This window comes from Uloborus diversus, chromosome 6, assembly GCF_026930045.1.
Source record: "Uloborus diversus isolate 005 chromosome 6, Udiv.v.3.1, whole genome shotgun sequence".
Taxonomy (NCBI): Eukaryota; Metazoa; Arthropoda; class Arachnida; order Araneae; family Uloboridae; genus Uloborus; species Uloborus diversus.
Genome location: NC_072736.1, coordinates 30,383,858 through 30,896,357, shown reverse-complemented (window position 1 = coordinate 30,896,357; position 512,500 = coordinate 30,383,858). Strand labels below are relative to the sequence as shown.

The 512,500-nt window shown below is 33.0% G+C and overlaps 5 protein-coding genes and 2 long non-coding RNA genes across 8 annotated transcripts; 1 reads left to right on the top strand and 6 right to left on the bottom strand.

The window, feature by feature from the left end:
- Window positions 1–94,452: 94,452 nt before the first annotated feature.
- LOC129223866 (protein king tubby 1-like) lies at window positions 94,453–303,001 on the bottom strand. Its single transcript, XM_054858230.1, has 12 exons — window positions 302,908–303,001; window positions 241,142–241,229; window positions 165,424–165,592; window positions 159,378–159,512; window positions 150,469–150,689; window positions 121,817–122,053; window positions 118,724–118,836; window positions 115,735–115,843; window positions 102,258–102,356; window positions 99,342–99,429; window positions 97,259–97,342; window positions 94,453–94,934 (listed from the first exon to the last, which is right to left on the bottom strand). The coding sequence occupies exons 1-12, from the start codon at window positions 302,964–302,966 to the stop codon at window positions 94,801–94,803; spliced, it is 1,536 nt and encodes a 511-aa protein (XP_054714205.1). The 5' UTR covers window positions 302,967–303,001; the 3' UTR covers window positions 94,453–94,800.
- A 17,016-nt stretch (window positions 303,002–320,017) lies between these two features.
- On the bottom strand, window positions 320,018–342,823 carry LOC129224311 (carboxyl-terminal PDZ ligand of neuronal nitric oxide synthase protein-like). The gene is made up of 10 exons (XM_054858748.1): window positions 342,704–342,823; window positions 339,621–339,692; window positions 332,907–332,999; window positions 332,773–332,831; window positions 327,122–327,230; window positions 326,004–326,151; window positions 324,765–324,896; window positions 323,668–323,843; window positions 321,076–321,225; window positions 320,018–320,659 (listed from the first exon to the last, which is right to left on the bottom strand). The coding sequence occupies exons 1-10, from the start codon at window positions 342,809–342,811 to the stop codon at window positions 320,018–320,020; spliced, it is 1,689 nt and encodes a 562-aa protein (XP_054714723.1). The 5' UTR covers window positions 342,812–342,823.
- A 731-nt stretch (window positions 342,824–343,554) lies between these two features.
- On the top strand, window positions 343,555–364,438 carry LOC129224050 (glucose-induced degradation protein 8 homolog). Its single transcript, XM_054858448.1, has 5 exons — window positions 343,555–343,716; window positions 348,111–348,230; window positions 355,694–355,890; window positions 359,091–359,288; window positions 364,162–364,438. The coding sequence occupies exons 1-5, from the start codon at window positions 343,665–343,667 to the stop codon at window positions 364,333–364,335; spliced, it is 741 nt and encodes a 246-aa protein (XP_054714423.1). The 5' UTR covers window positions 343,555–343,664; the 3' UTR covers window positions 364,336–364,438.
- A 362-nt stretch (window positions 364,439–364,800) lies between these two features.
- LOC129224503 (nucleoporin NUP35-like) lies at window positions 364,801–385,664 on the bottom strand. The gene is made up of 8 exons (XM_054858966.1): window positions 385,354–385,664; window positions 383,948–383,981; window positions 382,577–382,679; window positions 380,678–380,731; window positions 376,353–376,422; window positions 374,446–374,574; window positions 373,681–373,839; window positions 364,801–365,070 (listed from the first exon to the last, which is right to left on the bottom strand). The coding sequence occupies exons 1-8, from the start codon at window positions 385,489–385,491 to the stop codon at window positions 365,008–365,010; spliced, it is 750 nt and encodes a 249-aa protein (XP_054714941.1). The 5' UTR covers window positions 385,492–385,664; the 3' UTR covers window positions 364,801–365,007.
- A 9,512-nt stretch (window positions 385,665–395,176) lies between these two features.
- LOC129224504 (uncharacterized) lies at window positions 395,177–402,496 on the bottom strand. The gene is made up of 3 exons (XR_008580696.1): window positions 402,458–402,496; window positions 402,246–402,343; window positions 395,177–395,301 (listed from the first exon to the last, which is right to left on the bottom strand). It is a non-coding gene; the product is annotated as an uncharacterized LOC129224504 (long non-coding RNA).
- A 3,293-nt stretch (window positions 402,497–405,789) lies between these two features.
- Window positions 405,790–452,200, bottom strand: LOC129225209 (CCR4-NOT transcription complex subunit 2-like). Of its 2 annotated transcripts, none has more exons than XM_054859777.1 (11): window positions 452,032–452,200; window positions 451,785–451,880; window positions 446,059–446,118; window positions 441,484–441,605; window positions 435,197–435,280; window positions 429,744–429,778; window positions 429,533–429,635; window positions 428,006–428,162; window positions 422,999–423,060; window positions 409,537–409,687; window positions 405,790–408,309 (listed from the first exon to the last, which is right to left on the bottom strand). In XM_054859777.1, the coding sequence occupies exons 1-11, from the start codon at window positions 452,091–452,093 to the stop codon at window positions 408,072–408,074; spliced, it is 1,170 nt and encodes a 389-aa protein (XP_054715752.1). In that variant the 5' UTR covers window positions 452,094–452,200; the 3' UTR covers window positions 405,790–408,071. The 2 variants fall into 2 exon arrangements, with proteins under 2 accessions (XP_054715752.1, XP_054715751.1); XM_054859776.1 differs by lacking the exon at window positions 451,785–451,880 and adding an exon at window positions 436,860–436,961.
- A 29,375-nt stretch (window positions 452,201–481,575) lies between these two features.
- Window positions 481,576–488,221, bottom strand: LOC129224477 (uncharacterized). The gene is made up of 3 exons (XR_008580694.1): window positions 488,116–488,221; window positions 486,948–487,072; window positions 481,576–481,730 (listed from the first exon to the last, which is right to left on the bottom strand). It is a non-coding gene; the product is annotated as an uncharacterized LOC129224477 (long non-coding RNA).
- Between the last annotated feature and the right edge of the window lie 24,279 nt (window positions 488,222–512,500).

The following is a 512,500-nucleotide window of genomic DNA, read 5'->3' as shown; positions in this document are numbered from 1 at the left end:
AAAATCTAGAAAGAAAGTTAAAAATTTTAACAATAAAAAATAAAACCTTGGAATTTTAGATTTATTGTTATAGTATTTTTGTGTGAAAGAATAATGTATCTTGTCGAGATTTCGTTTATCCGTTAAATCATTTCCATGACGAATGTATTAAATGTATGAAGATTTAAAACAGAACTGCCACAACATATCCGAGAGCATTATGTAGATGATTTACACAGCATAGCATGACAGAATTTTATTATTTAGTTGAAAAATAGAAACATATGAAACAGCGAGAATTAAAATAAATCGATTCGAAGAAATAACTCAATTGCATAAATAAAACAATTTGCGCCAGCTAAATAAAACAGTGAAATATCATCTTCCTCTTTTGATATTCAATCATAGGGTCATAGAAATAACTTATCTGACAGTCTTACGGTCACGTATGTGCCCTATGTGACCAAAATGTCATCAAATGCCGGAAATGTCACGAAACTGGACATAATAAGTACAATGGGGAGAAAAAACAGTATAAAATGAAAATGTTGTTTAAGTGAACCAAAACTTTATGAATATCGAATTCAACATCGTGAAAATAGCTGCTTCAGAACAACTTACTGTGTGTTTTGCTTTAATTTCTCACTTTCGTAATACTTGTTGATTTCTCATGTCTTTTTACATGGGTCAGAATAACCAAAAAACTTTTTTAAAAAATTTCCAAAAGAATGAAGAACCAAAAAATCATTCATAGGAACAAAAATTTCTGTCATTTACTAAGCTTAGAAGCAATTTATACGTTACGGCGTGCGTTTGTTTTACCTTTTTCATCCCCCATTAGACAGTGGCTGCAGCGTCCCCTATAGTTTGTTTTAGAGTTGCGAGTAGATGAAGAGCGTGTTGCCATGTAGGATGTTCACGAGAAAATTCAAGCATAAATGTTATATATATATATATATATATATATATATATATATATATATATATATATATATATATATATATATATATATATATATATATATATATATATATATATATATATATATACTAAAGGACCCGACAGACGTTGTTCTGTTCAACATTTGTAAATTGAAAAGTTATGAAATTTCAATAGACTATCAAGTGTTTGAACCGTTCTATTGAAAAAAATAAGTAAAAAGAAAATGTTTTAACCTGCTTGGTGTCAGAATCTGTATATTTATTACAACTTGATTTATCTAATGTCCACTGAGCAGTTGTTTTATTAACTATCTTTTCTCCTGTACTTGATGGTTTGTTCCTTCAGCCATACTCTGTGTAAAAAATGTACCACCCATCTAGAACAAACGGGAAATCCCGCTGCAACATCCCCCATATGAAAAAGAATAAAACAATCGAAAGTATATCGTTTAAAAAAATGATAAAGGTAAAAACAGTTCTTTGAATAAGCGAAAATCACTCATCACTCCCCCATCCCAATGTAAAATAAACACATTCTTAAACTAAAATGACTAAAAACTCTTTAAAAACGAAAAACAATTCTTTGAATTTTGAAATATTTCGCCAAATAAACAAAAACACAATAAATTACATTAACAGTAGCTTTAAAATGTAAACAAATGATCACGCAACTCTATTGTTTATATCCAAAGTCGCCAAGCCACCACGTTACTGTAATCCAGCCGATCAGTGAGCGAAACTAACTCCGACCGATTAGCGGTCCGATCGATCTTTTGAACGAAAACTTTTAAAACTTCATATATTGCCTAATTTGTTCTTTCCACCAAAGTTAAAGATCTTCCACTGCATTGATCTTTGGTGTCGAGCTACCTTGTTGGTATTCATTTGAACGAAAATAAAATTTGTTTCGTCTTTAAATTCCATCATCTTTTCCTTTAATAATGTACTGATTAGTTAGATAAACCTTAAAGTATTCTTGACATTAGTGCCGAAACTCAGATGGATTTGAGCCGAGAAACAAATGTTGCTAGGTTCGGTACTTTCTGATCATTTAGTTAGGAAAACCTATTGCACCGATCCGGTCACATGGTACAACTACGACGACAGAACACACGTTTTGCGTGAACCTTCCAGTACTTTACTTTAAAATATATCTCGGGACCTAAAATAGTTGCTTTCAAGAAATGAAGGCTTCACTCTCTCTACGTTTTATCTATTCTCAATTGACATATCACAGTAGGAAATTTCGTTACAAAAAGCAGAACTGGCTTTCTTATTGTCCTTTGGCAACGAGTTAAATACTCATTTCAGTTCTCGCTCAACAATAGATTAAAATAAATATTAATCATTTGGGAGATATAACCATTCAATGTTTTAATTAATTAATTAATTAACAAAAACGTTTCCGATTCGATCCATCGCGCTTCGAAACTACGGTTGCCACTACTTAATTACACAAAAAAAATTTGATTGAAATCGTCCAGCCGTTTAAAAGCCTTATGGTGACAAACGTCCGCACAGAAGATTTTTATATATATATATATATATATATATTTATCTCTGTGTGTGTGTGTGTGTGTGTGTGTGTGTATCTAATTTGTATTCTGACACTTTGAATTTGAATTCTGTTTTTCGTAATCACGAGTTGCGACAGGACCCTACTCATTGGAGGCTATTGTTTCGAGAAACAGCTCATGTCCTCAAAAGCCTGCCCCTCCTCCTGGGCGGTTACGTGTGTGTATGTGTGTAAGGATTTGTTTGTGTGTAGACGTGAGTGCATGTAGGAGTGTGTGTATGTAGGACATGGACGCCACCGCCATGGAGGAGGGGATTCCGGTGGACAGTGCTGCTAGTGGAGGCTAGGAGCAGAGGAGCAGCTCCGTCCACCGGTGGACGGCGGTGCTGCAGAGGTCCCTGGTCCATTCTAAAAAAGGAACCAGACATCAAGGACGGTCAAATGAAAGCAATAAGCAATCGTGATTATTCAATAAAAATAGAAAAAGATGCTTTTATTGGAAAGGAGTAAAATACTGATACAATAAACGCAATAAATATGTGCGTGCGTGTTTTCAATTAAAAAAATTGCGAAGATTGTCTCACAAGAAGCTTGACCGAGTCCCAGGATAAATAGTCTGAATTCCGTTTCGTATGTAAAAAAAATTGAAAAGATTTGCAGGATTTAGATTCCGTGAGTTTCTACTAAAAGCCCTGCCTAAGCACGAGGCATCTTGTAACCTTAGAGCAGGAATTAAAATGGAAGGACCAAGTCCAATCATTGGCCTAGCAAAAGCTGACCCCAAGATCCCAAGTCACGTGGCTCAACAACGACGAATGGTTGGCACGTTTTACGTGCAACAGGAGAAAGAAACCTGATTTCTTCCAATGCTTTGCTTTAAAATCTATCACGCGACTTGGGGGTCTTTGTTTCACTAACGAAAGCTCCCTACGTTTTATCTCTTCTCAGTGCTTGTAACTGCATAAGTGATATAATTTTTTGGTATAACGTAATTCCTATAAAAAATTATAGAATGTCCGAGGGCGGACTCTCCTCCAGATTGTAGATAGTGCTTCAAAAAATGCAGTTTTACCTACACAGATAAGTAATACAGTGAAATCCCGTTACAACGAACGCCAAGGGACCGATAAAAAACTTCGGAATATCCGTTGTAACGGAATCGTCTTAAAACTTTCTGTATTTTTATAAAACTGTTAAATTTGCAAATCAGCACTGTTATAACCAGGGGTTCCAGACGAGTGAATATATTCCCCCTAAGGTGAAAGCATGGTGCCCAAGGGTGCCACGCTGACTAGAAAATAGAGCAGGGGTGCCAAAACAGCAGACAACCGCAGACAGGGGTGCAAAAACAGCAAGCAATCGCAGAATGACTTGCTGGTGCATGCGCTTCTGGCATACATTCAACATTCAACCACTTCAATATGGCGGACGAATGATATTATGCGTGGCCATCTATGTCTTTCACATTGAATGAAGTACACTATTGGATTAAAACTCAACTTCTCTAGGATTAATCTAAAAAATCACAAGTACAGCTTTTGATCACTTTGTAGCTTTTAGGGCTTTCAAACATACTTAAAAGTACGTTTACTGCTTTTCAGTTACCGTTATTGTCGTTAAGTTTCAGTTTACCGTTACTGTTGTGAAATTTCCATCATTCAAAACGCTACTAAATATATCTTTCATTATTTTCTTGAGTACTCGATAAGCAACATTTAATCACCAAAATAACAATCGCAATAAGATTATCAATAATCAACAAGTGAGATCCTAATTAAAAATGATTCTTGTTTGTGCTTCGTAGATTACAACAGAACAGCAAGCGAAAAAATAAAAAAGGAATCTCTCTCCGTCAAACTTTTTTTCTTTTTGCTTTTCCATTCAAGTGTTTGAATCATTTCCTGTTAGTGGTTAATATTTCGATAGCGTTAGGAATTTCTTTAGGTTTTTAAACTCGAAAAACTTCATGTGCATTTTATTTTATTGTTACTCTTGATTGAAATTTTGAACGTTTCTGAAACGATTTTGCTTTTCCGTAACTTTAATATACCAGAATATTTTTGGCTCTTCATGTAAATAATCCATAAGTTAATCTACATTTTACTTTCGGTACGGATCATGTCGTAGTAAATATATTATTTCTCACAAATAATTATTAACTTAACTATGATTATTGAAATAATTACTCGTCTTCAAATAGAAATATATTTGTGACAGTTCTTTGATACCAAGTAAAGTGGGTAGATATTTATTGTTTTAATCATTTTAAATATTACTTTGAAAAAAAAAAAAGACGTCAGTACGCAGAATTTTTTCACAAGTTTTTAACGGCCCCAAGAGTTATTATTATTGTTATTATTATTTATCTAATTTATTTTTGAGAAAAGGATACAAATTTCACAGGTCCGCAATATTTTTCATTTGCTTTTATCGGCCCGTGGGTCAAAAGAGGTTGAGAAACACTGAGTTAGAGCACGATCAGATGAATTAAAGGAATGAACACTTCTTAACTATGTTAAAATAAAAACTCTGAAATATGATCAGCTCTAATTACAAGTTTTAATCATTTCCAATACTGAATTCAATGTGAAAAATGCCCAAAACGCAGAATATCATGAATCAAAACTAAAAAAAGAACAACTACACAACTGTATTTAAAAACGCACACAAAACGGGAGAGGGGGAGGAGGATCTATAGTAGAAATCAGTAAGGGTTCCATTTTTCTCTCCGAAGGTTTCTTCTTGTCACCCCCGCTGCCTATCTTTTAGAAGGTGCCTGTTTTTCATCCAAATAAGAGGTGCCATTCCGACTCCGTATTGAGTGCCGCTGGTAAACAAGCTTTTCACCCCAGAAAGGTGCCAAACGCAACCTGTAGTTTTAACAGTGGACTCTTGGATCATTTTGTGCAAAAATGCATACATACTTTAATAATATTTTACTGAAATTAACACTTTTAGTCATAGGCGTCGGAACCGGGGGAGCTGGGGGAGCTTGAGCTCCCCCTGGAATATATCAAACCAGCTTAGCTCCTCCGGAAAATTCTAGCACTGCAGCTTATTGCCGTACATTGATTTCCTCAAACCTGATTTCAAAAATGTGATCTGCCTTTTCTAGGAATTTCGGAATTTCCACCCAATAAGCAACAAAAGCAGGGGGCAGACGGAGTGGTTAGTTTTACTGTCTTTTTAACAATAATGTGTAAAACTGTAATCAATCATCTTTTCCATTTCCAGAAGTCATTAATGTTCTTGAATAAGGCTTTGAAATTTTCTTCTCATTTTCTTACGAAACGTATCTATTATTTCTAAATTGTCTTTCAACGAGTAATCCAGATTTTAAAAAATGAGACCTTATTCTTTTACGCCGAATGGCAACATCATCATTCTTCGTAAAACCGCGTGATTAAGTACGTATTGGACTGATGTATCACCGTACTAAAGTCAATGAGGAGAGGTTTTCCTTTGGATTAGTGTCTCTCTTCTTTTTTTTTTTTTTAAATATAACAGCAAAAATTACAATCTGGGCTGATAAAAATGGTTTTGAATGATTTTGGGAAGCTCAACTGTTAATTTCTTGCAATAAATGATGATTTCCGCTAAAAAAATTAACATAATGTCTAAAATATAAAAAAAAATAAAAGAGTCGGATGGTTATTAAATTTGTTGAACATAAATCTAAGAAATACAAAAGGGAAAATGAATTTAACCAGCTCAATATTTAACAGGAAATAACCAACGTTTTGTGAACAAATATACAAAACGTTGGGTATTTCCTGTTTCTTCTCGGCACAAAAGTTTTTTTTGAAGTGATAATTTCTTATGGGAGGGTAAACCGATTTGTGACATAAACGCGCAAAGGCGCAACTCTCGTCTGTTGGCATTCCTTTCGTTCGCGCATACGACAGAAGCGCGCACGCTCGGGGAAATTCTGTTTCTTTACTCTTTGGGTCAGCTTTAAGCATGACAGTAGAAAAAGTAATGAAACTAACAGAAGATGGATGATCGTCGCAACATAACGCAATCTCCTAACGAAAGGTAAGTTTAACAATACCATATAATATCAATAACATTGTAAACAATATATATTCAAAACAGCATTTAATCTTTAAATTTATTTTCAAAACAAAAACATTTTGGCGATTAGTTATACTAAAAATATGTCGCTTCATTTAGGGTTTTGAACCGTGATAAGGTGTACATATTTTTAACGAACTTCATCCCCGCAGACTCCGCAACGCGGGTGTTGGGGACGGCCGAGAAAGCAAAAAATAATAAATAAACATTTAATTTGTGCATCACAGAATAAAATCTAAACAGACTTTTAAACGATTACTCGTTAAAAAGTTAGTTATTTGGAGGGGAGGGGGATCAAATAAAATGTGCGGCCTGGTGATTTTTGCAGGGGGGGGGGGGGAATATAGATCCTAGCCTGGACGTAATAACACGCCAATTTTATCGTTTCAGATTTAAGCTTAACCTTGTGGTTTGTTTATGGTGATAACATTTATTTACAATTAACATTTTAAAACAGTTTTAAATCTTTAAATTTATTTTCAAAACAAAAACATTTTTGCGATTAGTTATACTAAAAATATCTCGCTTAATTAAGGTTTTGAAATGTGAAAAGGATACATAATTAGAACAAAGAACCGTACCGTATTACCCCGCATTTGCCGGCATGCCGCAAAATATGACAGTCACCAGATTTTCAACAACCCTTTCCTGGTCATTTCCGGCATGCCGGAAAAAACAAGATTTAAAAAATCATAACAATTTAATACTATAACAAATATTTATTCAACTTTTTAAAAAAATAATATAAGTTCAATACTGGTGTGCTAAGCACAGGAGTATATAATTCGTATCTACACTTTTTATCCAAATTATTGTCATTAGGTGATTCTTTGTAACATATACTACCTAAATACATTATTTTATGAATATTTGTGAATGAGAAATATTAAAATAAAATTCCTGAAAAAGTGGCATCTAAATAAAATAGATAAAGGCATAAAAATTCAAAAAGTGTTTTCAGATTTCTCATTTTGAGCTCAGTTGCAGATTCCATTTTTGTGCGTAGCCCGGCAGTACGGATCAGTTTATTAGTATTAATAAACTGTTTTAATTTTGTACAAATATTTATTAAATATAGTAAGATAACGCATCATCAAACTACCACGAATTTTTTTCATCTCGACGACCTGAAATTTATTGGTTCGTTTTTGAAAAGGAGATTACTTTGGGAATTGATTATTATTTTTCCTTGTAGAGTTTGCTTTACGGTTGAAACAGAGGGGAAAATTTACTTTTGTGGGGTTTCAAAATAAACCTTGAATTATCCGCCACGCCGGAAAATTCGAATTTCCTGATACGCTGATCAACCTCGCTTTTTTTCCGGCTAAGGGCCTGTTCACATATCGCCCGTCCGTTCCGTTCATCACATTTGTTTCCTCCTGAAACAGGTTTTCTTTGCTGGTTGCCATGACAGCAAGCCGTCTTGGACGGGACCGGTTTCGATCAGAAGAACCTTGATATCTGACGGCCGTCAAAAGTAGAACAGCATTTCATTGGTTCCCGCCAAGCAGCGCACTCATTTCTCTGGTGGGTGAGTTCAGCCACGTGATTGATATGCGGTGACCGTATATGAATGCTACTCTGTTTTCGTCGGCAGTCCGTCACGTCAAAAAACGGGATGGACGGGACGGATGGCCGATAAGTGAACTGCCCTTAATGCGGAGTAATACGGTACATCCCCGCAGACTCCACAACGTGAGGGTAGTAGACGGCCGAGAAAACAAAAATAATAAATAAACATTTAATTTGTTCATCACAGAGTAAAATCTAAAATGTTTCGTAAGTTTGAGTGTTTTTTCTTATAAACAAAATATTTAGAAACGACGCGTCATTTATCTATTGTTTTTGCGCCGACATCAAAACTTATGTTTAAAAGCAGTCTGAATGGTGATCGAAGAATAAAATTATTTTTCATTTAGAGCAATTTCGCAGTCCGTCCTATTTTTGCTTCTGATCGAGCTAGTATCGTTTCGACAATCCAAATTACAAATGATTAATAAGCCAGAAGAAGTCACTTCAAGTTACGGAACTGTACTTGATGCAGTCTTTGCAAGATTTTTAGATAACATTAATGCAAAAATTTCGTTGCTTATTATAGCTACCACTAGAAGACTCGACAGACGTTGTTCTGTTCAAACTTTGGAAATTGAAAAGTTGAAAAATTTTAATAAACTATCAAGATTTGAACCGTTTTTTTTTTTTTTTTTTTTGAAAAAAATAAGTAAATAGAAAATGTTTTAAGCTGCTTGGTGTCAGAATGCGTATATTAACACGCTTTTATTAGCTTCACCTGTATCTATGTATGTATGTATGTATCTTGTAACGGAATCTTGCAGCTCAAATTTCGCCCACTTCCTGCGATCGGATTCTTTTGAAATTTGGCACGCGACCTCAGACCCGATGACAAATGCAATACTCTATAATCAAATTAATTAATTAATTCTTTTAATCGTTAGTTTTCTCCAACTTTAATCAATATTTTGGCATAAATCCAACAATGTGAAAAAGGAAAATTTTTAAAAAATACATTAAAAAATCCTCGCAAAAATTATTTAAAAATATCTACAAAAACCTTTAATTTTTCTGCATCGGACAAAATTCGTTCCAATATTACAAGGTAATTAAAACATGAAATGTAATTGTTTTTAACTAATTTCATGCCAAAATTTAGGTGAGCCTTCAATTGGAAATTCATTGCTGATCAGACCATTGTTGAACAAAACTTTTATTCAAATGCATCTCAAATTTTCAAAGTAATCTTATACATATAAAATCTGAGTATCTATCTATCTATCTATCTATGTCCAAGCTTCTTCTCCCGAACGACAGTGAACTGACCATCGAACCAGGTATCGATGGATTCGTAATCTTCCCGTCTTCATGTTTGGCTATTTAACATAATCCTCTGATAATAATTAGCGGAGATATCAATTAAAAACTATTAATTATGACTCTTAGATTTCAAAATCAAATCCCTATTTTTCGAAGGCTTTCCTCCATTCAAATTATTATTCAGTGCTTCATCTCAACTTTCCGCAACAACGCTTTTATTAAAATGTATAGCGGTGAAGAAAATCATTGAGATGAAAGATCTGTTGCCATTTTTTTTTCTCGAATAAGAACAGGTAAAACTCTTGTTTTTGTTTTGAGGCTTTTCCTGTAATCACAGGGTGTTTAAGTTGTTTACTTTTCGATTATTTTGCCGTAAAATGCAGCAAAATTTCGCTGGCCTTTTTTTTTTTTTTTTTGGTTCAAGTCTGAGTATTGAACTCGCGTCACTTGACATAACTTATATTTTCGAGGAGGACCGTGCACGTCGTAAAGTAAATGAGTGATTTACAAGTTATTTGAGTTCTTTGAGGGTTTGTACCTGGAAAACGGATTGATGTAATTCTTGTACGACCATGTGGATAGAATCCATCCAAATATTTATCTGAGTGGTATGTTGCATTAATAAACACCCGGGCAACGCCGGGTAGTAGACTATTTTATGTAAAAAGCGGATTGTTATTGTGCATAAATATTTCCGATATAGTCTATCAGATGTAATTCAGTTTAACGTGAGTAAAGATTATAGTTGATAATGCATATATTTTCCCCTTTTGTGCTGACTGAAAATGTACTCATAACTTGTATCATTGATAACGATTATTAACGTTGATGAGGTGTTTTGGCAAAAATATGTTTTACTGGTGTTTTTCAAACCTTGCTTTACGCGCATTTATTTATTCCTTAACGCGTTAGAAACTAGTGTCAGTGTACTACAAAGGCATCAACTGGACTGCTCTTACATTTTTTAGGTAGCCCGTGCAACGCCGGGCACGCAGCTAGTATAAATATGATTTCCGCAAACATACATCGATGACTCACAGTAGCTTCCTATCGGGGTGCCCTTGTCTTAACTTTAAGATATTACCTCGCACTCGTTTTATAAATAATTTCGTCAATTAAATCCCAATCTGATTCAAATTTTCATATACCGCACAAAAAAAAAAAAAAAAAAAAAAAAAAAAAAAAAAAAAAAATACCTTATAATTCTCTAACATTAGACTATAAAAAACAGAAAACTAAAATAATAGTTTAAAAAACTAAAAAAACACGCTTTCGTAGCAAAATAAACTAAAAAGTGAAAAATAATCTTAGGATGAATAGTAGTTGACCAATCACTTAATTTTAATGTAATACAAAAAAGCGTGGGGGGGGGGGCTTCTTATCAGTTGTCTTGAATTTCTTCCATTTGTTGTCCAAGCAAAAATGTAAATAGAGAGCACCCCACGCTTTTTTGTATTACATTAAAATTAAGTGATTGGTCAATTACTATCATTCAAAGATTATTTTTCACTTTTTAGTTCATTTTGCTAGGAAAGCGTGTTTTTTTAGTTTTTTAAACTATTATTTTATTTATTACAACTTGATTTATCTAGTGCCCACTTAGCAGTTGTTTTATCAGCTACATTTTCTCGCGTACTTGAAAGATCTTCACATATTGTATGGTTTGTGCTTTCAAACATACTCAAAGGATAAAAATCATCCTCAGAGATTAAGAATAAAAAACTAACTACCCATCTAGAAAAAATGGGAAATCCCGCTGCAACGTCGCGCATATGCAAAAGAATAAAACAATTGAATGGATATCGTTTAAAAAATGATGAATGTAAAAACAGTTTCCTGAATAAGCGAAAATCACCCCTCCCCCTTCCGATGTAAAAGAAACACGTTCTTCAACTAAAATGACTAAACACTCTTTAAAAACCAAAAAACAATTCTTTGCGATTTAAAATATTTCACCAAATGAACAAAAAATATAATAAATTATATTAACAGTAGTAAACAAATAATCACGCAACTGTATTGTTATGGCCAATGTTGCCAAGCCACCACGTTCCTGTAATCCAGCCGATAAGTGATCCATCTTTTGAACGAAACTTCATATATTTGCCTAATTTTTCTTTCCACCAAAGATAAAAATCTTCCACTGCACTGATCTTTTGTGTACGGAACTACCCTGTTGTAATTTATTTGGACGAAAATAAAATTTGATTCGTCTTTAAATTCTATCACCTTTTCTTTTAATAATGTTCTGGTTAGTTAGATATTCCTTAAAGTATTCTTGACATTGGTGCCAAAACTCAGATGGATTTGAGCCGAGAAACAAATGTTGTTAGGTACGGTACTTTCTGATCATCTGGTTAGGAAAACCTAAAGCACCGATCCGGTCACATGTTTCAACTACGACGACAGAAGACACATTTTGCTTGAACCTAATGAAAGAAACCCGATTTCTTCCAGTACTTTACTTTAAAATGTATCACGGGACCAAAAATCGTTGCTTTCAAGAAATGAAAGCTTCACTCTCCCTCTCTACGTTTTATCTGTTCTCAATTGACATATCACAGTAGGAAATTTCATCACAAAAAGCAGAGCTGGCTTTCTTATTCTCCTTTGGCAACGGATTAAATATTGTAACGGATTCGGTGCGACTTCCACTTTCTTGAAATGAAGACACAGTTCTTGATAAAAACACAGGAAATTTATTTACACTATGTACAGGAAAGATCGTCAACAACTGCTAAATTATTCATCAGCAATTAAGCAATTATCACACAACACCGTAAACTCAACGTTTACACACGTATTTACTTCCAAATACGAAAACAACACAGCGAAATGCCTCGCAATAAACAGAGCAAAAATGCTCTCCAGTTCGAAATATCAATCGAAACTCCCCTGTTTATCCATCGCTAACGGCTTATATAAACATCGAAGAATTTTCCACAACATTCTTTCTGCTTCGAGAAATGCGTAGACCGTTATCAAATTTTATCAATGAAAAGAAAAGGAAATAGGGGTCGTATACTTTAGCCATATGAAAAAGGGGTTATATATTCATTACGGGAAACTATTTACAGGTTACGTTACTACAATAATTACTATTTACAGGATTTGTAACAATATTTATTTCAATTCTCGCTCAACAATAGGGTAAAATAAATATTAATCATTTGGGAGACATAATCATCTAGTGTTTAAATTAATTAATTCATTAACAAAAGCTTTTCCGATTCGATACATCGCACTTCTAAACCATATTCGCGACAACTTAATTACACACAAAAAAATCGATCAAAATCGGTCAACCGTTAAAAAGCCTTATGGTGACAAACGTCCGCACAGAAGATTTTTATATATTAAGACACGACAGATGATGTTCTGTTTAAACTTTGAAAATTGAAAAGTTGAAAAATTTCAATGAACTATCAAGTTTTTGAACCGTTTTGTTGAAAAAAATAAGTAAAAAGAAAATGATTTAAGCTTCTTGGTGTCGGAATGCGTATATTTATTACAACTTGATTTATCTAATGCCTACTGAGCAATTGTTTCAATAACTATTTTTTCTCCTGTATTTGATGGCTCGTTCCTACAGCCATACTCAAAGGATAAAAAGCGTCCTCAGAAATTAAATGTAAAAAACTAACTACTGATCTAGAACAAACGGGAAATCCCGCTGCAACATCCCCCATATGAAAAAGAATAAAACTATCGAAAGGATTTCGTTTAAAAAAATGTTAAAGGTAAAAACAATTCTCTGAATAAGCGAAAATCATTCATCTCCCCCCCCCCTCCTGATCTAAAATGAACATATTCTTTAACTAAAATGACTAAACTCTTTAAAAACGAAAAACAATTCTTTGCAATTTGAAATATTTTGCCAAATAACCAAAAAATACAATAAATTACATTTACAGTAGCTTTAAAATGTAAACAAATGATCACGCAACTCTAATGATTATAGCCAAAGTCGCCTAGTCGCCACGTTACTGTAATTCAGCCGATCAGTGAGAAGGTCGGAGTTCAGAACTCCGACCGATTAGCGGTCCGATCTTTTGAACGAAAAAAAACTTTTAAAACTTCATATATCACCTAATTTGTTATTTCCACAAAAGGTAAAGCTCTTCCACTATACTGATCTTTTGTGCATAGAACTATTCTGTTGTAATTTATCTGAACGAAAATAAAACTTGTTTCGTCTTTAAATTCCATCATCTTTTCCTTTAATAATGTACTGATTAGTTAGATAATCCTTAAAGTATACTTGACATTGGTGCCAAAACTCAGATGGGTTTGAGCCGAGAAACAAATGTTCCTAGGTACGGTACTTTCTTATCATTTGGTTAGGAAATGACGCTTTTTGGCGCATCTTTGTACCTTGTTTCCACGTTATGATAATCAAAAAGCGAATTAAAAGGGCGCTCTACGCTTGCTATCAACCATATCGTTGCCAATATACGTGAGTAAAGGTGCGAATTAAATATTTTGCACTGTGAATGGCAACACAGAATGGCATTTCATCATTTGTGATGTCATCGTCAAGAAATGTAAACAATGAAATATCACCGATTGAAGTATTTTTTTTTTTTTAAATATTTAACTTAAACAAATTATTTAGAAAATGGTTAGATCCTATGTTTTTAAGTATGTTCTTTCAGAACAAAATACTTTTAAAATATTGGAAACGATCCCATTATCGCGCTAATTTTTTGACTTTAAAAACTAGAATAATAATTTTTTTTTTTTTTTGGCAAACGAATCAGCAACTCTTGCTCAAAAATAAATTTCAACATTCTTACCACAAAATAAATTCCAATATTTATTTTATTCCTTTCTGCATTCATTTTGTTTTGGAAATGGCAACAGTAAGAAAGCCCGTGGGAAAGACAAAGAGAAATTAATCAGCTTAACAGCTCCCGAAGGGAATCGATAAAGTGCCTTTGATTGCCGTTAACCTTAATTACACGAGCTTCGGGAAAGATAAAGTTTCGTTCTTTTCAAGCTTTAATGAGTAAATGCGTGTTGAGTACTCATAAAAATACTTACCTAGCCATAAATACAATTTATAACCGCTTTCTCTCGTTAGAGAGGGATATGCCTCCGACACAAATTAGAAATAAAATGATTTTATTGCGCTTGATTTAAATACGTTCTAACTACCAAAAAAAATAATAATTAATTTATAAAAGTTACTGTTACACACACCGATAACGTTTTGGAATTTATACGAAGGGTAGCAACTTTTAATGAGTTTATTAAGCAAAGATGGGCATGAATTTAAATAAATCTAATAACAATAATTAATAATTACTTTTGATTTGAATATATTAATCCGTTTTTAGCCTACTTTCCCAGTAAAAGTCATAAAAAGAAGAAAAAAGCATGAAAGAAGGCTTAATGCATCTTTAAAATATCGCAAAAAAAAAAGTCAAAAATAAATAAAATAATTAAATAAATATCGAAAAATTAAAAATTGGAAAGTAGGGTATTGAGATGGGGAAAACTGTCTGTCGGTCTGTCGGTCTGTCCCCCCCCTAATAACTTTTGAATGAATAGTCCGATTCGAACAAACTTTTTTTTGTTCGAAAGATCTCGGCGAGGACACCTCTTTCCCATATTTCACTTTTTAACCGACGAAAAAACGGAGGAGGTTCTCAATTCGACACGTATATTTTTTTTTTAATGTATGACCACGCATAACTTTTTACAGAACAGTCTGATTTTGATAATTCTTTTTTTATTGGAAAGGGTATACCCCGAAGGTGGTCCCATAAAAATTTTGAAAAAAAAAATTCCTACCCTAAGGGTGGGAAAAGGGGGTTGATTTGTTGTTCACTCACAGATTTTTAATGTATGACCACACATAACTTTTTACAAAATAGTCCGATTTTGATAATTCTTTTTTTATTGGAAAGGTTATACCCTGAAGTTGGTCTCATATAAATTTGGAGAAAAAATTCCTACCCTAAGGGTGGGAAAAGGGGGAGATTTGTTGTTCACTCACAGATTTTTTTAAATATGACCACACATAACTTTTTACAGAATAGTCCGATTTAGAATATTCTTTTTTTTATTGGAAAGGGTATAGCCTGAAGTTGTTCCTATATAAATTTGAGGGAAAAAATCCTTCCCTAAGGATGGGGAAAGGAGGGCGATTAGTAGTTCACTCTAAGATTTTTTGATGCTGAATTGGGTATAACAAAAAAAAAAAAAAAAAAACCTCACGATGAATGAGATGCAGACTTGTATGTCTCTCGTGTGTACTCTCTTGAGCAGGTAAACGACAGTATCTGCAGAAATGAGTTTTCGAGATATTTGAAGAATTGTGCGCTGGATTCAGTACTATCAACTGGGAAATGTTGGAATTATATTTTTTTAGCGGAAACCAAATAAGTTAATTTGTACAACAAAGCTAACGTACAAACAATGATGACAAAATGCAAAAAAAAAAAAAAAAAAAAAGATAAAATTGCAGTTATAGCCCTTTACCTGCACACGGCAGTGTAGACCTCTCAATCTCTGGTACGTGTGATTAGGGTTAGTTTTCAGTGCCAGTCGTCAAACATTTTTTATATTCAGGATTTGTATGAAAAAATAGGGCAAAGTTTAGTGATGGTGACATACTATTTTTAACCGACGAAAAAACGGAGGAGGTTCTCAAGTCGACACGTATTTTTTTTTTTTTTTTAATGTATGACCACACATAACTTTTTACAGAATAGTCCGATTTTGAATATTCTTTTTTTATTAGAAAGGGTATAGCCTGAAGTAATCCCCTATAAATTTGAGGGAAAAATTCCTACCCTAAGGGGGGGGGAGAGGGGGGGGTGATTAGTTGTTTACTCCAAGATTTTTTGATTCTGAGTTGGGTATTACAAAAAAAAAAGAAGCTCACAGTGAATGAGCTTCAGACCTGTATGTCTCTCGTGTGTACTGCCGTGGGCAGGTAAGCGGCAGTATCTGCAGAAATGAGTTTTCGAGATATTTGAAGAAATGTGTGTTGGATTCAGTAGTACTAACAATGAGAAAATGTTGGAGTTATATATTTTTTTCAGCGGAAACCAAATAAGTTAGTTTGTACAACAAAGCTAACGTACAATAGATGACAAAATGAAAAATTCGTCAGCAATTTGTGTTATCGTAGAAATATCGATCACAGTAGGAAAATGCACACGAACATCTTTATTTCTATTTCTATTTCTATTCAAGAGTCACAACTGACTTCAACTGTATTTTATGTCGAGGTCTGCATACTAGTGCCTTGCCTCCATTATTTTATATACCGATAGATGGCAGCACCATCACCGGATCGAACAGTTAATGAGAATTTAGAACTAGTCCAAGAGCTAATAGCTACCTGGTACTAGCACCCCCAGAGGTATCGTTTCACTTGGAGGACATTGAGACCACGAGCATATTTAACGTCGCCCAGTCCCCTTTAATGACGACGGTGGGTCTTCGACCAGCGGGGATCGAACCCGAGCCCCTCCGGCCCCGAGTCCAATGCCCTACCGATCAGGCTACCACGGCCCGAACATCTTTATACAGTGCATTATTCTTTAGGAGCCACTGCAATGCCACTTGAAGTTTACCTATATCAATTTGAAACTCCCTAGAATGTTCTAAATTTTCACGACTTTCTACTACGAGCACTAATCCAGTTTGAAAAGGTTCAAGCGGAAGTTGTTCCGCCAGCTCGACCACATCCTGAGCAAAAAGGATTGCCTGCCCTTTGCACCAGTCTTGGCTCAAACGATTTTGAACTTTTATTATTTTAAGAAATGGCACTACTCTGCAAATAAAACGTTTCTCAATTTCCGATAACTCATCAATTTCTGTAGGTATTGCAGCTACCGACATTTTGTTCCAATAGGCCTGGGGTGGAGTTTTATGTTTTTTAATATTGTTTGAGCATCGTGAACAAGTAATTATATTACCTAAAGCTACCAGTTCGTTAGGCAAAATAGAGCCTAAATTTTTAGTTTGCAATTTCCTACGTTGCTGAGGATACAAATTTTTTTTGCATATTGAACACGACAAGTCAGCATAAACATTAATTGATTTCTTAAAGTTTTCTGCGTTACACTGGTTTCTTCGATCGCGAGCTGCTTGTCGCATGGCGCTCAGACGATTAATTCTCTCCTCGGAAGATTCGTGAAGTACCACCATTGCTGAACGGTTACGAGCAGCATCCAAACGCAGCATACGTTCGTCCTCAATTTCAATTGAAACTCGCTCTCTTATCAGATCTAAACGATGAGCGCGTTGCTCTTCACTCTCATTTGAAAGCCGCTCTCTTATCAGATCTAAACGATGAGCGCGTTGCTCTTCACTCTCATTTGAAAGTCGCTCTCTTATCATATCTAAACGACGAGCGCGCTGCTTATCACTTTCTTGCAATAACCTATCGTTATTGTAGCTTCTCATTCTGGACAGTCTTTCCTCGCGCTGACCTAAACTCTCCTGTGAACGTGTTAATGTAATTCTCTTTCTGTTTGCTTCCAACCTTTTTTCTTTCTCATTAATAGATTCTTCTAAACATCTTTTCCTCATCCGAGCAGCATTTTTTGTAGGCCTACCTATGTTAGTATATAAAGCCTGCTTTTTTAAAATTATTTATGTAACACAACAGATAATTGTTAAAATACGATTATATATATATATATATATATATATATATATATATATATATATATATATATATGTGTGTGTGTGTGTGTTAATAGCTAAAGTAAGGTAGGTAGCTATTTTAAAAGTAATCAAAAATATAAGCATACAGATTATAGCCACAAAAAATTATAAAATAAAAACTTTTTAACAAAAAAATTGAACCGCCGAAAAAACTGAAAAGCAAAAAATAATAAACCATTTTATTAAACCTTAATAACTAAGTTCTTAAACTGATGTAAGTATACCTAAGTATATATTTTTGTAATAATTTAGAGTTTTTAATTAACCTTAATAACTCAGTTCTTAAATTAATGTAAGTATACCTAAGTAGTTTTGAGTCGGTGCCAAACAATAAATAAACAAAGATCCCTAAATTACCTAAATTTAAAGAAATAACCAAATAAAATTAGCAATGTAATGTGAAATGTCCGGCGATAAACATAAATGTTTAAAAAAATGCTCCCTCCACACGCCATCATTAAATCATGAATACTAGAAGATCGTATACAACAAAAAGTACCTCTCGTTGGAGCTTTGAAACCTTTGGGACCTCGCACGAGAGAGGCAAACAACCAGTGAAAAAAATCTTCAGGATCATGTATGCAATTAACGGCTACAGTTGTTATGCCATACTTACGCTGAATAATACTATGACCCACAAAACCATTTATTTGAGCTTTTAACAAGATGAGAAATCCTTCTTCAGTATGATGAACAATGATATAAACATTTTGACTGTTTTATATGAGGCAAAAGCTCAGTAGCAGCCAAATACTCGACACGTGCTTCTTCGAGACCACTCGACGACGTTCGGGTTTAACTTCGTGAACGCTCGGCATTTTCCGGCGAAGGGGCGTGTCGCCATACGCCACCGCTGCGCCTCACGCTTTACAAAAATAATTAATTTGCTTGTTTGGCACCGACTCAAAACTACTTAGGTATACTTACATTAATTTAAGAACTGAGTTATTAAGGTTAATTAAAAACTCTAAATTATTACAAAAATATATACTTAGGTATACTTACATCAGTTTAAGAACTTAGTTATTAAGGTTTAATAAAATGGTTTATTATTTTTTGCTTTTCAGTTTTTTCGGCGGATCAATTTTTTTGTTAAAAAGTTTTTATTGAGTTGAACTATTCGCAACTCCAACGAACTGTAGGGGGCACTGAAGTCACTGTCTAATGGCGGAATTGAAAACTAAAACAAACGCACATGGTAACGAAGAAATGCTAAAAGTGTTGTGATTTTTGTTCGTACGTATGATGTTTTTCGCTTTATTCTTTTTAAATTAATTTTCAAAGTCTTGTGGATATTCTGGCCCACGTAGAAAGAAATGAGAATTCAAGAAGCATTACTAAACGTCAAAGATTAATGCAAACTACGTAGTTCGTAGTTCTAAGCAGCTATTTCCATGATGTTGAATTCGATATTTATCAATTCTTGATAAAACTGAATAATAATTGTGGCCTGACAAGAACAACAATTAATGCTAGAAAATTCAATATGACATTACAAATTGTTATCGAAAGAAGATACTTTTTTGCCTTGCTTGGCTAGCGATTATTTTTTTTCCATTTGTAGCTAAGTTACTCGAATTCCCGAATCGGTTCATTTAAAAATTTTCTGTTTCGATTTTTCTAATTTCTGAGTTACGATTTAATTGTGTCATGTTATGCAAATCATCAACAAAATTCTCACGGATATATGGTGGTAGTTTTCTTTTCAGTTGATTGACCATTATTTCTTTTCAGTTGATTGACCATTATTTTTTTTCACTTATCGAATTCTGTAATCTTACTACCATTTTATTCCACTCATGATAAAAATTAAAAATGGTTCAACTAAAAACGCGAAATCTCGCCAAGGCTACTTTGCTCGCACAATACCAAAATTATAACCCTGAACAAATTTGGCGAAACCTTTCAGCTGAGAATAAAAGGAATAAAGTAAATTCTTTCTAGGTTAAACATTTTTCATTTTGTTCTACGATAATAAATTCAAGAAAATATTTTGCATACTGTCCATTCCAACTAAATGCTGCTGTAAAATATGATTAGTTAAATTAATTTAAGATTAAAAAAAAACTCATATTCTTACAAATTCATACAAAACAATAAAAAATTTTACCTGGTATAACGTTATCCAATTTTGTTAATCCAGAGTTTTCTTGTTTACGCGTCCACCATTTAATACTTTTTTGAAAGAAATAAGGAAAACTAACATTATTTTGAGAATCTCGAGAATACTCTTAGGGGACGAATTAATTTCTGTAGCTGAAAGCAAACTAAGACACATCGATTGCGTTAATAAATACTCAGAACAAACTGCCTGTGTTTACGTCAACAGACACACATGGAACTAAAACGTGGCAATGTTTTAGTTCCATCGGCAGTTTTGTAAATCACCGCAAGGTAGCGTATTCGAGCGCTGGAGTTCCGAATTTTTTGTTCAATTTTGAACAGTTCAAAAAAACTTAACATTAGCGCCTAACGGGGAAATTCAAGTCAATTCCGAACTGTGAGGCGAATTTGCTTCAAACAAACTTGGTAGGAAAAAGCTTTTGATGAAAAACTTGTACATAAAATATCTTTTTGATTTGAACAATTTTCCGTTCAATTTTGAACAGTTCAAATCCCTTAACATTAGCGCCTACGGGGAAACTGAAAGTCAATGTAGATTCCGTACTTGAAGGCGGATTTATTTCAAACAAATTTTGTTGGAAATAGCTCTTGACGACTATCTCCAGACTCCGACTCTGAGAATTTAGGGATACCTGACTCCGAATCCGACTCCTGTGCCCGACAATTAATCGGACTCCGACTCCAAGATTTCGACTCTGACTTGGGAGCTTTGCCAAAAATTTATACACGGAGGACAAATGACTGAGCCCGATTCTTGGATATTCGTCTCCGACTCCTTTATCCCAAAATGAGATTGACTCCGAATCCGCAGCTATGGTTTTAACTGTGAAATAATTATTGTTGATATGATTTATTTTTATTTTCATGCTAAAGTTTTAATTTAGGTACTCAGTTCTCGGCGAAGAAACGCGAAGTCATTCACTGCATAAGGATATGCGCAGACGATTTTTTTTTTTTTTTTTTTGACAATGAAAAGTATTTCTTTAAGTTGACATTTTATTGTTTTTATTTATTTTGGTGAGTGCATTAATTCATTTAAAAAAATTATTTTTGGAAACAGGGGAAAAAGAAACGATTCTTTTTTTTTTGATATGATGTATTTATTTTAATTAACTTATTAATTTTAATTGTTATTTTTTCGTTTTGAAACAATTTGCGATTTTAGCTATTTTTAAGAATATTCATCAGCTACTAGAAAATAGTATGGGTATACGGGAAAGTAGGCTCGTATAGTTCTAGCCGGAATTCTTGTTCATTTAAAAAAAATTAGTTGGCGATTGTTATGATATATTGGTCCAGCGGCACACCAGTGGATTGTCATCATACACCTTCGAATCAAACTTAAACAGTTAAAGTAATAAGTTTTCCGTAATCTGTTCAAAATCAACTCGGCATGTGTGAGACTTAACACCTGGTGATTTTTTTCTCTAGGGATACGTAAACGATACTGTGTTTACCTGCTAATATTAATGAACTGAAAAATTGGATGACTGTACCGTAGCAATTGCTACGGTACAGTCATCCATCTGTGACTGCGTGAATACTACAACGTGCAGGGGCGCCCTGATGCGAAGTCACGGGAGGTCACTGTTAATTCCCAAAAATTTCCTTATTCGGTAAATTTTGTTTGATGATTCTGCAAAAATTAGCATCATTTGACAAAATTATCATTATTCGACGAAATTTGGAGATCCAATCGGCAAAATTATCATAATGGGGTCGTTTCCGAATGGGGTGGTTTCCTTCAGTCAAAAGTACTACTTTTAGTCACTGAAATGGATAGAAAGAGCAAAAAAAATAAATAAATAAATAAATAAATAAATAAATAAATAAAATAAATTTAAAAAAAAACATGGATCCAGAAAATACCTTTATTTTCCCCTAGGTTTTTTTTTTTAATTAATTTTTTAAAATGTCCGATTTTTCAAACAAGGCGTGGTCTTGATGACGTCACAAATGATGCACTTTGCCACATCTTTCTATTACGTTTCCATGTTATGATAATCAAGCAGCGAATTAAAATTGCGCTCTACGCCAGTGTTGCCAGATTGGGGGAAATTTCCCCATTTTGGGGAAATCTGGTGCTCTCTGGGGAAATTTTGGGGAAATGGGTTTTGAGGGAATTCTTTGGGGAAAAATCTTTTTCTTGGGGAAAACCTGGGGAAAAATAAAAAACCTTGGGGGGGAAAAAGGAATTATTTTCTAATTTAGATTTGCGTCAAGTAGTTACATTGTTTGTATCAAACAGCGTTGGTTTAGCTTTTCTCAACTTTATGGAATTCGCATTTCGCATTATGTGGAATATTATGCTACGGAATTCGCATCAAAGTTCTGCGTGAGTAACTAGTTGATACGTAAAACGGGTAAAAATATAAGTGTGATGAAGAAGGTTCTTGGATAAATATATACAAAAATCCTAGTTTAAATGTACATACAGAAGCAGAGTAGGAAATGTAAGTAGAAAAAAAAAAACATTTGGCTACTTCTTATCTTTCGGTCAGGCGCTTGTATTTATGACTAGTGGCACCCGGACGGTTTTGCCCGTAGTAGAAAATTAAAAGGTCTTTTGGTTCCCCTGTATATTTACAAATAATGCAGGATGAATTTCTCGCCAATTGGCTTGCCCACGTTACGGTTCCACGTTGTGATAGCTTGGTAATTTACTCGTCCATCTTATGATAATTTTGCTTGGGAAAATGTTCTTAAAATTGGAATAGAAAAAGAACAAAATCAAATTTTCGAAAAATCGCTTAAAGGTGCACACCCCAATGCTACAAACTAACTTTGTGCTAAATTTCATGAAAATCGGCCGAATGGTCTAGGCGCTATGCGCGTCATAGAGATCCCGACAGACAGAGGGACTTTCAGCTTTATTAGTAAAGATAAAGAAAGATACAGATGAAGAATAAGACAAAAGAAAAAAGCGAAAATGGGAAGAAAAGAAAAGATTGGGGAATTTTATAAGAAAATTTGGCTATTTGGGGGGAAAAAAATTTTCAAGAGACAAAAATATTAGAGGAAGTCGATTCATTTTACGAAAATATTATTGGAAAAATAATTTTTGAATTTGGGGAATTTTGATAGAAAACATCCCTTTTTGGGGAAAAGTTGGAAGGAAATTGGGGAAATCTGGATTTGACCATCTGGCAACACTGCTCTACGCTTGCTATCAACCTTATCGTTGCCAATACACGTGAGTGATGCGAATTAAATATTTTGCTCTGTGGATGGCAACTCTGAATGGCATTTCATCATTTGTGATGTCATCGGCAGAAGCCGTAAACAATGAAAGCGCTCAGATTTAAGTATTTTTTTAAAAATATTAAATGTAAACAAATGCTCAAAAAATGGTCAGATCCTATATTTTTAAGCATGCTCTTTCAGAAAAAAATACTTTTAAAATTTTGGAAACGATCCCATTTCAAAAGTATTTTTTTCTGAAAGAGCATGCTTAAAAACATAGGATCTGACCATTTTTAAAATAATTTTACTAAGTTTAATATTGGAAAAAAAATATTTTAAGCGGTGCGCTTTTATTGTTAACGCTTCTGCCGATGACATCACAAATGATGAAATGCCATTCACTGATGCCTTTCGCAGAGCGCAATATTTAATTTGCTTCTTTGCTTACATGTACTGGCAACGATATGGTTGATAGCAAGCGTAGAGCGCAATATTTAATTCGCTTCTTGATTATCATAACGTGGAAACGCGGTAGACAAATGCGCCAAAGTACATCTTTTTTGACGTCATAAAGACCACGCCTTATTTTTATATCGGACATTTAAAGAAAAATAATTAAAAATTAAGCATTGGGAAAATGAAAGTTTTTTCTCGCTCCATGTTATTTTATTTTTATTTTATTTTATTTATTTATTTATTTTTTGCTTATTCTTTCGGTTTCAGTAACTAAAATTAGTACTTTTGACTGAAGAAAAGAACCCCATTCCCCAAAATTTGGAGTTGCATTCGGCAAATTGAGTTTCCGCCCTCCCAAGAATTTAAGTTTGAGGCGCCCCTGACAACGTGTCATGAGTTTCAGTATAGATATGATATCAGTTAGGAGTCAGGTTGAAGGCACTTAAGTGAGAGTGATGTACAATAATTTGGTTTTTGCACCATTTTTGCTCTTAGAAATATACCAGTTTGAAACCCTACCATTCTTTGTAATCACCCTGTACACCTTCAAAAATTGTAAACAAAATTTTTTCGCATAAAAAGACAAAATGAGAGGTTGATACCAGCCATACCGTGACAAATGAGCAAAATGGCAATAAAAAAATCATCAGTTAATAGCCACTCGATAGTCACCTTAAAAAGTTAATTTTTTCCTTAAAGTGTGCAAAAAAATTAAGTAATTGGTAAAACTTTTTTCACTAAATTCAAGATGCTGCCTTTATGTTTTAATTTATTGAAAATATAATAATTCAATGAATGATTTATTTAGGTAAACTTATTTCATTAAATTTAAAAAAAAACATAGTTTTGCACTTTAAAAAAGAAAAAACAGCAACATTTCAAATAACAAAAAAAAAAAAAAAAAAACCTAAGCACTTTTTATAATACACTCAAAAGGACAAAACAACTTTTCTGGAGCAGAATGGACACGTTAAGTACTCCTGTAGTTTTCAATTATTCCAGGAAAATGACCCCACAAACAAAGAAAAATGCAGCTCAAGTCATTTCAAAGCAAACATTCCCAGAAAAATTTGCATGTTTCAACAATTTATGATTGAAAACTAGATAATGATTAGAAATTTTCTACCTTACTTTTCCGCAGTTCTACCGCACTTTCATTCGTTTGCGGTGTCATGTTCTTGGAATAGTTGAAAACTATAGAAATACTTAAATAGTCCGTTTTTCCACAGAAAATAAATTTTTCCTTTTGAGTGCATTATGAAAAATGCTTAGTATTTAAAAAAATTTTTTTAGTAATTTATTCTTCTTAATGTAAATATATTTCAGAAATAGTGTGATGCGAAACCTACCTTTTGTTTTCATATAAATGCTTCATACCAAAAAAAAAAAAATCTATATACTTGCCTAAAAATATTGGCACTAAAAATGAATCCTGGTTCCTCTCTAGGATTTATTTGCGTGCTAATTTAGTTAGAAATCCTCATGTAAATAATAACCGATGATCGATTATCCCGCTTGTTTCAACAATGAAACTCGCGCCACGGCATGATAATTTGATAATATGTTTTGACAATGTTGACCATGCAGGAAAATGCTTTATTGTGACAAGGCTGAACTCGATCCGATAACTTAACTGTTTTACTGGTAAGGCTGTGTCATTTCAGGGAAATGAAGAAACGAAAAAATCGTCAACAATGAACGCTACCTACTGGAGTTTAGGGTTAATACACTGGAGTTAGGGTTACAATTTCAACTATCAGAATATCATCAAACAGGTAATGGCTTCGTTCAAATGTAGAAGAGTAGAATCAATTTTTCCCCGTCATACCTTGACGAGCGACTTTCTAGTTTTTAAATATTAAAGGTTTTTCAAGCTAATTTATATTTCACAGCATACAGGTTACTCGTGATAAAGATCCCAATATATCTCTTTGCTTAGCTCCGTTATCAGTTATTGGCATAAATGAGGATAAAAATCGTATGATTACTATTAATATTGCTGTTGTAAGGCAACGAATTTTTGTAACAATGAATTTCATATTCAAACATTTAATGGGGAAATTACATGAAATTTACTGTTTTCCATCTTAACCGAAACAATAATTTTATTTTAGAATTTAATTTTTTAGCCTTTTGTTGCCTCAGGCTTAAACAAATCATTTAGTGAAATCTCGAAGTCTCTAAGTACTCTAGTTGCTGAGACATAAGCAAAAGTAGGTATCAGGATTTCCGTGACAAACATGCCAAGTATAATAAGAGTGCTTAAAAAGTGGTTACAAATGAAATTGACTGTTTCGGTCACTGACGGTTGAAAAGTTTCCCCAGTTTGTCATTTACTCCACATCAAACGTCTTGAAGCAGGAATCGAACAAAACTGACTACGGAGCATCGCGGTTGCTTTCAGAAGTTGGGTTACAGCTATACACACACAGTGTCTTCTAACAACGCAAGGGTCTGGAATTTTTCGAGTGGCTGAGGTAAAGACAATCCCACCAAAAACATTCTGTAAAAAACTAGCCAAGTCTCGATAGAGCTGCTTGTTTATCTCTAAAAAGTAGTGAAATCTAGACAAAGTCATGACAAGTCTAAGGTTCCTTACTGCGATTTCTTTATTATTATAGTTAATGTTGTGTGACTTGGCCGTTAAACATTCTTTATACGTTAGTGGGTACAAGTCAATTTTGTTTACACGTTTTCCAAGTGGCAATTTTCCATCGTCAATGGGTAGCGGTTCTGGCGAAAGATTGGTGCAATGGTGTCATGGAGCACCTCATTTTGTACCCTTGTGTACCCTTTAACGCCCAAGTCACACAACATTAACTATAATAATAAAGAAATCGCAGTAAGGAACCTTAGACTTGTCATGACTTTGTCTAGATTTCACTACTTTTTAGAGATAAACAAGCAGCTCCATCGAGACTTGGCTAGTTTTTTACAGAATGTTTTTGGTGGGATTTCACTTCTTTTTGTAGAAACATTTAATTTGTGTAATGTTCGAGTAGACTAAAGTTAGGCTAGATTAAATTAGAAGATGTGTCCCACTACGCTGGACTTTAGCAATGACAGTCGATTTTTTTATGTACCAATAGTAGAAGGGGGCATTACCATATCTCTAATACACCTGAGGGTTCTTCATTAGATACTTCAGCTTTCGATTTTTGACATCAAATGAAGCGGCCCGCCAAGTTGAATATTTTTTATAAAGGCGTTATGTCGATCTCGAATAGTTTGGTTGGGCTCTTGTGTTTTCTAATCAGGGTCACTCGAGATCTTCAATTAGCCTAGTTTTTATAGTTTTTCCTTTATGTGGCCATCAAACCCTAACTCTGTACCAAATTTCACCTCTCTGAGTTTATGGGAAGTACTAGTTCTATTTTGATGATCATGAGTGAGTGAGTGTCATAAATGCGAAACTTTGCTTTCGCTTAACTTCGGAACTAAATGACCTACAGACTTGAAATTTCGGATTTTAAGTATGTGATTATAGCTTACTGGATGACGAAAATTTCTGCGTTCTAGTCTCACCAGAATGTTTTCAAATAGGGGCCCGAAAATGCGGCGAAATGGTTCCAGTAAAGATGGTACGCCAGTGTTTGCTTCGCGCTCGACTTGGCGGGGGCACTGCCGTGCCCCCAAATTTCGCAAATACCAGAACTATCCAAACCTCGGTACTTCAGATCGTTCGAGTTTTCCAATAGTGCCCGAAATTTCCTCAATTGATAACAAACTAACACACTCGTTATCAGTGCAAGACTTTACCTGTCAAAAATATACACTCAAACCTGTTTTTGTGCGTTCTTTTTTCGTGCGAGTTGTTTTTGTGCGGTATATGAAAATTTCAATCAGATTAGGACGAAATTGACGAAATTATTTTTAAAACGAGTGTCCTCACATCTTCATGTGACAACAGGGGCACCTTGATGGGAGCTCACTGTGACCTTCCAAAATTTTCCTTATTCGGGAAATTTGTAAAATTATCATCACTTGGTTTATTTACATTTCGTTCAAAGAAGCAATGGGGTAGTTTCCTTCGGTCAAAAGTACTACTTTAAGTCATTAAAATGGATAGAATGAGCAAAAAAAAAAAAAAAATAACATGAACCCAGAAAATACTTTCATTTTTCCAACAGTTTTTTAAAATTATTTTTTTAAAAACAAGGCGTGGTCTTTATGACGTCACAAATGATGCAATTTGGCGCACCTTTCTACCACGTTTCCACGTTACGATAATCAAGCAGCAAATTAAAATTGCATTCTACGCTTGCTATCAACCATATCGTTGCCAATGCAAGTGAGTAAAGATGTGAATTTAATATTTTGTTCTGTGAATGGCAAAATTGAATGGCATTTCATCATTTGTAATGTCACACGACAGAAGTGTAAACAATGAAAGCGCACCGATTTAAGTATTTTTTAAAAAATATTAAACTTAAATAAATTATTTAAAAAAGGTCAGATTCTATGTTTTTAAGCATGTTGTTTCAGAAAAAAATACTTTTAAAATTTTGGAAAAGAACCCATTCCTAGTTATTTCGTAACTTTTAGGTTATTTTCTACGTGAGACTTTTTTTATGCGGTCCCTACCCACCGCATAAATTTTTTTTTTTTTTAACTGTGTTGCCAAAACTATTTTTTAGCTACTCGTGAAGTTTCGAAAGATTTTTTTATGCACTCCCTATCCACCGCACAAAACACGTTTGAATGTAAAACATTATAAAGTAATTATTAAGATTTTGATATCGAGCTCATATGTGATATGTTTTGTGTTAGATAGCAAATTTGTATTAGATAAAGAGTGTTATGTTTTGTATTCGATTCGTAAATCCAACATCACTAGGAAACGAGCGAAGAATACGTGCAGATTTTTGTTATTACATAACTGAAATCACTGCACTTATGCACGAGGTAGTAAAGTTATTCAGTATTTTGGCATAGTTCTTTCGCTTATTTGGGTAACAGTTGACTTTTAGCCAAAAATATCCATAAATTCCTAAGATTACTGATAAATGCAGAAAACTTTCATTTTTTCCCTTAAAAAAATAAATAAATAAAAAAAAATTTAAAAAAAAAAAAACCTAAAAATGATCTTTAAAGTTAAACTCAAAAAAAAACCATTAGCACGAAATTTAATACGCAAAAGCAAGGTAAAACAAGATAAAGAGTTTTTAACTGAGAAAAAAAATGTTTAAATATTAAGATTAGTAAAAAAAATTTCTTAATTTGTAAAATACTCGAAAATATACCATTTTCCTGTTTTCAAGTAAATGCAGATTAAAAATGCTGTTATTATTTTTCTGTTTTCTTAATTTTTATTCCATATAACATAGGCATATTTAATCTACGAATTGATAGATATATAGCACAACGAAAACTGCCTGTAAAAATATTTCTCCCCTTTTTATAAATTGCTCTGTTAGTTAAATATTTATGAACACTTTGCTACACACATTTTCAAAAGATTTTGATTTTATCAATAGCACTTCGCTCCAGTCAGAACCTTTTTTTCTTTGTATTCAAGAACATCTTCAAAAGACATCTTACTTAGAATTCTTCAAGTAACACTTGTCATGAAAAGGATTTAACAAAGGATATTTTTAAAAATCGTCCAGCCATAAAAAATAGTTTCTGTTTGGAAGTTTTCCAGAAGTATCGTAAGTGCATGTTTTTTTGCTATCTGAAAGAAACAGGATTTTTTCTTGCTACTATTTAGAAAACATAAACCTACGAGTAAATCAGACGATAACGTTATGCGGAAGACAATTTCAACTATTAAAAATGCTTGAAAATTATATTAATAATTTTAGTAATAATGGTCGCATGTTTTGTAAATATCTCACAGTGCACAACAAGAACTAAAAGTGATTTTGAATGGAAGCCCACAAAACAAACTTCGGAAATTAAATATGCATACACGACGTTATTTTTAAATAAGATTTTTTGAAATTTTACTTTATTTTATACTAGCAGTACCCGCACAGCGATGCCTGTGCTAAAAATGTAAAGAAAATCCGTTGAATTAAAGAAAAACAAATTACATCAAAATTATATTTGCAGCAGCTTTTAAATATAAAAAACTCCATAATTCATCGCCAAATTCGCCAAGCGACTTTCTAATTAAAAAGAAAATCAATTAACATACGAACAATGAATTTAAAATAAAGAAATAACAGTAAAATATTCATAAGCAACAAAGGCAACTTCCTCCAAAGTGTTTAAAAAGAAAGTAATTGAAAAATTGTCTGGAATGTGGACCTAGTGTTATAGCAATTTCTCGAAAGAGAAGCCTTGAAAATTGGCTCAATTAGAATCGCTTATATCTCCTGTTCTAATTAATTGAGAAAAATGGAACAAACATCATCTTGTTTCGGAAGGAAAACCCTTTCCAACGATATGTAACGTTTGGGTATGGGGGGATTTTTTTACCCCCTAATTAGCCGAAATTAAGAATTTCGGCTTCGAGGTGCACACCCTCGGGGTACGTTCGAATTTTTGTGCCAAGTTTCAGGGTTCTAGGTGCTATGGAGTCTTCTGGCCATCGAGTACAAACAAAGAAACAAAGAAACACCGTCACCTTTATATATATAGAATAACCCTCTCTATATTTTTTACTTAGAATTAGTGAAAAATGTTCTTGAAACAATTTTTTTCAAAAAACATCCCTAATAGTTGACACGTTAGGTGACAAACTTCTATAATAAGTAAAAATGTTCCAATCATATACGAGAAGTACCCGATTAAGAATTTTATTTTGTAAATATCGTAGAACTACAAAGAGAAAAAATAAATTAAGTAAAAAATATTTTTGATTTTTGTCAGATATTCTTGCATCCATGCACTAACGTCTTCCGAGTTCTAAAAGGAGTTTATTTTCACCTCGAAACATGTGTTGTACAATAAACTCCTTCAAACTTGGTGGCCAGTACACCGGACATGAACTTTATACAGCTGCTAATCAAGTATCAATTGAGTAAATTACTTGATATTTTTGTAGTTGATTCTTTACCTTTTGCTTATTATTATCTATGCAAGAATTTCTTGTCTTGTGATTGGCAGCAGTCCCAAATAGGGATTGAGATATTAAGATTGGCACGTTTTTCCAACCATGGATTCTCGTCGTAAAAGGGAAGTTTTTTCTGATTTTCTTTTAATTTATACTTTTTATCATTTTAAATGCTTATATATTTTGCTTTATTATTTTTTGGCAAACATTTTAAAGAAGCTTGTAAAATGTTTCATCTTTTTTTTTTAGCTGAAATATTCATTTCAAAATGTATATCGACTTTTACGCTATAAAGTTAAATGAAAAACAACTAAATGATTCGGAATGTTTGGAAATAAATTTAAATTATTAGAAAAGTAATAAAAAATTAAATTAAATAATATGTTTTAAAAAAGCAATAGAACTTTGTATGTAGAAATATTTGCATGCGTATATCAGAAATGATAACAATATGTTTAGGAATTTTGCAAATATTAAATCTTTTGCCGTTATGCGTAGTCTAGAAATACGCCAATCAATTTCACTCGATGCTAAATATTAATTTTTAACCAACTTAAAAAAAGAGGCGGTTATCAGTTCATACCGTATGTATGTTTTTTTTTGTTTGTTTGTTTGTTTGCCCACTCACAGAGTCTCACCTAGTGAACCGATTCTAATGATTCCTTTTTTAATGGATAGGGGATGGCTCAACTTAGGTCCCATTACTTTGTATGACCATATTTCTTCTTTAGAAAAAAAGTTATGGGAAAAAACAATAAATTTCATGCATTTTCCCTATTAAATGATTAAATATGAAACCCATAGTAATAAAAGTTTGGTGCCATATAAGAGTAACATTAATAGTAATTGTAACTAGTCGACCCGTGCGGAACTCCGCACTGTGCTTCGAATCGTTTCATAAGGTCTTTCGCTCTTTAAGAATTTCAAAGGAAGAACATTATGAAGAAAAACCGAAAAAAAAGTAAGCGCAGAAGAGAAAGCATGTAATTTAAAGACATCAGTAACAAAACCTCGTAAAATACAACGTTGTGATAATTTGATCATCGCTCACCTTTTGGTCGTACATATTTTCAATTCAAACATAAATATCATTAAAAGTGTGGCTGAGTAGTGACTCGTGAAAAAGCAATAATTGTGCATGTAAAAAAACAGGTTGTGGCAAATACAGTCCTGCCCATGTGAGCATCTGACGGGAAAAAAAGAAACATTAAAGAGATATTTATTGGCACGGATTCGAATTGGCGCCATTCTGATTAACAGCCCGCAGTGGCGCCGACTCCATGGGGCTTGAGGGGGCCCGAGCCCCCTCAAAAATATTTTTGAGGGGGCAGAGCCCCCCCAATAAATCAAGAAAATTATAAGTTACATTATGCTTTCTAAACTCATAAATTTATCTTTTATTTTCCTTGTTTGAAGATAGTTTACCTTGTAAAATATATTCAGTAATGAGTTAAAACAAATAATTATTACGGTTGTGTAAGCAGGTTAACTGAAAACGAGTGGTGCGAATGATGATAGTGTTACAGTGCTGCGAGTACTGTAAAAATTTGTCCCAGTGCGCGAACTTACTCGTCAAGTCTGTAGCCGGTGGGCAGCGCTGCGGCGCGCTCACCTAAGTGTTGCTGATCTGGAAAAATATATATGAGAGTTTAATTTGTATATAAAATGGGAGGCGTGATAGTTTTGAATACTTTTGGGAATCGTGTTTAAAAGAAAACCTTCACAAAATGATGATCCTTCCCTTCCTCGGAATCGACGTGTACCAAAGAAGTATGAAAACAATGAAGGCAGCTCACCGCACACTTTCAAAATCCCAAAGGAAAACATTTGACTCGCGCTACTTATGCGAAATAGCTATAACACGATTTTTTCTCCAGTATTCAGAGCTAACGCGAATTCCTCACCGCAACACGAAAATTCTCGGAAGGGAATCGTGGTGTGTTCGTATCAGCTTTGTTATTGGTACTAAAAAATTTTTTTTCATGAATGTATCTTTATCCTTTTACCATCGCTGAGAGTAGAAGTTCCCTTTTCATTTTAAATGCGAAAGTTAATGAAATATAATGACACCTAAGAGCGCTGTTTCATCTAAAGTTTGTGAAGATAAAAAGAGAAAGTTTCATGACAATTAAAGAAAAGCTAGAGCTTCTTGAAAAGCTGATGGTCAACTAAAAAATGCGTTGAAGGTAGCACGAAAATTAGGTATGAGTGATTCTTCCGTACATACAATTACAAGTCAAGAATAGGAAATCCGTAAAAATTCACCGAGTAGTGTCTTGCAAAAATTTATGAAAATGGAAACTGCTCATGTATTGGGTACGAATATCATTAATTGATCCACTGTACAGTACAACTAAAGATGCATTTGCTTTTGTTACTATATACTGTGTCTACCGTATACCGGTTTATTTTTTCTTTCTTTCCCATTAATCATTGATTTTGTACATCGTAGCAGTATTTTATGTTGACTAAAACGTTTTTTTTTTTTTAAATACAAGTAAACATTCAGTTCTTTATGTAAGAGACAGTAATGTACAGTTAGTTACGAGATGGTTTTTAACAGTTTGAGGGGGTGTTTACAAGTGTCTAAAATAATTAGGTACGTTTATAAAAAAAAATTACACATACCCTTTTCCACAACGGGAAAATTCGACCTACGCGAGAGGTCTTGGAATGCATCCCTCGCGTAAGACGGGAGTTGACTGTACTACAAGGCAATATACATTGAGGTTTGTAAAATGGTGCAATTTTGCATTGTTGGGCGATTTACATCAACTGGACGCACACAGGTCATTGCAGTTGAACAAGAGTGCTTGCTTTTATTAAACAGAGGTGAAAGAGAAGAGAACATTTTGAAAAATCAACTGAGTTTTTCAAAAATGACCTAGACATTGAGAGACTGCGTTTACATTTGAATATGTTAGCCGATGTCACTAATGTTAAAACAACTGGTCTTAAAAAGCATGCGTAAATTAAATTTCCTTTTTACAAAAATACTGTGTGTGCTTGTATTTATTTCTTCCGTTTTTCGAAGCCAAAAAATATGTGTCGGGCTTGTCGAGTTTTCGAGGTTCTAATGTTGATTATATGATTTAAACAAAACTTTAAAACTCACTATTTTTCATCTCAAATTTAGAAAATTTCCTGCGGCATGCCCCCTTTCCCCCGATATTTTTTAAGTCGGCGTCTTTGGCAGTGCCCTTCAATGCAAGTCAAGCGCCCTACCTTTTCCATGCCTAGCTACGGCACTGCATGACTCCCCATAAAATAGAACAAAAAAATGTCTCTTACTAAGACAAGTGACATGATCTAGTTGAACCAGAAAAATTTGTATACCAATTTTTGGATTGTTTTACTTTGAAAACGCCATGCCACTTGTTTTTTAAATTATACACACCAGAAAATATGTAAATTGGCATTTTCAAGGCACAACAATCGACCTTTATTTGGGGGGGGGGGGGGGGGAACCTCCATGGGATTACATAACCCCCTAAACCCCCCGTGATGACTGGGCCAGCCCTCCCAATGATTTTTGCAAGTCGGCGCCCCTGACAGCCCGACACCCCAAAAAACCTAGCAATTGCGCCTTCCTTTTTGAAAGCTATTCATTGAAAAAATGCGTAGTAAAAAACAGAAAAAAAAAGCTTTTTGCCAAAAAAAAAATAAAATAAAATCATGCTTCTATGTTTTGTCATTAACCAGCATGATACGATTTAAAATTATTCGAACGTAGCGATTGAAACGAACATTCTAGAGAAGTAATAAATTAGATTGAAAATACGTGTTTTTATCTTTGAATATTGAACTATTTCACATAGAAGGTTGCTTTAACAGTTACGGCTTAAATGCCCGCACATGTTTCTCTTTTAATCGAACACTTAAAATTTAAAACCAAAACCAGTTGAACTGAGTCCGTTTTTTAAGTGTAATTTTTCGAACGTAGACAAAATGTTTTTTTTTTTTCAGCAGAAAGCAGAGGAGTAGAAAATGATTTCTTGCTAATGAAGTTGATAATAATTTTAATGCTTTATATCGTATTCGCGAGAATAAAAAATTAAAGGTTTACTGGGTGAAACTCGTAGTTTTAATTTGGCGTAGTATTTTTTCATTTGTACAAAAGGTCGAACACTGCTATTAGAAACATCTAATTTTTCAGCATACAATGAAGATGTTTTTCTGCACAAAAAGGATTTCCTTTAGGTAAATCTAATACTTTTCTATGCTTACATTATGCTGAGTGGTCTGGATGTAGTCAAAGCTTAAAAAAAAGGAAGAACACTCTTCGATTAACAGTTAACTTATCCGAATGATAACTGTAGCCTGCATAAAGGAGTCGAAACACCAAGTAGCATTCCCACTGTATTTATTTTATTACGTTTGTATGTTATGAGTACATGTAATGCGTAATACTAATATAAATTTGATATTATGTCGGACAGCCCAAGCTTGCCCGAAGTTCAGATAGTTTATAGCCGCACGCTCTACCGAAAAAAACTTATCAATTTAACCAAACAACTAATTCCAGTGCTTTTAAGCTTTATTAAAATATGAACACACCCACACACACACACACAGGCTTTTTTTTTTGCCGAAAGCGACGTAAAAAATTGGAAAACTGCATTAGAACTTTGCAAAAAAAAAAAAAAAAGCATAAGAACTACAGGCTGCATCAAGGTTTTCAAACAGCAAGGTGCGTTTCCGAAAACTTGATTTTTCGACCGTAAGTCTATTTTTCTTCATTAGCCAGCCTGATAAGTTTTAAAATGAGAAGGGAATAATATATAAGACATGATATTGAAGAGAAATGTTTTTATTTTTGAAATTTTTTACAATTTGTTACCGCAGGCTGCTTGAACCGTTATAACTTAGATGGCAGCACGTGTTCATCATTTAACAGCACGGTTAAAATACAAAATAAATTGAACTATGCTCTATTTTAAGCGTAGCTTTTCGAATGTAGTAAAAATGTGATAAGCTATTTTTTTTTTTTGCAAAAAGAAGAAAAAATATATATTTTACCCTTCAAATTGAGGTAGTAATTTTTTTATTTGTACAAAGAGTCAAAAACTCATTAGAAGAATATATATTTCAATATACGATTTATTATTTTTTTCTGAACAAAAAATAATCCTATATTGTAGTCTGAAATCTTAAACCTGTTACTTATATTTTCGCTTACATTATGCTTTAATTTTCTTACCAGAGCCAAAGCTTTAAAAAAGAAAAAAAAACGTACAATTCCGAAGTAATTTAGCACAAAGTCATATCAAGTTTTCATAACAGCAAAGAGCGTTTCCTTCTCATTTATTCTATTGCCACATATTTGTTATTCACTTAATTAAGTGTTCATGCAATGCGCGATATTTCTCTAATTCTTTGATGTAGATTGTCCGGACGTGGGCCCGAACACTCATTCTCTTGGTTACGAGGAGAACGCTCTGCCGATCAACTTGTTCAGCTCTGTCGGTAGCAGTGCAAGTTAAAGTTATAAGTTTAACCGAAAACCTCATTCTGGTTCTTTAAAACAGGTTTTCGGTTGAAAAAAAAACAAATTTTAGATCGTGGGTCTATTTTTCGTCAGTAGCCAGCACCATAAGCTTTAAAATAAGGTGTAAATCAAAGAAATCGATCAAGAATTGAGGAAAATCTGGCGTAGAAACCAAAAACAGGCTACAGAAATAATATATAAGGATGATAATTTTGAATGAAGGCTTCTCTGAAGCAAGCATCTAGTTTCTTCAGTGTCATTGCTCCATAGTGGGGTTAGACCATTGTACTCACTCAATGGGGTAAACCTAACCTGGAAGCAAGGTGATGCAGCGATCATGATCTGCTTAGCATTCACAATACTATCAGGTTAGGTTTGCCTCAACTATACAGGATTGCATCACAAGCAACTTGCATGCTGTGAAATGCATATTAGCTAGGGAAAATGTATCATCCAAATGGTTATAATTAAATTAACACACAAATGAATTCCAGAGAGGAACAAAGATAAATATTTAGTGTCAATCGCTTAAAGTTTAAGACGTGCTTATAGTTTTTTTTTTACTATGGAGCATTTTTTATGAAAAAAATAAGGTGAAGTTTCGTGATGGTAACTTCTTACTTTTACTGAAATACCTACATTTACACCAAAAAGGATGAAATAAAAAAAATTTGAAAAAAAAAAATTGAACCGATTTCAAAATTGCTCTAAAAAGTGAAAAATAATTTTATTCTTTAAACACCATCGACAATACTTTTAAACATGATTTTTGAAGTTGGCGCAAAAACGATAGATAAGATCCTTCACAACCATAACTCCAACTACAACTATAAATTTAACCAGGCCTAGTTTCTTCACTACCACATACATTATGCATTGATAACAGCATATTTGAGTAACGATATAAATGTTTCGTTCCTAACTTTGGATGATTTTCTGAAAAAATATGAACGAAGCATGGTTACACTGGATTTTACTTTTTGTTTTTGCGCCAACTTCAAAAATTATGTTTAAAAGTATTGTCGATGATGTTTAAAGAATAAAATTATTTTTCACTTTTTAGAGCAATTTTGAAGTCGGTTCAATTTTTTTTTTTTTCAAAATTTTAAAAAGCAATTCTTTCAGTGCTTTGGTTATTTGTTTTTGGACAATTTGTAAGTAATATAATGAATACTATCAAGATTTCTTTATCTAGTCACTTCTCAAAACGCAAAAAGTTCTTCCTGACACATTATTTTAAAAACTAACAGGCAATCAATTTCTCTTTTTCAAAATCAAAGATGGCCTCAGTTTAAAAACTTTCTCCAAGAAATGTTTAAAAAAATTTTTCTGAACCCTTTTCGTTGAAAGAAAGATAAAATATTTTGACGTCTTGAACACTGCATTATACAGGATTCTTGAAATGACATAACGAAAAGTTGGAACCAAGCAAATAATTTAGTTTGTCCCTTTTCAGTGAAGCGTTATTTGGAATATTGCCAAGAAAAATAGATAAATTCTGTTTTATTTAAGTGAAATTCTTTCTCTCAAGAATTTCAAGAGATGGTTCTATCGAAAAGAACTGTGTGATAAAAGGATGAAGTTTTTGTCAAATAATCAAGGTACAGTAACATGGAATTGGAAATTTAAGGATGCTTATTTTGATGCTTCGTATTAAAGATGATGTTTATAATTATTTATCTTTTCATTTTTTTGCGTGAGATATATACAACATTTTTTCTTTCCCCTATCGTTAACATGGGTGAGTATAACGCATAAAGTGACGGTGTGGCTTATGATAGTGTATGCATAACTAAAATGTACATGTTATATATTTACTATTGTACGTATTCAGCAAAAAAAGATCGTTTGTAATGACCGTAAAAATAATAAATTAAGAACTGAACAACCACAAAGTTAACTCTTACGCACAGTACCGCTGAAATCTTTCGAACACAATATAGTTGCCAGCTTCATTAAAGAAACAGATGAAAGAAATTAAAGCGCATGGAATAATAAACGTAAACAAGGCTTAACTAAACATAAGACAAGAAAGAATTAAACTATACGTAACATCATTTTATACAGATTGTTGGATGTGCGAACTGCTAAGGCGATGAGGTCGCTCTCCCGATTGAATATTTTGGCATTATCATTAGTTTTAATGATTTTCATACCCTTACTGGTTACAGTTCCTTCAGAAAATAAATTTCGCTTTAAACCTGGTATATACTATACTTTTGTAATATGACCCTCAATCCATGAGTTGTTTACTAATTTCAAAATTCTAACACTACCTTTCCCTTTAACTGGAAGCTCTGTATTCGGAACTCCAGCGCTAGAATACGCTACCTTGCGGTGATTTACAAAACTGCAAATGAAACTAAAACATTGCCACGTTGCGTTCCACGTGTGTCTGTTGACGTAAACACAGGCAGTTTGTTCTGAATATTTATTAACGCAATCGATGTGTCTTAGTTTGCTTTCAGCTACAGAAATTAATTCGTCCTTTAGTAGTATTCTCGAGCTTCTCAAAATAATGTTAGTTTTCATTATTTCCTTAATAATTGTTGAAAGCGAAAATTCTGGATTAACAAACTTGGATAACGTTATACAAGGTAAAAAATTTTATTGATTTGTATGAATTTGTAAGAATATGGGTTTTTTTTTTTAAATCTTAAATTAATTAAACTTACCATATTTTACAGCAGTATTTAGTTGGAATGGACAGTATGCAAAATATTTTCTTGAATATAGAATGAATCTTTCGTAGAACAAAATGAATAACCAAGAAAGAATTTACTTTATTCCTTTTATTCTCAGCTGAAAGGTTTCGCCAAATTTGTTTAGGGTTATAGTTTTAGTATAGTGCGAGCAAAGCAGCCTTGGCGAGATTTCGCGTTTTTAGTTAAACCATTTTTAATTTTTATCATGAGTGCTATAAAATGGTAGTAAGATTACAGAATTCGATGAGTGAAAAGAAATAATGGTCAATCAACTGAAAAGAAAACTACCACCATATATCCGTGAGAATTTTGTTGATGATTTGCATAACATGACACAATTAAATCGTAACTCAGAAATTAGAAAAATCGAAACAGAAAATTTTTAAATTAACCGATTCGGGAATTCGAGAGAAATAACTCAGCTACAAATGGAAAACAATAATCGCTAGCCAAGCAAGGCAAACAAGTATCTTCTTTCGATAACAATTTGTAATGTCATATTGAATTTTCTAGCATTAATTGTTATTCTTGTCAGGCCACAATTATTATTTAGTTTTATCAAGAATTGATAAATATCGAATTCAACATCGTGGAAATAGCTGCTTAGAACTACGAACTACGTAGTTTGCATTAATCTTTGACGTTTAGTAATGCTTCTTGAATTCTTATTTCTTTCTACGTGGGCCAGAATATCCACAAGACTTTGAAAATTAATTTAAAAAGAATAAAGCGAAAAAATCATACGTACGAACAAAAATCACAACACTTTTAGCATTTTCTTCGTTACCATGTGCGTTTGTTTTAGTTTTTAAGTCCGCCATTAGACAGTGACTTCAGTGCCCCCTATAGTTCGTTGGAGTTGCGAATTGTCACCCAGACGAATTTTATCACTTCTATTTAATTTCTTAAATTCACATAAATATTGCAAGTCATATGTCATATGGGCAGACAATCCACTGTCGAAGATCCATTCACTGTGACAAATCGCATATTCCTTTGTTTCAGCACTGAAGGCATTCTAGCTTAAAGAGTCTCCATGTTCATTAGAAGAATCTCCATAACTTTTTTGATTTCTTAGAACGACATTCTTTGGTAAAATATCCTTTCTTGAGATAGGAATAGAAAATAATTTTCGATTTATCACATTTTACTTTTGCATTATTTCCTTTCGACTTGTTAGCTGAAGCTCCTGAATTTTTATATTTCGCTACTATAAATACTGTTACAAATTCTGTAAATAGTAATTATTGTAGTAACGTAACCTGTAAATAGTTTCCCGTAATAAATATACAGCCTCTATAAATTCGGCTGAAGTATATGGTCCCCTATTTTTTCATTGACAAGATTTGTGAATGAAAAGAAATAAGAAAGTGTGGAACGGTGTAGCATTTTCTGGAATAGTTGAAAGATCTCTTTCGGTGTGTATAAAAAGCCGTTATGCATGATCAAGAGTTAGTTTCGATTGCGAATTTGTACTGAGAGTGTATTAGCTGTGTTTATTGCGAGGCATATCGCTGTGTTGTTTTTCGTATTTGGAAGTAAATACGTGTGTAACTGTTGAGTTTACGGTGTTGTGTGATACTTGCTTAATTGCTGATGATTAATTTAGCAGTTGTTGACGATCTTTCCTGTACATAGTGTAAATAAATTTCTTGTGTTTTTAATCAAGAATTGTGTCGTCCTTTCTAGAAAGTTGGAAGCCGCACCGGATCCGTTATAATACTGATTCCTTTCGCTCGCTTTCAGTCAAGTTTGATTCCTCATCAATCAGTCTGGTTGTTAAATTTGATAACGTTTGTTTAGTTTCGTCCGTCGACAGCCACGCTTGGCTGAAATTTCGATATTTTGCTGGTAAGGTACCACGGACTTAGGTTACCAAAGTAACTTCAGTGATGTTCTTTCCACACGGGCGATATATTCAGTAACAGTTTCACTTGTGTCCATCTTGAGTGTTGATGAAACTTGTCTAACAAATGCACTTTATTTAAGTCGCAGGCCTGCTGATAAATTGCATCCAATTTTCTCAGCATAGCGAGAGATGATGTGCAGCTTTCGATGAACGTGATATGCCTAATTTCCATTGCGCCAGTAATGGTGAACATTGCAATGGCGTCATCGTTCTCCCACTTTTCGAAATCAGGACGGCTTCGGGTTTCACTTTTTCTCCGCTTGCCACATTGTACACACCTTTAGCTTTTAGTGCGCAACTTATTTGAAATCTCTATTGAGGATAGTTATTTCCGTTAAATTTGTTCATTGAAGAAATGTCAAGACCAGCCATGATTGGTGTCTTTCAATACGACTATGCAAATAGGCTTAAAGATCCGGCAAAATTTGAAGTAGCAACTAATGCTAGGGAAACGTTCAGTTCTTACTTAACGTAGGTTATCGACATGGATGCGTTCCTGGGACACATAACCTGTTCATTAATCACACAGATTAATTAAAAAAGTTGTATTTATTTAAATAATAAATTAAGAACTGAACAACTGCAAAATTAACTCGTACACACAGTAACACTGAAATCTTCCGAACACAATCTAGTTACCAGCTCCATTAAGAGCCATTGTCTGTAAGAATCAGGCAGTTTAAAGCATTTGTGATTGTTGACATTTTTAATTTTTTTTATTTTCACATATGTTGTTCCTTATCTTAAATGTAATGTAAATCCGAAATTTGAGCTTTGTCTGACTCACCGTTTTTGAGAAAACAATTTTGTTTTGTTTAGGGGGCGTGGCACATTTTTGCCGGTTTTTCAAATTTGCAGATTTTAATGTTCTTGTTGCTTGAAGCGCCCTTATAATGACATGGATTTTTTAAATTCCATATTACTATATGGTCTTGTTAGATACTGTTACAGCTGTCAAATCGGTGACACTACGAGGGCGACGCTCACAAACTCCGTTTAAAAATGACCGAAAATGAATTTTTTTCCATATTCAAGGCCAATTTTTCTCAAAGCGCCTTCATGATGACACCAACATTTTTAGATCATTTTCTAGCCACACTTACATACATCAAAAGTATGTATCAAAATCGTTGTCACTATAAGGGCGCCAGAAGATATTGGAACTTTTATTCGATAAATTTAACAAAAACACAAATATTTAGAATCTAATTACAACTGTCGCCCTCATAGCAGATATCTGATACTACATTAGGTTGATAACCAACATGTTTGTCTAATATTTGCACAAAAAAAATCGGTGTCACTCCTATTATTTTTGGAAATATAATCGTTCCAAGTTAGTACGTTATGGCGTTTTTTAAATAATTTTTTAATTTATTATTTTCACACCCAGTTTTTTTTTTTTGAATATATTTATTTTCAATTTAATACAAAGAAGTGTACCTTATAACATAAACAGCTTTGGGCAGCAAGAGAGTCTTTTTCTTGAATAGAAAATGCCCGTTTTGATGTAGGTACCAGGTGGATCTATTGTGCATAACATGTCTAGACTATTATACCAATACTCGTCTTGTTTTTTCCGGCCAAACAAATTTATTTATTCCAATTGTTCTTGGCATGCATTTGACCTAAACTTGCAAATGGTCAACTTCTACTATTTTTCTGGAATACCATGTTTTCCCATCTTTAGTGCTACAAAATTAGCAGTTTTCAATAAGAGATGACCGTCTTTCTGAAATTGGTTTGATTTGATTCTTGATGTTTTCTTCGTTTTGGTCTACGTTATCCTCAAATTCAGTTTCAGATTCTGAATGTTCGCTTTCTTCAAATATTCTCATTTGATGTATTGAGAATGCATTCGTTTTTTTGTTTCTTCCATCGAAAAACAAGGGACAGGATTTGTTCCATAGTACAATACTCTGAAGCAACGAACAGTTTTTTCCCCGTTACGAACTGCATTTCTCATCTAGTGTGCAACTTGACAGGGATGTTGTTTTTTCCCAGTATTTTCACCAATCGTAAATTGTTCTTATAAATACTCCTTCTGCTTTGAAGTGAACTTGAACTGAGCTCGTAAAGATAGGGCTCATCCAATTTCATTAAATTGAACTTTTGGCAATGCAGGGGTATTTATTAGTTGAAAATTTGAAGCATTTATATAAGATGTTTGTAAGAGCTTCTCTCTATACATCTTTCGTATAAAATACATTTGCAAGTTGAGGTCAAATGTATTTCAAGAACAATTGGAATAAATAGATTTGTTTGGCTGAAAAAACAAGATGAGTACTGGTATGATAATCTAGACATATTATGCACAATACATCCGCCTGTATCTATATCAAAACGGGCATTTTCTATTCAAGAAAAAGACGCTCTTACTGCCCAAAGCTGTTTATGTTAAAAGATACACATTTTTGTATTAGATTAAAAATAATTATGTTAAAAAAAACTATCTGGGGGTGAAAAGATTAAATAAATAAATATGAAAAAACGCCATAACGTACTAACTTCGAACGATTATATTTCCAAAAATAATAGGAGTGACACCGATTTTTTTTGTGCAAATGTTAGACAAACATGTTGGTTATCAACTAAATTTAGTATCAGATCTCTGCTATGAGGGCGACAGTTGTAGTTAGATTTTAAATATTTGTGTTTTTGTGAAATTTATCGAATAAAAGTTCCAATATCTTATGGCGCCCTTATAGTGACACCGATTTTGATACATATTTTTGATGTATGTAAGTGTGGCTAGAAAAGGATCTAAAAATGTTGGTGTCATCATGAAGGCGCTTTGAGAAAATTGGCCTTGAATATGGAAAAAAATTCCTTTTCGGTCATTTTTAAACGGAGTTTGTGGGCGTCGCCCTCGTAGTGTCACTGATTTGACAGCTGTAACAGTATCTAACAAGACCATATAGTAATATGGAATTAAAAAATCCATGTCATTATAAGGGCGCTTCAAGCAACAAGCATATTAAAATCTGCAAATTTGAAAAACCAACAAAAATGTGCCACGCCCCCTAAACAAAAAAAAAATTGTTTTCTCAAAAACGGTGAGTCAGACAAAGCTCAAATTTCAGATTTACATTACATTCATGATAAGAAACAACCTATGTGAAAATAAAGAAAATTAAAAATCCCAACAATCACAACCTGCCTGATCCTTACAGACAATGGCTCTTAAAGAAACAAATGAAAAAAATTAAAGCACATGGAATAATAAACGTAAACAAGGCTTAACTAAAGATAAGACAAGAAAGAATTCGCAACTCCAATAAACTATAGGGGGTGCTGCAGTCACTGTCTAATGGCGGATGAAAAAGGTAAAATAAACGCATGCCATAACTCATAACTTGCTTTGACGCTGGGAAGCTTTCATTTCTATTCTTCTGAAATTACATTACACAACAAACTGTCTGAAGCCTGTAATTTACCCCAAAGAAAACACGTGGAATGGAATGCTTTACCTTTTTCTTTAGTATTGTTAATCAGTGCAAGGTAGCGTATTCGAGCTCTGGAGTTGCGAATTAAACTATACTTAACAATTATGATAAATGCTTAATATTTAAAAAAAAAAATATGTTATTTAGTGTTTTGCTCAAGAAATTATATAATTATATACTTAATTTATTTCATACTTTTAGCGCGAACTAAGCGTATATATAGAGAAATAGTCTTTAGAATTTAAAAAAAAAAAACATTTTTTATATTAAAAAAAAAATCTTGTCACTTGCATCTAAGCAGATAATTTATTCATGCGCTTGACTATGTAGCACTAATACTTTTATCATACTGAGAACAATGCAACTAAAAATATCAATACTGTTTCTGATTGATAAATCTTTTTTTTAAATTATGTACAAACGATTTAAAAATCGATAAATAAAATCGGAATGACATTTTTTAAAACTAATTGGACATATGTAATTTACTGAAATACGGTTTAGAAAAATGAAATTTCCAATATTTGAATTAAGTCTATTACTATGATTTACCGTAAAAAATATGTTTTCCTTCTCGAAAATAACATCCTCATATAAATCATAACCAATGATCGAGTAACCCGCTTGATTCAACAATGAAACTCGTGCCACGGCATGATAATTTGATAATATATTTTGATAATGTTTGACATGCAGGGAAAGACTTTATTGTGACAAGGCTGAACTCGATCCGGTAACTTAACTGTTTTACTGGAATAACTGTCATTTCAGGGGAATGAAGAAACCAAAACAACGAACGCTACCTACTGGAGTTTAGGTTTCATCCACTGGAGTTAGGGTTAAAATTTCAACTATCAAAATATCACCAAACAGGCAATTGCTTCATATAAACGTAGAAGAGTAGAAGCAATTTTCACCCGTCATACCTTGACGGCCGACTTTCTAGTCTTACATAATAACTCTCATTTGATGATTCCATTAAATGAAATTCAGCAAGTAGTAATTCTTTTGCATCAGAAGTTTATTATTATTCGAAAAATTCAATAATTTACCATTTCCAAACAGTACCATTTTTAAAAAACACAAAGCAAATACTATCCGTAATATGTACAAAAAAATAAATAAATATTTATATATCCGTACTTCTATAAATTAAAGATCTTTTCGAAATTTTTGATTTTTATTTTCAAATTGCCATTCCATAAAAATAATTAATTTTCTAAGCTAATGAAGTTGAAAGAATTATCAGAAACATAAATTTTCTGTCGAGAACATTGGCAGTTCGAATAGGAGCGTAAAATGTAAACTTTTATTTAATTAAGCATTGAAAATCAATATTTAAAAACGTGTTGATGACTTTCATTAATTAAGCAAGCTTCAAGTGTCAAATACGCCGTTATTTTCTGCTGAAGAACCCCTTTTGTTTCGAGCAGACAGCGAAGAACTTGCGCAACTTCAAATAAAACAAAAACACTTTCAACTCAAGGGTTTGTTATTTTGAAAAGAAAAATTCCCGGAGTAGGAATTTATTAATTGTTTAACGGTTGTAAGAAAAGAAAGTAAGAAAGTGTGAATTAAAAAAGGAGGTATTAAAAATGAAGAAAAACTCCTAAGAAACAATGGTCTGGAATGAAGTAAGAAGATCATTCATTAGTTAATGTTCCAAAACATTTTCCTCATTAAAGAGTAAGGGAAAGTTTTTCAGCAATTGATTTTTCGAACAAAATAAGTGCGCAGCTGAGTTTTCTGTTGAAATTTACTGCAATGCACTTATTTTTCTAATTTTGAGCATACGCAGTAAAATGTATTGTATTATTATTGAAACTGCGCAGAGTAAATTTGCCATATTTCGTCCCCTAAGATTTTTGGCCTCTGATTAGCATATGCTACCTTTAATTAATATCTCTCTCTCTCTCTCTCTCTCTCTCTATATATATATATATATATATATATATATATATATACAGTCGGACCTCGATATAAGGTCCTCCCTCGGGACTTCACGAAACTGATCTTATAACCGAACCATGTATATTTATTGATAAATAAACATGTATATACATTAGTTATTTTTAAAATTTAATACATACAAAAATATCAATAATTAGCTTATAATAGTTGAATAGATTTGAACCAATTAAAACGTTTGAAAGCAATAAGACATTTTGAAACGATTTTGTAGAACTTTCATTTGGGGTAAAGCTGCATACAAATATGCCCAAGCAGGAAACTGATGAGCAACTTCCCTGACTTAAAATTATCATAAATACAGGACTGTTAGGATTTTTCTTTCATTTAAGCACAATGGTTTCTAATCGTTTTCTGAAAAATTTCTTCGGCTTCCCATGACTGGTAAAAAAGTGCGATATGTACACGCTGAGTGACCTCATTACTACTGCTTCATATTTTAGCGTCACTGTCGTAATACTCATTTTCTACTGCATTTGGTGCCTCCAACTAAGCCTGCACATGGTATTTAAGCTTAAATACAAATAAAACACAATTTGTTTTCCATTAAGAAAAAAAAAGTTTTTAAAAAATGCTCTTTTACCAGGCTAAAAAATTATTGTCCAGTTTCGTCACCCAGCTAATACACATACTAAAACAATAGGTTAGAAACAAAAAAATCCCAAAAACGAAAAAAAAAATGATTATCTATAGCATGTTGGACATGTTAATAAAAAAGAATTGAACAATAACATTTTGGAGTTTGTTGAAAGTTGCGCCAACAATATCGCTTACATAGAAAGTTTTGGAAAATCAATGAAATAATTTAAGTACAAAAATTATTTTATTTTAAAGTGATTTACATCCATGGTGTCAACATGATGTGAGATGTTAATAGTTAACTAGCTGCAGTCTTGAAAAACATAAAACTTTTCTCTCTCTCTCTTTTTTTGCTGCATTTTTCATGCACACAATAAAAACACTTCTTACATTTTAGCATAATTTCGCTGTTTGTCATGCGAATAAATCCTTCACGGATGCCACACTGTGCGCCATCATCATTATTGCTATTGTCACTATTGTACAATGACACTTAGGATTCTTCATCGTCATCAATCGAATAACAAAAATAATTTTTGACTTACAACAAAATATTATAAGTATCAATTTTTGAAAATTGCTTGTATTACTATATGCTTCGATCTTCAGAAATTATGTATTCCAAAGTAGAATAGATTACATGTGTTGTTTATTACATATTGAAATTAGTATCTGATACGTGGTGCGAAAAACATAGGGAATATTACACCATTACACTTTTCTCCACTATTTCATTTTGCCTCAACTACCCCCACATTTTGGACTAAACCTGTTTGAAGATGACAAAGCAGATTGTTTGCTCGTGATGCAAATTTTTTTAAAATCATAATCTTGCTTTTTTGTAACGAGTTTAGCTCGAACACATTTAATCAGTAGTTAACTAAACTCATGCCTTTTCACAATTGTATTCCTCTTTGCTATTAGGCTGATCACTAATTTAAAAAAAAGGAAAAGAAAAAGGAAAAGAAAACAAAAAGAAAGGGAAAAGGAAGAAAACTTTATTAAAGCAAACTTATAAATAAAATAATAGTTTAAAAAACTAAAAAAACTCGCTTTCGTAGCAAAATGAACTAAAAAGTGAAAAATAATCTTTGAATGATAGTAGTTGACCAATCACTTAATTTTAATGTAATACAAAAAAGCGTGGGGTGCTGTCTATTTACATTTTTGCATGGACAACAAATGGAAGAAATTCAAGACAACTGAAAAGAAGCCCCCCACGCTTTTTTGTATTCCATTAAAATTAAGTTGATTGGTCAACTACTATCATCCAAAGATTATTTTTCACTTTTTAGTTCATTTTGCTACGAAAGCGTGTTTTTTTAGTTTTTTAAACTATTATTTTATTTTTCTGTTTTTTAGTCTTATGTTGGAGAATTATCAGGCTACGAAATTATTTATAAAACAAGGGCACCCGATGGGAAGCTACTGTGAGTCATCGATGTATGTTTGCGGAAATCATATTTATATTACTTTGAAAATTTGAGATGCATTTGAATAAAAGTTTTTTTCAACAATGGTCTCAACAGCAATGAATTTCCAATTGAAGGCGCACCTACATTTTGGCATGAAATTAGTTAAAAACAATAATATTTCATGTTCTAATTAACTTGGAACATTGGAAAAAATTTTGTCTGATGCAGAAAAGTTAAAGGTTTTTGTAGATATTTTTAAATAATTTTTGTCAGCATTTTTTAATTTATTTTTTTAATTTTTTCCTTTTTCACATTGTTGTATTTATGCCAAAATATGGATTAAAATTGGAGGAAACTAACAATTAAGAGAGTTAATTAATTAATTTGATTATAGAATATTGCATTGTCATCGGGTCTGAGGTCGCGTGCCAAATTTCAAAAGAATCCGATTGCAGGAAGTGGGCAAAATTTGAGCTGCAATATTCCATTACAAGATACATACATACATACAGGTGAAGCTAATAAAAGCGTGTTAAAAATACATCGAAATGTATAACTGCCGTCAAGAAATCCTAGCATTTTACATAGACATCATTCTTAACATAATCGGTTTCATTTTATGGCTGCCATTTTACGCCTTATTTGCTTTTATGACTCGGCGATTTTTCTCCTCTTTTGTTTTTACAAATTCATTTTGAACTTTCGGCAACTCTCTTTATGTCTAATCATTCCAACGGCAGACGGTATTTTGAAATTTTAAAGTGCAAATGTGCGTAATAACTCCAGCGTTTCCTATTTAAAAAAAAAAAAAAACGTCTTTAAAGCACTTTCTTTATGAATGCTGTATTTTTATCTTTCTCAATTAACAAAAAAGATGATTCAAAACGAAACAGCATTTTTTTCACAACAAAGACATTATTTACTACTACACGAAGTACATACTGTAAATGGGAAGTTACTTTCTGACTGACATGCGACATTGTGACATTTAAACTTTTTAACCAGATTATTTGTGCTAACTTCAGTTGCTTGTTATTGGGTTAAAAAAAAATGTGTGCATTCTTACCAAAAAAAAAAAAAAAAAGTCGAAAAGTTTAGGTCAGGTGAATGTGGAGGTCATACGCTTGCCTATTATAAACATTACTGTTCAGAAGGTGTCTTTTCGTTTTTTAATTTGACAATGCTGAACAACTTTGTAGTTGACGTTTTTGCCGTATTTCGTACCGTTTCTGAGATAAAAACGCTAATTTTAAGTTTTACCGCGAAGTGACGCTGTAAGCGGCTTCATTGCGCAGCACATGACATTTTCACTACACCTAAACCCCACTTTTATCACTAAAGCTCTTGCCATTCAGAAATTATTGGGGTAACAACGATGCTATAAAAATAATTCTAACGATGCTTTAAATAAAAAAACTCTCAATTTTAAGAAAAACTTAAAATCTACAAGATGGAAAATTAAAAGTAAAATGCAATGCCTAAAAATCCCAACTGTTCTTAAAACGCTAAAAGCAAAATCTAAAATTTTCTGGAGAGATTGAAATGGTATTTTAAGTAATTTACTTGCAGCAAATGAATTGGACATCATTATTCCGTAAGCAACAAAAGAAATCATAAGTCACAATGAAACAAAAAAAAAAAGTTCTAAAATTTTATCGATGAATACTAATTGGGAAGGCGATTAATTTTACCAAGTTATTCCTTAATGAAATTTCGAACTTCCGTACTTACTCTAAGAAAACTTTTTGGGTAACTAGATTTATCTCATTTGTGTCGACAAGATTTTGATATTTTAAGTAATGATTTTTTTTTTAAAGAACAACGAAGTTCTCTCAAATTATTTCCTGCTTAGCAGTGAATGTCTCATTTTGGTTTGAATCGATGAGCTCAAAAACCTGTCAACACACTAGTTTTACAGGAGTGACCAAAAAGTTAAATTATTCAATATTCATCTGACGTATTTCAACTTTTTATCGTAGAATATGGCTGTTTACGTAAGATTCAGTCCCCTCTACGGGATTATAACACTCCTTGTTTCATTTAAAAAATTTATTTAAAATTTGGGATTTTCGTAGAAAAACATCGAAACATACTTTTTATCAATTTGACAAGGGAAAATATTAATAATTCTTCTTTGAAAACTCAAAATATAACTTATAAACAATACAAAAATGAATATGGATATTTCTGAAATTGTGATAGTATGAACAGCTAGCGAAGTAATGTTTATAGCTAAACTAAATACATTAATTCAGAAATCTTTTTCAAGATCATTACAATCTGTGCTGGGCATCAAACAAAATTCTTCATAAAAAGCCAAAAAATATCTTGGCATGTATTTTAACACTTAATAAATGTCCGCAATTATCTTGTGGTTCATGGTACTTTTCCGAAATATGCTTTCTTTACTACCAATCGGGCACTTAAAGGTTTTTTTTTTGACAACGCAACATTAATTTGCTTAAATCACAAAGTAAACGAGGCAGTTCAACTTCGCCAGGTGTCATACTTTAGTAAAACTGCAGCACTTTTATTGTGTTTTTTCCTCTCTTCTTTTTCTATTCAAGCATTTCGATAATAGTTTTCTTTTTATACTCCGACTTCCACCTTTTTAAATCACGAATTATATTTGTTGGCACTTCTTTTACAGCAAATGTGCTCACCTAGGGGGAGGGGTCATGGCGCAGACTGCGTCATTGAATTTTGTGGGGGGGGGGGGGGGGGGGTGAGGTGCATGTTTAACTTTTTTTTGAGATGGGGTTTTTGATTTGGGGGGATCTTTGTGATATTTAGGGGGGATGTGCCCTTGCTCTTGGGGGGCGGGTATCCCTGTTTTACAGTGAGCTTCTGTAATTTGGTTGATGATTCTATCAGTGTGGCATATTATTGAGAAGTGTATACACGTCACGAGTCCAGAGTTTAGTTAGAGAACAAGACATCTCCTGGATGTGACACGTTTTCGAACAAAATAGAGACTTTAATTCTTATTATGTATTTTATATAACTGGTGGGAAGAGATGAATTGCTTTCAGTTTAAAAGGTGGAGCAGAAACGTAATATAATCTCAATTCTGCAAAGGAGTGGAGAAGACTGGTTTTCGAACGAAATTCATTTGTTATAAGATATTTCGTTTACATTTTACGAAAAATGCTCTAAGATTTTAAAATAATGACTTATTTTTGGACATTCGTTCTTTACCACTAACACCACGCAAAAAAAAAAAAAAAAAAAAAACTTACCGAAAAAAGTGTTATTATAAAATATGTCTCCTACTTTGAAGAAAAGTCTTTTAGGTTTTGTAAGCTCGATTAAGCTAAGAATGCAGATTTTCATCTTGCTCAAACCTAGAAGCGTTTTTGATATTTTAATTTTGCTCTTTGTACATTGTATTGCGAACAAAGACTTGGAAAAAGAAAGTTAAGTTAAATATTTGGGATGAATATGCTTTCAAAGAACGAGAAGCTAGGAACTTGCTTTTACCTGAAACTTCTATGCAAAAATCTATTACGCATATATCTATAAATACATATACCAAACAAAGAAGTTGACTGTCTAAGATCACAAAGAGGGCAAAGACACGATGACAAATTCAAATTCAACGGAGATTAAAGGAAATAGCAAAGTTTCATACACATAACACACAGACAGATTTGTATTTAAACCTTCTAGCTACCAGTCTATATGAATGTATGGGTTGTCCTCATATTTCAACTGGCAAGTGTATGAAATAAAAACAAGAAACATATAAGAATAATAACAATAAAAAAAAAACCTGTGACCCTCTTCCTCCAATCAACTCTAATTTGAATTCTGAAACTTTGAATTCAAATTAAGTTTTTCGCAATCACGAGTTGCGGCAAGGACCCTACTCATTAGAGTTATTGTTTCTAGAAATAGATCCCCCCCCCCCAGCATGTCCCTCCTCTTGACTGGTTATGTGTGTATAGTTGTGTGTGTGCAGACTTAAGTGTGTGTACATAGGCCTGTGTATGTGTGTAAAGGTGCGCGCGTGTGGGCGAGGGTGTATGAGCATGCGCTGTGTAGGACATGGACGCCACCACCCAGCAGAAGTGGATTCCGGGGGACAGTGCTCAGGACCAGAGCAGCCGTGCCGCCGCCGCGCCGGTGGGCGGTGGTGCTGCTGGTCCAAGCTGAAAAAGGAACCACAACGTCAAGGACTGTCAAATGCACTGTCAAAAATGAAACGCTCAATTTTGACGATTTGGCAATCGTCGAGCACTATTTCGTTATTTTCGACGATCCTTTTCGTCACCAAATCACGTGATATTTTGACAAAACCAGAAATTCTCAACTTTTTGACGAAATTATTTCGTCCCGATTTCGTCATATTGCAGTGCATTCTGGGAGTTTTCGTTTCAGTCTTGTACTTGCTCGTTTAAATTATCCTAAAGGATTCATAAAAAAAGGTTAGTATTTATTGAAATTTGTACGTGCAATGTGCTTTTTTTAAATTTATTGTTACATTTTTGTTTAGTGTTGTGTTTATAGTTGTGTTTTAAAACACATTAAAACTGAAAACGAACCGTTTGATTAGGTTTAGAACTCTGTGTTTTTGAACTAACTTTGAGTCACTTCCACGTTAGGCTTAACTAGAGTTATTATTTTATTAGCAAAAGAAAATGTTGGTTTATTGACATTAGTTTCCAAAAAACGTACTTCCTTTATTTCGTTAAAAAAATGTCAAACATGATCACAGAATTTGTACAAATTTAAACTTACAAAAAAGATTCCACCGTAGCTAAACTAACGCAGATGATAAATACAGCGGTTTTATAAAAGGCATAGAACTTTGAAGCTTTTAAATTCAACGTTGAATATATTGCACGGTTATGTATTTTCATTCTTCTCCATGAATTTTTACGAAAATAATTCTGTAAAACAAAGTGTATTTTTTAGTTTAATAGTTCAAAATTTTTTTCACTCTGCATTTTTATTTTCTTAAACAAATATGTCCCCATCTCCCAATAAGTATTGATATTTTTTCTTCTTCCACTCTACATGTAATGTTTTATTCAATGTTATAATTTATACAGTTGCTCCCAAAAAAGTTCGTACACTTATCATTTTCAATGAAATATTGCTCTACCCATTAGTTAGAAATAATATTTTGGAATGGGTAAACAATAATACAAAACTACTTGAAATATTTTAATAGTAAAATAAAATATGATTTTGAGGAAATAACTAATCAAAAAAAAATTAAGAGCTTTGTAGCACAAAAGTGTTCATACAAAATATTTTAAAATAATTGTTTAGTAATCTTTTAAACAAACCAATGAAACTCGAGGAAAAAAGCGCTTGATGCAATAAAAAATAAATGCAAACCGCTTATAGTAGCTTTTGGTTCCGAAACGATGACCTCTTTTTTTTTTTGTTATGCTCGTTGGTGGCAGGACTTAAAAAGGCGTACCTCATGTTGTTTGTATAATATCTTTCCCTTCTGCAGATGTTTTTAGTAAGTGTTTATGTTGTATTAATATTTCATTATTTGTAAGCCTGGTTTTTTTTTTTTTTTTTTTGATGTTTTTACTTGTATGAATTATGAGGTAAAGTAAATATCAATTTAATACAAATCATTTTAAGTTAGAGAAAATATTAATTTCCGTAAAGAACTCTATCTTTGTGCTTGATATTTCAGCAGAATATTTTCCTTTTTTTTTTCAATTTTTCCGCAAATTAAATAAATTAATAAAAATAGAGTTTTAATGTTTAACCTCGATTAAAAAAAATTATACATATATAGTAGTATGTTTTGAAAATAATAATGATAAGTATTTTTTGTTGTTTATTTCCACACTTAATACACTAAATTTATAAGTTTTTCTATGTCAATTTGTGTTACATGATTTGGGATAATTATGAGTTTTTCTATTATGCATAGTTTCTACGGCTAAAATTAATGCAGCATTAATTTTATTGCCATATTTGCCGATTCAAGGTATTGTCAACAAAAAATGAGAAATCCGGGTCTACATGAAACCAGACTAAGAAGCATTTTATAGATGAACTACCAATCAATCCAAATGTAAGTTACAGTTGTGATTTTTGCTGGATGCAAAGTAAAATATCTGAAATTTTAACCGAACAGCTATACTTTAATTGCAAAATTGAAAGGATAATGGAAAAAAAAATCCATCGATATCGGTCAATTTGTTCACAAGACACAAACAAGGAAAAGCACTATGTTATTGGGTTTCCCGTGTCTTAGGCAACTCTTCTCCGTTGGCGTGTCTATTTACTGCGTGAAAATTGCATATTTTAGAAATCAAATATGCTTGGGGAAAAGGTAATACTTCCTTGGTAATACTCCCTCCGTCTCAAACTAGTAGAGGGCCGTTTGAATATTTTTGTACCAGTGTTTAATTCTGACGATTTTATGATTTTGTTTGAATATTTTTTTAAAGATTTCAATTTATTATACTATCAATTAATCGAGTGTTGGAGCCCTGGGTTTTTGACTCTAATTTGGTAGTGGTTTAAAGAGGTAAGATTCGGTAAGTAAATGTTCCTTATTGATAACATAACACAATAAAATCTCTGAAAAAAGTAAAAATAAATCATAATCAACAGTTTCAGTACTACTTAATTTGTTAGTATCTTAATAGAACTAATTTGTGGTGGAAAGAGTACTTCATAAAACATTCGTCAAGAAAACTGCAAGTCTGAAAACGAAAGTCGGGAGACAATGGTGTATTTTAGCTGTTGGCTGAAATAAAAAATAAATTAAAAAAAAAATCACAGATCAACAGTTGTCGCACCCTTAATTTTTTTATAGCTAAAAAAAATTGAAAAATTCGCGACTTGATATGCGAAGGAATCAACTAGTTTATTGGCTAAGTAATGCTAATTGTCGATAAATGAAAGAAACTCTAATTCCAGAACGCTATTCAGACATTAATTTCAGATACCAACTGAGAGAAATCATTGTCTGTCTGCCTAAATAAAAATTTTGGCCCATCCGCTGTAAAAATAACTCACTCTTGCAATCTGCTTGGAAAAATAGCTGTCACCCGTCGAAATAATCATATTTTGAAAAATATGAAAATGAAATCAGATGCTCTTTAAAGTCACAAGAGAATCGTAGTTTTTTAACTAGGGGGAAGAAACTCAGATTTTGAAAGAAATTGTGGAAAAATGCTTTATTTCAGAAATAAGCTGCTGCATTTAATCGTAAAACTTCCCTCGAAATAGAAAAAAGATCGATGTGCATGAGGGCATACATCCATGGACTTTCACATTTACTTATTATACATATATTTTCTTTTTAAAAATCTTTTAGGATGGATCCAACATCATGGAGACAATCAGAACCAAGACAGACGAAGATTTTTTTCCATAATTATAACAATATTCTGAGTGTTCGTATGTTATACATTGATTTCATGTTACACATGTTTGGAAATAATAATAAAAACTTAGAGGTAAAAAGCAAAAGTATATTTTATAATTATTCAACAAACATTACACTAAATTAATTTTACCAAAAAATTTATTTCACACCTGCATTTTTTAAGATTTATATTTTCAAATACCTTTTGCAATTTTGGCAGAGAATTGTTTTCAAAGTATGAAGTATGAAATGCATGCAATAATAAAGTTCCTATATTAAACATAACTTTGGCCAAATAAACATTCTACATACAAGCAAAATTAATAAAACAAATTATTGATTGGAAAAAGAAAAAGGTAAGCTTTCTCTTAAGATTATCTAATTTTATTTTCTGCATCTTATTTTAGAACAAAGCTATACTAACTTAAAGTTGTCCATTTTATTGTACTTTTTCTTTGAAATTTGTGGTATAAGTTGGATAAAAATCTATTTTTTTTTTCTGGAATTTTTTCATGCGATGCAATAAAAAAGAAAATCCCCAGCAAATTTCTCCCGAACATATATCGATGTAACTGTGCATAAAAGTGGCACATGATTTATTTTTCCAGAATCCAATGTCTGCTGAGGAAGTAGCATTTTTATATTCCCAGTAGAGCAGGGTGATGTAGAAATTTCTACATCGTGATGCATCGCCATCCTTACATCGCGATGTAGCGATGCTTCGCGATGTAGTTCAAGCAGTTTGAAATATTCTTCCCGCTTTAGGGTCACCCCCCCCCCCTAGAGGGACGAAAAACTACCCTGCGTGAATTCCAAGGCGTCAAAGAACCTCTGTGCCAAATTTTGGAAAGATTCGACAAAAACTGGAATTTTTCAAGGTCCCCCCCCCCCCCCTCTTATAAAGTGATGAAAACTACTCTGAGTGATTCTTAAGCATCTAAGAACCTCTGTGGCAAATTTAAAAAAGATCGGACAAAAACTTTTTTTTTAACACGGAGAACCCCCAACGAGGGGTTGTCTGCCCCCCCCCCCACATAGAGGGACATAAACGACCTTGTGTGAATTCCCGAGCCTCCAGTAACGAACCTCTGTGCCAAATTTGGAAAATATCCGACAAAAATTAGATTTTTTGAAGGAAACCCCCTATTATGGGGGTTTAATTAGATAACATGGGGAGTTTAATCTGCAATGATTTGTTTTACCTTTTTAAAGAAGTTGTTTTGTTTACATTTTTACATAAATAAAAATTTGCTTAACATATTTTATGTGCCTCTTTTTTCAACAATTACTTGTCTTTTTTTGATGGGAGGGGGGCTGCAGTTATTTCAATTTTTTCCCAAATATGGCAAAGAGTCTGTACTCAATAAAAATTTTACAGAAAACCAACTAAAACGACTGCCCGTCATGTGTAAAAACACGAATGTTCAAAAATCAAGACGGGAGGGGGGGGGGGGGGGGGGGTTGGACCCCCCATAAATAACAGGCTTGTGAAAGTGACTACACGAATTAAAGTGGGAAACTACGGTGGTAAGATTCTGAAGTCACGATTTGATCACACGCACACGAATCTTATAAAATACAGTCGAACCTCGTTATAACGAACTTAAAGGGACCATTAAAATCGATTAAAAGCGTGGTTCGCTTTATCCGAAAAACAATAAATAATAAGACAAGGATTGCTAAAAAGCTCATTTCAGCAGTTATTTGTTTTAAGCGTGTTCGAATTAACGAGGTTTGACTGTATTCTCAAAAATAAAAAAAACTAATGTGCTCAAAGAAAAAAAAAGAAATAAATTTTCTTAAAAATTTACGAAATTAACGTCCTTATATATGACGAAATTAATTTGACGAAAGCTAATGCTCTCAAAACTACGAAAATGATTGTTAATTTGACGAAACTAGAATGAAGAAATATTTCGTTATATTTGACGAAATTCGCATCCTCAAACCACTAACAAAAGCAGTTTCTTCAATTTGACGAAATGTTCGCTCGGAGCATATCCCTGGAAGTGGTTTCCTCAAAAACGAAGAAAATTTCGTCGAATTTGAAAGTCCATTTCTGAGAGTGTGAGAACAATAAGCAATCGTGATTGCTCAATAAATTGAAAAACTATGCGAAGTTGACCAATATGAACAGTGGCGTAGCTAGACCCGACTTTCGGGGGGGGGGGGGGTTACTTCTTATATATATATATATATATATATATATATATATATATATATATATATATATATATATATATATATATATATATATATATATACCAATATATATATATATAATCGCTTGGAATTTTTCCCTTTTCTTCTTTTTTTTTCTTTCTCTTCTCTCTTCTTTTTCTCTTTTTTTTTGAGACTAACTTTTCAGGGGGGGGGTTTGTCCCCAAACCCCCCCCCCCCTTAGCTACGCCCCTGAATATGAACTATAGAAGTTGAACAATATGAACTATAGAATGGGCAGTAACTGCTACGTTATCAAAGAGATGGAGCAGTTGGCATAATATATTAATTTGCAGGTTTCTATAGAGGTTGGTAACGTACATGTCATAGTGTATTTGCATTTTTATCATATTAGCAAGTATTAACCTGCCAGATTGAACTGTGACAAGTTTTTATTAATATTGACGAGCTTTTTTAAATGCTGACATGTACTATCCAACCCCCCAGCTCTGATCCTATATACTAGAGGACCGGACAGACGTTGTTCTGTTCAAACTTTGTAAATTGAAAAGTTTAAATATTTCAATAAACTATCAAGTGTTTGAACCATTTTGTTGGAAAAATATGTAAACAGAAAATGTTTTTGAGATGCTTGGTGTCAGAATACATGTATTTATTACAACTTGATTTATCTAATGCTCACTGAGCAGTTGTTTTATTAACTATTTTTTCTCGTGAACTTGAAAGATCTTCATAGATTGTATGGTTTGTTCTTTCAGTCATACACAAAGGATAAAAATCATCCTAAGATATTACGTGTAAAAAACTAACTACCCATCTAAGAACAAACGGCAAATCCCGCTGCAACGTCCCCCATATGAAAAAGAGTAAAACAATTGAAAAGATATCGTTTAAAAAAAAATTTATAAAAGTAACAACAGTTTCCTGAATAAGCGAACCCGCCCCCCCCCCCTTTCCCGTTGTAAAATAAACACATTCTTCAACCAAAAGACTAAACACTCTATGAAAACCAAAAACAATTCTTTGCAATTTAAAATATTTCGCCAAATAAACAAAAAAATACAATAAAATACATTAACAGTAGCTTTAAAATGTAAACTAATACTGTCTGACCACGGATTGTATGGAAAGATAAACATCCGTTTTACAGCCGGAAATGGACGAATCTATTATTTTTTACCGATGTCAGCTTTTGCAAAGCAGAGTCTCATTCAAATGAGTGGAATGCGCGCATCAAATTTTTACTTTTACCCCTTATTCACATAGATTCGTCTTATCTGGAAGTTTTAAATAAATATTAATCATTTCGGAGATATAACCATCCAATGTTTAAATTAATTAATTAATTTACAAAAACGGTTCCGATTCGATCCATCGCGCTTCCAAACCATGCTCGCCACAACTTAATTACACACAAAAAATTTGATCAAAATCGGTACAGAAGATTTTTATATATTAAGATACATATATTTACCCTTGTATTTTCAAAGATACACATTCTAACTTTTCAATTTAAAAATTCTTCGACAAAATCCTGTTATAAATTTGGACCTTCGTTGCGTTAAAAGTACCGTTTAGGTTCAATATGCATAACACATTATCTTCGAGATATTACGGCAGTTTTCAAGAAATTAAATGCATGATTTAGTGCACTCATTTATCATGTACGACACTTTAGAAAATTTATCCCATGAAGAATTTCCAAGCAGCAATCAGTTTTCAATTGCTTTACAGTCGGGTTTAAAACTTCATGGTGCTACAAGTCAAACGTTGATAAACTTAGTTGAACGTTATGGCTACGTAGTTTTCACGAATATAGTTTTCTATTTATAAATAAGCTTTGTCCTAAAACGAGCACGCTTTAAAAGAAAATAAGCTGCGTTAAATATGTATACTTATACAGTGAAACCTATATAAGTTGACCACTTGCGGTGCACTACTTTAGTCGTCAACTTAAACACGTGGTCAACTTATAGAGGATGAATTACATGATATAGATCGAATTCCGTGCATGAAAATAGCGGTCAACTTAGACAGGTGACTTACAAGGGTAGTCAAATTTACAGTTTTTACTGTACTAGCCGCCAGGATGGCTAGATTAACCAACTTCGGCGGCCACCTCGACCGAACTGGCAACAAAAACTTCTTTCTGTAGAATTCTACGCCTAGAAAATGTTGTGTTTGTCCATTGGTTAGATATGTTCTTTAACTGGAGGGTGTAACTGGAACACTTATCATTTAAATTTTCCAAAATCGTGAAGAAACACCATAAGTATCTCACAGTTTAGTTTTAAAGTACGCATTTTAATGAATGTTTTGATTGTCACGTAAGATATACTTGTTTTTGATAATGTAATGAATTTCTGAAAAATAAGTAGTGCTTAGATGTTTATTTCCTAGTCAGATTACACACGCATTGGAAAAATATTTGAAGCTTTTTTAAAAGAATATTTAAAACAAATTCCATTCAGTAGCTTTTTTTTTAGTGTTATAAAAACATAATTTATTCATTTATCTTCAAAACATTTTCATTTGTTAATTATGAAACGCTACTTTCGTGTCAACAGGTAATTAGTATGTCTTTTTGTTTGCATAATATGTTATGTAGAGTCAAATTCTTATTTTCCACGCAAAAGGGTGATAAAAGATTCCTTGTTTTTGAATGTTTACTGTTTATGAAATTTTAAAACAGTTAGACTGGCATGTTTTGTTTAGCATTATTTGCTTGGAGGCTCAAAATAAATAAAAAGTAATGCTGCGATATAATTGCTTTTATTCTCAAAAAATAATTGCATTTTTAAGAAGTTTTATTGCCATTAAGAACTAAAACTTGTTTTCGATAGATAACGGACTTGGGTTTTTAGTGTTTTGAAATCTCACATAAATTTCGACAAGAAACAAAACTCCAAACTGAAAACACTCGCGCTTTGTCTTAACGCAAATGCTAAAACTTTGTAAAAGAGTTCTGTTCATTTTTACTCTAATTAGTTTTTTTAATTGAATTTGTCTTCTTTAAAAAAAAATTATTTTTCTTTTTGTATTTCTCATTTTGCTAAAATTTAAATTACCTTTATGACCCCTCCCCCACAAAAAAGTTAAATTTTTAAAAATATATCACAGAGAAAGTGATGTTTTGAGCGTGTATGATATATTTTGCTGAATTGTAATTGGAAGATCTTTTATTTGAATATCATTTGTTTGTATTAGAGTTTTTTAAAATGCATCTAATTTTAATTAAAAGAAAACTATTAAAAGCATTTCAAGACTAGTGAATTGTGTACAGGAGATGTTAAAATGTTGGTGTAATACTTTTGCCATTGACAACTAGGCACTCACGTTTAAAAAAAGAGAAAAGAGTTTCATTTATACCTTGATTTACAGGATAATTTTGAATTATTAGCAGGGTTTATAAAAGTTGAATGTTACAAATTTTCATGAACATCAATGTCGGAACATTAAGTCGCTTTAATATTCGGCATTTCCCCCTCTTTTAGAAATTACGGAAAATAATAATAACTGTTGCGTTATCGAAACAATGGCGAGCTGAATCCAAATAACTTGGATGAATTTTAGCGCTTTAATAACGTAAGAGTTTTTTCCATAATAACTTAGAACTATTATGTCTGACCACCGATTAGATTGAAAGACTAGCTTCCGTTTTACATGCGGAAATGGGAGCATTTATTAGTTTGCAGGGGTGGCAGCTTTGGAAGAAGTGTGTTATCTTTTAAATTCAGCAGTGTAGAGGTGGGCAATGTCGTTCTTTTTAATGATCTGTTTCATCAGAAGATCGTTCATTGTTTTGATCCGTTCATTCAACTCGTTCATTTGATCGACTTTGGTCTTTGAAAAATGTGCAGGTAACCTCTCTGCACGACATACTCACGTACATTTCCGATATGTTTCATTAGGTCTGTAATATTCTTTAAAGGAAAAATAACTAAAATTACCTAACAGCAAGAAAATGTGCCAATGAAAAGTGAATTTTAAAAAAAATTAAGTTTAGATGTATAAAGCAATTATAGTTCATTTTGTACGATATTTCTCAGCTGCGAAATGGTAAGGTACGTTTTCCATTTCAAAAATCGCAGGCTCTATTTTAGCATGTCACAAAATTAAGTTTTTCCATTTTACTATGTAAAAAAATTAATTGTTTGTGAGGTCAGAAAATTTGCAAAATTAATCTTACTTGGAATATTGCACAAATTGTAAATAGAAATATCATATCTCCAAATGTAGTATGTTCACATAGGTGGAAAAAAAAGGTTGTTGAAACGTAATTTTTTTTTTTGACCTCAAAACAAACATTTATCAAAAATGATCCAAAAGAAATAGGCGCGTTCCTTCAAAGTTTTTTTTTTTTTTTTTTTGCAACTACAGAACTGAGATATAGTATTACCAATAGACCATGCATAACGAAAGAAGATACCGGTAACTCAGCAGGAGTACCGATAACTTATTTAAAAAAAAAAAAAAACCCTCACCAAAATATAGGGTGCTTTAAAATTGTTCCACAGTGACCGAAAGCGTGGGAAGGATTTTTGCAGGCAGTTAAAAGTCCAAACTTTTTGTTAGAAGCCTTAACAAGTTACACAAAGTATTACTAATGGATACATTGCAAAACTGAAAATGAACTGCAACGGTTAAAGAAAAAGAATAATAAAGAACATTTAAAGAATGAATACATTGTACTTAACTGAGAAAAAGGAAATTTGAGATAGATTGAGAGTTATAAATTTGAAGATGAATGTAATTAAAAAAAAAAAAGATTGCATCACAAGTGCATCAATACAATGTTCCAAACTACCCACCATTAAAAAAAAACGATCGTTCATTTTTTAGGTGAACGAACGGATCCGTTCATGCTAAGGATTCGTACTTTTTGACCAGTTCGTTCATGAACAACTTATTCCTAGCAGAGTCACACTGAAACGAGCGAAACACGCGCACATCAAAATTTTACTTTCCTCCCTCATTTGGATAGACTCGTCTTAATTGAACGTTTTCTGAATCCATAGAAACCATGGGCAGACAGTACAGTGAATTACTTACAAGATGCACCCAAAATCACAGTACCGATTAACAATACAACTATCAATACCACCGATTAAAATCCTTCGCAGCGATATCATTACTAACGCTATAATTCATAGTGCAAACAAATCTCCTAAATACAAAGATTAGTACGAATTAAAATATATTATAGAAAAAATACAGGGTGTCCGAAAAGTCTTTGATACATTTTGAAAATTTATGGAAAGGCAACAAGTTGTCGTACCAATATGCATTTAGAGCCATTAATACTTCACAAAATCAAGAACTTTTTATGGCATCGTAAAAACGGAAAAAAATATGAAATAAGTAAATAAATAAATAAATAAATAATAGAAAAAAAGTGAACTGGGTTCGTTTCCGAAATTTTAAAAGTATTTTTTACTGAAAGAGCATGCTTAAAAACATAGGATCTGAACATTTTTTAAATAATATAACTAATTTTAATATTTTTAAAAACTTATTTTAATCGGTACGCTTTTATTCTTTATGGTTCTGCCGATGACGTCACAAATGATGAAATGCCATTCACAGAGCACATTATTTAATTCGCTTCTTTACTCACGTGTACTGGCAACGATATGGTCGATAGCAAGAATAGAGCATAACATTTAATTCGCTTCTTGATTATCCTAACGTGGAAGCGCGGTAGACAGATGCGCCAAAGCACATCATTTGTGACATCATAAAGACCACGTTTTATTTTCAAAGTCGAATATTTAAAAATAATAATTAAAAATGAAGCGCTGGGAAAATGAAAGTTTTTTTGCTTCATGTTATTATTATTATTATTATTATTTTGCTTATTCTATCAATTTCAGTGACTAAAAGTAGTACTTTTGACTGAAGGAAACAACCCCATTATTTTAAACGGTGCCATTTTATTGTTTACGCTTCCACACATGACATCACAAGTGATGAAATGCCATTTACTGATGCCATAGCGCAGAGCGCATCATTTAATTCGCTTTTTTACTCACATGCACCGGCGCGATATGGTTGATAGCAAGCGTAGAGTGCACTATTTAATTAACTTCTTAATTACCATATTGTGGAAACGCGGTGGGCAGCAAGCGTAAGTATTCAGCACGCCAGTGGTGATACGCCAAAGTACATCACTTGTGACGTCATAAAGATCACGCCTTAATTGAAAATTTGGACATTTTAAAAAATTAATTAAAAATTAAGCTTTGCAAAATGAAAGTTTTTTTTCGCTCCATGTTATTATTATTGTTACTTTTTTTGCTTATTCTATCAATTTCAGTGACTAAAAGTAGTACTTTTGATGGAAGGAAACAACCCATTGTGGTATGAGAAATTGAAATTTCACCAGTTATAAATTTAAAATATTAACATTAGTTGGTTTTCACAAAATTTCGTCACTCTAAACAATAACTTTATTCATTTTTCCACGGTTTATTTATTTTTTAGTCGCAAGGTTTAAAACGAATATTTCAAAAAATTTAAAATAAATACGTTGTTTTGTTATTTACATCGCATTTACCTCTTATCACAAGCTTATGCTGGAGTGTAATATTTAGTAACATTTTTAAGTTTTATTAAGAAACTGGACAATTTCAGGGATGCTTCTCACTGTGTGAAAACGGTTGAAATAACCATGAAAGAAAAATATATGTTTTAATCCAGTGTGGTAGTTGAAAAAAAAAAAAAAAAATTGGGAGAACGCACTTTTTTTAGGGTAGATGCCATAGTTGACGTATGCTTGTTAAAAAAGGTCAGTTTGCATTACTTACGGCAGCTTCAACTTAAAACAAACATTTATTTATTTTGTTTGCATTGAAACTAATTTACATTAAATTTGCATTATTTTTTGAAAAATTAAACAAATATTTCGGGAGATGGCGTGCCCTCAATTACACTTTGTTCAAAAAGGTGGAAATCTTATACTTCTGGTGTACAATTTTCCTTCCCACTTGATTCAGGTTAGAACTGGGCTGTTAAAACTATGTTGTGTTGATCTTTATTTCCTTCTTTTCCATTAATTCTTTTCGTATCCAGATAATGGGGCCGTTTACAAAACTTGAAAAGTATTTGTTTCTTGAAGAGCATGCTTAAAACCGATTACTACCGATTCAATTGCATTTTTTACGCTTCTGCACATGACATCACTAGTGATGAAATGCCATTCACTGATGCCATTAGCGCAGACTGCAATATATAATTCGCTTCTTCACTCACATGTACTGGCAACGATATGGTTGATAGCAAACGTAGAGCACAATATTTAATTTGCTTCTAAATTATCACAATCAGGAAAAGTAGTAGACAGCAAGAGTAATCATTCAGCGTGTAAGTGTAAATGGAGTAGCGAGCCAAAGTACATCATTTGTGACGTCATAAAGACCACGCCTTGTTAGAAAAAACGGACAGTCAAAAAAAATAATTAATTAAAAATCAAAAGTTTTGAAAATAAAGTTTTTTTTTTTCGCTCCATATTATTTTATTCTATCAACTTCAGTGACTAAAAGTACTATTTTTGACTGATGAAAACAACCCCATTGGACAGTTCTCTCAATTAGAGTTTGAATAATCGGCAGCTACTGTATATCTACTCTTGATAAGTGTTGCAAGATAGAAGTATTCGAAACCAGTTTGAATGGAATCCAGGTAATCGGCGCTTTATTGTATCCCTTTTACTGCACTCTTGACAAACTTTGCAAAATGTATACACATTAGAAACTACATTTCCTTAAGGAATCAAAGCAAAATTAACCTATAAATATGAAGCTGAGAGGTAATAGATTGCACAAGGAACCTAAACCTATGCAAAAGCAGAAAACTGCTGGAGTGGCAAAAGTGAGAATTCAAGGCAAAGTAAAAATTTTATTGCTTGTAGGGGGAAAAAATGATGCTTAAAAATAAAGCATAATAACTGTCTAAACCTAAAGAGTTGCGTAATTTCGCATAAATATTTTCCGTCTTAATGGATATCAGAGGTTTTTTTTTAAACCTAAGTAGAAAACTTTCCGTTGCTTTTATTAGCTCTTTTTCAATGAACTGCTTTCATTACTTCTTAATGGCAGTTACGTGCTTTGAAGCACTTATACCTTCCTTTTTCTGTTTTTAGTACAGTAGCATTTTAAAAATTCTCACTTTTTTCTCCCAGTTTTAGGTTGGAACAAATATTCGGCGACCAATGTTCTTATAGTCGCGGAATATTCAGGACATCCTAATAAAAAGTAAGAAATTAAGATAAAAATTCCAAAACAATATTTGTACCTATTAAAAAATAATATTGCTTTCGCTTGCTTATTTTGTGAAAAAGTAAGAAGTTTAAAATTTCCAGATTTCACAAGTTCTTATTAGATTGCCGAATCAAACAATGATTAAAATCAATATTAAATCAACGGAACGTTTTTTATATCGTTTGCGTATGTTATTTTTATTATTACTTCCTTTTACAAAAAAGGAAGTATTGTATTCGCGAAAAAAATTTCACTCAAAAATCGACCTTAATTTCTAAGTAATTCTAATAATAAGTATTTTCTGGGTCCATGTTTTTTTTTTTTTTTGCTCATTCTATTCTATCCATTTCAATGTCTAAAAGCAGTACTTTTGACTGAAGGAAACCACCCCATTACGTGCATTTCAACAATGCTATTCGCAACTCCAAAAAACTATAGGAGGCGCTGCAGCCACTGTCTAATGTCGATGAAAAAGGTAAAACAAACACATGCCGTAACTTATAACTTGCTCTGACGCTTAGTGAATGACAGTAATTTTTCATCGTATTTGTGGGAAGCTTTCTTTTCTATTCTTCTGAAATTACATTACACCATAAACAATCTGAAGCCTGTAATTTACCCCAAATAAAACACGTGGAATGAATTGTTTTACCTTTTTTTCGGGAGTATTGTTAATAACCGCAAGGTAGCGTATTCGAGCTCTGGAGTTGCGAATTAGCCAACTTACAGATGTTATTTACTTAATTGCGTTTAGTAAATTAAGTAATTTATTTTGACTCCTCCTGTACGTTTTTAGTTACAATACGATCTCTTAAATCTTCTGCGAAGTTTTGTTCCTTTTTAATCTTTTTTGACAAAAAAAGATACAAATACAGAAAGGCAGCCGAAGCAATCTACTGAAAATTAGCAGTAATGGGAGCAGTTTGCCACTTTCGGTCGTAAAAATCTACAATTTTGCCAATTTGTATCAATACATACACGGTGTTCCAAAAATGACTAATACATTTGAAAAATCAATAAAAACTAAACGGGCAGCGATAGAAATATACCGTTTGTTGCATTATGCTTGGGACAACAGTAAATTTTCAGGCAGACAAACTTTCAAAATTAGTTACAATGTTCCTCAACAGATGGCGTCGTAGGTATTTTAAAAGGTATAAGGGAAAACACAGTCTGTAAGATCGCCAAAATGACCGGTATATTTGAAAAATCAATTAAAAACTAAACGGACAGCGACAGAAATACACTGTTTGTTTGCAATAAGCTTGGAAAAACAGAAAAATTTCACATTGTAGTTGGAAAGTATGTCTGTCAGAGCATTTCTGTGGCGGCACATCTAGTTTTTATTGATTTTTCAAATATACTTGTACTTTGGCGATCTTACAGACTCCGTTTTCTTTCATATCTTTTTAATACCTGCAGCGCCATCTGTTAAGAAACATTGTAACTAATTTTGAAAGTTTGTCTGCCTGAAAATTTACTGTTGTCCCAAGCATAATGCAACAAACGGTATATTTCTATCGCTGTCCGTTTAGTTTTTATTGATTTTTCAAATGTATCACTCATTTTTGGAACACCCTGTATTTACCAAAGAAGTAACTAAAAGAATCATCGAGACTCAAACTATAATCCTTTATTATTTGCCTTTTCTGCATTGCTCAACGCTTAAGAAATTAACCAGATTTTACTTTCCGTTTAGTACCTTTAAGAGCATCAATCAATCTGAAAGCCGCAAGTTATTTCGTTGAAAGAATCAAAGAGAATTTCAAGATTATATTTCGTCCGTTATTAAACTTTTATCTTAATTCCTGCAACCCATCTTGATTAATAGAGTGTTGTCAGATAATCTATGACTTTTCGCATAGCTCGTGTAATTATGATCGATTCTTGAAAGAAAGCTATTCAATAGATTGGTATTTTAAACATTATTTTACCTGTCATATTCTTTAATTTTTCCTTGGAAGATGTAAGAAGGAATAGTTGCTCTTGTTTTTAAAGAAATGTTTTGAGATTAAGAAAGAAGTTTTCTGTTTTCAACTGATTCGTTTACGTTTATTTCGAGAAGGTATTTAAAAGCGATCAACGTTTTAATGACTTGATAATGCGCTGAAAAAATGAAATGTAATTGAATTTGGGGGGGAAAAGTGAAATCTTTGGAAAAATGAAATGGTAAAATATTTTCACAGTTGGCAGTGCCACGTATCTAGCAATATTGTAACTAAGTTCTTTAACATATAGTTGATTCCAATCAAACAATAAAAAACTCTAAAGATCAAGATCTGTAGTAAAACAAGTCTTTTTCAAAATTTTGATACACTTATTGTTTTATGAAAAAAAAAAAATTGTTGTAATAAAACGATACAATTTTTGTAATTAACAATTTAAATATTAATTGTGATCTACTGATGTACAGTGCAATACTTACTTAGTTAATATGTTTTCATTTTAAATATTTAATTCTGTCTGGCTGGTATGCGTGGGGCAGAAAATTGTTAGCATCTATGTCGTATGATTTTTTTAAGGGGTCCCTTGAGCGTCTATTTGAATTGGGAACTCACGGTCAAATTGAATTCCAAATCCAATTTCGCATCGTGATAGCCCAGGAATTCACCATCTGGTAGGAGCAGTAAAAATTCCCCGTGCTATTGACATTCACGTCTTAATTGTGGCGCATGAGTGGTATCAAGAGACCACACTAGGTTTGCAAAAGATCTGCTACGCAGCATTATTGGAACGAATAAAAAAAGATTGGGCTTCTATAAAAACTAAAACGTCGCCCGTCAAGGTATGACGGGTGAAAATTGCTTCTACATTTGAACGAAGCCATTGCCTGTTTGGTGATATTTTGATGGTTGAAATTTTAACCCTATAACTCCAGTGGACTAACCCTAAACTCCAGTAGGTAGCATTCATTGTTGACCACTTTTTCTTACCAGTAAAACAGTTAAATTACCGGATCGAGTTGAGCCTTGTCACAATAAAGCCTTTCCCTGCATGTTAAACATTACCAAAATATATTATCAAATTATCATGCCGTGGTGCGAGTTTCATTGTTGAAACACACGAATTACTTGATCATTGGCCGTTATATATGTGAGGATATATTGTTCACAACTGTATTAGAGAATAAGTAACTGATCAAAAGCATCTTAAGTTCATTAAAGTTGGGTACATTTGTTTCACAAATTTACTAGTGGAATTCAAACAATGTTATTTTGTGTTCACATTATTATAATTTAATGAGGAAAATTAGAAATAGTGTTATTTTTTAGAAACATTATGTAGAAAACTAGAATCCATAAGTAAATTGCTGAGTACTTGCTCGGAAGCCCTTATTTTAAATAATAATCACAAAATATCTCGTGAAAAATATCGAAATATTTTTCTGTACGTCAAACTCAAAGTTCGAGAGTTTTTCTCTGTAAATAGGGGGGGGGGAGACTCAACTTGTATCGCAAGTTGGTGTGAGTCAAGCTTTGAAGTGAATTGAGCAACCAAGTCTTCGTGCATATTAAAACCAAACATTTTAAGTTTTTTTGGGTCGCAAATTTTCAAGTGAGTCGAGCAGCTAAGAGTGTTTTCGTTGTTCTTTTGCAAGTACTACAAAAAAGAAAAGACGCGAAAAAATCCTCAAAGTCCTTGAAGTAAACTACTTCTTAACGTTTTTGTTTAAAACTTTACCTCTTGAGCTAAGCAAAATAAAACAAAGTATTTTATCAGTAAGTCTTTTCAGGAAACCATTTTGTATGAAAAAACGGGTTAACAAAGCAATGCATGGCTCACTGGTAAAGCATTGGCAAGTCCAAAAACGAAAGAGAAAAAAAAAAAAAAGAAAAAAAAAGGGAACAATATTGTGGAAAATCAAGATTTTATGCAATATTGCTTCATACTAAACAATCAAATTTTTCAATTAAAGCAATAAATAAATAAATAAATAAACGGAAACGTTAACTGCCTGGTTTTGGTTGTCTTAATTAATTGTGTATAGTTAAATGTTTGAAAATGTTTCTTCTACATTATAAATTTTTAATGATATGTATTGATTTTTGTGCGAGTTCTTTTGAGGGAAAAAACATTGAATTAAGATTTTAAATAAAAAATTCCTACTTTTTTTGATATTTGAGATGAGCCATTACCGGTGAGCGAGACAATGATGCAGTTTCAGAAATGAAATTCAAACTTATTTTTAAAGTTGTTGTAATTTACAGAAAAAGTATGCATAAGAGGAAGTTTAACTCTGCTAAATTAATGCATGTAATACCAGCAGTACATTAAATATGGCATTCTATAGAACTTCTAAGTCAAGAATTCCATAAAATGCCGATATTCTTAAACGTAGGCATTATATGCGTAGAAAATGTGTGTACTGTAAAAAAAATTGAAATAATATTCACTTTCAGATTACTTTTAGGGAGAATCGGGTGTTGAGAAAAGCCAACTGAACGGCGTTCATTTATTTATTTATCTTTTTTCAACGTCAGATTTAAATTGGTAAGTAAGTAAATTGAAGCATGAGGTAAAAATAGTCTTTGCTGCTCATAGAATTTGCTATAGGCACAAAAAAATTATATACGAAAAATCTCTATCTTGAAGTGTTCTAATTTACTATTTTTAGCTGATTTTTCAATAATAGTTTTTCTCGGCGCTAAAGTATCAAGAAATAAAAGAAAAAAAGGGGGAGAGGACGCAAAGTAAAATACTTTTGTCATTTTTGTCGTAAGGTATGCGTTTTATGTTTACTAATTAAACTAAACGCACGTTTAATTACACGTTTGCAAGATATATTTGTTTAAATTTGTAATTATAGAACAAACATTACTGAACTGGAGAAAGTATAAAAATGTGCCTGTTTTAAACTTTCAGGTGTATAATTCATGTTTTTAAGTTTAAAAGTTCGATTTTCCAAATTTCAATCACGTTCGTTTTAAATTCTTTAATCATTTTAATTCGCCTTTGAAGGAGTAATTAGAGGATACACTCCATCCGAATTTGTTCCCCTTCCTTCGAGAGATTTTTTTTTTCCTTTAATTTGGTGTGCGTCCTTATGTTTTTGTCCCTTTTTTATGTTTAATTATACGTGTTCATATGTTAATCAAAATTATTTCTTAGTTATTTTTTTTTTTTTTTTTTTTTGTCTTGTTATTAAAAATGTAAAACTTCGTTTGTATGTTTATTTCGGCTACACTCTTCAAAATTCTAGGAGTTTTATGTCCTTTACACTCAATAAAGCTCTTGCGCCAATAAAATCAATAGAACCAACCAACTTAAAAGTTCAATAACATGATTCCTCTTACTTAAAACATTTCTGCAATCGAAAGTGACTAACTGTTGGGGGAAAAAGGAATTTCTGCATTTCTCATTTACTTCGCATTGTTTTTTTTCTTTCTCACAATTCACAAAAACCTAAAAGTAAAATATTGATAACAAATATCGAGTAATTACCAAATGGAGGTAACCCTGATCAGCCAAAAAGGCTCATAACTCCCGAGTGCTCTTTTACAGTAAATAGCCTTTATGCATCAACTAATAAATTAGCAACCCAATCTGAAGTACTTGCCCCGGGACACGCAGTATGATCAATATTCCAGATCTACAACCCACCAATATCTCTTAAGTATCCGTATCTATCTTTTGACGTTACCCATCAGTTGATTGATTATTTGCGCGCGGAATATCTGCTTCAGATTTCGCTCAAACGACTTTTTGAGATGCTGTATCTCACGGCTAAATCATTCCCATAAATTTTGCGAGCCTTGTGCCTCTTGATGTAAGTTAAAATTTTGGTTCTTTATCTGAAGTTATGAAAGTTAAAAAATTTCTGAATGAATAAACTCGGAAACTTGCCAATAAATAGAAACTTTTTTGCATGTATGATGCGTTCAGTTTTAACTTTGTATTATCGAATTTATGCTGTATGTGAGAATATACCAGCTTTGATTTAGAATAAATAACACCGTACAACAAATTTGAACTTTATTCAGTAACAAACTGTTTTGTTACTGAATATACCTGACTTGTCTCCAAAATTCGAGTTGAACCGAACCATTTTTTCGGTCACTCGTCTGGTCAGTGCTAATTCTGTATTAGCTACTAGTTTGTTTGGTACTCTAGGCTTCCTTAAGAGGTTTTCCACCTCCAGCTCAGCCACTCCTATGCCGGGCTGATGAGTGCTAATAAGCACGAAACTGCAGTCCTCGGCTGGAATTGACTGAGCTGGCAGTGTATTCCATGAAATTTTCACTTTGTTTTCTTTTCTTTAGATGAAACCACGAACAAACAAAACGTGCTTAATCCTCATAAATGTTTTAAGGGCCCATACATTGTGTTCCGTTTTAACCTGCAAGACCTTTATTTTCGCAACCGTTAGTCCCTAGGTGTATACTTCCAATTGCAAAAATGTTAAAAATGAGATGTGGGGTTAAGATATTGAAAGTTTGAGGCAAAAATAAAAATGAGTCAAAAAATTCAAGCTTTAACTTTTTATACGGGCTCCAAGTCCCCTAACTTATAGTTTGGGAAATAATCTCAATTGAAAGAAGATATTACTAACACAACAAATTTCACATTTGTGAGACGAAAACTCAAGGAGATATTCCAGTTTAAAGTTTTAAGGGGCCATACAAAAGGTAAGATTGAAACTTAACACCCTTTCAGAAGAATGACAGATCGTCAAAGTAAGAAAAACAAGGTATTTATATTTTTCATTGCTGTTCAAAAATAAATGCAAATGATATGCAGTGATGCGCAAAAACACAAGACCTCTAACAATTTGAAAATCCACACTCTATGCACACGTATAATTTTAAACACATGTTAACTGCTATATTTTCCCCCAAAAAGCGTTATTGACAGTGAGTGAAAAGTGGTGTAAGTCACAAAACGCTGCTATTCATATCTCGGTGAATATTGGTCGTAATAATTTCAAACTTTTTGTGTTGGAATTATTTTTCTATGGAGATTATTTCCCTAAATATAAGTTAGGGGACCTGGGCCCGTATAAAAAGTTAAATTTCGATTATTTAACTCATTTTTATTTTTGCTCCAACTTTTCAATACCTTAACACAGCATCTGATTTTGAACATTTTTGCAATTGAAAGTATACATCTAGGACGAACGATTGCGAAAATAAAGGTCTTGCAGTTTAAAACGGAACACCCTGTATATACTGTTTGACAACGGATTGTATGGAATTGGCAAACATCCAGTTAAGGCGACTCCATCTGAATGAGGGGAAAAATAAAAATTTTATGCGCGTATTCCGCTCATTTGAATGAGACTCTGCTTAATTTAGAGGCTAACTTACATCTGCAAAATCTGACATCCCTGAAAACTAATAGATGCTTCCATTTCCGCGTGTAAACCGGATGTTTGCCTTTCCATACACTCCGTGGTTAGACAGTACGAGCCGACGCATCAGCTTAAGATCAGCCATTTTGGATCGGAGCGCGTGTTTGAGTGGTTGTCTTTTCTGGCAAGTTATCGCCGTTGTTGACTTTTCACTGAGAGCAATTATTAGGGGCACGTGAATTGTTTATAAAATAAAGTATTATTTTTTGGATAATTTGGCAAATCCGAAACTTTGCTCTGGTAACCCTAGCTCCGCAACAATGAGAAATTCGATCCAAACTGGCTAAACTTAAGCTGATGTGTCGGCCTATATATATATATAGCGGCTCTAATTTATATAATAGCCAATGATCGAGCAACGCTGACGTCATCTACAATGAAACTCGCACCACGGCATGATTATTGACATGCAGGGAAAGGCTTTATTGTGACAATGCTGAACTCGATCCGGTAACTAAATTGTTTTACTGGTAAAACTGTCGTTTCAGGGGAATGAAGAAACGAAAAAATGGTTAACAATGAACGTTATCTACTGGAGTTTAGGGTTATTCCACTGAAGTTAGGGTTAAAATTTTAACGATCAAAATATCACTAAATAGGCAATTGCTTCGTCCAAATGCAGAAGCAATTTTCTCCCGTCATACCTTGACGGGTGATTTTCTAGTATTAAATAATCAACGATAATTCGCGGTACAGTGAAACCTGTCTATAACGATACTGTCTATAACGATACCCTGTCTTGAACAATATATATTTTTTTTTTGGCCCCAGCAAAATGTCAGCATGAATAATCTAACTGTCTATAACGATAACCTGTCTATTACGATATTTTTTTAGGTCCCAACAGTATCGTTGTAGAGAGGTTTTACTGAATTATTTTAAAGACATTTATATCTATTATGTAACGACACATACGTTATCAAGCATTTATCGCAACGTATTGTAGCAAAGAAAAAGAAAGAATAATGAGTTGATCTGCTTTCTGTCAAAATCATTCTGCTGACAATTTTCGTGTTGTGGGCGAGGAATTCGCGTTAACTCTAAAATTCGTTACTCGATAAAAACTCGCGTTATAGCCATTTCACGTAAGTCGAATCGCGTTATAGCGTGCATTCACTGTATATCCTCATATGTATAAGTCGATGACGGAGTAACATGCGCGATTCATCAATGAAACTCGCGCCACGGCATGATAATTTGATAATATGTTTTGGTTATGCTTAACAAGCAGGGAAAGGCTTTATTGTGGCAAGGCTGAACTCGATCCGGTAACTTAACACTTTTACCGATAAGACTGTGTCATTTCAGGGGAATGAAGAAACGAAAAAGCGGTCAACTATGAACGCTATGTACTGGAGTTTAGGGTTCATCCACTGGAGTTAGGGTTAAAATTTCAACCATCAAAATATCACCAAACAGGCAATTGCTTCGTTAAAACGTGGAAGAAAAGCTATTTCACCCGTTATACCTTGACGGGAGGCTTTTTAGTCAATATTAAAAACCAAAGTTTTAAATTACGAAAGTAAAGTGCAAATATATGCGTAAAAATACACATATGATTTCAGCAAAATAGGAATCCTGCAATACCCGATTGAATTGTACTAAATTAGAAGAGATTAATGAAATATAAACGAGAGAGGTCACTTAAATTAGAAGTAATGCGACTGAAGAATAAAAATCTCCATCTTTTATCTTTCAAAAGGAAAATTCATCACCATTTTGCTAAACGATCCTAAAATGTTCGAACATTAGATAAATCTTCCACTTTTTGACCGCAACCAAGTCATCAATCTTGGGTTTGCGGTGAAAGATCGTCCTGGAACGAAGTCAGCCATACTTGCAGCGTCTCCACGAAAACGTTATAAATAACTTTGAAACCAAAAGGATGTTTTGTTCTCGTGTCCTCATTATTTAAATTTCTTGCGGGTCTTTTTTCTGGAATGCGATGCAAGAAATGGATTAGTTTTAAACAATTCACGCTTCAATACAAAAAAAAAGATTTTTACTTTTGAATAAAAATAATACGACTTGTTGTTTATATTAATGTTGAACGGATGAATTCACATATTTATAGTAGCGAATTCACTGATCGAGTAACGCTCCTGACGTCACCAGCCATGAAACTCGCCACGGCATGATAATTTGATAATATGTTTTGGTAATATGTGACATGCAGGGAAATACTTTATCATACTTTGTCATACCTATGTCATACCTTGACGAGCAATTTTCTAGTTAGCTTATAAACATGAACATATTAACATAATTATAAACATTTCAGCATTATTTTAATTCAAAAACATTTATGTATGGGACAGTATTGGACATTAAGACACTATAAGTAAATGATGGAACGAGAAATATTCGTGTTTCATTTCTGAAATTGGCACATAAAGTAATCATCATAGCATTTATATTGTCTTAAAACTGGTCTTATTCAAAACAAAAGCATGAACAAGCCATTTTCGATAAGAAAATTTGTACAAATATGAATGCTGCAGTCAAACAAACAACAAGAAATTAACTGGTGTTTGCTTACTATCAAACGGCACGAACTTGAGGGTCACGGATTTGGATAAAATTCTAGATATAGGTCAAATCCCATTAGATATGAACCCCGGTAAAGCGGTTTGACTGCATAGGCCCTAGTTTTTCTGCAACGGGGGTCCAAAGTTGTTAATTTTGACCCAGAAATGCAATGGAGTTTCTTTTAGAATTAGCGTTTTGACTTCTTTTTCTGCTATTTTACTGCAGTATGAGCCATTTGCATGCACTTACCTTTGAATTAAATATTTGGAATACAAATTTTTAATAAGTAGTTCTCAAATTAAAATTGGATTGTTCTTTTAAAATCAATATCTTGAATGCCAAAATGTTTCTATTCGTAACTTCATGACAAAAAAATTCAGTTAATCTTATAATTTGGAATAAAGTGTTATTTAAAAACATTCATACCAAAAACACCATAAATTGTGGAGAAAAATGCAGTGTACACAAAGGTGAAAAAAGTTTTCCAAATATACGAAGAGGGTGAGAAAGGTGGTAAACCACCAAATTACGATTGGAAAATTTGGAAAAGCCGTCTAAAGATGAAATATTTAACAGAATAAAATTAATTTTAATGCTTTGGAGTTAAAAAAAATTACAAAATGTATCAAGTTACAGTAAAATTTCACCGTATATAATTTTTACAAGTGGAAAAATGAAAAGTTTCATCATTAAAATAATGGTTAAAGCAAGCCAAACGCTTACACCAGCTACAGCGGCTTAAAAAAAAAAACATTTGGGCAATTTAAGGTGTCACAGTTCAAGAATTCCTTCAGTTCAAAGCAAAACTGTTGCGGGTGTACCCACTCTGACGGAGCATCAATGTTGAACTCACACAGTTGCCAAGCTCTTTTCAACCATGAAACAAATCTAGGTGAGGAAAACTGATTAAATACTATAGAGTGTATCAACATTATGCTTTCACGATGATGCAGCTTGCTTTTAAAATCATCTCGAAGTGAGTAATCCGACAGGTACTTCACCATACCTTTGTATGTTCTAAAGAGCTGGCGATCGAGTGGCTGCCGGTCATAGGTGGTCTTCGTTGGAATATTCGCTATAGTGACAGTCGTCCTAGAACCACTTGGTGCGGCAAAGTTGCTTTCATTTTTAAAAGGTGTCCAGCTATCACAGTTCAATAAATTATCCTCATTATTGGCAGCGTATGGCCAAAAGCAAATGTTGAGAAAGTGACGAAGTTCCTTCGTCCCCATTTTCCGGAGGTTGTGCACGCGACGACAATGTTACCGAGAGCAACGACCAATACGTTTATTTTTGCTACTAGTGTTGGTGGAAAATGGCCTTAACTCTCCTGAAATACTATGTACAACTTTGGTGCCAATTGACCTGATAGGTTGAGGAGCGGGAGGATACTATATGAGTAGGTCATTGCATTGATATTATGTGTTTTACCAATTATTTTCTTCGTGCCAATTACTTCCATTGCGATATTGCGATGGATTTCACGAGAGAAGGTAGACTGATCGCAGTTAAACACGTATTGCGGCTTGTACATGGAAAGCATGGGATTAACTTTTTCGATATAATCTTTCCTACTTTCTTCAATCTCATTTAGGGAAACCAGCTGTCGATGAGTGTAAAAATGTGTCACTCGTCGCTTCTTAATTCGTCTTCGCTTTTTAAACTTTGTGACCCATGGAGAGGACGCACAAAATTTGTTCGGTGGAATATCGAGCTTTCGAGCAATGTCAACTGATATTTGTCGAAGATCATGATCACGAATCAGAGCACCCAAGTTACGTATGTCACAGAAACGTGCAAACAGTTTCTCGTCTAAAATACGATATTTCCCCAAAAGAGATGAACTTTCCGCTAGTTGCTTCTTGTGCCAGGACACCGTAGCTGGAGACACACACAGGCGGTTAGATAACCACTTAATACTGGAATTTGGATATTCTTTGAATGTATTGAAGATTTTCTGGACTTTAGTGAATAATTCCACTTTTTGTTTTTTGTCTACTGGAAGAGCATAAGATGGATCCTGCTCTCCTTCAGCATGATCATCATGAATTTCTTCTATCATAGGGCGATCAAAGTAATAAAAAAATGCCAGTTCTTCGTCTTCGTCTAGCTCATCGTCGTAGTGATCTTGATCTTCAAGATCTACATCCAAACCATCAATTTCCTCACTGTCGAAGACATGGTTCATAAAAATCAGAATTCGATCCAAGGCATCTTTTTCGCTAGACAACAAGTGACCTTGAACATTCATGTCAAAATTGTCTGGCATTATTGCAACCAAATCGCGTATAACTCTGTGGTTATTGATGTGCTGCATGATAATTACTAGTTCATGTCAAAAATGTTTAAAAATATGACAGACGAAATAAGAGAATGGGTAAACTAAAATATTTACAAAATGATTTAAATACGAAAAACATTTTACATTTACATTTTTACAAACTACAGAAGAGTGGTGGAAAAAGTACAAATCAGAGCCATTACTTATGAATTCTATTTAATCCAAAGGAAAATATTTTTGCTGCCAACATTCAAAGAATCTTTTTACGATAAAATATTAAATATTCGATGATAAAACCAAGCGATATTTAAAAATAAAAGTTTTTTCTTGTATTAACCATAGACTAATAATAAGAGTAGACCGAGCTTTCTCATTCTTGCTGATGAAGAAAATTGGTTCATAGATGTATCATGTGACTAGTGGAAGGGCTTGGCGATGACTTTGGCAGCATGGTTGCTAGATGGCAGCATTATCTATAGTTTGGCACTCGACATGTATTTTAAGACAATGTGTTTTCATTAAAAAAAACTTCCAGGTGCAGAGATTGAACTGTTTTTCTTTTAGTTATGCATTATTTTGATATTAGTAATAGTTTTTGATCAGTTTTCGGTAACTTTTATTTCATTTGGAGCTGTCAGCGTTGGCGTGAACGAAATGGCGTAAACGTTTTGCGTTAACGCAAAAATGTACTAATCGGTATCTTAAATTGAAACTGTAGGTAAAAATCTTACCGTTTGCTGATTCTTCTTGGTCGCTTGCATCTTTTATTGCTTAGAGAGTTATTGAAATTGACTAAAGAAAATGCACAATACTATCTAAACGAAAAACTCACTATATTAACAAAATATTTACAACTTAGAATAACAAATTTACAAATCGGACTCCATAAAAGATCATTCTTCCGTGTTCCATCAATTCTATTTATTTTATTTCGCGCTGGCGTTGATCGTCTGCTACGATTAACGCCCGCTGTTGCTAGGATATCCACCAGTCACATGGTTTGGTTTATGAGCAGCAAAAGGGTTGCCATAGCTCGGTCTACTCTTATTATTAGTCTATGGTATTAACATAGTTGCAGAATATTTATCGTTTGCAAAATGAAATTAATTATTTTCATTTTATATTAATCGTCTGCTATAAAAAAATATTTATCGTTTGTAGATAGAACATTTACTTTAACTGGATGTTTATCGTCTGCTATCAGAGATATAAGACAATGATAAGCAAAAAATCAAAGAGGAAAAAAAAAACACTGATTTATTGCACATAGCATATATAAAAAAAAAAAAAATACAAGACCGTTTCGACTTTTCAAATAACTTTAAAAATGCCCATAAATAAATAGGCTTTCTCCCTTTCATTCGTTGTACGAAAAAAAGACGCTCCAAGTGTGTTGGAAAACGAACATTGTGCCTAAATCCCAAATTTCAATAGAAATGTCAATGCATTTCTGTGTCAAAATTAGCAACTTTGGATCCCCGTTGCAGCCAAACTAGGGCCTATGCAGTCAAACCGCTTTACCGGGGTTCATATCTAGTGGGATTTGAACTATATCTAGAATTTTATCCAAATCCGTGACCCTCAAGTTCGCGCCGTTTGGTAGTTAGTAAATTTGTATTTTCCTTCCATTTTTGTTCTTACAAAGAAGTTCCTAGTCCGTAATTAAAAAAGTTATCCTATGGATTCTAAACTTATAAACATTTTCTTCGATATGAAATAAATAAATAGCCTTGTGATTGAAAATAAACATTCAAAATGCACAAATTTGCAAAACAGAAAGAAAGAAAGAACAAAAACTGCAGGCATGAGTTTCTAGGTTGCTTTTTTAGTATAAAAGAGTGATTTTATGGATGTAGAGAACATTTGACAAAAGCTTATTTATATTTATTAATTGAGCACTTTTGTAAAACTTGGCCTGACTGTCATGGAAAAATCTGAGATCTGCCTTTTGCTTATACCTGAGCAACTAGACCACTTAGAGACATCGGCATTTCACTAAATGACTTGCTTAATCTTAAGGTACAACCATAGACTAATAATAAGAGTAGACCGAGCTTTCTCATTCTTGCTGATAAAGAAAATTGGTTCATAGATGTATCATGTGACTAGTGCAGCGGTTCCCAACTTTTTTCTCTTTGCGAACCCCTTGGAACAAGCAAAAAAGTTCGCGAACCCCCTGATGTTGAAATTAGTAACATGTAAGAAACAATAAAAAAACAGCATGTTTGCTCTCCATTTTTTGCAGCATTTGATTGCAATAAACAAAAATATAATTGTAAATAATCATTAAGTGCAAACATTAATAAAATGTTAAAACTACATCTACAAGAAAAATTATAAACAAGAAGTTTTATAAACCAACTATTTTTTTAAGCATACTTTAAATTGGGGAAAAAATCCTTAATGCGATATTTGTGGCTGTTTGACGAAACAAAGAAACTGAAAGTTTGGTTCAATGTCTGACAGTTTGAGTCTTAAATCAGGCTCTGCATTCAATCTGCTTCGGTATTTATCTTTGAGATAAGTATAGGAGGAAAATCCTTTCTCGCACAGATATGTTGTACAAAATGGTAATAAAATTCGAATTGCTTTTTTTAACAAAACGGTATAGTCATTTCTTACACTGAGCCAGAAGTCAATTAACGAGAGCTCTTTAAAGGTAGTTTTCAATGAATTATCACAGGATAACTCGATGAGCATTTCCTTTTCAGGTAATGTCAGGGTGTTCTCTAAGCATGGATTTCCTTCAAAAGGATTGCATATCCAGTCGTTTGAGAGAGGGACGTTACGCCTATTAGGAAAATACTCGTCAAAAGTTAGTTCAAGATGTTGCAGATGTTCACATACATTTCTTTTAACGCTTTCATCAAATTTCATTGAGTTTTCTGATAAAAAACTACCAAGAGAAGTGAAACAAGAAAACTCACCCATTTCCAGGCATTGGATCCAGAAATTCAATTTTTTTACCATAGCTTCAATTTTATCATATACAACGAAAATATTAACAATTGCACCTTGCAAGGATAGATTTAATTCATTTAATTTTGAAAAGATGTCAGCTAAATATGCAAGCCTTTGCATCCAAAGAGGATCGAATATGCAAGTGGACAAGTGAAATGGATGATCAACAAAAAATGCTTGGACTTCTGATTTCAATTCAAATAAGCGTGTCAAAAATTTGCCACGGGAAAGCCATCTAACTTCTGTGTGAAGAAGTAAAGTAACATGAAGGCTTCTTAATTCCTCACAAATCGCGTGAAATAGACGGCAGTTTGTGGCACGTGATTTTATGAAATTTACAATTTTTACCGCATCATTCAAAGTAGCGGATAATTCTGCGGGAATACGCTTACATGCTAATGCTTGTCTATGAATGCAGCAATGAGTCCATTCAATTTTCTCGTTGATCTTCTTTACTCGCACCACAAAACCAACAAATTTTTCTGTCATTGATTTTGCACAATCCGTGCACACACCCACACACAAAGATCAATCTATTCCATTTTCTTCAAAGTAACTGTTGACCAGTTCGAAAATTGCTTCTCCAGTTGTGTTGGTTTTCAAAGGTTTTGCAAATAGTACTACATCTTTAATTGTATCGTTAAAAATATACCTAACATAGACAAGTAATATTGCAGCGTTTGCTACATCAGTCGACTCATCAAGCTGGATCGCAAAATTATTCTCTTTTATTCTATTCACAAGTTCTTTCTCCACATTACTTGCCAAATCAGTAATTCTACGTGATACTGTGTTGTTTGATAGCGGAACCAGGTCAATTTTGTTTGCTGACTTTTCTCCCAGCATACACTTAGCAATATCTTTAGCACACGGTCCAATTAAATTTTCTGCAATTGTATGTGGCTGTCCAGATCTTGCAATTCTATAACTGACTCGATATGAAGCTTCAAGGGCCATTTTACTATCTTCGTTGGATTCTAACAGGAACGTAGAGACGCTACACTTTTTATTATATTCCAATTTTCTTTTAAAATATTCGATAGGTTTGTCCTTGTGTGTCGGATGCTTTGTTTCGAGGTGTCTTCTCAGAAGTGACGGTTTCAAACTGCTGTTCGCTAGAACTTCGTTGCAGAGAAGACAAAGCGGTCTAGGTTCAGACTCTTCTCCAGTAAAATAAAAGCCCATTTGTAAATAGTCACTGTCATATTTTCGCTTTTTTCCTTTTTTCGCCCCTAGTTCACTTTTCTGTTTAGTCGGGGGAGGCGGCAGTTCGTTACAGCTATCTATTTCAATATCCTGTGTTGATTCGAAAGTTACTGCTGATGTTGAGGGTTGATCGATTGACTGCTTGTCCATTTGTCGCTCAACCGAACTACCAGTTTTCAACCATCGATCCATAACAGCAGAAAGTTATTAAATCATAAAAATTACCAACACGATTATAACTTCACAAACAGAGTAGCAAGTTCACGTAACAAAACCAATTGCAAACAAAATCACTTGTTTTCAAGTATCTCTAAATACGTCTGTTAACAACTATTTCCCCAGAACTATGAGCATGCTGATGTTATATATTTTTGAAAACGAACAGATGGGTAAAATCCAGTAATAAATTTTAAGTTTGGAGCCTTTTGCTGCCATGTCTGCTATTCGATGACTGAATTCGACGGAAATTCCCGCGTTATTTTTCAACCAGATTAGAAATAATACCCCTATGATGCATTCTTTGAGAATTCTTTATTTTTTTCGACATATGTATATTATGTATATTGTTTGATTGACTCCACGCGATGGCGCCTTTTTAAGGTCATCGTGATCCCCGCCACAGCTTAATACAACGTTTCTGCATGGAGCCTCGCAATAAAGAAGGAAGGATATCTCTTTTTGTTGTCTATCGAAAAAAAAAATGAGAACATTTCTTTTTAACCAAAATTATAAAACCGCTGAAAGATTTTTTTCTGAGCTTAATACAAGAGTCTGGCGCGTTTTCAAATTTAAAAAAAAATTATTATCTATGTGTGCAAATTGAATATTTTATAATTTTTTACCAAACTAGGAAAAATCCGCCATTGCACCGAAATTTTCGCGAACCCCCTTCCTGCACCTCGCGAACCCCTGGGGGTTCGCGAACCACCGGTTGGGAACCTCTGGACTAGTGGAAGGGCTTGGCGAAGACTTTGGCAGCATGGTTGCTAGATGGCAGCATTATCTATAGTTTGGCACTCGACATGTATTTTAAGACAATGTGTTTTCATTAAAAAAACCTTCCAGGTGCAGAGATTGAACTGTTTTTCTTTTAGTTATGCATTATTTTGACATTAGTAATAGTTTTTGATCAGTTTTCGGTAACTTTTATTTCATTTGGAGCTGTCAGCGTTGGCGTGAACGAAATGGCGTAAACGTTTTGCGTTAACGCAAAAATGTACTAATTGGTATCTTAAATTGAAACTGTAGGTAAAAATCTTACCGTTTGCTGATTCTTCTTGGTCGCTTGCATCTTTTATTGCTTAGAGATTTATTGAAACTGACTAAAAAAAATGCACAATGCTATCTAAACGAAAAACTCACTATATTAACAAAATATTTACAATTTAGAATAACAAATTTACAAATCGGACTCCATAAAAGATCATGCTTCCTTGTTCCATCAATTCTATTTATTTTATTTCGCGCTGGCGTTAATCGTCTGCTACGATTAACGCCCGCTGTTGCTAGGATATCCACCAGTCACATGGTTTGGTTTATGAGCAGCAAAAGGGTTGCCATAGCTCGGTCTACTCTTATTATTAGTCTATGGGTACAACAAAACGCTGAAAAATTAAAATTCTAAAATAAAATTAATGTTTAGGTTGAGATGGAAAACCATTTATATTTAAATGGTCTTAATTAAATTAGCAGACTAGTAAATCCTAGAGAGGAATAAGGATTAATTTTTAGTGCCAACTGCTTAAAGTCTTAGACACGTAGTATGTTGTAGGTTTTTTTCCTTTTAGTACGGAGCATTTATATATAAAAAAAAATAAGGCGAAGTTTGGAGATGATAACATTAAAGTGAAAAAAAAAAAAAAAAAACTGACACAGACTGTTGTGAACTCTTAAAGTGTTATTTCTTAACGTATGCTCAATTATGTCACACAGCATCGTAATATTTTAAAACACAAGAAAATTTGCAGGAAAAAATATCTTTTTCAAAATGGCGCTGTTCTTTCTGCTCGAATAAATATGGCGCAGCATGTAAAAAAAAATGCAAAGAAGAATCAGAAAATATCAAGTCTTAAATTCAAGAAACATCGAGCATAAAAGCAAATTATGTGGAAAAAATGTCTTGACATAAAATAAAATACGAGGGAAAGTAGCAGCCATAAAATCAACTCAAATAAGGATATTTATAGGCGAATGAAACGGTTTTTATGTCGCTAAAAATTTCGAGAACTGGAACATGCATAAAATATTTTGAAAATGTATTCAGTACATAAAATGGTTATTACAGTGCCTACGAAGAAGCAGTTCTCTCAGTTTTATTGGGTGTGAAAATTTTAGAGTTCTCATCTTTATATAGATTACAGAGGCGCTTGTACCATGCATTATTAGTATGACTCCTAATAATAACGTTGAAACTGACATTTTTACAGTTATACATGAAAAAAAAATCACGATGTGTAAGATTTGGTTCTCTTCCCGATTAATTATTTTGTTTACAAACAGTTTTCTTCGTACCGACAACCTTATCACATCCCAGTGTTTCTTTCAGGCATCTCTCGGGGGGGGGGGGGGGCAGTGCCCCTCTCCAGAGGAGGCCAACTACTCCCGCCCCCGAAGAAGAATTTGAATTGCACTTGTTTTACTATGTTAATTTTTTTTTTAAAAGGAAATAACTCTTTGAAAGTTTCTTATGCGTGCTTATTTGACAACTAATAGCTTATGTTCAAATTCAGTATTTGGGGAAGCTGCTGCACCCACGGACAAAATTTACTTTTCAATTTTTGCTGGTGTCTGGGAATGGATAATCGATCGGAAAATTTTTGTGGCAGAATCTACAACTTATCATCTAATTTGGCATTTTTTGTCAGGTAAAAATATCAAAGCTTTCAACCTTAAAATTTTTTTCTTAAAAACCATCTATTTTGTCCGTGAGTACAACACCCCGTTCTCCCCACTGGAAGGTGCCTTTGTACCTATGGACATGCACAAAAATAATATATAAATAGGTCTGAGGAACCCAATTACACTCAATACATTTTTATGAGCCATTTTATATTGAAATACTTCAAACATCCATTGAAAATAACATTAAATACAATATCCAACAGATATTAAACTTTAAAAATTAATGGAAGGTTTTTTCCCTTTTTTTTTTAGTTTTCCTTAATTTTTAACATCAGTGAACTCTAAAAACGTTATTACTCTTAAGAGAGTTAATGATGTTATGAATAATTAATATGTTTTTAACCAAAAAAAAAAAAAAAAAATAAATAACTAGATTCATGAAATTATGGCTCTCTATGTACCTACATAATAACCTCAATTTATATGCAAACTGAAACCTTTAACCAAAATTAACCCATTATAAAAAAAAAATCAGTTTAGATTAAACCAACAAAAATCTAGAAAGGTCGACTTCAAATGAAAACAGGTGGGATTGACGGTCTGTAGATCCTACAACAGGTGGGGGTTACTTCAACACTATATCTTCAAGCCCTACTTCAAATTCATCACCATTGTTGAATGCAAATTTCAAACGTTGATTATAAGGCACCATTTTGAGGTACTTCGCATTGTAAGAAGACTCATGTGTGACCGAAGGAGACTAAAAATTGCCGTCCGTGGGTACATATGGTTATGTGTCCTTGGGTACAAAGATACGCCTTTTTGGTTTTGCAGACTAGTCACATCGACAAGACCACAGTTTTACAATATTAAAAGTCAGAAACAAAGCTTTCAAAATATAGGGATCATGATACCTACAACAAAAATGAATAATACAATCCACGACGGACGAAAAAAAAAAGAAAATGCTCTTTTTTTTTACTTAGATCCTACCAAAACGGAAAAAATGTGATAGAATCTTAAATGTTCGTTTGATGGTGTTGTAACTTCCTGGGATACTGGAGAGGGCTGTGACACACACGTTCAACCCCAATTTTGAAGTAAGATTTTTTGCACAAGATAGGCAAATAATACATGGATTTGGCTGATTATTTTCCAATTTTTCGCAACTTTGAGGCAATTAATTTTTTTTTTAAATTTAGTTTATTTGTGTTGACTGGTTGCTTGCTCGACCAGCAGTACTCTCGCTAAACATTTTTGCGGAATCATTTCAATAGTTAAGGCATGTGGCAATCTTTTCAATTGTCTCTGCTTTTAAAGCTAAAAACTACGCGAATACTGTTTCTCGGTTTCCCCCATGTAACCAAAATATCGCCATTTCTTTAATATTTCTTTCTTTATATCATCTGTTATCATGTAAAATGATCCGAAAACTAAATTAATCAAATCCATAAGCAGCACAAGTTTGCGCACAATTTGAAAAACAATTGCAAAACTTTACTACTTATTTTCGAAACATTTCGGATAGCATCATTTCATGGTCACCAAATGTATCTCAGTATTTGGCGACACTATCTCTTCGATAAAATTAGTAACACACAGTTTTACAAAAAAGGGAGGAGAAGACTTATCCAAGGTATGCCAAAACGATTACCGCAAATTTCGTAACATTTTAAATCGCAGTAAGGGATTACGAGCGGCTACATTTCTTTAAAGTTTGTAATTCAATAGCAATATAGAGACAATTTTAAAATATGTTTAAAAAAAATGAAAAAAAAAAAAAAAAAGAGTAGAAAATTAATTTGAATTCTGAAAGTTTGAATTCAAATTATGTTTTTCGCAATCACGAACTGAGACAGGACCCTACTCATTGGAGTTATTGTTTCTAGAAACGGCTCCTGTCCCCCCCCTCCCAAGTCTGCCTCTCCTCCTGGGCGGTTACTTGTGCATAGTTGTGTGTGTGTGCGTAGACCTGTGTGTATTCACGTAGGTGTGTGTGAGTGTATGTGGGTGAAGTTGTGTGTGTGTGTATGTGTGTGAACGTGCGTGTGTGTAGGACATGGACGCCTCCGACCAGGAGAAGCGGATAGCTCAAAACCGGAGCAGCCGCGCCGCGCCGCCAGCAGAGGACGGTGGGCGGTGGTGCTGCAAAGGCTTCTGGTCCAAGTTGAAAAAGGCACGGACACCAAAAACGGTCAAATGAGAACCATAAGCAATCGTGATTGCTCCAAAAAAAAAAAAGGTAAATCGTTTTAAACAAGTGAAGTTTAAATTCATATTTTGGAAATTCCTCAAATTTGTATATTCTTAAATGTCGTTTTTTTGTTTCTAAAAGAGTGCTATTTTTCTGTCGCATTTACTGCCATTTTACTTTTATGGGTAAGAAAAAGCTCGATTTTTAATCACGTCAAAGCGGTGTTTTTGAGTTCTTTCAGTTACAGAAGAATACGAAAAAAATTAGCGATTGTTTCTCACAAGTATTACACAACCCGGCAACGCCGGGTATTTTTGCTATGTACAACAATCTGGTAACTAAATAAGGAAAGTTATTAAATAGAGTCTGCCCCCCCCCTACCCCCCGGTTACCATCGAAAAAATATTTATTCTTTTACCAGGAAAGGCCAAATACATGCAAAACATTTTCTTTGTAGCATCTTCTGTTCGGAATTAAAATTTATATCTTACGAATGTAGTTTAAGCAAACATTTTACGCAGTTTTATAAACTTGGTAAGACTCTGGCGAATGTATGGCACTGTGGTCCTTTTTTCGATAAATAATTGATTTGGATTATTTTGTATTTTTACGCTGCTTTTAATTGCAAAAATAGATAATGAATTAGATTGCATTTGTTGAAGAAAATCAATTTAATTGCAAAAAAAAAAAAAAAAATGCATTTTAAAAACTTATTTGTTAAGCAGAGTTATGATAACGCGGTCAGGACGAGTGAGAAAATCTTGGCGCTACAGCCGTTACAGAATTTGCATTAAAATGTAAAAACTTCGCCAAACTAATTTTGATAAAAATATCATTAAATACTATGTATAGGGTATTGCAGTTAAAACTAATCCACCAAATTAGTGAAACAACACGCTCAAATAACATTAAAACTGCTATTAAAATGTAAATTAATCCACCAAATCCATTTTATTTCTCCAGACTCACCAGGCGATTACGTTATCGCATTGGCGAATTAAAAAAAAAAAAATAATAATGAAACTTTTAATTTTCTTTTTTTTGTGTTGTTTGTAAGGATTAATGGTGCTAATTAGGATTTTGTGGAATAATTATCTTTACTTTAATAGCTAATATAGAGAGTATTGTTCTTTCTTTCTTTTTTTTTTAATTTGTTTATTATGCTATCGGACCTGTACTGATGAAGATTTTTGGAATTAATTATGAAGCAGATCTTCAGAGGGAGATGTTATTTAAAACGCTGATATCACCATTCTAATAGAAACTGTAGGGAATGTTTCTCTTTCCGAAATAAAAAGTTTTTTGCACTTTTGTCCTCATTTAAATGGGAACTTTAAAAAAAAAAAAAAAAGTGCTTATTCTGAATTTAATGGTTTTTTTACTCTGAACTTTTTTGGTATTTTAATCAGGACTGTTTACATTGTTTAGAAACAATTGGTTTCCTTCACGTGGGGGATTTTAAATGATGTTCTCACTCTTAAGGGACATTATTAGAATCTGGATTTGTAGTGACTGTTGACCCTTTTTTGGGACGATTTCTCCGGTAAGAAGCTATACAATAATGTAGATAGCAGGTGTAGCGCTGGAGACCATTTGACGGGGATGGGGATTATAAGGGAAATGATTGACTTCATTTAAGAATTGTTGACCTCACTCGAATTGGAATTTTTAGAATTACTCAAACTAACATCTGAACGTTTTCCTGATTTATGTTGTGTGATTTTTTGGGTGTCTTTCCAGTTTCGCCGACATTTTATTTACCCCCCTCCCTTGATTTTCAGTTTTCATCATATCTTTTGATATATTAAAGGGGGGACGCCATTTTAAATGTCGGCAAAACAGGGGAGAAACCATTTTTTTAGTAACTATTTGACCTCTGCCAGTGTTGATCATTAACTTGAATCAATTGAAAAAAACTACATTAACGTGAGCGAAGCCGCGGGTAAAAGCTAGTTACAAATAATACAAATGATGTTTCCGCTTCAAGGTCATCCGCGATCTCTCCGTAGTCAAGCTTACTCCCGATACTGAGAAACCAGACACTCTTTGAATAATTTAACTTTTTTATTCAGTTCTTGTGTTTGATATTTTACCTGCGTTTGTATTCTTTTGACCTCTTGTTCGGCGTTATAGGATAATGTCTGTACCGCCTGCTGCATTGGACATTTCGAGAAAAAAAAAGATTTTCCACATTTAATTTCTTTCTCAGTTATAACTCGTAAATAGGTAGATAATAAAGAGCACTGATATTATTTCAGTGTGTGAAGTTTTGTTCGCTTATCCTTACTTCAATTCGATTTTTGTGCATTTTTCTTCACCGGTTTAGAAACGAAATGTTATTTTTCGATCAGGCCGACACTTATTTTTAAGTGAACTTTTATTTGAAGCTACTATTTCAATGGAAACAATTTTATTCAATAACACGTTTCAAGATAGAACATGTTTTGTCACACATTCATTCTTGAGGTAGCTCTCTAGACAGTTTCACAGAACAGAAGTAATAATAACCTGTAAATTTAAACCCTTTATAGCCGGGTCAAAGGCCGAATTACAAACAAACAATGACAGCCCGGCTGCAGAAAGAGCTGACCAGCCCTGGCATTTTGAATTTTTCCAACGGGAAAGGGGTTTCTCGATGCTAATCCAACTGAAAAAATGACAAAATCACGCGCTCTTATGCTAAAACATTAATTTTACAAGGTCAAGGGGGCCTTGTCGAATTCATTAGACCGGCCTAAATGACGGGCCTGAACCAGAGTTGAAAAAATTTTAATTGCATTGACAATTAAAGATTAACAGTTGATTAATTGGTAAACGTAACCACAACTAACAATTCTATCAATTGTATTTGTGAAAAATTACAATTAACAATTAATTAATTGTATTTTGCTACATTTAACAATTAATTGTTAGTTGTAGTTTACCACAGTTAACAATTAGTTAATTGTTAATTGTAGTTTACTACAATTAAAAATTGTCAATTGTTCTGTGAATTTTATTTAAAACTAACTCTTAAAATAAATACTGGTTTTGTATAATATATTCTACAGGCGATAGGTCTACCTGGGACGTGGACGCCGGACGGGTACCATATTACTATCTAACTATTTAAATACACATGTTAGCAACAAAGAAAATATCAATGCACAACAGTAACTTTATTACGAGCAATAAATTATTTACTGCAGCATATGACTTTTCTCAAAAAATCTTATGACTCCAGCAAAATTTCCCCAAAAAGGTATATTTCACGATTACACGATTTTAAAAAAAATAAATAAATAAAACAGAGCGGTCACTGAGATCCCCTGTTATATCCTTCTTTCTCACCTCCTCTGTTACGGGTTAAACTATATAAAACATTGATTTGCAAACTTAAAACACTTAATTAAAACACAAACATTTACGTGTGGAAAAAACTTGCCAAGACGAGAATATTTCACGCGGCGAGCGAGCAATCAGCACTGAACGAAAATACGAAATCGATTAATACTTTGAACTCTGTATCCTGCGCTCGTACCTATTGATACATTAAGTTAATTGTTAGTTTTAATTGTTTCATAAAACGATTAAAAAATTAATTGCAATTATTTTAATCGTGAAAAGCTATTAACGTACATTAATCCAAATTAATTATTTGCAAAGTACAATTAATAGTTTAATTGCAATTACTTTTTCAATCAATTAACAAGGCAAATGGAAAAAATAATTGATTAATGCCCAACACTGGACTGGACCTGATCCCTAATCAGGAAAAACAGCCTCTGACTTCAACAACTTCTTTCTTTTTAGCATGGCGCCTTAGGATTGCTATTATACAGCACGGGAAAGGTGATGGATTTTTTCCCTGGACCCTTGCCCTGGTCATCTTGGCCGTATCTACTAGGTCACATTGGACAGAAAAAACAACCGTGAATATTTTTCGAACTTCACTACTGGAAATAACATAACAAATAAAACCGTTCTCCGTGTCGTCGTTTTTTCCCCTGTAAATTAGTTACAATATAAGAAAACAACACCCAGATCAAATTCATTAGATTTTCTTTATTTTCACCCATTGACATTACATTATGGGTCATCCGTACCGTCACTCATTGAAAATGTATTTTTCAATTTTAGTTAAAAAAATGAAATCAGTTATCCTAAAACTACTTGCGTTGGAAAGATAAATGCTTTATTACACGACATTTGAATTGACTAATGAATTAAAAAATAATTATACCGTGGTATTTTCCATAACACGCTTCGTACCCAAGTAAAGAACAGCCATTTTGCGAAGGCAGACGAAGTTATGCAATAGCCAAATGGACCTAAATCTATATATTTTAACCTGCTTGAAGAAAAATATGAAATGAAAACGAACCAACTTACCTTAGATTACTGAAGTATAAAATAGTACATTACAAGGAAACGATGAAATCTTGCAGTAATACAATAAATCAATTCCGTGGTACTCACAAAATATCTAAACCGTTTTTAATCAACACCCTTCTTGTTGTTTTTATTAGTTCCCAAGTGTCTCACCAGTCGGCTCAATCGCAAAAACAAAGGAATGTTTTCATTCCACCCAACCTACTCCTAACTGATACATAACTTACTGCGTTTTACTTTTGCCCCTAAAGTATGGAGAAAAAACAGACAAGACAAATATTTACTTAAAGATTTTATTTTCACATTTAATGTCATATTCATCATATACATTATTCACAAACTCTTTTTCATTTTTTTCTTTTTTAATTGAAAGTCATTTTGAGTGTTGGATTCAATTTCTGGAAAAAGTTTATTGAAGAAGAAATTAAAACTTCATTCTCTCTTAAAACGCATGTTATTTTTCATTTAAACGTGATATTATTTTGAAAATCTTTTAAATTTCGACTTACACTAAAGCAAAGAAGAATTTAGTGAAAAAGTAACTCTTTATTCAATAACTCATAAAAGCAAATTTTATGAAAATTTAACTAAAATCAAAATTTTATTTTGAGAATGCTATTCAAAAAGGTTAAAAATGGTGCTTGAATATTTTTATGTAGTTGTGAAAGTGCTGCAACTTTTAAAGGTTTAAGTATTTTCCCGCCGCGCAAACTTGAGATAGAAAAGTTCAAATTCACAATTGAAACTGCTATTCCCTGGGTATGAAGTATGACATATTTTCAACACTATCATACTTACAGCCATTACTAAATCACGTGACTTTATGTACACTTCATAGATTGTCAAACTCTCATATAACATGCTCCGTGTAAAAGTAGACACTTAAAACGCAATAAAATTTAATAAATAAAATAAATAAATAATTCCAAGGTATAAACATGTTCTCATCCAGTCAAAAATGGCACTCTATACAATCAGAGGAAACTGTCCGTACGTACAGATATCGCTTGAAACACCGGCCTAAGTACATATTGGTTAAAACATCAGCCTATACAATCGAAGTAAAAATGATGTTGATAAGTTGATGTTTTAAACTATTTAAAGACTCATTGCTTGAAACGTCAGCCAATACAATTGAAGTAAAAAAGGATGTTGATGATATTAAGTTGATGATGTTAAGTTGTGCTTCAAACAACTTAAAGACACATTGTTTGAAACATCAGCCTATATATCATAAAAAATGTATATTATTTCAATAAAAATACGAGTATTGGAATTTAACTTGTCTAGTAAAATCAATCTTTGATTTTAGAATGTACAGTGCTGGCAAAAAAAAAAAAAAATCTTTGCATTTGATTGGCAATTAAAAGCTTTGCATGCAAACTTCTCGTCATGATTTTACTTGGCATGCTCCCTAGTGATTTGGTCGAATACCGAATATTCGGCTACAATCTGGCCTTGTCCAATGTCTCTTGTTTCATTGTTTGTTAGCTCATTTATAAACATTAATAAATCCTTTCATTCTTATTTGATCATACTTTTTTTAAGAAAAAGGCTTCTTTTGTTATTAAATGGTACAAACTTATACCCAACAAATATCTGTCTGACGGTACCTATATTTTCATTAATTACTCAATGTTAAAAAAATATGTCGTCTAAAAACTATTGGAATTATTTTGTATTGTTATATCAAAAAAAAACCAATGAAATTTCTCGGTAAATACCTTTTTGTGCATTTCTTCCTGCTTGTAAAGCTACATCAGTAAAGAAGCGGGGGGGGGGGGGGGAGACTACCCTCTAGAGTCATTTATTTTAACTTTTTTTGCAATTCTTAGTAAGCTCGTCTTTTTCATGTAAGAACTGTTACAACTAATCTAATTCAGAGGGATTCTGGCTGCTCTAGGAAGCGACATCATGCTGCTATTAGTATGCTGTGTAAAAGAATAAGATCAAATAATAGTCAGACTTAAATAAAGCAATTAATAGTAACAACGAAGTAAATGTAACAGTTAATCTTGTGGTAGCATATTATTAAAATCAGCTAGATAAGGATCATCATTTTAATTGTTATCTCTCTTTTACGAAAGGAGTTATGACTTAGAACAGAGTTTCCCAAACTGTGGTCCCCGGACTCCCGGGGTTCCGCCATGCTATTCAGCCAAAACATTAAATATAATTGAGGTTTGCCCGAACCATAGTTAATAATTAAAATCCTAATACGCCATAAAATTACAATTCATATGAAAATTTAACACACTAAAACTAGTGGAATACACCGCCACTGTAATTTACTGAATATAGGCTAACAGTGTTTCGTTCACTCATTTCAAAAGTTCATTTTTACTAGCAAACTTGTTGTAGAAATTTGGTGATAACATTTTTGTTCCTGTTTGAATTTCAAATTAAATTTTACTTGCATAACTCAAAATAGCAATGTAAGAAATGAATATCAGACAAGAGCTCTGAAAAATATACAGAACAATGAATAAATAAATTTAAAGGAAAAAAAAAAGCGGAAAATTATACTAGAAAGAAATAGATTTAACTATGTCAAATTATTTTCTTTACACGCGCGCACCGGGGGGGGGGGGGGGGGGTCCGCGAAGTTCGTAATTTTCAAGAGGGGGTTCGCGGAGGTCTGAAGTTTGGGAAACTCTGACTTGAAACCTAACAGCTTCGTTTCTCGTGAGTTAACAACTTACTTAAATCTCACTACCATTTAGCTTTCCGCTCCATTTATTTCACCCTTAGTTTCTAAAACTCAATACCATCCGAACAGCCTTTTAATAATTAATCTGAGCTGCGAAAACGGCCCATTGAAACGAATCCCACTCCGTTGCATATTTGTTTCCTGTTGGACAGCTTCCTCTGCACGCGGCGTTCTAATTGTTCGAAACGAAGATTAACGATCCCTTGGTCGATTGCCAGGGGACTGAACTGCACGATTTCGGTGGCTAAAAACTTTTTGAGTCCCCTCATTCGCAGGCGAGCTTGCTGTCCAGGCTGGATAAGGCGACTCCGAAGGCCTGAAGAGCGCACATTGGATATCCGTAGTCCATGGTGAACACGTCTTCGGATACTCGACCGAACTGCATGACGATGTAGTCAGCTAGAAATGGAGAATTGGTTTGTTACATTGAGAAGAAATAAAAGACGGTCGAGCCTTTTTGTTCTTGAAGCGAAAATCCCAAGTCACATGACAGCATTTGAAGAAAAGTATCGGATGAAACCAGATTTCTTTCATTAGTTTTACGCAAACGTCCATTCGTCGTATTTGAATTACGTGACTTGGGATCTTTGCCACATAGTTTCACAAGGCAATGGTTCGACTTGTTCATGGGCGCTGATATAGGGGAGCAAGTGGGTGTTCAAGCTCCCCCCCCCCGTAGAAATGAAAACTTCCTTGCTTTGAGTACTTTTTTCTTTGCAAAAATGTAAAAACATTTTGGTCATTTTCTCTAAGCTGATCAATTCTGGACATGAAAATTCAATTTTTTTCTCCCCTTGAAAAACTTTTTTTATTGCATCTAGATAGTCTTTCTATCAATAAAATAGTCAGCAAAAAATATTTTTAATGTTTAGTACTGGAAAATTGGTTTTTAAATTTTATGTCGACAGGGGAAGGACTACCTGTTACAAGGGAATGACAACCTGTTGCAGAGGCATGACAATCTGATGCAGGAGAATAACAATCAAGCATATCAATAACAAACACACAATAACTTCATGGTTTCAACATTTATTAATTAAAACAATAAATAAGATGCAGAGTTTGAAACGTCTTAGGATGAAAAATCTTTATAATAGAACTCATTTTCTCGTAATCGTGTTTCATAGGGTATTGAAAGGGGGGCTGTATTTTGCATTTAATGTCTTCTTTTCTATATAAGCAAAGATCATCATAGGCTCGCTACTTGTGAAATTTAGAACATACAACTCGTTCCATCGCATCAAACCTCATATTCCCCATTGCCTGTTGATTTTATTGTTTTCCCGGATATAACTCTCCATCAATAACTCACGCTGACCCAGTCCCCTGCTTTTAGATATTCTGGAACAATCAAGTTTCCAATCATAAGTATAAGTAAATAAAGTTGCACTTACAGAAATACTTTTCCTTCTAAAATTTAGCTTTGTTGGTTTTCGAATGCAAGACAAGGACAATTGGTGAATTTTCATGATGCCTGGAAAGGGCTTATCAACTTGAGACAAGCGTTCATCCGTTTTTTTTATAAATATTATTAGAGTTCACAATTTCAATTAACTCCTTTTACTTCCGACACAAACACGGCGACAGTGTAAACGTAATTTTTTCGTTTTTCGCCAGGGTCGAAGTAAACAAGTCGCCAAGCCAAGTGACGAACATATAACGGAAAAGTATTATATTTTTAAATTAAGGCATTTTTCCGCCTCTTCATTCCTATGATCTGCACAAAATCAAGACCTTCGTTAACTTATATATCGAGTTTAAACGGGGGGGGGGGGGAAACAGAACTTTCTTGAAGAAGCCCGGGTTAGGATTCCGGCATACTTCTCTTAGATTCGGCACTACGACGGAGCAATACTTGGAAGATGCTGTGAAAATTATTTTATAGAGTCCTCAGGCCTATCATTTCGAATTTTTAGGGGGGGGGGGGGGGGGCAAGGGAGGCACACTCAATACAAATTATATCTGGAAACAGCAAAAACACCCCTCTTGTACGTAAAATCATTCACAGTAGAAATCCAGGGGGAGGGGTGGGATTATCCTCCATCTGATCCCCATAAAAGACGAGCTCTAGTAGTAGTGCTCTAGAACTGTGGTTCTTAACCTTTTCACTTTTTACTCCAGGGTCCTCCCCCCTTACTTTCCAGGGTCCCCTCCCCCTTACTTACCACTATTTTGTGGTTTAACCAGCTGCATGGGACCATGAAGACAGCTCTAATTTTTTGATCCAGACCAGAAGTCGAGCAATCTCTGGTCCAGCACCCGCAAAGGTATTGTTTCACTTGAAGGACTTTGTGACCACTAGCATCTTTAATGTCCCCCAGTCACCATTAATGAAGACGGCGAATCTTCGACAGGCTAGGATCGAACCCAGGACCCTTCGGTCACAAGTCCGCTGCCTTACCGATCAGGCCACCACGGCTCAACCTCTTCATAACTGACGACTACTTGGTACCCTTTTTAATCCGAAGCGGACCATATGCGATAGAAATAATATTTTCACAACAATTAGTATCAGGTGAAATGAGATGAATCCGAAAGGTTTCTGCAGTGAATTTAATTAAAACTATAAAAGTATTATAGATTTATTAATTTTCCGTAGCTGTTCGCGGACCACATTAAAATTGCTCGTGAATCATTAGTGGTCCACAGACTACAAATTGAGAATCACCGGCTCTAAAACACAAAGGATTTTTTTATTTAAGAGGAACAAAAAAGCTACTTACGATCATTTTCGTGAACAATCTGGAAATTCTTCACAGAAGCTTGCGTAACACGACCATGGAAATTCAATACGTAAGACTGCGTCTCTAGAGATAAAGAAAACCATTTATTAAGTTCAGAAAATATGCCTTTCTTCTCTGAATCAAGATTTGGTTTGTTTTCCTAGCTTTTCTTCAAATCTTGTTTCTATAAAAGAGCTCAGCATTCCATTTTTTATATCAATCTTTTTTTTTTATTCACGCGTCTTCAAAAAGAAAAAGAAATTTGTCTCAAGACAGCAGCGTTTACAATGAACAACTAATTACTAGAATTTTATTTTTCTTACAAGAATAGTTACTTAAATGCTTCTTTTTTAAATATAAAAACTAAAAGGAAGTGCTAATATTATGTTATTAACTGTGTTTACGTATTACATACTTAAAACAGTCGCTAAACCGGAATCTTTGTGTACAATCAGCACTTCGTGAGATATTAGTTTAAGAAAAGATTTTTAAAAATATGCCCGAAGTTGGCAAATACAATTTTTTTTTGTCCAATTCCTTGATTACGGTATACTGTTAAAACTGCAGGTTGCATTTGGCATCGTTCAGGGGTGAAATGCTTGTAGCACCAGCGGCACTCAATAGGGAGCCAAAATTTCAGCCTTAGCTTGGGTGAAAAACTGGCACCCTCAACCCAAGGCGCACCGGGGTGAAAGATGGAACCCTAGGAGAGAAAAATGGCGTGAATTTAGTTTTGATTAAAACTTGTAATTTAAGGCATTTGATCACATTTCAGACTTTTCAACGTAGTTTAGAAGTGTTCATGACTTCAATTCCTCTATTCGCTCTCTAACTCTCATATATTGGATTGCTCAGTCATTTAAATGATATTGGCATTTACTACAGCATGATTCTTATCAAAAATCAAGAGTGTAGGTATTAATGGATCATTTACAGGGGCAGCCAAACATATTCAGTTATGTTACAATCACGGGAAAATCAATTCGTTTCATAAAATGCAGGCGTTTTATAAAGGTTCAAAAATGTAGTTAAGAATAGCATATTGATATGTATGCATGGTTCAACATTTAAGTATCCATTTTGAAGATAAGTAATCTAAAAGCATTTTTTTCTTTTAAATATAAACTTTTTTTTATATTAAAAAATTAAAACAATTTTTTTACGATCTATTCACTCAAACACAGGAAAAGCAATGGTAACAGAAATCAGAAAAAAAAAAATTAAATTAAAAACATAGATACTACATTCGTTTTTTGCAATAACACCAACGAAAGATTTTAAAGTAAACACAATATGTAACTCGTGTGTCATGGCATTAAAATACAGAGAGAGATTTCTTTTTTTCTTTGCGGGGTGCGATATGTAGTCACCGGACCGTTCCGCGAACCATCTGATTTGATTTGATAACACATATTAAGGTCTTTAGCTTGTCTCAGCGGAGAAGCTTTATACCTCCAATAACCCACAACGTTTTTCCAAATTTTATTCTCAGGACACTATAAATGAAAGATTTACAATACATGAGAATGGAAGAACACCCAGGGCGAGGTGGGAATCGAACCCACACCTCTGGCTTAGAAGACACAGCTTCTACCACAGCGTCACCGAGACCCCCGCGAACCATCTCCAAGGCTATGCTGGACGCATATAAACAACCTTTACTTTGCTAGAGACCATGTGAAAATTTGGAAACTGTTCATTGGCTAGCTCGTAAAAGCGTCATCCATGTCTTGTTTATCATACTCAAATTATTGTTTCATTTCGTAACAAGATCGTCCAAACACTATTCGTAGAGGGATATGGAATTAAAACATTCAACCGTAAATTCAGAACTTCTGAGGAACGAAATTTGTTTACTTGCGGTGGATGCTGGGGAAAAAAAAGCAAAACAAAAACAAGGCCGACGCATTTGCGTCAGCTGCCAATTAAAAGTCACAAAACTATAAGAAGGTCTTTAGCTGAGTAAAATTTGCTTATATGCCTCCTGGACCACCTTTGGTCCACGAATCACCAGTAGAGAACCACTGCATTAAAAGATAAAATAATGAATAAATATTTTTGAAAAATCTACTTTTGACCTTACCGTCATTCCAGACTGGCGTCTTGTTATGTAACTCAAGTAAATTTTCCATGTTCCGACTTTTCCATTTCTCCAGGAGACCTTCCCCTTTCTGTGAACGAAGATTACGAAATATTGTATTTTAGTTTCCATTTTTATTAAAGCAGTCAAAGCATGATAGGGTATAGTCCGGTCATAAAATGAACACACCCCAATGAAGGAGCAGTTCGTAAACTGTTTAAAAAAAAAACAACGTTTCAAAAGCTTTTTTCTATATAAACTGCCAATAACAGCTTTCTTATATGCTGTTCCAAAAAGCTGAAAAATGTTGTTTGTCTATTGGTTACAGACGAGTTCATTTACTGAGTTGCTTCACTTTTGTTCTTTTACTTGAAATTCTTTCCCCCTCCCTCCGTTCACATTCAAACAAATCCTGAAACAGAACTACTCTATTTCATTTACATATTTCAATATGTTCAATCGTATGCTACTGCATCACTAGATATCTAATATTTTACTTGTGACTTGATTTTTTTTTTTTTTTTTTTTTGTAACGTAAGTGATAAGGTGGGGTGTCTGTCAATCTAAAAATAGATTTCTTCTACACTTTACAAAATTTAGCAAATTAAAGTTGGAAAATTTTAAATGATTTTGTATTAAGTTTTTATTTATATAAATACAATTATAATAGTACCATAAGAGACGTACATATACCTGTACCTGAACCGTAAAGGGAACTCGGTTACAAAGACACAATTAGCCAGGAGATGAACTCAAAGCTTTTCTTTGGTTCTGATTTGTATTACTGGATTACTCCTTCATAATATTACAAAATGATTTTTTTAAAACCAAATTCGAAGTATTTTACTCTTTTGAATAGAGAATAAAAAGTTGAGTAAGATGTGCTTAAATCTAGATTTTGAAAAAAATGAACAGCGTACTCTTTTTTTGAATGCACTAAAATTATTATAAATCAATACATACAAATATTACAAAATGTTTAACGCTTAAATGTATGATTTTTTAAAAACTCTTTAAAATATGATCTTTTACTTTCAATTTCTGTTCAAATCATGAGAAAAATATTTTTAAAAACCATAGTTAAGTTTAGGTATGGTTTATGGTTAGACAACCACTTGACAACATTTTAACTTAACTAAAAAAACAACAACTAATTTACTATCAAATGTCCAAAAACAATGATAAAATTGTAAAAAATGCCTTACTCTTTAAGTAGTAGTAAAACTTTTTCTGTCATAGAATTAAATGTAGGCATTTTCAAGCGCCCTAAACTTAAAAAAAAAAAAAAGAAAAGAAAATTGCCCTACAGTTGCGAATGCCGAAAAAAGATCTACATATTTTTATTTTCCATCGCATTGGTGCAGTTACATGTTTAGAATCGATTTAATAGCATCTTCAGTGAGTATTTTCTTGGTTTAGTAGCTACAGAGGTTTAACTTGTTCTTATGATTTTTTAGCATTTTTAGTTTGTTCTTATAGTATATTTTAGAAGTTAATAGTATTTTAAATCTATTAGGTTGTAAGATACCCCACCTAAACAGTTCTGGGTTAAACCAAAATTGTACGAATTAAATGTTTACTTTTATATGGAAAACGCTCACGATGCAACAACGCACTGGCTATGAAATAAATTGCATAGAAATGTTTGGGAGTCGCAAGCTTCAGAGACATAAATCATCAGAAATGATTTACACATCTAATGTGCGCATCTTTCGCATGGATGAAAAGGTTAATCCCGAAACACGAATGCGCCATTTATTTTGCCATTCCTACGCTTTATAACATTGTTTCTACAACATCCATGAATTTATTATCACGTATTTAACAATTAGCAATCGGGAGCACTCCGAACTTTGGTTTTTGGGAGAGCAGAAATTCTCAATTTGCCGAATAGAGCTCCAAATTTTGCCGAATGGTGATATTTTTTGCCGAATAGACTCCAAATTTTGCAGAATGATGATAATGTTGCCGAATAGAACTCCAATTTTTGCAGAAAGATGATAACTTTACCGAATGAAACTCCAAATTTTGCCGAATGAAACTCCAAATTTTGCCGAACGAAGCCCCAAATTTTGCCTAATGACGATAATTTTGCCGAATGGAACTATTTTGCAGAATGATGATAACTTTGCCGAATGAAACTCCAAATTTTGCCTAATGATGATAATTTTGCCGAATCATCAGACAAAATTCGTCGAATAAGGAAGTTTTTGGAAAGTCTCAGTGACCTCCTCTGACCTTCCATCGGGGCGCCCTTGTCAACAATGCATTCCAACAGGATTTCCCCAGAAAAAACCTTTTCAGAAATCCTATTGAAGTTTTGCTTAAGAAGGCTGAAAATTTATTTTATAGTTCAGAATTTGCTAAACTTTGCTCTTATAGCAAAAGAGTATCCATTAGCTTCCAGGCGGTCAATACACTAGAAAATTACGATTGAAAAAAAAAAAAAAAATTCAAAGTGTTTATCGTTTTGTCTGAAATTAGAACCTTGCATATGATATAACTTTCAGTAAAATAAATACGAAGACGAAAGAATATAACTGTGACATTATAATATGTTTAATAAATCATATTGCTTCCGTATGTTTGACGCAAAGTATTGAATGACTCTGGGAAATGAAACATCAAATTTAACGAAGTTTATGAAGATAAGGAAAATGATTCTGATCAGTTATAAACATGATATTTTATTCTTACGTTAAACATAAAATATCTGATTGTATTCGAATGAAATAAGTATAAATTCAATTTTCAAATCGTTTTATCTTTCGGCATTTTAGTGCTTTACATTTCAGTCGTAATTCAAAGCGAGAATCTTTCAATATTCAATCTTAACTTTCACATTTTTCAGTAACACTGCATTGTCATACATTCAACAGGAATCGATAAAAAAAAAGTGAAATGGCTCTAGTGGCTCACCGAACTGGATTTCATTTCAATTCTTTTGTGTTCGCCATCGAGAGCTGGTAAAACGACAGACATCTTTCTCGGTCCTTTGAAACCCAACACATTAGTTTCCTGAAAATAAAATGCATATGCTGTCATACAAGTTGCATATGGCGATACTTTGTTGAAATAGGACCATTTGCTTCAAAAATTAGGAAATTTTTTTAAATATAGTTCATAACGTCATTTAAGGAACTAATTATTTTGTTAAGCATCAGTCAAATGAAGTTAGAAGTTCTGATTAATTAAAGCAGTGATCTTATGCAAATAGAACTTTTCAGCGAAGGTAATTTCTTAATTACAGTCGAACTCGCTCAAATACGTCGCACAGTGGGGCCAAATCCCGAAAAGCTGGCCGAAACCTCAAATAAACTCAGATTTGTGCCAAAATTGGTATATAGGGGTTTTTCAGGTCGCTGATTATAAATCTGAAGTCAAAACTACTGTAAACGAAATAGCGGATCCAATATGGTCAACGCGTATGTGAAAAATATGTAAGATTTTTATAAAAATTAATTTATGATGGTTTTCGAAGTCGCCGATTATAATAATCAATATTTGATGCAACATGAAAATATGTTATTTATTATATAAAAATATCTGGAAATTAAGGAATTAAAAACATTTCAGGAAAAAAGTAATAAAGGAAGAAAAAAGAATGAAAACCAAGAATCAAATAATACACTATGATACTGGGAAGTAAAATACATTTTATGAATCATTTAGTTAAAATCAATTTCAGATTCGGAATTTATGTTAAAATCAGAATCTGTTTCTGAATCGGTGTCCAATGTAGTTCTGTTCGCGTTGTAAATGTAATGGTTACTATAGGAGAAAGTAATAATTCTACAACTTCCTGGGATAAGCTCTTTTTTTTTTTTTTTTTTTTTTTTGTGTGTGGCAATTTTCTAATACTGGAAGTATACGGATCAGAAGATATCATGAACCGATTGAAAGTATCTTCCATAGTTTTAGCTCTCGAACATTTTCGCGAGAAATCTTCGCAATATCTTTTACTATCTTTGTTTCTGCTTTCTTTCGCATCTTCTGATAATTAACCAGTTGGTAGTAATGCATGTGCTATTATTTGTTGGACCGTGAATTAATAATTTGTGCACCGAAGTTGGCATGTAATATCACGGATACAACTCGACAAATTTCCTTGCAGTTTCCACTGTATGTACAGGGTGATTATAATTAAAGTTCCACTTTCAAAACGCTGTAAAAATAAAACATAAAGGGAGGTGCACAACTAGACTCCACTGGGAGTCTACGTACCAAATTTAAACTTTCTAGGACTTACCGTTCTTGAGTTATGCGACATACATCCGCACATACGCACATACATACATACGTACGGACGTCACGAAAAAAGTCATTGTAATTAAAAGTTGTTGTCGTGGGAATGTCAAAATGGATATTTCGCGTGTCTATCCGTTCTTAGGCAGGCTTTAGGTTTGTGGTCGGGTCGAAAAAAAAAACTCAACATTCATTCGGGAGTAAGCAAAATAGAAATTAAGGCCGAATTTTGAGTGAAAATTATTTTCGCGAATACAATACTTCCTTTTTTGTAAAAGGAAGTAAAAAATATCCACTGATGAGATTTAAAATTAAGCTTCAAGTAGCTACAATGAAGTTTGAATTCCAATTTACGGGAAACGTATCGATTGCGCGGTTGAAATCGAATGTTGTGAGTTTTTTGAGACTAAAACTATCCATTTTTAATACTAATACCAAATCCCTTGAAGAGGAAAAACAGAAAATCCCATGGAGCTTTAACTTTGATGACTTTTACAATTAAGGACAGTTATATGAGCAGAAGAGCAGATACCCCCACCCCATCGCCATAAAGTAAATTTTGGCTGTGCGAGTAATCTTCTAGTTAGTGGGACTCAATGGTGTTTGACAAAAAACTGATGGGGAGCACAACTAAAAAGGTTGGGAAGAGCTCTGATAGGAGCTATTTAGAAAAAAGAAACCCAATGAGTGGGGCCTATCACAATTTGTGCTTGCGGAAACTTCTTTATCAATGCATAGGAATGTGAGCTTCTAAATTTCATCAGAAGCCAGTGGCGTACGAAGCGAACTGAGGAAGGGAAGGAGCATGTGTCCTAGTTGCTACCATGAGAGGGGGCACGTTTAAACAAATCTTTGGCTTTTAGGAAGACAACTTTCGAATTAAAATATCTTTTTCCAAAAAAAATATTAAATGAAAAAAAAAAACAACAATGCAAATAATAGTTGTACTTTTTTTTAAAACTTAAGTGTCAATGAACCGATTAGAAGAAAGTGTGTGAAATGAAAACAAAAGATGGAAATCAGAAGAAGAAAATTTAATAAATCGAAGCGTTTTACTTATATAGTAACAAAACCTTATATTAGTTTCTTTGCGCGAGCCAATTAAACATATCAATAATCACTTCAGTAATATGTTGATACTATACTGTCATATTTATACTTTAATGTTATTTTTGCATATGTCAGAGAATCGCTCGTCCAGATACGACGGGTGAAAATTTCTTCTACATTGGAACGAAGCAATGGGATTGTTTCCTTCAGTCAAAAGAAGTACTTTTTGTCACTAAAATTGATAGAATAAAAAAAAAATAAATAAATTAAAAAAAAAAAAAAAACATGGACCCAGAAAATACTTTTATTTTTCCAACAGTTATTTTTTTAATTATTTTTTTAAAATGTCTGATTTTTCAAACAAGGCGTGCTCGTTATGGCTTCACAAATGATGCTCTTTGGCGCATCTTTCTATCGCGTTTCCACGTTATGATAATCAAGAAGCGAATTAAAATTGCGCTCTACGCTTGCTATCAACCATATCGTTGCCAATACACGTGAGTAAAGATGCGAATTAAATATTTTGCTCTGTGAATGGCAACACTGAATGGCATTTCATCATTTGTGATGTCATCGTCAGAAGTCGTAAACAATGAAAGCGCACCGATTTAAGTAATTTTTGAAAAATATTAAATTTAAAGAAATTATTTAAAAAATGGTGACATCCTATGTTTTTAAACATGCTCTTTCAGAAAAAAATACTTTTAAAATTTTGGAAACGACCCCATTGCCAGTTTGGTGATATTTTGAAAGAAGAAGTGAAGTTTTAACTCGCACTCCAGTATATGAACCACAGCCATCTTAACACAAGGCCTGCGCGCTCATTCAACATCGCCGCCCGTGAAGGCGGTTTGTTTACATCTCATAATAGCTCTACCGTGAATAAAAATTTAAGATTTTTTTTAAATCCATTGAGAAAGTAAATGGTTTTCACATGAAGTACTCTGATACATCTCCCATTTAAAACTTTATATCGTTTAGGACTTAATATCGACACAAATAGTTCTTAAATAGTAAATTAAATTAAACTGTATACATGTGACTCATTAAAATATTACGCAACATTATACAGATAAGAAAGGAAAATGAAAATTTATTTGCATGGATATGAAGAAAATACTCTTGAAATTTAAATCCTAACGTAAAAGAAAGTACGAAATAAATTTTGCTAACGGGGGGGGGGGGGGCTAAAGATAAACGGGAAGTACATATTGTTATTCATAATCTAATAATAATTTTTCCCGCGAATGATTAACAGTAGTATTGATTTTCTTTGATATAAATGTAAACAAATGAAACAATAATATAAATTGGAATTAAAAACCTATATATTTAGACATTTTTCTAACTGTTAAAAATAAAAAAAAAACAGCATACATTTTTGAGAAATGAATCGCTATAATACCCAATAATAATTACGAAACATCTAAACAAATGAAACAAACCAAAGAATTGATATAAAGACAATACTGATGCATATATTTCAAAGCAAAAAATGTATGGATTTATCATAAGTTTTTACTGGGAATCTATTTATTGTGAGTTAACTTCTTTATTTTTCTTTTACCTACTTTTTCATTACTACTTCTCATTCTTTTCTTTTTTCTTTTTTTTTGAAAAGTTATTCAATTGTGGTGTTCCCATAGAGTATACTCGATACGCCGTATACTCTCAAACACTTTTTAGACATATAGCGTATACCCTCAAGCTTCATAAATTTTCATATTATGACATGCATTTGATCACATACACAAATAGTGCGTAATGGATTACCTGGAGTAAACGCTGAGAATAATTGATGGGAACATCATTGTAAAACAGTATTTTATAAATCGTTTGCATTACATTCGCAAAATTAAGAAAATGTTGTGAGACCAAAGCTTGTAATGATCATGTACCAGATTTCTAATGCATGGCTCGCAAATATTTGCGAAAAGCTTTAATTAATTTTCATTTGATACGAATTCCTCCTAAAAATTTTCCACAACATTTTGAAATATATTTGTACAAATAGAAGGTGCTTTAAAAGTTGAAACAGTTGGCCCTTTTAAAGAGCCGCGGTCTAATGTATCTATTAAACTGCACCCTTCAGATAATTTATGTAAAAAGTTCCTTTAAACATTAGTTACAAAAAAAAAATATTGCTTAAACTGAGGGCAAAAAAGCTTCGTCACTAAAATCGAAAGTAATAAAAATATATAGTATGAAAAAAAAACCATACATAAAAATGTGTACCTTACAGTAATAGAATACAGTACCTTACAGTAATGGAAGCCGCTTTGAAATATAAAACAATTGGTCTTTTCAAAATGCCGCTATTTATTGTATTCTACTAAAACGCACTCTTCAGACAATTCATGCTAAAAAGAATATTTACAACCTTGAAACAATATTTACAAAATATAATTATTACCCAAAGTGGGGGCTAAAAACCTTCGTCACTAAAATCGAAAGTAATGAAAATGTATAGCATGAAAAAAACCACACATAAAAATTTGTACCTTACAGGGAAAAAATCATTAAAAAATAATTTAACTAGTATTTATTTTTCATTATCGATTCTATTAAAAAAAAGCATTGATAATCAGACTTACCTTCTTGAAAACATGTTATAGTCCAAAAATGTAGCTTCCAAACATATTCGGAAATGTTAAAACGTTAAATGTTCACTACTAAAGCATCCCAACGGTTTCTGCAGCGTTAAGCACAACAATACAAAGAAAGAGAAAAATAACATCATTCCAAGTCTTCATTAAAAGACTACTGAATAACGTAAACTGAACATTCACACATACTTTTCGAATAATTATTATTTTGCTAACTAATTCCAGAGTTGTTTTGCAACGATCAGCTAGTCCACGAACGTTGTTTGAACTAAAGGGAATTTACCGCTCATCGCCTCTGCGAGGTCACGTGACATCGATTGCGCAATACAGCACGTAGGCCTGATATAAAGAAGGCTGTGCCACCGTTCAGAATGACGTCAAACTTCAACGGAATATTATCGAAGAAGGGGGGAACTTGATGACAGAAGAAAAATAATAGTTGGAATTTTTAGCAATAGATGGCGCTGTAAGCATCATAATTTAATAGTGATCGACTACAAATGACAAATAAATCATAAAATATTACCTAAGGTGTAAACTATACTATGCAAAAGGCTATTGGTGTGATACTGTTAGTTAAGTAAGCCCATCCAACAAAGACAGGTCATATCACATTGGAAGGCAAAAATAGGTTTTTAATTGTCCTGGAGGCCAAAAACCACATAAAAAGCATCAGTTAAAATGAAATCGGTCTTTAATTTTCGTGAGATTGGCGCAAAAGATATTCAATATAATGTACCCCGTTTTCTGTAACAAGTTGAAATCGAGAAACAGCATGTTCTACAACTGATTGAAGTTTTTCCGTGGTCACGTTTAGAATGTGTTGCACAATGCATGCCTTCAGCTCAGCAAAGTTTGCAATCGGAGCACTGAGCACAACAGCTTTCAGATAGCCCCATACCCAGAAGTCACACGGGTTAAGATCAGGTGATCGGGGCGACCAGGTCTTTCACTGAGACTGTCATGGTGAACTTCTCAGATGCGGAATGAAGAAAAAAACGTGTATTTGGCGTTTTTATAACAACTTCAATGAGTCGGGAGCATGACAGGTGTTTTGATTTACATATTTTGCAGCGCCATCTATTGCTAAAAATTCCAACTATTTATTTTTCTTTTGTCATACGTTTTCCCCCTTCTTCGATAATATTCCGTTGAAATTTCAGGTCATTCTGACCAGTGGTTTTATTTTTACAGCGTTTTGAAAGTGGAACTTTAATTATAATCACCCAGTATTTAAAACTTTTTACAATCTATCTCATGGCAACTTGAAACAACCTGCAGAATCACGTAAAGAGCCCTTAATTAACATAGCGCATAATAACATGTTAGGCAGCTAATGGCAGTTAATGATTACGAATTTCGTAAGATAAGGGAGTGAACTAAAGCCCTAAACGTGAATCTTAGCGTTATATGGCGTTATATATAACTTTTCATCTAGTTGAAAACCGAAATCTCTACCATTATTTCGCTTTTGTCAGGGGACAGAATTTTCATTTATCTTATCAGGAAACAAATGAAATTTCTATCAAATCAATGTAAAAACATTTTCCATATACCTGCAGAAATCGCTTCTATGTTGTAGATTAAAAATTGGACATTTCACTTTAAAATTATAGACTTTATAATATAGCCTTATTTTCGTTACATTCTAACGACACGCGTGCACTCTGCACGAAAGCTAACTTTCAACTGAAGGGTACAAGCGTAGGTATGAGGATAGATCCTTCTCCCTTTAGGAATTTAATGCAGCAGTTATCCTTCTATCCATCCCACAAGTCAAAATTTCCCGAATCAAATTTTCATTTTTGAGGTTTTGGCCTGCTTTTCGGGATTTGGTCCCACTGTGCGTCGCTTTGATTTAACGAGAACCCGGATTTAGCGAGGAAATCAGAAATACTCGGTTGGTATAATGTTAAGTCTATGGGAGGACAACTCGCTTTTAACGAGCAATTCCCGCTTAAAACCAGTAATGTTTCGGTGATTCATAAAATTTCAATTGACTTCAGCTCAGCTTGTATGTTGGAAAATTTTCTTCAACATTCCAAAGTCAAACGTAAATTAGTGATAAGTTAAAAATCTTGAAAACAAAGCGATGACAGCACTTTTTTAGTTTGTGGAATAACGAAGCATTTAAATATTTTACATTATATGTGTATTCCTCAAAAACAATGACACAGGAAACACATTCAGATAGTTCAAAGGAAATTAACCAACTTCTTTGGTGCTGTACAGAGATTTAAAACGAGCTGATGTGTGCATCACATGACTTCCTTTTACTCCAATTTAAAGTAATTTCCCCATTATTGGCAATTTTAATGTGATTCAATTGTTTACTCTCTAAATATCACCAGCAGTAGCAAAATTAAAACCAATTTAAAAAAAAATTAATTTGAATTTTGTCATCTTGAATTTAAATTATGTTTTTCGCAATCACGAGTGTGTGTTTGTATGTGTATGTGTGTGGGGGGGTATGTGTATGTGTGTAGGCATGTGTGTTTGCGTCTGTGTGCAGTCATGAGTGTGTGGGTAGTTGTGTGTATGAGTGTTTGTGTGCGTGGGGGCGGGGTATGTGTATGTGAGTGTAAGCATATGTGTTTGTGTCTGTGTGCAGGCATGAATGTGTGGGCAGTTGTGTGTATTTGTGTGTATGTGTAGGTGTCTGTATGCATGCGTGTGTGTATGTGTATGTGTGTGTATGTGTTTGTGTGTGCGTGTCTGTGTGTGCGTGTCTGTGTGTAGGATATGGAGGCAACCTGGAGACGGTTTTCGCTAGAGGAGCAGCATCGTGAGGCCGGCCGCCGCGACGGGTGGTGCTGGCAGAGGGTGGCGCCGCGCCGGTGGGAAAAATGATAGCACGCCATAAACAGTCAAATGAAAGCAATAAGCAATCGTGATTGCTCAAAAAAAAAGGAAAAAAGCGCCAAATTTGTCGCCAAGTTGGCGACAAAGCTTGACGACCAAAAGACTGCAATATATCGCCAAGTGTCCGACAAATTATAACACAACTTGAGTTTACATCGAAATTAAAAATGATTTCCCCCCAAAAAAGGGGCAAAAGACCCCCTTAGGAACATCCGAATGCAACCAAAAGGAAAGGTGCACAATTAGACCCCACTAGGAGTCTACGTACCAAATTTCAACTTTCTAGGGCATACCGTTTTTGAGTTATACGAGATACATACACATTACACACATACGCACGTACGCACATACACACGTACACACGGACGTCACGAGAAAACTCGTTGTAATTAACTCGGGGGTCGTCAAAAAGGATATTTAGGGTGTCTGTATATTCCTAGCCAAATATCCACGTGTGATCGGGTCGAAAAAAAAACTCATCATTCATTCGGGGGTGAGAAAAATGGAAATTAAGTCCGCTTTTTGAGTGAAAATTTTTTCGGGAATACAATACTTCCTTTTTTGAAAAAGGAAGTAAAAAGAAAAAAAGCAACTGTGATGAATTTTCAATTTTTTTTTTCGCATGAACTCGTTTTTTACGAGCCCTTGGTTATTATAACGAGCAAATACCGCGGTCCTTTTGCTCCCGTTACAAGCGAGCTCGACTGTACTTCCTTTTAAAACATTAGAACATTTTAGTATAATAGGGAATTGAAACGTCATGTTTCAAATTCAATACATATTTAGCTCTTAGCACAACGGCGGATCCAGACGATCCTGTTATTAGGGGCGATTGAGTAATTCATTAAGGGGGGGGGGAGAGGGGGGAACTAATGAAAATTAAATTAAAAAAAGTTTAAGAACGGAAGCACGGTTTTTTTTTCCGAATAATGTGCATCGTTCAAAGAGTTTGACTGAAAGTTATAAGTGTTTCGAGTACCACACACACACAAAAATAAACGAGCTGATGTGTGCATCACATGACTTCCTTTTACACCAATTTAATGTTATTTTCCCATTATTGCAATTTTAATGTGATTCAATAGTTAACTCTCTAAATATCACCAACAATGACCAATTTGGAAAAAAAAAAAAAAACGCTAAATTTGTCTCCAAGTTCGCGACTAAAAGACTGGCGATATATTGCCAAGTGTCCACCAAATTATAACACCACTTGAGTTTGCTTAGAAATTAACAATAATTTCCTTCCAAAAAGGTGTAAAAGACCTCTATAGAAACACTCGAATGCAATCAAAAGGGGAGGTGCACAACAGGACCCCACTACGAGTCTACGTACCAAATTTCAACTTTCTAGAGCATACCGTTCTTAAGTTAAGCGACATACATACGCACATAGGTACTTACGCACATACATACGTACATACAGACTCCACGAGCAAACTTGTGGTAATTAACTCGGGAATCGTCAAAGTGGATATTTCGGGCATCTATACGTTCTTATGTATATATGCACGAGTGGTCTGGTCGAAAAAAAAAAAAAACCTTCAACATTCATTCGGGGGTGATCAAAATCGAAATTAAGGTCGATTTTTGAGTGAAATTTTTTTTTTGTGAATACAATGCTTCCTTCTTTGTAAAAGGAAGCAAAAATGGGAGAAAAAAAAAAAAGAGTTTCTACTATTATTCTGGATCTATTATCTGAGTAAACGCTTCAACTTTTGATTCGTTTGAGTACTCAGAAGTTTTTTCAGTAGCTATTCAGGTCCTCAATTTTACTTCTTTATAAAATAAAGGTTCCAGTTAAGATGGCATCTCTTTTTACCAGTTTCCGTACCAAACATAATGAAATACTAAATTTCATTTGTAAATAAAATTTGAAGATAGTTATGGATTTGTTTGTTGATTGAGTTGTTTAATATTCGCACATAAGTAAGAGTGTTTGCAGGCTCTCACCCGAAATTTGTTTTGTTAGGAACGCATTTTTAGACTATTTAGTGGTTGACTATATGGTGGTGGATGGGAGGTTTTGAGGTCTCTTTCCGGATTTTTTTTTTTTTTTTTTTTTAATTTTAGGGTATATTTTCAAAAACACAATTGTTTGCTGTCTTTGTGTTCTTGAAGGGTAAGGGTGAGATCCAGGAACTCGCCCCAGTCGTTTTATGATATTAGAGCTTCAAAAACGCAATTTTAGATATCTTTAATGATACTAAAAACCAGGGGTTCGGTGGCTTTCCCCCGGAAAAAATTTTGGAATTGAAGCCCTAAAAACGCAACTGTAGGCCATATTTATTGACGTAGCAGAAGATATGGTGTTCAGAACTCTTCGCCAGAAGCTTTTCGATGTAGGAGTTTCAAAAACGCTGTATTAGACGATTTTTGAATGATGTTAAAAGATGAGGAAAAAAGGATATTGGGAGAACATCTTCAGAAATTTCTCAAAATTGAAGTCTCAAAAACGCAGTTGTAAGCCATCTTTTATGACGTACGGGGAAGGAACGGGGTTTGGAACTCTCTATCGGAAATTGTTCGAAATTGGAGCCTTGAAATGTGTTGGTTAGCCATATTTGGTAGTGTTAAGGGAAGGGATGTAGTCAGGAGTTATCCCTCAACTTTTCAATATTGAAACTTCAAAAACTTAATGTTAGCGGGTCTTCATTGACGTTAGGGGAAGGAATCGAGATCGAGGGCTACCCCCCCCCCCCGGAATTTTTTTTCGGAATTTAAATTCTAAACACGTAATTGAAAAGGCCCTCATTAAAGACATTTTCGAAAAAATTTTGGATTCTGGCGATTTTTTGGAAATTAAAGCTCCAAAAATTCAAAAGTTTTGACAATCTTTGATGACATTGGAATGATGGGGTTGAGGAACTCTTCCCTGGAAAATTTTTGGAATTAAAGTCGTGAAAATACTAGGAGATTTTTTTGTCTTGTACTGCGGACGGGGGGGGGGGAGAGTTTGGTGACCTTTTTCCGGAATTTTTTTGAATTTACAAACCTTTAGGGGGGGCGATCGCTCAATCGCCCCCCCCTGTGGATCCGCCACTGTCGCTGTGGCACCTGAAAATGAAAAGCAATCAAAAGTACAAAATTCAAAAAAAAAAAAACAATTTTGTGTGTTTAACTTTGTGTTCCATTGTTCTCTGATGAAGGGGTTTGGCTTTATAACCCCGAAACAGCTGTTTGTAGAGTTTTTAAACTATTTTTAATTCTTTTTATTTGTACATGTATACACGTTGTCACATTTTTACTAGCCGTTCAACTGTTACCTTTTCTTTCTGCTCTATTCTGAACGGTATTATATTTTACTTTAAGTTCGACAGATTTGTGCAGAAAGCGAAAAAAAAAATTTTTTTTTTCAATTCATAAACTAGTCTTAAGATCTCCTCACGCCGCAGCATCGCGTTCTTTCTGCTACTGGGGTGTTAGGTATTTCAGGGGGGTACATGGTGAGAAAACTTCTCACAGATCTATAGTCTCAAAGAGATGATTCCGAATAACGTCCCAGTGGCCTGATGAGAATGGATGAACTCTGGTGTGGATGATAGAGCTGTAGAAATATTTGAAAAAGCGCAAAGGTGGACTGTGAGTAGAATAGATTTTTTTTAATTTTTTTTTAGAGGGAAGGGGAGCTTGCTGGATGGATACTAAAAAGTGGGAATTTCAACAGATAATAAATGACAAAAGATATGTTTTTTCAATTAATGGTTTAACATGTGGTAGTAGATTTAAGAAGACCATCTCGTTCAACTGCAAGTGCTTGCATGATTTCTAGATGCAATTTTCAACTCTAAAAGCGAGGTAAGTAGAAGAACGGCTTTTTTCTTCTGTTACACTTAATCTACGTTTTTTCCTTGAGATATCCATTAATAATATTTTTTCTTGGAGATCAAACAGTAAAAGAGAAAAACTAGTATCTTCTTACAGCAAAGCAAAGTTTAAACCATATCGTTTGTGGAATTTTAGAATTCGAGAAACTCGGTTGGGCTATAGAGTTTTCTCTCAGAAGATTTCAAGATTGTGGGAATAGAGTGATTGGTATTACTTTTCGGAACGGGAAATCGAAAATCGGTTGACTTGATCAGTTCCCTACTCTCCAAGACAAATTTCAGATCGAGTATGGTGGCTTTCTGACATTTGATAAGAAAGGAGCTTAAGTAGAATAACGCATGCTCGACACAAGTCCAATTTCCTTCATACGACTAGAACCTGAACTTCAGAAAAATTCTTAACCAAAATATGCCACAACGTGCTCTTAACAAGAGATGGAGGATTTTGAGGGAAAACAGAATGATTCCCAGTTATCCAAAAAAAGACTAGTGGCTCTTTTAAGAGGTCTCACTGAACATGACTGTTTGCGAGATCATCTGTGTAGAATCAGAGTGGTGGATTCCCCAGAGTGTGACACCTTTTACCTTTATGTGAATCTAAACTCTTTATGTGACTAAAAACGGACATAACTGTTTGCGAGATCATCTATATAGAAACAAAGTGGATTCCCCAGAATGTGACATCTTTTACCTTTATGTGACTCTAAACTTTTTATATGACTAAAAGTAGACATGACTGTTTGTGAGATTATCTCTATAGAATCAGAGTGGCGGATTCTCCAGAATGTGACACCTTTTGCAATTTATGAGACTCTAAACTCTTTATGTGACTAAAAACGGACATAACTGTTTGTGAGATCATCTCTATAGAATCAGAGTGGTGGATTCCCCAGAATGTGACACCTTTTATTTTTATGTGACTCTAAACTCTTTATGTGACTAAAGATAGTGACACCTTTTTGTAACTCTATACTATTAATGACTTTTGAACAGTTAAAAAGTTGTACTGTGTTATCTCAATGTGAGGGCATGTTAGAAAGTACTGGAGAGATCGTGAACGAGTGGCGCAGGTGCTAATGTCTGTCATTTGTAAATGAGCTGATGTGTGGACTTCCTTTTGCTCCAATTTAATGTCATTTCCCCATTACTGGCAATTTTAATGCGTTTCAATAGTTTACTCTCTAAATATCACCAACAGTGGCCAAATTAAAACCAAATTTTTAAAAAAAATCGCCAAATTGGTCGCCAAGTTGGCGACAAAACTTGGCGACCAAAATGCCCGCCAAATAATAATATTGCTTGAGTTTACATCGAAATTAACAATGGTTTCCCCCCAAAAAGTGGCAAGGACCCCTTTAGAAACACCCGAATGCAACCAAAAGAGGAGGTGCACAACTAGACCCCACTAGGAGTCTACGTACCAAATTTCAACTTTCTAGGGCTTACCGTTCTTGAGTTATGCGACATACATACGCACATACGCATATCCGCACATACGCATATCCGCACATAAGCACATACATACATACGTACATACAGACGTCACGAGAAAAATTCGTTGTTATTAATTCGGGAATCGTCATTATGGATATTTCGCGTGTCTATACGTTGTTAGGCACTTATCCAGGTGTGGTCGAGTCGAAAAAAAAAAAAAAAACTCAATATTCATTCGGGGGTGAGTAAAATGGAAATTAAGGTCAATTTTTGAGTGAAATTTTTTTCGCGAATACAATACTTCCTTTTTTGTAAAAGGAAGTAATAAAAATCGTGTACGGGGCCCTGAAGACGATTAGATATTCCACTTACGTATGCGATCAATGCCACTTCACACCTGGAATCCTTCGCTTCATTAATTCGCTTCTTGGGATTTGTGCCAGAATCGTAAACTGTGAATGCTGTTCCGAGTAAGTTCGACCTACGTGAAATAAGAAAAAAAATACATAAATAAATAAATAAATAAATAAATAAAAGATTCATTTCAAAAGCAAAGGTTTCGTGAAAGTTTCGAATTAGTGAGAAACATGATTTCTGTTTCTCGAATATGTGTTATTGGCTTTTACTATAAAAATGGATATTTATTTACACTTCATGAATATCAATTTCACATTGAACTCTCATTAAATCAGACTTCGCTTAATCCAGACACCGATTTAGACATGCATACCGTATAAATGAAAGGCAAGTTAGCGCAATTGTGTTTTTTTTTTGTAGCTGCATTTTGTAAGTTTGCAATGCACTTTTGTAATTTTCGCTTATGCAGATTTATACTTCATTCTCTAGAATTCAAAATACAATGTTTACTGTTTTACGTATCTCATCTCTATTTATAGGTTATTTGTTTAATACCTACTTTCATTAATTCCGACGACCTGGATCCCCTGCTAGTCCAGACAAATAAGGTTCTGTTGCATTGCTATGTTTGCACTTAATCGAGAGAATATTTATTATTAGTGATTTGTTACACTTTACTGATTAAAGGGCATGCATATGCATTGCAGACCGTTTAGCAGCAATTTGATGAATAGCACCAAGAATCATTCTGCCCTCGGTCAGAGATCGTTTATAATTGTCTCAAGAAACCTGTTCTTTATATTATAAAATGTTATCATTTTTGGATGTTTTCCAAATTGAATGAAAATTTTAAAGCAATCTTTATAGTATAATTAAGATAAGCTGAACAATCTGACAAGCTTTGATGTATGTATGAAAATAAATTTAACAAACCATTTATGAAACTATAAATTATGGTTGCTGCTATGAACACAGAAACGCAGCTCTTTTCTGGTGAAATTTTTTAGACGTTTTTGTTTTAAATCAATGCTTCTTACTCTATCGTACAAAATTATTAACGAGCATTGCATTACAAAAACAATGGGGTTTTTTTCCTCCAGTCAAAAGTAGTACTTTTTGTCACTGAAATTGATAGAATAAGCAAAAAAATAACATGGACCCAGAAAATACTTTCATTTTCCCAACAGTTATTTTTTAATTAATTTTTTTAAAATGTCCGATTTTTGAAACAAGGTGTGGTCTTGATGACGTCACAAATGATGCACTTTGCCGCATCTTTCTACCGCGTTTCCACGTTATGATAATCAAGAAGCGAATTACAATTGCGCTCTGCGCTTGCTATCAACCATATCGTTGCCAATACACGTGAGTAAAGATGCGAATTAAATATTTTGCTCTGTGAATGGCAACACAGAATGGCATTTCATCATTTGTGATGTCATCGGACAGAAGCATAAACATTAAAAATGCGCCGATTTAAGTAATTTTTTAAAAATATTAAACTTAAACAAATTATTTAAAAAATGGTCAGATCCTACGTTTTTAAACATGCTCTTTTAGAAAAAAAAAATACTTTTAAAGTTTTGGAAACAACCCCATTATGTAAACTAACTTACTTGTCTTTATTTTCATTGTTATTTGCACTGGTAATTTTTCATACCAATGTCACGACATATAGTTGTTCATATAAATAATTTTAATGAAAGCTAAACAACTTGAAGTGAAACAGATATTTTAAAGATATCAATAAAGCCAGTTTATAACACAAAATGTCAAAACATATGATATCAAGATGACTGTCGTACTTAGTTCTTATCTCTTCTAGACATTTTAAACATAAGGCTTTCAATAAGTTGTTTTGTGAAACAATAAGCTTAAATAAAAGGACATAACAAGCCTAATCCTATTGTCTCTTGCTATAAACATAGAAACGCAGTTAGATGCGGATGAAAAATCTTATGTGGTTTACCAGATTTTTTTTTTTCTTAGTTGCGAGTTTTTAGGAGCGTTCTTAGAACATCCAAAATAAAGCGTTTACCATTTTGGAAAACAATAGCGAAATAAAAGATTAGACTCAAATGATCTCTGCCTTCCAAAATCCCAGACTGACAGAAAAGAAATAATCTTCCTTTAACGTACTACTATAATTAACTTAATCCTTTAGAACTCGTACCGTAAGCGGAATACTCTCACCAATATTTTTTTTTCACCGAATATTTTATCTGTTTCAGCAAGCATTGTTTTGAAAAATGTGGTGTTTATAATATTTACTAATAATCAAGCTGAAAGTCTCTGTCCGGATCTCTGTCTGTCAGGATCTCTTTGACGCGCATAGCGCCTAGACCGTTCGGCCGATTTTCATGAAATTAGGCACAAAGTTAGTTTGTAGCATGAGGGTGTGCACCTCGAAGCGATTTTTCGAAAATTCGATGTGGTTCTTTTTCTATTCCAATTTTAAGAACAAAATTATCATAAGATGGACGAGTAAATTACGAAATTATCATAACGTGGAATCGTGACATGGGCACAAGAAAATTGGCGCAAAAATTCACCATACATTATTTGTAAATATACAGGCAAACCAAAAGACCTTTTAATATTCTATTGCGGACAAAGCCGTGCGGGTACCACAAGTAAATAATAAAATGCATGTTTAAACAATGAAACATTTCTGAGGCTGGTGCGAAAAAAAACTGTCACACCCGCATATACTTCTGTCACGCTTTTTGAGGCGAGCTCTAAAGAATTAAATAGTGCATTAGTGCGTTAAAAAAGTACATAAACATGTTTTACATTTAAAAAAATCTTTCTAAAACACAGAAATACAACTACTAAAACTATTGCAGATTACAATGAGAAAATTTTATTACATTTTTATTTTTGTCAGAAACTAATTTAGTTATGTTAGAAGTGAAACTAGAGATTTTAAACCATTAAACAAATTAACATGAATCAATTTTCAGAGATAATGAAAGAAGACAGTGTAACGAATCAATCGAAATACCTTAGTTTTCCTACAAAGGACTCTCCTCCTCTTGATAAATCGGTGGGATCTATAGAGATTAGGTAGTTGGAAGTGGCACTTTTTTTCCTTTTCCGAGCCGCGAGCAAAAAAATCTGTGAAGGGAAAAAAAAAAAAAGAGTGTAATCAACTTCTTAAACTTTGCGAACAAAATCGATCAACTCTATAATTATTATTAGCCTTAATGACATGCATCTTGAACAAAAAGAAAAAAAATTTTTTTTTGAGATTTTGAAACTTACCACACACAGACACAAATGAGGTTTTCTAACTTCTAAAGCTGTGAAAAATGCGTACGAAAAGATACTTGAGGTAAGTTTAAAAGTTGGTATCGTGGAAAAGCGAATTAGTGTAATTATGCATGCCTCAATCTCAATACACAGGGTGTTATAAAATCTTGCACTGATAAAGAAATTTCATTAAAAAAGACAATGCTTTGGATTAAACATAATCTTTTTACTTCCTTTTACCAAAAAGGAAGTATTGTATTCGCGAAAAAATTTTCACTCAAAAATCGGCTTTAATTTCCATTTTGATCACCCCCGAATGAATGTTGAGTTTTTTTTCGACCCGATCACACGTGGGTATATGCCTAGGAAAGTACAGACACCCGAAATATCTATTTTGACGACCCCCGAGTTAATTACAACGAATTTTCACGTAACGTCCGTATGTACGTGTGTATCTCGCATAATTCAAAAACGGTATGTCCTAGAAAGTTGAAATTTGGTACCTAGACTCCTAGTAGGGTCTAATTGTGCATTTTCTCTTTTGGTTGCATTCGGATGTTTCTAAGGGGGTCTTTTGCCCCTTTTGGGGGGAAATCATTGTTAATTCCGATGTAAACTCAAGTTGTGTTATAATTTGTCGGACACTTGGCGACATATCACCAGTCTTTTTGTCGCTAACTTGGCGACAAATTTGGCGATTTTTCTTAATTTTTTTTTAATTTTTTAAATCTGGTTTCAATTTGGCCTCTGTTGTTATTTAAAGAGTAAGCTATTGAATCATATTTGGCAGTTTTATGCCAATGATGAGAAAATGACATTGAATTGGAGTAAAAGGAAGTCATGTGATGCACACATCAGCTCGTTTTGTTTTGATTCTAATATCAAAACAATTCATTCCAAGTTTTCTAAACTTCTTGTACACCTTTCGTAGTTGAAGTTTCAGACGATATTCATTATTGTACTAGGCACAGTTTTTTCGTTTCCGATGCATTGTAGGTTTCCGCCACCTACATGCCTTTAGCTGTTATCGCACCAATGGGGAGAGAGAGAACTTGAGGAGATAAGGATCGAAATTAAAAAAAAAAAAAAAAGTATTACCGTACTATCGCGCATTAGCTGGCATGCCAGAAAAAAAGTGAGGTTGACCAACATGCCGGAAAATTCGGGTTTCATTTTGAGATTCATTTATCATTATTTCCTGCATGAATTTGTTGCGTTTTGTGGAGTGTACTGGAAATATAATGTTGTGGTTACAACACTCCACCTTAACACTTACGTTACAAAAAGAATCATCTCCCGAATTTAGGGATCGGGGGGGGGGGGGAGGTACCCCCACATAGTTTATTGTTACACTAAGCGAGTGTATTTCACAAGTACACTCCACTTTTTTTCGCAGAATACCTTAGCCCTTGCCGTATATTTATATACGATCAACATTTTTTCACTTATATTTATCGCATTTTAATTGCACATATGGCGGATTTATCCTGTCGCAATTGCAAGGGCAACTACAAATCCCAACTACAAAGTTGCCCCAAAGAACCTCTAAAAAGTTACATGAAAGATATTTTACCTAGTTCTGTTTATGTCTAAGGGGTCCCAAAAAACATAGGTTTGGGTCCCCAAATCTACAAATTCACCACTGAACTGCACATAATAATGCAACAAAAATATAAGCATTTAAATGCAGCTTCGAATCCTAGGATCGATATGAAAGAAGCAACTTCTCAAGTTCGTATTTCGTTACATCGCTTTTCTTCCGCTACGCACTATTAAAGGTGGCAATCGGAAGTTCATTTTATTATTTCCATTGGACACCGAATACTCATAAATCAATAAATGTCTTTGATGTTATCTAAATGTAGTTGGGTTGTATCTGAATAATGGTTAACTATGTTGTCAGAATTACTTTCCAAACTATTCGTAGCCTCATTTGTCGGTATTGTATGTCCTCCAAAAGTTAAATATTAAATGTACTTTCAGTTACTGAGAAAGCTTTTCGTGTGCCAATGTTTCAAGCTTGAGTTAAAAATAATTCAGCCGTATACTTTCTCTCTTCTGTTATTTTTGATATCGATTTATTTCAAAGTATTATAAAATTAATTAACTAGTGTAAACTAAGGACTGCCTTCCAGGTGCTTCTTATTATTTTTTTTTTTTGGCTTCAATATAATGGACGGAAACTTTCCACTACAGCGAGTCGAGTCTTTTAGTTTTCATAACGAATGAAAAAGTGTTCAAAATAGCGTTTGAAAATGTTTACAAGAGCTTTCTTTTATTAAGTCAACAATTAAGTCACCATGCGATATTTTGATTGCTTTCATTACTTAGTGTGGTACCTCTCTCTGAAGATTTGACACCTCGTGGGAGTTAACAAAGAAGGGAAACAAGATGCGACATTGTAGATCATTATCTATCTATATATAAATTATGTACTACATCTGGCGGCATGTTTGTGTGAGTAATTAATATTAATCTACAGTTTACATCGCATCTTGAGCAAATTGCCAAATTTATCACAGAAGTCCTTGAAAGCTCAAGTATTCACGCAGATTTTTTTTTTTTTTAATTTAAACGAAAAAAGAATCCTAAGAGGTCCAAATTTAGTATTTGAGTCATAAAATTGTTCTTTTCTACACGTTGACTGGAAATTTTGCACCATTTTTTTTCTTTTATTGAAGCCTGATTGTTCAATATCCGTCATTTGATACAACTTTTATTTTAGAAGTAGAGCGTTCAACGCCAGGCAACGCAACTAGTAAATTATATTTTACATTTTGTAATTTCCTGAAACCATCGAAAATTTAAACAAAGTTTCTAGTAATAAGTGAAGAAAAACTCCAACCTTTCTTCCATCTTGCCTTTCAAGGTGTAAGAAATACGAAGGGAAGATTCCCCTGTCGACCCCTTTCTTGTCGCGGGTGATGCGGCACCTCACAGTCACGCCCTGCTCGCATGGCTCCGTCGCAAAACTCGCCAAGTCCTCCAGGAGGGCCTCCAGAGATCCCAGACTCTCTTCGACCTCCAGGCTGCCGAGTTTGGGCGTGTCCATCCCGGAACTCACCGAAGAATCTCTCCGCTGCTGCACATGAAACAGATAAGTAAAGAGAGGATGACATAAGTGTGACGAAAGTGCGACGCATACTGTTTGATCGCGGATTGTATGGAATTTGGCAATCTGCCAAGTAAAGACTATTCCATCTGAATGAATCTAGCAGGGGAGAAGGGAAAATAACAATGGGATTTTGATGCACGCGTTTTATAATTTCACTAGTGCCTTATTCATTTATTGCATTCTCCAAAATAAAATTAGGGAAAATAAAAATAGTTACCATGGAAACAACAAAAAGAAAATAAACTATTTTCATTTCGTTCAGGAACGTAAAAGCAAAATGGTAAACTCAAAACTTTTTTGTGAATAAATAAATCATTTCATTTTTGCCATGAGAATATAGATAGAATAGACTTCAGATTTAAAAAATGTTGCTGAGAGCAAATTTTCATTTTTACAAAACTAAGCCTGAATAATAGAGATGCAAAAGTGCACATATGTAACAAACCAACTAACACCCCTATAAACTAATAGATACGTCCATTTTCGCCTATAAACCGGATATTAGCCTTTCCATGCAATCGATGGTCAGACTGTAATTGGGGCAAACCTAACCTGGCGGCGTCGCAATGCTGTAGTTAGGACATGCGTTGCCTTCACAATGCTGCCAGGTTAGGTTTGTCCCAACTATAGTTTATAGATTCTAACTGGGACCATAGGCGATCCAGATAGTCCGAGTCATTATTGTAATAAGAGGCTCTCTACAAATGATGTCCCGCTTTGAGTGGGAGGGAAGTTGTGTAACAGTTTGTTACAAGACCAAGAGGTGTTGTAACAAGAAACGTTTTATCACGCATTTTTTATAATACGTTCATGAAAATTAGCGGGACATTTGAGGGATGTGGTAAAATGTGAAAAGTTGTTACAAAGGGGTCAGGAAGGTGAAAAATGTTGAAAAAAGTGTGGTATCACTTTTTCGGCAGTCCCTAAGTGAAACAGACGCTTAAAAGGCTTAGTTTCATAACCTAAATCTGAAAGTCCCCTTACGTATAACCTTTTCAACGTAGAAAACAGGAAACTTTTCTAAAAGCGTTACAACAGCCTGCAGACTACAACTTTATGTTTCTTAATTTATTTTGCTCTTTCTCTTTAACTACGTGTGTGCGTAGATTCTTATTTATTTTACTAATTTATTTATTTTTTGATTTATGGATTATGTTAATTAATTTTGGTTTCCTTTTCATTAGCGTTTATTCTGAAACTGAAATTTTTGTTTTGAATTTAGAAATGCAAATTCTCACGATAGCTTAAGTTTAGATCCTTACTATAAATTCAGCTGAGTGTAATTTTTGCCTATAATTACTTTCACAACGTGTTGCAAGCTATAATTTACCTGAAAATGCATCTTGTTTGCACTCTTTTTTTTTTTTTTTTGAATTTTTGTAATTGGTTTTAATTGGTAATTGGTTTTGATCGGTAATTAATTTTAATGGTGGTCTCTTCTCAAAAAAAAAGGCTGTTACATTTTTAATTTATACACAAAAAAGAGAAGAAAGTAAAAAACAATCTTTATTAAATTGGCGTTTAAAATATGATCGTTAAAAATAATCGATCGTTAATTTTAATTGTTCATTAAAAAAAACTCCTTCAAAGATGGAAAATTACCCGGGTGAAATTCAAGCTGCTGGTTCAAAGTAACTATCTACATTTTATTCCTTAGGTAATGCATGAATAAGTGTATTCAAATCGCAGCGATTTTATGGCCATTATAAAGCGTCATTTACGGAATGTCTTCTTATTTTTATCAAAAAATAATTCTCCACGAAAACTGCTGAATTATTTAGTGCAAGAAGAAAATGAAAAAAGGATTGATTCTGAACTTTTAATATTTTTACGTCGTGGGAAAGAAACGGAAATTTTTTTTTTTGAAGAAGATTGCTTCAGAAAATGGATATTTTAAAAATTCTCCTCGGAAGAACTTTTTAGAAGAAACTGATGTATTTTATCAACCAGAAACATATATTCATTTTGTTTTTCAGATCATTTGGAATTGCTTAGGCGATGACATTAATCTTCAGAAATGAGGGAAAAGAACTCCTTTTTAAGATAAATATGTGAACGACGAGGAAAGGGTCTCAATCGGGGGCGAATCGATTTTCTTATGACACTCTGTAAAAAGAGAACATTGTAGTAAATATCATTTTATAGAAAGGCATCTGAGATGTGGTGAAAGTGGTTTTCCAGGTTCTCCAACTTGTAAGGTTCAACTAATCACTTACATAAAAAAGAAATTTATATTCCTTTAAATTTGTTGAACAAGATGCATGGAACTTTGCTGAGGCTACACCAACGTTTTTGAATGAACAACTACTACTGTGAATTCTGATATTCAAACTAAGCAAAACAATGACAGTGCCTCACTTAGAGCTGAAAGTTCTCAGTTGGACTCTGCCAATGGTAGGTACAAGTTTTGCTGAACAGACCCTTTGCCAACTTCATTTATAAAGTTTATTTTTCCCCTCAAAAAAAAAAAAAAACCATTACAGTCTAGTATAAAAGTTACAGCCAGTACATTCTTGGAACAATTTCGAAAATTTACCTTCAGTAGCATAATATTTATACGTTTTCAATTTGAACAAAATATTTTATTTCATGGAAGCCCTCAGCCCTCAGGACAAAAGGACACGACAGGGTTCCATGTCTTATATGTCAAAACACAGTCCACATGATGTCCATATGACAAGTATGCGAAAAGAAATACTTTATTTTTGTTAGTAAAATCTAACAGTGATGAAGCAGATGACTAAATAGTTCCTGTTTCTAATTAGCAGTCTAATTAGTCCTATGATTTTAGGACTATAAAATGTTCTTTAATTAATTATTTGAGATTTTCTTATTTTTGAAGTGTTTTAAGAGAAATAAAATATTTAAATTTCGTTAAATATCTATTTCACTTACTCTTTGGCATCATTTTTAATGTGTGTAAACTTGCCCCGTGTTCGGGTCAAGTTTACGCAACCGACTTGAACTTAAATAACACTTTCTTTACGGTTAAAAACACAAGCCGAGCAGCAACTGAATGTACAATTTTGGACTTCATTAACTGCTTCATAAAACCACAATGTCTAAAATTTCCTAGGTTCAAACATAAAAATTAGAAAATTCATTGAAAAAAATCCTCGTTAATATGCCCCGGTCAACCCTACTTGGGAAAAATATATGAATGCGTTGCGAAATTACACCAGGCCAACGAATAGAGATTCGCTGAGTCGATGAAATCGGCTGTACAAAACATTATTTTGCCTGAAATGGGGTACTAAGTCACCTAGCCTAGTAATGCGCCCATAAAAAAGAACCCGCAATCGCTACTAAAAAGAGAAAAAAAGTAAAACCTAAAGGAAGCGAAAAGAAATATAACAGAAGATTAGAAGAGAAGAAAACAGACAGAGAAGAAAGCTTAACCCTCAATTGGTGCGGTGGGGAGTCTTGTACCCCGGGGAAATTTAAATGATAAAATATTTTTATTTAATTTCATTAGCTTGCGCTGTGTGAGTTAACCTACATTTTTTTCAAGTTAAATAGCAAGTGAATAACCACAGCAGAGTAATTTAAAATCAGAAAAAAAAAGTTAATTGCGCAAAATTGCAGATGACTGCAAACACGTGTTTCGGGGTTACAAGGAAGCCCTTTTCAATGGACTTTTATCGGATGTTATTTTATCCATAAGCTCACTTATTTGCCATTGAAAAAGGGGTTCCTTTTTTCCTCAAAGCACGTGTCTCTGCAGTAATCTGCAATTTGTGTAATTAGCACTGTTTTTTTTTTTCATTTTATTTTTTATGAAAAAAAGTATCTTTTCAATAGCAGAGTAAGTTAGCGTTGAATGGCAATCGTTGAGTATACTGCGGTCAAGGGTTTATTAAACCCCATCCTCACCAAAAGTTTAAAGTTCTTCTTCTTCTTATATTATTAAAGACAATTTTTCAGCACATTGGCATTTTGCAAGAAGAAAATTAAAATTAAAAAAAAACAGTAAAAAATTTAAACGTTTTAAAACGTATTTGGTGGTTTAGTCAGATGAAAAATTTAAAAGTTTTTAATGAAAAATCTTAAAATGCTTAAAAGCTTTTTGTATTATTGTAATAATACAAAATATCTGTCGGGCACGACTGATTAAATTAAACGGCATATTAAAGTACGATGAAAATACACAGCATAGTTCTGCACTAAGTTTTCAGTCTTCATTAGTTATTTATTTTTCACTTGTCTGTTGTATTAAATTACCCAGAATAAAGCTTCCAACACAATAAATTAGGTATGCATGCGTAAGCAAATATTTGAAAACATCTATTGTAAGCCACACGAATTAAGTTCTCATTGTTTACAGTAAAAATGACACAGCTAATTTTATTAGGCACAACTTTGCTCTGAACAAAGTTTCCTTTAATTCTCTATCACAGTAAGAAAATTCCACTGAAAATCAATATTCTTCATCAGAACGACTTTACGCTTCGTTGCTTATTTAAGTCTTGAAAACTTGATTAAACATAAACGACAAAATAGCCTGTTTCCTTTCTTCGTAATTCTTCCTTTGGCTGAATATTTTTACATCCTGAGATACTTGTTAGAATTAAACGTTCGAATTTCCCTTTCGCTACCCGAAGGTAGCTCCAACGTTGCATTAATTTTATTTCGAAGGAGAAACTTCTTTTATTTTCTTCTATCTTCTTTAAAATTACCAAAGAAAATGGGAAAGAATAACATTCTGTTTTACTTTTTTAAACTTCATTACGGATTTTTTTTTAGAGATTCTTTTATTATTCGTCAAATTATTTTCTCTTTGCGTCTCAGTTTTTTTTTTAAAGGAAATTGTTTTCCCTTTAGGCATTTGAGAAGAATAATTTGAAGCGACATCGCGGCAGTTTGAATATTTAAAGAATGTCTCCATTCGTTGAAAAACAATTTCGGGCATCGTTTTATTCTAACTCAGTTTAATCTTTTCCCGACTTAAGTTGCAAAATACGTTTTAGAGGAATTTTGTAATGAATTTTATGCTCTGAGTTTCTATTGCAGACAGAAAACAAAATACTCTAAAGTGGAGTACTAATGCCACATAAATTATTAATGCAAAAGAAATAAGAAATATCCTTGCTTTAAAGTTATAAATAAGCTTTGGGGAAAATAGTAAACCCGTTGATCAAAAGGAGGTGAAGTTTCTAATAAAACACTTTCGAATAAAGTTGATCTCGAGCTCGAAGTAATCTCTTCTTAACTAACATACACTATGAAAAACTACAAAATAGTAAATATTAAAATAAATATCAGAAATCAGTAAAAGAAAAAGGTAGCAAAAAATTACTCACCAGTGTAAAAAGGGAAAATAGTCATAAATATCCACTGTACATGGGCATCGCAACCAAACTACAGTGGCAACTCGAGAAAGGAAGGCAAAATGTACTCTGAAAACTCTGTCATCAACCGGTAAAAACAAGGAAAATTTACCATAAAAACAACTAGCCCCATTCTCCCCTACGGTTTTGAGCATTAAATAAACGCAGACGATAAATATTAAATTAAAAGGAGTATGAAATAAAATTTACAAAAAAAAAAAAAAGATCTGTGACCCACTTCCCCAAATTAACTCTAATTTGAATTCCAAAACTTTGAATTCAAATTATGTTTTTCGCAATCACGAGTTGCAACAAGACCCTACTGCTTAGAGTTATTGTTTCTAGAAATGGCTCCCCCCCCAAGCATGTCCCTCTTCCTGTGTGGTTGTGTGTGTAGGCGTACGTGTGTGCACGTAGGCGTGTGTATGTGTACACTGTTAAAACTAGGGGTTCCAGACGAGTGAAAATATTCCCTCTAAGGTGAAAGCATAGTGCCTGAAGGTGCAACACAGGCTAGAAAATAGAGCAGAGGAGCCAGAACATCATGCAATCGCAGAAAGACTCATTGCGCATGCGCTTTTTGCCTTAGACATACATTCAACCACCTCAATATGGCGGACAAATGATGATTGCGTTTGTGTGTCTTTCACATTGAATGAAGTACACTATTGGATTAAAACCCAACTTTTCTAGGATTAATTATCCGAAATTACAAGTAAGTACAGCTTTTGATCACTTTGTAGCTTTTAGGGCTTTCAAACATAGTTAAGTGTTTAAAAGTGCATTTATTGCTTTTCACAGTAACCGTTAGTCTTCTAGTTCTCGTTTACCGCTACTATCGTGAAATTTCCATCATTCAAAACGCTACTAAAAATATCTGTCATTATTTTCTTGAATACTCGATAAGCAGCTTTTATTAGTCACCAAAAGAACCTTAATAAAAATGTTTCTTGTGTTTCGTAGATTATAATAAAGCTAGCGAAAAAAAAATATCTCTCAGTCTAGCTCTTTTTTTCTTTTTTTTTTTGCTTTTTCATTCAAGTGTTAGAATCATTTCCTGTTAGCGGTCCTCGAAAGCGTTAGAACTTTCTTTTGGTTTTTTATTTAACTGTTGAAAAACTTTATGTGCATTTTCTTTTGTTACTCTTGATTAACGTTTATGAAACGATTTTGTTTTTCCGTAATTGTAATATCCCTGAATATTTTTGGCTCATCATTTAAATAATCCATAAGTACAGCTATGCTTCATTTTCGGAATACGTCAAGTTTAAGTAAATGTATAATTTCTCACATGTTTTAAATAATTGCTCGTTTTTAAATTATAACGTATTTGTGACAGATCTTTGATACAAGTGAAGGGGTAGATATTTATTGTTTTATTAATTTTTAACATTACTTTTTGTAAAAAAAAAAAAAAAAAAACATCAGAACCCTGAATTTTTTTCACATGTTTTTTAACGACCCCAGAGTTATTATTCATATTATTTATTTTATGATTCTTTAAGAAAACGATAAAGATTTCACCGGTCCGCAAAGTTTTTCATTTGCTTTTACCGCGCCCGTGGGTCAAAAGAGGTTGAGAAACACTGAGTTAGAGCACGATCAGATGAATTAACGCTATGAGCACTTCTTAACTATGTTGAAAACTCTGAAATATGATCAAATGCTGTAATTACATGTTTTAATCATTTCCAATACCGAGTTCAATGTAAAAAATGTCCAAAACTAAAAAAAAAAAAAAAGTACACAACTGTATTCAAAAACGCACACAATACGGGGGAGGGGGGAGGAGGATCTATAGTAAGGGTGCCATTTCTCTCTCCGAAAGATCCTTTTTTTCACTCCGGCTGTCTATTTTTTAAAAGGTGCCTGTTTTTCACCCTATTTAGAGGTGCGATTTCGGCTCCGTATTGGGTGCCGCTGGTGAACAAGCGTTTCTCCCCTGAAAGGTGCCGAATGCATCCTGTAGTTTTAACAGTGTATAAAGACGTGCGCGCGTAGGGGAGTGTGTATGAGCATGCGCACATGGACGTTTGTACATGTGTGTAGAACATGGACGCCACCGACCAGTAAAAGTGGATTCCGGTGGACAGTGCTCAGGACCAGCCGCGCCGCCGTCGGTGAACGGTGGTGCTGCAGCCCTGGTCCAAGCTGAACTAGTATGTTGTGGCCATCACGAAACTTTCTTCTATATATTTCTTTTTTTTTTCTGATCCCTCCCCATGCTTGACGAGGAAGCAATATTCCCAACAAAAACAAAATTACACATGCAAAAACTTGACGACCATCCCAATGTCTGAATTATTGCAAAAGCAAAGCAAAGAGCGAAAATTGAAAGTTATTTTAAAAGCCTTGCTTGAATTAATTACAAATATTTTATTTGTTATCAAACATAAGATGGCAACAGTTAAAATTTTTAAATCATTGAGGTAATATTTCCGATCATTTCCATACAATTAAAATCACGAGAAATACGCAGACGACAATCTATTACAATTTATCTTTCTTATTGTTGCATTAATAAAGCTATTTTTATTCGCTAAAAAAATAATAATAAAAATAAATCAGCACCTCTTGGCGCGATTGGTGCCAAAATTGAACCAAAGCCTGTTTACATATGGATTTACATATATTCCAAATTTCATCCAGAACGTAGCATTACTTCTTGAGATAGGGCACTCACAAGGGAAACGAGGAAGCAATATTCCCAACAAAAACAAAATTACACATGCAAAAACTTGACGACCATTCCAACGTATGAATTATTGCAAAAGCAAAGCAAAGAGCGAAAATTGAAAGTTATTTTAAAAGCCTTGCTTGAATTAATTACAAATATTTTATTTGTTAACAAACATAAGATGGCAACAGTTAAAAATTTTAAATCATTGAGATAATATTTCCGATCATTTTCATACAATTAAAATCACGAGAAATACGCAGACGACAATCTATTACGATTTATCTTTCTTATTGTTGCATTAATAAAAATATTTTTATTCGCAAAAAAAAAAAAAAAAAAAAAAAAAAAAAAAAAAAAAAAAAAAAAAAAAGATCAACACCTCTTGGAGCGATCGGCGTCAAAATAGAACCAAAGCCTGTTTACATATGGATTCACATATATTCCAAATTTCAACCAGAACGTAGCATTACTTCTTGAGATAGGGCACTCAAAATGGAAAAAAAGAACGGGTGATTGCGCTACCCCCCCCTTTTTAGCTGTTGACACAAAAATAAAATCAGTTCTTATACCCACTAAGGGCTACTTGCCGATAAATTTTTCTTTCATTCCGTTCATTATTTCTTGAGATACAGCAGTCACAATTGACGACAAAAAAACGTTCTATAGCTCAACCCCCGTTAAAGTTATTGACACCAAAATTGAATCAGCACCTGTTCCTGTTAATACCAACATATGGACCAAATTTTGTTTGAATTCGCCAGTAACTTCCTGAGGAATAGCAAGCACGCGTAACTCGAAAAACGTCCCATTGCTCCACCCCCCTTGGAGGAATTCGCGCCAAAAACTAATGGGCACAAGTTCACATAGGGGCACATATGTGTACTAAATTTCGTTCGATTTCATGCGGTAGTTTTTGTTGTAGAGCGGCCACAAAAAACTGGTCACACACAGACGTGACACACATACATACACACACACACACACACACACACACACATACATACACACACACACACACACACAGACAGACAGACATTTTCCAAAAATGGTCGAAATGGACTCAGCACACCTAAAAACGTTCGAATCCGTCAAAATTCGAAATTCGAAAATTTGCACGAATGCAATACTTTCTTCTATATATTAGATATAGAAGAAAGTAAAAAGAACGGGCGATTACGCTACCCCCCCTTTTTACTTTCTTCTATATCTAATATATAGAAGAAAGTATTGGATTCGTGCAAATTTTCGAATTTCGAATTTTGACGGATTCGAACGTTTTGAGGTGTGCTGAGTCCATTTCGACCATTTTTGGAAAATGTCTGTCTGTCTGTGTGTGTGTGTGTGTGTGTGTATGTATGTATGTGTGTGTGTGTGTGTATGTATGTGTGTCACGTCTGTGTGTGACCAGTTTTTTGTGGCCGCTCTACAAAAAGACTACCGCATGAAATCGAACGAAATTTAGTGCACATATGTGCCCCTATGTGAACTTGTGCCCATTAGTTTTTGGCGCGAATTCCTCCAAGGGGGGTGGAGCAATGGGACGTTTTTCGAGTTACGCGTGCTTGCTATTCCTCAGGAAGTTACTGGCGGAATCAAACAAAATTTGGTCCATATGTTGGTATTAACAGGAACAGGTGCTGATTCAATTTTGGTGTCAATAACTCAAACGGGGGTTGAGCTATAGAACGTTTTTTGTCGTCAATTGTGACTGCTGTATCTCAAGAAATAATGAACGGAATGAAAGAAAAATTTATCGGCAAGTAGCCCTTAGTGGGTATAAGAACTGATTTTATTTTTGTGTCAACAGCTAAAAAGGGGGTAGCGCAATCACCCGTTCTTTTTTTCCATTTTGAGTGCCCTATCTCAAGAAGTAATGCTACGTTCTGGTTGAAATTTGGAATATATGTGAATCCATATGTAAACAGGCTTTGGTTCTATTTTGACGCCGATCGCTCCAAGAGGTGTTGATTTTTTTTTTTTTTTTTTTTTTTTTTTGCGAATAAAAAATATTTTTATTAATGCAACAATAAGAAAGATAAATCGTAATAGATTGTCGTCTGCGTATTTCTCGTGATTTTAATTGTATGGAAATGATCGGAAATATTATCTCAATGATTTAAAATTTTTAACTGTTGCCATCTTATGTTTGTTAACAAATAAAATATTTGTAATTCATTCAAGCAAGGCTTTTAAAATAACTTTCAATTTTCACTCTTTGCTTCGCTTTTGCAATAATTCAGACATTGGGATAGTCGTCAAGTTTTTGCATGTGTCATTTTGTTTTTGTTGGGAATATTGCTTCCTCGTCAAGTTAGCTGTTGACACCAAAATAAAATCAGCTTTTATACCCACTAAGGGCTACTTGCCGATAAATTTTTCTTTCATTCCGTTCATTATTTCTTGAGATACAGCAGTCACAATTGACGACAAAAAAGGTTCTATAGCTCAACCCCCGTTTGAGTTATTGACACCAAAATTGAATCAGCACCTGTTCCTGTTAATACCAACATATGGACCAAATTTTGTTTGAATTCGCCAGTTACTTCCTGAGGGAATAGCAAGCACGCGTAACTCGAAAAAACGTCCCATTGCTCCACCCCCCCTTGGAGGAATTCGCGCCTAAAACCAATGGGCACAAGTTCACATACGGGCACATATGTGTACCAAATTTCGTTCGATTTCATGCGGTAGTTTTTGCTGTAGAGCGGCCACAAAAAACTGGTCACACCACAGACGTTGACACACACACACACCACACACACACAGACATTTTCCAAAAATAGTCGAAATGGACCTCAGCACACCTCAAAACGTTCGAATCCGTCAAAATTCGAAATTCGAAAATTTGCACGAATCCAATACTTTCTTCTATATATTAGATATAGAAGAAAGTAAAAAGGAACCGTAACGTCAAGGACTGTCAAGTGAGAACAATAAGCAATCGTGATTGCTCAAAAAAATTTACATGTAATTTTTCCTTTAGTTCTTTTCTTTTTTTCCCTTGATTTCTGGCAATTTTTTTTGGGATTAGAATTTTTTTATACTCATTATTTTGATTCTGTATTTATTATATTATTACTTAACTTTAAACGGACAGATACAGTAATAATGAGTGATAATTTCTCTCAGAAATGTCTAACTTAAACATTACTGATATCAAAGTACATATCTGAATTTATTTAGAAATAGATTTTAATTGTCATTTTATATGCTTCAAAATAATAGTTTTTCTCTTTTAATATTGCAATTTATTTCTAACTTATTTGATTATTTTTTTATTAATACAGGAAATAATATAAAATGGATCTGTAAAAGCATTTAGTAATTCTCTTCAGGCACTAACCATTCATTCTTCTGAAACTATACAACCGTGAACTTCTGATTTAAGTACGTCTCCAGCAATAAATCGACAGCTTTGGTTCAACTCTAAGATCGGCGACATGTTTCCTAATACCCGCAGAAATTGTGCAAGACACCGAAAGCTTACACAGATCCATCTCCATCTTTTAACCTCATGGTAAGGTTGATTGATTGGAGTCGAGGGAAATGTTGTATTAAATCTCGCTTCACTTCATTTCCTTTAGCTGTGTGGTACTTGTGAAGATAAAGCTAGTGGATTCTTTTATGGAATAAATTTTTCGATGACTTAATAAATACGAGGCCTTTGCTTCAATTTTGAAAATATTTATTCTTTTGAGCGAAAAAGTGCAGACTTTTTCTCAATGGTAAATAATAATTTCACTCATATTTCTAGTCTAACTCTAATAAAGAGAAGCTTGAACTTGAACGAGATCATTTAGGTTGAGATTGCAGGAATAGAAATTCGTTTGCTGGTACAACGCCAATAACCAGTATCAGCAGTGCAAACCAGCTTTTCTCACCCCCATTTTGGCAAATGTAATCGTTTAAGCCTCATCCCATCGACAGTCAACGTATCAGAACCACATTATATTCTCAGAATTTTAGGTACACTCAATAAGTTATCTTACTCTAAAACTTTTGCAGATATTTTGCGTTTTCCCTTCAACTGTCGGCATATGATTAAAACTTCAAGTGCGTTTTGTTTCGAGCTAAACTGAAGGTTATAAATGTAGACTAGGGTTGTGCACAGAAATTTTGGTGCCCGTCACAAATGATTTTATGCCGCCTGACCCCCATATTGTTTACCCCTACGTCTCTGCACACATTTCACCAGTAATTTAAAATATCTCGGGCCCACTTCAGACTCGTTCCCGGGCCAACAGGTGTCCCCCTTCTCCCCCCTCCTCTTCGAATTTAGAGATTGTATATCAAACATTAATGAAAATGTACAGCATCGCTTCACAGTAGAATTTTTAGTTTAATCAGAAGTAGGACCGTAACCAAACTTTCGTTTCGAGGAGGGTTTCACCAAACACATTTCACATTAAATCTATATGATCAATCAAATTTGATTACATTCATACGTTTTATTGATTTTACTACAATAGGTAATTTAACGTATCTATTTAATTAAGAAAAACGTATGGTGTGTACACTACATAACTTCCTTTGTATCCCCATAAATCACAATTAAATCTCTTTAAAAATCGCTGTTAACTTTCTTCTAAAAAGACATAAATAAACACTGTATGTTGACTTACACCTTTCAAAAAAAAAAAAAAAAACTGATTCAATTGTAAAACAAATAGCAGAAAATCCAATTTAGGACCAATATTAAAGTAAAATTTGTATTTACTAATATCGTTTTAAGTTTTTAAAAATGCATTTCTTCGAAAACGTTGCATATTTTTTCAGAGCATTTTGTGTATCAAAACATTTTGTTCCTGTTCTAAACCTGAGGGTAAAACTGTGATACAACTTCGAAAGCTTCGAGAACTTGTAAAAGCTTATGAAACGCTAAGTTAATATCATTACCGTAAATAAAAAAAATGAAAAACTAAAATACGAAATTAAGAAATTAAAATGAATTTAAAAAAAAAGAATCGAGGGGAAATGTGAAGAACAAAAGCGAAAGAAAAGTTAATGGAAAAAGAGTGAAATTAATTTAAGTACAATTTTGTTTTTATTTTGTCATTTATTCACTTAAAACTTTCAGGCTACAGAATACACACTTGTTAATACTTTAAAATAAAACTAATGAAAATTCTAAAAAGTAATTTTGCAATGCGAAAGGGAAGAAAGTAGCTTTTTAAGAAATATACAATGCTTTAAGTACTGAGAACTAAACAAAGAAAAAATACTCAAAAAGCTTTTTTAAGTTTATAAATTGAATATGAAATTATAAAAAGACTTCAAAAGATGGCTCGCTCTGAAAATGCTTTCTTTATTTCTCTCTGTTTCTATCTCTTTGTCATCTATTTCAGAATTTATTCTTCCTCTTTTTTAAGTTTCTGCCGCTTGGAAATACTTTACCATAAGTATTTTTTAATCAATCATCATAACTTTGTTTTTTATTTAAATAAAGCACTAACTTTGTGATCGTTTAGATACAGTTGGTATGTGCTCTGAACATTTTACAAAAATTGTTGACTTGAACTACATTTTGAAGCCGCTCTGTTGAATTGAAAGACTTTTTACAAATTTTTTAATTGAACATTATTGCCATTTTTGAATTATTTAATATAATAGAATTTTTATTTCAATCCTTTTTCGTTGAACTTGTTTCTAACGCTTTTATCCGATGTTAAATCAGTTACTAGAATCGCTCAAAACGTTGTGAACCCTGCAACATTACATTGGATACCGCTGCCATAGAAACCCTTTGATGAATCATGCAAAACATTGAAAAAATGGAGAAAGTTAGTTATCATCGTTAATAAAACGGCACGATTTGCGTTTTAGAATAATACAGAGAAATCTAAAATGTAAAGGCAAAAAGTTCTTACTCGAGCAAAAGACGTAAGTCCAGTCACATTAATGTGATCACCACGTACTTTCGACGTTGACGTTAAATAACCTAGTTTTAGTAACATTAAATTTGATAATGTTTGACAAGGTGAAAATAGTTTTGTTTCGAGAAATCAGGTGAAAGATTTTGAAAAAGCAGCAAGCGTTCTATGTTAAGATAATTCCCCCATTAAGCTTTGAACTTCTGCTTTATCAATGTAAATTGTTTGAGACAATTTTGCAAATATCAATTTAGTTACCTGTATGACCATCGAAAAATATGAATTCAGGAGCAGAACTATAGGTGATTCACTTTCATTACGAACGGTTAAGAACAATCTGGTTTGGTGACAGTTTATGTTTGTTTGCCCAATTGTTCCATCAACGAAGAAATTGAGTGTTCAATTAATAACTTTCATAGGCAACATAGAGTTAGCTTGACACAAAATTCGAGTTTTTTATTAGCATAACTCTGAACGTTAAATATAACACAAAAGACACTTTACACTAGTATGTTAATTATTAACACAACGTTAAAACCAGGGTTGCGGAGTAGTAGTCTGACTTATTTTGGGGTTAAGGAGGAGGAGTCAGGAGTCGAAAGAATAAAACTCCAAAAGTTGGAGTCGGTCATTTTCCCTTAAAGTGCACAACTGTGCCATAACTCGTGGAGTCGGAGTCGGAATGATTTTGGATTAAAAGAGTCGGAGTCAAAGGCTCTAAAATTCAGAGTGGGAGTCTGTCATTTTCCCTCCGACTCCGCAGCACTGGTTAAAAACGACTTTAAATGTTATCCTTTTTCTTTTAAATGCTAGGGAGCTCCGCCCCCTGCTCTCTGCCGCTCACCAACCCTCGAAGATTGCTTCGCAGTCTTATTTTTTTCGCGAAGATTTAAAGTGCCCGGTAATAAGAATTAGTTAGCACATACGTTACCACTAGAAGAAAATAAAAATCAAGCTCCCTTTCCCGTAGAAAATAGAGTTTTGGTAAAAACTCATTGAACATAGAAAATATTAAAATCCCACTCCAACCTGAAGACAAAAAGAACTTAATAAGAATACGTACAACAAAATTGATTTTAAAGAAACGCTTCAAAAGGCACCCCTCTCAAAGGGTTCTAACTAACTTGTGCTAAATTTCACAGCTTAAGGGCCTCCTGAGTCTTGAATATAGCAAAACTCCGTTATGAATGTTTCAAAAGTCGCTTTCAAATTCGTGGTCTCTAGTAACAGGGTTGGCAAAAACCCGGGTTTTTTTTAAAAAAAGCCCATGAACCCAGGGTTTTTTGGGTTTTTTAAAATAAAACCCAACTAAAGCTGGGTTTTTTTAAAAGAAATGTGGGTTTTTTTTGTCTTTTTTTTAGGGAAAATGGGGTGCTTGTAGCATGTATTGTAGTGTAAGTATATGGACAAAGCACAAAAATTGTCTTGGGGTTAAAAAGGCTGGAAAATTCAGCGTTTTCTGAAGAAAAGTAGAAAAGACGACAAAACCCAAGAATGGTGAAGTTTCAGATTTTTTAGTTTACATGATTTTCAACAGTTAAGTCAAAGTTACTTCTCGAGTGATAAAATCTATTGTTCGTTTTTAATTGCTATATTTTTTTTGCATTTTACTTTATTGTATTTCATTTTGTTACGCAAAACTACTGTAGAACGTCAAGTAGTTTAAATCCCTTTTTACTGAATTCCAGCTTAATCAAGACATTTCTTTGAATTTTATGTTGCCTCTTTTTCTATTTCTGTGTACAGAGTAAGAAATATTAAACTTTTTGTAAGATAATGAAAATACTGTACATCCTATTCTGTTTTCTGTCCGACCGTTTGTAAAACCTTTTAATTTCTAAGAAATATACCTTGTTTATTGAGATTTGTGACATGTTGGTTTGCAGAAAATAATTCACATGAAAGCCTTATAGCTTGAGTAGTTTCCTCCGTACAATCTACAAATATCGAGAAAATCAGACGTGGCAGGACTAAGTCAAGATAATTTGAGTTATGTATTGACCAGTTAAAGAAAAAAGTTAAATATATTTATTTAAAATCTTTGAAGTATTTTTTTAATGCCGTTAAGAGTTGAGAAATACTATTAAAGTTCAAAATTCTATTACGTATTTAAATTAATTAATTTTTTAAAAACTTCCCAGAAAATTAAAAAAAAAAGTGGGCTAAATAATGGGTTTTTTTAAATGGGTGTTTTCAAAAAAAAAAACCATTGAGTCCAACCCAATTGGGCCCAATCCGGTCAACCCTGCTAGTAATATATGGATGCCTCAATTGCCAAATCGATTAACTCCAGTTTAAAAAAAAATCCTAATTTCTTCTTTAATAGTAGTGCTTTATCAATGCTTAGCATGTGAATTTATATTAAAGTTTTGGTTCAGGACATTTCTGATCCTGCAATGGCAGAAAATGTAACACGAGGGCCTATTCACTCCTATCGGTAACACTATCTTCTTCATCACTTTTCTCGAATTTCTGTTTTATGGAGTTAATCAATTTGGCAAGTGGGGCATCCATATTTAGCTCTTTATCTTCGGGCTTGAATTGAGTTCAGCCTAGGATGTTTTGCTAAAATAGAAACCCTTATACCTGCTGTTCTATTGAGAAAATTGGAACAAGCTTTATTTGATGTAGAAACAAAATCTCTTCCGAACGACATAGAATGTTAAGGGGTGTGGAAATTCTTTCATCCCCTCACTAGGCAATTTACGTTAAATTTGAGCTTAAAAAGTTAATTACGAATATCTAATTCGAAATTTTAAAAAACAAAACTTCAGGTGCAAATCCCCGGGGCTCGAAGTAATTTTGTACAAAATTTCTTGTCTGTAGGTGCTATGGGGTCTCCTGGATACAGACTCGCCACAGACTTTTTTTTTTCACAATTTCTTTGACCTTACTTTTTTTTAATATGTAGAGAAAATGTATCATATTTAATTATACGTATTTGCATTTGAAAATTTGCATTTCTACACAGCATTAAATTTTCCATAAATCATGACCCTCCCCCTCTTCAGGCGACTCACTAAAAGTATAATTACTTTAATAAGCGGTATCACCAATTCGTACAATTGCTAAATTTTTAATAATCTCGGAATCCTGAACTAGTATTTAGGGAAATGAATCTTACGATTTAACTCTAAAATTCGCATTCTACAATACACTGCACGCCTTATGGTAATATGAAATGTATTCCCAAACTTATTTTTTCAAGCTTCAGAAAGATCAAATTTACAAATAATTGTCAACAAAGCTATTATTATCATTACCCCAATGGTAAATTGGTTACGGCCGAGCACAGAAAAAAGTTAAAGATATCATTTTTGAAGATTGAAATAGAAGTGTCATTTTAATGAAAATGCGAAGCTATTTAAATTGTTAACAATACCGCTTTTGGCGTAGTTTTCTTCATTTTTTAGAATTAATTATAATCTTATAAAAGTAAAAATATTAATGTCTGATAGCAATTCAACTATTAGGTGTGGTTATTTAAGTTTCTGTTAAATATATTAGCTGCTTAAAATAACTTTTGGTGGCTAAAAATTTTTTTAAAGCTTTAGTTATTTTTTAATATTTTTGAGACTTATGTCTAATATTATGGGCCAGCCGACAAAACCTGGTGACTGTAAAAGTCTTCTAAATAAAGAAAAGAAGAAGGAGAAATTTAAAAAAAGGAAGGGGGGGGGAGAAAAAAAACATTTGAGGTTTATACAGTTAATTTCTTCCTAAATGGCGTATGGAAGAGGTTTCTTTACTTCTTTTTTTAAACTGTCAACAATGGAAAAAAGTTTTTTTTCTTTTTTTTGCCTTCTACTAAAACATTTTAGCTTATTAATCGCGCTCTAAAGTAAGGCAATTTAATTCACTGCTGAAAATACTTGAATATAATAAGAGACAGTTTAAGTTGCAGTTGGTGCATCATTGTTTATTATCCTTTTATACATTGGTAACATTTTCTTTTACTTGCGTGGTCGCAATTGTATTATATTTTACCTCTCTTGCATTCTTTCTACGTTCGAGACGGATAATTACACACACACAAAAAAAAAAAAACTATAAAAAACTGTTTTAAGTTTATAATTAATTTGAATTCTGAAATTTTTAATTCAAATCATGTTTTTCGCAATCACAAGACGTGACAGGACCCTACTTATTGGTTACTACCCTACTCACTTGTTTCTAGAAACGGCTCCTGCCCTCCTCTTGGGCGGTTACGTGTGTACAGTTGTGTATGTGTATGCTTGTGTGTGTGTGTAGACCTGCGTGTATGCACGTTGGCGTGTGTGTATGTGTGTAAAAGTGCGTGTGTGTGTGCGTGTAAAAGTGCGTGTGTGTGTGCGTGTAAAAGTGCGTAAGTGTGTATGTGTGTGAATGTGTATGGATATGAGTGTGCGTGCGCGTAGGACATGGACACCACCGACCAGGAGAAGCGGCTACCGGGAGGAGTCGCGCCTGCAGAGGACGGTGGAGTTGAAAAAGGAACCAAACATCAAGGACGGTCACGTGAAAACAATTAGCAATCGTGATTGCTCAAAAAAAAAAAAAAAAAAAAAAAAAAAAAAAAAAAAAAACTTTTTTATTTTGCAAATGAAGTGCGAACATCAAAGCTTTGGTTTTGCTCTGATACTTCAAAACCTATCTGCATTTTTCTGAACCTATCCCAGAAAATTCTACATCAAAGAAAACATTCACATCGTAATTCTTAAGACTGTATTTAATGCTTTTATTATGCTTTAATTTAAAAAGAAAAAAATGTTTTCATTTTTTATGCAAAAAACAGAACCACGAAATGTTTCACCTCAATATTATAAAATACACGTCCTTAAAAGATAAATATAGGCACCACACACCGAGATAATGATGAAATAGTACTTGTTTTGATTATTTCTCTAATTCCAACTGACGCCTCAAAGGACTATTTCTGGGAAGTGTACAAGTTAGACTTCATAACTGGAACATAAGTATAAATAGTACAACGTTGTGCACGAGGTATTTTACGACTCACATTACTTTTGTTTTCTAAGTAGGTCAAAGCTCTTTACGAATTTTGTGAAGAAAAAAAGTTTGTTTTGCTTCTTTATTCGAAAATACAGAAATTGAATTTATTTATATCACCAAAGAACAACTACATTACATTATTTAGCCTGATGAGGAATTATCAAAAAACGCAGACAGTTTATTTCATGTATGATTGCTATACTTTTTAAAGATGACGTAAGTTAACGTAAATAAAACGCTAATTCACTGAGTATAAAAAGAATAACTATTTACGTCAATCTGTAGCATTAAGAGAATTCCTTTAAAAGAAGGTATGAAAGGTCGTTGAAATAAGAAAACAAAATGCAATATTGGAGAAAGATTTTGGAGAATATCTGTAGAGAGTCAAACACATTGTCAAATAAAATGCATTTCTTTTTTTCTTTTCCAGTTATATTAATTGAAAAACTGATTTATTTTTTAAAAGTTGCAATGTTTTTTCAGGAAGAACTAACAATAAAAACGCAATTCATATTAAATGTGCACGAGTGAAAAATCTCTAGTTAGTTTATTATTTTTTAAATAGCAAACCTTTATTTTTAGTTGATGAATTTTCAAAAATAAAACTAAAACAGTCAAGTGAAAAGAAATACCTTAGTTACTGCTGTATAGCTCAATTAGCATATTTTTATTCAACAAAGTAGTCGGAAATTGCTCTAAATGTACAATTCAAAACTTTTTTTTTTTTTTTTTTTGGTGGTGGGGGGGGGGGGTGACTCACTAGTAAAAGAAAAGTGCAAACCATTAGACAAGGTCGGCCGCCTTATCTAAGCGGTCAAAGAAGTTTGACTGCGGATGAAGAGGTGCTGTGTTTGAATCCCGGCTCGGTCATGGATGTGCTTTCTCTCTCCTGTCCGGTCATTTCTTTGTGTGATTGTGTTGTTAATGGTTGCCTACTCTATAAACGGGTTCTTATGTCATGTGTGCATTGTGGAAGTCGGACTTCATACCAGTTGGAAAAGTGAAGCAGACACCCCAAATTGCTAGCATTGCTGGAAGAGGACAACAGCAATACTTAACAAGCTTTTTAACAATCTCGGAATGCCTATTCATTCTGAAAGTGTACCAGTGCACTATAACACACACACACACACAAAAAAATAATATGAACTTTGACATCTTGAATTCAAATTATGTTTTTCGCAATCACGAGTTAGTGTATGTAGGCGTGTGTGTTTGTGTGTGGGGGATATGTGTATGTGTGTGTAGGCATGTGTGTTTGTGTGGGTAGCTGTGTGTATGTGTGTTTGTATGGGGGGGATATGTGTATGTGTGGGTAGTTGTGTGTATGTGTAGGTGTGTGTGTATGTGTTTGTGTGTGTAGGTGTTTGTGTGTGTATGTGTTTGTGTGTGTAGGTGTTTGTGTGTGTAGGTGTATGTGCAAAGGTAGGCAAGTAAGTGACGCAACTTCGCTAGAAGAGCAGCATCGTGAGACGGCCGGTCGACGGTGGTGCCGCAGAGGGAGGCGGGGGGTGGGGGGGAATAAAACCATAGGACATCAAAACAGTCAAATGAAAGCAATAAGCAATTTGTGATTGATCAAAAATACAAACTCTGATTATTTTTCATCTCCACTAAGTGCTTTAAAATGTGAAGGGTACTTTTTCAGAATACTAAGCACGAAACACATAAGTGTTCCGTGTATCATAGCAAGGCTGAGTGGCAACTCGTTTAAAAAGAAATGCAAATGTGATGATGAATGATTAATCGATATTAGTGGTAGAGAATCTAATCTAATCTAATTTATTTCATAAGATGTAAAAAAAATTGTGCGGCACGGGACGTTCGGCAGAAGTGATAACTTTCATAGGATTAAAGTATTGTCATTATTTAATCCCATGAAAGTAACAATTGTCTTAGGGTAGTTATAATAAGCGACGAAATTTTTGCATTGTATTATCTAAAAATCTTGCAAAGACTGCATCAAGTACAGTTCCGTGACTTCCAGTGACTTCTTCTAGCTTATTAATCATTTGTAATTCTAATTAGGATTGTAGAAACGATAGTCAATTTTTAGCTCGATCAGAAGCAAAATTAACATTAAAATCTCCGGTTAAAATTAAAGGAATTGCATAATAATCTTTATTAACTAAAGCAGAACCTTCTTGTGTATAATTTAAGAGCTGCTTATGAATAAATTGTATATTACTTGAAAAACCTTTGTTTGGAGATATATATATGTTGGCATTGATAATTTGTTTCTTTGCTTCATTGAGACAAATTTCACCAGTATCGTTTTGTGTAGACGTATTAAAGCTTGTAGCATTATTAACATGTAATCCTATTTTTGGAGTGACAACATTTATGCAATCAAGATCATTCTGATAAACTGCTACGACTGTTGCTCTTGTATTTTGACGCTTTAATTGCACAATACCTTTAAAAGATGGAATAATTTTAGTAACATCATTTTTGCCCCCCCCCCCCCTGCAAAAATCACCAGGGACCTTAACCGCACACTTTATTGAATACCCCCCTTCCAAATAACTAACTTTTTAACGAGTGATTGTTTTAAAGTTAAAGTCAGTTTAGATTTTATTCTGTGATGCACAAATTAAATGTTTATTTATTATTTTTTGCTTTCTCGGCCGTCCCCCAACCCCCACGTTACGGAGTCTGCGGGGATGAAGTTCGTTTAAAATATGTACACCTTGTCACAGTTCAAAACCCTAAATAAAGCAAGATATTTTTAGCATGACTAATCGCAAAAATGTTTTTGTTTTGAAAATAAATTTAAAGATTAAATGCTATTTTGAACAGATATTGTTTACAATGTCATTGGTATTATATTGTATTATTACACTCACCTTTCGTTAGGAGATTGCGTTATGTTGCGACGATCTCCTCCCCCTCCCCCCCCCCTCATCTTCTGTTAGTTTCATTACTTTTTCTACTATCACTTACCGCTTAAAGCTGACCCAAAGAGTAAAGAAGCAAAATTTCCCCGACCGTGGACGCTTCTGTCGTATGCGCGAGCGAAAGGAATGCCAGACGAGAGTTGCGCCGTTACGCGCGTTATGTCACAAATCGGTTTACCCTCCCATAAGAAGTTATCACTCAAAAAATAGCCTATAGCCTTCCTCAATAAATGGACTACTCAACACAAAAATAATATTTCAATTCCAGCCAGTAGTTCCTGAGATTAGTACGTTCAAACTAGAGACGTACCGAGTAGCACTTAGGCCGAGTAGCCGAGTACCGAGTACTCAGCCTTTCACTACTCGGCCGAGTACCGAGTTACCGAGTACTCGGCATTTCACTACTCGGCCGAGTTAACAAGTACCAATTATGTTTTAAGAAGAACCACTGACAAACATGTGATCAATTTTGGAGCATATTGGAATAGTTGTATAGACCTCTTTGTCCATATAAAAGTTTTTAAAACTAAATTCCTGCTGAAATTTAATTTCACATTATTTAAAAAATTTTGTTTAGATCAAAAATTTTACAAAAAAATTATTTTTAAAATTAAAAATAAATAAATAAAAGGTATGATTGATTAACGTTGGAATTAAGACAAACTATACCAATCTATTTTAGTTCTAGTCCGCCAAACATAAATAATTTTTAAAAGCAAATAAAGCAAATGTGCAGGAACACTGCAAACACGTGTTTCTGCGCTACAAAGGAACGTCTTTATAAGTGCATAAAATGTGAGCTGAAGAATGTAAAGACATTCGGCAAAAAAATCTGACTTTTGTTGGATGCCTTTAAATCTACAAGCTCGCATTTTGTGCATTGAAAAAGGAATTTCCTGTAACGCCAAAACATGTGTCTGCAGTGTTCCTGCACTATGCTTTTAACGTTGTTTTATTTCCCTTTTTTAAGCAAAAGATTTTTTATATTTCTTATAACTAATTTTTATTTGTAGCAAAAATCTATTGTTTATGTAAAAATTCTATATTTTCTACACTTACCTTTTTTGCACAATTTTTAATAAATAAGTTTTATTAACTTTGGGGGGACATTAAAATAAAGATTTATTCCATTAAAGCATTAAAAACTTCATTATTCTCAAAATTTAAAATTGACTTGTAAATGATTGCAGAATATTAAATATGCTTGCGCTTTTTTATAAATTTTAATATGTCTTGGACAATATTCAATTTTTTGCAACTACTCGGTATTGGCCGAGTATCTGATCAAAATTTGGCCGAGTACCGAGTACTCGGCAAATTGGCCGAGTATGCCGAGTACCGAGTAGTTACCGAGTACTCGGTACGTCTCTAGTTCAAACAAACAAACTCTTCAGCTTCATGTTATTAGTTAATTATTAAGAAAAATAAGACAATGAGACGTATATAATATTTTTTTTACGAACCATTTTTAGCATCGTTTAGGATTGTCTCTGAAAAGTACTCTCAAGATTTGCCTCATATCTGACTCGAACCTACACCCACTGCATCGCAACGACCACACTTTCAGATCGAGCCACCATGGCTAATCATATTCTGCATTCCAAACATTTTATATTAAAATGTAATTTTTTTCGTTTTCATAAAATTTTTTATTGCTGCTCCACTCCTATTAGTCATAGCGTAATGTTATATAGCCTATAGCCTTCCTCAATGAATGGACTATTCAACAGAAAAAGAATATTTCAATTCAAACCAGTAGTTCCCGAGATTAGCGCGCTCAAACAAACTCTATTGCTAAAAAGAAAGAATACCCTTCGATTAAGGTTTTGCAGCAGTAAGGGACATTTCCGAAAAATTGATTTTTAGACCGTAGGTCCATTTTTCGTCATAGCCGGACCGGTAAGCTTTAATATGAGGGGGAGAATTTCTTCAAGAAAGAAGAAAGATCTCGCATACCGACAGAAAAATAATCCACAGAAATAATATTTGAGCTAAGATATTGAAGAGAAGTGTTTTTATTTTTGAAAATGTATACAAGTTTTGTTATCGTAGGCTGCTTGAACTGTTATGGCTCAGATGGCAGCACGTGTTTCTCATTTAAACGCAAAGCTAATACAAAATCAGTTGAACTAAGTTCGTTTTTTAAGCGTAGCTTTTCGAATGTAGTAAAAATGTGACTGGCTATTTGCTTTTTCCGAAAGAGAAAAAATAATAATATTTTATCCATCGAGATGTTTGTAATTTTAATGTTTTGCTTCGTATTCTAATAAATAATCCTAGGTTAATTAAATGAAAAGCGTAATTTCAATTTGGGGTAGTAATTATTTTATTTGTACAAAGGATCAAAAACTGTCATCAGAAGAATCTACATTTCAGTATACGATTTTTTTTCTGAAGAAAAATTATTTTATTGTATTCTAAAATCTTAAACCTGATACTTATATTTTCGCTTATATTATGCTTTAGTTTTCTAATCGGAGCCCTAAGTTTCAAAAACAAAAGAGAAAAAAACAATCCTTACACTTAAGAAATAATTTAGCTACAGGTTGCATCAAGTTTTCGTAACAGCAAGGAGCATTCCAATCTCATTTATTTTATTGCATGACTTATGTTATTTATTGTATTTTAAGTGTTCATATAATGCGTGATTAACCTGGTTTTAAGATACAGATTGTCCGGAATGGGCCTGAACACTCATTCTTCTGCTTACCAGTCGAACGATCTGCCGATCGAGCCATTCAGTCACAGTGCAAGTTAAACTTATAAAATGAACCTACAAACTCAGTATGGTGCTTTAAAACAGGTTTTTTTAACAAAAAAGAAACAGAAAATTTTTAGAACGTGGGTGTATTTTTCGTCATTAGCCTGCACGCTAAGCTTTAAAAAGAGGGGTAAATCAAAGAAATCGATCAAAAAATAAGGAAGATCTCGCGTAGGAACAAAAAACAGGCTTCAGAAATAATATATAAGGATTATTGGTTAATTTAAAAGAAAATTATGACAATGATACGTCTATAGATTGTTTTCTTACGAATCATTTTTAGCAACGTTTAGGATTTCCTCCGAAAAGTACCCTCGAGATTTGCCTAATGGCTGACTCGAACCTCCGCCCACTGGATCCCGATGCCCGCGTCTTCCTGTCGAGCCACCGTGGCTACGCATATCCTGCGTTCCTAGCATTCTATACCATAATTACATTTACCCCGTTACGCGCTTTATGTCACAAATCGGTTTACCCTCCCATAAGAAGTTATCACTTCAAAAACAAGGTTTGAGAAAAACGAGCAGTTAAATTTACTAAGTATTTATTCTCTGACTGAATATTTCTAACAGGGTCGTCTCAAAATGTGCACATTTTATTTCATCAAAAACAATTTTTTAAAGTATACTTTCATGTATGTACTAAACTTACACAAATTACGTTTTGTAAGGTGAATTTTTTTTCCAGAAAATTCAGTTTATTTTACAAGCAGCAAACAACACACAGTCTGCGATGCTCTTTTAAATTGAATTAGGAGATATGTACAGGGGTCATAGCGCATTTTGAAGGTCAAAAAGTAGGAAAAGTAAGATATTTGGGCAAAAAAGTAGGAAAAGTAGGACACTTTTACCGAAAAGTAGGAAAATGTAGGACCAGTATTTTAATGCAAAAATAGGAAATTTTCAAAACAATTAAAAAGTAATTGAACAATATTTTTCATGAAAAACTTCCTTTCATATTTTTAACTTACCAGTACATATCTTACATGCAAAATATATAAATAAATGAACAAACAAACAAAATACAAACATAATTATACTTAACTGGATTACTATATGCACTTTTTTAGGTCAACTCAACTTCTTATTCGAGTTATTGAAAATTACATTTCTTTGAAGTTTTTTTTTTTTCTTCAAAATATCATTCGTAAGCATGAAATCAAAAAATGTGTACAATACTGATGTAGAAGCAATATTAGATTGTTGACTGCAGAAATTTCAAATTATAAGTAAAACTTACAACTTTTTAGAGCTGTTGGTGCATAAAGCTTTGTTATTTTAATTTTACCATTTTTAAAAATTCTAATAAAACATTCATTAGCATGGAATCAAAAGACATGTACAATACGTATGTCGAAACAATATTAGAGTGTTGACCCCGGAAACTTGTAACGTTTTAGAGCTGTTAATACATAAGGCTTTGCTATTTTAATTTATTATTTTTAAAGGCTACATCCTTAGTTGAATGCCTTATCCTAGAGCTCAGTTACATTTCCTCTAAAATTATTCTTTTAAATGAAATTTTTATTAATTTTAAATTGTAAATTTCCTTTTCTAAATACTAATATGTAATTTTAACTAAACACTTCTAAAATGCTAGCTAAAAGCATGCAAGTAATTTATTTAAAAAAAAAAAGAAGAAGAAGAAACATAGTTTGTCCACTGTAATAGGAAATTTGAGTTTATTGTTTCAAAGCAGTTTACGTATTACCGGTAGAATTTGATATGAAAAACATTATTATCCAGCATTACAGGTTATCAGGCAGTATCTTGAACATAATACGAACAAATATGTAAAGTTACATCATTGAGCAAGAACAAATAAGACATGGGTGCCCCCCTGCAAAATTAAGGGCGCACCATCCTAAATATCACAAAAAAAAACCTTACATAGGAAGCCCCCCAAAAACATATACCCCTTAAAACATACATCCCCGCCCCCCCCCCCCAAAAAAAAAAAAAAAAAAATCAACGACACAATCTGCGCCATGACTCCTCTAGGTGGACACCCCTGATTAAGAATAAATACTTGAACCAAAAAATGGATGAATACTTTGAGATGTTTTTAAAGACTTTTTATGTGTTATCGATATCATCCTCTATAATTAATTTAATCAAAAAATGCTATTGTGCAGCTAAACCAAGAGTGCCCCAGTGGGAGGTCACTGTGGTTTTCCAAAAATTTCTTTATCCCGCAAATTTGGGACATAACTGCAATTTTTTCATACCCAAATGTCTCTTTTTATTAACACACTTTTATTAACTTTACATGTATGTATGTATCTTGTAACGGAATCTTGCAACTCAAATTTCGCCCACTTCCTGCGATCAGATTCTTTCGAAATTTGGCATGCGACCTCAGATCCGATTACAATGCAATAGTCTATTATCAAATCAATTAATTAACTATTAATTGTTAGTTTATTCCAATTTTAACCAATATTTCGGCATAAATCCAACAATGTGAAGAAGAAAAATTAAAAAAAATATATATATTTAAATATATCTATAAAAATCTTGGATTTTTCTGCATCAGACAATGTTTGTTCCAAAAAGTTTTATTTCTCTGATTTAACTGAACTTCATTCTTCCATACTGAAAATTATATCTATTTTACAAAACTCTTGAATTTTACGCAAATGTGACAGAAAAAAAAAAAGGTGGGGGAGGATTCAATTTTTTTTGACTATAGTTCAAACTGAAATTCAAATATAATAACTAACATTACATGCCAGCAAAAAAAAAAAAAAAAAAAAAAAATAACATACATAATCAAGTATAATTATAAAAAGTTTGTACTTATATAGATGGATTTTTTTATTATATACTTTTTAAAAACTAAAGTTTTTTCTTAACACAAGCAGTAGAATTCAGAAGAAATTGCAGGCATGTATAACTTTGTGAAATAAATTTAATATTATATATAAACAATTTACAATTAACAAATTTTTACTTTCTGAATGCAAATTTTTTGAAATCACATCAATTTAATAGTCTTTTGAAGGAATTTCAAGTTAAATTCTAAAGGAAAATAATGCTAAAAAATAGAAGTGAGAATTTTTTGCTGAAAACTAGGAAAAGTAGGAGTTTTTTGCTGAAAAGTAGGACAATTCCTAACTAAGTAGGAAAAAGTAGGAAAAGTATGAGGAAAATGAACCCTGTATCTAGCTTTCAAACGACTCTATATACTTCAGAAAATACATTGCAATCTAGTCCTCGAAACCCGGCCGATGACAAAAATGCTGAGGCGCGGACAATGGGGCAAATTCAACTCGATTATTTTCAGTTCAATTTAATTCAGTTTACCAACTGCTTTGCCCCATTCACTGGAAAATTTTCGCTACGCTACTGGCACATAGAATTCAATCGAGCCGAACACAATCGAGTTGAATATGACCCTATATCAGAATATTACATTCTTGTAGCGCCGATCTATAATTAGGTCCACTCATCAGCTTAAGATTAGCCATTTTTGATCGGATTTTTCATTGTTACGCTGCTAGGGTTACCACAGCCAAATTAAGGGCTTTGCCAAAATTGCAGAGAATAATATTTTATTTAATAAACATGTCACTTTCCGCTAATATTCGCTCGCAGTGAACAATCACATAACGCGATAACTCGCCAGAAAAAAACAACCACTCAAACACGCGCTCCGATCCAAAATGGCTGATTTTAAGCTGATGCGCCGGCTCATATATATAGGGGCCTTGCATCCTTATATTGTGCTACACATTTATCGCAATATTTACAACTGATCAAAAAAATTCGTGATGATGTTTTTACATTTCAAATTTTATAGCTTCCGTTACTTTAACAAAAAAAAACTGCTTTCATTTTACAAATATGTACTCACTAAAGGCGGCCTTCCGTTATTCATCCGGGCTTCCCCATTTTCTTGTCGCGGGGTGAGAATTCGAGGTGGGCGCAATTCCACCCTCTCCACGAAAGATCTTTCTGTTTCGAGTGCCGGTTGCCGCGTATCGACAGACGTCAGATCAATTTCCTCTTCATCATCGCTCGCGTCGAAGTCGATTTGGGAGGAAAGATTTAACTTTTCCAATTTCGTCTGCAACACTGCAAGAGAACAAGGACTATAGAACCCTGGGGAAATTCAAAGATCAACAGTTTTTGCACTTCTTTGACTAAAGTAGGGGCTGAAAAACTGAGCATGAATTTGAAAATGTGCTAAATTATAGGTTATAATGCGGACCATGAAGAACTAAATAATCATAATATTGATAACTTAAAACAATAAAGGTAAGAAAAAGAGTATTAAAAGCACAAATTTGTAAAAATTTGCAGGTATGTGTTTTGGGGTTTCAAGTAACTATTTTTTACAACACGGAAAGGAGTGAGCTTTTAGACGATAAGTTATCCGACAAAAAGTTTTTGTCCCTGTAACCCATGCTTTCCTAAAAACTCCAAAACACGTGTCTGCAGTTTTTTTCTCCTTGCGAATTTGCTTTCAACACTGTTTTCTTATCATTACTTTGTATCGCAAATAGGACCGACATTTGGGCGATCGGAGGAGGTTTGGGGGTAATTGACCCCGAACCATTTCAAAAACTTAGTGTAAATGCGCATTTTGCAAGTAATTTTGGGCTTTTTCTGTAAAACACATTGAGTATGTACCCCCCTCTTCGCCCCTTCTCCCACTTCCGAAAACTGTGAAATGACAGACCTAATTGCGAAGTTTTTTTTTTTTTCTGCAGAACCGTGTTTCCCAAACTTTCGATGCCTGTGAACGTTTTCTATAATTTTCGTGATTCTAAGTTGGTCTCCTGGTTGGAAAAAATAAAGTCACTTTCCTTATCAAAGTATACTTATTTTTATTTATTTTTTCTTTCTGGACTATAAACAAAAAAATAGTACATGAAAAATAGAAGCAATTCTGACAAAATATTGAAATAACATAAATAACTTATGTAATTATCAAGCAACATTCATTATAAGCATACGAGAAGGATTAAATTGTTTATACAGATAATCATATTTTCAATTTGAGAACATAGAGTAAAGAAATTACATAGAGAGACCCCGCTATACTAAGAAATTGAAGCCGGAAGTTGCACCGCTGTATCCCAAGATCCTTAGCTTCTTGAGATACATTTTGATTCAAAACACTCCATAACTGAATCTCAATTGGTTGTTAATTTAAACTTAGATATCGTTGCAAGTTTATGATTCACGTTTTCGATATTGCATTAAAACATGAATCAAAATGCAAACCAATCTGCCAACTACTTTATACGGTCCCTTTGCGAGATTGGTAAAAACTATTCTCGTGAAGCGATCATGTTATCACAACCCCGCTCATCATTGCACCTCTGTATCCCATAATTCCGGCTTCAATTTCATCTCCTCTTTACCATAGACGGGGCCTCTCTATGTATATTTCTTTACTCTATGTTTGAGAAGCAGTTTCTACATGCAACAGCATATTATTATTATTATTATTGTTATTATTATTGGACTTCATGTATACAAGAGCTGAAAACGCTACTTTTACAATTCTGGTTTTTCCTTATTTAGTTTATTTAATGTTTTCAACCCGCTCTATTCAAAGTTCATCCTTTCTGTATTGGGAAACACGAAGTGGAAGATAAAATGCAGAAAGCAAAATAACTATAGTTGCCGAACTGCAGTTTTGCGGGAAAAAATAAGGCTAAAACCAATATTTAAAATTTGAAGTAAAGCTGAAGTTAAAGCTGTTCAACATCTTGAGCAGTACTATTACTGTTCAACCACGTATTGTATGGAATTTTCAAACGTCCAGATGAGACGAATCTATCTGAATGAGGGAGAAAAGTAAAAATTTGATGCGTGTATTCCGCTCATTTGAATGAGACTCTGCTTCTGCAAAAGCTGACATCGCTAAAAATAATAGATTTGTTCATTTCCGGCTGTAAAACGGATGTTTGTTTTTCCATACAATCTGTGGTCAGACTATACCTTTATTTTCTGACGTTATTAGTGGTCTTGTGCAACAAACGACGAAATTCTAAAACTTTGCGTTTATGTCTATATGTTAAAAACGGCGACTTGAGTAAAGGTTACATTAAAAAAAAAGTGATAGTTCTCACGCACCTATCTTCCACAGAAAATATTTTGTACCACTAACAGTTCAGTGGAATAACCGAAACAAGACGTTAAATGTTTTCAAAGAAGTTACTTGGAATATTATTAGAGGAAGAAAACGTTTTATGAGGAAGAATCGACAAGAAATAACTTTCCCTAACTTGTAACCATTTGCCAGCGGATACTAAAAGGGCTATTCGCAAGTAGCTTTAGATTTAGAAAATAAGTGAGGCTCTCATGCTCAGAGGTCAAAGGGTAAGGGGTGGTTCGTGAGAGGACTAAAGTAAGAAAAATAAAATTACTGATGAAAATTAAATGTAGGTATTTTGTAATGCGATACACTTGAGGGAAAAATTATATATCAATTGCTTCGTGTCTTTTTTTCTGCGATAATAAATGAAAAAGAAGAAAAAAAAATCACACAGATAGTAAAAAAAAATTTATTTTAAAATTTAACAGAAACTTATAGAGACAATAATGAAATTTGTTCTATGAACAATGATAGAAAGGGTCCTTCATTCGAATATAAACAACGCAGAATTTTTCTACTTGAGATTTTATAGTTTCATTCCTAGTAAAGCTTATACTTGCTCAAAATTTATGTTAAAGATTCCTTCCTTTATTTCTTGCTTCTGCTTACGTTTAGCGGGGGAGCACATAGTAATTTTATAAACACTTTGAGGTGTTCGAGCATCACACCAGCTCTTGTATCATGGGATTTTGGCTTTTCTGACTTGCTCCTTGAACTGGTGCATTCCTGTCATTTATCTTAATGTACGCATATGCGCGAAATTTTTTTTTTCTCGCTTCAGAGATAACTACCCACAGATGACTATTATCCCTGTACCCCAACCATGTAAATGTAGTGTGTTATCAACTTATTACATGAGAAGATCGTCTTAACCTTCCTAAACTCGCGTCAAATTGAATGACCTGAGAACGCTCAATATGAGAATTTTTTTTCACAACATTTATTTCTCTTTTAAAATTTTTTTAATGTTTTTTGTTCAAAATATTTCATTTACTGTCACTCCATGTTAGGCAAAGTAATAAAACTTGCTGAGAGAAATAAAATACTTGATGAAACAAAATAAAACAGATAGTTCTTCTTCTTTGTGTGAGTATTTTGCTCACGGCGCAAGTTCTGGAGGGTTAAGAAGTGATTTTGCATTCTCACGACATTGAAACGGGTTATAAGCTTTAATTTTAATTTTGAAAAAGGATTTTCATTTTAGTCCGGCCATCAATTTTTTTCTCATTTACAAGAAATGCAGTTATTGTTTTAAACTAGGCATAATTCGCATAGCCTTTTATTTGGTGTTATTTGTTTATTTAAGCAAAACTGTTATTGTTATCTTCCATACTTAAGCTAATTGCTGAATTATAGAAAAATGACTGCTACCAAAGTGAAAAATTGCTAAAATGATTACCACAAATTCTACTACTTTACGGAACATCAGCTTCCGTGGAAAACAAGATGGCGGATCAAGTCTCCTCTAATGGTTAATGGGAGCTCTTACTACTATGATGCTGTTGAATAGATCGAACAATTTTTAAGAATTAAAGAAAAACTTTCCATGATTTTTTTTTCGAACCGTCACTTTTAATTGGCATTCAAGTTTATAACATTTGCTGACTGTACGCTTAGTTGCTGTTCGCTTTAAAACTGATTAGGAATTCGGAATTAAGCAAAGCCGAAGCAATTAAAAGCTTAACATTCTAAATGCAATTAACTAGCTAACTGGGATTTCATGCTAGAAGGAATTTCTTCATTAAAACTAATCTCGGGGGAGAAGTAACGGGATTACAGCTCACACACTTTGAAGCAACGGTTGCTTAAACCTAAACTACATAAATTGCACAAAAGTGAATTATTGCTTGAGGAATTTTCCACGTGATAGCTTCCTAATACCGTAATGTCGTTTCGCATTGTTTACAAATAAACATCATTATCTTCAGAACTGAGAGGTTGTTGCGACGCGTCTAATTACAGGCAACGTAATAATTGAAATATCAAGTTACTTATTCCAGGGTCGGCAAGTTTCTGCCAAGGCGGTTAAAACCACTGGTAGAAACCGGTTAAAACTGGCATGGCAAAAACCAGTTTCTGCCACTTTTGCGGCAGAAACTGGCAAAAACTCACAAAATGACAAAAAATTCATTATTGACACACAGTAGAAAATACTTGGAAAAAATAATTAATTTGTTAACTAAAGCACAACTTCTTGCAACAGAAGAGCTAGCGGGCAATGCATCAAAGAACAAGCAATATTCGTGAAACTTTCATCTGTTCTATATTTTTTCAAACTGGTCCACCATCTAGTAACTGGGAAAGTGGTAAAAATTTGACTGGAAAAATTAGTTTCGAGAAATGGGGCCAATTTGTTTTGTAAAGCTGTGACATTAGGTACATACAAAATCTAGGTTAATATTGGCAAGTAAAATTCTGACACTTTCTTCTTGAAGCATGTGATAATTTCAATCACAAGCAATTTAGATGAAGCATATAAAGCGAGCAAATTACAATCAGTAATTTCCTGTTTTTAGTTCTGTATGTCACTCCTTATCTGATTTTTGTCCTTTGTTAGATTCATGCAAATATTACGAGCATCTGCAATTGAAAAGTTCGCTTTTTGAACTAAATCAAGGGCACTAGCATATAGTCCATTTAGCGAGAGCTGGTAGTGGACGTAAACAAAGCAACGTGACAATTGGCGTTACCGCTATCTGCTTGGCGCTGGGATGATTGAAAACAGCGCCAATCAGATAAGCGAAATGTCTGCACTTTCAATGCGAACAGCATTGCAAATCGGGCGAGTAAGTCATGAAAGTAGTAACCCTCTTTGTTTACTTTCTCTATCAGCTCTCCCTGAATTGAGTATAGTATTTTATTTTTTACAATGATGAAATGAAGTTTGATATCTCAGTTTATTTAAACGAATATCATTTAGTAATTACTTTAAAAGTTAAGTAAAGTTAAAGTTATTAAAGACATTTTTAAGTTTTTGCCAGTTTCTGCCGGTTTTTACAGGTTATAACCAGTTTCTGCCACTGGCACGGCAAAAACTAGTTTCTGCCGGCAGAAAGCCAACCCTGACTTATTCTGAACTTACGTATTGTTCTGAAATTACAAGAGCTTAGAGTAATATAGTAAAAGTTATACGAGGCAGTGAGAATCAAAGGGATGTATGTGGCAAAATTGAAAAATAGAAAAAAGAAAACTTAATGAAAGCCTTCCTAGGACGTTATCTTTATACGCGTTTTACTCAAAACTTGAAAATGTCCACTTGCATCCCTTTGCTTTTCACTACCTCATATGTTCGATTACTCATCGATTATTTGATATACTATGTGTCGTAGTTTGAATGGGAATGATGTAAGTTTCCCTAATATAGTGTTGAAAAAAAGGGAAGATTTTGAAAAACACCTGGGAAAAAAAGCAAAACAAAACAAAAAAAAAAAAAAAAAAAAAAAAAAAAAAAAAAAAAAAAAACAGGACTGATCAAATTTAAACTTGAAGAGCAAAATTTGTACTGTCGATTACATGGAAAGGTTAATATCCGGTTTATGGGCGGAACTGGACGCATTTATTAGTTTGCAGGGGTGGTAGTTTGTTCGTCACAGATATGCGCTTTTGCCTATTTAGACGCAGTTTTGTGCAAATGACAGTTCGTTCACCGAATCATTTCTTAAATCTAAACTATATTCGATCTACATTCTTACTACAAAAATAATTGATATATTTTTAACAACTTAATTTTGCGCTTACCGTTTTGATTCTACTTTTCCTGACGAAATGAAAACAATGTATTTTCTTTTTGTTCTTTCCATAGAAACTGTTTCTTTCCACTCTTTTTCAACTTAGAGAATGCAATAAATTAATTAGGCACTAGTGACATTATAAAACGTGTGAATCAAAATCTCATCGCTATTTATCTTCTCCCTGCTAGATTCATTCAGATGGAATCGTCTTAACTTGGCCAATTGCCAAATTACATACAATCAGTGGTCAAACAGCATTTAAAGACAGATGCTTTTTTTTTATAATTAAGAGTCAACTTTTACCAAAAATTACTTTTAACTTGTTTTAAAGTTAATTTGAATGACTGACACCCCTGTCATTCTTCATTTACGATGGGTTCACTTGAAGAACAAATACATGCAAGGGTTTTCATAAATTAGTAATGGATTTTAATGAGTGCCAACATTGTCATTCTTCATTTAGCGATTTTTTGAAAGTTCAATTTTGTTCTTTTTCTATTCCATTTTTAATCCACCATTGGTGGATTTAACTCCTCTGCAGCAATACCAAGCGATTACCATAATATGGACGAGCAAATTAACATAGCATATTGGCGAGAAACACATCATCCATTATATGTAAATATACAGGCGAACCAAATTATATTTTAATTTTCTACAACTGGCAAAGCTGTGCGGATACCGCTAGTAGAGAATAAATAAGTTAAAAGTGTACTGCGCAAAGCCTTGACTTGCTTTTGTGATGGAACTTTGAGATACGTTACTATGGTCTCTGGTGAGCGATATGTTCCTGTCATGTATAAATTAAATGTTTAGTACTAATCCTAAAGTGACCGAGGTTTTAGAGTCATCTTGTATGGCTCTGATAACAAGACGACTGACCTTGGACAAGTTTATTTTCTCTTGGGAAGAAGGAGGAAAAAATCTGATATTAGCACAAGTTCAACAACTACCCTAGTACCTAATTTGCAAAAGATTTCTTCAGCCCTAATTTAGCTAATTTAATCGTTTAATCTTAAATCCATTGGAGTTCAAATTATTAGAACCAAACTACAGTTCTGACATGGGCAGGTAAACGACAGTATCTGCAGAAATGAGTTTTCGAGATAGTTGAAGAAATTCGTGGTGGATCCAATACTAACAATAGGGAAATGTTGAAATTAGACGGTTGTTTCGCCCCTTTTCTTCAACGGGAAACAAATTAGCAAACTTGTGCATTAAAACTAACGTACAACAGATGACAAAAATACAATTTAAAAAAAAGAAAGAAAAAAAGAAAAACTTGCAGTTACTGTCCTTTACCTGCCCACGACAGATTTGTATTTAGAACCAATAATATTAGAGATTTCGTCTTCTATTTATACCGAGAAAGCGTAAACAGCTGTAACAGAAAAAGGGAGAATGTACTGTTTGACCACGGATCGTATTTAATTTGGCAATCTGCCAAGTAAAGACGATTCCATCTGAATGAATCTAGCAGGGGAGAAAAGAAAATAACGATGGTATTTTGATGCACGCGTTTTATAATGTCACTAGTGCCTTATTCATTTATTGCATTCTCTAAAATAAAATAAGGGAAAACAAAAATAGTTACCATGGAAACAACAAAAAGAAAAGAAAATATTTTCATTTCGTCCAGGAACGTAAAAACAAAATGGTAAGCTCAATGCTTTGTTGTGAATAAATAAATCAGTTTATTTTTGCCGTGAAAATATCGATCGAATATACTGTAGATTTAAAAAATGTTGCTGAGAGCAAATTTTCATTTTTACAAAACTAAGGCTAAATAATAGAGAGACAATGGTGCACATCTGTAACAAACCAACTAACACCCCAATAATCTAATAGATATGTCCTTTTCCGCCTATAAATCGGATATTAGCCTTTCTATGTAATCGATGGTCAGACAGTAGTAAAGGAATCTCATCGTCCTCACGATCACGAGGAAGTTAAGTTACCCGAGTTCAACTAAGTTCGAGAGAAACTAAAAGAGCGAGAGAAAAAATATTATTGCTAACAAACCACTGGAATGAAAGTTTCAACATCGCATCATATTTTCACGCGATTGTGATTAGATGTGCTTTTATACTGAGCAGCAATATCCTTCCTTTTTTATAATAGCCTTTTGAAATTTGTACATTGATTGTTCCCATAAAGAAGCTGGAAGAAATTATGACTTAGAACATTGTCACCCTGTCTTTGAAATATTCCTGCAGGGTGATGTCGTTGTTAGGTTTTGACCTCGTACAATCCAAGTTCTTGGGTCCAATCCCGGATCCAGGAAATTATTAATATGCACCATCTTTAAGTGGCATTTTAATGATCCTTTGAGTGTCTGCGTAGCTTAGAAACTCTCAGCTAAATTAAATTCCTGGAGCAATTTCGTGTCGTGAAATCTCAGAACTGATCGTAGCTAGGGAGAGTGGTCGTCAATATTTTCAAGTACTAATGGCTGCAAGGAAGAATCGTTACTAGCGTCTAGCCAGGCCACAGAGAGCAAATGCTGGCCCCTCCCGCCCCCCCCCCAAAAAAAAGAAAGAAAAGGGGGAAAAGAAAAAAGTGGAGGAAAAAGTAAAATATCAAAACTTTTTACTAGAAAACAATTAACTCTATTTCAAGTGCCACAACAGGAAAAATCAAAAGAGTAAATTTTACTTAATCTCTACGTTTTCTCTTATTCGGAGTTTCCCCCCTTTTTTAGTTTCTTTCTTTTTTCCTTTCCTTTTTCCTTTCCTTTTTTCTTTCTTTCTTTTTCTTTTGGCATCAGTTTCGCCGCCCCCCCCCCAAGGCCCGTTCCCCTAGTTTCCGACTAGGCAGGCATGGTCTCTCGTTGGGCCTGCCTCTAGCAAGTGCTCTAGGCCTTAAAATGACAAAATGCCATCGGAGAACAAAAAACTTATTTAAACGACTCTCTTTGCTTACCTGTTGTCCCCGTCCGTGTATCTTCCTTCTGCTCGTCTTGCGGTTGTATAACTTTGTTTTCCGATACCACTTGTATGGACGGCATGGCATCGGGGTTATTAGGAGACATTGCGTACTGCATCGGACCGTCATAACCTAAAACAAAGGAAAATTTAAAATTAATGAAATCGAAACTTAGAAATTCCTTTAAAAAATATTTCTAGTCTGTGGCGTTCTGATTCAGAAACGAAAGGGGTCGTCTTCCCCATGCATCTTTTTACTTAAGCCCAAATATTTTAATATCTTTTATCCAAACCTGTGACACGTCATAGTTTCAGTGAATAATCAGTAGGTACTATCCATTATAAAGAGTGTTAGCAATAAATTGAAGTAAAATATTTACGTAAAAGGAAAAGTTAAGTTTTTAAGTTTCCTTCACAAACTTCATCCGATAAATTCCAACAAAAAGATGTTGCAAATATAAACTTTTTTTGAGCAATCACGATTGCTTATTGTTCTCACTTGACCGTCCTTGGCGTTGTGGTTCTTTTTTCAGCTTGGACCAGGGAGCCTCTACAGCACCACCGTCCACCGGCCTCTGAAGGGGCGTCGGAATCCGCTTTTCCTAGTCAGAAGTGTCCATGTCCTGTACACACACATGCTCACACACATACACACTCACATATACACATGTGCCTACGTACATACACACAGGTCTACGCACACACACACACAAGCCTACACATGCATGCACGCGCGCCTACGCACACACATACACATAACTATACACACGTAACCGCCCAGGAGGAGGGCTGGCCTGGGGGGACAGGAGTCGTTTCTAGAAATTATAACTCCAATGAGCAGGGTCCTATCGCAACTCGTGATTGCGAGAAACATAATTTGAATTCAAAATGTAAGAATTCAAATTAATTTAATTTCTTTTTATTATTTTTTTTTCATTTTTCAGGTCATTTCTTTTTTTACATGAAATACACCGCCAGCTCAGTCAATTCCAGCCGAGAACTGCAGTTTCGTGCTCATTAACACTCATCAGCACGGCATAGGAGAGTGACTGAGCTGGAGGTGCAAAACTTCTTAAGGAAGCCAAAAGTGCCAAACAGAGCAAAAAAAAGAAATGAACATTTCTTTTTTTGCTCCTACATTGCCAATATTAATAAAGAGATAATGGGGTGGTTTCCTTCAGTCAAAAGTACTACTTTAGTCATTGAAATGGATAGAATGAGCAAGAAAAATTACATGGACCCAGAAAATGCTTTCATTTTCCCAACAGTTTTTTTTAATTAATTTTTTTAAATGTCTGATTTTTAAAATAAGGCGTGGTCTTTATGACGTCACAAATGATGCCACACGACAGAAGTGTAAACAATGAAAGCGCAACGATTTAAGTATTTTTTTAAAAATATTAAACTTAAATAAATTATTTAAAAAATGGTCATCCTATGTTTTTAAGCATGCTCTTTCAGAAAAAAATGCTTTAAAAATTTTGGAAACGATCCCATTGAATAGTTCATTTTTAAAAGGTGAAATCTCCATTTTTGGGGGGAGGGAGGAGAAGATAATCTCATTCAATGTACACTGTTGTCCAAATGATTTTCCTCTATGTAGTAGAAAGTGGGGTAAAACCGGGAAGTCGGGAACAAACCGGGTACCCCCTTCTAGCCTCTGTAATTCTCATCTCTTGGAGTTATTCCGTTTTCGAACTACTATAAGACGAAATTCAACGCTTGCGTAGATCAACCTAGACACTCTTGTCAATTGCATGTCACTGCAATCGTCTTGGAGTTGTCCTTTGATATCATGCAAATCTTACATCTTCCACGGCTAACTTGAAAGTAGGAAACAATGTTTCATTCGTATCATGAAGATGAAACACACAAAAGACCCAATAAAACCTAAACTATCTTAATTCCATAAATAGAGAGCACATTGGGAAAAAGACGGAAAGCTACATTTATATTTCCAGATTTTTAAATTTTTTTCCAAATATCTAGGGACAGATGGATTTTAATCTTAGGAGACGTAAGTGTGATTTTAATGCAATAAGTTACCTTCAATTTCTCAACCTCCTAAAGCCTCGATTAACTATCTGGACCTTTTTTGTTATAGTTAAAAATAATTGTTTAATTGGTAGATTTATTGTTTCAATGTATTGGTCAAAAATCAATAGTACGGTGCATAACTCAACGTTACTTATAACTTATTCTCTCAATTTATTATGTATGTTTAAAACTATCACTAGGTCACTTACTTTACACATTTTAAATTTCATGAAAAATATATTTATTTAAACCTGCCAACATTTTTTAATAATAATTTTTATTTTAGTATATTTTTGGTTCACAACAAGTGAGTTCTCACCTCCGCGGCATGTCACACACCTTGTGTGACTGTTTACGTTGCTTAATAACTTGTTTAATTAAAAGTATTTACTTATTTATTGATTATTCCTTTCACAAGTTCGTCAAATACTAATTGTTTAAGTATATTTAATTTTTTAAAATTGTGTTTTAGTTCGTTTTAGTAGGACGAAAGGAGTCATGTCACACAATAAATTCTCACCTCGGTTACCTAAACACAAAATGACAATCTCTGTGAGTTAACAAAGCTGTTTAAAGATCCTCCTCTTTTCTATTCTCATTAACACGTGGCAGTAATGGCATCAAATTTTATTTTCCATGATACAAGGGAGCCCCCTTGTTTATTTTCAGCCATAAAGAAGTTGTGATATTTTTGTCGAAAAACAAGAAAATATAGAATTTGCTTCAAAAACTTAGTGTGGTTATTGTGTGACTTCTCATCCCCGTTTCTTTTTTTTTTTTTTTTGATTTCTATAAACAAGGCATTTTTTAATTTTTTTTAATTATGAGTAAAATAATGGAAACTTAGCTGGGCCATTGTTTATGGTTATTTCTAGTAGGTAACACTTTCATGTAAAAACAAAAAACAAAAAAAAGAAGAAGAAGAAAACAAAAGGTTTCGATATTGAAAAATATTTGCGTTCAAAAGTTACATTTTCTGGAAAATGACCCATATATAACTTTTTTTTTTTCAAGGAAAAAAGTTCTATTTATTTATTTATTTTTTAAATTCACGCATTCAAAATATTCCCGTATTTGTAGAATCACCTCAGATATTTTCAAAATAAGATTTCACCAGCCATGAGTTCACTGGGAGAGGGTGGTTTATAATCAATTATAAACCAAGGTAGGCAAAATAAACTCACCAGAGTGTTAAGAATTATCACACTGCGGAATAAATCTAGAAATAAATCTTGTTTTCAATTCAAAAATATATATATATATTTATATTTCATCAAATATTTTCGTTGCAAAACATTTTCCCACCGAAACTTTAACGTAAGGGCTTTTGCTAAAGAAAACATCAAAACTTAAAAACTTGATCGCCGAGCAGATACGATGCCCCAAAAAATTCTCGTAAGATATGTTCACATTTGATGCCTTAAAATATTTCCATGGAATTTCGCGCAGAAGTATTTTCGTACCCATTTCTTATTTATGGCAAAAACTTAGTTTGTCAGGAATATATCTGCAATTTCTGTCCGAAAATACGCCGCAATTCCAATTCTGCTATAAAATATGTATGTAATAGATTGAATTCCTCGGGTTCGGAGCAGAAAATCTATTCTAAGCCATCGCCGATGAATCGACTTATGTATGGATTAACACGCTGGCGCGAACTAATATAGGCAAATGTATTAGCAAAGGCAGCTCATCGCTGTCAGTAAACTAAGTAAATATTTCTCGTGGTGCCAGCGAAAGTCATCCAGAGAAAACTGAGGAAAAGTCACGTTGCCACACCTAAGCCGTTCAAATATAATTGAACACCTGTTTCAGAAATGAGTATTCTATTTCAAAATTAACAAATAAATAAATTTTAATAACAAATATTGTCTATCTAGATGAAAGTTGAGGAAAATAGAGTAGCTTCAAAAATTACTAAAAATAAACCCTAAATATATGTATATCTAGGGTAGCAAATTGTAAACACTCATTGTCACTCAATTTATTTTGAAAGTATTGAAGCTATGATTTAAAGAATTGCGGTAGAATCAACCAGAACGAAGTTTGATAAAGAATAATTATCTTATGTGCAACTTATTTCGAGCAAAATCAAGAGAGATTAATATAAGCTCTTTGCTAAAAACTATTTACAAAAAAACAGTGGCGGCTCGTGGGACGGGCCAGAGGGAACCCAGCCCCCTCACTTTTTTCAGACAATAATTTATAACTTTTTTATTTATTATCCTTTCTTTTTTTGCGTACGTGCTTGAAATTTAAAACAATGGATTGTACCGTATTTTCTGCGTATAATCCGCGGATTGTCTGTTAAAAAAGTAAAATTAATGAGGTGCGGTTTATACGCTGCCGCGGATTATCTCTCTGTGTGTGTGTGTTTTTTTTCCCTCAACACCAACGCATCGAACTTCAATATTTGCAGCAAAATTCGCCGAGACCGAAGAATCCGTCACCCTGCCTGTATGCTGTTTATTTTACACAGCTTGAATGTTATTAATATCGTTCGTGATTAACTTATTAGATTAAGTATCTTGTAGCTTTTCTTGTGTTTAAAATGAATCTATTTATTTATTTAACACAAATAATTATTTTCAGAAAGTTAAAAAATTTTTTTTCCAAAAACCGGGGGGGGGGGGGGGGCTACGAGTGCACCCATGATCTGGCCCCCTCACTTTTTCAAGGCACGATCCGCCACTGACAAAAAATATAACATGATGAAGAGCTTGGTAAACAGAAAAGAGCTCTAATAAATTCAATCTGAATAGCTCATGGAATCGGAATTACTTCATACAAAAAGCAAATAAGTTGTGTTTTTAACAACATATCAATCATGTGACAATCTTGAAAGATTTAAACTTGAAATTATAGCCTAACCATTCAGAGCTACAAAATACATATTCAGAGCCATGACCAAAACTGTCAGCAAAATAAGCAGACTCAACCGAGCTGCTAAGAAAAACAAAGCATAGTTGAAACTGAGAAGAGTCATTCCACGAAAAAGTTAACCCTTTGTCCTGCAAGTGACGGTTCATACATTTCATTAAAAAGTAATAATTTCAAAGGGTAATGAAGAAATGTTTTGATTAAGAAATCACACATAAGTTTGTAGTTTGTTAAGCAGAAAAAATTTGTTCATTAATATTTTAAAGTGTTACTTTTAATGACATACGTAAAATTTAGGCGTCACGTGCAGCAAAAAATGACCGTTTTTTTTTTTTTTGGAATGGCCCAGAAGAGGAAAGGTCGAGAAGTTTTTATACTATACTAGCAATTTTCATATTCGGTTATTTGACGTAATCTTGTCGCATGACGGAGAATCGAAATAAATAAAAACAAAATGCATTTTTATGCTAAAACTACTTTTAAAAAATAACTTTGCACGATTCGCAACAAATAGGACTAATGGTAAAATAAATTATTAATTAAAAAAATAAAATAATTTACATTTTTTATTTAAAAAAATTTAAAAATTTCCAATAGAATTGATTTTAAGAGATTGAGGAACCAATTCGTTTCTTCTAATTATTTAGTAAAATGTTATACAGGTGAAATATCGTATATAGAGCGATTATCCACATATATCAACCTCAAGGGGACGTAAACAGGGTGTTTCCATTTACCTACTGTCTGTTCTCGAACTCCGCGACTAGCAGCTGCGAACGGTTCCAATTAAAAAAGGGGTGATGGTTTAAGGAGACGCACTTCCCGATGCATTCAGTTTTTGCTTGCTCATTACTTCCTTCTTGCTATCACCCCTGTTTTGATAAAATCAGAAGAGGCCTGACGCATGCGCAAATTCGAGTAAGGTTTCGCGTTAAAATATCGGACAGTAGTAGCATCTGGGGTAAAAGGAATCCGCTGTTGCAAAACGAAACATAATTTCACTCCCCACAAACCGTCATAAAGTCCAATTCCTCATACCAAGTTTCTCTCAGAGAGTCTAGCTTTGGACGTAATGCACAAATTTTATCTCTCAATTCATCCAAAAGACTTGGGAGAAGAGTACTTACAGAGCACTACTCCTTGTCCGTTTCCAGGAGCGTGGCCCGTCACCAGGGGCCTGGCCTCTTCTTTGCCTCGCCAAGCCCCCCTCGAAGCTGTTGGCGGCCTCGAATCGGAGGCATGCACCATGCCGGGAATTTGGCGCTTTTGTCTCTGCTTCTGCTCCAAAAGCTGCCTCTGTAAAATAAATGCATTTCTTTAGCTAAATAAATATTTTAACAATAAAATTATGTAGTCTCGTAACGCAACGTAAACTTTCTATTATCAACTAGTTCATGGGTTAAATTTCAAGCAACACTCTCGACCGAGATACCATACAATTATATGTTACTTGAAAACCAAATACTGCTCAATGTCAGAAAGTTAGCACTGAGATTCAAGCTATGCATCATTAAATCAAGTCATATGCGATTGTGAGAAGCAAATGGATGTAAGTGCAAATTAAAAAATAGATAAGCAGTATAAAATGTAGAAAATCCTCTCCTCTACACTGTACACAAATTCCGAAACGTTACTGAGTATTTTCGTGGAACGTTTCGGGATTTTAATTATTTTTATCCACTTCCTGGAAAAAATAAGTATCATTGTCAAAAACGTTCCTGAATACCCACAAATGGCACAAATACAGACTTCTCACTATTGCGAAAAATATTTTTAGCTTCCAGTTTAAAGATTAACTGAGTGAATTTATAAAGTGTCTCGGCTTCGTTTTGAATGCGGCCCGTCGGGACTGGCGAGGCTCCCTAAGGGTGCAAATAAGTCTATGGATTACTTTGCAAGAATTGAAGACGAGTAAAATTCCTGATTTTTATTTGCAATTCTGTTTTAGCTTTGGCCTTGTTTGCAATACTGCTTTTGGAACTTTCTTGATAAATGAGGAAAATGCCAAGCTATTATATTATACCTACTTAAGTTTCTTCTAAAGTTATCGGGACACGATGGGCATTAAGATTTCTGGGTACCTCAGAAAACTTCTAGGATAATTTCAGGAAGGTTACTGAATTTTAGCGGAAAAGGTTCCCGGTTCTTGTAAGGTATGTTACAGGCAGAAATTGGGCACATCAGCTGCCAATTATATTCCAGGAACGTTTCTGAATCGTTTTTACAGTGTATTTTAGGAAAATGGATGGAAAAATTTGGAGATAACCAGTACAAAAGTTCAAAAAAAAAAAAAAACTTTCCTCTGTTTTGAGATAAGAGACAGTGCAAGTATCCGTGGTTGGTGCTAGTACGTATGATTTGGCAAAAACCTCAATGAAAGTCTACCTAAGATCTGAACTTAGAACGAGTTTCACTCGAACTTTGAAAAGTTTACTTAGACCCCTTTGTTTTTCACTGCCTCATATGGATTCATTATTTTATCAAAAAAATTTCCGAATTAAAAGATGTATGCCCTCTGGAATAATAAGGATTTCGAAGCTAACGTTGTTTGACATTATAAAGTGACGAGTTATCAAATAGTCAAAAACTGAGTAAGAAAAATTTATATTGATCTACATTTTTTCGCTGTCAAGATCATTATTGAACTGAATTCGTACTAAATTCTTCTTGGATATTTAGTTAAACTTCTCTGATATATGCTGCTTTCTCAAGAAAAGTTCGCATTTGAAAATTACCTTCGTTTGGCATCATCATCAATCGAAATGAATCGCCTGATTATCGGAAGCATTAAACTAGAATCGATAAAATGCATTTCGCTATTCATTAGATCCTCATTTGTGTCTTAATTGCAGTCGCGACCTAATTGTTCTTAATGTTCCTCATCAACAACTCCAGTGTAGAGCTCAAACTACTGATTTTAAGTTAAACGAATATGCTTCGGCTGAACAATTAGTGAAGATCATTTAGAACGGTTCTAGTTCCTTACTATGTTTCCGTCACAAATGTTCGTTAATGTTTTGATTTTCTTCTTATCAATGAATAATTCGGAGAATCAAATGAGTTTCATCATTTGTTTTGAGACAAAAACATTGGTATTTAGTATCTCAGTAACAAAAGCTAAAGCGTAGTTTAAAAAGTCGAGGAATTATGTATTAAAAATGAACGCGCTTTCAAAAAAAAAAAAAATTTTTTTCGCGTTTTAATAGCTACGAGGGGTTTTCCATAAATGAGGTTACGCTTTGAGGGAGGGGCTAGGGGGGTCATGAAATCGTGACAACTTGTTACAAGCGGGAGGGGGTAAGTAACAAGAAATGTGGCATCACGCATATTTTATAAGAATATATGAATGAAAAATAGCGTGGCATGTGACAAGGGGAAGGGGGGGGGGGCGAAGATGAAGTGTGATACTTTGTGACAAAGGGGGGAGGGGGTGTTGAAAAAGTGTGACGCCATTTATGGACAGCCCCCTAAGAGATAGGTATTGCGGAATTTAGTATTGAAAAGCTTGAGGCATTCCCAAGTTTTAAAAAAGTAAACTGAATATTCTGCAGATTTCCATCATGATTATAATTTGTTTTCCACAACAAGTTCACCATTTTGTTATGAAGCGAAGTGCTGAGTCAAAAGATAGAGATTAAAAACATCATTTAAAACTTTTGTAAGAACAAGTGTTTCACTTGACTTTTTGGCAACAAATTCATTTTTAAGAGCGACTTGGTTTTCTTATTAAATGTAGTTCGATTCAAAATCTTTATGCTTTTATCTCTCAAGACTTATTTTGAAGCAGTCGCAAGTATTTTCTTCACAACGACGGTGACGATGCAAATTTTCTATTTCTTTTTTAGAAATTTTTTCAAAAAATAATTTTGAAATGCATCCCCCCCCCACTTGCTCATTATTATAATATTTTTAATTGTTTAAGGGTTTCTCACGTTTCAAAATTCCATCAGTAGAAATATGACTTCAGAAATAAATTCTTATAATTTTTGTTTTTAAATTTTAACGAATTTTTCTTTTTAAATTTCAATGAAAAAAAATTTAGATTAATAATTATTTAAACACCTATCTTTTTTTAACTCTTTGCCCATTTTTCTTTGTGAAACTGGAATACCACAACTTGTTTGAGCTATATCCCATTTAAGATAACCAATAAAGGTACATCAAGAAAGCATTAAGTAAATACTTCATTAAAATATTTGAATGTTTATTTAAGTTACTTAAAACACAAAGTGATTAACAAAATTTGTAAAATTACTTGACGTGTGTTATTAAAATTCGTACATCCTATGCATTGCAACCATTGAAAATACAGTCGAGTTCCGACTTAGGCGAGGAATGCGTTCCAAGACTCCTCGCGTAAGTCGAAATTTCGCGTTGTGGAAAAGGGTATGCGTAGAAACTTTTATAAGCATATCCAATTACTTTAGACACTCGTAAACACCACCTAAAACTTTTAAAAACCATTTCTTAACCATACAGTACAGTTTCTTACATTAAAAAAAAAAACTGATTTTTTTATTTGTATTTTAAATTAAAAACACCGTTTTGTTCAACGTAAAATACTGCTACGAAGCACAAAATCAATGACTAATTGCAAAGAAAAACACAATAGAAACCAGTACGGTACGTAGAGCAGTTGGTAAGAAAAGCACAAAATAAACCAGTACGGTACGTAGAGTATGTAGTAAGAAAAACAAATGCACTATAGTTTGTCTGTACAGTGGATCCAGTAATGATATTTGTAACTTAAAAAGTGAAGATGATGATGATTAATGCTGCGTGATCAAACCGTTATTCTTATATATTTTTTAATACACAATACAGTTGCTTCACTAGTTCTTTCAAAACTTTCCATCTATGGCAGCGCAACACCCCACTTCCTGGTTTCTTAAATTCACAATACAAGAGCAGCTTCCATTTTCATATTTTTTGCATTTTGCTTAGATACTACTCAGTGAACTTTTACGGACTTCCTTTTCTTGACTTTGACTGGTACATATGGACGATTTACTCATACCTAATTGTCGTCCTAACTTCGACGCATTTGTTCAAGCACATAATCTTTAACTTTTCTTTAATTGTCAGCGTTCTTAAGTGTCATTATATTTCAATAACTTTCACATTTAGAATGAAAAAAAAAGGTGAACTGAGGACTAGTTATTTGTATAAGCGATGTATCAGACTAGTGCGGTGTGGAAATTTTCGCTCTCAGTGAGGCTAAAGGGATGAAATTCCATTCACGAAAAAAAAAAAAAAAATTAGTAACCAATAATAAAGCCGATACTTAAACACCGCGATTCCCTTCCGAAAATTTCCGCGTTGCGGGAGAGGAATTCACGTTTTGTCTAAAATTCTTTACCGGTGAAAAAAATCGCGTCAAGCCATTTCGCGAAAGTCGGATCGCGTTGTAGCGGGAGTCGATTGTAAAAATCTTCTTTAGTAACTTTCAATTTTTTTCATGCATTTCAGATAAACATTAAATTTCTGAAAAGTACAAAAGAAAATTCAAAAAAAAAAAATTTTTTTTTTAAATTAAAAACGTCTAGGGGGGTGAGAAATAAAAGTGTGCAATTTGAAGGTGAAGTGCACCTTATAATTCAACTATAACACTATTCTAAAAAGCTGTTTCTCATTTTTTGGTCTAATTTTATTAATTCCGAATTTTTATGAAAAACATCGCAGACACATTGAGAACACATAAAATTCACAAAAATGAGTAAATCATGAAATAAGTATTTCTGTTCACTCGATAATTGAACTGTCAAAAGGGAAAAAAATTATTACAACTCCTTATCTTCCTACATTTTGTCTTTCATTTCATTAAAACTAATCAAGTAAAATATTGAAACACAAGCGAAAGAAGATCGAATATCAGCTTCAATTTTTTTGAGGAAGAACGACAAGAGGTATGAAATGTATTACATATTGTGCTATTCTGGTTCAAAATTAGTTTCAACTAATGTTTAAAAAATTGAAACAAAAATAAAATGCCCTTTCAAAAAAGAAGATGACAAAGAAGTTTTTTCTTAAAAAAAAAAAAATACATATATATATATATATATATATATATATATATATATATATATATATATATATATATATATATATATATATATATATATATATATATATATATATATATATATATATATATATATATATATATGAAGCTTGACAAGCAAATTAATTAATAGACGATTGTCTATAATGATACGAAGAAATAATAACGATGATTGGCAGACGGATAATTGAGTTTCCAAAAGCTTTTAACGTCGCATTATGAATTTATTTGAGTAATGACTGAATCTCAAAAGAAAAAAGACACTTTAGTAAAAACGAAAAATATCGTAATATGTAATGGATTAAGGGACATCGGGAAAAATAAAATGTCGAAAGTTCTTTTGTATGCGGAATACAACAGTTACAAATTTTGTGTTTTATTAGCGTCCTTATCATTTGCATTTTCAGCACAAAAGTGTTTTTTTTTTTTTTTTTTCCTCTTTGTACATTTTTACTTTTATACACAAATTTCTTACTTCAAGATTTTATAATAGAAAAAATTAAAAAAAAAAGTTTTAAAAGGGAATAATAAAACAGACTATCACTCATGGAATACGGTACGATCTTACATTTACTCAAACCACGAACTGCTTTTCTGTGAAAAATGGTAAAAGAAAAAAGTCGAGGCGAAAAATGACAATAAATGTTTCATTTTTCATCTTCAAACTTGAGCGGTCAATAACATTTCCCAGAAATGAATAGCAGGATTCTTAATACCGGAAGAAATTGAACTATTACAGTTTTGATAATCAGCTTTTCAATTCAATACGCCGACGAGTATTAAGGAATGTCACGAACTATTCCAGAGAAAAATAAGAAAAGGATATAATCGATATTAATTTCGATTTATTGTACTAGATATTCAGACTTTTGGGAATTCTTATATGTAAACAGATGAAAAATGTAATAGAATGTTAAAATGATGAGTTTTTATTAGAGTTTATGATACTTTTCATTGCTCACACACCGTTGCATTGAAAAAGGGGTCCCCGAAACACGTGTATGCAGTAATCTGCAAATTTTGAGCGATAAAACGTTGTTATGTCTTGTTTTACTTTTCAAATACAAAAGTATTTATTCAAATCTCGAGTTAGAACTACTCTGCAGTGGAAATTTGTAAATTTGTCAGTAACTGATTAGGACAGATTAAATTTAAAAAAAAAAAACAGCAACACAGTTGTTTTTTTTGCCAGATCTTGTAAGAGGAATATTCAACTGACATACTAATGATTTTTTAAGTATTTGTACTTTGAAAATAAAGATAGGAACAGAGTAAAACTTTGAAAAGTGTCCCAAAGTTAACCCATCCTACAGCATTTAATTTATTTTATTTATTTATTTTCCTTTTTTTGAGTAATCACGATTGCTTATTGTTCTCATTTGACTGTTTTGAATTCCTATCATTTTATTTTCCCACCACCTCCCTCTGCCAGCACCACCGTTGCGTCGACCGGCCTCACGATGCTGCTCCTCTTGCGAAAACCGTCTCCAGGTTGCGTCCATATCCTACACACACACGCCTACACACTCATGCCTGCGCACAGACACAAACACACACACACATACACACACTCATGCCTGCACACAGACACAAACACATATGCCTACATACACACACACGAACGCCTACACACACGCGCGCGCGTACACACACAGCACTGCATACACAACACGCACACACATGCATACATACACACATATACACGCACCCACATACATGCGCCTACACAAACACACACGCGCATTCATACACACACGCTCGTGATTGCGAAAAACATAATTTGAACTCAAGATGCCAAAAATTCAAATATATATATATATATATATATATATATATATATATATATATATATATATATATATATATATATATATATATATATATATATATATATGTGTGTGTGTGTGTGTGTGTGTGTGTGTGTGTATTTTTTAACCGTTTTTTGCACTGTTTAGAAATAAGCTTTATTTCATGATTTTTAAAACAACTTTTACAATAGCGTACGCTAAAAAAAACAGCATTCTTTAAACATTATTAGATGATCAGAGTACCAATACGGTTCAGTCATTTAATTCGAGAAAATATAAAAATAGTTTTGTAAGTAATTGCACCATATAATGTATTCAACGAAAAAGCATCAAAGTAAAAGAAAACACCCAAGACACGGGACTTATGAAACTATAATAAAAAGTCGCGACTCTAACGGTTAAGGGGAAAACTTTTTGAAACAATCCCGAAGCCGACCGTTTTTCAATATCCGCTCAAGTATTGTTTTATCGAGTTCCTTAATCAGGTGAATAAATTGTGGGCACACCGGATTTGAAAGGAAAAAAGAAATTAAAAACGAGCCGCCCATAACAGAAAATGTTTAACGTCGAGTAATTTGATTACCATTTGGTACTAGCATATTTAGGAGAAAATCCCGTTTTCTTAAAAGAATGCGCCATTTTTATGTTTCCCGGCCGTTCTGAGACAGTTCTAAATGTAAATTTTATGGTCTCTTTCCAACGAAGTTAACTCAATTTACTGATACGACTGATTTAAAATTCTGGCAGCGCATGAAAGATGGAAAAGAACAAAATAGTATCAAAGCTAAGCGAGTCGTTCTTTTGGATAATGATGGAAGAACAAAATGTTCTGTGATAAAATATTGAGCTTAAAGAGGAAAATGGAATTTCGCAGAAACGCCTTAACTGATTGAATTCTTTCCTAATGAAAATCTTCATGGGTCAATGTTTCAATCAATGTAAAAATAGTTTCACGCTTTTGATAATTATACTATTTACATTTTAGAAAAAAATAAATTTAAAGCTAGACGAATATAGAATAGACTAAATGTTTCAACGTCAAGTTGAAATTTAATTCAATTTGGTTGTGGGTAATTTTTTTTTGCATCGGTTTTACTTGAACTTAAATACAGCAGTACTTTCAGGTGTGTGAAGCATTTTAGAGATTGAGTTATTTATTATTGAAGAGTTTCGCAAGTGAGAAGTTTACAAAGATCGCATTGAATGTCATTTTTAACGAAACCTTCGTAAAAACTTCGACTTAAAAGAAGTGCATTCGAGATCTGAGACAATTTTGTAATGAAAACGTTAAATTATTCTAGGACTCAATGAAAATTTCGAGATTAAAGAATATTCGAGTAATAAGGCTTCGAGTTATAAAGAGTCGAACATATATTAGGGTGGTTTGGAAAAACTTTTTTTCAGCTAAGTCCGGGCAACCCCCTATTTTTGTTTACATTTACTAATAGTATTCTGTTGTAAAAGTTTTAGCTTCTTATTCAAATTTTTAGACGGTGCTCAATGACCCCTTAATTTAACATTATCGGTAGTCTAGAAAATGCCACAAGTTTTGAAACATTTAATTTCCCCAGATGTCTTTTTGTGAATAATTATTTTATCGCAATGTATATGCATATTACTCGTGTATATTATAATATGTAGCATTGTTTTTTCAGTTCAATGTATTTTTTAACCCCTCTCTCCATATGTTTGAAGTTTGGGGGAAGGGGTTGAGCACCTTATTTCAATTGAATTAGGAAGCTAAAATTCTTCCAGCATATTATTATCCACAAGTCTAAAAATATTGAGAGGTGGCCCGTTATCTAGCAGAACTTTTTTCTCACGTGTATTTTTGAACCAAACTACTATATACGTGTGAATACTTTAATTCCTCAAAGCAGAGGGGGAAATTGCCCGCTTCCTAACTCGTTCAACTGACGGGACAGCTTTTCTGCTTAAACTAATTGAGAGAGATTTAGCTGGAATATCGGTGTTAGTATAAGAGGAAAGTAAACTCGTTTAGTTCCAGTGGCGCACACAAAGGAGGGGTCCAGGGGGTCCGAACCCCTGCCATAGGTCTTGCTTCTTTTTCCGATTGATAAAGATTCTATGCACTTTGTGCGTTAGAATAATTTCAAACAAAGGGAACAATAATTTCGGTTCTAATGACTGAAAAGATAAAACCCTTATGTTAAAATATTTTTTTAACATATTGTGGACTTTTCCTATAACGAATTGACTACAAGAAGCAGAATGGTGATTTTAATGAATACATTATAATGACTATGTTTTTAGTTTTGTAATTACAGATTAAAATGAGATTCTATGAACTTGAATCCATTTTTAAATTATGAGAAAAGTAAAAGCGTGAATAATTCTGTTTTCTGGTATTTATTTAAGTATATTTTCATTTAATAATGCGAATTATTTATTCAACAGTTTATTTTTTACTGTTTTCCGTTCTCGGGAATTGATAAAATCAAGTCAATATATTTGACGGCGTATTGGGGCATGATATGAGAATGAGGCTTTCGAACTTGGATCCTCTCCTTGCAAAATTTGTGTGCGCCACTGTTTAGTTCAGAATGTTCTCCTTATTCTTTTTTTTTGGGGGGGGGGGGGAATTTGTCAGTTTTGATTTGTAAATGCTGAAAGAACAGAAAACCCATTTCTTCCGTAATCATTTGATAAAAACAATACCCATAATTACCCTCCACGGTGATTTTTTTGTATCTCCCCCATGCATCACTTCGACTGACGACGCAGACATATTTCACTTTCGGTATTTTTCTCGCTGGATAGAATTGTACTTAAGTACTGTTGAGAATATTAAATGATTATCATGCCATGGATCGAAAATACATTTGTTAATGTTGAAGAAACTATCTACATAAACAATGACAAAATATGTAATACTTAATAACCAAAGAACCAAAGCAGAGTAAGCACATAGACTATTTATAGTTTTAGTCCAGGATTAGTAAGTTAACCAATCAATATGCTTCTAATGTAAAACAACCAATGAGAAATAGATAAATAAAATATAGACAAAAGAAAAGGATTAACTTAAGAAAATTAAGGACCTCAGAGAGAGCTTCAAGTAAGCCTTAACCAATAGCAAAACGTTATTTATCCAAGTTTGCTTTAACCAATTAAAGTGCGATTATAGATATTTCAACAAGTACTGCATCCTAACCCCCATAACGAAATCAATTCCTTTCATTAGTTTTCTTCTTTCGTTATTTACTCTGCTTTTCTGAAATTTATACCGGCTTTTCTTCTTCTTTCACCTCACCCTTTTAGACTGATTAACTTCCTTAGTATAAACTTCTTTAAAATTATCCGTTGCGAGTAAATTATTAAAATCTAGCGGTACCCGCACGGCATTGCACGTAGTAGAAAATTAAAAGGCCAGTCGGTTCGTCTGTATATTTACAAATAATGGATGATGTATTTCTCGCCAATTTGATATGTTCATTTGCTCGCCCTTGTAATGGTAATTTGCTCGTATACGTTATGATAACTTACTCGACCATGTTATGATAATTTACTCGTTCATTTTATGATAATTCGCTCGATAAAATGTTCTTAAAATTGGAGTAGAAAGAGAACAAAATCGAATTTTCGAAAAATCGCTTCGAGATGCTCACCTCTATGTTACGAATTAATTTTGTGCCAAATTTCATGAAAATCGGCCGAACGGTCTAGGCGCTATACGCGTAAACAGACATACACGGACCCAGAGGCACAGGCTTTCAGCTTTATTATCAGTAAAGATTATTTTCTTTACGACAGCAAATCAACATACATGTGTCATACCACAAAACCATGAGACTGCGGACAAAGTTTTTTTTTTTTTAATTATTAATCTATTAATCTTACATTTTCCTTAACAGCAGGGCTGCAAATGCAAAGCAATTGGTTTCAACTAGTTTTATTTATCATGTGGAAGGTTACTAAACCTTTATTTATGAATTTCATCTTCTCTGCAATTTCTCATGAGCAATTTAGTTGTTTTTATTTACCCCATGAATTACTCGTATAAATGCAAACAATTAGGTTTCTCATTCTTCCGATTTTTTAGACGATAAAAATTTGGAGCTGACAACACTTTTGTGTATATTTTACATGAAGTCAGTTAATAATTTACTTTTTTGCGTGATTTTTCTTTTTCGTTGATTTCAGATTACATAGGGGGATTCAGCGGGTCTCATGCGACATACGGATTGAATATTGTTGGTATAGAATTTCCTAAGCTTCTTAACTGATTGCGTATTTTGCGATTATCTACGTGCACCAACCCAAGAGGAAATACAGGGGTTGTTTCCATTTAATCCCCCTAATCTCTGGAGTAAAATGAAACATAGTTTCATTCACTAACAATTTAATGTCGAATTTTTTATCCCCACTTACTCTTAAAGAGTGTCGCCTTAAAAACAATACACAAATTTTTTTGTCTCAATTCTACCCAAATGAAAGGAATTTTAAGTTGAAACATTAAAATAATGTTTCCCCCCGACAGACCATACATCTAAATAAAACTGGTTGAATTAGTACTTTTTCTTTTAAAAAAAATCCTCAAACTTTTGCTTTTAAACATGCGATTTAACAGCACGACAGTATGCGCATGAATTTCAGGAAAGGGAAAATTAAATATTATAAACGCGTGTATGCGCTATACTGCCGTGTGCATGTAAACGGCAGTATCTGCAGAAATGAGTTGTGGAGATTTTTGAAGAAATGCTTTTCGAATTCAATGCTAATAATAAAAGGAATGTTGGAATTAGGCATTTTTTCGTGTTTTTTTTTTTTTTTCAACGGAAACCAAATAAGCAAGATTGTACATTAAAACTAACGCGTAATAGATGACAAAAATGCAAAAAAAAGAAAAAAAAAGAAAACAAAAATTGCTGTTACTGCCCTTTACCTACCCACGGCAGTATATTATTTACTGTTTAAATTAAAATTAATAATCTTAATGAAAATATCTAGCAACATTTTTTAAAATGGTTTGAAAAGTTTTCGATAAGTTTTTCCTTTGACTAGAGTTAATGAAAATGCATTAAACTGTAAGGTACATAATTACTGAAACTATCGATATAATCTGCATTTTTTTCTGTTTAATTTTCTTTCCTATTTATCCAGTTATCCACATACAAACGATATGATCCAAAATGCAGATTATATCGATAGTTTTAGTAATTATTTACCTTACAGTTAAATGCATTTTCATTAACTCTAGTCAAGTCCACTTCCTATTGGACCAATATTTGGTTAAGAACATATAACACCTAATCAATTCAGCAACATTCATAATTATGGGGAGGGGGGATTTCTCTTTAAATGAATTTTACTCAATCCTGGAATTCTATTTCTCAGTTTGTCATTTTACGTAATAAGAAGAATCTTTGTTGAAAAAGTATGGGAAATTCTTTTTGTTACCATTCGGAATCTTATCAGCTGGTTGTGTCAGACAATTCACGAGAAAGTCTCCTAGCTTTCAATACCAGAACCGTTCTGCAGGAAAACATGTGCCTTATCATCAGCAGGCATCTCAGCCCCTTTGTGCCGCAGTGACATTTAAAAGGCATTTAGGGAGACGTTTAGGAGAGAATTGGACGTAGATATAACTTTGGCAATCAAGGAAGAGGAGAAGCTCCATATAAAGAGCATAGAACTTATTTTCGAACTATTTTGAGAGCGCTACACATCACGAGAATAGCGATAAAAATTAACTCAATGGATATTAAAAAGTACAGGAAATTAAAAAGTACATTGATGAAAATTTGCCAACATTTTTTTAAAAGTTTGAATTTTGATATCGTGAATTCAAATTATGTTTTTTGTGTGCAATCACGTATTGAGGTCCCAACTCGTTGGGTTTCTTACTTCTACTAAGCTTTTACCGCAACCATAGTTTGTATTGAAGACGTCAAAATTTAAATTAATATCAGGGGCTGGATGTTGTGTACTGAATACTGTTTTCGAATGAAAAGGGTTGTGGTAAGTCGAGTCTGTCGTTTATAAATAATTTGATTCCGAGGCACATGGACGCCTGCATTATAAACAAAGAAAAATAAAAACAAAGGACGGACGTCATTCAACGGTCAAGTGAAAACAATAAATAATTCGTGATTGTTCAATAAACTTAACTAAAACAAATTATTTTATATTCTCTGATTGCTACCACATTTTTTTTCTGTAGCGGCTTTCCGAAATTTTCGCAAACTCTCCCTTCCTCCTTCTTTTTTTTTTCCAATCTTACAAATAAGATTAAAACAAGCTTGTTGTTATTATTTGCAATACTGGCACTTTTTGGTTCGGACTCTATTTCTGCTGCAACATCCAACTGCCCCCCGTATGGGGACCGTGTTCATAAATATTTAGTACCTTTGTAATGTAGCATTTGTAATGCAATATTTTTTACTCCTAGATCGTTTACGTAAATTATTTGCTTTGCTGTGTGACCCTAAATGCTGATTAAAAGTGTAGTGGTTAGTAATGGGGTCGTTTTCAAAATTTTAAAAGTATTTTTTTCAGAAAGAGCATGCTTAAAAACATAGAATCTGACCATTTTTTAAATAATTTCTTTAAGTTTAATATTTTTAAAAAATTACTTAAATCGGTGCTCTTTCATCGTTTAATGCTTCTGCCGATGACATCACAAATGATGAAATGCCATTCAGTGTTGTCATTCACGGTCCAAAATATTTAATTCGCATCTTTACTCACGTGTATTGGCAACGATATGGTTGGTAGCAAGCGTAGAGCGCAATTTTAATTCGTTGATTACCATAACGTGGAAACGTAGTAGAAAGATGCGGCAAAGTGCATCATTTGTGACGTCATAAAGACCACGCCTTGTTTGAAAAATCGGACACTTAAAAAAATTAATTTAAAAAAAATGTTGGGAAAATGAAAGTATTTTCTGGGTCCATGTTATTTTTTTGCTCATTCTATCTATCTCAATCACTAAAAGTAGTACTTTTGACTAAAGGAAACCACTCCATTATAGTAAGAGTAAAATTTTTATTCAGCCCCATAAACAATACAAAGTATTCGAGATTGTTAGGAACTCATAATTTTATGACAGTCAAAATGTTTCATTTGGATTAAAAAATTAGAGTATGTTTTTTATTTTAATGAACTAAAAAGAAGGCCCATAGGAAGTACTTTGTTTTTCAGTTTGTTTTTCAATGTTCTGTTTTGATATGTTCTGTTTTGATACATTTTTTCTATTGCTTGGAGGTATTCTGTTTGTACATAGAAGGAATATTTGTTTGCTAAGAATATTTACTTTTGATGGATCATTTCTCTATTTTTGTAGCAATAAAACGGTTTTTACATCGAAACATTATGTTAAAACTGATTTTATTGACTACTGTGCTGTAAAGTATATTTATTCTAATAAAAGCTTTTTCGCAGTTGCTCAATGAAGAAATATTACACTACCGGAGCCATAAAAATGCAATTTTTTCATCTGAAAGGACTTACATTATTTATTTTCCAAGAAAACATGTCGCAAAATTTAGAACGCGAGCATCTTTTTGGGCTGCAAGGCTTCTTCTTTTACCACGCGAAAGATCATTTTGTTTTTCATTAAATAAGGTTGTTGCATTCTTTAGTGCATAAAAATTCGACCGCATATTGGAATTTTACCATCCGTTCATCAAATTCCAAAGATTTTTACGGGAGAAAATTTTTGCCACATCTCTGGGAAACTAGGATATTTTGTCCACCGAACTTGGAAGAGCACGTGGGGCTGCACCCTAGCAATTCCATCAATGACAAGGCCCTGAGATCGACTATGGAGTACGAGAGAGAAAACAACATCGCCTTAAATAAAAATGCCGAGAATGCTGAGGGAAAAGAAATCCATAGGGTTAGGTGAAGTAAAATGACTGTTTTCAAATTTTCTGAGCTACACTTCTTAAACTGCTTGAACAGTTTGAATTACATGGTTAGATATCCAACATTTCACTATCTGAGAGTAGTTAAAAATTTTTAATAGCTTTATTTTGAAAAAAAAAAAAAAAGAACGTTTAATCATTTTGTAGTAAGTTACCGCCCTAAGGCAGAAATACTTAAAATACACCGCCAGCTCAGTTATTCCATCCGAGGACTGCAGTTTCGTGCTTTTTAGCACTCATCAGCCCGGAATAGGAATTACCTGAACTGGAGGCAAAAAATCTCTTAAGGGAGCCAAGAGAGCCAAACAAACTGGTAGCTAATGTAAAAAGTAGCACACCAGATGAGTGACGGCAGCAATGGTGCGGTTCAACTCAAAGATTGATGACAAAGCATGGTATTTTGTAGTAAGTTACCGCCCTAAGGAATGACTGAGCTGGCGGTGTATTTTAAGTATTTAATCATTGCTTCCTTTAGGTTTCTTATAATTGAAAACTTCACCTCATATTGTGAGGTGAAATGAATATATGTAGATGGAGAAAAGGAACTAGCTTAAAAAATTTAACAAGATCAATGGGGAAGCAGATAACGCATGCATTATTGAAAGCTGTTATGAATAATTTCATAATTTGAATCGAGTATAAGCAATTCATAATGACCTTGCCATTGAATATTGGCTCATCCAGTGTTCGACGATGTTACTCCCAACTTCATATATATCAACATATTCTCGAGCAGTAGTTCTCTTCAAATTGATATTTAGTGTTTGGATCATCTTCTGATATGCAGCATTTGCTACAGTAATCGAAAAATAAATAACTTTTCTCTTTCGCATACACTTCTTAAAGACTTGCAGCAGCCATGGTTTCCATCAGAACCATATTTACTTGTCCGTAGACATTTTCGTTTTATTTTCAAGTTCCTTAAGGTATTTTATTTTTTACTAGGTGTTGGTGGTTAGAGAAGACGTGGCCTCTTGTGAGTCGAATGATTCTCAAAAGAAGAGATACATCTTAAATGATTAACGTTGATCCGGAATACATAAATAGCTAAGCCTAACATTGTGATCACTTAACCCCACTTTACTTTACTGTCATTAAAAAAAAATCAATGTAACTTATCTAGAAATAGATATATATTCTTCAGGAATAAAAGGAGCTTATGTACATAGGAATTAGTCAGAACTTTGGATGAAATACATGACGTAGAAAAGTAAACTACAATGAACCAAACATAAAATCAGAAATGTTACCACGCTATACTAAACTAATATTTCGAAATAAAAGAATTAGTTTAAAAGTATTGCTGATTTACTAAATAATCTGTAAAAAAAAGTATGCAAACAAAACTATGTTTGGCAAATATTTCCTGATTTTTCTTTTTTTTTTAATAGACTTTATTCTACCCTTACCTGACCCTACTATTGTCATTTCTAAATATATTTTAAGTTACCAGTTTACAACTCTTCTGTTGATTCAACATATCATAAATATTTGCAGCGGGAAATTCTCTTCAAGACAGAATATCGTGCAAAATAGTGGAAACAATAATTTAATCATTTTTGTTACTTTTTGTGCATTTAAAAACACCTAAATGTTGTGATGTTACAAAAACATTTTTGGATTTTCAGTGTAAAAAAGGCATTTTTTTATATAAAGAGTACACTTTAATCGATTTGGTCAACTTTTTCAGAGACGTTACACAGTTTTCTGAAGACTCCAATGATTCTATGCTCATTTTACTTCCGATTCTTCTCAGCAAAATAGATAAAAGTGCGACTTTGAAAAGTGTATAAACAAATATATATTCTTATTTATAGGAATATAGTCGAAAACTCATCATGTCAAAAGCTTCGCAAAACTTACATTGTATAGCTTTGCAAAGCTTTAAAAAGCTTAGGGAAAATAAAAATCTGGAGAGATCTTTTTTTATGCTAATTTAGCGAATTTGTTTTCTAATTTTCCTTGGAGCTAAAGTTTAAAAAAAAAAAATCAAATCATACTTTGTGGAGGCCTAAAAAACACGAATTACAGATAGAATGATTAAATACCAACAAGAAACACGAGAATTTCACAAACTTAAATTGCATGCATTTAAAGTCAGACAGAATTGAAACGATTTTCTCTAATTTTCTTTAAAAAATGCTTCACCAAAACATGTACTTTTTTTTAAATAAATGTTAGATTTGTAACAACTCACAACTACTCTAACCTATATAATAAAGAAAATAATGAAAAAAAAGTAAGATAATAATAGTTATAAAATAAAATATTCAAAACTCATTTCAAAAAAATTAAGTTACTTATGCTCAGGTGAAGCAGAATACGAGAGGAAAGCGAAGTAAAACTGAAATCGAATGCGGATTTTTCAGTAAAATATCGAACTACCGGGAATCTGAAATAACACGATGGGTGATCCCAGGGAAGAAGCTTAGGCTGAACCGAAATCTCAAATTTTGAAGAAGTATTGGATTAAGAGGAATGAGAGATAGCAGAAAGAAGAGATTGTGCCTTAAAAAGATAAGAATAAACTCAAATGTTTAACTTGAAATAACATTGGATGGAAAAGAAAGTAAGGTAATATTTTGCTTTCCATATTTTAGATATCAGAAGATAAACCAGTTTGGAGTTAAAATGGAATAGGTAGATGAACGAGAGCAACTTATTAGGACACTAGTTCAAAACAAAATATTTTAAACTAGAAAGTCGCTCGTCAAGGTATGACGGGTGAAAATTGCTTCATGACTTTTATTCCTCTATTCTATATACTTCTATTCTACTCTATTGAGCGAAGCCATTGCCTGTTTGGTGATATTTTGATAGCTGAAAAATTTTAAACCTAACTCCTGAATATTAACCCTAAACTCCAGTAGGTTGCGTTCATTGTTGACCATTTTTTTCGTTTCTTCACTCTCCTGAAATGACAGTTTTACCAGTAAAAGAGTTAAATTACCGGATCGAGTTCAGCCTTGTCAAATAAAGTCTTTCCCTGCATGTTAAACATTACCAAAACATATTATCGAATTATCATGCCGTGCCGCGAGTTTCATTGTTGAATCTCGCGGATTACTCGATCATTGTCTAATATTTATATGAGGATGTTACGTGAAATGTATAGTCATAATGGAAGTAAATTCCCAAAATATTGTACGAGTGTTTGAAAGGGAAAGGTTTGAAGAGAAAAAAAAATTTTTATTAAGTGTTTTAACTTTAAACCTTGCTTTTCAATTCTCAACTGCGGTGTAAAAATGAATTTGTACATACTTATTCTTTTTCTTGCATATACATGAATATTTAATGTATTTGATGGGGTGCTTCATTGATTAAGCTTGTTAGCTATACTGCCATGATTAGGTAAAAGGCAGTAATTGCAAATTTTTCATTTTCATTTATTCATTTATTTTTTGCATTTTTGCAGACACCAGAATCATTTTTACTTATTTTCGGAAAATCGGAGGAATTCGTTTATACGCAGTTGCCGTAGATCGTGTCAACCTACTCCACGAGGACTATTGTATTTACGTTGGTTTTTAATGGATTGTAATAATGGAAAGAAATCAACTTTCATGTGGATTTTGATTAACATAACTGATATAATGCAACTTTTCTGAGAATAGGGTAGACCGGGCACGTTTACGCAGTGCTTTTTTTACTTCCTTTTACAAAGTAAAGGAAGTATTGTATTTGCTAAAACATTTTGACCCAAAAATAGGCCTTAATTTCCATTTTGCTCGCCCCCGAATAAATGTTTTTTTTTTTTCAACCCGACCATACATGGATACATGTCTAAGAACGTATAGACACCCGAAATATCCATTTTTAACGATCCCCGAAATAATTACAACAAGTATTCTCGTGACGTCTGTATGTACGTATGTATGTGCGTATGTAGATATGTGCGTCTTGTGTATATATCTCGCATAACTTAAAAACGGTATGTCCCAGAAAGTTGAAATTGCTATGTAGACTTCTAGTGGGGTCTAGTTGTGCACCTCCCCTTTTGATTGCATTCGGATATTTCTAAAGGGGTCTTTTACACCTTTTTGGGGGGGAAATCATTGTTAATATCAGCAAGAACTCATGTTGTGTTATAATTTGGAAAACACTTGGCGACATATCGCCAAGCCTTTGGTCGTCAAGCTTTTTCGCCAGCTTGGCGACAAAAAAATTTGGCGTTTTTTTTTAATTTTAATTTGGTTTTATTTTGGCCACTATTGGCGATTTTTATAGAGTTAACCATTGAATCACATTAAAATATCCAATATTGGGAAAATTCATCTGTATAAAACTTTTTTTGCTTCAGTTCGCAAGCTTCGGACCAGCCTGCAGAAAGAATAATCTTTTTTCTACCAGTCGAGTAAATTTTGAGTTGAACGTTTTGAAGTCTATTGTGAATAAATAATACTTAGTTATGAATAAACAAATACATAAAAATTAGCAGAACTTCATCCTTTTTTAGAACTGTATTTGAATGAACTGAAATGTTATTAAATTTTTACCACGTTAAAAATAAATTCAAACTTGGAGATGGGGCAAGTTTACGCGTTGACGTCTGAGCACCTTTACGCACGTTCTTACTATGTCTTACTTCTAAACATGCACTGACGCTTTTTTCGCTCCGAACTGTCTCAAAACATTTTAGTATTTTCAGGCTATTTAGTTGAAAAAAAAACCATTTAATTTTTATTTGAGGTACAAATTCGTATCTTATAGCTTACAAACATTCAGTACTATCTTTATGCCCGTTCAGCTTTTACTTTATACACTATTCAGTCTGTAATAAATTTGCTTTATTTTAACAATGGTGAGACATTATGTTTAAAACACTAACCGAACCACGTTAGGCTTTAAAATAAATATGCGTAAACGTGCCCCATGTCCGGGGCAAGTTTACACAGCGAACTTGGACTTAAAAATAATTTTTTAAACGGTTAAGAACAGAAACTGAGCAACAACTGAATGTACCAATTTTGACACTAATAACTGCTTCATAAAGCCGCAATGTCTAAAAATTCCTGAGTTAAAACATAAAATTTAGAAAATTTATTGAAAAAAATCCTCGTAAACGTGCTCCGGTCTACCCTACCGTATAAAATTTTCATTCGGTTACTTTTTAAAAACTACTTTTAACTCTCCACCCGACTCCATTAAATATGCACTGTAGAAAAAAATCAAACATTAAACTATTTAAACACAAGATTTTCAATCTGCTAAAAGGAAGAGCTTTTATTTCCAAGCCCCAAACCAGATTCCAACGAGCATCCAAAAGGACATCGAACAGAGCAAGGAAGATCCTGGAAAAATAATCCAGGCCATCTTGAGATTGTGGCGCGGTGGCAAAAATCATTTCCCGAGTGGCTAACTCATTAACTCTGGGACCGTTAATGAACTCCGATGTTGTCCCTCCCAATTAGTGGAAGTACCCGGGGGCAAACGAGTGTGTGGCCCTTGCTGCATTAATTTAATGAAACTGTTTGATTGGGACTCGCAATTTTCGCGCACTTACGCAGGCTCGTGGGAATCAAAATATCGAAGAACTGCAGTTTTTTCGCTGCTCATAAGGAAGGAATTGCAGCGAAAAGCACATCCAGAACTGAATAAGCCGATCCGATACTTTTTCGTCATACTTGGCACATTTTTACCCCTTATGATCAATTTTCATTTTATTTATTGAACTCAAGGATACAAGTAAACTACTTATTTGGAGATTGAATGCACTGTTTTTCTTTTCTGATGCAGTTTTAAACAAAATAAACCAATATTCAAGGCTAAAAATTTCACTTTATTGAAATATAAAAACCTACTAAATAGCTGAACAAAGCAATCAATAGGTAAAACAAACAGCAAAAAACGAAGTGAAACAATTCCATTACAATAATTTACCAACAAAATAAAACACCTTTAAAAACTCCGTTAAAATATAAAAGTATTCGACAAATAAATATATATACAATTAGAGTTATGTGTTCTAAAAAAGCATAATTTGCTTGTTTTTTGTTCTGCACACTGCACTACATAACAATATAAATGCTCAGCAAACGATATGGGACGTCACATTCTATTTTTGGTCATGCCGTTAGGTACTAAACTAAAAGAATTTGAGAAAACGAAAGTGGTTGCTTGAAAAACTTCACGACTTACTGTACGGCAAACAGCAACAAATCTGAACAGATAAAGATCGGTCATTTAGAGCTTTCTCAAAAATCTCATCAAATAAGGACCACAAAGACGAACAGTCTCAAAAAAAAAAAAAAAAAAAGAGAAAAAGAAGAGAGAAGAGAAAGAAAAAAAAAGAAAAGGAAAAAATTCCAAGCGATTATATATATATATATATATATATATATATATATATATATATATATATATATATATATATATATATATATATATATATATGTAATATTATATATATATATATATAAAAGAAGTAACCCCCCCCCCCGAAAGTCGGGTCTAGCTACGCCACTGATAATAAGACGAACTTGCTCCAAAAAACAAACATCAAGACATTATTAGATAAAAATTCAAGTCACGATGCAGTTCTCGAACTATTCAACATGTTTTCCAAAAAAAAAAAAAAAAGTTTTGTGATGTGAAACTTATGTCACGAATGACTCTAAAAAAATTCATAAGAGATCAAGGGTTGAGCGCTGCCAAAAATGCTTGGTTTTGGGTAAAAAGTGGGATAATGTACATAATTTTTCCTGATGCGAAAAAAGTTTAATTGGGACGGACTAAATGGTTTTTGCTACATCTGGTATGTGATCTCCTGTAAAGGAAAAAAAAAAATCTCAACGCGTACATTTGGAGGCGGCTGTGGAAGTTTCGCTAAGGACGGAAACTATATCAATGTTTTTTGTGCATATCAGAAAAATTCTGAGAGTGATGTTGATGTACTGAGCAGTATTTTTTTTAAACCAAAAAACACCGTTAATTGCTATTTTAAACAATTTGTTCCAGCAGGATGAAGCCTAATTGCATGTTTCTTAAACCTCAAAATCAATGTCTAATGCTTATTCCATGAAACTGCTGTACTGGCCCGACAAAAGGCTCGATCTAAGTTTAATGACAACTTTGTGAGACATTCTAGCAGTCGAAGTATGAAAAAATGGCATTCAATGTTGAAACGAGCAAGAGCTTATTTTCTCCATCAAAAAAGTCAGGATAAAATTTTTCAAGAACGTTTTTTAACTTCCATGACATCAAGACTGATAAAAATTGATTGGAAAAAAATGGGGGTAGTCTTTGATCACTAGGGTTTTTCAAGAGAAAATGGTCGTTGTCCTTAAATTTTTGTCGAGTTTCAACAGTGACATTTTTTTTTATTAATCACGGCAAAACATTAATATGTCATATTTTCAAATATTCTGCTTTTCACAACGATTTCTAGCATAAAAAGGCACTCTGTGTACAAATTTCACTGAATTATTTCAGAAATAACTTTTTTTCTGTGCAATTTTCTGCTGTCCTTATAACTTCGCCCACCACTGTACGATGCCCAATTTTAATATAAGAAAGCGAAAATGAAAAAAGTTTTCCATCTAAAGATGATAAAACCAAAGTGGGTTGCAGGAATTAAGACATATAGTAAATTGAGACAATAATTTCTATTTTTGTACATACAGCACTATACAAATTCTTCTGATAAAGTTTCTCACACATCATCATTATTATTATTAGTATTTTATTGTTACTGGGTTTCACGTGGTGACAGAAAAACACTTGAAACAAAAACAAATCATGTAACAAATATTTCTGGAACAAAATAACTTGGTTCTTTACTCAAAGGAATGAAATTGTCGGGAAGGTTACAGAAAAAAAAAAAACGAATCACAGGAAGATGTGATATTATTTATGCATGTCTGGGGACTGCATACGTCATTTATTTGTATCATGTCCAGATTCTTGTGAGGTTATTCAGAGCAGATATTTCCTAGAATATTACGAAATGGAGTTCGTATTGAGAAGAAAAAAAAGCAATAGTACATAAACTTCTAAGAAATCCTTCAACTTTGTAAAATTTATTTATTATGGATAGAAAAGTATTATAGGATGAAAAATAGTTCTTTTTGACGACTTGCATAAAAAAATGAAACATTAGCATAGTACTAGCAGGAAAAAATGCGATTATTCGCTTCTTTAGGCTCATTATAAACATGCACTCGACACTATGGAAAGCAAATATTATTGTCCAATTCTCAATTTTAAAACATCAAGTGATTCTAATGCAAATAATCATATGACAATCTGCCATTTTCAAAATCTACTTAAACTTATGCGAATATGCACTCATCATTAATTTTGAAAATCTACACGACATATTTTAAGTTATCCGTGATAGATGAAACGTTCTATTTTTGTCAAGCAAATGTAACAGCCGACGTTCTAAATGATGTTATCAGAACGCTCGATCTCTGCGGTAGTAGAGCTTATCTGTATACAGTTTTCACCTTACTCATTAGTTATGTGGCATTTATAATTAAGATGTGTCATTTACTAGCTCTAAAGAGGCGTTGTTTACATGAAAGGGCAAATAAAGAGATGTTTCTTAAATTTCAAGCAACTTGCGTTTTCAAGCAGAAGATGAGACTTCAATGTAGTCCGACCGCGAACAAATGACACTTGTCAATGATTTCAGAAAACGGGTTTATTTCTTAAAATAGGTAGCGAAGGAAGAATGGACACGTGCCATATTATGGAGTTTAGCAACATTTTGGCAATTTGAAAAAAAAAAAAAAAAAATACTCCTAGTATATTTTCTTTGTGTGATTATTTAGACCTGAAAGATTTAAGTTGCGGCAATTACTGCGTTGAGTTGGCGCAAAAGTAAAAATGACAAGCTTTGCATTCTTAATTGCAACCCTGCTCGAGCCAATTTCCAATTGAAATTAATCATCGGGCGCGTTGTTACCTCTGACCAATGACTGCTGAAAGAAGTAAAACCAAGACCCATCCACTTACGTATGATGTGACCTGTCCAATGAGATATCTGCCTCGACCGCACAAAATTAAAATGTTTCACCTCTTTGGCTAGTTTCTTAAATTCCAAAGTGACGTATTCAATCTATGTCTGTAGAACCAATGACGCACGTGCAAAATCCGTTCCAACTTTTCTCTCCATATCGCCCCTTCACGAAAATGGAAAATTCTGAAATGGGACGGAGCAATAGCTCAACTTTTCGTGGTCGGACTGTCGGGTTCGTGTGTGCCGGATGGCGCAAAGGTGGTACGGCTTTCATGTATACGAGGGGGGACCCAAAAATAACCGGAATTTTTTTCTAAAATATTTATAGATCAGTTTAGTCACAAAATTTCTTTAGTCACCTTCAAAGTATTCACCATTAGATGCAATACACCTGTTAATTCTTTTTTCCACTATTAGAAGCTCTCCTGGAACTCTTTAACTTTGACCATGTCCAGCGCCCGTTGTGAAGCAGTTTTTACAGCCTCTACATCATCAAAAAGCTTCTTTTTTATGAAAAAATCGGATTCGAAATCCGATTTTTTCATCCTCGGGAACAGGAAAAAGTCACAGGGGGCTAGGTTTGGCAAATACAAGGGGTGAAGAACGACTGGCCACCCCTGAGAGGTCAAGCAGCGCTTAATAGTGAAGGCTGAGTGTGCGGGAGCGTTATCATGGTAAAGGAACCATTTTTCCCATTCCTGCGCGAGCTCCAACTTACTCCTGTTTCTTCCGAAATTTCGTCATTCGTAAAACGATGACTCTCATTGATTTTTTGGTTGATTTTTTCAACGTTTTCATCATTTCGAGACGTTGAAGGGCGCTCAGAACGAGAATGACCTTCAGTCATGCTACCACGTTTAAAGCGCCCAAACTACTCGAAAACTTGTGTACGGCTCATAGCATTGTCCTTGAAAGCTTGTTGAAGCATTTGGTAAGCTATTCCATTGCCACTCTTCAAGCAGGAAGCAAAATTTCAAGCTTACAGTTTGTTCTTTAAAATTTGCCATAATGAATTCGGAGGCGGAAAGCAACAACACCTGAAAAAACCAACACTACGATCAGACGTTATCAACTACACTGATGCCACTTGCACAGCTGGTCTGTGAAGGTCTCTACTTGAGCCATCTAGCTGGAGAACACTCTACTACAACTAGAATTGGCAGCGCACCATCAATCCAGTTTTTTTTTTGGGTTCCCCCTCGTACACATCTATGTATACATAAAATGTCAAAATTGTTTATATAAATTTCTTCTTAGACTAATATTTACTTACTTTGCGCTGAACTTTTCTTCGATTTACAACCGAATTTTCATAGTCGTAGGGAATATATAACACGCAGACTATTTAAAAAGAAATGCAGCGAAACCTGTGTATAACAATACTGTCTACAACACTAAACCTGTCTATAACGATATTTTTCTTGGTCCCAGCAAAATCTCAGCATAAATGATCAAACTGCCTACAACGACAATCTGTCTATAATAAAAATATTTTTTAGGTCCCTACAGTTTTGTTGTAGACAGGTTTCACTGTACTTCCATTGCTGTGACATATTAAAAAAAAAAAAAAAAACAAACTCCGTATCAAAAACGTTTTGATCGCAATGTCATAGCAAACTGAAAAAAAAAAGTAATCCACAAGTGTCCTTTAACAGTTCACTTTATTAACAAAATTAAAACTCATTTTACTTTATTGTACTTACGCCTGAAATACTGTTTAAAATTATCAAAAATATAAAATAAGAGGTTAAAAAATAGTTAGAACTAGACTGAGGGGTCCCTAATAACATCGCCAGTGGGGAGCCTCAGGCTTTGACCCAGTTGATCCATGTGCTCATCAGGGACCGTCCACAACTATTGTTTTACCAAGTTCATTAAGGATCCTTAAATGTTAATATAAATGTCTTTCAAAACTTACGAAAAATGCAAAAACAATCTCATTTTTCCGAACAGAGTAAGCTTTTGGATCAGAATTTCAAAGCCCTCCCATAAAAAGTTTCACTTCAATATTTATAGCAAATCAGGTGAAATACCTCAGAAAAAGGTCCTACTTAAGGAAAAAGGCAAAAAGCGAAATCCAAAATTGAAAGACGAAGAGAAGGAATTATGACATCTGGTCAAACAAAATCCTAGAATCTCAAAGCAATTTATTTATATCAACAATCACCATGATAATGAGACGATTTTCATAACCTTGAAACAGTCAAGCACAATTGCTGCATTGTCAACCGTTGCAGCACTGTTGCATGATAAATGTCTTGGTCTAATTAAGCTAAATCTTTTCATAGATCTCCTGAGACCACATCGTAATAGATCTTTCAATTTAGATAATGTGTTTACGGTCTACTATTGTTCTCAATAGAACCTTATTGATTGAAAATGTTGGTGAATCGTGATAAATTTATTTTTCTCGAAGACAATAAAAGAAGCGAACTATTAGAACGGAAGCTTTAACACGAAACAGATTAGGTTCATTTAAATTTAGTCCCAAATTTTAATTCGCATGTTTTATGAAAGATAATCATCAAAATCAAGTTCAACAATTTTTCGAAACCTATCTGAAATCTATGGAAAAGGTAAAGTTAATGTGTGAACAGAGAAATTAATTTATTTTCTTACATGGCAATACCCACAGCTAACTTTTTGTCCTACTTCATTAAAAAAATAAACATTGAAGAGAAATTTTTTAAAAAATTCAAAGTACTGTCTGACTACGGATTGTATGGAAAGGCAGACATCCGGTTCACAGGCGGAAATTGACGCATCTATTAGTTTTCAGAAATGTCATCTTCTGCAGATGTATGTTAGCCTCTAAATTAAGCAGAGTGTCATTCAAATGAGTGAAACACGCGCATCAAATTTTTACTTGACTCTCTCATTCAGATAGACTCTTCTTAACTGGACGTTTGCCAATTCCATACAACCCATGGCTAGACTGTAAACTATGAGATTCTCCATTTTTTCCAGTTTTCAGGTTCGTTGTGAGGTCGGAATATATTTTCAGATTTCAGTAACTTTTTTTCTTTTTATTTTTAAGCCTTCACCAATCGCAAATTTTCCGCGCTATGTGACTCGAATTTGTTTTCATCTTAGAGCAGCAATTAAAATAAAGGGAGCAAGTCCAATCATTGCCGTAGCAAAAGCTGACCCAATGACTCCAAGTCACGTGACTCAACAACGACAAATGGTTGGCACGTTTTGCTTTTTTTTGCGTTAAACTAGCGAAAGAAACCTGATTTCTTCCAATGCTTTGCTTTAAAATCTATCACGTGACTTGGGGTCTTGGTTTCATGAATGAAAGTCTTCCCTCTCTCCATTTTATCTCTTCTCAATGGTTTTCATTGCTCCACTCTAGTATATATACAATACATACATACTTACATACAGTGTGTGTGTGTGGACAGACGAAAGAAACGAAGAAACCGTGGCTTCCTATTCCTTTTTTCATAGAAATTCGACCTTTTCTTTTAGTAAAACACTACTTTTTCTCTAGTTGATTTATCTTACAGAAGGCAATATTTGAAATAAAATAGATTTAACTGAATCCTCATAAAAGTTTCAGATTTTTTTCGTCATATCTGTCAAAATGGTACTTTCCCAACTTTTCAAAATGCTCTAATCTACAGATCTGAAATGATAAAACTCTTGAGATTTTTTTTTCCGAAAATTCCGTTTTGTAAAGTTATCTTTTATTCATGTCGTATAGTTCTGCCCGAGAAGTCATATGTAATTCTCGAAACTCTTTAGATGCTGAAATTTCTTATTCCTCTTCTTTTTTTCATTTTCACAAAATGTTCCTTTCGCATTTCATCTCGGCAAACGCGGATATTTTTGTATCTGACAACTATGACGTGGAACTTGATTCTTTATCTTTTTTTCCTGCTACTTTCAAAATAATTTAGATTTCTATTCGCAACTCCAACGAACTATAGGGGGCACTGCAGCCAACGTCTAATGGCGGATGAAAAAGGTAAAACAAACGCACGCCGTAGCGTAGAAAATTCTCATAAGCCTAGTAAATTTTGTTTGTATGTACGCTTTTTTCGCTTTATTCTTTTTAAATTAATTTTCAAAGTCTTGAAGGTATTCTGTCCCACGTAGAAATGAGAATTCAAAAAGCATTGCTAAACATCAAAAATTAATGCAAATTACGAAGTTCGTAGTTCTAAGCAGCCATTTCCACGATGTTGAATTCGATATTTATCAATTCTTGATAAAACTAAATAATAATTGTGGCCTGACAAGAATAACAATTAATGCTAGATAATTTGATTATATGACATTACGAACTATTATCAAAAGAAGATGATACTTCTTTGAATTGCTTGGCTAGCGCTAGTTGTTTGCATTTGTAGCTGAGTTATTTTTCAAATTACCGAGTCGGTTAATTTAAAAATTTTCTGTTTCGTATGCTCCTTATTTCTGAGTTATGATTTAATTATGTCATGCTATGCAAATTATCAACAAAATTCTCACGGATATATGGTGGTAGTTTTCTTTTTAATTGATCTACCATTATTTCTTTTTACTTATCGAATTCTGTAATCTTTCTACCATTTTATTCCACTCATGATTTAAAAAATTAAAATGGTTTAACTGACATGCGAAATCTCTCCATGGGTTTTTTGCTCGCACAATACTAAAACTATAACCTTAAACAAATTGGGCGAAACCTTTCAGCTGAGAATGGAAGCATTCAAGTAAATTCTCTCTTGGTTAAACATTTTTCATTTCGTTCTACGATAATATATTCAAGAAAATATTTTGCATACTGTCCTTTCCAAATAAATGCTGCTGTAAAATATGGTTAGTTAAATTAATTTAAGATTTAAAAGAAAAAAAACCCATATTCTTACAAATTCACACAAAACAATAAAAAAAAATTTACCTAGTATAACGTTATCCAAGTTTGTCAATCCAGAGTTTTCGCTTCAACCATTTCTCATCAACTCACATTTTAGAAGAAAATAAGGAAAGCTAACATTATTCTGAGAAGCTCGAGAATACTACTAAGGAACGAAACAATTTCTGTAGCTGAAAGCTACAGAAATCGAACTAAGACACATCGATTGCGTTAATAAATACTCAGAATAAACTGACTGCGTTTACGTCAACAGACACACATGGAACGCAACGTGGCAATGTTTTAGTTTTCGCGGCAGTTTTATAAATCACCGCAAGGTAGACCGTAAACACATTATCTAAATTGAAAGATCTATTACGATCTGGTCTCAGGAGATCTATGAAAAGATTTAGCTTAATTAGACCAAGGACATTTATCATGCAACAGTGCTGCAACGCACTGTCAAAAATGAAACGCTCAATTTTGACGATTGGCAATCCTCGAGCACTATTTCGTTATTTTCGACGATTCCTTCGTCACCAAATCACGTGATATTTGACAAAACCAGAAATCTCAACTTTTTGACGAAATTATTTCGTCCCGATTTCGTCATATTGCAGTGCATTCTGGGAGTTTTCGTTTCAGTCTTGTACTTGCTCGTTAAATTATCCTAAAGGATTCATAAAAAAAGGTTAGTATTTATTAAAATTTGTATGTGCAATGTGCTTTTTCTTTTATTTATTGTTACATTTTTGTTTAGTGTTGTGTTTATAGTTGTGTTTAAAACACATTAAATTTGAAAACGAACCTTTCGATTAGGTTTAGAACACTGTGTGTTTTTTGAACTAACTTTGAGTCACCTCCACGTTAGGCTTAACTAGCGTTGTTTTTTTATTTGCAAAAGGAAATGTTGGTTTATTGACATTATTTTCCAAAAACGTACTTCCTTTATTTCGTTAAAAAAAATGTCAAACATGACCACAAAATTTGTACAAATTTAAACTTACAAAAAAAATTCCACCGTAGCTAAACTAACGCAGATGATAAATATAGCGCTTTTATAAAAGGCATAGAACTTTGAAGCTTTTAATTTCAACGTTGAATATATTGCATGGTTATGTGTTTTCATTCTTCTCCATGAATTTTACAAAAATAATTCTGTAAAACAAAGTGTATTTTTTAGTTTAATAGTTCAAATTTTTTTCACTGTGCATTTTTATTTTCTTAAACAAATATGTACCCATTCCCCAATAAGTATTGATATTTTTTCTTCTGCCACTCTACATGTAATGTTTTATTCAATGTTATAATTTATACAGTTGCTCCCAAAAGTGTTCGTACACTTATCATTTTCAATGAAATATTGCTCTACCCATTAGTAAAAATTAATATTTTGGAATGGGTAAACATTATTACAAAACTACATGAAATATTTTAATAGCAAAATAAAATATGATTTTGAAGAAATTAATAATCAAAAAGTATCAAGAACTTTATAACACAAAAGTGTTCGTAGAAAATATTTTTAAATAATTGTTTAGCAATCTTTGAATAAAACCGATGAAACTCGAAGAAAAAAAGCGCTATATCAGCTTTTGGATCCGAAATGATACCCTCTTTTTTTTTTTTTTTTTTTTTTTTTTTTTTTTTTTAATGCTCGTAGACAGGACTTATAAATGCTTACCCCATGTTGTTTATATAATCTCTTTCCATACGGCAGATGTTTCTAGCAATAAGTGCTTATGTTCATTATTTGTAGAGCCTTTTTTTTTTTACTTGCATAAAACATGAAGTAAAGTAAATATCAATTTGATACAAATCATTTTAAGTTAGAGAAGGTATTAATTTCCGTAAAGAACTCTATCTTTGTGCTTGATATTTCAGCAGAATATTTTCAATATTTTCTTCAATTTTTCCGCAAATTAAATAAATTAATGAAAATAGAGTTTTAATGTTTAACCTCGATTTAAAAAAAAAAAATACATATATAGTAGCATGTTTTGAAAATAATAATGATAAGCAATTTTTGTTGTTTATTTCCACACTTAATACACTAAATTTATAAGTTTTTCTATGTCAATTTGTGTTACATGATTTTTGATAATTATGAGTTTTTATATTACACATAGTTTCTGCGGCTAAAATTAATGCAGCATTAATTTTATTGCCATGTTTCACGTTTCAAAGTATTGTCAACAAAAAATGAGAAATCCGGGTCTATATGAAACCAGACTAAGAAGCATTTTATAGATGAACTACCAATCAATCCAAATGTAAATTACAGTTGTGATTTTTGCTGGATGCAGAGTAAAATATCTGAAATTTTAACCGAACAGCTATACTTTAATTGAAAAATTGAAAGGATAATAAAAAAAAAGAAAATCCATCGATATTTGTCAATTAGTTCTCAAGACACAAACAAAGAAAAGCACTATGTTATTGGGTTTCCCCTGTCTTTGGCAACTCTTCTCCCTTGGCGTGTTTTTTTATTTACTGCGTGAAAATTACATATTTTAGAAATCAAATATGCTTGGGGAAAAAGTAATACTTCCTTGGTAATACTCCCTCCGTCTCAAACTAGTAGAGCGACGTTTGAATATTTTTGTACCAGTGATTAATTCTGACGCTTTTATAATTTTGTTTGAATATTTTTTAAAGATTTCAAGGTACTATACTATCAATTAATCGAGTGTTAGAGCCCTTGGTTTTTGACTCTAATTTGGTAGTGGTTTAAGGAGGTAAGGCTCGGTAAATAAATGTTGCTTATTGATAACATAACACAATAAAATTTCTGAAAAAAGTAAAAATAAATCGTAATCATCAGTTTCAGTACTACTTAATTTGTTAGCATCTTAATAGAACTAATTTGTGGTGGAGGGAGTACTTCAGAAAACATTCGTCAAGAAAACTGCAAATCTGAAAACGAAAGTCGAAAGAAAACGGTGTATTTTGACTGTCGGCTGAAATAAAAAATAAATTTAAAAAAAATCACAGATCAACAACTGTCACACCCTTGATTTTTTTTTATAGCTCGAAAAAAATGAAAATTTACGACTTGAAATGCAAAGGAATTAACTAGTTCAATGGCTAAGTAATGCTGATTGTCGATAAATTGAAGAAAATCTAATTCCAGAACGCTATTCAAAAATTAATTTCAGATACCAACTGAGAGAAATTATTGTCTGTCTGCCTAAATAAAAATTTTGCCCATCCGCTGTAAAAATAACTCACTCTTGCAATCTGCTTGGAAAAATAGTTGTCACCGTCGAAGTAATCATATTTTGAAAAATATGAAAATGAAATCAGATGCTCCTTAAAATCACAAGAGAATCGTAGCTTTTTAACTAAAGGGGAACAATTTTGAAAGAAATTGTGGAAAAATGCTTCATTTCAGAAATAAGCTGCTGCATTTAATCGTAAAACTTGCCTCGAAATAGAAAAAAAAAATCAATGTGCATGAGGGCATACACCCATGGACTTACACATTTACTTATTATACATATATTTTCTTTTTTAAAACTCTTTAGGATGGATCCAACACCATGGAGATAATCAGAACCAAGACAGACGAAGATTTTTTCCATAATTATAACAATATTCAGAGTGTTCGTATATTATACATTGATTTCATGTTACACATGTTTGGAAATACAGTGAAACCTGTGTAAGTTGACCACCTGCGGTGCACTACTTTAGTGCTCAACTTAAACAGTTGGTCAACTTACAGAGGTTGATTTATATGATAAAGGCTAATTCCATGTCTGAAAAAAAGCGGTCAACTTAGACAGGTGGTCAACTTACAAGGGTGGTCAACTTCACAGGTTTTACTGTAATAATAAAAACTTAGAGGTAAAAAGCAAAGGTATACTTTATAATTATTTAACAAGCATTACACTAAATTAATTTTACCAAAAGATTTATTTCACATCTGCATTTTGTAAAGATTCATATTTTTAAATACCTTTTGCAATTTTGGCAGAGAATTGTTTTCAAAGTATGAAGCATTAAATGCATGCAATAATAAAGTTCCTGTATTAAACATAAATTTGGCCAAATAAACATTCTACATACAAGCAAAATTAATAAAACAAATAACTGATTGGAAAAAGAAAAATGTAAGCTTTTTCTTAAGATATAATCTAATTTTACTTTCTGTATCTAATTTTAGAACAAAGATATACTAACTTAAAGTTGTCCATTTTATTGTACTTTTTCTTTGAAATTTGTGGTATAAGTTGGATAAAAATCTTTCTTTTTTGGAATTTTTTCATGCAATGCAATGAAGAAGAAAATCCCCAGCAACTTTCTCCCGAGCATATATCGATGTAACTGTGCATAAAAGTGGCACATGATTTATTTTTCAGAACCCAATGTCTGCTGAGGAAGTAGCACTTTTATATTCCCAGTAGGACAGGGCGATGTAGGAATTTCTACATCGTGATGCATCGCTATCCTTACATCGCGATGTAGTCCAAACAGTTTGAAATATTCTTCGCGCTTTAGGGGCACCCCCCCCCCCCTCATTAGGGGAGTTTTCCGTACAAAAATCCAGGCTTTTGTCAGATCTTTTTCTAATTTGGCACATAGGTCCTTTAATCACATGGGGTAGTACCCCATATGAATACTACCCCATGGGAAACTATCCTATGTGGATTTCCAGCATCAAAGACATCTGGACCGAATCTTGAAAAGATTCGACGAAAACTGGATTTTTATAAGGAAAACTCCCGTGAGGTTTGGCACACATAGCGGGACGAAAACTACAATATGGGAATTCCCAAGCATCAAAAGACAAATGTACCAAATTTGGAACAGATCAGCCGAGAACTGGGTTCTTATAAGACCCCCCCCCCCCCCCCGACACACACATGGTTTCCCACTCCATAGCGGGACGAAAACGGGGATTCCCGAGCGTTAAAAGACATGTGTGACAATTTTGGAAAAGTCCTGATAAAACTGGTTTTTCATAAGAAAACCCCCCATTTTGTGATAATCTCCCATAGCGGCGTGAAAACTACTTTATGAGAATTCCTGAGCATAAATGAACGAACCTCTATGCCAAATTTTGGAAAGATCCGACAAAAAATTAATTTTTTCAAGGAAAACCCCCATTGGGTTCCCCCCCCCCCCCCCCCCATAGAGTGACGAAAGCTAACCTCCTTGAATTCCTGAGCATCAAAGAACCTCTATGGCAAATTTAGAAAAGATCGGACAAAAACTTTTTTTTTTATATAAGGAGAACCCATGATGCGGGGTTGCTCCCACCCCCCATCATGGAGGGTTGAAAACTACCATGTGTGAATTTCCGAGCATCAGAGGACCTCTGTTCCAAATTTGGAAAAGATATGATAAAAACTGTTTTTTCATAAGACCCCCCCCCCCGTATGGGGGTTGTCCCCCATAGTGGAATGAAAACCACCCTATGAGAATTCCTGAGCATCAAATAACGAAACTGGGCCAAATTCGGAAAGATCCAATAAAAACTGGATTTTTTGTAGGAAAACTACCATAGGGGTTGCCCCCCCCCCCCAAAGAGGGACGAAAACTACCCTGCCTGAATCCCCAGGCATCAAAGAACCTCTGTGCCAGATTTCGGAAAAATCCGACAAAAATTAGATTTTTTTCAAGGACCCCCCCCCCCCCCCGTCCTTATAAAGTAATGAAAACTACCCTGCGTGATTCTTGAGCATCTAAAAACCTCTGTGGCAAATTAAAAAAAGATCGGACAAAAACTTTTTTTTAATACGAAGAACCCTCAATGCGGGATTGTCTGTCCTCCCCCCCCCCCCACATAGAGAGACATAAACGACCTTGTGTGAATTCTCGAGCCTCCAATAACAAACCTCTGTGCCAAATTTGGAAAATATCCGACAAAAATTAGATTTTTTGAAAGAAAACCCCCATTATGGGGGTTTAATTAGATACCATGGGGAGTTCAATCTGCACTGATTTGTTTTACCTTTTTTAAGAAGTTGTTTGTTTGCATTTTTACATAAATAAAAATTTGCTTGACATATTTTATGTGCCTCTTTTTTCAACAATTACTTGTCTTTTTTTTTTGATGGGGGGGGGGGGGGCTGCAGGCCCGTTATTTCAATTTTTTTCTCAAATATGGCAAAGAGTCTGCACTCAATAAAAATTTTACAGAAAACCAAGTAAAACGACGGCCAGTCATGTGTAAAAATATGAATGTTCAAAAATCAAGACGGGATGGGGGGGGGGCGTCAATTGACCCCCTGACCCCATAAATGACGGGCCTGTGAAAGTGACTATACGCATTAAAATGGGAAACTACGGTGGTAAGCTTCTGAAGTTACAATTTGATCACACGCACACGAATCTTATAAAATACAGTCGAACCTCGTTATAACGAACTTAAAGGAACCATTAAAATCGATTAAAAACGTGATTCGCTTTTTCCGAAAACCAATAAACAATAAGGCAAGGATTGCAAAAAAGTTCATTTCATCAATTATTTACTTTAAGCGTGTTCGAATTAGCGAGGTTCGACTGTATTCTGAAAAATAAAAAAAAAACTAATGTGCTCCAAGATAAAAAAAAAAAGGGAAATAAATTTTCTTAAAAATTTACGAAATTAACGTCCTCATATATGACGAAATTAATTTGACGAAACTAATGCTCTCAAAACTACGAAAATGATTGTTAATTTGACGAAACTAGAATGAAGAAATATTTTGTTACATTTGACGAAATTCGCATCCTCAAACCACTAACAAAAGCAGTTTCTTCAATTTGACGAAATGTTCGCTCGGAGCATATCCCTGGAAGTGGTTTCGTCAAAAACGAAGAAAATTTCGTCAAATTTGAAAGTCCATTTTTGAGAGTGCGGTTGACAATGCAGCAATGTTCTCAATAGAACCTTATTGATTGAAAATGTTGGTGAATCGTGATGAATTTATTTTTCTTGAAAACAATAAAAGAAGCGAACTATTAGAACGGAAGGTTTATGTTCATTTAAATTAGGATCATTTAAATTTAGTCCTAAATTTTAATTCGCAAGTTTTATGAAGGATAATCATCAAAATCAAGTTCGACAAAATGAGTGGTTAGTAAGAAGTAGTTCAATTAAAAAGCTATAAAGTCATCCTGTCTATTTTGAAACTTTCGATTCCTTTATTCTGAGGAAAATAGACCATAGCCTGCCTAAGCAGGATACCTTCTAACTTTTTCAATGTTGTCTGAACCTCTTTAACGCATTCGAGAACAGAAATATACTTTTTCTTCCTACTCTAATCAACTGCGGTTGAAAGGAGAGTTGGTTTTAAATTAACGGGAAATTCACTCGTCTTAATTTTGAAAAGAGAAAAAAAAAAAGACAAATTAATAAATAAAACTTGCTGCCGACTTTAACTAATTATATTTTTAAAAAACATGCACAAAGCGTCGAATTAAAAAAAATAGCTCGGTGTAGGTCTTTTAATTAATGGAATGGTTTAGCTTCTAATGAAAATACCCTAAACGAAAGATCCATACAAAATGCAACAGGAAAATTGCGCGTTCCCTTAGTATACTTCGTTTACAGTCATAAAAATTAAATTTTTCTGCAATATATTTTGCATAAAAGAGGTTTTCGTTTTCTCAATGCTAAAGATTACGCTTTAGAAGCACTGCAAAAAAAAAAAAAACTTTAGCCAAAAGATTTGTTGCGAAGCATGCTGAAAAATACGCACAAAAACTAGATAAAATTATTTGTTGAGGTTTTATCGTTTCATGAAGATAAACAAAAAAAAGTTTTTTTTTTTTAATTCATTTTAGTAATACCATATTCTTTTTGTAATGAAAAAAAATCGGATTTGTGTTCCAGTACGAGAGCTTCAATAAAGAAATCAACCTTTTAAATCTTTTTTTTTTAATTTTATTTTTTGTGTACCCATTGTTCTCGGAAGAAATCAGAGAGGCTCTTATATTTCTAGCAACGTCAACAACTTTATGAAAGAACTAATGCATTGTTTTTATTCTATGCTTACTTTCATAAGCAAAATATTTAATGAAAACAAGCGTAACATTCACCGAGACTAAAACTCTCATTTTCTACTTTTCTTTTGGCGAAAAATAATAAAACTAACATTTAAAAAATAACCTTAATATTTTAATGATTAAAAAAAAACTCTTTTGAAATTGGATATTTCATTTGAGTTTTAATGGTCTGTTTATGAGTTTACTGTTGCATGAAAATATGTCTGATGTATTCTAGGTAAGCGCAACCGGAAATCTTTTCACTGTTTAGTCAGCATCTCAAATTTAACAAAAGAGAAAAAAAACCTCTCATTAAAAATGTATAGGGCACTTTTGTATATTTTTTTTCCTAATAATTCTACTAGTTTTAGAATAACTTTTTTATTGAGAATTTGAACATACGAAATAATAATCAAATTTTAATATCGCGTTCGAAGAGATTATTACTGAAAAGAGAGATTTAAAAAAAAGACGTTTTTCTTAAATGGAAACGTTTTCGATTTTGCCAGGTTCCATGTTTTAACATCTCGGCATCCCGAGCTATATCGTTCAACAGGTTTGGTGGTTTTGTTCCGAATTTCAAACGAGATTTACTTTCTGAGAAACCAGATCTGTACGGTTTCTATAAGCTATTTGCTTACTGTCTTCCCCCATAGAGCTAGAATGCAACTAGAGTGCGTACTTCTTTATCCGAAAAACAAGAGAAACTGGCTGTCAACATGAAGAGAAAGTGGTCAAAAAGAGAGGGGGGTGGGGAATCTTTCTTTGGAATCATTTTCGCCACATCATTGTGAAATTTAAGTACGTATTTAACCAAGTTTGCGCGCTTTAGACCGATGCACCCGCCAAGAAGTAGTGGTCAAAACAGCTTACATATCGTCGACTCAGAGCAACAGTAGGATATCTTAGCGTTTTTCTGGGATTAGATGTCTTAGTGTTGTTCTGAGGCGACGATGTGTACATCCAAAATATAATCCTATAGTGCGCTTTAGTTAAATTATAGCTCTGTGGTCCTAACATATCAAAAAAAAAAAAAAACTTTTGCTTTTTCTCTTTGCTTTAGCTTTGTGGCTTAATCTTTATCTAATTGAATTCTTTCTTTCAATTTTATCGTACCTCTGAGACAGCTCTTGCACTTTGTTTGCATTCCTATTGGTTCTACATTGGTTTATAATTTCATTATTGGTGTTTGGTTAATCCGCAATTTTTATCTTTTAAGCTGTTTTCTTATCTGGCTCTGGGCTTTCGTCGGATGTCTTTTCATTCATAAGGTCCTTTTTAACCAACTTTAAAAAAAGAGGTTATGATTTCGTTTTGCGGCTTTTTATGTATGTTCTCTGATTATTCCAAGACTACTGGACCGATTTGAAAAATTATTTCTTTTGCTTGGAAGGGTATACTTCTCAATTCCCATTGTAATTTGGTCTGGATCTGATAAGGGGTCTCGCTGAAATCCAAGAAACTAAATTTCACATGTTGTAGCTACGTGATCCAGCTCATGCCACGGGCGGAATACGTCACAGGTCACGTGGTTTTGCCGAGACCGGTGTGTTTTTTACAGCTAAGGTTTTGCCTTCGTCTTGAACAATATTTAATGCTCGCAGCATATGGCTGATTAATTTTTGCGACGCCGCCTGGTAATTTTTAATCATACGTGTTACTAATGTATTACTGCATATTAAAGCAGTAAATTAAATATATTTTGCTACTTTAATAATTGAATCAATTACCTTAATATTTTTTTTACTAATAAACAACTTTATTTAGTCACTTAAGTGTAATTTTCTTTTTTTTTTAATATTTCAGTTTTTAAATATATTTAGTGTTCAATTCTAGGGAAATTGAATACAGAATACCCCTCCCCCGATGATTTAATTTATATTCTTTAATAATATATTGTAACTGGTGCCTGATTTCTGAAGTTTGACCAATATTCTAGATTTACTATTTCACGATGTCGCCAATTTAATTAGAAAAAAGGGTTATACTAATTAGCAGGCTTCCAAAAAAGGAGGAAGTTCTGAACTCGTCGGATTTGTTTTTTCTTTTTACAATGTTCCATAAATACTTGAAGACACCTGTACCGATTAGGAAAATTCTTTTTTTGTTTGAAATGGTATAATTCCCCGGTGGTATGATGGTAATCAAGTCCGTGTTTGATGAAATCAAGGGCACTCTTCAAATATCATACACACATTTAAAGCGATTTGTACTTTATTAACTTTATATATCGTCTCACTTAATGAACCGGTTTTTATGATTTTTTTTTTTTTTTTGTTTAGTGGATAACGGGTGGTCTAACTTAGGTTCCAAATCTTTGATTGACCCTATTTGTTCTTTAGAGAAAAGTTATGGGTAAAAAACAATAAACTTCATGCAATTTAACTCATAAACGATTAAATATAAAGCCCATTGTTAAAAAAAATGCCACAAAACAAAGGTACTTTCTTTACCCTTAGTTAAAGAAGGAACTAAAAAACATTATTATTAAGAGTAATCACGATGAAAATTTTGAATCAAGGATTCTCTGAAGCAAACATAAAATTCATTCTAGTGGAATTTTTTATCTTCATCTATCATAGGCAGGCCTGGATTTACGTACAAGCTAAGCAAGCTATAACTTAGGGCCCCCGTTTTGCTAGGGACACCCAAATCCCGGACGACGAATTATTTTAAATACTTAACTAATTATATACCATCTCTTAATTTTTAATAACCTTTTGAAGTCGGAGCCTCCTCTAAACTACTACCTAACGTAACTGAGTAGGTTTAGTTTCAAAGACTAATTTGGCGTTTAGTTAAATTAGTGTTTGATTCAGGATTCGGTGGGTTGTCAGTTACGTTAGGTTGTAGTTTAAAGGAGGCCCCGACTTCAAAAGGTTATTAAAAATTAAGAGATAGTATATAATTAGTTAGGTATTTAAAATAATTCATCGTATAGTAATTAAAATCAGTGTTTGTTTTATAATTGGGTGTTCAGTTTAATTGACTTTTGTACTGGAATTGTAAAATAAATTTCATTTCTAGGTTTGAGAAGGAAATAGTATGTAAGTGTAATTAATTATTTTTTACCTTTTAGTTTCTAGGTACTTTTTGAATGCGGTTTTTTTTTATTATTTAAAAGTTTTTTTTTTTTGAATTGAAAAAGGCGGGCCTTTTAACGCCGAAACACGCGTCTGCAGTAATCTGCAGTTTGTGCTTTTTGACGTTGTTATTTCTTACTTAACTTTTCAGCACAAAGGTAAATATTTATCTTATTGATCTCTGGTTTCTTATTCATTGACCATTGAGTGTATGACACTATAATAAGCGATCTGACATAGATATATAAACAAAAATCTATAACTAAATAAGTGAAAGTGGGAATCTAGACAGGGAGTAATTCGCACGAGATTTCCCAAAAATTCAGCTTCTGCATATCTTTGCTTTACAGTTATGAGCGTTTTCACACGTTGAAAGGAATTTAGGCTGCGTATATGTACAAAAACAATTACGCAGCCGTATTTTTTTTTTTTTTTAATATTTCAGTTTTTAAATACATTTAGTGTTCAATTCTAGGGGAATTGAAAACAGAACACCCCTCCCCCGATGATTTAATTTATATTCTTTAATAATATATTGTAACTGGTGTCTGATTTCTGAAGTTTGAACAGTATTCTAGATTTACTATTTCACGATGTCGCCAATTTAATTAGAAAAAAGGTTTATACTAATTAGCAGGCTTCAAAAAAGGAGGAACTTCTTAACTCGTCGGATTTGTTTTTTCTTTTTACAATGTTCCATAAATACTTGAAGACACCTGTACCGATTAGGAAAATTCTTTTTTTGCTTGAAATGGTATACTTCCCCGGTGGTATAATGGTAATCAAGTCCGTGTTTGATGAAATCAAAGGCACTCTTCAAATATCATACTCACATTTAAAGCGATTTGTACTTTATTAACTTTATGTATCGTCTCACTTAGTAAACCGGTTTTTATGTTTTTTTGTTTTTTTTTTTTTTGTTTAGTGGATAACGGGTGGTCTAACTTAGGTTCCAAATCTTTCATGGACCCTATTTGTTCTTTAGAGAAAAGTTATAGGTAAAAAGCAATAAACTTCATGTAATTTCTCTCACAAACGATTAAATATAAAGCTCATTGTTAAAAAAAAATGCCACAAAACAAAGGTACTTTCTTTACCCTTAGATAAAGAATTAACTAAAAAACATTATTATTAAGAGTAATCACGATGAAAATTTTGAATCAAGGATTCTCTGAAGCAAACATAAAATTCATTCTAGTGGAATTTTTTATCTTCATCTATCATAGGCAGGCCTGGATTTACGTACAAGCTAAGCAAGCTACAGCTTAGGGCCCCCGTTTTGCTAGGGACACCCAAATCCCGGACGACGAATTATTTTAAATACTTAACTAATTATATACCATCTCTTAATTTTTAATAACCTTTTGAAGTCGGGGCCTCCTCTAAACTACTACCTAACGTAACTGAGTAGGTTTAGTTTCAAAGACTAATTTCGCGTCTAGTTAAATTAGTGTTTGATTCAGGATTCGGTGGGTTGTCAGTTACGTTAGGTTGTAGTTTAAAGGAGGCCCCGACTTCAAAAGGTTATTAGAAATTAAGAGATAGTATATAATTAGTTAGGTATTTAAAATAATTCATCGTATAGTAATTAAAATCAGTGTTTGTTTTATAATTGGGTGTTCAGTTTAATTGATTTTTGTACTGGAATTGTAAAATAAATTTCATTTCTAGGTTTGAGAAGGAAATATAATGTAAGTGTAATTAATTATTTTTTACCTTTTAGTTTCTAGGTACTTTTTGAATGCGGTTTTTTTTATTATTTAAAAGTTTTTTTTTTTTGAATTGAAAAAGGCGGGCCTTTTAACGCCGAAACACGTGTCTGCAGTAATCTGCAGTTTGTGCTTTTTGACGTTGTTATTTCTTACTTAACTTTTCAGCACAAAGGTAAATATTTATCTTATTGATCTCTGGTTTCTTATTCATTAGTCACTTAGTGTATGACACAATAATAAGCGATCTGGCATAGATATATAAACAAAAATCTATAACTAAATAAGTGAAAGTGGGAATCTAGACAGGGAGTAATTCGCACGAGATTTCCCAAAAATTCAGCTTCTGCATATCTTTGCTTTACAGTTATGAGCGTTTTCACACGTTGAAAGGAATTTAGGCTGCGTATACGTACGAAGAAAATTACGCAGCCGTTTTTTTTTTTTCTTAACATTTCAATTTTTAAATACATTTAGTGTTCAATTCTAGGGGAATTGAATACAGAACACCACTCCCCATATGATTTAATTTATATTCTTCAATAATATATTGTAACTGGTGTCTGATTTCTGAAGTTTGACCAGTATTCTAGATTTACTATTTCACGATGTCGCCAATTTAATTAGAAAAAAGGGTTATACTAATTAGCAGGCTTCAAAAAAGGAGGAAGTTCTGAACTCGTCGGATTTGTTTTTTCTTTTTACAATGTTCCATAAATACTTGAAGACACCTGTACCGATTAGGAAAATTCTTTTTTTGCTTGAAATGGTATACTTCCCCGGTGGTATAATGGTAATCAAGTCCGTGTTTGATGAAATCAATTAGGCTGCGTATATGTACGAAGACAAGTTCTAAAGGCCATAGGTTTCAAGAGCTTCTTATATTGAAAATTGGACTCCGGTTCTTGATAGAAGGCAAGAAGCAAAAATACAAAAAAGTGTTAGTTTCTTATATCAAAATTACAGAACGAAATAAAAAGAATTTTTAATCACTTCAAAAAAATTTCAGAAACGTTCCTTCACAATAATGGGCAGTAAGTGCGCTTAATTTCTGAAAGTAACATACACATACTTCGCAAAATAAATAAATAAATAAATAAAATTAAAATAATAATAATAATAATAATAATAATAATAAAAACATTTTTGACGAAAAGCGTTCCTGAAATCGGTCCGGATTCTTTTCTGAAAATTTCTGAAATCTTCTCATTAAAAGCCAATCGTGTTCTGGAATAAGTCAGGAACTTCCCAAGAAAACTTTGATATCTTCATAGTAATAACTTGACCCCATTCTGATTCATCCAGAAAACTCCTAGAGCATTTTAGCAAATACGGCTGAAGCTAAGGCGGAATTGCAAGCAAATACCGAACAGATTATTTGCCTGCAATTATTGGAAAGCTACAGTATCCCGAAAAAGCATTCTGCTCTAGTTAGAGGCTCAGTCAATCTGGAAAGTCCCTAACTTAGATAAAGATGAAACTCCCAATAAAGCAGACAAGTATATATCACACTGGTAGCTAAAAATATTTTTCACACCAGCGGGAAGCCTGCGTTCATGTAAATTAAAGCAATTCAGTAAACCTTTAGACAAAATACTTGTTTTTTTACAGGACACTGGTGGACGCCTGTGAAATCCCGCAGCGTTATCTGGAAATGAATTGCGCCGTTAAGAGCTAATGGCAGTTTTGGAGTTATGGGCACTTGGGGGGAACGCGTATGAGCTAAATTAAAACGGTTTTGCATTGATATTTAGATATGTATGTCATTGTCATAAAGTTGTTTATGTCTTAAAAATCCAATGACATTAGATATGTATGTCATTGAATTTTTAAGACATAAACTTTAAAAAAAAAATCAATTATCAAAAATGGGGTTGTTTCCTTCAGTCAAAAGTAGTACTTTTAGTCAGTGAAATTGATAGAATAAGCAAAAAAAAAAAAAAAAAACCATGGACCCAGAAAATTCTTTCATTTTCCCAACAGCTATTTTTTAATTAATTTTTTAAAATGTCCGATTTTGCAAACAAGGCGTGGTCTTGATGACGTCACAAATGATACTCGCATCTTTGTACCGCGTTTCCACGTTACGATAATCAAGAAGCGAATTAAAATTGCGCTCTACGCTTGATATCAACCATATCGTTGCCAATACACGTGAGTAAAGATGTGAAATAAATATTTTGCTTTGTGAATGGCAACACAGAATGGCATTTCATCATTTGTGATGTCATCGGCAAGAAATGTAAACAATGAAAGATCACCGATTTAAGTTTTTTTTTTTAAATATTAAACTCAAACAAATTATTTAAAAAATGGTAAGATCCTATGTTTTTAAGCATGTTCTTTCAGAAAAAAATACTATTAAAATATTGGAAACCACCCCATCATAAAAATTGGTGATAAATGACATTGGTACAAGTTACTTTGGTAAACATATGCAAATAAGGAGGGGTGGACAAAGTTTCATATAAACTCCCAAGAGGGGAGGTGAAGATGCAGGACGTAGCAGAGGACATGATGAATCAGGGAACGAGCTACTTTCTCAATTCTTAAGAATAGTGAAATTAATCTACAATCCTGTTATTTCCCTTAGATATTCTTTGAACTTTTACTCAAGAGGGAAAAATATTTTTTTACTTTCAATTAAAATAAACCTTTTTGCGAGAGCCTTTAGAATTTTCAAGAAAAATATTCTAAGGGTTTTATAAAAATCTGAGGGAATATGTTAGAGAGTGAACGAAGAAATAACAGATGAAAAAAAAAATTACTGTCAGTAAAATTTACAAAACTACTGTTTCAGTTTTTGGATAGAGAACTTAAAAATTAAAATGGCAAAATAAAATATTTTAATGAATAATGCATGCATTTATTACAAATTTAAAGGATTGTTTAAATTTAATGCTAATAACATTCAAATGCTTTAAGAGCTCTAAAAAAAGATGTTTTTCACTTCATTTTTAGTGCTTTCATTTTTACTAATCTGCGTGACGTGTATTTTGATGGAGCTTTTAGAGTGCTTTTGTAACAAATCTTTAAAATAAATATGTAGATTTCGTTTACTTCAGTAAAAACTAATGAAAATTTGAGCAATCAGCTGTGCAGAATAAGTTGTCCTGTTAGTTCAGTCATTTGGAGAAAAATAGGGAGGAAAAAGATATAATGTTTTTCAAAAAACGTCACCTCATCCTTGTGCTTAACATTTTGGTCTTGAAAAAAGAAAGGAAAAAAGTTATATGGAAATAGTTTTATTTAAAACAGAGATGACTCGGTAAATATATCCTTTAAATTTATTGTTTCACTTGCTAAAAATTGAAAATTTATCTGGTAAAAAGATACGTACAAAAATAGTTAAAAATTTCCTGTCGTGTTCGGTAATAACCAAGAGACCTGATAAAGTTCTACATTTAAGAACCCCTTTCAAATTAAAAAAGCTTAATGAATTTTACTTTTTATTCTGAACCTTTAGTTGATGTTTGATATTTAATACTCCCAAATCGCTTCATCCTTCTAACGTTTTACTTACCTTCCATTGATAAGAGATCATTATGCTCAAAAAATCATCATGATTACTCATCTCTCAGTTTAGATTTTAATATTTTTAACAATTGAAATAACTAAATTTATAGCGATTATTTTGAAAATAAGTATAGAAAGAATGTCTCACTAAATTACACGTGAAACACGGAGGAGTTGAGCGCACTTGACAGAAGCAGGGCACTTTTCCTTTATAAGTATCAGAATGTTTTACATTCCAAAGGGGTTGTTTCCTTCAGTCAAAAGTACTACTTTTAGTCACTGAAATTGATAGAATAAGCAAAAAAATAACACGGACCCAGAAAATTCTTTCATTTTCCCAACAGTTATTTTTTAATTAATTTTTTTAAATGTCCGATTTTTCAAACAAGGCGTGGCCTTTATGACGTCACAAATAATGCACTTCGGCGCATCTTTCTACCGCGTTTCCACGCTATAATAATCAAGAAGCGAATTAAATATTGCGCTGTACGCTTGCTATCAACCATATCGTTGCCAATACACGTGAGTAAAGATGTGAATTAAATATTTTGCTCTGTGAATGGCAACACTGAATGTTTTTTCATCATTTATGATGTCATCGGCGGAAGCGTAAACAATAATAGCTCACCGATTAAAGTAATTTTTAAAAATTTTTAACTTAGTCAAATTATTTTAAAAATGGTCAGATCCTATGTTTTTAAGTATGCTCTTTCAGAAAAAAATACTTTCAGAGTTTTGGAAAAGACCCCATTGGCAATTTATTTAATTTCTAATCAGAGAAAAATATCGTTTACATTGCTGTAATGTTTCCACGTCATGTTTAATTTTCTATTTGGTAATTAAACGTTTGTTGCCTTTTAATGAATTCAATTTATTTTTTTGGCAGATCATTTCAGCAATTTACGGCAATTTATATAATTTCTAAGTTAGCGAAAACAGAAAAATATATGCTTTACATTGCTGCAATGTTTCCATGTCATGCTTAAATTTTCTATTTATTAATGAAACTTTTGTTGCCTTTTAATGAATTTATTTGGCAGATCAATTCAGACTTTAGTGGGACTTTGAATACTGTTTTATTTGTTGAAGGATAGTTAAAAAAAATTCAGATACTATGCTTTTTTTTTTGCGCAGTAGTTTATTTTTAATAGCTAAATTTATTTACCTGGCACTTTACATTGTAATGGAAGTTTTATTTTAGCTAAACGGCTTGCTTTATTTGAAAAATCCATTCAAAACAAAAATCGCCAAATAAGTAGTTTCAATGTTACTGTTACCAAACACGGAGACAGTAAATAAAATGAAAAATAATCGTTAAGATTATAAGTGCGCCAAATGTAGTACAGTAAACTCCCGATTATCCGCAGAATTGGGTGGCACAAGCGCCGCGGATAATAAAAATCGCGGATAACCGCAAAAAGACTAAAATGGGGGACAAATCAGGTAAAAATTGTCCTATCTCAAATTCTTAACTGTATTGATGCATAACACTTTCTGCAAACAGTGAAAATATATATAGAGTACAGTACAAATGTTTTGTATTTTTGCACAACCGAACTTAACATCAATAACAAACAAGTGTATGTACGATGAAGAAAGCACAAAAATAATAATAATAATAATAATAATAATAATAATAATAATAATAATAAAATCAAATCAAATCAATCAATCAAGCAAAAACAACTGAGTGTAAAACAACTGAGTAATTTTTCAAAAAAAAAAAAAAAACAGCCACTGGTATTAGCTTTTTACTGCGAAAATACATGTTCGTGATTGTTGATTGATTCGCGGATAATCCGCCCCGCGGATAAACCGCTCGCGGATAATCGAGAGTCTACTGTACTCGTAATGGAGAAGTACCAAAAGTAAACCACACCTACGAATGAAATTCGCTTTTAAAGACAAATACCCATTTCACATAATGGAATTACAGTCAAAAGACTTTAAAAATGAACTATTACAGAGAAGATGAGACGAAAATAATAGCGCTCCTTTCAAAGGAAGTACGAAAAGGATGCTGTTTATCAAAGGATTTATCACAGAAGAAATATGATGTAAGCAATTGACTTCGGTGTGGTCTCTCGCAAATAGTGACAAATGATAGCTTTCCATTGTAGCACCGATTTCTCCAAGTTCTCGGTTGAAAGTTTGAAGGATCATCCTTCTCAGATGAAAGAGAAAATAAAGGTTTTGTCTGAGCTTGTATGATCAATTTGTTTTAAATAGCGACTTATTGCTTTGAATACTCCCATTCCTACTAATTTTTTGTTAAAAATTGAAGGTATCAAAAATAAGGTTGGGGTTATGTAAATAACATAGGCCCCGTTCACATGCAACATAAATCTAATACTTCATTCGGTAATGAGGTTGTTTCCATCCGTCAAAAGTACTACTTTTAGTCACTGAAGTTGATAGAATGAGCAAAAAAAAAAAAAAAAAAACATGGAGTGAAGAAAAACTTTTATTTTCAAAACATTTAGTTTTAAATTAATTATTTTAAAAATCCGATTTTTCAAATAAGTCGTGGTCTTTATGACGTCACAAGTGATGTACTTTGGCAAGCATTCCATTGGCGCGCTGAATGTTGCCGCTTGCTTCTACCGCGTTTCCAGGTTGTGATCATTCAGAAGCGAATTAAATATTGCGCTTTTTATCAACCATATCGTTGCCGATACATCTGAGTAAAGAAAAAATTAAATATTGCGCTCTGCGCTAATGGCATCAGCGAATGGCATTTCATCACTTGTGATGTAATGTTCAGCAGCGTAAAAAATGAAATGGACTCTGCGCACGGATTAAAATAATTAATAAAAAATACTCAACTTTGTCAGAATATTTCAAAAATGGTCAAATCCTATGTTTTTAAGCATGCCCTTTCAGAAAAAAAACTTTTAAAATTTCGGAAACGACCCCATTTTCTTTGCGTGCATATGAGGCTTTAGGCTTAGAATATCATCTGATAATTGATCAGGTCAAATGGTAGTCTAGGATGGTATGTGTCTTTACGATGCTTAAAAACGCACAAATGTGCGAAATCTCTTCTGCTTATCCAAGAACTGCTTCTTTTATTCTCTTATCATCCGGAAATTAGAATATCTCTTTCCTACAAGATTGTTTAATTTTTCTACATTTGCATTCATAGTGCTCAAAATCTTAAATTTGAAGTCTTCTTGCAATTTTTTCAATTGATAAATCAGCATAAAACACAATTATATAAGTTAACCAAATGTACATTAACTAAATATATTACATAAACTCGTAAAAATAAGGGGCCTATTTTTTGGGGCTTGCAACTTGTAAAAATTAGTAACATGTGATACCATTAGTAAGTCAGGAAACATTAGTTTTAACATGACAAATCGTTGCATATTCCTTCTAAAAGAAATTCCAACAAAATGGAGGCATGGATTTTAAATTATTTGGTTGCTTTATTATGCATTGCTTTTGTGTATAGCATTCCGAGATAGATGGCAATTAACTGAATTAATAAAAGCGCTGTGAGAAAAAACACGAAGGTTATGAGTCAATCCTCCCATAGGCCAGAAAATGTAGTTTTTGAATGGACGAATGTTCTACATCTGAATTAACTCATTAGGGGCAAGATTCAAAACCGCATTTGCGTTGCTGATTTAAAATTAGAAAAAAAAATTATTTTAGCATGATAAATAGCAGTATTTATATATTTTTCTCAAAGGTGTTTTAAAGGGGGGAAGGAGAGAGTTACTCTAGAACTTTCTTAATACTTCATCCAACTTTAACTCACTTTTTTGCTATAAAAAAAAACCCCTTAAAAACCGGGTTTTTGAGCTTCTCCTGTCGAGCGCGAATGCTTCGCATGGATCAGCTAGTATGAATTAATTTATTTATTCGCTTATTGTTTCATTAATTAATTATTTATTCTCTCAATCACTTATCGCTTTTTTATTATTCATTTATTCGTTTAGGTATTCATTCATTTCATGAAAAATATTGTTAGGAACCAAATAAAAAATATTTGGTTTGAAAAATATTTTTTTTCTCTCTTTTTTGATACGTACAATATTTTTGCCAAAAATGAAAAATAATACTTCAATAAAAGTTTTGCTTTTAAAAAAAAATACATTTTTTTATGTACTCTAATTTTTTAAACAAATTTCCAATTTGTTAAAAAATATTTGAAGTACTTCACTTTTCCCCGCATTCCCCTACATCTTTTTCCTCATGTGATGGGAAAAAAAATCTGGAAAAATAATAGTCTAAATATTCAATGAAAGTTTTACTTAAAAAAAAATACATTTTTCTATCTTTAGATATTGTTCCTTTCAAAACAAATTTCCAATTTGTTTACTTTGAAAAAATATCTAAACTATTTCACTTTTTCCCACATTCCGTTACTTTTTTCCCTATCTGACGGTGGGAAAAATTCTGGAAAAATAATAGTCTATTTCTTTTATCTTTTCTTCAAACTTATAACTCGACTGAATTTGCATAATATCTTGTCACGCGCCATGTGGCACCGAAGGAAAAGTTTTCCCGCCCAAGAAGAGAAACGAAAAATCCGCTACTTACCATCACGATTAACATTAGGGGCATCATGGTAACTCAAGAGAGATTTCTTGAAACACGTGCACCACCAGCGACTGAAGGATCGAATGGCAGTTGGGGGGAGGGGAAACGGGGGGGTCGTGGAATTGACAGAAAACGCGCAAGCGCATATCACCCAGCGGTGCGCATCCAACGCCGCGCGATCCCTTCCTCTTCGAATTACACCCTCCTCTTGGAGAATTTCGTTCTTTTCTTCGATCACAGAACAGGAAGGGGGTGAGACCGATCCGTTTCTCGCGCCTGCGAGACCCCTCCCGCAATCACCACCTGATGGACTGTGGAAAGGTTTGATGAGGGGGAATATAATTCCATAAGGGCGGACGGAATGTTTATGGAATAGGGAGAGGCCGAAATGGTGATTGTTTTTCCGGACTGTTCCTTCGCTAATGAAGTTAGGAATATTTTTGGTAAATAAGATTTTCGGATAACGTTTTAGGTCTATTCAGAGGAAAATACTTTGCTTACATATAGACAAACACACATTAGGGTGGTTCAAAAAAACTTTTTTTTCAACTAGAGTCTAGGACACCCCCTATTTTTTGTAGATTTACTAATAGTATCAGGCTGCAAAAGTTTTAAAGCCTTTAGGTGTAAAAGTTTTAGTTGCTTACTCAAAATTTGAAAGGGTGCTCAATGACCCCTTAATTTAACATTTGCCGCAGCACTGAAAATGCCACAAATTTAGAAACATTTAATTTCCCCAGTGTTTTTTTTTTTTTTTGTAAATAATATATTATTGCAATGTACATACATATTACTAGTGTATATTATAATATGTAGCATTTTTTTTTCACTTCAATGTATTTTTTCAACCTCCCTCCCCATACTTATGAATTTTGGGGGAGGGGGTTGAGCACCCTCTTTCAGTTGAAATAGGAAGCTAAAATTCTTTCAGCTTATTACTATCCACAAGTCTGAAAATATTGTCCTGTTATCTAGGAGAAACTTTTTTTTTTACATGTATTTTTGAACCACCCTAATACACATATACACAGAGTCTGAAAAAAAATTACAAAATCTTAGGAGCCAGGTAGGAGTTTTAGAAGCCACACATAACAAATTACTTCTGAGAGTTTGAAAAAAATTCTGTGTGACATGGCTTGCCACGAATCATCTAACAATAAACAATTCTATTCATGGAAACTTTTCCACTAAAACATTAGATTAACCAAACATTTCAATAAAATCTTTAATAATCTATGATATAATCGTTTTTAAAAAGTAGAAAAAAAAGTCCTTGCCTTGAAAACATTTGAAAGATATCTACTTTTCTCTTTCAATCTCAAATAATGAAGAAAAAAAAAGTTAATCTATAACTAATATTTTTCTTATTCATAATAGTACAACATCGACAGCAATAGTAGCTACAGCAATAGCAGCAATAGTTCTTCTACAGCAATATTCAGATAGACACCATTCTGTTTTCTTGTAAGTCGGCAATCTTCTGAACGTAATTTGTGAGTAAACGACAAATTTTCTCCATTCACATTCTAGTTCAAAATATTATATTTTTATTTCAACAGTTTTCACATACGTCAGAAGTTAATAATATGAACGAAGGCTCAAAAGGAAAAGAAGAAATGATGATGATTGAAAATTTTAATTTTTACAAGTGTATATGATTTTTTACTTGTAAAATAAAACTTGGAATTTTGAAGACGAAAGAGTGAAAATAATTGTCTGGTTAAAAATTATATTCGTAACAGAATTTTTTTTTCCTCTCGCTCTGAAGTAACAAGCCGCGAAGGTACTTTTTTCGTCGCCCGGGAATATGCATACACGTGTGTTTTAAGCATCACAAATATTCATTTCATTCGCCAAACTTAAGAGTTTCGAAACTTTCTTTAGTATCACTTTCTTGCTGTAATCCTGATTGTAAAGAAAGGAATATTCCAACCCAGACACCTTATATAATTAAAAACTGAGCGTATGTATCTATGTAGTCATCTATGTATCTATGCAGTCATCTATGTCCGAGTTACTTTTCCCGAACGGCAATGAACTGACTATCGAACCAGGTATCGATGGATTCGTAATCTTCCCGTGTTTATGTTTGGCTATTAATCCTACGATAATAATTAGCAGAGATATCAAGGATTTTATTAAAATTTACAGCGTGAAAAAATTATTAAGACGAAAGATCTGTTGCCATTTTTGTTTCTGGTATATGAACAAGTAAAATTCTTGCTTTTGTTTTAAAGGATTTTCCTGCATTCGGGGGATTTAAAAATGTTTACTTTTTGGTTATTTTTCCACAATCAGGCGCAAAATTTTACTGATTTTTTTTTCTGTTCAAGCCTGATTCTTGAACACGCGTTACTTGACACACCTTTTTTTTCGAGGTAGACCGTGCAAAGTCGGGTGACGCAGCTAGTAATTATGTAAATTCTGTTACATGCAATCGAAATATTTTTAAAATATAAAGGCATTTCTTGTTGCCGTTTCTGTAGATGTAGTTTCTTAGACACACTGTTGTTGCTGCGGGCAAAACAACTTGCTTCTTTTGACGATCACTCTCTTGAGCTCCTTTGAGGATAGTGGTGCGCATACGTGACCAAAAATTAAGTTCCATTCATTTAGCAATTATTATTAAAATACTAGGGAAATTCCAAACTCTTCAACTAAAACACGAGTATGTATAAGAAAGGAATTCATCATGCCGTTCATTTTACGCTGCGGAACGATAAATTTATGAAATTTTAGAGTTTAAAAAAAATCATTAGTACCCAGGGTTCAAAAATATCATAATATCTTCGACTATGTCCGGTATTTTTATATATATCGGACACTGATATCTATCCGATATTTTCAATCAGCAAAAATTTAAGTTTTCAAAATAGTTAATGCATCCTCAAATCACCCTTTTTATTTTCTTATATTATAATTACAATATCGTCGCCTCAGAGCAACACTAAGACATCTAATCCCAGGAATAACACTAAGATATCCTACTGTTGATCTGAGGTGACGATATGAAGACTTAAAATTTAGGCTTCTTTCATTATTTATATCTAATACTAGTAAAAATACCTGGCGTTGCCTGGGTCAGTAATAATTATGAGAAACAATCGTTACTTGCCCTTGTTTTCTGTTTTAAGCGAGAGAATTTAAAACAAACCTTTTTGACGTGATTAAAAATAGAGCTTCTTCCTTACTCATTAAACTAAAATAGCAATAAGTATAAGGAACAAAATAGTATTCAATTAGAAACGAAAGCACGACATTTAAGCATATACAAATTTGAAGAATTTCCGAAATATGAAATTAAACTTTACATGTTTAAAAAGATTTATCTGTTAGTACTTTTTTTTTAAATCTAAAACCTTCTCTGTATGGCTATTGATGTACGAACTGTTTTAAAAAATGTAGCCGCCCGTGTTCCCCTTACACTTGCTTGGGAAATTTCAATTTTTGTGGTCACTTGGTGCGGTTTAAATTCTTACCAAATTTGCGAGAATCATTTTGGGACACTTTCGATAATACTCACCCTCCTTACTAATTTTTATTACAGAAATATTGTTGCCAGATGCTGAGATACTTTTGGTAAAAATAAAATATTGCTAAACGGTTTCATCCGAAATGTTTCCAAAATAAGTAGTAAAATTTGGCGATTGTTTGAAATCGTGCAAAAAGAAAAATTAATGGAAGTTTTTGTGCGGTTTATGTATTTGCCTAATTCGCAACTCCAACGAACTATAGGGGGCACTGAAGTCACTGTCTAATGGCGGACTTAAAAACTAAAACAAACGCACATGGTAACGAAGAAAATGCTAAAAGTGTTGTGATTTTTGTTCGTACGTATGATTTTTTCGCTTTATTCTTTTTAAATTAATTTTCAAAGTCTTGTGGATATTCTGGCCCACGTAGAAAGAAATGAGAATTCAAGAAGCATTACTAAACGTCAAAGATTAATGCAAACTACGTAGTTCGTAGTTCTAAGCAGCTATTTCCACGATGTTGAATTCGATATTTATCAATTCTTGATAAAACTAAATAATAATTGTGGCCTAACAACAATAACAATTAATGCTAGAAAATTCAATATGACATTACAAATTGTTATCGAAAGAAGATGATACTTTTTTGCCTTGCTTGGCTAGCGCTTATTGTTTTCCATTTGTAGCTGAGTTATTTCTCTCGAATTCCCGAATCGGTTAATTTAAAAATTTTCTGTTTCGATTTTTCTAATTTCTGAGTTACGATTTAATTGGGTCATGTTACGCAAATCATCAACAAAATTCTCACGGATATATGGTGGTAGTTTTCTTTTCAGTTGATTGACCATTATTTCTTTCCACTTATCGAATTCTGTAATCTTACTACCATTTTATTCCACTCATGATAAAAATTAAAAATGGTTTAACTAAAAACGCGAAATCTCGCCAAGGCTACTTTGCTCGCACTATACTAAAACTATAACCCTAAACAAATTTGGCGAAACCTTTCAGCTGAGAATAAAAGGAATAAAGTAAATTCTTTCTCGGTTAAACATTTTTCATTTTGTTCTACGATAATATATTCAAGAAAATATTTTGCATACTGTCCATTCCAACTAAATGCTGCTGTAAAATATGGTAAGTTTAATTAATTTAAGATTAAAAAAAACACCATATTCTTACAAATTCATGCAAAACAATAAAAAATTTTACCTTGTATAACGTTATCCAAGTTTGTTAATCCAGAATTTTCGCTTTCACCAATTATTAAGGAAATAATGAAAACTAACATTATTTTGAGAAGCTCGAGAATACTACCAAGGGACGAATTAATTTCTGTAGCTGAAAGCAAACTAAGACACATCGATTGCGTTAATAAATACTCAGAACAAACTGCCTGTGTTTACGTCAACAGACACACGTGGAACGCAACGTGGCAGTGTTTTAGTTTCATTTGCAGTTTTGTAAATCACCGCAAGGTAGCGTATTCGAGCGCTGGAGTTCCGAATTTAGTTGTTGAATTATTTTACACAGTATTTTTTTTTTTTTTTTTAAGTATCTTTGATTGGCGATATTTTGTTTACATGGTGAAAGCTGAGAAACATTATTACGTAGTCTTTGGGCTCAAAAACAGCGACAGTGGAAAAAATTGCCAAGTGCATCAGCTACTGAAATCTTTCTGAAAAAATTCTGGCGATATTTCTGCTGGTTGGTTGGATATAGTGAGCAAGTGTCCAATCAGCATAAATAATAATAATAAACCATTAATTACAAAAGTTCCGTTTAAAAGTAAAATGATCAGCCAAATCCATTTATTTTTAGCCAATCTTGTGGAAAAACGTTACTTTAAGATTTGACTTCAGAAAAGCCTCAAAAAGTCAGACGAAACGCAAAAATATTCAACAATACAACAATTCTTGGGAGTTGAGATGACACACTAAATAATGACTTGGGTTGATGAAAGCCTTCGAACAGGGAACAAAAAAGCTCATAACTCGTTTTTTATACAACTTAGAAACTTCGAACAAATGCTATCTTCAGCAGAAAAATTGGCGCTTTCGATGGACATATAATGTTAATATGTGCACGTTTTTTTCCACCCCCATATTGGGGCATTTATGCGAAAATTGGGACTAAAATTGGAATAAAAAGGGAACTATCAATTTTTTTCGAACTGATCTATAAACCTTCCCAGTACCAAACTGAACAAACGGTGAAAGTTTCAGCCAAATCTGCCGGGTAGTTTCTGAGATCTTAGGGAACAAATTTACCAAACTCCATTTTTTTATATATAGATTTCATTTTACATTTCTATCAATTTTAATGGAGTAAATTTAGTATTAGCTGTTTTAAACATACTTCTTTTGTTAGATATTTTTACAGTTATATGATTCAGAAATAAATGATATGCGTTAGTTGATGCACAGTCATAGGACATTTTCTTTTTTTTTTCCTGAGCAATGTTTAACAATTAAACATTTTTAATATGAATTAAAATTGTGACCTTACTAACAATTTAATGAATATAAAATACATGTAAAAAAGGAATGTTATGTTACTTTGTTATATCAATGTTGCATTAATACATCTCAAAAATATAGTACATAATTTTTTGGTTATTTTTAATAATAAATGAACAATATTTAGGTACTGTGATTAATATATATTTTTTTATAAAATACAGTAGTAGAAAAAATAAATATCGAAAATATTAAAATATCAGGATATTTTTTAAATAAATATCGGATATTTATCGTGATATATATCATGATATATATCGACTGATATATGTCGGAGAACCCTGTTAGTAAACCTCTCTTGATTTTCTGATTATGAAAGAGAGGAATATTCAAAACCAGAGGTACAGATGAAACCAACTTTACGCATTGCCAAATGGATTGCTGGTAGATGTTTCTGTAAATGTGGTTTCACTGTCGTAATACCATTGTTGCTGAAAAAACCACTCGCATTTGCTTTTTTTTTTCCCTACAACAGCTACAGAAATCTCATGAGCTTTGTCATCGACTGTCCGTCCCCTGAGGATAGTGGCGATAACATGGCTCCACAGATATCCAATGCATGGAGGCTGCAACCGACGAAAACTTTGCGTTTATTGAACTAAAAGTCAGTTACCTGGAAAACTTTTCGGGCATAAACACTTAACCAATAAAAAATCAAGAAATTTATGCACATGTGAGAAAAACAGAAATTTTCACATATAGAAAAAACGCATCTGAACATGATGGGAAAGAATTAATAATCAAAAAAAGAAGTTTCGTCCAGAACTAAGCGAGCCTACTTTCCCGTATACCAACATCGACGTTCCAGCGTCTAGTTCATATTCTCTAATTAGCTCAATTATTTAGCAAATTATGTCAAGCATACTATTGCAACAAACATAACATGCCTCTCGCATCTGATGAAATTGATACGTAAAAAATAAATAAACGAATAAATAAAGTAGTAGCATCCTTTAAACAATGCAGCTAATATATTTTTCCCCCGTAAAATAATACTTTAAACGTTTAAAAAAAAAAAAAGTAAAAATAGAAAGCACATTAAAATAAATTCATCTTGTTTTTTGAAAAATCGTTTGCTGTTCTTTCTTTTGGATAAAAATAAAGCGCCAAGGATTTTATTTTTCTCCCGTTGCCAAAAATTAAAAACAGTAATAAAAATACTTTAGAAAATGAATAAATAAATAATAAAATATCATTTTAAATAAATAACTTTCGTCAAAGTCAACTGCACCGCTCTTTTTCTGATTAAAAAAAAGCACTCCGATCCTCCTCTTAAGTATCGTTGCCAAAAATTAATTAATTAATTAAAACTTTACAATAAAAATAAAAACAAATCATCGTAACTATCATTATTTCACAGGTAGAATCAGGGCTGTGAAGTCAGAGTTGGACTGATTTTGGAATAAAAGAGTCGGAGCCGGGAGTAGAGGGTGAAATTCCACTAGTCGGAGTCAGTCATTTTCCATTTGAGTCTGTATTTATGCCCAGGCTGCGGAGTTGGAATTAAAAGTCCTGAAATTCTTACGGTAGGGAGTCAAAGTAGACCGGGGCAGGTTTACGCATAGGGTATGCTTACGCAGTGCCCTTTTTCCAAAACGAGCTATAACTGGAGAGCCAACAATCATACCAGATTGATGCTGCTCCCTAGCAAATATTCTCATAAGTTTTTGAGCATCAGTCTATCTTCGGTTTAGCATGCGGATAGGAAAATCTATTTTCTACCTAGACGAGTAAATTTTGTGTTGAACGTTTTGAAGTTTATTGTGAATAAATAATACACAGTTAAAAACAAATAAATATACATAAAAAATAGCAGAATTTATCTTTTTTGAGAATAGTATTTGTATGAACAGAAAAGTAATTAAATTTTGTTGCAAGTTAAAAATAAATCCAAACTTGCCGACGGGGCACGTTTACGCACGTTCTTACTGTGTCTTACTACTCCATCTTACTTCTAAACGGGTCCCGGACACTTTTTTCGCTCTGTACTGGCTCAAACATTTAGTATTTTCAGGTTATTTAGTTTTGAAAATCACCTTTCATTTTTAATTAAATAACAGATTCGTATCTTATAGCTTACAATCATACAGTGTTGTCCTCGTGCCTGTTCAGCTTTATTTTTATACACTATTCAGATTGTAATGCATTTTCTTTATTTTAAAAAATGGTAAGACATGACGTTCAAAATACTAACAGAACCACGTTAGATGTCAAAATAATGAAAAGGCTTATCGATGATCTAGGTATTTCTCCCAGTAGGCCTTCCACATCGTCACATGTGGACTAACATAACTGAGACCATTTACAGGTTTTTATTGAAGCAGAAATAGAAGACATCAAAGAAAAAAAGTATGAAATCAAAACCTGCGACAGGGAAAAAGTCAGTGCACTCTGTAAAAAGGAAATTAATGAACGATTCTGTTTACGAAGTAGAAAATGGTGCTTGCACATATTGTTTGAAAGCACAAAACCAATCAAAAAAGGACAAGACAGGGTTCAATGTCTTATATGTCAAAACGCAACCCCATGACATGTATGCGAAAAAGAAATACTTTATTGTTGTTAGTAAAATCTAACAGTTATGAAGAAAATGACTAAATAGTTTCTGTTTTTAACTAGCAATAAACCCTATAATTTTAGTTTAGCCTTTAAAATGTTCTAAAATAAATTGATTGTGATTTTCTTATTTTTAAAATGTGTTAAGAGAAAATAAAACTTTTAAATTTGGTTAAATATCTATTTCACTTACTCCTTGGTATCATTTTAAATGTGCGTAAACGTGCCCCACTCAATGCGTAAACTTGCCTCGTGTTCGGGTCAAGTTAACGCAACCGACTTGGACTCAAAGAAACACTTTTTTTACGGTTAAAAACACAAGCCGAGCAACAACTGAATGTACAAATTTTGACTCCATTAACTGCTTCATAAAACCACAATGTCTAAAATTTCCTAGGTTCGAACATAAAAGCTACAAAATTCATTGAAAAAAATCCGCGTAAACGTGTCCCGGTCTATCCTACTCATTTTCTTGGTCGTGAACTCTGACTTGTGTCAATGACAAGTCTACGAAGTATGGTACTTAGATTTTTATCAATTACTTTTTTTTCTGTTTCATGAAACCAAAAATTAAGAATATATTCTAAATCTACATAATTTGCTCAATTTTTCGATGCCAAAATAATAATAATAAAAAAAAATAATTTTTTGCGTTGTCGTTAATTTAAAAAATTTTTGAAACTATTTTTTGGTAAATTATTTGCGAAATGCATAAATTAAAGTATGGGTGGATATTTCGAGATAATTTGCTCCCTTTAGGATCAAAAAGATATATGACTAGTTTTTTAAATGACTTAGAAAATAACATTTCGCATTCCACTGCTGATTATAAATTACGTGGAATATATTTCAAATTTATGTGCCCGAGTTCATGATTTCATTCCCGCTCTTAAATATCGTTAAATATTGAAAAATCGCAGAACTATGCAATAAATATTCTTTAATTTTTCAAAGTGTTACATAAATGTGAAAAATAAAATAAAGTTTTAGATCATTTATTTTCTTTTACTTGAGTATGACTTTTATTCTTTAATTTTCACCAAAGGTTACATTAATGTGAAGAACAAAATGAAATTTTATATTATATACTTTCTTATACTAAAATATGATTTTTAAAAACAAACATTTACGATAACAAGGTAAAGAAAGAAGTTTTTTTTCTCATTCATGAGAAAATGTAATATCAGCTTTAGTAATCTTTTAAGATGTCAAAAAAAAAAGATCAATTAATTTGAATTATGGCATTTTGAATTCAAATTATGTTTTTCGCAATCACGAGTGTGTGTGTGTGTGTGTGTGTGTGTGTGTGTAGGTATGTGTATGTATGCGTGGGTGTTTGTGTCTGTGTGCAGGCATGATTGTGTGTGTATGTGTGAGTGTATTTGTATCTGTGTGCAGGCATGAGTGCGTGTGTGTGTGTGTGTGTATGTTGGATATGGACGTAACCTGGAGACGGTTTTCACTAGAGGAGCAGCATCGTGAGGGCCGGTCGACGGTGATGCTGCAGAGACAGGCGGTAGAAAAATAAAATCATAGGAACATCAAAACAGTCAAATGAGAACAATAAGCAATCGTGATAGCTCAAAAACACTTTCAGAGAACTTTTCATAAAAATGTCAGAATGTTAAAAATATTAAGTTAGATCATATGAAGCATTAAACTGAAGTCCCGGGTAAAAAGCGACACCGAATTCCGGACTTTTATTCTGAGATCTGTTTTTGATCCGAACAAAGTATGGAATTACCATTCGAAAACGAGTAACAAAGGAGATTACAGAAAAGAAAAAAGTATTTTCAGGAAAGTTGCAACTCTTTTGTTCAAAATAGCATTGCATTGATTCAATCAAACTGTCTTTTTACCGTCAAACATAGCAGCGGGACATTTTGAATGCACAGGAGGCTTATTCGACGGCTTAATGTGAATAATTAATTGACGTTTCCCATTATCTAAACATGAAATGAACTATGTTTGATCAATTATTGCTACTTATGGTAATGAAATATTCAGAGTAATGCTTTTGTACGCAAACGAGGTTGGGCAAAAATAAATTAATAAAAGAATAAAAAAGAAATGATAATGATAATTACAATAAAAATAATAACAATAACAGAAAAACAACAGCAACAATAACAATGATGATAAAAACAACAACAAACAGTAACACAAACAATAGCAGTAACAACAACGATAATAATAATAATAATTTATTATTTTATGTTCTAATAGATGTTAAAATAACGTTACATCTATGGAAAAGCAAATGGGACTTCATCCATCGGTGGTTATAATGGAAGGGCCGCAGTAACGGGAATTCGTTCTAAAGAGCGTTGACGGTGTTTTAACAAAAGTTACGTTTTACGAATTTTCGTAAACAAAGTTTTCTGGAAATTTTCGACTTGGTTTAATGTTTGTACGCCCAACTTCTTACGATTGGAATTTTTAATTTATAATGGTTTAAAACTGATTGTACACCCGAGGAGCGAGCGCACCCGTGAACATAACAGAAACAAGCTGATGTGTGCATCACCTGATTTCCTTTTACTCCAATTTAATGTCATATCCCCATTACTGGCAATTTTAATGTGATTCAATAGTTTACTCTTTAAATATCACCAACAGTAAACAAATTAAAAGCAAATTTTAAAAAAAATCGCCAAATTTGTCGCCAAGTTCGCGACAAAACTTGGCGACCAAAAAGATGGCGATATATCGCCAAGTGCCCGCCAAATTATAACACCACTTTAGTTTACATCGAAATTAACAATGATTTCCCCCAAAAAGGGGCAAAAGACCCATTTAGAAACAACCGAAAGCAACCAAAAGAGGAGGTGCACAACTAGAACCCACTAGAAGTCTACGTACCAAATTTCAACTTTTTAGGACATACCGTTCTTGAGTTATGCGACATACATACGCACATACATACGTACATACAGACGTCACGAGAAAACTCGTTGTAATTAACTCGGGAATCGTCAAAATGGATATTTCGTGTGTCTATACGTTTTTAGGCACTTATCCACGTGTGGTTGAGTCGAAAACAAAACTCAACATTTATTCCGGGATGAGCAAAATGGAAATTAAGGTCGATTTTTGAGTGAAAATTTTTTCGCGAATACAATACTTCCTTTTTTGTAAAAGAAAGTAAAAAGGTGGTTAGACCAAGAGGCCGGAGTACACATTTAGAATAGTCCTTAATAATGATGATAAAGTGTTTACTGATTTAAATACTATCCGAAATTTAAATTGATTTCTGAAATCAGTGTTATACATCTTTATTTTATCGTTATTGTTTGTTGTCAATCTTTGACACGGTGGTATTCGTTTGTTTCATAACTGAAACTTCGATGTTTCTTTAAAAGAATGTAAGTTGTTTTTTTCATGAAGGAAGAAAAGTTGTGCCCTGATGATTTTCCAATTAATGTGAACTGTAAAAGTGTAATTAGACAACATTTCATTATAACTGCCCTATGACAAATATTTGCAACAATAAGGGAACTATGAATTAACGCCTGCGTAGTTAGTTAGCACTTAGTTATTTAGCTAAAAAAGTGCGTAAAAGCATGTTGAACTAAAATATTATCTACTATTTTATGAAAGTTGTGGAAAACTATTATTTAATTTTAAAACAACTTTTTCACTGGTTTTGGGCATATTTCTACAGTTGGGCAAACCTAACCTGGCAGCGTCGTACTGCCGTGAATAAAATCTGCGAAACCTTGTAAAGATGCCAGGTTAGATTTTCCTCAAATATAGTTAGGTTTCTAGCATAGCTTTAACGTCAATACATACTTATACATCAATGCATTATTATTTATATTATTATTATATCAGGGGGAGCGGGAGGCGGCGAAAAAAATCATAATTGAAAACTAGGTCATGAATACTAAAAGATTGAGAAACTATTGGTTAATAATGAACCTGGCAAAAAAAAAAAAAAGGCTCAAATGATCAGTAAAAATAAAAATGAAAAATACTTTGTTCCAATGGAAAAGATAAGAATATACTAGACTTTATTTGGAAATTTTAAATAGAGAAGTCAAGTCGAACCATAACAAGAGGATAAAGTTTTGTTAACAAAACAAAAAATAAAGCTTTCTTTAAGGGGGATTGGCGGCATAGGATTAAATGAAAAGTAACCATAACACTATGAAGCTAAAAAGTATCCCCCCATAAAAATGTCAATCGATATTTGGAAAGTAAAAGATGTGGATCTTCAGATCAAATTACAGTCACCGAACAAAGTAACTACGCTCGAAGATTTAAGCTTTGTATTCTTTATTTACTTCTTTTATTTGTTTCTTCGTTTTATGGGGACCGAACAAAAACGCGATGGGTCTTGAAGTAACAATTTCCTTATCATTTCTTTTCAGTGGCAGAGTGATTCAGGCTCAAAGACTTAATGGCTACACCTTTTGCGAAAATACCTCCGGCTTGGCATTTTATATTTTATAAATCAAAGGAAATGGCTGCTGGGCTGGAGTCCGCTAAAGGGTAAAGCGATCTCGACCAAGATTAAGCTATTTTCAACGTGTTGCCAATTTCGAAATGGAAAAAAAAAAGTCTTCACAAGCCATTTCGTTAGCAGAAAAAGTTACCTTTATCAGGTGTAAGAGAAAAAAATTAGTAACCTATTTTATGTTGTGGTTCTTTCAAGAAAAGATTAAAAAAGACTTTTTTGTTTTTAAATATATGAAATGAGTTATGTCATTCTGTATAGGAATCAAAACTTTTACGTGAGAGTACGAAATGTTTTCTTGCTATCTTTAAACGAAAAAAAAAAATCCAATTGAAGAAATTCGTCAGTTAACGTCAGTAATGTTTCCTTTTAAAAAAAATCTTAAAACGGGGGTTTCTAGAAAAACCAATTATTATCTTTTAAACCACCGACCCTGCATCGTAACGTCTGTAGGACACATAATTTTGTCTTCATTTTTCAAAACTCCATTATAAATTTCAAATTAAATTTGCTTAACTTACTATTTAGAACGACAATGAAGCTGAAAATATCTGTTTGGGCAATAAGCATTTTATTGAAGGTCATAAGAAAATATAGAAGGAGTAAAAAAGTTAAATATTCTACATAAAACTAATGTTGTAAATCACAAGTACGCAAATGAATTTTTCAAGTACTTGAAATTTTTCGACGGAGAGCCTTTTTATATGAACCGTCCGATGATTATAATAATGCAAAAATGCATTTTAGTTCATTACTTGAATGTCTAAAAACATTTTTAAAAAAAGCTTTTATTTCATGTATTTTATATACTTGAAAAATTCTTTTCTGTTAAATGCCATGAAATAGCAAAAGTAATTTAAGTAAAATATGATTAAACATAAGTCGAATAACTTTCAGTTTAACTTTGTATCAGCAAAACAAATCAATGAAAAGTAGCTTTGTTCTACTCCTAAATTGGTAGTTTGTGTTAGTTGAAATTAAAAAGTCTAACTATAAAGAGCAAAAAGAGCTTTTTTGTTTCCTCCGAATTCAAATCATTGAGAAAGGAAAAAAAGCAGACAGATTGAAGCCTTCAATTCTGAAAGCAAGGGTCCCAAATCACATGATATATTTTAAAGTAAAGTATTTGGGAAAAACTGATTACTTTCACTCGTTTCACGTAAAACGTGCCAAATATTCATCCCAATTGAACCACCATGTGACTTGGGATTTTTACCTCAGGTTTTCCTGATTCAATGGCTGGACTTGCTCCCTCTAGTTTCTGCTCTTTAGTTCTAACTCTTATTTTAAGACTATAAATTGCTTAATTCAATCATGAGAAACCCTTTTTTACTTCCTTTTACAAAAAAGGAAGGATTGTATTCGCAAAAAAATTTTCACTCAAAATTCGGCCTTAATTTCCATTTTGCTCACCCCCGAATTAATGTTGAGTTTTTTTTTCAACCCGACCACATGCGGATATGTACCTAAGAATGTATAAAAATTCGAAGTATCCATTTTGACATTCCCCGAGTTTACAACGACTTTTCTCGTGACGTCTGTAAGTAAGTATATATATATGTGCGGATGTGCGGATGTATGTGGCATAATTCAAGAACAGTATGTCCTAGAAAGTTGAAATTTGGTACGTAGACTCCTAGTGGGGTCTAGTTGTGCACCTCCCCTTTTGGCTGCATTCGGGTGTTTCTAAAGGAGTCTTTTGTCCCTTTTTGGGGGGAAATCATTGTTATTTCGATGTATAAAGTGGTGTTATAACTTGGCGGACACTTGGCAATATATCGCTAGTCTTCTGGTCGCCAAGTTTTGTCGCCAAGTTGGCGACAAATTTGGCGATTTTTTTTTTTTTTTTTGTAAATCTGGTTTCAATTCGGCCACTGGTGGTGATATTTAGAGAGTAAACTGTTGAATCAAATTAAAATTGCCAATAAAGGGAAAATGACATTAAAATTGAGTAAAAGGAAGTTATGGGATGCACACATCAGCTCGTTAAGCACTCAAAACAGGCGAAAATAGCTTAGGTAGTTACAATCGGTCTCTAGCAGGGATTGCAATAACGGACCAAAAATTCGATACCGGTATTCGGTATTTTTAAAACGTAATACCTTGGGGCCGTGGTAGCCCGATCGGTAGAGTGTCGGATTCGGGGCCGGAGGGTCCTGAGTTCGAACCTCGATGGTCGAAGACCCACCGTCGTCATTAAAGGGGACTGGGCGACGTTAAACATGCTCGTGGTCTCAATGTGCTTCAAGTGAAACGATACCTCTGGGGGTGCTAGCACCAAGTAGCTATTAGCTCCTGGTCTAGTTCTAAATTCTTATTAACTGTCCGATCCGGTGATGGTGCTGCCATCTATCTGTATAAAAAATAATGGAGGCAAGGCACTTAGTATGCAGTCCTCGACATAAATACAGTTGTAGTCAGTTGTGACTCGGAATCGAAAAACGTGATACCGGAATACCGGTACTAATACCGGTATTTGAAATTTCTGAAAAGTTCCCAAAATTCAAAACATTTCGTTTCGTTGCCACATTTCATAATTTTTACAAAAATTTTATTATTTCTGATAAGGTATTTTGAACAAATATAAAATGAAGGAACAAATGTCATAATCAAAAATCAATAATAATAAAAATCATAGTGCATCTATTGAATTATCTCTACGTCTGAAACTCATTTTAGTGCTCAACTTTCCTGCAGTTGAAAATACTCTTTCTGAATTCACGCAGGCAGATGGTACTGTTAACAGTGCGTGATATACCTCCTCTAATTGTCTAGAAGTCTTTCATCTTCAAGTAATTCGATCTCTTGCGTGCTATTTTTAGAGAAACCCTTTTTGTGTGTGTGTGTTTCTTTTGTATTGTGTGTGTGTGTGTTACTATTATTTTTTCTTAATTTATAGCTAGTTGTAATTTCTTTCCGAAAGACGATACTAAATATTCTAAATATTCCAATATTAACATCATTTTCTCTTGAGCAGGAGAGGCTTAAGTTTGCTTTTTATTGACTCTTTGGTTTGAAATCTACAGTAAACTTGACTAAATCTGACCTTGGAAAATTCTTATTCGTTCTCGCTTTCTTTTCAAAATTCTTTGTATTGATAATTATGCAAATATCTAAAAATTTGTTTCGATTGATAATGCTTACCGCTATGCAAATTTTCAAGGCACTATATAATTTCGAAATTATTGCTAAGTATAAAGCCAAATATATAGTGAGAGAAGACAACAAATCAATGCTGGTGACAACAAGTTACCATTTGTTATGCTAATAAGAAGAAAGTTTTTTTTTTTTTTTTTTTCAAAACTTAGTACAGTTGAGACAAATAAGTAAAAAAGAAATCATAAAGTATCACTACATTTGATGGTTCGAATAAATTGTTCATAAAACACAGGACAAATGCATTCAAAATTACACTCGAAATTGACTTTCACAATAAGAAAAGTGAGTGATCAGGGAAATGTGAAAAATAAAAACGCTGGGCACAAAAGAGCACGAAAATGCAATTCATCTCGCAATCTAGTAATGACAATATCATTTTGCAATTTTTCGCTGCTTTGGTTTAATGTTATTCTATTAGTTCGTGCTTTTGAAGCCAAATTTTGACATCCTTAGATTGAGTTTGGATCTGTAGCATGGAAAAAGAAATGTACATTTAAAAATATAAGTAGATATTTAATAAGATAAATTGAAAATTCTTCAATTGAATTTTTTTATTATTTTCAGCTAACACCGAAAATGCCGGTATTTTACCTCAGCAATACCGGCATTTCGAAATTGCAAAATTGCTCGAAATACCGGTATTCGGTATACCGGTATACGAAATTTGCAATCAATAGTCTCTAGCAAGATAACTGACGAGTACGAAGAATTAAACGATTCGATTTGTTAAAACACGTTGTAAAAATATAAGAAGTACGTGGACAGCGAAATATGGCCCTTCATTACCTTCTTTCATCCACTGAGGTGCTAAAAGATATCGGAACAGTATTTCCTAGCCTCCATGGCACCCTGTGGCTCCGTTTTTGCACACTAAGGTGGAAAATCGCACCCATCAGGTACCTCTGGTTATAACAGTGTAAACATAAATGAGTTCTTCAGAGTTCAAGCGTCTTTTTATAAGAGCTATACTATAAGTTGCCGGAAACACCAGAAATTCACAACCAATTTGTGCTACTATTATTACTTTAAAGCAAATATTTCGAAAAATGTTTTCATTTCAAAAATTAACTTTTTAACAAAACCAAACTATGAGGTATTTCAAAACAATGCGGATTACTGAACGTTTGTGAATACTTTTGGCTGTATTATGTATGCATCCTTTCGAAACTACCAAAACACTAGCACGTTCAAAGTGAAAGTACAAAACTGTTCAAGCCTTAATAATTGCACTGACCATATTGATTAATTATTATTTACTTTCAATGTTAAAGCTGTTTTTTTTTTTTTTTTTTTAATATGAAAGAGCTATTTCAAACTGAAATAAAAACACTCAAGTTCTTTGGCGTTCCAGTCATGTGACTCAATGAAGCTGGGATCAATGGAAAATAATTTTTTACGTACAGCTGTAACTGAGAACATCAGTTTATAGCACATAAAGTGACCTTAAATTTAAAAAAAAAAAAACTCTAAATACTGCATTTCAAAAAGCTATTGTTTTGAAACTTCATGGTTCTTAAAGCAAGATTTAAAAAAAACGAATTTAATTTTGAATTGCAAATGCTGTTTACATCCAGTTGGTTAATTTACTTTTCCTTCTTCTGAGAAAAAAATACATGGAAGATAAAAAGTCAAAACTTTATTTAGCTAAATAAGGAAATCTTCATTATTTTGAATCTTAAATAAGTATTCGCCAATTAAAAAACACCATTTTGTGTAAACATGACGCAAGCTGATGCAAATCTACACTACGAAAATCATTTTTAAATCGAAAATTGGCAACAGCTTGCCGGGAAACAGCAAAAATATTCACGACAAAAATATCACACCTTCTACAGACATTTCAAAAACGCGAAAAAAATGAGCTTATTTCTAAACAGAATTGCTCTTTTTTATTTTGTGCGTCGAAAGGGGAAAAAAACCTTCACTGTCGCACGGAAGAAGCAATTACTTTTCCATTACAGCCCCACATGAGGTTCGGCTTTCATTTGTTTAAAGGATAGGAACAAATCTCATTAGTAACTTAAAACAATGCAAAATATCAGATTACAGGAAAGCGAAAAAGAATCGAGCTGTGACATACCAAATACAAATGAGAAATCCCTTTTATCATTAGCAAAACACTTGTTCGCAGGCTGCAGCAGATTATTTCTTATTTTTACTCGGAGAAGAAAAAATTATTTTGCGTTGGCATCATCAATCACGAAAATGATTTATTTTTCCCGCGATTGGACTTGCGCGGAAATTTTTTCAAACTGCATTTGAATGCAATCGTTTCAACCAGGAGTATATTTTCTTCAAAATGTTATTAACAACAACCATAGTGACAACCACAGTAGCAACAGAGGTCGATTACTTTAGTAACTAATCAACTCAGAACGTCGTTTAAATTTTGAAATATCAATTGGGTTGTTTCCGAAACTGTAAAAGTTTTTTTTTTTTCCCTGAAAGAGCATGCTTAAAAACATAGGAGTTAACCATTTTTTAGATATTTTGACAATGTTTAACAGATTTTAACAATTATTTTAACCGGTGCGCAGATTCAATTTTATTTTTTACTCTTCTGCGCATGACATCACAAGTGAGGAAATGTCTTTCACTGATTAGACAGGGTTGCCAACTGCTCCTGGGATGCCAACTTCGCTAAAATGGCGGAAATCCGCGGCTCCGAGTTCTTTTGCTCCGCATTTCCCTGTCGAACGTTTTCAGGCTTAAATTTTGCTATTTTATCATAACAAGTCTGTAAATATGGGAAATTAAAGGTGCTTATACTCAAAGATTGAAATAGTGTTTAAAGCTGTTTTATTAATTTGAAAATAATTATTTTTATACTCGTACTTAAAATGACTTATTAATGCTATAAACAAATTTAGATAAGTGGTTTTAGTTAGTTTTATTGATTTTTATACAAAATACCGAATTGCTCTGCAAAATTTTAAACAGCTCCTCAAAATCACCACGGATGCTCTTCAAATTGTTTCTCCCAAGTTGGCAACCCTGCATTAGAACATCAGTCATCTATGTACATGAGAATAAAGAGCGCAATATTTAATTCGCTTCTTTATTCTCATGTTCTGGCAACGCCGTTGACATCAAGCGTAGAGTGCAATATTTAACTCGCTTCTTAAGTATCATGCACTGCCAACGCGGTTGACAGCAAATCGTAAACATTCAGAGGTCCGATGGAGTAGCGCGCCAAAGTACATCACGTGTGACGTCACAAAAAATCACGCCTTATTTCTAAAATTGGACAAAAAAAATTTAAAAAACTGTAGGGAAAATAAAAGTTTTATCAGGCTCCATGTTATTTTCCTTTTTCTTGCTTGTTCTATAAATTTCAGTGATTAAAATTAGTACTTCTGACAGAAGGAAACAACCCCATTACACAGCTTCTGAAACAACAACTCTTTTTGTTGACTCGCATTTTTATTATAATTAACAATATTCGTGTGACATGAGAAAATGCTGCACACCAAATTATACCAAAAATTAGTATCAAAAATCGCCACCAGGGGAAATTTCGGCGTTGAAAAGGTGTATTACTGTGAGTATTGAAGAATTAAATGCTAACTAATAAAATATGCAGCAATTTTTTTCACAAAATATGATTTTTACCAACAAGTGAGATTCAATATGACCAACATCGAGATTTTCCAGGTACTTCATACAATGCACTATATTTTCCACACCTCTGGGGGGGGGGGGAGTTAATTTCGTTTACCTGTAACATTTTTCTAGTTTTGAAAGTTGAGATATCGGGAACATGTCGCAGATACACAACGCCGTTACGAAATCCCCATGGTTAAAAATCACAAGGTGAAAGATTGGGCGATCACGGTCACCATACTGTAGGAAATGCATGACTAATAAAACTGCTATCAAAGAAATGTTGCCGCCATACACTCGGTGCACAGAGCCCAACATGGGGTGGTGCACCATCTTACATGAATATTTTTCAGAAAGAAGTCCTTGCTGCAGCGCCGAAATTTGTTCCTGACGGCTTTTGGTAAAAAATTTTTCTTGTTACGAATTGAAATTTCTTGTTGTTTTTATTGAACCTTATTTGTAAGCAACAATTATTTGTAGCAAAAAACTTGATGTTTGCTTTTAATTGGCATTTAATTCTTCAGTGTTCGCAAGTAATACACTTTTGCAGCGTCAAAATTACCCCTGTGGTCGCTTTTGGTATTATTTTTTATTGTAGAAATCAAAATCCCATGGTCTGCTATGTACGCAGATGAAATTTGGCGATGTTTCGTCCAATACTTCACTTGCTAGAGGGCTCTGAACACCTAACGAGATTTTATAACCCCACCCTATATATAGATTATCTTCGAAAAAGCATACTGGCATACTGGACAGTCATAGACAGTGGCGTCGATTCAGGGGGGAGAGAGGGGCAAAGTGGGACAACCGACCCCTTTCACCCCTTTTTAGCCTACTTTCCCAGTAAAAGTCAGAAAAAGAAGAAAAAAGCATGAAATAAGGCTTAATGCATCTTAAAAATATCGGGAAAAAAGTCAAAAATAAATAAAGTAATTAAATAATTTTTGAAAAATTAAAAATTGGAAAGTAGGGTATTAAGATGGGGGAAAATGTCTGTTGGTCTGTATGTCGGTCTGTCTGTCTGTCCCCCCCCCCCTTCCTAATAACTTTTGAATGAATAGTCCGATTCGAACAAACTGTTTTTGTTCGAAAGATCTCGGCGAGGACACCTCATTTCCATATTTCACTTTTTGGATAGAACTATTTCAATTTTGAACAGTTCAAAAAAACTTAACATTAGCGCCTGCGGGGAAATTCAAGGCAATTCCGAACTGTGAGGCGAATTTGCTTCAAACAAACTTTGTAGGAAAAAGCTTTTGATTAAAAACTTGTATGTAAAATATCTTTTTGATTTGAACAATTTTCCGTTCAATTTTGAACAGTTCAAATCCGTTAACATTAGCGCCTACGGGGAAACTGAGAGCCAATGTAGATTTCGTACTTGAAGGCGGATTTATTTCAAACAAATTTTGTTGGAAATAGTTCTTGACGCCAAACTCCAGACTCCGAGAATTTAGGGGCACCTGACTCCGACTCCTGTGCCCGACAATTAATCGAACTCCGACTCCCCAACTTCGACTCTGACTTCGTAGCTTTGGCAAAAATTTATACACGGAGGACAAATGACTGACTCCGATTCTTGGATAGTCGACTCCGACTCCTTTATCTCAAAATGAGATTGACTCCGACTCCGCAGCTATTGTTTTAACTATGAAATAATTATTGTTGGTATGACTTGTTTTTATTTTCACGCTAAAGTTTTAATTTAGGTATTCAGTTTTCGGCGGATAAACTCGAAGTCATTTATGTTTCTACATAAAGATATGCGCAGACGATTTTTTTTTTTAACAATGAAAATTATTTCTTTAAGTTGACATTTTATTGTTTTATTTATTTTTGGTAAGTGCATTAATTCATTTAAAAGTTATTTTTGGCAATAGGGGAAAAGAAACGATTTTTTTTATGTATTTATTTTAATGAGCTTATTAATTTTAATTATTATTTTTTTTTTTTTGAAAGCTGTTAAAGATTTTTTTAATGGAAAAAAGTGTATTAGCTGCTTTGTTTAAAAGGTGTTTCTATTTTGTTTGTTCGTTTTTTTTTTATTATTATTTTTTTTTTTTTTTTTATTATTTTTTTACGCATCTAATTTTTTAGATGTGTGAGGAATATTTTATTCCTAGAAATCAGCTTAAAATATTAAAAAAATGTGTTTGAAACAATTTGCGATTTTAGCTATTTTTGAGAATATTGATCAGGTACTAGAAAGTAGTATGAGTATACGGGAAAGTAGGTTCGTTTAGTTCTAGACGGAACTTCTTGTTATGGTTCAGTAATTGTTTTTATTTTCCAATTTAGGAATCAAAATTAGAAATTATAAAAAAAAAGCAGAAGTGACAAAATTTTCTGATCATAATTACTTGTTTTACTTTGTATATCTGTTTACGAAACGTTATTTAGCACAAGAAGTAACTTTTAGTTTATGTATTCATCTTTTAGATATTAGTTAATCAATTGTTTAACTAAAACAAGTCATAATAGCTTAATGAAATGATTACTAAGTGTTTGTGTCATCTCAAAATACTTTGGGGTAAATAATGTAAGTATAATTCATGCCTACGTGTTTCTTCGGAAAAAGTTATTGTGTACAAAATTCATCAAAATCTTAATAAAAACGTGAGTTAAGGTGTTAGCATTGCATCAATTACCACCCATATGCTCTCAAAACCAGCCTTAATAAAATTTTGCACCTTTTTCCTTTTATTTTTCTGCTGCCGCTAAAAATCCTATGGCTCTTAGTTGTCTCTTTTTTTCCCCCCCCCCCCCCCTTGCAGTCCCAATCGCCTCCTCTGGTCATAGAGATCCTTGGCGTAGTCCCAAAATATGAATGAGTTATAGTTCTTAGTTGAAAGCATATGCATATGAAAATGGACTTCTGTACAGTGCTGGCCAAATTATTAGACTAAAGAGCTTTTTTTTGTTTTTTTGTACACTATTTGTACTAAAATACTATTTATTTTACTGTTAAAGTACAGTACATACTGCACACTGATTATTACGTTATTTTAGCATAATTTAAAGTTTGCAGGTGGTAGCAATGTCTGCTTTGTTTATGTTCTTTGTTTATCTACCTACCAGGAACATTACCTCAATCAACTTAAACAGTTCACTAGTTCTTTTTATTAATGTGTTCTGTTATATTTAAAGTTAGTTTTAGGTGATTAGTGATTTTGTGTTTGTGAGTATATATAATAGAGAGTACAAACAATTTTTTACCTTCTTTTTTAAAAAGTTAAGCAATGGTGTAAACCTTGCGAAAAGTATGCCAAAAAGACTTAAAATGCTCATCAAGAACAAGGGAATGTATATAATTATCTAATATGTCTAAATATTAGATAATTATTTCACTGTTCGTTAATGTGTCTATAGTTATGTAATCAATAAAGAATTTGCTTTTAAAACAGCCTTAGTCTAATAATTTGGCCAGCACTATACTTCTCCAGTATGCGAGTTTGCTAGAATAATGCAACTACTCTCTGGTCCTCCCTCTACCCCTTCTTTCTTTTAAAGACCAATAACTAGTTTGTAAAAACAAACATGATGTTGCGTGCATAAGCAATTATAAAAATTTGGTGATTTGTAGGAAAGAGAGAGTTTTCCTCGAAATCACCTAGCACAAATATTAATTTGGAAAGAGCTGTTAAATCCATTTCATGAATGCACGAGAAACAGTGAGTGATAATTCTTCAATCATGGCTGACAAATACAAACGATTCATAAATTTCAATAAAAACGACTCACAGACTATTTTAGCCGTAATACAAAACATAAAATAAAACTTCATTTTTAAATTTCATGCATTAAAACCTCATTGCTGCAATGTTGTTTATTTCAAGTAGGTTAATATACTTTTCCTTCGTCTGAGGAAAAAAATGCATGGAAGGTAAAAATTCACAACTTCATTAAGCTGAATGTGAATACCTTCCTTCTTTTAAATCTTAAATTCTTCAATAAAAAAAACACCATTTCGTATAAGCATGACGGAAGCTGATGCAAAAGAATATTACGAAAATTATTTCTCAACCGAAAATTGGCAAACAGCTTGCCGAGAAGCACAGCAAAAATATTCGCGATAATTCAAAGGCAAATCCCTCAAAAAGAATTACATTTTATGATCCCCGTATACTTGTGGGCAATATAATGCAAGTTGCTCTTCAATTGAAGGATATTCTTTGCATTTTAGCACCTCCGCGTATCGATATTTTTCTAAAACGCAATTGTTTACTTTGTTGAAGAATCGTGATTACAATTTGTTTAATTGTGTTTACTATGAAAGTGGTATTTGTTGCTACGTCTTTTTCAACATCATTTGGAAAATCAGTTTTGCAATCACGATGTCAAATACACAAATAAATACCGTCAAAGGGTTAAAGCTAAAAATTTGAATAAAAAATGTGCAAACCTGTATTGAAGTGACAAAGTACACTTTTTCTTGACATAGAAATGAAACTGAAACTCTCAGAAACGCATGCGCGAATCTGAAAAACGTCATATCTGACAAAATGGTTTCGTGAAAAATGCTCCGAGTAAATTTTTCGTCAAACTGAAGAAAATTTCGTGAAGTTTGAGCTCAAGCTTTTGAGCCAGAGAGAAAAAAAATAACATAAACGACGAAATTTGTATTACGATTGAATATTTTTCGAAAGTGAGTGATTTATCTCTAAAAAGGAAAGGACAGAACAAATATTAGAGTAGAAGTTCTCGCCTCCGGTTTCTCAAGTTTACACAGAATAAATATATGATTCCAAGTTGACAAAGAAAAAGAAAGTTTGCAGATTTCGTTCCAATTTCGTGTTAGTTTTCATATCCTATTTTGCATTTTCACATCTATGGCTACTTTGTTCCTATCTGCTTAGCTATCGAGTTAATTCTAAGTCATTGTTGTGTGCAATTAACTTTAACTAAAGTAGATTATTGATTCAATTAAAAAGTTTTGTTGACAACGGAGCATAGACTACCAGATTTATTCTGGCGAAACATTTCAACAAATACACTGACTGAAAAGATTTGTCACGATATTTGTTAACTACAATTAATATTTTCCAGCACCCTTCTCCAGATTTACATATTCTATTTATTTTTTATTGATTCTGACGAGCTCTATTGCTAAACCTCAATAGAAATTGGTCATCGATAGTAGTCAACCTACGGACAGCTGTTAGAAAATGCTTAAAATACCACAAATGTGTATTTTTTATTTAATATCGTATATGCTTAAAAATATATATCGTAAAAATTTCTACATCTAAATTTAACATTGAAAAGTTCCTTTTTACAAATAACAAATGACTGTTAATCTTCAGTACTTGTCATAAAGTTTTTTGCGTTGGGTTTAAGTACTTAAAATTCGTTGATATGTTTTCCCCTTTTAAGAAGCTTAATACTTAGAACAGTTAGAGCAAATGAACCCATTAGCTCACTTATTTTGCATTGAAAAATGGGTTCTTTGTAACCTCAAAACAAGCGTCTGCAACAATTTACAATTTGCTTTGTTATACGTTTCATTTCTTAAAGTACTTTTCAAGCTCCCACGTATTTAATTAATTTTACTTTTAGAGTACTATTTTCTCACTGGTCTTATACAGCATTGCAAAAGAATATTCTGTAAGGATATGTTCCTGTCTCACGTCGCTAAAACTTCATATAGTGTGGCTCTGATGTGTTGAAGCATAGCCTTAACAAAGTTTACCTTTTTTTAGGGTAGTAGGAAAAGGTGATTGAATTGGTGTTTGGCTACTCTTGTAGGAATTTTGCTAAGGCATTTCAACTCAAATGTACCCCACATCACTTCCCTTTTTAACAATTAAACGTTGCCAAGGCCAAGCTTCAAATTATTAGAACCACCCTTTACCGTTTAAAGAGTTTTTTCCGCTGGAGGCTTAACCTATGTATTGTAAAGAATCAGGGGCGGCAAATAGGGGGGGGGGTCAAGAGGGGCGGTCGCACCCGCAAATTTTTTGAGGGGAATGATAAAAAGTGAGCAAACTCAACTTACGTAAATCGCCAATCAAAGTTGAAGAAAAACAATTTTGTTGGTTCTCCGTAATGGTTGATGAAACTTGACTTATTTCCAGATAAGAGCAAGTATTTTCCGTTTTTTAAATTATTAGAACTTCATCAAGCCTTTACGAACCTTTTCAGAACAGTAAAAACCGATGAAGAATCATGGTTAATTTTAACGAAAGACGTAATTTCCTCATATAGGGTAAATATCTCGTTCTTGTGTGCTCAGAGTAAAGATGGTTATGAGAGGCCCATGCAGTGGTGTTTCTGCATGATTTTCACAAGAAAATGCCTTGGTATTTTACATGCAATGTTACGCTCATACTTTAAGTGTGTCTATTTAATGACTGTTCATCACTTTCTTCTGCTAGAAACGCATTTCAGCTGCACAATGTTTCAGTTACACTTTAAATGTTTCAGTTACACTTTAAAAATACATACTAATTTTTTAAAAAATATTTTGCATCAACAAATATTTTTTCTGGGGGCTCTTTAACTATGCAGTCTCATCCCCCCCCCCCCTCAATATCATGATTACTTGCTGTTAGCCAATATGTGTTTTTTTTCCATACTGAGGTAATTCGTATTTAAGAAACTCGACCCCCCCCAAGTGAAATGCTGAAATGCCGCCCCTGTGAAGAAGTATCACGATCATATTTAATTTAAACTTTTACCTGTCTATCGAGTTTGTCTTTAACATGACGAGTATCACCCATTGCCTGCGCAGTCTCCGTTGCTCCGGGGGGTCCATTCCATTCGTTGCTACAAAAGAAAGCAAAGATTTTACATAAATATCTAATCTAAGTCAAAATGTAATGTTATATAAACATAGCAATAATTATTTGATTGAAATGCATAAAATGTAATATTACATTCGTGTCAATATATGTCCCCAAACCTCAATGCTTGTTTGTCTGTTTGCTTGTATATTCATTTGCTTGGGTTAAATTTTAAATCGTCTTGCAGACAAGAAAAAAATCAAAGTTCGTAAATTATTAAAACTACTACATTAAAAAAGTTTCTGTGGAACCATTTTAAAGTTTAAAAAAAAATGTGTGTCGTAAAAACTCTTTATCATTTCTTTCTTTACATTTTGAACTGTCACTTCACCCGCACGTTTTCTTTTACGCCACGTTCTTGTTCTTTCTGCTCCTGACTTCGGCATATTCACAACAAAATTGTATACTAATGAAGAAAATAGATTATAAGCAACGCTACAACTAAAAAATACTCGAAATCAACTATTTAATTGTTGCCAAAATTAATGAAAAATAATAGTAACTAAAATGTTAATTTTATTAATAGAAGTTAACAAGCTTATTTTCAAGGCAGAACTTAACTTTTAACAGCTACAAACTAAAAGCTTTTAACGCTTTTAAATTGATTCGCTTTTAAACTTGACTTGAATCAAAGAAATCTTTGAAAACCTGCATTTTTAGAATGAAAAGTTCAATGCTTGGTTTAGTTCAGAGTCTTGAAATGAATGTGTTAAATATTACTATTATTTTTTCATTGTTTTGGAAAACGATTAAAAAACAACTACGTCACTTACGTCACACAAAAAGGTTACAGATCAGAATTTCAAAGCCTTCGCATAAAAAGTTTCACTTTAAAAATTTGATAATGAAAATTTTGGATACTAAATCAAGTCAATTTTTATAACACAACCAGAATTTTCTCATTGAGGGGAAGAGAATATTCTGGTTGCAGAAGAGGTTCTTTACAGTTTTTATATGTCAACATGTTAACATACCAGAAATCAGAATATGGTTTAAAACCAATAGTAATACTATAGAAATTAACCGTTTCCACATAGCTATTGGTTTCAATTCTAGAAAAATAAAAGCGTATAAATTTAAAATTACTCGCTGCATGCATCAAAGATAACAACTTATTAAAAAGTCAGATATTGAAAAGCAAATTCTTAAATTACATTTTTAAATACAATTAATTGGTGAAAAAAAAAACCCTTATGTTTGATAGCAGAATGGCCCAAAAAATCAATAACAAGCAGGCCATTTCTTCCGCGTTTGTTTGTATTTATAGTGTGTTGGGTCAGAGTTGAAACATGTCAGAGCATTTCTTCTTCAATCGATTTGAGTTGCAAAGAAGCGTGTTTGCGAGGTGATAGATAGCGTCATTATTGCCTTTCGCTTAGGCGAGAGCGGAAATTTTTAAGCTTTGTTTGCAGTTCGGAAGTAAGATTTTGCAGACTCGCCAGTTTTTCTTCGCTCATTTACAATTTCAAACAATAATTTCAATCTTAATTTTACTCCGTGGTGATTTTTGAATGTGAATGGCTGCGCCATTTTTGCTGAAAGCTTCCCTTATCGAATGCAGCTTGGGTTCCTTAACTTTGATTACTTATTTTATGGGGAGAGCCATTACGTTGCAAATAGTTTTTCATTTTCTTGGTTTAAAGTTTGCTGACTTTTATTATCTGTAATGAGAGTTATGAGGCAAAAGTTATGATGCTTTATAGGGAAAAGGGAAAATTTAACTCGAAAAGTTATCGTGGACTAAATTAGTTTTACGTTATTAGTATGTGTCGTTTTGTTTCTTCGTATTTTAAACGACACACAAGTTTGAAAAAAATCTACTTACAATGTATAGGGTATGTTTAAATAGGGTAACCGGTTAACCGATGACTAACCAGACGCGTTTTAATAGAGCTACCGGTTGATGAAAACTAATGAAAATATCCTATGGACACTCACCGAGACGTCATCAAATGAACAAGGGCAACCGGTTAGTCTATTCGAGCATCCCCATGATAATTCATTTCAGTCAAAAAAAAAAAAAGAGTAATACGGTAAAGCTGCAAAATAAAAGAAATTTGACGAAACCTAAAAGAACTAACTTTCCCAAATACCAATATTTACACAAATGACTTGCGATATACATTGTTACCCCAATGGGGTTGTTTCCATCAGTCAAAATTACTAGTTTTAGCCACTGAAGTTGATAGAATGAGCAAAGAAAAAGAAAAAAAAAGTAACATGGAACGCAAAAAAAACTTCTATTTTCAAAACACTAAATTTTTAATTATTTTTTTTAATGTCCGATTTTTCAAATAGGGCGTGGTCTTTAAGACGTCACAGGTGATGAACTTCGGTGCGCTACTCCGCTATCGCGATGAATGCTTACGCTTGCTGCCTACCATGTTTCCAGATTATGATAATTAAGAAGCGAATTAGATATTGCGCTCTACGCTTGCTATCAACCATATCATTGCCAGTACATCTGAGAAAAGAAGTGAATTAAATATTGCGCTCTGCGCTAATGGCATCAGTGAATGGCATTCATCACTTGTGATGTCATTTGCAGAAGCGTGAAAAATGAAATTGAATCTGCGCACCGAAAAATAATTGTTAAAAAATATTAAACTTCCAAATTATTTTTTAAATGATCAAACCCAATGTTTTTAAGCATGGTTTTTCAGAAAAAAATGCTTTTAAAATTTCGGAAACGACCCCATTAAAACAGTGTTTTAATCAAAATATGTTTTTTATGTACAGCGAAATTTTTTATTATATTTAAGAAACAGCCCCAAATCCAATCTTCCAAAGTGTCAGAAGCAATGTTTCAACAAATTCAAAAGAGTAATGAATCTTTCATTAGAATCGTTTTAACTAAGGTATTTACCAATATTTAAGCGTATACTTGTAAGGGAAACAATCTATGCTCCTTAGTTACGAAAATTCCTATCTCATCCACAGTAACATTTTTAATCTGAAGAATGAATAATGTGACAATCATGATTTGCCACACCTGTCCCCAACTGCATTTTCATCCTCCACGCATGTGATAACTCTATCGCACCAAGCTGCTTTTTCTACCTCGCGGTTTCGACCATCTGTAACTGCAACCGCACAGTTAATTGTGAGATTCCGGCATGGTCTCAGTTTTTCCGACTCTTCAGTAGTTCGTGGAATTTTCTACAAGAATGTAGTTTTGTTAAGAAGTCTCATCGACTCCCCGGCACTTTTTAGTGTTCGGGGGTCACGCACACAACTTGTGTGGAACTGTCTCAGCTGCAATGGTGTAAAAGAGAACTTTGGAAGTGTTACAAATATACCTCAACAACCGCCGATGCTGCTTAGTGATCTTAATGTGGAGATCCGGATCCCTGATTTGATCGCCTGATTTTTGCAGACGCCTTATGGAAAGATAGAAAGAACGGTCAAAGTTTCCTTGCCGGTTCACGTGCATCTAATGAGCACAATGCTCACGAATGGAGATCCTCATGCATCGGGAAAGTATTTAACTATCCAGTAACAAAAAGCGCTAAATGAAAATCAACAACCGTTCACCAAATCGTGTGCGGGGCGATTTGTGTGTTTTTCTTGTGAAAATAGCACTTTGAGTTAGAAAAGTGAAAGTGTCGTCGATCCACGTGCGTCTGGACATTAGAGGTTGTATGTTTGATTTATTTTTGTAACATTCCATATCATCTGTAAATAGATCACCTGTGCTGCAATAGTTTAAAGCTAAAATGTAGTATAATAATTTTTGAATGCTCATCATATTTGAATTCTGATATGTAGATTATCGTTTTAATCTTTTTGCTGATCAGCAAGGTCAAACAGTATTTATTCTAGTAATGGCTATAATTTATGTACACACCACTATACTTTTTTTGATCATGGCATATAATGTTTTTATTGTGACAATAAACCAGCACTCATTCATCAAACCCTTATCTTTTGGTGTCTTCATAAATCTCCATTAATCTAACACCAAACCTTTATCAAATAAGTTAAGAAATATTTTTACAAATGCACCTTATTTAAGCTGATCCATAAGAAAACTCTATAATTTTAGTTGTTTCCAAACAAAAAAATCTATATTCAAAACTTAAAATGAATGTGTGTGTGTGTGAAACAGGTTTTTTTCATTTTTTTTCTAGATTTCTTCCCTATGCGATAATACGTTAAAAGTTTTCTTTTGGTTAAAACACATTCTCAAATCTATAAAATAAAAAAAAATCTGTGTCAAAATCTCATTCTGGTAAAGTTTGCTCAAAGTATTTCCGCATGGCAACATTGGCTTCTGTTTTGGCTTCAAATCAACTTATTCGAACGAAATGTCACAGTAATAAAGGATGTTTTTAACTTTGATTTTTTTTTCTTTTGTCCAGGTTTCACACTATGATAAAATCTTAAAGATGCTCATTTTTAATTACTTTAATTTTTTATCTTATTGATGAGTTATACTGAATTTAGGACCTTTTTTTTCAATTGTTCATCTTGATTTTGATCGAGAAAAATTAAGTGATTTATGATGATTAAAACAAAGCCAAAAATTGTGAGTCGATAATTTTGTCCAGTAGTGCGTGTTTTAATCCCATAGAAAGTAACGCAAAGAAATGTGACCGTATTTGGTATTCCAGCGATCTTAATTTTATAATATATTCGGAACTCCAGCGCTGGAATACGCTACCTTGCGGTGATTTACAAAACTGGCGATGAAACTAAAACATTGCCACGTTGCGTTCCACGTGTGTCTGCTGACGTAAACACAGGCAGTTCTGAGTATTTATTAACGCAATCGATGAGTCTTAGTTTGCTTTCAGCTACAGAAATTAATTCGTCCCTTAGTAACATTCTCGAGCTTCTCAAAATAATGTTAGTTTTCCTTATTTTCTTCTAAAATATGAGTTGATTGAAAATAGTGAAAGCGAAAACTGGATTAACAAACTTAGATAACGTTATACAAGGTAAGAATTTTTATTGTTTTGCATGAATTTGTAAGAATATGAGTTTTTTTTTTTATCTTAAATTAATTTAACTAACCATCTTTTACAGCAGCATTTAGTTGGAATGGACGGTATGCAAAATATTTTCTTGAATATATTATTGTAGAACAAAATGAAAAATGTTTCACCGAGAAAGAATTTACTTTATTCCTTTTATTCTCAGCTGAAAGGTTTCGCCAAATTTGTTTAGGGTTATTGTTTTAGTATTGTGCGAGCAAAGTAGCCTTGGCGAGATTTCGCGTTTTTAGTTAAACCATTTTTAATTTTTATCATGGATGGAATAAAATGGTAATAAGATTACAGAATTCGATAAGTAAAAAGAAATAATGGTCAATCAACTGAAAAGAAAACTACCACCATAAATCCGTAAGAATTCTGTAGATGATTTGCATAACTTGACATAATTAAATCGTAACTCAGAAATTAGAAAAATCGAAACAGAAAAATTTTAAATTAACCGATTCGGGAATTCGAGAGAAATAACTCAGCAACAAATGCAAAACAATAAGCGCTAGCCAAGCAAGGCAAAGAAGTATCATCTTCTTTCGATAATAATTTGTAATGTCATATTGAATTTTCTAGCATTAATTGTTGTTCTTGTCAGGATACAATTATTATTTAGTTTTATCAAGAATTGATAAATATCGAATTCAACATCGTGGAAATAGCTGATTAGAACTACGAACTACGTAGTTTGCGTATCTTTGACGTTTAGTAATGCTTCTTGAATTCTCATTTCTTTCTACGTGGGCCAGAATTTCCACAAGACTTTGAAAATTAATTTAAAAAGAATAAAGCGAAAAATATCATACATACGAACAAAAATCACAACACTTTTAGCATTTTCTTCGTTACCACATGCGTTTGTTTTAGTTTTTAAGTCGGCCATTAGACAGTGACTGCAGTGCCCCCTATAGTTCGTTGGAGTTGCGAATAGCATATTATATGCTCTGGTCCTGGACCTCTGCGAGCGGGACCTCCTCTTAGTGGCATAGCTGTTGAAGCTCGAATTCGAAAGTATTTTCTAAATTGAAAGCAATAACCAGCTCTTTCTTCTTTTATAAAATGTAACTAGAAAGTCGCCCGTCAACGTATGACGGGTGAAAATTGCTTCTACATTTGAACGAAGCCATTGCCTGTTTGGGGATAATTTGACAGTTGAAATTGTAACCCTAACTCCAGTGGATTAACCCTAAACTCCAGTAGATAGCGGTTACTGTTGACCATTTTTTCGTTTCTTTATTCCCCTGAAATGACAGTCTTACCAGTAAAACAGTTAAGTTACCGGATCGGGTTCAGCCTTGTCACAATAAAGCCCTTCCCTGCATGTACCAAAACATATTATAAGATTACCATGCCGTGGAGCGAGTTTCATTGTTGAAGCACGCGGGTTACTCGATCATCGGCTATTATTTACATGAGGATAACGATTTCCCCCTTCCCTCACCAGGTTGCCCGTATAACCACCTCTCTTCTTTAAAAAAAAAAAAAAAAAATCTGTATTTTCATAACTTATTACTTCCATCCCCTCCCCCCTTTAAACGTTGCTTAGGAATATTTTGTTGAAGTTTACTAGTGATCAATACAACTGGGATCTGGTGCAATATTTTATATTACTCATTAATAATTTTATTAATCTTTACTAATAATAAAGCTAAAAGTCTCACTCTCTCTCTCTCTCTCTGTCTGAATATATCTCTATCTGTATCTATGTGACGTGCGTAGCGCCTAGACCAATTTTTATGAAATTTGGCACACAATTAGTTTGTATTATGAGGGTGTGCACCTCGAAGCGATATTTCGAAAATTCGATTTTGTTCTTTTTCTTTGATTTTATTTTTACCACCATTGGTGGATTTAATTTCTCTGTACCGAGCAAATTACCATAACATCGACGAACAAATTACCATAACGTGGGCGAGCAAATTAACATAGCATATTGGCGAGAAATTCATCATCCATTATTTGTAAATATACAGGCGAACCAAATGATCTTCTAATTTTCTACTCAGGCAAAGCCGTGCAGTTACCTATAGTTAGTAGTATAAAGTAGTTAATATTACAATCGTGTACCTCTCATAACGTGCAGTGAATTTTAAATTTGTTTTTCATTAACTAATGTAATTATTTATTTTATTTTATTTCATTTATTCATTTATTTTTCTGATAATTTCGTTATGCAATATAGTATAACTTTTTAAGGGCTTCGATTTATTTACGTTATGTTCAAATGATGTTTGTGCGAATAAAAAAAACTGGAAAAACGGATTAAAATTCATGCACTATAATATTTACTAAAACTTTAAGAAACATGAACCAATCAACCGAAGAACATAAAAATTCTAAAAGAGATAAAAGAACGTTTCAAAATGATAATGTTGTAAAACTGCAACACTTAACTTTCAGAAACTTAAACTTTAGTATGTCTTTAAAACTATAATTTGCCACAGAGGTGCCCATCCCCCCCCCCCCCAAAAAAAAGTCCAATATGGCGCAAATTCCTCCCGCAAATCCCTTTTTCCAATTTTTCTTTTTTCTTCCCTTTTTTGTTTCTTACTTTTAGCTTCCTTTTTTCATTTTATTTACTTTTATTTATTTTCAAAAAATTTTTATTTATTTTTTTCATTATTAATTTTTAATTATTGCCATTATTCCTAATATTTTATTTATTTTATTATAAAAGTTCTGTGCTACGCCCATGATATACGCACACACACACACGCACATAAAATAAATAAATAACAGAAATTAAATAAACAAAATGATTTAAATTAAAAATAAATATTTTTTTTGTTTACCCCCCCCCCCCAAAAAAAAAAATAGACGACGCAAATTTAGCCATAATCTCGCTCTGTGGGCACCCCAGATTTCCGAGAAAGAACTGTAATTTATATTTATTTTATCAGCACTTCAATGTTCTGGTTATTTTAAAACATTTTTTAAAATATTAAAACGCTGTTTCATTCCAAATAAGAAAAGTGTGAAGCAAATAATATTTAACTAGCAAGATAGCATTCTATGAATAATAAAGAAAACATACATTTGAAAAGATTTCTTGAAACTTGTCAATCTTTGCATGAAACAAGAAAAAGGATTTTGCATTCATAAAATAATAAGTAGGGAGGAATTGACATACGTGTTTGAATTCAAATTTTTCTGCGGGGTTTCATCAAATTTTCATCATTCATTTTGAAAAGAATTCTTCCTAACTCAAGAGAAAGCAGATTTTGCAGCTTATTTTCAAACTCAAATATGTGACAATATATATATGACAATGTCGCCTGAGTTTTTTTCTTTGAAAATAAATGTTGCATGAAAGTTTTCCCGAAAGCACTCAAGTCTCGGAATGTTCTGTGACAAAAGCACTCCCACTTCTCAAGTTTTTTCGAACAGCTTTTCATTTGCCTATGACAGTGATAGTTGAAAACGTTCCAAATCGAATTTTAAGCAAAAATAAACCTTCTCTCATTTATTTTGTGCTTAGTTTTGAAAAGATTTTTAACTCTATTTTAAAATATGAGGGTATGTTACTTATGCGATGGTCTTAGCACTTAATTTTGTCAGGAATTGTGATTAAATACCATTTGCTTTTTCATTAAATTCAAAACTCGTGAGAAATATCAGATTTTCTCGAGTAAAAACCTTTCGAGTGAATTTATTGAACACACACACACACACACACACACACACATATATATATATATATATATATATATATATATATATATATATATATATATATATATATGACAAGATTGACAAGTTTTAAAAAATCTTTTTAAATGTATGTTTTCTTTATTATTCATAGAATGCTATCTTGCTAGTTAAATATTATTTGCTTTACACTTTTCTTATTTTTAATGAAACAGCGTTTTAATGTTTTTAAAAATGTTTTATAATAACTAGAACATTGAAGTGCTGATAAAATAAATATAAATTGCTTTTTTTCTAGAAAATCAGGGGTGCTCACAGAGCGGGATTATAGCAAAATTTGCGTCATCTATAATTTTTTTTTGGGGGGGGAGCGTGGGGGAAGAGGGAGGGTTCAACAAAAAAAAAATTATTTTTAGTTCAAATTATTTTGTTTATTTTATTTCATATATATATATATATATATATATATATATATATATATATATATATGAAGCCCCTCTTAAGTATCAACCCCCAAATATAGCCCCAACCCTCTTATATATATATATATATATATATATATATATATATTATATATAAGAGGGTTGGTCAGAAAGATGGTTCAAGGCTGAAGCAAACAAAACTCTTTATGTTTCAACAATTCTTATTTGAATGAAAACAGATGTATTAGAAAGTATGACAGAAAAAACAGTTATAAATAACTTAGTTGCATAAATTATCTATTAAAATGAAAAAGATTGTTCGATTTTGGAAACTAGAAGAAAAATTGAGGGAAAAATTTAAAACATTCAAAATTTTTAATTTATGGTTGCCTTATTGAAACAGTTGTTACTTTTGTTGTAGGAAAGTCCTTACATCACATTTCTCACGAAGACGAGGAGATGAGAAAATATAAAAATATATCATCCTTTGCTCCTTGGATGAATATTTTCAGTTTCACATGAGTGAAGAAATCGCCAAATGTTGCATTAATGTAACAAATATAAAATGTCATACTTTATATTGGTATTCTAAATTTTCTATAACCAAAGTATTTTGACACATAGATAATTTGATCTTTTTTTTAATTTCCATTAGGGTGTAAGAAGCCGTTTGGCCTTTACCACACCTTGTGCGCTCCCCGACAAGGCATCAGTCTTTCATGTGACACCATTAAGGAGCTAATGCATGACACAAGTAGTTTTCGGCGCCCAGTTTCAACCAGATGGAGGCACCTGGGCTCTTTTTGATGCGAAACTGCACTAGGAATTTAATTTTGCCAAAGGAACTCAAAGTCAAACAAATATTCAAGGGATTCTTTGCATGCCGCATAGTCGTACGACATGGATTCTAATGATTTTCTGCATCTCGAAAATCCACCAACTGGCCACCTCAGATCAGAACCCGGGTCCAAGGCGTAGAAGGACAACGTCTTACCGTCACTCCACCAGCCGTGAATAATTTGACCTTACATTCATGAGAAAACTCTGTAATCTTCAGAATGTTACATACAAAGTTTGAATAGAATGGCTGCAACAAACACGTACAACTTCATTAGTCATAGACTGAACTTTAGTTTCAGATATCATCCAGCATTTTCATCTACTATATAGAGAGAAGTTGAGCAATATGTGCTAACTGATATGTTGCAAAAAAAAAATAATCGCTGAAATCATCCTTCAAGACTGGTAAAACAAAAGTCTGTTTGTGTTTATTACGTATGTACAACCTGGTGACATAAAGGATTAAAGTGGCTTGGTTTTAATTAATGGCTTTGCAGAAGAAGCTAATTAATTAATGTATATACAGTGAAACCCCGATTTTACGTTTCTCAGGGGGACCGGATTTAAAAACGTAAAATACAGGAAAACGTAGAATGTGGAAAATATATGGAATTGAATGCAAAATCAAATAAGAAAAAAAACTAAAGGTATTAACGATGACTCTTATAAAAGGTATAATATCGATATTTTACGAAAAGAAATTATTGTACATATCATTTTAGATCATTTTAAGACATTTTGTTACGAATCGGGAGTTTATGTTGAAAATAGTCCGTAATAATGGATTGTTCTTTTAGTCATTGAATCCAAAGTAACTGCAGCATCTTCCAAGATTGAAATACTTCGTAAGATTTTTCCTGGTCTTTATGAGAAAGAAAATAGTCTTTCACTATTTGTAAGTTCTTAAATGCAATATTGAAAGTAGGGACGAATTGTTCCTCTGCTTCTTCTTCTTCATCTTCTTCTTCATCGGCGTCCGAAAAGTCCATAAAGTCGGCTACGGATGAAGCAATAGTTCTTCGGTTTTTATGATTTAAACAGCGAGGATTATCTTTAAAAATGCACGAAAGAAAATGCATTGCTTCTTTCAGAACATGTTTTTCTATTTTTATACTTCTCAGGGAAAACTTGAAGTGCGGGAAATTTATGAATAACAGACTTTCATCAGACTTAAACTAACATTATTAGCATACGGGAAAAATGGGACCTGATGATAAAAAAACGTGAAACGCGGGGAAAACGTAGATTCGGGGGACGAAAAATCGGGGTTTCACTGTATACGAATACTTAAACGAAAACAAAAAAACAAGCGAATTAGTTCAAAAGCGAAGCAATGTTCGTTTGAGATCCGAAAGAAGTACAAAGTACTCTTTCACTAAGTTCTAAAGGAATTTGCATGAGGTTTAAAGTCAACCCTCAAAGCCTATTTAAAAATCGACTGAAAGCTTTTATCTTTCAATTCACATGGCAATACAAGATAAGCTAAGAACCAGCAAAGTGATGGAAAGAAGACCCAAACTAGGCGAGGAGAAAGCACTTTTTAATGTTCGAGTTACTTTTCATTCGCGAAATCAAAGGAAATTAGAAAAGCACTTTCCTTTGTTTTAAGAATCACTTTAAATTCTAACGGAAAACAGGAAGTTTGTTCAGAATTAAAGGAGAAAAATCTTCCCTTAAACCAACATCGATTTTCTAAGATATCTGTGTCTTACACCCTCAATCAGTGTAGGTTCCAAAGTATTTCAAACCTTACCTAATGTAAAATTGTACAGCTAATTTTTAAAAATAATTATTTTAAAGATTTTTTAAAATTATTTTTTATGTTATAATTTACCTGTATGAAACTCATTTCAGTGACATTTTGATAAAATATACTATGAGGTAGTGAGAAGTAAAGGGATGTAAATGGACTTTTTAAAGTTTTAAGTAAAACGCGAATAAAGTTCAGATTCTAGGTAGACTTTCATTGAAATTTTTTCCTAAATCCTGCTATATAGTAGCTCCCACTAAAGTTACAGTGCTGGTAAAAAAAAAAAAAAATGCATCACCCTCGCATTTTCAAAACAATGGGATTATGTGAGAAGTTTTGGTCGACCGATTAACGATGAATGTGAGATTCTGCAAAACTTATGAAATAAACATTTAACAGCAGAAATCCGATAATTGTTTACGTAGATCAGGGCTGTTTACGGGCCAAGGCAAACTGCTGACCCCATGCTCATTTTTCCATTTCTGAACCTGCGTGTGAGTTTGGAGAAAAAAAAATACTTAACCCCATGTCAATTGAAGTCTAATGGCAGGATAAAGGTTTTTAAATTGTTACTTACCAGTTTTGCCCTATGGCACGGAGCAGAATCATCCTGGAAAATAACGTTTGGAACTGAAATAAAGTGATCCCGGATAGTATAGGAAGCAATTTCTCCTCCAAAATGCCAATATACACCTGAGCGTTTACTGTTCCTTGCACAAAGTGAAGCTCACTAACTCCTTAATCAGGAATATATCCCCAAATCATCTGGGATACGGGATGCTTGACTGTGTGTTGAATGTAGTCGGGATGATATTCCTCTCCTTTGCGCGCGGGTGATGCTTCTTTTTTACTACCACTGTACTAGCTTCTCTTGCATTTCCTACCATTTGGACTGATTATCTCCTAATTTTAATTTTGGCACTTTCATCCCTTTCCTTCTCACTACCTCATATTATTTATGTGTAATTAATTGTTCCGTTTTAGAGTTATCCTGTTCTTGTTCCAAATACGTATAATATTTCAAATAAGTTTGAGTTTTTTATGATAAAACTAATTATATTTGGTTTTGAGAAAAAAAACCAATGTGAGTCTTGTTTGAAAAAACACTTCAGTTTCAAAGGTGTGGAGTCCAATAGGTAACTATTTGTTCACTTTCTCCTGAAACGTAGCCGGTTACAAAACACCTCCTTTTTCAAAAACATCTCATGGACACTGAGTTGGAGTTTTCTAGTTTCTGAACAGAATAAAAATTAACAATTTTCTTCATATATTTTGATGCAAAACACAAAACCGACAAAAAGTGGGGCTGTCTCTTTCTTACCCCGAGTTTTTCATTATTGTTACATCATAGCACGTATGAAAACTAATAAAGAAAACTGTATAATAAGACAAAAAAAAAAAACAGAAAGAATTTTCCTTTCTTTCAACATACTTGAAACTGATCATAAAAAATAATTTCAGATCATTCCAAAGTTCCTAGCTTTCATACAATTAAAATCACTGATATTTTAAGAAAAAAAATGGGTCTAATCAATGGTTCCTTTTTTATCGTCGAAAATAACACTGTGCGGCAAAAAAAAAAAAAAAAAAAAAACCTTCAAAATACTTCTGACTTCTGACATTTTGTCGACTGATTCTTATGTACAATGACCCCCTGAATCCGAATATGACTTCCATTTCCCCCAAGTTTTTTTTTCAAATTTCCTTAGTTTCAGAACAATTATTATTTTTTTTTTTTTGGAGGTTAAAGGAGCTTTATATTAACTGCTAACGTAGTTTTGGGGGCAAGAAAGGTTCAAAGTTCAAGTTCGTGGACACCGATAGCAAAAGGGGAACTTAGGGAGGGATATAACCCCAAAATAATAGAAAAATCACGAAAAACGATCTTTTTATTCTGCGTTTTTAAAAAAGATGTTTGTAAAAAAAAAAAAAATTCGGTGCAGAATGAGAGTATACGAGTAAGACTCGCTTCTATGACTCCCATGTCCAAAAAAATTTTCGCGATGTAAAAAAAATTTAAAAAAAACTTATCTTGTGAATGTCGCAGGTTGCATAAGAGTTGAATCGCAGTACTTCATTCAAAAGACATTCTTCTAACTGATTCTTATGTAAAATAACCCCTTGTTTCTAAATACGACCACCTTTCTCCTCATCACGCCACCTCCCCTTTTTAGAACCTTCCCCCTCCTCCTCTGATCCAGAGCTTTTTTTTCAATTTGGAAGGAGAAAAACGCATCACAAAAACCATTAACGTTATTATGAATGACTAGAGATGTGCAAAGCTCAAAATCTTGTGCATATGTAGCGAAAAAGAAAACTTGGGCCCCCTACTCAAATTTAAAAAAAAAGGGGGGGGGGTGCTTTTCTACAAAAATCGGTACGTGTTGGAGCGAGACCCACGGTTGGAGGAAAACGGAGATCATGTTCGGATTCAGTAGGTCATTTTGCAGAAGAATCAGCCGGAATAGCCTCAGAAGCATTTGAGAGTTTTTTTGCTGCACAGTGTGTTTGGGAGGGGGTGCCCCCCCCCCCCCCATGTTTTCTTTTTTGCTACATATGCACAAGATTTTGAGCTTTACACATATCTAGTCATTCAGAATTATGTTTACGGTTATTATAATGCTTTTTTCCCCCTCCAAATTAAAAAAATGGCTCTAAATCAGAGCAGGGGGAAGGTTCTAAAAAGGGGGTGCGATGGGGGAAGAGGGGGGTCGTATTGGAAAACAAGGGGTAATTTTACATAAGAATCAGCCAATGTCTTTTTGAATGAAGACCTGCGATTCAACTCGTATGCAACGTGCGGCATTCACAAGATAGTTTTTTTTTTTTTTAAATTTTTTTTACATCGGAAAATTTTTTTGGACATGGGAGCCATAGAAGCGAGTATTATACTCTCATTGTGTATCGATTTTTTTTTAAACCAACATCTTCTTTTTTAAAGCAGAATAAAAAGATCGTTTTTCGTGATTTTTCTAATATTTTGGGGGGTATACACCCCCTAAGTCCCCCCTATCGGTGTCCATGATCTTCAACTTTGAACCTCTCTTGCCCGCCAAAATTATGTTAGCGGTTAATGTAAAGCTCCTTTAACCTCCAAAAAAATAAATAATTGCTCTAAAACTAAGGAAAATTGAAAAAAACTTGGGAGGGAGGTAGGGGGCCTTAAAAAAATTGGTACGTATAGGAGGAAAACAGAGGTCATATTCGGATTCAGGGGGTCATTTACATAAGAATCAGTGGACGAAATGTCAGAAGCATTTTGAAGGTTTTTTTTTTTTTTTTTTTTTTGCCGCACAGTGTAATTAAAACTTATCTTCTGAAAATTGATTGCAATGTAAAGAAATACAAAATGTAATTTTATAGAGCTTAATAGGGTTGAAAGACCAGTGAATGAACACTTAAGCATATTTTTGTCTTCAAAAAATCATAGCATCGCTAAAAATTGTAGTTTGTGCCACATCACAGTAAAAACGGATTAAATGATGTAGGTAGTTTTTTTTTTTTTTTTTTAATTGTGAGAATTTTTACGGTTTTGCCTCTCAGCTTTTGAGGAGTTGAAATAAAGAAAATGCTCCGACCCAGTGAATGAACACCCCAACAAGTGGACAAACACAGCATTTTCTAGTCCTTTTCTTTCTGGAAATGGGTAGAAGGGAGATACTATTGCCAACTCATCTAAAATAAATGTTTTTTAACCTTTTTTTTTTACAAAAAAAATCTAGACGTTCATTCACTGGGTGGATTTTATTCACTGGGTGGCGCTCATTTACTTGTCGGTCTGCCCTATGTTGATTTACACAAGAAATTCAAAATGCAATTCTATAGAGCGTAATAGAGTAGAAATAGCAGTAAATGAACAATTAAGCACGTTTTTGTCTTCAAAAATTCGTAGCATCGCTAAAAATTGTAGTATCTGCTACATGACAGTAAAAATATACATATTTGACACTTACTCTTCCTTTACACCAACGTTACAAATATAGAACGCAAACTAGAATCTAAACTTCTGTAACATTTATCAAATGTGTGCTTTCCTCCTAAAATATTCCATTTCTCAAGCAATCATAAACAGAACCCTTGATGGGAAAATACAAATAGAACTTCCTAATGCCTTGTAAGCCAAATAGAACGTAAAGCAAATTGGCGATGCCTATGAGCAACCATAAAACACATTCGGTGAAGGACAAGAAACATTCGGAATTGTCATTCGATACAAGAGCCTGAGGTAGGTCCGCGAGCAGAGCGAAGTACAAATATTCGATCAATAAAAAAAGCAACAAACAAACCAGAGACGGCGAATTCTCTTTTCTTCGTACTTCTCGCTAAGCTATTTCCAGAACTTCATTGAATAAGGAACTAGAGTACGGAAAAGTCTTCTATTTCGGTCAAGCTACAGGTTACATATTTGAAAGTATATATAGTCAGATAATTTTAGCGCCTCTGTAAGTGAATTTCATGGACAGAAAATCGAAACACCACCTCGAAAATTACTTATGCGTATTTTCATGCCTTTTGTTTTTAAATTTAAAAAAAAAATTGGATCGGGGAAAACGACTAACAAGCGTATTTATTGCATGGAAAATCGGGAATAAAAAACCGAGTCAAGCGTTTTTTCACGTTTAGCGTTTTGAGTAAAAATTCAGCACCGTGAAAAAAAGAGAAGAAAAAAGCAACTGGAACCTTTTTAAATATTACATTTGAGTGTTTATTCTTGAGACATTTTTTAAATTCAAAAGATCGAAAATTGTAAATATTAAAAATCAAAACAGTACTTCTTCCACTATATCTTTAATTTCATCCTTAGAGAGTTAGTTTTTTTTTTGGGGGGGGGGGGGGGCGGAGGGTTTCATGAAATTGGTTATAATTATGCTCTCCGGCGTTTTCGTTTACTTCACTCACTCCAAAATTGATTTCACTCCTCTAAAAACTATCAAGAAGTCTTTTCAGCCCTTGAATAAGACCTCAGCTATACAGGGTGTTCCGTTTTAACCTGCAACACCTTTATTTTCGCAACCGTTAGTCCTAGATGTTCATTTCCAATTGCAAAAATGTCCAAAATCAGATGCAGAATTAAGATATTGAAAGTTTGAAATAAAAATAAAAATGAGTCAAAAAAATACAAAAGTTAACTTTTAAACGGGCCCTAGGTCCCCTAACTAGTATTCCAAGAAATAATCTTCATTGAAAACTATTACTGACACAAAAAACTTGACATTTGTGCGACCAAAACTCAAGAAAATATTCCAGTTCAAAGTTTTAAGGAACGATAGAGAAGATGAGATTGGAACTTATCGCCCTTTCAGAAGAATGACAGGTCGTCAAAATAAAAAAGCAAAGTAGTTATACTTTTCATTGCTATTCAAAAACAAATGCAAATGTTATGCCATGATACCCAGAAACACACTACAAAACCTCGAACAATTTGAAAATCCACGCTCTTAAACCCTTGTTAACCGCTATATTTCCCCCAGAAAAGTGTTATTGACGGCGAGTGAAAAGTGATGTAAGTCACAAAACGCTGCGCTTCATATCTCGGTGAAGTTTAATCGTACTAATTTCAAACTTTTTGTGTTGGAATTATTGTTTAATAGAGATTATTTTCCTGAGTATAAGTTAGGGGACCTGGGGCTCGTATAAAAAATTAAATTTTGTATTTTTGACGCATTTTTATTTTTACTTCAAATTTTAAATATTTTAACTCTGCACCTGGTTTTGAACTTTTTTGCAATTGGAAGAATACATCTAGGACTAAGGGCTGCGAAAATAAATATCTTGCAGGTTAAAACGTTACACCCTGTATATCTAGTTGTAACACATTTTCTAAGAAAGAAATTACCACATACTATACCACATAAAACAAATTAAAAACATTTAGGATGAAACGTTTTTGAAACCGAATATGATATAAACACCTTTTCCTGCAACTTTTAGCATTTTAAAACGTTGAATATGTTGCTATGTTCAGAGATTGGCAAATCCCGAGCGGCTACTATAAACATCCTGGCGACTAGTTCTTTCAAAACAAGAATCAGGTACACAAGCCATGCTACATTGTATTTACCTATAAACTCTAAGAAATAATTTGTATGGCGTCTAAAAACATTTTTTGGAGCCAAAAATTTCCGTTTTGTCTGTTTCTGGTTATACTGTCCACTGAAATGAATAGTTTGCTTCGATGCTTCATGGGGTGATTGTTATTTTAAGTTTCATTACCAGTGTGATTCTAAAAATATTCATTTTTATGGCACATAGTATGACAAACTAATGATTCAATTTTTATTTTCTAGATTTGATTTATTATTTCAATGAAAACCTAATTAAACGCATGAAATGCAACAAAATATGTATCACAAGTAAATTGTAAAAGATGAGAAACATTTTTTATTGTTACTTCGTTACTGTAAAAGTAACAGTATTCAACAAACTTTTTAAAATGCTACATATTTAATTGTCTGACGATTCGGCAGATTTGGAGACAGCGTGCAAAACAACACTGCATTTTTTATTTTTTTTTAACTGTTCAAAATTTTTGCTTATTAGATGCAGGCATTCAGCATGCTTGAATTGTATCATTCCCACATTAAAAGAAACAAAAACATGATTATCTTCGTTGCTCAACATTTCAACTCAACATAATTTTCAAAATTAAATGCATACGTCTATTGTAAACGGGAAAAGTGAGAAATTAATCGTTTCGAAATTTTAATGTGATATCGATTTAATAACAATCGGTACGATAAGATCATCGCATTTCTAATGTTCAGAAAACGCATGCAATTTTGAATATTCAATATGAAAATGATAACTTTTATGGAAATTGTTCGCTCATGTAATACGCAAAATTTACACTAATGATCAGTTATTTTAAAAGTTACAAAAACTTTCTTGTTTAGTGCTTAGAAATATTACTAATAAAACTAGCAGAAGATAAAATAATGAAATAACAATCTTTTCCATGAAATAAAATCATTAAATATTCACAAAAAGGAAGAAATTTTTTCATTGCTCTTGGATCTACAATGACTTGCTTTTTACGTATTACGCCTCATTTAAACTATATCAGTCATCGCTGGAAAAAAATATATGTCACATGAGCTTACATTTAATCTTATAATGAGAAAGAAAAAAAACTCGTGCACAATAAAATTACAAAGTTTAAGATGCCATCACATTAGCTCCAAACTCCCTCGACAATGCAGATCAATTAAGTTAAAATATAAAAAATATCGACGACTCATGAGAACAAAATCTAAAAACGCACTTTCATTTTTATCTAAACTAATAGGTTAATGACATCAGGTTTCTTTTAATACGCTTCTGGTGAGTTTAGTTTTCATCAAAAGCGCGTTAATTATAAATGGTATAAAAATTAGGGCTTGAATGTAAAAATAACCATAAAGAATAAATGTAAAAAAAATTAAATTCGCCTATATTTATTATTAGATTTAATTTATTTTTTCACTTTTTTCTAATGATGCAAAACTAGTGTCCGAAAAATCCTTGCCACATTTTGAAAATTCATAAAAAAACACCAAATTGTCATATAAATATGCGTTTTGTGCCATAATACTTCACAGGTTAAAGAACTTTTTATGATATCAGGAAAAAAGGAAAGAAGAAAAAATTGCAATTATAAGTAATTTACATTGATGGCGCTTGCATCGTCCACAGCCCCACTAGATGGCGCTGACGCTTAACGGACCTTGACAATTTATGACTTTTCTGTGTCAAACCGATGCAGCTCATGCATACTCCAATCTATGTCAACGTTTCAAAGTTTGTTTATTTTTGATTGGACGTCGCTCATTTTGACCGCAAGAGGCGCTGAACGGAACCCCCGCATCAACAATCAATGGCAACGTAAATGGAAACAGAGGTTCTCTGTAGCGCCCTCTTTGTTGCCATTAATTTCAGCGATTGTCATGGCCTACACGAGTTAAGTGGGGCCATGCATCGTCAAAGAAGAAAAACAAGCGTAATGTGTAGTGTTGAAGGATTTTATTAAACAGAATACAGAAAGCAATTTCTTTCAATGTCAGAGTTCAATGTGTGCGCCGTTTATGGACATGAGATGAACTTGAGTTCCGTTTAGATGTGGGTCGAGCAACATATGGCGCTCACACTGAACCGATGACCTTTTCTGAATAATCTATTCGTAGAAAGTTTCCGCCTGTGTAGTAATGGAGTAACATGTTCTCTGAGCTCATCGTTATGTTGTGCCATCAACCTCCAAAGAAAAACTTTAGATGTCAAAACAAATGAAAGTTGCTGCAAACGAGGTCGGGACAATCCGGAGAATGTTCAAAAACGTTCCAACCGAAGCCCTGTAAGATTCCTCTTGGTTGACTATACAGGCGGCAACCTTCTATGAATAGGTATACGAAAACTTGTACCATGTTATAACAAACGCTTGGAAAATTACAGTAGCAATGTCGAAAAATAGCGTAAGGGTGGTAGATTTTTATAAAATAAATTTATTTGCTCTTTCTGTACTTGTTCTTTTTACTTTCTTCTATATCTAATATATAGAAGGAAGTATTGGTTTCGTGCAAATTTTCGAATTTTGACGGATTCGAACATTTTGAGTTGCACTGAGTCCATTTCGATCATTTTTGGAAAATGTCTGTCTGTGAGTGTGTGTGTGTGTGTCCGTATGTGTGTGATCAGTTTTTTGTGGCCGCTCTACATCAAAAACTACCGCATGAAATCGAACGAAATTTGGTACACATATAAGCTCGTATGTAAACTTGTGCTTATTGGTTTTTGGCGCGAATTTCTCCAAGGGGGTGCAGCAACGGAACGTTTTTTGAGTTATGCGCGCTTGCTATTCCCCAAGAAGTAACTGGCGGAATCAAACAAAATTTGGTCCATCTATTGCCCCTAATATGTACATGTCCTTATTCAATTTTCTCAATCTCAAACGGGGGTGAACTATAGAACGTTTTTTGTCGTCACTTGTGACTGCTATATTTCAAGAAATAATGAGCGGAATCAAACAAAAATTTATCGACAACTAGCCCTTAGACAGTAAGTAGAAGTGCTGATTTTATTTTCGCGTCAATACCTGAAAAGGAGATGGTGCAATCAAACGTTCTTTCTTTTTCATTGCGAGTGCTATACATCAAGAATTAATGCTTCATTCTGGATGAAATTTGGAATAAAAGTGAATCTATATGTAAACAGGCGTTGGTTCAATTTTAGCGGTAATGGCTTCGAAGGGGGGGGGGGGGGGAGGGGGGGCTGATTTATTTGTTTATTTATTGTTTTTTTTTTCTTTTTTGAGAAATCACGATTGCTAATTGTTTTCATTTGACCATCCCTGATGCTGTGGTTCCTTTTTCACCTTAGACCAGGGGCCTCTGCAGCACCACCGCCCATCGGCCTCTGCAGGTGCGCCTCCTCTTGTCCTGACCGCTGTCCCTCGGAATCCGGTGGCTTGCATGTCCTACACACACGCGCGCTCATACACACTCACACGCACGAGCCTTTACACACATACACACTGACACACATACACGCTGACACACACACATACACCAGCCTTTACCAGTGGCGCACACAGGAATTTTGCAAGGGGAGGGTCCAAAATCGAAAGCCTCATTCTCATAAGATACCCCAACTAGACCGTTCGGACGATTTTCATGAAATTTGACACAAAGTTAGTTTGTAGCATGAAAGTGTGCACCTCGAAGTGATTTTTCGAAAACTTGTTTTTGTTCTTTTTCTATTCCAATTTTAAGATCATTTTCCCGAGCAAAATTATCATAACACGGACGAGTAAATTACCAAGTTATCAAAACGTGGACCCGTAACATGAGCAAGCCAATTGGCGAGAAATTCACCATACATTATTTGTAAATATACAGGCGAACCAAAAGCCTTTTTAAATTTTACTACGGGCAAAGCCGTGAGGGTACCACTAGTACTAATAATAAAGCTGAAAGTCTCTCTGTCTGGATGTCCGGAGGATGTCTGGATGTCTGGATCTCTGTGACGCGCACAGCGCCGAGACCGTTCGGCCGATTTTCATGAATTTTGGCACAAAGTTAGTTTGTAGCATGGGGGTGTGCACCTCGAAGCGATTTTTCGAAAATTCTGTGTGGTTCTTTTTCCATTCCAATTTTAAAAACAAAATTACCATAAGATGGACGAGTAAATTACGAAATTATCATAACGTGGAACCGTAACATGGGCACAAGCCATTTGGCGAGATACGAAATTATCATAACGTGGAACCATAACATGAGTACAAGCCAGTTGGCGTGAAAATTCACCATACATTATTTGTAAATATACTGGCGAACCAAAAGACCTTTTAATTTTTCTATTACGGGCAAAGCCGTGCGGGTACCACAAGTACTTAAATACCAGAAAGCAAAATAATATACGCATTAACTTTTCACATAATTAAAAAAATGTATTCAGCAAAGCAAATTCATCGTTGCAGAAGCACCATATGATTAAAGAAGTTCATAAAATGTCACTTGATGTGATCTGTTATTACAAAACTGGAAACATGTTTAGTGTATTCATTTATAATCACGCCATTCTGCTTGTTATAGGCAATTTGTTAAAGGAAAAGTGCCCAATATTTTAAAAAATCTTTTAGTATGAGGATTTTATTCTTTTACTTATTAGAACTGAAATTATTGTTACCTTTTTTTTGAAATTATTTTAGGCACAAAATACATAGAATCATAATCAATCGGGAAAAAAAGCAAGACCTATGGGAGGGGTCCGGACCCCCTGGACCCCTCCCTTGTGTGCGCCACTGGCCTTTACACACATACACTCGTGCCTAGCTGCATACACGCTGGTCTACGCACACACACAAGCCTAGCCTACACATGCACGCCTGCATACACGCCTGCACACAACTATACACACAAAACACACATAACCGCTCAGGAGGAGGGGCAGACTTGAGGGGACAGAAGCCCTTTCTAGAAACAATAACTCCAATGAGTAGGGCTCTGCCGAAACTCGTGATTGCGAAACACATAGTGATGTGGATCGGGTAAATACCCAGCGGGTAGGTAAATATTTTTTGGGTATTTACCCAAGGCCTGGGTAAATGTCGGGGTACTAGTGCTATTTTTTAGGCATTTAGCCTGCAGCACTCACGAAACATTTCATGGTTTTTCCCTACCCTTGGGGAGTAGCCCCCTGATGAGGCGCCAGGGTGTTTTGGGATTTTTATTCAATTTTACGTTTTTTTTTTTTTTTTTCAAATTTTATATTGCTATCAAATTTTATTTGCTATTAAATTTATTGTATACTAGTATCAAAGTGCTACCTGTGGCACTTGTTGAACTGAGTAGTGAAGCTTGATTCAATTTAAGTTGAATTGTTTGAATTGTCCAGGTTTAAAATGCAGATTATGTTAATGTTTCTTAGTGTATATATATATATATATATATATATATATATATATATATATATATATATATATATATATATATATATACTAGCTGTACCCGACGCGCGTTGCTACGCCAACAAAAAAATACATCATTATACTGATTTTCATGACAATCGGTTGAACGGGGCAGAAGTTGCTACTCTGCAGTGCCACCTGGTGGCGAGTGGCTTCAATCAGCATATTATGCACCTTCTCCGTGGAAAAATACTTATATATATAGCAATTTTCATAATAATCGGTCCAGGTATCAAGTGAAGCCGTGACTATACTCAAATTTTGTACTCACGCAGTTTGCAAGATCAATCAATCGCTAAAAATATCAAATAGAAAAAGTTTTAAATCCCCCCGTTGCATGAAAAGCCATAAAACAATAAAGAAAGAATTTATTTGTTCAAACTCAAGAAAAATGGCAACAGCTAACTTCTTATCAATGAGATCTTTCACGCGAATTAATTTCTGCAGCCGATAATTTTATTCGTATTTATCCAATGGATTGTGACTTAAATTGGAATAAAAAAGGAACTATCGATCGGATTTTTTTCGAACTGGTCTATAAACATTCCCAGTACCAAAAATAACAAACGGTGAAAGTTTCAGCCAAATCTGCCGGGTAGTTTTTGAGTTCATGGATTCATACAGACAAACATTCATTTTTATATATATAGATATACATGCTGAATAAGGTTTGGAGGAAATTTCTGAAAAAGATATAGGTAAATAAATAGTAATAATAAATTGAGCAACATTTTTTTCATTACATTTTTATACCATGCAGGGACATACTACTGGGTTATAAACGTTATAAAAGACTAAGATTGAAAAAAAATTGATGCTTTTTTTTTTTTTTTGTAACCAGTTAAGCTTTTTACTTTTTGTAGAATGGCTTTTTATATCTGAAATTTGGCTATCAACATTTTGTGTAACCAACACATTTAATGTGAATATCATATTAGATTACTAAGTTGTTTCACACAATAATTCTTTAAATATGTGATCAAAATACAATTTTTGGGCAAAAATTTATTGTTTTGTATATGGTAGGTTATATATATACATAGTGGAATGCATGCAGAAAAGTATTTTAATTGAATATAAATTTTTGAAATAAATATCCGGGTAAATACCCATTTTGGGTATTTACCCGGGTATATACCCTGGGTATTTACCCCTAAAAATAAATACCCGGGTATTTTACATCACTAGAAACACATAATTTGAATTCAAAATTTCAGAATTATTATTATTTTTTTTTTTTTGAGCAATCACGATTGCTTATTGCTTTCATTTGACTGTTTTTGGCGTTCCTATGATTTTATTTTCCCACCAGCACCCTCTGCAGTACCACCGTCGACCGGCCGCCTCACAATGCTGCTCCTCTAGCGAAAGCCGTCTCCAGGTTGCGTCAATATCCTACACTTACACGCATACATACACGCACGTACACACACACAAACATACATACACCTACACAAATACACACACAAACACATACACACACGCATACATACAGACACGTACACATACATACAGATACCTACACATACACACACCTACACACAACTACCCACACACTCATACCTGCACACAGACACAGACACACATGCCTACACACATATAAACATTCCCCCTACACACAAACACATAAACACATACCCCCTACAGACAAACGCACATACCTCCCACACACACATAAGCAAACACGTCTACATACACACACACACTCGTGATTGCGAAAAACATAATTTGAATTCAAGAGGTCAAAATTCAAATTAATTATTACGTTTTTTTTTTTTTTTTTTTTGTGCGAATAAAAATAGCTTTATTAATGCAACAATAAGAAAGATAAATCGTAATCGACTGTCGTCTGCGTATTTCACGTGATTTTAATTGTTAAAAAATGACCGGATAATCAACGATTTAAAATTTTTATCTGTTGCCATCTTGTGTTTGTTAACAAATAAAATATTTGTTTTTATTTAAGCAAGGTTTTCAATGGTCGCTCTTTGCTTTGCTTTTGCGATAGTTCGGAAATTAGGATGGCCATCAAGTTTTTGCTTGTGTAATTTTGTTTTTGTTCAAAATATGGCTTCCTCGTCAAGCATAGAGAGGGATCAGAATTCATAAGAAAGATATAGAAGAAAGTTTCGTGATGGCCACAACATACTAGTTTTATTTCAAAACGGAACTTACTTCAAAAGTATCCCTTGTATTCGCAACTCCAACAAATTATAGGGGACGCTGGAGTCACTGTCTAATGGCAGATGAAAAAACTAATACAAACGCACGCCGTAACGTATAAATTGCTTCTAAACTTAGAAAATGACAGAAATTTTTGTTCGCATGTATGATTTTTTGTTTTTCATTCATTTGAAAAGATTTTTCAAAGTCTTTTGGTTATTCTGACCCATGTAGAAAGAGATTAGAAATCAAAAAGTATTACAAAAGTAAAAATTTAATGCAGAACACACAGTAAGTTGTTATGAAGCAGCCATTTTCACGATGTTGAATTCGGTATTCATAAGTTTTTGGTTCGCTTCGAACAGCATTTTCATTTTGTACTGTTTTTTCTATACATTAGTACATATTATGTCCAGTTTCGTGACATTTCCGGCATTTTGACATTTCCAGCATTTGTTGACATTTTTGTCACATAGTGCACATACGTGACAGACTGTCAAGAGTAACAGTTAACACTAGATAATTTATTTCTATGGCTTATATGATTGGATATCAAAAGAAATCATCATGCATTTAATTCATTCGTCATGGAAATGATTTAACTGATATGCGAAATCTTGTCAAGATACGTTATTCTTTCACACAATAGTAAAACCATAACCCTGTAAACAGATTTTTGGCGAAACTCTTCCACCGATAATGACAGCTTTTGCAGAGCAAGTTGTTGCGATATTTTAGCGATAAAAATTCCAAGCTTTTATTTTTTATTGTTCAAATTCTTAACGTTCTTTCTGGATTTTTCAATCTATTCTGCGATAAATATTTTCAAGAAAATTTATTTGCATACTGTCCATTTCAGTTGGATGCTATAGTAACAAGGTTATTTAAATCATTTATGTGGAATCAGGTTAAGGAAAAGCAGTAATTTTTCAGCATGGCCCTAGTGTCCAGTCAGTGTTGTTAAGTCCGCGTTTTTTCATCGAATTGAAAAACTAATATTTATTCAAAATCATTCAGAACAAGATAAATAAAATGTGCACTCACAGTTTATATCAGATATTTTTGATGTTACGCTGATAAAAAAAATACACATAACAAGCCGTTTGTTTTGCCCAAAATGAACACGTGGAACGCAATGTTTTAGTTTTTTCGGCAGTTTTGTAAATCACTGCAAGGTAGCGTATTCGAGCGCTGGAGTTGCGAATTAATGCTGTCTAGAGTTAACATTTACACCTCCAAGCATTTTCAAAATTATCTATGTTGTATTTCGTAAAAGAAGTTCAAAAAAAGGTCGATTTTATTATTATTATTATTATTTTTTTTTTTTTTTTTTGGTTTCACTTTTGGACTTTTTTGTGGCGATTTAGGTACCCAAAGATATTGTTCTAGGAGGCTACTATTGGAAGGGTAACCTTTTGATGCTAAAAAGGCAACTTTTAAGACCCCACGCATTTAAAAATTCGAAGACTCCTTTTTTTCGCTCCACCCTAATGTTTATGCATACAGCTTTTTCAACGTTTGTTTCATAAGCATAGCAGTTTATTTGAAATGTCTTAAGATGTAAAAAAATGAAAAGCTAACAAAAAAAAAAAAAAAAAAAAATCCATACAATAAAAGCATTATGAAGGAAATAAGCAGTATTAAGGAAAAGTGTTAGAAAAAAAATTATCTTTACCTTAATTTTTTTCATCGATTTACAGAATTTTATTCTTAACGAACATACTGACTTGACATTTCATTAATTAAAAAAATAAACATTGAAACTGTCCATCGCTGACCATTAATCTAGTGCAAAATTTATATGTTATGGCAAGCTATTAATTTTGCTGACACAAAAGAATACACGCTAAAATAAATCATCTAAATCATTGGATTAAAAATTCATTAAAATTTTTATTCGCAGTTTCATTTATTTCAAAGAAGTTTCTAAATCTGACGTTCACCATTAATCTAAAATTTCTAACGGTAATTCATTTTTTAATCCGTTTGTAATTGACTTTTACTAAAGATTTATTCTTCCTAAGAAAAAACTTGTTATTCTTAAGATAAGAATAGTTATGATAATTTCAAAATTATCTATAATCCTTAATTAACATTTATTCGTATAAAAATAATTACTGTTCAATAATGAATGGTTTTCGGTTTCAGTTTAGAGTTTTTCTCGAAAATAATTTATTTCAAGTCGGATATTATTTTTATTTATTTGACACATATAATAAAATAAGATGTTTGTTTGTGTGTTTTTTGTTCGTCACAGGAGAAGAGTAAGGATTTGAAAGATGAAATTTGTTATGCAGGTGTACTGGATGTTTATAAATTCTTGCACTCATAAGAAAATTCATTAAAAAAAAACTACTGCAGATTTAAACATATTTTCTAGTTTTATCCCTGCTCCAAAAAGGCACTTTCATGAAATTAATACACTTCTTCGTGTGTACCTTTTATAGTTATGAAAATATTAAGAGGATTTTCAACTTTACACCAGGCACTAGCTAAGCCAGAACTGTTTTTCTGAAGATTTAGGTAGGGTTTGATCACAACAGTCCTTATATGGATATAAGCTGCCATATTAGAATTGGCAATATGTTTTAAAACTAAAGGCTCCAGGGAGTGAGCCACCTATATGCCTTTAGCTAGTATTGTACCAATGGGGGGAAACTTGATGAGATAAGGATCAAAATATAAAAATAATTATGTGTAAATCGTTTTTTTTTTTAAATAAATTTTCCTAACAGTGTAAGACATTATAAACAATGGTTGTCGCTGGATTTGTGCATGTCCGGGCTCACGCTTTTTAATAGCTAACTTCAAAACAGTTATTTCATTTTTCATGATTTTTCGCACTTTTTAGCCGACAGATCTCGAGCTTATTGTGTCAGAGACATATTTTTTTTTCAATTCCAGAAAATTTGACTTTAAACGTGATTAGAGAAAATTTTAGAAATAGGATCATTTCAATATTTTTTATGAATTTTAAACAAGACGTAATTTTTAACTCGGAACATGAAATAAAAAAAAATTTACCATCTAGTGACAACCGCCGAAAAATACCAATTTTCAATCTTTTACTGTAAGTAGAGCCAAATATTTATTTTAACATTTTATGTTATTTTTTTAATTGTTTTTCTTTCTTTCTTTTTTTTTCTTAAATCAGTAATCAAGATTTCTTACCCCTCACTGCCCCCCGACTGATAGTTTCGTTTAATCTATTGCCATTGTGATTGATAGATACGTGTCAAGTCATCATTTTTAACTTCATGGAATGTCTTTTACAAAAAATAGTCGCACAACAATAACGGAAGTTCAGTGTTTGAATTATTATTTTTTTCTTTCTTTTTTTTTTTTTTTTTTTTTGTTTAACATAAAAAAAATACTCCAATAAAATAATAGGTGCTAATAGGGGTGCCATCAGGTATAAGAAATGAATTATAGAAGATTACTAGGAATAAAAATCTTACAGTTTTATGAGAGATGAAAAACCACGAATGGTCTGAAGACGGCAAGAAAAGTATAATAACTTCATCTGCGAAAGGATCATTTATTTAACAGCAAAACGGTTGGTTGTTTGCAAAACTGATAATATTTGTATGAACAAATGTTACAATGTACATGAAAAAGAAGACATCATGCAGGGGTGCCCATCCTTTCCAAGTACAATGGCGCAAATCCCCCCCCCTCCCCATTTTTCTCAATCCTCTTTTCCTTTTTAACTTTTCAACTCTCTTTTTTATTATTATTTTTTAATATTTTTAATTAATTTATTTATTTATTTATTGCTATTATTATTATTATTTAATTAGAAAAGTTATATGCTATGTCAATGACATACACACGCACACATTCTGAAATAAATAAATAAATTAAAACATAAACATAATAAAATAATATAAATGATTTAAATTAAAAATGAATCAATAAATAATTTTTTTTAATTAAAAATCCCCCCCCCCCCGCCATTCTGATGGCGCAGCTTGCGCCATAATCCCCCCCCCCCTCCATGTGGGCACCCCTGTAAGACATCCCATGAAAGTTCACCCTATTGTATCTTTTACAGCCAACTTTAATGCATGAAATACAAGACCTGCTCTTATATTCAAAGGAAACACGGTATAATGTGATGTGGCTGCGAAAACGTGTGGTATCTTTAGTCATGAAGTATTCATTTTTAGTACCTCCCATGAAGAAAAGCAAAAAAGAATACAAACCTGTTTCCGAACATGAATGTGTTGGCGCCGATTTCTAAGCCACCGTATAGCCTCAGTGAAGCACTCAGGGATGCGTGAAAGAAATGAGTTCTAAATAAAATTGCACTATTTTTATTAATGGAGCCTTACTTTCATTTTGCTTAAAAGCGAAAGTCAAGTTTTGCACTGACGTCGAATATGTTTTCAACAATAATCTCAGGTTTGGGGAAAAAAGATGAAATGCAAAGACTGATTGCAACAGAAATTCAAATTGAAAAAAATGACAGTAAAATGTCGCGGTAAAACGTGCTCTTTGTTGGAAGCTCTCCAAGTTTAAAAACAGTTTCGCGCCGCTAAAAGAATTGTGGTCTCGGGAAGCGTTCGACGTTCCAAATCTTAAATTCTGAAAATCATTTTTCGTTATACGAGTTAGAATTTACAGTTCGTGCACGATATATTTTAATAGCTTTTTCTTTTTCTGTTTTTTTTTTTTTTTTTTTTTTTTTTTTTTTACGTTTTATTCTCAGAATTTAAGAGGGTTTTCTTATGCAGTGCGGGGCAATAACTCATATTCTACTCCCCTAACGAAATATTTATTTGATTACGATATTTTTTTGTATGAGGACACAAAAGCCTAATTCTTATTACACGATCGATCAACTTCTGCGAACTTTAAGAAATGATTTTGTTACTTTTAGTTGAGCTTTTACACATTCACTTTTTAAGTCAGTAATAGTACCTAAATAGAATTTATTGTCAAACAAATTACAAATTTTTATAGATAACAAAATTCTTCAACGACTAGAATGCACAAAGAAGCAACAGAGCAATTTCAAAAGAGCAAAGTTTATTTTCGTCGAAAATATAAATACCCCGTTTTAAAGTAACATGATCATTTAAAACTTTTTTTTTTTTTTTACTTTTAGCACTATTTATGTGAAATTTGATAGAGAAAGCGTCTTAGCCATGAAAACTCATTCATGTAGTATCTAGTAACATAATAAGGTAAGTGCTCCAAATGGGGTCACTCGAAGATTCATGGCCTTGTGTCTCCCTAATTTATGATTCAACTACCGGTACTCGCACGGCTTTGCCCGTAGTCGAAAATTAAAAGGTCATTTGGTTCGCCTGTATCTCTACAAATAATGGATGATGAATTTCTCGTCCACGTTATGATAATTTGCTCGTCCATGTTATGGTAATTTACTCGTCCATGTTATGGTAATTTACTCGTCCATGTTATAGTAATTTGCTCGATAAAATGTTCTTAAAATTGGAATATAAAAAGAACAAAATCCAATTTTCGAAAAATCGTTTCGAGGTGCACACCCTATGCTACAAACTAATTCTGTGCCAAATTTCATAAAAATCGGCCAAACGGTCTTGGCGTTACGCTCGTCACAGACATCCAGACTTTCAGCTTCATTATTAAGGTCCGACGGTCGTACACACTACGACCGTCCGTCCTGTCCATCCCGTTTTTTTTTTTCAAAAGGAACAGGTTTTCTTTGCTGGTTGCCATGACAGCAAGCCATATTGGACGGGACCGGTTTCGATCAGAGAAGCCTTGATATCTGACTGTCGTCAAACGTAGGACAGCCTTTCATTGGTTTCCGCCAAGCAGCGCGCTCTTCTCTTTGGTGGGTGAATTCAGCCCCATGATTGATGTACGTGATCGTATGTGAATGCTACCCTGTTTTCGTCGGCAGTCCGTCACGTCAAAAAACGGGATGGATGGGACGGGTGGCCGATGTCTGAACTGCCCGTAAGGCGGACATCTATCGGGAATGGTAGCAGTGTATGGCGACCACTGTTTAGGTCATACGGCTGTAAACAAGTGGTGTAAAAGTTTTAGAGAAGTGCGGCATACGACATCGGATCTACCAAGACCGGGCCAAGCAAACATTGTGATCACCAATGATTTCATTGCCTTCGTTAATGAAATGATCCGAGCTAATCGAAGGATTAAGACCCGTGAAATCATTGACGACCTCAACCTGAATAAAGGAACGGTTCACACTACCATCCACAAACCCGCTTACCCGTCTCCCAGAAAGCCCAGACGACCCTAAAATTCCGTTGAAAAGTTTTGAAGCACCCCTTCGAGTCCAGACTTGCCACCCTGTGACTTCCACTTCCTTGGACACTTAAGAGAGCATTACAGGAGAAGCGTTTACATTGGGACGATAAAGTGAAGGAAGCCATGCAGAACTTCCTCAGGAATCAGCCCCGATCTTTCTGCAGCAAAGGCATTGATCTGCTACCGCAACGCTGGGACTTGTGATTCATTGCGTATGGCGATTTCTTTTGATTTACATTAAAAGTATTATTTTTATTTAATTTGTCCACTTTTAATTTGGGCAACCCTTACATATGGAAATGGCATCTTTGATACAAGCCAAATTTTCAAGTTTTTGTCTCATAGAAAATGTTTTAAACATCGGAAGAAAGGGAAATCAGATGGTGGAATTTGTGGTGAGAATACATTATTATCAGTAGAAAAGGTGTGATCCTGAAACATGATAATAAAAAACCTCACTGCTCTGAGCAAACCCATAAAGAATTAATGAGTTGAGGTGGACTGCTTCGCCACCATACCAACTTGACATTGCACCATCTGATTTCCCATTACTCAGATCTATATGTTACAAAATAACTTGAAAGGTCTTTAGAAAATTTATAACAAGATCAGCCCCGTTATTTGAGGGGTCTGGAGGTGTGGCAATCTTTACCGATAGGGACATTGAGCAAGTGTTGATTATTCTCTTTTCGGCGTAATTTTCGATAAATTTTTATTGGGCGAAAGATCAGTTTGATGTTTTAAATATAAAGTTTAATCTGCATATCATGCATTTTTTTATGAAAATTATATAAATGTCAGCAGAAATGTTTTCAACTTTATGATGAAATGTATTTCTCATTAAATTTTAACAAGATCAATCCCGCTGCCTATTTTTTTTAAGGATTTTTAGGTCGGTTATGAAAAAAAAATAGTTGCAGCAATGAAATCTCTGAATTAAGTTAGAATAAGAATATTAAAGTAATTCTTTAACATATAAAACCAAAAAGGCGTTAAACGTAAGCGGATTTTACTAGTCGTTAAAAATTCAAAGTATTTTATTTAATCTCTTCCTACAAAGTTCCGAAAACTATTTAGAAATCTCTGGTGAAGAAAAGCACATGCAAATCGAAACAAGAATCAAAGAACACAAAAGGAAACAAGTCAAATCGATTAATCGATAGATGTAGAAAAATCTAAGATAAAGCCGCAACTTGTATTGTCAACAAGAATACATAGGTAGTATTAGATAAGAACTTGCCAAAGTTGTAGGAAAGGGAACTGCTTCAAGCAATAAGAGTCAATGTTCTCAAAAGAATTACAAAAGCTTATCTTGTCTTCTCTCCTCTTTATATCAAGAGAAAAAAGAAACAGTTTCTAGCTTAGGTCTGCCAGATTGTGAATTTAAACAGATTTGAACACACTTAAGGATTCCCCAAAGCTTGAAAGTCAAAACAACAATCTTAGTATTCTTTTAACACATGAATTAAGATTGGAAATGAATGTAAATTGTATCTTTTTATCTCTATTCGTAATGATGGGGGGAGGGGGGACACAGTTCCCGAAATATTTGGTTTTTGATTGTAAAAACAATGCAAATGAAATGCAAATTTGCACCCAACCACCTTTTCTTTTGACGAGTCCTGCCTTCATTTTCTCCAACTACAGCAATGACTGTTCGTCATATTTGCACATTTTGTGACGTAAGCAGCTCTAGGCGAATTGAGTCAATAGTGTTGAAAGAATTATTACCGAAAGTAAATGAATAAGTATACTACGACTACTATTACAGCGACACCGAAGTAATCTCTTCATCAAAAAAATGCAAACATCAATCTTGTGAAAAAATTGTTCAAAGCAGGATTTTAATTTTGGTGGAAGATTAATCAAGCAAGTCCTGTGCAACCATCTTTCTCTTGAAAATTAAAATAGAATTCAAAATGTTTCAAATTTTCTGTGATTAGGAATTACCCCTTAATCAAGTCATTTCTTGATTACTTCTTTTGGATAACGAACGATCGCAAAGATTTTTTTTTTTTTAGGTAATACTTTTTTAAAGGATTATACGACAGTAATTTATCAAGACTCATTATATGAAATAAATAAACCCCACAAGTCTTAGTTAAGCAGAAAATTAGATGATTTTTATGAAAAAATAACATTTTAAAATCTCCAAATATCTTTGAATTCTAATACTTTTGTTTCTTTTTTCCATATTTCTTAATATTCTTTGTGGGGTTTTTTCTTCTTTCCTTTCTTTATTTTTATTTATTATTATTTTGTAAATTAATTTTTTTATATTTTTTTCTTAAGTGTTCACAGTCACTAAATAACAACTCTTATATCTAAAACAACTAAAATTATGTATTCATTATCTGCTTTTTATCATGTTTACTACAAGAAATGAATATGATTAACAGTTACTCCAGTTCAAATTTCAGTAATATAATGCAAATGTTTATATAAGTGCATTATGCAATTTGTTGCTTGCAGAATCTTAAATGGGGCCGCCGTGGTTCTATGGTAGAAGCTTCGTTTCACATGCCGGAGGTTGTAGGTTCGATTCCCGCCGGTGCCCTGGGTGTTATTTCGTCTCTATGTGCTGTAAATCTTTCTCGTGTTGTCTTATCTGTTAATAAAGAAGTCCAACCTTTCTAGACAATGGCACTAATTTTTCCGTAGTAGTTTATTACGGACACAACAACAACAGAATCTTAGATTTACTCTATTTTACACTGTGTTATCTTTGCTACATTGTTATTATCATTCATTTTAATTTTTTACTTCATAGATAAAAGTAATACACACAACTACCCACACATACACATACCCCCCACACACACAAACACACATGCCTACACACATACACATACCCTCCACACACAAACAAACATACCCCCCCCCCCACACACACACACACAAACACACACGCTTACATACACTCACACTCGTGAATGGGAAAAACATAATTTGAATTCAAGATGTCAAAGTTCAAAAGTTCAAGTATTATTATTATTATTATTATTATTACTTAAGCTTGATTGTTGAATATACGGCACTTGACACAACTTTTATTCTCAAGGTGGACCGGCCAAAGCCAGGCAATGCAGCTAGTTGCTTCTAATTTCCTTAAAATTAATATTGCTAATGTAAAACGTAGTAATCATAGTTAAATAATATAGACGGGAGCAGATACATTCGCTGTTGTAAGAAAATATTTGCGGGTACACTGCGGACATGTGCATCTCGCCATAATCGCGAGTAACATTCTAGTTTTCCACCTGCCCTTTTTTTTTTTCTTCTGTTAAAAAATTACTAAAATGTTAATCCTCCCTTTTCTCCTGTGCATCAAGTGGTGACAACTGAGCAATTCTTTCCATGTGGCTTTGTATTTCCTTTTCCCCTCTTTTTGTTTTTTGAAGACATCTGCCTTTATGGATGTTTAAAAAAGTTATGAACTTACTTTGAAATACTTGGGGGAAAAAAGCGTGTTTAATAATGCTACCAGAAATTCAAAAGAAAAATATTTGTTATTTTTTATTCAAACCACATTTTGTACACATTTCCGATCATTTCGAAGAAAGTTCCAAACATTTCCTTTTCCTTCTTTTCAAAATAATATATTGTCTGTAACATGTTGTAAACTAAAAAATAAACCCAGCATATGGGCCGCACCTGCTGTACCCGCCGCATCGACAATTTATAAATTTTTTTTTCTCGTAAGTGCCGCTGCGCTAACGTCCAAAAATACAGTATAATTTTGGAATCCTTGTGTGCATTGGGTTATTACGGGACCAAAGGCAGATGGAGGACTTGCTCCTAGTGGTATCTCTCATCTTCGAAAATAACACTTTTGCTATTAGATTTATAGCACTTGTTTTTGTCTCCTCCCTCAACAGAACATTTTCAAGAAGCAGCGAGTTGCTAGTTTTTCCTTCATTCTTAGAAATTTGGGTATCCTATTGATTTCTTAGCTCGACTGCTTAAGAAGCGAAAGGGTCCCACGAATTTATGATCGGCAGTGGAGATATAATTCCCAAAAATATGTGAGCTTACGAATGCAAAAATATCTGCTAAAAGAAGCTCAGTTTTAAAAATTTTTAAATTTAGCTTAGGTCTTTGCATCCATAGGCTCACATAATTGGCATGAAAATTAGTTTTTTTGTAACCTCAAAGCATATACCTGCAAGTATTTATTTCTTATAGTTAAAAATGTTTTTCTTTTTTTTGGGGGGGGGGATCCATACAATCCCCCCTTCCCTTTTTTTTTTTTTTTTTTTTTTTGACTTGATAGACAACGATTAGCTTGCAGACACTTTTGAGTTGTGTGCGCAGATACTTCGTATTTTTATCTGACTCCGCCTCCCAGGGCTGCCAATGAGTACCGCTACTATAGTTGTTTTTATAGCCTTTAATATGAAAAATAGTCTTCAAAATAGTTGCCAGATGCAGAAAATAGTTTCTGTAACAGTCACACATTTTTAAAAAATAGCACTTATATCATATTATTAATGCAAAGATACTTCAATAAATAGCCACCACTCATAGCAGTGGGATAGACCTGTTCGTAGGGCAAATTTTTATTTAACAACCCTTGGAAAAGAAAACTTTAAAAAACATTGACACTGACAAGTAACCTTGGTGATAGGTGCAAGGACCCCCGGAGAGTGATGTTAATTAAAGACAACAGTAAAACAATGACTGTGTAAAAAGAGCTATAGATGGGACAAAATCTAACCTGGCAGCATTGTAAAGGCTACGCAGATCCTAATCACAGCATTGCGACGCTCCCAGGTTAGGTTTGCCCCCAACTATAGAAGCGTCGCATTCGTGATACTTCCAATCGAGAGAATATTAGCTCTCGTTACCATAAAAGGAATAATTCAGATGCAAGAAATTTGAAATCAAACGAGCTGATGTGTGCATCACATGACTCCCTTTTACGCCAATTTAATGTCATTTCCCCATTACTGGCAATTTTAATGTGATTCAATAGTTTACTCTTTAAGTATCACCAACACTGGCCAAAGTGAAACAGATTTAAAAGAAAAAAATCGCCAAATTTGTTACCAAGTTGGCGATAAAACTTGGCGACCAAAAGACTGGCGATATATCGCCAAGTGTCCGCCAAATTATAACACCACTTGAGTTTACATCGAAATTAACAATGATTTCCCCAAAAAAGGGACAAAAGACCCCTTTAGAAACTTCCGAATGCAATCAAAAGGGGAGGTGCACAACTAAACCCTACTAAGAGTCTGCGTACCAAATTTCAACTTTCTTGGACTTACCGTTCTTGAGTTATGCTACATACATACGCACATACATACATACGTACGTACATACAGAAGTCACGAGAAAACTCGTTGTAATTAACTCGGGAATCGTCTTTATGGATATTTCGCGTGTCTATATGTTCTTAGGTACTTATCCACGTGTGGTCGAGTCGAAAAAAAACTCAATATTCATTCTAGAGTGAGTAAAATGGAAATTAAGGTCGATTTTTGAGTGAAAATATTTTCGCGAATACAATACTTCCTTTTTTGTAAAAGGAAGTAAAAACAGATAGAAAGGAATTAGTAGTGGAAACAAATTTTGTTCTGAAATTGTGAATGCAAAAATTAACCCCTTACAAAAATCGCTGCCTCGGAAACAATACATATGCAAAAACGAAACTTTTGGTATAAAAATGCGAACATCACATTTCTGGTCGTGAATGGTTTTTCATTTCATTTTCCCACTTTTTAAACATATCATTTTCCCACTTTTCAAACATTTCATTTTCCCACTTTTTAAACGATTGTTTTCAAAATTAAACGCGGTAAAGCTTTTCCTTTCTTATCCTGGTAAAGAGAATGTTCTTTTCTTTGTTTTTTCTTTTTTTGAAAATTTTTTTCTCTTAGGAGGAAAAAAAACATCGTTTTTACGTATTTCAGTTACATTTCTAAAATAGTCGCCTCTTTTTACAATCGGTTGCGTAATAGTAGCCTTCTACCCTTATTTTTACTAAAATCGTCACCCTAGTCGCCTTTACCGTCAAAATAGTGGCCTTAGTCACAATTAGCATCCCTGCCCCCCCCCCCCCCCCGATCCCCGGTATTATTGCAGCCCCAGAATCCACAGACCAAACCCGCCTATAAACCTGCCAAACCACTTGACCGCACGATTTCTAATGTAAAATATCGACTAGGAAAATATTATGTAAGAATGGATTTTACTCCCCCCCCCCCCAAAGTAAGGTCATGTAGAGAGTTTTCCAACCCCCTATCCCTCGGGACCCTTACGTAATTAATGAATGTCCCCATAAGGGTTCTAACTTAGACCCCTATGCTTGCGAAATCGTCTACGGGTACAAGCACACTTGTATACGCAGGGTGCAGATTTCTAATTAAAAATGCATTTCTTACACTGAAACAAAAAATGTGAAATGCGTGCTGCAAATGGAGAAATAAAATCTTTACTGAGGGTTAGAAAAAATATTTTAACAAAAATACAGATGTCGTACATTTGGTGGGAGGGAGGGAAGTGTACAAATGATTGACTTTATGAAAAAGCATCTGAGGAATAAAAAAGGCTTTGATGTGGTCGTATATTATATTCATGGATATGTTTTTGAAAAATATGTTGTTTCTAAAATGTTAAATAACTTTTAATCATTTTGTAATTAATTCTCTTTATCATTTATGTTTTTGAAAGTAACATCATTTTCTCTTCAAAACTGTCCTTAAAAAAATATTGATATGGTTTTCTTCAAATAGTCAACCTTAATTATGTACACAAAATGTTGATTTTGATGGTGTTACTGTATTTTTTCAAAATTTCAATCATGTCAGCTGCTGTTCCGGGTTTCTTGGTTGGATGGCGTTGGAAAGTCACTCCAAACCTCCCACCAAAACCGAGAAGATCTTGTTACCATTCGGGGGAGAAGTGGATTAGTTGTCTTCAGTTGTGATCATAGACTAATAATAAGAATAGACTGAGCTATGGCAACCCTTTTGCTGCTAATAAACCAAACCGTGTGACTGGTGGATATCCTAGCAACAGCGGGCGTTGATCGTCTCAACGTCCGCGAGAAATAAAATAAATAGAATTGATGGAATACGGAAGAATGATCTTTTATGGTGTCCAATTCGTAAATTTGGTATTCTAAGTTGTAAATATTTTGTTAATGTAGTGAGTTTTTCGTTTAGATAGTACTGTTTATTTTCTTTATTCAATTTCAATAACTCTCTAAGCAATTAAAGATGCAATCGCCCAAAAAAGAATCGGAAAACGGTAAGATTTTTACCTACAATTTCAATTTAAGATACCGATTAGTACATTTTTGTGTTAACGCAAAACGTTTACGCCATTACGTTTACGCCAACGCTGAAGTAGCAGTTCCGAATGAAATAAAAGTTACTGAAAACTGTGATCAAAAACTAATTACCAATGTCAAAATAATTCATAACTAAAAGAAAAACAGTTCAATCTCGGCATCTGGAAAAAAAATTATAATGAAAACACATTACGTCTTAAAATACATGTCGAGTGTCAAACTATAGATAATGCTGCCACATAGCAACCATGCTTCCCAAAGCCTTCGCCAAGCCCTTCCACCAGTCACATGATACATCTATGAACCAATTTTCTTCATCAGCAAGAATGAGAAAGCTCGGTCTACTCTTATTATTAGTCTATGGTTGTGATGGATATGCCATGATACAAAATTGTTTATGGCTGAGTAGGAAAAATGTTTAGAGACCTAAAGCGCCCTTAACATAGGTGTTTGGATTTCAAAGATCGTCGAATGTGCTTCGAGAATGAAATGTTTATCTCGAGCTATAAATGTTAAAATAGTTAAGCTCTAATATGATGAATTAAAATGGAAGAAGTGTTTAACAATTTTGCTAGTTAGAATGGGAATGAGGAAAATTACCGGTAGTTTTAGAAAGGACGTGCATGTTTATTCAAATGAGGCAGTGAGAAGCAAAGGGATGTAAATGGCAAAATTATAAATTTAGAGATAATCCGTACAAATGGTAGGTGAATCTTTCCTCTGTCTTGGGGCAAGAGATAGTTGGGGAATGTGGGCAAAGGGAAATAATTAAGATAACTAACTCTTTTTAAAATGAATAAAATGGAAATTGGTTCTGAAAATTACGGTACATAAAGAAAGAACAATGTATTTTACAGTAAAACTTGAATTTAAACATCATTTTTTAAATTTTTGGCAGATAGTTTGCACCTCCAAAAAAAGGTGGAAAATTTTCACTTTTTTTTTCGTGGGGCAAAGTGAAAAATAAAATATTTTTTCCAATGATTTTTTTTTCTATTCGGTCACAAAAGATATTTTTGATCATATAAGTGAGTAAATAAAGGAATCAATGAATAAATGAAAAAGAAATGAAACAATAAACGAATCCATAATAAATAAATAAGTTAACGTATAAGAAAAAATAAATGAGTGAATAACTGAATGGAATACGAAAATGTCTGAATGAATGAATAAATATGTGAATTGCTAAATAAAGGAATGAAAATGAACTAATGAATAAATGAATACGTAAGTGATTTGAAAAAAAAAAAAAAACTGAAGAAGTAAATGGAATCTACTGTTTCACTTTGCCCCGCATACACTTGACTAACTGTTCAAAGCATTTAAAATACAAATGAGCTTAATATTGAAAAAAAGAAATTAATTTGAATTTTTGGCATCTTGAATTCAAATTATGTTTTTCGCAATCACGAGTGTGTGTGTGTGTATGTAGGCGTTTGTGTTTATGTGTGGGGGGTATGTGTGTTTGTGTGTAGGGGGTATGTGTATGTGTGTGTAGGGGCTAATTTTTGGCTAACGTGTGTAGGCATATGTGTTTGTGTTTGTGTGCAGGTATGAGAGTGTGGGTAGTTGTGTGTGTATGTGTAGGTGTCTGTATGTGTTTGAGTGTGTGTATATGTTTGAGTTTGTGTATGTGTGTGTAGGTGTATGTATGTGTGTGTGTGTGTAGTTGTGTATGCATGCGCGTATGTGTAGGATAGGATGCAACCTGGAAACGGTTTTGGCTATAGGAGCAGCATCGTGAGGAGCCGGTTGATGGTGATGCTGCAGAGGGTGCTGGCGGAAAAATAAAATCGCAGGACATTAAAACAGACAAATGAAAGCAATAAGCAATCGTGACTGCTCAATAAATAAATACTGCACTGAATATTAGTAGGTCTCAAATAATATTTCAAATGTTAATAACAAGAACTTAATCGTTTAATAATACCAAAAATAATTTTTGGCTAACAACAAAATATTACAATATGAGTATCAATTTGTTGGAAATTGGTTGTATTATCGAATGCTTTGATTTTCAGACGTATTTTTTTCTTGAGTGAAATAGACAACATGTGGTACAACATAGTTAAAATATTAGATACTAGATAGGTGGTGCAAAAATCAGAGTAAATATTTCACCGTTTCACTTCGCCCCACATTTTTCTACTAGTAGCCCTGGTAGGTGCTGTTATACAGCATAATTTAAAAAAACCTTTCAATGAAAGCCTACCTAGGACCTTGTCTTTCAACGCGTTTTGCTCAAAACTTGAAAATGTCCACTTACATCCCTTTGCTTCTCACTGCCTCAATTAGCTGCCGTTATTTTCCCCGTTATTGCACATTTGGCGATCATTATGGTTCCGGATCTGGGCGGTCATTCCAAGCCCATCAGCTTGCGAGATCGAGATTCTCGCTCACGTGATCGGTTGTGACGTAGAAATGTCACAAAGGAGTATTTTAATCTACTCGAACCTACTACTAATAATAAATACTACTTTGCGACATTTCTACGTCACAACCGATCACGTGAGCGAGAATCTCGATCTCGCAAGCTGACGGGCTTGGAATGACCACCCTGTTCACCTGGAATGCACTGTTAGAAGTCACTCCCTTTTCAAAAACATTCAGTACGGTCTACATTACCCTTATGCTCTTAAGAATGAATTACCTTTCCGTTTTTAGGCGTAGTGAATAAAGAATAAATTATATTATTCGAAAATAGAACGCAGCCTCGAAAAACACCCGCAGCAAACAAGGTTCATGTAAGAAATAGCAAGAGATTTAGAATTTACTCGCCAAGATAAGCTGAGATAGAGACCCAGCTCTCTGATACTGCAGTGGGAAGGTAAATCGCAGTATGTCTGTAAATTTTTAATTTTTTTGCGTTTAATCATCTATTGTACTTTAGCTTTATTGCACAAGATTGATTGTTTGGTTCCCGCTGGGGAAAAACAACGAAAAAAACGTCAAATTCCAACATTTTCCTGTTGTTAGTGTCTGGAGAATCCAAACGCGTTTCTTCTAATATCTCAAAAACTCATTTCTGCAGTTAGGGTAAAGGTGACTGGGCGACGTTAAATATGCTCGTGATCTCAATGTCCTCCAAGTGAAACGATACCTCAGGGGGTGCTAGCAACAGGTAGCTATTAGCTCCTGGACTAGTTCTTAATTCTCATTAACTGTTCGATCCGGTGATGGTGCTGCCATCTATCGGTATATAAAATAATGGAGGCAAGGCACTTAGTATGCAGTCCTCGACATAAATACAGTTGTAGTCAGTTTCGATTCGATTCCGAGTCACAACTGACTACAACTGTATTTATGTCGAGGACTGCATACTAAGTGCCTTGCCTCCATTATTTTTTATACCGATAGATGGCAGCACCATTACCGGATCGAACAGTTAATGAGAATTTAGAACTAGTCCAGGAGCTAATAGCTACCTGGTGCTAGCACCCCCAGAGGTATCGTTTCACTTGGAGGACATTGAGACCACGATCATATTTAACGTCGCTCAGTCTCCTTTAATGACGACGGTGGGTCTTCGACCATCGAGGTTCGAACTCAGGACCCTCCGGCCCCGAATCCGACACTCTACCGATCGGGCTACCACGGCCCTTGCAGTCAGTTGTGACTGTGAATAGGAATAGGGTAAAGGTGGGAGAGATGCCATACTTTTTGTAGAAATTAGATAAAATATTAAAAGGTCAATGTAAATCAACCCTTAATGTTTTATTTTAAAGTTACACTATTATTAAATATTAAAATTACCATTAGACTGAAATAAAAAATAAGAATTGTAGGTTGACAACAGGCCATCTCTCCCATAACTAGTGGGAGAGATGCCATCTATGTTTTTTTTTTTTTTTTTTCTTGTCTTTGATTTTTTTTTTTTTTTTTCGGATTATTTTCCAATCACAGTTTACGGCACACTGTGCATGACTCGTGCAACCATTTCTGGCATAAGGAATATTTAACCCAGTCAGTTTTTATTTTATTATTTTTTTTATTTATTTTTTGAGCAATCACGATTGCTTATTGTTCTCACTTGACAGTCCTTGATGTTCCGGTTCCTTTTTCAGCTTGGACCAGGCCTGCAGCACCACCGTCCACCGGCGGCGGCACGGCTGGTCCTGACCACTGTCCCCCGGAATCCACTTTTGCTGGGCGGTGGCGTCCATGTCCCACACACACGAACGCCTACACACACACACACACGAACACCTACACACACACACACGAACACCTACACACACACACACACACACGAACACCTACACGCACACGCACGTACACAATACTCACTCACACACGTGCATACATACACTTACGCACCCACGCACATGCGCCTACACAAACACACACGCTCGTGATTGCGAAAAACATAATTTGAATTCAAGATGCCAAAAATTCAAATTAATTTTTATTTATTTATTTATTTATTTATTTTTATTTATTTATTTATTTTTTTTTTTTTTGTTAAGTAATCATTTTTCCAACATTCCGTGCACGCAAGCAAATCGTTTTCACTTCACTGTGGAGCTAAGTAGTTTTGGGATAGGATAAGATTTCTCAAGAATCTTCGTAGAATTTTTTTTTTTTTTTTTTTTTTTTTTTTTTGAGACAGAGCTGGAGTGGCAACACTTTCAAGAAAAATGTCAGGAGTAGCTACTTTAATTAAATCAGGTATAGAAAAGAAGCATTAGGATTGCGTGGGAATATTCCACAAGCTGTAATACCTGATGTAGCATTTCCCATGATATTCCATAACGTTTCTGAGCTTCAATTTTTGATATTTCTCCTTTGTTTACTTTTTCCAATGCAGAACTAAGTTATTTCCACCTCACTGCCCCTGATTATCGTATGCTTCCTCGCATATCTTCTCGGCATTAAAAAAAAAAATACAATAAAAAAAAAACACCCCTTCATTTAAACTTTTGAAAAGTTTGGCATCTCTCCTCATTATGTCGGATTAAGGCCCCTATATATAGCGGCTCCATGTCGGATGGATGCCTCAAAGGTATAAAGTACGTAAGTAATAACATATAGTGCTAAATGTAGTTGAAATAAGTTAATAACATGCTAAATCAAACATTACCCCCCCCCCCCCCAGTTCTTACTTTATGGTGTCTTCGTCTTACATTTAACACATTGAAACGAAAGCGACTCAAAATTTTCGTTGAAAAAGGCTCGCACTTAAATGATCTTTTTGTCACACACGCGTCACACTCGAGCGCAGTCGAACAAGAACTGACACGTTAAGAAAGACGCGTCTATGATTAAATAAAAAGTGAGAAATTTAGCCATCTATTTCTTAATTACTGAATTTCCGAAGGTATGGCGTCTCACCTCATTATGGAGTCTCTCCCACTTTTACCCTACTGCCCTTTACCTTCCCACGCCAGTATAGTGAAATCCTCCTCTAATTAGTTGCTTTTCTCAAAAATAACTATCTCAAGGTTAGGCTTGAGATCAACAGACGAAAAATATACACTATATTTGTGTGTGTCGTTCAAAGCCGAATTAAAATCTTTAGATATACTAATCACAAGACATTTTAGTATTTACATGCATTTGTATAATTTAAAATACAAACAATTGAACATTTAAAAAGTTTTTTTTATTAGAAGATTGATTCCAAGTTAAACTAACAAAAATTACACTAATTATGTGAGCCTAATTTCCTTTTGAGTTGAATTCACTTTTCTTTCCGAAGTCTCTGATCAAATCTTCTTCATCAACCCCGCGCAACATATTTCCTGTTATTTAGTTTGGATTATCTTTTTATCATTATAAATTTAAAATCATGATTCTCCATTGATAAATTCTCGATTCTAGCTTTAAAGTTTTCCAGTGAAACATTTTATGCCAGGGCTTTGAAATTCTGATCCGCCAGCTTTTTGTATGACGGAAGTGACGTAGTTGTTTTTGTGTAAAAAACGTTGCACATGCGCTCTTTTTTCTTTCTCGTTGTCCGTGGTTGCGTGGATTGCATTCAGGTGGCGTGACGATCACTATGTTTCGCTGCTGGTTATCAACAGTGCATCTGTTGAAAGCAAATTTTCAGATTTGAAATTTATGATCATTAGTGTTTGAAACATACAAAAAGCAATATTAACGTTTGAAAAAGCACACATAATGCTTAAAAAATCTATACTAATAATATAAAGCTGAAGAGTTTTTTGTTTGAACGCGCTAATCTGAGAAACTACTGGTTCAAATTGAAAAATTATTTTTGTTTTGAATGGTCCGTTTATTGAGGAAGGCTATAGGCTATACTTTTTTAAAGTTAGATTGACCGAAATATTTGTAATTGCTAATAAAAAGTTAATTAATTGTTTAGTTCTATGAATTCCTAATAAATGGCGGGGTAAGTTAATTTATCGAGAGGGCGCTGGACGACACTGTCGATAGTTGCGAGGAACCATGCCGTGCGGCTAAGACGCTATGCTATTGTGGTCAGCTGACATTTTACTGCTGGTTTTTTTTTTCTTCCGACATTGAGGTACATAGATTTTCTAGGATTTTCCCATAGGGATTTGTTTACCTTACTTCTCTAATATTTGTTTTTGTTCTTATGGTTGAAGATAGTTACTTATCTAAGTAAATAAGTTGATTTGTTGTGTTATTCCATTGTCATGGTTCTTTATAACGTTTTTATTACAGTAACTGTTTATTTGGCGAACCATTTTAAATTGCAGAAAAAAACCGCTTCACTCGCTTAAGGGCAGGGTTACGGTAGCGTGGTTGCTTGGCACGTTAAGCGACAAACGAAACAGTTGAAGGATTATTTTGAGTTTTAAAGCTACTGTTAATCTTTTTATGTGTTTCGGCGAATAGTTTTAAATTTCAAAGAGAATCGAATAGGTTTTTTGAAAAGGTGTGTGCACATTTTAGTTGAAGAAAAATGATAATTTCACATCAGAAAGGTGGGGGATTTTTTTTATTCAACGGACTTCCTTTAAATTCTTAGCACAGGCATCGCCGTGCGGGTACTGCTAGTTATTGTAAACGTTTAGCGTTCCTAAATCTTGTTTTTTATAATATCTGTTACACTGCACTTATGACGTACGTATAATTAAAATTGATCAAGCTCATCAGAGAAAGTGCCCTTGGAGTCTTCTGGGTAAACATCAATCAACTTTTGGCGGCACTGAGAATGTTTTTCAGCGGTAGTCAATGAAGAAAGAATATGTGGCTCATCGTTCAATAAAGTAACCTAATTTCTCAGCTCTTTCATCATACAATTCTTTTCTTACCCTCAGTTATAAGTTAGTCGATAATTATGTAAAAAGTGGGGATACGAAATTTATCTCTGCTACACAGGCGAACTGTTAGGTTTATCACCGTCGTAAGTTATCTTCATTTATGATACGTTTGGAAGCTGCAGCTCCATTATTATTGACATCTTGTAGGAGTTTCTTCGCATCATTTTCCTATTTTTGGAATTTATTTCACAAAAAGAATTATTTATAGAAATCCGTCCATGTTTTAAGTTTACATCCTCAAAGTATAAAATTTTAAAAAAATTTCCCCTCAAGCATTCAACATTCCACCAAGCTTCATTCAGTTCCTTTTCAAACTTTAATTTAATTCAAAAAAAAAAAAAAAAAACACACACACACACACACAGAAATAAGAAGAAATTATAAAACGTTAAATTTAATACCGAGAAATTATTTATGTGCAATTTAATGCCTTGAAGGATATATATATATATACGAAAATTACGAGCTCTAAAAACGCAATTTCAGTCTGTCTTTGATGACGTCAGAGGAATGATCAGGGATCTTCCCCCGAAAAGTTTTCAAAATTGAAATCAAAAGTAGCAGTCTTGCTCATCTCTTGTGGTGTTAACCCGAAAAACAAATAAATACTTGGCTGCGGGACATATCGACCATCTTACAGATAAATTAATTCAATCGATCATTTTGTGCGAGCTAAGCAAAAATAACTAGCGTTTCTCTTAATTTTTGAACGGGTAAAAACTATTTTGGGCATCGGCCGAAGATATTTGAATAGCTAAACGCATTTTGTTCGGAAATGATGTTTTCGATGGTATGGAACATCATAATGAACACACAAAGAAGATTTGCAGCGACAAGTTAATCAATTTTCTAATAAACATAGAACGCAGCCATACAAAGCCTCTAAATGTACACTTCAAACTGACACAGTATAGGTTACAATCCCTCGAATGTATTTTTTTTTTTTTTTTTTTTTGAGCAATCACGATTGCTTATTGTTCTCACATGACTGTTTTTTTGATGTACCATCATTTTATTTTCACACCACCATCGCCACCCTCTGCAGCATCACCGTCGACCGGCTCCTCACGATGCTGCTCCTATAGCGAAAACCGTCTCCAGGTTGCATCCATATGCTACACACACGCGCATACATACACAACTACACACACGCGCACACACAAATACATACACCTACACACATATATACAAACACATACACACACAAACACATACACACACTCAAATACATACATACACACAAACGCATACATACAGACACCTACACATACACACACACCTACACACAACTACCCACACACTCATGCCTGCATACAGACACAAACACATATGCCTACACACACATACACATTCCTCCTCCCCCCCCATTACACACACAAACACTCATATACACAACTACCTACACACTCATATCTGCACACAGACACAAACACACATGCCTACACACACATACGCATACCCCCTACACACAAACACACATAAATACACACGCCTACATACACACACACACTCGTGATTGCGAAAAATATAATTTGAATTCAACATGTTAAAATTCAAATTAATTTTTCTTTTTTTTTTTTTTTTTTTTGTATATGCTTTATTATAACGAGTCTTTCGTTGAAATATGATGCTCGTCCTGCATTTTTCAATCGTGTTCACATGTGCCCCAAGCTTTTTCACATGCACCCCCTATGGGGGCACATGAGAACAATTGAAGACATTTTTTAAAAATTCTATAAAGTAAAGAAATAATTTTTTAAAAAATCTGAAAAAAAAATTCCATGGCACTAAGAAAGGACTATTCAATCATGCAGACCCTTTTTCCGTGAGAAATTGATAATATTTTTTGAGAAATTTAGAAATAAAAAAAAAATTGTTCACATCTGCCCACTTTTCACCTATTAAGATATATCGATAATATTGTTCCTAATCTAAAACAAAGTTGCTAATGTGTTTCACAAATATTGCAGTAAGGGAAATATTTACTTATACTTATAAAATTAGCTTTTAGTGAAGAGTAAAATTACCTTATTTTCTTATAGTAGTAGGAAAAAAGCTTTATCTTTTATTACGTAACAAACAGAGTGATAAAACTAAGTCTTTTTTAAAGAACTGTCAGTTTAGTCATGTTACGCTACGGCCTCCAATAAAAAATTCTTGTCAGACGCTTTATCTTACATAAGTTTACTTCTTTTTGCGTTGAAAAAGGAGTTCCTTGCAGCCTCGAAACACGTGTCTGCAATTTTTTTAGCAAATTTATGCATAGTTAACTTTTTTTTTTAACTCCCCGTTTCCACGAAGTATGTCACGAGGCTTACATGTTTAACATTGTTGGTTTTATTTTCACTAATCTCATTGAACGGGGGGAGGAAGAATGCCCCGTAACGTTTGAGGAGGTGCGCATTGATAAGAATTCGATTTTTTTTAAATTTTATCAATAAAATGAGCAAGCTAATTTGATAAAGTTTTGAAAATTTTCGAAATTTTGTGCAAGCGCTCTCTCAAGTAACGTACTGATCATTTTTAAACAGCAGACACCATCAATAACTTGAAACTTACTCATGGTCAATGTATTTGAGGTTTTTCTCTGAGGTTATTGTATCATTCTGAACGTTGGTTCAATGAAAAGGTTATAGTAACGATTTTCACTCCCTGGAGAGAGAAAATGAATAAATAAAAGCTGTTTCTGGCTGTGACATTCATATTACATAATCTTCGCAAATGTTCGATCGCTATAAAATGTTACAATTACAGTTAATCTTTTGCTGGAGAAATATCGACAGCGTTAAAACGTCAGATTCCCCGACCTTTGCAGCGCATAAATTGAGCGTACGTCATTTTCACTGAAGGTAAATTCTTTTTCATGGACTGAACCCTAGACAATTCTTTTGAAACAAGCGTACGTTGTCATGGCGATTAATCATGTTTTATTGCAGGAAAAACTATTTTTCCTTGGTATGCATTCTAAGCTTCCGACTACCGACTCCCTTGGGATAATAATGTGGATAACATCTAAAAATATACTTTCCGGTGTGCGTAAAAGATTCTTTTTTCAAGTGATTGCACTCTTCTTGTTACAGTAGCCTCTCGCTACTTCGGATCGTGTTTGATCGAATCCCCGGATAGTACTGCGGATCAATGGGGTTGTTTCCCAAATTTTAAAAGGAATATTTTCTGAAAGAACATGCTTAAAAACATAGGATCTAATTATTTTTTAAATAATTTGTTTAAGTTTAATATTTTTAAAAAATTACTTAAATCGGTGCGCCTTAATTGTTTACATTTCTTGCCGATGACATCACAAATGATGAAATGCCATTCTGTGTTGCCATTCACAGAGCAAAATATTTAATTCGCATCTTTACTCACGTGTATTGGCAACGATATGGTTGATAGCAAGCATTGAGCGCAATTTTAATTCGCTTCTTGATTATCATAACGTGGAAACGCGATACAAAGATGCGCCAAAGAGCATCATTTGTGACGTCATCAAGACCACGCCTTTTTCGAAAAATCGGACAGTTTAAAAAATTAATTAAAAAATAAATGTTGGTAAAATGAAAGAATTTTCTGGGTTCATGTTATTATTATTATTTTTTTCTATTTATTTATTTATTTATTTTTATTTTTTTATTTTTTATTTTTATTTTTATTTTATTTTATTTTATTTATTTTTTTTTTGCTTAATCTATCAATTTCAGTGACTAAAAATACTACTTTTGATTGAAGGAAACAACTCCATTCTATGTAAAGGCTTAAAAATTGATGTGTAGTGGGCCATTCCACGGAAAATGGTAATTTTATCCAGCAAGTGACGCTTTACACATTTCATTAAAAATAATAAGTTAAACGTGTAATGAACAAAATTTTGTTGCCTAAGAAGTCACAAACGTATGTGTGACTTCTTAAGCAAAAAATTTCGTCCATTATCTTTCAAAAGTATTTCGTTTTTATGAAATATATTAACCGTTACTTGCGGGACAAAATGACAGCCATATACATTTTTTTTTTCAACGGTTTAAATTATTATTTCTTAACAAATGAGATATGCTTCCTTTATGTTGGAACCTTAGCTTTCAAAACCTACAATTTGATTTGTCATTGTTATATTAATACAGCAAAAAAATTAAGTAATGCATCAGCAAACTACAAGACGTCGACTTTGGATGTCCCACACGTGGCTCAAGCAAATTAATTAAATTTTAAGAAACAATTTTATTTATTAAAAATGATAACTGTGTCACGAGTATCTTTGTATTAAATGCTTTAGTTTTAAGAAATGTGCTTTCTTCTGTTTAATTAAAATGTTAAGATTTATAAAAAAAAAAAAATTTGGTGAAATTATCGAATCGGATTGTCCCGCACGTGACAATGGAATGGCCCAAATACATTTTTAATATGTTTTATTTATTTATTTGCTATTCCAATAACCTATAGGAGGCGCTGCAGTCTCTGGCTGAGTGCGGATGAAAAAGGTAAAACAAACAAATGCCGTAACTTTTAAATTGCTATTAAGCTTAGTGAATGGCAGTATTTTTTTCATCATATTTATTGGGTTTTTCTTTTCTGTTCTTTTGAAATTACGCTACACCACAAAGTGTCTAAGGCCTATATTTCTACCACGAAGGGAAAACGTAGAACGGAATGCTATACCTCCTTCAGTAGTTTCTTAAGTCACAGCAAAGTAGCGTTCTCAAGCTGTAAAATTGCAAATATTTGTGTTTCTCAAAAATCTAGTTTTTTCGAACTCAAAATTTGATGGAGAGATTCAAATCTAACAATTTATTTCGGAAAATACACAGAGTTCATTGATTCAAATCAACTTTAATTAAATTATGAGTTAAATCACGATTTAAATCAAGTGATTTTTTAGCGTGCTGAATTTAAATTCGAAGCCAGAAAGTTCCAATCACGTACCATTTACTTTTAAAACAGGGAGTACCATTTGTTCGATATGAATAAAAAATATTTTTTTTCGGTATTTTTTAATTTTTTTTTTTAATTTTTTCGACATAGTCAATTTATATTTAATTCTATAATTAGAACATAATAAAGTAACATTTGAAGAACATTCTGTGAAATTTTCATTACATTTATGGAGAAATGAGAAATTGAAAGCAACTCCGTGGATGCCTCAAAACAAAAAAATAGTTTCATTACGTGCCCTTCATAACTCATCACTGTATCATCTGAAATTTAAAATTGCCCATTTGGCGATATTTTTATAGTTGAAATTCTAACCATAACTCCAGTGGATTAACCCTCAACTCCAGTAGATAGCGTTTATATTGTTGACCACTTTTTCGTTTCTTCATTCCAATGAAATGACAGTCTCACCAGTAAAACGGTTAAAATACCGGATCCAGTTCAGCCTCGTCAAAATAAAGCATTTCCCTTCTGCCTGCATGCCAAACATTACTAAAAAGTATTATATAAAATATCATGCCGAGGAGCGAGTTTCATTGTTAATGACGTCAGGAGCGCTACTCGATCATTCGCTATTATGTATATGAGGATGCTAATTTATTATGAACTAGTGGTACCCGCACGGCTTTGCCCGTAATTGAAAATTAAAAGGTCATTCGGCTCGCCTGTATATTTACAAATAATGAATGATGAATTTCTCGCCAATTGGCTATGTTCATTCGCTTTCCCATTCCACGTCATGATAATTTCGTGATTTACTCGTCTATCTTATGATAATTTTGTTCTTAAAATTGGAATAGAAAAAGAACAAAATCAAATTTTCGAAAAATCGCTTCGAGGGGCACACCCCCATGCTACAAACTAACTTTGTGCCCAAATTTCATGAAAATCGGCCGAACGGTCTATAGGCGCTATGCGCGTCACAGAGATCCAGACATCCTGACATTCAGACAGAGAGATTTTCAGCTTTATTATTAGTAAAGATTAATTAAACAAATAAATATTTATTTACTGTGTCGCTAAAGCAAATTATAACAAGTATGTTTTTTCTGTTGTATCTGATTCAATTTACTCACCCTTAAATTGAATTTTTTTCCACACAGTGCAATTCTAGTATGCTCAAAGAGTAATAATAAAAGTTAACTCGGCAAGTTGTGTATATATATTAAACATTGTTTTTTCTTTAGAAGAAAAATGTTTATGAATACATTTGAGATGAAATTCTTATAATTACACGATACATGTAAAATGATTTTGCTAGAAAACCTGACTTGATAGAAGCAAACAGATTGAAAATTCGAATTCAGCTCATTAACATTGTATAAAAAATTTTTTTAATTCTTTAGGCAACAATCAATGGAGCTAAAACCCAGTTTGTATAAAAGTTGTGACGGCAGCTACATCTATAATTATTCAACAATCCTAAGCCTTATACTAAAAGGTAGGGAATAGTGGAAAAGAGTAATAGTTCTCAGTGAGACCCCGCTCTAGTGAAAAGAAAAAGCGGAGATAGAACCACTTAAAAAATTACTTTTATTATTTTTCTGTTAGGATTTGGCTATGAAAATAACTCTGACCGAAGCCGAATTTTTCTTCTCTTCTTTTTGGTGTTGGTGATTATCTTCATCTTGTAAAACCTTAATTACATTTATCCAAAGAGACCGTCTTTCTGGGCCCAAATTTTTGATAAATGAGTTAAATACAACCAGTTTTCATCCATAACCAATGAGTTTACTATACAGCTCATGTAAAAAATTTCGTGTCTTCATATTTTTTACTTCCTTTTACAAAAAGGGAAGTATTGTATTCGCGAAAAAATTTTCACTCAAAAATCCACCTTAATTTCCATTTTGCTCACCCCCGAATGAATGTTGAGTGTTTTTACTCGACCACAGGTGGATAAGTGCCTAAAAACGTGTAGACACGCGAAATATCCATTTTGACGATTTCCGAGTTAATTACAACGAGTTTTCTCGTGACGTATGTATGTATGTGCGTCCGTACGTATGCATGTCGCATAACTGAAGAACGGTATGTCCTAGAAAGTTGAAATTTGGTACGTATTCTCCTAGTGGGGTCTAGTTGTGCACCGCCCTTTTGGTTGCATTCGAGTGTTTCTAAAGGGGTCTTTTGCCCCTTTTTGGGGGGAAATCATTGTTAATTTCGATGTAAACTCAAGAGGTGTTATAATTTGTCAGACACTTGCCTATCGCCAGCCTTTTAGTCGCCAAGTTTTGTCACCAACTTCGCGACAAATTTGGCGATTTTTTTTTTTTTAATTTGGTTTCAAATTCGCCACTGTTGGTGATATTTAGAGAGTAAACTATTGAATCACATTAAATTTGCCGATAATGGAGAAATGACATTAAATTGGAGTAAAAGGAAGTCATGTGATGCACATATCAGCTCGTTTGTTTTTTTTTTTTTTTTTTTTCGGATCTTCAAATTTGGCGTCGAAAAAATTAATCCTCTTTGTTAAAATTTGAAATTATTTATTTATTTCCACTTGACAGTTTTGGATTGGATCCAAGTACACTGTAAAAACGATTCAGAAACGTTCCTGGAATATAATTAGCAGCTGATGTGCCCAATTTCTGCCTGTAACATATCTTACAAAAGCCAGGAACCTTTTCCGCTAAAATTCAGTAACCTTCCTGAAATTATCCTGGAAGCTTTCTGAGGTAATCAAAAATCTTAAAGCCCATCGTGTCCCTATAACTTTAGAACAAACTTAAGTAGGTATAATATAATAGCTTGGTATCTTCCTGATTTATCAAGAAAGTTGCAAAAGCAGTATTGCAAACAAGGCCAAAGCTAAAACAGAATTTCAAGTAAAAATCAGGAATTTTACTCGTCTGCGATTCTTGCAAAGTAGTCCATAGACTTATTTGTACCCTTGGGGAATCTCACCAGACTGGACGGGCCACATTCAAAACGAAGCCGAGACACTTTATAAATTCACTCAGTTAATCCTTAAACTGGAAGCTAAAAATATTTTTCGCAATGGTGAGAAGTCTGTATTTGTGCCATTTGTGGGTATTCAGGAACGTTTTTGACAATGATACTTATTTTTTCCAGGAAGTGGCTAAAAATCATTAAAATCCCGAAACGTTCCACGGAAATACTCAGTAACGTTTCGGAATTTTTTACAGTGTAACTTCCTCTTTGCATTTCCTTATCTCCCCTTATTTATATGAATACATTTCGTCTCGCATAAAACCAACAACATTTCCTATCCATATTTACATACGTATTTCATCCTCCATGTCTGAATAACGGTTAGTAAAGTACATTAAGAGCGCTCTTTAGTTTTCATAAAAGGAGCAAAATTTTAGCTTCACACAAACATTTTAGAATCTCAAGCTGTTGCATTATTTTACTTCTAAAGCAGTTCTTGGAACGAAAAGTTATTTGGAAGCTGCTTCAGTTTAGAATAAATATAAAAATATATTTTTTACTTTGTAAAATAACAAACAAAAACTCAAAATTATTCTCATGTGCAGTTCAGACAGGGTTCATTTTTTCTTTTTAATTAAAAAAGTCGGATTTTTTTTAAATATTTAAATCGAATTTTTTTTATTTATAATAAATCAGATTTTTTATTTTTTTATTTATTTATTTTTTTTTTAATGTTCAAAAATTTGTAGATTTGATTACTTAATATTTATAAACATAATATGTTTCACACAATGGATGAATCCATTCAGCTTACTTTTAAAATTAAAATACGTTTTTTAGTGTAAAATATGTTGAACAATTATTTTTCTTAACTATATCAGTCATGGTGCATGAGAAAAACTGCAAATTTTTGTTTTGTTCTAAACTGTAATTTTTGAGTAAAAGCAACATGCAAGAGTGAAAGTCTGTTGCACACACAGAAAGAGGGATCTATTTAGTTTAGTTTAGTTAAGCTAAGATAATATAATGCTGTGTAGTTAAATTAAGAGCAGTACATTCTAAAAATGCAAAATGAATTTATAAAAATTAAGTCAACTGCTTTTAATTAATGATTTTGTTTAAAAAAATCACTTGATTCAAATCAATGGATTTAAATCATGTTTTAAATCAAGCTGATTTAAATCAACGAACCCTGGGTTCAGATATAAGTAATTTTTAAATTTTGTGATTTTGAAAGCTTTCTATTATTGAATTTTAAATTCGCAGTGTAAAAATATGGTTCGGTATTTTTTTAAACATAGAATGCAAAATTCCTCTTTAAAAAGTAACTAGCTGAGTTGAAATAAAGCCCTGGATCCGTCTCTTAAGTGGCGACACACTTTGATCCATGCACTGCACGCCGCTTTCGACTGCGATTGGAGGCGGGCAGTCACGTGGGTTCAGTCCGCCATTTTGTGTCGTTGCCTGTGTGATTTCACTGTGCGGAATACTAGATATTTTCTCTTTGCTATTCGTATTTTTCATCAAACGCTATCTTTCATGTGAAGATGCCTTGGTGTAGTGCATTAAGATGTTCTAACAGTTCAAAATTACTATATCGAAGTACATTGAAAGATTATTTATGTATTTTAAATGTTTTCATCAATACTGCTTAGCAATTTCAGATACTTTATGAAACTCTTGTTGAAATTGTAATATTTTTTACTTTTCATGAAACTGTCTGATGGTTTGTTAATTTTCATGGGATGATAAGGACATTCACTAAAATCATCATAAATAGTTCCTTCAAATATTGTAAAGCTCAACTATGTAACGGCACCTAATAAACTGCTAGCAGTAGTAAAATATTTGCCCTGTTTTCAAAACTGATTTTTCTGAGTTTAAGATAACAAAACCGCCAAAATTTAAATATACTAGTTATTTTATTTATTTTTAATGTAAATTTTCTATTGTTTAGTTAGTTTCAAAATGTCTCAATAACTGTAGCAAAATTATTTTAAGAACACGTCGTTTTGCTTTTAATTGTGTCATAGCCATGAGTTTCAGTGTGTTGCCAAGTTAATTATTTATCTATTTTGCGCGTAAAAATTAAGATATTAAAAGTATGAAATTATTCATTAAAAAAATTAAGCTTCTTTGAGATTACAGTAACATGTAACTCAAGCCAAGTTATATAATTACGTGAAGATTTTTTTTTTTTTTTTTTGCCCGGAAAAAATCTGTTTTCGTTTAATTTTTATTTTGATGTGAAAACTTTTTTATATAAAAATATATATATATATATGATTTATCCCAGTATCTGTGAATTTACAAATTCATTATTACTAATTTATAACAGTTCGTCACAGATGTAATCTGCACTCTTTTATTTGAATTCCTATTGGTATCAAATATTTCAATTATTATTATTATTTTTTAATATTGATTTAAAACTGGTTACATTTTATTATCAGTTCGTTGAATTTTTAAGAACTAGTAGTATCCTTAAAAATCAGGTTTAAATGAAAGGCATTTTTTAATGTAAAATCGTCATGAGAAACAAGAAAGTGTTGGTAAAAAAAAGAAAGAAAGAAAAGTACACACATTAGTAATATAAATGATACTGCTTTGCATGAATAAGTTCAAACTGTTGCCCACAAATAATTTATGACATAATTAATTTAGCTCACTACTGTTCTACTCAGTAGTGGATTTAAGGGAGGGGCAGGAGGCCCGTGCCCCCCCCCAAAGGATGAATATATTTAAATATTTTATTCACAATTTTTTAATTGACTTCTCCATAGCGTTTTTTTATATAGTTAATTAAACAGAACACAAATACACATAGAGCATATTTTGAATAATAGCATTTTTGTTTGCTAAAGAAGTCATACTGGAGTCCTAGAGTGGCAGAATACATTTATACATTTAACTCGCTGGTTTTGAATTCAAGGGAACGTAATATCGCGATTCGTCCATTAACTTTTCTTTGATGGAATCAATAACTAACATTCTTCAAAAAATGTGCAGGCGTGCCTAAAAGAATTATTTTGATCCAGGAAGCTATTTGCGAAGTAATAGCTTTTTCTTTTTCAGCTTATAAAAAATGCAAAATGAAAGAAATCATATTGTAGTTTCTTGAGAAAACCATGATATTAATGGAGGCGGCATGTAATATGAACATGTTATCTCAACTGTATCATGGCTTCAAGAACAATCAGCAACTGCTTCAAAATCCACACAGAAGTTGTCCTGAATTTTTCAGTAAAACTTATATGTTTAATAGCTATGATTTTCTTAATTAAATAATATTTTATGGTTAAAATACTATAAAATAATATTAAAACCTCAAATGAGGTATGGGTATATATATATATATATTTTTTTGAATAACCTTGCCCTCGTGCTATAACCATTACGACATTGTTCCTAAAATTAAAACCGCTAATTGTATAGCATTTAGGTAACATTATTATGATTTAGTATTTAATTGGCTTGAAACGTTAAAGATGTTTTACGTCCACATTCAAAGTATATTGGTACATAATATTTATGTTCTTAGAAGTGGATCATTAGCCCAAGGGATCCTAAAAAATTAAAAAAAAAAGACATTTTAAAATAAAGTAATGAAAACTTGTTATGAAACACCGTATGTGGCAGGGGGAAGGAGGAGGTGCTATTCAATTTCCCGGGTCCCCTCCGAGAGATTTTTCTGTATCCGCCCCTGGTTCTACTACACCAACTTTCTAATAATAAAACGCATATTTAAAACACTTCAAGTAATTTGTAACTCAGTAGGTCTATATGGCGGGAAAAAAGAAATTACTCTTAAAAAAAGTCGAAAATTTCTTCAAAACAGCTTTTTACTAATATTCTGTTTAATAATAAAAAAAAATATTTTACTAAGGTAAAATTCAACATTTTTGTATGTATATTATCAGTCACATAAGTTACGATCAAAAATCTGCAAACATTCGTTGATAAAGAGATACTTTTCAATGAGCGAAACTCTGCCTTTTTTTACTGTTGAGATAGGGAGAAAGTTGCGGAACGACACAAAATGGCGGACGCTGGAGCGTGTCGCCACTTAAGAGACGGATCGAGGGCTTTAAGTTGAAAAAGAAAATAAATAAACGACCAAACGACAGCTCTTTTCTTCAGAATTGAAATTCGAACTGCATCTGCGAAATGTTAGCAATTGATATTTTCTGATTTTTGAAAGCTTCAGAATAACTGACATTCAACCAAAATTGGGGCTAATTTTATTAACAGTAAAAGGTTCGTAACACTGTCCCCTCAGAAATAGAATTACATGCTGTTTCGCTCATTTGTTGTGCTCCTGTCGAAAAACTGCCAGATATCAATAATCATTTAAAAAAAAAAAGTTTCCAAGTTTGTGAAGCTATAAACCTTTCTTAATGCATTTTCGCTTCTTCCATTTGTAATGCTATTTCAATTCGCAAAGTATTTCTACTGCATATAAACGAAGAATGTCTTTTACCAGAACTATCTGAAATACTTCATTAACGTTTCTCAAAAGCTCATGGCTCAGGGCAAAATCTTGTCTTGATTGTGAGTTTCATTAAAACTCAGGCCTTGTTGATTACCTAAATTGGTGATTTTAAAGGGGCAGTGTTTTTGTTAATTTTTCAGATTACGTGACAGAGAAGGGGTAATAATGGAAGACCTCGGTGCAAGAAGGGAAACGGCTCCAGATGAAAGAAAAATATTATCTTTCATTATCTACAAGAAGACATCTCCAACCAATATTTCATAAGATATTTTTTATAAAACGAGCTGATGTGTGTGCATCACATGACTTTCTTTTACTCCAATTTAATGTCATTTCCCCATTAATGGCAATTTTAATGTGATTCAATAGTTTAATCTCTAAATATCACCAACAGTGGCCAAATTGAAACAGATTAAAAAAATAAAAATAAAAAAAATCGCCAAATTGGTCGCCAAGTCGGCGACAAAACTTGGCGGCCAAAAGACTGGCGATATGTTGCCAAGTGTCCTCCATATTATAACACCACTTGAGTTTACATTGAAATTAACAATGATTTCCCCACAAAAAAGGGCAAAAGACCCCTTTAGAAACACCCGAATGCAACCAAAAGGGGAGGTGCACAACTAGACCCCACTAGGAGTCTACGTACCAAATTTCAACTTTCTAGGACTTACCGTTCTTGAGTTATGCGACATAAATACGCACATACGCACATCCGTACATACGCACATACATACATACGTACATACAGACGTCACGAGAGAATTCGTTGTAATTAACTCGGGAATCGTCATTATGGATATTTCGCGTCGAAAAAAAAACTCAATCTTCATTGGGGGTGAGTAAAATGGAAATTAAAGTCGATTTTTGAGTGAAAATTTTTTGGCGAATACAATACTTCCTTTTTTGTAAAGAGAAGTAAAAAGAGCTGTAACCGGTAACGTTTCAGGAGCAAGTGAAGAAACGACGTTATCTGTTTTACTGTATTGTATTACCAGGGTTACCCCAAATGTAAATTTTTGGGAGGGGGGAATTCCCAATTTACCGAATGAAATTGCAAATTGAACCAGATGATGAAATATGAGCATACTGAGACTTGCATCTGATGATTTAGAGACATTTGGCAAAATGAAAACAATGTTGCACTACTCTAAGAAACTTTGCCGAACTGTCAGACAACATTTGTGGAATAAGGACGTTTTTTCGAGGTCACAGTGACCACCCATCAGGAAGCCCATGTATATTACTTTCAACTTAAAGCTTATTTTTCATAAGATTTGTACTGTTTTCTTATTAGAGTGCCAAATAATACTTAAACCATCATTAAATATCCGAATTTCTTTTGAAAACGTAATTATTTGGAGCAAAAACGACAGCTCCAATACATTAAACAAACAATTATATTACATAACATTATCTTTACTAATAATAAAGCCGAAAGTCTCTCTTGTCCGGAGGATGTCTGTAGGATGTCTGGATCTCTGTGACGCGCATAGCTCCTAGACCGTTCGGCCGATTTTCATGAAATTTGGCACAAAGTTAGTTTGTAGCATGGGGGTGTGCACCTCGAAGCGATTTTTCGAAAATTCGATGTGGTTCTTTTTTTATTCCAATTTTAAGAACAAAACTATCATAAGATGGACGAGTAATTTACGAAATTATCATAACGTGGAACCCGTAACATGGGCACTAGCCAATTGGCGAGATACGAAATTATCATAACGTGGAAACGTAACGTGGGTACAAGCCAATTGGCGAGAAAATTCACCATACATTTGTAAATATACAGGCGAACCAAAAGACCTTTTAAATTTTCTATTGCGGGCAAAGCCGTGCGGGTACCATTAGTATTTCATAAAAGCACCGTTGAAATCGGTTTCATTGAAGAAAATTCTAACATAAAATGTGAAACATAAAAACAAAATTTTTAAAAATAAATTTTAAAACGTGTTTTTAATGATTTTTGAAGGTTTTTATGAAGTGGAGCTGTCGTCATCATGCACTGAGGTCTTAAATGTTATTTCACGAATATGACAGCCAGGGGTGTCCCGATGGGAAGTCGCGGGAGGTCACTGTGACCTTCCAAAAATGTTCCTTATCCGGCAAATCTTGTCTGACGATTCGGCAGGAGACATAATTAAAACATCACAATTTTTAAACACCCGTAGGTCCCTTCTCGTTAGATCCACTTATGTGTGCTTACCCTTATTTTATCATTCGGCAAAATTTGAACTTTCATTTTGCAAATTGAGAATTTCTTCGCTACCAGAACTTTTGCTTCTGGGCGCCCCTGATGACAGTATAATCCAGGGCCTGATTATCTCACTGACCTACAAGGCCTGGTCCTGGGGCCCCATCCTACTAAGGGGCCCCAATTCTTTTTGAACAGTTAGGCATAGCATTAAAACTAATATAAAAAACAAATTACCATTCATGTAATTTTTCGTAAAATAATGAGTTATTAATTGGAAAAAAAATCCTAAAGGGAAATTTTTATAAATTCTGCCAGAAGCAGATTTACCATGTCGCACTAGCTTGGGCCCCCATTTGAAAGGGACCTCGGCAGTAATTCATAAATGCACATGACACATGATAAATAATTAACATAGCTCTATGATAGACAAAGGAGCGTCGAAAAATACATTCCGATGGCCCATGTACTATTCTGCCATCGTCATCAGGGGCCTGGCATAATCTAATACGAAATCTGGAATTCTAAGATCATGAAGTACACTCATCTTAGCAATTGAATACTTTAATTTAGCAGACGTTCATAATGTGATGATTTAATGAAAAGAATAGTTAATTAATAAATGGCGTAAACATGACTCTGAATGCGAAGAAATTTGAGAATAAGGTATACTAATTCATTAAAACAGACCCGTCAGTTCGAATTTTTCCAGGAAGTCAAAACGTACATACTCACTGCATATTCTATCAATAAACGATGCCCACATGCATATAGATAAATACATTGATTTCTCAAAGTCAGGGTGGGAATTGCCCAATCCTGACCACCCTAAATGAAGGGAAAGCAATAAAAACTTATGGGCGGAAATTTTAGCAGGGAATATACGTATCAGTGATTTTTTTCCACACTGTAAATCTCAATTACAAATATACTCGTATATCCCAACCCTTTCTCCAATTGAAATGAATTCATTACTGAAACTTCAATTTGCTATCATTTAGCGTTCGCCCCGTTATCTTCGAGCGTTAAACAAACGATTTCCCGCTATCAGTTGATTAACCACACAATCATAAACAAGTCATGACAGACAGTCCTTACCTGCAGAATGTACGAGACCATTTCGAGCCATCCTCGCCTCTAATTCCTGCCTCCATCATTGGAAACAAAGTATTTTCACCCACCAGACAATCGAATTCATTCTATTCCGTAGTCTTATGAGAGGCCAGGTGAGACGCAGTTTCGAACTTTGCACCATCACAACAAACCCGCTGTATCCATGACAACGTGATCAAGCAAAAACACCGCTACACCCAGTGCCCACGTGGGTACCGAGCGTGAATGACACCGGCGGCGCACTCTGTGAAATAACTTCAGGAGTTACTTGTGTTAATTTATGTAAGACCCTATTTTAGTAACCCAGAGAGCTAGTAATAAAATCGTTTGGCGTTTCGAATGATTTGACTTGATGTACGAAGCCTTTTTTCATGGTCATGGGTAGTCATCCAAGAAAAAATCCTAAATTAATGGAACGAGGAATAACTAATGTGAAGGGTTGAACCGTCCTCTGAGGTTGAATAATAGTTTCCGTTTGTAAATATCCCAAGTTTTTTTTATTGCATAAAACCTCAGCATTTCTAAAATTGAAAAGATCTGTAACAAGTGTTTTGATCAAATTTAATAGGAAATGTACAATTGGAAATCACGTCATCAGTTTCATAAAGGGGGAGACACTTTCCTACTCTGGAGCATGTTAGCTAGTTCTAAAAAATGTATGCACGTATGCGAGAAAAAAATAGAAGGAATAAAAAAAAATTAAAAGAAAACTCTACTATGATCTGAATTCATTTGCTTCCTCTTTAAAGTGCATCGATTAATTAGTGAACCCCAATTTCAGTCTGATGTATAAAGGAATACTTTGGTAGTAAAACACCCCAGATCCTCAGTTTTAAACCCTTGGTTTTGAACTAGAGATGCAACATTGATCGGGGGGGGGGGGGGTAAATAAAGGTAATTATTATTATTTGTTTTACGTTTGCTCACAAATATTTTTTATACTTTTAGCTTTAAAAAATGAATAAATAAAAGTACATCTTTATCTTTACTAATAATAAAGCTCAAAGTTGGTCTGAATATCTGGATCTCTGTCGGAATATCTCTCCGTTTGGCCGATTTTCATGAAATTTGGTACGAAATTAATTTGTAGCATGAGGGTGTGCACCTCGAAGCGATTTTTCAAAATTTCATTTTGTTCTTTTTCTATTCCAATTTATCGAGCAAATTATCATAACATGGACGAGCAAATTACCATAACGTGGACGAGCAAACTACCATACCATGGGCGAGCAAATGAACATAACAAATTGGCGAGAAATTCATCATCCATTATTTGTAAATATACAGGAGAATCAAATGACATTTTAATTTTCTACTACGGACAAAGCCGTGCGGGTACAACTAGTAAATAAATAAATTCAGTTTAACTTCTAAATGCCGACACCTCTATACAGAGTCCACCTAAGTTAACAACCAATTTTCCAAGCCACCGATTATTTTTTCTTGTCAACTCTTAGGCTATCTCTCCTGGAGAACTTAAAAGTTCTCCAGGAGAGATCAGGCAACCCTCTCTTAGCGATTTGTCTTTCATCTAAAATTTTCTTACCTTATCTCTCTTTGCACATTAGCCAATGGAGGGGTTTTTTTTTTTTTCTTTTTTTTTCAAATGAAGTTTTTGTAATATATTAGGCGTTTCAAGTACTGATACAGAGTCAACAACAGAGGATGTGAAAAGAAGTGCTTCAGCAGATGGACCCTACAATGAAAGCCCCCTTCCCGGAAAACTTTCTAATAAATTAAGTTTATCAGATCAGATTCAAAGAGTATGCAAGACGTTTGTAACGCTCTTTCTTCGGAATCTTTACTAATAATAAAGCTGAAAGCCTGTGTCTCTGGATCTCTGTCTGGCTGTCTGTTACGCGCATAGCGTCTAGACCGTTCTGCCGATTTTCGTGAAATTTGGCACAAAATTAGTTTATAGCATAGGGGTGAGCACCTCAAAGCGATTTTTCGAAAATTCGATTTTGTTCTTTTTCTATTCCAATTTTAAGAACATTTTACCGAGGAAATAATCATAACGTGGACGAGCTAATCAGCATAACATGAGCGAGCAAATTACCATAACATGGACGAGGAAGCTAAGATAACGTGAGCGAGCAAATCAGCATAGCAAATTGGCGAGAAATTCATTATCCATTATTTGTAAATATACAAGCGAATCAAATGATTCCTTAATTTTCGACTACGAGCAAAGCCGTGCGGGTACCACCAGTTAAAGAATAAATTGTGTTGTGGGAAAAAAGAAGGAATTACAAACTTTGTCACATTTTAAAAGGAGTAAAGTATTTTTCTTCCTATAATATGTAACCATTACAAAAGCAAAAATAAAAAAATTGAATTTGGAAAATGGAAAACAAATAATTGTTCTAAGTATTTTTTAATAATAGTTGAATTTTGTTGCAGCATTATTTATAAATATTATTGAAAGTTTAAGTATAAAAAAATCAAACAGTCAAAGACTTTTGGAGTTAAAAAACTTGGGGTATGTTTTTCTCTCTTTTATTTCTTACTATGATAGAAGACGTAGTAAAGGCGGAGGAGGGAGGGATCTCAAAATTAATCCCTTTCTTTTACGTCCCCGGTAACCTACAATTTTGCTTTCCGAGCTTTAATTTCGGAAAAATTCCAGGTAACAGCCTCGAACCGTGTGCCTCTAGCATCATCAAAGATCGTCTACACTTCCGTCTTTGGACCTTTAATTTTGAAAAAAATCCTGGCGAGTGCTACCGAAACAAACCAATATTATTAATGATTGTCTCTTTTTTTTTTCTTTTTCGTTTTTAGAACAAGAAATTCTGCAACTTGGCAAAAAAAAAAAAAAAAAAAGTGACAACTGCCTAGAGCAGAGTGGCAATCTAACTAAGAAATTTTTCGAGCGCCAATACCTTAGGTTTTTATTTGTTGCACCTATGTAACTACATGTATTAAATTATAAGGAAAAGATAGTGATAAAGTACAATATTAATTCAATACAAAAAATTCTACATAAATGTTTCAATGAAGAATTGTTAGAAAGTTTCGCTGCGTTTGTTGCGTGTAATATATTTAAAGTTCAAAGAATATCAAAATTCTTTAAATTTGAAAGTGCCAAACTCTAAACTTAATATCCTCATATATATAATAGCGAATGATCGAGTAACGCTCCTGACATCATCATCAATTACACTCTCCACGGCATAACAAATTGATTAGCCTTTTTTTTTTTTTTTTTTGGTAATGTTTAACATGCAGGGAAAGGCTTTATTGTGACAATGCTGAACTCAATCCGGCAGATTGAAATATTAATTCCTTTTTATAAAATTTTCGCGATGTACTTTATTGTAAATCTAAGATGCATACGACGATAGAAGTTCAATTTGAAAACCAAATTATCCAACAGTTGAGATTTCTAAAGTGAGATTACTTAAAAATCCCATTTAAAAAAAATGAAAAGGATTAATTTGTTTCCCTTTGATGTTTAACAAATAGATGTTGATAAAATCATGTGCTTTCAATTTTTCAAAGCTGTAACTTAAGAGAAAAAAAAAACTTTTTTGATAGGTCAAAAAACTTAGGAAGTTGAGATGACACCCACCTGGTGGGTGTCACCTCAACTTAATTTCAGAGTCTATAAATATTGAAAAACTTTTATTCTGAAAATTTTCCCCAATAATAAATGTTGAATTTCATCTTAAAAATTTCAACGAAAACATTGCACCATATTTCGGGGAGAGGTTGGGTCGGGTGCATGTGCATGTATGTCTGGAGCAAATTTTACACAAAATGCAGTGGTATACAGCTTTGTACGAATAGTTTTTACTATACCTACATTTCTTGGCTCAATTTTAATTTTACTGGCAGCTTTAGAATTAACCTTAATGTGAAGATTTTAGGATTAACTACAATTATAGAGTATTGTATCCAATAAATCATGTACTGATTTTATTTTGTACTTTTTAGTGATAACCAAGCTTTCTTAGAAAAAAAAACATTTATATTTTATCGGATCTTTTGAATTTGTGCTTTCGTACCAACACTTACTTGAATTTACCAAGCACCATCAGAAGTTTCCTGGACTTGCTCAAGCGATACATTCCTTTTACTATTTTATAACCTAGATCGAGGTATTTATTTATTTATTTAAACCCCACCAATCACCACCATACCAACCCCGGTGAGGTTTTAACCAGATGTGGTGACTGGACGGAACATAACAGATCACGAGCGACACTCGCTGGAACAATTTTGATAATTACAAAAACCAACAACAATAATAAGATAACAAACGATAAAAAGAACTAATATACAAGTGAAGAAGCTAAATAAGACTGGGATGGCTGGTAAATACAATGTAAACACGCAGTTTTGAAAGTTTTTAGGCTGGATATTTAAAGTCATCTGCTTGAGAAATGAGAAGCGACATTATTTTATGGATATTCTTGCGTGTAACTGGATGAGATAGAATGTGTGAAATATTTTTGGAGAAAGAAAAGTTGGAATTATAAGTGCAATGGAAAGAGCTGGTTAGAGGAAAGTTGAATATGTAATGTTCAGGAGTTCCAGGTTGACTGCATACACATAATGGTGAGCTAATTAACCAAAATCAGTCCGACTCTGAAGCCCTGGTTCTTCTACCCAAGCTCCTTTCTTAGCCAGTGTATCAGCTTTTTCACTACCCACAATTCTGTAGGGGGCAGGAATCCTTGAACAGTTTAGTAAAATTTAACATTAGCGAACAAGTATGAGCCTGTCTCATAAAAGTAGATAAAAAGATTTTCATTAAGAAACTTACATTTTCTTACATGTAAGATTTTTTTTTCAATATATCAAAAACTCAAGTCATGAAATTGATAACATTACAAAAAGGGAGAAAACAAATTTTTTTCAACGATAATTTATTTAGAATATAAATTCATGGTACAAACAATCCTCATGTATAAAAAAAAAATTACAAACAATCTTTAACAGAAACATTGAAAACATTGATTTTGATTTTAATAGGAACATTTTATAATTGTAAAAAATCTTGATTAAAATGAATTAAAATTCAACATATATAAAATGATGATTCTTAGTCTTTTTTAAACACATAACTTATTCCTTAAAAAAAGAGATCCTATGTAACTTAAGGAATCCATCTTGGTAATTGCATATTAAATGCAAAAATTTTTACCTACATTATAAATATAGATTTTAAATTTCTTTACATTTTTAAGCATTAAATTACTTTTAATGAAAAGATTAGTACTTAATTTATTTTTCCAAAAGTGATTTATAATTTGTGCACAGCTTAACAGACATTGAAAGAAAAGAGAAAAAGTAATTAAAGTATAAAATAAGTGTTAAAAATAAGAAAATATAACCCTATGGGTATTGATGATGCCTAGTATATGTTTCTAAGTGTCAAAACGAACAACATAGGTGCCATTTTTAATGAGTCAAATATATGTATCCGAATAGAAAAAAAAATTATTGAATACAAATGCTATTGTGCTGATAGCTTATTTAACGAGCTGACATCACATGACTTCCTTTTGCACCTATTTAATGTTATTTCCCCATTATTCGCAATTTAAATGTGATTCAATTGTTAACTCTCTAAATATCACCAACAATGGCCAAATTGAAACCAGATTCAGAAAAAAAAACGGCCAAGTTGGCGACCAAAACACTGGTGATATATTGCCAAGTGTCCGCCAAATTATAACACCACTTGAGTTTGCATCGAAATTAACAATGATTTCCCCCCAAAAAGGTGCAAAATACCCCTTTAGAAACACCCGAATGCAACCAAAAGGGAAAGTGCACAACTAGACCCCACTAGGAGTCTACATACCAAATTTCAACTTTCTAGAACATACCGTTCTTGAGTTATGTGACATACATCCACACATACGTACATACAGACGTCAGGAGAAAACTCGTTGTAATTAACTCGGGAATCGTCAAAATGGATATTTCGGGCGTCTATATGTTCTTAGGTATAAATGCACCTGTGGTGGAATCAAAACAAAACTCATTATTCATTCGGGGGTGAGCAAAATGGAAATTAAGGTCGATTTTTGAGTGAAAATTTTTTTGCGAATACAATACTTCCTTTTTGCAAAAGGAAGTAAAAAGATTTGTATGATATATAAAAGAAAATAATTTTTAAAGACAGATTAACTGTATTTCAAAATTACCTTATGCAAATTAATATTTTTGATAAATCACGGGTCTTAATCATGATGAGTCAGGATAGAAAAACTTCAATGTGATCCTCAACTTTAGAGTCAAATTTGGGACCTAGGCACAGTGTTTCGATTAGTAGAAGCTAGGTGGACAAAAGTCATGTTCAAAATTCTAAACTTTGATACTGAGATAATGCAAACAATAAATCAAAACATGATACTTAGTTATTTGTTTATATCTAACTCCCTTCTTTCACGTGAGTAATAAAGTTCAAAGATGAGTATCTGTTTGTAATAGAATAAATCAGTTCCAGACATCATTTTAACACATAAAATTTAAGTGTTTCTAATTTCATATGATTTTATTGTTCAGGATGGACATTATTTATACTAGTAAGTTCTTTTTTCTCCTAATTTAATTAATCTATTTGATAGTTATACAACCTTAAATTTTTTTTAAAAGATGAACGAAAGATTTTTTGCCCGTTTCAAAATTTTCAAGTGATGGGAATGACTTGTATCCATTTGTACCCGGGCTAAATTTTTTGTATGTAGTAGCTGCAGCTTTCCCATTATTAATAAGATGTATTATAGACAGCACACTCGAGTACAACATATTTTTTTAACCCAAAACTTTGGGTGCTTCAATCATTTTTCAAAGAATTCCCTATTCGAAAGAAAGTACTCTAGAGAAAAAAATATGTTGTACTTGAGTGCGCTGACTATAATACGCCTTATTAATAATGGGAAAAGTGCAGCTATTAAATTATATACAGAAAATTTAGTCTGGGTACAAACAAGTAAAATCATTACCATTACTTGAAAGGTTGTAATTGAGCAAAAACTACTTTGTTTATCTTTTAAAAATTTTTAATATTGTTTAATTATCAGATGGGGTAATTAAACTAGAAAAAAAAGCACTTACTAGTATAAATAATATCCAACTATTATTTATACTAGTCACATTATTTATACTAGTATCACAATTAAATCATGTGAATTTAGGAATACTTTAATTTTGTGAGATGAAATGATGTTTTCTGAAATTGACTTTAGTGCACCTAGCTTGTATTAATCGAAACACTATGCTAGGGTTAGAAACCTAGGTGCTGAATAAAAAATTTTGATTTCATAATGCAGCTAATGACTGCTTATTTCTAACACTGTATAAAATTTTAAATACCTGTAGCTTCATCAAGATAGGTATTTTCAACAAGTATTTTTCATAGTACTAAATATTCATACTGACAAAGAGATGAATCAATCTATGGATACATTGGTATTATTTAAACTTTACTGCAGTATTATTAAATGCAAAAGTGTTAACAATAAATATTAGCATTTCAACTTTATAAATACTATAGCAGTCAGAATGAAAAAATATATATTAGATATTTCTCATACAAATGTTTAAATACAATTATATGCATTAAATTCAATTTTAAATAATGAAGTTAATGGAGTAATTGATAATTCAAAGACTCCTACTAAGCATGTAATGAAAGCATACAATATATACAAGGAAAAATTGTACATACAAGCATACACTCACAATCATTTATAACAAGACTGCATTTAATGAGATTCTAAAATTAATAAGGAAAGTGGATACTTTTTTTTTTTTTTTTGGTACTGTGCTTGAAAAGTACTGGCATATACCCTTTTAGAAAAAGAAGTTTTTTACTTTCCTTGAAAATACTAAGAGAAACATTTATTGAAGAATGAAATAATGACAGAAGCAACGCATAGTAGTTAAAAGAAAATTTGCAATATACACTGTTCGACAGTGAAAATGCAACATCAAGGAGTGTTCAGAAATTTATGCAAATTTTAGAGTGGACGTACATCACTGAGTTATGTAAATGATGTGAAATGCGCAGCTCTCCGATGCACGTGAAGTAAGATATAAGGGAAGGATCTTGCAGAATGGGCAATATTCGTGTCGTTATTTCTGACAGGAGAATTATCGAAGAAATTTAGTTTTTGTCTTGGACTATACGTGTAACACGAGAGAATGCCAGGCTGCCGTCAACGAAGGCACTTCCAGCAGTTAGACGATTTTATGACAGGTATGGCGATCGGACTGAGAAGAGGAGGTTGGTCCATACGTCAAATTGCAGCTGATACCCATATGGATGCGAGCACGGTGCATCGGCTGTGCCGAAGATGGCTGGAACTACGAAATGTGGCAAGATTGAGGGGTGCAGGGGCAGCCAGAGTGACGTCAGAGCGCGTGGATCGACGCATCCACCGACAAGCTATAGCAGACCCACAAGTCACTTGTTCCTCGATTCTGCAGCAGGTGCAAGAATTCCTGAATGTTCCCGTGTCAACCAGAACCATTTCCCGTCGTTTGGTCGCACGAGATCTGCAATCACTGTGTCCTCTAAGAAGACTGCCATTGACCCCACAACATAGACAGCAACGTTTAGTATGGTGCCGGACCAGAGCGACGTGGATGACAGAATGGCGAAATGTCGTGTTCTCAGATGAACGCCGTTGCGAATTCCATATCACCTCTAGTTCGTATTCAGGGCACTATGACGGCCCAACGATACTTGGATAATGTGCTGCGGCCGGTGGCAATCCCTTACCTTCAAGGGCTACCTAATGCAATTTCTCAGCAGGATAACGCCCGACCACACAGTGCTCGCATCTGCCAACATGCTCTCCAAGGCACACAGATGCTTCCCTGGCCACCATACTCTCCTGACCTGTCACCAATCGAACATGTGTGGGATGTGATTGGACGCCGTTTGCAGACTCTGTCCCTGCCTCGTTCAGAAGACGAACTGTGACAAATGGTTGAAAGGGAATGGAGAGCCATCCCTCTGGATACCATCCGCACCCTTATTGACTCTTTGCCTAGACGTGTTTCGTCGTGTATCGTTGTCTGCGGTGGTCCTACATCCTACTGAGCCGACGCCGTTCTCGCTCTGTATTCTGCCTATCATTTTGAAATTAAGATCATTTATTATTCCTTGCTGTCTCAGTCTTTTTTCCAAATATCATCACTTTCTGACCACTCCTTCTTGGTGTTGCATTTTCAATGTCAAGCAGTGTACAATTCCAAGTTAAGAGCCACATGAATTGAATTTCAATATAAAGAAATATAAGAAGGAAAATATATCTCATTGTAAAAGAGTGGTTGTAAAAGTCATCCTAATCCGGTACATGATTGATATCCTGATGAAGGCGGAAAATGTATAAGAATGGAGAAAAGCAAGAGTCTGTGATTACTCGGAAGAGTGAAAAGTACTTAAAACAGACACCTGTAAAGAATCATGCCAAAATCCTGATCAGTTTTTTCAAGCATTTGAAAATACACATGATAATCCATTCGATTCATAAGGCATCTCATGGTATAAATTCAGTGAAAAAATTTTTTTTTGACAGTCATAAAACAGTCATTTTTGAATAAATATTTTGCTACTTCTAGAAACGGATTAAATAGCTTCATAATAGAGAGAAGGAAAAGCAGAAATGGTTTGATATATTTAGTTAAAAGACTACATGAGACCCTAAGGATGGATTTTGGTTTAAAACGGATAAGATCTAGCTCGATATTTTTGCGTTCAAACTGACTAAGTAATTTAGTCAAATGTGATCTGCTCTCATTTAAAACTAGGCAGTCCACAAAATCCAAATACATGTAAATATTTTTGATGATTTAAGAGAGTCAATAGGTATTAACAGTTAAAATCATACTAATAAAAAACAATGAATAAATAACATGCAAGACATTAAACATTAATTTCATTTTCAGAGTTAAAACTCTTCTTAAAGTTTGAAAATTGAACATTCAAGTACAGTATAACTTCGATTTACCCCCCCCCCCCCCCGCCCAATACTCTGGTTTAACAGTTTCCTCAATTCAATGATACATTTCAGTGGTCCGGATTTTATTGCATTTAATGTTTTAAACACACTGATTCCAATTTGATACCAATGTAGGTAACTTACTGCGTAGTTGGGAAGCATAATATAATTAGCTCGATCCCACATGCAATAAAACCAATGCCCTGAAACCCAGCTTATGGGAACAAAAGCAGGCACAGGAGCCAGAGAGAAAAGCCACAGCTGACACAATTCTGTTCACGCATCTGCAGCATGTGGGAGCGCATTTTGTAAGTAGTAATCTCATCCAAATATTTGAGTTTCTCAACCAATATAAAAATTTTCATCAATATTTATATTTTAAACTTATCATATTTTTTAAATGCACATTATTGTTTACAAACCAATGTAAGTAGTTGAGATTGCACATTTGGAGATTTTGGAACAAAAAAAATCTACATTTTTCAACATTGCCTCTAAAAAAAAAAAGAACGAATGAACAACCAACAAGAACTAATGTAAAAAAATTGCTTGGTGCAAGAAGGGGACACCCTAATTTAAAGAACTAGAGGGAAGAATCACTAAAAAAAGAGAATGTTTTAAAAATACATTTTTAAAGATTTTCTTTATATTCAACTAGCGATACCTGCACGGCTTTGCCCGTTGTAGAAAATTAAAAGGTCATTTGGTATGATTAACTTCTCACCAATTTGCTATGTTCATTTGCGTCCCACGTTATGGTAATTTACTCGTCCATGTTATGATAATTTACTAGGTAAAATTTTCTTAAAATTGGTATAGAAAAAGAACAAAATCGAATTTTTGAAAAATGGCTTTGAGGTGCTCACCCCTATGCTACAAACTAATTCTGTGACAAATTTCATGAAAATCAGCTGAACGGTCTAGGTGCTATTAGCGTAACAGACATTTAGAGACACAGACTTTCAGCTTTATTATTAGTAAATACATCATGTGTTAGAATCAGTCTCATTAAAACCAATTTCAATGATATTTTAATAAAATATAATGCTACATATGCATAATAAATTGTAATACAATGGACACCGGTTAATTGAATCAGCAGTTTATTGAATCAACCGATTTAATGTGTGTGTGTGAATGTTAATCGTCAAAAATCGAACAAGATCCAGCTTTATTGAAGAAGCCGCTTTTTTGAATCAGCTGCTTTATGGAATAAAAACTGTTTGGAACAAACGTGATTCATGTAAGTGGCAGCCACTGTATATAAAAGAGCTTTCTTGCAGCTTGCTGTGAAGCTGTCCCCTTCTTGCATCGAGGTCTTTTATCTTTTGTAAACAATGTCCAAAGATAAATTATAAGCAATCTTTTTTTTAACATCCCATTGTAAGAACTAAGAGGTTTCCTTTTTTATATACCTTTGGTAATTAAACCTATGGTAATATGGTATTTAACTTGAGGAAACAGAAATTTATTTTAGACTAGCACAGCCCCACCTTCGGGCAGGGGGTGTTTTAACAGTTTTTACAGGTATTTAAATTATTGCATTTGGAAGGGAAATATATGTTGAAACAACGGGTACTGGAGAGGGGGGTTGCCACCAGCACACACACACTCCTAGCTGCACCACTCGCATTTGAACTTGAAAGTTACGCCATACCATCATCTTAAATTTCAGATTTTTTTTCCTTTCTGTGAACATTCATTTAAAATTATACAAGAGTGACAGTATATTTTTATATGTATGCATGTGTGTGTGTCCAACGACCCTTAACTTGAATCCAGACTCATAGTTTTTTTTTTTTTTTTTGCAATTCAACACATACATAAAAATATCTATCAATTAACATTTGACTTTCGAAAAACATAAACAATCTTATACATAAAGCATGAGGAGCATAATTGCATTAATTAAAGTCAAAAGGTTACAAAAATACACTCTGCATAACAGGTATACATGTTAATGAACATTATGTTACATGGTAATAAAATAAATATAGAAATAAATATATGAAATATTTCATGTCAGTCTATTACTTTACAGACAAAATATGACATTATATCTACATAAACTTAGCTTACTATGTAGGATTTTCCTATTAAAAATGTCTGTGAGGTAGATGAATGCTAAAAATCCATTTAGATTAGAGAATCTAAAAAAAAACTAAAAAGGAGAGGGGGTGATATCACCTAAACAACCTAATAAATAAAATATAATAAATTGAGCCTTTTATTAAATATTTGTAATTATACGGGGCAATTATAATTAAAGTTACGTTTCTAAAAGGCTCTAACTTTAAAACTATTGTTAAAAACATATAATTATAATAAAAATCCAATACATAATTTATTATTAGAGCAGCAATTACAAATACAGATATGATGTTTTGCAATGAAATTAATTTACAGAAAAGAAAAACGTTTACTGCTAAAATATACAGGTTCAATTAAAAATAAATTTTTCTTTTATAGCTTCATTTCTATGATGTTCAATACTTTAGAAATATTCGAAACTTGTGATGACCAATGCTCTCTTCAACACGTAATTACTTATTTATAAGAGATGCACTATATAATGTCACTTTCACATTTTATAATACATTACACTTTAATTATTACATACAATAAAACAGCTTTGATCCACATTACAAAGCATTGCAATATTTTTCTATTGTAAAATCAAACTATTTATTTAAATACAAAACAATTGAGCTAAAAAAAAAGTCAAATACATGAACTTAACATGAAAATAAAGGGGACAATTACAAAATGAGAATTTAAAATAATGCAACAAGATAGATAATTGAGCAAGTAAAACAAGCTATTTCATAGCCACAAAAAATAACACATTTAATTTTTTTTAAATATGGCAGCTAAAAAGGAAAGAATATTTTACAAATTGCAGTAGCATCACTAGGGGTTGAGTGTGGGGTGGGGGGGGGGGCTGATCCCCAAAGTAGATTTTAGAGTTTTTAAAAAATATAAATGATTTGAATCTAAAATTTACACACAATGTATCTTAAACTATATTTAATCTATAAAATTTCAACAAAAATAAAGTGCAATGTTGCAGGGAGGCAGCGGTTACAAAATGTGTCTCGAGCAAATTAGCATAGGCTAAAATGCATTGGTAAGTTATACTTGACTTTTAATTCAAAATTTCATCACACCACAAAAATAAAAATCAGTTGTTTCAAAAAATTGTATGCTTTGCATGTTTAAAATAAACGTTAAAACTTTCTTAGGGGTTCCTTAGGGGGAGGATTACACCTCAGATTACTCTGTCCGGGGTGACACACATCTTAGTCATTGAGAAGAAATAAAATGGAGGGTGTGAAGACTTTCATTTGTGAAGGAAAGACCCCAAATCACATGATAGATTTTAAAGAAAAACATTGAAAGAAATCAGATTTCTTTCGCAAGCTTCACGCAAAACGTGTCAACCATTCGTTGTTATTGAGACACTTGACTTGAGCTCATTACCCAAACTTTTGCTTGGTCAATGACTGGACTAGCTCCCTCCATTTACTAATTCTTGCTTTAAGGTCCTAGTAATACCACAGCAAACTGCTTTCTTAATTACCAGCAATGAAAAAATGAAAGTCAATTATGCTTTAACCCAAAAATAAGAAAAAGCCATGGGTAACTATTAACATATTGTTCTTGTTGTAACATACAGTTGAGCAATGTATGTGAGAAATTAAATTAAGTAGACAATAAAAACACATCAATAAAAAATAAATGAAATAAAAATGAGATTTTTGAAATGTTATGTAAAAAAAATACATGGTTACAACCACAACAAACTTAAAATGAGATTCAAATTAATGGAAGGAGAAAACAAGAGAAAAATGAAAGTAACAAAAGGTGAAATGTTTTAGCTGATCATACTGTTTAACTTTAAAAGCATCTTCTATTTAAATTTCAAGTTTATAAGATTTTGGTACATATGGAAATAAACAAGTGCATGTCAAAAAAAAAATTAATAAATAAATCTGGTAGTTAAACAGTTTATTATGTTTTGTCTACTCTTTACGAAATTTAATATGAATTACATATCCATAAGCCATCTCCTAAAACAAAAGAGGCTAAGTATTTTTTTCTTTTTTTTTCTCTCAGCTCTTATTCCCTGAATACTCTCATCATACCAATATTCGCTTTGTTAAGACTTTCAGAAATTTTTTAATCCCTTGGCTATCACATAATATACAGTCAAACTCACTTATAGCGAGACAGAAGGGACCACGATCTTTGCTCATGCTACTTTAAAATGTGTTCATTATTCTTTGAAGAATTTAAATATTATTTCATATAGCTCAATAATTAACACCCTGTATGTATCCATGTATACATTGTCGCCTCAGAGGAACAATAGGATATCTTATTGTTATTTCTGGGATTAGATCTCTTAGTGTTTCAACTTTATACTGCAAGGAAAGTTTCTTGAATGGAAAATTTGTTCATTAGTGCTACATTTTCAGCTAGTAATTTACTTTACAAAAATAGCACCTTTTTATTTTCTTTGGGGGTGGGTGGGTGGGGGGGGGGGGGGTAACACCTTGAGTTTATACAAGCATTTTAGATTTTGTTCAATAGCACAATAACACATGTAGTAGCAAAAATATTACTTTTGTGCAGCAGTTATCAAAAGAAATATATAGCAATTTTAGCATAAGAAGCACTTCAGAACATGGTGGTGATCTTATGGCACATGTGCAAACAAATGAATAATATACTGGCCAGTGAAAACTAAACAGATGGATAAGGAAATGTAATGATGGTTGTATTTTTAAAATATATGTAAAAATAACAGAACATACTGTACTCAAAGCAACAAGGTGACAAAACAAACAATGATTTTCAAAACAAATCAATAACAGGAAAACAACTTTCAGCATGAAACAATTTCTACTGGTAAAATAAGTGCAACTTCTTTCAAAGCATTCCACTCACTAAAAATCTTCTCATATTAAGAACATAGTAAAATTTGCAGTTTTCTCTTCCACAACTGAAGAAAAAGCATTACATTGGTTGAAATACATCCGACACAAAAGTAAAAACTTCGATTTATAAAGTTCACCTTCATATAAAAATTGTGCTCGACACTAAATTTTTTTAACTTAATTTTCTACATACTTTTGATACAATAAATTATCAATCTATGTTTCTAAGATTTTTGATGATATTTAGCTTTAATAAATATGCATATTATTATTACTGTAACTTGTCTATTTTTGGGGTTCAATAACAGAAGGGGGGGGGAGTAGGTGGATTTACCCTAAGGAAAAAAAAGAAAAAGAGCTACCTCTTTTTCCCCGTATTCATCTTTTCCCCATTTAAAAAAGCACATGATAAGTCACTTAACTCAGAATCAAATTTGACATGAAAATTTTTATGAGCAAAAAGGTCTTGCAGACATATTTGCATGATACTTCATAAAAAAATTCAAAAAGTGCAGAAAACAAGTTGAGCAATTTAAATTTGAAAATTCAATTCAAAATTACCTCAGTTTAAAATACTTCAGTGAAAAGAAGTACAACCTTTTAAGCAGAAAATTTTGAGTTACGTTGGTGTCTTGGGGGGGGGGGGGGGAGATCTTTGAAGCAAAATATTTTAAAAGTAACTTTTCACTTAATTGCTAATCTTACCAAATATATGGAAACAATTTTGAGGCAGTTTTAACAGATTATCAATTAAAATCATTAATAATATTTGGAGAAAGATTGCACATAATGGAACCATAACTAATGATTAAACGTTTCATACACAATACTAACAATATGAAATCTTACAGCACCAAAATGCAATTTTTACTGTAAGTAGCTGTGGAAAAGAAAGATGTAAATTTTAATATTGAATGTCAAGGTTAAAGTACTGAGGAGAGATAGAAGGTAGGGAGGATGAAGCTCACTGTTCCTGAAGCAAGGATTTCAAGACATGAGATGCATTTAAAGTAAACATTTTAAGAAATCGGGTTTCTTTCACTAGTCTAACATAAAACGTGTCATCATTTGTCGCAATTGAACCACTTGACTTGGGCTCTTAGCCTCAGCTTTTCCTAACTGATATATTAGACTTGCTCTCTTTAGTTGCAAATCCCTGCTTTAAGGATTAGTGCACAACAGCACACTAATCAATTATAAAACAAGATTCATTTGACAAATTTAAACCTAGAAAAACATAAATGAGTAAAAAACATTTATATGGAAAAAAACGCGCTATAACAATTTAAAGAAGTTTCTTGTTTCTGCATTAGTCTTTCATCTCTCCTCTTGTATATTTGTGTTTTTGATAAGAAAGCGGGTGAGATTTAACTTTATATTTTGCATAAATTCAGATAGCATATTTTTTCCTCCTACTAATCAAAAACTAACTTTTTTTTAAAAAATATTCATCTATTTTTTTTTTTATTTTTATGAATCTTACTATGTTATAAAAATCTAATGATTGTCATCGGAGCAACCAATGAAACCGTTAAAACTTTATGACAGAAAAATTGGGCTACATTTTATGTAGAACGTTTAAAATTTCAAGCAAAATCTGAAGTAAATCAAATGCTATAATTTGCAGTAAGAAAAGTAATATTAGAGAAGCACTGTTATACTAATTTGTTGCACATTATTTTTTGCACTAATTCAACAAAAACAGAATCATTTGAAGTTAAAGTAGGTGCTCAATAGTGGGGAATATTTTGATACTTGAGATTTCGGCACAATGGCTAAATTTCGGGCATCTATCATTTCATTCTGGCAAGATTGATATGGCTGAAGAATTTAGTGCCCAAAATATATTAATTGAGCATTATTGAACCTGCGCCTGCTAGACTTTAATGATGTAGTTAGTATGTAAGGAAGGGGAGTGGCGAGCTCCAATAGCAAACTAATCCATATGAAATTCTGGGGCTAGGTAAGCGATAGTGATTAGGGACAGTAGCCCCTCAGTCTTGAAATAAAATCTGTTATGTTCTTTCTCTAATATTACAAATGCTCTAATTTTAAAATATATACTTCAGAACTACATATTTTCATTTAAAAAAGTTTGAAAAATATAATGATCATATATATGTTATTTTAATCATTCAACATATAAATCTAAATTGGCACAAGATAAATATACTGATTATTTCGGAATCAAGAAAATTTTTCAAACGTACTAATCCTAGCCAAATCTTTTGTGATTTGAGCTATGAAGCTGTCAGAATTATCAGTTCTTGATTCAGCAGAGCTACATACATCTTTTTCTTGTAATGAGCTAACACCAAAGTTAAAGCGACTGCCATGATCCTGATATTCTTTATCAAAAGACCTTAAGGCTTGGTCGGCACAATGGGAAGTGAAATCTGTGCATTCAAAATCAAATATCTGCTGCTTCTTAGTTTTTGATGGACTTTTACAAACATATGATTCAATGACAGCATCAGTTGGTTGCCCCAAATTATTTTGAGATTCTGCAACAGATTTTGCAGACCTGATTTGCTTTGGGCTGCTACAAACAAAATTATCTGGACTGAATATTGAGTTCAAATTGGTTGAAAAATCTCTTTGAGAAGGACTGCATGGAAGTGAAAAGTCAGAATGCTTTGATATTAGACCAAATTTTGGACTGTTAGGAGAGCTATGGTAAGTAGCATCAGGGACCGACAATTGCCTGCTAAACTGAGAAATGTTTTTAGATGGAAGGAAACTACCTCCAGAGCTGAAATTACTTTTATCATTTTCTCCTTGGTACCTTGAGTTTTGAAGAAATGACAAATCAAATTCAGATGCAGGCAGCTAAAAAGATGAAATCAATTGTTAGATAAAACTGATTGCTGGAGAGATTTTTCATATAAAATTACTACTTTGTTACAACAAAAAGCAAACATACACTAGAAATTGCATATTGCAAACATAATCAATAACAAGCATTGCTTAGATCAGAACAGAAAGTCAGGTTAAGTCAGTTAAAATACATTTCCTATTGACCTTTTAGCTTATTTCACCTAATTACTCATCTCCTGTTTGAGAAATTCACCCAAGATTCAAAAAAGCAATATTCAAAATTTAAAAAAAAAAATTTTAAAAAACCCCCTCAAATTTGCTATTGGTCCATTTTTTTTTGAATACACCAAATTAAATATTTGATCAGTGAAGTATTCATGTTGAATAAATTCAATGAAAAATAAATTTTTTTTTAAAAAGAAACTTACAGGAGTTGGATGGAATGATTGAGGAATCATGGTTTCGTCCGATCTTTCAGACAAGTTTACTTTTGCTTCAATTTCCTGAATATGATTCACAAGTTTCCTAATATGCTCCAGAAGTTCCTTATTATGAGCCAGTAAACGGTGATTCTGAGACTATAAGTACAAAATACAATTACAATGAATAACTCAGCACCAGTAATGTATGAAAAAAGCAATTATGAGACAAAATATTACATAAACGAAACATAAGCATAATAAGTAGGTTAATATGTTGGTCATTCTTTCTTTTACATAAAATTTTATTTTATGTATCCTTCTCGAACAGAAAGACACACTAGTTATTTGTTTCAATGCAGTGGCATAGCTAGATTTTCATGTCATTGTTGATATACACCGGCTAAAGTCGATATTTACCAGATTTCAAAGTCTTACAGTAACATATACATAAACAGGAAAACTTTGTGAAAATTTGAATTTTCTTGCTCATTTCTAGCTCTTTGTTCATTTTAGGGTCCAGACCCTTTGGCTATGTCACTGAGTTTCAAAATACTTTTACAAAATTTACTATCTGGAGACTATAGCCCATCTGAATGTTGCAAGAAATATAAAAGCAATAGACCGGGTAAGGAGTGGAGCTTACTGATCGGTTTTTTCTTTCCTTTTTTGAAAAATAAATAGAAATCAATTCCACCTCCTCCTTCATTTTTCGAAATAGCAGTTCCAAACACGCAACTGTAGACAAACATTTTTACGGGAAGGAATTCTGGAACTCTTCCCTGGAATATTTTTCAAAATGGAAGTTCTACAACCAGTCTGAAGAAAACGAAATCTTTGGATAATATGCGGATAATACGATGCAGAAAAATGAAGTTTTGATTTAACATAAAATTTTAGCAACTAAATTAAAAACCTGAAACAATACTTTTAAAGGCTTTTTCAAAACTAATAAAAAAAATGATTTCTTTTCTAAACTGTCATTATAGTATGCTAATTACTTGAAGCCAATGTCAAGAAAGGAGCAAACCAGCTAATTTTGTGCAAATGATGGCTTCTTTTACAGTTTGTTATAAATTTTACACAGCCTGAATTACTTAAGAAGACTATTCAAGCTGTGTAAAATAAACAACATACAGGCAAGGTAACCGTCTCGGCGAATCCTGCTGTAAATATTGAGGTTCAATGCGTTGGTGTGGAGGGAAAAAATACAGATGACTTTTTTAACAGATAATCTGCGGTTATACACAGGAAAATACAGTACAATCCTTTTTTTTTTATTTTCAAGCACGTACGCATGGAAAAAAAAGGAAAATAAATAAACAGTAATAAATTATTGTCTGAAAAAAGTGAGGGGGCTCAGGCCCCCTCTGGCCCCTCCCACGAGCTGCCACTGTCTGGTAAAATGACAGATGGGACAATAGTGTGCCAACCTAGAGAATTTTTCAAAGACCTCCATGACAGATTTGTCAGATACTTAGTCTACCACAAAAGTGACTTCAAGAAGCAGACAAAATGTATGCGCGCTAACAATACAATCTTAGACCATTTTTCAAAGTAAGCCAAATGATACACAAAGTATTCAGTTGAAATATTTCTTGAGCTGAAAGTTTTACATAGAAATAACATATATATCTATGTAATATATACAGACTAGCTCCATAGCTAGGCTTTGCACGGCATACCTCGATAATAAAAGTTCAGTAAATGATGCGCATTCAACAATTAGGCTTAAATAATAGAGGAAAAAATCAAAAATACTGTAAAATTTCCCATTGAAATAATGATTCTTAAATTTCATTAACAGCAAATCTATAAGTCTCGAATAAATTAAATTCAATCCTCCATTAATAGAACTAAAATTCTTGATTATCTTCTACTGGCAGTACAAAAAAAAAACAAAAAAGGAGCAAAAAAATTAACTAAAGGGTAAAATGTTACCTCAAAGCAAAAGCAAGAGTTTTATTTATTCACAGCCAAGAAAAATAAATAGCAACAGATCAAAAATGATTTTATTCACACTAATTTAAACTGAGCTCATAGGCAAAGGATAAAATTCAGATTTGATATGGATCTCTTAGGCTTAAAAATGCTTACAACTTTTTCCTGGTAATTTTGCAGCCTTGGTTTTTTATAGTTTCAAAGGAAGTAAATTTACTTCAAGAGTATTTTTGTCAGGCTTTCCAATGAGACAAAACAAGAAAATTGAAGAAATATTTCAGGTAAAAGAGCCATTTAATGCTCTTTTCGAGTCCTAAAATTAAAATTTGACTTACTTTTTTGATATATAAAAACCCCCTACATTCTTTCTCGGGTGCCCAAGTACCTCCCTGCCAGATTTGGTGGAGAGTCGACGGAATTTGTGGATTTGTATAGGGAACATACACACACACACACATATATACATACACATAATATATATTGTTTTATTTATATAGATAACAACATTCCTATACATTTGCACTTAAATATTTAATTTTTGAATTATTTATGAAATCCAGTTCGCTGATTCATCATCATTTAATGTGATTTTAAGTAAAACAAATTAATTCATATGAAAAAAAATTAGAAGGAAATAAAAATCAGGAATAAAACATTTACTTGTGCTTCTTGACGAGCTGTAGTTTCAGCAGAAAGTTGATCCTTTAACAGTTGTACCTGCCCCACAACAGTATGTAATTGCTGGTTCTGTTGCTCTAGTTGCTCTTTTAATAACTGGATATGATGATAAACACTTGGAGAATCAAGAATTTTCTTATTATTTTCAGAAGCAGAACCTTTGAAAGTCTATGGAAAAAAAAGTTAATTTCTAAAAGTTTCATTTGCACTATAATGCAACATTTTTGCTTTGTGCACAAAATTATTTTTTAAATCAGTATTTTGACTTTTTTGTAGCTGCAAAAATTTGTTACAACCCATCAAATCTAACACTTTCTCAAATTTACAATTCACAACAATTTATTTACACTATTATTTTCACTTATTTTGTCCCACTCACATTCCACAAGTCAATAATCTAATTCTAAAAGCATTTAATTCGTTGAAAAATCTTTCAATTGAAAATATTAAAACAAGTATTGCAGCTAAATATTATCATACATGCTACTTTATACATTTAGCAACACAATACATTAAGGTTGTGTGCTGAATGCTTACGAAGCACTGCTTTATTTTCAGAAAAATAAGTGCAATATTCAGTCTTGCATAATATAGACGAACGCGCGAACAGCATTCGCAGAAAATTTTAGGCTGCGCAGAAATTTTTTTTTCAAACTGCTTATGTTGATTTTTTTTTAAAGGAATTTTTAAGAAAATCCTAGAGTTTATTTCTGTTAAAGCCTTTCTCCAAAAGCCTTTTAAAGCACATGTGGAAAAAAATAATGGTTTTGGCAGTTTTCTTCAGTTAGTGAAAAATAAGCAAATTATATGTTATTGTAAAAAAAATTAAATGATTTAAAGCCCTTTTTTTGTCTCTTTCATATTTGAATATAAATTTAATTTTTTATTCAAGGGTGAGTTAGGCAAAATAATTATTTGCATAAAAATTTCCACTTAGGATTTGTGTTCGCAGAAAGCTTTTCATTTTATCTAAGTCTGGCAGACACATGTTTTGGTATCACAATTAATGCCTTTTTCAATGTAAAAGACGATATTGTCCAAATCAAATTAGTCAAAATTTTGCAATAAACTTACCCTACTATCAGATTTTTCGTATAAGTCAGTTTCTTTTGTTTTCACTTTTGCCTCTATGTCGGGTGATTTTGTGAGACTTGACTCTTCTTGCGTATCACAACTATTAGGCTCAGAAGCACCATCTCCTTGACTCTTACCTTTAAAAAAAATAATAAATAAATAAAAGAACAATATTAATAATGCTTAATATTTATTACAAATTTCTAAAAAAACTTAAAATGAATTTTTCCAGCTCAGGAAATAAATTTGCCTACCTCAAAAATGTGACCCCCCACTTTTACGATTTCATTTTACAATATATTTTTCAGATGGTTTTAAATAATGGTAATATACATCTCTGAAATTGTTGCGTCATTTATGGGTCATTCCACATAATTTCAGTGAAATAAAAAATTTTTGGTTGCTTCACCATTTTTGATTTTTTTCATATATTGTATATAAAATGCATATAATGAAGTAGATAAAAGTTGTTTGCCAAACACATCTGTCATGTCAACCATAGATCATATACTACATGTCATAGACATCATAATTTTATCTTATGTGAATATTTAAGTTAAATAAAACAAAATAATTTTTTAAGCGATTTTTTGTACTTGTATATACCAATAGCGTAACGAATCACATTATAGAATTATCCTTCAATGTCTAAAAAGGAAAATAAAACATAAACTGTATCCCGCTTTAAAAAAAAGTCCTCAATTTTTAAGCATGGAACTGATGTCTCAGCAAATTTACACAACACACACATACACTAACCAACACCCCCTTAATACTAAATGCCTGTCGCTTTCTCGCTTTTAACATAGAGCAAAAACAAACCCAAATCGAGGGAACGAGGATAAGTAATTTTTGGTACGGACGCTTCTGCCATGCATCGAAGGTATTAAAAATTAACAACAAAGAAAACAATTGGCTTATTTCTAAATTTAAATTTTGAAAACAACATATTAGCAATTTGATTTGAATTGTTTGGATCCATTGCCATAGAAACGTCTTTTGTTGCATTGGCGCTAGGTAGCATTGCTAGTTTTATTGGAAGTCAACGCAGGCGTAAGCTCACTTTTTGGGGCAAATACGATAGGCACTTCAGGGGATATTGCACTAACACACACATATAAATTTATGTTTCAGGCAAGTTGACATAGCACACAAAACGTTACTCAATTAAGTAGAACATATTCAAAATAAATAAAACTTATATGATGAAAGAAACTTTAAATAAGTATTGTAATAAAGTTTACCTTTGTTAGAATGATGATCAGGTAAAGTACTTTCTTCAATATCTTCATTAGAAGTTATACAGGCAGATGTTGAAGCTAAAGCTAAGCTTAGTTTGTGACACACTTCAAAAGCTTGCCCAACAGTGCGAACAATTCTCATAGCTTGACTCTAGCAGAAAAAGAAATTAGATATGTAAATATATATAGCTGACTAAATATACTTTTTATTACATATAATAAAAATTATACTCATATATAAAATTTTTATTTTACTTATAAATAGAAATCTAAATAAATATTCATTCGGGCATGTGACAACAGTGTCCTGAAGTAATTCACTTACTTGATGTGCCTTTGGGTTTGAAATTTATTTGCAGATACAGTATGGGGTTCTAAATCCGGAACGTTCATGGATGCATTCTTCCATAATTTTAGATCATGATACAAAAATTGGCTAAAATTTCTATGTATGTGACAATTTTTTAAAAAATTAGCTGAATTTTTCTTTGTACTACCAATTAATTTCAGTGAAAGCATGCTCTGACACGCTAGAAAAAAGTCAGAGATAGTTGGAATGGGTGTACTATCCATGGATGTTGTTTTCTATTATAAATTATATGATATGTCGATTGTTATAACAAATAAATAATTTTTGTACATAAATAGATTTGTATTTTTGCTCAATTTGCTTCGTTTTGTATATTAATGATAAAATAATAAGAAGTATTGTATACCGAAAGCAGATGTAAAAGGTTACTGTGCAATTACAGCAAAACGCTAACGCACGTCACATCAAAGGAAAAATAAGTTGTAAGTACTATGTTTTCAACAAGAAATAAACGATTGCTCACAATTTTAAACATTTAAAATTGGAAAAAATAATAAAAGTTGGGGGGAAAAATATTTTTGAAGGTTTTTTCTTGTTTTGTTTTGTTTTTTAAATTAAAAAAAAAGTGTTTTCAACAAAGATTTGTTCATTAATGTCTATCAACTCGAAATTAAAATTTATAAAAATATCATTAAAAATATTCCATTTTAGAAAAGGAAAACAATCTGCCCATTGTCTGGCAGAATTCAAGGTATTAACTTATCATTATGTATCATTAACTTAACCTAAGCAAATGGGAGAAAATAAATACCTTCTTTTTTGACTTGAAGACATTGCACTTGAATGAGTTACTTCCCCCGTCTCTTGCTATGTAACTAAATATTTTAAGATCTTGAGAATCATGGGAAACATAAAATATCCTGTAAATTTAAGATCATTATTAAAAAATAGATATAACAACGGTAAAATTAGATATAACAACATTTTATCACATAAAACTTGCAGATAACTGTTTTCGGACTTCAAGGAATCCTTTTTTCAACACAATGAAGAATAAGCTTTAGTATGAAGGATGTTAGGCTTTTATCAGATGACTTTTCATTCTTTTACAACTATTAAGAATAGTTGTTAGAATCATAAATTAATCATAAATTAATCACTGGCTTCATATTTTCAAATAAAAATTTCTAGAATAAGCGATAGAGAAAACAATTTTTAACCTTTTCAGCTAGAATGATAATCCAAATCAGGAACTCCACTTGCTAACTTAGTAGCCCTGCTTTTTATCGTCATCGATTTCAATATTTTTTTTCATCTGCATTTGCTTGAATTTGATCTACCATGTCCTCAGAAGTATACCTCGAAAGTGATAACATATTGGTGTCAATAAATATTTAATTTTGAAATGCTTCTGTAACAAATTAAAAAAAAAAGACCATAACCATTTTTTCTCAGGATATAAGATAACTCATTATTAACTTTTGGTTGACTTCAGAGTGACAAAGGAATTTTTCTGAGAAAGGATAAATTAAGCTGGGAGTTAATAGAAATTTTATGAATCACAAAAATATTACTCACTTTAAACGGGGTTTGCCCATTAAAAGCGAGTTATGCTCCCATAGACTTAACATGGTACCAACCAAATCTTGGTGATTTCCTCGCTAAATCTGGGTTCTTGTTAAAGCAGGGCTTGGTATAAGCGAGTTTAGCTGTATTTAATTACATGTGTTCTTGGTAAAGTGACATATAAGTAAATTAAGTGTGACAATAAACACAATTAAATTACTTAAGAAACCTTACTCAATGTTCCATAGATTAGGTGATTTTATTAATATAAAAATTATTACATTCAAGATGCTTAACAATTTACACAGAAAACAAAACATGTATGTCGGATCAACTCAAAAATGGTTTTCTCCTTTGTTTATGAATCGTTAAAGTCAAAGAAGAAACACGCAAGTAAATATATAACTTCTATAGTTTGAAGTTTTGAAGTAAATCATAAGACATACAAAGCTGCTATTTCTATAAATTTTGAGAGTACCTATAATCTCCTCTATCTTTCTAGGGCTTTTCCCCATAGGATAAATACTTTGCTTCCAAATTGTTTGTTTTGTTTAAAGTCATGAAACAACTATTTTTACAACTGAAACTGTTCGAAAGAATCGATTTTGATTATGTTGTGATAGGGCCGACTTCATGATAAGAAATTTTGTGAAAGGGCCACTTCAACATAAAAAATTTAGAAAAGGGACCATTTTTACATTATGGAATTTTGTAAATGGATCACAAAGCTAATATGTGTCTGGATGGAGTCCAAAAAGGGGTTCATAAAAGGAAAATGGTTAAAAACCACTCATTTAGAATATGTTGTCTGTAACAAAACTAATCAGGACAGGTTAACTTTGTAACACCCATATTGATATTCATGTTGCAAGTTTGGAAACAGAAACAAATTGCACTTTAAAATAAACTAAGGTTTCTTTTTTCTTCCTTTGTTTGATATTAGGGGTCTGTCCAGAATTTTTCACAAGGTTTGCTTTTTGTGAAAAATAAATTAATTTCACAAAAAAAATTAATTTCGTAAAAAAAATTTTTTTGGTTGTAAAAACAAAATTTCAAAACTTTAAGATGGCCAAAACTGCAGCATTAAAACTTGAAGTTGAGTGTTTTCCTCTTTTCTGTTGAGAATATTATTCTTGAGTATTTTCCTAGTATTGGGGCGTGTCATCACTCTCTGGGAGATGAGAACCCTCTCAAGTATCAATATTTATCAACCATTCTACATTATGTTACATCATGCCAAAAATGTTATATGTTTTGTATTTGAAATTGTAACAAAAAAAAAATAAAACTCAGGCAGGGGTTCAGCATTTAGCTTTTTGACTCCAGACACTCTTAAAGAGCACAGAATTTCACTTAAAACATATAAACTACGTGGTTTTAACAAAAATAAAAAGAGATTTTATTTGTTTATCCCTTAACAAAGCGTAAAAATTTGAAAAATCTGATCCCCGTTGTGGATGCAAACAGACCGCAATTCTCAGCTGAAGACATCTAAAGTATAAAAAACGGCTTGTAAAAGAAATATTTTTGAAAAAATGATTTTAGAATTGCACTTTAGGGTTCTATGATAAAACATATCATAAAAATCTGTACACACAGTTGAAGCCAAAAAAACATTGATTTAGCATTTTAATTTTTGACTCATAAAAGAAAATGGAATTTCGCTTTAAAACTTGAAATAAGCGTTGTAACAGAAATGAAGAGATTTTTAATATATTTGCATCCTAACCAAGCAAACTTAGCTTTAAAAAAGAAGAATAAAGCATAATTCTCACATCGGGTGTAAAAAGATAGCATTTTTCAAAATGTAAGCATCTAAAGAAAAAAAAACGGTAAATACAAGAGTTTATTTTAAGTTATTTGGCGATTTTGACCATAAACAATAGAGTTATGTGATCAATTGTTTACATTTTAAAGCTGCTATTAATGTAATTTATTGCATTCTTTGATTATTTGGCGAAATATTTCAAATTGTAAAGAATTGTTTTTGGTTTTTAAACAGTGTTTAGCCATTTTAGTGGAAGAATGTATTTATTTTACATCTGGGGGAGGGGGGGGAGTGATTTTTGCTTATACAGGGAACTGTTTTTACCTTTATGTTTTTTTAAAACTGTATCCCTTCAATTGTTTCATTCTTTTTCATAAGGGGGATGTTGCAGCGGAATTTCCCGTTTGTTCTAGATGGTTAGTTAGTTTTTTACACTTAATATCTGTGGACGATTTTTATTCTTTGAGTATGGATGAAGGAACAAACCATGGTACAGATGTGATATACCCCCCATTTGGCGACATCCGATTTTTTGCACAAAATTGAAATATTTTTCTCGCCAATGAGGCGATAACTTTTTAAGCATGGCATCCCTGGCGAAATTAACCCGTGTTTCGCAACCCGAAGGCAATCTTGTTCAAACTTGTTTACTTGGGTTGTTTACTCGGTTTCACGCAGGAGAGATAGGTGTTGTTTCGTGCAATATACCTTACAGGAAAGCTTATTTTGTGTTAGTTTAAATTCAGTAGTTGTGTTTTGAAGTAAAAACATTAGAAAATGCCAGTTTCTTCAAACTTGAACGTTAATTAAAAGTTAACTCCAACGTGGTGTGTATCTGTAACGTGCCATTGTCATATAATGTATTGTTTTAGACTGAGTGTGAGGATTTATACCATAAAAAGGTAAGTTCTTTATTTTAGAATTCAAAAAAAAAACTCTCACTTCCGAAATTCTTTGTTTTTACAAATCCTTGAGGGGTTCTTGTAGTTTTTAACTTTATTTTTACTGTATGTAAATTAATTTTACAAAAATAGTACGGTTATTTTGTTCTAAAAGTTAATTCTTATCGATGCCACGAATTATTTAGACATTCTATGAACGTGCCTCCTTTAGGTACTGAATTTCTGAAAATAAGTTGACAGCATTTATAAAAATATAAAGGTGTTATTTTATGTAAAATATAATAGGTATTTTGAAAGCATGTCTGGATAGCAATAGCTAAAGCTTTTGGCTGAAATAGTTATTGATTTTGGGGATGTTTTCCGCTTTAAACATCGCAATTTGAATCGCTTTGCTCTTTTTTAGCAGAGTATGAGAAAAGTTTTTGTTCGATGAAATGCATGTTGGAAAATAGCTTTTATTCATTGGTGAGTTGTTATAGTAATTTGTCAATTTAAGCATTTTAAATACTTTCTAGTACTTGTTCTTTGTGTACAAAAACTTTCTAGTTTCTGGTATTTTTGGAACGTATATTCGTGATGTTTTTTTTTTTGTTTTATGTTGTTTTTATATATATTGTGTTCTGAACTGCTTTGATCATGTTTTTTTATCTGATTTCTTCCTGTTGGCGCTAAAAAAGCATCGCTAAGAACGATGTATGACATATGTCGTCATACACCGTTTTCTTGGTGACGCTTTCTTGGCACCAACAGGAAAAAGTCGCCAAGGGTGGGGTATATCACATCAGTTCCCAAACCATACAATCTATGAAGATCTTTCAAGTATGCAAAAAAAAAACAGTTAATAAAACAACTGCTCAATGTCCATTAGATAAATCAAGTTGTAATAAATATATGCATTCTGACAATAAGCAGCTTAAAACATTTTCTTTTTACTTATTTTTTTCAACAAAATGGTTCAAACACTTGATAGTTTATCATACTTGCCAACCTTCGAAGGAAAAAAACCAGGAGATTTTACTAGAGGTATATAGGTGATTCACCATCGACATATCCTCACTACAGAGTTATTAAATTATGCTTTTAAATAACATAAATACTAAATTTAAACTGAAATGGGGATTTTTTGCACAAGTAAGCAAATTGGTAGCAGCAAGAAAAATATACTGCAAAGAAAAAGCTAAATAATGAGGGGTGAATTTGCTTAAAGTTTTGTATTCTCAGTCTTTACCAGAAAAGTAGCTACAAAAATTTAATTACTAAAATCCGAAAAAAAAAAGGAAATCAATATATAATGAAAATACAATATAAAATAAGTAGGTATAGGGTAGCACATATATATGTTAAAATAACTTCAAACATTAAAAATAATTGAAATAATTTCAGGATGCAAAAGGATTGAAATCTGCTGCAATTTTCGGCAAAAAAAGTGCTTTGTTGAACATGCAATGTGGAAAGCTTCTAAAAAATTAATTTTTACTAAATGAGTTATAAATTTTTTTATTCCCTGACATTGGTAGACTAGCAAAGGGCGCCATCTAATGAGAAGAAAGTGAAATTTTTAATGATTGACTGAAAAAACTGCAAAAACGGGGGAAATCAGGAGATGGAAGCAAAAAACAGGAGTTTCTCGTTAAAAACAGTAGAGTTGGCATGTATGGTTTATTGAAATTTTTCAACTTTTCAATTTACAAAGTTTGAACAGAACAATGTCTGTCGGGTCCTCTAGTTTAACTTTAAAAAAGGTTCTAAAAGTTATCGGGTTGTATGCATGAAAATATGCGTTATTTTGATTTCAGAATGTGTTATTTTGCTTTTTCAATAAATAATTTGTGAAAGATCCGTTTCTGTTTATCAGAATTTTGTGAAGGGTTCGTTTTGATTGATCAGGATTTTGTGAAAGGTTCGTTTTGGTTGATCGAATTTTTGTGAAGGGTCTGTTAACGGACCCAAATCTCCTCTGGCCAGAGTCCTGGATATAGTTTAGTTTTTGAGTTTTATCACTAAATGTTTGTTCAAAATATTTCAGGTGTTTGAAGAGTTATTGAATCCACTTGCAAGATTTATCTGATAAAAAAAAAAAAAAAAAAACACTAAGTGAAAGAATATATAAATCATTTCCTTTGAGTAAGATTCGAAATTTTTAGAGTTCCAGACAACAATCATGACATAATTAAAATTTTGAGCAAAATAACATCTTTAGAAAACGTAAAATAAAACATTCCTTACCTATATATAGGATGATGAAGAACAATAAATTTATTTTCATCCCAAGGCCAGTGATTTGTCTAAGAGAGAAAAAAAATTAGGTCAACAAACAGATACCTTATGAAATTGGGCCACAAAATGAAAATAATACTTACTCGTTTTTTATTCCTTAGCACTACTTTAACACCATCAACAGATACTGTGATGCTTACTTTTTTTTTCTTTAAAGATTTTGCTTTGAATTCATACTGAAAATGAACCACAACATATTTTTTTATTTATTTTAAAGCATAAGAGTTGTACAAATTCAGTTCAATAATGAAAAATATTTGTTCTAAATGAAGTAAAGCAGAAATCCAAGCATTCAGGTTCAGGCCCGGAACTACAAACCTGCAGACTCAGCAGTGTGGGGCGGGGGGCACACTGTACCAAAGGAGCCAGTGGCTCTCAGTAGCATAGAACTCCAGTAAGCATTTAGACTTGCTTGATGGTATTGTTAAACTTTATCGAAGAAAACAAGACTGATTTTTTTTTACTGCATTATTTGGTGACTGTTACCAAGTTCCGCAGCCCACATACTGTTGATTCTATACTTAAACTGGGCAGCGCTGTGAATGCTGCAAGAACCTGTTTACCCCCCCAGTCCCCCTTTCTCGCGTCCTCCTTAGACTCCTTATGACACCTGTTATCATTGGATGTCTGTCATTTCAGGTCAAAAAGCAATGAAGTCCAAGGCAGTCTGATAACATCGCCATTGCTTGAACTTCAAAAATTATTTTAAAAAGAAGTTCTTATTATATTGCAAAAATTTTTCACATATGTTATTCCATCTTTATTAAAAAAAAAATTAAAAAATTGAACACTTTCCTATTGAGTTGAATTATGAGTGAATTTTTATATACAGGGTGTCTATAAATGATGAACCCGATTTTAAAAAATCATAAGTTCTCGATGGAATAAAATAATTAATGTGTAAAATTAAGGAGAAAAGTACCAAGTTTTTACTGTAAAAGGTGACAATTATCTTGAAATGCTGGAAATTTGGTTATTTCCGCAACTGCTTGAGGACAGTCCCGATCTTATCTTCCAACAAGATGGAGCACCTTCTCATTGGTCTTTGTCGGTGCGTAGTTACTTAAACAATGTGCTTCCACACAGATGGATAGGCCGTGCGGGTGACGATGATTTAACGTTATTCACATGGCCACCAAGATCTCCGGACTTAACCCCATGTGATTTCTTTCTATGAGGTTACGTAAAAGACCGTTTTTTTGTACAGTCAATGCCAAAAACACTTTTAGAATTGAAGCAACGCATTTCTGCAGCATTACAAACCATTAACAGAGACATGTTGGAAAATGTGTGGAATGAACTAGATTATCGAATTGACATATGCTGTGTGACAAGAGGGTCCTATATCGAACATTTATAAGGTAAAAAAAAACTTGGTACTTTTCTCCTTAATTTTACGCATTGATTATTTTATTCTGTCAAGAACTTTTAAAAATACGATTTTTTAAAATCGGGCCCATCATTTATAGACACCCTGTATTATACAAATTCAGACTACTTAGGGGGCAATTCCATGAAAAGTGAAACCAGTAGGTCAAAATTTCATATTGCAGTTATGTTGCTATATTATACATCATTGTAAAGCTTGAAATGTGTATTTTCAGAATATTGCATTACTTTTTCAATAAAAACTAAATAATAAATTTTTTTCCTAGTTGGAAGTATGATAGTCGGGTCTTCAAAACAATCACGAAAAATTACCACATTTTCAAACGCTTATTTCTAATAGCAAAATAAAAATAAACAAAATTAATTGCAGTGCTGCTTAAACTATTAACATAATACTATAATAACAGGCATTTATTTTAATTTTTTTACAAAATAAAATTAGGCAATTTAAATTAAAAAAAATAAAGTTCAATGTTACGTCCGTAACAAAAATTTAGCAAAAGTTGTCGTTACTTCCTAAAAAATGAAAATTAAAAGAAATCCTTTTTTGTCCTTTTAGCAATTCATCAGAGTAATTGTTTACCATAGTTTAAAACATTAGAATTTCTTTAGTTTTTAAAAAAATGGCGTTACAGACGTAACATTTTTTGTTAGGGACGTAACAAAAAGCAGTACATTACGTCCGTAACACATGTATATTTCCAATTTAAAAAGAAAAAAAGTACAGGATGGACAATGAAAATATAGTATATGACATGCAATATGATATAACGAAACTTCTGATACTCTGATTTTCAAATTTTTATACATATTAGTGGCTATTTAATTTCATTTTTTAAAATTATTAAAATACACATCGTCGCCTCAAAGCAAGATTAAGACATGTAATCCCAGGAATAACACTAAGATATCCTACTGTTGCTTTGAGGTGACAACATGTGTTCCTCTCAAGGTAAGATTTTTTTGTCGTCCAAATCATGCAATAAATTCAATTGGTGTTAATAATTCTTGATTAGCAATTAATTCCTTAATAACTTGCATAAAAATATTCTAGAGGGTTCCTTAATTTCTCAAACTTTGCTTCATCAATGCATTATGACACAAAAAAATAATGTTCTCCAAGTAGATTTTTGTGAAAATTACTTGATAATTTAACCTGATGAAATCCAAAGTATTTTGTGCCTAATTTTCACTAATAAAGCTTTTTTTTTTTCAAGAAAATTTACATTACAGATATTAATTATAGTTTTTCTCTTCAAACTTCTATCATTCTGAAAGCATAGCCAAATTGATATTACTTCTTATTTGAAAACTAACTTTGAGATAAGAATTTGTCCTGTTGTTTAATAGTTTAAACCAAAGTTACTCTGAGTTACTTTATTGTTATTTACTCTCCACAAAAAAATAATGTTTAGATTACAGTTTCATTGATACATTGAATATTTTAGTTTTAAATCTTAAATTAAAAAGCATAATTAGATTGAATTAAAAGTACTAAATATTGAAATTGCTACATCTGATCCTCAGATAAAGCACATTTAGTTTTGAAGCAAGATTTAGATTACTTAGGCAAATGTTGGCCAAAATGCATTTTTCCGATGTCAGTTTCGGCCGGTTTTTTTCCACCTTTGGCAAAAACGTGCCAATTCTATTAAAAAGCGATCGAAATCAAAGGCTGTTAAACTTTAAAAGAAATTAGGCAGTTAATATGTTTGTTGAGAGATAGAGAAAATCATCAAAAATTCTCAAACTGTAAAAGTACTCCCTTGTAGAAGCCCCCCCCCCCCCATGTTCATGTTAAAAATTTGAAAAATTTATTTGTAACTGAATAATTCCACTTTGGTTTTGCTTAATTTCCCCTTGGATAATTTTACTTCTTATGATGCACCAATTTACATTTTACATATTTATTTACATGGTGGTATACGCAGGGATCCCTGCCCCCTACCTCCCCAAATCTTTAAAAACTATTAAGGTACAACTTAAAGTCAAAATAATGTGTTAATCTATACCATTGCACTCTCTCAACAAAAATTATTAGTATATCTAAGCTTTTATTTGCTTTGTGCAATCAGCATATCAGACACGTTACGTCCGTAACACTTTTTTGTTACGTCCGTAACAAATATATTAATTTTTATCATAAATTTTACAAACAGTATCCATGAAAACTTTATGGTTTTAGAAAGCTTGAAATCTCTAGAACAAGTATTTAAAAGAAAATTTCAGAAATCTATGAATAGTTCACAGGAATATTGGCAATTGTATGACAAAGTATACATTTTGCTTTTTCTGAGTTACGTCCGTAACAGGCAGTTTTGATTTTTTGTTACTTTTTGTAATCAAGCAATCTGCACCCAAATTTTTACTAGCATAAATAACACCAAACTATACAACAGAAAAATTTTTTGTAGCTTTTAATGTAACCAAATTAAAATTACGCATATTTAAAGTCTATGATTGTTACGTCCGTAACGGTGGAATTGCCTTAGGGAAAAAAAATAATATATTTGGTAAGAATAGTACTATTTTGTAAGAAATTAAACAGACTCCAATGAGAGAGATGCAAAAAAGATAGTGCTTTTCCTAGACCTAAAAAGGGCAGGGCCCTTCCTGATATAAGAGCACTCCTGCAATTAAAACGGCACAGTCTCAAAAGAATTTTGCAGTAAAAAGGTACAGTTTTAATCTTCCCACACCGTTTCAGTAAACAGGGAACAAGAGAGTTACCTTTCAAAACCATGCTGGAGTGAGTTTAATCTTTCAACCAAAATAATTCACTTTTTAATTTTAATTTTAAACAAAAAAAAAGTTGAAGCATGTAGTAAATAACTGAAACAATCAATGTGTAATTTTTTAAAATACTGATGAGAACTGAACGTTTTGTTACTTGATTTTACTGCAAAGAAAAACGGTTGCCAAATTTTTAAAGATCAAGATTAGCGGTCCACAACTCGTCACTAAACAAAATCAGTCACCACCTGTGCTGTTGATTAACATTGATGCCATTAATTAGTTGTACGGTCAAACCTTATCAATTCAAACGTGCTTAATCAAGGTTGACGACTTGCAAAAAATTATTGGGAGACATCACCGGGGTTTAGGGGTTATGTAATCCCAAGGAGTCTCCCCCCCCCCAGTAAAGGTCAGATTTTTGTACTTTGAAAATGCCAATTTACTTATTTTCTGGTGTGTATAATTTAAACAAACAAACAATATGTGACATGGCATTTTCAAAGTAAAACAATCTAAAAATTGGTATCCAAATTTTCTAGTTCAACTAGATCATGTCACTTGTCTTAGTAAGAGACATTTTTTTGCTCTATCTTATGGGGAGCTATTGCAGTGTCGTAGCTAGGCATTGATATAAGGTACGGCACTTGATTTGCACGGAAGGGCACTCCCAGAGACGCCGACTTAAAAAATATATTGGGGAAGAGGGTATACCGGGGGTCTCGCCGAGGGAGATTTTCTAATTTTGAGATGAAAAATAGTGAATTTCAAAGTTTTTTTAAAGCATTTTAAAGTCATATAATCAACATTAGAACCCTGAAAACTCGACAGGCCTGATGACAAGCATTTTTGGGCTTTGAAAAAAGGAAAAATAAATACAAAGACGCACAATATTTTTGTAAAAAGGTAATTTAATTTACGCATGTTTTTTAAGACCAGTTGTTTTTTCGTTAATGATATTGACTAACATATTCAAGTGTAAACGAAATCTCTCAATGTCCAGGTCATTTTTGAAAAACTCATTTGATTTTTCACAATTTGTTTCACCTCTGTTTAATGAAAGCAAGCACTCTTGTTCAACTGCAATGACCTGTGAGAGTTCCGTTGATGTAAATCGCCCAATACATAAAGCGAAATTGCACAATTTCACAAACCCAAATGCACTATTGCCTTGTAGTACTCCCTTGGGATTTTGAAAGTGTGCTGTGAGCTGGTTTCATTGTTTTCATACTTCTTTGGTATACGTCGATTCCAAGGAAGTGAAAGATCATCATTTTATGAAGGTTTTCTTTTAAACACAACTCCCAAAGGTGTTCAAAATGCAAACCCAACCCTCATATATTTTTTCCAGATCAGCAACACTTAGATGAGCGCACCACAGCGCTGCCCACCGGCAACAGACTTAACCCGTAAGTTCACGCACTGGGACAAATTCTAATTGTGTTTGCAGCACTATAACACTATCATTATTTACATAGCTCATCTTCAGTTAACCTGCTTACTACCATAATAGTCATTTGTTTTAACTGATTACTGAATGTATTTTACAAGGTAAACTATCTACAAACAAGGAAAATAGAAGATAAATTTATGATTTTAGAAAGCTTAATATAACTAATAATTTTCTTGATTTATTGAGGGGGCTCTGTCCCCTCAAAAATATTCTTGAGGGGGCTCAGGCCCCATGGAGTTGGCGCCACTGTGCTTAAAACAAATTATAGTGGAACCTTGATTAACCGAGCTTCGATTAACTGAGGTTTCTGTTAACCAAGCCGTAATGAAGCGTATTTTTTGTAGATAGGTAAGTCCTGATAAAGATAAGACGTTTTATTTCTCTGTTGTTCAGGTGTTTTATGCTTTTTTAAAAAAACAATGTGGTACATTTAATAAAATGATGAATTTTTAATTTGGAAATAAAAATGTTTTTTTGGATTTCTTTTTTTTTTAATGCATTTTCTGTATTAAACTTGATATTGTAAAAATATTTCATGAATTTTTTAAAACTTACTACAAGTTATTTCCACTTTTAGTTTTTTAACTGCAACAATTCCTTTTTATATGTTCATTTTCATCTTTTAAGAATATTCTATTGTGTTTTTTATTGATACATATTAAAATTTGCGATCCTGATGAGTTTTTGTACAAAGTTACTAACCGAGATTTCCGACATCCGAGGCACTAGCGGTCCCAATTAGCTTGGATAATTGAGGTTCTACTGTTCTACTAAGACAAACTACATTTGTGATCTCCATCCTCTTGCACTTACATTTTTGTTTTTTGAATAAGACAAACTACAAATAAGATAGATGTATTTTAAAGGTCTTATTGAGTTCATTTTAATGAGGTTCAACTGTATTAACCTCTACAACACATAATTTTTATGTTTTCGCAGCTAATTAAAAACTAATTTTTGCTTAGTTCTTTTTTTTTTCTTCTTTTTTGTTAACAAAAAATTAGCACTAGAAAAAAGGGAGTGGCAACTAATATATTTGCCTCAACTTGATTGAAAAAATTTTCTGCTTCCCAATCTTGAATTTTAGAATTTTTGCATGTTATCAAAAAAACTAGAGTTGCTTTAGTGTGATAAAATAATATGTTAATTTATAAATGTTGCTGTTATGGGATCCACTTATACAGCATATAAGTAACCCTGAAATATCAAATGTTTTACTTACTCTAATTCTTCTCATGGCTGCAACGATTTCAATCCTACTATTTGGCCTTGGGACATCCAGAGAACCAATATACTATATAAACAAAACATAAAGAAAGAAATGTTCAGAATTTTGTCAAAATGATCAGAATCCTTTACAATAGAGAACACAGTTTAACTCAGAAGAAATGTCAAAATTCATGAGTTTGTTATGAAACATTTTTAAAAGTAAAATTGTGAAAAAAAAATAAAGAAATGCTTATATTTACATATTTGAGAAAGAATGTCTTATTTCATTTTTTCCCCACACATACATTATAATCTCTACTAGTAGGTATTTTTCGGAAGAAGCCCAAAAATGTATAGTTAAAAGTGCGGCTTTTCTGCTACAACCCACTTTTTTTAAATGCCCCTATTTTAGTCGTACTGTTTGCTTTAAACAACAATAAAGAAATTTTTTTAACACATGCTAATATAATTGCATATCATCTAACCGTTCATTTTCAATGTTAATTACAGCTAAAGTCTGACCATAAGAAAATTGATGGGAAGATTCTCTATTCTCTACTTTCTATTCTCAAATTTTCTACATAGTTGATTGTGCACAAATTGAAGCTCATTTTTATGACTAGAATACAATAAAGAAGCAAAATAATGAAAACTTACATCAGGGGTCTGTCCAGAATTTTTCACAAGGTCTATTTTTTGTGAAAAATCAAATAATTTTGTGAAAAATCAAGTAGAAACGAAATTTTAGAACTTTGAAATGGCACAAACTGCATCATTGACGCTAAATGTTGAGTTTCCCCTCATTTCTGCTGAGAATAGCATTCTTGAGTGTTTTTCGAGTATTCTGGGGGAGGGGGCAGCATTGCTCTCTGGGGAATGGGCACCCCTCAAGTATCATTATTTATTTACCATTCTACATTACGTTAACTTTTCTGAAAATGTTATATGTATATTATTTAAAATAATTATAACAAAGAAATTCAGGCAGGGGTTCAACATTTAATTTTTTGATCCAAGACACTGTTAGAGCACAATATTTCGTTTAAAACTTATAAACTCTATGATATTTACAAAAATATAAAAATATTTTATTTGTTTACCTCTTAACAAAGCGTACTAAACATCGAAAATTCAAAAAATCAGATACCCATAGCCAATGCAAAGAAATCGCAGTCGTCAAAGTAAAGGCATCAAAAGTATAAAAACTGCTTGTAAAATTAATATTTTTGATAAAATTACTATAAAATTGCATTTTAGAGTCCTATGTTAAAACATATCATTAATATCTGGACACAGTTGAAGCAAAATAAATAAAAAAAATTAAAAATAAACCATTGATTCAGCATTTTAATTTGTGACTCATTTAAAAACCTTAAATAAGCGTTGTTACAAAAATAAAAGAGACTTTTCATTTATTTGTATCCTAATAAAGCGCAGTTAGCTTGAAAAAAGAATAAAATATGATTCTCATATTGGATGTAAAAAGATTGCTTTTTTCAAAATGTAGGCATCTAAAGAAAAAAATAGTAAATAAGAGTTTATTAAAAGTTAATTATTCTTTTTAGCATCGAAAAAATCAAACACATATAACTTTCTCCCAAAATAAGTTATACATCACACCACCAGGTACAAAGTGGGGATAAGTTTAAAGTTGGTAACCGTAACTGAAGCGATCACATCCCCCCTCCCCCCATTATTTGCAGTTCTAAGTTCACTTTGCTGTATATTATTGTTTATTAAATCATGAGCAAGGGGGGAGGGAGAAAAGTGTTTACAATGCATATTCAGGGAAGGTTGACACTTTTTCAGAGAAGTTTACAACAACAACGCTGCATAAAACAAACAAGCAAAATTATAAACCAAACTGACTTTCAGCTGTTAATTTCTTTCAAAGAAATCAACAACAAGCATTATATTTATTTGGCTGTAGTAGTAGTTATTTATCGCTTGCAGGAGCATCACAAGAGTGCTGATTTTTTTCTCTTTTGAAAAATTAGCAGATTTTGTATAAGTTGATCCCTTTAATTTAACTTAAAGAAAGGTTCCAAACATTATCGTTTCTATGAAGGGAAATATAGTGCATTATTTTGATTTGAGATTTTCTCTTTCAATAAAAAATTTGAGAAAGATCGGTTTTTAACAGAATTTTTAGAAAAGTCCGTTTTGGTTGATCGGATTTTTGTGAAGGGTTCAATAACGGACCCAAATTTCCTCTAGTCAGACCCCTGCTTACATATCATTAATGTTAGCTTGGAGTAAGAGTAAAAATTACCTTGTGATGAAACATTTAATATGAAACCTTTTTATACACAGCTGTGAACATTAAAAAAAATGGAATGTAAACATTTTTAAATTTTATTTTCCTTCTTTGTAAAATGTTCATTTTTAAAAAACACCACAAAATATTTCCATAAAATTTCTCTGAAAGTATGGGGCTGATTCAAATGCAGATTTTTCCACTTATCCCCTAAAATAATGGTATGAGGATTATAGTGCCCATAGCTTTAGGATGTATTGAGTACCCTAGGTAGGCCTGGGCGATGCATCGCAAAACACCGGTGTAGATCCTACACTTTTACATCAAGAGAATTTTTCTTTAAACCGTATTGACTACAAATCCAAGCAGATATATTCAAACATTGGCCTTTGACTATTGTCATCTTAATCTCTGATTTTTCCATGCATTTTTTTTTAAACTAACGGAAAACTTAATGACGCTTTCTTCATTTTTTTATGAACGAATCTGCGATTTTGGGGCCCCTAAGCTATAGCTTGCTTAGCTTAGCTTATGGATAAATCTGACCCTGTTGATATACAATAAGTTCAACCAATTCTTTCCTATTAATTATGCATTAGGTATAGGGTGTATTTCTAACCTGATCACGGCTGAGTTATGCATCACTTTAAACTGTAACATTTATGCAAGTCTCTACATTTACCTCTATTACTATTACTATTAACAGTAAAGTAGCATTTTCTTAAATTGATTGTTTCACAATAAAAGTCTCCAATTCTAAACCATATTAACTAATTCAAACAATTACAAATAAGCAACGTGAAGAACTTTTATAAATAAAATTTTATAAATGTACATACTTTTGCATGAAAAGTGATTCCATGCTGAAAAGCTTCTTCATTATATAAAGGAATCCTACTATCATAAGCATCATCACTAACTAAATTATATAATTTCTTCGAGGGCATTTTATAATACTTCTCGAGATTGATGCAGTTTAAAAACCATTATTCCATATCCAGTGACTGAAAAAAATCCCCAAATACAACTCCAAGCTTCCTTGATTTTCCTCCTTCAGGAGCGTATGTGTTCATAATCGTTGATGAATCAGGAAACAAATTCAAGACTGATAGAAATTTCGAAAAAAAAATAATATATTGTTACATTTAACGATACATGTTCAAAAGCACAGGGTCTTCAAAGTGAATAAAAATCATTTTGTGTTGTTATAAACATAAGAAACAACTTCATTTCAAAAATGAAGAAAAAACGTTAATGTATAAAATTTATTAATATATCACTATGCAAGAGTGAACATTCAATCGAAACATTATTTCACATATATTTCTTCAAGTTAAACACATTCAACAGAAGAATTTCAACCATATATTTACAAATAAAATGTTTTGAAACACAGATTTAACAATCGCTCCCATCCAAATCAGCCTTGAAGGCGCCACAACAAATAATTCACTTCACATCATTCAAAAAAGAAATACGAGCACAAAAAAAAAAAAGTTCTGCGTTTATTTGAAGCTTTACATTAGTAACAAAAGAAAATAAATAAATAAAACAAATAAATAAAGCTGAAAAATATCTCTGTTGAACGGATAAGCTTCTTATTTTCATTTGCTTTAAATTCATTGAACTTCCAACCTTCCAGCGATCTCGTTTTAATGGTAAGCTGGCAATCTTTCGGAAAAGTAAAAAATCTTTAATAATGGAAGTAGTTCTGTCATCAATATTAATTGAGTATTATTTTTAGGTTTAGATTTGGGATTTCCCGCATATTTAATGTAAATAGAATCATATTTTCATTTCATGACGGCTTCCCTGCCAAGTTTTGAAGTAATGTCTCAGCAAATTAAATCTCGTAGGTTTTTTTATTTTTTCCTGAAGCATTTGCAAACTTTATATATTATTATTTTCATTTGCGAATCTCAGTTCATGTGTTTTAATCCAACACAAAGTTGTCGATTATTTCCCAAAAGTTGAATTTCATCAAGTTTTAAATGTTGCTGCTGTGAATCGTATGAAGAGTTTTTTGTATGAAGCAATGCTTCAAAGTTAGTAACCTAAAATCAGAATATCTAGCTTCAAACTTGTATGATAATTTTGGTTTAACGAAACTTGTTCGCCATACCCTTTCTATGAAACAATGAAAACTAGTACATCGAGTAATTTTGTAACTTTTCTTACTTTCACATTTGTTTTGATAATAAACACTAAAGACTAGCAATGCATAAGTGTCTCCTACTAACAGCTGTATAAAGGATCATCATTACTAACTTTTTACTAGGTGAAAGGGTTCATTATTTCTTTCCCCTAAAGAATGAAAGGACAGTACTCCCAAAATAGTGTTGACATTTTTACCCCTCTGTTTCATATTCTTTTAATTAAATTATGTAGGAAAAATGAGAATATAATTTCAATTCTAGGTCAATGTATCAAACATTGTTCCTTAAAATAACAGATTTGTTTTGAAAGTATAATTTTCAAAAATATTAAATGCAATCACTTTCTTACGCTTTAAAGATGCACTTAAGATTCAGTTACTGGCACTTATTTACCAGTATTTTTTTCGCTATTTGGAATTTTCGACAATCTTTTGAGGATTGTGGAGGTTTTTTTTTCTGTGGAAATTTTGAAGAATTTTCGATCTTGCCATTAAATTTTCCATATCAGAATTTTTTGCCAAATTTACGATATTATGATATGATTGCATTCAGTGCAGTGGGGAATGCTTAACGTGGTCCTGTATTTACACTCTGTTTTTTGTTTTTTTTTCATAAAACTTACAAATTCTGCAGATAGAACCTTTTTAACATAATTTTCATTAGCTTTTCAAAGGATAATTTTTCTGATGAAAATTTTGCCACACATACTGGTTTTATGTCTGTCCATATGTAAAATTTTCAGGGAGGGGGGGGGGGGATATTTTCTCCATGAAAAGAGATTTCAGTACAGATTGAGTTATTATTATTGACATTTTTAATAACTTATTCATGAATGGCTGGAGAAGAAATGTTTTTATATTTTTTCAAAAAAAAGGTACTAAAAGCCAGAAAGTTCTCATTTCTAGGGGGGGGGGCTTGAGCCCCCGCTTACCCTCCTATATGTGTGCCCAGCCGCCCATGCTGGTTTTCCCATTGAGAACCAGTTTGATTTAAATATGAATCCTAAGAAACTCGGTTTCCAGCATATAATTTATTAAATTTAAGATATTTATTATTTTAAGAAAACAATGTCTATTGAAAAATATTTAGTGTTATACACTTAGTATTGAATAATAACAAGAACAAAATTAATATTAATAATAATTTTTAAAAAGCACCTTTTTGAACTACAAAATTCTTTTGAAAAAGTTCCCTCATATAAGGAAAGCCCTGCTTTTTTTACTTTCTTCTATATCTAATATATAGAAGAAAGTATTGGATTCGTGCAAATTTTCGAATTTCGAATTTTGACGGATTCGAACGTTTTGAGGTGTGCTGAGTTCATTTCGACTATTTTTGGAAAATGTCTGTCTGTCTGTGTGTGTGTGTATGTATGTGTGTGTGTATGTATGTGTGTCACGTCTGTGTGTGACCAGTTTTTTGTGGCCGCTCTACAGCAAAAACTACCGCATGAAATCGAACGAAATTTGGTACACATATGTGCCCGTATGTGAACTTGTGCCCATTGGTTTTTGGCGCGAATTCCTCCAAGGGGGGTGGAGCAATGGGACGTTTTTTGAGTTACGCGTGCTTGCTATTCCTCAGGAAGTAACTGGCGGAATCAAACAAAATTTGGTCCATATGTTGCCATTAACAGGAACAGGTGCTGATTCAATTTTGGTGTCAATAACTCAAACGGGGGTTGAGCTATAGAACGTTTTTTGTCGTCAATTGTGACTGCTGTATCTCAAGAAATAATGAACGGAATGAAAGAAAAATTTATCGGCAAGTAGCCCTTAGTGGGTATAAGAACTGATTTTATTTTGTGTCAACAGCTAAAAAGGGGGTAGCGCAATCGCCCGTTCTTTTTTTCCATTGTGAGTGCCCTATCTCAAGAAGTAATGCTACGTTCTGGTTGAAATTTGGAATATATGTGAATCCATATGTAAACAGGCTTTGGTTCAATTTTGACGCCAATCGCTCCAAGAGGTGTTGATTTTTTTTTTTTTTTTAGCGAATAAAAATAGTTTTATTAATGCAATAATAAGAAAGATAAATCGTAATAGATTGTCGTCTGCGTATTTCTCGTGATTTTAATTGTATGGAAATGATCGGAAATATTATCTCAATGATTTAAAATTTTTAACTGTTGCCATCTTATGTTTGTTAACAAATAAAATATTTGTAATTAATTCAAGCAAGGCTTTTAAAATAACTTTCAATTTTCGCTCTTTGCTTTGCTTTTGCAATAATTCAGACATTGGGATGGTCGTCAAGTTTTTGCATGTGTAATTTTGTTTTTGTTGGGAATATTGCTTCCTCGTCAAGCATGGGGAGGGATCAGAAAAAGAAAAATATAGAAGAAAGTTTCGTGATGGCCACAACATACTAGTTTAATCTGGAAACAACACAATATATATATACATCTATAAGTGTGTGTGTATTCAATCAAGGCATTGAAGACAAATCATATCATAAAATTAAATTGAGAAATTTGTGCCATATGTGAGGTATTTTTTCAAAGTGAATTCTCAAACTAATTTTTCAAAATCAAATTAAATTATATTCAGAAATTCAAATTTTATTTTTAACTAGGAATTCAAATTGCCAGTTTACTTTTTTTTTTCAATTCTTAGCTAGAAACAGTATATTGCATTTTATTTTTTTGTGGGTTAAGTAGAATTCTTTTGTACTTGAATAATTTTTTCGATGAAATTTTCATTTATTTTAATCAACTAGCATAACAAAAAGATATTGTTCAACTATTTATGCATCAAACTATAATTTCCCATGAATTCCTGGAAATATATGGATTTTGGGAATATTTCCTTGAGTGTACATTCTGAGGAATTTTACATCACTAGTAATAAATACAGAGATGATTTTTTTTTTAAATGTCTACTTTAACATTTTTATAAAAAAAAAATTTACATTTAGTTGCTTTTGAGATAATTAAATATCTCTGTTCATATATGTCTGTATAGAATATCTAGTGTCCCTTCGTAGATCAATAGTTTTTGGCTGTATCTCATAAAACTGTACTGAAGTGATACTTCAGTCCACAATGAAAGTTAAACAGTTTCATGCTTCAATGAGACAACGTCTGTCTCCAGCTCCGTTATTGTTTGTGCCAGACTGATGAGTTCATAACAAAGACAAAACTGCAGTCTCTAAGATGGCATAACCGGGCTGTTAGTGTATTGCATTGTAGAGTTTTTATACACATTTCTCGATGCCTATTGGGTTTATTTAACAATATAAAATGTTGAACCACTTATAAACAAGAGTTTAGATATTCAATCATGAAAATTTTTAATGACAAGCTCAGAAATTTTTGTTTGTCTTACCTGAAACTTGCACCTTAATGCAAGTATTAGTATGATATTTTTACTCAGCAAACCGAACTTTATTAGTCAAATCTTCGTTTTAGATGTGATTTCATATTATTTGTGGTTGTATCAAATGAGTTCAATTGTATTTAGGCATAAAATTGTTAACAACATTTACAATTAAAAGACAGTTTTATTTTATTTATTAATGTTTAGTTGTTGTTTTTTTAATTTATTTTATTTTTTTATTTTTGGGTTACATTATTATTATTTATTTTATTTATAACTTTCGAAGTTCATTCTCAGCCAAGGACGGCTCTAGTAGTACTGTCGCCCTAGGCGATGATGACAATTGTCGCTCCCACCCACATTGAATAATATTAATGATAATGATTATAATATTAATATAAAATAATAATATATTAATGAAATAGAAATTATAGTAAAGTGCTAAAAATTAAAGCAACTTTCTAGTTAAATTCCAAACTGGGTTTTACATATCCAAGCACTTTAAATCATCCTTTTTAACATCAAAGTAGTGTATCTTATGGCAAGATACATATTCATTCTTTTAAAAAAAAAATGTTTCAACTTAGAAATTTGCCACCGCCTTAGGAGGTCGCCTACCCCAAGCCTGTTTTCAGCTAACAAAATTGGACTCGTTTATTGATAGTGTGATAGGCCGATACGTGGATTTTTTAGTTTAGATTGAGTTGTGTATCTTTTCAGTTTTCAGTAATTATATGTTTATAAAGATTTCTAAATTTCCTTTTTCTTTCCAGGTTCAACTGTTATAGAACAAGTAGATGTAGTGAGTAGATACGATTGGCTAGATAAACTTAAAAGCTTACATATGCAGCGTGCAGACATGAACCGCTTAATAATGAACTATTTGGTTACTGGTTAGTTTTATTTAAATATTTATAATACAGTACTTAATACAGTAAAACCTATGTAAGTTGACCACTTGCAGTGTATGGTCGACTTATAGAGGTTGGTACCAGGTCTGTCCAGGATTTTTCACAGGGTCCGTTTTTTGTGAAAAATCAAATAATTTTGTGAAAAATGAATTAATTTTGTGAAAAATCAAAAAATTTCGCAAAAAAAAAAAATTTGTTAAAACGAAATTTTAGAATTTAGAGATGGCACAAACTGCATCAATTAAACTTAAAGTTGAGTGTTTTCCTCTTCTACGTCGAGAAAATCATTCTGGATTTTTTTTCTGATATTTGGCGGGGGGGGGGGGCATCGCTCTTTCAAGTATCAATATTTATCTACCATTCTGCATTATGTTAAATTATACTAGATATATTTCTGTACAGTACTTAAAATAATTGTATAACAAAAATATAAATAAATAAAATAAAATTCAGAATAGGGTTCAGCATTCAACTTTTTGACCCAAGACACTCTTAAAAAGCACAGAATTTCGTTTAAAACTTATAAATTCCGTGATTTTAACAAAAATAAAAAGATATTTCAATTGTTTACCTCTTAACAAAGCGTAATAATCATTAAAAATTCGAAAAATCGGATTCCCATAGCGGATGCAAAGAGATCGCAATTCTCAAAGTGAAGGCATCAAAAGTATAAAAACGGCTTGTAAAAGAAATATTTTTGATAAAATTATTTTAAAATTGCATTTTAGAGTCCTATGATAAACATATCATTAATATCTGTGGACACAGTTGACCCAAAAAATAAAATAAAATCAACCATCTATTTAGCATTTTAATTTTTGACTCATAACAGAAAATGGAATTTTGCTTTAAAAACTTGAAATGAGAGTTCTAACAGAAATAAAGAGACTTTTCATTTATTTGAATCCTAATAAAGCGAAGTTAGCTTGAAAAAAGAACAAAATATGATTCTCATATCGGATGTTAAAAGATTGCATTTTTCAAAATGTAGACATCTAAAGAAAAAAAAACTGTAATTAAAAGAGTTTATTTAAAGTTAATCATCCTTTTCAGCATCGAAAAATCAAAACCCATATAATTTTCTCCCAAAATAACAATTAAACATCGCACCGCACCGTAAAAACGCAAATATTGACAAGCTGGCAAAATGATGAGAATATTTTCTAATCAAGTCATTATAAAGGTTCAACGCCAGACGCTAAGTGGTGATAATTTTGAAGTTGGTAACACTATCTGAAGCGATCATATTTTTTCCTCACCCTTACTATCCCTTTGCAGTTCTAAGTTCATTTCGCAGATATATATTATTATTGTTTATTAAATCATGAGCAGAGAAAAGTGCTTACCAATGCCTTTTCAGAAAAGTTTACAAAAACACCGCTGCTAATTAGCTGTGATAAAACAAACAACCATTATATTTATTTGGCAGTAGCAATTATTTATCGCTTGCAGGAGCATCCAAGAGTGCCGATTTTTTTTTTTTTTTTTCAAAATTAGCCGATTTTGTATAAGCTGATCCCTCTAATTTGACTTTAAAAAAGGTTCCAAAAATTATCGGTTTATACACAGAAATATGCGTTATTTTGCTTTCAGATTTGCTCTTTCAATAAACAATTTGACAGATCCGATCTTGTTTATCAGAATTTTGTGAAGGGTCCGTTTTGTTTGATCGGGATTTTGTGAAAGGTCCGTTTTGTTTGATCGGGATTTTGTGAAAGGTCCGTTTTGGTTGATCGGATTTTTGTGAAGGGTCCGTTAACGGACCCAAATATCCTCTGGCCAGACCCTGAATACAGTATAACTTAGATTTAACAATTTCCTCAATTTAATGATACGTTTCACTGGTCCGGATCTGGCTGCATTGAATGTCTGCTCCTTGATTTAGCGATATCCTTGATTGAACGATAACTTTTCTAGTCCCTTGGCAATTGTTAAATTGAGGTTACACTGTATATGGTATAGAACTGATTCTGTATCTGAAAAAAACCTGTTAACTTTACAGGTTTTATTGTATTATGAAAAATTTTTGAACTACAGTAAACTCTCGATTATCGGCGGATTTCGGTGTCATGGTAACCGCGGATAATATGAATAATAGCTAAAAAATGATACTAGTGTATGATATAGCTTAAAAATATGAATAATACTCAGAAATACATTTAAATTTTCGCTAAAAACAGGAGCATTGATTGTAAAAAATATATGTAAAAGCTAAAAACAAACAATAAACATAACCACAAACTGATTAAGACCCCTATTTCAGACAAAAATCAGTTGCACTGCTTTTTGGATTGACGTCAGGAGTTCTCCCTCAGCCCCCCTGTCGTTGCATAGAAATTTTTCAAAGTTTCGGCATTCGGTATGACGTCGATCCAAAGCCAAATGCTACCCATTGATTTCTTGGAATAGGACTGGAATTCTAAGACTTAGTTTCCTGGAATAAGTTAGGTTGTGCGAAAAACCGTTTAGGGAAGAGAAGGGGATTTTTATTGAATAATTGGTCCAATCTGCTTAAGAACTGCAAGAGAATTTTGGAATTTTCATTTCGTGGGAAGGAAAGAGAAGAAAGAAATAAGAGTGTCTAATAGATTTTGCGCTTGTAAAGGTAAAATGGGTGTGTTTTCCTACATTCAGTAAATCATCACCTGTAAAAAAAATTAATTAATAAATAGTTGAAAAGACCCCCAGATAATTCAACCACCGATAATCGGGAGTTTACTGTACTTTTTTATTGTAATACTCTAAAAGACCCCAACACTATAAATCTTTATTAATAATAAAGCTGAAAGTCTGGATCTCTGTCAGGATCTCTGTGGCGCACATGCGCCTAAACCATTCGGCCGATTTTCATGAAATTTGGTACAAAATTAGTTTGTAGTATGGGGGTGTGCACCTCGAAGCGATTTTTCGAAAATTTGATTTTGTTCTTCTTATATTCCAATTTTTAGAAAATTTTCCCAGCAAATTATCACAAGGTGGACGAGTAAATTATCATAACGCGGAACTGTAACATGGGCAAGCAAATGAATATAGCAAATTGGTGAGAAGTTCATCATCCATTATTTGTAAATATACAGACAAACCAAATGACCTTTTAAATTTCTACTAAGGGCAAAGCCTAGCAGATTCCCATGGTATCTGCTAGGCTTTGCCCTTTTATAGTAAAATACTATAAAAGAGGTAGCTAGCTTTGCATTAGTTAAATTGATTTTATGTTGATTTTTTTTTTTTTTTTTTTGGAGGGATCTATTAAAGGTGATTTTGTATCCAAAGCAAAATCACTATCCCAAAATAAAGTCTGCGTCAAATTTCGTAACTTTGGAAAAAATATGAATAAATTTTTCAAAGGGTTTTGAACAATGTATTTACAATAACATGCAAACTATACACTCATATATACCAATATTCCTTTTAAATAAATCATTTCTACATTCAACTTCATACTAAACCAGAGATAGTGAACTTATTTCATGCATGCCATAGGTTCACTATAAACAAAAATTGTGAACTTTATAAATATTCACTAGTTCCCGAAGTTGTTACAAGCCAGGGGTCTGTCCAGGATTTTTCACAGGGTCCGTTTTTTGTGAAAAATTAAATAATTTTGTGAAAAATGAATAAATTTTGTGAAAAATAATTAATTTTGCAAAAAAAAAATTTTTTTTTTTGTTAAAACAAATTTTATAATTTAGAGATGGCACAAACTGCATCAATTAAACTTAAAGTTGAGTGTTTTCCTCTTCTATGTCGAGAATATCATTCTGGAGTGTTTTTCTGATATTTGGCGGGGGGGGGGGGGCATCGCTCTCTCAAGTAGCAATATTTATCTACCATTCTACATTTTGTTAAATTATACTACAAATATTTCTGTCCAGTATTTAAAATAATTGTAACAAAAAAAAAATAAATAAATAAAATTCAGAATAGGGTTCAGCATTTAACTTTGTGACCCAAGACACTCTTAAAAAGCACAGAATTTCGTTTAAAACGTATAAATTCCGTGATTTTAACAAAAATAAAAAGGTATTTTAATTGTTTAACCTCTTAACAAAGCGTAATAAACATCAAAAATTCGAAAAATCGGATTCCGATAGCGGATGCAAAGAGATCGCAATTCTCAAAGTGAAGGCATCAAAAGTATAAAAACGACTTGTAAAAGAAATGTTTTTGATAAAATGTTTTTAAAATTGCATTTTAGAGTCCTATGATAAACATTTCATTAATATCTGTGGACACAGTTGAAGCAAAAAAAAAAAAAAAAATGAATAAATGAAATAAAATAAACCATCTATTCAGCATTTTAATTTTTGACTCATAACAGAAAATGGAATTTTGCTTTAAAAACTTGAAATGAGAGTTCTAACAGAAATAAAGAGACTTTTCATTTATTTGCATCCTAATAAAGCGAAGTTAGCTCGAAAAAAGAACAAAATATGACTCTCATATCAGATTTAAAGGATTGCATTTTTCAAAATGTAGACATCTAAAGAAAAAAAACGGTAATTAAAAGAGTTTATTTAAAGTTAATCATCCTTGTTAGCATCGAAAAATCAAAACCCATATAATTTTCTCCCAAAATAACAATTAAACATCGCACCGCACTGTAAAAACGCAAATATTGACAAGCTAGTAAAATGAGAATATTTTCTAATCAAGTCATTATAAAGGTTCAACGCCAGATGCTAAGTGGTGATAATTTTGAAGTTGGTAACCCTATCTGAAGCGATCATATTTTTTCCCCACCCTTACTATCCTTTTGCAGTTCTAAGTTCATTTCGCAGATATATATTATTATTGTTTATTAAATCATGAGCGGGAGAAAAGTGCTTACCAATGCCTTTTCAGAAAAGTTTACAACAACACCTCTGCTAATTAGCTGTGATAAAACAAACAAACAACCATTATATTTATTTGGCAGTAGCAATTATTTATCCCTCTAATTTGACTTCAAAAAAGGTTCAAAAATTATCGGTTTATACACAGAAATATGCATTGTTTTGCTTTCAGATTTGCTCTTTCAATTAACAATTTGTGAAAGATCCGATCTTGTTTATCAGAATTTTGTGAAGGGTCCGTTTTGTTTGATCGGGATTTTGTGAAAGGTCCGTTTTGTTTGATCGGGATTTTGTGAAAGGTCCGTTTTGGTTGATCGGATTTTTGTGAAGGGTCCGTTAACGGACCCAAATATCCTCTGGCCAGACCCTGCAAGCAGTAGAACATGCATATGGCTGACAATTTTATATTTGCTTGCTGAGTTGTGGACAGGTTCTTTAAACTTCTTCAGTCTTTTAGATAAATGTGATTTTTATAACAGAAAAGAGGTAAGAATTTCCAAAACTTGAATTTCCTATTTGGGTGTCATTGAATTCTTTCAGTGACATACAGCACTATATATTGATGTAAATAAGAAATTGCAATGAAAAGGACAAACTACTATTGGATTGTTCAAGATCATAATATCCTTAGAGTGCGAACTTTACATATTCTTTAGAAATATTGACCAAAAGAAGAAATATTTCCTTTTGCTTAAAAGACACTTGGAATTATATTCTGTAAGTTACCAGCCCTATAGCCAGGGCTAAGGCAGAAATACATGAAATACACTGCCATCTCAGTCAATTCCAGCCGAGGACTGCACTTTCGTGCTGATTAGACTCATCAGCCCGGCTAAGGAAGTGGCTGAGCTGGAGGTGGAAAACCTCTTAGGGAAGCCAAGAATGCCAATCAAACTGGTAGCTAATACAGAATTAGCACTGACCACACGAGTGACCGAAACAATGGTTTGGTTCTTGGTTTCAAACTGGTAGCTGTATTAGCTACCAGTTTGTTTGGCACTCTTGGCTTCCCTTAGAGGTTTTCCACCTCCAGCTCAGCCACTTCCTAAGCCGGGCTGATGAGTGCTGATAAGCACAAAACTGCAGTCCTCAGCTGGAATTGACTGAGCTGGCAGTGTATTTCATGTACTTAGAATTATAGTCCATTGTTCCTAAAAAAAATATTTTCCAGAAACAGAGGAAGTATATTTAAGAGCTATTTGGATACATAGAAAATTCAAACGAAATAGCATCCGCAGAATTTTCTCAATTTTGAAATTTGGGGAGAACATTGCAGTTTATTTCAAGACCTCACTTTGAGAAATAGATGCTATTAAATAAAGCTTTTTTATCTGATTGGATATTGAAAATTTGGAATTTGAATTGTTAAATTTGGGTGCTAAAATTTCTCCAAATTGGAGATGCATTAGAAGTGAAGTGTGCAGGCTCCAAATATTAGGTTCAGAAGTCAAAAAAACTTAATCCTTCAATAATGGATTTTGATCTCCCACAAAAAATTTTCACCATGAAAGCATTTGATGTATCACTGCTTATAATGTTGGAGTCCACATTCATTTTGCATATAGGGGTTTTCATCAGTGAACTGTAATGGAATCTATTGTGAGAAATCACCTTGGTTCAGATTTAATATTTGGAGCCTTAAAAAATTAAGCAGTATAATCTGCTTTATTGGTCCTAATCATTTATATTTTTGTGCCAAACTGAATACAGTTGAATTCTGTTAAAAGGAAATGTAAAATATTCACAAATTTGTTTGTGTTAAACATTCATCATATTAGATATTTTAATACAGTTGAACTTTGTCAATACAAATTGTCAAATGTTCAGGGATTTGTTTGTATTAGATGTTCATCATAAAAGATACTCAGATCTAAGTGAATTTTATGTGTTATGACCTAAATATAAATGATAGCATGACTAAATATTTTTTTTAATAACTTTGTTTCACAAATAGCAATAATAACTGCATTTTCAATTATGTTTTTATACAGTGTACAAAGATGAAAACTTTATTTGTATATTGGCTAATGAGGTTCTGTGACAGGGTGTCAGATTAAAGAGGACTTGAATGTAATAATATAGTATTTGTTGTTAATGCTAAATGATAGTTATATTGAAAAGTAAGAATTATATTAAGTGAAGCATCAAATCAAAAAATGTTATCTTAAGTGAAAAAAAAAAAAAAGACAACTAATAATAGGTTTTGATTCGTATCAATACATCTAATGTTTTTCTTCCATGATAAATTAAAAACATCTAACATTAATCATCTCTATTTTTATTTATTCACATTGAATAAACAATGTCTACTTTAGGACACTTTAGCTCAATACTAAACTAAAATATTTATAGAATAATTTATTCAATTTTCACATTTGCTGCAAGTCAACACCTTAATAATTTTACAGTAAGTTACAGCCCTAAGCCAGGGCTAAGGCAGAAATACATAAAATATACCACCAGCTGACGTGCATATAACTGAGCTGGTGGTGTATTTTATGTACCTTCATAATTATTTTCTATAATTTTGTATACAAATGAAATTCTCAAGTTTTAATTAGTTGTTAAAATGTATCATATGTGACTGCTAAAAAGATATCATTTGTGCAGAAGGCTTTAAGGGTGCAGCTGAAAAATTTCGTCTTGAATCTGGCATTCAACCTGCTGTAGAACTAGACACTTTAGATGAACGTATAAAAATTCGAGATGCTATACAAAATGGAAGAATTCAAGATGCTATTCAATTAGTCAATAACTTACATCCAGAACTTTTAGACTGTGACAGATATTTATTCTTTCATTTGCAAGTACGTATTACTTTCTCATTGATTTCAAAAAAATTTCTTTCTTTTTTAAAATTAACTTTTTATACCATTAACATAGAACTACCTTTTTCAGAGACAATTTTATGTCAGAGCTGGCGTGGTTTAAGTACAAAATACCTCCTCCCCCCCCCCTCCCTCCAAAAAAAATAAGACATTAAGTTTTTTGAATATGATTGAAGAGTACAGTCGAACCTGTCTTTCTCGAATTTCACGGGAAGAAAAAAGAAAAAAAAATTCGAGATACAGAGGTTTTGAGAAACTTATTGAAATTTGGAATCTGATGATGAAAATTTGAATTTTATACCAAAGACTGCATGCGAAAAATTAAAATTCTTTCGTATTAGTTTTGTTAGGTCTTTATTCTACTATTTTTATACTAAGCACTTTATTGATAGTTTAAGGAATCATTTTGACACTTATGAAATTTTAAGCATACTTTTTGCGAGCAAAATATGTGGTTTTTTATTGTTTTTCGGTGCCTGATTTTTTTAGATTCAACTATCCTTGTGAGATTGGCAATGGCTGAAAAGCCATCTTGACCTATACATACTTAACTTGGCGGCAATTTCATTTTTCTTTATTAATGGCTTGCCGTCAAAAATTCTATAATTTTCACTTTTTCATCATTTGAAAAAATCTTTAGTTTTCTTATCACGCCTATCATCTCGGTTTCAACGCAATCACAACTTCAAGCAAGAGATCATTCACGGAACAGTGCCTAAACTAGATAGTGAAACGGGTTTTAATTTGAATGAACACAATAACACCTTAACCAAAAAATTGAAAAAGTCGCCCCACATGTGAAATCTGTCAATCCTAAAGCCCTCTTCTCATTGTCCCATTCTCTGCCCTCTGCTTTGCTTCCAACAAAGCGCTCGAAATGACTGTCTATTCGTTAGTCTTCCTGGAAAAAATAATACCTGGGCGCATTTCTCCCCTTTTTCACTGCCCTCTCTGCCCTTGAGGACAATGCTACTGTTTATATGTTTAAGGAAAGTTGTTTGTTCTTTTGAAGATTGCTGGACTTCGAATTCGAAAATGTCAACATTGCTGGAATTCGAAATATAGAGGTATTCGGGATTTTGTTTTGAGATAAACATGGAAAATACATTGAATTTTGGCTGAAAATGCAGGGAAATTAAAAAATTTCGAGATAGACAGGTTTTTCAGATAAGTAGGTTCGAGATAGACAGGTTCGACTGTATTTGATTACCTTGTATAAATAATTTTTCTTTTTATTTTCATTAAAAGAAATAAAATGACATGTACTTTACGCATGATGCCACTTGAATTTAACTGTGATTCCGCCTGTAATTTTGAGCTATGTATATTTGATTAACCATTTAAGGCAATTGCCCATGTCAAACACAGGAGAAAATTACTAGAGTTTGCACATGTCCCATCTCTCTGTTTTCGTACAAATAGACAGGCTAGATTATTATTGATCATATTTACTATTGATGGTACAATAACCATTCAGCATTTTTCTTAAGTAAACCACGTCATCTGGTGCAAAGCAGTTCTTTGGTGTGGGAAAAGGTAATATGAGGTATGGTCGGATCTCGACTTACGCGAGGGATGCGTTCCAAGACTCCTTGCGTGAGTCGAAATTTCGTGTTGTGGAAATATGCTACATAATATGATTTTTTTATTAACATACCCAATCATTTTAGACATTTTTAAATACTTATTAAACTGTTTTAGACCATTTTGTAAACATTGATTACCGTTTCTTACATAAAGAGCTGAATTTTTACCGTATTTGTAAAAAAGCTGCATTATTTGTAAAAAAGCTGCATAAAAGCTGCATATTATGCTGAAGCTGCATTATTCAGCATAAAATACAGTTACGATGCACAAAATCAATAATAAATGGGAGAGGGAGAGAGACATAAAAATGAAACAGTATGGTAGGTACAGTATGTAGTAATAATAAAGCAATGCACTGTACGAGTAGTACAGTAGATACAATAAGTTACATTTATAACTTATAAATTGAAAATGATAATTTATGCTGCGCAATCTGATCGTCATTCTAATATATTTTTAAATAAAGAAGCTTCACATTTACTTTTATAACATTTACATCTATGGTAACGCCCCTCTTTCAGGGTCTCTATAATCTACAGTACAAGAGTAGATTCCAATTTCATATTTATTGCATTTTGCTTAACCCTCTTGCAGTTGGACAGTCCCAGAACTACATGTTAAATGGACGAGATATCTCGTCATAAACTGCAAGGTTTAAACACTACTCTGCCAACTTCATAATAAAACTTAAGGTCTGGACTTATACGGATTGACTTTTAATTATAGTATGTAATTGTAGTGCTACCTTCGACCCACTTTCTATTTGTTCAAGCGTATCAAGAATCTTTACCTTTTCTTAAATTTTTACAAACTTTCGCTCTTTGTTTCCATCTTCAAACTTTAATGAAACAGCGTGTCTAGGTGCCACAATATTTCATCACCTTTCATATTTAGAATAAATAAATGAAAAATGAGGAATGGCCATACACTAATAAAGCTATGTTTATAGTGTGGTGTGTGGGAACTTGCGCAGTCAGTGATGCTAAAAGGATGAAAGTACATTCACGAAGTTCAATGTTTAGTAGTCAATGACAAAGCCGAAACTTAGCATCACAAGTCCTTTCCAAATATTTTCGTGTTGAGAGCGAAAAATTCGCTTTAGCTCTAAAATTCGTTGTTTCTGAAAAACTCGCGTTATAGTTATTTCGCGTAAGTCGGATTGGGTTGTAGCGGGAGTCGACTGTATTGAGAACTGAAGTGGATCAAGTTCTTTTTTTCTTTTTTAATCCACTTCAGCTCTGAAAGCCTCATTTTTGAACATAACATTTCATTGCTGAAATCTTGTATGTTCAGAGCTGAATCAAGTGAATGCTGAATCAAGTCAAACTGGACTTGATCCACTTTACTCTAAATGCCTATTATATCCATTTTTATTGCTAAATTGAATTTTAGCTATTCTTATGCTTATGTAAGTATGACAAATTTTTTTAAACTTCAGTTTAATATTTTGAAATTTGGGAAAAAACATGCAGCCAAATCGTTTGCACCTTGTTTGTAGATTAATTTTTATGACTAGGGATTAAGTGTCAATGTCTGTAAATTAAATGTGATATGAAGATATTTTTATTCAGTTATTTGATTGAAAATTACAGCAGCAACATCTTATTGAACTCATAAGAGAACGAAATATTGAAGAAGCTTTGAAATATGCTCAAGAGCAATTAGCTGAACGTGGTGAAGAAAATAAAGAAGTATTAGCTGAATTGGAAAGGACATTGGCTTTGCTAGCATTTGATGAACCTGAAAGATCTCCATTTGGTGATCTTTTACATCCATCCCACAGACAAAAAGTAAGTTCATTATAAATGCAGTATGCTCATTTTTTGCTTTAAGAATAACTCCTACTGCTAAGATAATGTTGCAGTCATTTTTTAATTTTAAAAAATTATATTCAATAGAACAGTAGCCCCTTATTATAATGCACTTGTCGGGAAACAACAAAAAATTGCAATGCAAAAAAGCCCACAGGAAGTAACTATTTAGTTAATGTAAAAATTAATAACATATACACTTACAAAAAGATTAGTTTATTATCACACTGGGACGATTTTTTTAATAATAACAAAAGAAAAATTGCTTACCAATTGCCCTTTTAAAATGATATATATATCACATGAGCAATGTAAGGGGGCTATTCATTAATTATGTAAGGCTTCCCGGAGGGGGGGGGGTCAAGCCCATTCTTACGTGATATTTTCCAAATTGATATTTAATATTAGAAACTAGCTGTGTCGTCGCCCGGCTTTGCACGGTCCACCTTGAAAATAAAAGTTATGTCAAATGGCGCAAGTTCAACACTCAGGTTTGAACCAAAAAAAAAATCGGTGAAATTCTGCAGCAGATTGAGGAAAAAACCCCAAAAAGTAAACATTTTAAATCCCCTGATTACAGGAAAAGCCTCAAAACAAAAAAAAAAAAGAATTTTACCTGTCCATATTCGAGAAAAAAATGGCAACAGATCTTTTACCTCAATGATTTTCTTCACGCTATACATTTTGATAAAAGCATTGTTGCGGAAAGTTGAGATGAAGCACTGAATAACAATTTGAATGGAGGAAAAAGCCTTCGAAAAATAGGGATTTTATGTCGAAATCTAAGAGTCATAATTAATAGTTTTTAATTGATATCTCCGCTAATTATTATCAGAGGATTATGTTAAATAGCCGAACATGAAGACAGGAAAATTACGAATCCATCGATACCTGGTTCGATGGTCAGTTCACTCGTTCTGGAGAAGCTTGGACATACATAGGTACATACATACATAGGTACATACGCTCAGTTTTTAATTATATAAGATTGCGCAGTCAAGTGGTTTGGGGGGGATCATATTTCATTTGAGTCTTGAAGGTAAAACGTATTAGAATGAGCTGTTTTACACTTGTTTTACAAAGAATGAAGAGTGCAAAATATTATAAACCAATCACACTATGTATAGCAGGTTTCATTTTTAATTTGCATTGCATCATATTCAAAAAAATAAATAAATAAAAGGCTAAAAAAGTCTAAATTCCAACTTTTTAGTAAATTTTTCTTTAGACAAAAAGGCTTTTATAAATAATTTAATAATTGAATCTTGTTCTGATATTAGTGTTATATACATTAAACAAAGAACTGTATTGAGATGTTTGTTTTTGATACGTTTGGCAGCATGTTTAATAATGCTGTGCGTAACATCACTTAAAGTACTTGGGTAACAAGGACCAACCACCGCTTCAGCAACAGCAATAAAATGATATAACTTATCTGTTGAAAAATAAAAATCTTCGATTTACATCAAACAAGGAGTTTTAGTGTAACTGATCTTTTTTTGACAAAATTTTGAAAAACGAAATAGAATCTTATGTAAGAATATGGGGAGAGGTTTGAAAAATCATATGTACCCTTACATGGGGGAAGGGGGGGAGTCAAAAATTGGCAAAACCATCCTTACCTAATTAATGAATGAACCTAATTATGAACCCTAATGAGATGTTACTGTATTTTAAAACATTGCAATCTTTGAAATTATAATCAACATCTAATCAATATTTCTCCATTATTTTTATATTTTTGAATAGAGTTGAAAATTTAATTTTGTGCTAGTATTTGTTTTTCAAATATTAAAGTGTAAAACCTTGGCTCAGAGCTTCCCCCAGAATTAAAAAAGGGCAGGGTGCTGTTTTTCAAAAAAGGGCACTTTTTTGAGATAAGGGCACTTTTTCGAAACTAAAAGGCATGTTAATTATAGCTTTAAAGCATTAGTGGATATAGTCGTAGGATATTACTGTTATTCCTGGGTTCAAATGTCTTACTGTCGCAACAATAAAAACTTCAAAAACATTTATGAATTACTTCCTAGGACATTTGAATAGTTTATAATCATTTTCAAAGGAGGCGATTGGGACTAAAAATTGGGGAAGAGGGGGGGGGGGGTAAAAAAAGAAAGCAACTAAAATTCATAGGATTTTTAGCATCTGCAAGAAAAAGGAAAGAAAAAAAAAGAGAGAAAACAGTTCAAAATTTTGCTAAGGCTGGTTTTGAGAGCATGTGACTGGTAATTGATGCAAATCTAACAGCTTAACTCACTTTTCTCTTAATATTTTGATGAATTATGTACATAATAACTTTCCCCAATGACACACTTTAACTTGAATTAGACTTACATTAGTTACCACAAAGTACTTTGAGATGTCACTAACATTTGGTAACAATTTCATTAAGCAAGAATGGCTTGTATAAGAAAAACAATTCATTTACTAATATCTAAACAATGAATATATAAAGTAAAAGTTTCTGCTTGTGGCTAAATAATGTTTACTAAGCAGATACATAAGTAAAAACAAACTATGATCTGAAAATTTGGACATTCTGCTTTTTTTTTTAATATATATATATAACTAGCTGTACCTGACGCGCGTTGCTACGCCAACAAAAAAATACATCATTATACTGATTTTCATGACAATCGGTTGAACGGGGCAGAAGTTGCTACTCTGCAGTGCCACCTGGTGGCGAGTGGCTTCAATGAGCATATTATGCACCTTCTCCGTGGAAAAATACATATATATAGCAATTTTCATAATAATCGGTCCAGGTATCAAGTGAAGCCGTGACTATACTCAAATTTTGTACTCACGCAGTTTGCAAGATCAATCAATTGCTAAAAATATCAAATAGAAAAAGTTTTAAATCCCCCCGTTGCATGAAAAGCCATAAAACAATAAAGAAAGAATTTATTTGTTCAAACTCAAGAAAAATGGCAACAGCTAACTTCTTATCAATGAGATCTTTCACGCGAATTAATTTCTGCAGCCGATAATTTTATTTGTATTTATCCAATGGATTGTGACTTAAATTGGAATAAAAAAGGAACTATCGATCGGATTTTTTTCGAACTGGTCTATAAACATTCCCAGTACCAAAAATAACAAACGGTGAAAGTTTCAGCCAAATCTGCCAGGTAGTTTTTGAGTTCATGGATGACATACAGACAAACATTCATTTTTATATATATATAGATTTCTAGTTTTGGTTTCTAAATTGGAAAAAAAAAAGAATGAACTATAAAGGGGGAGGGGGCGGAAAACTAATTCTTTCAGCTGTTACTAGCTGTAACTTAAAAGACTTTTAAATCCAAAAGTAATAATTGCTCTTGGAGTAACCACCACCATAAGGAAACAAAAACCAATAAACAGTACCAGTTTGAAAGCACTTAGTATTTATTTTCAATAGTTAAAAGTCATTTGTTTTCATTTGAAATGTCCAAAATCATCCACATTTGACATGCTGAATTCTGTGTATTTTTGTCATATTTTTGCATTTCTTTGAAGCCACGTGTCACACGAAATATTAGCGTTTTGCTGTTAATATGCAGCAATCTTTTAGCATCTGCTTTCAGTTTTCGATATTTCTTATTATTTTTTGAGTAGTACAAAATATGAAGTAAACTGAGCAAAAATACAAAAGTATTTTTCGGACCAAAAAATTATTGGCGTGCCTATAATGCATAATAATAAAACAGAACATATTATCCGCTTAAACAGCTGTTTCAGCAAATAATAGTGATTTTGATTATTTTAGACAAAAATAAAATTTAAAAAAAAAGATGAAATTTGCAGCTCAGAAAAAAAACGGAAAAAAAAATGGCACGGATTTTGGACGTTGGCGGATTTTAGGTCGGTGGATTTGTGGTGCTCCACTGCACCTACTTAATTCTAATTCAAAATGGAAAAGCACTATTAAAAATATGAATTTGATTGAAAGATTAAAAAAGGCAGGGCTAACTTAACGTTTATCGATCTGGCTGGAAGAGAAGTAGAATTTTCTTAACATACATGTCAATTGGACAAAGAAACACTTCCCTTGTCATGAAGCGATAAGGAGGAAGGATGACACCTAGTATTCTTCGCTACAGCCCTCCATTATTAAATAAAAGGCGATGCAAAGCCTGAGGCAAGGAGCAAGGAAGTGATTCTGGGAATTCAGCAGTGGCTTATCAGTAGTGTTCCCAAAAGTGAAAGGTCCTTAGAAGAACATAGTTAAGTCTCTACACTGCCCAGTTGGCCACTTTTTATCCCTCGTGGTAATTGATAATGGAAGGCATAATTAAAGCTTAATAAAGACTAAATTGAAGCTATATTACTTTTGATGATTGAAATTTCTACATGACACAGAAGTAACTGTGATTGTGCTTATGGATGATTTCATAAAATTGAACCATTCATCAATTGCCAAAGTTTGGAAGTACCATTTATAACTAAAATATTACTAAGCATTCAAACTGGTGGTTATAGGCACTTAAAATGTTCCTCTTCTTACTATGAGTATTTTTTGTCCTTTTTTTCACATTTAATTTTATTATTTCAATTTCAAATTTTATTCATCAAGAAAATTTAATTTTCTCTGAGATTGAATGTGTTCTTCTATATAACTTTATACTATTATGCTCGCATATTTGAGTGGGTCCTTCTCATCACCTGGGTCACTTTTATATGGTATTTTTATTTTGAGTTGTACCTTTTACAAATAACGTCCGCACTATTCAGAGATGACGAAACAACAATAAAGGTCAATTTTGTTAACCTTTTTAAAACATATAAAATATTTATATTCTAAGTATACATAAGCAGTAAAAAAGGTTAAATATTTCAATCTAATTAAATAACCTGTATTTGTTTATAGATTGCAAGTGAAGTAAATGCTGCAATACTTGAAATGGAAAATAGTGAGTCGACTACTCCAAAACTTGCTATTATGTTGAAATTAATGTTATGGAGTCAAGAAGAGTTAGAAAAGAAAAAAGTGAAATACCCAAAAATGACAGATATTGCAGATGGATCCATGGGTATTCATTAAAATTGTACTTAAAGTGTATAAACACTTTGAGTTTTAAAAATGCTGTAAATATTGCTTTTTCATATATATATATATATTTGACTTTTAATAAAAATAAATTCTCTTAACATTAATTTATTTTGTGTGAATTTAAGAACAAAATTTTTAAATGATTGAGTTTTGAATGGTTTTATTCACTGGATTAGGAACTTAATTTTATAAATCGGTTAACTCCTTTCGAGAAAAATTTTAGATGAAATAACCATCTGTTTTACTTTTAAAAAGTTCCATTTTACAATTCATACTCGTTATTATTAAAATTGTATTATTAACTTAATTTTTTAATATTCCACAAGGAATTGCAATTCTATTTAACTTTCTAAAAATGAAAATTAAATATTAACTAAAACACACAATGTCTGTAGTGTAGCTTATCAATTTACTGCAAAGGTTACATGAATTTCTCAAATGTTGAATTACTGAGGTTTTTTGCATAGTTTTATTGATTTTTAAAAACTACAATGATTTTGAAGAAATTTAAATTCTTGGTACAGTGGCTAACAATTCAAGCTAATAACACAAAGAACCAATTTATTACATCGATAAATACAAATATTAAAATTTATTAAAATGATAATGCAAAAGCCTTTTGGTGGTACAGGTGCAAATTAGAAATATTCAAATTTTTGTTCGTCAAGATTTCCATAAGTACTCTAAAGCTTTTGAGACAATATTTCCAGATTTTTGTTGAAGAGCCTGAAATTATAAATATAAAAATGCTATAAAGAATTGCAGACAAAAAACATTTTAGCATTGGTTAATTTGAAAAAAAAAAAAAATTAAACTAAAAAGCATAACCATTGAATTACATTCTTAAAAAAAAAAAAATAGTAAAATAAGCTATCATTTATGTGTTGAATCAAGTAATTATGGAAGCATATTATTTTTCCTTGCCTAAATTTTGTGAACACAGGATAATTCTACAAATTTATCTAAAAAAAAATAGCTACAAACAGGAACTGCCTTAATATAATTATAGAAGAGAAAATATGAGAATTGATGTTTAAGTAGCTAGTTATTGAAGTTATTTAAAAAGTGCTAATAATAATTCATTACTAATTAGGGCTGTAGTTGAAGAAAAAAACACTTTCTAAGGGAACTCAACTTACCAAAAAATAAGTGGTTTTGAAACCAATTCAGGGTGGAGAAAATATTTTGAGCTGAAAGTTTCCCCATGCCGTATTGCTTCATATTTAAAGAGTCGTTGAGCGGGGAAACTTAACAATCCCATACATTATTCAGTGAAAATATATGTTTGATATGCCTAATCAATGTCAAATTTCCTACATAAAAGTCTGCAAAAATTAAAACTTTTTTTTAAATCCATTTTATAAGTTTATTTCCTAAAATCTCAGTGAGATATCCTTGCATGACATTAAAGTATTTAGTAAAAAATTACTCTATTATTGTTCTTTAATTATTCGCAAAAATTTCCCCCGAACCTTGTTTGGGCGTTCAGACATATTTTGCACCCCTGAAATTGCATTGTTTTTGCAATTAAAAATCATACATTTTTGGGGATGGCGTCCACCCGCATTTTTCCTTAACTACAGCACTGCTAACAACCAAATGTAAAACTTCATCTGCCATTTAATATATTTTTACCAAAAAAGTAAATAAGATTTGAAACACTAATGTTGTTGCAGTTCTTATTTCTCTATCTCATTAAGATGATTTTCTTTTCATTGCCAAGGAAAAAAAGGTATAACATTTAACTTAAATAAAGTATGTTTAGTGATTAAGGAGGGAATTCCTAGTAAACATCAATAAATACTTTTTATTCTAAATATTTTATCTAAGATAGCCTCTCAAATGCTAAGCTTGCTATTAGAATAAAGCATATAGCATATATTTAAAACTTAAAACACACATCCAGGACCAAGCAGAAAATGTACAGCGAAAAGTGCACATAAAAGAGTATGTATACTATTCATGAGAGATCACCATGTATCTGTACACAGGAGGCAAAGGGCTCTAAGTAACAAAAACAGAATTAACCAGGGGATGAATTTAAAGTTTTTCTTTTGGGTGAGTTATGTAACTGGATTGTTATTTATATGCTTATTAAATGAAAAGTTTTTTTTTTTTAATCAAAACCTTAATGCTTCATACTTTTGAATAAAATATAAAATTTTGAGTAAGATGGAGCTTAAATCTCGATTTTCAAAAAAAATTTACATAGTACCTTTATCTCCCAGGTATAGAAATGTATATATTACTATGAAAGCTCAAAAACCTAGAAAATATCAACATTCACATATAGCTGGAATATACATTGGCGAAAGACCGGATTATTTCCTGTGAATCACAGGTGGAAGTTTATATTCTCCAATTTCAATCATTCAGTTACATATAAATAAGAAATATTTTGTTCATATTTTATGAGATTTTTTTTCACTTTTAAACAATTGCTTACTGACATTTTACAAATTTGAACAGCTGGAATCCCCAAATAATGTAGAACAGAATGAATTACACCTGGACAACTTCATTGCCCATCAGTTGATCAATTACTTTGAATTCAATTACTATTCCTAGTATCTTTTATCATACTCTTTACTAATAATAAAGCTGAAAGTCTCTCTGTCTGTAGGATGTCTGTGACGCGCATAGCGCCTATACCGTTCGGCCGATTTTCAGGAAATTTGGCAAAGTTAGTTTGTAGCATGGGGGTGTGCACCTCGAAGTGATTTTTTGAAAATTTGATGTGATTCTTTTTTATTCCAATTTTAAGAAAAAAAACTATCATAAATTATGAAATTATCATAACGTGGAACCGTAACATGGGCACAAGCCAATTGGCGAGATACGAAATTATCATAACGTGGAACTGTAACGTCGGTACAAGCCAATTGGCGAGAAAATTCACCATACATTATTTGTAAATATACAGGCAAACCAAAAGACCTTTAATTTTTCTATTACGGGCGAAGCCGTGCGGGTGCCACTAGTCATTTTATAAAATACAAAAGACCCTCACTTCATTCGGTGTTATTTTACACGATTTAAGATTTGACGCCTTTTATCATATTTATTTATCAAAATACAGTAGACCCTTATTTTATGCAGTTTTATTTTACCTGGATTTGATTATACGCTGTCTAAGGTTTGACACCTTTATTTTGTTCATGCCAATGGGTTTTTATTTTATGCAAATGCAGCATTGAAAACATAAAATTTTCCCCTCTTTCCGAATCCAAACTCTTAAGATGGCAGATAACACATAATAAACTGCATTTTGGCATGCTAATAAGTGAGCTTGGGCTACTGAGATATTTTCTGTGATTGGTTCCAGAGCTCTTTCCAGAAATAAAGGTATTAAACTCATACAACTCACTGGAAGAAATGCGTTCAGAAATGACAAAGGATAATGTTACTAATGAGAATGCAGGCATTTATGAGGCACAACCAAACGCTTACAAATTTTGAGCCATTCCTTGACAATGGGCAAATGACCTTTTTGATTTGTTAGTGAAGAAAGATCCAGTCATGGAAATGCTGTGAGTGATCATGGATGTGTTAATGACTCCCAAAAGAATACTAAACCCAGCTCTTTTTATATAAACACTAAGTTAATTCATGTTTTCTGTATTATACACGCAGTGCATAATGTATTTCAATATGTACACATTAAACTTATATACAGGTTGTTCCGTTTTGAACTGCAAGACCTTTATTCTCGCAACCGTTAGTCCTAGATGCAAACTCACAATTGCAAAAATGTTCAAAACCAGATGCAGAGTTAAGATGTTGAAAGTTTGAAGTGAGAATAAAAGTGAGTCAGAAAATACAGAATTTAACTTTTTATACAGGCTTTAAGTCCCCTAATTGTACAGTCATATTAGACATTAAAATCGCAAAGTGCAATGTAGTGCTGATTTTTTAATATGTTGTTTGAGTCAGTTAGGTTAGTGTAAGCATAAGTTTTCAGTTTTCAAAAATCTGTGCTCGCTGCGTAATTCACGAAAAACTGCGTTCCTTTCTAACTCCTAAACTAAACCATTTTCAATATTAAATGCGAACTCGTTTTAAAGCACATTAAATTTTGAAAAATTTTAAGCTCAAGTAGTGCTCTGTACAATCAACAGTTTAGGAGACATTGTACTCCAAAAATTGGACATTTTTGGCAAAAAATTATGCGTTGATCACATTTCAGGCCAAATATCAACATAAATTTGAACTCTACAAGAAAAAACTGGAACTGCTGTCACAGTAAATTTAGTTGGCTTTCATTTAAGCCAAGAACAAAGTCTATGGATTCAATAGTTCTTTTACAATCGCAAAACAAACAAATAATCGGAAAATTCGATTTTTGAAGAAATGAGACAAAACTCTTTTCTAGACAATACAGAAGATCTTATTCTAAAAAAAGGGGCAAAGAATGAAATAATAAGACTCTAATGTATGTTTATGTAAGGTATGTATGTTGGCAAAACATGGCGGTTATGAAAAAAATAAAATAGGCCAATAGTTGACAGCCCTGTGCAGATAACGCAAACATCCCTTCCCCTACGTACCTATGTATATCTATTAGAGATGTGTCGTTCATGAACGAACGGGTGAAAAAGAATGAATCCTTAAAATGAACGGATCCGTTCGTTCACTTAAAAAATGAACTACTGTTCTTTTGAACGGTGAGCAGTGTGGCACATTGTATTGATTCACTTGTGATAAAAACATTCTTTTAAAAAGTTGCATGCATCTCCAAAATTTCAACTCTCATTTCATCTGAAATTTCCTTTTTCTCAGTGCAGTACGATGTATTCATTTCAAACATTTTTACCTTTCTGCTTTTTATTCATCATTTTTCTTTAACCATTTCAGTTCATTTGCACTTTTCCAATGTATCCATTAGTAATGTTTTGTGCAACTTGTTTAGGCTACTAAGAAAATGTTTGGGCTAATGACCAAACACCCACCTCCTGTCCCACGCAACTGCTAAAGTCCTTCTCACGCTTTCTGTTGCCAAAATTATTTATAAAAATACCTTTTATCACTTTTCTGGCCATCTTTTTGTTTTCTATAACATCTCAATCAACTACCATCTATATAGATTCGACTTTATTTTTAACTTACATAACGATTTCCAAGTCGCTTATTCAATATCCAAAGATTTTAAAATGGATTATTGCTATCTAATTTTTTTTCCCATTTAAAAGAGTGTTGCAGTTTTTTTTCTGTTCTCATCGGTACTGTGAAATAATTGCTCCCTAATATTTAGGTGGGTCTCTTTTTAAATTAAGTTATCCGGTACCCCGGCTGAGCTACAGATGTATTTATTGTTACTTTTTTCGCTATACATGGTCTATTGGTAATACTATAAGTATACATAGTGTTGTTGCTGGAAAATTTTAATAACTTAAATTTTTGAAATGCTGAAAAGGAATCTGCGATTTTTAGGATGGAAAACATATCTTACCATTTGGCAACTGAGAAATATTTTACAAAATGAACTATGATTGCTTTATGCATTTAAACCTGAATAAAGTTTTTTGATTCCTTTTTAATAGTCTTATTTTCTTACTTTTAGATAATTTTAGTTATTTTTCCTTCGAAGACTATTACCGATATAATGAAACATATCGAATGTATGAGAGCATGTTGTGCAGAGAGATCACCTGCAATTTATTTAAATGAACGAGTTAAATGAACGGATCAAAAGAATGAACAATCCTCTGATGAACGGATCATTAAAAAGAACGACATTGCCCACCTCTAGTATACATTTCACATTGATAAATTTTCGGCCGTATTTCGTTTTTTACTTGAAAGTTACCTACCAAGTTTGATTTTGAATAGATAATATTTTTCAACAAAAGACTAAAAACAAAACACTTCACATTAGAATAAGAGATATCTAGACAAAAGAAAGAAAACAGAATGATTTCAAAAGGAGAAACTGTATTTACATGTTAGTTTTTTCATTAAAACATATCTTAAAAATTAACTACACTTAATATCTTGGTTTTTAGTCTCTTTGATGGGTACTATTGTTCTCCCAAACGGAAAAAAAAGAAGGTATTGAAAGGGCGAATTTTTTTCATTTTATTATTTTTCTTTTTTTCGTTTTTGTTGATTAGAATGGCAAAGATGTTGTGGGAAGTCTTTTCAAATGACAGCTTGATCAAAGCTGAGCAGCTAAGACCAGTTCTGCAACAACAGTATGCTCCCATGTATCCCTTCTTGCACTAACATGAGAGAAATCAGAAAATAAAGGGTAAGGCTGGTTAGTTGAATGTTGTGATTGGTGATTAACCAATCTCAAAATTTATGTTGGTCTTCAACCAACTCCACCATGAGGCATCCTTCTCCTCTGCCAACCATTTGTTTACTTGTCGGTACCTGTGATGCAAATTAAATGAAGCTATTGTTTTGGTTGAAGACTATCAAAGACGGTTCACAGTTGCATTACATGCAACTTTGACAACCAGGTGGAACTAAATACTGTCACAGGATATCGGTGGATGCCTCCTTTCCATACAGAGCAACTCGCTTCATCTCTACAGCTTCGTAACTCACTTCAAGGGGGAAAGCTATGGTGGCCTGGTCAACCCTACACCGGTTCGTTTGAAAAACACCTTACAGTTTTGTTCTTCTTAGCCAGACAAGGGAAAAAAATGGTATCACATCCACTAACTGCGTGAAGAGTACGAATCTAAGAACTATTCCATTTTTCATCTGTTGAAAAAAAAATTATAAAGCTGACTACAAACTAACTGGACTTTGGCTCTTTTCAGGAGGGAAATATTTTGACTGTTTGAGACAAAAGCAGCAAAAAAAAATAGATCCACATTTTCTCCACCAACGATCACGATTCACGATCTGCTGAGATGTACTATTTTCGATGACTGGTTGGGATAATGTTTCAATCTGTTTCTCATGTTTGTTTTCTCCCGAATGCTTTCAAGTCCAGACCGAGAGAGCAACTTATTACTGAGGCGTCGTTTATTACATGATTTAGAAAACCGCTTCTTCTGGAGAACTCTGATGTTAAGAAGTCAAATATACTCATATTGCTCTAGTGTGCAATCGTTCTGGTGTATCCAAAGACAATACAACCGTCCCAGAGTCATTCCAGTTCTCCAATAAAGTTTAACAAGAACACATTTCATCAAACTCGCCAAAAAAGCGCACAGCTGAATGTTTAACATGTTACAAGTATGGATTTCTCCTTTTAGATTCTCCACTAGTTTCATTAGAACCTGTTCATTGCTCAAGTATGCTCACAAAGTACGCGAAAATTTATTGATTTGCAAAAACCAAGGAGTTTTCTTTCAGTGTACATGAAAAATCCTTTGAATCCATTCCCTTTTTCAGATCTTTTGTTAATATAGGCTAGTATTTTTTGCCTTGAAAATGAAACCTGCTAAGTGAAAAAGTGGAAGCATTTTGGTTAATGTTACGAATTGTGACCCTATTTTCCATTCTTTCTGCTTGAATGATTTTACAATAAATACAGCCATTCGATAATATCGTACCCAAAGTGTACAGGGAGGCCCTTTTCATTCTAGGTTTCCCACTAAAGCTTTACATTTGATATGATGAAACTGGACAATTTCATTTTCTTTTGCAAAACGAATTTGAACTCTCATTTTCATTCATTCTTTGTTTCTCTGCTCGCCCGCCTTCGGATGATTGAATCTCACTACAAATTTGTTCGATATAAAAATTATTCTCTATTCAAAAAAAACTCGGTAGGTAACTTTAAAGTCATAAAGCGAAACGAGGCCGAAAATTCATCAATGTGAAAGATACAGAGGGGAAGGAATGTTTGCGTTACCTTCATAAGGCTGTCAACTATTGGCCTATTTTTTTTCTTCATAACCGGTATGTTTCCCTAACACAGGTAACTTATATAAACATACATTAGAGTCTTATTATACTCTCCTTTTCCCTTTTTTTAGAATAGGTTTGTTCATATTGTCTTGAAAAGTGTTTTGTCTCATTTCTTCGAAAATCAAATTTTCCGCTTATTTGTTTGTTTTGCGATGAACTATTGAATCTGCAGATTTTGTTTTTGGCTTAAATGAAAGCCAATTAAATTTACTGTAACATCACATCCACAATTTTTCTTAGAGAGTAGGAATTTATGTCGATATTTAGCCTGAAATGTGATTAAAGCATATTTTTTTATTTTTCGTAAAAAATGGCCAATTTTTGAAGTAAGATATCTCCTACGCTGTTGGTCGTACAGAGAGCAGCTTCAGCTCAAATTATCCAAAATTTAATGTGCTTTAAAATGGGTATGCACACGAAAGTTGGATAGTTTAGGAGTTATAAAGGAAACACTAAAAAAAAGTCCGAAAAGTTCAGTTTTTCGTGAATTACGCAGCGAGCACAGGTTTTTGAAAACTGCAAACTGAGATTTACACTACCATAACTTACCCAAACAACATAATAAAAAATCAAAACTACATTGTGCTTTGTGATTTTAGCTTTTTTTTTATATAATATGACTGGACTATAACTTATATTTAGAGGAATGATTTCCTACACAAAAAGTCTGAAATGAGTACGACCAATATTCACTGAAATATGAAACGCAGCGTTTTATGACTTACACCACTTTACACTCGCCGTCAATAACATCTATTACGGGAAAATATAGCAATTAACAAATGTTTAAAAACTATACTTATGCAGAGTAAGGTTTTTTAAATTGTTCGAGGTTTTGCAGCGTTTTTTTGTGTGTCATGGCATTACATTTGCATGAATTTTTGAATAGCAATGAAAAGTATAAATCCCTTGGTTTTTTTTACTTCAACAACCTGTCATTCTTTGGAAAGGGCGATAAGTTCCAATCTGTATGGTCCCTCAAAACTTGGAACTGAAATCTCGTTGAGTTTTAGTCGCACAAATGTCAAGTTTTTTGTGTTAGTAATAGCAATGGAGATTATTTCCCTAAATATAAGTTAGGAGACCTAGGGCCCATATAAAAAAGTTTAATTTTGTATTTTTTGACTCATTTTTGCTTCAAACTTTCAATATCTTATATAACTCCGCATCTGATTTTGAACAATTTTTGCAACTGGAAGTGTGCCTCTAGGACTAACGATTGCGAAAATAGAGGTTTTGCAGGTTAAAATGGAACACCCTGTACATTTATCTATCACTAGAATAAAGTATTTTTCTTTTTCATCTATGGAACCTTAACCCTTATTTTAACACTACTATTTAGTCTTGATTTATACAGTTTTGATTTACACGGCATTTTCGTGGAACAAAACCCCGCGTAAGAACAGAGGCTACTGTATTGATACAGAGAAAAATAAGAAATTGGCAGAACTATTAAAACTTCATCACAACCTGGGATTGAATTGTTGGACTTTGATATGCTTGCGTCAAGGGTCTTATGTTTTTTAAACTTGGTTTTGAAGGCTCAATGCTACTGCTGTTGAGAAAACTGTCTTGTGTTTTTAGGAGACTGGTATCTTCTAAATTCTCTTTAGTCGACTCCATGAGATCCTGAAATGAATCGTTTTTTTAATTTATATATATATATGTGTGTAGACCAAAGAAAATATAAAAAAGTAATGGAAAGCAACATAACACACATGACGAAGAATAGGCAACCTTTAAAAAACTGGGAAAAGTATTTTGGCATTAGATGAGTGCTTTTTTTCTGCAGAAAAATAATTTAGTCTGATTTGTTGTGCTAAATTTTAAAAAAATTGTAAAAAGCTTCCCATTTAAAAATAAGATTACCAAATCTTTTTTTTTTGCTCTACCAGTATAATATATTGTAATATTGTATGTAAGTCACTTGCCATTTATGTTAAGGAGTACACATAAAATAAATAGGTGAATTCTTTCAGAGTAATAAGCAACACCTTTATTCCAAGCAATAAAACTGTAAACAGTTCATTTTAAACTGAAAAAAAAAAACTTTTATAGTAGTATAACATTCTTTGATTAACAAATAGTTATTTACTAAAAATGCCATGACATGTGTACATTGCGACATAACACACACACACACATACATAAAAACAATCTTCTCGAAACATAAGTACAAGATTACATATTTTTATGTACAGAGAGAGAAACGAAAAAAAAAAAAAATGCACTTACCATTTCAATACAAGGTTTTACTCCAATCATTATATTACCACTAAAAATTTTACCATTTTTGCTCAAAGCTTTTTTGGCTTGAAGTTTGGATTGATACTTTATATGCATCCAATTACCAGAAAGAGATATCTGAAAAGAAAAAAAAAAGAAGAAAGACATAAAAAGTAAACTCAGAACAGTTAGGTTTTTTACAAATGCACATTACAGATTGTGTAACCTCTAATAAATAAAATTGGTATACAAAGCATATTTTAGAAATTTGCAATAAATATAATATCCTTACTTTTTTTTAAAGTTTAATGAGAGTTATACAGTTAAGAAATCCCTAACTTCTGAAAAGAGTAAAAAATACAGAATTATTTCGTAAATAGAGTGTTTTGCAGTTCTAGAGCTTGAATATGTCACCTTGCAATGATTTAAGAAATTAGCAAAAGAGGTAAAGCATTTCAACTTAGTGGAAACAAGTCAGTTATCTCGTTGGGCAGGTCATACTCTACGTAAGGGTATGACCTGATCTTGGTTTTACCTCTTTCAGCAGCCGTTAGCCAGAGGCTAGTGCCTCCTATAGTTTATTTGAATTGCAGATTTGAGTTTTTCATCTTTTTCTTTTTTGATTCAAAGCTTTTAAATGATGAATTGAATTAGTATATTAAAATAATACCAAATAGCGTTTAGAAATGCAGCTAGCAAACCTATGAACAAGCAAAAAAAAATTAATGGAATTAATTTTGACAAGCATTTTTTTTTCTTTTTCTCTGATTCATTACTAGAGATCAAATTATATAGTCAGCCAAAACAAAACAGTAAGACGACTAAGGCTCAAAACAACAGTAAGATATCTTATTTCTGCTCTCAGGCGACACTATGCCCTAAAAAATCATTAAAATGAATAAAGAACAAGTACAGATAAAGCAAAAAAAAAAATATTGCACAAAAATCTACCACTACACTTGCACTATCTTTCGACATAGCTCTCATGATTTTCCAGGCATTTATTATAACACAGGTACAAGTTTTTGTGTACCCTCTCCCTTAGGGTGGTTCAAAAAAAACTTTTTTTTTTCAACTAGAGTCCAGGACACCCACTATTTTTTTTTTTTTTTTTAGACTTATTAAAAGTATTATGCTGTAAAAGTTTTAGCTTCTTACTTAAATTTTAAGAGGGCGCACAATGGCCCCTTAATTTAACATTTGCGGTAGCATAAAAAATGCCACAAATTTAGAAACATTTAATTTTCCCAACTTTTTTTTTTTTTTTGTAAATAATTATTTTTTTGCAATGCATATTACTAGAGTATAATATAATATGTAGCATTGTTTTTCAGTTCAATGTATTTTTTTTTTAATTTCCCTCCCTGTACTTATGAAGTTTGAGGGAGGGGGTTGAGCACCCCCTTTCAGTTAAAATAGGAAGCTAAAATTCTTTGAGTATATTACTATCTACAAATCTGAAAATATTGAGGGGTGTCCTGTTATCTAGGAGAAACTTTTTTTTTTTACATGCATTTTTGAAACACCCTAGTTTTTGTAGAATCTGCCGCCTTTGTAGTCAACCGTGAAGAAAGATGTCTGTTCTTTCAGCTCACGTTTGATGTTGTACCAGTGACTGCCAAGAAAAGACTTCAGATATCCCAGCCAAATGACTCCTACCAAACCCTGTAGGAGCTGTTTGGCTGGGGCGTTTTTGACCATCCTCCATAGAGTCTCAACCTTGTTCTTAGCGATTTTCATTTTATTCACTTATTCTTTTTCTGCACTTGAAGCCTTGCCTTGGCGGCCAGCAGTCAGCAGTACAACATATATGACACAGTTACCAGGTGGCACATTCTACAACGAGGGTACATAAAAAGGGAGGGGGAAATGATTAGACTATTATTTTATTGTAGAAAATTTGTTATACAACATACCTTATGATCTGTTATATTTCCATATTGAGAAAATTGTTGAAGGATATAAGAACTAGATGCTGAAGGGAACCTAGAAATTGAAGAACAAATCAGTAACAAAAATGCTTACGCACTTGAAAATTTTGAACAGTAAAAATTTTAACCCTTTATTACCATGTTAATCATAAATACAACTAGTGAAACAATTGTGTGTTTATGTCACCTGGTGGACTTTTATGGAATAATCTTGATTTCATAACAATATTCAAAGGTAGCTCAACAGTAATTGTGCTACCTCTCAAGAGGTCAAGTTTTAGCCAACCAGAAACAAGGACAAATGTTCCTCAACCTATCCTGGCCCAAAACGAAGGGAAAGCTAGCTCTTCCCACATAAATATTGACAACACTTCGAAATCTGCATCAGTTGTTAGGAAGTTGCTTCCCTGGAAGCTTCGACTACGTAAACGCTGAACATGACCGCCGCAGATGCGGACAAAACGTTTGGGAAACGTTTGACAACACAACAGCCCGGAATTTCACAACATCATTAACACTGGCCGTGAATGCCTTCATTCTTACATTCTTAATGTAAGGCTCTGCTCCCTTCCAAATCAAAATGATGGCAATAAAATTGTCAAAAACTGAAAAAAATAGGGAGGGGGCACCATTTCCAAATAGTGGGTGTATGATATCGAGGAAAACGGTGGTCACATTTGGATTCAGGAAGTCAATTTTAATAACAATCAGCGGGAATAGTGTTAGAAGCATTTTTCATGCCTTTCAATATTGTTAATTTGTTCATATAATGCAAAATTTAACTTTAACAAATCCTTATTTTTGAGTACAATATGGGAAACCTAAATTCTGCATAGGAGCAAAAATTTTTATTTTTTTACAATCATATTAAACTTCATTGTTTACATCAATCAACTTGAAAATTTAAAAAAAAAATCCTCAATTTGAGAAAAAAATCTATAGAAAAAAAGTTTTTTTGTAGAAAATTCTAAATTTAAGGCCCCATGCAGTAGGCGGTCCGTAAGCCCGGGGCACAGGCTGACGGACTGTTAGTCCGGCACCTTCAATGGGGGCCACCCTCCCTCCCACAGGGGATTTCTTTATACAACTCCAGTTTTCGTCGGATCTTTGCCAACTTTGGCACAGCGGTTCTTTGATGGTCAGGAATTGTCATAGGGGGAACCTATAACAATATGAGCACTGTATTTGCACCCACCTGCATATGTATTTGCACCCTCCCCCCTTACCTATGAGGAAAGGGGGGAGGGTGCAAATACACCCCACAAGGGGTTTTCCTTATGCAAATCCAATTTTCGTCGGATTTTTTCCCAAACATGGAGCAGCGGTCCTTTGAAGCTCAGGAATTCACATAAGTTTTTTTTTATCAAAATGGGGTGTATGGGAACTACTTTGGGGGGTTTGGCCAGAAAATCCACAATGATTACGAAAAAATCCAATGATGTCTAAATTTAAATTTTGAGTCATAAAATTGCTTTCTACACATTGACGGGAAATGTTTATGTTATTTTTTTCCTTCTTTTTTCAACCTGATTGTTAAACATGTGTCACTAGAGGAAACTTTTATTTTCGAGGTAGACTTAGCAATGTCGTGTAATGCAGCTAGTGAGAAAAATTTCATAGTTCTGTGTGCTTAATGGGTGTATGGTGTGATAGTTTCCAAAATTTATAGCTTTATTATTAGTATTTTACTTTAATGTTACTCAACTAAGAAGTAAAAAATCTTAAAGCAAGAGCTATTAAAAGACAGAAAATAAACTATTTAAGACTTCAATACGAAATATAGTTCAAAGTACATTCAAATTATTGAGACTGCTCAAATTGAAAGATTTAAACAAAATATTGAATTGAATATTTAAAGCTTTTTTGTTGCGAAGCACTTTTGTCATGCATTGAGCTATACCATTTGCATGCCATCCAGCAAAGTTTTGAATTAGAGAAATAATTGTATTTATTACATTTGGAAATGTTTTTTGTTGTTTATCGATGTATTATGCGCTAAGCTATAACCTTTGCACCCCCACCCTCCCAAGAATATATCGAAAATATTGCTATTTGGAGAGTGATACATTGCGGTATTAAAATTCTGATACAGCCCAGTCCTAATTACAAGTAGTAAAGGGATCACTGGGATACTGAAATGTGCTGAAAACGACTAGTACTTTGAACTGTAAACCATTAGGGCAAGTATATAAGTCAGGGGTGCTCATCCCCTCTAAGGGCAAGAGTTCACCCCCTTTCAATATCGTGGAGACCCCTCCGCAAAAGCAAGAGCCCCCCCCCCCATTAGGTGGGCACTCCTGTATAAGTTAATATATTGACTGAAGGAGCTATGTGTTCAGCTGCAATACTTAAAATAATCAACTGTTATTTCAACAAATTGTAAACTGAAACAAAGATTTAGCTTACGGCACCCACTTTGTTAAAGGCACCTAACTCCCGAAAATTTCATAATTTGTACCTTAACAAAAAAAAAAAAACACTTGAAAAAATAAATTTTATTTTAAAGTGCTTGCAAATTTTGAAAAATTTGGAAAAATGTGGATACCAACCATAAATTTAAATATATATAACAAATGAGAGGGGGTAGAGGGAAAAATTCTGAAATATGTTAATTTAGTTCCTTGACTCAAAAATGAAAAAATCATGGTTCCCACGTTTCTGTAACACATTTCTTGAGACAAATTTTGTGACTTGCATGTTACTTAATCCCAAATGCAGTGAAGTATTTTGGAACTTCTTTTGTATTGTATGCTTTTATCTTACTTCTACTGCATGTTGTTAATCTGTTCAGCATGAGAAAAAAATAAAAACCAGAAAACACTATCTCTATTCCTTTTTGTTTTCTGCACTGCTTGTAATTGAAAAAAAAGTTGTTGCAATAAGAAATCTATAGTTTTTTTTTTTTTTTTTAACTTAAAGTAACCAAAGTAGTTGTTTCTTACCAAGTTAGAACATACTGTAAAACTACAATCTAGTACTAAATTTCAGAGACTAGAAAGGGCAAATGAAGTGCCTTAAATAATTTTAATTGTTTTTGAGTCCTTGAAATGGATTGGATGAGTGTTTGAAATTCATAAGCAAAGGGTGCTTTAATTTCTTATCAAGTGTATAAATTATGAATTGTTCAAATGGGTAGCATGTTTACCTACTCTTGTTACCTACTTTCTAAATCTGTACACCATTTCTTTTAAATCATTTTTTACTATTGACCATTTTGTATTTACTTCATTGTTGTATTTGTGGGTGGGTAGAAGGCATGATCAAAAACTAATTCAATTGAACCGACAGCCAATGTAAGCAAATAACAATGCATAGTCTTCTCTTCTCCCTCGCTTTTTCTCTCTGAGGACTGCTGTCACTGATTTGCCATCCCGAAAACAATTTTTACTGTGTATTATCGTAACTCGTAAAAGAGTATTTTGTTATTTTTTACTGAGATTTTTGTAATTTCACTTGCCCCTTATAAGGATTCAAAATGCAGAATTTTATATCTATTTTACAAAAATTCCTCCGCGGGAGAAACCCCCGGACCCCCTAAAATTGGGGACATTCTATACCCTACACCATTTCCCATCATGTACCATAGGTATAATGCATGGGGAGGGGAGACTTTAAAAAGTGGCCTTTTTTTGCCACCGACAGAAAAACTTGTTCGGACTACAATAGAGACCAAAAACCTGCAGTAGCTTAGGGCGACGTCAAGTCTAAATCCAGCCTTGATTACATTAAATATTGCTCAAAAAAAAAATCCTGCCCCCCCCCCTTCAGGAACTCAGTCCTAAATCTGCCTATGTGTACTTGGTTTCAATACAATACAATTAATCTTAAATATAATGTAATATGTATAGAGGGTGGGGGCAATGTTACAATGCAAGAATCATGGGAGTTCCCAATGTTGTTTTGCTCAGGGCCCATATTTAAAACCAAGCCTAGCTACCAGGGGTGATAGTGGACCCAAGTAAAATTTTCTGACAGTGAAATTTTCAGAAACTCTGAGGAAGCTCGCCCCCCCCCTTCCACCCGTAAAAACTCATCAAATACGTATATTAAAATCCTTTAAATCATTGAAAAAGACTGTTTGAAAAGTTTTTTATATTTTTTAAATAATTTTTCAGTTTTAGAATGTATGTGCAAAATTTTCGGGCACGGCAACCCAAAAATTTCGGATTACAAACACCCCTGCCTGCTCCTGATCATTGAGTGCTAACTGAAAATTTGAATTATCGGGTCTATATATACATACAAGCATACATATCTGTGCATGTAAGCAAAATAAACAAGATAGTTGTAAGTATCAAATTAAAACTCACCCAAATACAGTCACCCATGATTCATCCAACTGCTCACCATTCTTAAGAGCTTCTCTATTACAGTGAAAAAAGAATGAAGAATCAGACAAATCAATGATAGAATCTTTATAACTAATTGTCAAAGAAAATCTAAATATTTCAAGGAATTATTTTGTGATTTTTTATAAAACTTTTTTTCTTAAGTTGAAAAGCAAAAGTTTAAAAAATGCAGAAGATTTTACATAGCATTTTTTAATAATAAAATTAAATTATTCATTTCATTATAAAAATTTAACAAAAGTGCGCTTTTATACTTATTACAGTGGAACTCGCTCATAGCAAGTCGTTTTAACGAGAACTCGGATTCAGCGAGGAAATCAAAAAGATTTGGTAGGTACAACGTTAAGTTTGTAGAAACAAAACTCGCTTTTAACAAGCGAACTTTGCTTAAAGCAAGCAATATTTTTTGTAATTTATAAAATGTCTGTGGATTTCCTCCTCAAAAAAGATTATTCTATTTTTGGAAAAATTCCATTAACATTTTGAATTCAACCAAAAGTTAGATAAGGCATAAGAACAAGTGATGACAGGGCCCTTTTTTTTTTTTTTTCAAATTTGCGGAGAAGAGGAGCATTTAAAAATTACATATTTGTTGAAGAAAATGTTATCATTTCTGAGATTTACTTCCAAGGATATTGTAGCTGAAAATCAAAACTCAAGAGGAAGGGGAGAAAAAATGAAAGTGACCACCATGACGACAAATGAAGAATTTGAAGTTAAATAGCCCTCGACATACTTGGCTTCTAAAGTGCAGAAAAACTTCAAATTATTTTGAAGCCAAGGCTCCAAATGGAAATGTTTTTTGAGCCCCACGTTCCTCAAAACCAATAACAAGAAAAAGACAAGAAGACAGTTTAAATCAAATAACCAACTTCTTTGGATCTGTACAGAAATATAAAAATAACAAAGCAAGCAAGTATAAAATTTTATGATTTTTTTCACAAACCCGTTTTTACAAGCACTCGGTTATACATGCAAATATTGCGGTGCCTTCGTGCTTGTTATAAGCAAGTTCAACTATACCAAAAAATCATAACTAAGAACCAATTTCATATTGATTAATAATCATTCAAAATATTTTTCTAGTTTTCCTGAAATAAGTATTTCTGTTATTTATCAAAATAAATCCCAGAGAGATTCCCTGCCATTGTAACGTTGTTGTCTAAGGACGAAAATAAACTGCCTCAGCTTTTGATACCGTTGGATTCATGTAATACAATGGTTCCAAAGTGGAAGGAAATATACAGATGAGTTTTTCTTACATGCGAATGATAGGGTTAAAATTCAGAAAGCTTCTGGAAAATGTAGAAGGGTTTGGTAGGTCTGCTAATGTATTAAAGAATTTTTACTTTGCTGTAACACTTTTAATCATGTGAACATAATAAAGAAACAGAATACATTTTATTTATACAGTATATGTATTGTATTCAATTAATTTAATATCATCTCAAAATTTAAGCACTCTTGATTTTTTGAAAAGTTTGGTAATCTGAAGGAAGTCAATTTCAATTACTTTAGATTTAGCCGATACAATTCCAGTAGGTACCACATATATTTTTCTCTTTTCCATTAAAAACTTTGCATGTCACTGCCCCACCTATTCTTTCAAAATGAATAATTCAAACTGTATATACCAAAACAATAGATAGGTAGAGATGATTAAGTTAACATTTTAATCCTGGTCCTCCCTGTATAAGCAGTAAACTTTGAAAGGAATGGGTGGCATATTTTATCTAAATTTTAAAAAAAATATTTATGCTTCAAAGGAGATCGGAATAACATAACGTTTTCAACATACTTCTGAAAACTGTTTGAAAGTTTAATGCATTTTTAAAAGAATTTACACATATTTTTACTCACCCTTGAGTAAAGAAAGGATCTATTTGAGCTGGTGATAAATAAGTTGTATTGTTGGCAGAAAACAGTTTATTTGGAGATAAGATACTACTAAAATTTGCATCTTCTGAAAAAAAATAAAAATAACAACAATAAACAAATAAAATAATTTATATTACACACAGTGGCGGACAAAAAAACTGCATCACTTTCAAAAATTCACATTTTAAAGAGTTTCAAGAGAAAAAAGGAAATAACTGTTCGGTAACTTTTGTTAAATAGAAGTTATGCTTATGCTGACAAGTATCAACGAAAATTAAATCACCCATGCATTTAGGGCACCAAAAATGTTTTTTTTTTTTTTTTTTCATAAATAGCTGGGTATAAGCTGCAAATTTTAGGAGTTAAATTACTTAAAATGTACAGTAATTTTACAGATTTTGTAAAGGTATCATTTATATTCACGAAGATATAAGAATTCCTTTTAAAAATCGGACCTAATGAGCGGTATTTCAATTATTCTTGTATAGGTGATGAATCGTTTGGGATCGTTCACAAATAAGTTCTTTCAATCAGGAATCACACTGAACAATTGCAGGCAAGTGTTACAAATTTGCACAATCCCTTACAGTTTGTTGCATAATGGAAATGCTGCTCATTAGGTCGCCATATTTTTTTAACAATTTTATGATAGCTGACTGGATTTTTTTATAAGGTGCCAAATCTAATAAGGTATGAAATTTTGACAGTTATAATTGCTATCTTTCAGAGCATGCAATGAGAAATTAATTGCTTTAAACGTTCATATTTCATCAAATTCTCAAAGTTTTTATTTTAAATTTTAGTACAATGATTCTCTTGTATGCTGTCAAGTTTTCTGAAAGTTTGGTAAGCCAGGACAGAAAACTCTGCATGTTCTGAGCGAAAAACAGGTGAAAAAAATCTTCTTTGAAAGAAATGCTTATATCTTTGTGAATGTAAGTGGTACTTTTGCGAAAATCTATAAAATTATTGAACATAAGTAAACTAATTGCTGAAATTTACAGCTATTTACGATGAAAGATGATCAAAACACGTCTTTGGTTTCTTCAATTTGATGCTGGTCTCCTAAATGCATGGGTGATTTCATTGTTATTGAAACATGTCCAGAGAAGCACAACTTTTATTTAACAAAAGTTATTTAACTTAACTGTTCAGTAAGTTAAATAACTTTTATTTAAGTTATTTAACTTACTGAACAGTTATTCTCTTATTTCTGGAGAGATGCTTTAAAATGTAACTCTTTGCAAGTGATGGAGTTTTTTTTTTTCTTTTTTGTCACTGTATATATTTTAAATCACAAAATAAAAAAACCTACAAAATATAAATTTATAACAATTGTCAGACCCTAATTACCTTTGTCTTGAGTGATTTTCGAAATAGGGCCCATCTGAAAAAAAAAGTTGAAAGATTTTGTAAAAGTTATACTGTACAATCTGCTGTATATCCAAATTAAATACTATTTTTTTTTCTCAAAGAAGAACATAAGATTTACTACGCATTTAAAAGCAACAGCACCAGGTTATGGTTAGGCACAAAAAAGTTATTGTGCCATTTCTCAATTATAAGGTTTGGAGTAGAAAGACAGAAGAAGAAGGGAGCATTTTCTAAACAATACTGTTTGGCATCATTAATGATTGCACTATTTTTGCACTTGATTGCAATTGACCACATTTCATTCTGAAATATAACTACCCCTATGACAGCCTAACACATCTGACTCAAAATGTCCCAGTAGCTACTGGATCCAGCAGCCATCTAATGATGATAGTGCTATGGCAATGGGTCCTAACAATTCTAACTACAATAATACAGTTGGCTCTCTGTTTAAAGGCGACTTTTTCATGGTCCCCCCAACCTTTTCATGGTTTCTACAATGGTGTCCCCCTCCCCCCACAATATTCTGAGTTTGGGAAACACTGAAAACTCAATCCAAAGTTGGTGACCTTTCTAGAATGTTTTAAATGATGTTGAAGAAATAATTTATTTCAAACATATCCCAGCTCAAAAAAAAAAATATATATATATATATATATATATATATATATATATACGTATAAATATGCATATGTATGTATATATATGACATGTACGTTACCGACCTCTATAGAAACCTGCAAATTAATATATTATGCCAACTGCTCCAGCTCTTTGATAACGTAGCAGTTACTGCCCATTCTAAAATTCTAAAGTTCATATTGTTCAACTTCGCATAGTTTTTCAATTTATACTGTTATTATTCTTATATGTTTTTTGTTGTTTTTGTTTCATACACTTGCTAGTGTGCCACTTACGAGTGAGACTTTAAATGAGATATATATAATATACATTTAACACTTTAGCTGCATTTGCGCTGTCTAAATGTAGAATATTTTATTTTAAGTTCTAAGAATTACATATAAATATATATATATATATATAGTACCGCAAGGCAGAAATATAAAAATGATTTCTGAATGAACAATCGTAAATGAATCAATAAATAAATATTAAGAAACCTGAAGAAAATTTGAATTCATAAACACGCCAAAAACCTTGAAACAAAAATTATTTTTAAATTGCTTTGAAAGGCTACTTATTTTGAGATTTATTGTTCTGAGCAGTTCATGCAAGGAAAGCATCAATTAAAAAAAAAAAACACTTATCACTTTATTTCCTTTTTAGAACAACAGAATACTAAACAAACTACTCATGATATATTTTTAAATTTTGCATAGATCTAGATACAGACCAAAGGTAAACAACATTAAAACAACATTTACTTCTGAAACATTAAAGGAGGTTGTAGGTGTGGAAGCAGAATAGAGAAGTCCTTGCGTTGGTGGTCCACTACTTTTTGCAACATTTGAAGAATTCAATAACGCACTGCAAAGAAATTTTTTTAAAAAATCAATGTTCATTTACTTTATAAGATGAAAGTAGATTGGTTTGCATTTTAAATAGTGAGTGGAGCTTTGTATAAAAGACAGTGGCGTCACTACGGGGGTTGGGAGGGCAGTCCACCCTGGGTGTCATCTGTCTGAGGGCTGACACCCTAGTGGAATTGCAAGTTTTTAAAAAATATAAAGCAAAAAATGCACTTTTAAGACTACATATTTGAAAATTTTCCGGGGACTAACCCTCCCCCCTCCAAACCCCTTCTTTTTATTTGTGTTTTGTACATTAACTCACATAAAATTTTGTTTTACACAAATTTAGTTTCTGAAAATTGCACAATTTTCATGTTTACATTTTTTTTTTTTTTTTGCTTCTGTAGGGAGAGGGGTGACACTACAAATTACCACTTGGAGTGTCACCCATGCTAGGTATGCCACTGATAAAAGATACAAAGTTTTTTTCAATAAAATTGCCTATAATTTCCAAAATATGGCACATTGTTAATCCTTTCTAAGATAACCATTAATAATTTCTCTGATATTAACAAGTTTATGAACAAATGTGCAGTAAATATTTTTTTAAATTTTTTTTCAAATGGTAAGAGAAAAAGACCAACATCTCATTTAAGAGAAAAAGTTGGTCTGTAGCATTTAACACTCCATTACCTCTGAACTTCAGAGACACTATGCAGAGCCAAGCACTTCTTGAAATGTCTAACTTTTTTTTTTTTTTTTTTGAGAGTTGACAAAATGGGTTGTCGTAAATGCCAATGCCATGTAGGTGACTCCTCAGACAGTTGCGGTCAACTGCAAGTCTGAACTTCGCAATAGGCTTTTCACAAGGTTTACCTGCACCTTTTTGTCCAAGAATGTCATTTTAACTCGAGGAAACAACGGAACCTGAGTTCAATCTGAAGTCAGTGGCGTCACTACCAAGGGGCAGAGGGGGCAGTCCACACAGGGTGTCATCCATCTGGGGGGTGACACCCTAAGTAGAATTGCAAATTTTTGATACTTAAATTCAGAACCCCCCCCCCCCTTTTTACAAAATTATATTTACTCTAGCAAAGGTAGTTCCATCACCATGGGGAGAGGGAAACGCTTGCTTTGTGAAACACTCTTTGAAGGGGCTGAAACTAAATTGGATTTAAGAATTTCAATTTTGTATGTTTTAAAATTAAAACCTTTTTTTTTCATTTGTAGTTCGGGGGGGGGGGGGGTGATACCACAAATTACCGTCTCAGGTGTCACTCATACTTGGTACGCACCTACTGAAGTTATTTATTCACACAAAGTTTTGTGGAGCAAAAAGAGGTATCAGTGCTGTACTATCTGTGTCTTTTTTTTTTTTTTGGTCCAAATATCTGCTTACGAGATTGCCATATACTCTGCAGTGTCCGGGGATCCATTGGAAGACAATGTGCTGCTGTTGTGTGCTGAGGTTTTTCAGGAGAGTTTGGCACTCTTCAATATCCCTCGACATAGGGGTGTAATTTGGTCCAATAGTCTGGGTGGCAGGTTCCAAATTTGACAATATAACTATCTTATTATTAGGATATTTGAACAAAAGTTGATCCAATGCCACATTAAACAGCCCTAAGTTCTCCATCAAAAGTAGTTTTCTTTTTTCCCCCCAGGAATTTAAAAGCAAAGTAAATTAATCTGAATTAAGAATGTACTAACAGCATGGAATCATTGAGAATATTCTAGCCCCCCCCCCCCTCTACAATTTAAACTCTGTCCTGCATGTGGTTCAGTTAAGTTTTTCCACTCTAGGGCTAGCCTATAGTTATGATGTGTGCTATTGTAAATAAAATGAGTTTGTGTATATCAAGTTTCTGACTAATACAACCCATCACAGTATGACACAACAGTTATAAGCTGGCAGGATCTCTTGCATGAAATAAACAATGTTAGGTTTTGCCTTGTTGAAAAAAGGCAGTCGTCATTGAAAAGTGCACTTACAGTGTCATAAGCCAGTTTCCAAGACAGAAAATTTTATTTATATTCCGTGTGGTTCTTGGGCATGACTGAAAACAAAAAAAATCATCAGCAAAAATTGTTATATCCCCATCTACCAACCATAAGAACAAAACACAAAGGGGGGGGGGTAAGAAAAAAATGCTTTCTGTGCATGGGCATAGTCAGAGAGGGGTAGGGAGAGGGGCAAGTGCCCTTCCCTTGAAGAGAACCTTCAACTCTCACGCTCTTTCCAAATGTCACCAAAGATTATTAAAAATTGCAATGTTGGAACTATTGTCCATTTTGAAAAACTGTCAAGGAAGAGTCACAAAACCACTTTTTCTGCCCTCATCTGACCAGATATAGCATATTTTTTTAGGGGTAGAGGAGGACTATAATTGAATTGGTAGTTTTAAGAAGGGAATAAGCCCCAACACACAATACATAGGTGCATGTTCCCTTCTTCAAACTACCGATTCTATTTCAAGCAATTTCAAGTCCATACTAGGGAGGGGGCAACTAAAAATCACTATCTTATAGCACCTAGGGTTGCAAGGAATCCTATACTATTGCTAGGATTCCTCTCTAAAGGAAATCCTGGCTATGCCCATGTTTCTTTGATTGATCCATTTTAGTTTACACATTTCGTTTTTAAAAATCACGAAAGAATTCTTCCATGTAATTCTTTTACATATATCTGTATTCTGATGCTTAATTCATGTAATATGTATAGATATACAGGGTAAGTTCGATTGAATCTGCCATACGAAAGGGGGTGATAGAAGGGCCCAAGCCGAGCATAGAACCACCCATTATCAAGTCCAATCCTTAGCCATAACCGAGTTATGGTAGATTGTGTCGAAGTTTTCAATTGACATTTTTAAAAAACGTATGAGTTACAATCGGGCAAATCTACCAAAAATTGGCCCATTTCACTAGCTTTCAGATGATACATCAACAAATCATACTGGGCTTCAAGTTCAGCAGAAATTCAGGCTTTTGTTTGAAACAGTGTAAAAATCTGCATTCGTTAAAAAAGGAAAATTAGCGAAGAGCCGCATTTTTCAGTTTTAAATTTTCTGTTTCAGGTAAGCATGTTGCTTTCTTTATTTAAGAAAATGATATTTTTATATCAAAATAATTTTTTTTACATCTTATTAAGTGAAAAAACACATGAGATAACAATAAGTAGAAGCAAAAGAAGCATTACTTTCCTGTGCTTTTCACAAAAGAAAAATCAACAATGAAAAAGTTACACTAACATCAATGAGTACATTTAATCAATCTTATCTTCAAAATTTACAATAGATGCTGAAATTGGTTGCCGCCACAACTGATACATGCCCTTGCCTTTTTGGGAATGGAAGCAACCGTTGATCTAAGTGAGATTTCATTTCTTAGTTTCACTACTGTTCCGTCAAGCTGGTTGCTCAATTTTTGCAAATTGGCTACTTCTGCTTTGTAAATTCCTTGTTTTAAGAATCCCCAAACAAAGAAGTCCACTCAAGTCAGGTCTGGTGGTCTAGGTGGTCAAAGTATGAAGCCCGTACGACATACCAATAGAGGATACTCTTGAGCCAGAAAATTCTGAACAGCATCTGAAAAATGCGTAGGGGCTCCATTGTCTTGGAAAATGATTTTCGTTCTCTCTGGAGCAGGAATAGCATCAAGTAAGCCAGGCAATGAAGTTCAGTGAACTCTAAATATGTGTTTCCTGTTAGGCTACTTCGAAACACCAATCAAATGATCTTCGATTACACCAAACCAAACATTTAGGCTGAATTGAGTTTGGAATGATGAGTTTCAGGTTAGAAAAGGATTATGTTCAGTATACTGATGCTAGTTTTGCAAATTTATGATGCCCCAGATGCCCCCTCTAGTGAACAACGACTCATCTTTCCATAGTATCTTTTTTAGAAAATGATGTTCTTCAATATCTCGGGCTAGTAGCCATCTGCAAAAGTTACCCGCTTTTCTAAATCTGAATTGCACAATTCTTGTACTAGTGTGAAATGGTAAGGGTGATACTTGTTTTCTTGCAATGCTTTCATAACTTTACTTTGTGAAAGTCCACTACTTGTGGACTTTCCACTTGTGGTTTTCTACTACTTGGTTCAGCACATACTCCTCAACATCAGAAGAACTGTGATCCTGGCCCCTTCCCTGGTTTGGAGAGCAGAAATCATTTTTCAACACGATGGTAACCCTGCTCATTTTCAAAAGCCGTTCGGAATTTTCTGATTGAACAGGATCCCCAATGGATTGGTCGTATGAGTTCCATTCCTTAGCCCCCTAGATCGCCAGACCTGACGCCAGTGGATTTCCTTGGGGATTCTTAAAACAAGGAGTATACAAAACAGAAGTAGCCAGTTTGCAGGAATTGCGCAACTGACTTGATGGAGCAGCAGTAAAATTAAGAAATGAAATTTCACTTAGAGCAATGCTGTTTCCGATGCTCTAAGGCAAGAGCATGTATCAGGTGTGGTGGCGACCAATTTCAGCATCTAAATTTTGAAGATTGATTAAATGTACACATTGATATCAGTGTAACTTTTTTATTACTGATTTTTCCTTTGTGAAAAGCACGGAAAAGTAATGCTTCTTTTGTTTCTACTTATTGTTATCTCATGAGTTTTTTCACTTAATAAAATGTTATATTTATTATTTTGCTATTATTTTGATATAAAAATATCATTTTCTGAAAGGGAGGAAAGCAACATGCTTACGTGAAACAGAAAATTCAAAACTGAAAAATGCGACTGTTTCAAACAAAAGCCTGAATTTCTGCTAACTTAAAACCCAATATGATTTTTTGCTGTATCATGTGAAAGCTAGTGAAATGGGCCAATTTTTGGTAGATTTGCTCATTCGGTTGTTTTTGAAAATGTCGATTGAAAACTTTGGCATCATTTCAAATCTGAGTGTGCCCAAAGTTTCAAAGCTTGTTGTAAAAGCTTGTTGTTAGCTTGTTGTAAAATGCGACTATTTTGATGGGGAAAATGTCATTTTGTAGGATTTACTCTGTTTTTTCCAAATATGTACTTATTTTGTGTGCAGGTCCTACAGAAATCTCAGAAATCGGTCTTTTTCACAGAATTTTTTTTTTACTCATTTTCCTTATATCTACCATAACTCGGTTACGGGTAAAGATTGTGTGGCAGATTCGATTCAACTCACCCTGTATCAGGCTTGAGTCAATGGAATGTAATCGATTACGATTATGATTACGGGCACAATAAAAGGGGGATTACAATTACGATTACGATTATAATCCTCTGGCAAAACATAATTACGATTACAGCAACTATCCGATTATGTAGAAAATGTAATCGATTACGATTATAATATGCCGATTATGATTTTGATTACGATTACCGACTTATATTATATTGTATATATATCACCCATTTGCATCAACAACGTGATAGTTGAAAATTATGATTTTTGATTTAATATTAAAGAGATAATTGCAACTACCGTGTAGTATTAACTTAAAGGTTATTTATTTTGTATTGCGCTGTTGCAGGGAAAGAGCAATATATGAAAGATAAAAAAAAAAATCTAGAAAATTCAAATTGCGTACATTACACAATGCCACAATGACTGTACAGGTATAGGCACACTCTTATTCAAATGGATACACAGTGCATATTGTTTTTGACTCGGCTGTTCATTATTATTTTGCCATTGCAGTAGTTCTGCCTTAGCCCTGGCTAAGGGCAATGGCTTATTGCTAAACTGCTCAACATTTTATAGCTTATTATTTCTGAAAATTGTGTGGTATATTTCATCATTGTACTCTCAATTATTTAATATATTACCAATTAATTTAATGCGCAGCTATTCAAAAAAAAAAAAAAGAACCTCCTATGGATCTTTATGCAGAAAAACTGCAATGTAATAAAATACGCGGAAAGTGTAACTAAAAAATACGGAACTAAACAATTGAAATTTAAAAAAAAAGGAATTAAATGCATTTAAGTGTTATTAATACTTCAAAGATGTCTGTTTTTTTTTTTTTCCTCTCTCTCTCATTCTTTGAGAAGTGAAAAAATTCCAGCAATGCTAAACAATCGTTGAACTGGAGCACATGACGCAGAGGTGAAAAAATACTTGGGTAGTATTATTTTTAGCAAAAAGATACTTATGAGTGTTAGACCCCTACAACTTGATTTCATTTTTGAATCACTCACGTACCATATAAATTGCACTTTTACAAGCGCTTAAAGGCTTCAACTTAACACTCATAAAAAAAAAGATTGGACATAACATATTTTTGCTATGATTTCCACTTTTTTGTCATACAGCTTTTTTTTTTGCATAAATGAGTATTTTATAATGATATTTATACATCACAGTTTTAATGCAACAGTGAAGTGCAATTTTTCTCACTTTAAAAATTTAGCTTAAAAGATAATTAAAGTTCAAAATTTGTGTTAATTCCTTGATACAATAAAACGAAAACAAATTTTATAAAATCTGTCAATGCAAACTTTTTACTTTCATACATACTCATTAATTAGAGATAATATCAGTTGTAAACATATGAACATACATTTAAGATGAAACTATGCGAGGATCTTATTCACCAGGGTTTAAATTAGATGTCATGTAGCAAAAAATAAATGCAATACGTGTAGAGGCAAGAATACTTAAAGAATCACTGAAACACAAATGCGAATTCCGTTTTCGTTTGACAAAATCTTTTTTCAGTCATTCACTACTTTCTCATGAAAGTATAAAAAAAACAAAAGCATTTTGTTGCGCAAAATTTAGTTGTACTTTTGATATCATTGTACTTTTCTGCTAAAATACGATTTTGAGGCGGCAATGTGCTTCGCTTATTGCCTAACATTGACAGATGAAAGGGAAACTGATGAATGACCAATTGTAGGGATTTGGGAAGACGTTCCCAAGAAGCCAAGAAGTGCAAAAGCGCCTACAGGGTACTAATTGTACTAAACACTTTAAGATGGGGATCGATTTATGACTCTTGTTTGCAAACAGGGACGAGTGGGGATGAGCACTGAATAGTCGTTTAAAGAAAGAAGTTGTTTTCAATGTTACTATTGCACTATATGTTATCTTTCCATACATTAATAAAAGGGAGGCTTAAATGTTTTCTCTTTTAGAAAGTCAAGATTACACGATTACAAGGGGAAATTACGGATTATTTTACTTAGATTACAGTTACGATTACGCATGAAAATCCTGATTATGATTTCGATTACGATTACGGCAGTATCCCATCGATAGATTACGATTATGATTATGAAAACGTAATCGATTACTCAGATTACGATTACGTAATCGGCGATTACTCCAAGCCTGCCCATACCTCACCCCCCAGGCAGAGGGCAGGCGAGGCTACTGCCCGGGGCCTCCACAACAAAGGGGCCCTACAATAAAATTTTTACAAAATATCCTAACTTTCACAGGTCGAAAATATAGGATATATACATATGTATCAAAATATTCGGATAAATATCAAAGCATTTAGTGATGATGATTTTTGAACCCTGATTTGGAGCCTCCACTCCTTCGGGCCCTCCACACTTCCAAATCCTGCCCTGCCTGCCTGAAACATTGAAAATGACATGTCTGATTTCATTCCCATTTCTGAAGGAAAGGATTTGAGCCATGATGTTTCACAAAAATAAAAATACATTTAACATCATTTGTTGGTAACAGCAACTGAATTTACATTTAAAGGAAATAAATCTTATAATTTTAACAGATATTAAACATTTAGCATCTCAAAGTTGAATTGCACTGTTCATGAGAAGGGCACTGATACAAATTGTATTTTATTCCAATATATATAAAATAATTAATTTTAAAATCAAGAAAATTTTGTTGTTTTCTTACTTTAAAGTTTATTTAAATATTATTATATAAAAATATAAAGCACAAGAAAAATTCAATTGAAACTTTAAAGTTTATACAAGTGAAATAATCATAAAATTTAAGCAATGTGAACAAGTGAAATAATCATTAAAGTGCATAAATAAAATCCCTAATTTTATTTGAATACCCTGTGAGGAAGTTTTGAAAAGCAATAAAAGCTTCTTGTCAGTTAGGTCTGTTACAGATAAAAAGTCCTGCTCACACTTATTTGATAAAACATGTCATGGTGCCTTCTTACGTTAGAGGACTATCCTGGGCACATTTATACTAACCCTTTAGAATTGCACTAACAGCACAGAGTGGTGGCTGACTCCCCTGGATAAAAGATGGAATTTTCTAAGAGAGCTTTCCAGAAAAGGATTGGCTGACCAAGAAATTGCAGCATAAAATTCTGAGAAAAGGTTAATATGAAAGAAAGTTGATAGCAAAAATTGGACTAGAATAGCAATTGGATGTCGACTTACAGGGGTTACTGCAAATGTGTGTCAAGTTGCAGAGGTTTCTGCCCATTGAAATTAGCACTGGGCCCAACCATTATTAAAGGTATTTAAATTTTGAAAAAAAAAATAATGATGACTAACATTTGCCGCAAGTTTAAAATCCATTATCAAATAAAGTAAAAAAATTGTTTTCTAAATGAATTGAAGAACATGGGAAAATCCAACATCTATGAAAAACTGCTATGGAACTTGGAAACCCTTTAGATGTGAACTTATTTTGTCAGTGACACCATCTACCCCAAACCTCATTTCGACCGAACTTGGTTTCTTTTTCACATTCATGTAATGTTGTTAAATCTTATATGAAAAATATATTCGTTTATTAATTTATAGCAATAGTTGAAACACATTGCTATTTTCCTTAAAAACTCTAGTTTCAACATACTGACCAAATTTTCAGTCAAATTGGTCAATTATTAACATAAATGCTGAATATTTATGAGAGCGAGCGGCCGCCATCTTTGATGGCGTCATAGCAGGAGAATGGACCAGATGGCCAATGTCCACTCAAGTCCAAAATACTTTCTAGGAACCTACTAAACATTTTTGGAAAAAAATTCTCCCTACTCAAACTTTCTTACAGAAGTGCTGTCAGATCCTGGACTACATCAGATAAGCATAAAACAAGTCAGAATGCATTCAGATCAGAGATGAAATAGCTTAAGAGTTAGAGCAGAGGTGTTCTATGTGGAATCAACTAGTATTATGTTTTATTTTCACAAAATAATTGCATCAAGGACATAATGCAGCCGAATATTTAAAATACTTACTTAAAATCAATTTAATTAAAACTGAGCTGAAAAAAAATATAATTATAAGGAACTAGCTGACTTGTGCGAAGCATTTGCACTTGACAGAAGAAATTCAAAAACCCGTAGTTTTAAGTACTCTTTTCAATAATAGCAAAAATGTGACTTGATTATTTTTTGCTGATGGCAGTGAAAAAATCCTTAAAATGATATCTTACTTATAGTTTTATGAAGTTTTATTATCTTTATTTTCTGCCAGATGTGGTGAAACAACTTTAAAATGATTCCTTACTTATTTGTCTGATTAAGAATGGAGGGAGTTATGACATTATCACGAGAAAAATCTTTGAGAAATAATATAACGAATTTTCTGAAACACTTCAGCTTCATTCTTTTAAACTGAACTATCCCCCCCCCCTTTTTTCTGCAATAGGATATTGCTAGCAGAAATTTACTAATAATTCTTTGAAAAAAAATGAATTTTTAAAAAAGTTTAAATAAGAATGGGCATGGCATATTTTGGAATAACAATAGCATGACATATTATGGAATAACAATGGCATGATATATTTTACAAAGTAATGAACTTACAGGAGAAGCAGGAGCTTCGCCAAATAAATATGGAGGAAGATAATTTTGAGCTGAAGATTTGCCTGTTGGACTTGACACAGGAGATCCTAAGGTCATAGGCTCTGCACTGGTAGGACTGTTATGTTCTAATAATAAAAAAAGGGGAAAAAATGAAAATTTCACTTTGCATTAACTTTAAAACATGCTGATTGACAGTCATGTGATAGATCAAAAATAAGTAATAAAAAACATACACAAAAAAAAATGATTTTTTTTTAAACAAAGAGAAAGAAAATAAATTACAAATGTTGGCTTCATATTGCCATACATGTACAGGGCTGTCCCAGTGGGAAGTCACAGGAGGCCCTTGCGACCTTCCAAACATTTCCTCATTCAACAAATTTCGTCTAACCAATTCTGTAAATTCAGGCACATATAACTGCAATTCTGCAATTTTTAAATGTTTGAATTTCCCTTCTTAGATGTACATCGGTATAATACCGTCCAACAAACTTTGACTTTTAACTGAAGGCCATAACATGAGAGCTTTATGCTCAATGTAGGGAAATGTCAAGTGCTACACTTAGGTCATGGAAATAAGCGTATGAGTTATCGTTTACAGAGTTCAGTCATTAGCCAAGCAGAAAATGTTATTGATCTGATCTGGTTATCTTAATAAATAAGGACTTCAAGTTTATTCAACAGTGCAGCACTGCAAGTAACAAAGCCAACAGATTGCTTGGGTTTATCAATAGATCTATTGCAAACAAATCTAAGACGGTTCTTCTGCCTTTATATAGGAGTTTATTAAGACCTCATTTGGAGTATGCTGTTCAGTTTTGGTCGCCTTATCTGTGGAAAGATATTTCTGTATTGGAAAGGATTCAAAGAAGGGTAACTAGACTAATAAGGGGACTTTCAGATTTAGATTATAATACTGGACTTAATAGGCTTAATATGTATAGCCTGGAGCAAAGGAAAGTCAGAGGGGACATGATTCAGTTGTTTAAATTTATCAAAATGAAAGATGTTAATGGATTGAATTTTTGCACAGAGAGCAGGATGAGTGGTCATTGTTTTAAGCTATTCAAATCTCAGGTTAACCTGGAAATTAGGAAAAACTACTACTTTAGTAGGGTTGTGGGCACTTGAAACAGTTTACCGGAAAAGGTGTTAATGAGCAAGGGGGTGGATAGCTTCAAGAGGGCCATTGATCTTCACTGGGGACTAATAAATTGACTAGGACCAGCCTAACTGGGTCTAAAGCCTGTTGCTGGTCGTCACATTTGTATTTTTAACCATTTTTGTATTAACTTTCACTTCTCTGCTGACAAGATACCATGGTATCCTTGGTGACCTGCTTGGTCCTTGGTGCCGACGCTTATGACAACTAGTGATGTAAAATACACAGGTATTTACATATAAGGATAGGTACACAAAATATATACTAGGATAAAACCTAAAAAGGGTATTTATTTTCCAGTGAGTTCTATTCACACAAAACTTACATTTGTGCATAGTATGATATTGAAACATGAATGTATATGAGTGTAAAGAAAAGTTAAGCTTGAAACTTTTTAACAACTGATTTTTATGAACCTAAAATATATACAGTATAACTCTGATTTAACGATTGTCAAGGGACTGGAAAATTTTATCGTTAAGTCAAGGAGCATTGACATTAATGCAGTCAAATCCGGACCAGTGAAATTTATCATTAAATCGAGAAATTGTTTAATTGGGTATTGTTAAATTGAAGTTATACTGCAATAAGAAGAAAAAAATATCATACAACATCATGAATTTTTCATAAAGTAATGGTTTTAAATATCAATGGTTCTTTTTAGGTCATTCCAATGAGTCAACGCATTAGTGGTTGAAATATCACTCTATCCATATAGTACCGTTAGTAAGTTAGCTTTAGCACTCATTTGAAAGATAACTCAAAAAGCTAGGACTACACAAAAAATGAGAGTTAGCTAAGTTTACCATATGAGACATGCAACACAGTTGCCACTGAAGTTGGCACGGAACTAATGTCATATACCCCACCCTTGGCGACTTTTTCCTGTTGGCGCCAAGAAAGCGTCGCCAAGAAACCGATGTATGACAACATTTGTCATACATCGTTCTTAGCGATGCTTTTTTAGCGCCAACAGTAAAAATTCAGATAAGAAAACATGATCAAAGCACTTCAGAACACAATATATATAAAAACAGGGTTCATACACTCTTGGTTAAAAAAAGTTCCGTGACTTTTCCAGGTTGTTTTTAAGAAAATTCCAGGTTACTCGCTTCATTCAAAGTTTAAGTTTAAATAGTAATATTTTCAAATAATTAAAACTGTTTAAAGTAGCAGTGCGGAAGAACTAAAACTTCTCCCCTTAGATTTAAAAAAAAACTTGAATTTTCTTTTCCTTTGATTTGTCTGTCAAAATTTTAAGTTTTTTTAAAATATTTTGTTCAAAATTGTTTTAATTTGTTTACTATTTGTTGAAAACAGAGTACTTTCAACTTATTTTAGCGTTTCTTCGATGTCATGCGTAATATTATAGCGTTTTGCTGTAGTCCTGCAGCAACCTTTTAGCATCCACTTTTGGTTTACAATACTTCTTTTTATTTTCTTATTAGTAGGTTACACAAAACATATTGAGCAAAATGCAAAGCTAAATTTCAATATAAATATGATTAACTTGTTGCATCAATCGGCATACCATATAATGCATAGTAACAAAAAATCAACATACGCGGATCTTTAGGCCAATGCAAATAATCTTTTTTTTTTTCACATATTAAAGGACGCTTACATTAAAATTTCAAATTTTCTTTTCCAGAAAGTAATAGTCAATTTTCAAAAATTCATAACTTTTTGCACATTTAATGTTATTTTCAATAGTACACATTGATATAAACATCCAATTCTGTTTCTGGAAGTTTAAGTCTACTTCCATTGTGCAAACGATCAAATATGGCGACAAAGTGAAAAATTTAAAATAATAAGTAGATTTTTGGATTTGTAGTAAAAAAGTAGTAATAAATAATTAATAATCCTTAAAAAACTACAATAAAAGCAAAATAGTCAGTATTTAGCACATAAGAGTCTAAAACAAAAAAATGTTATGAAGATTAAATTTTGCATTTTTCCAGAAAAAAAATTACAAATTATTCGGAAAAAAAGGCACAATTTGTGTTGTTTTCAATAGTTTGCATTGCAATTAACATCCAATGCCATTTTCAGGAACTTAGGCACTTAAAAAGTCTTGTGTACTTCCATCTTGGGAATGACCAAATATGGGGGCTATGCCCAAAAATAAGAAATAACTTTTTTAATTTGTCGCATGAAGACAATTAAAAAATAATAAATCTTCATGAAACTACAATTCATTGAAAAATTTTTATCACATTTGCGTCCGAGGCAGTGAGGATAAGATTAAGTTTTAAGAACAAAATTTTTCATTTCTCAAGAAAATTATTTTAAATAATAATAATAATAGAAAAACAATTTTCTGTTATTTTCATCTGTTTTCAATTAAAGAAAACATCCAATTCTGCTTTGTTTTAGAAACTTAGGCATTTTAGGATTGTATCTACTTCCATCTTGTGAATGACCAAAGATGGCGACTACGTTTCACACGTAGCTGAAATGATTTTCCGATCAAAGAAGAAAAAAAAACGATTTTCCCCGATCGACCCTCCCATCTACAGGTTGTGCTTCCGAAGCTGTAAATTGTCTTCTCAACTGTTGAGTTTGTGCATAATTCCTGTTCACCTGATTTTTTTTTCCTTGGGAACTACTGAGAGCCAAAAATGGCGGCTGCTGAAGATTTTTTGGGTCGCCATTTTTTTTATTGCTTTAAAATTGTTACAATTTTTTTTTAAATGCATCGATAAAAATGAAGATTAGATCTCATAAAACAAAATTTCCTGGGAAAAAATTGGGAAAAGAAAAATTTTGGGGACACATTTGGAAAATTCCCCGACATTTTTCACTACGTCATTTTCCCAGATAATTCCAGGTTTTCCCGGAGCGTACGAACCCTGAAACAAACAGAATGTTGTGGCAACCCATCTAAAACTTTAGGCAGTAGAAAGAAATGCGTTCCCCTCACTAACTCCGTGTAAGAAAATCTTCGCTCTTTAGGCGCATTTTTCGTTGTTAAAAAAAACGTTCATTTTTCGATTGCAGTTTTTAAGTGCCAGTATCGGTTTAGATAAAAATTTACAATTTTTTTCGTGAAATCACAATAAAAACGAAGACTAGATCTCATGGTACTTAATTCCTTGGGAAAAAATGGAAAAAAAATGTTTGGAGGACAAAATTTGAAAACTCCCCGACTTTTCCCAGACATTTTTGACAGTGTTATTTTCCCTGACAATTCCCGGTTTTCCTGGAATTCCCGGAGCGTACGAACCCTGAAAAACAACATAAAAACACAGCAAAAATCATTGGGAACATTTGCTTCAAAAATACCAGAAACCAGCAAGTTTTTGTACATAGAGAAAAATTACTAGAAGGTATTTAAAATGCTTAAATTAACAAATTACTATCACAGCTCACCACAGAAATATGTAACTATAGAAATAAAAGCTATTTTCCAACGTGCATTTCATTGAACGAAAACTTTTCTCATACTCTACTAAAAAAGATCAAAGCAATTCAATATGCGATGTTTAAAGAGGAAAACATCTCCAAAGTATAACTATTTCAGCCAAAAAAAAATGTTCAGTTATTCAAATTTTGATGTATGAAAGTAAAAATGTCTAAACAGAATATCCCAAACATAAACAATACAAAAATACCATACATTAATTTGTTATCCAGAAATGCTTTTAAAACACCTACCAAAAATATCTTCTATATTTTACATAAAATAACACCTTCATATTTTTATAAAATGTTAGAGTAAACTCTTTTTCAGAAATTCAGTACCTAAAGGAGGCACGTTTACAGAATATGCCTGAATAGTTCTTTGCATCGATAAGAATTAACTTTTAGAATAGAATAATCGTACTATTTTTGTAAAAGAAACTTACATGAGTTAAATATAAAGTTAAAGACTACAAGAAACCCTCGAGATTTCGTGAAAACATTAAGAATTTTGGAAGTGAGAGTTTTTTTTTTTTTTAATTCTAAAAAAACTTACGTTCTTATTGTATAAATAGGCAAGTTCTCGCTAAAAGTGCGTTTTGGAACCTTTTTCAAAGTTCACCAAATTTTTTGGCTCCAAAGTCTAGGCGCTATTTTTCCCGCTCTGCCAATGGAAAAAAAGGGGGAGAAACGTATGTTTTTTTACTAACCTACAGGAAAATTAATGAAATGGAGTTTTTGCAACAGAAATATAAGAAATTGGAAAATCAAAATGTAAACAAAAGGTTCAAAAACAACTAAATCTCGAGAAATAAATACTAAAAACTCAATTGCTCAAAAACACTAAATATGAACTAATCTAAACAAATAAACCCTCAAAATTACATTGAAATGCAATGAAAACTATAAAAAAAAATTCTTTAAAAAAACGGTAAAAAGCATTAAAACAAATAATTAACCTATCAAAAGAGAAATTAATTTAAATAATTTAATGCACAAAAAAACTAATCATAAACTAATCTAAACAAATAAACCCTAAACAATACAATAAAATGCTACGAAAACTAAATAGATATATTTTTAGTAAAACGGTAATAAAAACATTAAAACAAACACATCAAATCAAAAAGCAATTTGGGAAATATCCTCAAAAACACTATTATTTAACTAATCTAAATAAAAAAACCTTTAAAAATGCAATTAAAAAATAAATACTACGAAACACGAGAAATTCATTCATTTTCCACGGAAGTAGGATAGAAAAAAAAACATTTACCTCTTTTTTTTTTCATTTGCAGAGCGAAAAAAAATAGCGTCTGGATTCGAGGGCCAAAAAATTTAGCAACTGTTGAAGGTAAACACGTAAAATCACAAAAATAAAACGGCATGGTTGCAAATAGGTTTAGCCTGATTAGAGCAAAATCTAATTATATCTGGGCCGAAAAAAAAATAAAAAAAATGATTGGAAAGGATGAATTTAACTGCATCCCATGTCGTTTTGTAAAAACTATTACAAATTTAAATTTAAAAAAAAATAAAAAGTTGTACTCACTGCTTGCAGGGTTTTCAATAAGATCCTCTTAGTTTTTTGAAAAAAAAAAAAAAAAAAACAATTTAAATTAATTAAAAGAAAATTTGGCCACGAGTCGAATTCACCACTGCACCACCATCCGAAATGCGAAAAGTGGGGGTGGGGGAAAAAAGGCAGGGGGTGCTCCATAGAGTGGGTAGAAGGGGCAGAGAAATGAAGGGGTTGTCGTAGTATCCTCGTAGTAGCAGTCTATCGCCAGGGAAGGGGAAAATAGTAGGGTTGCTGTAGTATTTGGACAGTGGAGTTTGGTTGCCATGAGAGAGAGAGATTTATCACCAAAATTTGGCAATATTTGAAAAAGTACTTTTATCGAATACTCCCCTATAAATCCTCACACTCAGTCTGACACACAACATATGAAAGGATGGCGCCTTACCTTACCGAGACACACCCCAAGTTGGATTTTACTCTTAATTAATGGTCAAGTTTGAAGAAACTGGCATTTCTAATACTTATTCATTAAAACACAACTACTGAATTTAAACCAACACAAAATAAGCTTTTCTATTAGGCATATTTCACAAAAAGACAAGAATCTAACCAACATGGAACCGATTACAAGTAAACAAGTTTGAACAGATCTAACCAACACCGCCTTCGGGTTGCCAAACACAGGTTGGTTTTGCCAGGGTTGCCATGCTTAAACAATTATCAAAAGATTTCAATTTTGTGAAAAAAAATCTGATATCGCCAAATGGGGGGTATATCACATCTGTATCAAAATATCTACTGTTCTTCAGAAATATCCAGCCTGTAACAAATCTAATTCTGTGAAGAGCCCTGAGGTCATTTTTGCTGTGAGCATGAATAAAATATAAGCATGCATGGGATTTAAATATAGTAATAAGGCAAAGGAAAGAAAATTTAAGAAAAGAAAACTTTCAACATAATTATTATGTTTCATTACATACCATTGAGTCGGTGACTTTCACTAAAAGTAAATGGAGGAAACATGATGTGTCGAACGAGTCTTAGCTTGTTATTTATGCGTCCACACCAGCTTTAATAACTAGAAGAAAAAAATTATTATTACGTAGAAAATAAATATCAAATGCACAAAGTTATAACACTAAACCGAAATAATATTGCTTTTACGAAATTTCAATTTTTCCGGCATATTTACTTCAGATTTGTGGGTTTCACTCACTTCACTGCATTACTTCTATGTCTATTCATTTAAATTACATTACATTCGAAACAATGATCAAAGAGATTTAAAACCTCGGTCTCTCCTCTCCTCATTTTGATAGTAAAACAAAAAGTGAACTGAATCACTTGAAAATGTTTTTTAAACAATGAGCAAAACATTAATTTAATGCGATCCCGATCTTAACATACCTAAAATAGGGTTATAAGAAATAAATTAAGAAAATTTCCGGGAAAAATTCCGGCGAAAATCCATAAATCCCCTGACAGACTTATCCAATACCATCCAAAATTTTTTTTGAAATTCTGGAGGAGCTCCTTCCACCTTCCCTTTCCCTTGAAAAATTTGACTACGAAATAAACTGCTGCTGAAACTCGGAATGAAAGGGATAGAAATTTGCAGATATACTAATAAAACTGGTTCTGAATAGGTCCTGATTACCCAAAAGGCTCGGGAAGCTTGAGCTTCCCCTCAGAATTTTTAGGGGGCCCGATAAAACTGCTTAACACTGCCAGTTTCTGCTTTTAACTGCACTTTTTTAAAAGAAAGAAATAAATTTAAATAATTATACACTCCTGTGTTTGTGAAAATTGTAACATCACGATGGACTTACGCGAGTGAGCTGAAAATTGCAGGAAATGTAAAAGGGCATGATATGCAAATGATTAGAATTGCAGAATTTCAAATGTTGATTTTTGATTTAACTCTGTTACAATGCACTTTTATGAGATTTAATTTTATGCATAATTGTCAAATATTATTCAACATGTTCTTCCCATATTTGCTGAGAATTCAAGTGCAACATATGTAATAAACAAAAGTTCCGACAGTCGATAAGGCTTCCACCTTAACTTAAATCTAAATTCTGCTGGGTCACTTCGTATTAGTCAGTGCTATATCAATGTGCATAGAATGCTTAGAAAATTTTCCTCAGACAAAATGTGTGTGGGGGGGGGGGCAAAATGAGACCAAGCTTCCCCCAATTTAAAAGTTTAATCGGGCCCTGGTTCAGAACCTGGGGAAGTAGAAGAAATTCAAGGGGAAGCGGATGGTTTTTTTAAATCAAATGAAAAAGTGAAACTTAGTATAATTTTTAGCAGTAAGTTATCACCCCTAGAAGACAGAATACCAGACAGCTCGGTTATCCCATTCAGAAACTGCAATTTCCTTCTTGTTAAAATACTCAAACTTTGCCTTTAATTCACTAGTCGAACCGCCCCATGCTGCGAACGCCCGTTGATGAGAGAAATGTACTTTTTATTTATCATCCAGTTTGATGGCACTCCCAGCTTCAATGAGGTGACATCTGCCTTCAGCTCGGTTATTCACAAATCCAGACTGATGAGTTACAATCTAGACTAAGAAATATACAATTCCAGCTGACCTGCTCGAAGCAATTCGCACTTGACAGCGGTAATTTTAAAATCTGATTATTTTGACCGCAATTTTTCGAAAAACAGTAACAATGGTTTTTTCCCCCGATATGGAGGTGAAAAATATAAGAAATATATTCATGATACTGAGGTTTACCATGCTAAAATACAAGTTTTTTTTTTTTTTTCGATTTTATTACAACAGTACAACCCCTGCAATGACTTCAGATTATATATTCTTGACTGTATCAAAATTATTCAAAGGGAAAAAAAGTCATTAAAAAACAACAAAACCCATGAACCTACGATCTTCACGTTTTCAGCACCACTGAGAGCTATAAGAACAAGGTTTCATTGTGGGGCGTATTATTCACTAGTAGTACCCGCACGGCTTTGCCCGTAGTAGAAAATTAAAAGGTCATTTGCTTCGCCTGTCTACTTACAAATAATGGATGATGAATTTCCGGCCAATTTGCTATGTGCATTTGCTCGGACATGTTGCAGTTTCACGTTATGATAATTTACTCATCCATGTTGTGATAATTTGTTCGGTAAAATGTTCTTAAAATTGGAATAGAAAAAGAACAAAATCGAATTTTCGAAAAATCGCTTCGAGGTGCTCACCCCTAAGCTAAGAAACTAATTGTGTGCCAAATTTCAAGAAAATCGGCCGAACGGTCTAGGCGCTATTGCACAAGATTAGACTGTTTGCTCCTTTTTTGATTCTTTGTCTTCAAGTTATTAGCTTACTATAACAGCAATTTAGAGTAGCTATCATTATTTTTTAGATTATTTTCATATTAGTTTTGAATATACCTTAAAAATTATTACTTCTTCACGTTTTTAATTTAGTTGCGAAAATAAATTTAACTTTATTAATTTAACAAAAAAAAATAAGTTTAAATATATATAAATATATATTTTATGAATTCTTTTTCTTTTAAAAACCGGGGGGGGGGGGGCGAATGCATCCATAATTTGGCCCTCTCACTTTTTCAAGGCATACGCCACCAATGGATAGCAGTGATGAGTGTCCGTGACTCGGATATGCTAATGACCCTGGGATATTTGAACCGCTTGCAGCTTATGTTCTTTCTCTTTGTCTCTCATCCTCGTAGGCAGTTTCGTCGGCATTCGAACTTGCTTGTTCGTGCCACTCACCCCTGTTCAATATCGTAAGCTTATGTTAGCTTATTTCCTGATGGGTTTCAAGTTTTAAATCGAAGCTTTAGTCAATAGTCATGCAGTTTAGATTTCATCATTTCTGTATTAGTCATCTCGTACATTAATAGCACATAGCATGTGGTGTGCCATAGTTTGTAACTAAATGTAAGATGGAATTAATCATTACCTTTTTAGTATATTTTATCATTTACAGACTGTTTTAGCTATATACCTTGTTATTTAATAAACATCGTTCAAGTAAAAAATAGTATATTAGTCTTCTTCAAGAACTCACTCTGCAAATATTAAAGGAAATATTGAGGAGATATCATTAGATTAGAAATTCTCCTGAACATGCACATAGGGACGGCGCGGCCCTGGTCGCAGGCTGCAAAACGGGGTTGAAGTACAATGCCGAAGGCAGTGTACACTTATCTGCTGCAGATGGGTTACATGACCCGTCATAGGTGGCTAACCTAGTCGACCTGACGGCTAGTATGTATGTATGTACGTATGTGTGTGTGTATATATATGTAATATATATATACACACATACACACACAATGAAATCCCATTACAGCGAAATAAATTTTCAGTCCTGATATAATTCTTTTTATATTATTTGAATTCAATTACAACGAAATTCCTATTACAACGAGCAAAATTTTCAGTTCTTTAAAGTTCGTTGTAACGGGATTTCACTGTATATGTTTTTTTTTTTGATAAAAAAGTCTGAAACAATTTTCAATAATTTTTACTGAAGTTCCATTTACAAAAATATGATGAGCACTTATGAAAGAAATACAAATTTACAGCACTGGGTTCAATGATTCGTAGCAATAATTCTGAATCATGAAATTTTTTTGTGATCTCAATGACACATACAAAACATAAAACATTGTCAGTGATTTAAAGAAATTTTAAATGTGCTTTTTTTTCTATCAAACTCATTAAAATTATAAAATTTACTATTTTTAAGTGTTATAAAAGTCATGAAATAAATGCAACTGTACACAGAGTGATACAACTTGGAAAAAATACTCTATTGTTTTGTGAGACAAAAGTTAAAATTTTGTACTTGAGCAAATGACATGTAATATTAATAAACCATAACTAGTAGGCAAATTCAGTCATTTCTTAAATGAAAATTTATCTCATTAAATTCCCAGAACAATAAGTTGATAAAATATTTGCAAGTGTAACAATAATAAATAACATAACGTAAAATATGTTTTAAGTATAATTTCAAACTTTATTTACAGCATATTCACCTCTGAGCTAAGGATTATTTAAAGATATTGCATATACAATCAGTTAAAATACATGAAAACATCACCAAAATACTCTAATAGCATAAAGCACCATGTTCAATGTCCCCCGCCCCCCAACCAAGATTAGTCTTGAATTCAGACTGTAATGCTTCTATCCCTGAAAAATTGCATCTAGAACATTTGAGAAAAGTATTCAACTTAGTGGGCCCTTTTCATTAAGGGTATCACATAAAACTATTGATTTACTTGAGAAATTTGTACATTCAACATCAACTGCATATCTATTTCTATTTATTATCCAAATAATGATTAAAATATTTGTTTTAACTTAAGAGATGCAAATAAACAAGGGACTTCATTAACACCTTACTGATAAAACAAATCTTGGGTTATTAAAAATTTAATCCCTACATTTTAAATAGAATTAAAAAGAAATTCTAAAAGGATATAAATTAAAATTAATTAAAGGTGCATTATTTCTACTTATACCATCTGTTTCATCATCACAGGGAAAGTATATTTTAAATTCCTGCTTAAGTCTGTGAATGTTAGCAATAAATTTTCATTGTAAGAATAGAAATTTAAAAAAAAAAAACATTTCAGTAGAATGAATTTAATATAGTACAGTATGCTTGAAGAGATTTTCCACTTCAAATAATAACTTTTTTTTTTTACTTCATAAAAACAACAACCCCTCGTTATATTACTCCTTGTTACATCCTTCATTGGGACATATTGCGCTTTTTGTCTCCTTCCTCCCCAAAAATAAATAAATAAATTTTGCTCCAAATAAAACAGCTCTGTATTCAATTCTTTTGCATTTACAACCTATTAAGTTATAACTATAAAAATTCTTATTTCACCAAAAAAAAAAGTTAAAATAATTTTAAATCATATTTTATTTTTTGAAACAAAATCTTTTTTTTTTTTTTTGGTTGTTATTGTTCAGAAAGTTTTACTAATATAAGATAAAACTTAATTTATTGTAAATGCATATATCAGTTTCTTGAACATTAGTAAAATCGTTTCTTAATGAGCTCAGTTACATTGAGTTTTTGGATATATGGCTCCTTTTTATTGTCGCTCAACAAAAGCAAAATGACAAGGGGCTATGGTATTACAAAGATCCAAAGTGAGAAAGATTTTTAAATTGAAAGGTATTACAATGAAAAACATAATCATATGTATTACTTCAAGTTTCAGAATGCATATTATATATGCAAAAATATTTAGTTTTCCACTGGATTTCTAACTTATAGTTTAACACCAACAGAAAGCTACTCTGACATGGGAAGTTAAAGGACAGTATTTGCAAATTTTTCATTTCTATTCATTTCTGTCGTCTATTGTACTTCAGCTTTATTGTACAAGCTTGCTTATTTGGTTTGTGCTGAGAATAAAGCTCAGAAAAAAACTTCAAATTTAAATATTTCGCTACTGTTCATAAGGAATCCAAACAGGTTTCTTCAAATATCTCAAAAACTCATTTCTGCAGATACTGCCCTTCAGCTTCCCATGACAATACTATATTTTCTAGGTTTCAAAACTTTGAGCAGATACAGATGAAAATAGAACACATATCTTGAAATGTACTACTAGTTGGTACACACTGTACTTCTTGGCAGTATAAAATCCAATTGATTCACTCTGAGTTATGCTGATCCTAGTGCTGCAAAGCAGTGAAATTTTCAAAAGATATACAAAAAATGACTTGATGACAAATGTTGATGAATAATTTGACTCAATCTATTGTTTGTGTTTTCTAGAAATGAAAGATAAACTCTACGTTAAAACAGTTTGTGATGGTGTGATAGTAGATACAGCCTGAGGCACATTAGGTCTTTCTTCCAATCTTTCATAGTCCAAATGAAACTCTTTAGCAACTTTCCGCCAATTGTCAGCATCAAAGAAATAATACATCCCTCTTTCGAACGTTTGACATTTTTCTGTGGGATTCATTCCAGGAACTCTAGTGATCCACACCCTTTCATCTTTATGGAATCTCCAATCTCTATTATACCTAAATATTATGAAAAAGTAAATGCATAAAATTAACAGAATTGTAAAAGATATTATAAATGAGAGCATGATATCATTTTTCAAACAACAATGACTCAATCATTAGTCAACAGTCCCACTTCATTAACACAAATTTTATGGCGGCTTCAAGAAATAAAATACATACATACATACATACATACATACATACATACATACACATATATATATATATATATATATATATATATATATATATATATATATAAATACTTTCCACAATTAAATTAAATAAATAAATAAAATTTTTAAGTTGTTGATTTTAAAATTTTTAAAAATTAACAATTTTTGAACTTCAGTATACATTAATTATTTCAGAAAAAATAGCGTAGAGTAAAATAAGAAATAACAACGTCAAAAAGCACAAACTGCAGATTACAGCAGACACTAGTCTTGCACAATATAGACGAACGGGCAAACGGTGTTCGTAGAAAATTTTTGGCTCTGCAGAAATTTTTTTCAAACTGCTAACGTTAATAAAAATATAAAAATAATTTAGGAGAATTTTTAAAAAAATCCCAATTTATTTCTCTTAAAACCTTTCTTCAAAAGCTTTTTAAAGCACATGTGTGAAAAAAAAAAAGGTTTTGGCAGTTTTCTTCAGTTGGTGAAAAATAAACACAAACTATATTATGTTATTGTTAAAAAAAAAAAAAAATTAAATGATTTAAAGTACTTTTTGTTGTCTCTTTCATATTAGAATATAAATTCAATTCTTTATTCAAGGGTGAGCTAGGCAAAATAATTATTTTCAGAAAATTTTCCAGTTAGGATTTGTGTTCGCAGAAAGCTTTTCATTTTATTTAAGTCTGGCAGACACATGGTTTGGTATAACAATTAATGCCCTTTTCAATGTAAAAGACGATACATTATGGATGAAAAGACATCCGACAAAAGTCGGACTTTTGTCGGCTTTTCTGCTGCAATCCGCAATCTGTGCTTAAAAAAGGTAAATGAACAAGGACTCTTTAGACTAATTTTTTACTTTGTATTGGGTGGTTACTTCTTATTTGCAGTTTTTAGTTAAATCAATTAATTTATTATTTTTAGAAAAAGCACAACTTCTGTGAATTTATTCAAGCTCAAAACAATAATTATCTGCATTGGAACATTCAATAAGATTAAGAGAGCATTCAAAAATTATAACAAAAATCAAGTTTGAATATAAAATAAAATAATAAAAACTTACAATTCTGCAGCAGCTGCCACTTGTAAAACATCACCACTAAACATATAAAACAGATAAAATAAAAGATCTTCACCATATCTATTCAATTTTACAGGAGCTAATTTATCACGTATACTACTATTGACCAGATACTCGGAGGGAACATGATAATCTAGAACAGAAAGGTGAAAAAATAATCAAAATTTATTGATGAAGAAATAAGAGTGAATAAAAATAACATTATTACTTGCAATTTTTTAAAAGAAAAAAATAGTATAAGATAAAGTACAGAAGACATAAAATGGATTTTAGAGATTTGCAAGTGTAATAAGAAAAACAAAATTCAAGTACCAAGTAATGAAATTCAAGAAACAGATACATTGCAGGTTAGCATTAATAGTAGTGCAAAAAAAAAAAGTATTTTTAGAAATTCACTATTAATTGACCCTAGGGAAATTCCATGGTACCTAACATAGCAATCAGATTTTTTTTTCAAATGCAATTTTCAGCATACCAGCTTTATTTTTGTCATAAACAGGATGTTATTCTTCCTTGCACAGATGGGTGGCTTAAGTAAATACAAAAATGAATAGTATTCAATTTATTTTTGAGATTTAGAGAACAATGTGAAAAACATAACAGATATGGATCCCTAAAAAATTTGTGTCAAATTGATAGATATTTCTCTGAAACTGAAGCATCAAACTTATTATTTTCCTTGGAGAGTATCTTTGTGAAAATTTATTGTTGTTTCATTAAACGCAAATTTGACTCAAATATAAATCATATTACAAAAGAAAGTGTTTTAAAAAAACTTACATGTGACTAACCTAACATGCAAGTATACATTAAACTTAAAAGTATTACAGATATTATTAACACAAATATAAGAATTAAAGTAGAATTTTATCAAATGTTGATATGTATATGTTACCTCTGTTGACTTGCAAAAATCAAAATTAAAAAAAATGTTCAACTTGATAACTAGATCAATAATGTCCACTAGAATTTACTGTTGGTTGAGACAGAACTTTCAAAATCTGTTATATTTCAACCCAACATTCTTGCTCATTTGTGAGAAACATTAAAAGTTGCAAAGTACTTTTCTTCATAAGCAGCAGATTATAATAACTCATGAATATTTAACATTTGTCCAACATATTTATTTGACTAAGAAAATGCAAATTTGACAACAAGAAAAATGCCCCACAACACAGGGACATTTACTTCAAAATCATTAACAGTAAAACAGCTCATTGGCATTGCAGATAAAACGATTCATTTTTCAAACTTCCCTAAATTAGAGTCTGAAAACTACTTGCGCTTAAGAGATGAGCAGGAGGGTGTGTGTGGGGGGGGAGGGAGGACATTTGTTGGCACAGGCCCAAGCTTGAAGAGGATATAAAATTGGGGAAAAATATGTAGAGATGTAAGGGTAAATAATATGGAGGGAGCCCATAAAAGTAATTTGTGACGGACCTGAAAATTTTTGTGCATGCCCCTGGACTCAGCCTAGGCCAGAAGCGGGCTCGGGCTCTAGAACTTAAAATAGGTTTCGAGCTAGGCCTCATGGTAAGATATTCAATCGCCAATCTTAATACAAATACATCGAAAACGTACATATATGTAGTGAAAAAAAAACCATTTAAATCACTTGCACTTGAAGGTCATAAGAATAATTTCTTTTAATGACTATTTCAGGGTCTGGCCAGAGGATATTTGGGTCCGTTAACGGACCCTTCACAAAAATCCGATCAACCAAAACGGACCTTTCACAAAATCCCGATCAAACAAAACGGACCTTTCACAAAATCCCGATCAAACAAAACGGACCTTTCACAAAATTCTGATAAACAAGATCGGATGTCAAATTGTTTATTGAAAGAGCAAATCTGAAAGCAAAATAACGCATAATTCTGTGTATAAACCGATAATTTTTGGAACCTTTTTTAAGTCAAATTAGAGGGATCAGCTTATACAAAATCGGCTAATTTTGAAAAAAAAAAAAAAATCGGCACTCTTGGGATGCTCCTGCAAGCGATAAATAATTGCTACTGCCAAATAAATATAATGGTTGTTTGTTTTATCACAGCTAATTAGCAGCGGTGTTTTTGTTAACTTTTCTGAAAAGGCATTGGTAAGCACTTTTCTCCACTCATGATTTAATAAACAATAATAATATATATCTGCGAAATGAACTTAGAACTGCAAAGGGATAGTAAAGGTGAGGAAAAAATATGATCGCTTCAGATAGTGTTACCAACTTCAAAATTATCACCACTTAGCGTCTGGCGTTGAACCTTTATAATGACTTGATTAGAAAATATTCTCATCATTTTGCCAGCTTGTCAATATTTGCGTTTTTACGGTGCGGTGCGATGTTTAATTGTTATTTTGGGAGAAAATTATATGGGTTTTGATTTTTCGATGCTAACACAAGGATGATTAACTTTAAGTAAACTCTTTTAATTACCTTTTTTTTTTCTTTAGATGTCTACATTTTGAAAAATGCAATCTTTTAACATCCGATATGAGAATCATATTTTGTTCTTTTTTCAAGCTAACTTAGCTTTATTAGGATTCAAATAAATGAAAAGTCTCTTTATTTCTGTTAGAACTCTCATTTCAAGTTTTTAAAGCAAAATTCCATTTTCTGTTATGAGTCAAAAATTAAAATGCTAAGTAGATGGTTTATTTAATTTTATTTTTTGGGTCAACTGTGTCCACAGATATTAATGATATGTTTATCATAGGACTCTAAAATGCAATTTTAAAATAATTTTATCAAAAATATTTCTTTTACAAGCCGTTTTTATACTTTTGATGCCTTCACTTTGAGAATTGCGATCTCTTTGCATCCGCTATGGGAATCCGATTTTTCGAATTTTTAATGATTATTACGCTTTGTTAAGAGGTAAACAATTGAAATATCTTTTTATTTTTGTTTAAATCACGGAATTTATAAGTTTTAAACGAAATTCTGTGCTTTTTAAGAGTGTCTTGGGTCAAAAAGTTGAATGCTGAACCCTATTCTGAATTTTATTTTATTTATTTATATTTTTGTTACAATTATTTTAAGTACTGTACAGAAATATATCTAGTATAATTTAACATAATGTAGAATGGTAGATAAATATTGATACTTGAAAGAGCGATGCCCCCCCCCCCCCGCCAAATATTAGTAAAAAAAATCCAGAATGATTTTCTCGACGTAGAAGAGGAAAACACTCAACTTTAAGTTTAATTGATGCAGTTTGTGCCATCTCTAAATTCTAAAATTTCGTTTTAACAAAAAGAAAAAAAAATTTTTTTTTTTTTTTTTTTGCGAAATTTTTTGATTTTTCACAAAATTAATTCATTTTTCACAAAATTATTTGATTTTTCACAAAAAACGGACCCTGTGAAAAATCCTGGACAGACCCTGTATTTATATATATGATCGTTCTCTTTTAGATTTTACTTTAATTTTTTACATTTAACATTAGTAGATGCAATGTAGCAATCTTTTTAGTTGTAATTTAACTGTATGCCTGAGTGTTATTAGTATTTTTTAGCTATTGTATACACTAAGTACTGTTTTTTACCTATTATTTGGATTATCCGCGGTTTTCGCTTATTAGACTGCAGGACGAACGCTGAAAGATGCCTAGAAATCAAGTTTTGTTTACCACATTCGGTTACTAAGAAAAAAAGTGTTTTCCAGAGGCCTAGAAGCATAATTGGTCAGAAAATACAATGTTCCCACAAAAATAGTTGCACATTATATTTTTAGAGGTCGCTGATGTTGAGTTGTTCTGGTAGCAATTTTTGTAATTTCTTCGCGTTTCTTTTGAAAACTTTTGTATTTTTTCAACTTTAAAGTGAGTTAAAACATGTAAATATATCCATTTGAAGCTCATTTGATATTATCAAATCAAAATAAAACTGTAGAATTTTTTTTTTTTTTTTCTTGCGTATTTCTGGCAGTTTCTCAAAGTTTCTCATTTTTCTTTTATTTTTACATTTTCTTGCTTTAAATTTTAATTTTAAAAGATACATATTGTTTTGATAAATGCAAAATTTGAAAATTTAAAAGTGTTGAAAATGTGTCCTTGAAATTTTTAGGCAGTTAATTACAAATTTTGTCAAACAGTGAGAGACTTTTAGTAAACTAATGCATGGATGCCTTAAAATCTTCATAACCATTTTGCCATCAAATATATCATGATCATAAAAATTAAATGTAAAAATAAAACAGTAAATTCAGGGTTCATACCCTTCAGGGAGAAAAAAATTCAAGCACTTTTCAAGTACTTTTCAAGGCAAAAAAAAAAAAAAAAAAAAAAATTTTCAAGGCAATATCATAAATTTGTACTAAAAATATTATATGCAGATTTAATTTAGTACAAACATAAAAAATAAGGCAATAATGCAAAAAAGTATAGGAAAACAAAATTGCTTTTTCTACAACAAGAGACGCTTTGATAAAAGATCTACTGTGTCGAAAGATTTTCTGAAAATGTCTGAAAAGTTCGGAGATAAAGAAAAGCAGATACCAAGAGGTTTAATTTTGCAATCTTCACATTCAATGAAGTATATTTTCTAGAATCAGCAAATTAATATGTAAAAAAAACCCCTTTCATAATTGCCAGAGAGAGTTGAAGTCATATGAATGCCACTGTGTAAAATTGTGAGTATTGAGGCATGTTTTTAAAGTAAGTACCGTTTTGAAACAAAAAAAGAACAAGTGCAGACAGAGCAAAGAAATTTATTGCCTAAAAAGTACCACCCTTACGCATTTTTCGACATTGCTTCCGTGATTTTCCAAGCAGTTGTCAAAGCGTGGTACAGGTTTTCGTATACCCATTCGGAAAAAGTTGCCGCCTGTGTAGTTAACCAAATTGTAACATATTCTCTGAGCTCATCATTGATGTTGTGCCGTCGACCGCCAAGGAAAGACTTCAGGTGCCGAAACAAATGAAAGTTGCTGCGAGCGAGGTCGGGGCAGTGCGGAGGATGTTCAAAAAAATCCCAGCCAAAGCCCTGTAAGAGTCCTCATGGTTGACTACACAGGCGGCAACTTTCTACGAATAGGTATACAAAAACCTGCACCAGACTATGAAAAATGCTTGGAAAATCACAGGAGCAATGTCGAAAAATAGCGTAAGGGTGGTAAATTTTTGTCCAATAAATTTCTTTGCTCTATCTGTAATTGCTCTTTTTTTATTTCAAAACGGTACTTACTTTAAAAACGTGCCTATATAATGATTGTAGAAGTCAAAAAGATATTGCTACTACTCTAATATACATTTTATAAAATATTTTCGACACTTGAAAAGGTTTTTGCAATCAAATACAAATTTTATAATTTAACATACACATGTTGTTTTGACGAATCATAAAAGATATATATATATATTTAATTTACAAAAAGTAACACATAAAAATACGATGAACTTTGAGAAAATAGAACTCAATGATAACTTTTTAAATAAAATTTTAAACAATATAAGTACGTTAATTAATAAAAGTAACCGCAATTAACATTGCTGCCAAGGCCGTGCGGAATGGGAGGTTTTTAGGGCTTAAACCCCTTCCATTGGAGCAATGATTAAATAAACAAATAGCTTTACTTTTAACATAGGTTAAAATTAGAGATACTGCGCAAGTTTCAGTTACATATCTTACCCCTTCGCAGCTAAATAAAATTAAGCTGGAGAAAATGTTGAAAGAACTGTTGAATCAATCTGGCAAAGCTAAGCATCTAGGGTAATATTTGTTTTTCTTGTGTAAAATAATAATACCTAAATTAAGAGTAATTAAATTTGGAGTTACAGCGTACATTTCTGCATTATATCTTATTCCTTCTCAGTTAAAAAGAATTAAACTGGAGAAGTTCAATGATGAAGAACTGTTTGAAACCAGATTGATCTGTAAAGCTAAATGTCTTAATACCAGGGTTCATACTCTATTTGGATGAAAAAATTCCATGACTTTTCCAAGACTTTTTCATGACTTCAATGAAAATTTTCATGACCTCGTTATACGAAGAGAATAGCACTATTTAATCTCAAACTTGGTAATATTTGGAAATGAGCATTAGCAAAACGTCTATATGAATGCCACAGCCTCATTGAAGCACTTACTCGTAATGGAAAAAATATAAGTGCACACTTAAAAAACTAAACTATTCTTATTTGTCTTCATCATATAAATTTAAGTAAAGTAAAAATGCAGTGAAGCGAATATGATGATGCTTAAATGTCTGATATTTTTTTTAAAAACAGGCAGAATGATATTGAATGGGACAAAGGTTGAATGAGTCATCACTAAGTTTCAATAAATTTGCTTCAAAAGTTACCTTTTAGTGTCAACAGTGCCTTTAATCATCCACGTAACTTGACAGTATTTTGGTTCTTTAAAGTAAAGCCACATAGTTTAGTTCTTTATGTTTCTAAACCAGATCTTTTTTGAAAAAACCATTCAGTAATGAATCAATCTTCTGATTCAAAAGTATATTTGTTTTGTTTACAAATTTGCATATTTTCAAATGCATATAAATTAATAGGTTCAGAAATTCCAGAACACGTTTAATTCCCGACATTGAACGTAGCAGTGGGTCGCATGGATTAGTTTTGCGTGCCGTATGTTGGGCACTACTGTTTTAGAGCATTAGAATTCCTCTTTTTCTGTATTCTATCGCCTGACTTAAGATCTTTATTTCCTAAAACATTCAACAAATTAAGATAAACTCTGATAAATTTAATAATAAAGTCCTTACGAGTGATGGAATCGAACTCGCATGCAATTGAATTGCTTTTTTTTTTTGAGTGGGCGTGGCAAAACTAAGAACGTGAAATTTTGCTACTACAGAATATGAAACATAAGAAGTGTTGAAAATAACAGAAAATTCAAAATAAGTGATGTCCAGGCAGTAAAATCACATCGCAAAAAATGGCAAGCGGCTGCGACAGAAGTGGATGCAATGAGATTTCAAAATTCAGATTTGATTTTTGGATCGTTCAATTTTCCACTTTTAATAGCTTTTATGTGCTATACTGTTAAATCACTCAAGATTTCTAATGCTCCTTTAGCTACTGTTCCTTTCTCTTTGTCCAGGACATTTTTCCATGACTTGAAATAAATTTCCATGACTTTCAATGAAAATTTCAATTTTCCATGACTTTTCCAGGTCTGAAATTCTGTTATTTTTTTTCCATGACTTTCCAGGATTTCCATGACCCGTACGAACCCTGTAATACTTTTACTTCTTGTGAAAGGAGATTTTGGATGAATCTTTCTTGTGTAAAATATAGCAAGAATAAAAAAGAAAAGTATTTAGGCATGTCATTTTGAGGGGTCAGGAGAGGACAATAGCCCGCCACCCCTGCTTTTGAAAAAATGACATTCACACTTAAGTGAGAATGATTTTCGAGATTTCTTGATAAATTTACGTTATGTATATGTTCTTTGACACCCCCTGGAAAATTGGAAATGACAGGCCTTACAGGCCTTTGGTACACGATTTCATTTTTAAGAAATCTATGTTTAATTCATGAACTGTGATTTTTATTGAATAAACATTTACACAAGGGACAAAAAGATATTTGGTCACTTTTCCCAAAATGTAAAATCATGTGGAAAATAAAGAGCTTTGTTAAAGGAAGAAGTCTGAAAAAAAAGGAGCACGTTTTCATCGTCAATAAATTACTTAATAAGTTTTATCAAACATTTTTTAAGCTTTTTTTCATTTCATTTATTAATCTATGTTTATAAATTTTTTTTTAATTTCAATTTTTAGTTTTTGCTATTGTCACCAGGGATGGAAAATTCTTTAGAACTAATGAAATAAATACTTTAGAATTTTATGAGAAATCCTAGTCTTGGGCCTGATTGTTACAAAGAAGAATGAGAAATAATGTCATAACCTGTCGTTGGAAAAACTACATTTTTTTGTAGTGAAGTACAACTACAACTAATTTATTACAAATGTAGTTAACTACAACCAAAACTATTTTTTTTTAATGAAGCAACTACAAGCTACTTTTGAAATGTAGTTGTTACTTCAAAAATAAATAAATAAAAAGCATATACACACACCGTTTGAAGATTGAACGAAAATTTGCTCAAATTAATAAATTAGCTCATTTGAACATGGAATATTACTTAGAATTATCATTTCTGCTATTCTATTTAAAAAAAAACACACCTTTATGCATATTCACTGTATGAAAGGATTAAAAAAGTTGAAAGATTTAAATTTTTACAATTTGGCTACTTTAAATAGCAGTAATAATTTGATTTAAATTTTACATTGCTATACATATACATAAAATTGGTTAGATGAGGCAAAGATCTTTTAAACAGAGAAAAGCATTTATTTTCTATATTGGAACTAATTTCATAGGAACTTATACTTTGTAGGATCTAAATAATTAATTTTGAACTTCTAGCTAGGGGCATGGATCTGTACATCATCCCTTTTCTTGCGCTGCTGATAAAATGTTTTTCTTTTAAAATTAATTTAAAAGTTGTTTCCAGAAATCGCTATAAGCTACTTGTTTTTTTTTTGGATTGAATTACTAGCTTCTCTATGCTTTTTTCTTGTTTTTTAAAAATTGTGCGATACACTACAAAATATTTTAAAAAGTTGCGACTCACAGGTTGAGAGATACCACTGTTCTAATTCAGGCCACTGATCTTTATATTCCTTTAACAAAACTTTTTGCTGAAAGCAAAATTAAGTTTCCGGTTTCTATTCTCAATAGTGAACACATTGCTCCCTAGGCGCCGCCATATTGTTTAAAAAAAACCATATTGTTTAAAATTAACAAGATAACACATTTTTTTAGTCAGATTTCAATGAAACATTTTTATTATAAGAGTAAAAAGAAATAAAATATCCTTGCCCTTTATTAAAATCCCAAATAAATTATTATTTTTATCCAATAACGCACAATGCGCAGCACCATCTGTTGAGAGAATTCGTTATTAGTCAAATCAAATCGATGGATTTTGGCAATATTTGTTCTCCATTTGCAAAAAAATGTGCAAGTTTGAGGGTGGGAACATTGGATTTTCTTGCTAAAGACACTTATACCATGCCAAATACAAAAATTCAATGAGTTACAAGATATGGTAAACGACTTGACACAATACAGGTTTCGCCCCATGGACTATATCCAGGGTTACTATGCCACTCTATTCCACGGATAATCTGGAGTTTACTGTATAAAATTATTATATTTATAGGAGTATTGTTATATTATAGGAGTATTGTGAGCAGAAATGAGAAAAAAATCCTAGTTTAGATATATTTTCTGTTAAAAGTTAGTATTGGTTGTATTTGAAGGTTATTTTTAGCTTTCTTTTTTAGTCTAATGTTATTCTACTACATGCATCCTTTCTTACATTTCACTTTGTTATTTTGAATATTTATTCAACTTTTACATCTGTAGTATTGAACTGGATGCTTAGATTTCTAAAATAATGCAAATACTTTTTTTTTTCTCATCTTTTAAGTGTAAGATCATTTTTTGTATTAAAAATGGATTTTTCAATATTTTATTTCACTCTAGTGTGTGGATGAACTTATAACATGATAATAAAATATTTCACCTTTTAATTTTAGTACTAGCTGCATGCCCGGCATTGCACGAGCTACTTAAAAAATGAAAGAGATTAACAATTGATGTTTTTGTATTACTCTGACATCAGTTTCTAAGCGCTAAGGAGTAAATAGATACGTGTAATCCAAGGTTTGCATAACACCAGTAGAGCATATTTTTGGCAAAAATCTCTTTAATGTTAATCATAGTTAACAATGATACAAGTTATGAGTATTTTCAATTAGCACAAAAGATGAAAATATATGCATTATCAACTATAATCTGTGCTCACTTTAAACTGAATTAAATCTGATAGACTATATCTGAAATATTTATGTGCAATTACAATCAACTTTTTACATAGAATGACACATACTTTTTGGTTGATTACGTGAAACTAAAGCACTAAGACTAAATAATTACCAATAAGCATAAATTTAATAACAAGTCATCAGATTCCAATTAAGCTTTAGTTAAAATCCCTAAAAACTATCTTTTTTGCTCAACTCTGTTTCACTTAAAGAAATCCAAACAATCTTAATTTAACATGTTCTTTTAACGACACAAACTTTATTTCAAAAATAGAAACAGGAAGGAAAAAGAGAGCAATTACAGTTCGAAAACTCACCCATTTGACGGAAAAAGTCTAAACATAATTAGTCGCTCAGCCTAAATGTACCAAAATATGACCCCGGTGAATGATAAACTTACACTACAATCAATAAACATAGCTAAAGAAACAACTTTCATATGCTGAAAAGAGTTAAGAACGTTGAATGTAAAAAATAAAAAAAGGACAGACGATAAAATAAAGCAGACCCCGAAGTGGTTTTTTGAAGGGGAAAAGTAGGAAAAAAAATCGCTTAAAAAAGTAGAAAAAAATAGGAAGAGATAGGACTACACACGCGTCAAGACAACTGACAATCATTAGTATGAAAAATAAACTGGTGGAAACAAAAATATTAATTACAAAAAGATGAAAATAAAATCTAAACAAAGAAACACCTTTCACCAATACAGTAATAAAATTTCTAAGTGTGAAAGAATAAAATGCAATATATAGATCCCAAAATAATAATAATAATAATAATAAAACTCCTATTTTGGTGCAATAAAACCATTTTTGTTAAAGATTTGTTTTGTCAAAAACGAAAACATTCCTTCCAGAGCATCCATTTATCAGTTGGCAAAACAAATATTAAATTAGTTTTAGTTGAAAATAATCAGCAGCTGACATGCATTCTTGCATAAACAGAGGCAGATGTTTGAATTCGAAAGAAAGAGGAAAACGACTGAAAATGCAGAACTAAAATAAATGTGTTCTTAAATATGAGACATAAAATTTATAATAAAATAATTAAACTAAATAAATAACGAAATAAGTCAACTAAAGGGTTTGTACAATGTCATGTATTTTTAGCATTCAACATACATTTTTGTTTCAGGCACGTCATTTATGGGGGGTCAATTTCTCCCCTCCCTGGCTTTGGAAAATTAATGCTTAGTTATACAAGTTTGTGCGGTTTTTGTTTGTTTGCAGATAAAATTTGCATTCAGTATACATCCTTCACTATCCACCTCTGGGGGGGGGGGGGGGAGATCAAAGTGATGAGCCAGTTCTAATTTTAATCAAGCGATAAAAACGAATATTGTTTTAATGGTTTGATGATTTTTACCTCCTTCTTGTTCCAAAATTTTTGTCACGAAAATAAAAGGAAACATCCATGCATGGTAAACATAACATTTTTATCAAAGACAAAGATCAGTTACTAATGTTTCTCTGTGCATAAAAGGGAAGGCATGTAGTTTCTCTCAATCCTCACCATACAACAAAAATAATCATTCGGAAATTGTTCACGAAATTGAGAGTGAGGGGGGGGGGAGCACCTGGCATCAAATGCCTGCATATATCTTTTTCTCCCCCTCCCTTCGATCAGGCGCACTAAGTACAATAACTTACAGTAGATACGCCGCATCGGTATAATTGCCGCACCCCGAAGAGAGTAAGAGTCTGTCGAAAAAATTTTAAATGTTCAGAAATGTCGCTTTGCCATAAACACAGCACATAAAAATGAGCAACTCCTCGATATTGATGATACATCAGAGTAGAAAATACCCGTTAAAAAGAAAAAAAAATACATATTAGTTTGTAGCTCTATCCCCAAACTTTTAAAAATGTGAAGAAATAAAAACAAAATATTGCATTTAAATTGATTTCCGATTTTTCTCCAAAAATCGGGAACGTTTTGCCGATTCAGGTTTTGCCGCTTTCTTTTCTTTTTTTTTTTTTGGCAAATACACTCATTGCAAGGAAAGAAAATGAAATTTTATAATCATGTTTACGATTTAGAATGAACAATAATTATATTTATGTACGAGAAAAGTTTCCGCGATTATTATTCAAGTGGTCCGTTTTTGCGAATTTCTGTTATCTGTCGCTTTTATGTTGTACTAACATCAACAAAATATGTACATTGTACAAGTTTTTCATTTTTTGCTTCCTTATGTTAATTTTATGGTTTTTCATTGCCTTTCTGTTTAAATAGAGCTCCATTTCACTTGTAATCATACAAAAAATTGACGAATAGGAAATTCGGTTTTTCCCGCATTTTTTGAACAGTCGGCTGTTTACTATAATTAAAGCTTCTAACTGATGGGTAAATAACATATAATTGCATAAGAATGTGCCAGTATCTATTTTTATAGTTTCGTTAAAACAGTAGGACTGAAGTCGGGGCGATAAAAAGAAAAGTCGATCATAAACATCGCAACAGCAAAAAAGTCACTTACGAAAATTTAACTTTTGAACTCACAAACGTCACGGTGTTCCTTCCAGAAATTTTGTAGTAATTCAATGAAAAGCTAAGGATCCATTTGGTCCTTTTACTTTTAAAAATCAAATCATACAGAAAATTATCGGTGCGGCATTGTAAAAATAAGAATCAGTGCACAATTAGAAGTGCTATACTAAAGAAAGAAAAAGTAGGAAAAAAAAGGAAAAAGTAGGAAAATAAGGAGAGAGCTCAAAAAAGTAGGAAAAATAGGAACTCTTCGGGGTCTGATAAAGGCTATGTCCGAATAGGGCAACCAATTTTAAACTAATTTAAAATGAAATTCTAGATGGAAACGTTGTTTTAAGGTTTGGACAGCAGCCAAAAAAATCTCTTTTAAAACAATTATTAGAATTTTACTTGCTCACGCATATGCAAAATGGCAACAGGAAAGAAATAAAAATTCTTGAATAACGTTATGTTAATTAAAGTTTTAATTAATATCTCCGCTAATTAAAGTCGCACAATTACAAGATTGGTCTTATTGTTTTTTCTTTGGAAAATTTCGAATTGATCGGCATCTCGTTTGACTCTCGATTCGCAGCGGTTCTCGGGAAGATCAATCTTCAGACAGACAGACAGACGGACGCGAACAGATTTTAATATATAGTAGATTTTTTTTCTGTGCATTCTTTATGTAATAAAATTAAATTTATTTATTTACTTTTTTTCAAAAAAAAAAAAAAGTAAGATGCTTGAATTGATATTTGCCTAACATGAAAATTTAAAGGCAGGGTTTGTGATACCACAGAGTTTCACTTGGGAGCTTAAAAAAATGAGGCCAAACTCATCGCTATTGTGCATATAATCACAAACATTGGAACTAGTTTTTTATTAATTTTATTTTTTCAAGTCTACAGCTGAGTCTCTACAGCTGAGAATTAAAAAATAAAAGTACACAATGATTTTTTCAAAAAATAGAACTTTGATATTCAAAATCTTGTGCAAGGGAGTGGTAATAACTTTAAGAAAGGTATGAATTTGCAAATCTAAATTTTTGTGAAGAATACACTTAGCAAACCCTAGTAGTTGAAAAAAAAAGTTAGTATAGTAATATAAAAATACCAATGTCTTGAGGCCGACAAGGATGTTCAGCCCAGGGACCAGCAAAATTGGGATAAAGGTTTCTGCAAAAGGAAACAAAAATTTCAGCTAACCTAAGTGCTCAAAGCAAGAAATTAAAATGGCACATAATTACATAGTATAACGAAAAGCATTTGCCACAGCATTTTATTGAAAAACATTTTTTACTCATACCATTAATGTATTTTAAACACAAATGAGTTGAAAAAGATATTGATAAATTATGAATAAAAACGAAAAATTAATCATATGACAAAAAGGCTTGAATTACTTTTGTACCTAAATGAAAAGCGATAAAAAGTAATTGTTATTATAAATATGAATAAAATGATTAATCAATGCAAAAGAAGAGCAAATTGCAAGAATTACAACACACAGCTATTTTGAGGCTAGTGGAGCCTTTGTAACCATACAAATGCATTCACAATTTTGTTTTTGTGTGTTGAGTGTTTCCATACTGAGAAACACTACTGTAAATAGTGATTTGGTACAATTTCTTACCAATTTGTGTCTTACTTAACGTTGAAAATTGTTATTACCATTTAGGTATGTATTGCATTTATGTTAAAAAACCATCTTATCAAGTATCATTTTTGAGAACTTTTATAAAATGCTGGTATTTCAGTGACACTTCGTTTGTGTACTTTTATTTTGTTACATACGGCTTTATTCAGGAAGATATTAATCCATATAAAAGGCAGCCAAGAACAGGAAAAGTAACTACAATCAACAATTGAACATAGCAAGGGTGCCTATATGCAAAATTTTAAGCGGGGAAGGCTCAAAAATTTTCCCCATGGTTTAGGAGAAAATTTCCATAGAAACTGATTTCAGTACAGATTAGATAGATTAAAATTCAACATTTTTAATAACTTATTCATTAATGGCTGGAAAAGAAATTTTTATACATTTTTGCAAAGAAAAAAAACACTAGAAGCAAGGAAGTTCTCATTTCTAGAAGGAGGAGGGGGGGGGGGGGCTTCAGCCCGCACTGTCCCCCCTATATGGGCGCTCTTGGAACATACAACAAAAGCAACAATTTAAAATCTAAAAGAAACCTATAAATTAGAGGATTTCACAATTGTAGCAGAGTCAAAGAGAAAGTTATTTCAGGGAGTCCTTGACAGGTCTCGCAGACCTATAAAGCTTTCAGAGTAATTTTAGTTTTTGATTAGTTGGGTCAAGCTTCGAGCAGGAAAGGATATGAGTAGCATTCATGTTGCCAGAACCGCAAATAATACAGGTACTAGACGTTAAGATACCTATCTTGTGGAGGTGCTCAGCCAGGCAATCATGGCCTGTAGAGAGCATAAAAAGCTCCGCTCGATGTTTGTTACAGTAAGTCCTCCATACCTCTTGAATTTTGGCCCAAGGTTTGCCATTCAAGTTGGCTTTGTTTACAGCCGTAAGTTGACCTTGAATTTCGTTTTTGCAGAAACGAGTACGTAACTCACTAAGATTAGGACCATTCACTTCGTGATCTAGTGACTCTTGCTTGGCCAAGGAGTCAAGCCTTTTTGTTTCGATGGATGCGTAAGTGTGAGGGAACCCATTGGAAGATAATGGTCTTATTTGCAGCTCTTAGACGAATCATTCTTTGAACGTTTATAGAAAAAATAATTCTGAATGATAAAAGTGAACTGATACTGTATGCATATCATATTTCAAAAGAGTCAAAGAAAAGTTTTCATTTGGAAAAAAAAAACTGTCATTAATTTCCAGAAGTTGAATTTTGTAGTTGGTTATTACACAACATAGGTTTTTTTTACAGTGCAATAAGAAACAATGAAAAGAGACACGTTTTTGATTATATAATTACAATAGGGAAATGTTGGAATTTGACTACAGTAGGCCCTCGTTTTACGCGGGGATTACGTTCCATGGAAATAACGCGTAAATCAAAACCACGTAAATTGAGACCTAACACTAGTGTTAAAATAGGGTTTGGTTCTATAGGTAACAAAACACTTCATTCTAGTGATGACTAATTGTATAATAAGTTTAATGTGTACTTATATAGACTTTTATGCACAACATGCATAAAGAAAACAAAAATTAATTTCGTGTTCTGTTTGTAAAGAGCAGCTGGCTATGATAGTCTTTTGGCAGTCATTAAGAATTTTTCTCCGTAATTCTTTGGAGAGCATTAACGCATCCATGATCACTTGCGTCATTTCCATGATAGAATCTTCCTTCACTAACAAATCAGAAAGATCATTTCTATTGTCTAGGAATGGCTCAAAAGTTTCAATGTTAACGTTTTTAGTTCTGTGTCATCGATGTCAGTATCCCCGTTGCTTTTGTCCTCCTTTGTCACTCCTAAGAGCTCTTCTTCCAGTGAGTTCTGAACTGTGTGAGTTTAGTAACTTTACTTCTGGAAAGAGCTCTGGAGTCAATTGCATAAAAGGTCTAAAGTGACCCAAACTCTATTATTAGCATGCAAAAATGCAGTTGATTGTGCATAATCTGCAATCTTTAGGAGTTTGGAGTTTGAAAGAGGGGACAATTTTATCTGTTTGCATTGCGGCATCCGCGTAAAATAAAATAAAGGTGTTAAATCTTAAACTGCGTATAATCGAAACCGCGTAAAATAAACCCACGTAAAACGAGGATCTACTGTATTTATTTACTCATTTTTATGGAACTTTAAGTATTGTTTAGAGATTGGAATGGTTAAAAACAAAAAACCGACCCCCCCCCCCTTAAAGGCAGGGGCTTTTTATGAAAAGGTTTATTTCCTTTCGGAAAAATTGGGAATTTTCTGCACAAAATTATGTAGAAATTTATAATATGTACATTACAATGCTTTGTTGGTTTAAATATGTTTTTACGTTCAATATCTCACATAAAAACATGAATTTTGATAATGAAAGATGTAAGATAATATTTAATTTCCCTGGATACCTAAGAACTATTTGCTACTTTTCCCATTAATAATGTACATTATGAACAAAATAGAATTAGCATATACTTATAATATCAATTGGTTTATATAAAAATTTTAATTATTTTTTCATTTGATGTGTAAAAATGGGCTGGTCAAGAGAAAATAAATGATTTTTTCTCTTTTTTTTTGGGGGGGGGGATAGTTTTTCTCCAACAACGTTACAAGCATCAGACTATAAAATGAAAGAATAATTTTTAATTTAAAAACTTAAGTTCAAGGTCTGATTTGTGAATGCACTCAAAGAGACCATCATAATTATTTTCATACTATGCTTTCCCATAATCATATGACAGCTTTTAATCTTTCAGCTTACTTTTTTGTTATAGCATTTATGACCAATCATTTAAAATGCTTATATTAATATTTAGATATTATCTTATCCTATTTACAAAAAAATGTAAAAAATTTTAAGACATGTATAAATTCAAATACAATACAACTTTGTTTATCCATACTAACTGTGGTCAAAAGCAATCTGGATAAGTGGAAGTATGGATAATCCAGCTAATAAGCAAAACAATTCCTTAAATAAGCAGACTTGACAATAAAAAAACCTTTTGTGAAAAAATTTCCAAGAATTGTTTACAAGACATTAAAATAAATAAAAATAACTTATACAACCATTTTTTGCAAGGAATTGATCAACCGTCTTTTGTTTCAAACATTTAACCGGAATGAAAAGCAAATGTTTGCTGTACTTCTAATAACAATCTTGAAATCATATTTTAAAATTAATTATCTTGTGAACATAAATTTTTTTAAAGGAGTCCAAAATTTGACTTGGATTACTCGGAGATCCAGATAAACAAAGTTCTACCTTACATAAAAAATCTTACTTTTTAAAATAACTTCAACTGAATAATTTTACCATCACAATATTCTTTTTTAATACACAAGGGGGCTCTGCCCTCTGCTCGCTAACCTTTACCAATACCGGAAGATTGCTTCACAATCTTATTTGATTCGAAAAGATTTAAATCGTCAATTAAAAAGAAATAGATTATAACCCATTATGAGCTCCATTTGGAACAAAAAGCACCCCTTCCCCGGGTTTCAAAATAATTTGTACAAACTTGCGGAGCGATAAGGGCTAAGAGGCTCCTGAGCATTGCAAAACTGCAGTTGTGTACGTTTGAAAAGTCGCTTTCATATTCGTAGTCTCTAGTAATGTATTTTGCTCTTTAGCTCGGGGCTTGAATTGGGTTGAGCCTAAGATTTTCCGTTAAAACGGTAACCCTTAAAGTTTGTGAATAAGAAAGAAAAAACAAATTGGACAATGGCAACACCAAATAAAACATCAATAATGGAAATGAGATTTTTCGAATTTTATTAAAACTGCATGTAACTTTTTCTTGGGAGATAGAAGCTAAGTTTTTTGACCATAGATCGAGTTAGATTTGGAGTAAAAGAAGTCGCTCTTTCCAGTGGTGTGAAAAAGAAAACTGTGGGATAATTCCTTTGCTTTTTGCTGATAGATTTAATGAAGAAAGTAGTGCCTAAATTTTAGCTAAGCCTAAAAAAGTTCGAGCTAAAAACGCAAACAGCTCCCACCGTATTTAAGTTAGAGCATTGAAACAAATTGCGTAGGACGTGAAAAATTCTACTCTTTCCAACGATATATAATATTAATATATGCAAGTAATTTTACATCCCTTTAATAGGCAATTTACGCGAAATTTGAGCTTAAAAATTAATAACAAAAAAACTAATCCAAGTTAAAAAAAATAAAACCCCAGGTGCACACCCTCGAGGCTCGAAGTAATTTTGTACAAAATGTCAAGGCTGTAAGTACTATGGAGTCTCTTGGATGCAGGCCCGCCACAGACTTCCTTCCAGAATTTCTTTGAAACCTTACTTTTATTTATTATAAAGAGATAAGTAATAAATTTTCTGCAAATATATTTGATAATTTTGTAATCTAATTATTAGCGACCAAAAATTTAAAATTCTAAAACTAGTTCTGAAGCATTTGTGGAAGGTAGACTTTATGTCTCTACGTGTATTAAATAAAGGTATCAGTAATTGATATAAACTATACTCACTCTGTTGTATTAAGATTAAGACCAAGTGTAGTTAAGTCACTACCTAACGCTAATGAGACCAGTTTAGGATCGGATTCGGCAGCTCTAATAAAAGTTAATAATCCTACCATACCAAACTGGTCTGTTACCATGCCTGGTGGAATGTTGGTAACCCTGCCTAAAAATAGAATTCAATCATTAAAACCATAAAAATACATTTAAAAAAATCATTAACATTACAAAAAACAAATTTCCGCTTCTTGAAGGAGAGAAATCAAGCAAAACAAAGGCAGTGATTGAAAATTCTTACGCTCTAAGTTTGAAAAAAAAAATGACATGAAATTTGTAGAGAAAAAACTGAATTTAGAAACTAGGTATAACTTAATATCTTTGGGAATTTATAAATTTTAATTCATGAAAGAGATGAACGGTTATGAACTCAAACAGCAGACAGTTCCAGGGTTTGTAGTTACCAAACTCCTTTATGGATAGTACTAATTTAAACATTTTCTACTCTAAATAAATTATAACCAAGCTAAGTCAGTTTGACTATGATTAGACAATGATAATATGTTTTCAACTTTGAACAAAATCTTTTATTTTGTCCAAAGTTGAAAACATAAAGATTCTTATGGGTCATTCTTCAAAAAGTAATTTTTCTGTCACACGTCTTATACAGTAAAAACAGTCACACCTTGTGTGACTGTTTATGTTGCTTAATAACTTGTTTAATCAAAATTATATACTTATTTATTTATTATTCCTTTTACAAGTGTCTCAAATACTAATTGTTTAAGTAATGTTTTAAAAATGTGTTTTAGTTCGATTTAGTAGGGCAAGGAGTCATGTCACACAATAAATTCTCATCTCTGTTATCTAAACACAAAATGCCATTCCTCATTTACGCGTGGCAGTTATGACATCAAATTTTAGTTTCCATGATGCAAGGGAGCCCCCTTGTTTATTTTCAGCCATAAAGAAGTTGTGAGATTTTTGTTGAAAAGCAAGAAGATAGATTTTGCTTCAAAAACTTAGTGTGGTTATTCTGACTTCTCACTGCCATGAACTTGAATTTCAAGAACTTCAGGTATTTTACCAAAATTATAAATTGCCTGTATATCCTCAAATTTACTATATACTATTTCTTTGCATATATTTGAAACTACTAACTAAGCTGTACTTTAATTAAGAGAGCTTGATATTATATTCCCACTGATCATTATAAAATAGCTGATTGTTTGCACAATTAACAAAATTACTACTTTGACATTAAATTGGCCTCAATTTTTAAATATCAAAAGTTTTTTCTTTTTTTTTTTTATTTCCCTGAACGAGGCATTTTTAATTTTTTTTATTTATGAGTAAAATAATTGGAAAATAGCTGGCCATTGTTTATGGTTACTTCTAGTAGGTAACACTTTCATGTAAGAATTTAAAAAAAAAATTAGAAAACAAAAGGTTTCAAAATTGAAAAATATTTGCGTTCAAAAGTTACGTTTTCTGGAGAATGACCCTTATTTAAAAAAAGGCAAATAAACTCAAATTTACCATCTTTAGAAGTCTGTATTCCTCTTTTTTGGGATGGATTACTTGACTTGTCATTAGAAAAATGATTAGAATCTTTGGATGACTCTAAACATCTACCAGAGTTCTGAAAATGTTGAAAATATTATGTTTGTACACTGGTATTTTACATTTAAATCAGAAAAACAGGATGAAAAGGTCATAATTAAACTAAAAAAAAAAAAAAAAAACTTACTGATTTATTTACATTTTCTTGACTACTGTCTTGAGCTTAAAAAAAAAAATAGTTTGGTGAAAACACACAAAAAAATTACAACACTACAAGTAATGAACATTGTATCATTTAAATCAGGGGTCTCCAACTGTTTTTACTCGAGGGCCACATTGTAAATTTTTGGTGATGCGGCGGGCAGTAATCCACCAATATTGGTTCAAATGATTTTGTCAATGCTCCCCCTCCCCAACCACAATGTTTTTTCTTAATAAGCGCTCAGTAGCATGGGCACAGCCAGCATTCACTTTAAGAAGGGACACCCCAGGACTAAACAAGATGGTGGTTTTTAGCTGCCTCCTCATGCCAGGAGAGAGATATCAAAAGTTATATGTCCTAACAAAATTTAGACTGTCTTTGAATTAGAAGAGGGATGGATCAAATGATATCTCTAGGAAAATTTTCCAAATTGAAGTCTTAGAAATGCAGTTTTAGTTAATCTTTGCAGGTGTTAAAGATGGTAGGACAGGTTTCAGAGTCCACTTTAAGAGAAATTTTCACAATTCACATCAAAATTTTAAATTTCAGTAAAATGAAAGAAAAGGGGGGTAGCGATTCACTCTTTCAATTATTTTTCAAGAATGAAATCAACTTTAGTTTTTCTTTGAAGACGTCAAAAGCTTTTCCTCATTGCAAATTAGTTTTAAAAACTCAATTTTCGACTATCTTTGGTGATTTGTGATCTTAAAAAAATGAAAATTTAGAAGCTTTTTTCGCAAACTCTTTTGGAATGAAGTTCTAGAAACACATTTCTGGACATCTTTAACGATGTTAGAAAAACAATTTCGGAGCTGTCCCGGAAATTTTTCAATATCAAAGTTTTAAAAAGACAATTTTAAGCAATATACTTGTATTTTGAAGTAAGTTACCGCTCTAAACCAGGGCTACCGAAAAAATACAATGAAATACTTTGTCTGCAATCTCTGAGTAGAGCCGCCCCATTGCTGCGATCACTCGTCTGTGTGCTAATTCAACATTAGCTACCAGTTTGTTTGCACTCTTGGCTTCTTTAAGAGGTTTTTCGCATCCAGCTCAGTTACTTCCTTTTCCGGACTGATGAGTGCTAAAAAACATGAAACTGCAGTCCTCAGAAGGAATTGACTGAGCTAGTGATGCATTTTATGAATATACTTGTATGTTGAGACGTTTAGGAAGGGGTTCGTGGCTATTCCCTAAAATTGTTTGGAATTCTTCCAAAGTTTTTGAAAGTGAAGTTTCAGAAATGCAATTTTGAATTATCTTTGGAAGAAAGAGAAATTTGCAAACTCTACTCAAAGGTCAGACAGTTGCCCCTCTTGCTATGCTCATGCTAAGCTCAGAGTGGTTTTTGAGATTTTCTGGGCTTAGTTTTCCTTCAAATTGAAAGACAATACCATTGTAAAATCCCCCCCCCCCCCCCCAGTTTGTGAGCTCCTTGCAGATCGGTTGAAATCTGCTCACGGACCGGATTTGGCTCGTGGGCCGTAGATTGGAGACCCCAAATTTAAATGAAACCAGTGATAAATGCAAGCAAAGACCATTTTAGAAAAATATTTTTTAATCCATTATTTGCCTCTAAGTTATGTAATAGCTACTTGCTAGCATTGTTTTCAGAAATCAAGCAATTGTGTTTTGTGTCTCTCCATGTCTCTTAGCCTTTCATTCATTTTAAAAACACAGCACAACTATAAGTTTTGAATACGTTTAGACAAATTGTAGGTTTTTCACTAGTGTCACAGTTGTAATAACTGAATTAAAACAATCTATAGATAAACTTTTGCAACTATTGACAATCTGTCTGTTTCATAACAAAATACTGTAGCTGTGAGGGAAGCAAAATCATAACTATAGTTCTGCTGTTGAACAATGTCAAAACAGAACAACAGTGGCAGAAATACCTGCACATACAAATGAAATAGAGAGGGGCGGGGGAGGAAAAAAAACTGCCTTAGAAGAGATTGAAAGGTTTTCATTCCGTTAAAATTACTTTCAGTCATTTTTACTATGAAGTATCAAGACAAATCTTCTCTAAGCTTATATATAAATATATATACATACTAGAGGACCCGACAGACGTTGTTCTGTTCAAACTTTGTAAATTGAAAAGTTAAAAAATTTCAATAAACTATCAAGTGTTTGAACCGTCTTGTTGAAAAAAATAAGTAAAAAGAAAATGTTTCAAGCTGCTTGGTGTCAGAATGTGTATATTTATTACAACTTGATTTATCTAATGCCCACTGAGCAGTTGTTTTATTAACTATATTTTTCCCTGTACTTGATGGCTTGTTCCTTCAGCCATACACAAAGGATAAAAAGCCTCTTCAGATATTAAGTGTAAAAAAACTAACTACATATCTAGAACAAACCGGAAATCCCGCTGCAACATCCCCCATATGGAAAAGAATAAAACAATCGAAAGGATATCGTAAATTAAAAAGGTAAAAACAGTTCTCTGAATAAGCGAAAATCACTCATCCGCCCCCCCCCCCCCCCCCCACTCTCTCGATGTAAAATTCAACTAAAATGACTAAAAATTCTTTAAAAACGAAAAACAATCCTTTGTAATTTGAAATATTTTGCCAAACAAAAAAAAAAAAAAAAAATACAATAAATTACATTAACAGTAGATTTAAAATGTAAACAAATGATCATGCAGCTCTATTGTTTATAGCCAAAGTCACCAAGCCACCACGTTACTGTAATCCAGTCGATGAGTGAGCGAAGCCAACTCCGACCGATTAGCGGTTCAATGTTTTGAACGAAAACTTTTAAAACTTCATATATTGCATAATTTGTTCTTTCCCACCAAAGATAAAGATCTTCCTTTGCACTGATCTTTTGTGTACCGAACTACAATGTTGTAATTTATCTGGAAGAAAATAAAATTTGTTTCGTCTTTAAATTCCATAATCTTTTCCTTTAATAATGTACTGATTAGTTAGATAATCCTTAAAGTATTCTTGACATTGGTGCCAAAATTCAGATGGATTTGAGCCGATAAACAAATGTTGCTAGGTATGGTACTTTCTGATCATTTGATTAGGAAAACCTAAAGCACTGATCTGGTCACATGGTTCAACTATGATGACAGAACACACGTTTTGCGTGAACCTTCCAGTACTTTACTTTAAAATATATCTCGGGACCTAAAATCGTTGCTTTCAAGAGAGAGAGAAATGAAGGCTTAACTCTCTCTCATTATCACAGTAGGAAATTTCATTACAAAAAGCAGAGCTGGCTTTCTTCTTGTCCTTTGGCAACGGGTTAAATATATACTTCAGTTCTCGCTCAACTATAGATTAAAATAAATATTAATCATTTGGGAGATATAACCATCCAATGTTTAAATTAATTAATCAACAAAAATGTTTCCGATTCGATCCATCGCGCTTCTAAACCATGCTTGCCACAACTTAATTACATACAAAAACTTTGATCAAAATAGGTCCAGCCGTTTAAAAGCCTTATGGTGACAAACGTCTGCACAAAAGATTTTTATATATTAAGATATAAACCCCTGACCTTCCGATTGGTATTAAGATTTAAAGTATAAAAGGATATAATTGTCCAAAAAATAAAAAATATATATGCTGTGAAGTGCACACTTCAATGATCAAAACAAAAGATGTGCAGAATTTTATGACTCTAACAATAAAAAAGAAATGAGAGTCAAAATGACCAAAAATGTAAAGCAATAAATTAAATCAGAACCAGTGAACAAATATGAATCAAACTGGTACCAAAAGAAAGAGGTTAAAAAAAGCAATAATAAAAAAAGGGACAAATACAAATGAAGAAGTAGAAATCCAAAATCCACTTCACCTTCAGAAACTTAACAAGCTTTGGCATTGCTAATGAGTGGATCTGCTTATGTGGTTGCAATGATATGAGACATAATTAACTACTTATGTTCATTAACTATTGGCATATTTACAATGGAATTGTACAAGAGGCAACATATGAGCAACTTCATCAGGGGGAAGGTAAACAATTCATCAGATGAGTAATGTGTTGTCAGATACTAAAAGGACATATTCTTCTCAATATGAAGTGAGTGGCTTGAGATTAATGCAGCCACAAAGCCAAATGAGCAAAAAGGTCCCAAAATGGATGGCCACAAACAGATTGCATAATTGGTGCATGTACGACAAAATAACTGCCCAAATTGGTAATCAGTAAACACTAGATGAAGAAACAAAAAACAGCATCTAACAAAATAGATATGTTGCCACATCAAGGAACAAAAATACATACAGTAAACTCCCGATTATCGGCGGTTGGATTATCCGCGGGTCTTTTCATTTTTTGTAACAGTGATGACTTACAACTAACCGAAAATAAAAATTTAAGATATGAACTAATATTATAGTCATTAAATGTTTTTTAAACTTATGATTGTGTTATTGTTTGTTTTTAGTTTTTACATGTATTTTTTACATTCAATGTTATGGTTTTTAACTTTTATTTGAATGTATGTGTGAGTGAGTGTTATTCATATTTTTTAGCTATTATATACACTAGTATCGTTTTTTATCTATTGTTCTGATTATCCGCAGTTACCATGCCAACCTATTTCGGGAATAACCGGGAGTTTACTGTATCTCATATAATAGTGGATACCCACCAAGTTAAGTTAAACTTCTTAATGAAAACAATGTTCATCATAACTAATGCCAAAAATGGCATAATTTTAACCTATTTTTCTATGTACAATCTGTCAGTTGAGATGGCAGTGTACTTCAAACCACTTGACACTTGTGAAAATTTAAGTAATACAATGCAATAACATGAAAATGGGCCAATTACACCAAAAATTAGTGATATCTAAAAATCTTTCTTTAAATTCTCCAACTTTGCTTAACATATTTAAAACTATATAATCACAGACTGAAATAGAAAGAATTCTCGTAATCTAGCAGTTTTTGCTGGAACTTTATAGCAGAGATAGAAGTGATTTCAAGTAAAGATGAACTGATTTTAGATTTGTAATTTAAAAAAAAAAATTAAAAATTAATATTAACCAAGAGCAATAATTATTCTAGGTTACTTTAGCAAATAATCATCTTGTGCAGTTTTTATAGGCTTTAATATGTTTTGAAAATCCATATGTTTACATGATAAGCTGAAATTTATATATATTTTTCAAAAAATTGGAGTAAAAAAAGAACTTGAATTTGGGGAGAAAAAGGTTTTGAGGCACATCTTAATGAGGCTCAAGGTACCTGAAACCAAGATTCCTTACCCCTGGAACTTTTCATTTGGTAAGCAAACTACCATCACAACCAGAGACAAACCTTCAACTTTATAGAATTCTATTGTGAAATGGATTCTTCTGTTTCCCAATAACTTGCATAATTTTTTTAACACAGACTAAAAGTTAATAGCCTTTCAAATTTAACATAAGGAGAACCAATTTTTTTTGAATACTAAATACTTACTTTGAGAACCAGGTAATGCTGGAAAGTCTTCACTATGAATTTGAAATTCATTTGATTCATTTGTAGGTTGTTTAACCATCCCAACTAGAAGGGGGAAAAATATATACGTATTTAATAACACATTGAAGCTCTGATTTAAAATACATATTAATGCCTTACTTCCAACTGTTAAAACAGCAAACAAATTAAAAAGAAGCATTTTCAAGCTATAAACTTTAGGTTAAGCACACACACACCTAACTAACACAAAACATTTGAACAACTTAATTCATGTCCAATTTTTTTCAAAAAAAAAAAAAAAAAAAAAAAGTAAACAGTTGATGCTTGCAGTTGTGTTCAATTAAAACAAGGGCTGAAAAGTTTTGTCTACACTTTGCTTTGAATTTGCCTTTATCAAGCCATTTTTAACTACTAAGACTAGGTAAATATATTAGGTCTCCTTATCTGAAGGAAGGTATTTCTTTATTGGAAAGGATTCAAAGAAGGGCTACTAGGCTAGTAAAGGGACTTTCAGATTTAGATTATGATGCCAGTCTTAAAAATATTAATATGTACAGCTTAGAGCAAAAGAAAGTCAAAGGGATCATGATTCAGTCAATTTGATTCATCAAAATGAAGGATGTTAATGAGTTTAATTTTTGTATGGAAAGAGAGACAAGGGGGTCACTGTTTTAAGCTATTCAAATCACAGGCTGTCCTGGAAATTAGGAGAAATTATTACTTTAGTAGGGTTGTGGGCACTTGGAACAGCTTACTGGAAGAGGCGGTAATGAGCAAAGGGTGGATAGCTTTAGGAGGGCCTTTGATCTTCATCAAGGACTCATAAACAGACCAGGACCAGACTAGCTGGATCCAGAGCCTATTACTAGTAGTCACATTTGAACTTGTATATAACTCTTTTTCCTGAAAATAGCAGTTTAAAATAAATATTGAACAATGTTTGTATTTCATACCCACAAACATATGTTACCGTGAATGACCAAATACCGGAGAATGTCAACATTTACATAATCATTTGGTTCATCTCCTAAGTACTGGCTAAATATCCTTATTTGTCGTTTATATCAACAAATGTCAACCTCCACCATGCAATGCTAAGAAATGTTGGAAAACAAAAACGTTTGATAATAACAAGCAGGTTTTCAGGAAATGTAGTAATTTTTCATGCCTATCATAATCTGCTCATCTAGTCATAATACAGTGAAAGTATTCTTCATGAAAAATGCTAAATATTTCTAGTGAGAACAGAATCAATAAAAATTTAATGTCACTTATTTGTTGTAAAAAGGAAAACCGTCCTATTGTTACAAGTGTTTGAATTCATTATGTGTTATTATTATTAAGCTCGAGATAAATCAGTAGAAACTCAGGTTAAGTGAAAAATAATTGTTGTTGCTTTGCTTCTCTGATTTTGGTCCCTAAAATTTCATCAAATGGTTAACAGTTTAATTTTAGATTACAGAAGGAATCACTTATGTGTATTATCATGAAATGTTTGAAAAGAGACAGAAAAGAATAATAAAAGAGCACATATAGCTAGAAAAAAAAGAAAGGAAAAGGTAAAGAAAGACTGAAAAAACCATTTAAATAGCATGCACAGCTAAAAAACGGAAAGAAATGATAAGGAAAGAAACGGAGGGAAAAAAATCTAGGACATAATTACCGTAAGGAGGTCGTCCAGCCATTGGGTTGTGCGACATACTTGCATTAGAATTTTCTTGTGTACTTCGATTTGTTAATGAAGGAAATTCTGACAAGTCTAATGCTATAACGAAATTATTCCAAATTTAAGAATAAAGAACACTATTTTTAAAAAGGAAAAATGCAGTGCAATTATAGAGAAATATGAGAATAAATGGAAATACTTCAATTCTACAAGTAAAAAGTTCAGAAACATAAAATCTAAACTAAGAAAATAATTTGATTTCACAGAAGTTTTAAGAATAATTTTTGAGGGGGGGGGGGTCATGTTTGGACCACTAGATAAAAATGTGACCCGCAAGGAACAAGAGAAACAACTTTTAAATGAAAAGTTTTATTTAATCTCATCACATTTTTACTATCATAACTTTTTTTTTTCATCTTGAATAAGTCTCCCAAACTGAAAAAAGAGCATTTAATTCATCATAGCATTTCTTTCTCTTGTCCTTGTCCTTTCTTTGTGTGAATGTGTTGTGCTGTGAATAGTTGCATACCTTACTAACAGGTCTGTAGGGCACGTGTGTACTCTTGAAGTTGAACTTCATACTAAATTACGGTACGGTTGGAAAAGCGAAGTAGAGGACTTTGAATTGCCAGCTAGCTGGCACAAGACAACAACAACATTAGTTCATAACTTCCAAAAGGTATTGTTTTGCTTGAAAAATGCTATCATTTATTTTGAAAATCTGGAACTCTAGAAATGGTTTAGCTGTGCAACTGTTTAAAAGGTTTGTGATAAAGGTCTATGACAAAGAAGAATTCAAGAAGGACAATCAACAAATTTTGAAGGACACTGTAGAAACTGACTAATTAGAAGTGATTCTAATAGGAGAAGGATGATCAAAGATTGCAAATAAAACTAGAAGTTTTCCTGAAGCTGCTGAATGTGTGTTTCTTTGGTTAACAGTATGAAAAATTCTTTGATTCATATTAAAATGATATTCATGCAAGATCTACATATTGTGAAAAACTGATTTGGAATGCCCAACAGCAAAATACTGCATTGATCATTTGTAGATAAATCGACAATTTCATGTTCTTGGCTAAAAACTGCTAATTAAGCAACATTTGTCTTGGTGCACTACAGCAAGCACTAGTTCAAATGGAAAAATTAATAAAATTTCATGTGCAAAAAAAGTTTTTAAAGCCTTGGCTTGTCCTAAATAGCAAACTTCATGGGTCAACCTTCAAAAAGTGTTACTTTTCTGTCACACGCCTTTTACAGCAAAAACTTTAAGGAACAATTCATTTAACAATGTTTTTTAATTTCATCAAAAATATATCTTTTAAAACCTGCCAACAATTTTTTTATAATTATTTTTATTTTAATATATTTTTGGTTCACAAGATGTGAATTCTCACCTCCTTGGCATACACACCAGGTGTGACTGTTAATGTTGCTTAATAACTTGTTTAATTAAAAGTATAAATTTATTTATTTATTATTACTTTCACAAGTGTCTCAAATACTAATTGTTTAAGTATTATTAATTTTTTAATATTGTGTTTTAGTTTGTTTCAGTAGGATAAGGAATTATGTCACACAATAAATTCTCACTTCCGTTACCCAAACACAAAATGCCATTTCTCATTAACAGATGGCAGTACTGACATCGCATTTTATTTTCCATGATAAAGGGAGCCTTTCTTGTTTATTTTCAGCCATAAAAAAGTTGTGAGATTTTTGTTGAAAAACAAGAAGATATAGATTTTGTGTTAATAAGCCTGACTTCAATTAAGAGAGCGTAATATTAGATCAATACTAATAATTCAAATAGCTCACTGTTTGCACAATTAACAAAATTACTACTTTGATTCTAAATTAGCCTCTATTTTCAAACACTAAAAGTTTTTTTTTTTTTTTTTATTTCCGTGAACAAGGTATTTTTTTTATTTATGAGTAAATGATTGGAATTTAGCTGGGCCATTGTTTATGGTTACTTCTAGTAGGTAACACTTTCATGTAAGAATAAAAAAAAAAGAAAAGGTTTTGAAATTGAAAAATATTTTCGTTCAAAAGTTACTTTCTGGAGGATGGCCCTTATATTACATAAAGGGTTATAGTAAGAACTGAAAAGCTTATAAAATATATTTGGAATATAAATATCATTATTATTCAAACAAATTTATTAAATTTAAATTTTCTGAATGATTCATAATGAGGTTTGAGACTTATTCAGAATAAGTACTAGTTTTCAATTGGTATGAATTAAGCTCTAAATAGGCTTAACATTAAAAATATCATTACCATGATTTCAAAACACATTAAAACCTTGAGTTATGCCATTGAAAGAAGCAGACGGCTTCCTTGATAACATAAACTAATTAGCAATTGGTCAGTGTCATGCATCTGGTCCTCATTACCATGATCACAAATATTATTGCAAGTTTTTTGTCACATCTCATTGATGAAAACTTACTAAATTAATTAAACTCTAATTCTGGTAAAGGACATCTGCTGAAGGTTTTTTTTTTCCTTCATAAAAGCAGACATGGACAATTGAACTATCATGAATTTAAAAAAAAAGTCTTTGGAATCAAAACATAAACAGTTACTGATTTTTTTAAAAAATAAACTGCCTGTTTTTTTTGAGAATGACCCAAATGTCATTGTGCTTTAAAGGCAACAGCTAATGGCTACATATAAAGGTGGAACATTTTAAGGCCAGAGTTGGAAAAATTAATCTGAGACACAAATAAATGATAAGAAATATTGCATAAGAAAATTGCAAGTCTCCAGATTGGGTATGAACTGCCATTATTATGATCATGACATTAAAACATAACTCATTCTCGTCTGATTTGCTGGTTACTTGCCGGTTTTTAGACTGTTTCTTTCTCTCTTTTTTTTTTTTTTTTTTTAATGCTAAGCATGCCCCTGCAATGCAACAGGGATTAAAAATTAGAGAGTGAAAGTTAGAAATAGCTTTTTGTTTTCTAGCTTCCAAAATCTTTTGTTTAGGAGTAATTTTAAAATAATTCATATCACTTAAGCAGAGATACAAGCCTGCACTAAAACTATTTAACTGTTAAAAAGCATCTATAAAAACTCTGATTTTTATTAGCAATTCACAAAAATAAAAGAAGACGTAAACAGTTTATTATGTTTTTAAAGCATTTTATTTGTCCAGCATTAAAAATTCCCAGGACAATAATTTGAAGTTTAATAACCATTGAAGTACAAATCTGGAACTCGGGCACTACATTCTGATTGGACAAGTGCTTTTATCAAAAAAAGCAAATTACAATAATTGTAGAATTTGTTAATTATTACTAGGGATATATACTGAATATATTGATCATAATTAGGGGGGGTGGAATTACGGCTAGCTAATGACAATAGGGATGGAAACAGAGATCATGAAAATAAAGATGGAAATACATATGACAGTAAGGGTGGAAACATAAAGGAGAACTTTTAAGAGTTGGCAAAAAGCTAGCGAAGAGAAAAAAGAACTATCTAGAATTCTGTAGATGTGTTACAGGCCTGAAGTGCTAAAGGCCTGCAACAATTGTTCAAAGATCAAAACATAAAACAGGAAACTGATTAGAGAGATTGAACAACACATATTCATGCATATCGTTGCCTCAAAGCAACACTGACATCTAATCTCAGGAATAACACTAAGATATCCAACTGTTGCTCTGAGGCGACGATATAAATATATATTAAAATTAGACTACGATAAAATGTGAGTATGTAAAAACACGAATAAATTTGGTTGCTGACAGCATTAAAATGGTGACTGGTTGTAAAAGTACTACTCATCAAACTAAGTTTACATAGAGTATTAGGTGTCAAAATTCAAGATGGTATGTAAAGCCATAAATCTGAAATTTCGTTGCTCAAAAAGGCCTACTGTGCCCATCAGTTTTCATGACTGAAGCAGATTAGGTGGTCAATTGAAAACAGGAATCCTTTACCCCAGGGTTTTATTTCCAAGCATGCCTGGTACTCATTTTATCGATCCACTGAAGGTATGAGAGGCTCAACTTGGGATATGAATCTGAGTTTGTGGTGTGGAAGCACAAAGCACTACCATTAAGCTACTGGGCTTAAAACACAATTAATGACTGCTAATTTCAAACATCAAATACAACTTTTGTGTGTGCATATGTGCGTCTTAATCGATCAACATTTGTGAACTTTTTCTAAATGAGCAATGGAGAAGACATGTGAATAAAAGTATTATTACTTCATTTCCAATATAAATAAACCATGCTATTCATTGAAGGAATGCCTTTACTGTTGTTCTTCAGCTATACTTTGGCCACTGTGAAAACTTGGATCTGAAGCATGAGCTCTAAGCAATTTCAAATCAATTATCGTATTTTTTAAACAAGATAATGGGTTGACAGTACCAACATCCAACTGGTAATTGGACTGAAATTACCAAGTGCTAGAACCACTGCATGGAGCAATTTCAAACAATAAATAGGTTTCTCAACGAAGAAAACTTATTAAATAAGAATAAATTTTCAGCTCTCCTTACATTTGATCAAGATATTTTGAATCAGAAACACTTTAAGCATTTATATACTGTAGTTATTCCATACATTAAACAAAATTTGATTTTAAAGAGTACCTGGGCTTGTAGAAAAGTTGTTTGGCTGCATACTGTTATTCATTAAACCTGGTAGTGGAAACCCCCTGCTGCTTGAAGAAAAGCCCGTTCGATTTGCCATCGCTGCAATTGAACCTACACCACTGGGGAAGGGGGAAAAAAATGCAAAATTAAAAAATTCAAATAAATTTCTGGTTAAAAAGCTTTAGCTTATGTTCTTATAGCATACAAGATTATTTAAAACATAGTTAAATCTACAGCTAGGTAGACTTTAGGTTTTTTTCTTCAGTATTACATTTATACAATCAAAACTTAGAAAATATCACTCATAAATCATTGATAAAAAATAAAAAGGTTTTCAATAATTTCATTAACTCTTCACATATTTTCCTTTCCAGCATTTATTGAATATTTTTGCTGCAATGTATAAACACCATTTCTATACATACAGATTTTTTTAAGGAAGTGATAAAAAGTTCTTTGCTATTTTTGAGTAGACTAAATCTCGTGCTAGTTTCACAACATGCATTTTGCAGTATAGTATGGAAAAAAAAAACTATATAGTGCAGTTCAGGATTGTTGATGCTTGTCCTCAGATGAGCACACTTCAAAACCAGTTTAAAACAAGATGAGTAAGGTTGCTATAATCAAGAATTGGCAAAACAAGTTTTTTTTATGAAGCATTGTTGCTTGCTTGAAATACGATCTAAATTAGAAATTTTGAGTCAAATTTCCTAATAAGGAGCTCACTCCAGTGATGTCAGTCTTGATTGATTTGCTCATCATGTTTACTGCCTTTGTATTTCCTACGAGTTCAATATTTGTTTTTATTTTTTACCAAGCACTAACAATGCAGAGGTGCACTATACTTAATAAACAAAAAACTATGTAAAATGATTATCTTTACAAATTGAACATATGGCTGAATTTAAAGGCTATTTTTTAAATAAAGGAAAATTAAAGGGAATATATGATACGGTTTTCTGAATTTATCAGAATGAAAGATGCCAGTTGATTAAACTTTTGTACAGAATACCAAAGGTCATTTTAAGCTAGTGTAAAACCTAAAACCTAATTCTCAAAGTCTGGAAAAATTACAACTACATATTTACATAGGTCACAACAAAACACAAAAATCAATCCAAATTTCTTTGCTAATGAAATTGAATTCATTTAAAAAATGGCCCTTTTCAGGTCTAAATCAAACAGCAATTACCGTAAAACTGTACAACTGTAGACCAGTGTTGCAACTTTAGAACACTAAAGGAATCTGGTAGTATGTGCGATGTAGTGGTAGTTGGAGCAAAGCTAAAGTTTTTATGAAAATTCAGTAACTTCGCAAGAGTTGTCCAGCGAGGTTTATGTTGTTTACCCTAAGCTCCAGTGTTATCATTTTCGTGTCAAAATTCATTTGTGTTTGGAGGTTTTTTGAAATTTTTGTTTCAGCTCTCTAAGCCTCCTTCAGAACATATATTTGCCGATTGAATTCTCCGAAGAGAGAGATAAGTTTATTACTTTATTACTTAGGTATGTAAGATGATCTAGCTATATTGGCGAATCCTGATGTTGCTTTGTTTGCTTGTCATTTTGAAAATATGAGAATTCGAGTTACAACTTTAGACCACCCAGTTTTACTGTCGTTTGTCAATATTTTGCGAACAATTTTGTACTGTCTTGAGCAGTTTTTTAGTTTTCAGGATTCCTTTGGTTTTAGACATGAATCCAGGGAAAATAGAGAAGATAGGCGGCCATTCTACCCTCAACTATTCACCTGAACTGATGGAAAAGGTGATCTAAGAAATCAGGAGCAACCAAATTTCTACAAGGAAGGCAAAAAAGGGTAAACTTTGGTGTTGGTCTCATTCCCTCGATGTCATTTGGTACAAAAAAAAATATTGCAACAACGAAAAAGCCTACCTAATTGGGACAAAATTTGTATAAAGCCCCTACAAAAAAATGATAAACAAAAATGATCTTGTAAAAAAATTAATAAATAAAATCCAGGAGTAGGTACCTACTAATTGCTTTTTTATACTATCTAACATTCATATTTATACATCTGAATAAAAAAATTTTTTTTCACAATTGGTTTTATTTAAGAAAAATCTGAAATTGACTCAAAAAGTATAAAAAAATTTACAAATCGGAAAAAGTACAAAAATGTTTTTTTTTCTTTTTTAATTTTTGCAGTGTACGTTATTGAAACAGAATGGACTATGTATTGTAACTTCAGACCTGAGCGGTTTAGCAATGCATATTAACCCATTAATGCCAGTTTCGAAAAAAACAATTAACTGTGATAATTTTATTAGTATTTATTTATTTTATGTCTAGTAAGTGCATTATATACAAATTTAATTTTTCCCGTTAAATTTTCTATTTTTATTTTTATGGTAGATTTTACTACCAACCGGCGTTTGTATGGTGTGAGCACATTTTGTTTGCAAATTTTACATTTATTGTTTGATTGCAATAATTGCATTGATTACCACTTATAATTATTTATAATTGTAGAATATTACTTACACTTACATAAAAGAGTTTTCTAATTACAATTTCATTTATTTCAAAAGAAAAAAGAAATGTGTTCACTTTGTAAAATAAAATTTTATGAAATATGAACTTGAAAAAAATCGATGCTAAAAATGTAGTAAAATTTCGAATTGAATATATTTTTAACCGAATATTTATGCATCACAATCTTCTTGGAATGAATAGCGAATCTTCTTTTCAAAAAGTCTGGTACATTCGCCATTCTTTTACAGCACTTTGCAGAAATTGCCCCCCCCCCCCCCCCCAAAAAAAAAAGTGACCTCCACATTTTTTTTTTTTTTTTTTTGCAACAATTTCTAATATCGTATTCTTCTACGGATCAAAAAGGTCTATCCGACAGATGCACTTGCTATGTGTTTCAATAACTACGATATTGGAATAATAAAATCATTTTTCTCAAAAGCATCTCATTTACTGCTTGATTCACATCATGTCCTGAATACTTTATTGCTTGTAATTGCTACTGCAGTACTGCCGTTCCATTTTACAGCATCATCTTTATTGCAGCATTACCACATGCTGTTCTTGGTTGATTGTGTGTGTATTTCTTCATTTCATTTCTTGAACCCAATGGAACATACATTTGTATACTCTTTCAATGTATAAGTTGAAAGAATATCATTTAGCACAGGAATAAAAGTAAAAAATTGCCCATAATGGCATGCGTTTCCTCTGGTACTTAGGTTCTTATTATTTTTCCGTACTATACCAATATACTATACAAATACTATACCAATACTAATATTTTATGCTATACCAATTCGTCTAGGTGACGCAATATGGTACCGAAAAAAATAAAAGTCCATACTACGAGAATAACACCCACAGCTTATATTCAAATCTAATCGAATTTCCTCTTATCAGCTTTTTGCGTCCATGACGTCCATAATAAATAAACAACACTACTAAAATACTTAAAAAATCTTTTAAAAATATCACTTATTTGTACAAATTTTAGATTAAACACTTCATTTGCCCGAAGCAAGACAGTGACTACATATTCGCCGGTTGGTACAATTTTCTACCATTGAAAGTAAAAGAGAATTCATAACACGAAACAAAAATAAAAACAACGTTTTAAAAGTATATCTGAATCAAATACACTGTTACAATTATGGTACAATTTTTAAACCTTTTTGAAATTACTAAAATACATGCAAAACTTGCATTTTACTTTTTGACGGAAGACTAATGCTTTTCGAGTTATGATTTATTCAAGTTTTAAGCCTACTGTTACGACCGTTTTTAACAAAGATACAGTATACATATTTTTTTCCCTTTTTGTGATTATTTACTATGTAAAATGTACAGCTATTGGGGAGATAGCATCATGTGAGGACGAATTATAATTTTTTTCCCGGTTGGTATATTTTTGTACCAACCGGCATGAATGGGTTAAAGAAAATATGAGGTGGTCTAAAGTTGTTACCACCATGTGCAAACTTTATGCTACTATACAAAAAATTCCCCCTTCCTTTGTGTGTAATTTAACATTTTTTTTAAAGAGTCACTCTACGGCTGAGAAGTATGGTAGTGTATGGTTAAAGTCTCAACCTTTTTTGGCGAAAAATAAAGAAAATATGAAGAAAAATACACATAAAGTGGTCTAAAGTTGTACGGTTTTACGGTACTTCAGAAAAGGGGATTTTCTTTAGAGTGAACAAAAATAATGTATTGTGGCTTGCTAAGTTTTGGATTACTCTACTGTACCATTCACAAAAGCATAGTGAGGCAAATGCAGCCCATGGGACACAAGTTAAGTAGCACTGGAAAAAATAATGTGAAAGCTGAAAATATTTTCAGTGAAGTACTTAAAACCAAAGCCAAATTTGTGCAGAGAAACACAACTAAATACAGTAAAACCTCTGATGCAGACACTAACGGGGAATTTTTTTGCCACAATAGATGGGACAGGGGTTTAAAAATGTTATTTGCCTTGGAATTGGGGAATTAAAAATTGTCCCCATGAGAGGGGTGTCCGCTAGGAGAGGTTTTACTGTATTCTGATGCAAAAGTTAATTGCAAATCAATGTTAATACTTACACATTGAACATAGAACTCCTTTCTCTCTTACTGAAACTGTCATCAGATGTTGGTATACTTCTGGAAATAGCAATAAATTATTCAATTATTTATAAGAAAGGAAATACTTTTTCTCTTTCTTGAACTGTATATTTATATATACTAATATTAGATACACAAAATGAAAGCTAAATAAATAATTGAATCAACAACAGTAACTCTTTTAAACATAAAAGAAAGATTCAATTTCTTTGAAATAATTTCTAAATAAGTATAGGTAGTGGTTAGGTTATTGATTTATGCGAGAACTAAAAAACTAAAAGATAATTTAAAATTACTTCAAATAAGATGAGTACAGAAACTTTTTTTTGCGCTCTTAATTTGTCTTTTCCAAAATGATCAATGATAAATTAACTTTCGTCCATTTTGTCATTTTGTGGTAATGAAAAAAGCACTTGTTTCATATGAATATTGCAACAAGCACAAGATTAATCAGAATATTTGAAAGTGCTTTTCCTAGGAGACGGTGACAAAAATAATAAATAACAAGTGATTAATTTTATTGCACGTTTATTCATCGATTACAAGTAATCATATTGCATGTTTATTCATCGAGTGTAAGAGTACAAGTAATAAAAAAAACCAATCACAATACTCAATGAAACATATTGAAGGTACACATATTAATTTTAAAAAAAGAAAACTTTGATAGTGCAATGCAGAATTGTACTAAAACACAACAATCTTAATAATTTGTTTGCTTTACCAACATTATTTAAAAAAAAAAAAAAAAAAACTAGCTCTCACAAATGAAGCTATTCAAGCTTTGAGCTAATGATATGATTTGACGGAAAGCTACTAACAATACACTTATTTTCACACCTAATTGGATGAATCACATCAAACTGTCCCCCCCCCCCTTTGTAAATCATTTTTCATTTTCTTATTTCTAAGGCGACATAAATTGCAGGAGTGGTAATTTAAAACGCACCCCAAACACCCAACTCACAAAAATGCTGAGTGGACAACACAACAAATTATCACTTAATTTGCAAATTACACTAGTCAACAAAAAACAACTTTTTGTCTGCATCCCGGTTTCAAATAGTCAATTCCTACTCTTAACGTTGGGAAAAACGAATAGGGTAGTGGATTTTCTTCATTAAACTCTTGTTTTCAAGATACATAAAAGCCCACTGGAAAAAGATGCGCAGCAATCACGCATTGATTAAAGGTAATGTTAAAAAGGAAAAAAATCTTGTGCAATGAATGTTATTAAATAAGTCCTGTTGTATTAAACAATGCCTATTTTTCGGAAAGCAGTGGTTACTTTTGGCTTATTGCTGTAAACGCTTCATTTTCGATTACTTCTTGTACCTCAAAGAAGGACTATATCTTGTAATAGTTCAGCAGTATTTAGTGAGCATTAACTCAGACCACTAGCTTTAGTTTTTAAGCAAAATATCCTGAAAGAAGAGAACAAAATTGAGTTTTGAAGACACATTATTCATCAATGGTTACAGAACTTCCGTAGGGATTGTTTAACCAACTGTTTTCAGTTCTCGTCTTCTCTGCTAGTTAGAAATAATTGTAATACACCTTTAAAGGCTTCCGGGTGCTTTTTTCATATTTGGACTTATTTGAAGAACCATTAAAAATTCATTCATTAACCTTAGCTTCAACATATCTTTGAAATTTCCCTCTAAGCTATTGATAAACAGTCTTTGTTCACAGTTTTCATGAAGTTCTTCATTGTTCCTAGCAGATTGAGCACAGGGGGAAGCAGAAATGGGTAGATCTACTGCGGCTCATTTTGGGCATTTTTCTTTCCAGTATTTATATTTCTTGAAGCCCATTTCTGTTTTATGAAGTGAGATTTTCTATCCCAAACAGGGATCAAAGTTTAGGACACATTCAGTTGGGGGAGGGGGGGGGGGGGTTATCTGCCAGGAAAAAAAGAGTATTAGTGAGAATTCACAATACTAGTTGGCTCTGTATCTTGACAGCTAGAGCAAATCTCAAATTTTTTATGGTGATTTTCGTGTTGAGCGAAGCACAATACATTGGAAATAGCTGTTTTTGAGCCTGATGCATTTTTGGTGTTGACTAGTGTTATTAGTCAAGTTGCTAAAAATATAACGATTAGTTCACTTTGAAGTCCAACAAAAGAGTTAATTGATTTTCTTGAAATCAAAACAAATTTTATCTCCTGCATTATGAATGACATGATAGTTTTCTTGATTTGTGGTAGATAATAAATGAGTAAAATTATCAATAAATTCCAGAATGTTTAGTAAATTCCTGTAGGATTAAGATGATTTTGTGACTTTAGCATGAGATATTACAGTATTTTTTGCCATTGCGATAACTTTAAGTGTCTTATTTATTTTTTTTTGTACATTCAGGATGTGATATACCTTGCTTATTTGTGAAGAGATAAAATAAAATATCAGAACTCTCTACTTTTTAAATATAACACAGTTGAATCAATTATTTCAAAAAGGGCAAAAGTCGCATTTTTTGCAAAATTGAGTTAGCTGTGGTTTTACCATATTTCTATATAGAGAAATCAAATAATGTAGAAGGGGAAGTCAATCCTCGTACAACAAAGCACTTTATTTAGGGGCCACCTTTTTTATTTAGTGCAGAAAGGGCATTAGTCTCGGACTTCTACAGTTTCCGTTCTCAACGCGGATGAAGGAATAGTAAGATACAACATGAATGCTCAAAGAAGAACTATATTTTTCAGGGTAATGAAGTAAAAAAATAGCACCTTTAATCTAGCATTAATACGGTAATAGTAGGTACGTCATTTATGGAGTCAGGGAGGAAATGCCCCTTTTCCCGACTTTGAAAAGTTGATTCTTTTTCATATAAGTGAGCATGGTTTTCATTGCTTTCAGATAAAATTTGCATTGAGATTACACCCCCCCCCCCCTTCTTCCTCTGAATCATAACCAGGGTAGAGATAAGGCAGAAAAATATTGGAAAGAAATTTGCTAATTTCTCAGGGATTTTATAAACATCACTCTAGGAGAAACTATAAAACAAATTGTACGCTTTCAGTGACGTATGCACTGGTCAAAATAAGAACACTGCAAGAGACTTTTTCTAGAAATAACACTGAAGAAATTTAACAAGAAGCCCATGACTTTTCTCTGAGAGATTATTCGTTTGTCCATTGCGATCAGAATTTTGGGACAGTAAAATGAATGTTAACAGATATGACAGATTATCATGTGAAACCCAATCTCTTATTAGTGAAATTCTGAAATTACATCAAGATTCACGGTCAAATCAGTTAAAAACAATGAAATCTGTAACTGCTAAAACAGGTGCCCTTCATTTTTTAAAAGAGGACTTATCTCTCAAATTGAAATTTTAGAAAAACAATTCTACTGGGTGACAAATGTTTTCAATTCTCAACATTAATTACGTATATTTGATAGAACATCAAAGAAAGGGTTTTAGGATAGATATTTTATAGACGGTTTACAAGAGCATACTGCAAAGTATCGCTTCTTCAGCTGAACTACCTTTTCCAATATTGAGTACAAAGGAAATATTTTCATAATGTAGGTAGAAATAACAAATATTAAGATGAATATTCAGTGCAATTTTAAACATATTTATATTAATGATATGTACATTGAACTTGGTACACAAAACTAGACAGGAGAAGGATAGAAAAAGAAGATTTTTATGGAGGATGTATTTCATGAATAAGAATAGTTTTATACACATGTGAAACTTTTGCTTTTATTCTGAGCTTGTTATTTTTTTTATTTTTTTACCCAGACTTTATTATTTCACATAAACAAGACAAGATAAAGAGGAAAATACAAGATAAGTTTTAAGATAATGATTTTATGTATACACTAAATTATTTTTGTCAATTTGTCATATTTTTTTTAATTATCATAAATCAGTTTGAAATAAATCTGTTTCACTCGATTTACATTTTCATCACTCTAAAGTAGCCTTTCAGGTTATTGATTGCATAAAGGGCATAAGTCCAGATAAAAAAAAAATTAGTTAATTTTAGCTACAAACTGAAACATAATTTAAGGTGAAATAATGATCTAACTTGTCACTAGATTAGTCATAGAGATTCTTGTAGAATTTAGTTTACTTATGAAAGAAATAACACTTTTTACTGAATCTTGAAAATTTCCATTAGTGGGACTGATGCTCTATATTCAATTATGTAAAAGCTTAAAGCTAATAGATATTTGATTCACAATTACTGGAGCATTAAAATACGAATTGGTAGCATCTCATAAAATAAAAGTATTGAATCATGAAATCATGGGCTACACATTCCCAAGAACCCTTACCCATGAACGAATCTAGAAATTGTTCAAGGAGGGGGCCATTGATTTTTTAGTTTACCTTTAATACATATCTAATTCATACATGCATTGGGGGGGGGGGGGGATCCACATCATGTTTATCTGGCACAACTAAAATATAGTGGTTTATCTAAGGAAATCCCCAAACCTATTCCTTTCCTTTTCTGCTGAAACATTTATTCTGAAATTGCATTTTAAAACTTCAATTTTGTAGTAAAGTAATTATGGGGTAATGTTTTGAAATCGAAATTGCCTTTCCCAAACATGATCAAAGGTCGTCCAAAACTATCCTTTTTTGGAACTTCAGTTTCAGAAAATTACCAGAGGAAAGTCACTGTAATTTCTTTCATTAACACTACCTGAAATGTCTACAACCCTGTCATTCCAACTTAAATTTTGCAAAATACCTGGTAGAAAGCATAATACCTGGGAGAATATTTTCTCACTTAATGAACGGGTTGGAAAGTTAATATCAGATTAATCTAAGTATTTTTAAGCATGTTGAAGCATTTTAAAGAGTCCTAAAAACCATAAACCAAGTATTTCTAAGCACTGCATGAACCCAGAGTTTTTTTACTATTTGAAAGCCGCAGAAAAGGTAGAATATAGAGCAAAATAGATAATTAAAGAATTAAAACTTGACTCTAGATATATATGTTACAGCCAGAGTAAAAATAAATACACACATATGACAAAAAAGGGCAGAATGATTTGAATATTTTTAAATCTTATAGTCAGTATAGAACTGCATTGAAAAAAATATACAACAATTTATGTCACCTAAGAATGTTAAGAATGATTGATACAGTAGACGCTCGATATACCGACCTCTATATGTGGTCTTTAGATGCGCTAATAAATTTGGACATGCTTTCTGTCCAGCATAAAATAATGACTATGCTGTATAATATCCCAAAATGATGGCTCTAAAAGGGTCGCTATAATGTGAGTCTACTGTATGCTTCAAGTGAATAAATTTACACTGCTCTCATTATACAAATTTAAATTTTCCAGGACATTTAAACTGTAAACAAAGATTATTTCAACCTGAGTGGTATCCATCTTAAATTTTGTGCTAGCCAATTAGCTTTAAATATGAATTTTACAGCAAATGTCAAAACAGATCGATAAATGAATTGGAACAAAATTTTGAAACAAGTATAATATATCCCCAATTTCGGTCCCTTATAAAGTATCCTCATAATTTTGATACAATTTTCAGAAAACTCCAAAAATGGTTTAAAAATAAGTAAAAGCAAAAATTTTTCCAAAAAGTATTATTGCTAACAATGAATGTGACATTTAGAATCTATTGTTGGAAATTAAATTTTAGCATAGTGAAAGCATAATGTATTTTTTTTCAAAAAAGGGGGAAAAAAACGTATGTCATCTCACCCTTCTAAAGGTCCCCCAATACCAACTATCCTTTTCATGTCTTGTGACAAAGACCTCTGACTTGGAATTGCTCGGGAACTCATTAGCATGTTTCGACTATAACAAAATTTCAAATAGGAAATCAGTATTAGATTCTTTAAATGCTTTCACAATCATGTCACTATGCTTACTATGAACATATACATTCATTGAGCATTGGGAATGAAAACATCACACTAGAATACAGAAGAAATCCAGAACTTCATACCTATTTGGAGAATGCTGCTGTGGAGGTAAGCTATTGGGAAGACATGGCGAGAAATTTGGCATTCCTACACTCGTAGGCGTCACATGACCTTGAACATGAGTGCCATTGCCACCTGTTCTTGAGGGGAATTGCTGACTGCTTAAGCTCCTGGGAGTTTGGGGAAGGTTAGGAGCCCCCATTCCTAGATATGTTGGTTAAAATATTTACAATTATTCTTTGGTAACATGAAAACATTTCTCAATGACAGATGGAGTAAGTTCAAACATGGCCCCAACTTAATTCTTATTGGCCGTGATAATAGCTGAAACTCATAGCAAGAAAGAGGGCCCTACAGGGAACCCTCGTTTCCATTACGTTGCCATTGATTTGTGGAAGCAGGGGCTCCATTCAGCACCTCCTGTGGTCAAAATGAGCGACGTCCAATCAAAAATAAACAAAATTTGAAATGTTGACATTGATTGGTGGATGAATGAGCAGTATCGGTTTAACACAGAAAAGTCATAAATTGTCAAGGGCCACTGAGAATCAGCGCCATCTAGTGGAGCAATGGTTCAAATTAAACAGTATATTTTTATTTCAATATTTGGATTTCAGCACAATCTGAAGGACTTGAGAATCAAGCTTGATTTATGAAAATGCCGTATTTGGCTAGTTCTCAATCTTTAATTTTTGAGATATACCGATCAAAAATAAATCATTGCAAGTAGTTAAATTTTTCTCAATGAAAAATCATCACTATAAAATTATCATTTTAAACCTGAATACAAGAATTTTCAATGTAATACATAATCAAGTACGGCAATTATTTTCAGGGAATACATGAAAGGCAAGCCAGATTTTCAACGAAAAGTGACACAAGCTATTTCTGTTATATGCAACGTATCCAGCTTTTAGTAAAAAATTAATATGAAAAAGAATTATGTGAAACAGCATTTGATGTTATTGAGTTCTTATATGTTTCTGAAGTGACTACTATCAGCCACTAAGATGCAGTCCAGACAAACATGAAGCATCACAGTATCTTAATATTACAAGACAGTGCTACAGATACTATTTCAGTTAGAACTCTGTAACTATCCAAACCTGGCCAGGACAAAGTTGCAAATCAATAAAATTAAAATACAGTTTTAAAAAAATCTCGCAATTTATAACTATATTAATTTTATTATCACTTTATTGAAATTAGTTTAAACATTAATGTAGATAATTTCAGGTACTTTTTCAAATAATCTGTCATATTTCAACGAAGGAAAAAATCCGATGTTAAAACGTTTTACCTTTAAAGAATTGTATAATGATGTAAAAACATTTGTTTTTATGCACAAAGAATGAATGATAAAACTAGTGTAACAGTGTAAGTTACCCACCAAATTTACAAAACTGTTGCATACACATGTTTCTAGGTTATAAGGGGTTCTTTAGTGACTCCTGCTTGTTGCATTGAAAATAAAAGGTTGTTTGTACCCGTGCAACTTGCTTGTGCTTTAATACTGGTGATTTCATTATTAATCCATGCAAATGGGGCCTTTTTTTTTTTTTTTTGAATCATTGTATCTCAGTGTTACTTGATTATTGTATTGTACTGTCTCTAGCCAATTTCATTGGAGAAGGTTTAGGAAATAGCCAAAATCTGGAAATAAACTGTTGTTTTATTCACGGGTGGAATGAGCCATCTCCAGTTGAGGCTGAAAGGAAAAGCATGGGGGGTTACAAAATGTTATAATTGATATTACATCAGGAGATTTTAGAGTTACTGTTATGGTCGTTTTTTTTTTTTTGCCAAAATGAGAAAATACTATCTCAATTACGAAAATGAAGCAAGATACTTTGACTTTTATGCTCCAATAATAACGACAACAAATTTATATAGTCACTCTACATCTCCCACTAAAACAGAGAAGGTCTTGTTTACATTCGGGGGAGAAGTGGCGTTGTCTTCAGTTATTTAAAAAATAAGATAAATAAACATGCATGACACAAGAAAGGAAGCAAGCATGGTGATTTTAAACTTAATCTTATTACGATAAATAATAGCTTAGATCTTTAAATGACTATTAAGTACAACAATCTTGTATTAAAGGGGGTTACAAGATGGCGCGGCATGAAATTAATCTTTGGGCACTAAACTGAAAAGTTGCGTGAGGTAAAACGTTATGGCCCACCAAATTGGCTAGAGACTGCAGGGTCGCCATGAACGTCAATTAAAAATGAAAATGAGGCTATATGACTAAATTAAAAGTGTTCTGCCCACCATCTGCTAAATAAAATTTTGAATTTTCAAGTCTACCTTTACATACAGAGCTCCTGAAAAACCCTCAATTTTTTTCAAATGCCTCTAAAATCTTTTAAACAAAAAAGTGGAAGCTCTCCTTCTCAGGAAATGTAGTGCTCAGTGGTACTAAACACCAGAGAAAAAATGAAAAATTTTAAAATTGGCATTTTTGAGAAAAATTTTGAAAAAATGATTCAAAATTGTTTTTTTCAAAAGACTGCAGAAAAAAAATTGAAACACATATTTAAAAAAAACTTTGAAATAAAACAAATCACAGCAAAATATGTTGTATCAGTCCAGAGATCAAGAACTTTAAAGATTTTGTCGAAAATCGTGAGTGAGAAATGATGACCAGGCCGCCATTTTGGGCGGCCTGTATCTTGGCCAAGGAATTTTTTGCGCAGAACCTAGAAACAAGTACATCTTACTTTTTTGTGAATTTTAACATGTTAAATTCAAAAAAAAATCGAGACCATCAAGGTAACCCCCCCCCCCCCCGTTTGAATGTACATGGAATCTACCTTACGGAGCCCTACAGGCTGATAATCTTCTGTTAAACTTCTTTCCAGGCTTTATTTTTCCAACTCATTTGTAGTAAGAAAGAGCTATATAGTACTTAAAATTCAGACTGACTGTTTTATGTTTCCGACATAATGCAAAGTGAAATAACGTTAAGGCAACAAAAAAATCTGCAAGCAAAAACCATTCAGGTGAAGAAGTGTCAAGCTTACATACAGTGCTGAAGTTCTAAAAAAATATATTTGAAGAAATGCTCTTTTTATACGGTAGATCTCATGATGGTTGACATATTTTTATTTTGTCAAAATGATCAATTCAGATGTCTTATACTAGCTTTAATTTTAAAAGTAGGCATTCATTTATTTTTTTATTTATTTGAAAAAATAGTTACAAACCAATTATTTTAAAATAAGTTTCAACATTTATTTTAAGCTAAATTTGCATTAATTATACAGTTAATAAGTTCAATATTTTGGGATACAATGCCCCCCCCCCCATACAGCACAGCGCTTATGTAGTAACTGTCATCAAAAACTGAAAGACTGCCATAGCAAATAAAAGCTGTTAAACTTTCAAAAAATCTAAACTTAGGCTCTGTTGATCTTTGGATGCCCTGATAATATAGAACAACATAATATCTCCATTTTTCCGAAGAACAGGTTTAAAGCAGATCAATGAAATATTGGACTTCCATCAAATTTTAACATAATATTTAAAATAAAACAAAACAACAAATAAGTGTAAGAGTTATTACTTGCAAGGTTCAGTCATTAGTCAGGCAGAAAAAGTTACTGATCTGGGCGTCTTAATAAGTCAGGATTCAAAGTTTAGTCAACACACATAGTGCAGCATAGCTAGTAACAAAGCCAACAAGATGCTTGGGTTTATCAATAGATCTATTTCAAACAGATCAAACAGATGCTGTTCAGTTTTAGTCTCCTTATCTTAAGAAAGATATTAATGTATTGAAAAGGGTTCAAAGGCGGGCTACAAGGCTAATAAATGGACTTTTTCATTTAGACTACTATTCCAGGCTTAGAATGCTAAAAATTTAGGTAGTCTTGAGCAAAGAAGAGACTGAGGGGACATAATTCAGCTGTTTAAATTTATTAAAATGAAAGATGTTACGGGGCTAAAGTTTAGCGCTGAAAACAGGACAAGGGGGTCATTGTTTTAAGCTGTTTAAATCTCAGGCTAACATGGATATTATGAAAAATTATTATTTTGGCAGGGTAGTGGAACCTTGAAACAGCTTACCGGAAAAGGTGGTAATGAGTAAGGGAGTAGATAGTTTTAAATGGGCCATTGATCTTCACTGGGGATGTTAAATTGACTAGGACCAGCCTAGCTGGGCCTGTTGCTGGTCGAAACTTTTCTATTTGTATTTGTATGTGGTTCCACTTCAACCTTAGAATTACAATCACAGATACTATCATCTTTCAAAACTAATATTTTTTGCCATGGTTTTTTTCAATGGAGTTATTGTGGAAAAAGAAAATTCACACAAATTTTAATCCATATGACCATATCAGCCAACATAAAAGAGTAATTGAAAATTTACTATTGTATTAACAGTTTAAAATAACAGCTAGGATTGCTATTGTACAGAAATAGATAAATACCTAAACTGTTGTTGGCACTCTGACCATATCCAAAAGGATGTGAACCTGCACTTGACATGACCTGAAAATAAGAGCAATGTTTTTTTAAAAAATCACAATTGGGTAATTTTCTACATTAAGAAAAAAAAATCATCACATCATTGACAGAAAAAGCAAACCTGAATCTATACAGGGTATTTGTATCAATTATACGATTTCAAATCCATAATTTTCAATTATTTTTGACAGTTACTTTTCATGACTGACATAGGATATTGTTCTTTTAATTAAAATATTTTTTTTTGTTAACAAATAATTTTTTATAACACTAATGCTTTGTGAGATTTACATTATTTGAGCTATGCTTTGCACATTTGTTTTAAAACAGTTAAAGTCAATAAAATGAATAAAAAGATTTGAACTTATAAGTAACAAACAATAAATGCAGCAACTTAATGGGGGATTCTACCATACCACATCTAACATTTTTACACTATTTTTCCATTTCAAAAAATCAAGCATCAGATAATACAATCTTATTTTATGCTTTTATAAAACAATTACAGAGGCCTGGTCAGAGGAAATTTGGGTCCTTTAATGAACCCTTCACAAAATTTTGATCAACCAAAATAAGTCTTTCCCAAATTATTTATTGGAAAATTAAATCTGAAATCAAAATAAAACATTTCTGTGAAAAAGCCGATCATTTTTGGAATCTTCTTTGAAGTTAAAATCAGGGAAATCAGTTTAATATATGCATCTGCTAATTTTGCAAAAAAAAAAGTTAGCCACTTTCTTTGAAGCGCTTGGGCAAGCTCCATCTCTTAGGCAAGCAATAAATCATCAATACTGCCAAAATAGACTTTGTTGTTAATGTTAGTTTGCTTCTTCAAAAGAAATAAACAACTAAAGTCGGTTGTTTGTTTTTATAATTTTACTTTTTATTTTATCACAATCAAATCAAAATGGCTAGCAACAGTGAAGACTTTTCTCACCATTCATTATTTAAACAAAAAATAGGAATAATAGCATACTAGGAAATTGAACTTTAAACTGTAAATGTATAGCTAGAGGTGGGGAGAAAGGATCGCTTCAGATAAGGTTCTACTAGTTTTAAAATGATTCGACATTTAGCGCCTGACCTTAAACTTTTTAGCGACACTTTTAACATTATTTTGGGAGAAAATTATATGGACTTAGAAATTTTGATGCTAACGTGAGGTGGGGGGTATACGCTGAAATTGTGTAATTTTCCGTGGGTGAATACTGGAAATCTGGTATTGTCCGTTATGCTTTTATGTCTCTACCACTGAATTATTTCTTTCTGTACTCCAAATTTTAGGCAAATATGTCAGTGATTATTAATAATATGTTTATCATAGACCTTTAAAATGTAATTCCAAAATAATTTTTCTGAAATAAATTCTCTTATATGATTTTATACTTTTAATGCCTTTACTTTGACAATTATGATCTTTCTGCAGCCACTATGGGCCTGAAAGCAGAACACTACTAAATTTATGACATGCATCACAGAACAATTTTGTTCAAATGAAAGGAGAAAACTCACAACGAATTTTCGGCATTATCTCTGCAGGTTTTCTGTCTTCTAACTAAAGATGCAATTTTGCAGAAATTCAGTAAAATTACTGCATATTTTTTCAAATTAAAAGTAAATCAAAAATTTCTCCAAACAACAAATCTTATTCAGCTGAAAACTGACGCAAAATGTTGAATTTTATGAGTCAGTTACAGAAACTTTAGATTTACTTGGAATTAGAAGAAATTTTCAGAATTTCTGCAAAATCACTTCTCAGAAGATATTTGTAGAAAATCAACAGAGGGTTGGCAGAAATTCTAGAACTTTCTGCAGAAAATGTCATTTTTGACTCTCTGCACCTGCTTTATACCCCCACAAGCACCCTGGAAGCCCAATCTGTAAATGATTGGTTATATAAGGCAGAAAATTTTCTGTTCAACATCTTTGTGTGGCCATCTATTGGCCATGTGCTGTCATTATGAAGGAAGATCAGTGGCGGATACAAGGGGAGGGTCATTGGGGTCATAACCCCCCCCCCCCCCTAAACTATCGACAACAGTATCCATATACATTGTGTTCAAACACTTCATGCATAAAATGAAAACGATTACAGAATATTTTCAATTCATTAATTATTTTGAAATTAAATATTTGAACTACTACTTCGTTTCATTGCTTTTGAAGTAAATTTGCAACATTTATCCCCAATTAGGTACCTTATTCTTGGCCCATTTGGTGCTTTTTATTAATCCCGAAGCAGTTTCAGAAATTTTTCATACCCAAAACCGTAGGTTTGTTCATGGGGGGGGGGGAGGATTTTTTATTATGACCCCCTCTAAAATGGTTTTCTGTATCCGCCCCTGGGGAAGACCCTACATCCAATGTGATGATATGCTTTTGGAAAGGTGTCAAAGCACTCAGAACTCTTCGATGTTCAGAGGATCGAAGGCAGCACTTATGCAGAATTGACTTCCCTCCCCCTCGAATTCAGAAACATGATGAAACTTGGCATTATTGAACGTATTTTGTTGTTTTTCTTCAATAAAATGTATTGGCACAAACCCTTTGCCTATAGGTTTGGACACTGTGGTCATCACTTACTCGAACCTTGGGAGATTCATGACATTCCCATTAGGTGTTGCTGAATTTTGCTTCACAGCTACTGGACTATTTTAAGACTTCTGTTTGGAGTTTAGTACAATAGACCTTAGACATTAAATTTAATTTGAATCATGCATTTGTATTGAAACTCTGGTCTACTTATACCTATTATTAAAAAATAGGAGCCATGAAATGAAAATAGTTAAAAGGTTCATCTATGTTGCATGAAATATATTTATAATAACTAATTAATGTCTACAAATTTTGGAAGATTTTGGGAAAAAAAATCTGATTTAAATAATAAAAAAAAGGTAAGACTATTTTGATCTAAAAAAACCCCACAAACCTTAAAATTATGATTCCAGGTTTAGAATGCTTAAAATGTATAGTCTTGAACAAAGATCTAGAGAGGACATGATCCAGTCATTTTAAGTTTATTAAAATGGAGAATGTTTATGGGCTAACTTTTTGCACAGTTGGTAAACCCAGAAAATATTTTTTTAAGGTTTTCAAATCAAAGGCGAATATTGAAATCAGGGAAAATTAATACTTCAAGAAGGTTGTAGATATTTGGAACAGTTTTCCAGTAGCAGCTGTAACGAGCAACGGGGTGATCAGTTTTAAGAGGGCTCTTAATCTTCATTGGATATTGATAAATTGACAAGGATTAGCTCAGCTTTGCTCAGAGTCTGTTGCTGGTCGTCGAATTTTGTGCATTTGTGTTTATAAAATAAATTTGAAAGAGTGGCTTCTTGGCTTAATAAAAGAGAATTATTTTGGAAATTGGCTTGGATTTAATTTTTATGATGTACAAAATGAAAAGTTATTTATCACAAAATTGTATTTTAACACAGTTGATTTATAGTTTAAAAGATGCCGTAGACATCAATCTAAAAAAAATTGCATAGAATAAAGTCTGTTACTTTGTGCAAAAGCATTAATTGAAATGTGAGTCCAATTTTAGGAGGACAGTTAAATCACCATGCTTGCTTGTAACCATAAAAAAAATATTACATGGAAGAGAAAACTGATTTACTTATTTCGCATAAAAAATATGCAATACAGAAGGCGTTACAAACTAGGTTTATAAATATAATTAAAATATAAAAGATATGCACTCTTTACCAAGTTCAAATGTTTGCAATTTTACTGAGATTTAATATCAATAATAAAAGAAAACACGCAAGTAATTGGGACACAGTAAAACCAAAAATGTTAAATATGCATGCCTTAATTTACATTTTCAGGCATTTGAAATATAGATGATGAAAATTATAAGAACAACCCGCATATATACAAGCAATAGCAGCATATTTCATTTATTTTATGCGATATAAAAACAAAGCATGCTTACTTTACAGTAAATCACAGAAAATTTATCAATTCCAAGTTTAAAAAAGATTTTAAAACTTATATTTATAAAATAAATTCTTAAAAAGTTGTGATCAGCGATCGTCAAGTAAATACTTCGAGCACTTTTAAACTGCAAGTTTGGAAAAACATATCGTGAAAAAACTGGTAAAACCACGTTGTTTAGCTAAAAGGAAATGTCCAAAACTTAAATTACCTGAAAACAAACTTTAATTTCACAGATAAATGCTCTAAAATGCATAAGACTACATGCATACAACATGAAAGGCAGACGATGACATCTATTTTCCGATGCCACTGTTATCCAAAATTAGTCCTAGTGGTAGTTTTAGCAAAGACGTTATGGCAACATATTGAAGATACAAAGTAAACAAGAAAATAAACAAATAGAACAAGTTTTTTAACCATACGGATTCGCGTATCTTTTTTTTATGATTACTGATTACCCTTCAAATTTTCATCTCTGCTTTTTTATTTGATGTGTCTCATTTTTAATTCTGCCAGTTTAAAATTTTATTATTCATAGTTGAGCATTACACGGGGGAGGAAGGGGGAGGGGCAGGATAAGGAAGCCCCTTTTCAAAATCTGTACTTTTCTGTTTAACATGTTCTTTTCCCTCTATCCTAAGGACGATGCCGCATATTCCCTCAAATGCCACAAAGCAATTACCCCCCCCCCCCCCCCTTTCACTAAAAAAAATCCTAATTGCGCAGTATGCACCATGGATCATCTCCCTCATGAGCTCCTTTGATTTCAGTAATATCTCACACATACTTTCTAAAGTATAATATTTGTTGTGTTTTGCAATTTAAATTTTACTACTTTTTATTTTTCTTTTATACAATTTAATCTATCGCTCTTTCATACTTTCATTTAATTTTTGCCTTCGTTGTTAAGTTTTATACTTTGCTTTCCCTTTTTGTTTTAATGGTTTTAATATTAGGTTTCCCAAGGGCAGATTCAGCTTTTGGTTTTGGGAGAGACCTTTCTGAGATAAAATGCAATTTTCAGGTATTGTATTTTTATTTTATGTTGTGCTTTTGTTTTTCCTTCAATTTTGAAGCTTTGAAATTTTATTTTTCGCTTGCGTTTTGTTTCAGTATAGTTTTTGTTTCTTATGTTTAAATATCAATTTTTCTTTCATTTTTTTTATTCATTTATTTTTTGGACCGGATGCCTTACACATTTTTGCATTAAAAATCGTTTTGCCAAGTGAAAATTACCAATCCGATATCAAGTCAAGATATAGGATGATGCCTTATCCAGCAACATTGCGGCGATATCGTACCCAATGTACAACGATATCAATGAGATCACAGTTACGATGTCGGTGCTTGTCATCGAGCGACATCGTGACTGATATGTGGCGATATCAATTTAGAAATTTTTGTTACCTCCCTATATCACTCAACGTCATTAATTGACATGGTAAAGGATTTTCCCGGATATGACAAAATTCGTTGTTTTTTGCCACATTGAGCTCTGAAACGATTCTGAAAATTAACTTATGGTTAAACTGACCATGGTCTTAAAACCATGAAAAATGCTACATGTTACATGCAGGCAGAAACTAGGATAAAACAGACACACGTCTTCAAAATTGGTGTCTAAGAAAACCATTGCCCCCCCCCCCCGTCAAATAAGGAAAGAGAAATAACAAACTCTAATCACTTTTTATAGCTTTAAAAAGATAATAAGGATAAGAAGAAAGAACAGAAAGAAGGGGCCCTGCAGGGGCGGATTTACAGTTACAAGAGGGGGTGGCGGTTGAGAACCGTAAAAGCCATATTCCTCCCATCAAAGCTGTCATGTAGGGGGGGGGCGGGGAATCAATTGCCCCCCTTTACCCTGCATTTTAAATACTAATCGCCCCTTATCACCCCTCAAGAACTTATCGCCCCTTGAAGTGTTAAATCTCCCCTTTGGGGGCTGTCACCCCCAGGGTTGAAAACCACTGCTCTCAAAATGTTTAATCATACCAGTATAGTGTAGTCCATGGAAGAAAAAGATTGGAAGACACATATAGAAATATAAAAATTATTAAAGTTTAAAAAAGGGGAGAGAAGTGAGCTTTGGTTCAAATAAAAAAGTAGGTAACGCCGTTCATCCTTGACTACACTAAAAGTCTAAACTTAATTTAAAGCAAATTTGTGGAATGCACTTGATTGAAATTAGTAGCGATAGCTAGTAATTCCTTCAATTCTATATCATTGGTTTTAGAAAATGACGGTCATGGAGGAGGTGGGCGCACTCACCGACCCCTAGTAAATCTGCCACTGGGGCCCTGGGGGTCCTGGTCCCTTCTAAAATCAGGGAAAGAGTTAAAATAAAAGTAGTTTTCATGTAAGTAGTAAAACAAGTTTTCTCACAAATAATTTCCACATTTTTAGCTTCAAAAAAAAAATCACTTAGATATGGGTGGGGCAGTGGCGCAACCACAGGACAGGGGGTCTTTAAATTAGTGTTTAATTCCCGATTCTGTGGGTAGTCAGTTAGGTTAGGTAGTAGTTTATGGGAGGCACCGACTTCAAAAGGTGATAAAAAGTTAATAAGTCGTACAATATTAATTAGGTATTAAATGAGTTTATTGCATAGTAATTAAAATCAGTGTTTATTTTATAATTGGGTGTTTAGTTTACTTGATTTTTGTACAGGAATCGTAATATGAATTTGATTTATAGGTTTGGGTAGGAAGTCGTGTGTATAAATGAGATCAATTATTTTTTACTTTTTAGTTCCTGGGTGTATTTTGAAGGCGGCTTTTTTTTTTTTAATTTAAAAATAATTTAATTGTTTCATTGTTCTCCCTGTCTCTCTGCACCCACTTCTCCCTTATTGTCTCCGAATGGAAGTTCAAAAAGATTCATCAAAAATATTTTACATAACTCTGTGCAACTATAAGGGGCCCCCAAAAGTGCATTGGGACGTGTCGCAAGACCTGTAAATCCACCTTAGACAATTCCTCATAGGTAAACGGTAAAGCCAAAATAGATAAATAAATAAATGATGTTTTCCAATTTTGTTCTACTAAAAATATACTCACAAATATTAGAGTGAATTGAAGTCATATCGTTATTTTTTCTAACTAATGTTACAACATAGTAGGAAACTTAAAATTCAAAACTGTCTTTACTATGAAATTATTTCATCCGCTGTAACTCTATTTCATATCCCTTTTCCTTCCTCAATGACATAAAAAGAGAGGAAAAGAATTGATCATTTTTATAAATGCGCTTTTAGTATATAGTAAATTGAGAGAGAGAGAGAGAGAGAGTGGCCAGTTGAATCCTCCTGTCACATTGTTATCTCAAAAAGTGGTTATTAGTAATGTCAATTTTCATTGCAACCAAAAAATCTAAATATTGTTTTCATAAATATTTGAAGTTGTTGCAAATTTAAACAATGAAAACATTAGAATTAAAAATGAAATATCAGTAAAATTTTAAGCTTAGTGTATTTTAAAGCAGGGTAGTTAGGCCACATTAGTAACATATGTATTTAAAAAAAAAACAGGGAAACAGTAAAGAACTGGGACTGGGGTTTTTAAAAAAAAAGTATTTAGATAATTTATGCAAAATGTGCCAGCCCCTTAGAAATTTCATGCTCAGGGCACGGGCCCTGGGTGCCCGTGCGATAAACAGGTCCTGTAATCTCGCGCTTTTGTAGCATATTGCTTAAGATACAATTTTGTGATCACATGTTTCCTATCTTGACATTTAGTCTAGTCAATGAACGGTTTGAAAAAACAAAAAACATGTCGTTTTGCAAATTGGCACACACGTACAGGAAGGGCTCCTGATGAACATACTAAAAGTTTCCGGTGGTAGGGGAGGAGCTCGCAGCACCACCTAGGATTTTAGGTTTGTTTTTTTCAGGGCTGCGGAGTCGGAAGGAAAATGGCCGACTCCGACCCCGACTCCGACTCCTGGATTTTGAAACGCCCGACTCCGACTCCAACTCCGACTCCGACTCCGGATTTTTTTTAATTTTTTTAATTGTATTTTTTAAACTCCCTCTCTCCATTCAAGGGAAGGGGGAAAACCTCTTAACAGAGATTGAAATATTAATTCCTTTTTATGAAAATTTAGCATTTTGTTTTTTATTGTAAACCCAAGACGTCATACAACGTTAGAAATTCAATTTAAAAATCAAACTTTCCAATAGTTACGAGTTAAAAAGTGAGATGACTTAAAAATCCCTTTTAAAAATTTTGAAAATGATTATCTGTAATTTGCCCCCCTTTAATGTTTAACAAATATATATTGAACAAATCGTGTGCTTTCAATTTTTGAAAGCTGTAACTTGAGAGAAAAAAAACTTTTTTTCTAAATCCAAGTTCTTGAGAGGGAGTGGTTTGTCCCTATTGACATCCATCTAGTAGATGACACCCAAAGTTAATTTCAGAGTTTATAAAAAATATAAATACTTTAATTCTGAAAATTTTCACGAATATATTTTAAATTATATTTCATCAATAAAATTTCAACGAAAATAGGGCACATATGCGTCAGGAGCTAATTTTACACAAAACGCGGCGGTATACAAATTTGTACGAATAGCTTTTACTATACCTATATTTCTTCTTCGCTAAATTTTTAATTTAAATTTTATTGGCTGCTTTAGAATTAACCTAAATATGAAGATTTTAAGATTAACTGCAATTCTTGAGTGTTGTAATCAAGAAATTTTTTACGCTTATTTTGTTACATACTTTTTAGTGAGAACCAAGCTTACAGAAATAGTCTTAATAAAGAAAAAAACATTAGATTATTTCATCGAATCTTTTGGATTCGTGCTTTCGAGCCAGAACGTCTTTGAATTTGCCGATCACACTTAAACGTTTCGACCTTAGCTACAGGCGTCGACTTACTAATTTGTTACGTTTCTTTTACTATTTTAAACTGAGATAGAACAAAACACTATATTTCTATTTTTATTTGAAAGTGATTACTTGAAAATGTTATTCAACAAAACCGTTTGCTGACAGTTGCTATAGGGGACGGCTACAGAAAGTTCGGTAAGCATTCAAACTAGCTGATTGCCATAATGGCAGTTATTTTCTCATTAGTATCTTTTTATACATGTAATCGAACCAATTGGTAATCAATTTTTATAAAATGCAAGGAGAGTCAGTGAAAAGAAAAGAAAAAAAGAAGCCCGGAGTCGGAGTCGGCATGTTTTCCAACGACCCCGACTCCGACTCCGACTCCACAGCCCTGGTTTTTTTAAGTTTTCGTCTTATATCACTGCAACTATTGACTTGCGAACAAAACTATTGTTTGATGAATTAAAGAGCGTAAAATTATCTTTAAAAAGCTTTTTTTTATTTTGCTGTAGCTATAATAGTTTCCGAGACATTAAATTTCAAAGTTTGTGAATTTTTGAAAAACTGACCATTTTTCTAATTTTGGAGCCTTTTAGTGATTGATGTGATGTGATTCTTTTCTCTTTTCAATCTGAAGTAGTGAACGTCATTACGGTGATTTGATTTCTTGAAATTGGAAAGCAGGTGAGGGTACTTTAACTCCCCGGTGGTAGCGAAGGAGCTCGCAAGACCATCTTGAAATTAAAATGCGTGTTTTCAGTTTTTATCTTATATCTCAAAAACTATTTACTTTCAAACAAAATTGTTATTTGCTGAATTAAAGAACGTAAAATTATCTTTAAGAAGCTTTTTTTTTTTACTTTTATTGTATCTATAATAGTTGACGAGAAATCAAATTTTGCAAAGTTAGTGAATTTACGGAAATTTGACCATTTTTTCGCTCTTTTCTATTTTTGGAGCCCCTCGAGGATTTATTTGATGTGATTCTTTTCTCTTTCGGTCTCAAGTAGTGCAGGTTATTAGGAGGATTTTATTTCTTGAAATTAGAAGGCAGGTAGGGGAGGAAGGAGGCTCGTAATGTAGAAAAACAGAAATACGCGCAGGTGTTCTTTTCATTCTCTTTATTTTCCTTCACCATAGTCCAGAATACCAAGACCCAAAATGAGGGCTAAAAATAAACATTTAGTTATAAAAATTGGTACACATGTGCAGAAAGGTCTCCTAACGAACATACTAAAAGTCCCCGGTGGTAGAGGGGTTTTGAGGGGAGCTCGTGCCACTATCTTGGAATTCCGTTTTTTTCGGTTTATCTTGGATTCCGTATTTTCAGCTATCGTCTGAAATCTCACAATCTTATTTCTTGAGAGCAAAATCATCAATTGTTAAATTAAAGAGCACAAAATTATCTTTAAAAATGTGTTTTTGTTTTTGTTACAATTGTAATAGGTGCAGAGACAATGTGTTTTCAAATTCGTCATTTTGAAAACTATCTACTTTTTTCCCTTTTTTCATTTTTGGGACTCTGGGAAAGACATACATATCACTTGTTTTTAAATAAATGGATTCTGTTAAGTCATTTACGTCAGATAAGACCCAGAAAGACATTAAAGCATATAAGAAAAAACGTATACCCTTGTGCGGTAAGGATAAATGATAAAATTAATGATAAAAATTCAAAACATGAAAAAAGGGCATCTTCTTCCTCAGATTGTTAAGGCGGTGTTATTTGGTGATAAACAGTTAAGGTCAGTTTTTTTTTTTTTTTTTTTTGAACTACTTGAAGTTGTTATGGGTTTCTACGATGAGCCGTTTTTTTTTCATTCAAAGATCTAAAGGACCTAAAGGTAATGGTCTTCCCAACCACTTTCATTAGGCGTGTCGATACATTTTTAACGTACGAAATTTTGTAACATCGTCACCCGGAGGCAAAGATGCAAAATGTGGTTTTTTCCGTCCTTGCTATTCTCTGGAAAGATATAAACCTGTGTTTATCCAGAGAAGTTGCATTTAAAACGTTCCCATGTACGGCCAAGAAAAATGTTTGGCCTGCCTCCGCTACTTGATCTAGAGTAAGTAGAAAGGGGGCTAGAGATCGCTTCCGGAATGTAGATCAACGATTTATTTTTCTGCTACAATTTTATGAATTTTGTTTTACCTCAGTTATATGTAGTTGATGTTCTGTTGCAACCGGAGAAAGCATGGATAAAAAGAACTTCATCCTTAAGCTCTCAAGTATTTGCAATTCTTGTGCGCAAAATATCTTGGTATCCATTTTTTTCCCCTGGTTTTCACGAAAAGAATATTATTATCACTTGGTGTCAGAGCTATATTAATACCATGATCCGCGTCTTCACCTATGACAACTTCGCAAAATAATAATTTTCTCCGGATCTTCCGTTCATAAGGAAAGGATGTATAACAAGATGTGACTGTGCAGAAAATAAACTGTAGCGATGCTTGCATAAACTGCCGGGGTTTAAAAAAGAAACTGATCTTAACGGTTTATCACCAAATAACACCGTCTTAACAATTTGAGGAAGAAGATGCCGTTTTTGCATGCTTGAACTTTTTATCAATTTTATCAATTATCCTTACCGCACAAGGGTACACGTTAATTTCGTACATGCGTTAAGGTCTTTTTGGGTCTTAGTTTACGTAAATGATATAACAGAGTCCATTTATTTAAAAACAAGTGATAAATATGTCTTTCACAGAGTCCCGAAAATGAAAAAAGGGAAAAAAGTAGATACTTTTCAAAATCCCACGAATTTGGAAACACATTGTCTCTGTACCTATTACAATTGTAATAAAAACAAAAACACATTTTTAAAGATAATTTTGTGCTCTTTAATTTAACAGTCGATGACTTTGCTCTCAAAAAAAAAAAAAAAAAGTTTGTGAGATATAAGACGAAAGCTGAAAAAACGGAATCCAAGATAAACCGAAAAAACGGAATTCCAAGATAGTGGCGCGAGCTTCCCTCAAAATCCGTCTACCACCGGTGACTTTTAGTATGTTCATTGGGAGATCTTTTTGTACATGTGTACCAATTTTTATATCTAAAAGTTTAATTTTCATCCTCATTTTGGGTCTTCATTTGCTGGACTACGGTGGAAGGTAAAAAAAGAATGAAAAGAACACCTGCACATATTTTTGTCTTTCTGCATTACTCGCCTTCTTCCTCCCCCACCTGCCCTCTAATTCAAGAAATAAAATCTTCCTAATAACCTGCACTACTTCAGACTGAAAAGAGGAAATAATCATATAAAATAAATCCTAGAAGGGCTCCAAAAATGGAAAAAAGCGAAAAAATGGTCAGTTTTTCGAAAATTCACTAATTTTGAAATTTAATTTCTCGTCAACTATTATAGGTACGGTAAAAGTAAAAAAAGATTTTTAAATATAATTTTATGTTCTTTAATTAAAGCAAATAAAAAAATTTTTTTGCAAGTAAATAGTTTTTCAGATAAAAGACAAAAACCGAAAACACGCACTTTAATTTCAAGATGGTTGTGCGAGCTCCTTCTCTACCACCGGGGACTTAAAGTACCCTCACCTGCTTTCCAGTTTCAATAAATCAAATCACCATAACGACCTACACTACTTCAGACTGAAAAAATAAATGAAGCACATCAAATCAATTGCTGAGGAGGTTCCAAAAATAGAAAAAAGGTAAAAAATGGGCAATTTTTCAAAAATTCACAAACTTTGAAATTTATTGTCTCGGAAAGTATTGTAGCTACAATAATAATAATAATAGCTTTTTAAAGATCATTTTACGCTCTTTAATTCATCGAATTATAATTTTGTTCGCAAGTCAATAGTTTTTGAGATATAAGACGAAAACTGAAAAATAATAATAATAATAATAATAATAATAATTTGAATTTTTGGCATCTTGAATTCAAATTATGTTTTTCGCAATCACGAGCGTGTGTGTGTTGTGTATGTATGCGCATGTGTGTTTGTGTAGGCGCATGTGTGTGGGTGCGTGCGTGTGTGTGTGTGTATGTAAGCATGTGTGTGCATGTTGTGTACGCAGTGCTGTGTGTGTACGGGTGTGTGTGTAGGCGTTCATGTGTGTGTGTATGTATGCATGTGTGTGCATGTTGTGTATGCAGTGCTGTGTGTGTAGGCGTTCGTGTGTGTGTGTGTATGTGTGTAGGAGTGTGTGTATGCAGGGCCGTCCCGACGGGGGGGGGGGGCGAGCGGGGCAATCGCCCCGGGCGCCACGAAAGGAGGGGGCGCCGCAAGGCGTTTCGACGGAACATGACGACATTCACACGAAAACGACAATTTCACGAGGGGCGCTTTGCGGTTCCCCTCATCGTATAAAATGCCCCGACAGTATAAAATTAGGGGCGCCTTGCGGCGCCCCCTCATTTCGTGCATCATAAATACACAGTCATAGATACACAAAATAGGGAATCATTGCAATGATTCTCTATTTTTTCCTAAGGTACGAAATTATTCCTCTCTCTCTAAATCTCCAAAACGTTCGTTTCCTTTGTATCATTGAAGCAGATACAATTCTTGGGAATATAACTGTTTAGTATCAAACAAAAGGTACTTCTCCTTTGTCTAGTTTTCATCAAATTTGCTTGATTTCTGCCCCTGCGTGCAGTGACGTAACCATAAAAAAGTTTTAAGGGAACACATTTAAAAAAAAAAAAATCTTTTTGGTCGGATAGGAAAAAAAGTCAAATTTGTTCGGTCAAAATTTTGAGCATTTAATTTTAAAAACGCAATTTTAGCCTTAAAAACGCGATTATAGGCCATGTTTATTGACGTTACAGTAAGGGTTCAGAGACTCTTTCCGATCGATTATTTTTTAAATAGAATGAAATCAATTTCTTCTCTCCCTGCAAGTTTTCGAAATTCAAGTCTCAAAGACGCAACTTTAAACAAACTTTGAAGATTTTATGGATAGGAGGATCTGGAGCATTTCCCAGGAAAATTGTTCAAAATTATGATTCAAAAAATTTAAGCAATGTTTTACATTCAGGGGCTCAACGTAATTTTTTTGCAAGTGTCGTTTAAAAAATCCATTGCTTGTGATATTAAAGAAAGGCGGACCCTTGCACGAATATTTTCTCAAACTCAAGTCTTAAAATGCAATTCGTAAGGCCATATTTTGTAATATTAGGGCCAGCGATTTTTCGAAATTAGAGCTCCAAAAACGTCATTCTGATCGATTTTCCATGTTGTTGAGTATTTGGGAGCTTCTCCATAAAACTTACAAGTATTTGATGCAAAAGAATAACAGCTTTTTTAATAACATATATAAAAGCTGGTATTAAGTTGGTACAAGTAAGACTAAAAAACTCTTAAAAAGAATCATTGGATGAGTCCAGATCGAAATTTAATTTTGATGTAATTTACTTCGATAAATACATTTTCTATTTATAATCAGCAAATTATTTATTCGTGTTCTTAGTTTGATCAATATGAATAACAACTCCGTTTTGATTGTTTGTTTTTTATCTAGTGGGATAACATTTTACTAGATAAATATTTGGATTTTCAACATTTCCCATTTTTCGAAAAAATTTTGGGGCATTAATGTTTTACAAATATTCGAAACAGATTCATTGCTTTTGTTTTAATTTGTATTATGCATAGTCCTTTGATTGTTCTGTTCATTAATATGTAAAAAAAATAAGTATCTATTATGCATTGATGTTATAACCAACTTGATTTTTCTGTGTGTATGGGGGGGGGGGAGGGGGAGCCAGGAAACTTTCGCCCCGGGCTCATCGGACGGCCCTGTGTGTATGTGTGTGTATAGGTGTGTGTGTGTGTGTGTGTGTGTGTAGGTGTGTGAATTTGTTTGCGCGTGTGTGTAGGATATGGATGCAACCTGGAGACAGTTTTCGCTAGAGGAGCAGCATCGTGAGGAGCCGGTCGACGGTGGTGCTGGCAGAGGGTGCTGGTGGGAAAATAAAATGATAGCACGCGAAAACAGTCAAATGAGAACAATAAGCAATCGTGATTGCTCAAAAACACACCTAAAATTCTTGGTGGCGCTGCGAGCTTCCCCCTACCACCGGGGACTTTTAGCATTATCATCAAGAGCTCATCCTGTACGTGTGTGCCAATTTGCAAAACTACATGTTTTTTTTCCCACCCTTTTTTGGACCTTTGTTTACTACACTAATTTATTTGATTCCGAATTCAGTATCGTAGAAGTATTTTTGATATTGCTTGCTTTTATCTCACTTGTAAAGCATACTGGTTATCTGTTTAGTAGGAAAAAAATTGTTATACTGCCGTTTTCGTTTTTTGCACTATTTGTGAACGAAGAAAAAAATGCTGTCATGTGAATCTTTAGTTATATCTATTTTTTAACTTAAAACGGGTACAATGAGAAATTCTGTAAAACTATACAATCAAGTAACAAAATGTCAAAGCCTGGAAAGTGCAAATGAAGTACTCCAAATACTTTTAATTAACTATTCTAGAGTCTAGAGTCCTTGAAAGTAATTAAATATGTCTTTGAAACCCTTTCAGAAGTCCTTCGATTTTATTTCTTATCAGTAGAATGATGTTGTTAATTTTCTTTATCGGAGAATGGCAGCTATTAAGTTTATATTTTGCAATGAGACAGGGGACAGTGAGGCATCCTTAATTCGTTGCTTACTGCTGCCATGACGCCCTGCATCAAAAAAATAACGAAGCTTGAATGAAATTATGACTTTTATTGCTGTATAACAGCGGTTCCCAACCTTTTTCTCTTTGCGAACCCCTTGGAACAGGCAAAAAAGTTCGCGAACCCCCTGATGTTGAAATTAGTAACATGTAAGAAACAATAAAAAACAGCATGTTTCCTTTCCATTTTTTTGCAGCATTTGATTGCAATAAACAAAAATATAATTGTAAAATATCATTAAGTGCAAACATTAATAAAAAGTTAAAACTAAATCTACAAGAAAAATTATAAACAAGAAGTTTTATAAACCAACTATATTTTTTAAGCATACTTTAAATTGGGGAAAAAAATCCTTAATGCGATAGTTGTGGCTTTTTGACGGAACAAAGAAACTGAAAGTTTGGTTCAATGTCTGACAGTTTGAGTTTTAAATCAGGCTCTGCATTCAATCTGCTTCGGTATTTATCTTTGAGATAAGTATAGGAGGAAAATCCTTTCTCGCACAGATATGTTGTACAAAATGGTAATAAAATTCAAATTGCTTTTTTGGACAAAACGGTATAGTCATTTCTTACACTGAGCCAGAAGCGAATTAACGAGAGCTCTTTAAAGGTAGTTTTCAATGAATTATCACAGGGTAACTCGATGAGCATTTCCTTTTCAGGTAATGTCAGGGTATTCTCTAAGCATGGATTTCCTTCAAAAGGATTGCGTACCCAGTTGTTGAGAGAGGGACGTTACGACTATTAGGAAAATACTTGTCAAAAGTTAGTTCAAGATGTTGCAGATGTTCACATACATTTCTTTTACCGCTTTCATCAAGTTTCATTGAGTTTTCTGATAAAAAACTACTAAGAGAAGTGAAACAAGAAAATTCACCCATTTCCAGGCATTGGATCCAGAAATTCAATTTTTTTACCATAGCTTCAATTTTATCATATACAACGAAAATATTAACAACTGCACCTTGCAAGGATAGATTTAATTCATTTAATTTTGAAAAGATGTCAGCTAAATATGCAAGCCTTTGCATCCAAAGAGGATCGAATATGCAAGTGGACAAGTGAAATGGATGATCAACAAAAAATGCTTGGACTTCTGACTTCAATTCAAATAAGCGTGTCAAAATTTTGCCACGGGAAAGCCATCTAACTTCTGTGTGAAGAAGTAAAGTAACATCCCTACTAGCAAAATTTCTTGCAACAACCTTGACAGATCTTGATATTATGCTGACGGCGTCAATATTGACGTGTTTCATACTGCATAAAGGTTGCATAAAGATTAAAAAGCAATATTGCAATAACAACACGTATGCAACATTGCATTCATCTTAAAATACCAATATTGATATTACCTTACAATATCAGCATTGCATACATGTTGACGCCGTCAAGATGTATTGATTTCATTCTGTCGCCGTCAAGGTAATTAGTACACAATAGAACAGGGGGAATTTCGTTGATACTTGCGCATGCGCACAGTTCTTTATACCCAGCGTCCCTTGCATTGCTGGCATGTTATCTTCCTCATCCTTCGACCTTCATAGAGCTCCACGCTGCACGTGGCGTTGCATTCTTTAGGCTTCGCTAAGTTGGTTGCTTAGTTATTAGTGTGGAATAGTATTGTTTTAGGAATAACTTATGAATGACTGATAACTGCATTTGTTGATTACTATAGTACTAAGACAAGCCATATCGCAGACGTTGTGCGATCAATGATAGAAATGCCCGAGATCGTCCTTAGACTTTGAAACAAAGGATCAGCAGCCGAGAATTTCGTATTATAACTTCAATCTCACGAGTAAGATTATTTTTATTCAATGATTATTTATGTTATTCTTTAAGATAACTTCATATGTTTTGTCCAGAGGATATTTTCAATGCTGACATCCATTCAGAAATGTACTTTATTGTATCTATTTATTTATTGTTATCTTTATTCTTTAATGTGCTATAAAAACTTTTGCAATTATTCCTTACTAAGTATTTTATGTCTTTATAATACAATTAGAAGCATAAATTTAAAAAAAAATAAGTCAAGTATTACGCAAAACGAAGAACTTTTCATTTTTTAAATTAAATTACGAGTACTATTAATATCTTTATATGAATTTCCGATCAGATGTCAGCTTTAAGAAAATATTCTTAGGCTGGAAAACTAATCAGTCCTGAAGAATAACAGAAATAATTAAAAAATGAAATTTAATTCTCTAGTTTGAAGTGAAAATAATACAAATAAATAAACAAATAAAACACCTTGCAAACGTACTGATTTCATACTGTCATGTCAATGTATCCTGACATTTTCCCGTCATATCAATACGTATGCAAGATTACAAAAGCAAGATCATCTTGCCTAGACCCTGATTTGATGCTGTCATAACAACATCTTGATATTATCCTGTCATATCAATACGTATGCAAGATTACAAAAGCAAGATCATCTTGCGTAGACCTTGATTTCATGCTGTTATGACAACATCTTGATATTATCCTGTCATATCAATACGTATGCAAGATTACAAAAGCAGTCTACCTTGATATTTTCCTGATATTATGCTGCATACACCTCGTCAGTCAATATTGTGGCAGCCTCCTGACAGCATAAATGGAGTAACATAACAACATTGAGGCAACATTAATGCAAGATGATTTTTCTTGCATGTCAACCTTTATGCAATACTGAGGCAAGATATTTTGCTTACTGGGATGAAGGCTTCCCAATTCCTCACAAAGCGCGTGAAATAGACGGCAGTTTGTGGCACGCGATTTTATGAAATTTACAATTTTTACCCCATCATTCAAAGTAGCGGATAATTCTGCGGGAATACGCTTACATGCTAATGCATGTCTATGAATGCAGCAATGAGTCCATTCAATTTTCTCGTTGATTTTCTTTACTCGCACCACAAAGACAACAAATTTTCCTGTCATTGATTTTGCACCATCCGTGCACACACCCACACACAAAGACCAATCTATTCCATTTTCTTCAAAGTAACTGTTGACCAGTTCGAAAATTGCTTCTCCAGTTGTGTTGGTTTTCAAAGGTTTTGCAAATAGTACATCTTCTTTAATTGTATCCTTAAAAATATACCTAACATAAACAAGTAATATTGCAGCGTTTGCTACATTAGTCGACTCATCAAGATGGATCGCAAAATTATTCTCTTTTATTCTATTCACAAGATCTTTCTCCACATTACTTGCCAAAACAGTAATTCTGCGTGATACTGTGTTGTTTGATAGCGGAATCAGGTCAATTTTTTTTGCTGACTTTTCTCCCAGCATACACTTAGCAATATCTTTAGCACACGGTCCAATTAAATTTTCTGCAATTGTATGTGACTGTCCAGATCTTGCAATTCTATAACTGACTCGATATGAAGCTTCAAGGGTCATTTTACTATCTTTGTTGGATTCTAACAGGAACGTAGAGACGCTACACTTTTTATTATATTCCAATTTTCTTTTAAAATATTCGATAGGTTTGTCCTTGTTTGTGTCGGATGCTTTGTTTCGAGGTGTCTTCTGAGAAGTGACGGTTTCAAACTGCTGTTCGCTAGAACTTCGTTGCAGAGAAGACAAAGCGGTCTAGGTTCAGACTCTTCTTCAGTAAAATAAAAGCCCATTTGTAAATAGTCACTGTCATATTTTCGCTTTTTTCCTTTTTTCTCCCCTAGTTCACTTTTCTGTTTAGTCGGGGGAGGCGGCAGTTCATTACAGCTATCTATTTCAATATCATGTGTTGATTCGAAAGTTACTGCTGATGTTGAGGGTTGATCGATTGACTGCTTGTCCATTTGTCGCTCAACCAAACTACCAGTTTTCAAACATCGATCCATAACAGCAGAAAGTTATTAAATCATAAAAATTACCAACACGATTATAACTTCAAAAACAGAGTAGCAAGTTCACGTAGCAAAAACCGATTGCAAACAAAATCACTTGTTTTCAAGCATCTCTAAAGTATCTCTAAATACGTCTGTTAATAACTATTTCTCCAGAACTATGAGCATGCTGATGTTATATATTTTTGAAAACGAACAGATGGGTAAAATCCAGTAATAAATTTTAAGTTTGGAGCTTTTTGCTGTCATGTCTGCTATTCGATGACTGAATTCGACGGAAATTCCCGAGTTCTATTTCAACCAGATTAGAAATAATACCCCTATGATGCATTGTTTGAGAATTCTTTATTTTTTTCGACATATGTATATTATGTATATTGTTTGATCGACTCCACGCGATGGCGCCTTTTTAAGGTCATCGTGATCCCCGCTACAGCTTAATACAACGTTTCTGCATGGCGCCTCGCAATAAAGAAGGAAGGATATCTCTTTTTGTTGTCTATCGAAAAAAAAAAAATGAGAAAATTTCTTTTTAACCAAGATTATAAAACCACTGAAAGATTTTTTTTTTTTTTTTTTTTGAGCTTAATACAAGAGTCTGGCGCGTTTTCAAATTAAAAAAAAAATTTAGTAACTATGTGTGCAAATTGAATATTTTATAATTTTTTACCAAACTAGGAAAAATCCGCCATTGCACCGAAATTTTCGCGAACCCCCTTCCTGCACCTCGCGAACCCCTGGGGGTTCGCGAACCACCGGTTGGGAACCTCTGCTGTATAACATCACAAAAATATTTCCGTTTTGTACTTATTCTTTTTACATTTTTTATTGTTTCCTTACAACATGCTAAATGTAATAATTTTTTCCACGTTTCAAAATTGCAACATTCTGAGAAAAAAGCAAGTTAGTGAAGATTTTCTGATACAGGCAGGAAAGAAGTTATTTACTAGTAATAGACAAAGGCTACAGTGAAAGCATTCCATCCTTATCTAATGATTTATCATAAGATGATACTTAAAGTCATCACTAATCCAGAATCATCTAAATCATTCTATCTTAGCCTCAAAAAAAAAAAAAAAAAGAACCTATTAGATATCATTACTGTGTGTCAAGACGACATGGAGTTTGCCTTGAATCGCTCATACGAAAACCAAACGACAACAGTTATATTTTTCTTGGTAAATTTAGACATTTTGGAAATTCGTTGATTCAAAAAATATGTGTCACCGATCAGGGAAACAGTAAAACAAAATTGCATTGCATCTCGTTTTTATTTATTTTTTTTTCTCGTTTGTGTGAATTTATTTTTTTCTAGATCCACTTTTATAATACCTATTACAATGACAAATATTTTAAATTTTGAAAGAATTTAATTTCTGCGTTTTTAAGCACTTTCATTATACTTGGCCTGATTGTCACGGAGTAATCTGAGGCCTGGTTTTGCTAATATCTCAGCAACTAGACCACTTCGGGATTACTAAAATGATTTGCTTAATAATAATGAGGTACAACTTAACGCTGAAAAATGAAAATTCTAAAACAAAATTATTATTTCGGTTAGGATGGAAAACAGCAAATTTAATTTAATTTCTCCATTAAATGTTTAAATATAAAACCCATTGTTACAAATTTTGTTGCCTTGCGACAGAAATGTTAATAGTAATCTTAATGAAAATTTTAAATCAAGGTTTCTCTGAACATAAAAATTTGTTTGAAAATAAAAAACGTTAAAATAACAGAATTAAAAAAAAAAAAAATTCTAAGCACTTTTCATAATGCACTCAAAATGACAAAATAACTTTTCTGGGTCAAAAGGGACAGTTTAAGTATTCCTGTAGTTTTCAATAATTCCAAGAAAACGACTTCTCAAACGAAGAAAAGTGCGCTCAAGTCATTTCAAACTAAACTTTCTCATTAAGAAAAGTATGCATGTTTCAACACTCAAATTTATGATTGAAAGCTAGATAATGACAAAACATTCTCTACATGACTTGAGCCTAAAGATGTAAAATTTCCGAAAATTTTAAAGGGGTGGAAAAAACCATTTTTTTCTGGAAAAATTGGAAAATTTGATTTTTTTTATGAATAAAAATAGGGATTCTTATTTTTTCTTGGAACATATAAAGGGTTAAGCATTAAAAAACATACGCAATCCAGGCATCTTCTTTTTTGCTTGACAGAAATACACATAAAGGTAAGTTTCATTAGAAAAAAATAGCCTTTTTGTTTTATAATCGAGAGCTTTCTTGGTCAAACACGAGAAATAAGTCAAATCGTGATTCAACCAATAATATAGGGTAATATGTGTCTACTCATAACAATTAGGTTTTCTATTTTAGGTTGCCTTTGAAACTTGAAATAATAATTTGGGGGTCCCCAACAGAGCGAGGGTCCTAAGCTATATCTTGTTTAGTTTATAGGTAAATTCGGCCCTGGGTATTTGCAACATTTCCATTTCTGAAGTTAGTGTTTTTTATTCCGTTTTCAACCAAGGTCGTCCACACTTACGAGCAGAGGGAAGGGACATGCTTCCGTCCAGAAAATTAGCCAAAAAACCGGTTTTAAGAAATTTCTTAAAACGTGTATTACGTAGAAGTCATTTAACACCAAAATAGTCCCTCCACCCTTTTTTTTTTGTAACGTTTTTAATTTTTAAGTTTTCAGGTATAGTTCGTCGATTGCAATTCTGTGGTCTTATGATAAGATACAACAGTGACTGTTTGATGAGTCATATTTTTTCCTGAATATAACAAAACAGCATATCAAATTGAAAGGAATTTAAAGCTCTACAACTTTGTCAGTGACAATTTTCATGAATACTGATCTTGGGAGGCACTAGGAGCAAATGTGTGACAAAAAGAGAGAATTTTTCCGAAAATCATCGATTTTTTATAACATACACCCAGAAAATTATTGGAAATTTGACAAATATGTGTAGAAACAGTTTCATAGAAAGTTTATTTCGCTTGAATTTTTATTTTAAACGCATTTTTTCTACTGTTTTCGACATTTTTTTAAAAAACCCAAAATGTTCTTCCCCCTCCCTCCTCCCTTTAGCTCACCCCCCAAGGTCGGGGACTTTTAGTATGTTTACTTACTAACTACCCCTAACAATATTCTGAAGTCAAAAATTATCGCATATTCCACGCACGCTATAATGTGTTTATTGACTGGACTATATCGTTTGCTCAAAAAAACGTTTTGAATTTAGAACAAAAAAAAAAAAAAAAAAAAAACGATTACATTTTGAATGAATTCTGTTACTTAAAAAAAATAATTAGTGCTTCCTTGATCAAAACTGTGTTTTGAAATCAAACTTAGCTTAGTTATTTAATATCTATATCGCTGAATTTTTGATGAGCACTGAACTTTAATATCTTGTGCGTTAACCATTTTATCAACTGTCATCTTTATTTATAGCAGCGTCTTTATCCTGTTTTTTTCCCCCCATCTACGAATCAACGATTTGAATAATTTCCTCTGTTATTACGTTCACTCACTTGTGTTCTTAGCACTCCTCCCTGTTCAGTGGTACTTCATTAGTAAATTGTAACTGGATTACTTTAAAAAGAGTCTTAAGTTTCTACTTTTGAAAACTACTCATTTGAAAAAAACATATGTTTAAAAAATTTTTGATGACTCTTTTTTGTTCTTCGGTTTTTAATTTAGCGTGTTTCCTTTATTTAAAATCATTCAGCCTTTTTCGCTCTCGTCACTCATTTTCTTTTACCTCCGAGACTTAATATTAACGGAAAACAATTTTTAATTATTAATAATGTAAAAAAGAAAATAAACATCAATTACTCAAGAAACCAGTATTGAATAAACTTAAGTATAGCAATAAAATCTTAATCAAACTCCAATCTTGTTGCGACTTCTGGATAAACGCAACGACACTTTCTGAAATTGACACCCTCTTTTCGTCTTCACTTACTAATTTACGCTGATCAATTACAATGATTGAAAAATATTCGATTTTTATAAGATGTGTGAAAGTAATCATTATTAAATGACAAGAAAAAATTGTATCTGTGAAAAATGAAAGAATGCTACTATTTTGCTTTTAAGAAAAAAAAAAAATTAAAAAATGTGTGGTTAAAGCAAAATTTGCAGCCCCTGAAAATTTCACCGCCCTAGGCAGCTGTCTACTCTGCCTATTGGAAAATTGGGCCCTGTCCGGTACTAAAAGAAAGATATTGTGAAAATTTCGCGAAATCGGCAGGATAGTTTTCAAGTTTTGTGCGCTCAAACTAACAGATGATTTTTGGAGAATTCATTTTATACTATGTAGAAATCATACAAACCACGGAATCATTTTTTGATAAATAAAATGTACAGCAATATTCCATATGAAAATTGAATTTATTCAAATAACCAAGTATCAAACTATGTTTAATCAATTTTATTTGAAGCTTACGATAAATGAAGTTACAGATTCAATTTATTCTATAAAATTTTCTTCTATCTTCATTCCATCGTAATCAAATGTTGAATTCAACCTAAAAAATGAATATAAGTAGAATTATTAACATAAATACTTTCAAATGTAAATAAATGATCAAATGAAAGACATTTTGACCAGTAAATGAAGATATATTTTAAAACAACTAAAAACGCTGAAAGAAATATTTAATGAATATTTTTCCAATATCGCTTGAACTTATTGAGAATGCAGTCAATATAAATTTTAATCCGACAAACAGAAAATTTGACACTACTAAAAATTAAATTCAAAGAGTAAGTACTTCACTGGTACAATATAATGTGGGTAATATTACAAGAAATGAATGATCTACTGCTTCCCCGATTAACAAAAATAATATTTTAGCGCAAAACATTGATTTTTCAATTTGTTATGCGTGCAGAAGTTTTTGAAAAATAAGAGGCCCTGACGACAGCGTTGTTTTTTGATCCAGCCAGATCAGGAGTCAAGCAGTCCCTGATCCAGCACTCCCAAAAGTATTGATCTGTAATGGGAAATTGGAGGACTTTGACAAGGAGTTTTAAACAACAGTACCATCAGCGAAACACTTTTGTTACTTTCAAAACAATGGATGAAAAAAAAGTTTCTACTGCTATCGTCCGTTTTCCACGAGATGGCACTTGTCTCCTCCATCGTCACGTGGTATCCGATGATTCTATTTCGCTGTTTTTGGAAGAAGGTATATTCGGATCATAGCATTTTGTTGTAAAAGCAGCAGTTTTTAAAATGTAAAAATTACTAAAATGACAACAGACAAGTGAAGCAAGTGAGGTAAAAGATACTAAGACTTTTTTGCACATTAAAATCCACGCCCAAGTTAAGGATGTCTGGTTGTCTTCCTTAAAAGCGCGTGGATTGCTTACGGATCAACCCCGTGTAAAATGGAACTCTGCATTCGAGGAGGCGTGGCGAAGTGCCTTCTCGTGGAAAACGGACAATAACCAAGCGTTGCTTTTAGATGGAAAAAAATCTGTTGAAATTCAATTATTATATTTTGACCACGGAAAGATAAAGGATGAACTAGAAGCGGAAATGGACCACTTCATTTTGTAATAGGTATGATCAGTAAGATCGCTCTAGCAGACAACGTGTAAGCAGTAAAGATTTTACTGATGGCGCAATCTTGCTGATCCTACCTAGTACGAAATGAAGTGGTCGGTTTCTACTTCTAGTTCATCCGCCATCTCTCCGTGGTCAAGCTATAGCAGTCGTGCCCTTTATGTTCCAGACCGAAAACTTACTGAGTGATGCTTTAATTATATTACCTTAACTTGTTGAATATTATTAATCTAAGGACTGATCTTTTTTCACACAATGAGGTAAGATGGGCATCCAACCATTTCTGTAGCAAAAATACTCCCTTCTGTTCACAGCAGGTTTATCGTCCGTTGCCGAACAAGAAATATTGCACGATTTCGGGGTGAACTTGTTGGAATTACATTCTATTTCGCCAGGTGAATGCAACCTAACGTCACAGTCTATGATAGCTGAAACAAATGGAGAAATATATACGATCACATAAAAAAATTGTGGTCAAAAAATCAAATCTCTTTATGTTGAAACAGGGTTCGAAAATATCATGATATTTTTGAAAATATCGAAAATACCCGATATTTAAATATGTATCGGATATTTTGATATATATCTGATATTTTCAGCCAGCACAAACTAAAGTCATCAAAATAGTAAATGTATTCTCAAATCACTCTATATTATCTTATATAGTTATTACAATATGTAGACTTAAAATTAATGTTTTTTTTTTCATTTTTTATCTAATATTTTATTTTACATTTTATCAAATTTAATGAAGTTAATTTAGCATAAGCTGTTTCTCTTCTGTTAGCTACCTTTAAACAGTTATATGTTTCAGAAATAAAAAATATGCATTAGTCGGTGCACAGTCATAAGACCTTTTCTTTTTTTCTGACCAACGTTTAAAGTATTTAATTAGGGACTTTTAATATGAATTAAAATTATTACATTATTGATAATTTTAAGAATATAAAATGCAAGTAAAAAAGGAATATTATGTATTACTTTGTTATATTATGAATTAATACATCATACAAATATAGTACATAACGTTTTGGTTATTTAAAAAAATAAATGAACAATATTACTATGATTAATATAATTTTTGTATTGAAAATACTGAGGTTGACAAAATAAATATCGAAAATATCAAAATATCACGATAGTTTCAAAATAAATATCTGATACATATCGTGATATATATCATGACATACATCGACTGATATATATCGGCATTAATAAAAAAAAAACATTTCTTTTGTAACAATATGTTAATGCAATATAGCGTGACACGTGACAAAGGAGTAAGGGAAAATGGAGGACGATGAATGGAGGTAGGAGGATGGGAGTCAAATATGTTGAAAAGAAAAAGTGACGCAAAGGGATGTAAGTGGACATTTTCAAGTTTTAAGTAAAACGCGTTTGAAGATAAGGCCCTCGGTAGACTTTCATTGGAATGTTTTTCTAAATCATGCTGTATAGCAGTACCTAAAAGGGCTTCTAGCAGGGGAACATATGGCAAAGTGAAATAGCGGGGCAATGGCAAAGTGAAATAGCGGGGCAAAGTGAAATGTTGAAATATTTACTCTGCTTTTAGCTTCACCTATCTGGTATTATTTTAACTATATAGTACATAGTCTATTTCAGTCAGGAAAAAAATGCCGCCGAAGATTAAAGCATTTGGTTGGTAATTTTTAGAAAAGGATAGTCATATTGAAATATTTTGTTGTAAGTCACAAATTATTTTTGCTACTATAAAATGATAAAGTTATCGTTTTTATCATTTTAAATAAGAATTGAGACCTCCTATTATTCAATGCAGTATTAATTTAATTAATATTAAGCTTATTTGTATTTTAAATATGTATTTTAATTGTACAATTAGTAAGTACATACGGGGCAAAGTGGAAGAGGCAAAGTAAAATAGTATGTTTCAATTACTCACATAATCCAACTCCTAAATACAATCACTTATGTTTTCATTTATTAATTAATTCATTTACATTTCTTCATTTAGTAATTCACTTATATTTATTCATTCATTCACTTATTTTCTTACTCATTCATTCTTTTTTCTCTTTCATTTATTTTTCTTCATACATTAATTGATTTATTCATTTATTATTTGTTATTTTTTCATTTATTCATTCAATCTTTTGTGTACTGATTCTTATGATCAAAAATATGTTTTATAATCGAATAGAAAATATTTCATTAGAAAAATACTTTATTTTTCACTTGCCCCGTAAAAAAATAGTGACAATTTTCCCTTTTTTTTGACGACTCAAACTTATTGCCGAAAATAAAAAATACTGTTTCAACGCAAGTTTTATTATAAAGTACAATGTTCTTTCTTTATGTACTATAAAAAACAATTTAAAACAAATTTCCGATTTGTTCGCGTTGAAAAGACTCAGTCATCTTAACCATCTCACTTTGCCTCACATTCCCCTACTACCTCCTCCCTCAAGACAAAGGAGAGGTTCATCCGCCATTTGAACTGGCTACCTCCAACTTTTTACTTTTGGCACTTACATCCCATTGCTTCTCACTGCCTCGTTTATGGACAGCCCCTCAGCCTCACATTTTTGTTTCAGAAAAATTAAACTATTTTGGATTTCCATAATCAAACTTTCCCTTTCCACTCTAACATTTTTATTTGTTTTAAATACTAACCTCTGCTACCTCAGTAAAAAATTTAGCGTTTTAGAATAAGGTAACATTTTAGAGCGTCACTTTCTCTACTTTATTTAACATTAAATGTCATACTTTTCGTTTTTTACCTTCTAGCAGTGGCGGTGACTCGGGAGGGCCAAGGGGTGGGGGCAGTGGCGTAGCTAGGGGGGGGGGCGGAGGGGGCGGTCCGCCCCGGGCGGCACTTTTCTAGGGGCGGCAAATTGACCCTTTTGATGTGGAAAAAAAATGCATTTTTCAAATAAGGAAATTATGGCTTCAATCCGTTTCTGCAGGCAAAAAGAAAACCTCTTCTTGAAGCACTAAAAAGGGCAAAATAACTTTTCTGGGGCATAATGGACAAGTTAATTATTCCTGAAGTTTCCAACTATTGCAAGAAAGTGACACCACAAACGAAGAAAAGTGCGGCTCAAGTCATTTCAAAACAAAATTTCCCAGAAAAATAGGCGTGTTTCAACACTCAAATTTATGATTGAAAGCTTGATAATAATAAAAAATTCTCTACCTGACTTGAGCCGCACTTTTCTTTGTTTGTGGTGTCATTTTATTGGAAGAACTGAAAACTGAAGGAATACTTAAATATTCAATTCTGACCCAGAAAAGTTATTTTGTCCTTTTGAGTGCATTATGAAACACGTATAGTACTTTTTAAAAAAATTGTTATTTGGACTGTAGAGGTTACTTCAGAAAGACGAAAACAATGAACTTTTCCAATTTTTGTAATAAGAAAAATCTAATGCAGGGTTTTGTGGGAGTTTCTTGAAAGCCTGCTCGTGAAACAAAAACTTTTCCCTTTTTTTACTTCAGAAAAATGGTGACAAGAGTAAGAAAAAGAGGAGGAGGTATAAAATGTTACACGAAACATTTTATTGCTCATCACACTTTATATGTGTCAGAGTTTGCTTTGATTTCCCACTCTTTACAAGAGTTCTCTTCTTCAAACGAAGTATAAGTGATAAAGATAGTTCAGAAATACGTTTTTAGACCTCAATGTTGAAAAATTTCTGGGCAGAGCCCATAACCCTGCTGTTTCCTCTAACGTAGCAAACACAGCCAAAAAATAAAAAACAATATCTTTAACTCTGAAAACTTTCCTGAAGAAAACTCCCACCCTCTCTTGTAAAGTCTCAACATCTAGCTTAAAATTACGTTCTTAAAGCTTCGATACTTCAATATCAATTTGTAAAAACAGCATTTGAACCCTGACTGTCCTTGATTTTCTAACGTGATCAAATATGCCCTAAAATACGTTTTTAGGACTTCAATTTTTGGAATTTTTCTGACAGAGATATCTTAATCACCCTCCCCCTCTCACCTAACGTCTCCAAAGATTAAAACTGCGTTTGGAAAACTTCAATTTTGAAAAATATCCGAGGGAAGAACTCTTTACCCCTTTTCCTAACGTCCGCAAAGATAGCCCAAAATTTTCTTTCTTAAAAATTTTCGTGAGTAGGAGAGCTCGCTAACCCTTCCTTCTGACAGATAGTCTAAAATAAACTTCAGCTTTGAGAATGATTTTTAGAGGGAAACATCCCTCTGTCCCCCTCTTCGTTCTAATATTATGAAACCAAATCAAACTCTGACGTCAACTACGGAAACTTTTCAGGAGAAAAACGCATGGCTCCACAACATTTTTTATGCCATTAGAGAACCTCTCAACGTCACCAAAGACAGCCTAGAATTGCGTTTTTGAGACTTAGGTGCCGAAAATTTCCGAAGAAAGAATCGGAGCCTTCCCCTTTCAACCAAACCACCAAAGATTCCCTTAAAATTGATTTCAATTTTAAAAACATTTCAGTAAGAAACCTCAGCGCCCCTCTCTCTCCTAACGCCTATACAACTGCGTTAAAATAAGCATGAAATTGCGTTGCCAAAGATAGCCTAAAATTGCTATTTCAGAGCTTAAAATTTTCGCATTAAGTATCCGACCATTCCCGATTTCCATGACTTCTCTTAAGTAGCCTAAGCTACATTTTAAAATTTCGTAAAATTTTCTTTCGTTGCCCATCGATCCCCTAACGTCAACATAAAAACACTAAAAAAGACTAATTTTGGAAAAAAATCGGGAGCAAGCCCGACGAGCCCTTTCTAATAACCTTACTAAAATTGCGGTTTTTGACTGAAATTAAGCAATTTTCTTAAATTAAGCCCTTATCCCCCTCCCTTTTTTTTCTTTTGTAAGTATATAGAAAGTAATTAAGTGTTACTTTTCTTCAATTAAATTTCTAGTTTTAATTAAAAACCTTTGATAGTTTTATGTTTTTGCTATTTCACAAAGAAAGGGCGGCATATTGAGGTACCGCCCCGGGCGGCAAACACAGTAGCTACGCCACTGGGTGGGGAAGCAACCACCCCTCCTTTTTTTGGTTCATTTTTTTTCCAATTTAGGAACCAAAACTAGAAATTATTTTTAAAAAAAGCAAAAATGTCAAAATTTTCATACCATAATTATTTGTTTTACTTTGTATATCTGTTCATGAAACATTATTTAGCACAAGCAATAACTTTTAGTTTATGTATTCATTGTTTAGATATTAGTAAATCAATTGTTTTACAAAAACAAGCGATACTTGTTCAATGAAATTATTGCCAAATGTTTCTGAGGTCTCCAAATACTTTGGGGTAAATAATGTAAGCCTAATTCATGCCTACGTGTTTCTTCGGAGAAAGTAATTGTGTACAAAATTCATCAAAATCTTAATAAAAGTGTGAGTTAAGTTGTTAGATTTACATCAATTACCACGCATCTGATCTTAAAACAGCATTAACACAATTTTGTACTTCCCTTCCCTCCTTTTTTTTTCTTTTTTTTTGCTGCCGCCTATGATTTTCAGTTGTTTTTTTTACCCCCCCCCCCCCACTTTTCAGTTTTAATCGCCGCCTTTGCCTTTAAGCATTTAGAACAGTTGGGGCGTTACAATAGCTAAAATATCCAGAAACATTATTAAGCGTGTTTATTGAGTCTTCAAACTCACGTTTGCACTCTTCAAAACCGTGAGGCTTCCATTTCTCTTCGTTTGTGCGACACGACATTTCTCTGCTATCGACTTTTCCAGAGCCCGGAAAGGCATAGCCATAGATGCAATGTTGAACACAGCGACTGAAATGAAGTAAGAAAGAAGGGAATGTTACAGTATATTACACAACCTGTTATATTTTTCTCATTCAGTCTTGCATTGGGAAAGATAAAATCTACCAGTGGCGTCACTACGAGGGGGGGGGGAGAAACGATCCACCCCGGGTATCACCCGTCTGGGGGATGACACCCAATGTGGAACTGCAAGTTTTTGAAAGTATATTTACTTCAATTCAGAAAATGTCCCCCAATATTTTAAATTATATTTACTCTACCAAACGCAGTTGTATCCCCACAACGAAGTTCTTCTCTCCCATTACATCAAACATTATCAAAGTTTATCTAAACTGCATTATAAGACTACAAATGCGAAAAAATTCTGGGGGAGAAACCCCTCTCTCTTCGTCCCCTATCATCGAGTTAACATTAAACTCAGAATTTGAATCCTGTTGTCAATATTTCGATCTTTCTTTTAAACCAAAAAACTGAAACCCATTATCTTTCCCAGAGTGGAATTTCAATGTTTTGAAAATATGAAGCTAAACTGCATTTTTAAGACAACAAATTTGCAAATTTTCCGGTGTAAAACCCCAACCTCCCTTTCTCCCACTCCACATCATGGAGTGAATACTATACTCATGATTAGGATTATATTTTCAATTCACCTGTGTTTAAGATACATTTGAAATGATTAAGGGGCCATCAATTTCATACACCTCCTCACTTTTTTGACCTATCGACGGTCTGCGCACGTTCTTCTATGCTGGGGCAAGCTGCATAAAAAGCATTTATAGTTTTTGCTTGTCTTTTGTACGTAAGCCCACTTAAAATTTTGTTATAACAAAAATGCAAATGTTTCTGAAAATTGTGTGAATATCTTTTTTTTTTCTGTTAACATAGAATATTAAAACTTTTTATTTTTGCTTTTGTGTGATGTGTGAAGGGAGGGGGGCAACACAAATTATCACTCCTGTTGTCTCTCATGTAAGGTACGCCACTGAATTGACTAAATACTGTATTCTTTCGCAACAGTTTTTTAAACAGGAAAAATAATAAATGTTCCTTACGTCCATTTAGGCCATTGCATGCATTGAATTTCAGCTGTTTGCAAACCTGTAGGAATGTGACAAAAGAAAGAAGCTGCCCTTTTAGAAATAGTATGGTTACTGTTACCTAAGAAAGAAATTTTCTAATCAGTCATAAAATGCGTTTTCATGGTAAAACCTAAACGTGCAGGAATAAGCATAAAATTTTTGAAGTATAGCTTAGAATTTTCGTTAAGAATTGTTTCTACTCATGTAATATTGATTGAGGACTAATTTATCAAAAGGGAACATATCCATTTTCTAAAGATGTTCACGAGGTGAGAAAACGAATTAGGGTAAGCAAAATAGTTTTATCAACTTCTCTGGGTACAGAATTGAGCACGAAAGCACAGCAAATCATGGCCTAGAGTAAGAAATGTTTGTGTGTAAAAAAAAAAAAAAAACAAGGAGCTATCACCATCTTAATTTTAGATATGTGAACTTTTGAACAAAAACCTGAATGTTGAGAATTCCAATTTCACCAAAACCCTAATATTTCTCCTTCTCATATTTTCTTATCGAAGTACATGAACCTAAAGATAGTGAATTAAAATTTGAGGATTTTGGGCGTGTGTTCCTTTGGATCAAAAAGTTTTTGTACTACAGATTCTTTCAGGATATTTGCTTCAAAATAAAACGTGCAGAAGACGGATTTGTTACCTTTTGATCAAAAAGTCACACTTTACCCTTAAATAAAATAAGATTTTCCACGTTTGGACTCCTTGAGAGTAAATGATTTGATAAAGGTTGTCTGAAAGATTTAGAAAATGTCATAAAATGAATTTTTCTAAAAAGTGGATATGTCCCCTTTTGATAACTTACTCCTCAATTGTGAAATTTGCGACATGGTAAATTCATGGCATCGTATTAAATGAAAATGAATTAAATTAGTTTGGTGGTGTGCGTAATGCCTAGTTGTATGTTTTGTCATATCATTGCAGTAACATATAAAATAAAGCAAAACTGCCATTACCTCCAGGCTGAAAGTCCATCATAATGGGATAGATCGTGTCATCATCTTGAAGAAAAAAAGAAAGTACAAGTTAAGGACATCTTCTCATCAGTTGATCATTGAGAAAAACAATTGATAACAAAATAGAAAATGCGTATTAACTCGGCAGACAAAGGTGTAAGCAGTTCAAACATGGACCAATAAGAAAATGCAGTCAAATGCATTTAGGCAGCGGTTCCTAACCTTTTTAGTTGTGCGCCCCACCAGTTTTGTGGAAAACACCATTGAGGCCCACTCACTACTATATATTATTTGCACAGCCTAAATTTACTTTCTTACGGAGCTGGCATCTTCTAATAATTGTCCTTAAGTGTAAAAATACCGTATTAGGATTGAAAGTGAGGTAAGTACAAGAGTTCTGGAGATGTTAGTCTCCTTCTCCCCTCATGCTGAAACTCTGATATAGATATACTGTACAAGAAAAATTTTCAAAATAATTTTTAAGAAAGGAAATAACTTCAATGCATTCTTTTAGCTAGCATAGCTGTAAGAAAACTCAAAAACAAGTCATAAAAGTTAAAGCTCCATGCTCCATGGGATTTTGACGCTATTTTTACTCTGCGAGAGAGTTGATATCTGGATTGAAACTTGATAGTTTTATTAGTTTGAAATAACTCGCAGCATTCACTGCATTTCTATATCATTAAAAAAAAAAAATGCAATGAAAAGTCTCATTTAAATAGGTAGGCTGCGAAAAGTCCCTCAAGTGTCTCAATTCATTGGTTTTTAGTCATGCTAGTTCAGCAAAGGATGAGCATTTGAAACTTGAAGCTTGAAGATAAAACTAGTTTCTTTTAATTTTCTTTAAAGGAGTTTCTGATTCATTAGATTTCATCTTCAATTATAGGAAAAAATTCTTAAGAAAAGTTAAAAACCTTAAACTTAAAGTTCCTTATTGGCTATGAGCCAATTAAAGCTTAAAGCTATGAGCCAATTAAAGCTTAAAGCTATGAGCCAATTAAAGCGTCACTTTCGAAAGCCTCGAGTGACGAATTTTGGAAATTAAGACCCCAAGATATATCTTGGTTCATATTGTCGACCAGTGTCCATGGCCTAGCAACAATCATGAATCCCATAGAAAAACTTTTTTTTTGATTCTTTGAACAATGTACTTAATTTTTTTCTCCCCTTTTATGACAATAAATGGCTCTTTTTTTTTTTGCTGCTATCATTTAAATACACCCATAAATCATCTATTGTGGATTTTTTTTTCTATTTTTCTTTGTATAAGAGTTTCTTGTACAGAATTCTGCAGCGTGTCCTGCGTTCAGCGATATGCTATGGGGAAAGGCGATCACTTCCTATTCCGAGCTGATGAGTGCTAATAAGCACGAAACTGCAGTCCTCAGATGGAATGACTGAGCTGGCGGTGTATTTCATGTAACTTCTTTTTACACTGAGTTTTACTATTAACTTTTTCATATATTTATTTACTTACTGTTATTATTTATTTGGTATTTCATTTCGAAGGAAAGATGAAATAAGTTGAACCCTTACTTTCGCAAAACCTTCCATTTCTCCCTGGCGGACAAGTTAGGCAACCTTCTTCTGTACAAGTCAAGCACTGTCGGAATTTTTCGCATCTATTTTTTTTAGATTCACATGGTGCACAGAATACATTGAAAGGTACAAGCACATCATTTCCAACGTTAAAAGGCAATGGGCACCTAAGGTGGGAAAGGGGCGAAAATATAATTAAACATTTATAAGTAACATTTTCTGAATGTGTTAAATGAAAATTGTCAAAATTTTGAAAATTTAATAGTATTCAGGAGTTAATTGATGAAACGATATGAGTTTTCGAATTACTAATGACGACTTTGCGAAGGAAACTCGATTATTGTTGCTAAATTCCCTAATACAGTAATAAGGGTAGTTTCTTTTAAATGAAGCTCTCTTTTACATGCATCGCGAAAGAAAATGATCTAAGTTTTGGCCTAACATGCACCAACAGTTGGGCCAAACATAAATACAGCGAAACTTATCTCCCCCCCCCCCCAAAAAAAAAAACAACTAGCATGAGTTTCTAGAATCAGAACTAGAGGATTAAGTCAAGATAACTTTAGCTCTGGACACCTTCATCAATAAAAACTAACGAAAATAGAAACGCAACCCCTGTGAGTAGTGGGGGATTTACTATGTCGCAATTACGAGGGGCCCCTACTGCTACATCACATCACATCACACCCGAGGGTCCCCTGTTTCTATCACAGAAGTGACTTGCCCAGATTAGGGACCCTCGCGAAGTTGCAGCTTCCGTTTCTTTCCATGGCGGTTGCATAGATCTTGAAGAAATAAAATTGAACTCATGGCAAAAATAATAAGACTGGTAATATAGATAAGAAAATTAGAAAACAATATCCCAACAAAAACATAAAATGCACAAAAATGCAAGTCCATTTGCATTTTTGTACAATGATGGAAAATGCTAGATAATTCTCTCAACTACAACTTTGGATTTGGTGTTTTTGCGTATTTGGATATAAATAGTGTTTTTTGTTGCGTTTACGGTGTTTAATAACACATTTGCCTATTTGCTATGAATTTTTTAGCCTTGTTAACGACCCACTTGTACATCTTTGTAAGTAAAGTTCCCGTGTTTTCAGAAGAACGGAATCATCCAGTCATCATTCAAAAAATTTCTTTAATTGTGCCGGACTCGTAAAGCAAAGAAAAGCACTTCTGTGAATTCCGTAACGATTATGAGAGAGAGAAAAAAGATTGTTAATACCATGCACTTCCATCCCATCGGTACAGTACACTGATTCTTAACATGTGTTCCACGGACTACTTTTGGTCCGAAAGCAATTTTCATGTTATCAGCGAACAGCTAGTGAAACTATTGATACCATTGATGAATGATACCACCTGTTAACTGTAATACTTCTTGCAGAGTTAGTGAAAGAACTAACATTTCATCTACTTTCTGTGAATAACTGATAAAGAGACTTCTTTAAAAATAACTAAAATTTATTAACACGTGGAAAAAGGTAAATATAATTGTATAAACATAACTGAAGCCAAAGGTAAAAAAAGATTAATTAAATATGACTAGCAAGTTAGTTAAGCTCATCCTAATACGGCTCGCTAATCTATTACTACGATCAGCCAAGCACAGTCGGCAATCCGCCGAACAATACGAGCTCTACCCTAGCTACCTTTTACAGGACAGACATCACCGAACGAGTCTTAAAAAAGAGAGAGCGAATCTCAGCTCCGATCGCTATTAAATAGTCTGTCCTCTTCATTATTCACATCAATGCCCGCACGTCCACGCAACCAATGAGGATGCACCAAGTGGCAGAGACGCCTCCCTGCTAAGCCAATGGCGGGAGTCTGTTACGTCATCCATCCGATCCGATCACTCACTTCCGATTCACTCGGATCGTTGATCCGAAAAAGCATCGGTTGATTATCGTGAAGTTCAGTTACCTGGGCAAAAGTAAGTGTAGAGATATTTGTAGAAATTCTTTTTCTAACAACTATATCTCTGTGGTTTTTATAGTTGTAATTAAATTTAAGAAGACTTTTAGATTCATTTCATTTCACCTGATATTGTTGCGAAAATATTATTTCTACCTTATGTGGTTCTCTTATGATTCGTAAAGATACCAAGTGATTCGCACAAGGGCAGATCCAGAATTTTTTTCAGCGAAGGGGCGATTGTTTTTTTACCTTCTTACTTCGTATCTGATTAAAACCTGCCTCGGGGGGAGGGCTTCCATCTCATTTTTATTTAAAACAAGGAATATAGAGATTTAGCCAAGCAGATCCCCCGAGTCTATTTTCTTCTTGACGATAGAGATATTCTGAAATTTCGTTGATAATTCCGGACGAATATTTTTAAGCCTATCATCACTGAAGGTCATCTAAAGTTGCGCTTCTTTGAACTTCAGTTTCGAAAAATTTCCGGGGGAAGTCACTGAACTCATTCCTTCCCACAAAATCTACCTGACATACCAGCGATAGCGTCTTTAATATTTTGAGTTTGAAAAATACACAAAGAAGGCACAAAAATGCCCTCTGAACTCCGCCTCCAAAAATCACCAAAAATCGTCTAAAATTGCCGTTTTGAAACTTCAATTCCGAAAAGTTTTCCGGGTGGGAAATTCGAACTCGATTCCTTTCCTGCACACCATATCAAGGATGGTCTACATTTTCGTTTTAGGATCTGAAAGCTAGAGCAGGGATTATCAAGAGAGGGGCGATCGCCCACATCGTCCCTCTCCTTGTATTTGTCCTTGGGTCCTCAGTAGTACGTAAAAAGGTTGTACGTAAAACTCCTAAAAAGGTTGAGAACCACTGCTGTTAGTGGAGTTTTTAGCAAACGAGCAATTGAAGATCTGTTTGCTAAATTTTTCTGTTTGGTGGCTGAATACTACTGACTCTGTTTTATTTTGCCGAAACCTCCCTCAGATTTGCTCATGCGTCAGGTCCGCTCTGATTTAATCAAAATAGGGATGGAAAGTCAGAAGTAAAAAAATGCAAAATAATATGTTCAGCAGTAGCGTCGAAAAAGACAAGAGATAGTGCGAGCAGAAAGGACCCATCTTCAACCTGCCGCCCCTTTTTGAAATGGAATCTTTCCCGAGAACTAGTCTTCGCTTTCGAGAACGGACAGTATCTTGCAGTACATAAGGTAAACAGTCAAATTAAAAAATATAAAATACATTCAAAACAAAAGAATAACTTACGCTTTCACGCTAAGTTTAACGAAAGCGTTGTTGCGGTACGCTCCGCATCTACAAACTGTATTTAAATACTCCGGGCAACTTTCGTCATCATAGTCCAAAACTTTCGAAAACTCTGAACTAGAAAATTGTAGCAAAAAGAATAACATCAAACCTACCAAAAAAGGAAAAAAAAGTATTATGATTTTCGTTTATTTGTTGTTGTGGGAAAGGTACAAGATTATTAGATGATTGGTCATTTATTGAAAAGACTACCCATTTAAGGTGACAGGACTTATTAATAAAAAAACAGAAATCGAATGTGTACCATGCATGGGACGCATTTGGACGTTTTAACGCTGTTTTTAGTTTTCCATTTTTAGCCTACTTTCCCAGCAAAAGTCAGAGAAAGAAGAAAACAGTATGAAAGAAGGCTCAATGCATCTTGAAAATATCGCAAAAAAAAAAGTCAAAAATAAAAAAATAATTAAATAAATATCGAAAAATTAAAAATTGGAAAGTAGGGTATTGAGATGGGGAAAAATGTCTGTCGGTCGTCTGACTGTCTGTCCCCCTAATAACTTTTGAGTGAATAGTCCGATTCGAACAAATATTATTTTCGTTCGAAACATTTCGGCGAGGACACCTCATTCCTATATTTCACTTTTGAATTTGAACAATTTTTTGTTCAATTTTGAATAGTTCAAAAAAACTTTACATTAGCGCCAACGGGGAAATTCAAGGCAATCTCGAACTTAGAGGCGAATTTGCTTCAAACACGCTTTGTAAGAAAAAACTTTTGATGAAAAACATGTATATAAAATATCATTGGAGTTATTGTTTCTAAAAACGGCTCCTGTCCCCCCAAACCTGCCCCTCCTCCTGGGCGGTTACGTGTGTATATTGGTGTGTAAAGGCGTGTGTGCGTGCATGTGTATGCTTATGTGTGTGCGTAGACCTGTGTGTATGCACGTAGGCGTGTGTGTGAGTTTGTATGTGTGAGAGTGTGCATGTGTATGAGCGTGCGTGTTTGTAGGACATTGGCACCACCGACCAGGAGCAGCGGATTCCGGGGGACAGTGCTCAGGACCAGAGGCCGGTGGGCGGTGGTGCTGCAGTGGCTCCTGGTCCATGCTGAAAAAGGAACCAAACGCCAAGGACGTTGAAGTGAAAACAATAAGCAATCATGATTGCTCAAAAAAAAAAAAAAAACCTTCAGAAGATTTTCTGATCAAAAAATCCCCCTCAGAAGTTTTTTTGTTCAAAAAACCCCTTGCGGAAGGTTTCTTGATCAAAACAACCCCTCCAGAAGATATGTTTCATCAAAAAAAAACCCTCCAGAAGGTATTTTTGGCTGTGCTAGTGACCCGATGCAAGGGCGTCCATATAGGGGGGCAAGGGGGCTCCAGTACCCCCTTAGAAATTAGAACTTCATTGCTTTTAGTACTTTTTTCTTTGCAAAAATGTAAAAACATTTGTTCTCCAGCCATTAATGAATAAGTAATTAAAAATGTCAAATTTTAATGACTAATCTGTCCTGAAATCTGCTTACATGGGGAAAATATCCTTCTAAACTATGGTTAAAATATCTGAGTCTCCCCTTACAATTTTGCATATGGGCGCCATGACCCGATAGATTACTCTGTTTGATCTATCGTGGAGACAAGAATGTGTTCTAAACCTCATAAAACTTTGGCATCCCAAAAGAAACCCTTATGTACATGTGGCATAGGATAAAATATCAGTAAGTGAGCTGCGGCCCAGAGCTGAACATTTTGTGACACGTTTAAAGCCCTGTATTAATCCTAAAGGTAGCCACTTTGTTAATTTGTAAACATATTGGACGAAATAATGTAATCATATTTATTTTGAAGTTTGGTCGTGATATTTTCATTAGCATTAAAGTTATGGTGTATTATGTGTGTGTCCAAGTTATTTCTTCTCACCCTGTATAAATTTTATCTCAAAGTTATTGTCATTATATTTACACTACAATGCAACATGAAGGACTGAATGGCCTATCGGGGGACCGCAGTCGGCAAAAGGCTAAGGCCTCAAAGACAACCCTATTGTAAAGGAAGAAAAACGAAAAAAACATTGCAATACTTTCATAAGGACTATGATTTGGGGGAGGGGGGGAAGGCAGAAATATTGCATTCCCTAATACCTAAATCAAAAATTTATTAGTATATTACCAAATCTTCGTGCAACTTATTTCGTGTTGCGTTACTTATTTCTTGTTTCGAAATTTTAAAATGAATTTTATGATACAATCGAAATATTAATTTACTGATTTACTGCGCAGTGAATTTTTAAAATGAGCTAAGTTCTAATACGCAACACCTGCTATTGAGCAGGTATTCATTGAATTTTTATTTTTTCTTTCTTTCTTTTTGGAACGAAAGATATATTTTTTAGGAAAAAGATCTTTTGTAGTACGACTCCGTAAATCAAAATTATTTTAAGTTGTTCTATAAGCTCTATTCCGTTTCAAAAATAATAGAACTAAAAGCTTTCCAGAAAACTGATCAGTTAGAACTCAACGAATTACTGGATATCAGCGCATAACAGCACTAAAAATGAGATAATTTCTTTTCAGTTAGCAAATAAAGTCAAAAACTATAATTTTATTTAGAAAATACATTTTTCATAAACTGAAAATAAAATATATTGATACATTTTTACTCACTTGAAGAAATTCGCAAAATTTTAACCTAAGTTTACAAAAAAATAATCTAGCACATAAGACAAAACTTTTCTGCAATAAAATAGAATTAATTTTTGCGTAACTATAGCTGAGGCAAACCTAACCTGGCAGCATAGACGGCTAGTACGGAAAGGCGGGGGGGGGGGGGGGCTACCCCTTCACTTTCAAAAGTAAAGGTGCCTTTCCCCTTTACTTTTCAGAGTTGAAAATTAATGATCAGTAAAAAATGATTTTTTTATAGGGTGGATTGATATATTCAGGGAGGCTAAAAGGATATGTTTCACGAAAGTAAACACTAAAAATACCAAATAAATGAACTTTTCTCATCTTATTTCGTAAAAATGGAACTTTGAATCGGAAGGGGAAAATCTACAGTGGCCATTAGGACTTTGCGATATCAGAATTTTAATTCCGCGATATATCGCTCTCCAAATATCAATATTTTCCATGTATCGATGTATTCGCGGAAGAATTCAAAGTTTTCCGGAGGGGGGGGGGGCAAAATGTATAGTTCAGTGCACATTTTATTGAAAAACAACAAAAAATGCTACCAAATATAATAAATGCAATTGTTTCTCTAATTCAAAACTTTCCTGGGGGGAGGGGTGCAAATAATATAGCTCAATGCATGACAAAAGTGCTTCGCAACGAAAAAGTTAAAGATTCTATTCATTATTTTGTTTAAATCTTTTAATTTGAGCAGTCTCAATAATTTGAATATACTTAGAACTATATTTCGTATTGTTGTCTTAGTTTATTTTTAATCATTTAACAGCTTTTGCATTAAGACTTTTTACTTCTTAGTTGAGCAACATTAAAGTTAAATATCAGTAATAAATCTTTAAAGAATGCAGCTATATAAATTTTGGAAACAATCACACCATACACCCACTAAGCACACAGAACTAACTATGAAATATACCTTTACTAATGTACGTATATGTCACTAACTGCATTATCTAGCATTGCACGGTCTACCTCGAAAATAAAAGTTTCGCCTAGTGAAGCATGTTTAACAATCAGGTTTTTTAAAAAAAGAAAAAAAAAATAGCATAAACATTTCCCTTCAATGTATAGAAGGAGCGATTTCATAACTCAATATTCAATCGGATTTTTCGTAATCATTCCGTTTCACGGATTTTTCGGAAAAACCCTTAAAGTTAGTCCATCCCCACACACACTCCACTGGGACGCAAAAAACTTATGTGAATTCCTGAGCATCAAAGGACCGCAGTGCCATGCTTGGAAAAAATCTGACATAAACTGGATTTGCATTAGAAAAACACCCCGTGTGGTGTATTCGCAGCCCCCCCCCCCTTACCTCATATGTAGGCGAAAAACCGTATGACAATTCCTGACCATCAAAGAACCGCTGTGCCAAACTTGGAAAAGATCCGTCGAAAACTGTGGATTCGTAAAGGGAAACTCCCGGTGGGAGGGAGCGTGGAGTGGTTCCGATTGCGAACGAAAACTACCCTGTGTGAAATCTTGAGCATCAAAGGACCTCTCTGACATATTTGGCTAAAATCTGACGCAAAATGTGAATTTGCCTTAGTAAAATTGTCATTTGGTTAAATGCACTCCTATTTGTAAAAATTGCAACACCATGAAGGAAGCATCATAGTTGAATGAAATTTAATACATATTTCAATGGTAATGGTACAAAGAAATGATTACATTTTCAAACCAAACAATAAAAAGAAATAGAAATTAGTATTTTGTGTGGCCACCACGCGCCGCAATAAGAGCTGCTACACGACTCGGCATGGAGTGAAACAAAGTTTGAATATCTGCCTGCGGAAGAGTATTCCACATTGTATGCGCAACCAAAGTTCGTCTGTCGAAGCAACAGGACGAGGATCATGAGCGAGACGCCGCCCAACGAAATCCCACACATGTTCAATCGGTGACATATCCGGGGAATATGCAGGTCAAGGAAGAAGCTATACCTGCTGCGAATCAAGGTAGGATTTGACAGTCCTGGCGACATGTGAACGGGCATTATCCTGCTGGAATACAGCCCCTGGCAATCCTTGCAGGAAAGGAATAGCTTGGGGTTGTAAAACTTCATTTATGTATCGGGTACTGTTCAAATTGACCACAATTCGTAGCAATTGTGATCGTCCATGATATGCTATCGCACCCTAGACCATAACTCTGGGTGTTCGTCCACTGTGGCGTTCGATAATGCACTCCGGAATGTGCTGTTCACCGGGATAGCACTTGACACGAATTCGGCCATCATGGTGCCACAAATTGAAGCGGGATTCGTCAGAAAAGACGACCTGCTGCCAATCAGCACGCCAGCTCCTATGCACATTGGCCCATTGTAGCCGCAGGCGGCGATGGTATTGCGTGAGAGGAATCCTGTGTAAAGGAATCCTTGCGCGCAGCCCACGCTGCAACAGACGCCTCCGAATTGATGAAGCACACAATGAAACACCTGTAGCTGTCGACCACTGTGCTGCCAATTGTCTAGAAGAAGCTGTGCGGTCCGTCAGCACCATACGCACCAGGTGTCTGTCATCGCGAGCTGACGTCACATTTCGGGGTCCACTCCCGGATTTCTGAGCTGTCCAATTCTCGTCCGTCCACTGCTTCCAAACACGCATGATTGTGCTGCTGTTACGCTGCACACGAGCGGCTACTGCACGATAAGACAATTCAGCTTCACGAAGGCCGACGATTCCGCCCCGTTCAAACTCCGAAATTGGCTCAAATTTCGTTTTCTTTCGTCGAAGAGGCATAGTAAAGATTCAGTTAACGTTTACTCTTGCATATAACCATCGATAATCATACACGCCTCGCCACAGCCGTCTATTTATATTCGGTTCGATCCGCCGCACAGTGGAGTATTTGACTGAAAATCCTGGCCAAAAGTCCAAAATTAAAAATTTACCCGATTTTTATGAAAATTTATTCCATGATAGTTGACTAACTGGTGCATCGATCGGCACCTGTTTTGGAAACTTGAGTCACATACAATTGCTCATAGCCTCGGTGAAAGATGAGATTTCTAAAGGAATTTTCGCTTTTTTGTTACGTTTCAGCTTAATTATTACGTTTCAATGTAGATTTTTTTGTGGCTTTCTAAATGAATGGAATTGAACCAAACCAATTTTACGATATAAAGAAATGTCAGGGCTTAGTGCTAATTATAAATCAAAGTAAATATTTTTATTTTCTTTTTGTGAAAAAAAATAAAGAAAACTTGGTACGTGAGATTTTTAAAGGCTTTTCGCCTTAATTTATAACTAGAGAAAGCTTTTTAAATGGGTGTCGGGCTCGGTCGGGCTGTTTTGAAAGTTGCATCGTATTTGGCAAAGTCTCTAGTGCTAATTTCAGCAAAAAAATCTTCCGCCTACAACTGCCCTTTTTTTAAATCATTTTTTTAAAAAAAAAGTGCATAATCCGATCTTTTTGTGACAAGTCATGATTTTAGACTGAATTTACTTACAAAGATTTAATAAATTTGTAAAACAGTTATCATAAGTACTACTGAATGAAAAGATCGACATATTTGAGCGCACAAACAACAATAAAATTTCAGACACGAGTTTCATGGTTACGAGAAACCGCTTCATCAATGTGTAAAAATGTAAGTTATGGAATGAGAATCATGCAATTAATTTTGAAAACGCTTACCTTTATGCATCGCTAAAGAGATTCATTGCACCCTAAAACATGTGTTTGCGTTCAGTTATGTTAATTTTCTCATGTACGTTAATGAGTTAATAAATTAAATTATTTTGTGATCTCGCTAAGAAAATTTGCTCTTTCTTAAAATTGAGATCGATTTTAGATAAAATAAATAAATATTTATATTTTTTCAGATCATTGCTGCAAATAATGTGCCGGGGGAGGGGGTCTTTTCCCCCTTATACATAGCAAAAGGGGGAAAATACCCCCCCCCCCCACTTGCTAGCGTTAACGTTCCTACGCTAGCGAGCTATCCATATTTAAGACATTTTACCTACTCATTGTGAAATTAAAGTTAGATAAAATTTTAGTTCCAAGTTTGTTCGTACAATTTTTAGCGGGACACATCACGCGATGTAAAACTAAGGATCGACCCAAGGTACGAGTAAAATACAGTCGGACCTCCATATATCGAACTTCCATATATCGAAATTTTCTATATATCGAAATCCTAGCACATTTCCATGTTCATTACATAGAAAATTTGTTTCTATATATCGAAAAAATCTCTATATATCGAAATTTTTCTTGGGACATTCGTAGATTTTTTTTTCCAATTTAGACTGTTTGTCTCATGAAAAATGAAGGTTAGGGAAAAAATTATGCTCACTAAGGTTGCTATGAAACTCATAAGGAATCTGGGGTTGAGGGGTGTGAAGAAAGGTCGTTGTTCCGTTCTGGAGTTCTTAAATTCCGTCAAGTTCATTTCAAATCTTAGTTGTAACCAGTAACACTGTAAAATCAGTTTCAAGTTTGATTATCATTTTTATTAGTCTTTTAGCTTCAGTAAAAATCATTCAGGTTAAGTAGATTGGTTTTTTACTTTTTTGTCGATTACATTGTCAAAACGAAAATACCCTAATGTTGCGGGTCAAGTTGAATTGCCGAAGAATGAAGATGTATGAAGGCGCAAAGGTGTAATTTCTGTTATTTTTTTAATTCTTAACTTTCGTTTAATCCGATGCTCAAATAAATTAGAAATTGGGTTTCATACAAGAAAATTAGCTTTAATTTTATGTTTTAGGAGATTTTTTATGATAAAAACAGGTTGTTTCTATATATCGAAATTTCCATATATCGAATTTTTCCCCGGCAATTTGCTACTTCGATATATGGAGGTCCGACTGTATATACAATTCAAAAACAAAGAGCTTTTGAATATCCATTTTCGAGTGTTTTTACAGTTATAATATCCTAGTTCATTTATTTATTTATTTTTTTCAATAGAAAAAAGGTTCTTTGTAACCCCGAAACCCTTGTCTTTAATTCTTTTTGTGCATGATTAACTCAGGGTTTTAATGATTGAAACCAAACGAAAAGAATAAAATTGATTATTTTTTTGGTTTCAAATTAGTGTTTTGTACAGAATACTAGGATTTTTTAACCGCTTTTTGCTTTTTTCCCCCCCTTGAACAGTGCATTTAATTCCATATCTTCAAAGGAAAACAGCCATTCGCATCGAACATGTTAACTTATCACTTGCCTAAGCATTATTGGCAAAGAGCCAACCGTGGCATTTATTTCGGATCGAGTGAAAATTATCGAAAATTTTTATTTCAACTCATTGAAAAAAAATTCATTATAAATCAGTGAAAGAACATAACTTCGCCGTTTTCGCTGTAAATGAAGATAAGGTGTTTATATTATTTCCTTAAAAAGTTTCAGAGCCATAACATTATTAGAATATTGGATGCAAGAATTTTAGTTTACATTGATTGAAGAATTGAAAAAAGTCGAAAAAGTGACCTCCCTTTGTAAATTCTTAGAAATTCGGTTAATTACGTTAGAACTTCAAACAAACCATAATCTTGAAGAAAATTATTTTTCCTATCTAGTGATGCATTGGGTTTTTTTCTACGTTTACTAGGATCGTTTTTACGGTCATAAACATGCAAAAGTCTAAACCGTGGATAAAATATTAAATATTTCATTTTCTAATTCAAATTTTAAAAATCGAGTTTCAAATTGTAACATCAGACATTTCAGACAACTTGTATACCAATTTTTGTGTCTATAAGTGGGATAACTTCGCCGTACAGCGCAGAAACGCACACAAGGGTGTCGCCTTCAGAAGAGTGAAAATTTCAAACTAGTTTTGGCCAGGATTTTCAGTCAAATACTCCACTGTGCGCCGTTCAGAGAGCGCTGCTCAGCATACGCATGCGCTACCGGTCTGCAATTCTAATCATTTGCATATCATGCCCTACTTTACATTTCCTGCAATTTTCAGCTCACTCGCGTAAGTTCTTCGTGGTGTTTTCACAAGCAGGAGTGTATAATATATAACACATATGAAACTATTGTTTTTTAATTGTTTACTAACGATACACACATTTTTTAATGTTGATTTAAAAAATGAAATCAATTTTATTTCAGCAGATTAAATCCAAATGCATATTGTTAGGTAAATCCATTTTCTCATCAGTGTCATCAGTAGTTTAATCTTTTTGCTACTTTTGTTTAATGACATTTATTAGTTAGTGCTTTTAAAGCCAAATTTTTGCATCAATAGAGTGACTTTGATTCTGTATCATGGAAAAATAAATGTACATTTAAAATGTAAGTAGGTATTAAAAGGATAAAATGAAAATTCTTTAATTGAAACTAAGTATCTATTATTTTCAGCAAAAAACGAAAATACCGGTATTTTACCGTAGAAAATACGGGTATTACGAAATTGTAAAATTACAGAAAATGCCGGTATTCGGTATACCAATCACTAACTGCAATATACAATCTCAAAAATTTCAGAAAGTAAAGTTTTCGTCTTAAAACAACTTATTTGAAAACAAGTAAGTATTATGAGATAAAATGTATTTACCCAAAGTCGCAGACATTTTCATTACAAAAGCGTATGCCCCGTTGCGAACTAAAATTCGAAAATTTCTCGTTACCAACTGTTGCGATTCTTCTTTGCAACCTCAAATCATAAATGCGCATGATCCGTGATGGCGTTTTTAATTCAATCACCAATCCAACGCTTTTCGTAAAATAAGCATAAAACAGATTAGAATAAGCCTGTTTCGTCTCACATAGCAGAGAGCATAAGTTAATTGTTAATTTTAAATATAGTCTTACTGATGTATTTATTACTTATGTACAAATCAGTAAATTAAATGTTTCTGCTACGAAAATAGTTGAACTAATTAAATTAATATAAAAAATGTTTTCCTAATGAATTACTTCATTTAGTCATTAAAGTTTTTTTTTTTTAATATTTCAGTTTTGAAACGTATTCAGTGTTCAATTCAAAGGGAATAAAACACAAAATCCCCCCCCCCCTCCTACGATTAAATTTATATTCCTTAATAAATATATCGTAACTGGAGTCTGATTTCTGAAGTTTCACAAGTATTCTAGATTTAATGTTTCATGACGCCGTCAGTTTAATTAACAGTTATGGCAATACTAATTAACAGACTTCGTTGGAAATTTTTTATGAACTACGCTCCCCGATTACAAAAAGACGCCTGAACCGATTAGAAAAATTCTTCTTCTGTTTGAAACGGTATACTTACTTCTCCCGGTCGTCTAATGGTCTTCAAGTCCGGGTATGAGGGATCTTGGAGAAATTGAGGGAACTCTTGAAATTACAATCTCGTGCTTTGTTATATGTAAATTCATAGCGTCTCACTTAGTGAAACGATTCTTATGTTTTTTCTGTTTAATGGATAGGAGTGATCTAACTTAGTCCCAAACCTTTGCTTCACCATATTAGGTTCTTAAGAAAAAAGTAATGGGCAAAAAACAGTATTCTTCCCTTAATTTCAATATTTAACGATTAAATATAAAATCCATTGTTAAAGAAAGTGCCATAAAACAAAGGTACTTTCTTTACTCAGTGTAAAAGAAAGTACTATAAAACAATAATATTAATCAGGGGTATCACCGCAAGGGCGGAAGGGGGGGAGTTAAGGGGTATTTTTCCTTTTTAGGTTGTTCTTCCTTTGGGGGAGTACCCCCTGAATATTTCCCCTGTATTAATCATTAGCAATCATATCGCAAAACTTTGAATGAAGACTCCTCTGAAGCAAACAGGAAATTTTATTTAGTATCATTGCTCTAGTAGTATTTTGATCTTCATACACTCAGAATCATTGAAAATAGCGCCCCAAGAAAGAAGAAAGGGACAACCACGAAACTTTGCATATAAGAAGAGTGACACCTGATATGCAAATGATCCAAGTTTGGTGTCAATGCGCATGACCGTTTATCCACAGCATCGGTGCAATCGGGAAAAAGGTACTATATATAAACCAGTGCATAATTTAAGATTTATAAATGTTTCGATTACATTCGGATTGTTGGAGAACCTTAATGAGTGAAGGATGCCAGGTCGATTAGTTAGAAAGCGTTTCTTATAGTTAAGCGAGTTTGAGAGAGGTTTGATCATCGGCATGAAAATGGCGGGCTGGTCGACGAGCCGTGTTGCTGCCCAGGTGGATCATTTGGAGTGTTCCGTTAAAAACTGTTGGAGGCAGTGGACACGAAATGGTACTTACGTGTGGAAAACCGGGCCTTGCCTGGAATGACCAGGAAGACGACGATGAGAGAGGATCGAAGGATCATCCGGCAAGCGCTAGTGGATCCCAGTGACTCGTGCCATCATTCAAGCAGATGTAGGGGCAGCAGTTTTTTCTCGAACCATTTTTAAACGTCTTGTAGAAGTAAATCTGTCGGAAGTGAACGTGCAGTCCAAGCGTCCTTTTCGTGTATTCCCTTTTACACCAAAACATAGGCAATTCCGTCTACAATGGTGCGAAGCCAGCGTGGTGTGGGATGTCATTGACTGGCAAAAGGTGCTATTCAGTGATGAATCCCGGTTCATTTTGGGGTCAGATGATAACCACGCACGGGTGTGGAGGCGCCCTGGAGAAAGGTACCAACGTAAATGAGTATGTTTAGTTTTAAAGACTTTCGCGTTTTGTTAAATTAGTGTTTAACTCAGGATTTGGTAGGTGGTCAGTTACATTAGGTAGTAGTTTATAGGAGACCCCGACTTCAAATGGTTATTAAAAATTAAGAGATCGTATATAATTAGTTAGGTATTAAAGTAATTCATCGTGTAGTAATTAAAATCAGTGTTTATTATATAATTGGGTGTTTAGTTGATTTTTGTACTGGAATCTTTACTAATAATAAAGCTGAAAGTCTCTCTGTCTGGATGTCCGGAGGATGTCTGTAGGATCTCTGTGACGCCAATGGCGCTTAGACCGTTCGGCCGATTTTCATGAAATTTGGCACAAAGTTAGTTTGTATCATGGGGGTAAGCACCTCGAAGCGATTTTTCGAAAATTTGATGTGATTCTTTTTCTATTCCAATTTTAAGAACAAAATTATCATAAGATGGGCGAGTAAATTACGAAATTATCATAACGTGGAACCGTAACATGGGCACAAGCCAATTGGGGAGAAAATTCACCATACATTATTTGTAAATATACAGGCGAACCAAAAGACCTTTTGATTTTTCTATTACGGGCAAAGCCGTGCGTGTACCACTAGTTAATAATAAAACTCAAAGTCTCTCTGTCTGGATCTCTGTCCAGGGGCAAAATTTGATTCTGCATGAATTGAGGACAGGAATTAGTTTCTAACAAAAAAAAAAAAGTGCCAAAGCGAGAGCTCTATTATTTTAATGCGTAAATAACCTGAATTCGCGGTTAATGACAAAATTAACAGGGGTGCCTACCTGGGTGAGGGGAGGGAGACATGGCGCAGGGACTGTGCCATTGAAATTTTTAGGGGGTTGGGCTGTTTTAATATGTATTTTCTCTCTTTTTTTTTGGGGGGGGGGGGGGAGGGTACACCCGACTTCGGGTCTTTGTGGTAATTAGGGGGGGGTGCCCTTGCTCTTTGGAGGATGAGCACCCCTGAAATTATATCTAAATGCGGGAGCTGAGCTCCTTTGAAAATTACTGATTGAAAGATAAAAATATTTTGTTTTAGAGTAGAAAATAAGATTTACTACAAGTTTTCGTGCTGCCATCTATTGGCATAAAGCGAAAATGAACACGTGATAGGATTGTCGTAGAAAGACTTGGTAAGTTTGATTGATGATAATTTGAAATTCAAATTGAAATTCAAAAAAAAAAAAAAAAAAAAGCAGGATGCTTAAAGAAAAGTTTAGTAGCATCAACTTGAGTATTCGGAACTTGAACTAAATATAATCTTGTGGAGTGGAAGAAAGCGATGGGCCTTCTTGTTCCTAATCTCCTATTTCTGCGAAGCTAAACGATGATTTTACAGAGATTCTAAAATATTATCCACTACAAGACGAGGACAATAGACAGAACCTTTCTCTTATCCAGTCCCAGACAGTGATTGTATGCTATGGGGCATGCGTGTTGTGGAATTGAGAAAAATTGAAGAAATGTTTAGCACAACCGCTAAAGGTAAGAGATAGCTATTTGGAAACAAGGGTGCACATCCCGCCAATTCAATGGCGCAAATCCACCCCCCCCCCCAAAAAAAAAAAATCCCAATCCTCTTTCCCTTTTATTTTTAGCCCACTTTTTTATTTATTTATTTTTACTATTTTTTATTTATTCATTTATTTATTATTGTTATTATTATTATTTTATTAGAAAAGTTCTGTGGTATGCCAATGACATACCACATACACACACACAAACTAATAATAAATGATGAAATAAAATAAAAGAAAGTAAATAATTTTAATTAAAAATAAATCAACAAAAAAAAAAAAACAATAAAAAATACCCCCCCCCCCTTTTATGGCACAGCTTGCGCCATAATCCCCCCGCCCACCTGTGGGCACCCCTGCTTAGAAATCTAGTAAGTGATGTTTGTTCCTGTCTGTTGCGCCGATGGTTGAGACTTCCTGGACGGTACTCGGACACCAAAGATAGTTTGGTGATACGAACCATGTTTCTTTCATGTTTTTTTTTTTTTTTTTTTTTTTAATTTTGGAAAACTGCTAAGTAGGTCAGAGCCGAGTTGGTATTGATGAGCCTGAAGGTGCGCCAGTCTTTTCTTTTGCTAGAGTGTCTCTTACGTCATTTCAAAAATCTGTACGTGGGATGTTATTCCACACGCTTATTCTGGCATTGTAACCACTGTTTTCTAAAACGAGGAGAATCTGTGCAGTTTTCGTACCGGTCGGACTTCTTTCCTTGTCGTTCTCGACCAGTCATGTGGGCTAAATCGCATTCATTTTACCATTTAAACGTCAAATTCATAACCTTACAAAGTCGAAAACGATTTAGAAATTAATTAGAGGCATAAAAAAACCGGGCTGAAAGATTCGGGTGTTGATTCCGGTACTGGGGTACTACAGCAGCTGCTTTGTGAAACAAGGAATGATATCGTGTTCATATCTGGCGTATTAGTAACACAGATAATTTTAAATTCTGATAGCGAGAGCATTTGTAATAAGTACGACAAACAGACGCTTGATTATTTCGATTACATTTATCATAAATCGTTTGCCTGACCGTGCTTCGTTCAAATGATACATGTTTAAAACAGAAAACAGTGGGACAATTCTTTGTTATGAATTGATGTGAAAAATGACTTATATACAAGGTCCGGCTATTAATTTCCAGGACTGGCGTAGTTGTAAAAGAACGAAGAGACGGAAGATGGCGCTAATGTTTTCATACTGAAGAGCGTTTTCTTGAGCATGCGAAGTGCAATCGGCGCCATTCTAAAGTAAGTGGTTCTCGTTAAAACGCGCATTAAAACGTAGCTCCTCAATTCCTGTTGTCACCATAATGAAAACCTTTTCAATTGCTTCCAGCGTGCACACAGACTGACTGTGACCAACCTGTGTGTGGCTCATCATCAACACTTTTGCGCCCGTCTCGAAAGTGTTTAAATCATTCAAAAGTTCAAGTGAACTTGTATGTTTCTGCAGCTGTCTCTTCCAATTTGAAGCACAATTTAACGTTAATTCTTCCTCCATTTTCACTTAGGCGACAGGAATTTGAGAGCTACGTTTTAATGCACTTTTCCACGAGAACCACTTATTACTTTAGAATGACGATATATATATATATATATATATATATATATATATATATATATATATATATATATATATATATATATATATATATATATATATATATATATATATATATATATATATATATATATATATATATATATATATATATATATATATATATATATATATATATATATATATATATATATATATATATAAGAACCGCCGCTCGGTTCGTATTACGAATCTTGGTTTTCGCAAGTTGCAGTGTTGTGCCGTGATAATCCACCACGCAGGAAGAGGACAAAGCTACATTCACAAATCACATCTTTATTTTACATAGAATATAACAGCAGGAACTTCTCTTAACTAACCAACTTGTTTAGTTGTGCCACGATTTTTATATAGGGAATATCGTTAAAAGATTACAGATAATTATCCCTCGGTCATGTGATCTCACGTGATCCATATAGGAGGAGCAGATTGCAATAACGAAATATTATTGGGCTTTGCACCGCAGACAGAGGCTGGCTTAAGTCTGGAGGGAAAAAAAGTGTCTGCTAGGTACTTTAAGGGGAATCTCATCTGAGCCCAGAACCTAACCATATATGGTATGAGAAGCATTTAAGTGTGTAATAAATAATGTCTGTGACTCATACGAGCTGACATATAAGTGAACAGAACTTAATATGGAAAAGGCCTAGCAAAGGATTTTTCATATATATATATATATATATATATATATATATATATATATATATATATATATATATATATATATATATATATATTGTTTTTGTTTTTGTTTACATAACATGAAAAACTAAAATGTCTGGTTATTAATTTCCAAGACTGACGCAGCTGTAGGAGAACAAAAAGCCTGAAGATGGCGCTAATGATTGCATATTGAAAAGCGTTTTCTTGTGCATGTGCAGTGCAATCGGCGTCATTCTAAAGTAATAAGTGGTTCTCGTGGAAAAGTGCATTAAAACGTAGCTCTCAAATTCCTGTCGCCTAAGTGAAAATGGAGGAAGAATTAACGTTAAATTGTGCTTCAAATTGGAAGAGACAGCTGCAGAAACATACAAGTTCACTTGAACTTTTGAATGATTTAAACACTTTCGAGACGGGCGCAAAAGTGTTGATGATGAGCCACACACAGGTTGGTCACAGTCAGTCTGTGTGCACGCTGGAAGCAATTGAAAAGGTTTTCATTATGGTGACAACAGGAATTGAGGAGCTACGTTTTAATGCGCGTTTTAACGAGAACCACTTACTTTAGAATGGCGCCGATTGCACTTCGCATGCTCAAGAAAACGCTCTTCAGTATGAAAACATCAGCGCCATCTTCCGTCTCTTCGTTCTTTTACAACTACGCCAGTCCTGGAAATTAATAGCCGGACCTTGTATATAAGTCATTTTTCACATCAATTCATAACAAAGAATTGTCCCACTGTTTTCTGTTTTAAACATGTGGCATTTGAACGAAGCACGGTCAGGCAAACGATTTATGATAAATGTAATCGAAATAATCAAGCGTCTGTTTGTCGTACTTATTACAAATGCTCTTGCTATCATAATTTAAAATTATCTGTGTGACTAATACGCCAGATATGAACACGATATCATTCCTTGTTTCACAAAGCAGCTGCTGTAGTACCCCAGTACCGGAATCAACACCCGAATCTTTCAGCCCGGTTTTTTTATGCCTCTAATTAATTTCTAAATCGTTTTCGACTTTGTAAGGTTATGAATTTGACGTTTAAATGGTAAAATGAATGCGATTTAGCCCACATGACTGGTCGAGAACAAGGAAAGAAGTCCGACCAGTACGAAAACTGCAAAGATTCTCCTCGTTTTAGAAAACAGTGGTTACAATGCCAGAATAAACGTGTGGAATAACATCCCACGTACAGATTTTTGAAATGACGTATGAGACACTCTAGCAAAAGAAAAGACTGGCGCACCTTCAGGCTCATCAATACCAATTCGGCTCTGACCTACTTAGCAGTTTTCCAAAATTAAAAAAAAAAAAAAAGACATGAAAGGAACATGGTTCGTATCACCAAACTACCTTTGGTGTCCGAGTACCGTCCACGAAGTCTCAACCATCAGGACAGGACAGGAACATCAGACAGGAACAAACATCACTTACTAGATTTCTAAGCTGGGGTGCCCACAGGTTTCTTGTTGTTGTTTAGTACACTTGCCATTGTGCTACCTACGAGTATGACATTAAATTGTATAATATATGTAGTATACACTACTATAATACTATAGCTGCATTTGCGCTGTCTAAATGTAGAATATTTTACTTCAAGTTTATAAGTATATACATAATTTTGCAACAAAACATTTTTGGTTTCATCGTAATGAACGGTAAGTCTGTTAATTTAAGAATTTGTTATTCTTATCACCTCCATTATCCGGATCAGGGTCGCCGAGATCCCTTGTCAGTTTGCTCCCCTGGACGCCCTTTCCCCCATAAAACATATAAAACTTATATCATTCCGATTCCACGCCGAGTCTCCTCAAAGGCCGGGTCACTAGTTTCTGACGAGGTTGACATGACCTCTAGTCGTCCCTGATCTGGAGAATCAGGATATTCAATTTGCCGGATCACTTTTTGTCCCAGTTATTCCGCTAAATAGGTTGTATTGCACTCGTTTCTGTACTCGTGTGCTGTACTTGTTTCGAACTGTACTGTTGCAATAAATGAAGGAATCACCTACACTCGAATAAAAAAAAAATAAATAAATAAAAATAAACCTCCCGAAGTAAGCAAGATTCAAAAAATAAATTGAGAGAGATGTAAGAATTTTCGCTGGTAACGTAGGGCGATTAAAACTTCATTCAAATATATGTTAAATACTCTTCAAACTGCTTGTTCTCCTCGAGATAAAAGGGCCTCTATCAAGGCCAGACCTTATCTCATTATAGCCAGACTCTCATTCTCTTCTGGCTCTGCTATGTTAAATTCCGATCCTCTGAGACTTAAACGGTTCCATTTTTTAAAATAGAGGCGAGGAAAGCAGGTTTGCGTTGTGATAATGATTATTGGCCCCATGCGTATCAGTGAATTTTTTGTCCTTTTACCCAAACAGAAATAATCTCGTCCAAGGTCAAGCATAAAGATAACAGAGCCACACTATAGTTAATTGAAAATTTCAAACAACGGCACTCCAAACAAATGAGCAAACATGATATGTGACGTCAAATGGTGAAATTTATGGCAAACACGGAGAATATGGATTGGAATTCCATGACAAGAAGAAGCTTTGTTTTAAATGGACATGGCTGGCATAAAAAGAAAGAAAAAAAAAAAAAAAAACTACCTATTTGAATAATATTTTTCTTGCATGCAGTGAGCTGTTAGTGAAATGTTGGATTTGCGCTGCTCAAATCGTCTCGTGCAGTTATCTTGCGTGTAGATTAGATCACGGTCTTATGTGCACACTAACCTCGTTTTCTGCTCTTCTTCCTTTTTTAGCAATCTTCCCTTTCCTAACGTTCCATATATATTTTTTTTTTTTTTCAGATATTTTCCTCTTCAAATTAATACTTATTCAATAAGTAAATTATTCCAAATTTAAGAAAATAAAAGAACAATAAATAAATAAATAAATAAAACAGGGAGAGAAATGAAAAATAAAAGAATAGAACAAAAATTTCCGCCCAGTATTAAACGAACCTACTTTCCAGTACATCAATATATCGAAAAGTATCGAATTAATATTCTCTAAATTTGCTAAAACTGCAAATGGGGTCGTTTCCGAAATTTTAAAATTATTTTTTTCTGAAAGAACATGCTTAAAAACATAGGATCTGACCATTCTTTAAATAGTTTGACAAAGTTTAACATTAAAGAAAAAATATTTTAACCCGTTATTTTTCATTTTTACGCTTCTGCCGATGACATCACAAATGATGAAATACCATTCACTGATACCATTTACAGAGTACAATATTTAATTTGCTCCTTTATTCACATGTTTTGGCAACGATATGGTTCATAGCAAGCATAGAGCGCAATATTTAATTCTCTTCTTGATAACGTGATGATAACGTGGAAACGCGCGGTAGACATGCGCCAAAGTATATCATTTGTGATGTCATAAAAACCACTCCTTATTTTCAAAATCGGACATTTTAAAAGATTGATTAAAAACTCAGCGTTGGGAAATGATAGTTTTTTCTCGCTCCATGTTATTTTTATTTTATTTATTTATTTATTTATTTTTTGCTCATTCTATCAACTTCAGTGACTAAAAGTAGTACTTTTGACCGAAGGGAACAACCCCATTATG

Coding starts and splice junctions, on each gene's coding strand:
- LOC129224311 (XM_054858748.1), bottom strand. CDS start 342,811: ATGCCCTCGAAGAAATTATATAATTTAGTTAGTGATGATGCTTATGAT. Junction 327,231..332,772: donor CTTCATCATCCTATATATAG/GTAAGGAATGTT, acceptor TTAAATTTACAG/GATATTTTATGTTTCCCATG. Junction 323,844..324,764: donor CTTATACGAAAAATCTGATA/GTAGGGTAAGTT, acceptor AGACTTTCAAAG/GTTCTGCTTCTGAAAATAAT.
- LOC129225209 (XM_054859776.1), bottom strand. CDS start 452,093: ATGCCAAATTTCTCGCCATGTCTTCCCAATAGCTTACCTCCACAGCAG. Junction 446,119..452,031: donor CAGCAGCATTCTCCAAATAG/GTATGAAGTTCT, acceptor TGCTATTTCCAG/AAGTATACCAACATCTGATG. Junction 429,779..435,196: donor AGCATTACCTGGTTCTCAAA/GTAAGTATTTAG, acceptor TTTTTTTTTAAG/CTCAAGACAGTAGTCAAGAA.
- LOC129224503 (XM_054858966.1), bottom strand. CDS start 385,491: ATGAACATTGATTTTTTAAAAAAATTTCTTTGCAGTGCGTTATTGAAT. Junction 383,982..385,353: donor CCTCCTTTAATGTTTCAGAA/GTAAATGTTGTT, acceptor TTTTTTTTTCAG/ATGGGCCCTATTTCGAAAAT. Junction 376,423..380,677: donor TCATGGGTGACTGTATTTGG/GTGAGTTTTAAT, acceptor TTCAATTTCTAG/GTTCCCTTCAGCATCTAGTT.
- LOC129224050 (XM_054858448.1), top strand. CDS start 343,665: ATGACGGCTTCCCTGCCAAGTTTTGAAGTAATGTCTCAGCAAATTAAA. Junction 343,717..348,110: donor GTCTCAGCAAATTAAATCTC/GTAGGTTTTTTT, acceptor TTTTCTTTCCAG/GTTCAACTGTTATAGAACAA. Junction 355,891..359,090: donor ATTTATTCTTTCATTTGCAA/GTACGTATTACT, acceptor TGAAAATTACAG/CAGCAACATCTTATTGAACT.
- LOC129223866 (XM_054858230.1), bottom strand. CDS start 302,966: ATGATGGAGGCAGGAATTAGAGGCGAGGATGGCTCGAAATGGTCTCGT. Junction 99,430..102,257: donor TTGAAATGAAATCCAGTTCG/GTGAGCCACTAG, acceptor CTTCGTTCACAG/AAAGGGGAAGGTCTCCTGGA. Junction 94,935..97,258: donor GATTGTTCACGAAAATGATC/GTAAGTAGCTTT, acceptor CTCCATTTCTAG/CTGACTACATCGTCATGCAG.